The sequence below is a fragment of the Bacillus rossius genome, chromosome 6 (assembly GCF_032445375.1).
Source record: "Bacillus rossius redtenbacheri isolate Brsri chromosome 6, Brsri_v3, whole genome shotgun sequence".
NCBI classification, from domain to species: Eukaryota; Metazoa; Arthropoda; class Insecta; order Phasmatodea; family Bacillidae; genus Bacillus; species Bacillus rossius.
In genome coordinates, this window is record NC_086334.1 from 75,310,980 (window position 1) to 75,880,492 (window position 569,513).

Consider the following 569,513-nt stretch of genomic DNA (forward strand, 5'->3'; position numbering starts at 1 on the left):
TACTTATAGACTAATCCTCAATACTGGAATACAGATTCTACACAACAAATAAAGCTCGAACAATATGGTTAGCTTGAATCTGTGATGGTATATGGAAAATTATAATTAAGGATGTAAAATTAAGAACAAATAAATCATTTGTGTCAGCTCAAATGTTTGTTAAATGACTGGAAGTTAGGTTGGGCACATCATTTAAAAAAAAAACAAAAGTTATTGTCAATATTAAAATTGGGTTCCAACATTAATGCACACCACGATATAGTTTATATAATAATGTTTTAATAATAAATCCCGGCCAACTGTTGTCAATGGTAGAGAACGAAATTCATACCTTTGGACTTTTGAAATTCCGACGAGTACTCAGTATTAGTCGACAGACTCGATTGTATTTAGTTAATTTCTTCACTCATAAAATATAATCTTATACGATTATCATTTCAAAAGGGAAAACACGGCCTTCGTTTTTCTTTTTAATTATTTCCTTTTCGAGGATATCAAATCTTTCATTCATTTTTTAAAACTCCTTCCTAAGCATAGAGTAATGTACATACCATATCACAATTCCAATACCATAGCACATACTTCAATATATCAAACAAACATGGCACTGAAAACTAAATATATATCGATTCACAAAACCAATGCAAAAAGTTCATCTGTAACAATGTTTCGTTACAATGCCAACGGCTTGAAAAGTCTGAAATGAGGCTTAAGGGGATTGATACGCCAGCATCATTGTCAAAAAATATAATGTAACAGAAGATTTTAAGCGTTCTCGTGTATAGTATATATATATATATATATATATATATATATATATATATATATATATATATATTGACGTCACTCCCACTGCCTGATTAAGTTTTGTGTGAATTTTAAGTTGAAAATGATCTCAGGGGGCAAAAACGGGGATTCGACCTCGTGGCTGCAGGCAGGAGTGCGTCGCGATTTTAAACTATCTGCGCTGTTCAGGCCACCTAGGACGCCTTGAAAATAAAAGTAAAACCGACTGAAAAGATACTGCACTTTATTATGACTGATACACTTGCTTGTCCAATGCCTGGTCGAGTCTGTTGTCAGACCGTCGCTTCACGATTGGTTCAATACATTGACGTGCGCGAACAGGATAGATTGCGAACTTGTGTATAATGATTTATCCTGTGAACGTGGCTAACTTTAAGGCTGCGGCAAACTATCGCGGAGCTGATATACTGCAACTGTTTATATGGTGAATGAAGTTTACATATAACAGCAATCTAACCCACTACAAATGCGAATGCTTCGAATTATGCATAAGCCCAGCTAGATGAAAACCAGTGGCGTGTGGTGGAGTTATTGTGTGAGTAAGCTGTCTCACTCATCCCCGACCTTAAGGCGGTGGGTCCGGGGGCCGTCCCCCGGAAAAATTTGGATTTCTAGGTGCACAATGGGGCTATTTTTGCAGTTTTCCTGGTAGAAATATAAAATGCACTTGGCTAGCAAAAAAGTTTTCCAAGTAATGGGCAGCTTGTTAACCACTCATTTTTCGAATATAAATTACAATTAAAATGTCTAACAAAAGATTTTCCTGTTGTTTTTATGTCTAAATCAGGAGTCGGTCTCCCCACTGCCAAACACTTTTTTTTATCTTCAAAAGAAAAAGAATTAAAATCAGTACTCAAAAAATTGCAAACAACGCAGTGGCTGTGTTCTCGGCTGGGCCGGGTTGAGAGTCCTGCTCTATCCCGGACAGCATACGCTGCGGAACTCACAGCTTACCTTGTTGGCACATGGACGGCAGTCGCAGATGAAGTTTACATTCTCACTGGCTAGCACTTACTACGAAAACAGTTAACACCAAAACAGAATAAAATGTTCTTAAAATGGACACTGTTGCGCAATGAAAACTTGCCTTCGGATCGCATTGGCACACGAGATGAAATTACCAGATAGCAAAAACTATTACATTATGCCAAGCAACATAACAACAGGGTAAGCACTGCTTACCTAGCGTCTATTGAATACACGCCACTCATGAAAACATACGTGAGTCACAGTCACTTCTTACAGGTTAACAAAGTTATTACTTGGTTAGATTGCAAATACGTATATGGCACTGTTAAAATCAGCTAAATTGAAGACACGTACATTAAAGAGTTAGTACATGACACTCGAGGCTTGCTAGAAGCCCTTAACAAATAACGATTCACTGGCTTCGAAGCCTGGAAACTGCGTATGACTCAAGTCCGCTGTCCGAATGCTTAGGACGTGAAAAATTACTTAGAATGTTGAAATATCCATGTTGGGATTAAAATGAATTATGCGAAGAGCCGCATGTAAGGACGTATGGCTGAGTGGAGTCTACACCAGGGGCGTTGGGAAGGGGGGGGGGGATCATAGGGATCCATCCCCCCCTCGAAATGTGTGGAAGGTTTTTTTTTTTTACCTGAGTTGAGTTTGTAATTTTTTTGAATCTTAAAAGAAAGATTGTAATAATTCAATTGCCACACAAATTGTTACTGAGCGATTGTAAACATAAAAAGTATTCAAGTAGTTTCATCTTTCTCCGATAGATGGCAAACAATGCCAAACGATACAGAACAGTGTAGGGAATTAAAATCCGCGTGAAAGTATTCAAGCATTAACAATGGCATGTTTACGAACTGATGTTTGCCACACTGTTTGTTGTTGTTGATGATGATACTGTACTTTGTTGACACTGGCGTTTTATTTATATTTTATTAAAGCTTAGTGTGTCGGTGATATTATTTTGTGATGAAAAAATGAGTAATCTAAAAAGAAAACATTCACAAGCATTTGAAGCTACTCATAATACAAAGAAAACTATCAGTGATTATTTTAAAAGTGAACAACATGTGGATCGGATGATTCTCAAAGCACCTCTTCGCCTGCTTCATCATTGGACTCTCAGTTACATCATCATAGTTTACCAGCACAAGGCCAGCCACAAGTACTGAGAAGTTAGCTTCGAAGCCCAGCTTCCAGGGGCGTAGGAACCGGTGGGGGGGGGGGGACAGGGGGGACGTGTCCCCCTGAACTTTTTGGGTGGAGGGGACTGTCCCCCCCAACTTTCTAGAACGTGATATTTTTATTTTATAATATTATTCTGCCCAACTTTATTTGTAATTTCTTCACTCATAAAATTTTATCTTAAGGAAACATTTTAACATCGATGTATCCAATGGTTAGATACAAAAACTGCTTAAAAAGCGCTATTTTGCACTTTTAAAATCAAAATTTTCCGATGGAGGACCCCCGGACCTCCCGTCTTAGTAAGAGGGGAATGGGTTTACATGACATCAAAATCATTATTTGTCCCCCCCAACTTTATGAACACAGCTACGCAAATGCCAGCTTTGAATCGAAAAACGTACCGTAATTATCGTACATGGCGGAAATAATCTGTAGGAAGTAAATGCAAGAAGGGTCTAAGTCCAAAATGTTATTTATCTGAAAGTTAAAAGTGCTAAAAAAAATTTGAAAAAACCTACATACGTAATAAAGGACTAGTGCTATTTAAAGAACACACTGCTGCGAGTAGGGTAAAGTGGGTGAATGGGACCCACCTAAGATAAAATGCTCTTAAATTTAAAAATTACAGATCTTTCTTCTATTGTTTTTTCATGTGAGTAATAAGTCATATGTCAACTGTGCAGAAGACATATAAAATATTCATGTTAAGTATTCCAGTTTGTCAAACTAATGTAAAATGCAGCATACTGCACTGAGCCCCATTATCCAACCATGAGGGGCAATGGGGCTCACAGTATGAACAAATGTAGAGTGAAACATGCATTACATTTAAGTTTTAAAAAATAACCGGTTGCATAAAATAATTGACTATTTTTGTTTACATACTTTATTTTCTTCCTTTTTTAGATTTTTCATGAGAATTGAAACACTGCACACCAAATCCAAGGTTGCGAATCATTTCTTGCAAAAATCACACATGTAATTTGCTGGAGAGTCAAAACCACTGCATTCAGAGTGTGCCCAAGCACCACACATCGTACACCTATACTACAGTTCTTGGTTCTATCCAAACTCACCACAAACAGCACAGGTATTATCGTCGTTGCTCACATTCAGTGTTCCTTCGTCTTCATCATCACAAAGTTCTTCTTCATTGTAGTCTTCCTCTTCTGTTGATGACTCTTCAAATATCAGACTTTTTTACACACACCCTTCTTTCTATTTTTATTTTTTTATTAGCTTTGCAGCAGGGTGTTTAGCATTAGGCATATTTTGTCTTTTCTTCTGTTCTTTTTCTTCATAGGCATACTTTTAACGGTGTTACCGTAAGCACTTCGGAATTTTGTTTCTTTATAGCAATTTTGGATTTCTTTTTTGAAGGGCCAGGAATTGGAGAAATCTCTTCAATTGGAACTACGATTGTCATCTGAGAGGAAGTATTTTCATTTTCTACTTTCTCTTTTTCTCTGTTACCATCAGGCTGGGTATTTTCGTCTTCATTAGGCCTAGATGTTCCGTGTGTTGATTCAAAGTCTTGATTTTTATGACAGGCTGCAGAAAAATCCTCATCTGAGAAAACATTAGGGTTAAATGGGAAGATGCCAGTTACCTCAAAACCCTAAGTTGCTTTCTCAATCGTAGCAACACGACTATGGGCCTTATTAAACAACATAGCCAATTCATATGGTGTTATCTTCTCACAAATATGTGACTTCATGTAAAGACCACATTCTCGATGGAATGCTGTTCTCAAAGGTCCATAAAACGCTACATCTAACGGTTGGATTTTGTGAGAGGTATGTAGAGGTATAGAGACCATATGTATGCCATTGCTTCTGCAGAACTGGTAAGCAGCCAGTGATATGTGGCTACAGTGATTATCGATTACCAGTACCACGGGATTTTCTACACTACAACTTGTGAATTTTTTGAAATGTTCTAACCATATTACGAACACCTCTTCAGTCATCCAGCCTGATTTTGAACAATCATAAATAGCACCTAGAGGGCCATCTTTTTGGAGAAGGGGAGTCATTCTCTATCTAGGAAAAATGAATATTGGTGGAATATATATTCCTGATGCACTGAAACAACACCCAACTGTGACATTCTTGCCCCTTTCCCAGCTTGTGGCTGCGCCAACCTGTTTTTGGCCTCTTTCTGCAAACACGTTACTTGGATGGTGCACGGTGGAGATACCAGTTTCATTGAAATTAAATATCATGAATTTAGTGACAATATTTTCCAGATTTTCATAAAAGCGACCAACCTCCTCCTTGTTGAAGGCAGTAATTCTATTTATACTGGTTGCTTCTGGTTTTCGAAGACTGAGTCTGCGGTTTCTTTTCAAAAAATTATACAACCAGTCCTTACCTGTCAAACGACTGTTTACATTAAAATTATGTGCAACTTCATTCTTTTCAGCAAATTCAAATGCTATGTGGCGTACCTTTAAAGGCGTTAGCCCGTAAAAGACCTTTGATAAAAGCAAATTGTGGTCTGCAATTTTCTTCTCTTGTTCTTCCGAAAATACTGCTTTCCGCCCTAGAGAAGCTTCTGTGTTGTTACCTGATTTTATGCGTTTTCTCGGAGTAGTGTAGGGAATCCCATAAGCTCTGTTGATTACTCTTCAAATATCAGACTTTTTTCCACACAACCTTCTTTCTATTTTTATTTTTTATTACCTTCCCATACAGCACAAAATGTTACAGATATGTTTCAGAAATATAACTTTTGAAACATTGTAACATGTTTGAAACATTTCGCAACCTACCTGAAACATCTCGGATATATTTCAGAAACGTCAAAATGTCCGCCCTGTGAAATATTTCAATGAAACCTCCCTGCAACATCAAATGGTAATGTTTCTGAAATGTTTCCACTAATGTCCCATCAATATTTCTGAAACATTTAACCGAAATATTTCCATAAATGTTCTGAAATACGTAAAAAATGTATCATGTGACCTAAAATACCTCTGGAAATTAGGATGACTGAGGGTATATTTATAATTTAAAATAGTATTGCACTTTAATAGATACCATAATGTTACAGCTGCATTGGTCAGCTAGTTGCAGTGAAGTGCAGCGACTGTGTTCCAATTCATCACAGCATGCCCTCGTACACTTCCTCTTGATCACTTTGTGCATAATGCCCCTTGACCACTCCCTTAGAAAGTGTTAATCGGTGGATTGATATAATCTTGTTCGTATCTTCTTGTTTTCGTCAAGTTTTGCTTGTCCTTAGTAATGTGTCATTTTTTGATTATATAAAAAAATAGATATTGTAATATTATTTTGTTTGAAATTATTTTAAAGATGTGCTCTGGTATGGCATAGAATGTAAATTTTTGTCGTTTTTAATGTAATGATAATTGATTATATTACTTAATAATTTGTCTTGTACAATTGCTGAAAAACCAATTAAAAATCTACTTATAAAATCTAATGTAAGATTAAAAAGGCCTGCCGACAAAATCCAACAATTCATGTAAATTAATGAAACCATATTCTCCACCCTACTGAGCTAAATTTATATATATGAACCAAGTTAAAGAAATAATTTAATTAATCTAATTAGACATCAGATGTGTTCCCAGGTCAGCGTACCAGACTTGCCTAACATTAATTTTACAAACTATTTTATTATTCTAAAAACAAATTATGGTCATGAAAGTAAAATTTAAATAAGTCTTCAGTATGCTTGCAAAGTGAATGAAACTTACATGAATGTCATAGGAAGCCCAGCACTGGTGTCCATGGTTCCTGTCCATTGCATTTTATTTTAATGGGGAATTTGAATGTGATATAGTGGCAGGCAGGCATGCATCTACATCACTAATATACCTATATACAATACACTAACATATTATAATAGAAAATTCCTACTTGTATGTTGCACAGGAAACCGGTATTAACATAATGAACAGCCATGAGACTTGACCTGTGCTCGTATTGTGATGTACTTTTCTACTTATTTAATGCTATAGTAAGTATATATGGCTGGTGCTTGTGATTTGGACATTTGCAAGAAAAAAATGTGTGCTTGAAAACCCTCAAAATACATGTAACAATTTTATGTTATAATTAATGTCTTTTTCTTCTTAAACACACATATACTAATTTACAGAGGGTCTAAATATAAAACAATGCAGTCTTAATACAAATTCATCATATAGCTTTATAATCGACATATTGTTTTCCATTTCACACAAGCTCAACATAAATGAGACTGGACTGGAATCGGCTGTCCTCACTAAACGAAAAACTTGTCTGACCAGCCTAAATGAAGTGAGATGGTGGTGTAGTAGTGGAATATAAATGGGAATGAAACAAATGTGCAATGAGAAATACTCTTTAACATTGCAATGTCACTTTCCCTAATTGAAAGACTTATTGTATCAGACAAGAAATCAAATTGATCCAGCTTCCCTAACATTGAGTGGCCAGTGACTTGCTGAAGATACAATAGTGGCAGTCCATAAAAAATCTGGTTTCCTTAATTTTTTCTATAGAAAGCATGTTAATCTACCTAAAGTTCGTGGATTAAGCTAGGTTTTATATTTGTATTTTAATACTACAAAATTGACTAAATAGCCTAAGGATAAAACAACAAATACAATATGGCAATAGTATATAGGGTCTCTAAAATCCAAATTTTCAAAGTAAATACACAAAATAATATTAACACAACAGTACTTCCACACAAACTATATTCAAATGAGATCACAAATTTATTGTAAACAAATAATATAAATAATTTTGTAATATGCAGTACAAAATTTTAAAATAATATGCATGGCGAGTTATGCTTTGTACAAATTAGAAGGTAGCTAGTTTGGCCCAACTCGTCAACAATGAAGTCATTAGAGATAGAGAAACTTATTCAAACAGACAATAGGGTTTTGGATTGTAACTTATATGATCTATGTTATGAAACCAGCCAAGAATGCACCTGAAGTAAGTTAAGAACCATATATAACCATAATCAGAAAGCCACACCAGGTCAAACCAGGTTCTTTCCATTTGAATACTTAACAATAGAGGCAAAGATGAAAAGGGGTATTTTCAATAACAAATAACAACGTAGTCTGAGAAGTAGACTTTAATAAAAAAAACTATATATATATTATATATACAATACATGAAATTTTTAACTGACTCTCTATGCAGATGTTCTTGGAGATTTTTGCTGAAAAAAAGAGAAGAAGAAAAAACAATTATTTTTAACTTGTTTCAGGTCAATTATGACATGTATGTGAGATTTTTAAACATGTAGACACTAAGTTGTTACATTATTTATTTTTAAATTACCATGCAAACAGAAAAAAAAAGTTTCTGATGCCAATGATAAATTTCAAAACTGAAAGCATCTTAAAAGGGACAAATTGGTATTGCAACCTATGCATTTTTTTTCAAACTTATTAAGCAGGAATACTTCTTCACTGGGAATTTCTTAACATGCTATTTACATTCCTAATAATCAATTTAATGGTGTATGGTTAATGCAAAGATGCCCATGACATTGTATAATATCACATTTTAAGCAAAGTTTTAAAAGAAAACTTAAATTTAAATCCTAATGATTTCCTAATAAGTGTCTGTGTGAACAGTGCCCATATTTTTGTGCAATAATACTCTAAAATTTCTAGTAATTTTTTGAGCAGATTCTCAATATTATCCTTTGTAGTGCACATTTAATGTTTATTTTCATTATTTAAATTGCTACCACTACATAACTATACACATGTAATCTAATAAATCATCATTAAATGTGTTTCCTTTATTGTCATATAATGGATGGAATTAGGTTTTGTCAAACTTTCCAAATCAAACATACTTGGTTACTACCATAATTTAGCATAAGAAAAACTAATTTAAATAGAAATACCAATGATGCTTATGCTTAGTACAACACAACTCGAAGACTTGTACCTTCTCTGCGGTAAAGGACAAAATTTATTTAAATTATTTTGCACTGCAATTCCAGCCCACCAATAAAATGAAGGCCAGATTGCAGAAATAACTTTGTTAAGCGAAATAGCAATTAATGAAACCGCTGTCTAATTATCACAGGCCTGCGATGAAAAAATTGTTTGGAATTTAAAGGGTGATTCTTAAGTATTTTAGTGTGCTCAATTCAGGAAAAATATTTTAAAAAGTCCATCACGTACAGTTTTTTTACAAAATATACTTACCGTACAATTGTTATATTACAATTTTCCCCTCAGGAGTAAATGCATACACTAATGTTTTCTGATTTTGTATATTTATAATTATAATTGCGGGGTCTAATTAGTTTTAATTGTTTTAAAGATTTCTGGTATAAAAGCATTAAAGTTCAAGAGCAGGTGATAAAGATGACTTTCGGTAGAGGAATGAGAGCAGCCAGGGTGAAGAGGTTCTTGGCCGCCAGACAGCCAAGAACATGTTCAATCAGGTTCTAACAGGATTTTTCATGTTCTGTCCTTCTCGTTCATAGCACTTCTTACTTTCCTTCTATCATTCTTCCCTTGGTGTGCCGACCTCCGTAGCGTAGTCGGATGCACACCGGCTTACGGTGCGAGGGGTTCTGGGTTCGAGTCCCGGGTAAGGCATGGGTGTTATTTACAAGCTACAAATTGATTGATTAGGGCATGATAATGATTCGAATATGGACGAATTGTACAGAGATTTTATTGATAAGATATGATAAAAGAAAAAAAAGCTTCGTATAAGGACAGGCTCATTTCTGGCTGAACGGGTACCCCCCAAGGCCATAACTATCAAGGTAGAAGAAGAAGGTTCCCTTGGTGTTGACACAGTTAACGTGGTCTTACAGTCGTATAAAATCTAATTTGCTCTTGGTTTTGTTTGTGTGTGTTTTTTGTTTTTTTGACCACTGACTTATTTATTTATTTATAAAATGACCTCCAGAGGATGTCGTGTTTCTCCTGATAAGTTTTGTTATATTTGTGGAAGTTTTATTGTGAAAAAACAACAGAGAAATATTACTGATTTTGTGAAAACAGCGTATTTTGCCTATTTTGGTATGAAGCTAGGGGACCAAGACAAATCGTGGGCACCACATAAAGTGTGTTCTATTTGTGTAGAAGAACTTCGTCAGTGGACCCAAGGTAAGAAAAAATCTTTTCGATTTGGAATCCCCATGATCTGGAGAGAGCCTCGTAATCATTCAGATGATTGCTATTTTTGTTCTTGCGATATTCAAGGTTACAATTTGATTAATAAGAAACAGATTTTTTATCCAAATATTCAGAGTGCTATGCGTCCTGTTCCCCATGGTCCAGATATTCCAGTACCCGTTGCTCCAAAGTCATTAGATGATATATCACTACCAGAAACATCTGAAGAAGAAATCACTGTTTCAGGTGATGAAGAATTCTATATACCTCAAAGTGAACCTCAACTGTTTTCCCAATGTGAATTGAACGATTTGATCAGGGATTTAAGTTTATCTAAAGAATCTGCTGAGTTGCTATCTTCTCGACTGAAAGAAAAAAATTTATTAGCTCCAGATACTTCTTTCTACTGGTACAGAAACCGTGAAAAACATTTCACTCCATTCTTCACTCAGCACGAGGAACTGGTTTACTGCCATAATATAACAGCGTTAATGGGTATGTTTAATATTGAGTATAATAGCAATGAATGGCGTCTTTTCCTTGACTCGTCAAAGAGAAGTTTTAAAGGCGTACTTCTGCACAATGGTAATAAGTATGCATCAGTACCAGTAGCCCACTCTGTTTACTTGAAAGAGCGTTATGAAAATTTAGAAATGATATTGTCAAAGATTAATTATAATGAACATATGTGGACGATTTGTGGAGATTTAAAAGTGATCTCGATGTTACTGGGACAGCAGGGAGGGTACACAAAATTCCCATGCTTTATATGTGAATGGGACAGTAGAGACAAAAGTTCACATTGGATTAGAAAGGAGTGGCCAAGAAGAGAAGCATTAGTACCAGGAGTTAAAAACGTGTTAAGAGAAAATCTTGTCGAACCAGAGAAAGTTCTTCTGCCCCCACTCCACATTAAATTGGGTATTATGAAGCAATTCGTCAAAGCATTGCCAAAAGATGGCCCGTGTTTCAAATACTTGGGAGAAAAGTTTCCAGGATTGTCTGAGGCGAAATTGAAAGAGGGCATTTTTGTCGGCCCTGATATTCGTAAGTTGATGAAAGATGATGTGTTTGAGACGAAAATGAATATAACAGAAAAAGAGGCTTGGCTTTCTTTGAAAGAGGTAATAACCAAGTTTCTAGGAAATTATAAGGACCCTAACTACATGTTCATTGTAGAGAATATGCTGACTAAACTGAAAAATCTGGGTTGTTCGATGAGTTTAAAACTTCACTTCCTGAATTCCCATCTTGACTACTTCCCACAAAACCTAGGAGCTGTGAGTGAGGAACAGGGTGAAAGATTTCACCAAGACGTGAAAGAAATGGAAAGGAGGTATCAAGGTCGATGGAACATTACTATGATTGCTGACTACTGTTGGATGCTGAAGAGGGACTTACCGGACAAAGTCTACAAACGAGAAAGCCATAAAAGGAGCTTCAAAAAGAAGAGAATGAGGCATAATGAAGACGAATAAACATACAAATTGGTCATATCATACAGTAAATGGTGTTAAAAGCGCTCTAAGTGATTTATGAACAATAAATTTTATGATAAATAAAAATAAAGTGAAGTTTCTTGATCATTTATAAAATTGTATTATTTCTCCTAATTTTTATTTGCATTTTGTAGGAAAACCTTACGTGATGGAAAAAAACCATGGTCATATTTGGATTCAGCACACTTAAAAATATAAAGTTCAGCCACCAAATGTGAGACAATTTTCAAAAATTCGAAAAATGCAGGCCTGTGTTATATGTGTAGGCCTAGTGCATTCACTTACAATAAATTACATTTATGACAAGCCAGATATAATAGCAGGCTTTATTAAATTTCCGTTAATAGTAATACGTAGGCCTACAACATACTGACGTCGTCTGGCCGACGACCACCCCAGAGCCCGACCTGCACCCGCCAGTATACGCTCCCGCTAACGGAACACACCCCTGGCCATGGCCCACCCGAGTCAGGCGAGCCGAACAGCAATTAAAGGCTAAACCGTGGAAACCTGAGTAGACAAGAGAAGAACCGTACCCATTCCTCCTGAAACATTAAATTAGGATTTTAGCGACAATAAAATCTCTTCCAGACACACCCGTTTGGAGTCTAGCGTAATGAGGTCACGCCTGGCGCGAGAGAGGCCGAGCCTCCCTCGGACGCCATGCCAGTTCGGCAGTTCAGCGCAGCTCATGGACCGGGGCGGACCTACGTCCCACGGAGAGGCAACATCCTTTGTCTACATTGAAAGTAACGTCCGGTAAATATAGTCACTAATTAACCAAACCCCTTTTATTACTTAACCTCTCCGTGAGTACCCGGTCCCTTTTTTCGGTCCAGGACCTAATCCGGCCGCATCAACTTAAGGACACCCCGCACCACACTTGGTCAGCGGGGCTGCTCTTCAGCTTACGGCACGGGCCGTCTCCCGCAACGTACAGAACTTTATTTAAGGTCACGCGCACGGCGCTGACCACAAACCCGCAAGGGAACTTGGACAAACTTAATTGTGGTGCGTGTTTCACCACAGTGGGCACAACACCCGCGCCGAGACATTTGCATACGGGATTGGCCGTCTCCAATCGCCCGCCCCCTTAATTCAGTGTATTTTTGTATCCCATATTTTGTACTGCCAACTTACGTTACCCGAGTAACGAGTGCCACGTAACTTGTGCGCGCCCCCTTAATCCAGTGTATTTTTGTATCCCGTGTTTTGTATTGCTAACTTACGTTACCCGAGTAACGAGTGCCACGTAACTTGTGCGCACCCCCTTAATTCAGTGTATTTTTGTATCCCGTATTTTGTATTGCTAACTTACGTTACCCGAGTAACGAGTGCCACGTAACCTGTACGCGCCCCCTTAATTCAGTGTATTTTGTGTCCCGCCTTTGTGTTACGAAATTACGTTACCTGCGTACCCAGTGAGACGTCTGAGACATAACAGCATCCGAGGCCACGTAACGCGGAACACAAACAATACGGCGCCACGGAATAACAAGTAAAAACCCCCCGGGGACCTCTGTAGAGTGTTGTATTGTGTACGACTCGCTCCTCTGAATAAAAGGTACGACACCACCACCTCAACTCCACGTCTCTTATTTAAAATCATCTCACGCAACACCGCCGCCGGCCCTAGTGGGCCACGCAGGGGCACATACATCCACGACCCCAAATTCACGACTAGAAACGAGCTAGTCTGGCGCCCACCCGGACAACACAGATCAAGAACCGCCTTTTCCCACTAGGAGCCACACCGGGACTCGAGCCCGAGACCCCGGACGACGGCATTTGGCGCCCGCTGCGTGGGGCAGAAAATAACGTGAAAATTTTTTTTTCCCCCCTTCTGGACATTTTCGAAATAAATTCACCAACAGGCGACAGCGGAGACACGAAACGGCCATTTTGGACACAGGAAGGGTCGAAGGCCAGACAGACCGGCGCGACGAGGCGAGCGGACAAAGGACACTCCAACCACCCCCACCCCCGCACGTCATCATGGCGAGGCGAGCAACGGAGCGACGTCACCACCCCCACTCCGCGCGGACCATTTTCGCCTCCTCTTTGTGCGGCTGTCTGGGCACCTACCCCCACCTCGTCACCCCGCTTCACGCTCTCCGCTTCGGGCAACCATCCTGATACCCCCACTCTGCGCGGACCGTTTTCGCCTCCTCTTTGTGCGGCTGTCCGGGCACCTGCCCGCCGCCGATCTCAAACCCGCGCGCTATAACACGTGCCCAGACTACAAACAGCCCGTCACAGACGGCGAACTTGAACGTACAACATACAGCTTAACATGCAGGCACCACCTACAGACCTCGTGTGCACGCGTTGCCTATTACCAAGGGAAATAGACCTATTGACGGGATCACTGCCATGGTACAGGACATGCCAATGCGCGAACACCCGGGACAACGTCACCGAGCAGACCTGGGGCAAGCCCTGGAGCGAGACGTTACTCGGCGAGCCGCACACCCAATTACCGTGGTCATGGGCACCGCTCAAGACGGAGGCACAAGCTAACGTCACACTGGGAGGCATACTACTGACTATGGGCCTCACGAGTACCCGGACCAATCTGGCACCCAAATACATCCCATCACCAAGCGCAATCACCGGACCAAACACGGGGATGCATACACGCAACCCGTGCTACACAGGGAAGTTAGCACTACCCGAGTTCAGCGGAATAGGGCACGAAGTACCCAGAGACTTCCTAACACACTGCGAGGTCAGACTGGCACGGTCCGGAATACCGACCGATGAATGGTCGGGGCAAGCGAGCGAACAGCTGAAGGGGACCGCCCGCCAATGGTGGAACATCTGGGGATGCTTCGGCATGCCCTGGGAGGAGTTTGCTACGTCATTCAACCGCCGATTTGACACGGAACACGCACTGGTCCAATGCACGACACAGTTCTATGGCGAACAACAACGCGACGGCGAACCCGTCGAGCAGTTTCTGGCCAAGAAAATACAGCTGTTCAATCGAGTAGCACCCGGCGCCGCGCCAGCCACCGCGCTCGCAACCATTACCACCCTCCTACACAATGAACTGCAACCGTTCATGCGGTGTTACCGCGCAGAGGAAGTCGAGGACTACGTCCGACAAGCCATAGACACGGAACGGAACATCCGAGGACTGCGACACTACGACCCCCCGAACACCGACCGGGACCTGGCCAGACGCCCAATGGGTCAGAGAATAGCCAGCGTCCAGAACCGGGAAGCAGGGGGCTACACACCCGACCGCCCGCGACGAGCCATCGAGGACGCACCACCACCTGGTAGGCCCGATGGGACATCGACGCAACAGGAACCCCCACTACCGCGATGCCAGTTGGGCTGCCCCGCAGGTACCCGCCACTGGCATGTCGACTGCCCACGCCGGCAAACACCACCCGTCACCAACACGTCGGGAAACGCCCACCCGGGGGCACGGCGGTAAAACCCGCGCCTCCGAGCAAACCGAGCCAACCCACACCCGCCGCGGAAACAGCCACACCGCAGCTAAACCAGCTAATCCGTCCCCGCGACGGCCTACTCCGCATCCCCGTGGAAGTCAACGGGCGACCCACGGCGGCCCTGGTAGACACGGGCGCGAGCCACGTGTTCGTGGCCCCCCACCTGGTACCCCCCGGCGCGCTGCAGCCCCACCAGGCCGAGTTACGGTTAGCAACCAGCACGCAACCGGGAAGGACAGTGGGGCAAGCCGAACTCGAGGTACGCATTCGGGACGACGTCACCACGGTAACCGCCCTAGTGGTAGAGGACTTACAAGAAGGGATAGTACTAGGCCAACCATGGTTAGCGAGACAAGATGCGGTGATCGAAATGAAACCCAGACGAGTTTACATTGGCACCCGCGAGCGGCTCACGGTGTACGTCATAGGCACTACCCCCACGAGTACCGAGCAGCAGTGGAACGCGTGTTGGCAGAAAGGCAGGACGTCTTCGCGGTAGCCGACCCACTGAAGCGCACCACCATCACCGAACACCACATCCCGACCACCCACGACAACCCAGTACACGAGGCCCCGAGAGGCTATTGGTTCCGGGAGCAGAGGGCCATCCGGGAGCAAGTGGCGGACATGCTTCGCGATGGGGTAGTCGAACCGTCCAACAGTCATTACAATGCTTGCGTCGTATTAGCCCCAAAGAAAGACGGTTCGCTACGCTTCTGCGTCGATTTTCGGCCGCTAAACGCGATCACGATTAGCTCACCCCCACCTCAAATCAGCGTCGACGCCGCCGTAGCCGGACTCGGCCGCGCGAAAGTCTTCAGTACGCTCGACCTGAAGGCTGGGTATTGGCAAGTGCCCATACGGGCGGAAGACAGGGGGAAAACCGCGTTCACGATACCAGACGGGCGGAAGTTTCAATTTCGCGCCATGCCTTTTGGGCTAAAGTGCGCACCGGCCACGTTCCAGGGAATGATGACCCGAGTGTTGGAGGGGTATCTGGGCCGGTTTGCGATCGCGTACCTCGACGACGTGATCGTCTTCTCCGAGACGTGGGAGGACCACGCCAGACACCTGGCGCTGGTCCTAGAATGCTTGGCCACACACCATCTCACGGCCGCACACCACAAGTGTCATATCGGGACCCAGGAGGTCGAATTCCTGGGCCACCTAGTAAGCGCGGCTGGCAACCGACCCCAACCCGTTCACTTGCGCAAGATCGCTGAAGCGGCACCACCGCGGACGAGGAAGCAACTCCAACAGTTTATCGGCCTGGTGAACTGGCTCAGGGGGTACATCCCCGACTTCTCCCGTACCATCGCACCACTGACCGACCTCCTGTCACCACGGGCACGGTACCATTGGGGTGAACCTGCGCAACGCGCCTTCGAAGAAATAAAAGCCGCCTTCACTCGCTGTCACACCCTCACACGAGTAGACCCCGGACGCCGCCTCTACCTTCAGACCGACGCCAGCGCACTCGGTGTGGGCGCGGTGCTTTTCCACACGGACCCGAACGGGGTCCGCGAGGTCATCGACTACGCTAGCGCGAAGCTCGGACCGGCCGAACGCCGGTATCACAGCAACGAGCAAGAGTGCCTAGCCGTAGTCTGGGCCATGAAAAAGTACCGGCCCCACCTGGAGGGGAAGTGCTTCACACTGAGGACGGACAACAGCTGCCTCACCTGGCTGCGTACGATGCAGGGGCGGAAAGGCAAACTCATACGATGGGCGCTATTTCTCCAGTCGTTCGACTTCGACGTCGAGCACGTTCCCGGCACGGAGAACCAGCTCCCCGACTTACTGTCGCGGGAACCCGACGACCGAACAGAGCTGACGGACGAGGACGACTGGGAGGAGATTCTACCCCCGGACACACCACACGGACACGCATCGCACGACTCGGCATGCGCGCGCATCACGGCCGACGCAGACGGGGACGAAGACCCACCCAACACCGTGGCCGACGTCCAGGACCGGGTACGTCGAGCACAGGAAATGTCAATAGACGCGGCAAGACGCCGCCAGCAAGCGACCGCCGGACACGAGGCGTGGCGCGTGCAAGACGGCCTGATTCAGACTCACACACCCGGACACCAGGAAGACTTGAGGACCTACGTCCCGACGGAAGCCCGAGAAGCGGTCCTTCGGTTCTTCCACGACCACGACCTCGCTGGACACCCGGGGACCGATCAGACACGACGAGAAGTCACCCGGCACTACCACTGGCCCCGCGTCACGTACGATGTACGTACGTACGTGCGCGAATGCGAGGTCTGTCAGGCGAGGAAAGCGAGGCGGCGTGACGGCGAGGAGCAACAACGACCCAGGGAACCCACCACCGCCTTCCAAACGATAGACTTAGACGTAATGGGCCCCTACCCCCGCACGCCGCGCGGCAAACGCTTCCTCCTCATCGTGACGGACCTCTTCACGCGGTGGACGGAGGCGTATCCATGCGGAAACGTGCGCACACCTACCATCATCAGCCTGCTGACCAGGGAGTTCCTGTCACGTTGGGGATACCCCCAGTCGGTGTTAACGGACAACGCCAGTCAGTTCCTGGAGCGACATTGGAAGGGCTGGTGCGACGAACACCAGATCGAGCACCACACGACGCCCGCCTACCACCCGAGAGCGAACCCGACAGAGCGCCGGAACCAGGAACTGAAGGCACAGCTCCGGATCCGGCTGGGGGCGGACCACACGCAGTGGGACCTGCACGTGGCTGACGCCCTCTTCTGTGTACGACGCCGCACCAACGCCGCAACCGGCCGCACACCGGCCGAAATGATACAGGGCCACAACCTGCCCTTACCGGGAGAATGGGCCACACACGGCACTCCACACCCCGACGAGACAACGGAGGAACGTGACCAACGACGGGTGACTCTGCACGACGAGGCAAGACGTAGGCAGGAGAGGTACGCCAACCGGATCACCCCAACCACAGATCATCCTCCACCCGCCGTGCATGTCGGCGATCAGGTGTTCGCGCGACTACACCCACTTTCAGCCGCACCCCGCAACTATTGCGCGGGACTGGCCCCGCGCTGGGGCGGGCCATACACGGTACGGCGACGACTAGGCAGGACGACATACTTAGTCCGCACGGAGGGACGGCGCCTGAAGAAGGTGCACAGGGACGACATCCGGCTCACCGCCCTACCTGGGGAGAGGAACCCAGACGGAGACGCAGGACCCCCCACCCCGGACGAAAACGGACACCGTACGCCGGAGAGCGACGCCGTCCAGGAAGAGGACGACTCGCCAGAAGCGACCCCCGCTAGGAGCCGACCCGAACCGCGCCCATACCGCACCCTGGTGTTCACGAACACCACGTCCAACAGGCCCCGCGACGAACCCGCGGACACGCCCGTGACATCACCCGCAGCGGCCGCGTCAGACGACGAGGCGAGGCCACAACCACGGCGGTGGCGGCGCCCGCCCACGTACCTCGACGATTATGCACTTAGCACGGTCACGGGGGACACCGGGGGCGACCCCGCCCACGACGTGCCAGACGAGCCGGAAGAGGTCTACAAGGACGCACCGGAGACGGCAGTGGTACCCTGGGAGGGGAGCGGGGTGTACGAGAGCCCCCCACCGCAATACTACCCACGGGGCGATGACGAAGAGGCCGTGGAGATCGCCGAGCTGTCGCACAGCATAGGTCAATCCGATGCGTGCAACGACGACGGGCCAACGCCGATCGTCACACAACCCGGAGAGACCGACCCGGAGATCGCCGCCTCAGCATCAGCCGCCATACCCGAACGGGAACGGACTCCGTACCAGTCCACGAACTGTCAACCGCCGCCGAAGGAGGACCTCTGCGGACCGGGACATCGACTGGGGACAAGCGAACCCGCCAACGAGCCCGCGGAACGACCCCGACGGGCCCACAGACCTCCAGTTCGCCTGGCCGACTACGACCTGGGAACAGGACGCAGAGCCTGTCAGCCGCAAGGCCACCTCGACGAGTCGACCCCCGGATGTTCGGCGTGGGACGACTCGGGGCAGGTGCTCGGGCCCTACCAACTGCGGCCACCGCGAGCGCCACCCGATGGAGCTGTTGCCGGAGCTAGGAGGCGCCACGACGCCGCCCCCGGCACGCCTGCCACGACGGCAACCGGGGCGGCGCGCACGTGGGCCCAGTTGGCCACGTTCACCAGGTCCAGTGCGCTGACCCTATCAGCCGCTGACCCCACACCGGCGCCACGATGCCGCCCCCGGCACGCCTGCCACGACGGCATCCGGGGCGGCGCGCACGTTGGCCCAGTCGGCCACGTTCACCAGGTCCAGTGCGCTGACCCTATCAGCCGCTGACCCCACACCGGCGCCACGACGCCGCCCCCGGCACGCCTGCCACGACGGCAACCGGGGCGGCGCGCACGCTGGCCCAGTCGGCCACGATCACCAGGTCCAGTGCGCTGACCCTATCAGCCGCTGACCCCGCCCAGGCGCCACGACGCCGCCCCCGGCACGCCTGCCACGACAGCAACCTGGGCAGCGCGCACATTGGCCCAGTCGGCCACGTTCACCAGGTCCAGTGCGCTGACCCTATCAGCCGCTGACCCCGCACAGGCGCCGCGACGCCGCCCCCGGCACGCCTGCCACGACGGCAACCGGGGCGGCGCGCACGCTAGCCCAGTTGGCCACAATCACCAGGTCCAGTGCGCTGACCCTATCAGCCGCTGACCCCACCCAGGCGCCACGACGCCGTCCCCGGCACGCCTGCCACGACGGCAACCGGGGCGGCGCGCACGTTGGCCCAGTCGGCCACGATCACCAGGTCCAGTGCGCTGACCCTATCAGCCGCTGACCCCGCACAGGCGCCGCGACGCCGCCCCCGGCACGCCTGCCACTACGGCAACCGGGGCGGCGCGCACGCTAGCCCAGTCGGCCACGATCACCAGGTCCAGTGCGCTGACCCTATCAGCCGCTGACCCCGCCCAGGCGCCACGCCGCCGCCCCCGGCACGCCTGCCACGACGGCAACCGGGGCGGCGCGCATGTTGGCCCAGTCGGCCACGATCACCAGGTCCAGTGCGCTGACTCTATCAGCCGCTGACCCCGCCCAGGCGCCACGACGCCGCCCCCGGCACGCCTGCCACGATGGCAACCGGGGCGGCGCGCACGTTGGCCCAGTCGGCCACGTTCACCAGGTCCAGTACGCGGAGCCAACCAGCTGCTGAGCCGCGAACCACGCCGGGATGGAGCGGCCGGAGCTAGGGGTGGCCCCATGTTAGCGGGACCATAAGCGGCGCAAGGTCGGGCTTTACAGGGGGGGGGGGGCGTTTGACGTCGACTGGCCGACGACCACCCCAGAGCCCAACCTGCACCCGCCAGTATACGCTCCCGCTAACGGAACACACCCCTGGCCATGGCCCACCCGAGTCAGGCGAGCCGAACAGCAATTAAAGGCAAAACCGTGGAAACCTGAGTAGACAAGAGAAGAACCGTACCCATTCCTCCTGAAACATTAAATTAGGATTTTAGCGACAATAAAATCTCTTCCAGACACACCCGTTTGGAGTCTAGCGTAATGAGGTCACGCCTGGCGCGAGAGAGGCCGAGCCTCCCTCGGACGCCATGCCAGTTCGGCAGTTCAGCGCAGCTCATGGACCGGGGCGGACCTACGTCCCACGGAGAGGCAACATCCTTTGTCTACATTGAAAGTAACGTCCGGTAAATATAGTCACTAATTAACCAAACCCCTTTTATTACTTAACCTCTCCGTGAGTACCCGGTCCCTTTTTTCGGTCCAGGACCTAATCCGGCCGCATCAACTTAAGGACACCCCGCACCACACTTGGTCAGCGGGGCTGCTCTTCAGCTTACGGCACGGGCCGTCTCCCGCAACGTACAGAACTTTATTTAAGGTCACGCGCACGGCGCTGACCACAAACCCGCAAGGGAACTTGGACAAACTTAATTGTGGTGCGTGTTTCACCACAGTGGGCACAACACCCGCGCCGAGACATTTGCATACGGGATTGGCCGTCTCCAATCGCCCGCCCCCTTAATTCAGTGTATTTTTGTATCCCGTATTTTGTACTGCCAACTTACGTTACCCGAGTAACGAGTGCCACGTAACTTGTGCGCGCCCCCTTAATCCAGTGTATTTTTGTATCCCGTGTTTTGTATTGCTAACTTACGTTACCCGAGTAACGAGTGCCACGTAACTTGTGCGCACCCCCTTAATTCAGTGTATTTTTGTATCCCGTATTTTGTATTGCTAACTTACGTTACCCGAGTAACGAGTGCCACGTAACCTGTACACGCCCCCTTAATTCAGTGTATTTTGTGTCCCGCCTTTGTGTTACGAAATTACGTTACCTGCGTACCCAGTGAGACGTCTGAGACATAACAGCATCCGAGGCCACGTAACGCGGAACACAAACAATACGGCGCCACGGAATAACAAGTAAAAAACCCCCGGGGACCTCTGTAGAGTGTTGTATTGTGTACGACTCGCTCCTCTGAATAAAAGGTACGACACCACCACCTCAACTCCACGTCTCTTATTTAAAATCATCTCACGCAACACCGCCGCCGGCCCTAGTGGGCCACGCAGGGGCACATACATCCACGACCCCAAATTCACGACTAGAAACGAGCTAGTCTGGCGCCCACCCGGACAACACAGATCAAGAACCGCCTTTTCCCACTAGGAGCCACACCGGGACTCGAGCCCGAGACCCCGGACGACGGCAATACGATGTAAGTACTACAGAGTGCGGAACATAATAAAAATAATTACTTAACCAGTAGAATTGTAAAATATTTCAAATTAAACACTTCAATATTTATATTAAAATAAACACAACATAATTAATTTATGTGTTGTGCACAGTAAATAAACATAAATTACCCTTAACTACATATTATAGGTTATGAAATATATTTACTTAAGTATATTATAAAAGACCGTGCCGAAGTGTGCTCTCGGTCGGCATTTGGCGGCTTGTTGCGTGACGCAGAGGCGTCCATAACCACGGCAGGACGGCGCTTGCCGTCGTAAAGGAGAACTAACAACAGTCGTAACCGACTGAAGTACGACCAAATATTTATTTGTAAAGGCTGTGTCGTGAGTCGAGGTGCAGCCGAGACCGTGCTGCGTGGTCACTCTTACCACACTGACCGAAGGTGATAACTGAATAAAATAAATTGGTTTAATCAAATGCTATTAAAACCAAAATATTTAGGAACCTATAAGCCTATATTTGTGATTTTTAACTAAAGATAACATTAAAGGGACTAACCCATACATTAGCATTCGTGTTCTACAGTCAACGACCATATAGCGGCATAGCTACAGTAAGTAGAAAACTTGTTAGATGCTTTAGCAATTTTATTAAATCGCGAATATCCTGTTAATGCATCACATAAATTAAAAATCAGACTGAAAACAGCGCACATATAAATATGGCACGGGAATGTTTGAGCATAATAAGCATACCGACATTCCTTAACCTACAGCTTTACACATTTAGAAGACGCATAAAAGATTGTTTCTATACCGGTACTTGCTTAAGTGCGAAAGTAAAAACAAAAAATAGTAAACTAACATGAAATAAATAATGTTCAAACTTACAATTTATTCACCACATATAAAAATCCAAGTACCAAAATACTGCCGCAAAACAAAAAATAATACACAAAGACAAAGATTTCTAAACTTCAGTGCCAACCAGCATGATGGGAAGTTTCAATATAATGTATCAGATACAGTTCAGAATCAACCACAATGTAATATTGCCAAAGGAATCTTGCTGAAATGTATCTGAAACTTCATTTATAGACATGAGTACTATGTGTCCAATGAAATGTTTATGAAATATTCCAGAAACATGACAGATGAAATGTAATCTATTCGAAACATAGTAATGTTACTGCAATATCACAGACATGTTACTGAAACATTGTGTGCTGTATGGGTTTGCAGCAGGATGTTTAACAATACCCTTCTCCCTCCAGCAACTGCAGTCATGGCAGCCTGTAGTGTTTCTGCGGACCAGGCAGCTTTTATTTGTTTGCCTTTTAAAAAAAATGGCATCTGAAATAAAAGATTCCCTTGTATTGTTTGTAAAATTTTGTAGACAAAGGAATAAACGTAGGCATTTAGGCATTTTAGATAGACACACAGAAGCTATCAGTACCAGCAGCGAAAACTTAATATTTTATGCAAATAAAATAAACCAAATAAGCTTATTAATCTGAAGTCTACTTCACGAAAAATGTAAATTTGCTATTTTGAGTGTTTTCACAAAAGACACTTCTTAACATTTTTTATAACAGTAAACATCTACAAGTTGAACTTTGTTAGTAAATAATTAGGTATTTTTCCACAAACAACATCTGTAAGCAGTTTTATCTCATTTATTAATTATGTACTTATGAAATGTGAATTATATGTATTTAAATATTTGTAAAACTTAGCATAAAATAATTTTCTTATAATTAAATAAGTTGAAAAGGTTTCGTATTTAATTTAATGTGGGGAAATGGGGCTCACTTGAGGGGTAATGAGAACCACAACTGAGCCCCATAACCCCTCGACGCCATGTCATGTTTAACCTAACAACAATAGTTACCTGCTAACAAAGACGGTTTTTTTTTCACATGTGCCTGTTCTTAAAAGAAAATAGATAGTAACCAAATAACAACTGAAACATTTCGCTCAGTAAAATGAGACTTACCTTCAAAGAGAAGAAGGACTTCAACTAGAAGAAATATGCGCGATTTACAAAATTCATCACAGACAGGCGCGTACGTACAGCTTGACAGCCAAATTTCCACTATAGAATAAACACTACAGTCGCTTTGTGGCAGCACTAAATGGAGCGGAAAATTGTCAGTAGTTTCTCTTACAAAGACGTGGGCCTAATTACCCACTGGGCCTCATTCCCCCACTCTCCCCTAATGCAAAGTATTAACTTTGAGGCAACATCATCTGGTTTCCATTTTATAGAGTTTCTAACTTGACTATTCATAACCTCATTTATCTCAAAGTCAGGGGCGAATATTCTACGTAAGCATTGTAAGCAGTGCTTACAGTTTGAAAATGTCCTACATATGTGGTAATGCATTCTGAAGTGGCATCTATCAATGATAAACGCTTGAATAGCTAACACACAGTCTGTTATCATACCGCCTCATTGAAGCATCGCTGTTTGTAATTGTTAGACAGTGGATACCCCTCCCTAACAGCACGGAATCACTACAGGTTGGCTGAAGCTGTCCGAGCTGCCTACTCGCCCTCTCCCCTCTGCGGCAGTGCGACACCCCTCTGTAAGCACTTCTCCTCTTGAATACAGGCAGCTGTGAGCTCTTATTGGCCAGACCGTCACCCCCTCCCACGAATGTGCGTGCCAGAGGGAGGGCGGAGGTCCGCTCAGCTGGGCATCCCGTTACCATCCGCCTGTAAGTTGACAACCCAGCCGTGCACGCTTTAAGCAGATAGCTTCCTGCTTGCAGCCACTATCAGCCGACTGGAAATTCAGACACCACTTATCGAAGCGGGGAAAGGGGAAACTCTCCTCTACAGGCGGGTACAGACTAGAACATTTTAGCGAACAGAACAGCGAACAGTGTTCGACACATTTTACGAACAGTGTTCAGATTTCGAAAGAACATTGTTTGCGAACATTGTTCGAGGTGTGTTCCCTGTGACCCATTCCGTACTTAGCAGTGGCACGATGAGTACACAGGCGCAAGTAGCAGCAGCTGTATATATTTACATTCACTATGCGGTTAAAAAGCGAAGGAAATCTCGCCGTTGGTGGATTACAAAACTGTATGAAAGTAGGACAACATATAGTGGCTCGAACTTGTTGGCAGACTTAAGTTTTCAGTCAGTCAGTGGTCTTTACAAGAACTTTACAAGAATGCACCCATCAGATTTTGAGTGGTTGATCAATTTGATAGGAGCGAAAATTGGTAAGAGAGATACGTCGTTCAGAAAAGCAATTCCAATTACAGAAAGACTGGCATTGACATTACGTTTTTTAGCAACTGGTGATTCGTATACCAGCCTTCAGTATGTATTTAAAATTTCAAAACAGACTATCAGCACAGTTATTCCTGAAGTGTGTTCTGCTCTCATCGAAGGACTTGAGGATTACATTAAGGTAAGTATTGACTTATTCTGCGGTACTGTGTAATTGAAAGATTTATTAACGTAATTTTCTACATTTATTTATAAGAAATGACAAAGTTGTTTACACTGTGTTACAAATCATTAGGAGCACTGTAATTAAAACAAAAATATTTTATAAGAGATCGTGAATAATGAAATCATCATCATCAGACGTCAAGGTAGGTGATCCTGCTGAAGGACACGGTGTTGTAGGGTTGGACAATACAGTGTTTGACTGCATGACAGAGTTGTCCGATGGAAAATGACATGGATAGTGTGGTTGTATAAAATTCTGAGTGTTATTGTAGAAACCCCTGTTAGCGCGAAGGAAAATACCCATAATGTCATTTTCAATTGTACATCTAGTATCAACGTTGTACTGTCTCAACTTAGATGCGACCAAATTTCCAAAATGTTGGCACTCATCGTTAAGCTGACTCGCGGTGGACGACAATATATGAAAGGCTTTGTCCAGACGTGCATCTTCGACTCGCTGCTTCTTCTTTTTCGGTACAGTTTCCTGTGCTGATTCTCCAACTGCACCACATTCTACGTCTCTCTCTTCGCTTTCTACTCGCATCTGAAAAATGTCATAATAAGTAATTATAAATAAATTATCGTTTGAGCCAAATAATGTTTCACTGGTTTTATAGCTACATCGTTTAAATTGTTATTACACCACACAACAGTAATTCTTGCATTTTGCAAAATTTCAAGTCAAATACGTGTGTATAATAATGTTTCTGCGTCCCCTTCATTGGACTAGTTGCCACTGAGTTAGGCAGAAACATAAACATGTAAATGAAATAAATGGGATAAATGTCAAAGGAGAATTATAACAACCGGTCGTTACATGTGGTTCTGAATATATCTGTTACAGATTCCTACTACTGAAGAAGAATGGGCGGCAGTAGCAAGAGAATTTGAAAGCAAGTGGCATTTCCCACATTGTGTAGGCGCGCTCGACGGTAAACACGTTGTATTACAGTCACCTATGAATAGTGGAAGCGAGTACATAAACTACAAAGGATTTTTCAGTATAGTACTTTTTGCTTTGGTAGATGCCAATTACAATTTCTTATTTGTAGATGTGGGATGCCAAGGCCGAATATCGGATGGTGGCGTATTTGCAAATTCTGAGCTGGGCAAAAGGATTGCATCGAACTCATTGCATCTTCCTCCCGCCGCCCCATTGAGGAACAGAAACACAGATATCCCATATTTTTTTATTGGGGATGAAGCATTTCCTTTGTCGGGCAACCTTATGAAGGTATATGCTGGTTATCATCGTAAAGGGACAAAGGAACGGATTTTTAACTACAGGTTGTGCAGTACTCGCAGGGTTGTGGAAAACGTGTTCGGCATTGCATCTTCAGTTTTTCGCGTGCTGAGGAAACCTCTTCTCTTAGAACCACAAAATGCTGAGCGAGTTGTAATGACTGTTGCCTTGCTTCACAATTTCTTGAGAAAAAGACCAGAATCTGCTACAGTTTACACACCCCCGGGAACATTTGATAATGAAGAAGCGGGAGACGTAATACACGGGCGTTGGAGGGATGATGGTACAGATATGGGTTCGTTGTTGCCAGTTACAAGGGTTCCCCGCAGATCAAAGAATGCGGTACTTGACGTAAGGGAAGAGTTGGCGGAGTATTTTACACGAGAAGGGAAAGTAACGTGGCAAGATGAATATGCTTAGTATGAACGTTTGGTACCAAGCAACTTGTACTTACCGTCGAAATTGTCTTTCTTGGTTTATTTTTGTCCAGCAAGAAACGTAGACTTTCGAAAGCGAACCAGGAACTTCTGTACATTTCGTCAGTTCCTGTAACAAATTACTGTTTGTAGAACAATTTGTGCGACTTAAAATTTTGTTTACGTAATCAAAATGTACTAATGTTTTAAAAGAATCCACTTTACAAAATAAAACTGAAATGAACCCACCTTTTCCAGTTCCAGCAGTGTCTTTCATTTTCTTCCTCTCCCTTCTTAATGCTGATAGCAAACTCTCCATTTTCTTCTTACATTCGTCCACATCTCTGTCCATTTCGGCTCCGATTTCTTCCCACGCGTCTTGTTTTCTAATTTTGTTGAAATGATTAACATTGTTTGGGTCCCATATCACTGTTTGTTGTTTATACAAATCTATCAGTTTTATTTGATCTTCCTTGGACCACTCCATTCTCATATAACAAAAGAGTCACGCACCGCTACTAACTCCGTGAAGACAACACCGCTCCACGTCGACAACTGAATGTTCGCAAGAAGTGTTCGCAGCGACGTCCAGACTGTTATCCGAGCCACGGCGAACATCCTTTGATGTGACGGGCAAAAACCGACAAATATCGGATCGCAACCGAACAAACAACCGAACATTTTTTGTTACGGGGAAATGTTCGTTTTCCCGTCCACATTGGTTGCAAACATGTTCGCGAACAATGTTCTGTCCGTTGAAATGTTCTAGTCTGTACCCGCCCTACGACGATCTTAGCGCCATGATTGGCCTGTCAACAGCTTTCTTGTTTTAATCATGTAACGTACAGCGATTATCAATAATTTAAACGTGGTTAAAGTGCGAGATATTATAAACGCATCATGAACAAGGTTTAGAATTTTTTTTATTTTATGTGGTGTTAAAAACACATTGAAAGGGTAGAACAATTTCAGCAATATCTTGAGAAACTACGTGATAGTTTCGATGATTTCTGGTGCAAAATTGAGGATAATTTGGTACTAGCTTGACAGAATATAGTCAGCCCAAAAAAAGAATAGATAGATAACATTTCGGATGACAAGAATACTTGTTGCAGACGATTATATTTTGAAATCATAGACACAATCAGGCCCGTCGAGAGGGGGGGGGGGGGGGGGAAGCAGGGGTAAAATCCCCGGGGCCCGAGCATAGTATGTCAACATTTGCGTTCTGAAAAGGCGATGCTAGATTTAAATGACTATTAATAGTATGTATACTTTGCACTGCAATCATTTTTATTGTCTGAGACCTTTATAAAATATGTTATTGGATATTATTCCCGTAGTGATGGTTTTAAAAAGCGCTTACTTGCCATAAAAAAAACCGGGTAAATTATGTACTGTCTAGCAAGCAGCGAGCCAGCGAGACTTGACTGACTGGACTGCTAGTACCAGGTGCTGATAAAATAAAGTTACATTTACATGTAGGCATGAAGCATGGGTCGCTGTGTGAGTGTGTTAGTGCTATAAAAAATGTAGTATATTATAACTCATGCAACGTGACTTTTACGATTGTGCGAACAATTCCAAGAATTCAATAGTTGGCCTTGGTAAGTCAAGTGCATCTAGTTATCTGCTCTGCAGTTTAAGCACATGTAATGTTGTTCATAAATCATAACGTCTGTGTATGTGCCTGTTTCCATGTTAAAATCAGTCTCTGCAGTTTACACAATATCATGTCTACAGTCTACAATCAATCAATTATATATTAAATTAATTTAGGGTTGTGCGAATGTTTGGTAAGTTACTTCGAAATCAAAATTTCGCCACTTTAATTTCAATTAGAATTTCAGTTATCTAAATTCGTAAATAAGCGAAATATTTCAATCTAAACAAATGTTTCATAGTTTAACAAAGTTCGTTTCTTTTTAATTGATTCAGAAAAAAAAATTCAATATATTTTAACCACATTCACATATGCAAGTAATGCAAACAATATACCTACTATCTATTTGAAAAGATTTATATTAAGATTTATTTAAGTGCTATTTAAATAGTGTGCGTGTTTATTTTTGCTCTTCAGTGAAATCGCAATAAAGAGTAAACAAACATGGACAACAATGTGAATAGCCAGGTACTATTCAGTCAGACGCTGACAAAAATAGTATTGCACTCACGTTGTGGCATCGTAACAAAATCATGTAACATTTGAAAAAAAAAATACCTGATTCATTTGTGCTATCAAACAGCAGAGTAGGTACATATTTACTTCTGAATGTACAATTTTGAAATGTACAGAGTGGTCAACTTTATTCATATTTTACGCACTTTTTCTCTGCGTATTAAAATGTTTATAATATAGGTAGTGTCAATAAATAAAAGCTGGATTCATCTAACAAGAACTTTCGTTTTCGTTTCACTTTCGCGAAACTTCATAAATTTTCTTTTTTCGTTTCGTGGGGGAAAGGTTACAATTGCACAATCCTATAAATATAAAAGTTTTAAATAGATGCAAAAAAAATTAATCCTTTACTATAACCAACCTAGTAAAATCTGTTAAAACTGATAATTGTGTTAGCATTAAGTTAACTGGTATTTTTTTTTAGGTATGGTAATTTTTGAAGTGGTAACTATCATGGAATACCATCATAAATCTGGGGCACAGAAAAGAAAAGAAAAGGCTGCTCGGGACAAGATTTTTAGTCGTGGCCAGAGATATATTACAGGCTTTGTAGTTACAGCTAAATCGGAGGACAACAGATCAGACTTGGAAAATGTTAATGATAGAAGCAATCAAACTGATGATATTACTCATGGGTTAGATGACAATGTCATGACATGCAGCGTTATCTCCACTGTACACTCTGATAAAACTGAAAATGCTCTTAGCAGTTTCACAGAGAGTTCACGTGACGACCTTGTAACAAGTGCTAACACAAATGGTGGTAACTTGGAGAAAGAAGTACCCTGCAGTTCTCATGATTTGATGCATAGAGCATCACCGCAGGAGGATTTTGCAGATGGCCACATCTTGATATAGATTCAATTGGTAACTCATCTTCAAATCAAACAAACAAAGAAGACCCAATCCAAGGGGGAAAACTGCTGGATTTTGATATTGGTCTGCTTAAGACAAACCCCTCTTCAAATGATGTTGAAGATGCTGTTCGGCGAGGGCCGAAAGCAAACCCTAAGACACTGCCTACTGACGCAGGAGACCATGCATTCCCTGTCAATATTCTGTACTGCAAATTGAAAAATGGAGAAGTTTTGCCACATGACGGGCTTGTATGAAGTGATGCAAAACAAGCTTTATTATGTTTTCCTTGCAGTTTGTTTAGTAAGTTGCCACCATCAAGTCGTTCTGTTCTGTCGACTTCCATTGGTTGGGAATCCTGCAAAAACTGGAAAAGGCTTTATGGCAAACTTCCAGAGCATGAAAGCAGCATCAATCACAAAAGCTGCTATGTAGAATGGCGCAGTTCGGAAATTAAGCTGGGTAAAGAAGTTACTGTTAACAAATTACTACTGCGCAATATTCAGTCTCAAGTTGAAGTTTGGAAACAATTACTCTGTAGGTTTCTCGATGTTATCATATTCCTTGGAGAACGTGGCTTGGCTTTTCGTGGGGAAAGTAATTTGATTGGCGATCCCAGAAATGGAAACTTTTTTGGAATATTAGAGTTGATAAGCCACTATGATCCATTACTTTTAGAACACTTAAAAAATGTAAAGGAATCTCAAATGGAACATAGACGACTTCAGGTGCATTATTTGTCAGTAGAAATTCAAAATGAATTCGTTGAGTGCTACGCTAACCATGTTATAGGCTGTATTTTAAAACAGAGAGAAGCTGCGAAGTACTATTCTATCATAGTCGATGCAACACCTGATTCAGCTCATATAGAACAAACATTCTTCATAATACGTTATGTCTACTTGTGTGATGAGAGTAACAAGTATGTCATCGAGAGATTTTAAGCTTTCGTCAATTGCAACCAAAAGACTGGTGCCTCCATTGCGGATCTAATAATTCAGACATTAGCTCATCATCGTATACCCATTGGTGATTATCATGGTCAAGAATACGATAATGGCAGCAACATGAGTGGCATGTACAAGGGTGCTCAAGCTCACATTAAAAAGGAAAATCCACTTGCCATCTTCTCACCTTGTGCATGCCATAGCTTGAATTTGTGTGGAGTTCATGCAGCCGAGAGTTGTGTTGAAGTTATAAAATTTTTCGGGATGTTACAGAAGTTGTTCACTGTTTTTTCTGCAAGCCCTCAGAGATGGCAAATACTGGAGGAAAATAATGGCTGATCTCTGCATAGCATGTCTACTACTCGCTGGTATGCAAGAGTTGAATGTGTTAAGCCTTTTGCAACACACTTACTAGGAATCAAGAAGGCAATTGATCAGGCTCTTGACTTGAACCTTACTGTGGAAGTTCGTGCTGATTTAAATGGTATCCAGAGCTACCTGGAAAATTTTGAGTGCATTTTAATGGGTTCAATTTGGTTTAAAGTCCTGACTTCTATAAATGACACCAGTTTGGTTTTGCAAGCAAGAGATGTATAACGAACGCTGGGCTGCAGGTAAACACTCAAAAGTGAATAATTAAATTAAGGCCTTGGAAGCATCAGCCCAGAAAACAAAACAATAACAACAATAATCACAGAGGTGCCCAGACTTCGTATAAAAGAATTTTATTTATAACCTCCTAGCAACTCTAGTAGGCTATGTGGATCGGGGATGAATACTAATGAAATAACAAGACTGGTGCTTTGATTTATATAAGTGCCCTTTTTACTAAAATAATTTACTTTTTTTATCTTTTAAGTACACTGGTATTAAAACATATTGATTACAAAATGGAGGGAGCCCCGGGGCAACAAAATACATATAAAAGTAACACAATAATACATCTTGAACTTAATACTGGTTTTAAGTTAGCTCGCAGGCTCAAAAGAAATAAACAATTACATTGAAATTTAATTATATCCTGTGTCCTGGCACCGAAGGTTTCGGCAGATTAAAGTCCAGAAGAAATCATTTTGAGTAGAAACTTGGAGATAAACTCGGAGTTAAACTTGGAGTGGAGCTTGCAGCTAATTTTGGAGCTTGCAGCTAATTTTGGAGATAATCTTCGAAGCTAATTTTGGAGCTAATTTTGGACCTCAACTTGGGCCTCAACTGGGAGCTAAACCTCGAGGCTGATTTTGGAGGCTGATTTTGGAGGCTGATTTTGGAGCTGACTGCAACCAAAGTCCCAAATTACTTAGACTGGTTAACAGGCGGCTAAGCCTGGGCAAGACTATGCCCAGTGAAAGGCAAAAAAAGGGGGGGGGGGAGTAGGGATGACGACTACTTACCCAAAACAGCGGGGTGAAGTTCATGTAGACTGCCTCCAGGAGCAGGGAATGCAGTTCGCGGCACGGAAGTTCTCGGTAATCATGATCAGAGAAAATGAAATAATTTAGATTAACAAAAATAAACTATTGCGGGCAGCAAAATTTAAAAATTAGAAAATTGAGGCCTCTATGCCTTGACGTTGGCGACTACATGACGTAGTGTCGAGTCTGAGACGAACAACGGAGATTAACTCTCGCGGATCGCGATGCGTGGTCCGCACAGACCAGATGCTGCCCGCCGAATCTTTAAAAAATGGCGTCGGGGTGCCTAATTAAAGGAAATAACTGCCCCCAGCCAAAGAAGGGGGGGGGAGGTGTGGATTGCCCGAAGGTGTCCGGAGATGCCCGAAGGGGCGAAGCAGACTACAACATGTTCGCCGCGCTCTCACGCGAGTCGTAGGCGAACTAAAATCGCAATCGCACTACGACTGCTGCCAAGGTTGATTGTGACAAGCTGTCTCTTATGGGAGGGATGAGTATTGCACTCTGGCGGGCAAGACGAGAACCTCCCTGGAGGGTCACAGAAACCTCCGCTAGAGTGCAGTGGGCGCGCTCGCGACCAGCGCTCAGAGCAAGGTTAGGGATTTTTCCCGCCGCTAGACTTCGCTGAGGGCTCTGTTTGACAAGTGGGAATGTCCTTGGGGAGACAATGTCTCCGCCCGGGGTTCACTGGGGGTCGTTGCTCCGGGTTTGAGTTCTCGTGAAGCCTCCAGTGGTTGATGAGGGGAGGGGGGTTTAAATTTGCTGTCGCCTGGGAAAGACGTCATGTGGACCGTCCCGAGGCTTCGCCGCTGGCTGTAACTTGGTCCAATACGTGACGGCAAAACCCTTACGTATGCTTGCCTCCGAGAAATGAAAGTTGCTAGCAGTGGGGTTAGGGTAGCGTTCGCTAACACGAAAGTCATTATGTTACATGGAGAAAACGTGACGCGAACCGCGGCCGAGATGCTGCGATCACAAATCGTCAGCAAACAGTATCTAATTGAAGCCTGCGAACAAGCACAGGTGTACAGGGTTGCACAAGCTTACGTCGGAGTGTACAGTAATGGAAACAAAATTAAATAAATTAAAAAAATACAAATTTATTATTTGGTTTCCTTCTTTAAAAATTAAAAATTAAATTTAAATTCGTACATTTGTGCCTGAAAGTGGCACTGAGGCGGCACAGATGTTACACTGGATGTAGAAGTAGAAAATATACAGCATTTGATTGAAAACATTGCAGCCATAAGAAATAGCTGGGATTCGATTTGGACTGAATGTAAATGTGTTGCAGAATGTCTAAATATACTACCAGAGTTATCAAAGGAGCAATCAAAAAGAAAACGGTGCAGGAAACAGTTTGCATATGAGAGTCTTTCTGCAGATGCTTTCGAACAAGAAAACCCAGAATGACATTTTCACTGGCAAGTATTTAATGTACTGTTGGATGCTGTTATTGGAAATTTGACGAACTGTTTTGAAGCAGCTAAATACTTGTGTAACATTTTCAGCATCTTGTGGAAATATCCTGAGATAGAACAGGATCAAGTTCGTGAATGTGGAAGGCAAATTTATGATAAATATAGTGTGGACATAAGTGAGGAAATATGTGAGGAACTGTTAAATCTCAAAGCAATTCATCTTACCAATCTAGGACAGAAAATTCTTCCACCTATTGATTTGCTGAATGAACTGCATGAAATGAAACTGGTCAGTTTATTTCCTAACATTATTGTTGCTCTGCGATTATTTTGCACATTTCCAGTGACTGTAGCACAAGGTGAACCATCTTTCAGTACTCTGTCTAGAATCAAGAATGTACTGCGATCTACAATGTGCCAGGACCGTCTGACCAACCTAGGAACATTAGCAGTGGAAGGCAGACTTGCGAAAAAATTAGACTTTAATCAGGTCATTGAGATATTTGCTAATCGCAAAGCTCGCAAAGCCCCATTAAAATAATTTTGAATTTGGAACTTTGTGTTCAGGCTGTGATAAGAGTGTTGTTACTTGTACTGTGTACTTTTATGTAGGTAGGTCCTATGTAAATTTTTAATGTTAAATTTTCAACATCTGTTATCTGTGGCCCAGTATAATTTTTACCTCATATTTTTTAAGTAATTTATTTGCATTATGTGGAATTTGGAATACATGTGATCAGACTGTGGCAGACTACAGGCTTTCATTTAAATGCTTGTTAAATTTGTAACATCTCTTATCTTACTGTGGCCTAGTTTTCGAGTATAATTTACTGTACTCCAAGTTTTATGTAATTTAATTATGTGGAATTCGTGGTGTTTTTGATGCTTATCTCATTGTGTTCGACTTTAATTTGTATGCCATTTCTCATGTAAATTATTTATGTAGAATTAGTGACTTCCTTGATCAGACTTTGACAGAGTTTATTTTGTACCCCATGTTTTTATTAAAATTATTAATGTTAGTATAAATAATTTTCTGACTTTTAATAACATAAGTACATGCCAGTAGGGGGTATAGGCTGTTACTGGCTCAATGTAAACATTGAAATGTAAACACAGCGCCAGTACCAGCCTGGGCGCCGCCATCTTGTCACGTGGGGGCCGCCATTGTTGTTGACATTGGTTACCAGGGCGCGCCGCCATCTTGTCACGTGGGCGCCGCCATTGTTGTTGACATTGGCTACCAGGGCGCGCCACCGTCGCCGCCACTGGGCGCCGCCATTGTTGTTGACATTGGTTACCAGGGCGCGCCGGTAGGCCGCCATCTTAGTTCAGCCTTTAGTTACCGGAGCGCGCCACCGTCGCTCCGAAGGCGGGAATTGTATACAAAAAAACCTGGGCACTGGGTGGATTCGATCCCGGGGACGCACCAACGTCGTGGTTACGAGGCGTGCGCCTTGACCACTAGACCACGGGACCTGATGAAGTATGGGGAATAAAATAACGAACATATGCTTTAAAGAAGCTATGCCTAAAAGAAGCTATGTCTTTAAAACCCCCACCCCACAACCGCCATTATGCTTAACCGCCATGTCTTTAAAAAAGTATGCCTATAGACCCCACCACTCCACAATCGCCGCCATGTTTAAATTTCGAAAAAGAAATAATAGCTATGCGTAAAATTAGAAAATAAATAAAATAATAGCTATGCCTATAGACCCCCACCACTCCACAACCGCCATATTGTTTAAAAAAATATGCCTAAAAGAAGCTATGTCTTTAAAACCCCCACCCCACAACCGCCATTATGCTTAACCGCCATGTCTTTAAAAAAGTATGCCTATAGACCCCACCACTCCACAATCGCCGCCATGTTTAAATTTCGAAAAAGAAATAATAGCTATGCGTAAAATTAGAAAATAAATAAAATAATAGCTATGCCTATAGACCCCCACCACTCCACAACCGCCATATTGTTTAAAAAAATATGCTTAAAAGAAGCTATGCTTAAATTTCGAAAATAAATAAAATAACGCTATGCTTAAATAATACAGTCATTCTAGCTATGCCTAAAAGCCCCACCCGCCATATTAGCTATGACTAAAGAAACATAACCTCAAAATCCCGCGCAGAGAGAGCGCGATGTTGCCTGCTGGAGCGTCACTCGTAAACTGCGCAATTATAATCCCCACATCATATTATAAGCATAATAATGTCTTTAAAAAAATGCGTTAAGTAATAAGCATAGAAATGTGTTAAGCAAAGTTAAAAATCATAATATTATAATAATAATATTAAGCATATTTAAAATTCAAAATATTGTGTAATCATATTTAAAATTAATAAAATTAAGAATATTTAAAAACACTTTGTAGTAACTGGCTCTCGGCCAATGTGTTCAAACGCCGTGCTGGAAGCCCCGCTCATGCGACCAGGAATGTAGTAAGGGACCCCTGCAGTTAACACGAAGCGTTAAGTAATTAGCTGCGGCACGAATGCCAGAAATAAACTATATAGGCATAGTTAAAAAAAGTACGCAAAGTTAAAATAAATAAACAGTTCTATCCCTCCAAATAAGCATACATAAAATAAAAACTCACCGGAAAGCACCCCCCACCCACCCCGGCGACATGTAACGAAATAAATGTCGTTTAGGGAAGCATGTTCTCACACCGGGGGCCGCGATGCGTCTGCCGGAACCTGTTGACAAGAAAGTGTTTACCGATGAGACGCGTGCCCGGAGGGGGAAGGTGACTGCAGATGACTTGTTGACCGATGCGGCGCGTGGCCGGAGGGGAAAGTGAAAGCGCCACTCCCAGACCGCGAACGCTCCAGGCGGTAAGGTGTTATGCCGGACACCGACGGCGAGGCCGAAAACAAAGCCGGAGAGGAAACCTACCGGATAACATCACGGTAATTAACCCAAGTCTTTACGGAAACGGGAAAACCTTTCCACGACACTAGGAAACGTTCGCCACACTTTCTATGAATTTTATTCACTAAATAAGTATCGGGGTACGCAGTTACTTGAATCTCAGGACCATAAAATCCGCCTTTAATTTCATTACCGTCCAAATCACTCAAATGAAACACACGTGGAAAATAATTCATAACTCTGACCACTCTGAAAACTTCGTGAGACCACCTCGGTTTGAATCCCTTCTCAAACACTGTCTTGTGTTTCGATATACGTACGTACGAACCCACGCGAGCCTTTAACCGTCTAGAATCTATTTTCTTAACATACCTGTAAACTGTTTGTAGCAAAGAGTTATCCCTCACAGCATTCGGAGCCATGCCTATAGTGCGGTGGAACCTATTATTGTAGACAGAAAGTAATTTCGGTAAAAGTGTAAGCCACTTATAATTTCCTTGTGCCGAGAACTCACGGTAAAGCATATCCTTTAAAGTCCTATTAAAACGTTCTACAACAGACGCCTTGACTTCGCTATAACTAGAGTAGTGATTAATTGCATACTTTTGCATTAAGGCTTGAAAATGTTTATTGTAAAATTCCGCTCCAGCGTCGCTTTGAATATTCTTAAAACTTCCCGCCTCATTTAAAATACTCTTCATGGCCGCGGTGACTAATATTCCCGTCTTTCGTTTAACTGGAACCGCATATGCACGTTTGCTATAGACATCTATAGCAGTAAGGATGTACTTGAAACCGCTATTTATCCTGCTGTATGGAATCATCTCCACCAAATCAATCTGTAATAAATCGCGAAGCCCATATGTCAACACACGTCTACGAGGAAAAATTCTGCGAACTCCGCGATGCAGTTCATTAGAAATCCCACGTTGTGCGACACTCATTTTATGATATATCCAGCTTCCTTCAACTCTTCAAGAATAGATATCACCTCGTTGCTATGTCCGGTATGGCCAGCAGCTTGCGAGGCCATTAGTAATCTGAGGCGAGCAATAAGTTGGTTCGGGTTGTCCCAATAGATAAATTGCTTTGTGCGTTGCAAATCCAATGTTTTTTGTAACAAGCCACTTCCTCGCTGAGATGAGTCAATATTCGGAAACAATCCTTTAATGATATCAAACTTTGTATGCGTTTCGCTTTTATATCGTTTTGTCGTAGGATCATTTTTTTTATAATAAGCATTTGTAATATCTAGTAAATGTCCGTATTGTTTTAAGGCAGAATCGGAGTAGGTGTGCGGCACTCGGCGGAACAATAATTCGAATAAGCCGGGAGCAGGCTGTATCAATTCTTCGTTGACGCGAAGTAAATTATTATCGTGAAAAAATACTTCCGTATCCCCTAAGAACCAATGGTTGTTGCGTTTATAGAGACCGTAGGTCCCATCACCCGAGCGAAGGTTGTAGCTCCGTAAGTAAGACTGTAATTCACCCAATGAATCATTCATAACATTGCGACGTATACTAGTGTCAGAATCATAACCATCACTCATTACCGGTTCCGGCTTCACCTCTGAAGACTCTTGTTTCGGAACAATATCACGTTGCGGGATCACAAACGACTGTCCAAGACTATCCAAACGCGAATTAACAGACTTGAACATTTCCTGATTAATCGCATCCCTCTCCATTCGCGCTCGCTTAGCCAAAATATATTTGGCACGTATGTTCCGTATGACATGATCTCAAGCGTTTGCCTCGGCAGACATGACTGAAGATAACCATACGGCATAAAGCCTTTTTATATACAAAATGTCTAAGTTTTAGGAGGCGGTCTCTGAGGTGTGGGCCGCTTAGCAACAGTCCTCGCAGTCGATGCAGAAACCAATCCATCAACACCATTCTTAACAACACCAATAGTACGAGCCAATTGAGAAACACGTTGCGAAATGTCAGCGCCACTAGCGGTAAGTTTCAATATCAGTTCCGCCAAGATACCGTTTACCTTTTCTATAATCGCATTCTCAAATAGATCGAGTTTATTCTCCAACAAAGTAACATACATATCACCCAACTTTGTTGGCAGTACCGACAGACGAGAATTGATTTGGTCCACAGACCGCTGCTCCTTCACCTCCATATTACGTAAAAACTCGATAATACCAACCTGCACATCCCGTACATTGACTAACGACAAATTGAGCTCCGTAAACCGCCGCAACAGCTCCTCCATCACCGTGCGAGTGATTACATTTGCGACCGAGTCGATATAATGTTTACTCGCGCCATCCCCAGCATCCTTTGGCATACCCACACGCTTTAAACGTTTTCCGCTCAAATCGCAATTCCCATCAAGATCGCGAGATATACACGAGTCAAGCTGACGTTTCAGAGGACCACCTCCAAACTTTGATACGCTGTAGGACATCCTTCAATGACTCGCAACAATAAAATGATCAAAACCACAACGATACCTGCCATTAAGTAAAGGATAATCCTTTACGATAACAAGAACACCATGTTCATTTTTCCAACACAAGAAGCACATATCCTTAAACGCGCGAAACTCCATATCACTGTTTACATGATCATCGTAGGCATGTCGCAAATTAAGCATATCCATGCGGAAAAGCACGATAACATTCGCATTATCACGAAGCAAATGTTTAGGTATTCTGCCATAAGTTTGACCTAGGTAAAAACAATCAACATGTGCGTGTCGACCCATAGAAAAATACTGTTGTATGATTCCTTGTTTCTCACACATTATATCGTCAAACACAAACACTGAATTGGCCCTGGCCTCGCTAGGAGGTACCACATCAGCATTTTCCGTATACGGGAAAAATCCCAAACCTTCCACCGCTCTAAGAACCGTAGCCAGCCGTTTATACTTTGGTTGGTGCAGCGATTTTGAATATAGATACACATTCTCGAACCGAAGACCGTTCGGTTCCTCGAGTAAACTAAGTAGGACACACGTTTTTCCGCATTCGGACGGACCGACAATTAAACATCTTATTGTCGAAGGTAATAAAGAACCATGCCGCGACTCGCGAGCACTGGCTTCATCAGCCTGTGTAATCCGCACAGGCAGCGACTCGCGCTGTGGCACTACTTCCATTACGCAACTAAACAGAAAACTATAAAAACAGCGTACTTATACCAACTCGAATCAGTATAGTGTTATGCGTTGTACACGAAAGAAGGTAAAAAGAGGTGGAGGAATAATAAACTCTGTTATTAACAAGCTGCCAGTAGAAGTACATCTGCCAGGATATAATTACTGCGGTCCGGGAACGAAACTCGCCAAGAGGCTAGCACGCGGAGATACAGGAGTCAACTCCCTTGACGAGGCGTGTCGTCTCCACGATATTAGCTATTCTAAAAGTAATAACCTAAGTGACAGACATATAGCCGACGGTATATTAGCGAACAAAGCCGCACAAATAGCAAAGAACCCCGCAACGAAATTCGGTGAAAAGATCGCAGCGTGGGGAGTCAATAAGATAATGAGAGTAAAACGTAAGATTGGCGGCGGTGTTTCAACAAAGAAAAACCGCGCGAAAAAAGGCGGGCTACTACCTTTCATTTTCCCAGCGCTGGCAGCGTTAGGCAGTCTGATTGGCGGAGCGGCGGGTATAGCCAAGACCGTGAACAACGCACAGCACAATAGTAAAATGCGGGCGCTTGCAAAAAACGGTTCGGGCCTATACCTGCGTCCCTACCCAAAGTCAGGGGGAGGGGTCAAGCGGAGAAGAAGGAAGAGGGGCGGGAAAAGGAAATGAGGATACTGAGTAACCTGCCAAAGCGAGCCCTTACCACCGCAGACATAAAGACAGCAATTAGGAAATTAAAAATTCCACATTTTAGAAACGTGTTTATGAAGGATAAATTACCCACAAAACCATATCACAATGAGAGCGGTATTATTAATTTAGATACGAGTAAGGGGCCCGGAACGCATTGGGTAGCGTATGCCAAGGCCGGTCGTACGGCTCGGTATTACGATAGTTTTGGAGACCTTCCGCCCCCTTTAGAAATGCAGCGATACCTGAGAGGCTGCAAAATAACATATAATTACGATAGACAGCAAAAGTTAAACTCATTCAACTGCGGACACTTGTGCATAAAGTTTCTCATCTCGGTATATAAGAGAACCGGCTTCGAAAGAACATGTCCATCACGCTAATACTAAGTGGAAACACATCGGAACTGTGTTCAACACACTTCCCACCGATCGACGTAAGTGATGGGTTATGGCAGCTCGCTCTCGTGGATTTTACCGTATACAATTCCATCCCGAACGTGGACGAAAACAACCGGATGTTTAGGTACAAGCTGAAGAACGAAGAGATGACGCGAGAAATTAAATTACCAATAGGTTCCTACGAAGTCTTAGACATTGAAACGTATATTAAACAACACCTACCCACAGACGTAATGTTTTCGTTGAAAGGTAATCCAAACACTCTACAATGCGTATTGCACAGCAATGCACAAATCGACTGCACCGGTGACTGTTCCCTAGCCCCGATGCTTGGATTCGAACCGGAAGTCTACGAGGCGAATAAAATTCACGAGTCGACCCAGCCCGTAAACGTGATGCCGGTAAACGTGATTAGAATCACGGCGAATATTATTGGCCACAGCTTCCTTAATGGAAAACCAAACAGTACGATACACGAATTTTCCCCGAACGTTCCTCCAGGATATAAGCTCAGTGATACGCCTCAAACACTCATTTACAGTCCGGTTACCGTGCAACAAATACGAGAGTTGGTTATTAGAGTGGTAGACCAGAACGGTAAATTAATCAACTTTAGAAACGAGGTGATTACACTACGCTTACATTTGAAAAAAGTATGGGCGTAAGATACTTTGGTTTGCATAAAGGGGCGGGGGTGAGCAAGCATAGAGCCAGTACGAAAGCAAACATCAAGCGGTTAACACCTGCCAACGTGAGGTTCCTAGAAAAATTAGGTTTCAAAGTATTTCCAAATGGAATATAGTATACTCGATGTGCAACAATCACCGCAGTTTGACGATGCAGTCTCAAAATGTGAAATGCACACGTACAAACCATACATTGCGGGACCGTACGAGCCAAGCTCCGAGATAGTTATAGCAATACAAAACTCTGACGTGTATACGCACATTGCTAAATCGTTTCTACGAATTCGCGGTGCATTCACGAAACCAAACGGGCAGAAACCAGACAATGCAAAAATCGTAAACAATGGTATACTGCATATGATAAATCGAATATCATTCGAACTTAACGGCGTGACAATCGACGAGGTACGTGAAGTTGGAATTGTGACAACTGTGAAAAACTATTTATCGCGCACGCGTGATGAAAAATCCGTAAATAAGATGGCGGGATGGTGTCCGGACGGCGACTACAGTTTACCTCTTACAGCGCAAGGCGAGTTTGAAATATGCGTTCCGTTGAACCAGTTGCTAGGCTTTGCAGAAGACTATAAACAAATATTAATAAATTGTAAACAAACGCTCGTTATAATCACCGCAAACAGTTATATTAACGCTATAATGGACACAAGCGATCAGCCACAGCAAGTGACATTAAGTTTGCAATCTATCGACTGGCTTGTTCCGCATGTAACGGTAAGCCCCGCCCAGCGCACACGGCTGTTGAAAATGATTGAAAAAGGCCGCGACATAGATATGGCTTTCAGATCATGGGGAGTAGAAGTTTACCCGAGTTTACCACCATCACAGAACGTCAGTTGGGCTGTAAAATCTAGTTTCTCCAGCGAACGCCCTCGTTATATAATAGTGGCATTTCAAACCGGTAGGCATAATGTTCTAGCCGCAAACAAATCTAAATTCGACCATTGTAATTTACAAAATATCAAGGTCTATCTTAATTCCGAGGCGTATCCATATTCGGACCTAGCAATAAACTTTACGAATGGATACTACCTACTTGCATATAATATGTACTCGGACTTTCAAGCGAGCTACTACGGTAGACTAAATACGCCTCTACTTGACCCGGAGGGATTTAAAGATAAGGCCCCTCTCTTTGTATTCGACGTGTCACGTCAAAACGAAAAACTGACCTCAACCGTCATAGATTGTAAAATAGACATTACCGCAGCAAACAATATACCGCCGCTAACACAGGCATACGCAATTATTCTACACGATAGATTAGTATCGTACAACCCGAGGGATCAAAGTATTAAAATAATGAGCTAAACGCGATGTATGTTCAGTCGTGTCTCAGCCGCCATGGCGAAGTGTGTTAACCTCCAAGGCTTCTTCTCACAGCACGGGTTTATCGTTAAGGAAGTTAGCATCGCAGACGCGGAAGGGAACGTGATTACGTGCTCGTTTCAACCACCATTTGCGTGGGAACATTTAATTAGAAAACATCAACAAACAAACACGTGGCTCACCAACACCTTCCACAATCTGAAATGGGAAGACGGAATATTTCCCTACACAAGCCTGCCAAACATATTGACGGCACACCTGAGTGGAACTATAATGGTCGCCGGAGCCGAACAGAAACGTTGGCTAGCTAAACATTGTCGCAAACATGTGCGCATAGTGGATGTTCAAAGTGCATATGGCTGCCCATCATTAAAGATATTAGATAAAACGTACAGCAACAACCGCAGAGGCACAAGACCGGTATCGTCGCGCCACAACGCAGCGCTGCTCAGAGCATGGATGGTTGAAAACATTGCCGAGAGCAATGTTTTCAACCATCCATGCTCTGAGCAGCGCTGCGTTGTGGCGCGACGATACCGGTCTTGTGCCTCTGCGGTTGTTGCTGTACGTTTTATCTAATATCTTTAATGATGGGCAGCCATATGCACTTTGAACATCCACTATGCGCACATGTTTGCGACAATGTTTAGCTAGCCAACGTTTCTGTTCGGCTCCGGCGACCATTATAGTTCCACTCAGGTGTGCCGTCAATATGTTTGGCAGGCTTGTGTAGGGAAATATTCCGTCTTCCCATTTCAGATTGTGGAAGGTTTTGGTGAGCCACGTGTTTGTTTGTTGATGTTTTCTAATTAAATGTTCCCATGCAAATGGTGGTTGAAACGAGCGCGTAATCACGTTCCCTTCCGCGTCTGCGATGCTAACTTCCTTAACGATAAACCCGTGCTGTGAGAAGAAGCCTTGGATGTTAACACACTTCGCCATGGCGGCTGAGACACGACTGAACATACATCGCGTTTAGCTCATTATTTTAATACTTTGATCCCTCGGGTTGTACGATACTAATCTATCGTGTAGAATAATTGCGTATGCCTGTGTTAGCGGCGGTATATTGTTTGCTGCGGTAATGTCTATTTTACAATCTATGACGGTTGAGGTCAGTTTTTCGTTTTGACGTGACACGTCGAATACAAAGAGAGGGGCCTTATCTTTAAATCTCTCCGGGTCAAGTAGAGGCGTATTTAGTCTACCGTAGTAGCTCGCTTGAAAGTCCGAGTACATATTATATGCAAGTAGGTAGTATCCATTCGTAAAGTTTATTGCTAGGTCCGAATATGGATATGCCTCGGAATTAAGATAGACCTTGATATTTTGTAAATTACAATGGTCGAATTTAGATTTGTTTGCGGCTAGAACATTATGCCTACCGGTTTGAAATGCCACTATTATATAACGAGGGCGTTCGCTGGAGAAACTAGATTTTACAGCCCAACTGACGTTCTGTGATGGTGGTAAACTCGGGTAAACTTCTACTCCCCATGATCTGAAAGCCATATCTATGTCGCGGCCTTTTTCAATCATTTTCAACAGCCGTGTGCGCTGGGCGGGGCTTACCGTTACATGCGGAACAAGCCAGTCGATAGATTGCAAACTTAATGTCACTTGCTGTGGCTGATCGCTTGTGTCCATTATAGCGTTAATATAACTGTTTGCGGTGATTATAACGAGCGTTTGTTTACAATTTATTAATATTTGTTTATAGTCTTCTGCAAAGCCTAGCAACTGGTTCAACGGAACGCATATTTCAAACTCGCCTTGCGCTGTAAGAGGTAAACTGTAGTCGCCGTCCGGACACCATCCCGCCATCTTATTTACGGATTTTTCATCACGCGTGCGCGATAAATAGTTTTTCACAGTTGTCACAATTCCAACTTCACGTACCTCGTCGATTGTCACGCCGTTAAGTTCGAATGATATTCGATTTATCATATGCAGTATACCATTGTTTACGATTTTTGCATTGTCTGGTTTCTGCCCGTTTGGTTTCGTGAATGCACCGCGAATTCGTAGAAACGATTTAGCAATGTGCGTATACACGTCAGAGTTTTGTATTGCTATAACTATCTCGGAGCTTGGCTCGTACGGTCCCGCAATGTATGGTTTGTACGTGTGCATTTCACATTTTGAGACTGCATCGTCAAACTGCGGTGATTGTTGCACATCGAGTATACTATATTCCATTTGGAAATACTTTGAAACCTAATTTTTCTAGGAACCTCACGTTGGCAGGTGTTAACCGCTTGATGTTTGCTTTCGTACTGGCTCTATGCTTGCTCACCTCCGCCCCTTTATGCAAACCAAAGTATCTTACGCCCATACTTTTTTCAAATGTAAGCGTAGTGTAATCACCTCGTTTCTAAAGTTGATTAATTTACCGTTCTGGTCTACCACTCTAATAACCAACTCTCGTATTTGTTGCACGGTAACCGGACTGTAAATGAGTGTTTGAGGCGTATCACTGAGCTTATATCCTGGAGGAACGTTCGGGGAAAATTCGTGTATCGTACTGTTTGGTTTTCCATTAAGGAAGCTGTGGCCAATAATATTCGCCGTGATTCTAATCACGTTTACCGGCATCACGTTTACGGGCTGGGTCGACTCGTGAATTTTATTCGCCTCGTAGACTTCCGGTTCGAATCCAAGCATCGGGGCTAGGGAACAGTCACCGGTGCAGTCGATTTGTGCATTGCTGTGCAATACGCATTGTAGAGTGTTTGGATTACCTTTCAACGAAAACATTACGTCTGTGGGTAGGTGTTGTTTAATATACGTTTCAATGTCTAAGACTTCGTAGGAACCTATTGGTAATTTAATTTCTCGCGTCATCTCTTCGTTCTTCAGCTTGTACCTAAACATCCGGTTGTTTTCGTCCACGTTCGGGATGGAATTGTATACGGTAAAATCCACGAGAGCGAGCTGCCATAACCCATCACTTACGTCGATCGGTGGGAAGTGTGTTGAACACAGTTCCGATGTGTTTCCACTTAGTATTAGCGTGATGGACATGTTCTTTCGAAGCCGGTTCTCTTATATACCGAGATGAGAAACTTTATGCACAAGTGTCCGCAGTTGAATGAGTTTAACTTTTGCTGTCTATCGTAATTATATGTTATTTTGCAGCCTCTCAGGTATCGCTGCATTTCTAAAGGGGGCGGAAGGTCTCCAAAACTATCGTAATACCGAGCCGTACGACCGGCCTTGGCATACGCTACCCAATGCGTTCCGGGCCCCTTACTCGTATCTAAATTAATAATACCGCTCTCATTGTGATATGGTTTTGTGGGTAATTTATCCTTCATAAACACGTTTCTAAAATGTGGAATTTTTAATTTCCTAATTGCTGTCTTTATGTCTGCGGTGGTAAGGGCTCGCTTTGGCAGGTTACTCAGTATCCTCATTTCCTTTTCCCGCCCCTCTTCCTTCTTCTCCGCTTGACCCCTCCCCCTGACTTTGGGTAGGGACGCAGGTATAGGCCCGAACCGTTTTTTGCAAGCGCCCGCATTTTACTATTGTGCTGTGCGTTGTTCACGGTCTTGGCTATACCCGCCGCTCCGCCAATCAGACTGCCTAACGCTGCCAGCGCTGGGAAAATGAAAGGTAGTAGCCCGCCTTTTTTCGCGCGGTTTTTCTTTGTTGAAACACCGCCGCCAATCTTACGTTTTACTCTCATTATCTTATTGACTCCCCACGCTGCGATCTTTTCACCGAATTTCGTTGCGGGGTTCTTTGCTATTTGTGCGGCTTTGTTCGCTAATATACCGTCGGCTATATGTCTGTCACTTAGGTTATTACTTTTAGAATAGCTAATATCGTGGAGACGACACGCCTCGTCAAGGGAGTTGACTCCTGTATCTCCGCGTGCTAGCCTCTTGGCGAGTTTCGTTCCCGGACCGCAGTAATTATATCCTGGCAGATGTACTTCTACTGGCAGCTTGTTAATAACAGAGTTTATTATTCCTCCACCTCTTTTTACCTTCTTTCGTGTACAACGCATAACACTATACTGATTCGAGTTGGTATAAGTACGCTGTTTTTATAGTTTTCTGTTTAGTTGCGTAATGGAAGTAGTGCCACAGCGCGAGTCGCTGCCTGTGCGGATTACACAGGCTGATGAAGCCAGTGCTCGCGAGTCGCGGCATGGTTCTTTATTACCTTCGACAATAAGATGTTTAATTGTCGGTCCGTCCGAATGCGGAAAAACGTGTGTCCTACTTAGTTTACTCGAGGAACCGAACGGTCTTCGGTTCGAGAATGTGTATCTATATTCAAAATCGCTGCACCAACCAAAGTATAAACGGCTGGCTACGGTTCTTAGAGCGGTGGAAGGTTTGGGATTTTTCCCGTATACGGAAAATGCTGATGTGGTACCTCCTAGCGAGGCCAGGGCCAATTCAGTGTTTGTGTTTGACGATATAATGTGTGAGAAACAAGGAATCATACAACAGTATTTTTCTATGGGTCGACACGCACATGTTGATTGTTTTTACCTAGGTCAAACTTATGGCAGAATACCTAAACATTTGCTTCGTGATAATGCGAATGTTATCGTGCTTTTCCGCATGGATATGCTTAATTTGCGACATGCCTACGATGATCATGTAAACAGTGATATGGAGTTTCGCGCGTTTAAGGATATGTGCTTCTTGTGTTGGAAAAATGAACATGGTGTTCTTGTTATCGTAAAGGATTATCCTTTACTTAATGGCAGGTATCGTTGTGGTTTTGATCATTTTATTGTTGCGAGTCATTGAAGGATGTCCTACAGCGTATCAAAGTTTGGAGGTGGTCCTCTGAAACGTCAGCTTGACTCGTGTATATCTCGCGATCTTGATGGGAATTGCGATTTGAGCGGAAAACGTTTAAAGCGTGTGGGTATGCCAAAGGATGCTGGGGATGGCGCGAGTAAACATTATATCGACTCGGTCGCAAATGTAATCACTCGCACGGTGATGGAGGAGCTGTTGCGGCGGTTTACGGAGCTCAATTTGTCGTTAGTCAATGTACGGGATGTGCAGGTTGGTATTATCGAGTTTTTACGTAATATGGAGATGAAGGAGCAGCGGTCTGTGGACCAAATCAATTCTCGTCTGTCGGTACTGCCAACAAAGTTGGGTGATATGTATGTTACTTTGTTGGAGAATAAACTCGATCTATTTGAGAATGCGATTATAGAAAAGGTAAACGGTATCTTGGCGGAACTGATATTGAAACTTACCGCTAGTGGCGCTGACATTTCGCAACGTGTTTCTCAATTGGCTCGTACTATTGGTGTTGTTAAGAATGGTGTTGATGGATTGGTTTCTGCATCGACTGCGAGGACTGTTGCTAAGCGGCCCACACCTCAGAGACCGCCTCCTAAAACTTAGACATTTTGTATATAAAAAGGCTTTATGCCGTATGGTTATCTTCAGTCATGTCTGCCGAGGCAAACGCTTGAGATCATGTCATACGGAACATACGTGCCAAATATATTTTGGCTAAGCGAGCGCGAATGGAGAGGGATGCGATTAATCAGGAAATGTTCAAGTCTGTTAATTCGCGTTTGGATAGTCTTGGACAGTCGTTTGTGATCCCGCAACGTGATATTGTTCCGAAACAAGAGTCTTCAGAGGTGAAGCCGGAACCGGTAATGAGTGATGGTTATGATTCTGACACTAGTATACGTCGCAATGTTATGAATGATTCATTGGGTGAATTACAGTCTTACTTACGGAGCTACAACCTTCGCTCGGGTGATGGGACCTACGGTCTCTATAAACGCAACAACCATTGGTTCTTAGGGGATACGGAAGTATTTTTTCACGATAATAATTTACTTCGCGTCAACGAAGAATTGATACAGCCTGCTCCCGGCTTATTCGAATTATTGTTCCGCCGAGTGCCGCACACCTACTCCGATTCTGCCTTAAAACAATACGGACATTTACTAGATATTACAAATGCTTATTATAAAAAAAATGATCCTACGACAAAACGATATAAAAGCGAAACGCATACAAAGTTTGATATCATTAAAGGATTGTTTCCGAATATTGACTCATCTCAGCGAGGAAGTGGCTTGTTACAAAAAACATTGGATTTGCAACGCACAAAGCAATTTATCTATTGGGACAACCCGAACCAACTTATTGCTCGCCTCAGATTACTAATGGCCTCGCAAGCTGCTGGCCATACCGGACATAGCAACGAGGTGATATCTATTCTTGAAGAGTTGAAGGAAGCTGGATATATCATAAAATGAGTGTCGCACAACGTGGGATTTCTAATGAACTGCATCGCGGAGTTCGCAGAATTTTTCCTCGTAGACGTGTGTTGACATATGGGCTTCGCGATTTATTACAGATTGATTTGGTGGAGATGATTCCATACAGCAGGATAAATAGCGGTTTCAAGTACATCCTTACTGCTATAGATGTCTATAGCAAACGTGCATATGCGGTTCCAGTTAAACGAAAGACGGGAATATTAGTCACCGCGGCCATGAAGAGTATTTTAAATGAGGCGGGAAGTTTTAAGAATATTCAAAGCGACGCTGGAGCGGAATTTTACAATAAACATTTTCAAGCCTTAATGCAAAAGTATGCAATTAATCACTACTCTAGTTATAGCGAAGTCAAGGCGTCTGTTGTAGAACGTTTTAATAGGACTTTAAAGGATATGCTTTACCGTGAGTTCTCGGCACAAGGAAATTATAAGTGGCTTACACTTTTACCGAAATTACTTTCTGTCTACAATAATAGGTTCCACCGCACTATAGGCATGGCTCCGAATGCTGTGAGGGATAACTCTTTGCTACAAACAGTTTACAGGTATGTTAAGAAAATAGATTCTAGACGGTTAAAGGCTCGCGTGGGTTCGTACGTACGTATATCGAAACACAAGACAGTGTTTGAGAAGGGATTCAAACCGAGGTGGTCTCACGAAGTTTTCAGAGTGGTCAGAGTTATGAATTATTTTCCACGTGTGTTTCATTTGAGTGATTTGGACGGTAATGAAATTAAAGGCGGATTTTATGGTCCTGAGATTCAAGTAACTGCGTACCCCGATACTTATTTAGTGAATAAAATTCATAGAAAGTGTGGCGAACGTTTCCTAGTGTCGTGGAAAGGTTTTCCCGTTTCCGTAAAGACTTGGGTTAATTACCGTGATGTTATCCGGTAGGTTTCCTCTCCGGCTTTGTTTTCGGCCTCGCCGTCGGTGTCCGGCATAACACCTTACCGCCTGGAGCGTTCGCGGTCTGGGAGTGGCGCTTTCACTTTCCCCTCCGGCCACGCGCCGCATCGGTCAACAAGTCATCTGCAGTCACCTTCCCCCTCCGGGCACGCGTCTCATCGGTAAACACTTTCTTGTCAACAGGTTCCGGCAGACGCATCGCGGCCCCCGGTGTGAGAACATGCTTCCCTAAACGACATTTATTTCGTTACATGTCGCCGGGGTGGGTGGGGGGTGCTTTCTGGTGAGTTTTTATTTTATGTATGCTTATTTGGAGGGATAGAACTGTTTATTTATTTTAACTTTGCGTACTTTTTTTAACTATGCCTATATAGTTTATTTCTGGCATTCGTGCCGCAGCTAATTACTTAACGCTTCGTGTTAACTGCAGGGGTCCCTTACTACATTCCTGGTCGCATGAGCGGGGCTTCCAGCACGGCGTTTGAACACATTGGCCGAGAGCCAGTTACTACAAAGTGTTTTTAAATATTCTTAATTTTATTAATTTTAAATATGATTACACAATATTTTGAATTTTAAATATGCTTAATATTATTATTATAATATTATGATTTTTAACTTTGCTTAACACATTTCTATGCTTATTACTTAACGCATTTTTTTAAAGACATTATTATGCTTATAATATGATGTGGGGATTATAATTGCGCAGTTTACGAGTGACGCTCCAGCAGGCAACATCGCGCTCTCTCTGCGCGGGATTTTGAGGTTATGTTTCTTTAGTCATAGCTAATATGGCGGGTGGGGCTTTTAGGCATAGCTAGAATGACTGTATTATTTAAGCATAGCGTTATTTTATTTATTTTCGAAATTTAAGCATAGCTTCTTTTAAGCATATTTTTTTAAACAATATGGCGGTTGTGGAGTGGTGGGGGTCTATAGGCATAGCTATTATTTTATTTATTTTCTAATTTTACGCATAGCTATTATTTCTTTTTCGAAATTTAAACATGGCGGCGATTGTGGAGTGGTGGGGTCTATAGGCATACTTTTTTAAAGACATGGCGGTTAAGCATAATGGCGGTTGTGGGGTGGGGGTTTTAAAGACATAGCTTCTTTTAGGCATATTTTTTTAAACAATATGGCGGTTGTGGAGTGGTGGGGGTCTATAGGCATAGCTATTATTTTATTTATTTTCTAATTTTACGCATAGCTATTATTTCTTTTTCGAAATTTAAACATGGCGGCGATTGTGGAGTGGTGGGGTCTATAGGCATACTTTTTTAAAGACATGGCGGTTAAGCATAATGGCGGTTGTGGGGTGGGGGTTTTAAAGACATAGCTTCTTTTAGGCATAGCTTCTTTAAAGCATATGTTCGTTATTTTATTCCCCATACTTCATCAGGTCCCGTGGTCTAGTGGTCAAGGCGCACGCCTCGTAACCACGACGTTGGTGCGTCCCCGGGATCGAATCCACCCAGTGCCCAGGTTTTTTTGTATACAATTCCCGCCTTCGGAGCGACGGTGGCGCGCTCCGGTAACTAAAGGCTGAACTAAGATGGCGGCCTACCGGCGCGCCCTGGTAACCAATGTCAACAACAATGGCGGCGCCCAGTGGCGGCGACGGTGGCGCGCCCTGGTAGCCAATGTCAACAACAATGGCGGCGCCCACGTGACAAGATGGCGGCGCGCCCTGGTAACCAATGTCAACAACAATGGCGGCCCCCACGTGACAAGATGGCGGCGCCCAGGCTGGTACTGGCGCTGTGTTTACATTTCAATGTTTACATTGAGCCAGTAACAGCCTATACCCCCTACTCATGCCATTTCTTATTTTAAATGTTGTATTTTAATAAGAGAATAAAACTTTTCCTTTCACTGTTGATAACATTAGGTATTTTTAACAGTGATGGGAGGGGGCCCCACTGTTAGTATCCCCTGGGCCCCGGCCTGCTCTCGACGGCCCTGGACACAATTAAAGAAAAAATAAGTCAAAGATTTGGTGATATTGGCAGTCTCTTCTTCATTGGTTTGCTCAATTTCATTGAGTTTTCTGTTTATTCACGATAATTTCCCGAAAAACTATTCCAGTCCTTAAAATTTTCTTATGGACAATTCTTCGATTTTGCCAGACTGAGAAGCGAACTTTCCGTGGTTCATTCTTCAAAAGAATTTCACAAGAACAGCGTGGCCGAGTTACATAAATATTTGTACTTGAATGATTTGCACGAAACTCTTCCCGAAGCATAGAAACTTATTTGTTTGGTGTTGACGATTCCGACAACTATAGTTCATCTGCAGAAATATCCTTCTGTCCTGAAGATAATAAAATATACAGGTATTTCAGTAACTCTCAAGGGCAATCGCGGGTCTCAGCATTGTCTTTGTTAACAATTGAAAAAAAAGGTATTGCAAGACCTAACAAAAAATAATACGTTTTACGACGATGTGATCAACATGTTTGCGAAGCAGGGCCGTCGAAATCAGATTATGTATAAGTAGTGACTGAACACTTGGGATACGTTTGGTATTTTTAGAACTAAAAACATTAGTGCATAGCTTTCCTTTCATGACACAGAGAATTAAGTTCATGAGCGTCGTCCATCTGGGCGGAGCGAGTCACCACCAGTACCAGGCTCATCAAATCTGAGGGTGAGTTTACATCTAATACGGCAGGGATTTACATCCACTCGTGATAAATTAGTAAATAATCATTATAAACATTTTACTAAAACAAAATTCTCTATTCCTTAGGCATGTAAGTTTTCTGAACTGTCTCCTAGTAATAAGTTCGTAATGATTTAGTAATTTAAGTTAAAATGGTTTATTGCATTGCTTACACATGCAATCAACCCACGCCTCGCCACTGCTCAAAGTTCAAGGTGCTATAAAAAATTTTAAAAAATACGTACGTTATATAGGACTAGTGCTCCTTAAAGAACATTTTCATGCGAGTAATGCAAAGTATCAGCTTCGTGGCAACATCATCTGGTTTCCATTTTAAGGTGTTTCGAACTTGACCATTATTAACCATACACATCTCAGAGTACAAAGTGCTAAAAAAATTTAAAAAACACTACGTACGTTATACAGGACTAGTGCTCCTTAAAGAACACACTTCTGCGAGTAATGCAAAGTATCAGCTTCGTGGCAACATCTACTGGTTACCATTTTTTAGTATTTCGAACATGAACATTTATACCTACCTCCTAGGCACACACGTCGCCATGATTGAGATGCAATAAAAATTTAACTCTCCTACTTAGGTAATGCAGTACTTATGCTCTTTATAGAACCCGATCCTGTGAATAAGGTGATACATCAGTTTCGTGGCAAAGTCTTATGTGTTCAATTTTGAAGTGTCTCGAACTTTGTTAATTATACATACAACGCACACACATCGCCAAGATTGACTTGCAATAAAAATTTAACTTTCCTACGTACCCTATACAGAGCTAGTGCTCCATAAAGAACCCGATCCTGTGAGTGAGGTGAGGCATCAGCTTCGTGGAAATGTATTATGGGTTTCACGTCAAAGTGTCTCGAACTTTGTCATTTATACCTCCTACGCACACTCATCGCCAAGTTGGAGATGCAATAAAAAAATTAACTTTCCTGCTTACCCTATACAAAGCTAGTGCTCCTTAAAAAACCCGATCCTGTCAGTAAAGTGATGCATCAGCTTCGTGGCAATGAATTGTGGGTTTAATTTTAAAGTGTCTCGAACTTTTTCAAATATACATCCTACGCACACACATCACCCAGTTTAGGATGCAATAAAAATTTAACTTTCGGACGTACCCTACAGAGAGCTAGTGATCATTAAAGAACCCGATACTTGTGAGTGAAGTGATGCATCAGCTTCGTTGCAATGTATTATGCGTGTAATTTTAAAGTGTCTCGAACTTTGTCATGTATACCTGCTAGGAAATAAGACGCCAAGTTTGAGATGCAAAAAAAAATAACTTTCCTATGTACCCTATACAGGGCAAGTACTCCTTAAGGTGGGACATCCGGGCACACGTTAGCAAGCTGTCACAGTGTCTGAGGACCCTGGTGCGAGGGGAAGTGGAAAACCCGAACTTTTAGCTGCCCCCACTACTAGCCGCCGGGGGTGGTGGACGGAGTCGCTGTTTGCCACCCCAAACCGGTTATTCTGTAGGAGTTCGCACGGGGGGAAGGGGGGTTGCGAAGGAGGTCGTGTGGTATTTGGCGTGGACTCGCTCTTCCTCTGTCCCCTGAACAGGCGGAGACGCGGAGTCATCCCTTGTTCATAGGCCAGTGACCTTGAAAGCGCTGCGTCAATAATATGACCGTGGAGCGTTTACTTGCAAACTACTGGTAAACTGTCAGTGAGCATTTATCGTACACAAAATGTGTACCAGTTTTGAAATAAATTTTTAATTAATATCGATAAAAATTGTTATTTATTTAATTATCTTGAAAACATGCTTTGCAGCTCATATTCGTGCGGACAAAAGTTATTTGTTTAGGGTGATAAGTAAAGAGTATGATTTTCAATGCAACGCGAAAAAAATTAGGTAAGTTAATAACCGAATCTCTGCCTTCATCGACTGTCGAGACCTCACTATTGACGAGTCGTAAAACTCTCTCATCCTAACCAACTATTTAGTTGCTCCGATATCATCGCTAGGTATTTAATATATATAAAATGAAATTGATAAAATGAAAGTGTAAACTGAAGGTAATGTTTAACTTGTAGGAAATAATCGTGTGGATACCTGGCATTATTGTACCGTATCGTAAGAGTACTTGTCGGCCGCGTCTGTTGTACTATAGCGGTAGGTTTGAAGGCAGGCTTTGATCTGTACTCGCCCTGAAACTGAATACCGATTTAAAGACGTGATTAACCATTAGATCCAATTAAATGTTATTAACCAAACTACCTATTTTCATATTTATTTTCCCAATAAACTCACACAGATATCCTATCAATTTGGTTGGAAATGTGTAGGCTATTGTGTGTACCTTGACATGAATCTACTTCTCAAAAGTTAGTTAAGTTCTGGTGCGGTAAGAATAGTTTGGTGTTCGTCATTGTATTTCATGACAAAAAAGATCAAATAAGTCGTTTCAGTAGGTAGCAAAACATTTGACGTGAACACTGTAATAAACTCAATACAAATACATTCAAGGCGAAGATATTACATGTAAACTTTAAACTTTAAAACGCAAACAGTAGCCTATATTGTAAATTTCATTTTACTGTGTTCTTTAAAATCAGATTTTCCCTAGTAGCAAATTTTTAAATGTCTATAACTGTAACTATGTATGTCAATGTAGGGTTAGGCCTAAATTATATAGGCTAATTTGTAAATTGACAAATTTTGAATTCGGCATACATTTTTCATTCAATAATCAGTTAAAATCACGGTTTAATCTCATGAAAGAATAGGACAATTTAGTAAAACTAATTGGAAACAACATGACCAACAATAAATTTTCAATACCGTCTGCTATGAAATACCCCCCAAAAATGTGATATTTGAAGATTATTGCCTTAAAAAAATATTGCAACTGGTAGTTACAAAATTCTGTTATATTAAATAATTAATGATTTTTCGTTTATACTATTATTTTTTCTAAATATTACACGTCCTTTCCGAAACATTACAAAAATAATCTACATAAACCATAATTTGTTGGATCATAAATTCAATTTGTATATTTAGTCATCGTTACAATACATATTTACAGCAAATAATACATACACTGGCAAACACTGAAGTACTGTATAAAGTAATTCAGTTTGCACATTGCATTCATTTGAACACACATTTATAACATATAATTCAATTATCACAAACATGATTTAAGTATAATGCACTTCATCGTGTGCATTCGATTTAATAATGTTCCACAAATATTAAGAACCATATAAATATAATGCGAGTAAGCACTAGAGAAAGTTTATAAAGGGTTTTCATTCGTAAATTTAATTTAATGATTATGAAAAAAGTAACAAAGTAGTTGATTGGTAAGTATGTGTACCTATATAAACATATAACAGTAATAAAGTATGCACACCTAAAAATAAAACTTTTAAATTATTACCTTTATTTATGAAAACCTGTCACTATGAAATAAATAAATATCTCACCATAATCACAAATATAGTTTTTTGTTTTGTTTTGTTTTGTTTTGTTTTACTGAACTCACTGCTGATCCTGAAATCCTGCTGAAATTGCTGGGCACCGCTTCCCAGCATTCAGTATGTAATCAGGATTTCTTATTGGTATAGAACGTGTGTATCTAGGGTCAATTATCTCTGGTAATAGACAATCCATGTAAAACTTAACAAGTTTTTCCTTCATTTCTTTCTGCCAGTAATTGTCGTCCCTTTTTATCCATTGATAATACATACCCTTCCTAGTCCAGACAATGTATATGCAATAATTTCTTTTTGTAATGTGTATCTGTCCCTGCACTTGAAAGAAATGATGATGGTTTTTGTTGAGTACAATTTTTCCATCTTGGCCCTTAAATGCATCTTCTGGATGTAAGTCTACTGAATAAAATGGGCATTAACTTCCACTATACCATCATCATCTATGATACCGTCTGGAGTGGCTCCCAAAAATTCCAGTTGCTCGTCCACAAGCAGACCACATCAACGAATAGATATTCCTAAAGAATTCTGCAAATCTTCTAGTGCTACTTTCTCGTTTTCTCGACCATGCATGATTGCTTCATTCCGTAGAGATGTTCCGTACAGAATACTTTTCACAAGCGAGTCACATTTCGTTGTTTTGCGGCGTTTACAAACTGACCCAAAATGTGAAGCAGTGAGTAGTTTTCTTCGTTCTTGCAACCACACTCCACTCCCACTTTGAAGTACTGTAATTTTTTCTAAGTTTTTTTCTTTCTTCATCACTTCTTCTCAGTGAATCAAGAAATAAAGAGAATTCTTTCTCAAACTCTTGATCATCCATGTATGGTCGTTGTGCATTTGGTCCATAAAAACTATTTTTGTCACAAAAACTTCTTTGAGAATTTCTTGGACTGCTTTGGATATTTCTTCTGCACGTTTCTTGAATGTCTCTTCAAATCTGTCCTTCGTTTCCTTTTAAGTTGAACGTTTTTACAGAAAAATCCAGGACTTCTGCCATACATTTGCTTGCGTTTCGTGTTGTGAGCTGTTCCTGTGTTATGCTGTACTACTGCTCCAGCACATCTTGTTTGGTAACTATTTCCTCTACAAAAGTTGATTCTTTTCCCTCCAGTGTATTTGGAAATGGAAGAATTGTATTGTTCAGCAGCATTGTTGGCCATACAGTATAGAAAACTACGAGTATTCCTGGCAAGGTGTTTTGCTGCCAACATAACTTTTTCAAACAGTCCAGTGCTTATCAAATCATTGATAATGGAGCTTTCTTCTGTTTTTGCAGCATCACAGAAATACCCCCGTTCTGCACAGTTACTATGGCTCCCAAATACATGATTTGGCCCATTCAAAATATCCTTTCTTAGCTCGGAAATGCTTAGCTCAATATAATCTGTCGTCTTATTCCTGTATTCTGCAGCCTTCTTCACTGCCATTCCAATTCGCAAAATAGAATTACAATTTTCTTCCCAAGACAAAAAGGATAACGGCCTCCATCACTTGTTGCTGCAATGACTCTCAATTTATTACATAAATTCTTTAAAAGGTGGTTCGAGCACTCAATTTTTTCTACAGTCAATGATTTGTAAGGTCTTGCGTCTAGAATATTTTTATATACACTGCTGTCTCCACCTACAAAAATTTTAGCGTATCTCACCGAATACATTTCCTCACTTGCAAGAAAACCTTCAAGAATGATAGCTGATTCCATGTTTATTGATGTTTGGTGAACACCCCAGTTCTTACTACAAGCATGATCGGCAGCAGTTGCACCTTTATTCTCTGCGCGATCGTAAATCGTGCAGTACTTGTTTTTCATCCCAATGAAGAGCACCTTCTTCGTGTAGTATCCAACAATAGCAGCCTACAAAATAAAGTTATAGTTGTCGATAAATATAACAAGAACAAACGACAAAAAAAAATATAAAGAAAAAGTTGTACATTGTAAATTAACATTTCAATAATATTTGTACAGAAAACAGTTAAATAAAAAATAAAATAATGGCACGTTGTAAACTTTCAGTTCCTAATTTGAACAATTTGTATACAGTCAGCGATAAAATATTGCAATGCTAATGTCATGTAAATCAACAAGAGGTGCACAGGAAGTAATGAAATAGCTGTTGTGTAGTAAGATGTTAACTGCACCAAGAGACACGTATAAGGTCGGATGTAAAGTATTCTGTACGGAACATCTCTACGGAATGAAGCAATCATGCATGGTCGAGAAAACTAGAAGATTTGCAGAATTCTTTAGGAATATCTATTCGTCGATGTGGTCTGTTTGTGGACGAGCAACTGGTATTTTTGGGAGCCACTCCAGACAGCTGTAAATTTCGGTCTGCCATGAGCTGTGTTTGTTTCTTCTGACAACCTGAAAAATTGGGATAGCCCAGGTCCGTAACTAGGAGGGGGGGGGGGACAAGCGTGGAATACGCCCCGGGCGCAAAGCTGTGGGGGCGCCGAAATGGCCGGCTTGCATTGTAATTCCTGCTACAACTGGTAGTGGGTACATGCATGGAAGTTACAATAGCACAGAAACTGTTACATGTAGGTATGTAAAATGCTTAAATAGCACAATTTTTCCGTGGGAGGGCCCTCGGACCCCCCGCTTTTTGGTGTGGTATGTGCAAAAAAAGAGGGGGGGGGGGGGGGGGGGGGCGCACGAATCCATTCATGTCCCGGGTGTCAGAGATTCCAGTTGCGGCCCTGGGATAGCCGTTACATTTTTGCCGCTTATAAAACTTGATAGCTTGCACGTTTATTTTACGTAACCGTATTATAGCTTACCTTCGTCTCTTGCAAGAATCCAGTAAATTCTTATTTTGCCTACGTTTTTTCCGTTTTGTCGAAGTTTCAATTGCCGTGTACCTTCAGTCGACCAACGACTATAAACTGTGGTCTTCCGTTTTAGAGATTCAGACATTTAGTTTTTCGTCTATTCTCATTACCCGCACACTCAGTAGTGAAAAAACAAAGCACAGAATAGGATAGCCGACGAAAATTCTGTATGATCAAAATGAAACGGTCGCTTTGTGAATCACGAATCTAGGTAAAGGTGTGACAAGGTGAAGGTATAGTTTCCCTTCGAGCGGTTCCAGGAACGGAAAGAACGCGAAATTAACATACCGGCCAATTTATTACCCCCACAGAGCGCAGGAGGAGAATGAGCTCGCCGGTGGTGGGGGAAGCACATTTAGAATGCGCTCTCTTCCGATAAAACCTGGAACTAAAAGTTAAATTTTACGTGCCTGTTTGTATCAAAACGGTTACTTAAACACATGCAATCACGTATATATTTTAAAACGTTATTTGAATTCCAATGAAGCTATGGTATCGAAAATCGAATTTTCGCTACTTGAAAATTTAACAAGTTTGATATATTTTTATTAATTCTCTAATTGTGTAACATTAAAAATTCGACAATAGCTTTATTTTCCCCATCGTTGTCTTTGATAGGAAAAAATTCCGTTTTAATAGGATGATCCAGCTTTGAGCTATAAGTCACGAAAGTCGTAAGATTTCTCCATATAAAATCCGTACGGATGTCCCACTTTAAAGAACCCGATCCTGTGAGTAAAGTGATGCATCAGCTTCGCGGCAAAGTATTATGGGATTCACGTTAAAGTGTCTCGAACTTTGTCATTTAGGTATACCTCCTACGCACACACATCGCCAAGTTTGAGATGCAATAAAAATTTAACTTTCCTACCTACCCTATAAGTAGATGGAAAAGACCGATTCAAGGACAGGCGGAGGATCGAGGATTGGACGGCCATCTTGGATGATGTCATCTATCCATGCTAATCCATGCCAATATATGCCAATCTATGCTAATCCTTATGCTAATCCGTATGCCAATCTATGCTAATCCGTATGTCAATCTATGCTAATCCATATGTCAATCTATGCTAATCCATATGCTAATCCATCTGCCATTGTGTTTTCTAGAAATTTCCACCAACAACGAATCGTGACTTCACCGTTGAACTTTTTCGTCACGGCCGCCATCTTGGATTCCATTTTTTTTTCGAACTTTAACTTTTCGAAATTTTATGTAAACATCAGCGTCCATATAGTTTCGTCTTCTGGTGGCCGCTATCTTGTTTTCGTCTAATGGAGGCTGCCATCTTGTTTCCGTCTGCTGGAAGCCGCCATCTTGTGATGTCATATAGTTCTTTTGGTAGCAACCAGGTAGCAGCAGGGATTATGTTTTTTCTTTAACTAAAATATTCTCATAGATGTGGCTGGTATTCGATCCGTGGGACGTGAAAATGTCGAGGACATCGAGGTTATAAAGCAGGCACCTTACCAACCAGACCACGAGACCAGTCGGGATATAGGGGAATTAATAATCTATATATGCTACGTACTGATGGCAAGTTTATGATAAAAGGGGGGGAGGGGGGTTTTGCCTTCCTTAATGCATACCTAAGGTGCCATCTTTAATTTCAGTACAGACTACCAGATGGCACCAAATTCAAATATTAGTTAGGGAGTCAGCAGACAGGTGTCCCACGCCGCCATCTTGGTTCTCAAGTTGGCTGGTATATGTCGCTAGTATCGCGCGCAAAATTCAAAAAAATTAGTTTTCAGAGGCGCCGCCATCTTGGTTCTCAAGTTGGCTGGTAGATGTCGCTAGTATCGAGTGCCAAATTCAAAAAAATTAGTTTTCAGAGGCGCCGCCATCTTGGTTCTCAAGTTGGCTGATAGATGTCGCTAGTATCGCGCGTAAAATTCAAAAATTAGTTGTCAGAGACTCCGCCATCTTTAGTTCCTAGTGTTGCTACCAGATGGTGCCACTGTCGGCCATCTTTAATTCAATGCATTCTCGCCGGAGGGTACCAAGTTTGAATTTAAAAACCTACAAGTGTTATTCAATGTGTAACCAGTCGAGGGAAGTCGAGATAAGTTTGGAACCTGTAGCCATTTTCTAAACTATGTTTATTTTTTATTTATGTATGCCTTTATATGTTTAGGTTTGTTGATAGAGTATTTATAAAATATTGCTGTTTTGAATAGTGTTGTGTTTAGCAGTGGAGCAATTGGAGCAATTGGAGGCAGTTGGAGCCAGTTTTGAACCGCTATACTACATCTCGACACTACTTAGAAATAATGCCTCCACCATTTTACCCGGACTTGGCACCGGGCAAGCATGGTACCAGAAGAGTAATGCAAGGGAATGGCTTTTCATTTATATTTGCGACAAACAAACCATCCATCCGATTACGCAATCTCAAATCATCATCATCATCATCATCATCATCAACATCATCACTACCACTGCTGAGTAGGAGAATGGCAGTTCGAGCTGCATCATTTTCAGCCTCTGTCCAGGTAAGTAATTAGACTAGGTCCTGAAGAAGGAAGTGTCCTTCGATGTAGAGGGCTGCGGGATCGCTCCCTACTATCGTCAATTTCGCTGTCGCTGGATGAAGTCATGGTGACAGGACTGCGGGTAAAGACTAGTCGAACTAAACCATAATTCTGTGAAATACAGGCTGTCAGTCGCAACCCTGTAGCTGGTGCGGTGTTCATGGAAATAAATCCTAGGAACATCCCAAACAACGTTCCTTTAGCCCAGGAATGTCACAAACAACATTTACAAATACCCTGAGTGGCTTGGTGAGACGTGACCCCCTCCCCCTCAACGGCGATTACTCCTGCCCTAACACACACTGCTGTGAAAGCATAGAATATATTCTACAAAAAACATCGCTGTAAGAAAAAATATGAATTCATAAAGTACGATTCCTGCTTGAATAATATTAAATTCACTACATTAAACGCCTCGAAAAACAAGAACTAATGATAGCTAACAGTATTGGTGCAGTCAGGAGACAACTAATGTATCTGCTGTGTTAATATCAGACTCTAGCTCGCAAATGATACACAAGATTAAAGTATACACACTGGATGCATAAGGATAATTAAGTATACAAAATATAAATCTATATTCGCGGATAAATGTTGTCATGTATAGAAATAAATACTCTCATCCTATTAAATTTATTAATTGCATTTAATTTTAACTTTTTAACAGAAAAATATTTTTTTTGAACATAATTTTTACAGTAAAATAATAATATTTTGAAAATTAAATGTTGACAAATGAACAACATGTCCAGCGGCCATATTGAAATGTTGTACTGTGATATAAATTTGAGGACAATGGTCATGAAGAAGCTAGTTGAATCATAGATCTCACCCAGTACGCGGAAGTAACGCCCGGATTCCGCCGTGTGAACTACATCACCGAGGATGGATACTTCCAACTAGAGGTCTGCAACTTCGGTCATCACTGGGTCTCGAACTGTGACGAGGACAACCTAGATATACGCGAGCAAGCCTGTAGTAAGGTCAACTGTGTTATATATCATATACGACCTGACAGTAAATTTCCCACAAGCTTAGACATACGTACTTAAGGCTGAATCAGCGACTGAAACGTTACGTGTGCGTCCAGGACAAAAATGAATAACACCTACAGTATTCATCGATAAATATTGTTTAAATTTCCAACCTTCCTTTGTGGTTCTAATAGTTTTTATTTAATACAATGTTATTATTTCTATGAATTCAAGCCTTCTAGTCTACCGTACAAACTAGTGTCACGTATTTATGAGGCATAAAATATTTTTTTAAAATTAAAACATAAATGTTCTGAGACTATTGTTTTCAATGTATGCTGCATTGCCAGTAGGTAACACTCATGTTTTAAATTTAATTAACTTTTAAACTTTGTTGAATATTAACCGTACTTCCATGACCCACAGTCATGACGAGGTGTCTGAATATTCAGCACCGAAATACGTTTTTAGTTAACCGTACTTCCACGACCAACAGTCAGGAATAAATGTCAGAATATTCAGAGCCGAAACATTTTTAACTAGAATGTATTAACATCCGTGATTGCTACTGATGCTTAGGGTAGAGTGTTATGTCTATCGTTAGACTAGTGTAGCATCCTACTTTGTAAATCCATACGTTGCTGTTTACATAAACATATATTTAACATTTTACAAGAAGCAAAAGCATTAGTTAAAATTAATCTATATTGTTAACGTCTGTACTGTGACGTCAACAAGCATCTGGATTGTAAATTTAAATGAAAATTAAAAACATTTGAATGTCTAGCGATCATTACGATTAGTCAGATTATTCAGCACTAAAATCTGCGACCTTTCGATAACACTATATCTATAGGCATCGATCTGTATTCTATATTAGCTTATATATATCCAGGTGCACTCGGATATTTTAAAAATTGAAACATATTTCCTAAAATAATTCATCAGTGAGAGTTAATTTTACCTTTTTTGCAAAACCATGCATGTACTAGTTTGTTATGATATATACCAACACATGTCAAATCACGAGTGTCGGGCTAAAATTTAACATCTAAAAAACTTTACGGAGAATTACCGTCTCAAGAATAACTAGAAGCACACTGAGGAAATCCAACACAAATCTTGCACACCTATGCTTTACTCCTAGCACGTCTGTAGGCTAGTTGTAAACTGTTTACATTGATCCCTCTGCGACTCGCGGCTACAGTGTTGTGCAACAGCTGGTAGGCAGGACGCTCCATAGTCTGGAGTGCGTGGCTCGATACCCGACCCCTCCAGTTTTACAAAAAGTTGTTCATTATGTCTATATATTGAAATCTTTCATAGTTGCATTTACTGTATACGTTACGTCCAAGTGCAATTCCAGTATCGCATGCGTTACTGTCTGCGAACCATAATCTCGTAAGCAACCATGCTCAGTCCTCTTTCCCCTGACTGAACCAAATACCAGTCATGCTCGGGGAGCGATGGCTTTATTTATTCTGACAAGCTACAAATTAAGACGTATTTTTATTTTAAATTATTATTATTTCCAATGTAACACGTGCACTAGTAACCTAGGTTCATTTCTCGCCAGTACCTATACACACACACATTATTAGTTTTATAATTGTACATGTCCTTACATAGTTTTATTCTCTAGCATGAGTAATATGGATTTTCATACATTATTCTTTACTAGTGTATTTCACATAGAATAGTTATTTTTCGTATTTATTAAACACATTTTTGACTTTAGTACCAGCGATTAGGAGTTGGCGTCTACATAATGTACTGCAATATCCTAGCGGCTTACATATACCGCTGCGCTCAGGCATCGACCCTATGCTAGAGGGTACGGACAAGTCTTTGAACTCGTCTCAGCTGATATAACCTGTAATGCTATCACGACTCAACTGATACATACGTAGTCTGTGTTAACGTCCTACTGCAGGCACGATCGTTCAGTCCACCGCAGTCAGAAGCCTACACATACTTGTAAAAAGTATTACACTTGTGATTGTTATTTTATGTAGTGTCACATGCAGTTGTAGCCATGAAACCATTTACGATACCCTGGGAACAATGTAGGGACCACATTAGGAAGTAATATTTTCTTGTTGTACTTATGCTGAAATCATATATCCTAAAGTGTCTGGACACATACAGGAAAAGGAAGCACAGTTGGCAGCACACTATGCTATGAGCAGCGATACATTAATTTCTATATATTATGTTTTTTTTAAATATTAGTGTAAGTATGTCTAGTATTCCAGCGATATAACAGCAGAGCTACTTTCTTTCATTATACATAAATGGTCCCCTGACAGCATGGGGTGCTGAGACATGTCGGGACACGACTCAGACTGTCATGAAGCGCGCGCCGCCTGTCTGAAGAGAGTGGTGTAAGAGAGGTGGTGGTGGGGGGAGGGGGGGAGCTTCAACATACCTTCTGAAAGGTTTCCATTAGTGCTCTGACCCAGCGCAGAGCTACGTGAAATTATATATGCACTGCGAGTCCATTTCCTTACATCGCGCACGATATTACTGAGTCCCATACAACATTAAATCATACATATTATTTATATTTTTGTTAACTCGTTATTTACATTTGCTGCGTATTTCATTGCAAATAGATTCTTAATAAATAAAGTTTTCACGCAGACAGTAAAGACTTGGTAATTCTTTTAGAAGTTGTTTAGTTTTCACGTACATACGTAGCCTCCCACACAACACACACACATATATTTTACGTATAATAGATGTCACATGTAGACATTTATTACATATAATATACGTACATAAAGTGTCTACATTGAGTAGAAATAACGTTCAAATGTCCCAAGGATTCATGTACAAATAATGTATATTAGATGTTAGTGTATATGTTCTTTGTACATTTATTATACGGATAATGTATATGCCAGTTACGTATATTTAACTTATAATTGAGACTATTATTGCATATAAAGTACGTATAAATATGACCATATTGAGTATAAGTAAGGTTAAAAGCATCAAGGATTTATGTATACATAATGTATATTAGATGTTAGCATATATGTTTTTTATACATTTATTATATGGATAATGTATATGCACATTTAGTATAATTTACGTACATTAAACATATAACATGGACTACTACTATGTATAACATACATACATAATATGTTTGTATTGAGTAGAAGCAATGTTAAAATTTACCGTGGATTTATGTATACATAATGTTTATTAGATGTAATCATATACGTTGTTTGCATATACATTGTATGTATACTAGACATGCCAGTTACATACATATTAAGTACAATGAAAGTCTCTCAAGAGCGTTACTGTGTACATACAATACCGGGTGTATCTTAAATAGGGGGACAAACTCCGCATGCGTTTTCCTCGCGAAAAAATAAGACAAAAACATGTTTTCCACTTTTCGACTAAACCTAATACTAAGGGAGTAATGAGCTTTTGAAAATTGAATTTTAAAACTGTATTTTCCAGTATATGAGAAACTAATTGACATAAAAAAATTCCTATTTGCATAGAACTTTGTTACCATTGGGATGTTAGAACATTTGGAGATGATTTTGTTGAGAAATGTTACCTGAAATTACAAACATTACAAACATTACAATAAATGTTCAAAATTACCACCCCATTCAACTACACATGCACGAACACATTGCATCATGTATCTGTGCACAACATGTTTTTTTCTTATTTTTTCGCGAGGAACACGCATGCGGAGTTTGTCCCCCTATTTAAGAAACACACAGTATATGTACACAGTATGTCCAAATTGAGTAGAAAAAATGTTCATATGTGCCAAGGATTTATGAATAAATAACGTGTATTATATGTTAGCATAGACATTTATTGTACATCAATGTTTCAGTACATATACACACTGTTAACATTATTATGTTATGCATATTTATATATTCCATACAAAGTAGAGATGGGTAATGCTGTGAAATTTCTTGTGTAAGCACACTAACTTTGATGTGGTGAATCCACTGGGGAGGGGGCTTTTCTTTCCAACCCAACTTACACTAGATAAAATGGAAATTTCCTGGGAAAAACATTATGCTCATTTTATTTTTTTAAAAAAAGTGTGTGTTTTATACAAACACCTCAGTAGTTTCCAGAGTTTTGTAAGTGTCCTCATTTGCCAATGAAATGTTTATCTACTATATAGCAATTAGCTTAAAGAAAAAAGTTTGTTTAAGGCCAAGAAGAGAGCCCAATATTCTTGTACTGAACCCAGTAAAGAAAATTGCCCCATTATGCCATTTCATCACATATTTTCTGGATGGTAAGCTGGTGCAACATGCACAGTAAAGTGATTTGGTGCAAATGAATGGTATAGCGTGTGTTACCAATGTCGATCCTAAGCATAAATGTTTAAATTTATCAAGGCTGTATGTTTACGCAATGTAGATTGGATGTTGGCATATAAATATAATGGACATTAATTATACAGATAAGTGTAACAATTAATACGTATTTCTTTAAATTGTGTGATACACCTTTTTTCAAATAAAAAATACAAATATAGGTGCCATTCCAAAAATATTTGTACATTCATTATGTTTTAATATGAGAGTTAAATTTTTTTAATGTTACAGCAGTAATGCACATCTCTTCCAGCAATTTCCCAGTCAATTGTAAAAACTTTTAAGTGAGAATTCCAAGTGTGACCTTATCAATGTTAAATTGTCTGCTGGTTGCAGAACTAAGTATACTTTGATACTACTGTCTACCTATAAACTACAAAGATATTGATGCTATATGCATCTAAAACAAATAAATTCTGTGACTGAAAAACATTAAACTGTAGTAATTATAACTTTAGTCAACTATGAATAATAAAAAAGTGATATAACAAATAAATTTCACTTTATGAAAAGGTGTACTTCTTGTTTTAAAAAAGAACAGAAAATTTGCACTTAACGAAAGTGTTCAAACATGAACAATTTTAACTAACAATCAGGAATTACACTGTCTGGATTATTAAAAATAAAATTGTATTTTGTATTCCCTACTTTAAGGTAAGATTTGCTTATGAAATCACTCAACATGGAAATATTACCTCTCATTATGAAATTGACACTGCATTCACTTCACAAGCTACATACTGATATGTAGTTAACCGACCTGTACAAATTGCAATGGAAATTGACTGGGCACTATGTTCCATCATCCACTACCATCAAAATTTACAATCACTTTTAATTTCCACCAATGCCACAATTATGTGGTGGTAAAAGGTGTTTACATTACAGTAAAACTCCGATTTTGTAACAGCCAGAGTTACCGAGAATACTGTCGCAAAATCAAGAATGCTGAAAAAATCAAGTTTGTCGGAAAATCAAGACTCAAAAAATTGAGGTTTGCTGAAAAATTTAAATTGACCAACTTTAGGTTTGTTTTAACTCTGTCTACAGTAAAGTTTAAATGGCCTAACGGTGCATTAGAATAACGGTTTAAAATTGATGTCCACTAAAAAATAGTTCAAACAGATACTGACTGCCAAAAAAAAACCAAAATTGTATTAAAATGCCATTCTTTGCAATTGGTCAGCATTAATCATCAAAAAATACACACATTTTTAAAATTAAATATTATTTTAATTCAGTGTGAAGATGTCTCCCAAACAAGATCACACCCCAAAACAGTATGCCAACCACCCCTTACAAAAAAAAATTGTAAATATTGGACAGACCCCAAGAAACTTTAACTACTTCAGTAACTTTTTGAAGGAAAATCAGATTTTGTCTTCTTTAAATATTATTTTAACTAATATGAAGACATCTTCCAAAACAAGATTAAACCGCAAAACTTTAAACTATCAGCCATAGTCGCAAAAGTAAAATGTAAACACGGTCACTGCCAACTGTTGAAGCAATTAACAAAGGTGAAGTATGCTTTCAATAGTTTCTTAAAAGCAAAATCCAAAATATGTATTAGCTAAAACTTATTCTAATTAGACATCTTTCAAACAAAATTTCACCTTTAAAACGTTATCTGGACATGCATTATTGACTGCATGCACGGCCATATAGGGCTGTAACAATATTTTTCCGACAATATTTACAAAATTTATATACAATCGTTTTTAACAATAAATTTTTTTTCAGGTATCAGATATGAAAATTTTATTACTTTGCTTTTCAAGCAAATTAGTATGTATCTTTAATCAAGCTTCTCACTAAAACATCTGAATACATAATAAACTACCTGTCTACACACGTCATGTTGTAGTTGCTCTAATGTTTGAGTGATTTTTCAGCGGCGTTTCTTCTAGAAAATAAAGGCTGAAAACAATATTTACAAAGAAAAAAAAATATATACATATATATATATATATATATATATATATATATATTTTTCTTTGTCGGGTGTAGAACAGATACAGCACTCCCTTTGTTCCATGCTTGACCATGTGTACAGGAAATATGCGTGTAACATACTACATAGTTTACAATCGTTATGAACTCGCGAACATATTTTTAATTGGTTTTCAATGCTGTATTTTTTTTTTGTTGGGCATTTCCCCTTAATTTTTCATAATTTTTCATTTTTTGTTGAACATTTCTTGAAAAGCCCATTCATAATCGCAGCCACTTGAAACCCAATATATCTACCTGTTTGTTTTACGATACTCAAGAACATTGTTGCAAAATCTCTGTTATGAAATCAGGGTTTTTCTTAACATAAAGTAAAACTGGAGTTTCACATTCAATGCAAAAATATATATATATTATTTCAGGGCTCTTTCAATAGCATGAAAAATATTTTGTGGTTGCAAACATGCATCTCCCTGAAAATCAATCAGCCCATGCATGATGAGATGCATTAATATAGAAAGTAAAAGTTTTTACTACATTACATGTCTTATAATACCAGTAAACTGTACTTAATCAGAAGTACACATTCATAATTCATAGATAAAAATATACATGTAAAAGTTCTCAAGTTCACTAAATTCACCCATTGAAGCACACCTGGGCACATACAAAACAATTGACGGCATTCGCCGCCATTTTATTTGGGATGGAATGCATAAAGACATTGCTGAGAAGGTAAAATTATGTAAATTATGCGACCCGAGTAAACCAGCACAGAAAACACAATTTGGATTTTTAACATCAGATGTGGCTGAAAGGCCTATGCAAAAATTATTTATAGATTTTGTTGGCCCCTTCCCCCGTTCTAAAACTGGACACACCGTGCTTCTCGTAGCTATTGATGCATTTTCTAAATTTGTATGGCTCATTCCCCTCCGGCGAGCCACCGCAGAAACCACAATACAAGCATTGCAAAATAATATTTTTAAAATATCAGGCTTACCTTCAATAATTGTGTCAGATAACGCATCATTATTTACATTCAGACTTTTCAAGAATATGTGCTTTTCCCATGGCATTCAACACGTAACCACTTCTCCCTATTATCCACAGCCTTCACATGTGGAGCGTTTTAATAGGAACCTCCGATCCGCTTTAATAGCGTATCATGCGAACTCGCAGGATAAATGGGACACTAATTTGGTCTGGTTACAAATGGCTTTCAACTATGCTCGACATGAGGGACACAAAACCACACCATTTGAAATCATGTTCACGTATAAACCCAATAATCCACTTTCTAATCTCTGGTCACTACAAGAGCTTCTCCCAGATAATCCTCACAACATAAAAGAGGTCTGGAGAAGAGCTCAGTATAATCTGAACTTAGCCCATGCGGCAAGCAGGCAGAGATACAATAAGAAACGTTCGCCTAATCCATATAGAGTAGGTGATATGGTGTTGTGCAGATCACACCCACTAAGTAAGGCAATCGACAAGCGATCAGCCAAACTTGCTTATCGTTGGAATGGCCCGTGGCAAATCCAGCGCTTTTTAACCCCAGTAACGGTCGCCCTAGCCGACCCAAGTTCTGGTGCGTACATAACGCGCGCGCACATTTCGCATCTAAAGAAGGTGCACCCCAACTTAAATTAGGTGCAGCCCTCTACTCCTATTCGAGGAGTTCTTAAACAAAGCTTCGGCATGCCATCTGCAACACGCAGTGGTGACAGATATAAAAATCCTAGGTTCTATTTATAAGTAATAAAAATCCATGGTACTAGTTCGTAAGAGTATTTACATTTCAGATGTTTAGTATTAAGAATGTTTTAGGATAAGAAATTATTTTTTAAGTGGCGCCACTTAGCATGTAAGGTATACTTAGTCCTTAAGATCCACTTAGTCTGTAAAATACACTTAAACTATAAGAGAGATGTAAATTAATACATAAGATAATGATGATACCTAGTTCATAAAGTTATGTGTAAACAATGAATAATCATGTCACTTAGTTTTTAAAGTTGTTTTGTATGGCAATGTTACCTAGTAAGTTCATCAGGTATTGTAAGTAGTATAACTAAGTCGATTCTGGTACAGGGTAAGTATGACAGATTTAAATCATTTTATGTTCAGTGTTGGTTGCTTACCCTGGCTCCGCATTTCAGTGGGGGAGTATGTGCCGGAAATTTGGTATTTCAACACTTTTTTTTAAATTTTATTATAAATTTAAATTATTTTTGGAAATTTTATTTGCTCTGTAATTTGGTTACTAAAGGGAGATTTACACTTTGTTAGGCTGGTGTACTCCCCTAAGTTAAACTTTGTGCCAGTAGTCTGAAGCACCTTTCCCAGAGACCTATAGGATCTTTTGCAGATCTAATACTTTGTTGGCAGCTCGCTTAAAATTTCCCTCGCTTACAGGCACGTCCCAGGCCTGTAACGTTACTTCACTTCATGACTAAAACTGCATACAGCAGCTCTGGACGAGTTGTTACCGTTTCTCAGAGACGAGCTGACCATAGCCTTTACCGTCACGAATACGTATTAGGTTCACTACCCTGGAGTCACGTCATGGACGCTAGTTCCCAGCATCGTTGCGTTTTCTGCCCCCCCCCCCCCCTTAACCCACCCCCCTTCAGTTCTAAGAATTCGCCTAAGACCAATGACCGGTCATAAACCCCAGCAGACAGCGACCGTCTCCAAGGGCGATGGGCATAAAATATGTGTGTGCTAAGATGGACCACCCCACGACATCTAGCGGCAGAAACAGTAACTTATTATCTTGGCCGCCAGAGTGTAGCACCTGACTGCCCCTTTTTTTCCTTGTTAAAGCAGACGCCTTGGGCGAGTCGATTCTTTTTTATTTCAGACACCCCTGAACAGGTAGCGCTAAGGTCGGCCAGTACTACCAACTTCGAGACATCAGTCAGAGTTTTTTTATGATGCCCACTCGGGGAACTTCAGAACCTTTCGGTCCGGACTCCCAGTCCCCCCCCCCTCCACTTTTGATAGAACATTTAGTTTTAATTACGAGACGCGGTTCTTCGCGAGACACTTCGCGTCGCGACTGCAGACGGACCATTTTGCGATTATCGGCGAGTCGACGAGACACTACAAGACTTCCATCCGTCCGCAACCGATTATGTAGTCGCCTAAATAAGGGATGCTATCCCTATAATCTTTTTCAAGTAGTTTAGTCCGTATGCGTAGTACAAAGTGTAATAGTTATTTTTCTTTTAAATTATTTCTTTTGAAATGATGAAAACGACCGCACCAGCCACCGGATTTAGCAAGAAGAAGAATAAATCCCGCAAATTGGTTGTTTATCGATTATGTGAACTGGTATGAAGATCTTTCTAGAACATTTTAAAATTATCTGTATTAATCCCGAGATCGTGGGGTGATAGGGTGGTGGTTGGGGGGGGGGGGGGGTGAGAAATGGGTATATAAGCCCGGGATTTTGATCAAATAGGCATGGAGCAGCAGGACCATCACCAACATCATCATGAGGCATTAGAGAGAGAAAGAGATTGACAGAAGGCAAGGTGTTTTGGAGAGCTAAGTATGAGTGTTGTAATTATTTGTTATGAAATGGCCAGTAGAGTTTAAAGTTTTGGATAATGATGAAAATAACTTTGAGTAGGATCTGTTGGACTTGTGTTTTGTGCGAATATGATGCACCTGTTTAAACTTAGTGTTGCTTTAGGTGTTCATAATCAGTGGCGTAGCGTGGGTGGGGCGGAGGGGGCGGCCCGCCCCGGGCGGCAGCCCGCGGGGGCGGGTCACCGGTGAAGCGGGTTGAGATCTGATCTATGATTCATTCATTACATGTGTCAGACACACTATAATGTTCCATTTTTATCTAAAATTTTGCGCACCAACTATTTTTTAATATTTATTTAAAAGAAAAACTGCGAAATCACTAATTTTAATTAAGCACCTATAGAATGGGGGCGGCAAAATGGGTCTCCCGCCCCAGGCGCCGAGATGGCACGCTGCGCCACTGTTCATAATGTGTATTGGCACTTGGTAAAATTTGCTGCACCTCCTGTGCATTTTGCTTGTTGTTGGCGGCCATATTGCTTTCAATAATTAATTGATTTTAGCTCTCCAAAGACCTTTTTCTTGCGAGTTGATTAATAGTTTGTTTATTTTTGTTTTAAAGTCATTAAGCATTTAAATGTACCTTGTAATAAATGTTGGCTCTTCTAGCCTAGAGTTTTGAAACCAAAGAAAGTATTAAAGTCAGGAATATTGATTGTGTGTAAATTATAAAATATGTTATTTATGAGATGTCTCTAGTCAATTTTAAAATATTTGTGATATATTTATGAGATCTAACTATTTTGTACTATTTATGAGATATAAAGATTAACAATAAACTTGGAAAATATATTTTGTGTTCGGTCAATGTTTTTGCCACCTTACATTTTTCAGCTTAGGTTTTGATTTTGGTTTTGATTTTTAATTTAATATGCAGGTTAGGCCCCATCTGGGCAAGTGTTACCTTGTGGAAGGAAACAAGAGTATGTGCTTGCAGTGGGAGTTGGGACTCTGATGGGGCCCGGCCTCAAGTTCTAAGTTTCATGTAGCGTCGCCGGAGTTACGGGCCTATGCGTTCTTAGCCCAGTGTACTACGTAATTATAATTGTGAAGTGTAATTTTTGCTCAAGATTCTAGTGTTTTATTTTAGGGTTTGTTTGTGTAATCATCGCATCGTGTCCAAAGTGAATGACCTTACCGGGTAGTAAAATCGTGAGCCGCCTCTGAGTGAGTGGTCGCGCGTGTGACGATTCAATTCGGGACAACCGTTACGGCCAGAACGGGCAGCACTATGTATAGGGCTGTGCCGGAATAAATTAATAAGAAATCAGCTGGTATTTTCTTGTTCTTTTCAGGCGTCCCGAGTGGCCGAAACAGCTCGGGGGGCCCTACTGTGTCGAACCACTGCCTCTAGCCACAAGGCCGAACCTACCCTGAGATTCCGAACAATACTTTAGTCACGTAAATTCACATAGAGGTAGCGGGGTTCGCGTCAAACTCAACATTTGTAGTATAAAGTACACTACTCTTGTTTTATTTCGTGATTTCGATACAGAATTTATTTCTGTGGAACAATATTTTCAATTTTGGTCAATTAAACGCTCCCGAAGCTAAAAAGTTTTATCTGGAATTTGTATTGCCTGAAATAGCTGATCTTAGGCACAGCAGTGGTATAACGTGCAGAGATCCAGACTACAATAGAGAAGCACGAGAAAAAAGCAAATGGCCAAGGGAAAATTCCAAGGAAAAGTTCAGCATCAACTACAAGAGATTGCGATACCACGTTTGCTGCCTTAATACAATTCAACAGTGTAAGACAAATCCGTGTATACTATTATTGATTAATATGTTGTTACAGTAAATCTAGTGAAAGGCACATTCACACTCTTAAATGTTGGTTAAAATAACATTCAGTTTGTATCAAAACTGACGAAGTCTTATGACGTCAAAACCACGATGTTCTTGTCATTAAAGAAACTGAAATTATTTATTTCATCGATATTTTCATTCCGACGATGTTCTCAATTGTCTTTGATGGTATTTTTCTGCCATTATTTTTTATGCTTCAGTGGTTTTCCGACACTCGTGTTAGTCCCGAAAACGATTTTAATTGCCAATAATGAATACATATTTGGTAAAATTAAAGTAGCTAAATGATAACTGAAATATTTTATGTAACTATATAATAATATCGAATATATTTACACTGTAAAAAATCAGTTTAGGTCTAAAGCTGTTTCTTCTTTTTATAATTAAATATGAAAAAGGACTCACTTCTGAAAGACAGTTAATTTTTAAAGTTGTGTTTACACCAGTCAATCACGTCTGCTCGTCCGGGATTCCACAGACAATCAGATTGCCAGGAAAATTTTATTCGTCCGTCAAAAGCTTGCCAAGCTTATAAACTTTCCAGGGACGGAAAGTTTAAAACACAATCTTAAAAATATTTTCATTTTTTTAGAAGCTTATGTCTATTTTTGTGTGAAACTACAATTTTTTTTAAGTTTACTTCATTCGTAAAGCTGCTATAGATATATGTTTACTATTAATTTAACCATATTTATAACCTATAAGGTTACTGGATGTATTAAAAAACATTATGCAAATGTGTTAACACTATTATCCAAAAACAAGTACGATATACATAGCCTCACAGAGCGTGAAATTGGGCGGTACAGTGATAAAAATGCGAGAGTTCAAAGTAACTAGTGTACAGTGGCGGATCCAGGATTTTGGTTTGGGAGGGGCTTGATCCAGCTGAGGCTAGGCTTTATCAAGGCAAACACTAAAACAATAGTGGACCCAGATGCTTTTGGAGGGGGCTTGAGCCTCTTAGCCCCCCCTCTGGATCCGCTACCGCTAGTGTAGATAGTAATGTGCTCATCTATTGCTGCCACTATTGAACTCTGAACAGAAGGTGTTGGTAGGCACTGTTGCATATCGAATGTTATTGTTTTTTTAGTTTTATCGGATTGTGACAAAGTCTTATCTTTTTTCTTAGCATCGTAAGCAATTTCAGCCAATTTATGATGTTCATCTAGCTGTTTCTAGAAGTCCGTTGTATCATGTCCTGTCTTGATTTGAAGTGCTAACTTATCACACGTAGCACAAGTATCAAATTTAGGTTTCTTAATAGCAAGATTATTTTCATGAAAGAGAGTTTCGAAAAGTCGCCTGCTAACTGGAGTGCACACTGAAGAACACGTTTTTGTATACTCCTCATACAGTGCAGCCAGTGTCATGAATGAAGGTAGAAACTTCTTTTTGCAGTCCCTTCGGGAGCAGTGGTTCTCATAAGCAGGAAGAGAAGCCAGGAACTTTTTAACAATATTAATGTCTTCTTCAGATTTCTTATTTTTTGGCTCATGCGATCCCCTGGCATCTAGCTGCAGAATCCCAGATGTACTGAAGCGTTTCTTCTGAATCACTGTTTCAATAAAACGTCGACTCTCTCCAAATACATCCATGAAACATGTCTTGCAGAAGGATTTTCTATCTCCTCCTGCTTAAATGTTATAAATCACAGATATCTGGCGGAAGTGACAGTTTTCTTCATCTCTGCTTCTTTTCCGTGTTGTTTTCTTGTCCTTGATGTCAATCAAACTTGATATAAAAGACAGCCTTCTGTCAAAGTTGCCCATATCCCAATAGTCACTAAACACTTTTTCTTGGGTCTCAGTCGAAATTTTCCTTGCACACTTGTTCCTACACTGACCCAAAGGCTTCGTTTTCCGTGCTTCCACAATCCCACCTTTCAGAGTTTTATATCCCTTCCCTGAATTACGTGCAATTTTTCTTGCCTTTCTACCTTCTCTACTATCACCTTTCACACCACGAATTCTTGGCCACCCCCTCTTCGTGACTGCGATGTTGGTTCCTTCTTCAGAATCCTCAGATTCAACAATGAGATTGGATTTTCTATTAGTGGCTTGAAGCATGGTCTTTCTAATTTTTGGTGGTCTATCTTCTCTGTCACTATCACTTGATGATAATTATGAGCCATCAATATCATAATTCGGATCTCTATTAGAGTCATCGGAATTCAAAATGTGTTGCAGTTCTTCAGGAACGGATGGTCCACGACTCGAATCTAAAACATAATAATACACGACTGTTTTGTAAAAAATAACCTGTCATAACACTTATGAAATTATTTATTTATTAAGTTAAGAATGTTGAGGTCACAACATAATTTCGTGTTTGCAGAACTATTATCATAACAAAAGTTGCAACAATGGGAACATAGAATCTGTTACTGTACATCACGTAATATCCATAACTCATATGGTTTGCATGCAGTTGGTTCATTCTAGCATCATTGCAAATATCTACATTTCCTTGTCAAAAAAAGCTCACTTAAAGTAATAAATAAAATTTGTATTTCATTAAAGTTTATATAACCCTAAACACATCACAACCATCATATTATTATGTACCTATTGCGACCCAGAGTGAAAACTAAATACTAATACAAATTAAATGACATTAGAAATGTATGAAAACTTTTTCCTTACCTTCATTGTTAAAGTCATTCTGTTGATTAAGTTGTTGTAAAGCCATTTCAGCTATGCTCTTCCCTCTTGAAAAAATCGCTTAGGATGTAGTAGTACAAAAAAGTATCTCAATAGTAATGCTTCGCCAATATGCTAGGAGTAAGTTTTTTAAAACAAAACCCTCTTCTTATATCTATCAGTTTATAAAATCCATTTCCTAGGTCACACTTCCCTTTCACATTGTAAATTTCATGTTTAGTTCATGAAATAAAAGTGATAAAATGAACACATTGTCTAAACACTACCACTCTTTGTAAAGAATGCCACAAGTTACAGTCATAGAGTAATGATAGTATGACAGCAATGAAATTATGTTTCTAGTGTTTATATTTGCATACTGCCAACATAAATGAAAATGGGTCTAAAAATAATAAACACTGAAAAAATATGTTACAGTTTTTCCTAAATATCGGAAGACAGATTAAACATCTAACACACTTAAAAACATTATATTTTTTTATGCTATCCCTGTTAGTGCACAATGTGAAGTCACTGAAAATGTATATGTGTGAGAGTGCACAATGTGCTATGTCGCAGCCAACATACATAACATATTTTGCACTCCTACATTATTGATAATGTTAACTTAGCACATTTAACACTGCTGCTTGCATTTTATAGAAATGGACTGTTTACTTAACACACTATGCACACACGTTCCAATTTTTTTTATTCTGGCAATAGGTAGTGATAAGTCATTTCACGATGTTTGTTGACTTAACACACTTAACACACCCACCACAGAAATAACAATTTGTCTGAACCAATTTTCTATACGAACAACGATGGCGCTGCAAAAGGTGAAAAATAAAGGTTGAGGGACAAAAAAATTCTAATTATCTTAGTATGTATAGTGTCAAATCCATTGTAATAGTCAAGCTGTTTACAGTTGTTATTTTATTATCTTTATTATTGTTCTAAACTTATTGGTATCATTTGTGAACAATCATATTTAATGTACATGATTTGTTTTGTTAGGAGGACAACCATTTGATAGTCATATACTAACAAAACACTACCTCTTATAATACCTATTTAGTTTCATGATCTTCTGAATTATTATTCCTTGGAGTTTTAATCATTTTGCCATATCTTTGCTCACACACATTGATATTTTACTCGTTCCTCTTTTCACCTTTCAACTACTTCGCCATTGAGGAATGACTGAGAAAACCTTTCAGTTCCTTGGTTGCTATGAACAACCAAATTCAACAGCATTTTTTTTAGAAACAAGGCTTAGAGGGAAGCCTTGGTCATTGCTTGGGGAAGACGTTGCCCGGGCTGGGGCTTGCCAATTCCTCGGTTGCCCGCTCGAGCGGCCGAAGATTTATTTTGATACAGATCCATCTTCTGAAAGTCTTGACATGACATTGTACGTCAGAAATAGAGAATTACGACGTCTTTGCGAGACACTTCCGCGTCGGTCGCTTTCGTACATATAGTGCATCAAGACGAAGGTTGCGGTACTCTACAATGAATATTTCTGACGTTTGGTGAGATCCAATCTGACTATAAACCTTTCAGGACTAGAGGGATGCCGATCCTCGATCCAGTTTCCAGTGTAGCTGAGTACCACCTGGAGGTCCGACAGATACAATAAGTTTGTTCCCGACTCCACGCAGCTAGTTCCGGCATTTTATTGTGTGCCCTCTTGCATTATCAGATAAAGTAACAAAGGTGCAGGTTTCCATCAGGATGGTAATTGAAATCTCCTTTAACTAGGGTTGTCCTCTTATGTGAAGGCCTATTTTAAATACATACATGAAAATGGTCTTTGCACTAGCCACCTTAGAATCATATATTCATTGCTAATTATTGAATAAATTTAGTATCTTTTAATCATTTGTATTTTATTAAATGGAAATTGAACTCTATGGACCTGACCAATAACTTTATGCAGAGGTACATCACACACCTAATACATACAGTATTGGTTTCATAGCAACCAGCTCACACTCGCTCTCACACATTCAGTGGCGTGCCAGCTGGAATAACCAGCAGCATCTTGCCCTGACGCCAACGAGGGCAGAGAGAGATATCCACTGCACAACCCGAAACCAGATATTGATCTTCGAAAATTGCACCTGAGAAATATAATTGTAAATTGCATATGTCTTATTGCATCCATATTCTAAAAATTCAGGACACCATCCAAAGTTTTTTAAACATTCCAAATATTATCTATAAAATAGGGTCTGAACTAGTTACCTATTGATATGACAATACCTTACTTCTATGGGTGACAGTTGTGTATGTAGGTTACAAAATGGATAAAATATTGATATTTTTCTGGGTCAATTAAGCACCTCGTCTTTCTCATTCGGAAGGCTAGGTGATTAAAAATTTTGAAAAGCATGTCCAGGTAAAAATTGTGTTTTTTTTTTTTTTTTTTTTTTTTTTAGTTATGAATTGTGGAAATCTATGTAGCGCAATCAAAATACATAAATACATTTGGCATGAAAAATCACTTAATTCAATATTTTTTAAAAGGAACATTCTGCATGTATGGAATCATAAGATGTAAATTTGTGTTTGAAAGAAATATAATGCTAAGTAAGACATATGCTTTATGGGAAAAAAATTGGCATAGTGACTATTTGGTAATGACATTTACTTACATTATGCTCAAAACATGACCTGTCAAAGTAAACATGAAGGTTTGTATATTAAGGCAAAGTCTCTAAGTTGCAATAACTGACCGATTTGGGTTTTATTTTACAACGAAACTCATTAACACAATACTAATGCTTTACACTTTTTCATAATAGCTCTTGTATACGAGAGTGCGGGGGGGGGGGGGGGGGGAATATTGGAAGAGTGAAGAACAAGCTTGGTTCGAAAATAAGACTGCCTATCGCTATTTATTCAACGCCACAATAAATTTCGTTTGAATATCAACATTTCAGAATTTTACAATACCCACAATAGAGTTAACTAAGGCAAACATGTCTCGCACGTCTACTCAAGCTTGTATAATTCGCGTGGGAACTGTGTATAGGGCTCACTGGAAGGCGACGCGCGCATCGTGAGCAGGACACACGAAAGTCCGCGCGAGGAAGGGCCGCCGCCGAGAATGAAGGACAATGGAATTGTACAGGTTGACAGCTGGTGCGAAAGGGGGTGGGGGTGGAAAGGAGAAGAGCTCATGAGAGCTGTCTCGCCACTAACTTGCTAAACCTAACCCGCTAGCTTATATACGTGCTAGCTGATTTTACAGTGGTAACAAACAAGCATTTATGAGACACTTCAGCCAAATTCAAACAAATTCTGACGCAGGACAGATTTTTGCCCTGCACCAATCCCCTTAACAATCCATGTCTACAAACCTCCCTAAGCCCCGAGGTCAACACCCTGACAATTAGGATGCCATTACAGCCATACTGAATTATGATTTAACTTTTGCAATTGTCTTTACGACCACCATATTGAAAATCCGTAATTTTTATACAAGAAAATCGGTGAAATTTTAAAATTTTAATAAAAATTTCCGCCATATTGAATTACGGCATTACAATTGCACATATCCTTACGGTCACCATCTTGGATTCTAGAAACGGTGAACGATTCGTTACGCCCATCCATCTTGGATGTCTATGATGTCATTGTTGTACGTATAGTTACGGCCGCCATATTGGATTCTAGAACGTTGCAATTTTCGTTATGAATGCCGTAATGAAAATCCATATTTTTTTTCTGGAAAATCGGTAAAAAAATTTAAGTTTATAAAAAGGTGATAATAAAAGTTTAAATAAAAACACTCCACCATCTTGGATTATGACATACGGCACCCATATTGAAAATTTATATATTTTCATAAAATTTAGGTAAAAATTCAAACTTTATAAAAAAATCTATTAAACAAATTGTAATATACCACTCACATCATGGAGTCCTCTGTTAGAATCCGGTAAAGCCAAAATAAATAAATAATAGTTAAAAAATAAATAAAAAACACGCTTTATATAGAAAACCAAACTAAAAGATAGAAAATAAATTTTAATACATTTGAATTAAGAATAGTGTAAAAAATCTTATAAATAAATATAAATTAATAATATTGTATACAAGAAAAAAATGCATTATATTTAAAAAAAAGCGTGGGGTGCTTTTTAATATATTATCGAAATTATAATCCTTCTACTCATATATGTCAATGAAATATTTATAACTATTGACACCATGCAACCCACGCTTTTTTTTTTAATAAAATACATTTTTTCTTATATACACTATTATTAATTTATATTGATTAAAAAAATTTACACTATTCTTAATTCAAATTTATTAAAATTTTATTTTCTATTTTTTCGTTTGGTTTTCTATATATAAAGCGTGTTTTTTTAAGTTTTTTTAAACTTTTATTTATTTTATACTTTTTAGTTTGGTTTATTTATAATTTAAAGTGATACTTCTTTATCGACGTATGAAAGAAATATTATAACAATGTAAAAAAAAATTGATAGGTATTACATCAATTTACTATTAAAGTAGATTTTGAATAGATATTGGCTGCAGTTAAAATAAAATCGATAATATTGTTTTATCTCAGAAGTGTCTCTAGATGTGGCTCAATTTTTTATTTATTACATGTCTTTACTATTAAAGTGAATTTGAGTAGATATTGGCTGCTTCTAAAATATATATCCAATATAGTGTGTTGAAGAACTACAGTACTCAATAATTTCAATATCCTGCAATGAAAATCAATATATTCGGGAAGTCATTGATGTTTATTCTAAGTCAGCATATCTGATGGGTGACCATCCTTTGGTTGCAAATGTCTCACAAAAAATTTTCTACCATTTGTTCCAGTCCGATTCCACTGTAATGTTCATTTGAATGCAGTTGAACCAAACTACACTGGAGTATTCTAAGAAGTGTTTTAAAATTTCTATTTTCTTTTTGTCTTCTTTGATTAGGAAACGTTCACATTCTTTGTTGAAATCTTTAATCCACTGGTAAGCATTTGAGTTTCTGCCCATGAATTTCTCAATCATGAAATCTTTTGCAATTTTCCCTAAATTTTGAGTTTCAGATATAGTATTTTTTTCTTAAAGAAATTTTTCTAACAGTTTTTCCAATTTTTTATTTTATCCACTAGGTATAGATTCAGCACTTTTTTTTTTCCCTCAATTTCTTCCAGGTAAAAATCCTTAAACTGTAAGTTTTGCTCTCTATCCAAATATGTTTTTGATATATCATCTGTCATACTTATCCATATTTTCCGTGTTTTATTTCTTTTATTTAATGATTTACTGACCTTGGCATAGTTTACAGTATTTATAACTGCTTGGTGTAGATTTGCAGGTTGGTGTTCGAGTGGAATTTCAAAAACCTGCCCATCAGGTGTAGCTATTGAGGTTATGCATATGGTGTTTGATTGCCCATCTGCTGTTGGTTTCACAGCAAAATCAAACCTCAATTTTTCCATGTTTCGTGAAATATTTGCAGAAAATGTTGTTTTATAATAATGTTTCACTCTTGGTTAATTGGCAAAATGAAACAAATACGTAATTGTGTTTCTCTATTTAACGAAAGAAACAACTTTTAAAGCCCTTATTTCAGGTTTTTTTTTTCCATATTTTTACAAATATAGATAATATTTTCTTCAAGAAAGTATATTGTTCACAATAATCATAACCCACTCTCACTTTTCATTTAATTAAATGTCACAATATTTAGTAGGCTTTGTTTATATTGCGCCAATGACAATCTGAAAGAAAAGCGTTCGCACATGAACGAAATGGGTTTCTTTACAATGTGCGAACTCTTTTCTTTCAGTTTGTCTTTGGCGCGGTATAAACAAAGCCTACTAAATATTGTGAAATTATATAAATTGACAAAAATCTTATTTTTCAAAATGAATAATGGAATAATATTATCAAATTAGTGTATTGTCATCGGTCCTCGATAAATCTACAAAGTTTGAATGAAATCTGGCCGTTTAAAGTGGGTCAAAATCGCACCCAAAGGAGTCGGTTACAACATACAAACAAACAAACATACAGGTGAAGCTAATATAAAGCGTGTAAAAATAACATTTCCTTCCTCCATGGAAGCCACAGACCAACTGACCTCTCACCACCAATGCCAAGGTATATTTATTGTCAACTAGTATGTCGTCACATCCGCCATGTTGTTTTCGTCTGCTGGACGTAACCTTGTTTTCATCTGCTAGAGTGTGCTACCACCATGTTAGTTCAATTTTTACCTGCTAGAGTGTAGTAGCACCCACCATCTTGAAATTGGAATGCCATCTTGGAAATAAGTACATCTAATACTCTAGAAATTCTGGAAAAATTACAAACAAAAAGATTATTCAAAATCTGCAATTAATTAACTGATTGAGTTGATCGATTCCAGTCCTATTTTCGATACATGGTCGATGCAAAAAAATTAATTTTTAGTAAAAAAAAAAACAATAATTTAAATAAATATGTTGGAAAGCGATGAACAAAGCTTAAATTCCTCTATTACCAGCATAATAGTACGCCGATGATGACATATTGACCGCCATCTTGAAAATTCGTAATAATTAACCTAGAAATCTGCAGAAAATTTAAAAAAAATCAAAAAACATCACTCATTAATTAACCTATCGCATCGATGGTTTCCTGTGCTTGCAATGTAGATATCGGCATAGAAGGCACCGTGAACAGGCTTGTGGTCCAAATCTTCTAGATAGTAGCTCTTAGGCTCTGATTCGCGAATCAGTGTCATACAGAAAAGTTCGGGATTCCAATTGGCAGTCCAACCTTTTTCGAAGACACCTTTCTGCTAGGAGATCTGCACAGTGACCCAGATGTTAGCTTAACACTTTCATGGATCTTTCTTTGTGTTTGGAAACACAGTTCGACGCAGGTGATCATCCTTTACATCTTTGGGATTCAATTTTGTGGAACTACTTACAGTGAAAATGCATTCGCTTATTAGTTTCGGCAAGATATCAAGCCAATTTTAATTTCCATTTGCCATGAAATGATGGCACATCTTTATACGCAAAGTTCTGTTAAATGTTTCGACCATGGAGGCGTTGGCATTACTAAATGTTTGATGCCATACTTCTACAATGCCTTGAAGTCGCATTGTAGAATTCTTTGCTGAGATTAGTTTGCAGGTGCGATGGTACACGTCCAATGTGCAAAATGTCTGCCATAGGATTTATAACATCGGTCGAATTATTCTATTTCACAGGTCTTGTCCAAGCGAACTTGCTACAAAGATGTACTTAAAGCACTTATTCATTAAGGAATATGGTCTCATATCAACAAGCTCCACCTGCAATAAATCATCAAGTCCACGCACAACGACTTTACAATGAAGATATTTCTATCTTGGAGGAGTATGAAGTTCGCGAGCGATTCCTTTTCGACTAATTGAATGTAGCCAGCTTCCCCCACTTTGAGTATGGAGACTATTTTGTTGATGTACGAATAGTTTTATAAAGTCAACGTTTGTACTTTATAGAAATATTTATATTGATCAATTTTGGTGGTTGCAGAAGTCGAAACAAAAAATTGTTTGATTTATGATATGCAAATCTTTACAAATTTTAAATAAGCTAAAACGTTATTTTGTCTCTGGAAGTATGCTTATCTTTGTTTTTTTTTAAAAAAAAAGTAATAAATTTGTTGTTTATTACTATATTTGTAAAGAATAGGAGATTCATTTTGATTATATTTTGCTTGCGTTAAAGCATTGATTTTTTTTTTGTTTAAAGAAAAAATTGTAGAATCGCGTGTTACAAACAAGGACAAGTAAAAAAATATTCTTTTAGAATATTCGGTTTGTTCCATTTTTCGGTCATTGATAATATGCGTCCGTAATTTTAGCAGCAAACTGGAAACTTCGTATGATTTGAATTAATACTTAAAAGAGATATCGAAGAGCTGTTTTAGTAACGGTAAGATTTATTTTCCGATATATACCAAGAATTAAGTAAATTTATTGAAAATATTGTGTTTTGATAAGAATTGTTAATTATCGTCGAAGATTTCAACACTAAAATTCACGGAAGAACATGCAACGAAACTTTTATACTAGAACGAAGATCTGCCTAATTATGTTACCTTAATCGACGCAAAGAAGAACGGTTAAAATATCTTGAGGATTTGAGAGAGAGACAATTCAATTATTCAATCGACGACGACTGAACCACGTTAAAATAGGAAAGGCGCTGCAGTTTTGACGACACGAGCTAATAAGAAGACGTCTCGGGAGCCTAGTAGGAGGACAACCCAGCAGCCCGGTCCGCGAGAAGGACCGACTCGACGGCGCAAACTAAGAAGGAGACGGCTCACGAGCCGAGCAGTAGAACAGCCCAGCAGTCCGGTACGAGAGGAGGACTGAGTCAACGACCTACCAGCTATCCAGAGCAGGAGAGCCAGCTACACGCGGATCGTCGCAGAGTCCTGGTCATCGAGGAAGTCAATACGTCTGTAGCGGCTATAACTGTCACTGAGGTCGGTTTTTTTCCAGTCCCGTCCAGTCGTCGATTTGGAACGTTACCCGTTTGTTGAATTTCACGAACATTATTTTTTTTTATAAAAACATTGATTTCCGCCTGAAAGACTTACCAGCGTCATAATTTAAATCCAAATCTGAATCTCTTGTTCTATAATTATTAGAATAACTAAACTAATTAATTTAAATTAACTCTCGGGATCCCAAGACTATTGAATAGTAAATATCTGTTTGGAATTCTTTCAGGGCATTAAATTTGATATAAACGTTAGTCTCTGATGTAGTAATGTTTCACCAACACTCAGTGGTCCACGCTCACCGAGTGCTTTCAATCCTGGCTTAATACATAATTTTTACTTAATTTGAACTTATCACAACTTAATTTTAAACAGAAACATATAGAATTATTGAATCGTTTTCATGATATAAAACAAATTGTTGATATATTTACACTACACTAACTTTGAATGAGGTTTTTTTTTGGGTTTGTTTTGAACTGGATAAACTTGTTACATACATACACAAAGAATTCCAAGCATTCTAGAATAAGTTAATAGTCTAGTAGGATAAAAATGTGATCAATGTATGTATAATAATAATTGTACCCTGCAACGGCTCTGCCGCACTCACATTAGGTCTAAAATACACCTACTTTAGTTACAGACGCAATTTACTTTTATTTACGACACATAAACTAGTTACATTGATTTACCTTGATAATTTTAGCTGTTTGAACCAAGAACATCTAATTCATTTTTTTTTAAACTGACGGAACTCGACGGTTGTGAAAATTTGTTAAAGAAACATAATCAATTTTTTTTAGCTTCACACACCCGTTGGTACGTCAGTTCTGGCGCCCAACGTTTAGGCCCGCATTTAGGTGAAACACACTGACTACTACACTGAGACGTGGAGAATACGAACGTTAGGACACATTCAGTCTGGAAATCGAAAAATATGCCATTTGGAGAAAATAGAGAACCATACTTCCTCAGAGGAAATGCGCTAGAAGAGAACAGTAGCACACATTCAGAAACGAATGCTGAAGAAAGGCTAGAAACGGGAGAAATAGGAGCAGAGACGATGTCGGAACTCCATGACAATACGAACGTCCCGAATAACCAACAGTTACAACGAGGTGAGGAAACGACTCGAACAGAAAATGAACACCAAACCGTGACACTGGAACAAATGTTTCGAGTGCTACAAGAGGAAAAACAGGAACGTGAACGCGAAAGACAGGAACGGGAACGCGAAAAACAGGAGAATGCCAATAGACTAGACAATATTGTACGAATCTTGAATACGACGTTAAATAATTTGACTGCAGAAACGGAACAAATTAGGACGGAGGTTACACAAACACAACGGACCATGGAACAAAACTTTTTTGTTGTACACGAGCGGATTGAAACCCTAGAGAATACGGTACCGCTGTTAAAAGAAAATGTCAGTCAAGTACAGAAGGATTTAGAAAGTAAAGTAAACCGAGTAGAAATACGAGTAGAAGAAATCGAGAGGAAATTTACACAAAACACTGCGTTGAATATTACTAAATCAACTGTCCCCAATGAAAATAATAACAACAGAAGCGAAAACATTAGTGTAGCTAGTTCAACTGGGATAAGTGTAGAACCAGTCACTATAGTTAGAAATAATGTTCCGTTAGTTACTGATTCCATGTTGACCCTGCATCAACCTGCTCGAAAATGGCTAGATAACGTACCTAGTTTTGCCGGGAAAAGCACAGAAAATCCCAGAAAATTTATTAACCAGTTCGAAGAGTATTGTAATACGTTTAACCTATCCGAGACAGACAAGATGAAAAGCATTGGCCATTGTCTAAAAGACACCGCATTCTATTGGTGGGAATTACTGAAAGATTCTATCACTGAATATAGTACATTCCGTAAGGCATTTATACAACAATTCTGGAGCACCAGAATACAAAGCAATTTACGTATTCAGTTGCATTCTGATAAGTTTGACCCTAAAAGAAACCAGAATCTAGAAGCACACATCAACAACATGTATGAGAGAACTCGCTATTTGGACTGCAACATGGAAGACGAGGGATTTATAGCGATGATACTATCACAGCTACCCGTTAGATATCAGTTACAGTTAAGCGGACGAAATTACAACGGAATAGTAGATTTTAAGGAACAGTTACTGAACTACGACAGGCTAGAAAAACTAGACCGAACTAGCGTGAATAAGGAGACGTTCGAGCGGAAGAACAATAATCCACCCGCACCATTGTACCAAAATTGGCGAAATAAACCTACAGCCACGAATAACGAACAGAGATCACCTCGCATAAACGCTTTTAACGTAGAACAACCTAGACAGCAATGGTATCATAAAGGATACAGGGGACGATACAGAAACTTTAATTATTGGAATCAACCGAACCATACTAATGGGAACCTAAGACAACAGGGTAATTACAACCTGGAACAATACCCTATCCAACGACGGGAAGGGGCCGTTTGGAGTTCAGGTCCAAAAACTAATACGCATCCGATAGAAGAAGGATTCGCATGTGACCGGAATGCATCACACGGACAATATCGAGTAGAAGCACAGATTTTTCAGCCGACAGAGAAAGCAATAACGACTGCAAACCACACCGAGCAAGGAACATCGCGAGTTGAAAATAATCGACAATTTATTTCTCCAAGTAACTGTGATAATGACACGAAATGGCAGTGTAACCGAAATAATGATGGTGTTAATTTTAGTCAAAGAGTGGACTCAAATCATACTACTTCAGAGAGGTCTGGTCGAATTACACCAACATGGCAACCTGACCAGATACATGGACTTGTTAACCGCAGGGAAAACTAAGCAGGGAGGGCGTATCACAGCTCCTATCACCACTCCCTAATACGAATTTGGAAGGGGCTAAACATCACCGTGAACCTTGTCTAGAAAACCAATCGAACACAGTCATCACGAAAAGAATAAATACCGTAATATTCAGAGAAAACGAACGCGACTTTCTGTTAAGCGAACCGTGCATCGAAGCCGGGAATGCAAAAGAAGCCTTGTGTCCTGAAATAACACTTAGCATAAATGGGGTCAAATCACCGGTTCTACTAGACAGCGGAGCAGAAGTTTCATGTATTAGCGAAGATTGTATAGAAATGATAGAAAGTACAGGAATCAAATTACCACGTATGCCTGTCCCGACCATTAAAATTTTAGGAGTAACGTCAAGGGCTAGTCCCATTATTAATAAACAGACTTTGCTAGAAATTGAAGGATTAGGTAGCATAAAGCGCGTACCTGTTTTGATAGTGAAAGGTTTGGCAAAACCAATTATACTTGGAATCGATTTTTTGACCACATACAAAATTATCATGGATTTCGGAGGATGGATGATTACGGCTATGGATAGCTTAGAGAACCCTACCACCACGGAAAAATGGGAAGTGACGGACAACTGCGTATCACTCCTTCGTGATGTAAATTCGTATGCTATGATATGCTCTACCATGGCAAGTAATTTAAATGCGACCGATGACGATTTGCGTAATGCCATGAGTGAAATCACTCTGATTAGCGACAAGGAGAAAACGGAACTATTTCAAGTTTTAAAGCATTTCCAAGACGTATTTTCCGACAAACCTGGACTAAACAAATTATACCAAGCTAGCATAGAGGTGAAACCAGGCGAGCCATTTCATAGAAAATCCTACCCGATTCCAGCCAAATTTTTGAGTGAAGCTGAAGAATACTTACAATTGATGTTAGACTGGAAGGTAGTTGAACGAGCTCCTAGCCCATACACCAATGCTATCCTGTGCGTCAGAAAGAAGGACGGTTCCGTACGCCTATGTCTGGATGCGCGGGAAATTAACAAGATTACCATACGAGACCGAGAAAGCCCACGGCCGACAAATGACATTCTACGCTTATATCAAGGAGTAAAATTTCTAACAACTTTAGATTTGTCAGCCGGGTATTGGCAAATTCCATTGAAGAAGGAATCACGGAAATACACGTCCTTTTTATATAAAAATTTCCAGTACATATTTCGAGTCATGCCTTTTGGGTTATGCAATGCCGTGGCTGAATTCACGAGATGTCTAGACCAAACATTAGGACCGGAATGCAAAAACTTCGCTCGTGCTTATGTCGATGACATACTTATAACCTCGACATCCCTGGAAGAACACTTTATCCATATCGGCATTGTTTTGACCAAGCTACGTGACGCTGGCATGACGGCAAAATTGAAGAAATCTGTGTTTTGTCGCCAAGAATTACCTTTCTTAGGCCATATTTTGACACCAACCGGCATTAAAACATCACCCGAAAAATTACAAAGTATTACTAATTTTCCAACACCAAAGAACGTCAAACAATTGAGAACTTTTCTTGGCGTGATCGGATTTTATCGTAATTATAGTGATAAGATAGCTAAAATAGCTGTACCACTTTTCGGTTTATTAAAGAAGGGACAAACATGGAAGTGGTGCGATGAAGAAAAGAAAGCATTCGAGGACTTGAAGAAAATTTTCATTGAAGAACAAGTATTGCATCACCCTATTCTAGGTAGAGTTTTTTTGTTGTATACAGATGCTTCCGCTTATGCGCTAGGTGCAAAATTAGCGCAAATCGATGACGAAGATATAGAAAGAACAGTCGCAATGGCAAGCCGAACACTAAATAGTGCCGAAAAAAATTATACAGTCACAGAACGAGAAACTTTAGCAATTGTATGGGCCTTACAAAAATTTAGGGACTTATTGTTGGGTGAACATGTAAAACTGCTTACTGATCATCAATCATTATTATTTCTTAAAACTGGCAAAATTTTCGGTAGTAGGCTAACTCGATGGTGTCTACTTATACAAGAATATGACATTGAGATTTGCCATATTAAAGGCAAAGAAAATGTGGCAGCGGATTACCTTAGCCGGGTACCGGATGTCGTGGAAAACGAAAAACCGAATCATCGTAACCCGAAAGAATTCTTAGTTGCTCATCTAGTGGCGGAACAAATGGCCAACAACGATGTTATCAGGAATGCTTTCCTAAATTTAGCTCAACTTCAAAATGGGGATGAATTTTGCCAAAATATTAAGGGAAAACTTCAAAACATAGTACCAGAACATAAACTCAATACTAAATATTGCATTTCTAACGAAGGTATTTTATTTTACCAAAAGAAACTATGTTCCCGATTCGAGGATTTATGGAAACCGGTCGTACCTAAAGAATTAGTAAAGAATATTGCATGGGAAATACATCATAACTGTGCCCACATTGGTTCCAAGAAATTGACCGCTACCTTAAGTAGAAAATTATACTGTCCGAACTTACCCAAAATTGTAGTGAAAATTACGAGATCGTGCGACCTATGCCAAAAAGCAAAACATTCACAACGCAACTTAGTTGGAGAAACACAACCGATAATTCCTAGAGGACCTTTGCAATTGTTGTCGGTAGATTTACTGGGACCATTCATTACCTCGCTCAACTGCAGGAGTAAAATATGTATTTGTAGTCTTAGATGTTTTCTCTAAGTACGCCAAGCTCTACCCAATAGTACATGCTTCCGGCAAGGTCGTCCTTCAGAAAATGAAGAGATTCGAGGTTGAAGTGGGTCACCCCGAAGCGGTTATTTCAGATCACGGTACACAATTTACCAGTTCGATATGGCAAGAAGGATTAAAGGAGATGCATATTACACCCACCATGTCTTCGGTTAGACATCCCCAAAGTAACCCGGTAGAACGACTAATGCGCACGCTAGGCAACATGCTACGCACGTTTTGTTATGATGCACAACAAAGTTGGATGACTAAATTACCATTTATTGAATGTGTTATTAATCATACCATCCATAGTTCTACCAACACCACGCCATATGAAGTGCTTACCGGGAAACCGTCCAATATCACTCCAGAAACAATGGTACCAAAATTACAACATGATGTCGCTGAGGAAGAGCAAGACGAACTGAACGAAATACGACGGGAAACCGAGGAGTTAGTTAGGGCGAAACTAACCTCCGCTGCTGACATGAGAAAGAAGCATCAGAAATTATCCGGAAAAACTACTTTCGATTGCGGAGACCTGGTACTAAAAAGAACCAATCCAACCAGCCAGTTCTGGCAATACGTTACCCGAAAGTTATTTCTACTATTCGACGGACCATACCTCATAACTAAAGTCATTCGGAATAATTGTTATGAACTCTCAGACCTTAACACCAGGCAGATTATAGGACATTACAACATTACCCAACTGAAAGAATATCACAAACCTGTTGTGACCGAAAATATTGAATGATTTATACATATGTTTAAAATATCCTTACGTTGACCTAGCATTCTTTGTATGTTTTTTTTTATTTATTGCAACATGTATGTAATATATTCTTGTTAGGATATTATGAGTTTAGTCATTAGTCTTAGTAAATGTAGGAATATGACAACCTCGTTTGGTGGACGATAAATAATAACGAAGTTGTAGATTCTGTTATCTATGTGTATTAGAAATGTCATTCTGTTTGTTCTATGTATGTTTAAACTGCACATAATAGACATTTCTAAGAAGGGGCAATCTATAAAGTCAACGTTTGTACTTTATAGAAATATTTATATTGATCAATTTTGGTGGTTGCAGAAGTCGAAACAAAAAATTGTTTGATTTATGATATGCAAATCTTTACAAATTTTAAATAAGCTAAAACGTTATTTTGTCTCTGGAAGTATGCTTATTTTGGTTTTTTTTAAAAAAAAGTAATAAATTTGTTGTTTATTACTATATTTGTAAAGAATAGGAGATTCATTTTGATTATATTTTGCTTGCGTTAAAGCATTGATTTTTTTTTGTTTAAAGAAAAAATTGTAGAATCGCGTGTTACAAACAAGGACAAGTAAAAAAATATTCTTTTAGAATATTCGGTTTGTTCCATTTTTCGGTCATTGATAATATGTGTCCGTAATTTTAGCAGCAAACTGGAAACTTCGTATGATTTGAATTAATACTTAAAAGAGATATCGAAGAGCTGTTTTAGTAACGGTAAGATTTATTTATCGATATATACCAAGAATTAAGTAAATTTATTGAAAATATTGTGTTTTGATAAGAATTGTTAATTATCGTCGAAGATTTCAACACTAAAATTCACGGAAGAACATGCAACGAAACTTTTATACTAGAACGAAGATCTGCCTAATTATGTTACCTTAATCGACGCAAAGAAGAACGGTTAAAATATCTTGAGGATTTGAGAGAGAGACAATTCAATTATTCAATCGACGACGACTGAACCACGTTAAAATAGGAAAGGCGCTGCAGTTTTGACGACACGAGCTAATAAGAAGACGTCTCGGGAGCCTAGCAGGAGGACAACCCAGCAGCCCGGTCCGCGAGAAGGACCGACTCGACGGCGCAAACTAAGAAGGAGACGGCTCACGAGCCGAGCAGTAGAACAGCCCAGCAGTCCGGTACGAGAGGAGGACTGAGTCAACGACCTACCAGCTATCCAGAGCAGGAGAGCCAGCTACACGCGGATCGTCGCAGAGTCCTGGTCATCGAGGAAGTCAATACGTCTGTAGCGGCTATAACTGTCACTGAGGTCGGTTTTTTTCCAGTCCCGTCCAGTCGTCGATTTGGAACGTTTCCCGTTTGTTGAATTTCACGAACATTATTTTTTTTTATAAAAACATTGATTTCCGCCTGAAAGACTTACCAGCGTCATAATTTAAATCCAAATCTGAATCTCTTGTTCTATAATTATTAGAATAACTAAACTAATTAATTTAAATTAACTCTCGGGATCCCAAGACTATTGAATAGTAAATATCTGTTTGGAATTCTTTCAGGGCATTAAATTTGATATAAACGTTAGTCTCTGATGTAGTAATGTTTCACCAACACTAAGTGGTCCACGCTCACCGAGTGCTTTCAATCCTGGCTTAATACATAATTTTTACTTAATTTGAACTTACCACAACTTAATTTTAAACAGAAACATATAGAATTATTGAATCGTTTACATGATATAAAACAAATTGTTGATATATTTACACTACACTAACTTTGAATGAGGTTTTTTTTTGGTTTTGTTTTGAACTAGATAAACTTGTTACATACATACACAAAGAATTCCAAGCATTCTAGAATAAGTTAATAGTCTAGTAGGATAAAAATGTGATCAATGTATGTATAATAATAATTGTACCCTGCAACGGCTCTGCCGCACTCACATTAGGTCTAAAATACACCTACTTTAGTTACAGACGCAATTTACTTTTATTTACGACACATAAACTAGTTACATTGATTTACCTTGATAATTTTAGCTGTTTGAACCAAGAACATCTAATTCTTTTTTTTTAAACTGACGGAACTCGACGGTTGTGAAAATTTGTTAAAGAAACATAATCAATTTTTTTTAGCTTCACACACCCGTTGGTACGTCAGTTTCCTGCACTAAACAAACAATTAAGAAGTCTTTACCTGTCAACCAATTCGTTTGGGTCGTCCCAATACACTTAGTCAAAGTTCCAATTACCCTTTCTAGCTTTTTTAAACCTTCACCATATACTGCTAGTTCACTGAAGAGATAAGCGAGAATGTAGATTTTTTTCATGATTTTCGTCTTTATATATGTCACTTTTAGGAAGGCTATCGCGAAAATGCGCATAAATTAGTTCTAAAAGATTTTTGTACTCTTGTAAATCTTCGTGGAAATAGCCTTTAGGTTCCCTGCGAAACAGCAATTCGTGCGACCTGGAGTCCAGTGTGTTTTGTATTCTTCAACACATATGATAGTTCCTGCGGTAAAAAGTATATTTTTTTAGCATAGATGAACCACCTATTATGTATCCTATACACTCCGTACGTCGTGTCATTATTCTGACTCGTGAAAGATCTCATGTATGGCTGGACCATTGCATTTATTTGGTGTCCACGTTGCCTTATTTTTTTATTGTGCATAAACTCTGTACTCATTAAGACCTTTTCTTATTCAGCTGGTTCACATTTCCTATTTGCAGTTGGCACCTCGTCATCAACACCTGTCTTCATCATGATGGATGTTTCCTCCTTATTTTAAGTTTGTCAAGTTGTTAGTTATTGGTTTAAATATTTCATTTTTCCATTTTATTTGAAAGTCTGGCTGTTCTAGTAAGTAGACATTTTGCACACGCAGACTGTGTAGCACGGTAAATGTCATTTACCAAGTCTGACTTTGTACAGGCTAAAAATAAGTCGAATGACTTCCTTTCATACTTTTTATTCGTCCTCAAAAACTTTATCGTTTTCTTCCATACACAAATCAGTCACATTATTCCTGTGTTATCAAGATCTGTTTTCGTTGCAAATTGAATCACTATTCATTCAGACTTTTGAAAAGTCCTAAAAATGTCATTTATTTTAAATATTTTTGTGCATTCGATACTTCAATCATGTCACGAATTCTAGAATCTGAAGCCTCCACATTCTGATCGATGTAAACCAGGTAGGTACTCTAGTAGTTAGTTTTTCTGCACTTCTATTTTTTGACCAAGTAGCAAAATGTATATCCAGCCATCCTTGTCGTGAGACTTGAGAACAATATGCGGTTGGTTTTTAGTAGCATGACTGCTACCATCGAATTTCGAAATGTTATACTCATGTTTGACGATAAACTGATCAAAGCCTTGTCTGTGCCTGCCCTTAAACAGAGGTGAGTCCTTGTTTCTTAACTAGAAATCCATGCTCGTTTTTTTCAGCACAAGGAATCCATGCCTTTGAATTATCATGTAAGTGTTTATGTGGTCGTCGTAATAGTGACAAATTAAGGTTGCCCATGTGAAAAAAGATGACATTAGCATTGTCACGCAGCAAATATTTAGGTCTACCTTTGCTTGTCTAGTCATGGAAACGTACTCATATATTATGCCTTGCTCCACGCACATGACGTAATCGAAAACAAACACGGAATGCGCTCTGGCTTCGCTAGGAGGTACAACTTTTGCATTATCGGTAAATGGAAAGTATTCCAGACCTTCTACCCATCGTAGAATCGTAGCCAGGCGCTGGTACCTCGGCTGTTGCCTGGACTTGCAAAACAGGTACACATTATAAAACCGAAAACTCTTTGTTTCTTCCAACAAACTCATTAGAACACTCGTTTTTCTACAGGTGGACGAGCCTGCCACTGTGCATCCTACAGGTGGACGAGCCTGCCACTGTGCATCCTACAGGTGGACTAGCCCGCCACTGTGCATCCTACAGGTGGACGAGCCTGCCACTGTGCATCCTACAGGTGGACGAGCCTGCCACTGTGCATCCTACAGGTGGACGAGCCTGCCACTGTGCATCCTACAGGTGGACGAGCCTGCCACTGTGCATCCTACAGGTGGACGAGCCTGCCACTGTGCATCCTACAGGTGGACGAGCCTGCCACTGTGCATCCTACAGGTGGACTAGCACGCCACTGTGCATCCTACAGGTGGACGAGCCTGCCACTGTGCATCCTACAGGTGGACGAGCCTGCCACTGTGCATCCTACAGGTGGACGAGCCTGCCACTGTGCATCCTACAGGTGGACGAGCCTGCCACTGTGCATCCTACAGGTGGACTATCCCGTCACTGTGCATCCTACAGGTGGACGAGCCTGCCACTGTGCATCCTACAGGTGGACTAGCCCGCCACTGTGCATCCTACAGGTGGACGAGCCTGCCACTGTGCATCCTACAGGTGGACGAGCCTGCCACTGTGCATCCTACAGGTGGACGAGCCTGCCACTGTGCATCCTACAGGTGGACTAGCCCGCCACTGTGCATCCTACAGGTGGACGAGCCTGCCACTGTGCATCCTACAGGTGGACGAGCCTGCCACTGTGCATCCTACAGGTGGACTAGCCCGCCACTGTGCATCCTACAGGTGGACGAGCCTGCCACTGTGCATCCTACAGGTGGACGAGCCTGCCACTGTGCATCCTACAGGTGGACGAGCCTGCCACTGTGCATCCTACAGGTGGACGAGCCTGCAACTGTGCATCCTACAGGTGGACTAGTCTGCCACTGTGCATCCTACAGGTGGACGAGCCTGCCACTGTGCATCCTACAGGTGGACGAGCCTGCCACTGTGCATCCTACAGGTGGACTAGCCCGCCACTGTGCATCCTACAGGTGGACGAGCCCGCCACTGTGCATCCTATGGTAGAAAGCAACAACGAGCCGCGCCGCTATTCGCGCACGCAGGCGTTGTTGTCCTGCGTAACAGGCACGGAAAACTCTTCCTGCTTGAGTCACATGGTACTGGCAACATTTTATTAAATTAAAAAAATTATAGTTTTTAGCTAAGTTGTGCATAATGTCTCGAAGAGGTAAGAACAAAAAAACACATCGGTGCAACCCGCATTACAAATAAAAATAAAATTTTTTTTAACCCAACATGTGCATCCTTAATGATGAATTTTTGAGTAATAGAAAATACTTAATGATGAATTTTTGAATAATAAAAAGTTCCTATTGCTGTTGGATTACAAATATTATTTAAGTAATTGTTTTAATTTAAAAAACTCAGCATGCATCTGATTTTAGTCTTAGAAACTAATATGGAACCATGGATTGTTGCCTGCAAGGGTATCAAAAGGTCACCTGCTTATATATTGAGATAAGGAGATCACCTTAAGAAAAAATATGAAAAGCCATACGATAAATTATTTATTTGCAGTCAATGTTAAAAATTCTTTGGTCGATATATCTTGAAAAAACATCGCAAGATCTGTATATCCAAGCTTACTAATGATAAGAGGATACATCTACGACACCAAGGAAGTGAAATTAAGGCAAAATATTAGACGACTAAAAACGATCACGAAGACTGTGAAAACGCTGTTTTTAGCAACAGATCTCGCTAATGTTTTGGAATTTAAAGTTAACGAAGAAAGCAGCATCTTCATGGAAAATGAAATAACAATCGCACCAAATTCTAGTCGCCTTTGAGACCAAAACAATGGAAACGACATTCTAAAATATAATTCTGATTCGAATAACACAAACATTTTACAATTTCAATTCTATGTTGTAAAAAGTTAACATTCGAAAAAAAGATGGAGTCAAATCCTAATGTATGCTACCAGTTGTATACCACTGTATCCTGTTCTCATATAATACTGATCCTATCCTACTGTTCGTATCGGAGACGCCTGTCATTGGCCATGCATGACTTGGTTGAATCGACGAAGGCCTCATGGTTTGGTGACTCTTGGCCTATGCTTTTATTTGACAGTCTAGTAGTCATAATGTGCCCCAAATACAGCCTACATGGTAGGCGTAATGATACTAACACATTTATTTAATCGAACAGGTACCGTGTATAGTCTCCTTGTTTGCAGTGACGATTAATTTTAATTATGATTTTAAAACTTTAATTACCTTTTCTCAAGGCCAGGTATCGAACTAGGGACGAAAATTGATCGAATTAATCAAAATTTAATAGGTCAATTTTTAAAATAATTTTTAATTTTTTTCTCTGTATTTGTAGGAATAACTACAGATTTTCAATACGGTTGTCAATACATCAGTGGCCCTACTGATAGCTTGTGAATGGGAAATTTAAGCCTCTTAGCACTTTTACCGTATTTAATCCAACACGCGCTTTTAGTCTCAAATTACATATTTCGAATCAATCAAGGATTTAACCAATGGCAAGAATAAATCGAGTCAGTTTAATAACAGGTAAAAATTTGAAAAATGGGTTAATATTTTTTTCCAGTTTTCTGGGTTAATAATAGAGACATGCATATTTTCAGAATTGTAGAATGTAAGGAGTTAGTAATATTTTGATTTTTTTGTACAATGAAATAAAATTCTTTTCTGAATGACTTTGACAGGCCTGGTGTGGAAACCAATATTTGGTAATGTGTAAAGTTTTAAATTATGTATATTACTGAGATAAATCTATACACAAGAAAACCTATGATATGTATTGATAGATGCTGTTTATCAGCGAAGCTGGATATTTTACATGTCCATGTTCAACATGTAGTGAGTCTGTCTATGCACTGCAGACCCTGAAGAAGAGGACAATTGCTGATCCAACCACTAGTTAAGTTGTATAAATGTGTTTTGTTTTGAAGAATATTAATGGACGAAGGATACCAATTGGTTTCTCCGTTGATATAAACAATTATGATTGAAATTACCCACAGACTATAAAACAATTAAGTGTCATTAACCTGTATCAATAGTCTTGACTAAGAACTCTATATTTACGACTGAGCTCAATTATTATAATACATTACATTAGTGAAAACATAATCAAGGTTTTTCTATAAAAACTGATACTATTGACATTATTGAACTATTTTAATATGTGCAAGCCATCTCCAAGAGCAAAATATTTATAATATGAATTCGGTAATGATCAAGTAATTAAAGTACCTAAGACAACATATGATTATGCATAGTCGTTTTCTGAAGGTTGAAGTATGTGTGACTATACATAGCTACAATTAATATACAATTAATATCTAGAAGAATATTATATACCACATAAACAGGGGCGCAACAACAGGGGGGCAAGGGAATTTGGCCCCCTCTCTGAAACCTTGAAGTGGGGGCAAACGGAGGCAAAGAAAGTGCTGTGTAATCAATTTTTAGATAATAAAACTGCTTAAATAGCACCATTTTCCACCTTGAAAACAAATTTTTCTGGGGGAGGACACCCGGACCGCCCGCTTCAATAGGGTGGGGGGGGGGGATCGATAATTCTTTATTAAAAGGTAAATTGCCCCCCCCCCCCTTTTGGAAATTTAGTTGTTGCACCCCTGCACATAAAGGTATAAAATATTATATATAAATCCAATATGTTTAATCGTACATCTTATTTTAAGCACATTAAATATAGTTTATATAGTAACTTTATGTAGAAAGTATATTTCTATTAAGATAGGAGATTTGTATACTTAAACCATAGTGTACAACATAAGCTATGTTAATATGCATACCTACTGTATAAATATATTTTTATATATAACTATTCAGTGTTTAGATTACATTTGATTTATCCAACATGACGTGAATTTAAGTTCTGTGGAATAAAATAATAATAATAATAATTACTGTTTTGTAACACTCCACAGGTAAATTGTATATTCTTTAAAAATATAGGCACTTTGAGGTATTTTACTTTAAAAGTAACCTCAAATCAAATGCATGACTGATAAAATGAACTTATATAAGAAAATATGTGGCCAATATACCAAAAGCTGATAGAAAAGCTCGTGTTTACTCTCGCCCTATTAGTCGGACTTTTGTTTGTATCTATGCTAAGTTTTCTATTTCCTCGACATCGCAGAACTGGAAGTGGCCGAAGCATAGACAGTTTTGTGATTGGTAGGTGATTGCTGTGATTGGCAGGCGAGTGTCAGCAGTGGGACAACCGCGGAGGGGAAGTGGGCATTGTCCGCGCCGTGGCTATGTGTCTCAGTCTCTATGTGATTGGCAGGCGAGTGTCAGCAGTGGGACAGCCGCGGAGGGGAAGTGGGCATTGCCCGCGCCGTGGCTGTGTGCCACAGTCTCCGTGTGATTGGCAGGCGAGTGTCAGCAGTGGGACAGCCGCGGAGGGGAAGTGGTCATTGCCCGCGCCGTGGCTATGTGCCTCAGTCTCCGTGTGAATGGCAGGCGAATTTCAGTAGTGGGACATCCGCGGAGGGGAAGTGGGCATTGCCCGCGCCGTGGCTATGTGCCTCAGTCTCCGTGTGATTGGCAGGCGAGTGTCAGCAGTGGGACAGCCGCGGAGGGGAAGTGGGCATTTCCCGCGCCGTGGCTATGTGCCTCAGTCTCCGTGTGATTGGCAGGCGAGTGTCAGCAGTGGGACAGCCGCGGAGGGGAAGTGGGCATTGCCCGCGCCGTGGCTATGTGCCTCAGTCTCCGTGTGATTGGCAGGCGAGTTCCAGTAGTGGGACATCCGCGGAGGGGAAGTGGGCATTGCCCGCGCCGTGGCTATGTGCCACAGTCTCCATGTGATTGGCAGGCGAGTTCCAGCAGTGGGACAGCCGCGGAGGGGAAGTGGGCATTTCCCGCGCCGTGGCTATGTGCCTCAGTCTCCGTGTGATTGGCAGGCGAGTGTCAGCAGTGGGACAGCCGCGGAGGGGAAGTAGGCATTGCCCGCGCCGTGGCTATGTGCCTCATCTCCGTGTGATTGGCAGGCGAGTGTCAGCAGTGGGACAGCCACGGAGGGGAAGTGGGCATTGCCCGCGCCGTGGCTGTGTGCCACAGTGTCCGTGTGATTGGCAGGCGAGTGTCAGCAGTGGGACAGCCGTGGAGGGGAAGTGGGCATTGCCCGCGCCGTGGCTATGTGCCTCAGTCTCCATGTGATTGGCAGGCGAGTGTCAGCAGTGGGACAGCCGCGGAGGGGAAGTAAGCATTGCCCGCGCCGTGGCTATGTGCCTCAGTCTCCGTGTGATTGGCAGGCGAGTGTCAGCAGGGAGACAGCCGCGGAGGGGAAGTGGGCATTGCCCGCGCCGTGGCTATGTGCCTCAGTCTCCGTGTGATTGGCAGGCGAGTGTCAGCAGTGAGACATCCGCGGAGGGGAAATGGCCATTGCCCGCGCCGTGGCTATGTGCCTCAGTCTCCGGTGATTGGCAGGCGAGTGTCAGCAGTGGGACAGCCACAGAGGGGAAGTGGGCATTGCCCGCGCCGTGGCTATGTGCCTCAGTCTCTATGTGATTGGCAGGCGAGTGTCAGCAGTGGGACAGCCGCGGAGGGGAAGTGGGCATTGCCCGCGCCGTGGCTGTGTGCCACAGTCTCCGTGTGATTGGCAGGCGAGTGTCAGCAGTGGGACAGCCGTGGAGGGGAAGTGGGCATTGCCCGCGCCGTGGCTATGTGCCTCAGTCTCCGTGTGATTGGCAGGCGAGTGTCAGCAGGGAGACAGCCGCGGAGGGGAAGTGGGCATTGCCCGCGCCGTGGCTATGTGCCTCAGTCTCCGTGTGATTGGCAGGCGAGTGTCAGCAGTGGGACAGCCACAGAGGGGAAGTGGGCATTGCCCGCGCCGTGGCTATGTGCCTCAGTCTCCGTGTGATTGGCAGGCGAGTGTCAGCAGTGGGACAGCCGCGGAGGGGAAGTGGGCATTGCCCGCGCCGTGGCTATGTGCCTCAGTCTCCGTGTGATTGGCAGGCGAGTGTCAGCAGTGGGACAGCCGCGGAGTGGAAGTGGGCATTGCCCGCGCCGTGGCTATGTGCCTCAGTCTCCGTGTGATTGGCAGGCGAGTGTCAGCAGTGGGACCGCCGCAAGGAGAAGTGGGCATTGCCCGCGCCGTGGCTATGTGCCTCAGTCTCCGTGTGATTGGCAGGCGAGTGCCAGCAGTGGGACAGCCGCGGAGGACAAGTTGGCATTGCCTGAGCCGTGGCTATGTGCCTCAGTCTCCGTGTGATGGCAGGCGAGTGTCAGCAGTGGGACAGCCGCGGAGGGGAAGTGGGCATTGCCCGCGCCGTGGCTATGTGCCTCAGTCTCCGTGTGATTGGCAGGCGAGTGTCAGCAGTGGGACAGCCGCGGGGGTGAAGTGGGCATTGTCCGCGCCGTGGCTATGAGCCTCAGTCTCCGTGTGATTGGCAGGCTAGTGTCAGCAGTGGGACAAACGCGGGGGGGAAGTGGACAATGCCCGCGCCGTGGCTATGTGCCTCATTCTCCGTGTGATTGGCAGGCGAGTGTCAGCAGTGGGACAGCCGCGGGGGGGAAGTGGGCATTGCCCGCGCCGTGGCTATGTGCCTCAGTCTCCGTGTGATTGGCAGGCGAGTGTCAGCAGTGGGACAGCCGCGGGGGGGAAGTGGGCATTGCCCGCGCCGTGGCTATGTGCCTCAGTCTCCGTGTGATTGGCAGGCCAGTGTCAGCAGTGGGACAGCCGCGGAGGGGAAGTGGGCATTGTCCGCGCCGTGGCTATGTGCCTCAGTATCCGTGTGATTGGCAGGCGAGTGTCAGCAGTGGGACAGCCGCGGAGGGGAAGTGGGCATTGCCTGCGCCGTGGCTATGTGCCTCAGTCTCCGTGTAATTGGCAGGCGAGTGCCAGCAGTGGGACAGCCGCGGAGGGGAAGTGGGCATTGCCCGCGCCGTGGCTATGTGCCTCAGTCTCCGTGTGATTGGCAGGCGAGTGTCAGCAGTGGGACATCCGCGGAGGGGAAGTGGGCATTGCCCGCGCTGTGGCTATGTGCCTCAGTCTCCGTGTGATTGGCAGGCGTGTGTCAGCAGTGGGACAGCCGCGGGGGGGAAGTGGGCATTGCCCGCGCCGTGGCTATGTGCCTCAGTCTCCGTATGATTGGCAGGCGAGTGTCAGCAGTGGGACAGCCGCGGGGGGGAAGTGGGCATTGCCCACGCCGTGGCTATGTGCCTCAGTCTCCATGTGATTGGCAGGCGAGTGTCAGCAGTGGGACAGCCGCGGAGTGGAAGTGGGCATTGCCCGCGCCGTGGCTATGTGCCTCAGTATCCGTGTGATTGGCAGGCGAGGTTCAGCAGTGGGACAAACGCGGGGGGGAAGTGGACAATGCCCGCGCCGTGGCTAAGTGCCTCATTCTCCGTGTGATTGGCAGGCGAGTGTCAGCAGTGGGACAGCCGCGGGGGTGAAGTGGGCATTGTCCGCGCCGTGGCTATGAGCCTCAGTCTCCGTGTGATTGGCAGGCTAGTGTCAGCAGTGGGACAGCCGCGGAGGGGAAGTGGGCATTGCCCGCGCCGTGGCTATGTGCCTCAGTATCCGTGTGATTGGCAGGCGAGTTTCAGCAGTGGGACAAACGCGGGGGGGAAGTGGACAATGCCCGCGCCGTGGCTAAGTGCCTCATTCTCCGTGTGATTGGCAGGCGAGTGTCAGCAGTGGGACAGCCGCGGGGGTGAAGTGGGCATTGTCCGCGCCGTGGCTATGAGCCTCAGTCTCCGTGTGATTGGCAGGCTAGTGTCAGCAGTGGGACAGCCGCGGAGGGGAAGTGGGCATTGCCCGCGCCGTGGCTATGTGCCTCAGTCTCCGTGTGATTGGCAGGCGAGTGTCAGCAGTGGGACAGCCGCGGAGGGGAAGTGGGCATTGCCCGCGCCGTGGCTATGTGCCTCAGTCTCCGTGTGATTGGCAGGCGAGTGTCAGCAGTGGGACAGCCGCGGGGGTGAAGTGGGCATTGTCCGCGCCGTGGCTATGAGCCTCAGTCTCCGTGTGATTGGCAGGCTAGTGTCAGCAGTGGGACAAACGCGGGGGGGAAGTGGACAATGCCCGCGCCGTGGCTATGTGCCTCATTCTCCGTGTGATTGGCAGGCGAGTGTCAGCAGTGGGACAGCCGCGGGGGGGAAGTGGGCATTGCCCGCGCCGTGGCTATGTGCCTCAGTCTCCGTGTGATTGGCAGGCGAGTGTCAGCAGTGGGACAGCCGCGGGGGGGAAGTGGGCATTGCCCGCGCCGTGGCTATGTGCCTCAGTCTCCGTGTGATTGGCAGGCGAGTGTCAGCAGTGGGACAGCCGCGGAGGGGAAGTGGGCATTGTCCGCGCCGTGGCTATGTGCCTCAGTATCCGTGTGATTGGCAGGCGAGTGTCAGCAGTGGGACAGCCGCGGAGGGGAAATGGGCATTGCCTGCGCCGTGGCTATGTGCCTCAGTCTCCGTGTAATTGGCAGGCGAGTGCCAGCAGTGGGACAGCCGCGGAGGGGAAGTGGGCATTGCCCGCGCCGTGGCTATGTGCCTCAGTCTCCGTGTGATTGGCAGGCGAGTGTCAGCAGTGGGATATCCGCGGAGGGGAAGTGGGCATTGCCCGCGCTGTGGCTATGTGCCTCAGTCTCCGTGTGATTGGCAGGCGTGTGTCAGCAGTGGGACAGCCGCGGGGGGGAAGTGGGCATTGCCCGCGCCGTGGCTATGTGCCTCAGTCTCCGTATGATTGGCAGGCGAGTGTCAGCAGTGGGACAGCCGCGGGGGGGAAGTGGGCATTGCCCACGCCGTGGCTATGTGCCTCAGTCTCCATGTGATTGGCAGGCGAGTGTCAGCAGTGGGACAGCCGCGGAGTGGAAGTGGGCATTGCCCGCGCCGTGGCTATGTGCCTCAGTATCCGTGTGATTGGCAGGCGAGGTTAGCAGTGGGACAAACGCGGGGGGGAAGTGGACAATGCCCGCGCCGTGGCTAAGTGCCTCATTCTCCGTGTGATTGGCAGGCGAGTGTCAGCAGTGGGACAGCCGCGGGGGTGAAGTGGGCATTGTCCGCGCCGTGGCTATGAGCCTCAGTCTCCGTGTGATTGGCAGGCTAGTGTCAGCAGTGGGACAGCCGCGGAGGGGAAGTGGGCATTGCCCGCGCCGTGGCTATGTGCCTCAGTATCCGTGTGATTGGCAGGCGAGGTTCAGCAGTGGGACAAACGCGGGGGGGAAGTGGACAATGCCCGCGCCGTGGCTAAGTGCCTCATTCTCCGTGTGATTGGCAGGCGAGTGTCAACAGTGGGACAGCCGCGGGGGTGAAGTGGGCATTGTCCGCGCCGTGGCTATGAGCCTCAGTCTCCGTGTGATTGGCAGGCTAGTGTCAGCAGTGGGACAGCCGCGGAGGGGAAGTGGGCATTGCCCGCGCCGTGGCTATGTGCCTCAGTCTCCGTGTGATTGGCAGGCGAGTGTCAGCAGTGGGACAGCCGCGGGGGTGAAGTGTGCATTGTCCGCGCCGTGGCTATGAGCCTCAGTCTCCGTGTGATTGGCAGGCTAGTGTCAGCAGTGGGACAGCCACGGAGGGGAAGTGGGCATTGCCCGCGCCGTGGCTATGTGTCTCAGTCTCCGTGTGATTGGCAGTTGAGTGTCAGCAGTGGGACAGCCGCGGAGGGGAAGTGGGCATTGCCGACGCCGTGGCTATGTGCCTCAGTCTCCATGTGATTGGCTGGCGAGTGTCAGTAGTGTGACAGCTATGGGGGGGGGGGAAGTGGGCATTGCTCGCGCCGTGGCTATGTGTCTCAGTCTCCGTGTGATTGGCAGTTGAGTGTCAGCAGTGGGACAGCCGCGGAGGGGAAGTGGGCATTGCCGACGCCGTGGCTATGTGCCTCAGTCTCCATGTGATTGGCTGGCGAGTGTCAGTAGTGAGACAGCTATGGGGGGGGGGGGGGGGAAGTGGGCATTGCTCGCGCCGTGGCTATGTGTCTCAGTCTCCGTGTGATTGGCAGTTGAGTGTCAGCAGTGGGACAGCCGCGGAGGGGAAGTGGGCATTGCCGACGCCGTGGCTATGTGCCTCAGTCTCCATGTGATTGGCTGGCGAGTGTCAGTAGTGTGACAGCTATGGGGGGGGGGGGGGAAGTGGGCATTGCTCGCGCCGTGGCTATGTGCCTCAGTCTCCGGACCAGAGTGAGCAGAAGACCCACTTAATTCTGAGTTAGGGTGAGACATGGTGTGCTTCTGGATCTCAGTTGCAGTTAGTGTGTTACTAGTGAATAATAAAAGGATTTAGTTAAGATAGTACGAAAACTACTACGAATATAAACAATATAATCCTAAACTAAGGGAATAAAATATAGGTAATACAAAAATGTATATGTAATAATAATTAAAATTTCCACATACATTGTTGGAATAGATATCTACTTAAACGACAATGCAATGAAAACATTAGTAATTAATTATTAGTGTTAATATATTTTGAGGTAGGGAAGACATATAATAAACTTAACATTACTATGTACATTTTCCGTCTAACTTATAAAAATTACACTATTGGTAGGAGTGATGTTTACAAATTCTGTACAGCTATCTGTACATGGAGACGTTAATTATTGTGGAGCTGTAGACGAAGACAGGCCCTCTTCTGGTCTTCAGCTTCGGAGACGGCAGCAAACAACTTACGCTTGACATCCCTGAAGGTTTGCTGCGTGTGTTTTTGTTGCCTCCTACATAGAGTCGAAAAACCGTGTGAGACCATCAGGTGCTTACATTAATTCACGTCGCTGTGACTTTTATTTTAGCACTTGTCTTTCTAATTCTTTCTTGTTCACGAATAAAATCAAGAGTCGATACGGAAACCTTAGCTTTTCTTACTTTTTGTTCATTCTGTAAATCATTGACTGCATATGTTTCTAACTTAATTTGATATTTCCTCTGTATTATCTCCCTCAAGTAGCGGCATGTATCTTCGTTTGTGTATCTAAGTCTGACTTTAATGTATGTCTGTAGAGATGCCATTTGTTATGAATATTTCCACTGCTTGAAACAAGCAGCTTAGTTTCAACTTATAAAATTAACTTTAAAATGCTTTACACTGCTTCGGTATGGATCCCGCAACTTTATCCATATTATTATTTTGGCCACATCACCTGAAATAAAAAGGTATTACATAACTTTAAATACATGTGGGTATTATTATATGCCTGGATGTTTTTCGGATTCGTTGAGTGCCAGGCTTAACATTAAAGTTGTTTGTAGACTCGAGACACTCTGTAATGTTTATTGGTGGTTTTTTTATTGTACAGGTAAGTCTAAGGTTACACATTATTCTAACACTCTTTTGAAAACTATTTAGTACTACTGTCTCACAGTCATACAGGACGTAACAAATAATTTTTGATCCAATAGTGAAAGTATTACCTTTACTTATCATAAAGTAATTTCTAGTTTGACATTAAATAAATATGCGATGTATGAATATCGCTAAGAACAAAAAAAAATTCAACCTAAACTAGTAGTAATAAAAACATTACCACCTTTCTGATTCCGTAATTAACAGCTTTTTTCGCCCATATTTTGAATTTTAGTATTGTCACAAAATTGTTTATCATCCGTATCATACAGCACTTGATTAATACGCACAGCTTCAAAAAAAGTTCTTCCAATGATGTACCTTTCATCTTGCCGCACACTAGAAAATGCGCAGAGTGAATGGAGTGGGGCGGACCTGAGTCCGATTTGTTTCCCCCCGAGACCGGAGCAGACCTAAGTCCTGTCGCTCCCTTCCTGTCGTGTCAGTCCTGTCGTGTCCAGTCCTGTCGTGTCGAGTCCTGTCTGGTCGCAGCGACACCGCGCCCATCAAAAACAAGCAAATGTAATTTCTTACCGGACTCAAGTCAACTACAGTCCATTCTCTATGGCGCATTAGCTCAATACGTCGGCCGTGCTGATTGAAAGGGGAGACCTAAGATGCACATAAAGTTCTGCCATTCCCGATTACACCAGAACCATTCACCTTCTGCCAACTTCGGGATTTGTTTTATTTTTGCGCAGAAAAAATGAATTCAAATATTAAAAGTGGTCGGTTAGGTTAGCTACATTAAAACACTTTAAAACACTATGGACGGTTAGTTAGGTTAGTATAGTTACATTAAAATAAACAGAGAAATATAACATATATATAAATAACTAGCGGCAATACCCGGCGTTGCCCGGGCTGAACACAGGGTGAAGGGGACTATTTTCGAAATCAGATGTAGTTAGTAATTGTCTTCTTAATTTTAATGTCAAGTGTGAAAATTAATTTATATCACTTTCAGATCCCGAAAGACGTTGCTCTGCCAGTTTATAGTTATTTACCTGGTCTGTATGTAATTTAGACTTTATAAAGCAATATAGAAAAAAGCTGAAAAATAAGAGATTACTAATATTGAAAAGATTCCATTATCTAGCTAATGCTCGGCCTTCATTGCAATGCCTCATTCAGTTTTGTTTTGTAATATGTTTTAAGTAGTTCCACATATACAAATCATCTATCCATCACTCTATATATATTTATCTCTATCTACATCTATATACATCTATGTATCTCTCTATCTCTATTTATCTCTTTATATCTACATATATACTTCCCACTATCTCTATATCTTCTACTAGTTGCCCGACCCGGCTTCGCACGGCTATACTAATGGAAAAAAATTAAGCCACATCTCCCATTTACAGTAATGGTAAATAAAAAAAAATTCAGTGAAAATTTATTACAATGCTGTATAGGGTAAAGTAAGGTAATTTCGTGACATTTTTTATGACGATTGTAATGAAAATACCAGCGGTTTTTTGGAACTGCATTTTGGTCTGGTAGTTTCAGCGTTCTCTGCTAGATAGTGTGGTATGTATCGTTCGTGTCTTGGAATGCGTCAACATCACAAAACAAAACTTTTCGTAAAAGTGAGCAAAGTGTAGTTAAATTTGAGTAGGTACTCTTTTGCAGGTTTAACTTCGAATATTCATAAATGGATCCATGTACATAGTATGTTAGCATTTAATACACAGTTTTGTAGAGAATCTAAACCTCTTACAGTGTGAATAATTTTATGATTTTGCACGTCTGCATACAGTTGTTATTGCTTATGTTGTTCATGGCGTTTCTTAGCATTTTTGTCCTTGCTAAAGATAAATTTTCAAAGCCTTTAATATGAATTGATCTTGTAAGTTTGCTAAGCTTGTTAGAACAAAATTATTATGAGAGTTTGTGTTGTAAATTAAGTCTACAATAACTTAGTTTCACTTAGAAAGCTAATTATAGTGTGTCACGAAATTACCTATATCACGAAATTACCTTGTAGCAAGGTTCAAACCATGCTAACTGCTATTATTTTTGTAGCAGCAAACCAAGGTCTGATTACCATCTTTGCCTTGCTAGGTGGATCTTTAGGTTTCACCAGTTTATTAGAAATGAACAAAAACAAGGTGTGATTCCGTCTGAAATATAATTACTCCATACTGAGGAAACTTATAACAGATACAAGAAAATATTAACGTACAATATTAATTACATTCTTAAACAGCTCTCAGGTATATTCAAAAAATAATAATTGGCCGGCTGTACATGGAATTATCAAAAGTTTCATTTACTAAAAATACATAAACCAATAAAAAAAAATACAAATATGTTTATACAATCCCAGTATATATACTTAAAGTCCAGAAATTATATTTATCTAATTAACTGCATCTGACGACGTAATTTAAAGAAAGTTCAGAAAAGGGTCAAAAGATACAGAAGCACCGGAGGTCGGGCTTCGTTTCCCGGAGATCACGCTGGTACATGATGCCAGGGCGCCTGTGTGTTGTTGAGGAAGGGAGATGAAAATGCCAATTCGGCGTCCGGCTCTCGGACCCTGGCTGGAACAGTCCGAATCAAAACTGATCAGAACTTGAACACAGACAGTATACGGGGCAGAAAATGCCCGGAAAAGTTAAGGGGAGGTTGGGGAAAGTCGCGGATCGTCACTCACCAGACAGGGGAGTTGGCTTCTGTTTACAGATGTGTCGCCAGCCAGGAACGGGATCCCGCGAATACGCGGCTGGGCGCGGTCGTTTTTATCATTTCAAAAAAAATTTAAAAGAAAAAACTATTACGATTTGTACTACGCAGACGGACTAAACTACTTGAAAAAGATTATATGGATAGCATCCCTTATTTAGGCGACTACATAGTCGGTTCCGGCCGGATGGAAGTCTTGCAGTGTCTCGTCGACTCGCCGATAATCAAACGGACCGTCTGCAGTCGCGACTCGAAGTGTCTCGCGGAGAACCGCGTCTCGTAATTAAAAGTAAATCTTGAATCAAAAGTGGAGGGGAGGGGGCTGGGAGTCCGGACCGAAAGGTCCCGAAGTTCCCCGAGAGGGCGTCATAAAAAAACTCTGACTGATGTCTCGAAGTTGGTAGCACTGGCCGACTTTAGCGCTACATGTTGAGGGCTGTCTGAAATAAAAAAGAATCGACTCGCCCAAGGCGTCTGCTTAAATAAAGGGTTAAAGGGACAGTCAGGTGCTACACTCTGGCGGCCTACTGGATAAGTTGGCTGGGAGGTTCGCGAATTTACCGCTAGGTGTCGTGGGGTGGTCCATCTTGGCACACATATTTTTTATCCAAGGCGTCCTTGGAGACGGTCGCTGTCTGCTGGGGTGTATGACCGGTCATTGGTCTTAGGCGAATTCTTAGAACTCAAGAGGGGGGGAAAACGCAACGACGCTGGGAACAAGCGTCCATGACGTGCTTCCAGGGGAGTGAACCTAATACGTATTCGTGACAGTAAAGGCTATGGTCAGCTTGCCTCTGAGAAATGGTAACAGCTCGTCCAGAGCTGCTGTAGGCGGTTTTAGTCATGAAGTGAAGTAACGTTACAGGACTGGGTCGTGCCTGTAAGCGAGGGAAATTTTAAGCTGGCTGCCAGCAAAGTATTAGATCTGCAAAATATCAGATACGTCTCTGGGAAAGGTGCTTCAGACTACTGGCACAAAGTTTAACTTAGGGGAGTACACCAGACTAACAAAGTGTAAATCATCCTTTAGAAACCAAATTATAAAGAAAAATAAAATTTCCAAAAATAATTTAAATTATATAAAATTAGAGAGAAAAAAAACATGTCGAAATTCCTAATTTCCGGCACAACCTATAGGCTATCACAAAAATACATTGGCTCTTTTTTTTATTTTTCAGTTGAATGATGAATAAAGCAAGAAGTAAATACAGAAAATATGACTCCAGACAGTTAATTGCAGCTGCTGAATTAGTTAAACAACAAAATTGTTAACTTTATAAAGCCTCCAAGGAAATGGGTATGCCATGGAGTACACTAAGAGACTATCTAAAAAATAGACCCTGTGAAAACATAAATGAACCTCTGCCAAAACTAGGAAGACCATTCGCTCTCACTTCTAACCTAGAAATTAGTCTGTATAATTACATCATAGAGATGCAAGAGTTAGGATTTGGTTTAACTGTTTCTACAGTAAGGAAAGTAGCACATGAATTCGCAAAAAGTGCCGGCCGTGAAAATGTATTAAATTCCGACAGTGAAACTGCTAGCAAATGGTGGTGGACAAATTTCAAGAGTAGGTACAACCTCTCATTAAGAGCTCCAGAAAAGCTTGCAGCATACAGGGCTTCTATGGCAAATGAAGAAATCATTGGGGATTTTTATATTAAATTAGAGTAATTACTGGACATATTGGATATCAAAGAAGCACCTGATAGGCTATGGAACTGTGACGAAACAGGTCTTTCGTATGTCGTGAAAGCAAACAAAGTTGTAACAGCAGTGGAAAAGCCATATGTTTATAAGAGAGTTTATGCAGACAGGGGAGAATCACATACACTTTTGGGATGTGTGTGCGCAAATGGAACATGGATTCCGCCTATGATTATTTTCAAAGGTGTCAGGTGGAACGATAACCTAAAGAGAGATTGTTTGCCTAATGCAATAGTGAAGTTGTCTCCAAAAGGGTGGATTAACAGTGATCTGTTCTTTGAATGGTTCCAGTTCTTTGTAGCCTCCATTCCTCCTGCTCGACCAGTCATCCTCTTCATGGATTCACACGCATCGCATATTAACCCTGAAGTTATTTCGTTTGCGAAAGAAAATTAGATTTTCTTATTTACTTTCCCAGCCCATACAACTCATTTGTTGCAACCATTAGATGTAGGAGTTTACAAATCCCTAAAATCACATTGGGGTCAACGTCTTAACTCCTACATGAAGTAAAATCCAACGGAAAAACCAAATAGAACAAATTTTCATACGATTATTAATACTTCTTTATTGAGAGTTTCTGCACTAAGAACATTACAAATTCTTTCAAGAAAACGGGAATTTATCCATTCAACAAGTGTGCTATTCCTAAGGAAGCTTTTGAACCCTCCAAACTAACAAACAAGCCTCTACCTCAAGAACAGCCGGAAAAGTATCAGATATTGGTAGCTGACAAGATATTGGTCCTGCCATCAATGTCAAGAGACACCCTCATTAACAAAGGAAAGAGAAATCGAGACTCAAGTGCAAGATGCCTTACTCCAGTAGGAGAAATTACCACCTTGGGGTCAATAAAATACGCATCATTGAGACCTGCCTCTTCAACTTTAGATGCTGCCCTACCAACATCGAATCCTGTAATGTCATCATCGAAGGATATCTTATCAACCACAAAGGCTACCCCATCAACATCCAAGGCTGTCCCATCAACTACTAAGGCTACCCCATCAACTTACAAGGCTGTCCCATCAACTTCCAAGGCTGTCCCATCAACTACTAAGGCTACCCCATCAACATCCAAGGCTGTCCCATCAACTACTAAGGCTACCCCATCAACATCCAAGGCTGTCCCATCAACTACTAAGGCTACCAGACCCGATCCAGATACTGACGTTGCTGCAGTTGCGACATCTCCAGGCATACTCTTATGAACATCGGTGCATCGCTGTTGCACCGAAACCTTTACTTTCTGCCGAACAGCAGGACCTTTGCATGTCTTCATGTACGTTTTCATATTATCTTTTCTGGCAAACTGCTTATGACATTTCTCACAAACAATCATTTTACGATATAGGTTCTTGGCACATTCTCTCTTCTCATGCCGTCGAGCATTGCTGCTGTTTGAGAAAATCTTGTCACAGTAACAGCACCTATGTTCGTTAGTTGTTGTCGATTCGGCATCCATTGAAGTCTCCATTGAGGCTGAAACGAAGTTCATCGAGTTTTCCTGCACAGCCAACACTACCGGCATTAAAGTCTCTTCTGCTGGTGGTATCGAGCCTGATGAAGTCTCCTCCAGTGTTGTCGCAGTGGTTGTCAACGGAATCTGCTCCTTCTCCATCGTAGCTGTCGTCAAGGTTCCCGTAGACGATGGTACAACCTCCATCGAGTTCGTCGTTAAAGTCGGTAAAGATGCCATCGAGTTCGCAAGAACAGGTAATTACGTGATGAATGCACCAGAAGAAACAAACTAGGTGATCCTTACACCGATAACGTCAGTAACAAACTGAGCGACCTGCTGTATAGGACTCGCTTATATACATGCACTGTATGGAATAATACGCTAGTCAAATCAAGAACCAATTACTATAATACTCGAGTCAAAACTACATTAAAAATAGAAGCCCACTCAACGAAAAAGGCAGCACATTTGGAAGCAAATTCGACATATGAAATGGACACACTTGCAGATTTCATCACAAAGTTAACATTTAAATTTCATTCAAGCGAAGTAGCAAGCCAATGTCACATCATCATATTAACATCCTATTGGTCATACTATCCTCAAAATTTCACAGTATTATAAATCACACCAGTTATAGACGGACTTATGGTTTCTAACACACAACATTTCAGTCATTTTTCTTTAATAAATTCATATTTTAAAATGCAAAATATACATGGTAAATGAAGAACCAGGTACGTAAATATTTTATATACTTTATGTACACTGTAGACGTCAAGAGCTTGAAAGTACATATGTAAGAAAGATATTTAATAAAACTCATATTAAATTGTATATTTATTCCCATTAATACACATCAGATCAAAAAAAGTAGGTTTTATTATATAAACCTCGAATTTCTTAGTTCATGTTTCTTTGAGGACGTATAAATTTTCAGCATTTCGCGAACCAAGTAGAAGTTTTAGTCTATTCTTCAATCATTTGGATTGTCTCTCGATGAACAATTGGTCTCATGTGCTACGGCTTCCATCTTCTTTACATATTTGTTATTATTAGTCTTAAAATCCACGCATCCGTGTCACTATCACAGACGCAAAGTTATCATCATCATCATCGTAGCTGTCATCAATATTATCATGAGCTGCATCAATATCACTCATTTTATGATATTGTTTCCGCATTTCAGTTGTCAGAGATTTACCACAATCTATGATCTTGTGAGCTTCACATTATTCTCTATTGTTTTGTAGACATAGTTAGTTCCATTCTCGTTTTATTTAAAAGCCTGTGTGTCCAGTTTTATTATTTAATCCTTCAACCCATCATCCCAAATACAATTAAATCATTGTAGTATACAGAAAAAAAATCAACAAAGTTCCTTTCATTTAATCTTAGGAACCGCATCATCCTTTCCACCTATAGTATAGTTTCTTGAGCCCAAGAGTCTTTTATTATATACCATGCAGTGTTCTTCAAGAGATGTGGTATACTTCTAGTTCTACATACAAATCCATCCTATCATTGATTTGTTGACACATTAGAAAAAAAACCTTAAAGTTAATTTTTACGTGTTTTATTAAATTATCACTTCGGCTAAAAATAATTACCACACATAGTGTGTTATTACATTTCCTTCTTCATCTGCAATGCTAAGTTCCTTGATAATAAATCCATACTGACTAGAGAAGCCTTGGAGGTTTACACATTTCGTCATGGTGGTCGAGACGAGACTAAGCCGGTAATGTACTGTCAGGTCTTAGATAATAGACGACACAATCTACCTTGTTGCAGGATGTCTCGATGATGTCCGGAGCCTCCTCGTCACAATCACTGGTGCAGTGATGACCGAAGTTGCAGACCTCTAGTTGGAAGTAACCATCCTCGGTGACGTAGTGCACACGGCGGAATCCGGGCGTTACTTCCGCGTACTTTGCAGTTGGAACGAACAGCATTTGCTTGAATTTGTAGCAGCAGCTCTATACCCACACGACTATGTGTTGACTGCTGTGTCTAGGGTGTTGACCTCAATTTATTCCGCTAGGACCACCCTCCAGTCCAGTCACATGTACCGTTGCTTCCGTTGTTGTCCCCCGCCTTGCTGGCGACCTCCAACATTCCAACACGGTGATCAACCATCCAAGCCCTAAGCATGCTAGCATTGTGTCTTGAGATCGGACCTGGACATCCAAGTTACATAGAGTATAATATACTCTGAAATACATAATAAAGAGAAAATTGATATAAATAACATTGTACTTTGCTTAATAGTTCCAGAAGTAATGAACACACTGCTTGACCAGTGACAGGTGTAACTAAATATTAAATATATTTTATATTTTATTTTCCATTACCTTTTGTGGTATTTATTAATCATTCACTCTACGAAAAACAACTCAAGACAATAAACCTGACCAACGAATTAAATACAGTACCACTATGCCTTACATGAAAGTATAATTTTTCGATAATCTGAATAACCTACCTGACGATAAATATACTATGAACAAAGTGGTGGGAGTCAGTCTGCCAGCAGCCACCAAGAGGGAAGGATCGGACGCCATTTTTATTTTTGCACTCGTCGGGTTCAAACCGAGGACTCATATTTTTATTAAAATTTTATTAATTGAGTGGCTAGCTCTAAGGTTTATTAAGCCGCTTTTAGGATTTTGGGTTTTTTCTAAGGCAAAACGACTTTTGAGGTTTTTCGAAATCCTAATTTTCCCTCGAAACGGGAATTTTTCCCTCGAAAACGGGAAATTTTTCCTCAAAACGGGAATTTTTGAGTCATTTTGAGTCATTTTTAAGGAATTTTAGGGAATTTTTGAGTCCAAAATGGCCGCCGATGACGTCATCCAAGATGGCCGCCGGATCCTGGATCCTGCGCTTGTCCCAGAATCGGCTATATCCATCTACTCCCATCAACTTACAAGGCTGTCTATCAACTTACAAGGCTGTCCCATCAACTTCTAAGGCTACCCCATCAACTTCCAAGGCTGTCCCATCAACTACTAAGGCTACCCCATCAACTTCCAAGGCTGTCCCATCAACTACTAAGGCTACCCCATCAACGTCCAAGGCTGTCCCATCAACTACTAAGGCTACCCCATCAACTTCCAAGGCTGTCCCATCAACTTCCAAGATTGTCACATCAACTTCCAAGGCTGTTTCATCAACTTCCAAGGCTGTTCCATCAACTTCCAAGATTGTCCCATCAACTTCAAAAGCTTCGACACCAACATTATAACCGTCCATATCTGGTCCAGAACTTCGCGAATGCAAGACAAAATCAAAGGAAGTCCAAATTCTTGATGAAGATTGGATCTGTGGTGTGTGCGGGAATAGTTATTTCAGATACGTTCAAATAAGAAATGGCGCTAAATGGGTACAGTGCTGTTATTGATTGATGCCTTATCACGAAGAGTGCCAACCTGCTTATTCTGGGGGAACTAGTTTTCATGTGTGATAATTGTGCTAATGCTGAAAGTGAGTTGAGCGAGGTAGGCATCTAAAAAAAAAAAAACTAGACTAAACCTAATTTTTTGAAGGTTATTTGAACATTTTTTATGATGAAATGAAGAAAACAGCAATTAGAATGCATGTTACAAGTTAGAATTATATTATTTGTTATTATAGTTGGTATTTGTTTGAAAATATTTGTATTGTTATTGTATCACGAAATTGCCTAACCCCATCACGAAATTAGATACCCATATTACGAAATTACCTGTCAAACCATTTAAAATTTGAAATTAAATTTTGTGTTGAAAAGATGTATATAATGGTAAGTATATTACTTATAATGTTAGTATTACACAAATGTTAAACAATTTTGGCCAAATACGACAGCAATTGTTGAATAAAACAATATTCATTAGAGAAAAATTAATTTTATCACGAAATTACCTTACTTTACCCTAATGTACCGGAGAGAAAATGAATAGCACCGATGGTTTCCCGACTCGTGCACGCAACGTACAACTGATGTACCCGTACTTCGCTACGGCAGTCTACAAGCAGATCACTCTTGCGCCGCTCATTATACATGCCCCTCCTTGTGGGTACGCCACTGCCGCGCGATGCCCGTTGCCATGTAGACGAAGAAGGCATGAACAATGCAAAATCCTGTTCTCATGCAGACAAAGTACCCACTGTTGCCTGGTTTTAACCACCCATGGGATCTAATTTTCGGAAAATGTCATCCTGCTAACATAAGGAACATTACTGTGAAGTTTCAAGTCTGTAAAATATATATACTTGAAAAAAAGGGCAATAAAAACAAATTAAACACAGCGAGAGGAAAAAAAAACAATAGTTTAGGTTTGCGATTTAAAGTGATAAAAAGTATTTAAATACTAATTGAACTCTTATGAGGGTACTGATTGCTTCGTTGTTATTATCACACGGGTGTTTTTTACTTGTATGGGAAAATTAAGAATGATAAGGCATCTAGTGCGTGGCAACAATGTTAATAGGCAATAGGAAATAAACTTCTAGCATCTGCGGCATTGTCAACACACACTTCGTACGAGTACTGCATGTTGTATCTAACCCCCTCCAACACATTTGATTCTAAATTGGACTTTTAGTAAGGATCCCTAATGCCTAATGTTATTGATAATATAATATAGCCTATAGCCTTCCTCGATAAATGTACTATCCAACACTGAAAGAATTTTTCAAATCGGACCAGTGGTTCCTGAGATTAGCGCGTTCAAACAAACAAACTCTTCAGCTTTATAATATTAGTATAGATATATAAGTCTCTATAATTGTGTCATGTGTGCGCACTTATACAACAAAAACAGACGAAGTACCGCTATATAAAATGAAATAAACACATTTTTTGACACGATTCGTGCTCCAACTATTGAAAAATAGTTATACCGTTGTAACACGTGTACCTGCGTACACATGCAAGAGAGTTACCCCTGACTTTTCACTGAATACCACCCGCGCAACAGTGAGCTGGGCTGGCTTCCCCCGAATAGACGAGACTGTTCTTCTTCCAGCTCGTCAGGGAAGCCTGCGAGTATAAAAGGCCATGCGCCAAGTCAATCGAAGAGCAGAACAACTGGGACATCCAGCCAGCAGGCTGCTACGCTGCTCCGACACCGCTCGCTGGCCTACACCGTCAATCGCCGCGGAGTTGCTGCCGCCCGAGGACCGAGAAGACTTCGACTGGGTGAGACCTCTCCGAGTTGTAACCCAGGATATGGACAGTTCATGTGGAAGCGTCGCTGTATTAGGCATAAAATCTTACCGAACTGACATTAACTAAAAACGAAGGTCCAGCCACAAGGGCAAGAGGGCGTGCGTTAGCAACTTCCGTGAGGGCCGAGCGAGCGGGTGTCTTGGCACAATCCCGACACTATCACGACACAATCACCACCTGATTACAACACAGTACGGACTTTAACTCTACCGCCGGTAACGAAGAATTGTAGACACCAGAAACAGCGAGCGGGATAAGAACTTGTGCGTTACTGCGGCGATGTGTAACGAGCTTCACTTGGTAGCGGCGGAAGAGTAACAGAAAAACAAACCGCATAGAGACTATGTTAAACGAATGGTTGTGTGTAAATAATTGTAACCACTTGTATTAATGATCTGATTTATGTTCCGAGTTGAGTAATATTCAGATTTTGAATGTTCAGTGTGACTTTGTATGTTTTTTAGTGTTAGTAGTTTAGCTTGACGGCGTATCGGTCGTGGGCGGTGACGAGCTCACGGCTCCCCAGAATTAAGGGTATTGTTTTTTTTAATTGTTCTGCAATCCATCACAGAAAGTAATTCATATGTCTTGTGTTATAGAGGGAACTTGCATCAGGAGTTCGACTCCACAAGAACCCGACCTATTTACTTTTTATGTCAGTTTGAGAATCAATGAAGTACTTGTTTGTGTTATTGAGTTTGTCAAGAAATTGTTATTGGAATGAACTTAACTTGGCAACTAATTTCAGAACCACCCGCAAACGTTCTTTTTCCTTCCTTGTTAGGGTTTTCCTATGTCCTTAGTAAAACCTGTGACACCGTCTCAGTAACCTTCATGGGCATGCGCATAAAAAATCATCAAAATTTCATCGCAATCGGATGAATGGTATAGGAACACATATGGCACAAACAAACGAAAATTAAATACATGACAAACGCATCAAACGATCGTGCGTTTAAAATTCAAGGCAACTCTATCTATTGACGAAGTTAAGAACAAAACTGTTATTAGCGCCTTTATTTTGCTAGCCGCTGCTAGCTCCACTAAGCGGACTGGTCTCACCAAGGAGAAAAATATTAATTTGCCAGACCTTACTATGTGTATGATCGTGTGTCAGACATAGAGAAATGACACTCACTCACTATTTGTATGTCTATGACCTATGATTTTTTCTGTTTTAAAATGAAATTATCACTTTTTCACTCCCTTAGGGATGGAATTTCATATTAATATGGGGTCTATGAGTTAATCCAGGTTATAAGCTAGCTGTAGGCCAAATTTCATTCAAATCCATTCAGTAGTTTTTACATGAAAGAGTAAACAAACATCCATCCATCCATCCATCCATCCATCCATACTTACAAACTTTCGCGTTTATAATATTAGTAGGATTGGCCGAAGGTGAATATTCGGGCGTGTTCGGGCAGGGACAGAACTTGATGGACATCTTAGGCTTCCCGTTTGAATGACGTCATACACGGTGTTTGAGAAGACTTTAACTGATTTCCGAAAACGAAGACGCACAGATCTCTTTAACAACGCACTGTGAGTTATTATAACTCCATTTTTTATTTTTGTGTTTTCTAAAGGTGAAATGCAAGACTACTTTACAAATACGAAAATCAAGTCATAGGTTTAAAACGTTACATCACCACGAGACTGGTAGAGGGAGCGCAGGAGTTCTGCAGCACACAAATGATATTCACATTAGGGTAATAAATAACTGTCATCCCCCTCCCCCTCCAACATCTCCGATCGGTCTTCAGTCATTTTTTATATTATTTTCTACCACTCTTCCTCCTGAGAGCACGGCCCCTTTGAAATTGACCTATGCCTGTAGGATATAACAAAAACCATTTTAATTTGATTTTGCAGTTTTGTAATTTTTATTTGATTTTTATAGGGTTCCTTCTTTATTAACAATGATTAACAAGCCCCCTGAGCTGTCCCCTGGCCGGGATGCATGTCTCTCGGCCGGGATCCGGTGGCATGTTCTTGCCTTGGCAGAGCAGAGTCAGACAATGAGTTGTTGCAGACGGTACAGAAGAACATGTGGGCTACTCGAGCCTCTACATGTTGATGGGGAAACTTGAATATTTTTTTATTATTGGTGGATTTTAATTTGGTGTTCGGGAGACTGTCGTGAAACATTCATCACTCTCAAAATCATGAGGCACTGACCTCATCCCTAAGGCCAGGCCATAACGTGTGCACGACTTCTCCCGACCTGTGGCTGGCTAGACAGATACGCAGGTGGACTGTGCTGTTGTAAGTGGAAAACTTTAATTTTTATGTTACAAGATAGAAAAAATTTTATTTTTATTTTTTTAAGTGAGTACTAAGTTTTATTTAATGTGTGCCTGGCCAGTTGGGAAAGCTGCCACAAGGTGGGAGAAGGAGGGTGAAGCTACTATGTATTTTATTTGCTGTTGTGTGGTAGGTGTTGTGACTGACTCCTAGACCATGGACCACAATTCTGAGAGCGTGGCCAGACCTCGGTCCATGACTGGCTCGTGTACCTATGCAGGCGGGGCAGTGCTGCAGCTGGCATTACTTGATGTGTGGTGCAGCCAACTGCTTCTCGTCTGCTCTTGTGGGTGCGAGACCTCTGCGGTCGTGTGGACTGCCTGGACGTCCAACCAGCCTCCAGGAGCAGAGTGGCCTCTTCCCGGGTCTTGCAAGCCACTCGCTAGAGGCTGGTCGGGCATCCTGTTGCCCGGCCGGGAAGCAGCCACTGCCGCTTCTCCAGCCAGCTGGTTCTTCGAGGCCTGTGCAGGAGTGGTCTGGGTGGCTGCGCAGGCCTTCCAGTGCCCCTGACGCTGTTTCCCGCAGGCGGCTATGTCTCACTGCGGCAGTCGCTGTCAGCCAGACCGAGGCTTCTGTTGTGGCATCTTGGTAGCGGCAGTTGAGGACTGCCTTGCAGACCTGTGGGTGCGACAGTATGGCCATCTGTGGAGCACACCAGCTTCCTGCTCCAGCTCTGCAGCATGCTGGCATCCTGCATGATAGTTTTAAAGTGGGTCTAGTGTTAATTATGCGATATTTTGCTATGTACAATAGTACAAATTATTCAAAACTAGACACATTATATTTTGTATTATCTCTACAGATGAATGAATTTTAAAATTTGTTTTAGAATAATTTTATGCTATAAATATTTATACATTGATTAAAAATTTCATCATTTAGCCCTTAATTTTAATCGGTTAAATATAGTTTAAAATCCTACTTCTGTGTTAAAAGTTTGTGTGCTAAATGTTAGTCCTATCTGATGTAGAATTTGCATAACAAACTGTTATGTTAAAAACCCATTTTGGTGCTAAAAATATTTTGCGATATAGTGCAGAGTGCATCATTTAAGGCTTGGATTAAGTACTAGTATTTGCAAACCTATTTTCACCAAATATACAATCCTAGAAAATTATTACTTATTAACTTTTATCTAAATTCCATTACTAATAAATTTTAAACAATTAAATTTTTATGATAAAGGAACAAGCTGAGAAACATAAATATATGTAATTTCATTAGAATTTAAGTACTTAAATTACCGTTGTTTATTTGTGCTTGGCAACATGATTAAAATATTCTATAGTAATAAATTCAAATTCTGGTATTCAACATAATTTTGAAAATTGCTCACATGAAAACGTTTTGTCTACAAGGCATAGTATAAAGTTATTACACATTTTGTCATTTAATGCATAAGTAACAACAAACACAAAATGCTGAATGATTTTTAAATGTAACATTTCATCAGAAAGGGAACAAGAAAAAAAAAAAAGTAGATGAGGAACCACACATACATGCATACATGTATTTAAATACACAGTGCTAAAAATAATTTTCAAATATGAGTTCAATATCATGTAAAACAAAACTTGAGTTGTTTCCAGGAATATACAAGAAGAAGTAAGCTAAAAATTATATTTAATTGTGCTTCAAAAAATAAGTGTCTAGGTATACCTTTACGGACATTAGATCTGACTCAAACCAAAAACTATTTTTGCTCAGTCGTACCGACAATATAGTACCGACGCAAGCGCTGCCAAAACAGAATGTGACCACGGAATGTGAGAATAATACTGTAGATTGCAGAGCACAAAGTTCTCACGTTGACTTGACAAAGTTTCAGATTGTTGTCAAGATACCACAAGGAATCATGCATGGTGGTCATCTTTGCTGTGGACACATGTTGACTTGCCACAGCTTCAGAATGTTGTCAAGTACCTCGAGGAATAAATCACGGTGGTCATCTTCGCTGAGGTCACATGTTGACTTGCCACAGCTTCAGAATGTTGTCAAGTACCTCGAGGAATAAATCACGGTGGTCATCTTCGCTGAGGTCACATGTTGACCTGACACAGCTTCAGAATGTTGTCAAGTACCTCGAGGAATAAAGCACGGTGGTCATCTTCGCTGAGGTCACATGTTGACCTGACAGCTTCAGAATGTTGTCAAGTACCTCGAGGAATAAAGCACGGTGGTCACATGTTGACCTGCCACAACTTCAGAATGTTGTCAAGTACCTCGAGGAATAAAGCACGGTGGTCATCTTCGCTGAGGTCACATGTTGACCTGACAGCTTCAGAATGTTGTCAAGTACCTCGAGGAATAAAGCACGGTGGTCACATGTTGACCTGCCACAACTTCAGAATGTTGTCAAGTACCTCGAGGAATAAAGCACGGTGGTCATCTTCGCTGAGGTCACATGTTGACCTGACAGCTTCAGAATGTTGTCAAGTACCTCGAGGAATAAAGCACGGTGGTCACATGTTGACCTGCCACAACTTCAGAATGTTGTCAAGTACCTCGAGGAATAAAGCACGGTGGTCATCTTCGCTGAGGTCACATGTTGACCTGACAGCTTCAGAATGTTGTCAAGTACCTCGAGGAATAAAGCACGGTGGTCACATGTTGACCTGCCACAACTTCAGAATGTTGTCAAGTACCTCGAGGAATAAAGCACGGTGGTCATCTTCGCTGAGGTCACATGTTGACCTGACAGCTTCAGAATGTTGTCAAGTACCTCGAGGAATAAAGCACGGTGGTCACATGTTGACCTGCCACAACTTCAGAATGTTGTCAAGTACCTCGAGGAATAAAGCACGGTGGTCATCTTCGCTGAGGTCACATGTTGACCTGACAGCTTCAGAATGTTGTCAAGTACCTCGAGGAATAAAGCATGGTGGTCACATGTTGACCTGCCACAACTTCAGAATGTTGTCAAGTACCTCGAGGAATAAAGCACGGTGGTCATCTTCGCTGAGGTCACATGTTGACCTGACAGCTTCAGAATGTTGTCAAGTACCTCGAGGAATAAAGCACGGTGGTCACATGTTGACCTGCCACAGCTTCAGGTGGTTGTCAAGCACCTCAAGGAACCAGGTGCGGCGGTCAGGGTCGCCGAATGCCACAGCCATAGTCCTCAGGTCGAGCTGCAGCAAGGCTTCGTTCAGCAGCAAGGAGTCCAGCTCTTTGAGCAGCGAGCTGTTGCCGTGCAGTTTAAGCAGACTGCTGTACGTGAAGAAGTAGAAGTGCACGGCTAGTCTGCTCGACGCCCACACGTCCAGCGAGGAGTTGCCGCTCGCTGATTGGATGGTCCCGATGTGCTCTGCATACCACGGAGAGAAGAAGTTACTGAGCTCGCCGCTGGACAAGTCTGCCAAACCCTGACTGCGCAGGCGCGCTTTGATCTTGGAGTAGATTTGCGGCGTGTACACGAACACCTGCGACAGTCACAGCACCGTTAGCTTCCAGAACTGACTCTTTCCTTCTACTATAACAGTAAACATAGTTATCTTTAAATGTCATATATTTGAGAAAGGGTGTGTTGTAAATTTTAGTTTATCAGAGAATATCTCACAAATCTCTTAACAAAACTGAGGAATGATAAGTTGAGCACAGGAAACAAGACGACTGTAGACATGCTGTGGGGAAGAAATATATCAAATAAATAAATAAATATTTCAATGTTTAAAAGCCTCAGTTTTTAAAACCACAGCACTCAAACAACTTTCTAACATACAAATATTCTGAACTGAATAACAATGGTAATCGAGGGCTATTTTATATTACATCTAGAATAAAAACACAGTGTATGTTATTTTGTGCGAGCAAACGCACAGAGCAAACATTACATAATGAATTATAGCAAAAGTATTAGCAAACATTAATTAATATATGTTAAGAAACTGAGAGATATTTTAATTTTTTGTCAGCTGTCATTGTACTAACAAATAATTAAATTTAATATGATGTTTGATATGACAGAAATTTCAACAGAAAGTTATCAATAAAAAAGTATGTGTTTTATAATAATATTTATAATTATTTCTAGGATACATATTATCAAAAAATATAAATGGAAAGCCAGCATAATTTAGAATTTTAGCCAATATTATTGCATCAAAAACCACCACTGTTAAATCATAGCTGAAGCAACATATAACATGTAGCATACAGAGATACCACAACACACACCAACACCAACATACAACAAGTTGTTATACTAAATCACAAACTAACATTTTTAAAACACGATCATATATTATAAAAGCAGCAAATGAATTTAAAAAATTCAAGTATTGTAGTAAGTGTTTGTAACTTAAGAAAAATAATAACATATGAACATTAAATAAATGTACACTACTACAGTATATCCAATATGGGCTACGTATTTACGAAAACACAATTTAAATATCTTACCACTTATAACAGATTGTTATCATCTACACTACATATACAGTTTGTTATCGTATACACTATACAGATGGGTCAGAATTCATCTGAACATCTTCCCCTGCAGGTTTATCACGTAAAAATAAGTTCGAAACATTAATACCAATTATTGTCAAAGTGCTTTCCGAGACTGGTATACGTATTTGAAGTTGCAGCTGAGAATAATTAAAAAAACTTGTCGCTGAAGTTAAACTATTTAATTGAAATAATTTAAGTTAACACTAGTTTCTTGTAAATTTTTGTAATGCGGAGAAATAACCTGGTTTTTAAAAGGCTCATTATTTATATACATGTCAGAATCTATCATGCCATTTTCGAAGAAAAAAATGTATGAAATTGAGAACGAAAAACTTCGATGCATTGCCGGTGCAGTCAGTTTAAAACAGCTGCCTAAAATCAGGCACACTGATTGTAAAGTGAAATAAACGACAATGAAGGTATTTCGAAGAAAATATTCATTTACTAACTAAACTAAAAGTGCAGACATAACTTAAAGCAGATAAACGTTAATTCTCAAAAAAACCATACATGTCATCAAATATCGCAAGATAAAAATGTGGTCACACCTTTATTTGTGAGGACATTTCTCGTAAAACATTACTTGATAATTGAAGGACGTTTTGATTTAAGTTCATGTAGCACATATAAATCTAAATATATATTTTCTTTAAATTTGGAAGTCAGGGAGTATGTTTCACAACTGCTGGCACCACATTAACATAAACACAACTACCAAGTGCTCGTATGTGCTGATACATTGACGTGTTCTGGCAGCTGTGTCTTGTGGCATAGTGTTGTGCCGCCAATAGTGATTTTCACAACAATTTTAAAATTACAATTTTAAATTAACTTCTTAACAGTAATTTTTTAGATGGAATTTAAACTTGTAGAGGCTCACTGTAACCACACACTTAATTTTTGTTCGGCTAGTTCCTCGAGTCGTTCCCAGCACAGTATCTAAGACTTTGTTAATCCTTTGCGAGACTAGCATCCTGCCTCATCTTCTCCCAGCCTCAGTGCACGATCGGCGATTGAAATTCACCCCTCCTGCCGTGCCATGACTGCTTGTGCCTGCTGCTTCTCAGGGCAGCCCATTTCTCAGAGCTCGCCTGAGGTGAGCACTTACAGTCATGCCCCATTCTCATGTTCCAGGGCTGTCGAGCATATATAGGTACCCCACGAGCCAGCACCCCACCCCTCCCCACTATTCCACAAATCACCGCCCAGAGCATTGACCGGTGCTCAACCCCGGCTAGCGACGGCCTGTCTCAAGGACTGGCCACTAGTGTTCGAATGACCTCTAGTGGTGGAGTTGTCTACTACTTCCCTGGGTGTTCAATATTTCCCTCCCGTCGTTCTCTTCCGAACCACCAGAGCGCTCCACCAGTCTCCTGCTTAAGCCCCATGCCTTCGAAGTAGTCTCGTTCGAGATGTGAGAGTCGACTTCGTCTCTGTTTCGGCCACTCCCCAGTAGACAGCGCTGCGATCAGGCGCCATCAAGAGCGACGAGTTCTCGAAGCCTGTATTTCTCGACCCCTCCCTCGGATGTCTTCAGAACCTTTCGGCCCTGAAGCCGAAGTATCCCCTCTTTCTGTCAAGGCGAAGCGCCAAATTTAATTAAGCGACACAGGTGCCATACCATAGACTTCTTTACTCGACTTCCGACTGATTGCATCGTTCTCGGCCAGTCCTCAGCTAGATGCGACTTCACTACTCCAACTAATATGTAGTCGCCTCGTTTTTAGTTACCTTTTTATAGTCATTCTATGTTATATTTAATAATTATTAATTTTTTAAATTATAAGTGCTTCTACATCCACCGCGCTAATTTCGTATTAAGTTTCGTGGGCACCTTGGCGAGACATCTCCTGATTCCAGGATCAACACACTATTTGGTGAGTTGTCGATACCAATTCCCTTCCCCGATAATTCCCGTTTCTGCGGGCATTTGTGCCTATTTACGACTGTCTGCAGACAGGGTCCAAGAACCGAGCCGAGATTTCAGCCAAGTGGTCTTCCTGGCATCATAAGAAATAACCACTCCAAATCCACCGGCTACGGACTTTCAACTTTCAAATTCTCCACATTTCAGGATCCTTTTTGTTCCATAACACCAACAGCGGGCCATTTCCGCAAGAATTAGGATGTCAGCAAGTGAAGAGAAGATGCCATATTTAAATACCACCACATTTTTATAATTTCTTATCTAAGAAACAAGAGAGCCAGTGTGCAAATTCTGTATGTTAACATATTGTATTACATTCCATTTGTAATTATGTCTTAAATACATTTGTGTAATCATTTTCGGGCCAGCCCTAATATAAATTTAATTTTGTCATTACCCTTAACTCATATTTATTTACTTTTGTAACAGTTAGACATATGAAGTAAAATAAATAAGAGCATGCCTATAGACAAAACTGAATTTTATTTATGAATATAATGTTGCCGATCCACAGACTCCACAGCATTTACAGGGAGACATTATCTTTTTCTTTGTTTGGGCTTAAGTGTCGCCTCTGAGGTATTAAGTTTTGTTTGCCTGTTCCCCTTTTTTAATCCTAGCCACTTCCAAGGTAATGTATTATCTTATTATATTTCATTATTATATTACACTAAATATTTTATAGAAACAAAGGCCATAACAAATGGCAGCAGAGAATATTTCAAATTCATTTAGCATGGTTTTAAAGTCATTTAGTATGGTTTTATCTTTAAGCACACCTAGTACTATAAAATATATATTAAATAATTTTTTTGCCAACTTTGTCCATCCTTTTGGAGGATTATTCTCTATCCAGTAGGCATTATAAAAGTTTAACTAAACAACTCCCGACCCATGAGAGTATATATTCTAAATTCATAAGACGAAAATCAGTTTAGTCTCTCGCAAGGCATCGCTCAGCCTCAGCGGCCATTACCAGCTGCCCCACGCCACACGTGCCTTATCTCACGTAGGTGTCCCCCCATCCCCCTTCCTCACCGCCGGCAGACGACCTTACTTGCGGCCTGACAACACGTGGCTACAGCAGACCACTCCACCTTGTCCTGCCCATCACCCCAGCGGCCATTACCAGCTGCCCCACGCCACACATGCCTTATCTCACGTGCGTGTCCCCCCATCCCCCATCCTCACCGCTGGCAGACGACCTTACTTGCGGCCTGAAAACACGTGGCTACAATAGACTACTCTACTTTCTCCTGCCCATCACCCCAGCGGTCATTACCAGCTACCCCACGCCACACGTGCCTTATCTCACGTGCGTGTCCCCCCATCCCCCTTCCTCACCGCCGGCAGACGACCTTACTTGAGGCCTGACAACACGTGGCTACAACAGACTACTCTACTTTCTCCTGCCCATCACCCCAGCGGTCATTACCAGCTGCCCCACGCCACACATGCCTTATCTCACGTGCGTGTCCCCCCATCCCCCATCCTCACCGCGGGCAGACGACCTTACTTGCGGCCTGACAACACGTGGCTACAGCAGACCACTCCACCTTCTCCTGCCCATCACCCCAGCGGTCATTACCAGCTGCCCCACGTCACACGTGCCTTATCTCACGTGCGTGTTCCCCCATCCCCCTTCCTCACCGACGTTAGACAACCTTACTTGCGGCCTGACAACACGTGGCTACAGCAGACCACTCCACCTTCTCCTTCCCATCACCCCAGCGGCCATTACCAGCTGCCCCACGCCACACATGCCTTATCTCACGTGCGTGTCCCATCCCCCTTCCTCACCGCCGGCAGACGACCTTACTTGCGGCCTGACAACACGTGGCTACAACAGACTACTCTAATTTCACCTGCCCATCACCCCAGCGGTCATTACCAGCTGCCCCACGCCACACGTGCCTTATCTCACGTGAGTGTCCCCCCATCCCCCTTCCTCACCACCGGCAGACGACTTTACTTGCGGCCTGACAACACGTGGCTACAGCAGACCACTCCACCTTCTCCTGCTCATCACCCCAGCGGCCATTACCAGCTGCCCCACGCCACACGTGCCTTATCTCACGTGCGTGTCCCCCCATCCCCCTTCCTGACCGCCGGCAGACGACCTTACTTGCGGCCTGACAACACGTGGCTACAACAGACTACTCTACTTTCTCCTGCCCATCACCCCAGCGGTCATTACCAGCTGCCCCACGCCACATGTGCCTTATCTCACTTGTGTGTCCCACCATCCCCCTTCCTCAACGCCGGCAGACGACCTTACTTGCGGCCTGACAACACGTGGCTACAATAGACTACTCTACTTTCTCCTGCCCATCACCCCAGCGGTCATTACCAGCTGCCCCACGCCACACGTGCCTTATCTCACGTGCGAGTCCCCCCATCCCCCTTCCTCACCGCTGGCAGACGACCTTACTTGCGGCCTGACAACACGTGGCTACAACAGACTACTCTACTTTCTCCTGCCCATCACACCAGCGGTCATTACCAGCTGCCCCACGCCACACGTGCCTTATCTCACGTGAGTGTCCCCCCATCCCCCTTCCTCACCACCGGCAGACGACTTTACTTGCGGCCTGACAACACGTGGCTACAGCAGACCAATCCACCTTCTCCTGCCCATCACCCCAGCGGCCATTACCAGCTGCCCCACGCCACTCATGCCTTATCTCACGTGCGTGTCCCCCCAACCCCCTTCCTCACCGCCGGCAGACGACCTTACTTGCGACCTGACAACACGTGGCTACAGCAGACCACTCCACCTTCTCCTGTCCATCACCCCAGCAGCCATTACCAGCTGCCCCACGCCACACGTGCCATATCTCACGTGCGTGTCCCCCCATCCCCCTTCCTCACCGCCGGCAGACGACCTTACTTGCGGCCTGACAACACGTGGCTAGCACAGACCACTCCACCTTCTACTGCCCATCACCTCAGGCCATTACCAGCTGCCCCACTCCACACGTGCCTTATCTCACGTGCGTGACCCCCCATCCCCCTTCCTCACCGCCAGAAGACGACCTTACTTGCGGCCTGACAACACGTGGCTACAACAGACCACTCCATCTTCTCCTGCCCATCACCCCAGCGGTCATTACCAGCTGCCCCATGCCACACGTGCCTTATCTCACGTGCGAGTCCCCCCATCCCTCTTCCTCACCGCCGGCAGACGACCTTACTTGAGGCCTGACAACACGTGGCTACAACAGTCCACTCCACCTTCTCCTGCCCATCACCCCAATGGCCATTACCAGCTGCACCACCCCACACGTGCCTTATCTCACGTGCGAGTCCCCTCATCCCTCTTCCTCACCACCGGCAGACGACTTTAATTGCGGCCTGACAACACCTGGCTACAGCAGACCACTCCACCTTCTCCTGCCCATCACCCCAGCGGTCATTACCAGCTGCCCCACGCCACACGTGCCTTATCTCAAGTGCGTGTCCCCCCATCCCCCTTCCTCACCGCCGGCAGACGACCTTACTTGCGGCCTGACAACACATGGCTACAATAGACTACTCTACTTTCTCCTGCCCATCACCCCAGCTGCCATTACCAGCTGCCGCACGCCACACATGCCTTATCTCACGTGCATGTCACCCGATCCCCCTTCCTCACCGCCGGCAGACGACCTTACTTGAGGCCTGAAAACACGTGGCTACGGCAGACCACTCCACCTTCTCCTGCCCATCACCCCAGCGGTCATTACCAGCTGCCCCACGCCACACACGCCTTATCTCACGTGCATGTCCCCTCATCCCCCTTCCTCACCGCCGGCAGACGACCATACTTGCGGCCTGAAACATTTGGCTACAGTAGACCACTCCACTGACCACTCCACTTTCTCCTGCCCATCACCCAGCGTCCATTACCAGCTGCCCCAATCAACACGTGCTTTATCTCACGTGCGAGTTCCCCCATCCCCCTTCCTCACCGCCGGCAGACGACCTTACTCTCGGATTGACAACACGTGGCTACAGCAGACCACTCCACCTTCTCCTGCCCATCACCCCAGTGGCCATTACCAGCTGCCCCACGCCACACGTGCCTTATTTCAAGTGCGTGTCCCCCCATCCCCCTTCCTCACCACCGGCAGACGACCTTACTTGCGGCCTGACAACACGTGGCTACAACAGACTACTCTACTTTCTCCTGCCCATCACCCCAGCGGTCATTACCAGCTGCCCCACGCCACACGTGCCTTATCTCACGTGCGTGTCCCCTTATCCCCCTTCCTCACCGCCGGCAATAGACCTTACTTGCGGCCTGACAACACGTGGCTACAACAGACTACTCTATTTTCTCCTGCCCATCACCCCAGCGGTCATTACCAGCTGCCCCACGCCACACGTGCCTTATCTCACGTGCGTTTCCCCCCATCCCCCTTCTTCGTCACCGGCAGACGACTTAACTTGCGGCCTGACAACACGTGGCTACAGCAGACCACTCCACCTTCTCCTGCCCATCACCCCAGCGGCCATTACCAGCTGCCCCAAGCCACACATGCCTTATCTCACGTGCGTGTCCCCCCCATCCCCCTTCCTCACCACCGGCAGACGACCTTGGTTCCGGCCTGACAACACGTGGCTACAGCAGACCACTCCACCTTCTCCTGCCCATCACCCCAGCGGCCATTACCAGCTGCCCCAAGCCACACATGCCTTATCTCACGTGCGTGTCCCCCCATCCCCCTTCCTCACCGCCGGCAGACGACCTTACTTGCGGCCTGACAACACGTGGCTACAACAGACTACTCTACTTTCTCCTGCCCATCACCCCAGCGGTCATTACCAGCTGCCCCACGCCACATGTGCCTTATCTCACTTGTGTGTCCCCCCATCCCCCTTCCTCACCGCCGGCAGACGACCTTACTTGCGGCCTGACAACACGTGGCTACAATAGACTACTCTACTTTCTCCTGTCCATCACCCCAGCGGTAATTACCAGCTGCCCCACGCCACACGTGCCTTATCTCACGTGCGAGTCCCCCCATCCCCCTTCCTCACCGCTGGCAGACGACCTTACTTGCGGCCTGTCAACACGTGGCTACAGCAGACCACTCCACCTTCTCCTGCCCATCACCCCAGCGGTCATTACCAGCTGCCCCATGCCACACGTGCCTTATCTCACGTGCGTGTCCCCCCATCCCCCTTCCTCACCACCGGCAGACGACTTTACTTGCGGCCTGACAATACGTGGCTACAGCAGACCACTCCACCTTCTCCTGCCCATCACCCCAGCAGCCATTACCAGCTGCCCCACGCCACTCATGCCTTATCTCACGTGCGTGTCCCCCCATCCCCCTTCCTCACCGACGTTAGACGACCTTACTTGCGGCCTGACAACACGTGGCTACAGCAGACCACTCCACCTTCTCCTGCCCATCACCCCAGCGGCCATTACCAGCTGCCCCACGCCACACGTGCCTTATCTCACGTGCGTGTCCCCTCATCCCCCTTCCTCACCGCCGGCAGACGACCTTACTTGCGGCCTGACAACACGTGGCTACAACAGATTACTCTACTTTCTCCTGCCCATCACCCCAGCGGTCATTACCAGCTGCCCCACGCCACACGTGCCTTATCTCACGTGCGTGTCCCCCCATCCCCCTTCCTCACCACCGGCAGACGACTTTACTTGCGGCCTGACAACACGTGGCTACAGCAGACCACTCCACCTTCTCCTGCCCATCACCCCAGCGGCCATTACCAGCTGCCCCACGCCACACGTGCCTTATCTCACGTGCGTGTCCCCCCATCCCCCTTCCACACCGCCGGCAGACGACCTTACTTGCGGCCTGACAACACGTGGCTACAACAGACTACTCTACTTTCTCCTGCCCATCACCCCAGCGGTCATTACCAGCTGCCCCACGCCACACGTGCCTTATCTCACGTGCGTGTCCCCCCATCCCCCTTCCTCACCACCGGCAGACGACTTACTTGCGGCCTGACAACACGTGGCTACAGCAGACCACTCCACCTTCTCCTGCCCATCACCCCAGCGGTCATTACCAGCTGCCCCACGTCACACGTGCCTTATCTCACGTGCGTGTTCCCCCATCCCCCTTCCTCACCGCCGGCAGACGACCTTACTTGCGGCCTGACAACACGTGGCTACAACAGACTACTCTACTTTCTCCTGCCCATCACCCCAGCGGTCATTACCAGCTGCCCCACGCCACACGTGCCTTATCTCACGTGCGTGTCCCCTTATCCCCCTTCCTCACCGCCGGCAATAGACCTTACTTGCGGCCTGACAACACGTGGCTACAACAGACTACTCTATTTTCTCCTGCCCATCACCCCAGCGGTCATTACCAGCTGCCCCACGCCACACGTGCCTTATCTCACGTGCGTTTCCCCCCATCCCCCTTCTTCGTCACCGGCAGACGACTTAACTTGCGGCCTGACAACACGTGGCTACAGCAGACCACTCCACCTTCTCCTGCCCATCACCCCAGCGGCCATTACCAGCTGCCCCAAGCCACACATGCCTTATCTCACGTGCGTGTCCCCCCCATCCCCCTTCCTCACCACCGGCAGACGACCTTGGTTCCGGCCTGACAACACGTGGCTACAGCAGACCACTCCACCTTCTCCTGCCCATCACCCCAGCGGCCATTACCACCTGCCCCAAGCCACACATGCCTTATCTCACGTGCGTGTCCCCCCATCCCCCTTCCTCACCGCCGGCAGACGACCTTACTTGCGGCCTGACAACACGTGGCTACAACAGACTACTCTACTTTCTCCTGCCCATCACCCCAGCGGTCATTACCAGCTGCCCCACGCCACATGTGCCTTATCTCACTTGTGTGTCCCCCCATCCCCCTTCCTCACCGCCGGCAGACGACCTTACTTGCGGCCTGACAACACGTGGCTACAATAGACTACTCTACTTTCTCCTGTCCATCACCCCAGCGGTAATTACCAGCTGCCCCACGTCACACGTGCCTTATCTCACGTGCGTGTCCCCTCATCCCCCTTCCTCACCGCCGGCAGACGACCTTACTTGCGGCCTGACAACACGTGGCTACAACAGATTACTCTACTTTCTCCTGCCCATCACCCCAGCGGTCATTACCAGCTGCCCCACGCCACACGTGCCTTATCTCACGTGCGTGTCCCCCCATCCCCCTTCCTCACCACCGGCAGACGACTTTACTTGCGGCCTGACAACACGTGGCTACAGCAGACCACTCCACCTTCTCCTGCCCATCACCCCAGCGGCCATTACCAGCTGCCCCACGCCACACGTGCCTTATCTCACGTGCGTGTCCCCCCATCCCCCTTCCTCACCGCCGGCAGACGACCTTACTTGCGGCCTGACAACACGTGGCTACAACAGACTACTCTACTTTCTCCTGCCCATCACCCCAGCGGTCATTACCAGCTGCCCCACGCCACACGTGCCTTATCTCACGTGCGTGTCCCCCCATCCCCCTTCCTCACCACCGGCAGACGACTTACTTGCGGCCTGACAACACGTGGCTACAGCAGACCACTCCACCTTCTCCTGCCCATCACCCCAGCGGTCATTACCAGCTGCCCCACGTCACACGTGCCTTATCTCACGTGCGTGTTCCCCCATCCCCCTTCCTCACCGCCGGCAGACGACTTACTTGCGGCCTGACAACACGTGGCTACAGCAGACCACTCCACCTTCTCCTGCCCATCACCCCAGCGGTCATTACCAGCTGCCCCACGCCACACGTGCCTTATCTCACGTGCGTGTCCCCCCATCCCCCTTCCTCACCGCCGGCAGACGACTTACTTGCGGCCTGACAACACGTGGCTACAGCAGACCACTCCACCTTCTCCTGCCCATCACCCCAGCGGTCATTACCAGCTGCCCCACGCCACACGTGCCTTATCTCACGTGCGTGTCCCCCCATCCCCCTTCCTCACCACCGGCAGACGACTTACTTGCGGCCTGACAACACGTGGCTACAGCAGACCACTCCACCTTCTCCTGCCCATCACCCCAGTGGCCATTACCAGCTGCCCCACGCCACACGTGCCTTATCTCACGTGCGTGTCCCCCCATCCCCCTTCCTCACCACCGTCAGACGACTTACTTGCGGCCTGACAACACGTGGCTACAGCAGACCACTCCACCTTCTCCTGCCCATCACCCCAGCGGTCATTACCAGCTGCCCCACGCCACACGTGCCTTATCTCACGTGCGTGTCCCCCCATCCCCCTTCCTCACCGCCGGCAGACGACTTACTTGCGGCCTGACAACACGTGGCTACAGCAGACCACTCCACCTTCTCCTGCCCATCACCCCAATGGCCATTACCAGCTGCCCCACGCCACACGTGCCTTATCTCACGTGCGTGTCCCCCCATCCCCCTTCCTCACCACCGGCAGACGACTTACTTGCGGCCTGACAACACGTGGCTACAGCAGACCACTCCACCTTCTCCTGCCCATCACCCCAGCGGTCATTACCAGCTGCCCCACGCCACACGTGCCTTATCTCACGTGCGTGTCCCCCCATCCCCCTTCCTCACCGCCGGCAGACGACTTACTTGCGGCCTGACAACACGTGGCTACAGCAGACCACTCCACCTTCTCCTGCCCATCACCCCAGCGGTTATTACCAGCTGCCCCACGCCACACGTGCCTTATCTCACGTGCGTGTCCCCCCATCCCCCTTCCTCACCACCGGCAGACGACTTACTTGCGGCCTGACAACACGTGGCTACAGCAGACCACTCCACCTTCTCCTGCCCATCACCCCAGCGGTCATTACCAGCTGCCCCACGCCACACGTGCCTTATCTCACGTGCGTGTCCCCCCATCCCCCTTCCTCACCGCCGGCAGACGACTTACTTGCGGCCTGACAACACGTGGCTACAGCAGACCACTCCACCTTCTCCTGCCCATCACCCCAGCGGTCATTACCAGCTGCCCCACGCCACACGTGCCTTATCTCACGTGCGTGTCCCCCCATCCCCCTTCCTCACCGCCGGCAGACGACTTACTTGCGGCCTGACAACACGTGGCTACAGCAGACCACTCCACCTTCTCCTGCCCATCACCCCAGCGGTCATTACCAGCTGCCCCACGCCACACGTGCCTTATCTCACGTGCGTGTCCCCCCATCCCCCTTCCTCACCACCGGCAGACGACTTACTTGCGGCCTGACAACACGTGGCTACAGCAGACCACTCCACCTTCTCCTGCCCATCACCCCAGTGGCCATTACCAGCTGCCCCACGCCACACGTGCCTTATCTCACGTGCGTGTCCCCCCATCCCCCTTCCTCACCGCCGGCAGACGACCTTACTTGCGGCCTGACAACACGTGGCTACAACAGACTACTCTACTTTCTCCTGCCCATCACCCATGCGGCCATTACCAGCTGCCCCACGTCACACGTGCCTTATCTCACGTGCGTGTCCCTCCATCCCCCTTCCTCACCGCCGGCAGACGACCTTACTTGCGGCCTGACAACACGTGGCTACAACAGACTACTCTACTTTCTCCTGCCCATCACCCCAGCGGTCATTACCAGCTGCCCCACGCCACACGTGCCTTTTCTCACGTGCGTGTCCCCCCATCCCCCTTCCTCACCGCCGGCAGACGACCTTACTTGCGGCCTGACAACACGTGGCTACAACAGACTACTCTACTTTCTCCTGCCCATCACCCCAGCGGTCATTACCAGCTGCCCCACGCCACACGTGCCTTATCTCACATGCGTGTCCCCCCATACCCCTTCCTCACCACCGGCAGACGACTTACTTGCGGCCTGACAACACGTGGCTACAACAGACTACTCTACTTTCTCCTGCCCATCACCCATGCGGCCATTACCAGCTGCCCCACGTCACACGTGCCTTATCTCACGTGCGTGTCCCTCCATCCCCCTTCCTCACCGCCGGCAGACGACCTTACTTGCGGCCTGACAACACGTGGCTACAACAGACTACTCTACTTTCTCCTGCCCATCACCCCAGCGGTCATTACCAGCTGCCCCACGCCACACGTGCCTTATCTCACGTGCGTGTCCCCCCATCCCCCTTCCTCACCGCCGGCAGACGACCTTACTTGCGGCCTGACAACACGTGTCTACAGCAGACCACTCCACCTTCTCCTGCCCATCACCCCAGCGGCCATTACCCCTTCACACTCTGCCGGCGTGAAAAGAATTATAAGTACGCAACCCACTGATTGCAGCGAGTCAGGGTGCGACCAACTACTTAGTATAATTTATGTTAAAGTTAAGAGTGTTCTACGTGTTGAAACCTGCCTTCCGGTCAAATTGGAAGGGAGGTCCCGTCCCCGACTCACCCTGGGTAACTATCAATACAAAAAAAAGGAAAACCAAAAAAAGGTAATTCGCTCCAAAAAGTCGCACCCGGGCGGTCGAGCTATGAAAGGCATAAATACTACGAACGTATACAGCAAGAGTTTGTATCATTTCAACAATCAAAAAGATTAAGGCTACTCAAAATTTTATTATTAATACCATCTTCAAAAGATCCAAAATACCTATATAATCAGAAAATACAAATACTATAAAAATACTATATAATAAAAACAATTAATAATAAAAGTCCAAAAAGAGTCCTAGTGGGAGCCGGATTTATTTACGTGCACGATCATAAATATTTGCAGGTCTTGCTTCCAAGAATCAAACAGCTGATAACCGTGACCTTCAGAAAATACATAGATATAGTTCAGTCAAATGCGCCAGGCAAAATATCACTCAATCGCAATGAGGCGGCTGCACTAAAAATGTTTCTAGTTCTGGGGGAAAATCTCGCAGGTAAACTTAATTTAAAGAATAAATCTCTTCAGGTCATAGCAGCAATTTCTACACTCCACCTTCATCATAGTCCAGCCAAGGAGCATTGATCCATTTTATAGAACGGGAAGGTCTAATCCATAAGCTTGCACCGTTATACGCAGTTCATATAAAAGTTCGCCTCACAAAACTATGCTTCTTTTTAATAATAAATCTTGATCCACAACCCGCTACTGCCAAAGCTATGTGTCGCCTCTTTACCTTAGCGTAGCTTGCGAATATCTTGCCGCTGAAGACGCCTCTGGGTAAGGCAAGGCACCCTCTCAGCAGGCCCCGGTGAGGACTGGCCGGTGCAGAGTCGAAAAGCCGTGTTCCCTGCCTCGCGACACACGTCCGGTCGCGGCGACTCCCAAAACCAACAGACCGCGGCGCACAGTTCAGTCCGCACCCGCCGGCACTCGACCGCTCATGACGTCATCGGTGCATCAAACCCGCGCTCCCAGTAGCCGGCCATGAAAACACAATCGATATATATATATATAGAATAACAATAAAACTAGAATGACACCAAATCAGAATAAAACTATAAAAGGAATAATCACAATAATTAAATAATTAACCAAAATAACATTAAATAAGATTTAACAAAAAAAATCATTTAAAATGGAAATAATTCGTAAAATCAATAATAAGTAAAATAAATAAATAACATAAATGTGGCTTGGGGGCCACAACCACCCCTCACAAAAAAAACTTGGCTAAAACAACTATTTGCTAAAGATCATCACAATAATCACAGGTGACATAAAAAAAATTACGTTAAAAGAAATTTAGCAACTAAAATTATCTTTGGCTTAGCTCACAAGAGACCTAGAAAAAGGTAATACAAATAGAAAAAGGTTAAGATTAAGAAAGATAAAAGCGTTGAAAATCCTAAAATCACAAAAGACAAAGAAGTTATGACTAGATAGCACTACAAAAAAACTACTTTACAGCAGGTAAATCTTAAAAGCTAAGACAAAAAAAAAAACAAATTTTAGTATTTCAAACCAAAAACAATATGTTCAAAAAGGTTCTAGTCCAAACAGTTCCGGATAGATAAAAATACTTAGACACTTTGATCCATTCAAAAACTCCAAACTTGCCTGTAACCACATTGTTGGAAAACGTCGAAAAACTTGCCCATTTAGGCTACTTATAGAATAAATCCAAACGTCTGACAATAATCTTTAGCTATTAAAACTAACACAGCCAAGTGAAGAAAAAAAATTTAAAATAAAAAAAATTAACACATTCTCATTAACCACCTTTCTTTTTAAAACAAGAGGCCTCTAAGTGCCCTTTCTTCCCACAAAAATTACAGTTAAAAACAGCGCTCTTCCCGCTGCTACAATTCCTAGCCAAATGTCCTTCTCTTCCACATTTAAAACAATTAATATCAACTTTTCTATCCGTACTGTTTTTATACAAATCAGGATTGCAACGTACAACACCCTTAATTTTCTCATATTCTTGTTTAACATAAACAATGTTATCTACCTTAATAGCCCATTGGTTCAAATCGTCCAAATTATTTGGCCTGCCTACAAAAGCGCATTCATGTCTTACCGCGGGCGTAATATTCTCCAAAATTAATGAAAGAAAATTATCATCATCTAACTTGACATCAAAAACTCTAACGTGACTCACTATATCCTGCACAAACTCCACAGTGCTTTCATTCTCATGTCAGCCTCAGATGTGTCACCACAATCTTCAATCATGTCAGCTTCAGATGTTTCATCACAGTCTTCGGTCATGTCAGCTTCAGGCGGTTCTCCATTTTTCACATTTTCATGGAGACGACTAGATATTGGTGGAAATATATTTTCATTTCTAATGAGGTTGCTACTTTCTTTGTTTGTTTTAAATTTTAAATTATTGTCTTGATCTATATCAGTATTTTTAGTATTAGCTTTTTTACATTCTTCGTAAGCATTATTGTAGTCTAATATTCCGCCTTCGTTCCTCTTCCGTGATGTTGGAGCACAGTCTTCGTTATCTTAATTCATCTTAATTGTACAGTTTTTGCAATGTCTATCCAAGTAATATCTTCTACCAAAGAATTTCTGAATCTGACTACAATTAAATGTTTTTGATAGGGACCCAATTTACACTCGTTTCTCTCATGTAGTTTATCATTCTTTCTCAAGGTAAACACCTTGCTGCAGTATCTACAGTGCTGTCGTTTTGATACAGCTACATACATACATGTTAGCTTTGCGACTAATGGCACTTGCGAAACTAAGAGTTTTAAATTTAAATCGATTTCTTAAATAGAATTATTTAAATATTTCGTCAGCGAGAGTTAAGTTATCTCATGCAAAGGTACTTGTTGCAAGTAGTTCTGCTTTTCAACAACAGATGACGCCACGTGTTGCTTGCGGGTAAATAATATTTATTTCTTTTATGCAGGATGCTCACTAACGATCGCAAAAGAAGGATGGCTTCGCTAGACTCCAAGGAGAAGGAAGTTCGTCTTGCATGTTAGTGCTTCACAGATGTCTCATGGTATATTATTTGACTGAGTAATGGTTGTTTTTTTTTTGCATCCCACCTGGTAAAAAAAAGATCGCAAGTGCTGATTTAGTAGCAGTAATTCACGAGTTAAATATAAATCCAAATAAAATGTCATGTCTCATTAGGTAAAAAAAAAAATCTTTCATGCAGAGAGCGGTTTCTCAGAATAGACAGAAGCACTTGAAGAAACCACAAGAATAATCGGGAGCACACGGAGAAAACCATCACACTTTTCTTTGATATCATAAAATTACAAACAAAAATTTTAAAAAATTAAAATGAAAAAAATTACAAAAAATACATAAAATTCTGGCTTGTACTAGAACTCTATCTTGGCTCATCAATGAGAAGTTCACAAGCTGTATCAAAACGACATCACTGTAGATACTGCAGCAAGGTGTTTACCTTGAGAAAGAATGATAAACGACATGAGAGAAGCGAGTGTAAATTGGGTCCTTGTCAAAAAACATTTATTTGTAGTCAGATTCAGAAATCTTTGGTAGAAGATATTACTTGGATAGACATTGCAAAAACTGTACAATTAAGATGAATTAAGATAACGAAGACTGTGCTCCAACATCACGGAAGAGGAACGAAGGCGGAATATTAGACTACAATAATGCTTACGAAGAATGTAAAAAAGCTAATACTAAAAATACTGATATAGATCAAGACAATAATTTAAAATTTAAAACAAACAAAGAAAGTAGCAACCTCATTAGAAATGAAAATATATTTCCACCAATATCTAGTCGTCTCCATGAAAATGTGAAAAATGGAGAACCGCCTGAAGCTGACATGACCGAAGAATGTGATGAAACATCTGAAGCTGACATGATTGAAGATTGTGGTGACACATCTGAGGCTGACATGATCGATGACTGTGATGGCGGTATGAGACCAAAATGGTGGAAACGTCGTAATAAAATAAATTATCCTGATCAAGCTTGTGATGCTGACATGATTGAGTACTGTGCTGAAGCACCTAAATCATGCAAGAGCGAAGACTGTGATGGTGGCTTGAGATCAAAACGATGGAAACGATGTAATAAAATAAATTATCCTGATCAAGCTTGTGATAATCACTGGCTCGATTACGAAAGTGATCTTGTGGTTGGTGTTGAAACGGAAGACACCAGGGATAATATTTATTATAAACATACAAGGAAGATGAACGTAGCAGAAGAGATTGATTATACCTCATGGGAAGATCCTAACATATTGGTTGACAGGCTAAGACTTCTACATGGTTCGCTTTGTGCAGGAAATTATTCGAGCATCAAATAAATATCCTTCATACTCAAAGAACTGATGGAAGCTGGCTACATACAATAATGGCTTCGATTAAATGCATAGGTATGTATAAACTTGAAGAAAAATTAATATTTTTTTTCGAAATGGATTTTATCATTTCTCGAAATCTCATTTCTAAATAAAACTTTTAACTTAAAGGTGTAAAAAAGTCACCACTGACAGCCAAAATGTATGCTGATAAAGTCATGCAAGTAATCATGTCAAGCTCGATAAAAAAAAGTAACTAAACTCAGTTGGAGGATTTGGAGCTTTTGGAGCTGATGGGAGCATTTGGAGCTGTTGGAGCATTGAAGTTTTTGGATCATTTGGAGCTGTTGGAGCTGTTGGAGCATTTGGAGCCTTAGGAGCATTGAAGCTTTTGTAGCATTTGGAGCTTTTGGAGCTGTTGGAGTATTTGGAGCCTTTGGAGCATTTGGAGCTGTTGGAGCTGTTGGAGCTGTTGGAGCTGTTGGAGCTGTTGGAGCTGTTGGAGAATTTGGAGCCTTTGGAGCATTTGGAGCTGTTGGAGCTAAGAAGTAGTCGTTGCACGTCTATGCAGGGATAAATGTTTATATGATTGCTGGCTTTCGCAAGTGATCCTGTGGTAGAATATGAAATTATGTAATAAATATTATGTTTGTAAAATAACTTGCGGTGTTTTATTCCTTGAACCTGACACTTTTCTGGCATTTAAATTTATTTTTAGCTTCGTCCATAGATCGAACCAAGTATCGATTCAATATGTACATTAATGTTTTGTTTTGATAAATTTTGGAATTTTTCCCTTATTTCTAGCTAAATAGTTATAAAATACCAAGATGAGACCTAAATGATAATATGGCGGGTGTCAGAGTAATAATAAATGATTACTGTACTCTAGCGGGTAAAAATTACACTAACATGGCGTGAGGGTACTCTAGGAGCCGAAAACCAGATGGCGGTCTCCAGCAGACGAAGACAAGATGGCGGACATGGCGTCATACCAGCTGACGATATATACCTTCTTACAGGTGGTGTGAGGTCAGTGTAGGTAGCTTCCACGGAGGAAGGTTTTATAAAAAAAAATGATTTTTTGCTCTTAACGGTTTCGTACCAAGGACGGGAATCGATATAATCAATCAGTATTCTAATAAGTAAATTTTTGATGAATTTTGGCAATTTTACCGAATTTCTATTATTGAAATTACAGATTTTCAAGATGGTGGTCGTAACGAAAAGCGCAACAGTGGTTTTAAAGATTTTTATTATTTAATTTGATTGAATAATTTTTTAAATTATTTTTAAAAATTTTCCCGATTTTCTAACATAAACTTTTACGGATTTTCAATATGTCGGACATGATGTTATACTACCTGATGATATATATGCTATGAAAAAAGTGGTAGGGGTCAGTCTGCTTGCAGCCACTGTGAGGGAAGGGTCGGTCGCCATTTTTATATATTTTTTTGTTCTCATCGGGTTCGAACCGAAGACTCCGAGCTCCGGGTCGTAAACGTATGTTTTTTATTAATTTTTTAATTAAAATTTTATTAATTTATTTTTTTTACAAAATTTATAATTTTTCCATTAAAATCGGATAGTAAATAAAGATTTTCAATATGGTGGACGTAACACAAATTGCAACAGTGACATAATGATTCAAAATGAAGGTCATGGTATCCTTATTCCAAAAAAAATGGCTTATCGGAGGCTGTAGACATGGATGCTTAAGCCATTTTTAGGATTTTGAGTTCTTTCTAAGGCGATAAGTATTTTGAGGATTTTCGAAATCCTAATTTTTGAATTATCAAATGTTTTGAGAATTTTTGGCGAATTTCGAGGAATTTTGGTTAAATTTGGGAAAATTTTGACAAGTTTTGAGGGTCAAATTCAAGGTCACGGTCACGATCATCCAAGATGGTCGCCGTGACTTCACATTCCAAGATGGCGGTCAGCTCCTCTGGCTCCTCCTGCGAGCGCCTGTCCCCGGATCGGCTATTACATACTACTTACATGAATAAAACTCTACATGAGTACTTGGTTACGTAGCTACAAGTCTACGAGGCTACTTGGTTCCGTAGCTACAAGTCTACGAGGCTCCAAGGCATCATGACTACACGACTACGAACCATGAGGAGGCGAGACTACGTGACTACGAGTCTACAAGATTACGAGACTGCGAGGCTACAGAGCTACGAAGCTTCCAGGACACGAGGCGGAGTGGCTACGAGACTACTTGGCTCTAACTGACTACAATAGCACCATGCAGTGGTGAGAGTTATTTTATCTCTTGCAAAATAACCCCTTTAAAGTAGTGTCGATTCTTGGCAACAGATGACTGCACATGCTGCTTACAGGTAAATATTATTTAGTTCTTTTTTGTGGGATGCAGGATGCTCACTAACGATCGCAAAAGAAGGATGGCTTCGCTAAGCACCAAGGAGAAGGAAGTTCGTCTTGCATGTTAGTGCTTCACTGATGTCTCAGAGCTTATTATTATATATAACTGAGTAATGGTATTTTTGTTTGAATTCCACCTGATGAAAATATACAAGTGATGTTTTAGTAGCAGAAATTCAATTAATTAAATTTAACTCAGAATAAAATGACATGACTCATTAAGTAAAAAATCCTTCATGCTTAGATTGGTTTCTCAGAAGCAACCAGGACCACACGGACACAATCAAAATATTGGCAAGAATAATCGGGAGCACACGGAGAAAACCGACAAACACATTTATTTGATATCAAGAAATCACAGAAAAAATTTCAAAATAATAACAAAAAAATAATAAGAATAATAAGAAATAAAAAATATATAAATAGTTACAAAAAATTCTGGCTTGTGCTAGAAATCTATCCTTGTTCAACAAATGAGAAGTTCACAAGCTGTCAGAAGCTGTTTTTGTCATTCCATGCCTATGCAGGCCTAAATGATTACAAAATTGATAACTATCGCAAATGTTCCTGTAGTAGAATAGAAATTATGTAATAAATATTACGTTCGTAAAGAACTTGCCGTGTTTGATTCCTCGAACCAGACACTTTTCTGGTATTTTAATTAAATTTATTTTTATCTTCGTTCAGTGATCTAACCGGAAATGGATATTGATCGAATCAATCAGTTCATAAATGTGTGATTTTTTTGATGAATTTTGGAATTTTTCCCGAATTTCTAACTAAATAATTACACAATTCTAAGATGGCATCCAAATTTCAAGATTATGGGTGCCACGGTAATAATAAATGATTACTGCACTCTAGCGGGTAAAAATTACACTAACATGGTGTCAGCGCACTTTAGGAGCCGAAAACAAGATGGTAGCTTCCAGCAGACAAAGACAAGATAGCGGACATGGTATATACCAGCTGATGATATATACATATATATATGTGTGTATATATATATATCTATATATATATATACATACTAGCTGCAGTACCCGGCGTTGCGAAGGCTGAACACAGGGTGAAAGGGACCTTTTTCGAAATCAGATGTAGTTAGTAATTGTCTTCTTAATTTGAATGTCAAGTGTGCAAAATAATTTATATCACTTTCAGATCCCGACGGACGTTCTGCCAGAGTATAATTATTTACCTGTATGTATTTATATATATATATATATATATATATATTTGGTGGTCTGTCTGTAATCGAAACTCTATAAAGCACTATAGAAAAAAGCTGAAAAATAAGAGCTTACTAATACTGAAAAGATTCCATTATCTAGCTAATGCTGGGCATGCATTGCAATGCCTCAATCAGTTTTGTTTTGTAATATGTTTGAAGTAGTTACATATATACAAATCATCTATCCATCCCTCTAAACATATATTTATCTCTATCTACATCTTTATGTATCTATGTATATCTATATCGCTATTTATCTCTTTATATCTCACACTATCTCTATCTCCTCTATATATAAATCTCTATATAGCTCTATACATCTATATATCGCTTTATCCAACCCATTTCATTCTCTATACTTCGCTCTATCTCAACTTATCTCTGTCTCTCTCTATCTCACTATATATATATTATATTTAAATAAATTGTGTCATGCGTGCGCACTTATACAACAAAAACAGACGAAGTGTTCAACAGGAATTAGCCCTATATGAAGTGGTGATTAAAAAATTATAAAAAATTCAAAATATTTTCACGGAAAAATATACGAAATCGCACACAACCACTGCGAAGGGAGCCGACCGACCTCGCGAGTGAGCTGCGCGGCACTTGACTCCCCTCCCGCCCCGCAGTGACTGCTGCCCAGCTGCCGAGCGGGGTGTGGGCGGGGCGCGGGAGCAGAGGCAGGCGGTGGTGGGAACGCGAGCGTCAAGAGAGACACCACGACGACGGACAGTTGCTAGTTACTGAATTACAAACATAGAAAAATTAAATATGTTGCTTAACTAATGTGGTTAATAAATAACGCGGTAAAAAGTAGCCTATGTTCATCAGGGATAATGTCGCTTCTAATGGAAAAATAATTTTTCAAATCGGTCCAGTAGTTTCGGAGGCTATTCAATACAAACAAACAAATCGTTCCTATTTATAATATTAGTATATATATAAATATATATATACACACCTTGGTACTGGTGGGTCAGTCGGCAGGTGGCTTTCATGAAAGAAGGATCTATCGACAATTTTTTTATTTTTGCTCTTACTGGGTTCGAACCGACGACATCAAGGCGTGTGTTTTGAAATAGCATTTTATTAAAATGTGATTAGTAAAATTTTATTATAATTTTAGAAATTTTTTCCAAATTTATACCATAAAAATTACAGATTTCCAAAATGGCGGCCGTAACGAAAAGTGCAACAGTGTTTTTAAAGATTTTTATTAAAACTTAATTTAGCTCAAATATTATAATTTTTACAATTTTTCCTGATTTTCTAGCTTTAAAATTACAGATTTTCAAGATGGCGGACATGACGTAATACTAACTGATGATATATGCTATGAAAAAAGTGGTCTGGGTCAGTCTGCCAGCAGCCACCATGAGGGAAGGATCAGCCGCCATATTTATAATTTTTTTTGCCCTCACTGGGTTCGAACCGAGGACTCCAAGTTCCATGTTGTAAATGTATGTTTTTTAAAAATATTTTTATTAACATTTTATTAATTGAATTTTTTTATGAATTTTAAATTTTTAAATTAAAATTGGAAAATAAATGATGATTTTCAAGATGGGGCCGTAACAGAAATTGAAACGGTGATGTCATACTCCTATATGACGTCTGCGGCTTAGAGTGGCTAGCTCTTAGGGCTTTTAAGTCGCTTTTAGGAATTTGTATTCTTTCTAAGGCAAAAGTATTTTCAGGTTTTTCGAAATCCTAATTTTTGAATTTTTGAGGAAGAAAACGAGAATTTTCCCCTCAAAATGGGATATTTTCAGTCATTTTGAGTCATTTTTGAGGAATTGTTGATTCTAAGATGGCCGCCGTGACGTCAGAGCAATCGGCCGGCTCCACGGCTCCAGCTCCACCGCCTGGCGCCTGCACTCGGAGGAACCAAAACATACTACTTTAGCTAACTATTTCTGATTTAACAATATCTGATATCGTTGACTGTTCACTGGTGGTGACTGGAAGCGAGGAGAGTTGGTGGTTCCAAGGTTTGCCAGCTGGAGATACGCATGGAATTCATATCCATTCAAGAAGGAAGTATGTAAATTTAGCTGAATTAAGCGATGGTCTTGAGCTGGAGAAAAACCCGAACTCTTGGACCATCTCTTGAACCCCACTGGAACCAAATGAAAAAGGTCTAGTGATCAAGAATAGAAATAAAGGAGACAAGAGGGTACAATGATGAAAATCACTCCCTCTGGGGAAGCACTAGCACTCTCGGGAGCTATGCGTAAGTCATTCCACAAGATTACCTAGTAATTGGAACTACGTGAATATCAATCTAGAAATAAATAAAATATCTATCACTTCCAGAATCTCTGGAATCACATCCCTTAAGCTAGTCGCTGCGAGAATGCTTACACTAAAGGGGTCGCGGGTGAGAAGCACCGGAAAGAAACGACACTGTGACGACAGAAGGACGATTCAAATGTACATTTCGGCTGAATGTATGTAAAACTCGCGCTAGGGGCCTGGAGGTCTAGGAAGTGGAGAAACTGGACTCTGATTGGCTGGAGGTAGTGGTAGAGGGCTCGCTCCACCGACCAAAAGAAAAAAAAGGAAAATCTGGCTGGTAGCCTAACTTAAGGGGCATAGGAGGTCACTTGCGCTCCGAAAGCAGCGTGCTCCGTCGGGGCACAGGCGAAAAAGACTCGAGGTTAGTTCACAAAAGTCCCGCAAGACGGACTAGCTTACATACAGGCTTATGCCTAAACCTTATGGGAAGCACTAATTTGCGCTCTGTCAGGCTAAAAGAAAAATAGAGAGAGGTTCGGTGGCGGCCTCTGTACTAAAGTAAAGAAGTTGGCATCTTCGCCACGAGATGGCGAAGGCAGACCTTTCACCGACGAGCAAAATGTCCTTGATTTCGGCTCGCCGACAGCCGAGGTTGAAGCCCGGTCAGTGCTCTCAGTGAAGTTACTGGTAAAGATGAAGGGGGTATCTTCTAGCGCGCGAGAAATGTGTTAGGGCGGGCACCTTACGTGCCCGACAGCCCTGGAACATTAGAATAGGGCATGTCTGGAGCTGCTAACCTAAGCTGAGCTCTGGGAAGAAGGCTACTGTGGGAGGACGCTGAGAAACACATTCTCGGTCACGAAGCCGGACACTGTTACTTGTCGCATTAATGGTCTGAGGCGGGAAGAACAATGATGTCTTATACTTGGCTGGCGAAATCACAAAAGGCTTCGGTCGCGGAGCTGGGAAAGTAGCGGGACTTTAGTAGGAAAGATTTGATCAGAATGATCAATGGGCTAACAATTTTTCTATTAATGGTTTTAGGTGAAAAATAAATTTTGCCAATTATTTCAATTTTGCAGCACACTCCTTGTTACAATCTGAGACCTCGACCATGACAGACACAGCTGTGACATTTATCTGGTTCATGTGTAAGCATAGAATAAGAGGCGCCCTACCCATTCTTTTGGGAAGGAGATTGGGGTAGTCATGCATCCTGAACATCTCCCTACCCAATGGTCTGGCACTGGTTCATGGATACTCTTGAGACCACGAACAGGCACCTACATTATCTGCCACCAGGCATTTTAACGATACTCATGGAGGACTGAGGAGATGCTGCAAGCATGCGCAGCAGGCAGTGGACTCCGAACTTGTATTATGGCCGCATGCACATCAGAACGACCTGACGTCTCGGTAAGGAACAAGGAACTGCGAACCTGAGCCACAATAAGATATCAATGCTCTCCTGACCCCTGTCTGTATCACCCAGGACATTACCTTGCTCTGCAATCTAAGCATCATAAACGGTCTATTGTAACGAGGCTTGAGCAGCAAGAGAGAAAAAATTAAGGGTAAATGGTTTCCTTCCTTAAAATATTTTACTACTTCAGTTATCTACTTTGTTCGAGGAATTGAATGCAAATCCCAACCTGATTTTCCAGTTCACACTCATAAAAATTTTCAAGCTCCAAGCTGGAAATTTTAGGTCTAAAATAATGCTTGGGGTCATTATGATTTTCTCTGCCTTTTCGGCAAAGATTACATCTGCTATGGGCCTGTCAAATAATGATAGATACTATGTTTTATTCTCTACAGGATTCATCAAAAGAAATAATTACAGTAGAACCTCATATATCCGACCATGACGGGACCGGGCCATGGTCGGAATGGCCAAAAGGTCGGATATCCGTAGGAGCAAAAAAAACGCGTTTCCCAGCTATACAGTTTGTACAGTAATACAACTTTATTTGTAAAAATGTTGCTGTATACATTTCGAACATTTACTGTTGTTAAATTATAGATGATAAGATGAATACAATGTAAGCAAACCTTATTTAAAGAATTCAGTAATGTATTTTTGTTTCAGTTTTGCCAAACTTGATTTTGCGGAAGTGTCCCTCCACTTTTTTTGCCCATAATACGTTACGTTACATTAAAAAACATAGAACAGTACAAGATTATAGTACGAGCACATTCTACACCAACAATGTCTGACCTTACAGTTTGCGTCACTTTTTCAAGTCTAAACAGGCTCGCCAACCACGGAGACTAGGTCGGATATCCGGAGGAGTCGGTTGTGGGAAGGTCGGATATGAGGGGTTCTACTGTATTCTGTTTCCTCTTGCTAGACACGTTGCCAGCTATGTCCTGGCCCCACGAAAATAATAACATGAATGGTCCGATTCTTCGGGAAGCTTGTTTATAATGTTCTCTGCTTTTTACCCTTTTTTAAGCACAATACATAAAATCACCTTTACTTACAATAACAGCACATCTTACTTATTAGTATGCTTGTTTTATATTTTCCTGGATGCCTTATTTCCATATTCGAACACCTTGACATAATACAATTGGAGAATATTAAATTGCTTGAACAGGCCTAGTATAAATGTTTGACTTAACATTCTGCAACAATTTCGTATAATAGGGCAATGTGGGTTGGGGAAGAGGTATTTTGATTAATTACTTGTTTCAAAAACATAATCAAACCCATAAACAATGGTTCTGGCATGTTTATTTCAAGCCATGCCATTATATAAATAGGTTTATACTCACTGTTGTCAATTAAATATCAGCTATGGCTACCTATTTATAGTAAAAGATTGCTTTATATGAATTATGCTATGACTGAATATTATCATTCCATAGTCAAACACTCAAAAAGAAAGTCTCAAATTCGTCTCTTATCCTGCACCTTGGTCCCAACACACTGCTTCGCACCAGTCACTGTCTGATGCCCCATCTTCACACATGATGCTCGTCCTGCTAGTACTCGCCAAGGATGGCCATTTACCCTCTCCACTTCCTCTTTCTCTCGAGTCTGGGTGTTCACTCTATAGGAAGGACTCGTAGCCCTCAGAAGTCCCGCGTCATCAAAACCTCCGACTAATCACTCGCAGCTGCGAGAACAATGCTGCCATTTAAGCTACATCACACAATGGTTCTCTCAGAACCCACAGAATGTTCCAGAGAGTAAAGCGCCCCAGACTCCAAGGGATGGGCGTGGTTGCTAATGGAAGGTCCATGCAGTAGTACGGTAAGGGGGGAGGTACATGTGTCCAGGAGGTGATCCCTTGAATCCCTCAGGCTGGCACTCCAGGCTGGCTAGCCAAACTCGTCTCTAGCAGCCTCGCAATACAGTCCTCTTCTTAAACCCTTTCGTCCCGAACATCTCCTCCAACATATTCTTTCGATCTATCAAAATGAACCACCTTTACTATTTAATAGTATTCTCTTCCTCTTTTATATTTTCTGTTCATTTGGTCTCGGCAGTTCATAAGTGCCTTCCCATGACACTCGAAGTTTTGGGCCATCAGCCTGTCTTCAACCGCAGCTTGCAGCTGTCGCCTCTCATCACCTGGCGACCACATCACGTTGTCCGAGCTGGGCCAGCTGACGCTCCTGTTGGGCCCAGCACTGCACCTTACCGTCCAACTTTTAGCTGGCGTCTTCCCTTTCATTTTCTTATCTGTTTCATTATGCACCGTCACTAGTTCACTCTGTATTTCCTTCTGACCCTTTTCTTGGATCTTCATTTCATCTTGGATCTTGTAGCCGGCAAACCCTCAACTGAAAAGGAGAAAACAGGGAGGGGTTTTTTACTATAAAACCCACAGCAGTGGGGAACTGGTGCTGTAACAAATGATATAAATCCTTACAAAAAAAATATTATTTATTATAGTAAATGCCTATAGAGCGAAAACATATTAACAAGGTTATGTAAATTATTTAAAATAATCATGCGCTTCTCGTGCATTCCCGCGGGATGCAATATAATAAATACAATCATTCATACAATTTAAAACAATTTAAAACAATGTGAAAATAAAGCGGCGTGGTGGCGAAGCATAGGAAGTAGCACACAAGTAATATGGGTCGCTAGGATGAAAGCGAAATCAAGAAAAGAATTATAAAGCGGCTTGACAAGAAGTGTCGAATGCCATCGTGGCATGCCCATATACAACCGCAGAAATATTACGCAAGCTACAGGTAGTACTTGGCGTGAGCAAAAGAAACTAAATTCAAACAATGACCTGAAGGGTCCAACATAGATAGCAATTACGAAGATTACATATCATGGCAAAATACAAAGGTGAAGGCATGGCCACAATGCGCAGGCCAGAATACTAGATCATACTAAATACAGAAGCTAAGTTTCACAGCCGAGTACATACCAGAACGCGATGCCACGCCCACAGTGACAGCCTTCGAGTCAGATGACAGAGAGACTGCGACATATAAGCTAGGAGCCGAGTATATATAGGCCCGGTACAACACTCGTCAAAGCGCGCTGGTGAGGCGGGGGGAAGGGAGGAAGTGGGGGGTAGGAAGGGGAGGTTGGAGAGGAAGGGGAAATGAGGAGTGGGGAGGGGAAGGAATGCTATGCAGTGCCCACACTGCTTCAACCCCCCTCCCTAAAGTGTCCCTGCCCGGAGAGCCAGAAGATCCACACAATGAAGAAAGTTCATGACGTTGAAATCGGAGACTGGTGGCAGCATCAAAATGCAAGCTTCAGGATCGCCGCGGCGATCAACGAGATGGCTTCGAACATAGTCACACGCTACGCAGGTCGAAGGATGCTGAAGAACAGGTCTTCAGAACAGCGGTAGACGACAGCCAGCGGCTGATACGGAGTAAGAAGTCCAGAGATGAAGTCGGTGTTCAGCCCAGAACAAGGGCTCGGAACAGGGCGGCCCCGCGTGTCGCAACCACCCAGGCATGGGAGGGGACTCCAGCAGGGAGCACAAAGTCGCAGTGCCTTAGCAGGCTGAAGAAGGGGTCAGCTTCGATGTCCAAGACCCACCAGGCAAGGGCTAGGGGCAGCCACGGACTCACGGCGGTGCGAGAAGCACTCAGCCGGAATCAACACAGCCGCTCTCCAAGACCCAGAAGCGGCGAAGCAGCATCAAGCCTCCACGCAAGCAGGAAGCCGCCAGGCAAGCTCATGGTAGCACGATGAACGGTAGCACAATGGGCTCTCATAGGCAGGTATCACCAGTAGGGAGGAGGCGATGGACAGAAGGCGCCACGGAGACGTCTCTCGGCGAGGTGAAGCTGAAGATCGCTGACTGATGTCGGGCACAGCAAGCAAGGGTAACAGGGAAAAAAGGATAGTGCACCAAACTAAAAAAAGGAAAAGGAGCCGCAACACCATGCACAAATCCAACAAAATACAAGCTGCAAACACAAGCTTCAAACACATGTTCCTAGGAACACAAACACTTAACAAAAGGCCAATAGGCTAATCTCATATGAAAGGTACAATAACAAAGATATAATACTGCAAAAAAAGCTTACAACAAACCCATAAAAAATATATTTAACGAAAGGTTTCACCTGGGTTACATGAGCCTTTCGAAATTTTAAACTTGCGCCTACAGCACCTTAACAAAAGGGTATTGAAACCCAAAAACTTGTCGAAACAATAGGGTCCCTCATAAGGAGGAAGTAATTTCACATTTAATTGATCAGCCATCTTAGGCAATTTAAACACTCTGCAAAGGACTAAATCCCCAATCTTAAAACCATGAGGAGCTCTAGCCTTATTATAATTGTCAGAAACAGCCTTACGGGCCTTATGAATATTACAGGAAACCGTGTCGAGTACACGTTCCAATGCCTGGGCGTCCAGGCTGGTGTCGAGAGACGGCAAGCCCCACTGGTTCAGTAAAGGAACAGTAAGCTCACGGCCCAGGAACGGGATCGAGGGTGGAAAACCAGTAGCTGAATGAAGAGCAGAATTAAGTCCGACGTTGATATACTCAATGTCTGAATCCCACAGAGTCTGATCAGACCAGTAGAAGGAAATCAGGATGCTTTTGAGAACCTTATTTTGCCGCTCTACCATGTTGCCCTGCGGAAAATAAGCAGAACTATAAATAGGTTTAACGGCCCATTCAAAAAGAAAATCTTATAGATAGTAGACTGAAAATACTGGGCATTGTCAAAAAAATCATACATGAAGGACCGAACAACTTAAAAACCTGCTCCTTAAGCGCCTTAACGATAGTAGCAGCATTCATGTTTCTAAGAGGTCTAAGGGCCTAATCTGGCCTTCCTCAAGGTGTCCTAGGACGGCTCCAAGCACATTGTGCGAGGCATCAACCTGAATGGCAAACCGTTTACTAAAATCGGGTAGAATAAGCACTGGGGGTGAAGACTTCAGCACCTGACAAAATTTCTCTTGTTCGGGGCCCCACTCAAAAACTGAATCCTTCTTACATAAGACAATTAAGGGCGCAGATAAAGAGGCAAAATTATTAATGAACCTGGAGAAATAGCCTAACATACCCAAGAAGCGCTGGACTCCCTTTAAGTTTATGGGCCTGGGAAACTGGATGATAGGGGTAATCTTGTCAGGATCCATAAGGAGGGTACCTTGTGAAATAACATAACCAAAGGATTTAACAGACTTTTCCCTAGTGTAATCTTCTTGGGGTTAACAGTGAGAATGGCCCCTTGTAAATGAGAAAGAACTTCAGTCAAGTGAGTAATGATATCCTCAAAAGGTGTTACTAAAAACAATGTCGTCATCGACATAATTAAACACATAATCATACTTGAGATCAGATAAGACATGATCGAGGATCCGGCTCATAGCCTTACTGCCAAAACTAACACCCATAGGTACACAATTAAATTCAAAATGGCCAAAAGGAGTTGAAAATGTGGTATACTTGCGGCAACTAGGATCTAAGAGGCACTGGTGAAAACTTTGATTCAAGTCAATAACCGAAAAATATCTGGCCTCACCTAGATTTTGAAGAGCAGACTCAACAGTGGGGTGCGAATAAACATCGTTTTTAGCAATTTTATAGTTCAGAGGAATGTAGTTATGTACCATACGCCAGCTCGCACCATCTTTTTTACACACTAAAAAAGTGGGTGTGCAAAAATCAGATGTAGGAGAAATGACACCAGCGGCTAAGAGCTTATCCACGATGTCACGCATGGCCTGCAGTTTAGGGGGAGAAACCTTGAGATATTTAGCGCGGACGGGAACTTTATCCTTTAAGTAGAACTTATAGGGCAAAATGTCACAGCGTCCTAATTTAGAGGTGATAACATCGGAAAAGGCGTGAACTAGGTCGGCAATAGCCTGTCCCTGAGAAATGCTATCAGCATCGCGACACTCAAAAATAACGGAATTACTAGGCTGCGATCGTAAGGGAACTTTCACAGAAGGGGCAAAGTCAAACCGGAGCTTACGCTGGCCCACATGCAGGACACAGCGAGTCTTGCTCAAAAAAACTAAACCCAAAATAAAATTAGGTGAAAGACCAGGAACAACAATAAACTTCCAATTCCAGGAAAAATGCTTAATCTTAAAGTGAATAACCACGAACTTGTTTGCGCGAAGGCACTCGCCATTCGCCACACAAATATTAATCTGACTCTCAGAAAATACACGAAAAGAAAACTTAGGAAATGTTTCAATTAAAGTCTGGAGAAATGTCTCACTGATAGCCGAGCACGTAGCACTGGTATCAACCAGGGCCGAAAAAGAATGATCGTGAATACACACGGGCAAAAAATTCAGAAAAACAGAGTTAGAGGCTTTCCTATAGAAACGACAGAAACGACCACTTTTCCGTCCTGTCAATGGCCGTTTCCCGGACAATTACTCCGGTAATGACCCAATGCCTTACAAGAAAAAACATCTACGAGCGTTAACATCAACGCGTGCCTGACCACAGTCCTCAGTCACATGTCCAAACACGCAACAGTTTGCGCAATGAGCGCGAGTGTATGTTGGAACACCCTGTAATTGCTGCGCAGAAGTGGCAACAGCGCCGTCAGTCAAACGCCGACGCGGCTGTGTAGTCTCAAAAGGCGGGGCAGATTGACGGCCACCGGGTGACATTACACTAGCCGCGTCGCCAGCGGGGAAGCGCGAACGCGAGCCGCTGTTAAACCTATGTGGTGGCGAACGCCGCACACGTGAGTTGTCATGAAAGTGAGGCGAAAAAGAAGAATGCTGATGACTATTATCTTCATGCGTGCATAAAACACCAGAGTCAGCATCGTGTGCGTCTCTGCCACGAAAATCTGAGGAAACCTGTAAGCTGTGAAAACCCCTGTCACGAACACGTGACGCGGACGTAGACCTGGGGGGAGGCAAGAACTCAGCCTCATATTTAGACACCGCTAATAACCGCACCTCTACCTCACTACCCCAAGCACGCAAAGCATCAAAGGTAGTAGGTGGAGCTAACATATCACAGTGGGTGAGCACATGAGGTGCAAAGTTGCCTAAAATAAGCTGTACTAACTCAGGCTCAGCCATGTCAATTTCCAAAACATCGGCATAGGAAACAACCTCATCAATGTAATGAGTGACTGATTCATTAAGACGCTAAAACCTTAAAATCAAATCGTGCTTACACGCGTCCATGACACGCGGCGGACACACAGCACGAAGTACCAACATCTTAAATGTATGGAAATCTACCTTCTGTACAATAGCCTCTGTCAACCTAGACACATACACGCCAGTACACTTACTAAGCAGAGCTTTCATAAAGGCGCCAGCTGACACCAAATTCAATTTAGCAAAGCACTCAGCCTGTAAAAAAAAAAAATCTAGAATAGGCCTGGGCTCACTATCACTCAACACAGGAAGGGATTTGAGAACAGAGAAAAAAAAAAATTTTTGGGAAAAGGAATTATCGGGAGCCAGACTTACTTCCAGTGTGGCCTGCGCCGACGGAACACCAGACGAGACGTCACTGACCTCGCGTAAGAATTGAACGATCCGGGCGCGCATATCAGCCACGGTGTCGCTCGCTGAGGCAGGCAGCTGGTTCTCCTCGAGATACCGTATCAGCTCGTCGCGGTGAAGCCGGTAGATCCAACTGACTCCCGAGCCGCTCATGGTCATGAAAAAAAAATACAAGAAAAACACACAGCAAAACCACTGCCGAAGCAGAGTTGCGCAGAAGTTGTAGCCGGCAAACCCACAACTGAAAAGGAGAAAACAGGGAGGGGTTTTTTTACTATAAAACCCACAGCAGTGGGGAACTGGTGTTGTAACAAATGATATAAATCCTTACAAAAAATATATTTATTTATTCATAGAAAAATGCCTATAGAGCGAAAACATATTAACAGTGTTATGTAAATTATTTATAATAATCATGCTCTGCTCGTGCGTTCCCGCGGGATGCAATACAATAAATAAAATCATTCATACAATTTAAAACAATTTAAAACAATGTGAAGATAAAGTGGGCGTGGTGGCGAAGCGTAGGAAGTAGCACACAAGTAATATAGGCCGCTAGGCTGAAAGTGAAATCAAGAAAAGAATTATAAAGCGGCTTGACAAGAAGTGTCGAATGCCATCGTGGCATGCCCATATACAACCGCAGAAATATTACGCAAGCTACAGGTAGTACTCGGCGTGAGCAAAATAAACTAAATTCAAACAATGACCTGAAGGGTCCAACATAGATAGCAATTACGAAGATTACATATCATGGCAAAATACAAAGATGAAGGCATGGCCACAATGCGCAGGCAAGAATACTAGATCATAATAAATACAGAAGCTAAGTTTCACAGCCGAGTACATATTAGAACGCGACGCCACGCCCACAGTGACAGCCTTCGAGTCAGACGACCGAGAGACTGCGACGAATAAGCTAGGTGCCGGGTATATATAGGCCCGGTACAACACTCGTCAAAGCGCGCTGGTGAGGCGGGGGGAAGGGAGGAAGAGGGTGGTAGGAAGGGGAGGTTGGTAAGGAAGGGGAAAGGAGGGGAAGGAATGCTATGCAGTGCCCACACTGCTTCAATCTTCTGCATCTCTTCTGAGCTGTTGTCAATCACTTCTTGGCCTATTTTCATCTCTACTTAGTCGATATTCACCTCTACTTGGCATTTTTTCATGTCTTCTTGTTCCATCTTCATAAATTATTTTTGACCTTTTTTAGATTCGTATGGGGGTACATATTTTGATGACATAAGTATGCTTCCATTAAACAATTTTGAATAATTTTTAAATTTAACATTTGTTATTTTTATATTTTTTTGATTGTTTTGAAATGGAAAACGGCAGGATTTTAAGATGGCGTCTTAAAGAGTTTTCTCGAGTTCAAAATGGTGACAATTTCTTAAATCCTTCATGGCAGACATTGTTAGAACCAAGATGACCGTCAATATTGTAGCCAGGGTCAAATATCAAGGTTATCAGGCGTTTAATTGAAAGGTCAAAGTCATCCCATATGACGTCATACAATATGGCAGAGCCTCGACTCCTGCGTCAAAGGGTGGGGTTTCTTGCCTGCATTCTTGGGTAACAGATGCGGAAATCGAGAAGCGTTGACGGACACTAATTATATGTTTTCTTAATTATTCGCAATAGAGTAGACTTGAAGAGCCCTTATATACTACTCTCATCTTAATTTTTTATTATATCTGTACCTTCAAATCATTCATTTGCGAACTTACTTTATAATTTTACGAGTTCAATAAAATTCACCGCATAGCCGTAATCAGAACTGATGAATGATCGATAAAATATGAAGACGCTCGTAACTATCGACCAGGGTAAAAGATACTACAATTCTCATTTACCCTTAGCTATTAGTTCCATTATTGTTAAATGATTTAAGAAATTTAATTGTAGCATAAATTATTTTCCTCCCATTAAAAATAATAAGTTGAAAATAAAGATAAGATAATCTTATTTAGAATTTAAATCAACTTCACAATCAGTGCGGAATGCGGCAAAGAGAGATTCGCCTAATAACGAAAATTCCATTATAAAATAATCCAACCCTAATTGAAAAATTTAATTTTCTAACATTTTCGACAGATTTTTCTTTGTTGTAGGTCGTGTTTACAAGATTATTTCAGTTAGCATTAATCTTAAAAACTGTTTCTATGAATAAAGTCATTGTTATTAAAAAATTATATCAATATTTAATATTCACACAAAATATAGGTAATTATATTTATGTCAAGATGCCATAAGTTTGAGTAAGACTGAATGTACAGATTTGCTATGTTGGAAAAAAGTATAAGTACCCGTGACGGAATCTAATTATAGTTCCACATTTACGCAAGTCAGAGCTGACAGAAAATAAAATCATGCATATAGTTAATGGGCAAGTATCTTATAAAAGTGCAAATTTCTCAAGTGGATCCACTATTTATCATGAACTAACTGCAGTACCCGGCGTTGCCCGGGCTGAAAACAAGGTGAAGGGGACCTGTTTCGAAATCAGATGTAGTTATTAATTGTATTCTTAATTTGAATGTCAAGTGTGCAAAATAATTTATAACACTTTCAGATCCCGACAGACATTGTTCTGCCAGTGTATGGTTATTTACCTGTATATATAGAAAAATTGGTGGTCTGTATGTAATCTAGACTTTATAAAGCACTATAGAAAAAAACTGAAAAATAAGAGATTAATAATATTGAAATGATTTCATTATCTAGATAATGCTCAGCATGCATTGCAATGCCTCATTCAGTTTTGTTTTGTAATATGTTTAAAGTAGTTACACATATAGTACAAATCATCCATCCATATCTCTAAATATAGATTTATCTCTATTTACATCTATATATCGCTATACATCTATATATCTCTTTATCTAACCCATTTCATTCTCTATACCTCGCTCTATCTCAACTTATCTCTCTGTCTCTCTCAATCTCACTCTGTATATATATATATATGTATCACTATCTGTCTCTCTTTTATATTTAAATTAATTGTCTCATGCGTGTGCACTTAGACAACAAAAACAGACGAAGTACCGCTATATAATATGAAATAAACACATTTTTTTTTAAATGATTCGTGCTCCAACTATTGCAAATTGTTATACCGTCTCAGAAACATTCACGGGCATCCGCATATCAACTCACCAAAATTTAATCGCAATCGGATAAATGGTATAGGAACGCATACGGCACAAACAAACGAAAATTGAAGACATGACATACGCATCGAACGAAGGTGCGTTTAAAATTCAAGGCAACTCTATCTATTGACAAAGTTAAGAACCAAACTGTTATTAGCGCCTTTATTTTGCTAGCCGCTGCGAGCTCCACTAAGCGGGCTGGCCTCACCAAGGAGAAAAATGTGAATTTGCAAGACCTTACTATGTGTATGATCGTGTGGCAGACATAGAGAAATGACACTCACTCACTCACTATGACCTATGATTTTTTCTGTTATAAAATGAAATTTTCACTTTTTCACTCTTTAAGGATGGAATTTCGTATTAATATGTAGCCTATGTGTTATTCTGATCTCTGATGTATAAGCTATATTATTGTAAAGTTTCAATAAAATCCATTCAGTATTTTTTACGTGAAAGAGTAACAAACATCCATACTTACAAACTTTCGTGTTTATAATATTAGTAGGATGTACCCAAGCTTGGTATTAGAAGGATTTTTGAATTATACACAGTATGTTAAAAAATTATATGGATTTGCGCAATAATACTTAAAACGACCGGACTTCTAATAAATTTTGTAAATAACTATCAGTTTAAAATAATTTACGGTTTATAAAATAATTTTTAATTAACATATTTCAAAGAGACCACTCCGTTGTCTTTTATGATCGATTTATTCAGTGCATTGTTAAAAAAAAATTACATGCAATGCCAGCAAGAAAATATCAAAATCTTATAGCCGTACTTATGATTAATCGGTCAGTTGTATCAAATAAAACAGGGTAAATGGTGTGATATATTGTTGCGGGTCCGCCACATTGAATTGAGACATTACGTCAGCCATTTTGGTAATTCTAACCTTCAAAATTGACTCGTGATTTACACAATTGACTAAAATTTCACCAATACTGACTCAAAGTTCACCCAAAATGACTCAAGTTTTCTCAAACCTGAATGTAGCTTGAACGATTCTAAAAGAGGCATTCACGACTCTTACCCCGGCTGTCATCTTATAATTCTAGAACACTTATACACCACGTATGTCATCACGAATTTAGGATTGACCGCCATCTTGAAAAACCGTAAGCTAGACCAAAAAAAAATTCTAAAAAGGTGAACAAAATTATTAAAAATATAATTAAATTTTTATACAAATCCACTTACCTCATAATCAGGAGTCCTCTGTTCAAACCCGGCGATTGCAAATCTGAATAATCCTTCCCGCATGATGTCCACTCGCAGACTAAGCTACCAGGGCATATGTTACTGCAACCAGTGTGATACAGCCACATTGAATGCTGCCATGTTGAATGCCACCATATTGGTTTTTGTTATCCGCTAGATTGTCAGCTATCATAGCATCCGCCATAGTGTTGCTATCTTGGCCACCATCTTGAATATCTGTAAATATCAACCAAACATTTCAGAAAAAATTCTAAAATGTATTAAAAGAAATTTACCGATTGATACATGGATCAGATAAATAACCGTCCTTTGTTCGATCCTTGATAAAACAAAAATTATTTTACCTTACAAATACTTATAAAAATGTATTTAAATAAAAAAAAAACACTCAATGAAAAATATTATTATTACATATTTACCGTAGCAAGTCGAAGGCCTGTACAATACTAACTGAGATAAGAAAAAAAATTAAACTATTTAGAACATAAATTCTACTCTACTACAAGAACTCATACAAAGACAAGTGATCCAACATGCGTTTCATTCTGTAGTGACTTGACTAATTCTCAGGTCCTGTTTGTTCACTGAAGACAGCATCCAGCCATATTGTTATACCAAGTACTCTTCTTCTTCAAGGAAATGTTTCTCAATACATTATTTATCATACTGCTTCACTCAGTTGGAACTATAAATGGCAGTATTCATCGCCTGGAAAACACGGTTCTTGAACTGCTCTGGTTTACTTTGTACGCAGTTCAGCCATAAGTTATATTATAAAGATCGATACTTTACTGCGTCGTTCGTTAGCTGATCTATAATATCAAAGCCTTTTATGTTTAAAAAATTGTGTTTAATTAATTCAAGTTATATAGATACTTAATGAATTTTTAATAGGTATTTAAGTTTAAATAATTTTTGCCTCGACCAAGGATTGAATAAACGCCGGCTATTGATCTAACCAATAAATATATAATTAGGTATTTTTTAAATACATTAAAAATATTTTCAAAAATATCTTATTTATATTTACAGATTTTTAAGTTGCTGGTCAAGTTGGAAAAGAAAGCGGACACTATGATTAATTACGATTCGTTGATCTATGTTAAGTGTGCTCTAGCGGATAACAAATTAACCAATATGGCAGCATCCAATATGGCTGCCAAGATGTCACCCTGGTTCTTTGATCTGCTTGTGGACGTCAAGGGGGAAGGATTATTTAAGGTGTTTATAATTTTGACAATTTTCAACGATTTTTTGGTTGATAATCGTGCATTTTCAATATGGCGGCTAAGACAGCAGTCATGATGTCATATAAGTTGACGGAATGTTCTAGAATCCAAGATGGAGGATAAATGAGAATTTAAAATGGCGGAATTTAAGACGTTGGAATATTCTGGAATACACAATGGTGTATTTAAGTAAAAAAAGGAGGATTTTCTAGAATCCTCGATGTCATCCATGGTCAAATTCACCCTAGATGGAGGCCGAGGTTGAAAATGACCTCAAAAGGGTCGAATTAAATTTTCTAATGTTATTTAAACCTCTTTTAACATTTTTCAAGCCAAATGCATTTTTTTAATTCAGTAATTTTGGGGAGTTAATCAATTTAGACGGTGGAGCTCACCGTGCCGTGACAAGTGCGATAGTGTATGAGTAGACTGGCCTGGTAGAGCGAGTTGCCCGACACGAAGGCCGCCACGTAGTGCGAGCCGAACTTCTTGACGAAGCGAGCGACGCTGAGCGGGTCTCCGGGCAGCACGGAGTCCGCCGCAGCCGTCACGTCCGGCTCGACGGCGGCGCCCGGGGCTGGCGGGGCGAGGCGTCCCGAGTCCCTGTAGCGCGCCACGCGCAGCATCACGTAGCTGAACTGGCCCGCCGCGTAGGACACGTTGATGCCCAGGTGGCGCGCCAGCGTCTGCCGGCCCCAGCTGGCGGTGAAGGCTCGCCACGGCTGCTCCAGCAGCTCCATGTGGAAGTCCCTGAAGTACGCCTGCAAGAGCCAGAGTCCCTGTAGCGCGCCACGTGCAGCATCACGTAGCTGAAATGGCCCGCCGCGTAGGACACGTTGATGCCCAGGTGGCGCGCCAGCGTCTGCCGGCCCCAGCTGGCTGTGAAGGCTCGCCACGGCTGCTCCAGCAGCTCCATGTGGAAGTCCCTGAAGTACGCCTGCAAGAGCCAGAGTCCCTGTAGCGCGCCACGCGCAGCATCACGTAGCTGAAATGGCCCGCCGCGTAGGACACGTTGATGCCCAGGTGGCGCGCCAGCGTCTGCCGGCCCCAGCTGGCTGTGAAGGCTCGCCACGGCTGCTCCAGCAGCTCCATGTGGAAGTCCCTGAAGTACGCCTGCAAGAGCCAGAGTCCCTGTAGCGCGCCACGCGCAGCATCACGTAGCTGAACTGGCCCGCCGCGTAGGACACGTTGATGCCCAGGTGGCGCGCCAGCGTCTGCCGGCCCCAGCTGGCTGTGAAGGCTCGCCACGGCTGCTCCAGCAGCTCCATGTGGAAGTCCCTGAAGTACGCCTGCAAGAGCCAGAGTCCCTGTAGCGCGCCACGCGCAGCATCACGTAGCTGAACTGGCCCACCGCGTAGGACACGTTGATGCCCAGGTGGCGCGCCAGCGTCTGCCGGCCCCAGCTGGCTGTGAAGGCTCGCCACGGCTGCTCCAGCAGCTCCATGTGGAAGTCCCTGAAGTACGCCTGCAAGAGCCAGAGTCCCTGTAGCGCGCCACGCGCAGCATCACGTAGCTGAAATGGCCCGCCGCGTAGGACACGTTGATGCCCAGGTGGCGCGCCAGCGTCTGCCGGCCCCAGCTGGCTGTGAAGGCTCGCCACGGCTGCTCCAGCAGCTCCATGTGGAAGTCCCTGAAGTACGCCTGCAAGAGCCAGAGTCCCTGTAGCGCGCCACGCGCAGCATCACGTAGCTGAACTGGCCCGCCGCGTAGGACACGTTGATGCCCAGGTGGCGCACCAGCGTCTGCTGGCCCCAGCTGGCTGTGAAGGCTCGCCACGGCTGCTCCAGCAGCTCCATGTGGAAGTCCCTGAAGTACGCTTGCAAGAGCCAGAGTCCCTGTAGCGCGCCACGCGCAGCATCACGTAGCTGAACTGGCCCGCCGCGTAGGACACGTTGATGCCCAGGTGGCGCGCCAGCGTCTGCCGGCCCCAGCTGGCGGTGAAGGCTCGCCACGGCTGCTCCAGCAGCTCCATGTGGAAGTCCCTGAAGTACGCCTGCAAGAGCCACTCGTCACCAGTACCTTCAACTTGATCTCAAGAAAACTTATTATATATTTCCCAACTACCAGCCGCCAATAAGCCGCTGATATATTTGCAGCCATCTTTAAACTTTAACTATAAACCTGAAATACTAAAAATAATTCAAACAATTAACACATATATACATATCGATTCGATCGATTTCCGCCCTTGGTTCAATCTTTGTTAGTGCTTAAAAGTAATTAAAGCTTGTAATAATAGCAGTATACAATAGTTCCTCCGGGGACAGGTTTCAGGCTGTGGTGAGTGGTGCCGGGTCAATGACTGATTGTCATGACATCACGGAGGCCATCTTGGACCCAAAAATTCCTCCAAAATGACTCAAAATGACTCAAAATTCTCATTATGAGGAAAAATTTCTCGTTTGCTTCCTCAAAAATTCAAAAATTAGGAATTCGAAAAACCTCAAAAAGTCTTTTTGCCATAGAAAGAACACATAATCCTAAAAGTGGCTTAATAGTGTTAAGAGGTAGCCGCTTTAAGCCGCCGAGGTCATGACCTTGAAAATTAGGATTCCATTGCAGCCATTTTGAATCATGACGTCACCGTTGCAAATTTCCGTTACGGCCACCATCTTGAAAATCCGTAATTTTTATGTTAGAAAATAAGGAAAAATTTTAAAATTTATAAAATAATAATCAATCCAAAGGAAAAATAAAAATTTAATAAAAAAATTATTTAAAAAACATAATAATAAAAAAATGTACACTTACGTCATGCAGCTCGGAGTCCTCGGTTCGAACCGGGCGAGGTCAAAAATAAAAATGGCGATCGATCCTTCTCTCATGGTGGCTGCAGGCAGACTGACCCCCACAAACTTATTTCAAAAGTATATATTTTGTCACCTAGTATGACATCATGTTCGCCATCTTGAAAATCTGTAATTTTTATGTTAGAAAATCGGGAAAAATTTTAAAATTTATAATAAAATAATAATCAATCGAATTGAATAATAAAAATTTAATAAAATATTACTTAAAAACTACTGTTGCACTACTCATTACAGTAACCATCTTGGATTATATAAATGTTGCAAGTTTCGTTATGCCAGCCATATTGGTTGAGTACGATGTCACCGTTACACTTTACGTTACGACCGCCATATTGGATCCTATTAGTGTTGCATGTTTCTTATGGCAGCCATCTTGTAAATCCGTAATTTTAATGCTAGAAATTCCGAAAAAATTCCAACAAAATATATTAAAAAAGCCTACTTCAAATGTAAAGTTGTTTAAACGATTTCAGTCCTCCGTTCGATTTCCAGCTAGAGTAAACCAGTAATTTTTTTATGTATTAAAAAAATTCTCAATAAAAAGTAATAAAAATGTCTTAAACCACACCCAACATTTTGAATTATGTCACCACTGTATCAATTATCATTACGGACGCCATCTTGAAAATCTTTATTTATTATCCGATTTTAATGAAAAAAAGTTCAAAATTCATCAAAAAATTAACTTATTAGTATTCCGATTTATTACATCGAATCCCCTCCTTGGTTCGAAACCAGTAAGAGCAAAAAATAAAAATATATATCCTTCCTCCATGGAAGCTACCTAGACTGACCTCACACCAACAATACCAAGGTATGTATCGTCAGCTGGTATGACGTCATGTCCGCCACCTTGTCTTCGTCTGATGGAGGCCACCATCTTGTTTTTGTCTGCTAGTGTGTGCTAGCACCATGTTAGTATAATTTTCTGTTCACCATACCTTTGACCTCGACTGTTAGCATTGAACTTTGACCTTGACCTTGAAATTTTTCTTTCACCTTGAACTTTGTCCTTGATTTTGAAATTTGACGACTGTAACGACCATCATGGATCCGATATTTTGTGTTTAGTACTCGCTACCAGGAACGATAGTTAACATATATTACCTGCTAGAGGATATTACCACCACCTTGTTTTCGTCTGCTGGAGGACTCCATCTTGTGTGTGTACTTGTCTGATAGAGTAGATTACCATCATGCTTGTTTAAGTTTAACCCGCTAGAGTGCATTTATCATTTATTATTACTGTGACACCCGCCATCTTATCATTTGGGTGCCATCATGGTAATTTGTAATTATTTAGCTAGAAATTCAGGAAACAATACAAAATTCAATTAATAAATGTTTAATCAATATACTGATTGATTCGATCGATTCCAGTCCTTAATTCGATCCCTGGTCGATGCAAAACATTTAATTTTATATCAAAAATAATAACTTCAATAAATCATGTTCAAAATCCTAAAAGAGGCTTAAAATCAACTACTACCATCATTCTATAAGCCATTGTATGGACTTCGTCTTTACGAGTTCATATTTTGCCGCGGAGTGGGTGTCACCCCTCCCTCCCACTTCCCCCTCCGTTCCCCTTAGAGACGTCATATTCCTTCTCTCTTTACATTTTGCTGGTCCTTACCCTCCCTTAAGCTTTGTGCGCATGCGCATTCCCTCCTGGGGCGCTGCATAAAAGACCTTGCAGAGCGTTTCTCTTTCTTCTTAGTAATTGAAATGTAAATAAGGTCACTTCATCAGAGCAGCTATGGGTTATTAGCTAAATAAATGTAATTTCTTATGTAAACTTTGGAGTTAGGTAGCGACGTGGATGTCCGACCAGCATGGTATGTTTTTTTTTCTTTTGAGGTTTGTCGAGATCAGTAGCAGTTTGTGGCACTGTTAAGGAATGTAAAGTAACGATTATGTAAAATAGTTGTTTTTTTTAATTGTATTTCGGCTGCCACTTCTAAATTCCCTTTGGCTCTGAGTTTTTTCATTGTTCGTATTTTTTGATGATTATTACCATGTTGAATCGTGTCGTGTCGCGTGCGTGTTTTGGGACCTCATGTTTTGTATAGGCCTATTGCCTTATAATTTAAATTCATGTTGAGGGCTTCAGCTTAATAGTTTTTCTTTTGTATCATGTCTTGTTAGCTGGTTTTTGTCGTTGACTACGATTGCATTAGACTGTCTCGCCTCGAGAACGCGCGTGTTCATTATGAGGTCTGTGTCGCCTAAGGCGGGTTCACTTCTTTAATGGTTGTTAACATTTGCGTATAATTATAATCTGCGTGAAAAGTACTCACATCTAAACCAGAGATAATAATGTTATGCTGTAGGTCTCTCTTTGTTTTTAAGGAATTATAATATGATAATTATAAATGTTGTGCAATATATATTTACTTGATAAACTTTTCATTGAAACGTAAAACAAATAAGGAAATAATAAATGAAACAGTGTGATATTATCTGGCTTTATCAATCTTGATTTAACACACCTAAAGTCCACTCTCTGTTTTAGCACAGGGCCCTTTGTAAGTGTCTTCTGAGCGCCGTTTGGAGGTTGGTTTTGGAGGACTGACTCCAAGCCCCCCCCCCCCCCCCTTCACAATTACGACTGCCATCTTGGATATTTGTATTTATTGACTTATAAATTCGGAAAAATTCCAAAATTCACCGAAAAAATAACTCATTAATTATTTACATATTGAATCGATGGATTCATGTCGACGGTTTGCTTCTTGAACAGTGACAAGTGTATCTAAATATTAAATAAATGTTATATTTTGGTTTCCATTACCTTTCATGGAGTTTATCAATCATTCACTCTACGAAAAACAACTCAAGACAATATACGACAATGTTCGACGAATTAAATACGTTGGTGATAAGCCTAACATGAAAGTATAGTTTTTCGATACTTAGAATAACCTCTAAACCGTTCATGTACAAAGCCATACATACATATACACCAAACGTCTTCGGACCGCGAGAATGGGTCATAAACAATGTCAGACGTAGAGACCAGTCATTTCCGAACCTCACGACTTTCTTCATCGAAAGCTAATTATAATTAATTAAACCAACGTTACATGTTTTTATGCTTACAAGAGGACCAAGAATCCCATCAAAAAGGCAGCACATTTTGGAAGCACCATCAACAAAAAGGAAGCACCATCAACCAAAAGATAGCACATTTGGAAGTACAATAAAAAAGGCAGCATATTTGGAAGCACAATCCAAAAGGAAACACATTTTGGAAGCACAATCAAAAAGGCAGCACATTTTGGAAGCATAATCAAAAATGCAGCACATTTTGGACGCACTGTGAATCAAAAGGAAGCACAATCTACAAAACGCAAGCTTATTTAACGAAAAGGAGGTACATTCTCAAGTACATTCAACTCGGTAGGATGCAATCGTCATTGTTACGTCAGGATATAATGTCTCCATCAGTCTATGAATCCATCAGTTTTTTGTTCCATAAGACATTGGCTTTACTAGTCATTGGCTCCAGTAGTATAGGATAGGGGCTCCGGAAACACGGGTTCTGGGTGTGGAGCCGGAGCCGGTGTCCGCCATCTTGGATTGTGACGTCACGGCGGCCATCTTGGATGAGCGTAACGGGACACAGCGTAACGGGACACAGCGTAACGGGACAAGTTTGACCTTGACCTTTGACCCTCAAAATTCGCCAAAATTTGGCAAAAATTGCCCAAAATTCGTCAAAATTTACATTTCTGTGGAAAAAAATTCCGCCAAAAATTCTCAAAAAATTCCACAAATTAAAAATTTCTCTTTTCGAGGGAAAAATTCCCATTTCGAGGGAAAATTTCCCGTTTTTAGTCCTTAAAATCCCAGCGGCTAGAAATGTCCATATAGAGGCTTAAGCATCCATGTCTACAGCCTCTGATAAGCCTCTGACGTCATCATGGAATATGTCATTTTGAATTATGACGTCACCGTTACAATTTTCGTTATGGCCGCCATCTTTAACTTTTTTATTTATTATCCGATTTTAATGAAATTTGTTTTAAAAATTATAAAAAAAATTAAATAATAAAATTTTAATACATTATTTATAAAAATTGTACTTTTACGACACGGAGTTCGGAGTCCTCGGTTCGAACCCGACGAGTGCAAAAAAAAATTAAAAATGGCGACCGATCCTTCCCCCTAGGTGACTGCAGGCAGACTGACTCCCACCACTTTTTTTCAAAGCATATATAACATCATCTAGTATGACGTCATGACCGCCATCTTGTCTGCGATGCTGGAAGCCATCATCATTGTATCGTCGGCTAGAGTGCACCGACGCCATGTTAGTTTAATTCTTACCTGCTAGAGTGCAGTAATCATTTATTACTAAGGTGTCCGCCATCTTGTCATTTGACCGCCATCTTGAAAATCCTCAATTATTTAGCTATAAATTCGGGAAAAGTTCCAAAATTCATTAAATAAATTTGTAATCTATATACTGATTGATTGGATCGACTAAGGTCCTTGGTTCGATCCCTTGTCGATACAAAACAACTTTAATATATTAAAAAATACCACTAAAGTGTAAGGTTTGAGTAAATAAAAACACCGCAAGTTCTTTTAAAAAATACTTTTATTACATACATACTACACTACTAAAAGTACAAAAAACATACACAGACAAATTACTAAAGTTTTGTGGATTTCTCGATTTCCGCATCAGCCACCCACGAATTAAAGCGAGGTGGAAAGCCCCACGACTTGACATAGGACCATCCATTTCTTCGTTTTATAATCTTCTCCACCAAGTACGTATCGGGATACAACGTAGGCTGAATCTCTTCGGCATAGAAGCCTCCACGGATAGGTTTGTGGTCCAAATCTTCGAGGTAGTAGGTCCTAGGCTCTGATTCACGAACATGTGTCACACGGAAAAGTTCGGGACTCCAGTTTGCAGTGAAACCTTTCTCAAAGATACCTTTCTGCTTGGAGATTCGCACAATGTCACCGACGTTAGCTTTACGCTTTCGTGGATCTTTCTTCTTCATGTTGGAAAACACTGTTTGAAGCAAGCGATTGTCCGTTACGTCCTTTGGCTTCATTTTCGTGGTAGAATGCACCGTGGAATTATACTCGCTTATTAGTTTCGGCAAGATGTCAAGCCACTTGTAATTTCCGTTAGCCGTGAACTGCCGCCACATCTTGGAACGCAAAGTTCTGTTAAACCTTTCGACAACGGAGGCTTTGACGTTACTAAATGTAGAGTAGTGTTTGATACCATACTTCTTCATCAAAGCCTTGAAGGTTGCATTGTAGAATATTTTCCCGAGGTCCGTTTGCAGGTGCGACGGTACACGTCCATCACGCAAAATATTGTTCATGGCCTTGGCTACGTCAGCTGCAGTCTTTGATTTGACAGGTCTAGCCCAAGCGAACTTGCTATAAACATCGATGACTGTCAACATGTACTTGAAACCTTTATTCAATCGGGAATACGGTATCATCTCAACAAGGTCCGCCTGGAATAAATCGTCAATTCCACGAACTATGACTTTGCGACGAAGGTATTTCCGTCTAGCAGGAGCATGAAGTTCGCGAGCGATTCCGGTTCGACTCATTGTATGTATCCGGCTTCCTTCAGTTCTTCAAGTATGGAGACTATTTCGTTGATGTGCGAATAGTTTCCTACACTAAGCGATGCATGTAGAATTCTAAGGCGATCAATTAATTCATTAGGGTCGTCCCAATATACATAGTCAAATGTCTGACCACTTTCTAGCTTTTTTAGACCTTCGCCATGTATTGTTAGTTCACTGAAGAGATTAGCGAGAATGTCGATTTTTTCATGATCTACGTCTTTATATACACCACTATCTGGATCGTTATCGCGAAAATGTGCATTGGTTAGCTCTAGCAGTTTTTTGTACTCTTGTAAGTCGTTGTGAGAATATCCTTTAGGCTCCCTGCGAAACAGCAATTCGTACAGACCCGGAGTCCCGCGCGTTTTGAACTCTGCTACGCGCACGATATTTCCTGGTAGAAAGTCTATTTCTTTAGCACCGAGGAACCATTTATTATGTTTTCTGTACACTCCGTAGGTCGTTTCATTATTCCGGCTCGTAAACGATATCAGGTATGGTCGAACCATTGCATTAACTTGATGTCCCTTTTTCGGTATTTTTTTCTTGTGCATGGACTCTGTACTTGTTAAGTCCTCTTCTTCTCGATCTGGTTCATACCTTCTCTTCTTTACAGTCGGCATTTCATCTTCAACTTCTGTCTTCACAATGATGGCTGGTTCTTCCTTGTTTTTAAGTTCATCGAGGCGACTAGTGATTGGTTTAAATATCTCCTCATTTTCCATCTAACGTGCAAGTCTGGTTCGTCTAGCAAGTAAATATTTTTCGCGAACAGACTGTATAGCTCGATGAAGGTCACTGGCCAGGTCCGACATTGTACTGGCTGAAAACTTATTGCAAGACCTCCTCTTATACTTTTTTTATTCGTTCGCAGAAACTTTTTTCTTGTGCTTGGCCAAATCTGAATTTGTTGACAAGTGAGATAGTGATGCTTTCAGACTACTTTGAAAAGTCCTTAGATCGTCCCGTCTTTGTGCATTCGATACTTCGATCATGTCGCGAATGCGAGAATCCGAAGCTTCCACACGCTGGTCGATGGCAACGAGATACTCTAGTAATTCCTTTTTCACCCCGTCTATTTTTTGAGCCAGTAGCGAAATGTATTTGCGGATAACGTCGTCATGAGACTTGAGAGCAGTACGTAAGTCTCGACTGCTACGTCCGAGCTACACATTCCCGGCTACAGATTTTGCGGCCCCGGCACTAAACTAGCGAAAAGGTTAGCTCGCGGTGACGTGGGCATTAATTCTCTGGACGAAAAGTGCAAGCAGCACGATATCGCATATTCATTAAGCAAGGATCTGGAATCTAGGCACCGGGCCGACGAGATATTGGCACAGGAAGCCGAAGATATAAGCAAATCGTCGAACGCGGGACTAGGAGAGAAAATCGCAGCGTGGGGCGTATCTAAGATCATGAAGGCAAAGACGAAATTAGGACTGGGTGCTCGTCGAACCAGCTCCATCAAGTCAAAGACTAACTCACGCAAGACCAAGAAGCGCAAGACTGGCGCAGGCGTGCAGAAAGCCAAGCAAAAATTACAGACTCTCGACAAGAAGATTATAGGAGGATTTCTTCCTTTGCTTTTGCCTGCATTGGGTGCTCTCGGCGGCCTCATCGGTGCAACGAGCGGTATAGTGCGGGCAGTCAACACTTCGAATAATGAGCGCAAGCAGTTAAAAGAAGCACAGCGACACAATGCCAACATGGAAGCCATCGCCATCGGTAAAAAAAACGGCGCAGGACTCTACTTGCAAACTCACAAGACAGGACGAGGCATGAGGAAGAAACGAATGAAAAAATCCTAAGTTATTTGCCGAAACGTCCGCTCACCAACGTAGATTTAATAAAGTACGCACGCAAACTGAAAATACCAAATTTCCGCGGCGTGTTTATGCGAGACACTTTGCCCAGTAAGCCAAAGACACGTGAGTGCGCCATAATTAATTTAGACACGTCAGCGGGTCGAGGCACGCACTGGGTGGCCTATGTAAAGACTGGAAACATGGTCGAGTACTACGACAGTTTCGGTAATTTGAGGCCTCCGCCAGAACTGCGACAGTACCTGGGCCGGTCCACTACATTGTTTTACAATTACGAAACGGAACAGAAGCCTAATCAAACAAACTGCGGACACTTATGTCTTCGCTTTTTAACAAACAAAAATTAGCTGACAAATAAAAAAAATTGCTACTTAAAGGTTGTGCAGTGATGATAATTTATTAGTCATGTCGATAACACTTACCCTGACAGGTCACGCATCTGAGCTGCGGGCGGTTCATTTCCCGCCTCTAGATTTAGACGGAGAATGGTGTATCGGACTCGTAGATTTTCAAACGTATAATGCCATACCGAACATTGACGAGGAAAACTGCAAGATCTGCTTCCTGAAAAGCGATGGGACCGCTCATGAAATACAGTTACCTGTTGGCTCTTACGAAATTGACGACATTGCAAATTACATCAGGGATATGTTACCACAGGATGTAGACTTTCAACTGCGTGGAAATCCAAACACTCAAAAAAGTATTCTAACATGCAGTGAAAATGTCGACTTTACGAAACCTGGCACCATAGGTACCATGCTCGGATTCGAATCAAAGGTGTATGATACAGGAAGAACGTACGAATCTACGCGCGCAGTAAACATTTTGCCTGTGAATGTCATAAGAATAAACTGTAATTTGGCAAGTGGAACGTATCTCAACGGAAGACTAAGCAACATGCTGCACGAGTTTTCGCCGACGGTCCCGCCAGGATATAAACTGGTCTAAGTACCGCAAAGTATCATTTACGTTCCAGTCGTCGTGAAGTGCGCACACGAAGTCGTCGTCAGAATCGTTGACCAGCGAGGACGATTGGTGAATTTTCAAGACGAAGAAATTACATTACGGCTGCACTTGAAGCGATGGGCATAAAGTTCGTAACACCGAACAGTTATAAAAGAAGTCGTATTGCCTTGAATAAGAACAGTTCTCTACCAGACATTGGTGCATTAACACCTGACAACATAAAGTATCTTCTCAGTATTGGACAAGTGCCGAATAAATATGGAAGACGAAATCCTCAACGTGGAAGATCCGGTCATTTTTGATGACAGCATTACGAAAATGGAATTGCACGAGTACCAGCCTTTCCTGCTCGGGCCGTACGCACTACCATCGGAAGTACGCATTGCAGTACAGCACTAAGATATTTGTACTTTACCTTCGCAGTCATTTCTACGTATAAGAGGCACGCTTACAAAAGCGGATGGTACACATCCGACAACGACATCAATATCATGCAATGGTATTCTTCACCTAATCGAGCGCATTACATATGTACTCAATGGCGTCGAGGTAGACCAGACGAGAGATGTAGGCATAACATCTGCTATGAAAAATTACCTTTCGCTCACTCCAAATGAACTGTCTGCTGCAAAGATGGCCGGTTGGGCTCTCGAGGATGAATATAAGCTTCCGGTTTATGCCGAAGGGAAGTTCGAAGTTTGTGTTCCTCTGTCCATGCTTCTTGGATTCGCTGAGGACTACAAGCATATAATCATTAATTCGAAACAAGAGCTCGTACTGCTTCTAGCCAACACGCACATTAATGCAATTGTCACCGCTGCAGAAAACCCTCAAGATGTCTCGCTAACACTACAGTCTATCGAGTGGATGCTGCCCCACATCCAAGTGAGCACCGTTGAACGAGTCAAGATGTTGAAGAACATAGAAAATGGCAAGAACTTCGATGTGCCATTCCGATCCTGGAGCCTGGAAACTTATCCCGGCTTGCCTCATAGTCAGCGTATCAATTGGATAGTAAAGTCCAGCTTCGCTACGGAAAAACCAAGATACATCATCGTCGGGCTTCAGACCGGAAGGCAGCTCAATGCAGGAGTAAGTCGCTCCGTATTCGCTAACTGTCAAATACGCAATGTAAAAATATTTTTAAACAGCGAAAGTTATCGGTACGTTGACATGAACATGGATTTTGAAAGTGGAAGATTTCTTCTAGCATATCAAATGTACGCCAAGTTTCAGCAAGCTTACTATGGGCAGAGACAGTCACCGATACTGAGTCCTGACAGTTTCAAGAACAAGGCTCCGTTAATGGTGTTTGACGTTTCCAAACAGGATGATCGAATAAATTCAAACATCATCGACTGTAGGATCGAGATAACGACTAGCGGAAATATTCCCCCAAACACCTACGCTTTTTGTCTGATACTTCACGATCGGCTTGCTTCGTACAATTGTCGAGACAAACTTGTGAAAATTCTGACATAAATACTGTTTCGTTTTCGATAATAATTTAGTTACGACCGAGCATTGCTAGCGACAACATGTACTGCAACCTGCAAGGTTTCCAGAGTCAAAATGGATTCGTGCTCAAGGAAATTAGCGTCACCTCCGGAGACAAGACTCGAACACGCACTTTCCGACCTCCGTATCCGTGGAAACTACTAGACGAAAAAAGTAAACGTTCGAACGAATGGCTATGTAAATATTATCACGGACTAGAGTGGGACGAAGGAAAAATTCCGTACCACCAAGTGAAAAACACTATTGAAGATTTACTACTGCAAAACGAAATAATCTACGTTGCTGGACCTGAACAGAAGAAATGGCTGAGCAAGTTGTGTGACGACGGAGCAGCTCAAATCGTAGATATACAGACCGACTACGGTTGTCCTTCCCTGCGGAAACTCTGTTCAATGTACGAAGTTAAGCATCCAAACGACGAGTTTGAACGTGTCTGTGCCTGTACAAACTCACAGCTAATGCAGAAATGGCACACACAATGTTAGTAGGAGCCTGCATATATAAATGTCGTACCTACGTACGTGCCTTCAGTTGACGTTCGACCTGCAAGAAGATGTTTACGTTTCATCCTGCTAACGTGTACGTGAGCGCAAGACCTAGTTTCAGCAGTGTCGAGTACAGCTACTGGGATTCCGGGTATCTACGTACATATACAGAAACCTGTGATGGAGGTGCTCAGCATTGGCGGTTTGCGCACTTTCCTGTGTCCTACGAACCGACCCAGCAGCTGGTAGATTGTTGCGAACCTGGAAACTGTGTCGTCTATCACATGAGACCACACACAATCCTTCCTGCTAGCATCGCTGAGGTAGTCGCCTCGTCTTCACGTGCAACACCAAACATGGACGTGTTGCAACCTGTTGCGACCTGTGATGCTTCTACGCAGACGTCCAAACGGTGTGTGTCTCGTCGTCGCAGTTCAGGCAGTGAATCTGTCCCAATTAGCACTGAGCCAAAGCCCAGGCGTAGACGTGGTCACAGACGTCACCGATCATGTCTTGTCGGAGTTGTCGACGTTGCAGAAGATGACCAGCTGGAAACCTGTGTTCCTGATACCATGACCGGCGAACCAGTTGGAACCGGAGTCAACGAACCAGTTGGAACCGGAGTCGACGAGTCAGTTCGTGCGGCATTAAAAACTTTGCTTGTGAAAATGCTTGATTCCTTAACCTAATATGTATTTGTGTACTTTTTATAAATAAATGTGTAAAACTTGAACGCGTGTGTTTTTTATTTCTACAATTTTTAGGTACCTAATAAAAAATTTTTAATACAGACAATATTTTGACTCATGTAGTATACCAGTAGACCACAGGTATATAAGCGTGGTTCAGACGACTGGACCCGCAGTTCACCTCTGGCCGCGGTGCAGTACGGACCTGCTCTCTCCATTAATTGTCGTGAGATTTAGTTATGTCGACCGGAATAGAATGTTTACCGACAGCAGCGGGGACCTCGATGGTAGCAACGATGATGGAGACGGAGATCCCGATACCATTTGCAGAGGAGACCACGGCAGCGGAGAGCTCAATGGCTGAGGTGTCGACAGCTGTGGAGATCCCGATACCTGCTGCAGAGGAGACGATACGTGCTGTTCCACCATCAGCTGACGTTTCATCATCTGCATTCCAGACATCAATTAATGAACAGCGTACATCGCATCAATGCAAATATTGTGGTGCATCAATAACCTGCAGTAGGTCTCTGACAATCTCTCGAGAGACATATAAGTGCGACAAATGCGATAAGGTTTTTTCGCATTGTAACAGTCTGGACAGTCACAAAATTATGTGTATAGGAAACGAATCAAGTGATAGTATGCTTCCATACCATCAGACATCATCATTTATTGCCTTACCTGAGGCGATAGTCAACAAAAGAGCAGTAGTCAATTGCCAAAACTTGAAGGATCAGTTTTGTTTTAAATGGAGTATTTTGGCAAGATTTGTCGAGGGAAGTCATCAAAACCGTGTTGATAAGAGGTATTATGCTTTGGAGAATAAGTACAACTTCGATGGACTGTGCTATCCGCCACCATTACATCAGATAAAAGTTTTTGAGAAAAATAACCCTGAAGTCTCAGTTAATGTGTATGCGCTAAATGAGGATAATAAGGTGTGTCCGATTCGGGTAACCAAACAAGAAAGAAAAAATCATTTCGATTTGTTGCTTGTGACAAATGAAAGCGGTTCTGCACACTACTGCTACATCAAAAACTTCTCCCGACTTGTGAGACCCCAGGTTACAAAACATCAACAGAAGATTTATATGTGTAAGATGTGCTTTAAGTATTTCGCTAATCGACCTCGAAAATCAGGACTCACAGCTATACAGTGTCTTGAACAGCACAGGATTAAATGCGGAAATAAATCTTAACCAAAACTTTAGTAATTTGTCTGTGTATTTTTTTTGTACTTGTAGTAGTGTAGTATGTATGTAATAAAAGTATTTTTTAAAAGAACTTGCGGTGTTTTTATTTACTCAAACCTTACACTTTAGTGGTATTTTTTAATATATTAAAGTTGTTTTGTATCGACAAGGGATCGAACCAAGGACCTTAGTCGATCCAATCAATCAGTATATAGATTACAAATTTATTTAATGAATTTTGGAACTTTTCCCGAATTTCTAGCTAAATAATTGAGGATTTTCAAGATGGCGGTCAAATGACAAGATGGCGGACACCTTAGTAATAAATGATTACTGCACTCTAGCGGGTAAGAATTAAACTAACATGGCGTCGGTGCACTCTAGCCGACGATACAATGATGATGGCTTCCAGCATCGCAGACAAGATGGCGGTCATGACGTCATACTAGATGATGTTATATATGCTTTGAAAAAAAGTGGTGGGAGTCAGTCTGCCTGCAGTCACCTAAGGGGAAGGATCGGTCGCCATTTTTAATTTTTTTTTGCACTCGTCGGGTTCGAACTGAGGACTCCGAATTCCGTGTCGTAAAAGTACAATTTTTATAAATAATGTATTAAAATTTTATTATTTAATTTTTTTTATAATTTTTAAAACAAATTTCATTAAAATCGGATAATAAATAAAAAAGTTAAAGATGGCGGCCGTAACGAAAATTGTAACGGTTACGTCATAATTCAAAATGACATATTCCATGATGACGTCAGAGGCTTATCAGAGGCTGTAGACATGGATGCTTAAGCCTCTATATGGACATTTCTAGCCGCTGGGATTTTTAAGGACTAAAAACGGGAAATTTTCCCTCGAAATGGGAATTTTTCCCTCGAAAAGAGAAATTTTTAATTTGTGGAATTTTTTGAGAATTTTTGGCGGAATTGTTTTCCACAGAAATGTAAATTTTGACGAATTTTGGGCAATTTTTGCCAAATTTTGGCGAATTTTGAGGGTCAAAGGTCAAGGTCAAACTTGTCCCGTTACGCTCAGCCAAGATGGCCGCCGTGACGTCACAATCCAAGATGGCGGACACCGGCTCCACACCCAGAACCCGTGTTTCCGGAGCCCCTATCCTATACTACTGGCTCCATCAGTCATTGACTCCAACAGTCTTTTGGCTCCAACTGCCTTTTGCTTCAACAGCTCCAATTATATTTGGCTAGAATGCTACGCATCTAAGATACTATGAGGCTACAAGGCTACGAGTGTACAAGGATCTAGCTGGTTACGAGTTATACATGCTGCGTGACTGCATGGCTAAAAGGCTGCGTGGCTACGAAAATACATGTCTATGAAGCTACAATGATACAAGTCTACTCGGCTCCAAAGGACTGCGAGACTACATGGCTACAAGACCACTTGGCTAGAAAGCTTAAATTCTATGAGTCTACAAGATTCCTCCAACTACCTACGAGTCTACAAAGCTCCAACTGCTCCAGCAGCATTATGTTATAAGGTTACAATACTACTTGTTTACGTAGCTACAAGTCTACGAGGCAACTTGACTACGTAGCTACAAGTCTACGAGGCTCAAAGACATCATGACTACGCGACTACGATCCATGAGATTACAAGACTACGTGACTACGAGTCTTCAAGTTTACGAGACTGCATGGCTACAGAGCTACGAAGCTTCTAGAACACAAGTTTACGAGACTGCGAGGATACAGGACTACTTCTGGCTTGTACTAGAACTCTATCTTGGCTCATTAATGAGAAGTTCACAAGCTATCAGAATCTGTTTATGTATTTTTTGTAATTTTTTTCATTTAAATTTTTTTTATTATTTATTTTTATTTATTAAATATTTTTTCTGTTAATTTATGATATCAAAGAAAAGTGTGATGGTTTTCTCCGTGTGCTCCCGATTATTCTTGCAAATACATTTGCTCCTGATTATTCCTGTCAATATGATGATGGTTTCCTCCGTGTGCTCCTGATTATTCTTGTGGTTTCTTCAAGTGCTTCTGTCTATTCTGAGCAACCGCTCTCTACATGAAGGATTTTTAACCTAATAAGTCATGACATTTTATTTGGAGTCACATTTAATTCGTGATTTCTGCTACTAAATCAGCACTTGCATATTTTTTACCAGGTGGGATGCAAAAAATCAACAACCATTACTCAGTCAAATAATATACCATGAGACATCCGTGAAGCACTAACATGCAAGACGATCTTCCTTCTCCTTGGTGTCTAGCGAAGCCATCCTTCATTTGCGATCGTTAGTGAGCATCCTGCATCCCACATAAAATAACTTAATAATATTTACCTGTAAGCAACAAGTGGTGTCAAATGTTGACAATAATCGTCACTACTTTAAACAGTTTATTTTTCATGAGATAAATTAATTCTCACCACTGAATGGATCTATTGTAGTCAGTTAGTCATGTAGTCTCGTAGCCACGTAGTCTCGTGGAAGCTTCGTAGTCCTGTAGCCTCGCAGTCCTGTAGCCTCGCAGTCACGTAACCTTGTGTGTTCTGGAATATTTGGAGCTGTTGGAGCATTTGGAGCATTCGGAGCATTTGGAGCAGTTTGGAGCATTTGGAGCTGTTGGAGCATTTGGAGCTGTTGGAGCTGTTGGAGCATTTGGAGCTGTTGGAATATTTGGAGCTGTTGGAGCTGTTGGAGCTGTTGGAGCTGTTGGAGCCCTTTGGAGCATTTGGTGCATATGGAGCGGTTGGAGCATTTGGAGCATTTGGTGCATTTGGAGCGGTTGGAGCATTTGGAGCTGTTGGAGCATTTTGAGCCATTTGAAGCTGTTGGAGCATTTGGAGCTGTTGGCAGTTGGAGCTGTTTGAGTCAATGACTGATGGAGCCTATGACTATTGGAGCCAATGAGTTATGGAACTAAAAACTGATGGATTCATAGACTGATGGAGACATTATATCCTAACTTATCATTGACGATCGCATCCTACCGAGTTGAATGTACGTGAGAATGTACCTCCTAGTCGTTAAATGAGCTTTCGTTTTGTAGAATGTGCTTCCTTTTTGTTGATGGTGCTTCCAAAATGTGCTGTCTTTTTCGCTGAATTGCCTTCTAATTTTAATGTTGATTTGACTCTAATATTATAGTAAATTTTTCATGATTTGACTAGCGTATTATTCCATCCGGTGCATGTATATAAGCGAGTCCTAGACAGCAGGTCGTTCAGTATGTTACTGTTGTCTACTGTGTAACGATCACCTAGTTTGTTTCTTCTGGTGCATAAGTCGCGTAATTACCTGTTCTTGTGAACTTGATGGCATCTTTACCATTTTAACGATGAACTCGATGGATGTTGAACCATCGACTATGGGAACCCTGAAGTCAGCGGTGATGGTTACGGAGTAGATCCTGTTGGCAACGTCAACATTGGAGGAGACTTCAACAACATGTTACCGCCAGCAGAAAAGACTTTCCACCATCGATGGAGACTTCAATTGGTGATGATTAGTCAACAAACAACGAACAGCGGTGCTGTTACTGCGACAATATTTTCTCAAACAACAGCAATGATCGACGACACGAGAAGAGAGAATGTGCCAAGAACCTTTATTGCAAATTGATTGGCTGTGAGAAATGTCACAAGCAATTTGCAAGACAAGATAATATGAAAACGCACATGAAGATATGCAAAGGTCCTGCTGTTCGGCAGAAAGTAAAGGTTTCTATACAACTACGATGCATTGATGTTCATAAGAGTATGCCTGGAGATGGTGCAACTGCGACAACGTCAGTATCTGGATCGGGTCTGTAAGGCTCGTCTTCATTACCCTGGTATGCTTGCAGCTACTGTGATATGACGTTCGGATTTGCTCATGATGTACGGAGACATGAGAGGAGTAAATGTACGAAGAATACATCTCGCATGAAGTTTCGCTGTGATGAGTGTCATAAATGGTTTACTAGAATTGATAATTTGCGACGACATGCGAAAAACTGTAAAGGTGAAGTCCGTGCGCCTACTGCTGAACTACCTGCAGAAATTTCGACTCCTCGCTTTAGAATGGAGGCACGAAAGTGTACAAGCAAAAAAACAGATGCGCAGCAACCGATTGCTATGGTATCTGGACATGGAACTAAATCTAAGACTGTGGTCGGTGTTCTACAGGTGAATGATAATGGCTTCTACTTGGCGTAGTCTGCATTTCGTGGAACATTGAAAGACTACTATTATCTAAATACTATTAGTGAGTCAAAAAACATTTGTAATATTCTTGACGATATTAGACAGAACATAATCAAACAGCTTAGTGATGACGTAGCAACAAACGGACCTTTGAAATATAACTTGTGTTTGGACTGTATATATGGAAAGCCAAATCCGTTCGATGACAAATGAAGAAATGTGCATTCAAGACATCAGCTGCAGTAATTTACAGTTCTGATTGTGTGAAGCAAACTGTTAAACATGGTATCCAGAAACTCTGTCAAGAAGAGGACTATGTCAGTAAAGATTCTGGTTGGTCTCTGTCTAGTATAAACCGATTGGAGCCAAGAATTAGACATTTCACGCCTATGCAGGGCTACATGTTTATAAGATTGATAACTTACGCAAGTGATCCTGTAGTAGAATATAAATTATGAAATAAATATTACATTTGTAAAAGTACTTGCGGTGTTTAGTTACTCGAACCTGACACTTTTCTGGTTTTTTAATTAAATTTATTTATAGCTTCGTTCAGAGATCGAACCAAGTATCGATTCAATATGTAAAGTATTGTGTGATTTTTTCGGTGAATTTTGGAATATTTCCTGAATTTCTAGGTCAATAAATAAATATTTCAAATATGGTGGACATAACGGCTTACTGGAGGCTGGTAGTAGATGATTTTAAGTCTCTTTTAGGACTATGGTCATGATTTATTGAATTTATTATTTTTTACATAAAATTAAATTTTTTTCATCGATGAGGGATCGAACCAAGAAAAGGAATCGATCGAATTAAACTGTATTCTTATAAGTAAATTTTTTGATGAATTTTGAAATTTTTCCCGAATTTCTAGCATAGAAATTACCTATAGATTTTCAAGATGGTGGCCGTAACGAAAAGTGCAATGGTGTTTTTAAAGATTTTTAGTATTTAATTCGATTAATTAATTTTTTTACGATTTTTAAAAAATTTCCCGAATTTATAACATAAAAATTATGGATATTCAAGATGGCGGACATGACATCATACTACCTGATAAAATATATGCTATGAAACAAGTGGTGGGGGTCAGTCTGCCAGAAGCCACTGTGAGGGAAGGATCGGTCGCCATTTTAATTTTTTTGCCCTCACCGGGTTCGAACCGAGGACTCCGAGCTCCATGACGTAAATGTATGTTTTTTACATTTTTTAAATTTAATTTTTATTAATTTTTTTTATAAATTTATTTTTTTTAAATTAAAATTGGATAGTAAATAAAGATTTTCAAGATGGCGGCCGTAACGGAAATTGCAACGATGACGTCATAATCCTAGATGACGTCAGAGGCTTATCGGAGGCTGTAGACATGGATGCTTATGCCTCTTTTAGGATTTTGAGTTCTTTCTAAGGCAAAATGACTTTTGAGGTTTTTCGAAATCTTCATTTCAGAATTATCAAATTTTTTTGAGATATTTTGATGGAATGTTTTTCCAAAAAAATGGAAATTTTGGCGAATTTTGGGTAAATTTTGGAAAATTTTGGCCAATTTTTATAAGTTTTGAGGGTCAAATTCAAGGTCAAGATCAAAGGTCAAGGTCACCCAAAATGTCTGCCGTTACATCACAATCCAAGATGGCGGTCAGCTCCTCTGGCTCCTGCGAGCACCTGTCCCCAGACCAGGTATTACATACTACTAATTTAATTTAATTTAATTTTAAGCTTTAGTTACTCTTATCACTGGCCGAGAATCAAACCAAGGAGTCTATCTATGGAGTCAATCTTACATTAATAAACATTTTTTTTAAAAGAATTTTAGAATTTTTTCCCGAATTTCTAGATTAATTATTACGAATTTCTAAGATGTCAGCCAATGTGTCTTGATCGGCTTATTGAAGGCTGGTAAACTAGAATCCTAAACTGCTTTGAGAATTTTTCGTCTTATTTCATTGAATAACTATTTTTTAAATATTTTTTTGTATCGTCCAGGGATTCAACAAATGACACGAACCGATCGAATCATTCAATAAATTAATTGCTGAATTTTTTGAAGATTTTTCGAATTTTTCCTGAATATTTACCTAAATAAATACACAATTTCAGATGGTGGTCAAGATAGCCGACAAGATGGGAGATACCGTTTCAGTTGACTGACTGTTAATAAATAAAACTGCACTCTAGCGGTTAAAAATAAAACTAATATGTCGGCAACAAACTCTAGCAGATCAGATGGCATGTCTACTATGTGACACTAATGTTCATGGAATTGATTACTAAAAACAAGATGGCGGCTGCACTCTTTAGCAGGTGATGTGTGTTAATAGTGCTCCTGGTAGCAAGTATTGAAAATAAAATTGCCATCAACTGTCTTTAGCAGGTGATGCTATTATTCCTTTGAATATAAAAAAAATCAAGTTCAAATGTGTGTTCTTTTTTTATATATCTTAATTATTCTCAGTCTGGTGAATGTCTTGTCTTGTGTGGTCAAAGGCGTATGTTTTCCAATCTAGAGGTCCGAGAAGTCATGGTTCGAATCACAGCTCTTCCAATTTATTCTGTAAAAAAAGATTAATTTAATGTGTTGATGAGAACTACAACAACTTATCAGGTAATGGAACACCGACCTTATGTGTATGAGACAGAGCGATGCTACCGCTTTCTATGAACAAACTCCAAAAACAAAGATGATGGAATCCAAGATGTCGTCCTCCAGCAGAACATAAAAAAAACATAAATGGTGCCTCCAGCAGACAACAAAATGGCGGACATGATTTCATAATATTAAAAAGTAGTTTAAATCAGATCCAAGATGGCGACCGTAACGAAAATTGCAACATTCGGGCATTGGGGCACTTGACAATATGGCGGAATCCCAGATGGCAACTGAGGTCGAGAGTGAATGTCAAAGGTCAAGTTCAATGACAAATTTCAAGACCAAGGTCAACTAAGATGGCCACCATGAGGTTGCAATCCAAGATGGCGACCATAACAAATGTTCAATGGTGACATCATAATCAAAGATGGCCAACATGATGTAATTTGAGATGTAGGTTCCAAGGCAGCAGAATCCGCCACCACCACCATGCACTGGCACCAGTCCCAGTACCGGCTATTATATACTATAGCCCGTCCCACTCTTAGATTGCAGTACACGGCTTATGGCGCGCGCTGTTGCAAATCTCTAACACATTACGAATTTCAGGAGATGTGTGTCTTTGTAATTCGGATCGAACAAGAAGCATTTTAAGAAATCATATCGTAATTTATAATATTTTATACTATTACACATATAAATTTGTAATAATGCCACATTTATGTAAATTTCAAATAAAAACTACCTATTGTACACGAAAATATCTTATAGTTTTCTTTTATGTTCTGAAAATCCCATATATATATATATATATATATATATATATATATATATAAAATCACATTTTCATGGGCCCGATAAATGCCGTATTTTTGGACAAGCCATGTCCAAAATGATAAATAAGATACGGTAATGGAAATTCTCGGTCGAGTAGTTATGGGAAAAATCCGAACAATTGGGTCGAAATGGGGAAGATTTTTTGAAAAACAGAAAAACCGCAACAACTCTCATAATATAAATAATATCGCATCCGTTTTAACGTATGCTAACTCGGAGTACCTAATGCCAATAAATGTTTTCGAAATAAATTTTTCTTACGACCAGCCATAACTGCATGGGTTCGAAAAATATTTTCACCGGACAAAAAAAAAAGGCACTGCCTTAGTAGACACCTTATCAAATCTGTTTAAATTGTTTGTAAATATCATAATTATTTTCCAAAACTATGTCAAAAACAAAGTTTGATAAGATGCTTTGTGTTGAGAAGGATAGAAAAATAATTCAAAATTTTGTACCATCATAGCTATTAAATTCCTTCGTATTTATTTGCTACATTTTACATATTATGTCCAAGATTCGATTAAAATATATTTTGTAACAACCATTACTGCAAGGGGAAGAAAAAAATATTGGTTTAAGGATATAAAAATCCCTTTTTGATCCAATGTAATGAAATATAATCATCAAAATCTTCCTGCGCCTTTAGGCTGTGCCGTAAAGGAATTTTTTTTAAATTTAACTTTCAACAAGGATCTGTTCACACACAATTCATTCATAGGAAGTTATACGATAAATGTAACATTAACTTGATTAAGAAATTAATAACATCACATACCTTTTAATCACTATCGCTACCGCTGACCAATGTTGATACCCCTTCCATAAGAGTATCACAAAGCTGACCATAAGAATGGTAAGCTTCCTTAATTTCATAGCACACACTCATATTTTTAGAAAAATACTCAAATACATTCAACACAATCTTGCGCTCCCTCCCGCGTAGCCTACCGATATAATTAATTTTCGGTGTTCTAACTTCCATATTTTAAATGTACGTAATAAAAATAAATGTAGAAAATAAAATCAAGAATGTTAATATACAATTTGTTTGTCAAAATTATAACTGTAACGAGTCACCGGACACAACGCGTTGCTTCGTCGCGAGACGCGATACGAACTGGCAGGCTGGTTTTCAGAAATGCGTGTCTAAGGAAATACATGGTTCACTAAGGAAGCCATGTATTTGAAATTGCTTGCAGGACAGAACCCCACTTATCTAAACACACGACCCTGTTTCCTCTTACGACGGCAGCTTGTGAGAGAAACCTCTATTGCAGCGCGCTCCTGTACTGATAAGTCACATCTTTAACAGCTGTTTCCACGGAAACTGTAGAAGCAATTGAGATGGAGCTGCTTTTAAAAACTAATTCAATTCATTGTGAACATTTTTCACGCTTTCGTCCCCCATCTATATTTAATAGAAAAAAGTTTTCCGCTGGTCAACTTTTTGGTGTGTAAGTTTGTGAGAAAATGCATTTCAATATATTAAAAAAATTATTCAAGTGAAACCTGTATAGTTTTTGTCTTAACATTTGTTCTGTGGCGTCCTAAGGCATTAATTTATTAATAAAAAAAATCTGAATGAAATACACATGTAGGTTATTTTTTTATGATGTGAAACATCTCGGAATACTTCAAAACAGTTCGAAGTGAATAAGTTATGTTTCTTAATTTTTTCGGACACTTAAAATATTGTTAAGTATTCAAAATAAGCATTGGCTGATGCGTATTTCGATGCTATACAATATGAAAAAAAGCTTGGTCCAAAAATTAAAATTTTAATTTCGTTTGATATTTGGCAACAACGCACGAAGAAACAAGGACAGCGCTAACGGCAATCGGTGTGTGTTAGAGAGAGAGAGAATGCGCCCATTTACTTCCACACTGCAATCTAAGAATGGGATGCTCTATAGTCATAAGTACTTTTTTTAAGTATTTTAAAATCTTTTCTGATTCTGTAATACATTTTTTGGATATTTTAAATTGTTCTTGTCGGGATCGAAGCAAAGGACTCTGGAAATCATGGTGTATAAGCTTCTTTTACTAAATGTTTATCAAGATATTATTAAATTTTATATGTTATTAATTTAATGATTTTTCTGATAAAATTACGGATTTTCGAAATGCGGAAATCAAAAACTGCGGACGTGACGTCATCCAAGATGGTCGAGGAACTCCCGATCACAGACATGAGAGGCGAACACGCTCAAACATGGCTGATTACTTTTGACTGACAAGTCACCACCAGAAACCGTAGTCTCACTATTAATACATTAGGCTCATACTACTTCGTACATCACGGACTTTACATTCCCTGATAAGACCATGTTGCATTTGCTTATCGTCTGCTGGAGTGTGTACTACCATACTGGTTTATTTTTTACGTGCTAGAGTGCGGTAGTGTCTATCAAACACCATATCATCCACTATCGGGGCGTCCACCATATTGTCGGCCATTTTTGCCACCATATGGAAAATATGTATTTAAAAAATCGAAAAAATCTAAAACTTAAAATAAATTACTTGTTCTTTGTTTCAACGAATTTCTTCCGGAGGACCATAAATATAATAAGAGTCTGATTTAGTGAATACAACTATGACAACGAAACGATAGCCATGTACAAATCAAACGAACAGTATGCACGCGGCCCACCATCTTTCCGAACTGTTTATATGACACACAAAAGGGGCACAAGTAACACTTCACACAACAAGGACATAAATCACAAAGTCCGAACATTCCGCCCCTGTTGTTAGCGCCAGGTAACAAACACAAAGGTATATACAGAAAGGAAAAGAAAGCAATTTTTTACAGATTACATGATCTTGTTGAATTCTGAAAGGGCACAGCTTAATCAGCGGACGTTGCAAGACACTTGTAGCAGTCCGGATAGTAGCCACCCGGGGAATTCGGTCTGGTCCTGGGTGAAGAGCTTCAATTCGAGCGAGACCCCATTTGAGTGGAGGGGTGTGCTCATCTTTGATCACGACCAAATCTCCAATCTTGGGCTGACCACTTGGCTGTGTCCACTTGCTTCTCTGCTGGAGTGAGTACAAATATTCCTTTCTCCAGCATTTCTTTCCAGAAATCTTGAATTATACGTTGGACCAGCTGCCAGCGATTTAATCGGTTAATGTTAAGGTGGGTGATGTTAGGTTCGGGTAATGATGTTATGGGCTGTAGAATAAAAAAAGTGAGCAAGTGTTAGGACATCAAGTTCTGACGGGTCTGAGCTGATCTCACAAAGAGGATGAGAGTTTAAGACCCCTTCGATGCGAATCAAGATGGTCGAGAGCTCTTCATAAGAAAGGATCTGTAAGCCAATGACTTTAGTTAAGTGGCTTTTAACAGACTTCATGCCAGCCTCCCATAACCAGCCAAAGTGCGGTGCTGCTGGGGGGTTGAAATGCCATGCAATTCCTTCCTGACTCAGCTTATTGCTCACTTCAGTGTTATGGGATGTCTGTCTTACAAAATGGTAGAGTTCTTTGAGTTCTCGATGAGCTCCAACAAAATTAGTTCCACAATCACTGTAAACATGGGTTGGCCTTCCCCTACGAGAGATGAAGTGAGAAAATGCTGCCAAGAACAAACTGGTTGAGAGATCAGAAACCAATTCCAAATGTAGGGCTTTTGTGGCAAGACAAACAAGCATAAGTATGCCTTTGTGGACTTGCAACCACGAGTGCGAGTAGTGGTAACCTGAAAGGGCCCACCATAGTCCACACCAGTATGGTGAAAAGCAGTCACTTGTTGGACTCTAGGAGATGGAAGTTCTCCCATGGTTGGAATGAACGGAGAGGGTTTAGTGCGGAAACACTTAATACACCCATGTAAAACCCTTTTGATGACAGATTGCGCACAAATAATCCAATATCGTTGGCTCAGGATGGCTTGCAAAGTTCGAGGACCAGGGTGCAAATGTAAACAATGAAAATGATTGATTACCATTAACGTGAATGGGTGATCTTTGGGCAACAATATAGGGTGTTGAACAGAATAGGGAAGGGATGCCTGACTTAACCTCCCTCATATTCGGATGATACCCACATTATCCACGAAGGGGCACAAGCGCCGAAATTGATGAGAACTGCATTGCCCCTTGTCCAAGTTAACCTTATCCGCTGAAAAGCATTGTTAGGCATGTCTGATGCAAACATCCAAGCCCTTTTGCAGTTCCGTAGTTGTCAACGGACCCAGAGAGCACCTTTCCTTAGGTTGACGACAGTTGTCTCCAAACCGAAGGCATTAAGCAAAAACATGCTGCAGCTTGCTGAAGGAAGAGAATCTGGCAACAAATTCTAGGGATACCTCTGTCACACAACTTATTGCTTTAATTTTCTCTTCACATGCAATGGCATCATCGATTACCACACTACCCAGGGTATCGTATGGCCACTGGCTGTGAGGCTGTCTAAGCCATGGAGCTCCAGACCACCACAGAGGATGATCAGTAAGTTGTGAGGGCAACAAGCCACGGGATTCACAATCTGCTGGGTTGTTTTCAGTGCGAACATGTCTCCAGAATTCCTTTTAAGTTAAGTTCTGTATGATGCTGACACGATTTGCCACAAATGTTTTCCATCGGTGGGGTGATGATGCAATCCAGTGAAGAAAAACTGTTGAGTCTGACCACGCATATACTTGCATGATGTCCAGCACCCCCTTGTATACATTGGTCACGAAAATGATTAGCTTGGCTAACATCACAGCTGCACACAACTCAAGGCGAGGCAAAGAGATCCTTTTCATCGGTGCTACAATTGATTTTGCCATCAATAGTGAGACCTTGATTCTGCCATCTGAAAACATTGATCTGAGATAGATGACACATGCATAGCCAACCTCTGAACTGTCGCAAAACCCGTGCAGTTCATGAACAGCTTTTACTGAGCCTGATACACACCGAGGCAGTCGAAGTTGTGACAACAAGGACAGTTCAGACTTAAAATCACACCACCTGTATAAGACCTCTGGAGGAAGCTGTTCATCCCATCCTGCTCCAGTGAGCCACAATAGCTATACAAGAGACTTGGCATACAAGAGGATGGGCGTAAGCCATCCAAGGGGATCAAAGATCCTGGCGATATTTGAAAGAATTGCCCTCTTGGTGCTTGAGCTGTTTAATGGAGTCATCTGATAAGAAAAACAGTCTGAACTAGGGTTCCACTGTACACCAAGCACTTTCACCACAGCAGGCTGTTCTTTGTCAAAAGACATAGATGCTGGGGACTGTAGCTGGTCTGGGGAAAGCCATTCAAGGTTCACTATGAGTGCTGGCAAACTTCCTGAGATGGAAGCCACCAGCTGCCAACAAAGCAATTAGTTACTTTTGGAGAGCAATGGCTTCTTTAATACTATTGGCCCCTGTGACAACATCATCCACATATAAATCAGACTTCAAAACATGAGCTGCTCGAGGGAAGTTACATTGCTCATCTTGGGCCAGCTGATGCAAGGTGCGAATTGCTAGATAAGGGGCAGATGAAACTCCGTAAGTAACAGACTGCAAACGATAGTCCACTATAGGATCGGTTGGAGAACAACGCCACACAATTCGCTGGTAGTCTTGATGCTCCTTGTCCACCATTATTTGCCGATACATTTGTTTGATGACTGCAGTGAATACAACTTTGTGTAAATAAACCCAAAGCAGAATTTCTCGAACATCTGTCTGTAATTTGGGCCCGGTCATTAGCATGTCATTTAGAATCACGTCTCGCTGGGTCCTAGCGGAAGCATTGAAGACAATGCGCAGCTTGGTGGTTATGCTTTCTGCCTTGATAACTCCATGATGATGAAGATAATAGACTGATTCAACATCATGCAATGGGTTGGTAATTACCTCCATATGACTACTCTGCAAGTAGTCCTCCATGAAGGCCTGATACTCTGTACGCAGTCCAGGTTGCTTGACCAGACGGTGCTCCAAGGCCTCTAGACAGCGAACAGCGTGTGCTCTCCAAGTATTGGTTTAGGTGAATGGAATGGCAGGGAAACCATGTAACATCCAGAAGTTTCTCGATGGTGAGTGGTTTTAAAGAAAGCCTCGCAGGCTTCATCTTTTGGCGATAGATGTTCACAGATGGGGAAGTCCTCTATTTCCCAAAACCTTTCAACTACAGTTTCCAGAGATGGCGGAGGGCACAGCCGATACGAAGAGAGTGACTCCATGGTTGGTTGGTACAATGGGACTGGGCACTTTACCCATAAGAATCCAACCAAAAACTGTATCCAGTGCGACCGGTGAATCCACATTTTTTACGAACTTGTGCCCCGTGAGTATATATGGAAACAAATCTGCTCCAATCAAAATATCAATAGAACTTGGAGTAGCAAATGTCGGGTCAGCCAAATTCAAATGAAGTACATGATCCCACATGTCAGAATGTACAGGAAATCTGGGCAAATCTGCAGTTATTTGCGGTACAACATATGCAGCAAGTGGCAGTTGTGGGTTTGTTTTGCCAACTGGTTTAATGCAGCATTTAACTAATCCCTTTGCTGTGTGTAAGGGAGCTTGTGATAGTCCATAAATTGGTACGAACGCCTTCTGACGAGTCAACCCCAAAATCCGGGCACAATGTTCAGTTATGAAGCTCGACTGACTGGCTGAGTCTAAGACTGCTCGAAAGTTCTGGTAACCACCGACACTGTCTTGTACATCCACCAAGGCAGTGGATAATAACACGTTTCTGGGTTCTGATTGACCAGGTCTCTGAGCTGTAGCCAATGCAACAGCTGGTGTAGGTTTTGTTGCTGCAGATTCAGGTGGGGAATGCTGAAATGAAGTTGCTTCCTCTTTCAAAAGTGTATGCGTGTTGGCTTCAGTGAAGTGCAAAAGCGAGTGGTGTCTACTCTTGCATGAGAGACAGCTGGTTTTTTACCAACACTGTTTCATTTGATGAGATGTTCTTAGGCAGTTTAAACAAAGGTTAAGTCTCTTGACAATCTGGTAGCGGTCTTCTGGCTTGCATTGTACAAACTGTGGACATTTGTAAAGTGGGTGGTCACTGTCACATACACTGCACTTTACAGCAGAATATAACGTGTTTCCAACAAACAGTGAAGTATGTTGAGAGCGAGACTGAGATACAGTGCTATAGTGTGCCTGCCTTACTCGAGACCCTGACTTACTGGAGGTTCCAGACATTGCCTCAGAAGCCTGGCGATGACTTTCAAGAAAAGCTAAAAACTGAGCAAATGTAGGCATTTCTGCGTCACTCCCAGAAATATGTAGTTCCCATTTTTAATGTAACTGGTTCTATAGCTTCCTTTCCAAAAAATGATTGGGTCCCAAGAATCTACTGCTAGTTTCATAGTACGCAATGCAGCCATATGTTCATTTAACACTGACACCAAGACACTTACTGAAGCAGGATGAGCAAGAGACACTGTAGATGCTTGCATAATTGCATCAATGTGGTGTGACACAATAAGCCTGAGATTGTTGTATCTCTGTTCAATCAAATTCCAAGCTACTTTGAAGTTCTGATTGATCAATGGCAGGGATTGGATCAGAGAGAGTGGTTCTGGTGACAGTGATGTTTTAAGGTATGATAAACTTTCAATATCGTTCAAGTGAGCATTGTTTACCACCAATGTGGTAAAGAGGTTAGTAAAATTAAGCCACTCTGTTGGATTTCCTGAGAAATGTGGTAGTTTTATAGTTGGAAGAGTTACTTGAGATGGGTTGTGCGAAGTTGGTGCTTTCGTGCCGTGGCATGTTGCACATGGCAATGTATATTGCCTGAACACGTGTCGTCGAAATCATTTAAGAGATCACTGTGCTGTTTTTTTGTTGAAATCCGGGTCATCTTTGAGCATTCCAAAGTCAAGTGATCGTCTTTAAAACAAGTACGCAATTGTGACAGATCACGACACGTTGCGATAAACAACTCACATTGCGCATCGTCACTCTTCACTTTGTCGGCATGTGCATCGGCACGACATAACCTGTTTTCCCCACGCTCGAGACGTATCTTTAACACTTATGTCTTGTCATTCATTTTGCCGTTTAATGCACAAAACAGAAATAAAGTGAATGAAACTCCAAAACTGCAACAACATGAGATCAAAAAACGCTATCACAATAGATGAGCATCACGAGACAAGACACAAATACACGCACGATTACTGGTAAATATCCGGCCCGTGTGGACCAAATGTTCTTTGTTTCAACGAATTTCTTCAGGAGGACCATAAATATAATAAGAGTCTGATTTAGTGAATACAACTATGACAACGAAACGATAGCCATGTACAAATCAAACGAACAGTATGCACGCGGCCCACCATCTTTACGAACTGTTTATATGACACGCAAAAGGGGCACAAGTAACACTTCACACAACAAGGATATGTCACAAAGTCCGAACATTACTTATTAACATACTGATACACCGATTCCCAGTTTGTTTCAATCACTGGTCGATGTATAAAATAAGTAATAAATCTGGACTCCTGAATCCCAGTTCTATGTGAGAGTAGAAAAATAAAACATTAATTTTTTTGTTTTATTATATGATTTATATTCTTTTACAAAACTACTTGCAAAACTAAGCGATCATTACATGCAACTAGTATAGCCTATAATAGCCGGTCATGGGGCTGGATACCGAGTGCAAAACCCTGAGCCGGAGTCCGTTATCTTGGATGAATCTGACCTTGACCTGACCGCCATATTAGATGACCTTGACCATCGCTACCATCTTAGATTACGCCATCTTGGATTCCGTCATCTTGGATACAGCCAACTTGGATTCCATATTCCATATAGCCACCATACAGTCTTCGTCTGCTGGAGGTTGCCATCTTGGATAATGTAATGTTCACCATCGTTGTTTCTGCTGCTTGTTTCTAGCGTGCACCAGCATCGCCCTGTCATAGGCAAATAAGTTCGATATTCCATTACTTACCAATGATGTTATGCAAGGTGATTCGAACCACACAGACCGGACCTCCGCCATGAACACTTGGCCAATGAGACATATACGAGACTAACAATTATATATATATATAACATACATTCGGATGTGTACAATTTTTAATATGAGGGTATAACAACAGCACCTGTGGGAGGCTGTTACCAATACTTGCTACTAGAAGCACTAGAGTCGCATATTGTACACATGATTTGCTAGAGTGCACTGTAAACATCTGTGTTTACAATGCTTGCTACTAGAGTGTAAGTGCTGCATTTTGGACGCACCATCTGCCACAATGCATTGGCGCCCTCTTGGTTTAGACTGTACCAGTTTACTACAGTGCTGTCATACAATCCGCCATTTGTTCGCCCAGCTTAGCTGCCATGATGGATAACTATCTTATGTAATCATTAACCTTAAATTTCAGAAAAAATTCTAACAATCATTAATACATTTCCTCATTAAAACATATACTCGTTCAATAGATTCCTGACGTCGCACAGTGTGCAATATGAGCATTCTGGAGGGACAAAATTCGAAACTCAAGCCAATGATGTTTCCTTTTGCTTTTATTTGCTGTTTTAATGATTATTTAGTTAACTAAATGATTTCTGACAATTTTGGCAGCAAAATTTATAATATTTATAAAAGACCATACAGGGTTACATTACTGAAATTCATTTACTTTGCAAAACAACGTAATAAATATAGTTTAAAAAACTAAAGAAACATGCTTTTAAAGATTATCAAACTAAAAAGTAAAAAATAATTTTAAAATTTAATTTATGACAATAGTATATAAGCAATACTAGTATAAATGAGAAAAACGCTTGAGGCGCTTTGTGCCATATTTTTGTATATTAAGCGCCCCATGCTTTTTTCTCATTTCTCCGGCGTGGCCGGGAGTAGAACCCACGATCGCTGAATCCGAAAGCTGACGTCACAGAAGTCGCGCGCCTTAGACCGCTCGGCTAACGAATGTAATGAAATTGGTGGGACATTTTACAGTGATGAGCCACTCACTCTTAGTCGAAAGAGTTACAGACGGACAGACAAACAAACATACAGGTGAAGCTACTATAAAGCATGTAATTTTTTTTTTCGAACCAGACTTTACCTGTAAGTGAAAATTCTTTAGTTAATGTTTTTATATAAGTAGAAAGTTTTTAAGTTTTTATAAAATTAAATTTATTACTATAGAAGCGTTTTTCTGCCATCCTTTGAAGTTAACAAGGTTTTTACATAAAATATTTAAGTATGCAAATATCACCAAACAACAGTTATAGGTTTTAAGTGACACTGATCTTAATTATAGAGCAGGTGTATTTTTTTCATGCAGTTTGAAGATTAATATGTAAATAATTCAAGAAATGTTTCTCATCATCCACTGATGAATACAACACAACGCAACAAATTTTAAAGCATGCTTAACTTGAAATAGTATTCGAATAAAGCTATTAAGTGTCATCAATATGACTACACACAATTTTAAGTACTTAACTAAAAATGTAAAATCAAATTAACACAATCATTTCTTACAGATGCTAGAGGAAATATTTTAGTAACAGTGAAGCGAATTGGAGCAAAGGCAGGGCGTAAAACATCACATGTGTAAACACTTATTACATAAAAAGTTTAAATTAAATTATACAGATGTTTTACACACAATTAATGTCATATCCTTGTAAATTGTAGGCTACCCAAAAATATTTTTTTTGATTTAAGTAAGGTATCAAATAACTGCTAGTTTCAACACACTATTCAGATGTCCTCTTCAATATCATCTGTATCACTTGCACTTCGCGATCTTGCACTAACTGTGGTGATGTGCGGAAGTGGATTTGCCAACAAGAGCAATACTTTAGAAGATAATCTTCCTGTTCTCCTTGGTGGACGTTTTCTCAGAGCAGAGATAACTAGATCTGAAGAAATCAGCAGGCGATTAAAAAGATCCTCGTTTGTTGCTGATCTCGATGTTTTTCTTGTATACCCTACCCTGAATCGCCTGCAGTCTTTATTCCGCGATTCTTGGGCTTCTTCAGACAGCTGTCCAATGGGCGATAAACGTGATTCGATGATGGCAGGTACATGTACCAAGAGTTTGTGAACCGTGACTGGCATATAGAACCACGAATACAAATCCAACTAAATTTTTCGGGTCTGTTCAGTATATTATTCAAACGCCTCAACATTAATACTGTAACCACTTGATATGGATTCCAGGATAACACGGGAGTGATTAATAAGGGTTTCATTAATTCCAGTTATATATGCGACTTCACGTGCATTTTTGAAGAATCTCCTGGCAGTATTTCCATCATTTGTGTTTCCACTACCGGGTATTGACGTGTCAACCACTAGACCCAACTCATCTCTAATTTTTTTTATTTCTTTTTTTCTCGCTTATACTTTGATCCATCACTTGATCCTCGGACCTGCCACTTTTTTATATCCAACCTGTATGATATATGCAGCAAGCATTCGAAGCGACGAATCCACGCATGGAGTGTAGACAGACCAAATGCATATGTTGATGGATCTACATTTGTTTTAAGTGATATTTCGTTTTTGTTCATTTGTTTAGGAGATGCTCCACATATATAACACTTTTGTGATGACCGATTATTGGACAAAGCGTTGCAAATTTTTCCATCAAGCATAGTCATCAACATTGTTTGTCGAACATCTCTTTATTGCCACAAATAGTCACTCTGGTTGGTGACAGTTCATTTATTTGTTTCTTAATGATCTTACTTTCATCTTGGATTAATGCTTCTGCTTACTTTTTAAAGAGCAATTTTATTGGTCGACAATATCTAGTAGAGGAAGGTCTTGGATTCTGCCAAATAATTCGTTTATGATCTTCATTTGTGTGGAGCTGCAGAGGAACAAATGATATAACGAAAAGATATTCGTCATAGGGAACCTAGCCGGTTTTTTTCTCAAACCTCTGTTGAAATATACTGTGGCCTGAACTTGCATCACAACCCCACTTGCATATTAACATGTCATTGATATCAGATTCAGACAGCATCTGGTTTGCTACTTCATTTTGCACTAGTAAAATGCTTTCAATGGTGTGGTTAAGAAGGGCTTATAGATTTACTTCTGCGCTCAGTTCAGTGGTCAAATAGCTTCTTTAAGTGGGTAACACATTTGTTTGGCTTCCTGTAACATGTAATATGGTGGATATATACTACAGTTTCTTTCTTTGGCTTGAGACTGCAGAAGCTTGTATTGGTAGGTTGTTAGTTGTGCGTCAAGAAATAAAGCCAATGCCTCTTCATTTGTGTACAGTCTAGGTTCTTTATCGGACATTCTTAGTTTCTTTATTTTTGTCGCTCTTTGTGGCGATGCTGTAGACAATTCTTTAACAATATCTGCTGCATCTCTTTTCCCAGCAGCTCGTAAACTTAGTTCAGTGGCAAACGAAATCTCTTCAGGAGTCTGGGACTGCAGCAAATGTTGAACTTTCCTCCTTTTACCCTTTCTGCTACAATCTTTGAAACACTTCTTAGGGCGTCCAGCATCAGTTGCAGGTGATGTGCTTGGCCCAGGTGTATTACAGGGTTGTGTAGCAGCAGACGAAAACATTGCCAACAGTTCATTTCCTAGTTTAAATTCCCCCCGAAGCCACTGTGTGTTTCTCTGTACAAATCTATCATAATGCCTTCCGCTTTGTGCCCAAAGTTTATTCAGTTGGATTAAAAACAACCTTACTCTATTTTTTAAGATAGTTTGAATGTTTTCTGGCACTTCTTCCAAGAAAAAGAAACTCACTACGTATTTACATACTTCTTCGTGCCTTTTTGTTTCCTCACTACGCAACCAAATGTTAAAGAGATCGCCACGTGACATGCGCAGTACCTCTGAAAAAAAATTAAAAACCACCAATCGCGCAAATATGCGCAGAATATTAAAGCGAAAACATTTAATATAAATATTGAGCTTTGCACTGCAGAAGTTTCGTGAGGGTATATTGCGGACATTTTTTTATAACTCTAATTGAAATTTATGAAGTTTACATTTTATTGTTATTTTTCGTCAGTTAATAAATTATAAATGTATGGATAAATATTCACAATTAAGTATACTTTACTCATACAAATTAAAGAACATACATTTACGAACGTCTTCCATGATCATAAAACAAGAAAACACCACTCGCACTAACTGTACCAGCTCTTGAAAGAGCGCACTCCGCACCAATTCTGCCCCGGCCGGGGGCGCTCCTCCGATACAGCTCTCCAGAAGTAACGCAAAATTTTTAAAATGGTCAACCAAGCACATTACAGAATGGTCTGAAGTCTCTACGATAACATTTCAATAACCTCAACCCATAATTAAAAAGTCCAAAAAAATAATTTTGTCCCTCTAGATTGGTCATATTTCACACTGTGCGTCGCGTCGGTTCGGTTCTTGGTTGATGTGAAAAAGGTAATTTTAACCATAAAATAATAAACTCGACGAAATGGTAATGGGAAAAGTTAATTTAAATAATTATTTTTAATTTAAACTATTCTACGCGATTAAAAAAAGAAATTCATCGATGTACCGTAATACATGAAATTTATCCATAGAATAATAAGTAATTTTTTTATGAATTTGATATTTTTTCCCTACTGAGGATGTTATATGGGGAATTTGTGCTGCTTTGAGGTCAGTTTGCCATATTTAAGCACACATGTACTGTAGGAGCACATCCTGAGGGGAGAGGAGCTATTGTCCAGCCGCGCATGACTACAAGAGCTGCGGAGTGTCGAGGTGCGCCAGACGAGAAGGCCGTTGACGCGGGTGGAGCTGAGGGGCTGGTAGCGACACAGCTGAGGGGCTGGTAGCGACACAGCTGAGGGGCTGGTAGCGACACAGCTGAGGGGCTGGTAGCGACACAGCTGAGGGGCTGGTAGCGACCCAGCTGAGGGGCTGGTAGCGACACAGCTGAGGGGCTGGTAGCGACACAGCTGAGGGGCTGGTAGCGACACAGCTGAGGGGCTGGTAGCGACACAGCTGAGGGGCTGGTAGCGACACAGCTGAGGGGCTGGTAGCGACACAGCTGAGGGGCTGGTAGCGACCCAGCTGAGGGGCTGGTAGCGACACAGCTGAGGGGCTGGTAGCGACACAGCTGAGGGGCTGGTAGCGACACAGCTGAGGGGCTGGTAGCGACCCAGCTGAGGGGCTGGTAGCGACACAGCTGAGGGGCTGGTAGCGACACAGCTGAGGGGCTGGTAGCGACACAGCTGAGGGGCTGGTAGCGAAACAGCTGAGGGGCTGGTAGAGACACAGCTGAGGGGCTGGTAGCGACACAGCTTAGGGGCTGGTAGCGACCCAGCTGAGGGGCTGGTAGCGACACAGCTGAGGGGCTGGTAGCGACACAGCTGAGGGGCTGGTAGCGACCCAGCTGAGGGGCTGGTAGCGACACAGCTGAGGGGCTGGTAGCGACACAGCTTAGGGGCTGGTAGCGACACAGCTGAGGGGCTGGTAGCGACACAGCTGAGGGGCTGGTAGCGACACAGCTGAGGGGCTGGTAGCGACCCAGCTGAGGGGCTGGTAGCGACACAGCTGAGGGGCTGGTAGCGACCCAGCTGAGGGGCTGGTAGCGACACAGCTGAGGGGCTGGTAGCGACACAGCTGAGGGGCTGGTAGCGACCCAACTGAGGGGCTGGTAGCGACACAGCTGAGGGGCTGGTAGCGACACAGCTGAGGGGCTGGTAGCGACACAGCTGAGGGGCTGGTAGAGACACAGATGAGGGGCTGGTAGCGACACAGCTGAGAGGCTGGTAGCGACCCAGCTGAGGGGCTGGTAGCGACACAGCTGAGGGGCTGGTAGCGACACAGCTGAGGGGCTGGTAGCGACACAGCTGAGGGGCTGGTAGAGACACAGCTGAGGGGCTGGTAGCGACACAGCTGAGGGGCTGGTAGCGACACAGCTGAGGGGCTGGTAGCGACACAGCTGAGGGGCTGGTAACGACCCAGCTGAGGGGCTGGTAGAGACACAGCTGAGGGGCTGGTAGCGACACAGCTGAGGGGCTGGTAGCGACCCAGATGAGGGGCTGGTAGAGACACAGCTGAGGGGCTGGTAGCGAAACAGCTGAGGGGCTGGTAGCGAAACAGCTGAGGGGCTGGTAGAGACACAGCTGAGGGGCTGGTAGCGACACAGCTGAGGGGCTGGTAGCGACCCAGCTGAGGGGCTGGTAGAGACACAGCTGAGGGGCTGGTAGCGACACAGCTGAGGGGCTGGTAGCGACACAGCTGAGGGGCTGGTAGCGACACAGCTGAGGGGCTGGTAGCGACCCAGCTGAGGGGCTGGTAGAGACACAGCTGAGGGGCTGGTAGCGACACAGCTGAGGGGCTGGTAGCGACACAGCTGAGGGGCTGGTAGCGACACAGCTGAGGGGCTGGTAGCGAAACAGCTGAGGGGCTGGTAGAGACACAGCTGAGGGGCTGGTAGAGACACAGCTGAGGGGCTGGTAGCGACACAGCTGAGGGGCTGGTAGCGACACAGCTGAGGGGCTGGTAGCGACACAGCTGAGGGGCTGGTAGCGACACAGCTGAGGGGCTGGTAGCGACACAGCTGAGGGGCTGGTAGCGACCCAACTGAGGGGCTGGTAGAGACACAGATGAGGGGCTGGTAGCGACACAGCTGATAGGCTGGTAGCGACCCAGCTGAGGGGCTGGTAGCGACACAGCTGAGGGGCTGGTAGCGACACAGCTGAGGGGCTGGTAGCGACACAGCTGAGGGGCTGGTAGAGACACAGCTGAGGGGCTGGTAGCGACACAGCTGAGGGGCTGGTAGCGACACAGCTGAGGGGCTGGTAGCGACCCAGCTGAGGGGCTGGTAGCGACACAGCTGAGGGGCTGGTAGCGACACAGCTGAGGGGCTGGTAGAGACACAGCTGAGGGGCTGGTAGCGACACAGCTGAGGGGCTGGTAGCGACACAGCTGAGGGGCTGGTAGCGACACAGCTGAGGGGCTGGTAGCGACCCAGCTGAGGGGCTGGTAGCGACACAGCTGAGGGGCTGGTAGCGACCCAGCTGAGGGGCTGGTAGCGACCCAGCTGAGGGGCTGGTAGCGAAACAGCTGAGGGGCTGGTAGCGACACAGCTGAGGGGCTGGTAGCGACACAGCTGAGGGGCTGGTAGCGAAACAGCTGAGGGGCTGGTAGCGACACAGCTGAGGGGCTGGTAGCGACACAGCTGAGGGGCTGGTAGCGATGGTAGCGACACAGCCCCTGCATAGAACTATAGTGGAAAACTCCATACATAATATCGATTCACAAAAAAAAAATTATTTTTTTTTTAAAAAAGTAAAATCCGATATTTAAAATTTTCTAAATCGTTAAATTAAAAATATATATATATTCTCAAAAATTAACTAATTAGCGGCACCGTCCTGACTTGACCGCAGGCCATACCTAGTATTTAGAAGGTAGGTTTCATTGTACAGAGACGCTGAACTCATATATGGTTAACATAGTCGCAACTTGGGACGAAATACGTACTTGTATGACCACTGAAGACTACATAATTTGGAGTCTGTAACCCTACATGCTTGTATTGGGATTGTTAGGTAACTTCGCATAGTACGTCTCGTGAATCGGAAACACGTTATCTCTTATATGCTTTTAATTTACGTAGGGCAAGTGTACCGAATATGAGACCCCTTTTAAAAATATTTATATTTTGTTATTAAAACCACTATTGGTAGATTTATTTATCTTAGATGATATATTATGTAATGCAATTTTACTTCAAAACAGGATTGATAACTTGTATTAAAACAGAAAGTAATTAAACTAAGAAATTAAAAAAATGCGAAATTTTATGAAAACAAAAATGTGTTCCTAATATGAGACATCCCCTCCATTATGTTCCAAATGCCATATTTGATATAATTTAGTCACTTTTTGCACTTTTGTTTGTTACACATAGGACACACAAAACATGGATCAGCTCCGCAATCTTCATGATCCCACCCATAGCACTTGAGGCACTGCCGCCATTTCTCGCCATGTTTGTCCTCTGAGAAAAGGCAGCAGCATAACAAACACTATGCATCATCATCACTTTCAGATCCATATTTTTCATTTGAACTGTCATGCAGCGAAATATTTTCGTCACTGGAGTCCTCAGAATCTACAGCGATGAATGATTTGGTAGCTATCCGTAATTTGTCCGTGTTGCGAGATCTGGTTTGTGTAGGTCTAGCATCGTTTCCTTTCTGTTTCCCAAAAACCAATTTCTTACGATCTTCAGCCTTTTTCTTTCTTGCGACATTTTCATCCAAGCTTGTTTTGTATGGCTATGATGTGATAACATTAGCACTGCCACATCTACTGGATGTTTTTTTTGAAGGAAAATTTGGTAGTGCTGAAATATTCACAGGTCTGATAAAGGGCCTCTAACTGCACTGCTGCAACATGGCTGATCTGTCTGCATCGAAGTTTCTCTTGGGTGGCTCTGGTCTTCTCTACAAATGGCTGTATCTGAATTCTCTTGAGCTCCATTTTCTTCTTTAGTTTCTTGGCCACTTAATGATCCATAGAAAGCACAAAATTCATAAATACGAAACATGTTTTGGTTAAATGGAAACAGGCCTGTTTTATTAAAAGAATTAACAGATATTTCCATTGTTGCTGCTCTTTGGTATGCAGCACTGAAAAGTTTAGCCACTGTAAAGTTTGTAACAATATGATTTGGGTTTTGGCGCAGCCAGTCTTCTACTTCTTAAGCATAATATGTCTTGAGAGGGAACATAAAACCTACGTCCAACGGCTGCATCTTATGAGATGAGTGTGGAGGTAAGCAGATGATCGAAACGTGGCTTTCCCTGGCCTTCTCAGCAGGGCCTACATATCTAACTATGTTCTATTACAAAATTTTGAGATATTTTATATAAAATTAAACTTATTAGTTACTGTTCTTACAGCGACAGTATTATTTTAAATCTAAATCACCTAATATGAGACCCTTACTCTTAATATGAGACCCTATCTCAAATTAGGACATGTAAGTGGTCTCATATTAGGCACCTTATAATGGCCGCTACAAAACACAACAACAAGGCTGAAATTTTAAACTGCCATAGTTCCTTATTTATACACATGGAAGCTTACTTCACTGCTCATAAGAGAGTATGAATGGATAATTAATATAAACGTACCTCTATGTTGATAATAAAGCTGCAAGATGCCACTCACGAAAACTCAAAATGAAGAATATCGTATAAACTGTTATTCTGGATCTCGCGCTCGTCAGATAAAAGTCTCACTCTATCCGTGGTCGGGAAATGGAGGTTGCTGGTAGTTCCAAGAGCGGCTGATAGGTAGTAGCTCTTACTTGTCAAGATAACCAAGGGTCTCATATTAAGGTCGGGTCTCATATTTGGGTCACCTACCCTACTGCTTGTTAACATCGTAATTATGTATGCTAATAACTGTAGTATTTTTGTAACATCGTAATTATATATGCTTATATATTGGTATGCTTGTAACAACGTAATTTTCATATTAAAAATTGTAACGTTTGCATTTTATTCCTATTTTATTATTCGAAAAATATGTCAAGAATTGCATCGCAAGGCTAATGAGTGATACAATTAATTGTTTATCCTACTATAGTCTCTTAAAGCATTCTAATCATTCTTCTTAAGAAAGTTGATTAGAATTGGTTGCCTTTACTTATTAGTGATCTCGTCCAGACTCAAAGACATGATTTTTAGTATATATATTTTTTTTCGGCTCCTATTTTAAATATTTTATTTTAGTAGTAACCTATATGAATATATTTACTGGATTTGGTGCCGGTGATAGGATTAGGATGGGTTCAATGACCGACTACCATGACTCACGACGGCCATCTAGGTTGACCTTGAACTTTGACCTTTCATCTGTCACCATCTTGAATTCCGCCAATTTGACATCGAGCGCCTCGCTACAAAAACGTTGCAATTCTCGTTACGGTCACCATCTTGAATTCTAATTATATGTCCAACATCTTGAATTCTAATTATATGTCCACCATATTGGATCTAATTTCACAGCCATTTTTCTAGATGTTGTCGACACAGCCGCCATCTTATTGTCGTCTGCTGGAGGCCGTCATCTTGGGTGGCACGACCGCCATCTTGGGTACCGACATTTTTGTTTCTGCTATTTGAACCTAGAGAGCACCACCAAAGCTCTTTCTTATGCACATAAGGTTGTGGTCCTTAACGACACACTATAATTTAATTTTTTGTACAAAATACAATGGAACTGAGGGGATTTTCCAGACCAAGAAATTAATAATGTAGATAAAAAATAAGACACATCCGAACATGTAATTTTTTATTATTATAAGAAATAATAGCATCACCTGCAAGAGGGCTCCACCCCAGCTACAAGGAGCGCTAGTGTCACATACTACACACGCCATCTGCTACGGTGCGCTGCCACCATGCTAGTGTGCAGTAGTATTTATTACCATGACATTAGCCATCTTTTCGTCGTCTTGGCCACCATATTGAAGTTCTGTATTTATTAAGCTAGAAATTCAGGAGGATAAAAATCACCAAAAAATTCAGCAATTAATTGACTGAATGATTCGATCTATATCCGTCCTCGCTTCGATCCTTAATCAAAACGAAAAAAAGGTAATTAATTAAAAATAACCAGAAGAGCTACAGGTTTGAGAAATAAAACACAAAATTACAAATAAAATTTTATTACATAATTTCTACAGCAAGATAACAAACAAATCACTATCATTTCTCGATTTATATAGTCTTCTTAGAGTACGAAGCCAGTTATCTGCATACTTTAAATTGTAATTTCGGGGTATCTCCACATGACAGTTGATTACCACATACAGAGTTTTCAGTTTCAGTCTGCGGACAGTGATATATTAAATGATGCCTCGCACTTAAGGTGTGCATAAACGTCTTGCCACAGAAGATACATTTTGGTCCCGATTAATTCACAACCAGTCCATCACAATTCGTAATGAGTCTTTAATCTTCCATAGCGTATTAACTGACTACAACACCTGTTGCACTGATATTTATTGTGTTTAAAGTTATTAATACAATTTTGTATTATGTACTCACGAATTTTCAAGTTTTTGATTCTGTCACAATATGTACATTTGGGTGATGAAACACCGTAAGTTGTTGCACCCTTAATTGATGTCACTGGCACTTCTGACAACCACTGTCCAACTGCTGAAGACACTGCAGTAATTAAAATCTCCTGCTCCGTTGGAACAGTTAGGACAACTATTAGTAGTATAGGAATGTAGTCCTAAACCTGACATCTGGCTGAGGAGCCAAAAAGTCAACCACCATCTTGGATTATATTGTCACGACAACCATATTAGATGATATTGACCTTTGACCCCGACCTTAATTTCGGCGGCCATCTTGAATCCGCAATTTGTTTCTAGAACTTTCCGCCATTTTGAATTATGACGTCGCTGTTGCAATTTTCAATACGGCCGTCAACTTGAAAAAACGTAATTATTATCAGAAAAAATCCGCTACATTTTTTATTTAAAAAAAAAAACAAATTAAATATTACTTACAAAACGCACTAATGTTATGGTTCCAACAGATGAGGGCAAAATAAAAATGGCGATCAAACCTTCCCCCATGGTGGCTGCTGGCAGACTGACACCCAAAACTAATACTCTGCACATATAACTACCCCCTCAACCTCCTGCCTCACCCACCTACTCCCTGCCCCTCACAGTTTCCCAAAAATATTTTTTCCTTGGAATTTTCCCTCAAACCCCTACACCCTTCCCCTTCCCTAAAAAAAGTTATTTCTCGCAATAAACTTCCACCACATCCCCCTATCATTTCCGAAATTCCCACCTAATTTTCTGACTCCCTACCCTCCTCAACATCATCTAAGAATATAAATACCGACCTGATGTCCCGGGAGCCCTAAGTTACCTGCGTTAACCACACCAAGCGAGATCCTTAACTATAACTGCATCAGCTCAGTAGGTGCATATAGTAGGACTTTGACTTTGTACGCACAATCGGGATCCGCTCAATTCCCATAACAAACAACCGGACTTAGTTCGATTCCCACAACCTGGCAACCGAAATTAGCATGATCCTCACAACCAACAGTTTTTGACTTCCTGCATTCAGTCAGAACAGTTCGATATTTCAACTGGTTAAGATACCGACAAAATCTTGGCCACAAGGCAGCTTTTAAGGCTCATAATATTAGCCTGAACGGCGGCCGGCCTAGTTCAGCATCCACGCCGGCCTCCGACCAGGCTAGTCCACCGCACACGTCAGGGTCCAGAGTCGAGCCCCGTGCACCACCAGCAGCAGCAGCAGCAGCAGCAGCAGCAGCAGCGCCACGTATCAACAGACGAGCTACGACAGCCTCTTACCGCTCCACCTCCATCGACGTGTCGTTTCCGTGGTGGATCAGTTCCGACAGTGGCTTGGAAAGTGACGATGACACCATCGCTGGTGAGGAAAACCTAGGCATCTTTCAAACCGAGGACATTAGAATTTACAGCGAATTGTTAGTCATAGACGAATAGCATACCTAAATGCAAATGGTGTTAAACAAACTCAGTTTTTTAATGGAAAGGTTCACCCGATAATATCCACTGATCCCTTTTATAAGTGTGACTGTGCGCGATAGACCTTGTAAGTCAGAAGACTGCTATGTATACCACCTTCGACCAAATACTGTACTCTCATGTATCCTCGAGTACCTGTCCACTCAAAGCCGAGTAGAATAATTGGAGGAAATGCGAAGGTGCAACACGTTTTATTACGAACTGCGTCGCCCGGATTCGAACAGAGTGCTCTGCTGGTCGGAGCGATGTAGTGGTTCAAGTCACCGGTACATACGCGGAAGTCAGGTGCAAATCACAAAGTGCATGATGTCCCCGTGTACGCTCTTTGAAGAGTCTAGGCCTACACCAATTACGTACACCACAATGGACAAGCAAAACTGACTGCGGTCCACAACGTAAGCCCATCGCAAGTTTTCCAATGTACCATTCCCATGCTACATGCAGGGACGTACATTTACGAGCAACCAGGCGTTAAGAGGCCGTGAATCATGTCGAGAGGTGTACTAACAACATACATTTCCATATACAAAATATCGTATTTCACGAAGGAGCTTAACCTACAGTCAAATATTGTATAAGCAGCGCTTGCGAAGTCAATATGTGCCGACCAGGAATGAAGTTTTCGTGTTCGTTGGATGAAATGAAAAACATAACTTCACACCAGCGCCTCATAACAAAATTCAAAAGTGATACTCTCGCTTTAGAACATGAACATATTAGTCCACAAGATTCGACGCTATGTCTAGAATATTGTGAACGAGCCACACACATGTTAGAAATCAAACTATTCAATGAGGAATGGGCACATATGAAATCATGATGTGTACCCGCGTCTTTTGTAACGTGTACCGCAGTATAAGACTGTCAGAGTGTGCCGCCAATTATCATTTTTCGGTACAATTGTAAATTAAAATTTTTAAATTATTATTTTGCAGTAATTTTGTAGCTAAAACTTAAATTTTTTTCACTCATTGCACACTCCCTCTTAATCTTTGTTAGGCTAGTTCCCCAAATCGTTCCCAGTGCCGTAGCTGATTTTTGCCAACCATCTCACGAGTCAGCATTCAGGCTTATCTTATCCTTGATTCGGCGCACGTCTCGTCACTGAAACACAGCCTGTTGCCATGATCAGGACTGCTTGTGACTGCATCTTCGCAGGGACCCGAGTTTTTCAGAGCTCTCCCGAGGTGAGCACTCAGAGGCATGCACACGAGTCGTTTTACCAAACCCACAGTCACGTCTCCTGGCTCAGTAGAGCTTCGTTCCCACTGCCCCTGCAAATTTCCACCCCCTTCCCTCTTTTCCTCGAATCACCAGTCAGAGCATTGACCGGTTATTAACCCCGGCCAGCGACGGCCTATCTCAAGGTCGAGACACGACTGTTCAAATGTACTGCCCCTGACCTCTAGTGGTGAAATCAGCAACTACTCCGAGTGGTTGTCAAGTTCAGACTGCCACCTGGCGACTCATGCAAATATCATCTGCCTGTTGTTCTTTCCCGAATTAGTAGAGCGCTCCACCAGTCTCCTTCATAAGCCCCACACTTTTGAAGTAGTGTTACGCTCCTCCCTCGTGTCTTGTAAAAAGTTATTTAAGTTCCTTATCAACATTAGAAAACACTCTGAAATGGAAATCAGAATTACAAGAAATTGCTGGAAACGAACTGGTCAACAGAGGTGCACGAGAGAGAGAGAGAGTGTACAATAAATTTCATGCAGCCCCTGAATGGCTTACAAGGAGCTCGGGGATCATCTGGTTATGAGCTTAAATAAAAAGTCAAGATTAGGGTTGCTAGGATTCTTTTTGATTTATTAAATTAAATCATTCAAATTCTTTTCTTTTCTTTTAAACAACAACTAAGTTAAGTTGGCCCGGGCCCTACACAGAATTATACCAGTTATTAATTAAGGTTAAATTCTTCACAATATAAAAAATACATTTATAAAGACAAAAACAAACTAAATTTAAATTGTCTCCCAGCTGGCACTTGTTGAATTTATTCGGGGCATATTGCCAGTGGAAGGTGGGAAAGTCTCTGCCCAGTTTCCCGGGACGAAGTTAAGACCAGAATGGTGGTATCCCTCTTGAACCCGCCTACAGACCAAACCAATCAAAGAAATTAGGCCAGATCTGTAGGCGATTAAGGGAGGGGCGGAATTCGCCCTCGAGAAGGGGTGGAATCAAAAAGGGGCAGTGGTGAACACTTACCGAAGCGGGGAGAACTCAGCGGTCTCGGTACCGGGTTGGTGCCCGTGGCGCGAAGACGCTGTCGTTCATGGAAGCCATGTTCTTGAAGATTAATAAGATACGAAGAATTTACAAATTTTTCTAACTGCTCTGGGCAGACTACCGAAGAATAAAAGTGAGATTAAAGTAATAAGGCCAGAATGCCTTTAATGTAGGTACCTAGATTCCGCAGGTGGATGACGGAATTCGGCGAAATGCGTGTGAGGTGCGGTTCAGCGAAGAAACCCGCCCGTCTGCTCTGTTGGAAAGCTGCCCAGAGAATACTCCTCGATCAAGAGGACTTCCTAATTAAAAGCGAGGGCTCTGTCCTTTGGGTCCAGGTGGAGGGGGACCCTTCGATCTCTCGAACCCTCAAGCGCATGATCGACTCCTGCGAGTTGCCTCGCAAAAAGGGAGGGGGGGGGGAGGACCGTACTGCACTCTGGCGGTGGTCCGGGGGAAGGACACATGGTTAGTTGGTGTAGCTCTCGGTAGATGGGGCGAGCTGTCACTTCTGGCATGCCCAGAAGTTTTTTTGAAAGGCCTCCCTAAGATTGCGGCACTGTTGGGGGGGGGGGGGGGGGGGGATCCTTGAGCGGGAACAGTGACCGAAAGGGATCTATGACCGCCCGGGGTCACCTCAGGCAGGGTTCTAGGCGCGGGGAGAGGGGAAATTTCCGCTTGGGCGATGGAAATTCGCGGCGAACGAACGCCGCTACGTGTCTGCTCCGGCTTGAAGACTGCTGATGGCCATACTTCCACCAAGTCCGTTGGGAGCGACGCCGGTGCTTGCCACAGCTTTTCTAGTCACGGAATCGTGTAGGGTTTTGAGACGCCGGGCCTGACTGGAGCCGGGAGTTATAGGAGATGGGATGGCTCAGCTTCGGCGAGCTTGAGAGCTGATGGTTTAAGGGGGGGGGGGGGGGCGGAGAGGAAAGAACACGCATCAAAAAGAATTGACCAGGCCGTACACTTGGCTGAAAAAGGCGGTAGGCCAATAAATTTAAGCTTAATTTTAAAAATTAAAAAAACTCAAATATTATAAAATTAAAAAAGGTGCCTGCAATGCACATGATTGGCACAGTAGTCTCGTGCGACATGTACGAGTCGACCCAAGGTCATTAGATACCAGGTCATCTCATCCCTCTATTTTACTGTTATTGGTCAATCGCGTCTGACGTACATGCTAGACCATATTGCCGCGGGAATTCAAATTAATCACGTGTCTAAATGGCACTTTCTTAAATTTTCCGATTCACATAGACTGATGTAATTTATGTACAGGTTAAATGTATTACGTGTTTCCGCTAGTAATATATTTAATCTTTGTTATGTTGTCAGTTATTTAATCGTAAATTAGGCTCAAATGTGTATTTTAAAATCTAAACTGGTGTTGTTGGTAAACATTGTGATGCGTGCTGTTCTTGCAATATTCACAACATTGTGTTATTTAATGCTAGTTTGTTTATGATTGTTACCATTGATAAGTAATTATATTCAATATTACATTTAGCTTCCTTGCTAGATGTTTAAGTGTCAACATGTTATGTTCATTTGCAGTAGGTAGTAAACAAACTTTGTAAGTGTATTAAGAATATCATACAATATAACAAGTTTTATGGTAATGACTATCCTCCAAAACTTATTCTAAGAATATTTAATGGCCCTTTAACTACCAAATTTCATATTTGTGTGCAGTAATATGATTTTGTCTAATCCATTGCATTCTAACCTGTGGATCTTCCACATGTGATCCCTCTGCCCTTTACCTATCTCTGAGCTTTCCAAAATCCCCTCCCTTTAATTACCTTAACCTATTTCACCATTCTTTCTTTCTCCTCCTTTACAGTGTGTCCCACACAAGCTCCATCATCATCACTGATGGTCTATGCATCTTCCTTCTTCCGTCATCGTTTCTCCTCCGATATTTGTCACTTATCTCACTACATTGCATTGTACCTTTATAACTCTTAAATGTCCATCGCTAGGTACGAGTCCCAAATTCCTGTGGCGTATTCCATATCTGGTTATCACCAGCATGGAAGATGCCTTTTCATTGACTTTTATTTCTCTCCTTTAGTGTCATAGCAGTTAACCCCAGACCCCTACTCCCTTCTTCACCGTCCGCTATTTTTTTTTTTTTTTTTAATCTACTCATCATGCTTTCCTAGACATATTTCATTATGAACAGCAAGGGCCCCATGGCACTCCCCTGTGGTACATACTCCATGTCACCACTCCCTGTTCCTACCATTAATTTCATATTACTTAAGTGAGCTAGTAATTTTGCATAGAAAATTTTCTTACAGACCTGTCATTTATAATTATTAATTTAAGTAAAAATTTTAAACTGCACTCTAAAGCTGTCTGGCCTACCATTAACCATGTCCCTTTCCATCAGCTGTAATTCTTAAGAATGGTAACACCTGAGTAACATGGTAAATGATCACTATGTGAAAGGTTTGCTAGGTTAACTAGGATCTGTAATTCTGAAAAATGGTAGCTCTAAGTGAAAGATTTATTAGTGTAAAATAAAATAATAACACAATTATTTTTTTTAAAGTAATTAATTCTTTAAAAGAGATGTATTTCTCTGCTTAAAATCTTTCATTTTAATCCTTACTCAACTTATTTACCAAAAACTAATAGTCTCCAAAATTACCACATATACTATTATATTTTGATAAAAAATCTCAAATTAAAATTGCAAAACAAACTCCCAGATCATTTACCATTATAAAAATATTTTGGTATTTTGGCATTCTTGGCAGGTACATGTTTCCAAGCTGGTATTCCTAAATATGCTCCTTTCCCACTACGGCCACTACTTACGCACCATAGTGCAGGCAGTAAGGCATACTCAGTTTCTGATTTACCTGAACACTTCTGGAAGAAAACATGCCTAAAACACTGAAACACTTTATTCCTACCTTGTGATACTTTCCAACAAGTGGTCCGCAAATATGTGGCTTAAAACACAAATATCACAGACCATTGTTCAAAGTCTTTATTACATGATACATCACTGGGTAATTTTATTTCATCTCTTAACATTGGAACGTAAAATTGTACTAAGCCGGTAAAGAGAAACAGTATCACATAAACATCATTTGCAGTTTAGACAAACATAATTTTTTTTTGAACAAGAGTAACTAGAATAAAAAAATATACTATTTCCTTTAATTTGTCAGAAAATTAAACTACTGGTAGAAGATGGAGCATGAGAATAGTTTTTTTTATTTTGTAATCAGATGTTCACAGTAGTAATCATATTTTGAACTGTTAGTTACAAAAAATTTCACCACAAAATGCCAAACTTCAGCTGTAAGAGGTAGAAAAAGAGGCAGGTTTTTTAAATGTGTAGACAGTGACATTCCTCTAGTTTCAAAGGTTAAATGTGCAAAACTTTATTTGTGTAGAATAAAATTGTAGATTTGTATAAAAAAAAAACAGCATGCAAACAAACATATACACTTACGGGTAATTTGTATCAATATAAATGTTTATTTACATGTTCGTTATTAATCTCCTTGATTGTGTTTGTAAGATCAATTTATTGTTACAAGTAAAAAATATATAAATGTTGTAAGACCACCTAGTGAAAAATGACCAAGCTATAATAGTAATTACAACAATTAGGTGAACAAATAACCATCAATAATATAATCATCTATAACTCTAGTGTGTTAAAATGTAGTAAAAATGTATGTACCTACTTAAAATAATTCTTAAGTGACAGGATTTAAAGCTGGAAACTTGTAATCCATAACTACGTACAAACCACTGAGCCAAATAAACATAATAATTTACTGTGAAAAATATTTCATTGTAGGTAAGTGTTTATATCCTAGGAGTGTAACATCTTTTAAAACTTGCAATATTTATTTTTGTGACTATTAAATTTATTACTAAATGTACTCGTGATTATATTGATGATTTGCATTTCGAAGTCACCATTAATTTATCAGATTTTCATTATTTTTCATGCACATACATTTCTCCATATCTTAAATTGTTTTCATTTTATTAGATGCAGTCTGTATACTCTCATCATAATTCTTTACAGCTAGAAACAGTAACAAGGTAATTTTTCTCAAATAATTCATCAGAAATATTTCAACACTCCAAATCTGATCCCAGAACATAATTCATTACATCAAAATTCAGTATTTAACAAAATATATAGGTAATCCATAATAATCTACATTTACTTATGCCTATTATAAATTGTGGTGAGTAAGAAGCTATAAAAGAAATACAATTAGTCACTATGTTCTGTCATACAAACTACATCAATTGACATGATTTTTTTCTCTAAATATTTCATCAACATAAATAGGCACTTCAAGTATGTTTTATAATGAACACATATTTGAAAGATAAATAAAGAGTTGACAAAAAAATACACAACACTTTATTTTTTACTACAGGCATTATCTCATTACTATTTTGCTTTAATTGCTTTTTTCAATGCAAATGTGTAGGAATTGTTTTCCCAACTTGTAGCTGATCATTTATTACATTAATTTACATAAAAAGTAATTTAATATTTTTTCTGTAATTTTACATATTTGCGAAGTTTCAAATGGTTTAGCGTTAAGTCTCCTTAATGAAATATGTACATAAATAAATTTTGTTACCAAGATATTTATGTAAATGATATAACATTATTTACATTTTGGTTAATACCACCTCTATTAAATGTTAAATTTATTTATTATACTGTTGTCATTAGTTTTTTTTATAAAAGTCATTTCACACAAAATCCTGGATAAAAAGAATTAGTGTGGCAGCTAGCCATGAAAATTAATACCATATGTTCTTTATCTCTGAAATTTATATGGCATATGTATGTATGTGTGTGTGTATATATATACATACACACACACACATACATAACTATATATTTGTACGAATAAAATATAAACTGCAAGGCTTTCAATATTATTACACTTGAATGTGATTGTTAAATGGACAAAGTCATAAGACCCACTTGGCTGACCCAGCCACAGGCTGGAAACAGTGGATGATGATGCTTAATATAAATTTTGGTGTGTGGTAGACAAATACATGTTATAAATTGAGGTAAAACTAAGCATGACTCCCTAAATACTTCATTTGGAGCTAACAAGACATATTTTACATCACTAGATTATTACTTGTTACCATGGGCACCCATACCTGGGGCAAAGCAACCCCCCCCCCCCCCCCCCACCCTTGACAGAGAAAGACAAAAATGTAGTTACGTAAAAGTCGTCCAACACTGAAATATTTTCACGTAGAAGAATTTAAATATATGTGCCTACTTACAAATCACCATTTGTCTTCCAAAATATTTAAAACACCATATACCTCCAGATCTCACTTCCCCCTCCCCCCCCCCCCCCCCCTTCAAAATATCACATGGGTGCACTTGCTTGTTACATAAGTATACAAACACATTTGTAACTTTTCCATGCATCTGAATTACTTAGTTTGATATGCTACATATTTTCTATTCATGTTGAAAACAACTGAGGTTAGGTTCAGGTTTTTTTTTTTTTTTGTTAAACTGTATTAAATCACTGTGGCCCAGTTATGACAACAAAACATATTTAAAATTATAAAATGCACAAATATGTAAATATAATAAGAACATAGACAATTACTTGTGAATGTAACAAGGGACAACTCTTTGCAATATGTCCAGAGTTATTTATTTAGTTTCAATTTAGTGAAAAACCAGAGAAAGAAAACAATACAATGAAAGAATGAGTGATCTGACAAGCTATGGAATGTTTGCTATTTAAAGATAAACAAAGCAATGACAAATTCATTAAACCAGAAAATGAAGTTCATTAGGTGTGGTTCACATCAAACATGCTTTTATTCAATGAACGACGAGCAATATCAGGAGCCTTATTGTTTTCCTACAAACATAATACATCCAATAACATTTAGTCCTGTCAAACAGTTTTAGAAGTTCTATCTTGCGAAGTCATAAGTTTTTGTTAAACACTTCTGTAGCAAACACACATTCTGAAATTATCCATCACTGCAATTTACATGTAAATTATTTCATATGAAATACAAAATATTACTATCACTCCAAACACACCCCACAATTTTTTTTGCTAAATCTAAATTAAATGACACTTCCTTCAAAAAATCTATAAGCCTACTATTTATGTTACAATTTTTTTCATTTTCTTGCACACTTTGTTGCTGCTTCTTCCAACACGTTTTTTATTTAGCTGTCGATTGAAATGATTCAATCTTAAAAAAGTCCTTATTCTTACAAATGAAGCAACCAATTTCTTCTCAACAGTAGGCATTTTTACATTACTAAACCACAGCACGAAGACAAAATCAAAACAAGCACGCAATTTCACAGTTTTGTTTACTTTGAAGGTCTAGCGGATACGTCATATCACGGAAACACCCGAACGACCAAACTCGTTTTTCTTCTGTTGAGACGACCTGGTATCTAATGACCTTGGAGTCGACCCCTTCTCGGGTTCGGCCACTCGCCAGTAGATCGCGCTGCGATCGGGCACTAACACCAACATCGAGATATCGAAGTCGGTATTTCTCAATACCTCACTCTGAATTCTTCGGAACCTTTCGGAACTGAAGTAGGAGTATCCCCCCTTCCTTCCTAAATCAAGCGCCTGATTCAATTAAGCATCACACCGACCCCCTAAGGGACTTCTTGGCACGACGTCGGACTACGTTTTCTCGGCCAGACCTCAGCAAGATTCAACGACATGCCCACTAGGATGTAGTCGTCTCGTCAAGGGATGTTTTCCCTAAGTTTTTAAATAGTAATTAATCAGTCTGTGTTTCAATGTAGAACATTTTATATTTTGCTAAATTTTATTAAATCTAAATTATGAGTGCTTCCGCATCCACTGCGCTTGTTTCGACCAGGATCTCGCCCGCATCCCAGCGGGACCCCTCCTGAGTGCAAGGACAACACCCTGTTTTGGTGAGTTTTCAACACCCTCTTTCTCTTCCCCGACCATTTCCCTTTTTGTGGGAATATATGCCTATTTAATGACTGGCTGTGTAGCAGGTCTAATCTTTTGGATTTGGTGTGTTCACAGACAGGGTTTAAGAATCAGTAACCCAGAACCAGTATTCAAGAATTGGTATCCCAGAGCCGGCGCAAAAATTGCGGCCAAATGCTCTTCCTCGTCTTCGCTAACTGGAAACTACTGAGGCGCCAGCTGGCAGTCCGGATACAGTAGAATGCATCACTCCCGACCAGCATGTTGCAACTATATGACCCCCGAATTCCCCGTGACTTCTACAGCGTGCAGAACTACGCAATTTCTAAGTGCCAGCTAATTGTACTATATATGTGATAACTCAAGTGGGAAGTGCAGGAATTTAATTATGCTATGTGCTAATAATTATTACTCTGGGATTGTTTGTTTTCATTTTTAACTATGGTGTAAGGCACTTCTTGATAATTTGGCATGGGCTGGCCCTATTATAAAATTTTAACTTATAAAGGTATTAACCTATATTATAAATTGTAACTTTTTATTAGGATTATCAAGATGATGTTTTGTCTACTATTGTTCAATTAACTACAATAAAAAATAAATAGCGCCACAGTTATAGACGAACCTGCAATTGTTCTTATTTATTCTTTAGAAACTAAAGATCCACAGTCTCCCAAAATGTTTCCATGGATACATTTATGTTACACCAATGTAAAGAGCAGAGTGTAACAAGAGTGGGACTTTTCATTACTACAGCACCTCAATACTCAAACCGGTTTTAGAAATAATTAAAAAAAATAGACTCCTAATGTTGAATTTGATTTTTTTATACTCTGATGTAATTTTTTTTACTGTAGGTATACGTGACGAACTCGCTTAGTTTAGTAAACACAGGTAATTTTTGTAGGGTTAATGTAATGCACAAGTTTTGTGGGGGGGAAATTATCGTAAAATGACTCTGAAAAAATTTGTAAGATCACTCTGTGAAAATACAAAAAACAACAAAAAAAGTTGTATTTAATACCCAGATATATAAATTTATTTCACTGTGTGTGTTATTATTTTAAACAAAACTCAACGGAGATTTATTCTTAAGCATTGAAAAATAACTTTCAAAGTTGTCTAAAAAAATTCAAAAATATTAATACATAAAGTAAAATTAGTTGTGTAAAAATAAACTTGAATGTTGAACATGAAATAATTATTTAGGAGAGTAATAATCAGTTTACAAAAAAATGTTTAAATGTAGTGTATAGTACTCTTTTAAGTTAATATATGTATTCTTATATTTATAAAAAAAGGGGGTTGTCTGTAAAGTCAGTTTACGGACGATAATTTTACGTGATAACGTCATAAGAAAACATTGATGAAAAATGGCATACTTTTTAATTTTCTAATATTATTTAAAGTTTTTGCAAATTTAATTTAAATAATTTGTTTAAATATAATATAATCACGAACAATTAGTTATAGAAATAAACAGAAATCAAATCAATGTCAATAAATTGTTAATTTGAAATGACGAAATTGGAAAAATAAATCAAATTTTTTAAATTGCTTCTTTTAAAAAGCCCGCCTTAACATGCTTGATATTATAGAAGATTTTCTCGCACGGTGGTTGGCCGGTTCTTGCACGCTCGTCTCAGGCGGAACGTGACAATGAGTCATGCTTTTTCATGCCTGCAGCCGGCGTTCATAAATTTATAAGACGTTATCACGTGGAAAAAATCTTCCGAATCTGGCAGGACACCTGCACGTGGTGATGTGAGAGCGGTCAGTTGGCTCTGAGGTCTGGCCCGCACGGGGTGTGCGGGTGCGCGGGCGCCTGGTGGGGGAACTGCAGACACTCGGCCGCTGGCCGTACACGGGACACCGCTCCGGGCATGCGCACATTTAACCCAAATATGGCATTTATTTACATAATAATACACATTCATTTATTTACGTATTATTGCACATTATTTTTATTTACACATAAATTTATTTCAATAGAATTACACAAAAAGTTAAACTTTCAAATAATAATTTTCATCAATACACAAATCAAACTCAGGCCCATGGAAGAACCAGTGAATTAAGGCCTTTCCCTTTTTACATTTGAACACTTTTTCGACGAAAAAAGTGTCTGAAAACCTTTTTTTTTTTTTTTTTTTTTTGTATTTCTTCTTGGTAAAACACGCCTGAAAGTTTCTTGCAGTTAAAGTCTTCCAGAAAATACTTTCAAGGGAACGTATTGTTTATTCTATAAAGACGAAATAATTCACCAGTCCAGTTTCCATTATAACACCAATGAAATATTCCTAGATTTTTTTGATACGCGCACAACGTCGTTGACATTGGCCTTCTTTCTAGGATCCACTCTCTTTACATCAGAGTACACGGTTCGAATCAGACGATTGTCTGTTACATAATTTGGCTTCATTTTTGTGGTAGAATGTACTGTAGAATTTTACTCGCTTATTACTTTCAGCAAGATATTCAACCACTTGTAATTTCCGTTTCCTATAAAATGTCTATACAGTTTATTCTTGATCGTACGAATGGCTTGTTCGGCTATCGATGCCTTAATGTCGCTAAATGTAAAGTGTGATTGATGTTCTACTTCAACATCAATGCCTTGAATGATTTATTAAAATATTATTTCCCGTAATCCATCTGCAAAAATGTCGGTCTATGTTTTTGGTTCAAAATATTATCCATTGCATTCGTAACATCAGCTGCAGTCATTCGTTTCAAAGACCTTGTCCAAATGTATTTGCAATAAGTGTCATTAACAAGAAGAATATACCTGCAGCCCATGTTCACACGCGAATATTCTATTATCTCACTCAAATCAGACAGTCAATTGTCATCCTGATCTTTGATTACAATTTTTCGATGTGAATAATTACATATTGCTGTTTTATGCAACTCGTCCGCTATGACAAACTTTGTCATGATCACTATTCAATGTATCCCGCTCCCAGTAATTCTTCTATAATGGACACAATTTTATTTGTGTGAGAATAGTTTCCCACACTTTGTGAGGCCATCAAAAGTCTAAGTCTCGAATTAATTCATTGGGCTCGTCCCAAATAACAGTCAATTTTTTCCCAGTATCAAGTCTATAGTCCAGCCTCCACTATTTCTGAAAAAAAAAAAAAAAAAAAAAAAAAGCTGGTTATAATTGGATATGTTCATAGTCTTTAAATATTTCGCAAGTACTTCTCCGAATACCGTCATGGCTTTATGCGAAACAACAATTGACTCAGACCACGAGTAAGTTTGATAATGCCTCTACCACACTGTATGTTATCGGTAGGCAAGAAATGCACTTCATTCGAACCAAGGAGCCTCCTGAGAATATTATGCCATGTTCTATTTCGTCTCTGCTATAATCCATGCTGATGTTAACTGTATGTTCGAGACTTCACTGTCACTTCGCTGTGGGCTTAGGTTGCGCCTCTTCCGTGATTTCGATTCTAACAGGTTTTTCATGCTTTTCTTTGTCCTTCTGGATATCAGATTATCCAAAGGTGTACTCAGGGGCTACCCTACGAGCCTCGTTGCGTGATCTATGCTGCTTTGCGAGCAATGACCTCGATCACCCCGTGCAGTTGTTGAGCTAAATCGTTTTTTTTTTCATCCATGCTTACGGGAAGCTCTTATTTTCACAAGACGCGAATTAAGTTTCTAAAAGAGCGACTTTAGGTCGTCAAATCTTTGTGCATTCGATACTTAGATCATGTCACGAATTCGAGAATCCGAGGCTTCCACGCGCTGATCGATGGCTAGCAGGTATTCTAGTAATTCCTTTTTCACACATTCTATGTTTTGAGCCAGTAGTAAAATGTATTTCCAGATATCGACCTCGTGAGAATTGAGAACAGCACCCAAGTCTCGAGTGCTACGACCTAATTTCCAAAATGTTATGACTCATGTTTGACGATAAACCTCGTCTCTACCTGCCCTTATATAGAGGCCAGTCCTTGACTATAACTAGCGCAGGTAGTGTACAGTAGGGCCCCGAGCCGAGGCCACAGGCTGTGGAGCCGGTGGAGTGGGGCAGTGACCGTAATGCTGGCCATATTGGATCTGCATTTTATTTTATAGGACCAAATATTGTAGAAGAACAATATAGGAAACTCGCCAAAAAAACGGGCGACACGATGTGCAGCGTATTCTATTGGCATGTCCTGCTCCTACAGCGTAAGCGCATTTGGGACAATGTTATTTTAGCGATTTTTAAAAGTTTTCTTCAGTAGTTGTAATTTATTATGGCTGGAAAAATATGTTCAATGTTTGGTTGCAACAATTACGATGTTGCTAACTGTTCGAAGTCGTTTTTTAGATTTCCGAAGGACGAAACACTGTAAGTAACCCACTCCACTACTTCATAACCATGATAATCTTTGTATGGTTTAAAAATTATCACTTATCAATAGGTATACCAAATATTGTTATACTGTATAATTAGTTACTGAATAATCTTCTTAATGTTTCTCAAGGTGCAAACAGTGAGTGTTGAAATGCAAGCAAAGTGACTTGGATGTTGTTCTCAGAAAGAATGGACCTGGTCATTTTAAATCCAGACGCATTTGCTCTGACCATTTCAAGAAAGAGGATTTGCGTAACCCTAACCTGCCATCACAAGGGTAAGAACAAATATATGTTAATTTTTAAATCTTTGAACATTTGGTTAGGTTTGCAACATTAACAGTATATACTGTAGTTTATCTGAATGGTTGGTCAGGTTAGGCTGGGTACAACACAAATCCTGTAAATTGGGTAACTTTCGGACAGGGAGACTCCTGACCAAATAAAAAAAGGAAAGGAAACTACGTTCCTTGCATTCTAGACACGTCCCTGAGTTTACCCTTAAAAGTGCGTTTTTAAATTTCTAATAGTTTGGGATGAATCACACTTCATATCTTCCAGTTTAAAATACCTGTGCTTTCATGCAGCAGCTACCATTGTTACAGCTATTACAGATGCTGCATCAACAAGCATAGGCGGATTTAGGGAGGGGTGTTACGTGACTCCCCCTCCCCCCCCAGAACCTTAAAAATTTGCAAGGAGTTTAATACAGTCCCGCTAAAATTACGTTCATTTCGACCCTTTTGACCCCCCCTCCCCTCCAGAAACATTATTGTGCCCCCCTCCACCCCTCCCAGAAAAATATCCTGGATCTGCCACTTTCAACAAGGCTCATTAAGTCTTAAAAGGTTTAATGAAAGATATTATGATTACATATCTACAACATTTTGCTCTTACAATTATTTTTGTTGCAATGTAAACCAATTTTAAAAGCATTTTTAAAGATATTTTATGTTTTTTAAGTAGATGCTTGTTTGAAAAAATTTCAAAAAAATATGCAAAATTGTATTTTTTAGTTCCTCTCATTCTATTTAATGACTTAAATGTGCATAACTGCTATATTTCAAGAGTTCATCAGTATTTACTTATTTCAACAGTTGTGAAAATTTTGTTTGCTACATTAAAAAAACTAAAATAGTTGGTTAGGTTAGCTACATTTATTATACTGTAAATTTTTTTTTTAACAGTTTCTTACATTGTGTTAGCTACATTTAAGTTACTTTAATTTTCGTAAATGGTTAGGTAAAACTAGTGATATTGAGAATTCTTATTTTTGTTTTTGGAACAAGTTTCTCTTAATTTTTTTGTAAACATTTAATTTTTTTTCCAGATGAACTCTTCCTTAGGAAATTACCTGTTTTTAATTTTTTCGCGGAATATTTACGAAGTAAACGATATAGTGTATAATTAATTGTTAAATGCTGTCTCATCTGTGTCCTTTAGTTTGTCTGTTATGTTTGAAATGACATCATTTTTCAGATCTTATAGTCAATAAATCTTTGTAGATTGTAAAGAACGTGTTCTGGTTATGAAACACTGTTTTAATACAAATACAAGGATGGTAAATTCATTTCACGATGACAACAAGTTTTCAAAAGACGAGAGAAAAATGTGCCGAAATCGCCCATTTAAATACACGCAAATTTGAATTTCACGGGCGTTCTGCAGGACAAGCCACTAGGATCGCTGCAGTCATGTGTCGCTAGCGCTCGCCATGTTAAATGGCCTGAGTTTCATATATTGTTCTTCTACAATATTTGATAGAACTTTCCATCATTTAGTTTTCTAATACTTCCACCAATTAGGAATAAAATTCCCCACTCCCTAATGTTGCAATTGTAGTTACGTCCGCCATCTTGAAAATCCATAATTTATATGCTAGAAATTCAGGAAACTTTTTAAAATTTTTATAAAAATCAATAAATTAATTAAATTTTGATAAAATATTATTCAAATACAGTTACAATTTTCATTATGGCCGCCATTTTGAAAATCCGTAATTTAAATGCTATAAATTCAGGAAAAATTAAATAATTTAAAAAAATTAATTAAATTTTAATAATATATTATTTAAGAACAAAGTTGCAATTTCCGTTATGTACGCCATCTTGAAAAACCATAATTTAAATGCAAAAAATTCAGGGGAAAAAATTTAATTTATAAAAAATTAATTAGTAGTATTTTAATAAAGTATTATTTAAAAACACTGTTGCATTTTTCGTTATGGCAGCCATATTGACTATCAGTATTTTTATGCTAGAAAAACGAGAAAAAATTAAAAATTTATAAAAAAATACAAAAATGTAAATCAAAACACTCCTCCATTTTGAATTATGATATCACGGTCGCTGTCTTGAAAATACATTTTTACTAGATTTTACTGGGAATTTTTTTTTAATTTTATAAAAAAATTAAATTAATCAATATATAAAAAATATTTTTTTAAAACAAGCTCTTGCGTCCTTATTTCAAACCCAGTGAAGGCAAAAATAAAAAAAAAACATACTTCCTACACAGTATCCGCTGGCAGACTGACCTTCCACCACTAATGCCAAGATATATATCGACAGCTAGTATGACATCATGTCCACAATCTTGATTTCGTCAGCTGGAGGCCAACAAGTGGTTTTCGTCTGTTAAGAGTGCGCTACCACCGTAAACCTTGACCTTTGACTTTGACCTTGACCTTTGACCTTGACCCCAGTGACCATCTTGTATCCATCACATTGTTTTCAGTATTCACTACCAGGAGCGCTAGTTAACACTCATCGCCTGCTAGAGAACATGGCAGCCATCTTGTTTTAATACTTGTAACTAGGAGAGCTAGTGTCACGTAGTACACCATGTCCTCTGCTAGTGTGTGTTGCCGTCATATTAGTTTCATTCTTAGGCCCTAGAATGCAGTATTATTTATTAACAAACAGTCATCTCTCATGGTATCCCACATCTTGAATTTTGGACAATGTATTTAATTCGTCGGATAGGTATCTTGTCTAGAGTTGTTTTTTTTCTTCTTAAAGTGAATTGTTTATAAACTACACAAGAAATAGAATAATTTTTTTTTTAGCTTTAGTTACCCTTATCACTGTCCAAAAATCAAACAAAAGACGGAAATCTATTGCGTCTATCATTTTTTTAATAAGTGTTTTTTTCCATGAATTTTTAATTTTTTCTTGAGTTTATAGCTAAATAAATACAGTTTTCGAAGATGACATCCAAAATTCAAGATGTAGGATACGGTGAGAGATGACTATCTGTTAATAAATAATACTGCATTCTATGGGCTAATAATTAAACTAATATGATGGCAACACACTCTAGCCGATGAAATATGTACTACATAACACTATCGCTCCTAAAACAAGTATTGAAAACAAGATGGCGGCGAAGTTCTCTAGCAGGCGATGTTTTTTTAACTAGCGCTCCTGGTAGCGAGTACTGAAAACAATGTGGTGGATACCAGATGACCACCAGAGACAAGGTCAACAGTGAAGGTTAAAGGTCAAGGTCAAATGACAAGGTTAAAGGTCAAGTGCAAATGTGAGTGTCAAGGTAAAAGTCCAAGATCAAGGGTGAAGGTCAAAGTCAAGGTAAATTCTAATGTCAAGGTAAAAAATCAAGGTCAAAGGTCTAGTGGATACAAATTTAACTAACATTGTGGTAGCGCACTCTAGCAGAAAAAAACAATATGGTGGCCTCCAGAAGACGAAAACCAGATTGTGGACGTAATGTCATACTAGCTGTCGATATATACCCTGGCATTAGTGGTGGGAGATCAGTTTGCCGGCGGCTTCCGTTGAGGATCTGTCGTTATTTAAATTTTTGCCCTCACCGGGTTTGTATTTAGGATGTAAGTGCTTGTATAATATAGTATTTTATTAATTTTGATTAATTTTTTTATAAATTAAAAAATTTATCTCATTCATATTTGATAATAGTTATGGATTTTCAAGATGGCTACCGCGCAATCATAATCCAAAATGGAGGAGTGTTTTAATTTAGATTTGTATTATCTTTTTATCAATTATAAAAAAAATCTTAATTTCTAACATTAAAATAAGGATTTTTAAGATGGCTTCCGTAGTAAATTTGTAATAGTGTTTTTAAATAATATTTTTTATAATTTAATTAGTTAGCTTTTTTAATTTAAATGTTTTCCCAAATTTCTAGCATTGAAATACAGACTTGATGTAAGTTTTTGGACATACGCCATTGCTAAGAACTTTTTCTGTTGAAGAAAAACTAATAAATAAAATAAATAAAAATACACAAGAAAGACAAAAAACACACAAAATTAAGCAAACAATTGCTGTTCTTGTTGTCAACAAGAACAGCAATTGTTTGCTTAATTTTGTGTGTTTTTTGTCTTTCTTGTGTATTTTTATTTATTTTATTTATTAGTTTTTCTTCAACAGAAAAAGTTCTTAGCAATGGCGTATGTCCAAAAACTTACATCAAGTCATGCACTCCCATTGCACAAATCTTTTAAAGATAACATTGAAATACAGATTTTCAAGATGGTGGCTGTAACATAAATTGTAACATTATGGAGTGGGGCATTCGATTCCTAGATGGTTGAAAGTTCTAGAAAACAAAATGCCAGAAAGTTCTAGAAAATAAAAAGGCGGAGTCAAGATGGCCGCCATGACGTCAGAGCAATCGGTCATTGACTCGCTCCACCGGCTTGACAGATGGACCGCTGGCACCGGTACCACAGCCTGCAGCCTGGGTTCAGAGCCCTTATTACATGCTACTAGCACATGTCTTTACATTCCTGTAAAGTCATGTCGGTGTTTACATGATCGTCATAGGCGTGACGTAAATTAAGTTCGTCCATGCGAAAAAGTACAATGATCGCGTTGTCTCGTAGAAGATGTTTTGGAATACGACTGTACGTCTGACACAAGTAAATGAAGTCTATTTTGTGTGTCTGCTCATGGAAAAGTACTCTTGTATTATGCCTTGCTTCTCGCACATTACAACGTCAAAAACAAACACAGAATTGGCTCTCGCTTCGCTAGGAGGCACCATATCTGCATTATCATTTAATAGAAAATACTCCAAGCCATCGACTGATTGTAGAACCGTAGCTATACGCCAGTATTTTGGCTGATGCAACGATTTTAAATATAGGTACACATTTTCTAACCTAAGACCGTTTGGTTCTTGCAGCAAACTCAGTATAACACATTTTGCCACATTTGGACGGGCCTGCCATTATGAATCGAATGGTAGAAGGCAACAGTAAGCCATGATGCGTTTCGCGCACACTATATCTACGTCATTTTGCGTAATGCGTACGGGCAAAAACACTTCTTGCTTGACGACTTGCATTGTACTGAAAAAAAATTGCATAAAAGAAGTATATTAATTTTTAACTCAGTATGCTGTGAAGAGTTTAGCGAGCAATTTAGGAGGACTCGTAAATTCGCTGATAAACAATCTGCCTTTTGAGCTACACATTCCCGGCTACAGGTTATGCGGCCCTGGTACCAGCCAAACAACTATCTCGAGGCAACAAGGTCATTAATTCTCTCGACGAAAAGTGCAAGCAGCACGATATTGACTATTCACTCAGCAAGAACCTGGAATCCAGGCACCGAGCCGACGAGATATTGGCACAGGAAGCAGAAGATATAAGTAAATTGTCGAACGCGGGACTAGGAGAGAAAATCGTGGCCTGGGAAGTTTCCAAAATCATGAAGGCCAATACACAGTTTAGGAATGAGTGCTCGTTGTCGGAACAGACCACGCAAGCGGAAGTCTATTCTTCGAAAGAACAAGAAGAAGGGCGGTTCTCTACCTCTGCTGCTACCCGCCCTCGGAACACTGCTGCTGCGAACATTGCCAGGGCTACCAACACTAGCAAGAACCAACAAAAACAATTAAAGGAAACACAACGATACAATTACAACATGGAAGCCATTGCCATTGGTAAAAAAAAAAAATGGTTAAAAACTTTACCTTAGGATTCGCAAAGCAGGTCAAGGAATGAGAAAAAAAAAACGAGTGAAATAATCCTAAGTTATTTGCCGAAACGTCCTCTCACCAATATTGATTTAATCAAGTATGCTCGAAAACTGAAAATACCAAATTTCCGAGGCGTGTTTATGCGAGACACTTTACCTAGCAAGCCAAAGAGTCTGAGCGCTCCATTATTCATGTAGACGTGTCTACAGGTATTGACACGCACTGGGGGGCATACATAAAGTCTGGAAAAATGGCCGAGCACTACGACAGTTTTGTAAATCTAAGACTTCCGCCAGAACATAGACGGTACATTAACCGGACCACTACATTGTTATACAATTACGAAACCGAACAGTCGCCTAACCGATTAAACTACGGACACTTGTGGCTTCGCTTTTTGACTAAAAATAATTTGTAGCTAACATTTTTTTGTGCTTATAAAATAACTGCACAGTTATGAACACAAATCAGTCCTGGCAATAACGCTTATCGTGTCGGGTCGCAGTTCAGAGCTGCGTGCGGTCCATTTCCCGCCCCTGGAGTTGGAAGGGGATTGGTGTATCGGACTCGTAGATTTTCAAAACTATAATGCCATACCGAATATCGACAAAGAAAACTGCAAGATCTGCTTAATGAAAAGTGATGGGACCGCTCATGAAATACAGTCACCTGTTGGCGCGTATGAGCTGAGCGATATTGCAGGTTACATTAAGCAAGACCTGTCTCCAAACACCATGTTTAAATTACGAAATTATTATAATACGTTACAGTACGAAATTTTGTGTAGCGAACAAATTGACGTTATGAAATCTGGGCCCATAGGTACGATGTTCGAATTCGAACCGAAAATATATTATGCCAACAATGTGCACGTCTCCACACGACCTGTAAATATTATGTCGACAAATGTCATCAGAATAAACTGTAATTTGGCAGACGGTGTTTACATAAACGGTGAAAAAGTTTGTTGCATCTACGTGTTTTCCACCACCGAACCGCCGGGATATAAGCTCATGCAAGTAACACAAAGTATCATTAAATGCCCGGTAATCGCCAAGACATTACACGAAGTAGTCGTCTCCATAGTCGATCAGAGTGATAAACTTGTAAATTACCGCGAAGAACAAATAACATTGCGTCTACACTTAAAGCAAAGGGCCTTATTTTCGAGACTTAACCATCAAAGAAACAACACGAACCCAGGACCAGTCTGTTGCATGGCCGCGGTGTGTTAACACCTCTTAGTGTGAAATATCTCCGCAGTTTAGGCTACATATACATACGTATGGCGGACATTCTCAGCATAGATGATAAAGCTGGGTTTAGCGACTCGATCAATAAGGTCGAGTATTACTGCTACGCACCGTATCACCAAGGACCATATTCGCTCGGAAGAGAAATAAGAATTCCTCTAATGACAGAAGATGTCTACACACTACCGTCGCAGTCGTTTATACGTATTAGAGGCACGTTGACAAAGCCAGACGGTACGCATCAGACCACGGCTTATTTCGGCCGAAATGGAATATTGCATTTATTCGAACGAGTCTCGTTCGAGCTTAACGGCATTTATATCAATGAAACGAGAGACCCTGGTGTTACAGAAACTATAAAGAATTATGTTTCCCTAACACCGAATAACCTGAGCGCGGCAAATATCGCGGGTTTTGGTATGGAAAACAATTTCAAGGTCCCTATTTACGAAGATGGAAAATTCGAAGTTACCGTGCCACTTTCCATTCTTCTAGGATTCGCAGAAGATTATAAAAAAATATTAATTCAAGCCCGCCAAGAACTCGTGCTCATTCTCGCGACTTCGCACCTTGATGCCATCATTGGAGCACCGGGAAATGACCCTCAACCCGTGGTAGGCACCGTTACGAGCATAGAATGGTTCGTACCGCACATAACCGTCAGTACGAAGGAAAGAGTATGACTGCTGAATTTTGTTAAGAAGGACAAACTGATAGAAATAGCGTTGCGCACTTGGAATCTCGTGACGTGCCCTGTACTAGCTGATTGTTCTGTAAATACGTCCTCCAGTATGGAAAAACTGAGATACATAATGTTTCGTTACAAACAGACCGGCAATTGAACCCCAAGACAGTTAGATCGGTTTTAGACCACTGTTTCCTAGAAAACGTAAGAGTGTTTTTGAACAGCGTAAGTAATCCGTACGTCGAGATGAGCATGGATTTTGAAAATGTTGGCATTTCCCTATCTTTTCACATGTACTCGCAGTTTCAATCTTCGTACTATGATATTCAGCCTTACCTGGTGTTGAGTCCAGAAATGTATAAATCAATAGCTCGTTGCTTGTGTTTGACTTCAGCAAACCGGATGTATCTGTACGTATATTCATGATTGACTGTAGGTTGAAAATTGAAACAAAAGTTCATGTGCCGCCGCCTGATACTCCTCGATATAGTCATAAGTTACGACTAGTTTGCAGGTCAGGTGAAAATTCTGTCATAAATACTGTTTAGTTTGGATATTAATTTAGTTACGACCGAGCATTGCTAGCGACAAGATGTATTGCAACCTACAACGTTTTCAGAGCCAACACGGATTTGTGCTCAAGGAAATTGCCATCACCCCCGGAGACAAGACTCGAACCCGCAACTTCCGGCCTCCGTATTCCTGGAAATTATTGAATGAAAAAAGTAAATACTCGAATGGCTATGCAAATATTTCCATGTCCTGGATTGGAATGAAGGTAAAATTTCGTACCACCAAGTGAAAAACACTATTGAAGATTTATTATTTCAAAACAGAATAATTTTTGTCGCCGGACCTGAGCAGAAGAAATGGCTGCGCGAGTTGTGTGGAGCACAATTACAAATTGTAGACCTGCAGACCGACTACGGCTGTCCTTCCCTGCGCAAGCTTAGTGCAGTGTATGACGAGTGTGCCTGTAACAACTCCCAGCTAATGCCGGAATGGCACCTGCAGCACGAATAATATATTATTTTTTAATATTGCTACACCTACACTCAAATGGATATACGTGTCGTTGTTGTATGACCTCCGATTATAAAGATTGCATTATGTATAGTAGTATGTTTTGGTTCCTCCGGGGACAGGCTTCAGGCTGTGGTGCCTGTGGTGCCGACCACCATCTTGGATTGTGACAACACGGCGGCCATCTTAGATGTGTGTGACCTTGACCTTTGACCTTTACCTTGTCCCCGGCGGCCATTTTGGATCCGCCATCTTGGATCCGCCATTTCGGCTGATGTCATTTTGTTTTCTCGAACATACCGGCATTTTGTTATCCGGCATTTTGAATTATGACATCATAGTTGCAATTATCGTTATGGCCGCCATCTTTAAAAACTTTATTTATCATCCAATTTTAATAAAAAAAAATTAAAATATATTTAAAAAACATACATTTACTGCATTAAGCTCGGAGTCCTCGGTTCGAACCCGGCGAGTGCAAAAAATAAATAAAAATGGCGACCGATCCTTCCCCCAAGGTGGCTGCTGGCAGACTGAACCCCACCACTTTGTTCATAGCATATATATCACCAGTTAGCATGACGTCGTGTCAGCCATCTTGTCCTCGTCTGCAGGAAGCCATCATCATTGTATCGTCGGCTAGAGTGCGCTGATGCCATGCTAGTTTAATTCTTATCCACTAGAGTACAGTAATCATTTATTATTATTGCTGCGACACCCACCATTTTGTCATTTGGCCACCATCTTGAAAATCCGTAATATTAATGTAGAAATGAGAGGAAAATTTCAAAATTCGTTAAATAAATTGGCAATAAATATACTGATCGATTTGATCGAATCCCGTCGTTGGTTCGATCCCTGGCCCATACAAAAGAACTTTAATTTTAAAAAAGTACCACTAAAGTGGCAGGTTTGAGAAAATAAAAACACAGCAAGTTCTTTTAAAAAAACTTTTATTACACAAATACTACACTACTACAAGTACAAAAAATACACAGACAAATTACTAAAGTTTTGTGGATTCCTCGATGTCTGCATCTGCCACCCACGAATTAAAGCGAGGTGGAAAGCCCCACCACTTGACGTAGGACAGTCCATTTCTTCGTTTTATAATCTTCTCCACCAAGTACGTATCGGGATACATGGTAGGCTGAATCTCTTCGGCATAGAAGCCGCAATGGATAGGTTTGTGGTCCAAATCTGCGAGGTAGTAGGTCCTAGGCTCTGATTCACGAACATGTGTGACAAGGAAAAGTTCGGAACTCCAGTTCGCAGTGAAACCTTTCTCGAAAATACCTTTCTGCTTGGAGATTCGCACAATGTCACCGAAGTTAGCTTTACGCTTTTGTTGTTCTTTCTTATTCATGTTGGAAAACACTGTTTGAAGCAGGCGAATGTCCATTACATCCTTTGGCTTCTTTTTCGTGGTAGAATGCACCGTGGGATTATACTCGCTTATTATTTTCGGCAATATGTCAAGCCACTTGTAATTTCCGTTAGCCGTGAACTGCCGCCACATCTTGGAACGCAAAGTTCTGTTAAACCTATCGACAACGGAGGCTTTGACGTTACTAAATGTAGAGTAGTGTTTGATGCCATACTTCTTCATCAAATCCTTGAAGGTTGCATTGTAGAATTCTTTCCCGAGGTCCGTTTGCAGGTGTGACGGTACACGTCCATCATGCAAAATATTGTTCATGGCCTTGGCTACTTCAGTGCAGTCTTTGATTTGACAGGTCTAGCCCAAACGAACTTGCTATAAACATCGATGACTGTAACATGTACTTGAAACCTTTATTCAATCGGGAATACAGTGACATCTCAACAAGGTCCGCCTGGAATAAATCATCAATTCTAGGAACTATGACTTTGCGATGAAGGTATTTTCGTCTAGCAAGAGCATGCAGTTCGCGAGCAATTACGGTTCGACTCATTGTATGTAGCCGGCTTCCCTCAGTTCTTCAAGTATGGAGACTATTTCGTTGATGTGCGAATAGTTTCCTACACTAAGCGAAGCATGTAGAATTCTAAGCAATCAACTAATTCATTGGGGTCGTCCCAATATACATAGTTAAATATCTGACCACTTACTAGATTTTTTAAACCTTCGCCATGTAATGTTAGTTCACTGAAGAGATTAGCGAGAATGTCGATTTTTTCATGATCTTCGTCTTTATATACACCACTATCTGGATCGTTATCGCGAAAATGTGCATTGGTTAGCTCTAGCAGTTTTTTGTACTCTTGTAAGTCTTTGTGAGAATATCCTTTAGGCTCCCTGCGAAACAGCAATTCGTACAGACCCGGAGTCCCACGCATTTTTAACGCTTATACGCGCACGATAATTCCTGGTAGAAAGTCTATTTATTTAGCACCGAGGAACAACTTGCTATGTTTTCTGTACACTCCGTAGGTCGTTTCATTATTCCGGCTCGTAAACGATATCAGGTATGGTCGGACCATTGCATTCACTTGATGTCCCTTTTTCGGTATTTTCTTCTTGTGCATGGACTCTGTACTTGTTAAGTCCTCTTCTTCTCGATCTTGTCCATACGTTCTCTTCTTTACAGTTGGCATTTCATCTTCAACTTCTGTCTTCACAATGATGGCTGGTTCTTCCTTGTTTTTAAGTTCATCGAGGCGACTTGTGATTGGCTTAAATATCTCCTCATTTTCTATCTCACATGCAAGTCTGGTTCGTCTAGCAAGTAAATATTTTTCACGTACAGACTGTATAGCTCGATGAAGGTCACTGGCCAGGTCCGACATTGTACTGGCTGGAAACATATAGCAAGACCTCCTTTTATACTTTTTTATTCGTTTACAGAAACTTCTTTCTTGAGTTTAGCTAAATCTGAATTTCTTGACAAGTGAGATAGTGATGCTTTCAGACTACTTTGAAAAGTTCTCAAATCGTCGCGTCTTTGTGCATTCGATACTTCGATCATGTCGCGAATGCGAGAATCCGAGGCTTCCCCACGCTGGTCGATGGCAACGAGATAATCTAGTAATTCGTTTTTCATACTTTCTACGTTTTGAACCAGTATCGAAATGTATTTGCGGATAACGTCGTCATGAAACTTGAGAGCAGTAGGTAAGTCTCGACTGCTGCGTCCAAATTTGGAAATGCTATGACTCATGTTTGATGATAAACTGATCGAAACCTCGTCTGTACCTGCCCTTATATAGCGACCAGTCCTTTACGATGACTAGAAATCCATGCTCGTGTTTCCAGCACAAGGAGCACATGTCTTTGAATTCCTGGAATGACACGTCGGTGTTTACGTGATCATCATAAGCGTGACGTAAATTAAGTTCGTCCATGCGAAAAAATTACTATGACATTTGTGTTGTCTCGTAGGAGATGTTTTGGAATACGATTGTACGTCTGACACAGGTAAACGCAGTCTACCTTGAAGTGTCTGCCCATGGAAAAGTACTCTTGTATTATGCCTTGTTTCTCGCACATTACATCGTCGAAAACAAACACGGAATTGGCTTTTGTTTCGCTTGGAGGTACCAAATCCGCATTAACATTAAATGGAAAATACTCCAGACCATCCACCGAGCGTAGAACAGTAGCTAGGCGCTGGTACTTTGGCTGCTGCAACGACTTAGAATACAAGTAAACGTTTTCGAACGGAAGACCGTTTGGTTCCTCCAGTAAACTCAGCAGAACACACATTTTGCCGCAGTTGGACGGACCCGCCATTATGCAACGTACCGCAGAAGGCAACAGTAAGCCATGTCGTTGCAACAGCCAAAGTACCAGCGCCTAGCTACTGTTCTACGCTCGGTGGATGGTCTGGAGTATTTTCCATTTAATGATAATGCGGATGTGGTACCTCCAAGCGAAACAAAAGCCCATTCCGTGTTTGTTTTCGACGATGTAATGTGCGAGAAACAAGGCATAATACAAGAGTACTTTTCCATGGGCAGACACTTCAAGGTAGACTGCGTTTACCTGTGTTAGACGTACAGTCGTATTCCAAAACATCTCCTACGAGACAACGCAAATGTCATAGTACTTTTTCGCATGGACGAACTTAATTTACGTCACGCTTATGATGATCACGTAAACACCGACGTGTCATTCCAGGAATTCAAAGACATGTGCTCCTTGTGCTGGAAACACGAGCATGGATTTCTAGTCATCGTAAAGGACTGGTCGTTATATAAGGGCAGGTACACACGAGGTTTCGATCAGTTTATCGTCAAACATGAGTCATAGCATTTCCAAATTTGGACGCAGCAGTCGAGACTTACCTACTGCTCTCAAGTCTCATGACGACGTTATCCGCAAATACATTTCGATACTGGTTCAAAAAGTAGAAGGTGTGAAAAACGAATTACTAGATTATCTCGTTGCCATCGACCAGCGTGGGAAAGCCTCGGATTCTCGCATTCGCGACATGATCGAAGTATCAAATGCACAAAGACGCGATGATTTGAGAACTTTTCAAAGTAGTCTGAAAGCATCACTATCTCACTTGTCAACAAATTCAGATTTAGCCAAACACAAGAAAGAAGTTTCTATGAACGAATAAAAAAAGTATAAAAGGAGGTCATGCAATATGTTTCCAGCCAGTACAATGTCGCAGCTGGCCAGTGACCTTCATCGAGCTATACAGTCTGTTCGTGAAAAATATTTACTTGCTAGACGAACCAGACTTGCATGTGAGATGTAAAATAAGGAGATATTTAAGCCAATCACTATTCGCCTCGATGAACTTAAAAACAAGGAAGAACCAGCCATCATTGTGAAAACAGAAGTTGAAGATGAAATGCCAACTGTAAAGAAGAGAACGTATGGACAAGATCGAGAAGAAGAGGACTTAACAAGTACAGAGTCCATGCAAAAAAAGAAAATACCGAAAAATGGGACATCAAGTGAATGCAATGGTCCGACCATACCTGATATCGTTTACGAGCCGGAATAATGACACGATCTACGGAGTGTACAGAAAACATAACAAGTTGTTCCTCGGTGCTAAAGAAATAGACTTTCTACCAGGAAATATCGTGCGCGTATAAGCGTTAAAAACGCGCGGGACTCCGGGTCTGTACGAATTGCTGTGATATTCTCAAAAATACTTACAAGAGTACAAAAAAACTACTAGAGCTAACCAATGCACATTTTCGCGATAACGATCTAGATAGTGGTGTATATAAAGACGAAGATCATGAAAAAATCGACATTCTTGCTAATATCTTCAGTGAACTAACAATACATAGCGAAGGTTTAAAAAAAGCTAGAAAGTGGTCAGATATTTGACTATGTATATTGGGATGACCCCAATTAATTAGTTGATTGCTTAGAATTCTACATGCTTCGCTTAGTGTAGGAAACTATTCGCACATCAACGAAATAGTCTCCATACTTGAAGAACTGAGGGAAGCCGGCTACATACAATGAGTCGAACCGGAATTGCTCGCGAACTTCATGCTCTTGCTAGACGAAAATACCTTCATCGCAAAGTCATAGTTCCTAGAATTGATGATTTATTCCAGGCGGACCTAGTTGAGATGATACCATATTCCCGATTGAATAAAGGTTTCAAGTACATGTTGACAGTCATCGATGTTTATAGCAAGTTCGCTTGGGCTAGACCTGTCAAATCAAAGACTGCAACTGAAGTAGCCAAGGCCATGAACAATATTTTGCGTGATGGACGTGTACCGTCGCACCTGCAAACGGACCTCGGGAAAGAATTCTTCAATACAACCTTCAAGGCTTTGATGAAGAAGTATGGCATCAAACACTACTCTACATTTAGTAACGTCAAAGCCTCCGTTGTCGAAAGGTTTAACAGAACTTTGCGTTCCAAGATGTGGCGGCAGTTCACGGCTAACGGAAATTACAAGTGGCTTGACATATTTCCGAAACTAATAAGCTAATATAATTCCACGGTGCATTCTACCACGAAAATGAAGCCAAAGGACGTAACGGACAATCGCCTGCTTCAAACAGTGTTTTCCAACACGAAGAAGAAAGATCCACGAAAGCGTAAAGCTAACTTCGGTGACATTGTGCGAATCTCCAAGCAGAAAGGTATTTTCGAGAAAGGTTTCACTGCGAACTGGAGTCCCGAACTTTTCCGTGTCACACATGTTCGTGAATCTGAGCCTAGGACCTACTACCTCGCAGATTTGGACCACAAACTTATCCATGGCGGCTTCTATGCCGAAGAGATTCAGCCTACGTTGTATCCCGATACGTACTTGGTGGAGAAGATTATAAAACGAAGTAATGGACTCTCCTATGTCAAGTGGTGGGGCTTTCCACCTCGCTTTAATTCGTGGGTGGCAGATGCAGACATCGAGGAATCCAGAAAACTTTAGTTAAATGTCTGTGTATTTTTTGTACTTGTTGTAGTGTTGTATTTGTGTAATGAAAGTCTTTTTTAAAAAACTTGTGGTGTTTTTATTTTCTCAAACCTGCCACTTTAGTGGTACTTTTTTAAAATTAAAGTTGTTTTGTATCGGCCAGGGATCGAACCAACGACGGGATTCGATCGAATCAATCAGTATATTTATTCCCAATTTATTTAATGAATTTTGAAATTTTTCCCGCATTTCTAGCATTAAAATTACGGATTTTCAAGATGGTGGCGAAATGACAAAATGGCGGGTGTCGCAGCAATAATAATAAATGATTACTGCACTCTAGCGGATAAGAATTAAACTAGCATGGCATCAGCGCACTCTAGCCGACGATACAATGATGATGGCTTCCAGCAGACGAGGACAAGATGGCTGACATGACGTCATGATAACTGGCGATATATATGCCATGAACAAAGTGGTGGGGGTCAGTCTGCCAGCAGCCACCTTGGGGGAAGGATCGGTCGTCATTTTTATTTATTTTTTGCACTCGCCGGGTTTGAACAGAGGACTCCGAGCTCCATGTCGTAAATGTATGGTTTTTAAATAGTTTTATTAAAAATTTATTAGTTAATTTTTTTTGCAAATTTTAAATTTTTTTTTCATTAAAATCGGATGATAATTAATGATTTTTAAAGATGGCGGCCATAACGATAATTGCAACTATGACGTCATAATTCAAAATGGCGGATAACACAATGCCGGAATGTTTAAGAAAACAAAATGACATCATCCAAAATGGCGGATCCAATATGGCGGATCTAAAATGGCTGCCGGGGACACGGTCAAGGTCAAAGGTCAAGGTCGCACACATCCAATATGGCCGCCGTGACGTCACAATCCAAGATGGTGGTCGGCACCACAGGCACCACATCCTGAAGCCTGTCCCCGGAGGAACCTAAACATACTACTACTACACACACACACACACACACACACACATATATATATATATAAAATTGGTCAGATTTTCTATAGTTAAGTGTTTCAACCCAGGGCAGAAAGCTCGCACTGGATATCTGTGTTAAGCCTGTTTGTCTTTATGTTTGTACTGGTGCTGTGTGTGGTGTGTTTTGCCACTCGTCTCGAGTTAGTGGGGCAAGGCCGCTGACCCTCCTCGTGTTGTTACTGAAGGCCGCAGCAACCGACACGTGCTTCATGCTATCACTGCTTACAGGCGAGTTGTGCCTGTAGATTGGGTCCGGTAAATATGCTAAAAAAACACATTCATGGGCTGATTTGTTCTCTCAATTACGTCAGTTGCTCTTGAGAATTTTGGCAATATGAGTGTAGTAACAAAATAATGAAAAAAAAAAAAAAAAACTGAGTCTGGTAGGTATATAAGATATGGATATAAAACAGTTTTTAGGACATATATACGAAAATTAAGAAAAAACTTATATAATTTAAAAATCAAACAGTACAATTAAGTTTTTAAAATCTAAAAAAATATACATATCTTAATTAATTTTATGAAACTATTATCATTAGTATAAATTGCAAAAATTACTTACAGCAGCTAAAACCTGTATCCTCCAAAAAAACTGACAATGTTACTATATCTGATGTATTATGGAGACTGAATTTAAAAATAAATATATTTTTTTAATTTATTGCAGTCTACTGACATAAAGGATGTGTAGTGATATGTGACCTTTTATATAAATTATTCTAAACAGCTAATCATTCTATATTCAATAGATTTTTGCAAATTAGGATAAGATATCGGAATGAGTAATATTGGTAGAGAAAAAATTAACTGATGAGAACTTATACGGAAATATTTTTGTTTAACCTAATATTCACTAACATGTATCGTCGTAAACTACGTTCATATGGATAAATAAATAAATATTTAAAAAACCTAATGAAAGAATTAGTGTTGTAGTCCAATTGTATTAGACAGAGCCAAAATAAGCTATAACTATTCCTACTACATTATTGATTATGATAGTTCTTATCACCACTATTATTAAGTAATCAGAACATGGTAAAGTTGGGTACAAGAGGAAGATGCACACATACCAAATCAAAGTCCGTGGTAGAAACTGATAAATAGAAAAATTAATTTTCTTTTGAAAGAAGCATTATAACAGGCAAAACATATTGTGTTTAACTTAAAAAATTAGTATTATATAAAATTAAGTTTTTTTTTGTAAACTGGAACATTACTATGCTAAGTAATTATTACATGTTCAACATTAAAGTTTATTTTTACAGAAATAATTTTTTCTTTATGTATTAATATTTTTTTCAAAACTTTTTTATTCAATTTGGGAATTCTTTTTCAATATTTAAGAATAAATAACCATTGATTTTTTTAAAATGATCAACACATACAGTAAAATACAATTTAAATTTTCCAGTTTGTTCAATTGAAATTTTTTTTGTACATATACATTTTACATATCTGGGTATTAAATACATTTTTTTATATTTCTTTCACAAAGTGATTTTTCAATATTTTTTTTTACACAAACCTTTTCCAATAATATATTTTTTTCACAGAGTGATTTTACAAACAATATATTTTTTTACACAAAACTTACACATTACATTTACTATGCAAAAATTACCTGCGTTTACTATACTAAGCGAGATCGTCACATATACCTACAGTAAAAAATAATTACACCAGAGTATAAAAAAATCAAATTCAACATTAGGAGTATATATATATATATATATATATATATATATATATATATAAATTTATTTCTAAAACCGGCTTGAATATTGAGGTGCTGTAGTAATGAAAAGGCACACTCTGACAGTCTTTATTGCGGTACACGTTACAAAGGACTCGGACACACATACATGATTTGATATGTGCCCATTCCTCGTTGAATAGTTTGATTTCTAACACGTGTGTGGCTCGATCACAATATTCTAGACATCGCGTCGAATCTTGTGGACTAATAATTTCATGTTCTAAAGCGAGAAAGCGAGAGTATCACTTTTGAATTTTGTTATGATGCGCTGGTGTGAAGTAACGAACAAGTAAACTTCATTCCTGGTCGGCACATATTGACTTCGCAAGCGCTGCTTATACAATATTTGACTGTAGGTTAAGCTCCTTCGTGAAATACGATATTTTGTATATGGAAATGTATGTTGTTAGTACACCTCTCGACATGATTCACGGCCTTTTAACGCCTGGTTGCTCGTAAATGTACGTCCCTGCATGTAGCATGGGAATGGTACATTGGAAAACTTGCGATGGGCTTACGTTGTGGACCGCAGTCAGTTTTGCTTGTCCATTGTGGTGTACGTAATTGGTGTAGGCCTAGACTCTTCAAAGAGCGTACACGGGGACATCATGCACTTTGTGATTTGCACCTGACTTCCGCGTATGCACGTCCGGTGACTTGAACCACTACATCGCTCCGACCAGCAGAGCACTCTGTTCGAATCCGGGCGACGCAGTTCGTAATAAAACGTGTTGCACCTTCGCATTTCCTCCAATTATTCTACTCGGCTTTGAGTGGACAGGTCCTCGAGGATACATGAGAGTACAGTATTTGGTCGAAGGTGGTATACATAGCAGTCTTCTGACTTACAAGGTCTATCGCGCACAGTCACACTTATAAAAGGGATCAGTGAATATTATCGGGTGAACCTTTCCATTAAAAAACTGAGTTTGTTTAACACCATTTGCATTTAGGTATGCTATTCGTCTATGACTAACAATTCGCTGTAAATTCTAATGTCCTCGGTTTGAAAGATGCCTAGGTTTTCCTCACCAGCGATGGTGTCATCGTCACTTTCCAAGCCACTGTCGGAACTGATCCACCACGGAAACGACACGTCGATGGAGGTGGAGCGGTAAGAGGCTGTCGTAGCTCGTCTGTTGATACGTGGCGCTGCTGCTGCTGCTGCTGCTGCTGCTGCTGCTGCTGCTGCTGCTGCTGCTGGTGGTGCACGGGGCTCGACTCTGGACCCTGACGTGTGCGGTGGACTAGCCTGGTCGGAGGCCGGCGTGGATGCTGAACTAGGCCGGCCGCCGTTCAGGCTAATATTATGAGCCGTAATAAGCGAGTAAAATTCTATACAGTGCATTCTACCACGAAAATGAAGCCAAAGGACGTAACGGACAATCGTCTGATTCGAACCGTGTACCCTGATGCAAAGAGACTGGATCCTCGAATGAAGAAGGCCAATGTCGGCGGTGCTGTGCGCATATCAAGAAATCGAGAAATATTTCAAACGACCTGTAAGGGAAACTAGACTGGTACATTATTTCATGTTTATAGAATAAGGAATACGTACCCTCGAATGTATTTGCTGGAGGACTTGAAAGGCAAGAACACTTCAGGCGCGTTTCACCCTAGGTTCGCGGGCACCTTGAGCCTGAGCTTGCAGCGGCGACCCCCACCACTCGGCCCCGGAAGAGGCGGGGCTAGCCGCTGGCGTCCACCTGCGCTTGCAGCGGCGACCCCCACCACCCGGCCCCGGAAGAGGCGGGGCTAGCCGCTGGCGTCCACTGCGCTTGCAGTGTCTCCCCCTCCTCCCCGGGCGCACATGCTCTCTCGGCGGTTCACGTGCAGGTACACTGCCAAACTGTGTGTACCGTGTGTTGTTTCGTCGAATATGTAGTATCTCTGGTTCAAAACCTCTTTGTCTTAATAAAACCATTTTCTCGGGATTCTTGATCCTTTAGTAAGCTTAAAACATGTTATGTTGGTCTAAGTGTTGTAACTGATTTCTTCAATACTTTTGGTCGACAGTTCGAAGACTTTGTCTTGACTGCTTGAAATACGTTATATTAGCTATCGACCAAGAAGGTTTTGTGGGCCGAGACGTCTGGTCTATAGTCTGACATTGTACATGACCTGTTTGGAATGTATTTCATGCATCGAAAAAAAAAATAGACTTCCATGTTAGGCAGCGCGGCAACCAATTTATTTCGACGGGCAGGTATATTGTCTAGTGGTGTTTTTCCTTAGAGTGAATGATAAATAAACTCCACAGGAAATACAATTAGAAAACAATACTTTAAGCTTTAGTAATCCTTATCACTGATTTAGTATCAAACCAAAGACGGAAATCTATCGCGCAATCATTATTTTAATAAGTTAATTTTTTGATTAATTTTGTAATTTTTTCCGAAATTATAGCTAAAATAAATACAAATTTCCAAGATGGTGGTCATATTGGCTTTGTAGAGGTTGGTAGTGGAGGATTTTAAACCTAATTTAGGATTTTGAACAATATTTATAAATATGAGTATTTTTTTACATAAAATTATTATTTTTTCATTGATCAGGTATCGAGCCGAAGACAGGAATCCATCGATTCAATCATTAAATTAATGATGATTTTTTTAATGAATTTAGGATTTTTTCTCGAAATTCTAGCTAAATATTTATGAATTTCTACTATGGTACAAATGACAACATGGCGGATGCTACAGAAATAATAATTACTGCACTCCAGCAGGTAAAAATTGAACTAACATGTCGGCAGTGCACTCTAGTAGACTAAAACTATATGGTGGCCTCCAGAAGATGTAAACAAGACGGCGACTGTGATGACAGAAAACCAAGATGGTGACCTCCATTGCCTCCTCGGTAGACGACTGGCGCGGGCGAGGAACTGCAGGTATTTATAACCCAAACGGTGTGTGAGGGGAGTAGGGAGTCAGAATATCGGGTTTGAATGTAGGAAAGAAGAGCCAAGAGGGGTAGAGGAGGAGGAGGAGGTGACGATTTCTTGGCAAGAATAAAAAAGGGAGTGGGGTTTATTGAGAGAAAATAAAATTATTTTAGAAAAGGGTGGGAGGGGGTAGGTGGTTGTGGGGAGATAGTCTATATATGCAATGGTAGTAGTGGTGGGGGTCAGTCTGCCAACAGCCACCAACGGAGAAGGATCGGTTGCTATTTTTGTTTGTCCACAATGGTTTCGAACCGAGGACTCCACATCATTTTGCGTTTTTTAAATATTATTTTATTAAAATGTGATTTATTATTTTTTTATAAATTTTAAAATTCAGAATTTCTAGCATAATAAATACGAATTTTCAAGATGGCGGCCATAACAAAAATTGCAATGGTGACATCATAATTTAAAATGGTGGAAAGTTATAGAAAACAATTGCGTGATTCATTTGGCAGAAAGTTCGAGAAAACAAAATGGCAGAATTTAAAATGTTGGGAAGTTCGAAAAACAAAATAGCAGAATTAAAAATGGCGGATCCAAGATGGCTACCAGGGTCACAATTTCAAAGGCCAATTACATCCAAGGTGGCCACTGTGACAGAGTAATCGCTAATTGACTCCATCCTCAATTCTCAGTATGTAGCCTGGGCTCGGAGTGGCTATCCTACACTACTTATATATCAAATATAGCTTACTTCTAATTTTTAGTTACTTAAACGATTTTGGTCCTCGGTTCGATTCCCGGCGACAGTAAACATGTAATTTATTATTAAAACAATTCTTAAATCTTAATTACAATTCAATTAAAATTATAAAAATCCTTGCTTACAAAACACCCGTCAATTTTAATTGTTACATAACCGTTGCAATCTTCGTTACGACCAACATCTTGAAAATCCGTAAATATTAAGCTAGATTCTGGAAAAGTTTTAAAATTATATTAAAATTAATCAATATAACATTTAATAAAACACATTCCACCACCTTGAATAATGAAGTCGAGACAGTCATTTTGGAAATCAGTAGTTATTATCCAAATATTTCGGAAAAAAAATTGTAATTTGTAAAAAACATTTATTAATATAATTAAAATAAAACTTTAATTTAAAAACGCACTTTCGTCATGCTGTTTTGAGTTTGAACCTGACTAAGACACAAACAAATGACGAAAGATCCTTCCTCCACAGAAGCCACCGACAGATGACTTCCCACCACTAATGCCAAGGTATATAAGTATATCACAGGCTAGTATAGAGTCATGTCCGCCATCTTGTTTTAGTCTGATGGAGGCCACCATATTGTTTTCTTCTCCTGGAGGCCATCATCTTGTGACATCATATAGTTCTGTTGGTCGCCACCAGGTAGCAGCAGGGATTATTTTTTTTTTTAACTAAAATAATCTCATAGATGTGGCTGGTATTCGATCCATGGGACGTGAAAACATAAACAACGTCGAGGTCAGAAAGCAGGCACCTTACCAACCAGACCACGAGACCAGTTGGGATATAGGGGAATAAATAATCTATTATGCTACGTACTGATGGATAGTTTATGAGAAAAGGGGGGAGGGTTTATTTATCTTGGTTCTCAAGTTGGCTGGTAGATGGTGCCACCATCGCCATCTTTTAGTTCAAATTATCGATACCAGATGATGCCACCATCGCCATCTTTAGTTCCTAGTGTTGCTACCAGAGCGCACCACCGTCGCCATCTTTAATTCTTAATGTTACCGCCGGAGCGCGCCAAATTCAAATTCAAAAACCTAGTCGGTAGATAGCGTCACTAGCAACCATATTGGCCGGAGAGGTGTGGCATGATGTGTCAAAGTATACGTACCCTTATGCGCATCAGACTCACACACGAGAATTTTCATTGTCAAAGTCCCTGAATGTATGCTTATAGGAGGATTACTCGTTTAACTGTATATACCTATTAAGTAAATAACCTATAAGTGTTATGTAGTCAGTCGGGACAAGTCGGGAACGAGACGAGACAAGTCTAGACGGAGTAAGTCTAGACAGTCGAGACAAGTCGGGGGGACAAGACGAGACAAGTCGGTAGCCTGTATTCACCAAGTTCTCCGTTGCCGTCACTGCCACCCGGGTATCTGACGAGTCCTAATTAATATGTTCGTACACATCCTACCTCTATGACTTCTACCAACAGACTGACCGTACCTACTACAAAAGGACATTTGTAAATTACACCCACATGAAAACATTTGATAACCATCAAAAATGCCAACATACAAAAATAAATTAACCATCGCTGAAACAAATTTCCCAACATTAATTACAATAAAAAATGGTGTTTTGAATAGTGTTGTGTGGAGTCTCTCTCTTCTTCTCGTAGTGGCGGAAGACATCTCGAAGGTAGTGTTAGAATTTATGTATTAAAGCAATCACTCTAGCTGACGAGGATAATAGCTATAGTTACAATTTTTTTTAAGATACTCTGAATTTAAAACAATTTTTAATAAGAGGGACCATTAAATGTTTTTTTGAAAATAAAGCAAACGACGTAAATGCTAAACACATATTTATTTAAATCTTATTACAAACAGCAAGGGATAAGAAAAATCACTGATTTAAAATAAGTAAATAATGAGTAATAAAATTACATAATATTCACACACTACACATCATAGTGAAAAAGTCAACATAACCTATTTACATAAACTTGAGACCCAATACCTAAATATTAAGCATAACTACAAGTTACATAGAGTATAATATACTATGAAATACATAATAAAGAGAAAATTGATATAAATAACATTATACTTTGCTTAATAGTTCCAGAAGTAATGAACGTACAGCTACACGAACAATCTCAACAGTTCTTTCATCACTAGTGGTTTCTGTGGAACATACTTGAGTGGTGTCTTCACTGATCGGACCTAGATGACTGAGATCTCGGGTTCGACTCTTGCGAGATGTATGAAGGCGAAGCTGACGCCGGCATTTAGGCTGGACTGCTACTGATGTGGTAGGTGCTGGCGATGTGGGACTCATCTGGGTACAGGCAGTCGATGTCTGTACTGACGAAGTCTGACCACATGCAGATGCTGGCGGTGACTGAATAGCTGGTAGGTTGAATGCATGTGCGAAAACCTCTTCAGGCATTGCAGGGAGAACTGTATCGTCTCTCATCATATTCACACTACAATGTCCATAGCCCAGACAGTTGATAACTTCTAGAGGTATATCTTAAGGTCCTGGGTTTAAAACCTGTTTCACGTGAAACACAGTGTCACAACGCTCCGAAAAATGTTTTAAAACACCATCGATCCACTCACTATAATCAACAGTGCCTAGCCCAGGCGTTACACTGGAGTATATCTTGTACGGTTGAAAGTTAGACATCTTGGTTAACTACTTCTGCTGTATGTCCTTACACCGCCACAGTTTCAGCTCGACTGCCATCGCACGAGTCGAGGGTCGTATTTAAAAATATATGTATCACTTGGATAAATATGTCTGTTATGAAATTCCATAGAGCATTTATAAGAACAGTCCATTGTTAAAATTATTTTCAGTTGAATGTTAGACTCTATGAGATGTTAATTGCCAATTCACTCTCGTTCATACAGTTAGACGTTAGATTCGCTCCTAGCATGAGATGCGATGTCTGTGCTGGTCTCCCCACAATTGATGGAGGTGATGGTCTCTCTGTAATTGATGTTGGAGGTGATTGACGAGATGCAATTGGCAGTAGTTCGACAGCATCATTACTAACGATGGTTGGTGGTAACATTGGTTAACAAGCAGGATGATTTGAGGTTACGTCTCCAAAACTTGATGTAATGACTCAATTGGTGAACGATCATGTTCAGGAGATCGTCCCCACGGCTCTTCACGTGACCACCATCGCCCACGTCTGCAGTACTCGATTTCAAACCAATTGTGTAGAAATGTTTTTTCATCCTCTGCTTCACTTGGTATGTCCTCTAAGGGTATGGTCCTAATACAGTCACACGTATTCCAACACAAGCTGTTGAAATCAATGGCATGGCGTGAAGACATAATAACAAACACACGAATCCCTCAAATTGCTTCTTAGCTTACAAATTTAACTGTAGGGAGTGAAGCGGTAGAGCCTACACAGTAGAAAGCTGCAGGATGTGTACCAATGATGGTTAACGTAGGTGGTGTTGTGAATAAGCCCGTCACACTGTTCCTTCCAACTAATAACTGCCTCCGGATCGGTGTTGCACCGCAACTCGCACCTTACTGAGGAATAGTCTGGTTCCGAGCTTATAGTTTCAGTCGCTGATGTAGCCTTAAGCGCTTCTAATGTTGTAGGGAATGTACTGTCGGGTTTTAGGTAATGGACGAAACAATCTACCTTGTTGCAGGATGTCTCGATGATGTCCGGAGCCTCCTCGTCACAATCACTGGTCCAGTGATGACCGAAGTTGGAGACCTCTAGTTGGAAGTAGCAATCCTCGGTGACGTAGTGCACACTGCGGTTTACCGGCGTTACGTCTGCGTACTTTGCAGTTGGATCTAATGGCATTTGCTTGAATTTGTAGTAGCAGCTCTATACCCACACGACTATGTGTTGACTGCTGTGTCTAGGGTGTTGACCTCAATTTATACCGCTAGGACCCCCCCTCCAGTCCAGTCACGTTTACCGTTGCTTCCGTTGTTGTCCCCACCGCCTTGCTGGCGACTTCCAACATTCCAACGCGGTGATCAACCATCCAAGCCCTAAGCATGCTCGCATTGTGTCTTGAGATCGGACCTGGACATATATTATTATTATTGCACGCGTACAATTTATTTAATTCTTCCAATGATGGACAGTCATATTCTGCTTGTACATCTAATATTAGCACATGTTGCTTACAACAGTTAGGTAGCCACCGTTTCTGCTCTATTCCTACAACCAATACAGGTCCGGTCAGATGACTTGCCAATATGTCGGGTATTGAAGCATAAGGAAAGAGTCCGTGTTCCCACTGTAAACCATGAAAATTTCGAGTGAGCCAGGCATTTGTTTTTTGATGCTTCCTGGTGAGATATCGCCATTCAAATGGAGGTTGAAAGTTACATGTTATTACATTTCCTTCTTCATCTGCAATGCTAAGTTCCTTGATAATAAATCCATACTGACTAGAGAAGCCTTAGAGGTTTACACATTTCGTCATGGTGGTCGAGACGAGACTAAGTCAATATCCTTTCTAGGACAGTATTTTAACAGTTTGTCTCTTGGGTTATACGATACAAGTCTATCATTAAGTATAATCGCAAATGCTTGAGTTAAAGCAGGGATGTTTCTTGAAGTTGTAACTTCAATTTTGCAATCTATTACATTTGATGCAATCCTAACGAGATACATCAAACATGAACAGAGTTGCTCTGTCTTTGAAACTTTCAGGAGTCAACAGCGGTGCACACTGCCGTCCATAGAAACTCGACTGGAAGTTTGCATACATGTTATATGCAAGTAAGTAATATCCATCAGTGAAATTGTTTTCTAAATCAATGTAGGGGTAGCTTTCTGAGTTGAGGTATACTTTGATATTCTTTACATCGCAGTGGTGAAATCTCGATTTATCTGCATAAATGGTGTTATGTCTAGCGGTTTGAAATGCTACGATTATATACCGTGGCTTCTCTGTGGAAAAACTCGATTTCACATTCCAAGAAATTGTTTGAGCATGTGGTAAACTAGGATATGATTCTATGCTCCACAATCGAAAAGCTAGGTCGATATTTTTTTCCCTTCTCCACCAGTCGAAGAAGCCGTGTTCTTTGATATGGTGAAACAGTGATCTGTGGAACAAGCCATTCAAAGCTATTTAGAGTTAGTGACACTTGTTGTGGTTGGAAACTTACATCTACAATGGCATTAGTAAATGTATTTGCCAATACTATCACTAGCTCTTGCTTTGCATTTATGATAATATGCTAATAGTCTTCTGCGAATCCGAGCAGATGGTTTAGTGGCACACAAATCTCAAACTGTCCAGCTGCAGTAACAGGAAGGCTGTAGTTGTCTTCGAGACTCCACCCTGACATTTTATTAAGTCCATTTTCATCACATGTGTCTGACAAGTAGTTTTTCACGGTAGATACAGTCCCCACATCTCGACACTCATCAATCTGAACACCATTCAGCTCATATGCTATCCGACTCATCATGTGCATTATTCCATTGTTTATAATTTTTGCATTATCCGGTGCTGTACCATCTGCCTTGGTGAAAGTGCCACGTATGTGTAGAATGCTCTTGGAGATTAGAGTGTAGATATCAGCATTTTGTATTGAATTCTTTTCTCAGAGCTTGCTTCATAGGGACCATGTAGGAATGGCCTATAAGAATGGTATTCACTTTTGGTAATGTCATCATCGTATTGTATCGGCTGTTCAATTTCTAAAATACTATCGGCCAATTTGATTCTAACCGCGCTCATATCATCATGGCTTCCACCAGTGTTTGCGCGGAGGGTGTTTGTGATTGTAATTTAAACAGTGTTACGATGGACGATGTTCAGGAATTTGTAATGGAGGTAGTACGTCGCTACATAGGTATGGACTTTGATGATATACATTACCACCTTACATCCTCCGCCCTCAACATTCTCGCTGAGTTCCCTGAGAAAGAGGAATTGATTACTTATTTATATCAGGCGGTTATGACCTGCATCGAGGCCGCAAAGGAAGCGCAAGAGGCGAACGAAGATGTGAATGAAGTAACGGACAGTGGCTTGGGGGATAGTGATGAAGACGAATAATAAATTTGTGTGTACTGCGACACCAAGGGTTGTTACAACCTGTCTGACATTCAGCATCGTAGAGACAACATCAGCACTACAGCCTTGCAGTCATACCTGTAGAGCTAGCATCAGCCTTGCAGAGTTAGCACTCGGCAGCTCTCAATATCAACTACGCGCAGCTTCACACATCAGTTATCGTGGTTACTGGCAAAAATGTCATTATTTCTCTGCAACATTCAGTGCGTCAAATCACAAAAGGGGTATGTGGTTAAGCAACTTGCAGCAATGTTCATCAAGGACGATAATGTATTGAGGACATACGAAAACATATTCAAACCGCCATGTGACTGGTCCGAACTAGACAGACAGTCGCAAAGCGAGAATCGTAAACTGACTTATGAAGTGCATGGACTCTCGTGGAACGAAGGTGAAGTGAGCTATGACCAAATCTCATCAGTGTTATGTGACATCGTCAACCCTGAAGAAGGAGATGTAGTGTACGTCCTAGGAGACAAACAAAAACTTATATTGAGTGAACTGTGCAGTGCCAACATTGTTGATTTACATAATGAAAGAAACTGTCCTAGCTTCAACAACCTTTTAAAGACTTATGGAAACCGACTGGATAAATGTATAAAAATGTATGGAAAATTTCATTGCGCCCATTGTAATGTTCAGCTACTTAAATTCTGGCTATTCGACCATCCATACTACTATGTATAATTGAGTCTCTGGTTTATGTAAATAAGTTATGTTGACTTTTTTCTATGATGTGTAGAGTGTGAACATTATTTAATTTTTATTACTCATTATTTACTTCTTTTAAATCAGTGATTTTTCTTATCCCTTGCTGTTTGTAATAAGATTTAAATAAATATGTGTTTAACATTTACGTTGTTTGCTTTAATTTCAAAAAAACATTTAATGGTCATTCTTATTACAAATTGTTTTAAATTCAGAGTATTTTTAAAAAATTGTAACTATAAGTTATTAACCTCCTCAGCTAGAGTGATTGCTTTAATACATAAATTCTAACACTACCGTCGAGATGTCTTCCGCCACTACGAGAGAAAAAAGAGAGAGAGAGAGACTCCACACTACACTATTCAAAACACCAATATTTTATAAATACTCTATCATCATTTATTAAATTATATACAAAATACAGTATCTTACCGGACTTTTTTTATTGTAATTAATGTTGGGAAATTTGTTTCAGCAATGGTTAATTTATTTTTGTATGTTGGCATTCTTGATGGTTATCAAATGTTCTCATGTGGGTGTAATATATATATATATATGTCCTTTCAGAGTAGGTACGGTCAGAATGTTTGTAGAAGTCATAGAGGTAGGATGTGTACGAGTATATTAATTAGCACTCGTCAGATACCCGGGTGGCTGTGACGGCAACAGAGAACTTGGTGAGTACAGGCTATCGACATGTCTCGTCTTGTCCCCCCGACTTGTCTCGACTCTCTAGACTTACTACGTCTAGACTTGTCTCGACTCGTTCCCGACTCTTCTCGACTGACTACATAACACTTATAGGTTATTTACTTAATAGGTATATACAGTTAAATGAGTAATCCTCCTATAAGCATACATTCAGGGACTTTGACAATGAAAATTCTCGTGTGTGAGTCTGATACGCATAAGGGTACGTATACTTTGACGCATCATGCCACACTTCTCCGGCCAATATGGTTGCAAGTGGTGCTATCAATCGACTAGGTTTTTGAATTTGAATTTGGCGTACTCCGGCGGTAACATTAAGAATTAAAGATGGCGACGGTGGCGCGCTCTGGTAGCAACACTAGGAACTAAAGATGGCGACGGTGGCACCATATACCAGCCATATTGAGAACCAAGATGGCGGCAGCCCTGACAACTAATTTTTGAATTTGGCGCGCGATACTAGCGACATCTACCAGCCAACTTGAGAACCAAGATGGCGGCACCTCTGACAACTAATATTTGAATTTGGCGCGCGATACTAGCGACATCTACCAGCCAACTTGAGAACCAAGATGGCGGCGTGCGACACCTGTTTGCCGACTCCCTAACTAATATTTGAATTTGTCGCCATCTGGTGGTAATGTCTGGTAGTCTGTGCTGAAATTAAAGATGGCGGCGGTATAATAATTTGAATAACAAATGTGGCTCGCTTAGGTATGCATTAAGGAAGGCAAAAAACAACCTTCCCCCTTTTCTCATAAACTATCCATCATTACATGGCATATATAGATTATTTATTCCCCTATATCCCGACTGGACTCGTGGTCCTGTGGATAGAGTGTCTGCTTTCTAATCTCGACGTACTCTATGTTTTCACGTCCCATGGATCGAATCCCAGCCCCGGCACTGAGAATATTTTAGTTAAAGAAAAAAAATAAACCCTACTGCTACCAAAAGAACTATATGACATCACAAGATGGTGGCTTCCAGCAGACGAAAACAAGATGGCGGCCACCAGCAGACGAAACAAGATGGCGGCTGATGTTTACATCGAATTTCGAAAAGTTGAAGTTCGAAAAAAAAATTCGAATCCAAGATGGCGGCAGTGACGAAAAGTGCAATGGTGACATCACGATTCGAAGTTGGTGGATATTTCTAGCAAACAAAATTTCTGATGGATTAGTATGGATTAGCATATGGATTTGCATATATTGGCATATGGATTCGCATAGCTTGGCATACGGATTAGCATAGATTGGCATACGGATTAGCATAGATTGACATAGTTTGGCATACGGATTAGCATGGATTAGCATACGGATTATCATGGATTAGATGACGTCATCCAAGATGGCCGCCGATGACGTCATCTAAGATGGCGGTCGGCTCCTCGCTCCTCCGCCTGTCCTTGAATCGGCCTTTTCCATCTAATGACATTGACTCCGAAAGTCATTGCCTCCAACAGTGTTTGGATCCAAGTACTCCAAAGCTCACACGACTCCAACAGTTCCGAATGCTTCTCCAATGCTCCAGTTGCTCCAATTGGCCAACATCTCCAAGTGCTCCAAAGCTCAAATTGTTCCAATAGCTCCAATAGCTCCAATGCTCTATTTGCTCAAATTCCCAACAGCTCCAATCGCTCCAAATGCTCCATCTACATTTAGCTCCAACTGATTTCAATTGGATTTTATGACTGAACTTGGCCCGATAGCTAGTATGACTTTATTAATTAGTATTGTATCATTTATTTTTCAAATTTGTTGAGATTTTTTGGCGAAATTGTTTTAAAAAATTGATAATTTGGCGGATTTTGGTGAACTTTCAGTCATTTTTGGTCGATTTTGAAGGTCAAGGTCAAATGTCAATGTCAAGGTCATCCAAGATGGCGGACACAATCTTCAATCCACAGCCAGAAGCCAGAGCTCGGAGGAAATATCATATACTACTATGCGCGTTTACAATAGTTGAAACCTGTGCATGTGGAGAATGTCATTTAATCAATACAACAACTTTGTTATATGTTTCAAGTTTGTGTAAATATTTCGTTAAAATTAATGTTTAATTTTTTTTTCAAACATTTAAATCCAAACTATTTTATATCTGCCGACAACTTCATGGTAAATATAGTGTGGACATCGGTTATTATCATAACGATATAAATAAGTATATAGCTGAATACATCAAAATACTTTGCAAAGAAATGGTAAACGTTCACGTCAACTAAAGGTTCCCACATACCACAACAAGTTTTACCATTATTAACTTTATTGATAAGTATTTTATCAGCGTTGATGCAACTGTAAACTGTTTACAGATTTTACAGTATACAGATAAGATATAAAATGAAAAAAAAAAAAAAATTGGGTTCCATTTTCAATTCCTTACTTTAAACTCGAAAATCGTAGTAGACAAAAAGATGTTCACATTGTTCCAAAGTAAAACTTAACTATAAAATAATATTCGCTGAATGTTGAACCTCTAGGGGGGCGACGCGACCCGTGAAAGGATGCACGCACCTGTTTGAGCTGGCGCAAGTTGTCGCAGAACTCCATGTGGAAATCTCCGTGGAAGACGGGTGCAGCGCCTGGGCGCGGGCCAGAAGGCGCGGAAGACGCGGAAGGCGCGGGCTGGCGCAGGGAACTGGAGTTTCGGAACACGTCGACTGTGGGCTCACGCACGATCCAGGGAGGACCAGAGTCGTTGCGAGGCACCACACGCATGCTGATGCTCAGGTAGCCGTAGCGACTGAACAGGTTGAGCGCGCCCCCCAGCGGCACTTCTGGCGAGCTGTGCGTGGACTCCACCAGCAGCAGCAACACCACTGCACACTGGGCGCCCGCGCCCATGCCGCGCCCTGGAACACAACACACCAGCCACATGTCACAGTGCCCACCGCCATCTTGGATCACCTTCACCTTCAACATTTGCCCAAAATTCGCTAAAAATTACTAGTTTTATTGGAAAAAAAATTCCGCCAAAAAATCTAAAGACAATTGAAAAATTTTCAATTTCTCTTTTTGAGGGAAAAAACCAGTTTAGAGGGAACGTTTCCAATTTATTGTCCTTAAAAAAACCAGCGGGTAGAAATGACCATATTGAGGCTTAAGCATCCATGTCTACAGCCTCCGATAAGCCTCTGACATCTACTGGTAAAAAGTGCTTATTTTTCACTGACTGGCCTACTCCCTAGTCAGATGGTAGACAGCAGTAGAAGCACACCCTGCTAGCACAAGATGAAGGGGGGAGGACAGGCAGGTGCAAGCCGCTCTGGCACAGAGGTGGAGTCACGCAACACGGGACCCTGGAGGGGGTGCGTGCGGCCAGGCGGGACACACATGACCCGCTGCTGACAGCACGTCCGGCCTCTCAGAGCAGTAGAACCGCCCCAGGAAGGAGGAGGGGACTGGTGTGGTGCTGGCCTCTATGGCTCGGAGGAGGAGTCACGCAACACGGGACCCTTAAGGCGGTGCGTGCAGCCAGGCGGGACACACGTGACCCGCTGCTGACAGCACGTCCGGCCTCTCAGAGCAGTAGAACTACCCCTGGAAGGAGGGGCGGACTGGTGTGGTGCTGGCCTCTATGGCTCGTAGGAGGAGTCACGCAACACAGGACCCTGAAGGCGGTGCATGCGGCCAGGTGGGACACACGTGACCCGCTGCTGACAGCACGTCCGGCCTCTCAGAGCAGTAGAACTGCCCCAGGAAGGAGGGGGGGACTGGCGTGGTGCTGGCAGCTATGGCACGGAGGATGAGTCACGCAACACGGGACCCTGAAGGTGGTGCGTGCGGTCAGGCGCGACACACGTGACCCGCTGCTGACAGCACGTCCGGCGTCTCAGGGCAGTAGAACTGCCCCACGAAGGAGGAGAGGACTAACGTGGTGCTGGCAGCTATGGCACGGACGAGTCACGCAACACAGGACCCTGGAGGCGGTGCGTGCGGCCAGGCGGGACACACATGACTCGCTGCTCAAAGCATGTGCGGCCTATAGAGCAGTAGAACTGCCCCAGGAAGGAGGGGGGGACTGGCGTGGTGCTGGCCGCTATGGCACGGAGGAGGAGTCACGCAACACAGGACCCTGGAGGCGGTGCGTGCGGCCAGGTGGGACACACTTAACCCGCTGCTGACAGCACGTCCGGCCTCTCAAAGCAGTAGAACTGCCCCAGGAAGGAGCAGGGGGACTGGCGTGGTGATGGCAGTTATGGCACTGAGGAGGAGTCACGCAACACGGGACCCTGGAGGAGGTGCGTGCGGCCAGGTGGGACACACATGACTCGCTGCTCAAAGCATGTGCAGCCTCTCAGAGCAGTAGAACTGCTCCAGGAAGGAGGGGGGACTGGCGTGGTGCTGGCCGCTATGGCACGTAAGAGGAGTAGTAACACAACACGGGACCCTGGAGGCGGTATGTGCGGCCAGGTGGGACACACGTGACCCGCTGCTAACAGCACGTCCGGCCTCTCAGAGCAGTAGAACTGCCTCAAGAAGTAAGGTGGGACTGGTGTGGTGCTGGGCTCTATGGCTCGGAGGAGGAGTCACGCAACACGGGACCCTGGAGGCGGTGCGTGCGGCCAGGCGGGACACACGTGACCCGCTGCTGACAGCACGTCCGGTCACTCAGAGCAGTAGAATTGCCCCAGGTAGAAAAGGGGGACTGGCGTGGTGCTGGCAGCTATGGCACGGAGGAGGAGTCACGCAACACGGGACCCTAGAGGCGGTGCGTGCGGCCAGGCGGGACACACGTGACCCGCTGCTGACAGCACGTCCGGCCTCTCAGAGCAGTAGAACTGCCCCAGGTAGAAAAGGGGAACTGGCGTGGTGCTGGCAGCTATGGCACGGAGGAGTCATGCAACACGGGACCCTGGAGGCGGTGCGTGCGGCAAGGTGGGACACACGAGACCCGCTGCTGACAGCACGTCCGGCCTCTCAAAGCAGTAGAACTGCCTCAAGAAGTAAGGTGGGACTGGTGTGGTGCTGGCCTCTATGGCTCGGAGGAGGATTCACGCAACACGGGACCCTGGAGGCGGTGCGTGCGGCCAGGCGGGACACACGAGACCCGCTGCTGACAGCACGTTCGGCCTCTCAAAGCAGTAGAACTGCCACAGGTAGAAAAGGGGGACTGGCGTGGTGCTGGCAGCTATGGCACGGACGAGTCACGCAACACAGGACCCTGGAGGCGGTGCGTGCGGCCAGGCGGGACACACATAACTCGCTGCTCAAAGCATGTGCGGCCTATAGAGCAGTAGAACTGCCCCAGGAAGGAGGGGGGGACTGGCGTGGTGCTGGCCGCTATGGCACGGAGGAGAAGTCACGCAACACGGGACCCTGAAGGCGGTGCGTGCGGCCCGGGACACACATGACCCGCTGCTGACAGCACGTCCGGCCTCTCAGACCCGTAGAACTGCCCCAGGAAGAAGGGGAAGACTGGCATGGTGCTGGCCGCTATGGCACGGAGGAGGTGTCACGCAACACAGGACCCTGAAGGCGGTGCGTGCGACCAGTTGGGACACACGTGACCCGCTGCTGCCAGCACGTCCGGCCTCTCAGAGCAGTAGAACTGCCACAGGGAGGAGGGGGGGACTAGTGTGGTGCTGGCCTCTATGGCACGGAGCAAGAGTCACGCAACACAGGACCCTGGAGGCGGTTCGTGCGGCCAGGCGGGACACACATGACCCGCTGCTGACAGCACGTCCGGCCTCTCAGAGCAGTAGAACTGCCCCAGGCAGGAGGGGGGGACTGGCGTGGTGCTGGCAGCTATGGCACGGAGGAGGAGTCACGCAACACAGGACCCTGGAGGCGGTGCGTCGGGCCGGCGGGAGACACGTGACCCGCTGCTGACAGCACGTCCGGCCTTTCAGAGCAGTAGAACTGCCCCATGAAGGAGTGGGGGACTGGCATGGTGCTGGCAGCTATGGCACGGAGGAGGAATCATGCAACACAGGACCCTGCAGGCGGTGCGTGCGGCCAGGCGGGACACACTTAACCCGCTACTGACAGCACGTCCGGCCTCTCAGAGCAGTAGAACTGCCCCAGAAAGGAGGAGGGGACTGGCGTGGTGCTGGCAGCTATGGCACGGAGGAGGAGTCACGCAACAAAGGACCCTGGAGGCGGTGCGTGCGGCCAGGCGGTACACACATGACTCGCTGCTCAAAGCATGTGCGGCCTATCAGAGCAGTAGAACTGCCCCAGGAAGGAGGGGGGGTCTGGTGTGGTGATGGCCGCTATAACACGGAGGAGGAGTCACGCAACACAGGACCCTGGAGGCGGTGCGTGCGGCCAGGTGGGACACACTTAACCCGCTGCTGACAGCAAGTCCGGCCTCTCAGAGCAGTAGAACTGCCCCAGGCTGGAGGGGGGGACGGGCTAGGTGTGGCAGTTATGGCACGGAGGAGGAGTCACGCAACACAAGACCCTGGAGGCAGTGCGTGCGGCCAGGTGAGACACACATGACTCGCTGGTCAAATCATGTGCCCTCTTAGAGCAGTTGAACTGCCCCAGGAAGGAGGGGGGGACTGGCAAGTTGCTGGCAGCTATGGCACGGAGGAGTCACGAAACACGGGACCCTGGAGGCGGTGCGTGCGGCCAGGTGGGACACACGTGACCCGCTGCTGACAGCACGTCCGGCCTCTCAGAGCAGTAGAACTGCCCCAAGAAGTAAGGTGGGACTGGTGTGGTGCTGGCCTCTATGGCTCGGAGGAGGAGTCACGTAACATGGGACCCTGGAGGCGATGCGTGCGGCCAGATGGGACACACGTTACCAGCTGCTCACAGCACGTCCGGCATCTCAGAGCAGTAGAACTTGCCCCAGGAAGAAGGGGGGGGACTGGCGTGGTGCTGGCCGCTATGGCACGGAGGAGGAGTCAAGAAACACGGGACCCTGGAGGCGGTGCGTGCGGCCAGGTGGGACACACTTAACCCGCTGCTGACAGCACGTCCGGTCTCTCAGAGCAGTAGAACTGCCCCAAGAAGTAAGGTGTGACTGGCGTGGTGCTGGACGCTATGGCTCGGAGGATGAATCACGCAACACGGGACTCTAGAGGCGGTGCGTGCGGCCAGGTGGGACACACATGACTCGCTGCTCAAAGCATGTGCGGCCTCTCAGAGAAGTAGAACTGCCCCAGAAAGGAGGGGGGGACTGGCAATGTGCTGGCCGCTATGGCTCGGAGGAGGAGTCACGTAACACAGGACCCTGGTGGCGGTGCGTGCGGCCAGGTGGGACACACGTGACCCGCTGCTCACAGCACGTCCGGCCTCTCAGAGCAGTAGAACTGCCCCAGGAAGGAGGGGGAGACTGGTGTGGTGCTGGCCTCTATGGCTCGTAGGAGGAGTCACGCAACATGGGACCCTGAAGGCGGTGCGTGCGGCCAGGTGGGACACACATGACTCGCTGCTGACAGCACGTCCGGCCTCTCAAAGCAGTAGAACTGCCCCAGGAAGGAGGGGGAGACTGGTGTGGTGCTGGCCTCTATGGCTCGTAGGAGGAGTCACGCAACATGGGACCCTGAAGGCGGTGCGTGCGGCCAGGCGGGACACACGTGACCCGCTGCTCACTGCACGTCCGGCCTCTCAGAGCAGAACAACTGCCCCAAGAAGTAAGGTGGGACTTGTGTGGTCCTGGCCTCTATGGCTCGGAGGAGGAGTCACACAACATGAGATCCTGGAGGCGGTTTTTGCGCCCAGGTGGGACACACATGACTCGCTGCTCAAAGCATGTGCGGCCACTCAGAGCAGTAGAACTGCCCCAGGAAGGAGGGGGGGACTGGCATGGTGCTGGCCGCTATGGCACGGAGGAGTCATGCAACACAGGACCCTGGAGGCGGTGCGTGCGGCCAGGTGGGATACACGTGACCCGCTGCTGACAGCATGTCCGGCCTCTCAGAGCAGTAGAACTGCCCCAAGAAGTAAGGTGTGACTGGCGTTGTGCTGGCCGCTATGGCACGGAGGATGAATCACACAACACAGGACCCTGGAGGCGGTGCGTGCGGCCAGGTGGGACACACTTAACCCGCTGTTACAGCACGTCCGGTCTTTCAGAGCAGTAGAACTGCCCCAAGAAGGAAGGTGTGACTGGCGTGGTGCTGGCCGCTATGGCTCGGAGAAGGAATCACGCAACACAGGACCCTGGAGGAGGTGCGTGCGGCCAGGTGGGACACACATGACTCGCTGCTCAAAGCATGTGCGGCCTCTCAGAGCCATAGAACTGCCCCAGGAAGGAGGGGGGGACTGGCGTGGTGCTGGAGGCTATGGCACGGAGGAGGAGTCACGCAACACAGGACTCTGAAGGCGGTGCGTGTCGCCAGTTGGGACACACGTGACCCGCTGCTGCCAGCACGTCCGGCCTCTCAGAGCAGTAAAACTGCCCCAGGGAGGAGGGGGGGACTGGTGTGGTGCTGGCCTCTATGGCACGGAGCAAGAGTCACGCAACACAGGACCCTGGAGGCGGTGCGTGCGGCCAGGCGGGACACACATGACCCGCTGCTGACAGCACGTTCGGCCTCTCAAAGCAGTAGAACTGCCACAGGTAGAAAAGGGGGACTGGCGTGGTGCTGGCAGCTATGGCACGGACGAGTCACGCAACACAGGACCCTGGAGGCGGTGCGTGCGGCCAGGCGGGACACACATAACTCGCTGCTCAAAGCATGTGCGGCCTATAGAGCAGTAGAACTGCCCCAGGAAGGAGGGGGGGACTGGCGTGGTGCTGGCCGCTATGGCACGGAGGAGAAGTCACGCAACACGGGACCCTGAAGGCGGTGCGTGCGGCCCGGGACACACATGACCCGCTGCTGACAGCACGTCCGGCCTCTCAGACCCGTAGAACTGCCCCAGGAAGAAGGGGAAGACTGGCATGGTGCTGGCCGCTATGGCACGGAGGAGGTGTCACGCAACACAGGACCCTGAAGGCGGTGCGTGCGGCCAGTTGGGACACACGTGACCCGCTGCTGCCAGCACGTCCGGCCTCTCAGAGCAGTAGAACTGCCACAGGGAGGAGGGGGGGGACTAGTGTGGTGCTGGCCTCTATGGCACGGAGCAAGAGTCACGCAACACAGGACCCTGGAGGCGGTTCGTGCGGCCAGGCGGGACACACATGACCCGCTGCTGACAGCACGTCCGGCCTCTCAGAGCAGTAGAACTGCCCCAGGAAGGAGGGGGGGACTGGCGTGGTGCTGGCAGCTATGGCACGGAGGAGGAGTCACGCAACACAGGACCCTGGAGGCGGTGCGTCGGGCCGGCGGGAGACACGTGACCCGCTGCTGACAGCACGTCTGGCCTCTCAGAGCAGTAGAACTGTCCCAGGAAGGAGGGGGGGACTGGCGTGTTGCTGCCCGCTATGGCACGGCGGAGGAGTCACGCAACATGGGACCTTGGGAGGCGGTGCGTGCGGCCAGGCGGGACACAAGTGACCCGCTGCTGACAGCACGTCCGGCCTTTCAGAGCAGTAGAACTGCCCCATGAAGGAGTGGGGGACTGGCATGGTGCTGGCAGCTATGGCACGGAGGAGGAATCATGCAACACAGGACCCTGCAGGCGGTGCGTGCGGCCAGGCGGGACACACTTAACCCGCTACTGACAGCACGTCCGGCCTCTCAGAGCAGTAGAACTGCCCCAGAAAGGAGGAGGGGACTGGCGTGGTGCTGGCAGCTATGGCACGGAGGAGGAGTCACGCAACAAAGGACCCTGGAGGCGGTGCGTGCGGCCAGGCGGTACACACATGACTCGCTGCTCAAAGCATGTGCGGCCTATCAGAGCAGTAGAACTGCCCCAGGAAGGAGGGGGGGTCTGGTGTGGTGATGGCCGCTATAACACGGAGGAGGAGTCACGCAACACAGGACCCTGGAGGCGGTGCGTGCGGCCAGGTGGGACACACTTAACCCGCTGCTGACAGCACGTCCGGCCTCTCAGAGCAGTAGAACTGCCCCAGGCTGGAGGGGGGGACGGGCTAGGTGTGGCAGTTATGGCACGGAGGAGGAGTCACGCAACACAAGACCCTGGAGGCAGTGCGTGCGGCCAGGTGAGACACACATGACTCGCTGGTCAAATCATGTGCCCTCTTAGAGCAGTAGAACTGCCCCAGGAAGGAGGGGGGGACTGGCAGGGTGCTGGCAGCTATGGCACGGAGGAGTCACGAAACACGGGACCCTGGAGGCGGTGCGTGCGGCCAGGTGGGACACACGTGACCCGCTGCTGACAGCACGTCCGGCCTCTCAGAGCAGTAGAACTGCCCAAAGAAGTAAGGTGGGACTGGTGTGGTGCTGGCCTCTATGGCTCGGAGGAGGAGTCACGTAACATGGGACCCTGGAGGCGATGCGTGCGGCCAGATGGGACACACGTTACCAGCTGCTCACAGCACGTCCGGCATCTCAGAGCAGTAGAACTTGCCCCAGGAAGAAGGGGGGGGACTGGCGTGGTGCTGGCCGCTATGGCACGGAGGAGGAGTCAAGAAACACGGGACCCTGGAGGCGGTGCGTGCGGCCAGGTGGGACACACTTAACCCGCTGCTGACAGCACGTCCGGTCTCTCAGAGCAGTAGAACTGCCCCAAGAAGTAAGGTGTGACTGGCGTGGTGCTGGCCGCTATGGCACGGAGGATGAATCACGCAACACGGGACTCTAGAGGCGGTGCGTGCGGCCAGGTGGGACACACATGACTCGCTGCTCAAAGCATGTGCGGCCTCTCAGAGAAGTAGAACTGCCCCAGGAAGGAGGGGGGGACTGGCAATGTGCTGGCCGCTATGGCTCGGAGGAGGAGTCACGTAACACAGGACCCTGGTGGCGGTGCGTGCGGCCAGGTGGGACACACGTGACCCGCTGCTCACAGCACGTCCGGCCTCTCAGAGCAGTAGAACTGCCCCAGGAAGGAGGGGGAGACTGGTGTGGTGCTGGCCTCTATGGCTCGTAGGAAAAGTCACGCAACATGGGACCCTGAAGGCGGTGCGTGCGGCCAGGTGGGACACACATGACTCGCTGCTGACAGCACGTCCGGCCTCTCAAAGCAGTAGAACTGCCCCAGGAAGGAGGGGGAGACTGGTGTGGTGCTGGCCTCTATGGCTCGTAGGAGGAGTCACGCAACATGGGACCCTGAAGGCGGTGCGTGCGGCCAGGCGGGACACACGTGACCCGCTGCTGACAGCACGTCCGGCCTCACAGAGCAGTAGAACTGCCCCAGGAAGGAGGGGGGTACTGGCGTGGTGCTGGCAGCTATGGCACGGAGGAGTCACGCAACACAGGACCCTGGAGGCGGTGCGTCGGGCCGGCGGGAGACACGTGACCCGCTGCTGACAGCACGTTTTGCCTTTTAGAGCAGTAGAACTGTCCCAGGAAGGAGGGGGGGACTGGCATGGTGCTGCCCGCTATGGCTCGGAGGAGGAGTCACGAAACACGGGACCCTGGAGGCGGTGCGTGCGGCCAGGTGGGACACACGTGACCCGCTGCTCACTGCACGTCCGGCCTCTCAGAGCAGAACAACTGCCCCAAGAAGTAAGGTGGGACTTGTGTGGTCCTGGCCTCTATGGCTCGGAGGAGGAGTCACACAACATGAGACCCTGGAGGCGGTTTTTGCGCCCAGGTGGGACACACATGACTCGCTGCTCAAAGCATGTGCGGCCACTCAGAGCAGTAGAACTGCCCCAGGAAGGAGGGGGGGACTGGCATGGTGCTGGCCGCTATGGCACGGAGGAGTCATGCAACACAGGACCCTGGAGGCGGTGCGTGCGGCCAGGTGGGATACACGTGACCCGCTGCTGACAGCATGTCCGGCCTCTCAGAGCAGTAGAACTGCCCCAAGAAGTAAGGTGTGACTGGCGTTGTGCTGGCCGCTATGGCACGGAGGATGAATCACACAACACAGGACCCTGGAGGCGGTGCGTGCGGCCAGGTGGGACACACTTAACCCGCTGTTACAGCACGTCCGGTCTTTCAGAGCAGTAGAACTGCCCCAAGAAGGAAGGTGTGACTGGCGTGGTGCTGGCCGCTATGGCTCGGAGAAGGAATCACGCAACACAGGACCCTGGAGGAGGTGCGTGCGGCCAGGTGGGACACACATGACTCGCTGCTCAAAGCATGTGCGGCCTCTCAGAGCCATAGAACTGCCCCAGGAAGGAGGGGGGGACTGGCGTGGTGCTGGAGGCTATGGCACGGAGGAGGAGTCACGCAACACAGGACTCTGAAGGTGGTGCGTGTCGCCAGTTGGGACACACGTGACCCGCTGCTGCCAGCACGTCTGGCCTCTCAGAGCAGTAAAACTGCCCCAGGGAGGAGGGGGGGACTGGTGTGGTGCTGGCCTCTATGGCACGGAGCAAGAGTCACGCAACACAGGACCCTGGAGGCGGTGCGTGCGGCCAGGCGGGACACACATGACCCGCTGCTGCCAGCACGTCCGGCCTCTCAGAGCAGTAAAACTGCCCCAGGAAGGAGGGAGGGACTGGTTTGGTGATGGCCTCTATGGCTCGGAGGAGGAATCACGTTACACAGGACCCTGGAGGCCGTGCTTGCGGCCAGGTGGGACACACGTGACCCGCTGCTTACAGCACGTCCGGCCTCTCAGAGCAGTAGAACTACCCCTAGCAGGAGGGGGGGGACTGGCGTAGTGCTGGCCTCTATGGCTCGGAGGAGGAGTCACGCAACACAGGACCCTGAAGGCGGTGCGTGCGGCCAGGTGGGACACACATGACTCGCTGCTGACAGCACATCCGGCCTCTCAAAGCAGTAGAACTGCCCCAGGAAGGAGGGGGGGACTGGTGTGGTGCTGGCCTCTATGGCTCGGAGGAGGAGTCACGTAAAATGGGACCCTGAAGGCGTTGCATACGGCCAGGCGGGACACACGTGACCCGCTGCTGACAGCACGTCCGGCCTCTCAGAGCAGTAGAACTGTCCCAGGAAGGAGGGGGGGACTGGCGTGGTGCTGGCAGCTATGGCACAGGGGAGGAGTCACGCAACATGGGACCTTGGAGGCGGTGCGTGCGGCCAGGCGGGACACACGTGACCCGCTGCTGACAGCACGTCCGGCCTTTCAGAGCAGTAGAACTGCCCCAGGAAGGAGGGGGGGACTGGCGTGGTGCTGCCCGCTATGGCACAGGGGAGGAGTCACGCAACATGGGACCTTGGAGGCGGTGCGTGCGGCCAGGCGGGACACACGTGACCCGCTGCTGACAGCACGTCCGGCCTTTCAGAGCAGTAGAACTGCCCCAGGAAGGAGGGGGGGACTGGCGTGGTGCTGCCCGCTATGGCACAGGGGAGGAGTCACGCAACATGGTACCTTGGAGGCGGTGCGTGCGGCCAGGCGGGACACACGTGACCCGCTGCTGACAGCACGTCCGGCCTTTCAGAGCAGTAGAACTGCCCCAGGAAGGAGGGGGGGACTGGCGTGGTGCTGGCAGCTATGGCACGGAGGAGGAGTCACGCAACACGGGACCCTGGAGGCCGTGCATGCGGCCAGGTCAGACACACGTGACCCGCTGCTTACAGCACGTCCGGCCTCTCAGAGCAGTAGAACTACCCCTGTAAGGAGGGGGGGACTGGCGTAGTGCTGGCCTCTATGGCTCGGAGGAGGAGTCACGCAACACAGGACCCTGAAGGCGGTGCGTGCGGCCAGGTGGGACACACATGACTCGCTGCTGACAGCACGTCCGGCCTCTCAAAGCAGTAGAACTGCCCCAGGAAGGAGGGGGGGACTGGTGTGGTGCTGGCCTCTATGGCTCGGAGGAGGAGTCACGCAACATGGGACCCTGAAGGCGGTGCATACGGCCAGGCGGGACACACGTGACCCGCTGCTGACAGCACGTCCGGCCTCTCAGAGCAGTAGAACTGCCCCAGGAAGGAGGGGGGGACTGGCGTGGTGCTGGCAGCTATGGCACGGAGGAGGAGTCACGCAACACAGGACCCTGAAGGCGGTGCGTGCGGCCAGGTGGGACACACATGACTCGCTGCTCAAAGCATGTCCGGCCTCTCAGAGCAGTAGAACTGCCCCAGGAAGGAGGGGGGGACTGGCGTGGTGCTGGCAGCTATGGCACGGAGGAGGAGTCACGCAACACAGGACCCTGAAGGCGGTGCGTGCGGCCAGGTGGGACACACGTGACCCGCTGCTGACAGCACGTCCGGCCTCTCAGAGCAGTAGCAAGGGTAGAAATATAAAAAAACTCAATTCCCATACCATGTACAATATTAAATACGTTCTTATTTATGGTAAAACCCTTAAAAATGAATTATATAACAATTAATGTTAAATGTATATTTTTATTTTTATCTAAAACTTTGGTCCAAAACAATTTTTGATTAGACCGCAAGACGTTGAAAAAAACTCATGTGGAGATAAAAAGAATTATAAAAATTTCCGTACCATGTACCTACACTATCAAAGTCATTCATATTTTTATTTAACTTTTTATACATTGTCAAGAACGTTTATATGAAGTAAATTATTATGTAACCAGCCATTACTGCAAGCCGTGGGAATAAAAATGGTTCAAAGACAAAAAAAAATCATAACTTTTTAGTTGATATACTATCAAAAATGAAATAATTTATTGCAAAATTCCTAAACATTATCCAAAACCTTTGGCTGAAACAATTGTCGAAACGACGAACTATTTACAGTTATAATAGAGGTTGAATAAAGTTTTATAGTTCCTATCAAATATGTTGAATTTTATTTTTAACTATCTTCATATTATCATAAACAATGATCCAGAGCAAATATTTTTTGTGACCACTTATTAGTGCAAGGTATGAAAAGTAGTGTTAGAAGGTAATAAATGCGTAGGCTTAATATGAAATACGTTCTATGTTATTCAGTCCTGGATGAATTGAACTAAATCTTTTAGAATAGTTTTGGGCCATGGAATACGGCAGTGTTCATTCGATCAATTTTGAATATTGTAGAATGTACAGGATGCTTAAAAAGTTTCAGAAGTTTATAGAAGTTTTTTGAACATTTCATGAAGCGATAGGTACTTCGAAATCTACCTAAACCTGTAGTCTGTGCCGAGAGGGATGGATTTCGTTTACTCAATTTGTCATACTGGAAAAACTGTGTAGTGCAGTGCTTATGAAGAAATTTTAATGACAAAAAATTATTTTGCAGCTGCCTTGAAGAAAATGTTTTTTGCTCTAAGGTATATTTTTATTTTGTTACTTAAAAATTTAATATTATTGAATAAATATTTTTCTTTGATGATTTAGATTAGTTTCATTTGTTATCAAACTTTTTAAAAACTTATCTACTTTTTATTTCATACCAAACATTATTAAACTTAAAAAAAAAAAATTCCATTATCAAAACTCAAAATGTAACAGTAGTTAGTAAAAATGTGTGCCTTTTAAATTATTTGTATTAAAAATATCCCTACTACTGATTTTAGTCTGGAAATTTGCCTGTTTGCCTACGTATTTTTGACACCCTTCTGACTGAATAAAACTGCCCGCGCCCTTGGTGCAGAAATGCTGTTAATTTAGTAACCGATCAAAATTTAAAAAATATATAGATAAATATTAAGAAAAAGTTCAAAAGTTAAACATTGTTGGTATTATATATGTGTAAATTAAAATGCTCATTCATAGCGTGACTATACTGGTGGCACCATAGAGACTTTCAAGTAGTTTTGCGAATAACCGGGAAAACATCACATTGTAATCAACCATTAATGTAAAGTAGTGTCCAGAAATGTATTTCTAAGTCAGTAATTCATACAGAATTATTTTTTACGTATGCAGTCACATTTGTCTCTGTGACATATACACAATAACTTAGTGTAAACACGTTACTATCAACCACTAAAATAAGTATTTTTCTATATTTCTACACTACACATATATGCAATTGGCACGCCGGCTACGGTAAACTAAAGGACGCAGAGTGATTCAGACACATGGCGAGGCGGCAGGGCGGCTCTTATCTGGCCAGCAGTGTCGGCGTGTGGAGGAGGGTGGGTACTAGTGGGGTGGGGCAGTGAGGAGGAGATAAGAGTAGTTCCATTGAATATATATAATGTATAGAAGTCGCGAGCCCAGGTTAAATTTTCTGTCCGGTTTCTCAGAAGAATTGTTGTAGTTCCAAGCTCCGCCGCTGCGATCGCTTTCATCGCTGTGTATCGGCCGTATACGCCCCTGGCGGTATTTGGCAGAACTAGGTTAACCAGCCCAGTCGTGACATCATCCTTCACCCCCCCCCCCCCCCTGCGAAAATCCCAGACCCACGATTCAAATTACCCGGCAGGTCTTATCAGCATCGTTAGGCGACCTTGAAGAGGAGCTTCCCTTACCGTCGTTTGAGAATGATGAAATCCCAAAAGAAGCTAGCCACGGAAATCACTGAATGATGGGATTCTGTACCCAATGAAGTGAAAATTAGCTATTAAAACTTTGTATTGGGCCAATAGTCAGTGTTCCGTTCAAAATATGGTTTTATTTTAAAAGTAAAATACTTATTTAAACTATATTTCGCGTTTGTACAACTTTACTTTTAGATATTGGCAAGGAAAATCAACATACCTTAAACAACCTTCTCTTATTCAATGTTATCTATTAAGTAGTAAAAGGGGTAGATATTATTTTTTTAAATAAAAAAATATGGAACCCACTAAATCAGTATTGGCAAGATATATATATATATATATATATATATATATATATATATAATATTAAAATACGCATATTAACATTTTTTGTATTTAACTTTTTCGGTAATAAAAATTCAGGATGATTTTGGTTTAATTGGTTTACGTATATTGCTATATTTTCTAAATCACATAGAAAGGGGAAAAGAGTACATCAGTGAAAATTCAAAAATTTAGTTAAGTAATACTAGCCATACCAAAAAAATCAATATGCGAGATAAGAAATTTGGTAACTGCTCTACATTTCAAAAAAAATGCATTGGTTTCATGAATACTGAAATGTATGCGTAATAAGACATATTATGTTTATTATCCTAAGCATGACTATAACTAAAAAAATTACAGTAATTTAAAACGATGGCAGTCTTAACATACAATAAGTGCGCGAGTCTTAGTTTATTTTTTAATTGGCTTCTTCGTCAGATGGAAAAGAGTTGAGATTTCTCAAGGAAAAATATATTCTCAAAGTCACTAAACCGGGAGATAGAAAATAAGTAGGTTCTTAATTTTAAATAAAAGTTAAAATAGGCTTACGCTAAACTAATTAAAAATAAGTCGTAAAAATATTTTTATTTATTAAATATGTTCTTTACTTGACAGTTCTTTGTGTATAATTCTTCAATAATCTTTGGAATTTAATACATACTTTACTTAAAATGGTAGAATATCAGCAATACCCGGAAATTACGTGAGCAAAGCCACGGGTTATTAGATACACTTTTACTATAAAATAAAAACAACTATACTTTTGTAGTTCACGAATGTGATATTTTGTTTATTGCTTCACAACATTCATTTGTCAATCTCAAATTTCATCGTACCACTTGTCAGAAATGTCACCAAAAATGAGAGATAGATTTTTTTTGACGAATTTCAATTACGAGGAAACCTTTCGCAAGACTTTTTTCTTCGCAGTAGTCACTGGGACACCATTAATTTAAATCCACTAAGATAATAAAATTGTATGTATAATGATTTGTTTTTGTATATTTATATAACTTCCCAACCAATTTTTAATGATTTTCATGTGAATAAAAACTTGTAAAGCAATTTAATTAACTGTGTCATAATACTTCGGATTAGATGGAAATACAAATTTTTCATCCGTAATATACGATGATAAAATATATTTATTATTGCAAAATAATATTCACTGTTCAAATGCAAATTTAAATAGATTATTCATACATGTTTCCTTTTAATTAATGGTTTAACATAATAATTTTTAGTATAAAATCCTTTTTATCTTGTGTTAAAATGGGTTGCTAAAATTAGGAATTATAAATATATCACTTACTAAGTCCGTGCACAGATTTACACAAAACAGCAACGTAAATAATCTTTTTTTGGTAGTTTCTAATTTTCTGCCCTGAATAACATGAATTTGGTTGAATTCATACTAAAGTGAATTTTTTGAACAACTTAAATTGATGTCATAAATAAATATTGATTTTATATTAAAAATCCACAAACTGTTTTTAAAATATAATATTTATCACGCCAGATGAAATAATAAACAAAAAATAGCTCTTATATGTTGTCTGTGTTTAAAGAATTGTATTATATTTCATGGAAATAATATTTACCTTTCGGTTATTAAAATAAAATATATTTGTATTCAAAATACTTGCGCATCGTTTTTACGGGCATAACTTGTGTATCTAACCTCAAAGCAAGGAATATAAAGAGTGGCAACTCAATGCTATAACACAAACTCTTATTTTCTTTGGAGATCCGGGAAATGTGCGTTATTTATAAGCAACTTAACATAGTAAATCGTTAACTTTTCAGATCTATGTTGGCAAAATGGATTTTTTTTGTGGTCATTCGTTACTGGGAATATTCACCATATAACGTTTAAGATTATTTATTTTGAATTACGAAACAACCAAAACATTATGTAAAAATGCTTCATCTTATGTTAAAAAATTTATAAACTGCATAGCCACAAAGTATGACATCATACCATTAGTTTCAGTTACCAATAACAACACGTGCACGCGTTTGAACAGTCATCGCAGCCATAGTTGTTTCATAGCTACCAAAATCATTCAACGTTGTCAAGAATTATTCCAAATTATGTTTTGCCATTTTACTCAATGCGCCACTCCGTTAACACAACATTTTATAAATTCTGAACTACGAATGTCAGTATTTTTTTTTACGTTATTACGTTTAAGAAATTTCTGTAGTTTTCTTATAATTAAAACTTAATTTTTGATGTTGGCATCTTTTAACCGCACTTTTTTTTTTTTTCGGTGGCCGTACTCCTCCAATTCAGTTGCGCCCGCCCGTATCTAAGCGCTCGGATTTCCTCAAAAGGCACCGCCTCTCGATAGAGTGAGACAGAGAATTACGCGCACGACCTTGAAAAAAGCGACGCTACAGCGCCCTGTCGTGGAAGCTGGTAACTACGAGTACCCTCTTGTAGAGTAACCTATATAGAATGAGTACTCTCACCACTCCATTTTGTAGGTATGACGTCACAGGATTGTGTACATTTTAATGGAATATAGCCAAACTTTAGATTCAAATAATTATAGTTGAAAAGCCTTAAATGATAAACATCTTTGTTCAGGCGTCTTCAAAGGTATCTTTAGTTTGACGTGCATATGGAATTAGTTTAATATAAATGTACGATTTTGTATAATAAGATAATACAAGTTTTAGGTTAGTGGCGCGATATTTGAATTTCCTGTATTCGTGGCGTCATTGCTACACTTAAATAAATCAACATAAATGCACTTTTGTGCCTCCATTATCTATACTTTGGTATTATTGCGGCTGTAATGATTGGCAATTACAAATTATTCAGTTAAAGTCCTTGTCGATTACATTTTTTTTCTCATAACCTACAATATTATCAACAACCAACTAGCATTGTCACTGAAGTGAAACTATTGTAGAACGCACTATGAGCTAGCAAAAAAAGTGTGTTCTTTTTAAAAGGGTGAAGGTTTTGTAATGACTTTTAAAAGTGGTAAGACAAATACCGGTGCTACTGGTAACATAACCTCAACCTCTGGCAATGAATATGACTACTTTAACACATCCTGACAGTATGCTACCTTCGATGGCTTGTTGAAATCATTGATACACTTATACAAATATGTAAATTACTTATAAAGGCCCTGATGTAGTGATATAGTAATAAACCAAATTATTAGTTCTTGCTTGTAAATGCATAGGCTGTTTTGATATTGCATTAAACAAGCCAAATTAAATACAGATTATGTTAATTTTTCATACAGGAGCATAGGTATTCACTGCTCACACATTAATACTTTGATACAGATAAGTTGCAATTTTCTTGAAAGCATGTACACTATTTTGTAGTGCGGTTACCATTCTGTGTCCCCATGGAGGCTGTTCTAACATACATTTTGATGTAAGCATGAGCATTATTTGGCCAGTTTACTTCCATGTAAATTAACTCATGTCATTACTGATAGTTAATATATTACAAAATTTCCTCCTCGCTGTAAACAAAGCGAACCTAAAATGAACCCATTCTAGTACACAAAAGCTTAGGCCTATGACTGAGATTGCATTCAATTCAAAACATGATATTCGTGTAGAAATAACATTAAATAAAACCAAGCTGGTCTGGACAACTTATGAAAACTTTTGTTGGCTATACACTGTAGATGCTAAATTTTAAGGGCCTACTTATTAATACTTACCTTGCATATATCTTATCAGTAACTTTGACAGCTCTTGCAGCATATAAGAAGGTAGGCTAGGTTAGCAGCAGAATTGTAAGAAATAATTTCACAATTTCATATTTAGAGCCTTTGAACATCTTGGTTTAAATGAATTGCTAATTGAATATAAATGTACTACTTGTGTAACTTTAATAATAAAAGTGATGCAAATTCTTATCTAGTATCACAGTCTGGCTGTTTTAGTTTATGATGCAAAGTTTACATGTGATGGAAGAACACAAGAGTTCTAATTATATATTCTCTCAGCAACAATTACTACAAAAAGTTAAACTTGGGGTATTGGCTTATTTGGATGGTTTAAGTACTCTCTCCCTCAGCCAATCAACCCTCAATCAGTTGTGGCCTTGAACCTTTAAACAGAACAAATTTGCTTACCTGTTTCATGTAATGTGTAGTTTCCAAATAGCTGTTCAATTGGGCTGACAAAATGTAGACTAATTTTTATATTCTGTAGGTTTTAGTGCCAGCTTTTCTTCGTCCAAAATTATATTTGTTAGGTAAAGTAATGAATGGCTTTAAAAAATTATTGAAGTGATTTCAAATGTGCTTAAATTTTTCAGTAATTTTACGAATAAGTTAATGGCTGCATGTTATCTGCAGGCCAAAACTTTTAGTACCCTTTAGCGCTCAAATATGCAATGTACCCACAAACGACAAGCAAAATCTTTAAGAATGACTTCAAGTGTCAGACCAAGCAATTTACAGCTAGCATCCTCCGCTCAACATTGATTACGAATACCAACCTTTTTGCAGTTATATTAAAAAACTTGCTTGGATTTCAATAGAATTCTTTTTTGTCCAGGATTTGAAAAGTATATTCCGAAAATACTTGTCATAGCAAATACTACTAGTCATCTATATATAGAGACAGGATTCATTGTGCATTGGTGTAACACATAAATAAAATATAACCAACAGAAAAATAAAAATAACATAACAATTTTTATATAGCAAAAAGCACCAAAATGCAAATTGATAATGCTGAAATTGATGTCAAATCATGAAATTAATTAAGTTCAAACATAATATTTTTTAAGTACTAGTTTAGGTAAATATTTAAAGAATGTTCTCCTTACATCAACATGAATCTTGATAAAGAAAAATGTGTGGGTAAAATAAAATGTATTAAAAAAATTTAAAACTGTACCATTTCTGACCAAAAAAAATTAGGCTATCTAATGTAATCAACATAAAATAATTAAATCTTGTCCTTACTTTCAAACTTCCTCTGAAATATTAACAGCCGAAGAAAATGCCACTTACAGTTAATAACAGTGAGAAAAGTTCAGTTGGCTATTTTTTGTTATTGTCATGAGAAATTGTAAATTGAAACAATTATTTCTTTTAGAAATGCAAAACAGCAGAAATGACTTGTTATTTGAAACAAAATTGGCATAACAATAAATAGACAATTTCTTATCCCTATAATGGTCACTGAATGAAGTTGCAGAAATGTAGTCTACGTATAAAAATGACTTCTAGCATTTTAATTAATCTATATTATTTTCATCATAGAGGTAACCATTAATGATTATTTTATATAACATAACATACGAGACAGACGGTTACAAGTATTCGCAGATTAGCTCTTGCGAATAGCAACACAAAGGGACGACACATTTTCACGCGGATGCACAACACACATTTTGGTAAGTTTAACCCATCTTTTTAGCAATTAGTAGCCCAGCAGCCTTTGAATGTTTATTTTATGTGTGTCATTATTTAAAAAATGAGTCATGTGATGTTTTATGGAATGTAGAGCCAAAAATGTTCATAACACTTCTCTACAACTATCCATGCTGAAATGTTGGTAAATTCACAACTTCAGTGCTCCATCTGTTAAACAAAGACATAATTTGCTAGGAAAATATGTATGGTTAAGTTAGCCCTTTAAAGTTAATAATAATTTTGGCAGGAAAACATTTCAACACTTTTATTTTATGTAAAGTTCAAATTTGTTTACATTTTGATTGAGATTGTTTAGAATCCAAGTTTGCGTAAACCCATGGCCATTAGTCAATTTTGGAATATTTTTGAAACATCATGAGCACATATGTACTTACTTTATAACAAAGACTAATGCAAAACTACCAGTATATAACTGAACCTAAAAATATTAATAATAACTTTAAGTTTAATCTAAATGAATTTAACAATAACAAAGCTATAGTTAATTTGAACATTATGACAACATTGACAGCGTATAAGCAAACACATTAATTAATACAGTTCATCATCACCATCATCATGTCATCAAACTATTGGTTGGTTGGTAGCAGGTCTCCATATATCATTAATATTTACTTCAGTTCTGTATATGTACTTTTGAAAACATTTCATTACTTGTGACATATATATTCTAATCTTCCTTCAGTACTTTCTTCAATACTTTAATAATTTTTACAAGGCTGTCATGTCTGAGAATATGTCTTTTCATTTTAATTATTCACTGAAGTTGCTGCTATAATTTCCTTTTTATTTTTCCTTCGATAGAGTTAACGTTTCTTAAATAAACAAATTACTCTTTCTTCAGATACACAAAATACTATCCAATAAAATAAATAGCTAAGTAATATATGAAAACTACGACTAAAATTAAACAAAGCATTGTTATATGCATAGTGACATTTGCTGGACAATACCACACTAACAAGCATCGGGAAACAGTAACATTGTACACAATAGCTCACATCACTGAATACAGTAAACTGGAATAATATAAATTCTTAATTACTGAAAATAGTCTGCATACAACTCTATCCTCTAAAACAGATCATGTACATATTTAAAAATTAACAATTACATGACACCAAGGTCTGTTATTGATTATTAGCATCAGGTTTGTACACATATGTTTGATAACTTTACTGTAAAATGTATTGTCATTAAATGTTTCAATGTTACTTCAGAAAATACAAATATAATTAATTTTATAAAATTCACTGGCTAAACATACTGTATTAACTGAAAAGTATTATTTCTTACGTGCAGTGAAATAAGTAGGTGTCCACAATTTAGAATTGTCAAAAATTATATCAAAATTTTCATAAAAATTTAAAATTAATACATTGCCAAGCGACTCACATTTTTGGGCTTTAAATTTACATTTCAGAAAAAAGTTACCAGTAACAAAGACAAAACACTGTTATTATACACTTTATGAGTTCATCACTGAAAATTGTTGTTTCACAATACAGCAACTGAAGAATGATAATTGTCAGAAAATAACTTGTGAAATTAATTACAGGCTTTTCAAAATTGCATTACACACATACACAATATTGTATATAAGTAGTTGGAAATAGGGGGTTCAAGCACAGGCGGAGGAGCCAGGAGCCGGCCGCCATCTTGGATGACGTCATCGGCGGCCATCTTGGATGACGTCATCATGACCTTTGACCTTGACCTTTGACCTTGACCTTTGACCTTGCTAATCCATGCTAATCTATGCTAATCCATGCCAATCCATGCTAATCCATGTCAATCCATGCCAATCCGTATGCCAATCTATGCCAATTCGTATGCCAATCTATGCCAATACGTATGCCAATCTATGCCAATCCATATGTTAATCCATGCTAATCCATATGTTAATCCATGCTAATCCATGCTAATCCATCCGCCATTTTTGTATTTCTAGAAATTTCCACCAACTTCGAATCGTGACGTCACCGTTGCACTTTTCGTCACGGCCGCCATCTTGGATTCGATTTTTTTTTTTTCGAACTTCAACTTTTCGAAATTCGATGTAATCATCAGCCGCCATCTTGTTTCGTCTGCTGGTGGCCGCCATCTTGTTTTCGTCTGCTGGAGGCAGCAATCTTGTGACGTCATATAGTTTTGTTGGTCGCCACCAGATAGCACCAGGGATTATTTTATTTTTTTCTTTAACTAAAATATTTTCAGTGCCGAGGCTGGGATTCGATCCATGGGACGTGAAAACGTCCAGGATGTCGTGGTTACGAGGCGGACACCTTGACCACTAGACCACGAGACCAATTGGGATATGGTGGAATAAATAATCTATATATGCTACGTACTGACGGCAAGTTTATGATAAATGGGGGGGGAGGGTGTTTTTGCCTTCCTTAATGCATACCTAAAGCATCACATTTGAAATAAAAATTATTATACAGCCGCCATCTTTAATTCCAGCACAGACTACCAGATGGCGCTAAATTCAAAAAATTAGTTGCCAGAGGTGCCACCATCTTGGTTCTCAAGTTGGCTGGTAGATGTCGCTAGTATCGCGCGCCAAATTCAAAAATTAGTTGTCAGAGGCGCCGCCATCTTGGTTCTCAAGTTGGCTGGTAGATGGCGCCACCGTCGCCATATTTTAGTTCATACAATCGATACCAGATGACGCCACCATCGCCATCTTTAGTTCCTAGTGTTGCTACCAGAGTGTGCCACCGTCGCCATCTTTAATTCTTAAAGTTACCGCCGGAGCGCGCCACCGTCGCCATCTTTAATTCTTAAAGTTACTGCCGGATGGCGCCAAGTGTTATGTAGTCAGTCGAGACAGGCCGGGAACGAGTCGAGACAAGTCTAGACAGTCGAGACAAGTCGGAGGACAAGACGAGACAAGTCGGTAGCCTGTATTCACCAAGTTCTCCGTTGCCGTCACAGCCACCCGGGTATCTGACGAGTCCTAATTAATATACTCGTACACATCCTACCTCTATGACTTCTACAAACAGACTGACCATACCTACTCCAAAAGGACATGTATATATATACGACACCCATATACAAAAATAAATTAACCATCGCTGAAACAAATTTCCCAACATTAATTACAATAAAAAAAGTCCGGTAAGATACTGTATTTTGTCTATAATTTAATAAATGATGATAGAGTATTAATAAAATATTGGTGTTGTGTAGAGTCTCTCTCTTCTTCTCGTAGTGGCGGAAGACATCTCGAAGGTAGTGTTAGAATTTATGTATTAAAAGCAATCACTCTAGCTGAGGAGGTTAATAACTTATAGTTACAACTTTTTAAAAATACTCTGAATTTAAAACAATTTTTATTAAGAGGGACCATTAAATGGTTTTTTGAAATTAAAGCAAACAACGTAAATGTTAAACACATATTTATTTAAATCTTATTACAAACAACAAGGGATAAGAAAAATCACTGATTTAAAAGAATTAAATAATGAGTAATAAAAGTACATAATATTCACACACTGCACATCATAGTGACAAAGTCAACATAACCTATTTACATAAACCAGAAATACAATACCTAAATATTAAGAATAACTACAAGTTACATAGGATATAATATACTCTGAAATACATATTAAAGAGAAAATTCATATAAATAATATTATACTTTGCTCAATAGTTCCAGAAGTAATGAACGTACAGCTACACGAGCAATCTCAACAGTTCTTTCATCACTAGTGTTTTCTGTGGAACATACTTGAGTGGTGTCTTCACTGATCGGACCTAGATGACTGAGATCTCGGGTTCGACTCTTGCGAGATGTAGGAAGGCGAAGCTGACGCCTGCGTTTATGTTGGACTGCTACTGATGTAGTAGGTGCTGGCGATGTGGGACTCATCTGGGTACAGCTAGATGATGTCTGGACTGACGAAGTCTGACCACATGCAGATGCTGGCGGTGACTGAATAGTTGAGGCACTGAATGTTGCAGAGAAATAATGTCATTTTTGCCAGAACTCACGATAACTGATGTGTGAAGCTGTGCTAGCTCTGCAAGGCTGATGCTAGTTCTACAGGTATGACTGCAAGGCTGCAGTGCTGATGTTGTCTCTAGGATGCTGAATGTCAGACTGGTTGTAACAACCTTTGGTGTCGTAGTACACACAAATTTATAATTCGTCTTCATCACTATCCCCCAAGCCACTATCCGTTCCTTCATCCACATCTTCGTTCGCCTCTTGCGCTTCCTTTGCGGCCTCGATGCAGGTCATAACAGCCTGATATAAATAGGTAATAAATTCCTCTTCCTCAGGGAACTCAGCGAGAATGTTGAGGGTGGAGGATGTAAGGTGGTAATGTATATCATTAAAGTCCATACCTATGTAGCGACGTACTACCTCCATTACAAATTCCCGAACATCGTCCATCGTAACACTGTTTAAATTACAATCGCAAACACTCTCCGCGTAAACACTGGTGGAAGCCATGATGATAGGAGCGTGGTTAGAAGCAGACTACCACGTTAGCATGGAGATGTCGTCAGAGCCCCCCACACCACTGGGTGACAGTTACGGTGACTCCAGAACTCGCTCGAAATATCCTGCACAACACATTCCAAAAACATGATGTAGCCTATGGTTGACGGCACAAACACCCTGAGTGGCTCTGTGTGTTTCCTCCTGCCCGAACACGCGCTGCTGTGAAAGCCTCTTCCCAAGCACAGACGTCACTCCCGCAGCAGACAAAACAGGCGTATGCTACAGGAGCTAGAACAATTGAATAACCAAATATATTTAGACTACCCAACTACATAAATGACATGAGATAATTCCTGTGCGATAATCGTACTTTAAATGTTGTAATGTATGTATAAACATTAATCATTCCGAAGTACTTGAAAAAAAAAAATGTGAGTGAGGTGTTATTCACCTTAAGCGCTTCTCGATTTCTGTATCTGCTACCCACGAATTAAATTGAGACGGGAAACCCCACCATTTCACAAAAGACCGGCCATTTCTTCGTTTGAGAACTTTCTCCACCAAATATGTGTCCGGATACATCGTAGGCTGGATCTCTTCAGCATAGAAGCCACCACGAATAGGCCTTGTGGTCCAAGTCTTCGAGGTAGTAGGTCCTGGGTTCCGATTCACGAACGTGTGTCACACGGAAAAGTTCAGAACTCCAATTCGCCGTGAAACCTTTCTCAAAGACACCTTTCTGCTTGGAGATTCTCACAATGTCACCAACATTAGCTTTATGCTTGCGTGTATCTTTCTTCTTCGTGTTGGTGAATACAGTCCCAAGTAGACGATCATCCTTTACATCTTTAGGCTTCATTTTCGTGGTAGAATGCACTGTGAAATTATATTCACTTATAAGTTTCGACAAAAGATCCAACCAAAAACACCTCAAAGTCTTTTACAAACATAATATTTATTACTCAATTTCTATCCTACTACAGAATCACTTACGAAAGCCAGCAATCTTATAAACATTTAGCCCTGCATAGACGTGCAACGACTACTTCTTAGCTCCAAATGGCTCCAAATGCTCCAAACAGCCTTCAAATGCTCCAACAGCTCCAAAAAAAGGCTCCAAATGCTTGACAGCTCCAAATGGCTCCAAATGCTCCAAACGGCTCCAAATGCTCCAAATGCCTCCAAATGGCTCCAAATGCTCCAAATGGCTCCAATTGTTCCAAGAGCTCCATCTTCAATTGGTTCCAACTGATTCCAATTACTTTTCTTATCGAACTTGGCATGATTACTAACATGTCTTTATTAGTATACATTTTGACTGGCAGTGGTAACGTATTTTGCACCTTTAAGTTATAAGTTTTATTTAGAAATCAGATTTCGATAAATGGTAGATACCATTTGGAAAGAAAATATATTAATTTATCTTCAAGTTTATACACATACATTTAATTTAAGCCATTATTGTATGTAGCCAGCTTCCCTCAGTTCTTTGAGTATGAAGGATATTTCTTTAATGTTCGAATAGTTTCCTGCACAAAGCGATCCATGTAGTAGTCGTAGCCTGTCAACCAATATGTTAGGATCTTCCCATGAGGTATAATCAAACTCTTCTGCTGCGTTCATCATCCTTGCATGTTTATAATAAATATTATCTCTGGTGTCTATCGTTTTAACACCAACCTCAAGGTCACTTTCGTCATCGTGCCAGTGATTATCACAAGCTTGATCAGGATAATTTATTTTATTACGACGTTTCCATCGTTTTGGTCTCAAACCACCATCACAGTCTTCACTCTTGCATGCTTTTGGTGCTTCAGCACAATACTCAATCATGTCAGCCTTAGATGTGTCAGCACAGTCTTCGTTCACGCCAGCTTCTGATGTGTCACCACAGTCTTCAATCATGTCAGCACCACAAACTTGATCAGGATAATTTATTTTATTACGTCGTTTCCATCGTTTTGGTCTCAGACTGCCATCACAGTCTTCGATCTTACCTGCTTTAGGTGCTTCAGTACAGTACTCAATCATGTCAGCCTCAGATGTGTCACCACATTCTTCAATCATGCACGCTTCAGATGATTCATCAAAGTCTTCGACCTTGTAAGCTTCAGATGGTTCTCCATCTTTCTCATTTTCATGGAGACGACTAGATATTGGAGTAAATATATTTTCATTTCTAATGTGGTTACAACTACCTTCGTTTGTTTTAAATTTTAAATTATTATCTTGATCTAGATCAGTAATTTTAGCATTAGCTTTTTCGCCTTCGTTCCTCTTCCGCGATGTTGTAGCCCAGTCTTCGTTATCTTTATTCATCTTAATTGTACAGGTCTTGTAATGTCTATCCAAGTAATATCTTCTACCAAAGGATTTCTGACACTGACTGCAATGAAACGGTTTTTGACAAGGACCCAAATTACACTCGCTTCTCTCATGTCGTTTAGCATTCTTTCTCAAGGTAAACACCTTGCTACAGTATCTACAGTGATGACGTTTCGATACAGCGTCAGATCCTAAATCGGAATTCATATTAGTTACCGAGACTAATGCCAGATGCAAACTAAGAGTTTTAAATTAGATATATTACTTAAATAGAATTTTTTTAATTATTTCATCAGCGAGAATTAATTTATCTCATTCAAAGGTACTTGTTGCAAGTAGTTCTGCTTTTCAACAACAGATGTCGACACGTATTGCTTGCAGGTAAATATTATTTCTTTCTTTCATGCGGGATGCAGGATTCTCACTAACGATCGCAATAGAGGGATGGCATCGCTATACTCCAAGGAGAAGGTAGTTTGTTCTTCCAGTTAGTGTTTCTCAGGCTATATATTATTATTTGACTGAATAATGATTTTTTTTAAATTCCACCTAATAAAAATAAAATAAAAGCACTCAGAGAAAACCATCAGGGATGATGTCGTTTATTAACATCATAAATTACCATTTTTTTTTAAAAGTCCAAATTTAATCCTACTTAAGCAAAGAGTTCACAAGCCCGCTTGTGAACTCTTTGCTTAAGCAACATGAGAGTTCTAGCACAAGCCCGCTTGTGAACTCTTTGCTTAAGCAACATGAGAGTTCTAGCACAAGCGGGCTTGTGAACTCTTTGCTTAAGCAACATGAGAGTTCTAGCACAAGCGGGCTTGTGAACTCTTTGCTTAAGCAACACGAGAGTTCTAGCACAAGCGGGCTTGAGAACTCTTTGCTTAAGCAACATGAGAATTCTAGCACAAGCGGGCTTGTGAACTCTTTGCTTAAGTAGGATTAAATTTGGACTTTTTAAAAAAAAAATTGGTAATTTATGATGTTAATAAACGACATCATCCCTGATGGTTTTCTCTGAGTGCTTCTATTTTATTTTTATTAGGTGGGATTTAAAAAAAATCATTATTCAGTCAAATAATAATATATAGCCTGAGAAACACTAACTGGAAGAACAAACTACCTTCTCCTTGGAGTATAGCGATGCCATCCCTCTATTGCGATCGTTAGTGAGAATCCTGCATCCCGCATGAAAGAAAGAAATAATATTTACCTGCAAGCAATACGTGTCGACATCTGTTGTTGAAAAGCAGAACTACTTGCAACAAGTACCTTTGAATGAGATAAATTAATTCTCGCTGATGAAATAATTAAAAAAATTCTATTTAAGTAATATATCTAATTTAAAACTCTTAGTTTGCATCTGGCATTAGTCTCGGTAACTAATATGAATTCCGATTTAGGATCTGACGCTGTATCGAAACGTCATCACTGTAGATACTGTAGCAAGGTGTTTACCTTGAGAAAGAATGCTAAACGACATGAGAGAAGCGAGTGTAATTTGGGTCCTTGTCAAAAACCGTTTCATTGCAGTCAGTGTCAGAAATCCTTTGGTAGAAGATATTACTTGGATAGACATTACAAGACCTGTACAATTAAGATGAATAAAGATAACGAAGACTGGGCTACAACATCGCGGAAGAGGAACGAAGGCGAAAAAGCTAATGCTAAAATTACTGATCTAGATCAAGATAATAATTTAAAATTTAAAACAAACGAAGGTAGTTGTAACCACATTAGAAATGAAAATATATTTACTCCAATATCTAGTCGTCTCCATGAAAATGAGAAAGATGGAGAACCATCTGAAGCTTACAAGGTCGAAGACTTTGATGAATCATCTGAAGCGTGCATGATTGAAGAATGTGGTGACACATCTGAGGCTGACATGATTGAGTACTGTACTGAAGCACCTAAAGCAGGTAAGATCGAAGACTGTGATGGCAGTCTGAGACCAAAACGATGGAAACGACGTAATAAAATAAATTATCCTGATCAAGTTTGTGGTGCTGACATGATTGAAGACTGTGGTGACACATCAGAAGCTGGCGTGAACGAAGACTGTGCTGACACATCTAAGGCTGACATGATTGAGTATTGTGCTGAAGCACCAAAAGCATGCAAGAGTGAAGACTGTGATGGTGGTTTGAGACCAAAACGATGGAAACGTCGTAATAAAATAAATTATCCTGATCAAGCTTGTGATAATCACTGGCACGATGACGAAAGTGACCTTGAGGTTGGTGTTAAAACGATAGACACCAGAGATAATATTTATTATAAACATGCAAGGATGATGAACGCAGCAGAAGAGTTTGATTATACCTCATGGGAAGATCCTAACATATTGGTTGACAGGCTACGACTACTACATGGATCGCTTTGTGCAGGAAACTATTCGAACATTAAAGAAATATCCTTCATACTCAAAGAACTGAGGGAAGCTGGCTACATACAATAATGGCTTAAATTAAATGTATGTGTATAAACTTGAAGATAAATTAATATATTTTCTTTCCAAATGGTATCTACCATTTATCGAAATCTGATTTCTAAATAAAACTTATAACTTAAAGGTGCAAAATACGTTACCACTGCCAGTCAAAATGTATACTAATAAAGACATGTTAGTAATCATGCCAAGTTCGATAAGAAAAGTAATTGGAATCAGTTGGAACCAATTGAAGATGGAGCTCTTGGAACAATTGGAGCCATTTGGAGCATTTGGAGCCATTTGGAGGCATTTGGAGCATTTGGAGCCGTTTGGAGCATTTGGAGCCATTTGGAGCTGTCAAGCATTTGGAGCCTTTTTTTGGAGCTGTTGGAGCATTTGAAGGCTGTTTGGAGCATTTGGAGCCATTTGGAGCTAAGAAGTAGTCGTTGCACGTCTATGCAGGGCTAAATGTTTATAAGATTGCTGGCTTTCGTAAGTGATTCTGTAGTAGGATAGAAATTGAGTAATAAATATTATGTTTGTAAAAGACTTTGAGGTGTTTTTGGTTGGATCTTTTGTCGAAACTTATAAGTGAATATAATTTCACAGTGCATTCTACCACGAAAATGAAGCCTAAAGATGTAAAGGATGATCGTCTACTTGGGACTGTATTCACCAACACGAAGAAGAAAGATACACGCAAGCATAAAGCTAATGTTGGTGACATTGTGAGAATCTCCAAGCAGAAAGGTGTCTTTGAGAAAGGTTTCACGGCGAATTGGAGTTCTGAACTTTTCCGTGTGACACACGTTCGTGAATCGGAACCCAGGACCTACTACCTCGAAGACTTGGACCACAAGGCCTATTCGTGGTGGCTTCTATGCTGAAGAGATCCAGCCTACGATGTATCCGGACACATATTTGGTGGAGAAAGTTCTCAAACGAAGAAATGGCCGGTCTTTTGTGAAATGGTGGGGTTTCCCGTCTCAATTTAATTCGTGGGTAGCAGATACAGAAATCGAGAAGCGCTTAAGGTGAATAACACCTCACTCACATTTTTTTTTTTTCAAGTACTTCGGAATGATTAATGTTTATACATACATTACAACATTTAAAGTACGATTATCGCACAGGAATTATCTCATGTCATTTATGTAGTTGGGTAGTCTAAATATATTTGGTTATTCAATTGTTCTAGCTCCTGTAGCATACGCCTGTTTTGTCTGCTGCGGGAGTGACGTCTGTGCTTGGGAAGAGGCTTTCACAGCAGCGCGTGTTCGGGCAGGAGGAAACACACAGAGCCACTCAGGGTGTTTGTGCCGTCAACCATAGGCTACATCATGTTTTTGGAATGTGTTGTGCAGGATATTTCGAGCGAGTTCTGGAGTCACCGTAACTGTCACCCAGTGGTGTGGGGGGCTCTGACGACATCTCCATGCTAACGTGGTAGTCTGCTTCTAACCACGCTCCTATCATCATGGCTTCCACCAGTGTTTACGCGGAGAGTGTTTGCGATTGTAATTTAAACAGTGTTACGATGGACGATGTTCGGGAATTTGTAATGGAGGTAGTACGTCGCTACATAGGTATGGACTTTAATGATATACATTACCACCTTACATCCTCCACCCTCAACATTCTCGCTGAGTTCCCTGAGGAAGAGGAATTTATTACCTATTTATATCAGGCTGTTATGACCTGCATCGAGGCCGCAAAGGAAGCGCAAGAGGCGAACGAAGATGTGGATGAAGGAACGGATAGTGGCTTGGGGGATAGTGATGAAGACGAATTATAAATTTGTGTGTACTACGACACCAAAGGTTGTTACAACCAGTCTGACATTCAGCATCCTAGAGACAACATCAGCACTGCAGCCTTGCAGTCATACCTGTAGAACTAGCATCAGCCTTGCAGAGCTAGCACAGCTTCACACATCAGTTATCGTGAGTTCTGGCAAAAATGACATTATTTCTCTGCAACATTCAGTGCCTCAACTATTCAGTCACCGCCAGCATCTGCATGTGGTCAGACTTCGTCAGTCCAGACATCATCTAGCTGTACCCAGATGAGTCCCACATCGCCAGCACCTACTACATCAGTAGCAGTCCAGCATAAACGCAGGCGTCAGCTTCGCCTTCCTACATCTCGCAAGAGTCGAACCCGAGATCTCAGTCATCTAGGTCCGATCAGTGAAGACACCACTCAAGTATGTTCCACAGAAAACACTAGTGATGAAAGAACTGTTGAGATTGCTCGTGTAGCTGTACGTTCATTACTTCTGGAACTATTGAGCAAAGTATAATATTATTTATATGAATTTTCTCTTTAATATGTATTTCAGAGTATATTATATCCTATGTAACTTGTAGTTATTCTTAATATTTAGGTATTGTATTTCTGGTTTATGTAAATAGGTTATGTTGACTTTGTCACTATGATGTGCAGTGTGTGAATATTATGTACTTTTATTACTCATTATTTAATTCTTTTAAATCAGTGATTTTTCTTATCCCTTGTTGTTTGTAATAAGATTTAAATAAATATGTGTTTAACATTTACGTTGTTTGCTTTAATTTCAAAAAACCATTTAATGGTCCCTCTTAATAAAAATTGTTTTAAATTCAGAGTATTTTTAAAAAGTTGTAACTATAAGTTATTAACCTCCTCAGCTAGAGTGATTGCTTTTAATACATAAATTCTAACACTACCTTCGAGATGTCTTCCGCCACTACGAGAAGAAGAGAGAGACTCTACACAACACCAATATTTTATTAATACTCTATCATCATTTATTAAATTATAGACAAAATACAGTATCTTACCGGACTTTTTTTATTGTAATTAATGTTGGGAAATTTGTTTCAGCGATGGTTAATTTATTTTTGTATATGGGTGTCGTATATATATACATGTCCTTTTGGAGTAGGTATGGTCAGTCTGTTTGTAGAAGTCATAGAGGTAGGATGTGTACGAGTATATTAATTAGGACTCGTCAGATACCCGGGTGGCTGTGACGGCAACGGAGAACTTGGTGAATACAGGCTACCGACTTGTCTCGTCTTGTCCTCCGACTTGTCTCGACTGTCTAGACTTGTCTCGACTCGTTCCCGGCCTGTCTCGACTGACTACATAACACTTGGCGCCATCCGGCAGTAACTTTAAGAATTAAAGATGGCGACGGTGGCGCGCTCCGGCGGTAACTTTAAGAATTAAATATGGCGACGGTGGCACACTCTGGTAGCAACACTAGGAACTAAAGATGGCGATGGTGGCGTCATCTGGTATCGATTGTATGAACTAAAATATGGCGACGGTGGCGCCATCTACCAGCCAACTTGAGAACCAAGATGGCGGCGCCTCTGACAACTAATTTTTGAATTTGGCGCGCGATACTAGCGACATCTACCAGCCAACTTGAGAACCAAGATGGTGGCACCTCTGGCAACTAATTTTTTGAATTTAGCGCCATCTGGTAGTCTGTGCTGGAATTAAAGATGGCGGCTGTATAATAATTTTTATTTCAAATGTGATGCTTTAGGTATGCATTAAGGAAGGCAAAAACACCCTCCCCCCCCATTTATCATAAACTTGCCGTCAGTACGTAGCATATATAGATTATTTATTCCACCATATCCCAATTGGTCTCGTGGTCTAGTGGTCAAGGTGTCCGCCTCGTAACCACGACATCCTGGACGTTTTCACGTCCCATGGATCGAATCCCAGCCTCGGCACTGAAAATATTTTAGTTAAAGAAAAAAATAAAATAATCCCTGGTGCTATCTGGTGGCGACCAACAAAACTATATGACGTCACAAGATTGCTGCCTCCAGCAGACGAAAACAAGATGGCGGCCACCAGCAGACGAAACAAGATGGCGGCTGATGATTACATCGAATTTCGAAAAGTTGAAGTTCGAAAAAAAAAAAAATCGAATCCAAGATGGCGGCCGTGACGAAAAGTGCAACGGTGACATCACGATTCGAAGTTGGTGGAAATTTCTAGAAATACAAAAATGGCGGATGGATTAGCATGGATTAGCATGGATTAACATATGGATTAGCATGGATTAACATATGGATTGGCATAGATTGGCATACGTATTGGCATAGATTGGCATACGAATTGGCATAGATTGGCATACGGATTGGCATGGATTGACATGGATTAGCATGGATTGGCATGGATTAGCATAGATTAGCATGGATTAGCAAGGTCAAAGGTCAAGGTCAAAGGTCATTATGACGTCATCCAAGATGGCCGCCGATGACGTCATCCAAGATGGCGGCCGGCTCCTGGCTCCTCCGCCTGTGCTTGAACCCCCTATTTCCAACTACTTATATACACAAAATACAAGCTTCTCAAAAAGGGCATGAGACACATACTCAATATAAACACACATATAACATAAGTATATATACAAAAACACAATTTCTTCCATCAAAATCAGAACTGTTATAACTTGTTCATAATATGTAAATGTTTATATAATAGTTTTTGTTATAGAAAAATAACCTAAGACAACCCCTAAAAAATGTATGTGGTATGGATTACTGTTTATCCATTATTAGCATTTTTGGCATTCATACTCTTCCTGTTAAAATGTAGATCAATGTTTCAACAGGAAAGTGCACATAGAAAACTTAAAAATTGCAAATTCTGTAACAAATTACTTAAATTTCTTCACCGCAACATCGTTTCCAGATTTGGTGCTATAGAGTTTGCGTTTCCTCATTTGACTTCTGTATGCAGCATTTAAATCTGACAGCCGAAACTGCAATCTAGAATTGATGAAAGCTTTCGAAAATTTTGGAACCAAGTTACATGCACACTTGGGAAGGATACATTCAACAGAAGAAATTACTTTTGAACAGAGCCTTTCAACAATGTAATCATTATTCTGGAACATAGTATCCATATTTGTACAACAGAAACGTTCAAGAAGTCTTGCAGCAGTTAAGGCAATTTCCGATGCATGTTTCAATCCACCAAAATCTTTCAATTTCGTGCAGACTACATCAATTGTTAAGATGTCATTGGGTGAACTGTGGCAAATATTTCTGCAAGAAATGCAGATGTTGTTCCATATTTTTGCAACAACTCTACCAGTATAGTGGTGCAAAGCATCTTCTTCCAAAGGATGTAGTCTGGAACAAGCTGAAGTAAGTTTAAGTGGCTCTTCTTGAACTGTTTTTTCTTTCTTCTTTACTGGTGATGCCAAAAAATCTATGTATGAAGAATCTTCAGCAACTTCGTAGTTAACGTTCTTCAATTCACACGTAAAAAGTGCAACAGAAAGTAAACGCACAGCTCTAAGAGCTTGAAGAGGTGAAGGCAATACAGTTCCTCTGTAACGTATTGATGAGAAAATGTTTTCCAATGCATCTTGAGTAAATCTAGAAGTCAAGACATAACTAACACTGCCAGAATTGAGAAGGTTAGAAACTAGAGATACTAAATTATAAGTACTCAAAATTGCACCTTTCTGGAAAGGTTTCCATCTACCATCACTTGTTTTTATCTCTCTCATTAGTTCAGCAAATTCAGTCAACTCTTCACATTTTACCTGTATATTTTTCATTGTAATCGATGAACGCAGATGTCGCCCTGTTGCAGTACCAAACCACTTTGCTACACTGTCAATAAACCATGCTGTTGTCAAAGCATCTTTTGCTAAAACATTATGATGCACTGCTGTTCTCAGAGCATTTGCAGTATTGTGCGACATGAGTTTCGCTGCATAAGAAACTTTCATTTTTTCAAAACTAGTGGGAGCAGTGACAGAACTATTTATTAAATGAGGAGCCAATTTTATAGTTGTATCTTTAGTAGATTCATCATCGAGATACTTTAAAATCCACGAATAAGAAACAGTACTGGTAGGTAAATTGTATTTTTTGACAGTGTGATCTGGTAAGTGTATATCGTGAGTCAAAAATCCACTTCGTATATTTTTTAAAACATGACACACATCTGCAAAAATGTAAAAATCTTCATCTGGCCTGCATGGATGCGAAATTGACATTTTGTCCAAGGACCAGCGGCCTACTGTGATGCCCATGAATTTCCACATGGACATATTTTCAGAACCCATATCTGAAACACAGCCTATAACATGGTAGTCTGCCTCTTCCATCTGTTGGACACCTTCAAGGATAAACGCCTGCAACTCAGGACCAGTCACTGTACTTCCATCAGTAAGATGCCACCCAATTGGCTGCTTCCACTTCGTTGTCAGTCCTCTTGCCACCAGCAACAAAAGTTTTGATGCTCTATTTCCTTCATGTCCTAGAGTCGTATAACCCACCACCCTCTTCCTTCCAATGTCAAATTCCAATTTACTTCTTATCTCCATCTCATCAACAGACAACACCACAAATTTTTCTTTCCTGTTCATTGTTCTCCCTTTGGCTGCCATTAGTTGTACTGTCATTTCAGATACACCAGGATCGAGAGAAATTTTTTGAACTCTCCTACAGAGTGACTGGTATGATGGTAAAGGAAACCCTTGCTTTATTAAATGTTTGTAGCCTTTCACACCACAAGCATATCTGATTTGAAGTCCTTTTCTTACACTTTCTTTTGACCACTTGCCAATTTTCTTTTGAGACAAGTGCTGAATCTGGTCTGCTGTGAAAAGATCATTCAAACTTGCCACAAGGTTATGATATCTTGTCTCTTCCCTGAGTCTAGCTTTTTGGAGGCAGTATATCTTTCTCTGAAGTTTTGTTTTCATATCAGCCATTATTTTTTCATGTTCTTCCAAAGAAATAAATCCTTTTGGAGATACATCCTGCAACCAATAAAATTACATAATAGCAGTTACATTGGAGCTCACTATAACCTATAAAAATGAACTTTGTAGATTTTTGTACACAATATTGACAGTACACAAAAATTTTTAATTTCTCATATTACAAAAAAAAAAATATGATTTCATTTAAGCTGTTAGTTTTTAGATGTTTACGTTCGGATTACAAGGACTACGGGTTTTCCCCTTAATAACCTAGGAAAGAATTAGGGCACTGCAATGGAGCTATGACTTTTCTCTGACGAAGAACATCATAAAACAAAAAACTGAAATGGACTGAACAACTGAAATACTGACCAATTGCCTGACATTTGCTTGGAAATATTATTCCCCCATGTTGTAGGTAAAACAAGTAATTTATACAATTATATTACCTTTATACAGTGAAAGTTACTTCAAATAAAAATATGAATATGAAATGTCAATTGTGTAAAAGAGGTTCCACTACATATAATTTTACGATACATTCCACCAACTTTTATGAGTTGCTATATGACAGAATAAAAAAAAAATTAATGCAATATAGTTAACAGAAAACTGTAGCAGTTAAATACTATACCTATATAAATAAGTAAACATAGTTCAGAACCTGTAGCTTATCACCAGATGACCTATATAATTTATAAAAAATATCTTTTACATGACCTGATACCTACAATTTAAATATACATGTAATATCTTAACTATCAAAAATTGCTTCAGTATTATCTTTTTTCCCCTTCATTTTTTTTTTTTAACTTCCATTTTATTCTCAATACTTGTAAAAATGTAATGGAATGAAATAAACATACCATAGGTGGTAATATACTTACATGGGACTCGGTAGAGGCTTGGTTTCCATTTGAAGCACCACTGCACGAGGGTTTACAACTGGCTGCAAGGCTAGCAGAAGATGCCCCAACTGGTTCCTGTAAAACATAGATTTGCTATTACAACTGAATGTAAAGAAATGTGCAGAAACAATTAACCTTCCAAAAATTAGGTAACTGTGAAATCCCTGCTTATAATCTATTGTCATCTTTTTGTATATTTCTACTTCTTAACATTTACATACTTCGATGTGTCAAATATCCTTATTTGTGTGCCAATCAAGGTAAATCATATGACATTTATAGGAAAATCTCTTTTTACAAACCAACCTTAGCGGACATGACTTTAAACACTATCAGAACTTTTGTAACACAGAAATTCTATTCATCCAGACAAATGAGTGACATGTCATTAAATCTGCACTTTCACGTAATTCAGTTGTTGGTATGACTTGCAGGCAAGATGCCATATTTTCTGACCTCTCATTATAAAAGAAATGGAAAAATGGCAGCGAATTATATTTATGATACTGTCTCTAATATTAAGTTTTTAGAGAAATGAAAATTTATTTTTAATAATGCAGACCAAAATAGTCACTAACTTAATGTTTTCAAGTTTTCTATGTAAACTAAGTGTCCCCATACCAATTTAATACAACTATTATAGTGCTTTTTGGTGTTGAGTCAAATACTGGTACACTGTTGTCGAACTACGTTCAATCAATGTGATTAGGTATTTTGGAATAGAGAGAAAGGTTTATTTAATGCCGCACCCATAATATTGCACAAAAATTGGGTCAGGAACATCACAAACCCACATTGGTACAAAAAACATTGTCTATTAAAATAATTACTAAAAATAAAAAGAATACATAATGCTATATCATTGGTGCGCTGTTTAAAAGAAACACAAAAGTTGGATGTTTTTATCTTATATACATACATACAAACACTATTTGGTCCATTTGTTAGTTTTCTAAAATAATATGTGCACAAATACTTTTAATATGTATATGGAATGACAGTACGCTCACATTACTTGTTTGCATAACAGGGTAAGTACCTACCTACCAAATAAGTACCAAAAAAAGGGAAAAACTTAACTACTGTACAAGAGATGAACATTTTTAGACACTGCAGTAATAAATTTGGTTATGCAAAATAGTAAAGTTTACTTGACCTTGAAGAGTGTTGCCACAACTATAATTACAAATAAACCATACTGGTTAGAACCTAATATAAATAAATGAACATTTTCGAAAACACACAATGCACTGTAAAATTATATGTTTTACAGATGGGCAACATAACACCATACAAATACATTAAGAATTCTATAAAATAAGTGTAGGTTAAAATGATTTTATTAATTATTTGATTTAATCTGAAAATTATTATTTAAAATGGGCTACTTACATGGGATGCAATAGATGCTTGGTTTACAGTTTTTGCTGTAACATCATCGTTGTGTACTTCAACCTTCTCAGAAGAGGCACCAATGCACGAAGGTTCAGTACTAACCGCAAGGCTAGCTGAATCTGCCCCAACTGGTTTCTGTAAATAAATTAATAAATAAAAAACAGATTCGCTGTTACATCTCATAAATACTCTAGTTAAGAATCTCTATCTGATAAGAAGTGTTGTATTTTGTATTGTATTTTTAATTAAAAATAAATAAATAAGAAAAGGAATGTTAGCTGTAACCTACAAACATTAATGTCATGCTTACAAGTACGAACAACTGAAAATGGACTTGTCAGAACACAACACCCCTTTTCACCCCCAAAAAATATATGTAAATAGTACAACCATACAGTATATAATTACAAAATAATTTACTTATTTTTCAAACAAAGAATTATCCATACCATTGATAGCCATGTAAAATAAACAGTAATAATTATCAATGGCAAGGGTGTGTCCTGTTTAAAACATTTATTCTACAATGTTGCTGATTGCTCAGTTACTTTAAGACCTCTGAATAAGTACTTTACATCTTTATTCCTCCTTACAAATGCAGACAATTCACCATGGCATTTCCTAGTATTGTTCATGTATTCTGAATTATGTGAAACTATTTTGAAGTTTTTATACTAGTTTGATAATGCCAACAAAAAACAGTTTTATTTCTTTGTATGCTGAGCCAACATGCAAGAAGAAAACCATGTTTGGTAAAGTCCTTTTTCTGGAAAATTTCATAATGTGAACAATTTGAGTCTTGCAGTTTTTAATCACATTAGTAATTTACTGTTCTAGATATATTTCAATAAAAATTGAATGTACTTCATGAACATAACATGCTTAATAGCAGATTTAATCCGAGCCTACAGCACTGCAGAATATTATCTCTCACTAGTTTTATTAATCATACTCACTGACAATTCCTCATCATAAAAATATTCTTATAAGTGATTACCTTACAAAATGCTGACAAGTTTATTCCAAAATTAGAAAATTTCATAATTACCTGGACAAAAAAAGCATTCTGTCCACAGATCCTGTGAGTAGGGAAAATTAATGGCACAGCATCTCGACACAGTTTACGGTTTCCATCAGAACGATTTAATTCAAACTGATGACTGTCGAAGTGGCACTGGAAAACAAAATATAAATATTAACATCATTTACAAGTGGATTTATTTAAATAATTTTCTTCGCAAACTAAATTTCTAAATATTAATGATTGCATTAATCAGGGAATAATTAATTGAATATATGCAAGAAATGTGTACTTTCTGTGACACCAAGGTCAAAAAATAATAAGTACTTGTGGCAGCTGAAGACTTATAACTATCAATTGCTACTGTGAAATTAGCCTGTTATTTTCTTCCAGAAAGTTAACTTATTTGATGTTCTTGAAAGCATTCTTCAAAATAATCCCATTAAGTTCTCATTTGTGTGGCTATGCCAGTGTTTCAACTCATTTTGTAACATTTTGTCGCATTGAAGAACACTTCCATGCGCAACTGTTCTCAACCTAACATAAATTATAGTATTTTTTATTATTCTGGGAGCAACACACGTACAACCAATTATATATCATTTTAAACATTTTGTTAATTAACGAAAATAATAATAAGGCAGCAAAATATATTTTTTTTTTTTTTGGTATTTTGTATGCATACACAAGTTAGCAAAATGTAAAAATGGCATAATTTTATAGACAAACTGAGCTATGTGACCATTTTGTGAACATAACATGCCAATTTGCCAATTGGAACACTTGCTTGAAGGTTTTTTTTTCTCACAGGAAATTGACATTCCCTAACCCTGCTATTTTCCTGGTCTTTGTGAAACATCACCAGAGACGTATTATTACAAATAGGCTATAATAAGTTAAGCAAAATAATTAATACAAAGCATTGTAGCAATCAATATTTGCCATTGCAGAAGCCTGAAATATTAATACAGCACTATAATTTTTTTTATAATATAGGTCTATTTACAGCTCACATTACAGATTATTGGCATCAGTCACACACTGCACACGTAGCCTACAAAATAAATGTGATTAAATAACAACATAAAAGTGTACTTAAATTACGTCGTAAGAATAACATTAAAGGTATGTCTATATAGATGTATAAATTGGTACGAAAGTTAACAATTGTAGCTTGTGTATCTACATACGTTTACAGTTTCATTAACGAACATAACATAAGGCCCATAAAGGCCTATTGCCATGCACATTGAGACACGGCGATCAGTGTATGTAAAATAAAATTAATATTGATCTTACCTCACAAATTCTGTGGTGTTCTTTTCTCTTCCAGTCTTTACGTCGTATATAAGCTTCCCAAGTAGAACTTCTTTTTTTGTCTGACGGAAAACGTTTTAGACGGCAATTATAAGATGTGTGGCTGCATTGCACCACACAGCATATTTGAGGCATTGCTAAAACTTACTGGGAAAACGCTCAAAACAGCGAACATCGTCCACAAAAGCGAACCGCCATGTTAGATTGACGTCATACCTCCAAACAACGCAAAGCAACTTTCTGATTGGCTGTTCCGCATCCATAAGCGAAGAACGGGGTGAGAATACTCATTCTATATAGGTTACTCTACCCTCTTGTGGAAAGAAGAGCTGTCTAGCGGCGGAGCTAACAACTACCACAGTTTTGGATCCGAAAATTGGAATAATAAATCCTATCCCCTCGCGACTTCTATAAGTTATATATATTCAATGGTAGTTCCGAATGTCGCCACACAGCTCCGAGCAAGAACATGCTATGTACGCGGTCACGCGTTTACTCTCTAGCCAGACGGCGCCCTAAAGACTTCTACATAGTTCGCTATGTGCAGGAAATTATTCGCACATCAAAGAAATATACTTCATACTCAAAGAGCTGAAGGAGGCTGGCTACATACAATAATGAATTGTTTAACTTGACGTGTATAAAATGATGAGAAACAAAAAAAAATTCAATTAAAAAATAATAATTTTTAATTTCTTGTATCCTGATTTCTAACTAAGACTTAGTTCTCGTAAAACAATTTTTTATCATAGTGCTTCCAAATGTACTTTTTTTCGATGACTGTGCTTCAAAATGTGCTTAATTTTCAATGATTGTACATCCAAATGTGCTTCATTTCGTTGATTGTGCTTCCTTTCCGATGATTGTGCTTTCGTTTGTGCCTGGTTTCTAACTAAGACTTAGCTCTCGTAACACAATTACTTTTTTTTCCATTGTGCTTCCAACTGTGCTTCCTTTTCGAAGACTGTGCTTCCTTTCGTTGATTGTGCTTCCAATTGTACTTCCTTTTCGATGATTATGCTTCCAACTGTGCTTCCTTTTCGAAGACTGTGCTTACTTTCGTTGATTGTGCTTCCAATTGTACTTCCTTTTCGATGATTATGCTTCCAAATGTGCTTCCTTTTCGATGGTTATGCTTCCAAATGTGCTCCTTTTTCGTTGATTGTGCTTCTGATTGTGCTTCCTTTCGTTGATTGTGCCTCCAAATGTGCTTCATTTTAGATTATTGTGCTTCCAAATGTGCTTCAATTCGTTGAAAGTGCTTCCTTTTCGATGATTATGCTTGTGTTTGTGCTTCCTTTTCGATGATTGTGGTTCCAACTGTGATTCCTTTTCGATGATTGTGCTTCAAAATGTGTTTTTTTCGTTGATTGTGCTTTCGATTGTGCTTCATTTTCGATGATTGTGCTTCCAAATGTGCTTCCTTTCGTTGACTGCTCTTCCTTTTCTATTATCGTGGTTTCGTTTGTGCTTCGAAATGTGCTTCCTTTTCTATAAAAAAAATTTAATTCTTCTATTCATGTAGTATACCCGTAGGCCTCGCGTATATAAGTGAGGTTCAGACGACTGGACCCTCAGTCCACCTCTGGCCGAGGTGCCGCGCGGATCGGATAGATAGACTTGCAAAACATAATAGGCCCGTATCTAGCTATTCTTGAGAAATCGATGGCATCATTACCACTATTAACGCCGACCTAAATATATCACTGTCCTTTTAATGAAATCGATCATTCTTCTCTGTGTGAAAAAAGTGGTGTACCAATGAGTCGGCCTGACGAACTGAAAAACATTTAAAGTCATGTAAAGGATTTACTTCGTACTCTAAGAAGACTATTTAAATCGAGAAATGCTCAAGACCTTAGTAGTTTGCCTGTGTTTTTTTGTACTTGTAGTAGTGTAGAATTTATGAAATAAGTTTTATTTTTGTAAAAGAACTTGCAGTGTTTCATTCCTCGAACCTGTCACTTTTGTGGTATTTTTTATTAAAGTTAATTTTGTAACACCCAGGGATCGAACCAAGGACAGTAACCGGTCGACTCAATCAGTATATTGATTGCAAATTTATTTTATGAATTTTGGAGTTTTTCCCGAATTTCTAGCTACATAATTACACAGTTCCAAGATAGCACCCAAATGTCAAGATGGCGGGTGCCACATTAATAAGTGCAACGATATAGAATCCAATATGGCGGACATAACATAAAATGAAGGTAATGATGATATCATAGTCTTCCAAGATGGCGAGCATAACCAAACATGCAACATTTATAGAATCCAAGATGGCGGCCATAACTATATCTGCAGCGGTGTTTTTAAACTTTTATTCAAAATTAATTAGTTTATTTCTTTATAAATGTTAAAAATTTTCCCGAATTTCTACCCTAAATTTTAGGGATTTTCAAGATGGCGGACGTGACATCTATCAGCTGACGATATATATATATATATATATATATATATATATATATATATACTAGATAATGCCCGGCATGCATTGCAATGCCTCAATCAATTTTTTTTGTAATTTTTTAAACGTATACTAAGCATCTCTCTTTATCTCTCTAATTCTCTATCTCTCTATGTATATCTCTATAACTCTCTCTCTATCTTTCTATTTATATCTCTATCTCTCTATATATCTTTCTAGCGGACCCGACAGACATTGTCCTGCCCAAATGTACTTTTTGTGAGATATGGATATGGCGGTAAGTATTTCTACGCTGGACATTTTGTATCTTCTCATTATACATACCCCTCCTCTTGGGCACGCCACTGCCGTTACCAAAAACCTTTCCCATGGTTACGCAGAAGGCAACAACAATGCAAAAGCCCGTTGCCATGGAGGCTAATTATCAACAATGCTTAGTTTTTTTTAGTTTTTCTTAACTCAGAATCGAGATAAAATATCCAATTGTGAATCTAAACCATCCTCGAATCCCCGTGAACGCACACACAAAATTTCATCAAAATCGCGTACAAACAGACAGAAAAGTACTGTTTTATTATAGTAAGAAAGATAGATAATTCTTACATGTTCGCATCCATACAGTATATGAAAAATCAGCATGCATAGCCCCACACCTATAACTATACGTATCTGCTGCCCACGACTTTTTCCGCATGGAATTTTATGAGAGCATATTTTCATTAAATAAATCATGAAATCATTCAACGATAAAAGCTGTTTATTTAATTAAGCGAACGGGTTCGCTCCAAGGAGAAAATTGACGCGGCGAGACCTCGTGGACATAGAGAAAAGACACACACTCACTATTTGTGTGGCTATGAAACATGATTAAAAAGGGTATTGAAAATTGAAACAAATATGGCGACACTATAAACTGTCAGGATCTTTATTTTTTTCTTACTCTCTACTTAGTTCCTTACAATAGCAAAACTTAATGGCTTCTAATAATGCGTTGCAATTTTTGCTTTTAAAGCATGTTTTTTTTAGTTTTTCTTTACTCAGAATCGAGATAAAATATCCAATTGTGAATCTAAACCATCCTCGAATCCCCGTGAACTCACACACAAAATTTCATCATAATCGGTCCAGCCGTCTAGGAGGAGTTCAGTGACATACACACGCACACAAGAAATATATATATAAAGATTACACACAGTCTGCCAGCGGCTTCCGTGGAGGAAGGATCGATCGATATTTTTTTTGTCCTCATCAGGTTCGAACTGAGGATCAAAGCTCCATGTCGTAGGTGTATGTTTTTTTTTAAATATGTTTTATTAAAATTTTATTAAATAATTTGTTTATATATTTTATTTTTTCAATTAAAATCGGATAATAAAGATTTTATAGATGGCGGCCGTAACGGAGATTGCAACGGTGATGTCATATTCCATGATGACATATTCCATGATAACGTCGAAGCGTATCGCAGGCTGTAGACATGAATGCTTAGCCTCAATATGGACATTTATAGCCGCTGGTATTTTTAAGGACTAAAAACGGTAAATTTTCTCACGAAACGAATTTCTTTTCCTTGAAAATATATATTTTTTTATTTTTCAAAATTTTTTAAGATTTTTTGGCGGAATGTTTTTTTTCTTTCGAAAAACTGGAAATTTTGGGCAAATTTGCCGAATTTTGGACTAATTTAGGGAAATTCTGAAGGTCAAGGTCACGGTCGAAGGTCAAGGTCATCCAAGATGGCCGCCGTGACGTCAGAGAGGTCGGTCATTGACCCCGCTCCAATTCTACACGCCTGACGCCTGGCGCAGGAGCCCTTTTTACATAGGGTACTACTGTTTTGAAATTATATTATGTATCTAAATACGATGCGACACCTATGATACAAAGTTGACAGTGTGTCGTAGCTGCGAACATATTTTCATCTAGCCATTATTTTGTTCTTTACAGAACTGGAAAGTGAGTTGGGTTCACACTTTTTCTTCAGGATGTTGGTCAAACATTTGTTTGTAGATTATTTACTGAAATTTTAAAAGTGGATGAATTTATATCTATAAGTAAAAATACTTAATTTCGTCATAATTTTATTCTCTTTTAGAAAACAATCTGTTAGTAAAACGTGATTTTACGTCGCATTTTGGAAGATTTTTAGAAATTTAAGCTGGACTGTATGTCAAAAACCATTTTATAACTAAATTCTATATCGAAAGTAATAATGTAAGAGTAACATTTGTGATTAAATAAATTTTATTACGTAAACTTCGACGTTTTGAATACACGAGCTACTGTGTCGATTTCGATGACATTTTTTGTAATGGACGTAAATCTCTTAATGTAGTAACTTTTGTGAATTAAAAAACTTGTAAAAAGGAAATGTTGGCAATGGTGGAATGTAATTCACGAATATAGTCTGGAGAGTAAAACTAATTTCATTTTCCAGTTAATAATCCTCTCGAGGCGCCAGCAAGGCGGTATCTTGCGTGTATGTTTAGCGATAGACAGGGTCATCCGCCTTGCCATGACCTCGTTCGCAGATATCACATAAACTGTCTCCAGCGATTAACAATGACTCAGAGCCGTCCCCTCTGTTCCCCAGCACACCAGTCGCTGCACCACGTGGTGTGTGTGTGTGTGTGTGATAGCGAGGCGGGATGATAACCAGTGACGCTCGCTGGTGCTTCTAGCGCGGTGTTTCCTCTGAGCTGGCGCGCAGTCTTCGCCCAGTGCACTGAGCGGTGACAAGTACCTTCGGTGCTTTCAAGAATCTGTACCGGTGGTTTTATGTCTAAAAATTACTCTGAAAAAACGCCTTTTAGCAATTTTAACTCTTCTAAAAATAGAGTTTAAATCTTAATCCGGTATCAAAAGTACTTTTCGGCCTTCAGCAAATATTTAATATATTTTTTTTTTTGTAAACCGACCCCACTCGGACATCTTGAGTAGTTTTAAAATCACAATGATTATCCTGAAGCTCTGCACCCCGTACATGTGCCTGGGCATACGGCGCCCTTAAGAGTGCGAAGGAGATAATATTTTCTCGCGCGCGGTCAGTTGTAGTGGTTTATTTTTTCGTCGTAGGATAGCGGTTCATTCGGCCACGAGCGTATGGAGCATGATCATGTGGAGATCCCGCGAACTAGTAGGAAAACGAAATGCAACCGTCAAGGGGGGGGGGGGGGGGGGGTTGAGTGAGATAGAAAGACGAAGGAAGGACGGCTGATAGGGGTGGGATGAGTCAGCTGTAGCAGCCAAGGCCACGGCTTTGTGATGAGCTGAAGCAAGAGAAGACACGATACTGGGCTATCACGCCCGTTTCACACACAACCAGACAGAGCGGATAGACCATATATATTATATATTTTTTTTTCGTTTAAAGGAACGCCGATTTTATACTTAACTGTTTCGGCATCCATTTTATAACCTTTACGCTTCGTGGACGTTACTGTGTGATACAACACCACTTCGTTTGAATAAAAATCGTACAACAGTTCTGGTACATAAAATATTACAAGTAAATTTATCACTCATGTTTATTTTACATTTTAAGGCAAGCGAAACAAAAAAAAATTGGTTGTCTGTAAAGTCGGTTTACGGACAATAGTTTAACGTGACATCATAACAAAACATTGATGAAATGATTGCATACTTTTATGAATAAAATTTAATCATTTTTATTGAAATATCACTATTTTGTATGGATACAAAGAAGGAGTGAAATGAAATCTACAATTTTTTGATAAATTTACTTTTATTTGCACTCATTAATTCAAATATGTTAATTACTTTAACGAAGAGAATATTTTAACTATAACTTTAATACATGTTTGCTATTTAACTTCTTCCAATCTGTGTTATTCTGTTAAGGATAGGACGATGATAGGAAAAGTAGGAAACGAATGGGAGTGTTTCAAGATTAATGTGCCTCGATGATTGTTCCAATTGAGTGGAAGAGAGATAGATGCGGCGCAAGCGTACAATGAGCGTAACGGGACACAGCGTAACGGGATAATGTGCGTAACGGGACACTTTTTCGTGCGTGCAGCCGGCGTTCATCGATTTATTAGACGTCACGTCCATAGAACTTTAGCTACAAGTCTACACTACATACCAAATTGTTTAGTATTGCCATCTGCCTGACAACTGCAGAACGAAACTTCTTATTTATACCTTTTTTTAATACACTTGACGTTTCTGACTCGTGTTTTGTAACAAATATACCGTTGATTTGTAGAGAATAAAACACAACATCATTTGTTAATAGTTTGAGAAGATAACAGCATATTAAACTCTGAAAAATCGGCGAGCTCGGCACTTTCCGCATTACAAAATATCGGCTTGACCTCAACTTTTTCTGCTCTTATCGCGCGAGGTGTCATTAATACCAATGGCGCGTCCTGATAGGCTGGAACAGTTTTCCGCTCTGTCTGGCCGGCGTCCCGGCACCCGAATTACTAGGGACTGGCTCAGGCAACTCAAGCTGAACTACTCCAGGAAATATTATCCTAATCAGTTTGCTAGTGTACTATTTTCTAAATGAAAATTTGCTAATTGTTTCTCCAAATTTCGTTTCGAAATTTTAAAAAAAACATGAAGTCCGTGTAGTCTACATTTTTGAATTTAAGAAAAGTCAAACAAGAATTTGTCTTTTTTTTTCCCCACAATGGACCTAGATAATAGTTTCTATATTTTCTGTAAATCCAAATATCTATACTTTAATTTTAACTTTAATTTAACTTTTATAAATGTATGTTGTGTATAATTAAGTATACACCTTTTTTATCGATCAACATATTTGCTCCGTAACCAATTAAGTGAACTTAAAAGTCAATGTTACTGGCATTACAGTATATTACATATAAATTATTATTGAAATCACAACTGGTAATCATAATTTACACAGAACTACTATAATCTATTCATTGTCCGAATTTTGACGTTTAGCTTGCGAGAAAGGTCTATGTGAACAGGATTGCAAAGATATTATTTTACCAGAAAACTATTGGACTGCCAGAAACTTTTTAATAAGTGAACATCAAAATTCGGACAACATGGACTTTATCTCAATGGAAGTTATTTCTGAATACAAAATATTACCATATCGGTTTTTCGAAATTGAATGACAGTTCACTATATTATCATTGTGTTATGTTGAAATTGAGCCAACTTCTCGCTACAGAAAGGAAACGTATGTCTCTTCTCATATAAGGTAGAACATGGTCGTGGTAAATACCCACCATAATATGGTGCGCGATACATGTGGTTCCGAGCAGCAAAATCGACGTTTGTGGCGGAGCAGATTCTGTAAATACCATGACATAAATTGGATTTTGGCAAAATATTATTTCAAGAGAAAGGATGGATCTTAAAAATGTTATTACTCGAAATTTCGGTATACGTCTTATTTTATTAACTAACTGTTCATAAAAACGGCGAAGTTTAGTAGGCGAATGCTAGTATAATTTGATTGGAAATGGGAAACAAAATAATAACATTTTACAACACATGCATTTAGAAGCAATACCAGCTGCAAAATCTTTTCCGCCGTAACCTTTGTAATCGGTAGATGAAGAACGATTTTTACATATCGTAGTTCATGCGTCCACACACAGATGTCGGGCACTCCACATGCAGAGGTTCATTGCAGAACAAATCACAGATATCGCACATGTCGGAGGTCGTCACTACTTGTTTTGTTGTATCGCGCTACCACGAAGCCACGTTTTAAAATTGAAATAGCCGTATACCGGTAGCTGTTTACACATTTAAAAAAAAACTCCAATCGGACAGTGTAACATTTGTTGAATCTAAATTTAATTTAAAAAGAAAAAATAATTTTGCTAAGTTGTTTTCTCAACACTAAAATGTTGTACGAGTCAAAATAATAATATTAAGAACTATAACTCTATCTTTGCTCATCAATGAGAAGTTCACAAGCCAGAATTTTATGTATTTTTTGTATTTTTTTCATTTTAAATTTTAAATTTTTTTTAAATTTTATGTTATCAAAAAACATGAGTGGCGGTTTTCTCCGTGTGCTCCCGATTATCCATGTCAATATTATGATGGTTTTCTCCGTGTGCGCCTGATTATTCTTGCCAATATTATGATGGTTTTCTCCGTGTGCTCCTGATTATTTTTATCAATATTTTAATGTTTTTTTCCGTGTGCTTGCGATCATTCCTGTGGTTACGGTCAAAGGTCAAGGTCACACCCATCTAAGATTGTCCCCGTGACGTCACAATCCAAGATGGCGGACCGTGAGAAATCTGAGAAGCACTAACAGGAAGGACGAACTTCCTTGTCCTTGGAGTCTAGCGAAGCCATCCTTCTTTTGCGATCGATAGTGAGCATCCCGCATCCCGCATAAAAGAAATAAAAACTATTTACCTGCAAGTAACACGTAGCGTCATCTGTTGTTGAAAAGCTGAACTACTTGCAACAAGTCCCTTTGCATGAGATAAATTAACTCTCACCACTGAATGGTGCTATTGTAGTCAGTTAGAGTAATGAAGTTTCGTAGCCACGCGGCCAATTAGCCATGCAGTCTCGTAACCATGCGTTCTGGAAGCTTCGTAGTCCTATAGCCTCGCGATCACGTAACCTTGAAGTCTCGCAATCGCATTGTCTCGTAACCTCATGGCTCGTAGTCTCGTAGTCATGATGCATTGGAGCCTCGTAGACTTGAAGCTACGTAAGCAAGTAGCCTTGTAATCTTATAACATAATGCTGATGGTGCAGTTGGAGCAAAAAAGAAAATTCCGTCGAAGACAGATGCGGCAATTGGAGCCTTGTAGACGAGTAGCTTCGTAGTCAAGTACTCATGCAGACTTGTAGTCCTGTATCCTCGCAGTCACGTTAACTTGTGTTCTAGAAGCTTCGTAGCTCTGTAGCCTCGCAGTCTCGTAAACTTGAAGATTTGTAGTCACGTAGTCTCGTAACCTCATGGTTCGTAGTCGCGTAGTCATGATGTCTTGGGACCTCGTAGAATTGTAGCTACGTAGTCAAGTTGCCTCGTAGACTTGTAGCTACGTAAACAAGTAGTCATGTAATCTTATAACATAATGCTGCTGGAGTAGTTGGAGTTTTATACACTCGAAGGTAGTTGGTGGAGTATTGTAGACACGTAGAATTGAAGCTTTGTATCCAAGTGGTCTTGTAGCCATGTCGCCTTGCAGACATTTGGAGCCGAGTAGACTTGTATCCTTGTAGCTTCAAAGACATGTAGTTTCGTAGCCACGCGGTCTTTTAGCCATGCAGTCTCGCAGCCATGTATAACTCGTAACCAGCTAGATCCTTTTAGACTCGTAGCCTTGTGGCCTCATAGTCTCTTAGACTCGTAGAATTCTAGCCAAATATATTTGGAGCTGACGAGACAAAATGCAGTTGGAGCCAATGACTGATGGAGTCACTACACTACACTGTTGGAATCAATAGACTGATGGAGCCAATGAATATTGGAGCCAATGAATATTGGAGCCAATGAATATTGCAGCCAATGAATATTGGAGCCAATGAATATTGGAGCCAATGAATATTGGAGAGTAGTTGGAAATAGGGGGTTCAAGCACAGGCGGAGGAGCCAGGAGCCCGCCATCTTGGATGACGTCATCGGCGGCCATCTTGGATGACGTCATCATGACCTTTGACCTTGACCTTTGACCTTGCTAATCTATGCCAATCTATGCCAATCTATGCCAATCTATGCCAATCCATATGCTAATCTATGCTAATCCGTATGCTAATCTATGCCAATCCGTATGCTAATCTATGCTAATCTATGCTAATCTGTATGCTAATCTGTATGCTAATCCATGCCAATCCATGCTAATCCATCCGCCATTTTGTATTTCTAGAAATTTCCACCAACTTCGAATCGTGATGTCACCGTTGCACTTTGTGTCACGGACGCCATCTTGGATTTGAATTTTTTTTTCGAACTTTGAAATTCGATGTAAACATCAACCGCCATCTTGTTTTCGTCTGCTGGTGGCCGCCATCTTGTTTTCGTCTGCTGGTGGCCGCCATCTTGTTTCGTCTGCTGGAGGCAGCCATCTTGCGACGTCATATAGTTCTGTTGGTCGCCACCAGATAGCAGCAGGGATTATTTTTTTTTTTTCTTTAACTAAAATAATTTCAGTGCCGAGGCTGGGATTCGATCCATGGGACGTGAAAACGTCCAGGATGTCGTGGTTACGAGGCGGACACCTTGACCACTAGACCACGAGACCAATTGGGATATGGTGGAATAAATAATCTATATATGCCACGTACTGACGTCAAGTTTTATGATAAAAGGGGGGAGGGTGTCTTTGCCTTCCCAAATGCATGAAATTCAAATTATTATTATACCATCGCCATCTTTAATTCCAGCACAGACTACCAGATGGCGCCAAATTCAAAAATTAGTTGCCAGAGGCGCCGCCATCTTGGTTCTCAAGTTGGCTGGCAGGTGTCGCATGCCGCCATCTTGGTTCTCAAGTTGGCTGGTAGATGTCGCTAGTATCGCGCGCCAAATTCAAAAATTAGTTGCCAGAGGCGCCGCCATCTTGGTTCTCAAGTTGGCTGGTAGATGTCGCTAGTATCGCGCGCCAAATTCAAAAATTAGTTGCCAGAAGCGCCGCCATCTTGGTTCTCAAGTTGGCTGGTAGATGGCGCCACCGTCACCATATTTTAGTTCATACAATCGATACCAGATGACGCCACCATCGCCATCTTTAGTTCCTAGTGTTGCTACCAGAGTGTGCCACCGTCGCCATCTTTAATTCTTAAAGTTACTGCCGGAGTGCGCCACCGTCGCCATCTTTAATTCTTAAAGTTACTGCCGGATGGCGCCAAGTGTTATGCAATGTGTAACCAGTCGAGATAAGTTTGGAACCTGTAGCCATATTATTATTAATTAATAATGTATGTTTATTAAATATGATAGAGTATTTATAAAATATTGGTGTTGTGTAGAGACTCTCTCTTCTTCTCGTAGTGGCGGAAGACATCTCGAAGGTAGTGTTAGAATTTATGTATTAAAGCAATCACTCTAGCTGAGGAGACTAATAACTTATAGTTACAATTCAATAATATCGGCAATTAAATGTTTTGATATTAAAGCAAACAACGTAAATGTTAAACACATATTTATTTAAATCTTATTACAAACAGCAAGGGGTAAGAACAATCGATGATTTAAAAGAAGTAAATAACGAGTAATAAAATCACTTAATATTCACACACTACACATCATAGTGACAAAGGCAACATTAACTCGAGACCCAATTATACATAGTAGTATGGGTGGTCGAATAGCCAGAATTTAAGTAGCTGAACATTACAATGGGCGCAATGGAATTTGCCATACAGTTTTATACATTTATCCAGGCGGTTTCCATAAGTCTTTAAAAGTTTGTTCAAGCTAGGACAGTTTCTTTCATTATGTAAATCAACAATGTTGGCACTGCACAGTTCACTAAAGATACTTTTCTGTTTGTCTCCTAGGACGTATACTACATCTCCTTCTTCAGGGTTGACGATGTCACATAACACTGATGAGATTTGGTCAAAGCTCACTTCACCTTCGTTCCACGAGAGTCCATGCACTTCATAAGTCAGTTTACGATTCTCGCTTTGCGACAGCCTGTCTAGTTCGGACCAGTCACATGGTGGTTTGAATATGTATTCATAGGTCCTCAATACATCACCGTCCTCGATGAACATTGCTGCAAGTTGCTTAACCACATACCCCTTTTGTGATGTGAGGCACTGAATGTTGCAGAGAAATAATGACATTTTTTTTGCCAGTACTCACGATAACTGATGTGTGAAGCTGTGCTAGCTCTGCAAGGCTGATGCTAGTTCTACAGGTATGACTGCAAGGCTGCAGTGCTGATGTTGTCTCTAGGATGCTGAATGTCAGACTGGTTGTAACAACCTTTGGTGTCGTAGTACACACAAATTTACAATTCGTCTTCATCACTATCCCCCAAGCCACTATCCGTTCCTTCATCCACATCTTCGTTCACCTCTTGCGCTTCCTTTGCGGCCTCGATGCAGGTCATAACAGCATGATATAAATAGGTAATAAATATCTCTTCCTCAGGGAACTCAGTGAGAATGTTGAGGGTGGAGGATGTAAGGTGGTAATGTATATCATTAAAGTCCATACCTATGTAGCGACGTACTACATCCATTACAAATTCCCGAACATCGTCCATCGTAACACTGTTTAAATTACAATCGCAAACACTCTCCGCGTAAACACTGGTGGAAGCCATGATGATGAGAGCGTGGTTAGAAGCAGACTACCACGTTAGCGGAGCGATGCTGTGAGGCCCCAGAACTCGCTCGAAATAACCTGCACAACACATTCCAAAAACATGACGTAGCCTATGGTTGACGGCACAAACACCCTGAGTGGCTCTGCGTGTTTCCTCCTGCCCGAACACGCGCTGCTGTGAAAGCCTCTTCCCGAGCACAGACGTCACTCCCGCAGCAGACAAAACAGGCGTATGCTACAGGAGCTAGAACAATTGAATAGCCAAATATATATTTAGACTACCCAACTTCATAAATGACATGAGATAATTCCTGTGCGATAATCATACTTTAAATGTTGTAATGTATGTATAAACAATAATCATGACTAAGTACTTGAAAAAAAATGTAAGTGAGGTGTTATTCACCTTTAGCGCTTCTCGATTTCTGTATCTGCTACCCACGAATTAAATTGAGACGGGAAACCCCACCATTTCACAAAAGACCGACCATTTCTTCGTTTGAGAACTTTCTCCACCAAATATGTGTCCGGATACATCGTAGACTGGATCTCTTCAGCATAGAAGCCACCACGAATAGGCTTGTGGTCCAAGTCTTCGAGGTAGTAGGTCCTGGGTTCCGATTCACGAACGTGTGTCACACGGAAAAGTTCAGAACTCCAATTCGCCGTGAAACCTTTCTCAAAGACACCTTTCTGCTTGGAGATTCTCACAATGTCACCAACATTAGCTTTATGCTTGCGTGTATCTTTCTTCTTCGTGTTGGTGAATACAGCCCCAAGTAGACGATCATCCTTTACATCTTTAGGCTTCATTTTCGTGGTAGAATGCACTGTGGAATTATATTCACTTATAAGTTTCGACAAAAGATCCAACCAAAAACAACTCAAAGTCTTTTACAAACATAATATTTATTACTCAATTTCTATCCTACTACAGAATCACTTGCGAAAGCCAGCAATCTTATAAACATTTAGCCCTGCATAGACGTGCAACAACTACTTCTTAGCTCCAAATGGCTCCAAATGCTCCAAACGGCCTTCAAATGCTCCAACAGCTCCAAAAAAAGGCTCCAAATGCTTGACAGCTCCAAATGGCTCCAAATGCTCCAAACGGCTCCAAATGCTCCAAATGCTCCAAACGGCTCCAAATGCTCCAAATGGCTCCAAATGCTCCAAACGCTCCAAATGTCTCCAAAAGGCTCCAAATGCTTCAAAAGACTCCAAATGCTCCAACAGCTCCAAAAAAAGGCTCCAAATGCTTAACACAGCTCCAAATGGCTCCAAATGCTCCAAATGGCTCCAAATGCTCCAAATGGCTCCAACAGCTCCAAAAGGCTCCAAATGCTTCAAAAGGCTCCATCTTCAATTGGTTCCAACTGATTCCAATTACTTTTCTTATCGAACTTGGCATGATTACTAACATGTCTTTATTAGTATACATTTTGACTGGCAGTGGTAACGTATTTTGCACCTTTAAGTTATAAGTTTTATTTAGAAATCATATTTCGATAAATGGTAGATACCATTTGGAAAGAAAATATATTAATTTATCTTTAAGTTTATACACATACATTTAATTTAAGCCATTATTGTATGTAGCCAGCTTCCCTCAGTTCTTTGAGTATGAAGGATATTTCTTTAATGTTCGAATAGTTTCCTGCACAAAGCGATCCATGTAGTAGTCGTAGCCTGTCAACCAATATGTTAGGATCTCCCCATGAGGTATAATCAAACTCTTCTGCTGCATTCATCATCCTTGCATGTTTATAATAAATATTATCTCTGGTGTCTATCGTTTTAACACCAACCTCAAGGTCACATTCGTCATCGTGCCAGAAATTATCACAAGCTTGATCAGGATAATTTATTTTATTACGACGTTTCCATCGTTTTGGTCTCAAACCACCATCACAGTCTTCACTCTTGCATGCTTTTGGTGCTTCAGCACAATACTCAATCATGTCAGCCTTAGATGTGTCAGCACAGTCTTCGTTCACGCCAGCTGCTGATGTGTCACCACAGTCTTCAATCATGTCAGCACCACAAACTTGATCAGGATAATTTATTTTATTACGTCGTTTCCATCGTTTTGGTCTCAGACCGCCATCACAGTCTTCGATCTTACCTGCTTTAGGTGCTTCAGTACAGTACTCAATCATGTCAGCCTCAGATGTGTCACCACATTCTTCAATCATGCACGCTTCAGATGATTCATCAAAGTCTTCGACCTTGTAAGCTTCAGATGGTTCTCCATCTTTCTCATTTTCATGGAGACGACTAGATATTGGAGTAAATATATTTTCATTTCTAATGTGGTTACAACTACCATCGTTTGTTTTAAATTTTAAATTATTATCTTCATCTAGATCAGTAATTTTAGCATTAGCTTTTTCGCCTTCGTTCCTCTTCCGCGATGTTGTAGCCCAGTCTTCGTTATCTTTATTCATCTTAATTGTACAGGTCTTGTAATGTCTATCCAAGTAATATCTTCTACCAAAGGATTTCTGACACTGACTGCAATGAAACGGTTTTTGACAAGGACCCAAATTACACTCGCTTCTCTCATGTCGTTTAGCATTCTTTCTCAAGGTAAACACCTTGCTACAGTATCTACAGTGATGACGTTTCGTTACAGCGTCAGATCCTAAATCGGAATTCATATTAGTTACCGAGACTAATGCCAGATGCAAACTAAGAGTTTTAAATTAGATATATTACTTAAATAGAATTTTTTTAATTATTTCATCAGCGAGAATTAATTTATCTCATTCAAAGGTACTTGTTGCAAGTAGTTCTGCTTTTCAACAACAGATGTCGACACGTATTGCTTGCAGGTAAATATTATTTCTTTCTTTCATGCAGGATGCAGGATTCTCACTAACGATCGCAATAGAGGGATGGCATCGCTATACTCCAAGGAGAAGGTAGTTTGTTCTTCCAGTTAGTGTTTCTCAGGGTATATATTATTATTTGACTGAATAATGATTTTTTTTTAAATTCCACCTAATAAAAATAAAATAGAAGCACTCAGAGTAAACCATCAGGGATGATGTCGTTTATAAACATCATAAATTACCAATTTTTTTTAAAAAAAGTCCAAATTTAATCCTACTTAAGCAAAGAGTTCACAAGCCCGCTTGTGCTAGAACTCTCGTGTTGCTTAAGCAAAGAGTTCACAAGCCCGCATGTGCTAGAACTCTCGTGTTGCTTAAGCAAAGAGTTCACAAGCCCGCTTGTGCTAGAACTCTCCTGTTGCTTAAGCAAAGAGTTCGCAAGCCCGCTTGTGCTAGAACTCTCGTGTTGCTTAAGCAAAGAGTTCACAAGCCCGCTTGTGCTAGAACTCTCATGGTTCTAGCACAAGCGGGCTTGTGAACTCTTTGCTTAAGTAGGATTAAATTTGGACTTTTTTTAAAAAAAATTGGTAATTTATGATGTTTATAACCGACATCATCCCTGATGGTTTACTCTGAGTGCTTCTATTTTATTTTTATTAGGTGGAATTTAAAAAAAATCATTATTCAGTCAAATAATAATATATACCCTGAGAAACACTAACTGGAAGAACAAACTACCTTCTCCTTGGAGTATAGCGATGCCATCCCTCTATTGCGATCGTTAGTGAGAATCCTGCATCCCGCATGAAAGAAAGAAATAATATTTACCTGCAAGCAATACGTGTCGACATTTGTTGTTGAAAAGCAGAACTACTTGCAACAAGTACCTTTGAATGAGATAAATTAATTCTCGCTGATGAAATAATTAAAAAAATTCTATTTAAGTAATATATCTAATTTAAAACTCTTAGTTTGCATCTGGCATTAGTCTCGGTAACTAATATGAATTCCGATTTAGGATCTGACGCTGTATCGAAACGTCATCACTGTAGATACTGTAGCAAGGTGTTTACCTTGAGAAAGAATGCTAAACGACATGAGAGAAGCGAGTGTAATTTGGGTCCTTGTCAAAAACCGTTTCATTGCAGTCAGTGTCAGAAATCCTTTGGTAGAAGATATTACTTGGATAGACATTACAAGACCTGTACAATTAAGATGAATAAAGATAACGAAGACTGGGCTACAACATCGCGGAAGAGGAACGAAGGCGAAAAAGCTAATGCTAAAATTACTGATCTAGATGAAGATAATAATTTAAAATTTAAAACAAACGAAGGTAGTTGTAACCACATTAGAAATGAAAATATATTTACTCCAATATCTAGTCGTCTCCATGAAAATGAGAAAGATGGAGAACCATCTGAAGCTTACAAGGTCGAAGACTTTGATGAATCATCTGAAGCGTGCATGATTGAAGAACGTGGTGACACATCTGAGGCTGACATGATTGAGTACTGTACTGAAGCACCTAAAGCAGGTAAGATCGAAGACTGTGATGGCGGTCTGAGACCAAAACGATGGAAACGACGTAATAAAATAAATTATCCTGATCAAGTTTGTGGTGCTGACATGATTGAAGACTGTGGTGATACATCAGAAGCTGGCGTGAACGAAGACTGTGCTGACACATCTAAGGCTGACATGATTGAGTATTGTGCTGAAGCACCAAAAGCATGCAAGAGTGAAGACTGTGATGGTGGTTTGAGACCAAAACGATGGAAATGTCGTAATAAAATAAATTATCCTGATCAAGCTTGTGATAATTTCTGGCACGATGACGAAAGTGACCTTGAGGTTGGTGTTAAAACGATAGACACCAGAGATAATATTTATTATAAACATGCAAGGATGATGAACGCAGCAGAAGAGTTTGATTATACCTCATGGGGAGATCCTAACATATTGGTTGACAGGCTACGACTACTACATGGATCGCTTTGTGCAGGAAACTATTCGAACATTAAAGAAATATCCTTCATACTCAAAGAACTGAGGGAAGCTGGCTACATACAATAATGGTTTAAATTAAATGTATGTGTATAAACTTAAAGATAAATTAATATATTTTCTTTCCAAATGGTATCTACCATTTATCGAAATATGATTTCTAAATAAAACTTATAACTTAAAGGTGCAAAATACGTTACCACTGCCAGTCAAAATGTATACTAATAAAGACATGTTAGTAATCATGCCAAGTTCGATAAGAAAAGTAATTGGAATCAGTTGGAACCAATTGAAGATGGAGCTCTTGGAACAATTGGAGCCTTTTGAAGCATTTGGAGCCTTTTGGAGCTGTTGGAGCCATTTGGAGCATTTGGAGCCATTTGGAGCATTTGGAGCTGTCAAGCATTTGGAGCCTTTTGGAGCTGTTGGAGCCATTTGGAGCATTTGGAGCCATTTGGAGCTGTGTTAAGCATTTGGAGCCTTTTTTTGGAGCTGTTGGAGCATTTGGAGCCATTTGGAGCTGTGTTAAGCATTTGGAGCCTTTTTTTGGAGCTGTTGGAGCATTTGGAGTCTTTTGAAGCATTTGGAGCCTTTTGGAGACATTTGGAGCGTTTGGAGCATTTGGAGCCATTTGGAGGCATTTGGAGCATTTGGAGCCGTTTGGAGCATTTGGAGCCATTTGGAGCTGTCAAGCATTTGGAGCCTTTTTTTGGAGCTGTTGGAGCATTTGAAGGCCGTTTGGAGCATTTGGAGCCATTTGGAGCTAAGAAGTAGTTGTTGCACGTCTATGCAGGGCTAAATGTTTATAAGATTGCTGGCTTTCGCAAGTGATTCTGTAGTAGGATAGAAATTGAGTAATAAATATTATGTTTGTAAAAGACTTTGAGTTGTTTTTGGTTGGATCTTTTGTCGAAACTTATAAGTGAATATAATTCCACAGTGCATTCTACCACGAAAATGAAGCCTAAAGATGTAAAGGATGATCGTCTACTTGGGGCTGTATTCACCAACACGAAGAAGAAAGATACACGCAAGCATAAAGCTAATGTTGGTGACATTGTGAGAATCTCCAAGCAGAAAGGTGTCTTTGAGAAAGGTTTCACGGCGAATTGGAGTTCTGAACTTTTCCGTGTGACACACGTTCGTGAATCGGAACCCAGGACCTACTACCTCGAAGACTTGGACCACAAGCCTATTCGTGGTGGCTTCTATGCTGAAGAGATCCAGTCTACGATGTATCCGGACACATATTTGGTGGAGAAAGTTCTCAAACGAAGAAATGGTCGGTCTTTTGTGAAATGGTGGGGTTTCCCGTCTCAATTTAATTCGTGGGTAGCAGATACAGAATTCGAGAAGCGCTAAAGGTGAATAACACCTCACTTACATTTTTTTTCAAGTACTTAGTCATGATTATTGTTTATACATACATTACAACATTTAAAGTATGATTATCGCACAGGAATTATCTCATGTCATTTATGAAGTTGGGTAGTCTAAATATATATTTGGCTATTCAATTGTTCTAGCTCCTGTAGCATACGCCTGTTTTGTCTGCTGCGGGAGTGACGTCTGTGCTCGGGAAGAGGCTTTCACAGCAGCGCGTGTTCGGGCAGGAGGAAACACGCAGAGCCACTCAGGGTGTTTGTGCCGTCAACCATAGGCTACGTCATGTTTTTGGAATGTGTTGTGCAGGTTATTTCGAGCGAGTTCTGGAGCCTCACAGCATCGCTCCGCTAACGTGGTAGTCTGCTTCTAACCACGCTCTCATCATCATGGCTTCCACCAGTGTTTACGCGGAGAGTGTTTGCGATTGTAATTTAAACAGTGTTACGATGGACGATGTTCGGGAATTTGTAATGGATGTAGTACGTCGCTACATAGGTATGGACTTTAATGATATACATTACCACCTTACATCCTCCACCCTCAACATTCTCACTGAGTTCCCTGAGGAAGAGATATTTATTACCTATTTATATCATGCTGTTATGACCTGCATCGAGGCCGCAAAGGAAGCGCAAGAGGTGAACGAAGATGTGGATGAAGGAACGGATAGTGGCTTGGGGGATAGTGATGAAGACGAATTGTAAATTTGTGTGTACTACGACACCAAAGGTTGTTACAACCAGTCTGACATTCAGCATCCTAGAGACAACATCAGCACTGCAGCCTTGCAGTCATACCTGTAGAACTAGCATCAGCCTTGCAGAGCTAGCACAGCTTCACACATCAGTTATCGTGAGTACTGGCAAAAAAAATGTCATTATTTCTCTGCAACATTCAGTGCCTCACATCACAAAAGGGGTATGTGGTTAAGCAACTTGCAGCAATGTTCATCGAGGACGGTGATGTATTGAGGACCTATGAATACATATTCAAACCACCATGTGACTGGTCCGAACTAGACAGGCTGTCGCAAAGCGAGAATCGTAAACTGACTTATGAAGTGCATGGACTCTCGTGGAACGAAGGTGAAGTGAGCTTTGACCAAATCTCATCAGTGTTATGTGACATCGTCAACCCTGAAGAAGGAGATGTAGTATACGTCCTAGGAGACAAACAGAAAAGTATCTTTAGTGAACTGTGCAGTGCCAACATTGTTGATTTACATAATGAAAGAAACTGTCCTAGCTTCAACAAACTTTTAAAGACTTATGGAAACTGCCTGGATAAATGTATAAAACTGTATGGCAAATTCCATTGCGCCCATTGTAATGTTCAGCTACTTAAATTCTGGCTATTCGACCACCCATACTACTATGTATAATTGGGTCTCGAGTTAATGTTGCCTTTGTCACTATGATGTGTAGTGTGTGAATATTAAGTGATTTTATTACTCGTTATTTACTTCTTTTAAATCATCGATTGTTCTTACCCCTTGCTGTTTGTAATAAGATTTAAATAAATATGTGTTTAACATTTACGTTGTTTGCTTTAATATCAAAACATTTAATTGCCGATATTATTGAATTGTAACTATAAGTTATTAGTCTCCTCAGCTAGAGTGATTGCTTTAATACATAAATTCTAACACTACCTTCGAGATGTCTTCCGCCACTACGAGAAGAAGAGAGAGTCTCTACACAACACCAATATTTTATAAATACGCTATCATATTTAATAAACATACATTATTAATTAATAATAATATGGCTACAGGTTCCAAACTTATCTCGACTGGTTACACATTGCATAACACTTGGCGCCATCCGGCAGTAACTTTAAGAATTAAAGATGGCGACGGTGGCGCACTCCGGCAGTAACTTTAAGAATTAAAGATGGCGACGGTGGCACACTCTGGTAGCAACACTAGGAACTAAAGATGGCGATGGTGGCGTCATCTGGTATCGATTGTATGAACTAAAATATGGTGACGGTGGCGCCATCTACCAGCCAACTTGAGAACCAAGATGGCGGCGCTTCTGGCAACTAATTTTTGAATTTGGCGCGCGATACTAGCGACATCTACCAGCCAACTTGAGAACCAAGATGGCGGCGCCTCTGGCAACTAATTTTTGAATTTGGCGCGCGATACTAGCGACATCTACCAGCCAACTTGAGAACCAAGATGGCGGCATGCGACACCTGCCAGCCAACTTGAGAACCAAGATGGCGGCGCCTCTGGCAACTAATTTTTGAATTTGGCGCCATCTGGTAGTCTGTGCTGGAATTAAAGATGGCGATGGTATAATAATAATTTGAATTTCATGCATTTGGGAAGGCAAAGACACCCTCCCCCCTTTTATCATAAAACTTGACGTCAGTACGTGGCATATATAGATTATTTATTCCACCATATCCCAATTGGTCTCGTGGTCTAGTGGTCAAGGTGTCCGCCTCGTAACCACGACATCCTGGACGTTTTCACGTCCCATGGATCGAATCCCAGCCTCGGCACTGAAATTATTTTAGTTAAAGAAAAAAAATAAAATAATCCCTGCTGCTATCTGGTGGCGACCAACAGAACTATATGACGTCGCAAGATGGCTGCCTCCAGCAGACGAAACAAGATGGCGGCCACCAGCAGACGAAAACAAGATGGCGGCCACCAGCAGACGAAAACAAGATGGCGGTTGATGTTTACATCGAATTTCAAAGTTCGAAAAAAAAATTCAAATCCAAGATGGCGTCCGTGACACAAAGTGCAATGGTGACGTCACGATTCGAAGTTGGTGGAAATTTCTAGAAATACAAAATGGCGGATGGATTAGCATGGATTGGCATACAGATTAGCATGGATTAGCATACAGATTAGCATAGATTAGCATACGGATTAGCATAGATTGGCATAGATTAGCATAGATTGGCATAGATTGGCATAGATTAGCGTAGATTGGCATAGATTGGCATAGATTAGCATAGATTAGCAAGGTCAAAGGTCAAGGTCAAAGGTCATGATGACGTCATCCAAGATGGCCGCCGATGACGTCATCCAAGATGGCCGCCGATGACGTCATCCAAGATGGCGGGCTCCTGGCTCCTCCGCCTGTGCTTGAACCCCCTATTTCCAACTACTTTGGAGCAAATGAATATTGGAGCCAATGCCTATTGAGCCAATGAATATTGGAGCCAAAAGACTGTTGGAGCCTTTTGGAGCATTTGGAGCCTTTTGGAGCATTTTGGAGCGGTTGGAGCATTTGGAGCTGTTGGAGCATTTGGAGCATTTGGAGCCTTTTGGAGCATTTGGAGCAATTGGAGCCAATGAATATTGGAGCCAATTAATATTGGAGCCAATTAATATTGGAGCCAATGACAAATGTGCTGCCTTTTCGTTGATGGTGCTGCCTTTTCGTTGATGGTGCTGCCTTTTCGTTGATGGTGCTGCCTTTTCGTTGATGGTGCTGCCTTTTCGTTGATGGTGCTGCCTTTTCGTTGACAGTGCTGCCTTTTCGTTGACAGTGCTTCCAAATGTGTTGCCTTATCGTTGGCGGTGCTTCTAAATGTGCTGCCTTTTCGTTGATAGTGCTTCCAAAATGTGCTTCCTTTTTGTTGACGGTGCTTCCAAATGTGCTGCCTTTTCGTTGACGGTGCTTCTTTTTTGTTGATTGCGTGTAGTACAAAATGTAGTGACTGAATATTTACTAGTTCAAAACTTCTTGGTGTTACTAAAATATTTTTTAAGGTCACTTGGTTCTTTAGTATGTATAAAAATGTCACGATGGTCTAATTGAATATAATTAGCAAACGGCGAAGAAGGTCATGCCGTCCTGAAATGACTAGCATATACATCTGATATTGTCATGACTCGGTCTCATGGTCCGAAGAAAATTGGCCTGTATGTGTGGCTTTGTACATCAACGATTTGTAGTTTAGGCCTATTCAGATTATCGAAAAATTAGACTTTCATGTTAGGCTAATCGGCACTGTATTTAATTCGATGGTCAGGTATATTTTCTTCAGTTGTTTTTCGTAGAGTTTGATTAATAAATTCCACGAAAGGTAATGGAAAACAGAATCTAAAATTTATTTAATATTTAGTTACACCTGTCACTGGTCAAGAATCGAACCAAGGACAGGAATTGATCAAATCAATTGGTATGTTAATTGATTTTTTCGGTGAATTTTTTCCCGCATTTCTAGCTAAATAACATGATTTCGAGATGGTGCCCAAATTTCAAGATGTCGGGCAACTCAGTAACAATAAATGATTACTGCACTGTAGCGGATTATAATAAAACTAGCATGATGGTAAGACAAGTACACACACAAGATGGAGTCCTCCAGCAGACGAAAACAAGATGGTGACAATGACCACTAGCAGGCGGTAGCTCCTGGTAGCATGTACTGAACATAAAATGTCGGATCCATGATGGTCGTCAAGGTCAAAGTCAAAGATCAAGGTCAAAGTTAAATTTCAGGGTCAAGATCAAATTTCAAGGCCAATGTCAAATTTCAAGGCCAAGGTCAAATTTCAAGGTCAAGGTCAAAGTTCTAGGTCATGGTCAAAGTTCAAGGTCAATGTCAAAGTTCAAGGTCAAGGTCAATGTTCAATGCCAACAGTCGAGGTTAAAGGTATGGTGAACAGAAAATTATACTAACATGATGCCAGCACACTCTAGCAGACGAAAACAAGATGACGGTCTCCAGCTGACGAAGAAAAGATGGCTGACATGACGTCATACCAGCTGACGATATATACTTTGGTATTGGTGGTCGGTTAGTCTGTAGGTGGCTTCTGTGGAGGAAGGATCTGATTTTTTTTGCTCTTAGCGGTTACGGACGAAGGACAGGAATCGATCTAATCAATAAGTATTCTAATAAGTAATTTTTTTGATGAATATTGAACTTTTTTTTATTAAAATCGGATAATAAGTAAAGATTTTCAAGATGACGTCCAAATTTCAAGATGGCGGACATGACGTCATACTACGTGATGATATATATGCATGGTAAAAAGTGGTGGGGGTCAGTCTGCTAGCAGCCACAGTGAGGGTAGATCGGTCGCCATTTTTTTTTTGCCCTCACCGGGTTCGAACCGAGGACTCCGGGCTCCGTACCGTAAATGTATTTTTTTAAATATTTTTTATTAAAATTTCATTAATTGAATTTTTTATAAATTTTAAATTTTTTTTTCATTAAAATCGGATTATAAATAAAAAAGTTAAACATGGCGGGCGTAACGGAAATTGAAACGATGACGTCATAATTCAAAATGGCGGTCATGGTATCCTTATTCCTAAAAAAAATCGGAGGCTGTAGACATGGATTCTTAAGCCGTTTTTAGGAATTTTCATGGTTTCTAAGGCAAAACGACATTTGAGGTTTTTCGAAATCCTTTTTTAATTGTGTAATTTTTTGAGATTTTTTGATGGAATTATTTTCCAAAAAAATTGAAATTTTGGTGAAATTTGAGGAATATTGGGCAAATTTTGGCTAAATTTTGGCTAAATTTTGGCTAATTTTGGATAATTTGAAGGTCAAAGGTCAAGGTCACGGCCATCCAAGATGGCTGCCGTGACGTCACAATCAGAGATGTGGCTCAGCTCCCGGCTCCACATCCTGCATCCTGGCGCATACTAATGTAGTATGTCTAGTTCCAGGTGCTGACCGACAGCGGAGTGCAGCCGCTTGCATTCCCGGTCACTAAATACAGCCCTGGATACACGAGTCCAAGCGCTCAACCATGCATGGCAGACTCTTCTATACTCGGTCCATACCATCCTCTGTATCCTGTATACTCCTGCGCTATCAGTGCATCTCGTATGTCTGTGCCCAGGGTTATCTGAGTCCATGCAGGGTTTCCCTGGGTCCAACTTAGCATAGTTTTAAGATAGGGAGATATTGTCATGGCTGGACGATGCCCGCATGGCTGCCCCAGCACGACTAGGCATACATGCGCCGGACCCGTCCCCTCCTCCCCTCCTCCCCGCGACAGTCCCTCCCTTCTCTCTACACGGAGGCGTACTCCGCCGAGCTTATACGAGGTCACGTCAGCACCTCCAGATCTGGGACGAGCAACTTGTCAGGGGTCGATCATGGTGATTTGTTTCGAGTTCGCGACTTGATTGCATTAGTGGCATTCTAGAACATGTTAGCCATTTTGCATGTCTGTTAAATTCTATTTCGCTGCCACGTTCCAAATCATTTATTTATATTCACTTGTACACACCATGTCAGTATTACATAGCCCTTGCTCCTTATTCAAGCTCAAACATCGCGTACACTCTTATAATCACATTTATTCGTTGCTTGTATACTGTTTTGTAATTAACTGCCTTATGTATTTTTTTTAGTTCAATAATTTCTGCGTTCAATACGGCATGAATTGCGAAGCTAATTTTTTTTTAATCCCGCATCCACGTGTAAAAACATGTTAAACATAATGTTATTGCAAGATGCACTACACAATTTAAACGTATCTACGCAAACACATATCTCTTGAATTTGAATGTATGCTATTTGGAGTAAATCTCCCATGTTATGTTTTTCATTTTTATAGCGTGCCCAGGACAATCCAGTTTTTGATAAGCCACTCCTTGACACTCCAATTCCTGCAAATAATCTGTTAATAAACATTTTTCTTTTTTTTTTTCTCTGAAACAGTAAATTTAATAGGGTACTAGTGACACTTTACATTTTGTCTCCTACCTCAAGGGGATTCTCTGGTATTATACATCTGCGTCGTAGGCTTGCTTCCTTTGGCGGGGATACGTCCATCGCATACTTCACTAGAATGGCATTAGGCTTCATCTGGCTACAAGGCTACAAGGCTACAAGACTACCAGGCTTCAAGGCTACAAAGTTACGAGGTTACGAAGTAACTCGTGTTTCCCCGTGTCTCGGGGAGACTTGGCAAACATCACCCAGCCAGGAGTTCCAACTCACCGTCTCACCTATTCATCTATCCCTAGCTGTGCGTACTGAGTTCACGGTTTGCGTCCAAATATAATAGCAGACAAAATACTAAACTGTGGCGAAGTGTGAATGAAAAGGTTTACTAAGATACTGCAAAAAATACTTTCAAAAAAACTAACTGTAGTTTATTTATACAAATATATTCTGACATGCTCTGTTTACAGATAAAACTAAATATATGAAAACTTGTCGAAAATAACTCCATTCTCAAACTAAACATCATGGTCTGCTTACTTTTAAATTAAAATAGAAAAATCCTGAGACAATCAGTTACCACTACTTCTATACGACTGAAGCCGACTACATGGACAGCAAGTCAAAATTATGTATTCCTTAAATACCTAAATTACCATAAACTCGTGTCTATACGAAAGATTTACCATTTATTTATAAATAGAATATGTGTGTGTTGGTTTGTTTCTGTATGTGTTGGTTGGTTTGGTGTTTGTTGGTTTGTTTGTGTGTATGTATTTGTCAGTTTCTGTATGTGTTGGTTAGTGTGTGCGTGTGTGTGTTTGTGTGTGTATGTTTCCTTCATTTCTACTGCAGTTGGCCACCAAAGAAACTAATCCCTGCGACCACCGCCACGCGCAACCACAGAGCCCGCTCTGGCGGACCACATGAAGCACCACAGAGACACGTGACGTGCAAGCGCGGCTCAGTTGTTTATCCTCTGCTCAGAACTTTACTGGAGTCCTTCACCTCAGCTGCAGCGAGAGTACACTCAGCATTGGACAACCTTTTAACACGTTTGTGCCAGTTTCCTGGACTATATCTGCGCCACTAACTCCAGGTCTGTTTCCGAGTACAGCTCGTTGCAATTTCTCATTTCTAAACTATATGATTAAAACGTTCATTATTAATTTTATAAAGAATTGGGTATGAAGATTCATAAACATTTTTTTTGGGTTACCCTAGAAATTACATCTGGCTCTAAATTATTGGTATCGTCATATTTTTTAGACCAAGGACAAGCTAAATTGCAGTGAATATTAATCGTTTAGAATGTATGAAATTAGTAAATTTAGTACTAAAAACAATGTTATGTTTTTCAATTCAAGATAACACAAATACTGGTTAGGTTAGGCTAATTTATTTCCTACCATTTTTCTCAATGTCTGTGCATTTAATGCGCTTCGGGTAGTTTCGGAACAGTTATGATGCAGTTCGTGCGCTAGTGCAGGCAAGGTGGCTTAAACAAACACAAAGTAAAGTTAAAGGACTCGTAAAATTTTTTTTACCTGAGATAATATTTTTTTATGAATACGTTTAAGACTATTGTATTTCATGATATCATGGTGGCCGAATGGGTAAAGATGTAAGTGTTAGTTTGGACTATTATCAAAGTTTAGCACCATCCAGCGTGGTAGGTGACCACGATTTTTATAAAAACTATAACAATATATGCATCCGAATTAATCACGTGGGTCCGCCAGCATTTCGAGGTTCCTGGGACTTCCACGGAGACGCAGAACCGTGATTACGCATTTCTGTTTCAGAGAGATAAGATGTTTACACAAAAAAAACACGCAATTGCTAATAATGGCTCCGTGCTTTCAACCTGATATCAACGAGTTGCACTTATATTCGTTACACTAGTGAACAATGCAGCGAATCATACGACTGTTGTCCCCATATAACACCATCTGTAGGCTCTCCGGCCCTGCGAGGGGGGAGACCCCGGATATGCTTGGCCAATGAAGATCTCCGCCATGAGGGAGCAGCAGTGATGTGACTGGCTAGAGGGAGGGCATCAAGATCAGGACTGCAGACACTCCCAGTCACACAAAATGTGAAAATAGAGGCATGGGTGTGGAAGTGGTGTTTAGTGCAAACCATGTCATGTTATGTTAGATCAGAAGATAAACAGTGCTGTGGTTGGCTGGAATGGTATGACCATGAAGGGCAGGATTGCCATAACCCCCAAGTCACATAAATAGAGAAAAAAGAATTGTAAATTGTATCATGTTTGTGTTCTGTTGTTGCTCTGGTGGTCTCCATGTACAGTAGTTCAAAAATAAATAAGTTTATCATTGGAAATAAATGAATCAAAACGAACCAATCCTTACTTAATGTCAAAAGACATAGAAAAATACATAAATATTTTTAAGAGCATTTCGTAGTAAATAAAACGAATGTTCTTTTGTACACCCCCATTTTGTGTCTAAACCTAAATGCAATTTAATATTTAAACACTATGAAGCTGTAAAAGAATCATTTGCAGTTAAGGAAAGCGAGCACTTGGGAAACAGCACATTGTGATTGTAATGGGAGCCGCACTGCAGGATGCAGGATGCTGACTGGTGCGTGTCGCCATCTGGCTGTGCGTGTTCCCTTTTCTTCCTCTACTTAATAGTTTGAAAAACAAATAGTTTGTGCTATAAATACATTTTTTAGACACATAATACTACGAATAGCCTACTAATGCGAATATTTAGCCCTGCTATTTTGCATTGTGACCTTGCTTGCCAAGTATAGGCCTACTTACAAACATGTTTTAACCAATACATCTTTCTAAATTCTACACGAAAAAAGTCTCAGGAAATTCGTTTTAATATATTAATATCACTAATAATTATATAATATTACTAGCTAATGTCCGGCATGCGTTTCAAAACTTTTTCTTTTATTTGTTTGAAGTAGGTACACATATACAAAGCATCTCTCCATATCTAATTCTCTCTCTCTCTGTATATATATATATAATATATATATATATATATTCTCTATATAACTATATATATCTACTCTTCATCTATTTCATACTATCTCCTCTATATATATCTATGTTTCTCTCTCTGTATATATATATATATATATATATATATATATATCATTCTCAATGATCTCTCGCTATCTATCTCTCTATCTAATTATCTATGCCTCTCTATTTATGTCGCTATCTGTCTATCTTTATACCTGTCCTGTATTTCTATCTTTATATCTCTCTACTTATATTTATCTCTATCTCTAACACTATTTCTTTTATATTTAATTCAACTCAATGTTGTCATGCACACGCACTCGTACAACAAAAACACACGAACTGCCGCTAAACTATATTAAATACACACATTTGTTAAAACGATTCGTGCGCCACCTAGTGTAAAATGGTTGTACTAATTCAGACATCTTCGCGGTCATGCGCATAACAGCTCACCGAAGTTTCATCGCAATCGGATGAATGATATAGAAACGCATAAGGGACAAACAAACATTCATAAGATTAGCCTTCATACGGCTACGACTTGTTTTGTTATCCACTTGCTAACTTCAGAACAGACACCCACTCAGACTAACACCTCCATGGGTACGACTCGCGCACCACTTATTAGTAACCTTCCTCGTGGTTCAAAGGTCAAGTGTGCAACATTCCATAAAGATCAGATGAACGATGCCTTAACAATGAAATGGTGAAATATAATCAAGAAAAATTAAATTCTGTTTTAAGGATTGGCTTTACCGAAATCTCATCTAGACAAGTGGTCTTCCTCTTGTTTCAAAGGTTAAATGTGCAATGTTAAAATCGCAAACGGACAACTGGTTTATATATATATATTATTTAATATATGCAATTATATTAAATACATCATTATTTATTATATAAGGTTTTTAATATAATATAATAAATACTTATTAGTACAAAGAGGATAAACCAATTTTATGTGTTTATTATCTAATATAATAAGATATTATTATAATATAAATATTTATAAAATATTATGATATTATTAAATATGTTGTTATAATTAATTATATATTAATATAATATAAATATTTAAATAATCTATAATGATATATAAATAATTATCTATATTATAATAAGATCTTGTTAATATATAAATAATGTTCTTTTTTTAATGGAAGTATTTAATGTAATATACACATATATGTATCAATAGTACTATTATAAACTCAAATTAAAAAAACAATTATATATATTAATTGAAGCAATACAAAATGTTGTATTTTATAACAACAAAAAATTAGTATAAATCAAAATAATATTTAAAACTGGAATATATTTTTAACTGTTATAATAATTACTGTAATATATAGGTTGTATGATGGATGGCGTAAACATGAGGCTAATGAGATACACGAGCGGGAAACACTGGCCGGCGTCAGCCAGCCACAGACGAGGCAGTGATTCGCAGCGCGACTCCCACTTTCTCTTTCTGCAGCCTGCCCAGTGATGCCAACTGCAACACCCCAGTCGCTGCAGGGCCAGTGTTCCTGTTAGTAGCCATTGCAACAACCACGTCAATTGTGGTTACTACAATACAATACTATAACTATACCATTGCATTTGTAACAAAATATAACAAGATTATATATCAGATTTTAAAATATATAAAAGTTATTCACTGTCGTCACTTAATAAATCAAATAATTATTCTCTGTTTAGTACTCATCTGACACAGCCACAGTTGAACGTCGCTCGATAGCTGATGTTTGCAGTTGAACGGTTTTTGTTACAAAAGAATAACTTTTGTTCGTTCCAACGAGTTGCAGCACTTCCGATGGTATTTCCAAAATTGCACAATCTCTTTTCTTTTTTTCTCAACTGATCTCTCAAGAGGATCTATTGCGTTGTTTTGTTTTTATAATGTTTATACGACTGAATACACTTTCAAATTTCGAGTTTAATATTTTTTTGTCAAGTTGACAAAAACATATCCATTGTCTAAAATTGTTTTAAGTTGTATTCCAAAAGTCGTCAGATAAGTCCTGTTGTTTTGTGGCTGATGTCGCTACATTGGCAACGCCGCGGAGGGCAGAGGGAGGGGTGAGGAGGGTTGAGAAGGGGTAGGAGGTCGGGCGGGGGAGGCAACACCGCTCTTAGCAGATGAGGCAGTCGTCCTTGACTGGCGCCGCTCTTACACAAGCTCGCTCTCACTTCGCTCGCCAGCGCTGATAACAAGCCGTACACCTCGTGCGTCACACCGAAAACATGACAGCATCATACACACATCCTTTAACAATTTTCTAATCAACGCATTTTTTTTTACCGTACAATGAAGGTTAAACTGCAAAAGAAAATCAAACCTTACTATACACATTCACGTTAAAAATATTTCTACGTTTATTACTAAAAAATGATATATTAATTGGTAAAGTTAATATGTTGTTTTATTTGATCAGTCACGGAAATATAATTGTACTTACATATATTATGAAGGGCCAAAGTGAAAATACATTTAATAATAATGTTGTTATACATGAAGCTTCAAACCAGCGCCAACAGTCTGGCGCCGGGCAGACTGGTGGCCTACTGCGTTTACTTGGTTTAGGGAATGTATTTGGTATATCACACGTAAGGTAGTATTTTGATCACTTTTATCTCGTGAAGTATTTTTGATAGGGCTCATAAATTGCCTGGATTTATTTTCTTAGAACTTGAAAACAGGAACACCCTAAAATCCTAGTTGTGTCATACAACATTTTTCAAAGTACCTATCTAAAATTAAAATAAAAACATTATTTGATTATATTGCCTCATTAGTAAACAAATCTTAAAACCTTTAGTAAAATTGTCCGCTAAAATGGAAATCTGCCTCTGCATATGGGGTCCTATTCTTCCGAAAGTAAACTAATGCTATTATAGAGCATCCCACTCTTAGATTGCAGTGTGGAAGTAAATGGGCGCATTCTCTCTCTCTCTCTCTAACACACGCCGATTGCCGTTAGCAGTGTCCTTGTTTCTTCGTGCGTTGTTGCCAAATATCAAACGAAATTAAAATTTTAATATTGTATAGCATAGAAATACGCATCAGGCAATGCTTATTTTGAATACTTAACAATATTTTAAGTGTCCGAAAAAATTAAAAAACATAACTTATTCACTACGAACTGTTTTGAAATATTCCGAGATGTTTCACATAAAAAAAAATTACCTACATGTGTATTTCATTAAGATTTTTTTTATTAATAAATTAATGCCTTAGGACGCCACAGAACAAATGTTAAGACAAAAACTGTACAGGTTTCACTTAAATAATTTTTTTAATATATTGAAATGCATTTTCTCACAAACTTACACATCAAAAAGTTGACCAGCGGAAAACGTTTTTTCTATTAAAGATAGATGGGGGACGAAAGCGTGAAAAATGTTCACAATGAATTGAATTAGTTTTTAAAAGCAGCTCCATCTCAATTGCTTCTACAGTTTCCGTGGGAAAAGCTGTTAAAGATGTGTCTTATCAGTACAAGAGCGCGCTGCAATAGAGGTTTCTCTCACAAGCTGCCGTCGTAAGAGGAAACAGGGTCGTGTGTTTAGATAAGTGGGGTTCTGTCCTGCAAGCAATTTCAAATACATGGCTTCCTTAGTGAACCATGTATTTCCTTAGACACGCATTTCTGAAAACCAGCCTGCCAGTTCGTATCGCGTCTCGCGACGAAGCAACGCGTTGTGTCCGGTGACTCGTTACAGTTATAATTTTGACAAATTATATATTAACACACGTGATATTTTCTACATTTATTTTTATTACGTACATATAAAATATGGAAGATAGAACACCCAAAATAAATTATATCGGTAGGCTACGCGGGAGGGAGCGCAAGATTGTATTGAATGTATTTGAGTATTTTTCAAAAAATATGAGTGTGTGCAATGCAATTAAGGAAGCTTACCATTCTTCTGGTCAGCTCTGTGCTACTCTTATGGAAGTGGTATCAACATTGGTCAGCGGTAGCGATAGTGATTAAAAGGTATGTGATGTAATTAATTTCTTAATCAAGTTAACGTTACTTTTATCGTATAAATTCATATGAATGAAATGTGTGTAAACAGATTCTTGTTGTAAGTTAAAGTTAAAAAAAATTCCTTATCGGCACAGCCTAAAGGCGGAGGAAGATTTTGATGATTATATTTCTTTACATTAGAACCTTAAACCCATAATTTTTTCTTCCCCTTGCAGTAATGGTTGTTACAAAAATATTTTAATAGAATCTTGAACATAATATGTAAAATGTATGAAAAAATACGAAGGAATTTAATAGCGATAATGGTACAAAATTTAATTTATTTTTCTATCCTCCTCAACACCAAGAATCTTATCAAACATTGTTTAGACAAAGTTTTGGAAAATAATTATGATATTTACAAACAATTTAAACAGATTTTATAATGTGTCTACTAAGGCAGTTACGTTTTTTTTGTACGTTGAAAAATTTTTTCGAACCCATGTAGTTATGGCTGGTCGTATCAAAAATTTATTTAGAAAACTTTTTTTGGCATTAGGTACTCCGAATTATCATACGCTAAAACGGATGCGATATTATTCATATTATGGGAGTTGTTGCGATTTTTATGTTTTTCAAAAAAATTTCCCCATTTCGACCCAACTGTTTGGATTTTCCCATAACTTAATCGACCGAGAATTTCCATCACCGTATTTTATTTATCATTTTGGACATGACTTGTCCAAAAATACGGCACTTATCGGGCCCATGAAAATGTGATATATATATATATATATATATATATATATATGGGATTTTTAGAACATAAAAGAAAACTATAATAAATTTTCGTCTACAATAGGTAGTTTTTATTTGAAATTTACATAAAAGTGGCATTATTACAAATTTATATGTGTAATAGTATAAAATATTATAAATTACGATATGATTTCTTAAAATGCTTCTTGTTCGATCCCAATTACAAAGACACACATCTCCTGAAATTCGTAATGTGTTAGAGATTTGGCAACAGCGCGCGCCATAAGCCGTGTACTGCAATCTAAGAGTGGGACGGGCTATAGTATTAATAGTGTATACAGTTTATATTTTTCACAGTGCTATAAGATAAAATATGAATTGTTAAAACACCACGAATATGAGGTGAAATTCTGATGAGTATTCTATTGTTGAAATAGAAAATAAAATCAAAAACTTAACAGTGTTTGATCAAAAACTTTAATATTTGTTTAGTTAAATTAGAAAAAGAAAAATCAAAAAATTATACGAATTAATCAAGTTGATTAATATAATTACTAACCAGAATAATAGAATTAATTTTTAAATAACACGAATAAAATCTATATGTCCGAATCCATGAGAATAACATGAAAAATAATTTAATTGGACAATGAATTCACATACACTGTAATTAAACAAAATAACATAAAAATGAACACATTTATCTTAATATATATAAATCTCGTGTCACAATGTTTGTCCTCAATGGACTCCTAAACCACTTAACCGATTTCGATGAAAATTGGCATTTAGGTGTAATATTTTCCAACTTGACAGATAGGATAGTTTTTATTTCGATTAATGGTCTTAATCTTATAATTTTAGAGTTTTCTAATGTGATGTATGTATGAGTTGGCAAAAAATCACCACGGCAACGGCTGTAGCATTGTTGATGCTTCATTCGTCTCCATGGCAACGACTATTTCATTGTTAGTGTAGTCCTCATCACTCATTAAATACAGATCACCAATTTTTAGATATATACAGGTAAATAACTATACACTGGTAGAACAAAGTCGGTCGGGATTTGAAAGTGATATAAATTATTCAAGTCTAAAAAGGTCCCCTTCACCAAGTCAACTGATTTCGATGAAAATGGGCATTTATGTGTAATTTTTTCCAACTTGAGAGATAGGGTAGTTTTTATTTCGATCAATGGTCTTAAAAATTTATTATTAATAATAAACTGATCATCAATGTTGATTGGTGTTTAAGCCCGGGAAACAGTGGGCACTTCGTCTCCATGACAACGTTGCGTGCTCGAGAGTCGGGAAACCATCGGTGCTTTTCGTTTTTTCTTCGGTACATTACAAAGCATTGTATTAAATTTTTGTCAAAATTAATTAATTTTCATTTTATTTCATTTATTATAACTGTAAATAAGAGATTTGGTCTCATTTCCCCCTCCCCCCCCCCCCCCCCCCAATTAATACAACCGTGCGAAGCCGGATCGGGCAGCTAGTTGTTCAATAAAAATGTTATAACATTAATTTTCATTTGCCCTTTTAAAGTGATCACTATCAAATCATTCCAAATTATTTGAACAATATAACATTGCCCAACTAATATGATTCAAATTTGGAATTTGTTCATGAATTCCGCAACAGTACTTGTAAGAAGATATAATTGAAAATAGTCGTGTAATTGATTAATACACTAAATTTTCAAATGTTTAAGGTGGAAATATGAACGTAGATATAGTTACGAAGGCGAGAGACCAGGCTCGGAGCTGGCTGGCGGTCCGCACGGCCGCTGACGTCACGTGTCTGCCCGGATTACAAGGGTCACCCCTCCACTAACCGCGCATCGTCCTGCCTCGGCGCTGTTATCTATCGCTGAGCGGCCTTGGAGCGCGGAGTAGCGTGAATGGACGCCACCCTTCTGGGCTGTTCGGATGTCGGGTCGGGCCTGATGACGCGACTCTTCACCGCTGCTCTCGTCGGTTCGAGAAGGGTGCCCAGAGGTACTTACGCCGTGACGCCGGCCTCCGCTGCAGTTCTTGGGGCGGCGAGAGTACCGCGCGAGTTCCGCGGGGAGTGCGGACTGTGTGACCTGACACTGAGTGACTCTATGATAGCTCTAGGGTAGCGGCCAGGCACACGTGGCATGCCTCACGCCAGTGGCCGTGCGGGGCCGCCAGCAGCTCCGAACCTGGCATCGCGGTCTGGGCTCTCGCGTTACTAACAATATTAACTTCCTTGCGTAGGACATTGGTACTGACTAATCCTTATTAAGACTATAACATTTACACCAGCATCCTTGTGTAGGCCTATAGCTTTAATAGTATCATTGCGTTAAGTAGTTCTTTATCTAAATTTAAGTTAAACTGAAAATCTTATATACAGTACGATCATCAATGACTAACTCTGTAACACCAAAGAGATATGTATACCTTGTAGACAAGTGGATAATGAAGCACAAATATTAGCATGTCATAGAGATGTGTATAAAATAGTAATAATAGAGTAACATTTGAAATACAGCTACGTAAGTGGAACACACCTTGATTATTAAATTAAAGTATTTCTTATATTCATCATTTTTCAACAGAGCGCCTTAGGTACCTTACAATCTCCTAGTATTGAATATTGTCTATTGCATACGATCTCAATAGCTACTAAGTTCATTCACAGAGCATTTGTTTGCAAGACCTATATTGGGGATTTTCAGTATACTTTTAATTATCCCTGTGTTTTTAATCCTCCATGGGGTTTCTTCACGTCAGGCTTGAGATATTTTGAGAGATAAATTATTGGTTTGTGAATTCCTGATACCAAATCAAAGCTTGTAATAATTTAATAGGGAGGGATTGAAACAAAAAATTCATTGCTCACTCGATTACTATGTCTTAGAGGGCTGGGACTCACTATCATGTAAGAATATTTTCCTTCCCCTTGATGTTTAGTGAAACCCTCCTTTTGCAAACTGTTGCATTACTAGTTTATATTGAGATGTATTAGGTTTGATTTTCCTTTATTATTAAAGTAAGTGATTTACATATATGTATCCCCTTTAAATAAAATATGTTTACACCAATTAAACTTTTTGAAAGAAACAGTTGTTGCAAACACAGCAGAGCTTCTAGAAGTGGTCATCCACGGGAGCAGGTCGCACGCGGTCGCTGCCCGTGCGAGACCTGCACGAGGCGGAACTAGGTGGCGCCATTTGCGCGTGATACTGGCTGTGCCCCACATGGGGCGGGTAGGGTCTCGTGTCTCCAAGTCCCGGCACTTCTTGTGAATTTAGTTGTCTTGGGTTCCGAGACTGACTCGAGACACGGTTGTTCATATTGTACTGTAATAGTTTTATTTTTAAAACTTTATTAGCTTCCCTCACTCTGCCATTGAAAGCAACATATATTAGCTTAACAAATAATTACATGATACCTACAAGAAACACAATACTCGTAAATACGTTCGCCGCCATATTGTTGTTTTGTAAGATTTATTTATGAGATCGTGGTTCGTGATATTTGTGACCAGCTCAGTCAGTCTGGCGTCAGTTTCACTTGCGGAGAAGTTCTGAGCGCGCCTGTGGAGCGACTGCGACGCTCTTGTGGAAGCGACGGCAACCATCTCATGCGAGTTTAAACCAACACTAGATTGTGTTTACTTCAGGTACTTAGGTTAGACGTTTACATTGGATTAGATTTATTTTATAAAAAAAAATTATACGATACTGATACTCGATACTCATTGAACAAATATATAAAATATTTTGGAATATTATTATTGTTAGATTGTTATTGTTACAGATAGTCAACAAATATAAATAATTTACGATGGAATGTACACTAAAAGTGTGGAGACATAAAAAATTAACAAATCAACCGCACAGTGCTGTTATGTCCAAAACTAATTTCATGCAAAGGGTCGAATACTACAAGCCTTGACAGGCACCTCCAAAGAGTCCCCAAAATTTTTGTAAATTAGTCTGAAGAATCAAAATCGGTTATATAGCCTGGGCCATCCTGCGACCAGGAATCAAAAAAAAATATTAAAACTGAAAAGCAATCTGAAATAACAGAATATGTTGCAAGAAAGTCTTTGTCTGAAATAATTTTCCGCTTGGCGACAGATGGACTTATAAGGGCAATCACAAGGAGTAAATTCATTCGTGAGAGCATTACCCAGCAAGGTTATAAAATGCATAAGAACGAAAATGATATCATGAAAATTATATTGAATTATTATGAAGAGAAAAAATAAGAAATTGTTCAGACTTTTAAAGATTTTGTCGCTTCTGCTACACGTTTCAGCCTTCAGTTGACGAACGGGCCAGCGTCCGAAACCGGAGGTACATCAATCTGTGTCTTCGTGCTGTGAGCGGAGAAGTTTTCAATTTGGGATTAGTTCATACACGTGGTAAATGCGGTACCGACGAGACAAGACAAATAGTCGAAGATACTTTGAAAAGATTTCAATTGGATTTTGAAAAAAACATATTATGGCCATCACCAGCGATGGTCCTAACGTAATGACGAAGTTTGGTAGGGAAAGCCCAAGCGAGATGATCCTATGCTTGAACCACGAGGAGTTTCAGACACATCTTATAATAAAAAAACAGGCAACTGCTGCTTCCGCAGCTTCTACCTCCGAAGATACTGAAACTGATGATAGTGACGATAAAATCATGTGTGATGAAGAAATGGGCTGCAATGCCAGCTACGAAACCAACTGCCCGTTACAAGTACAACAAATTAATTAAATTAAAAGAGTGCTCGATGAAACTCGATTACTAGTGAAATTTTTCAGAAAAAGTCCACTGAAAAATAGCCAATTACAGAAATATGTAAAATCTGAATTTGGGAAAGAGCTCAGTTTATTACTTGATGTCAAGACGAGGTATTGTAATGGCAAAACTGTTTCTGAAGCTCAAAAATTGCATAAAGAAATCGTTGATTGATTTTAACATGTTAGACAAATGCAATGAAGACAATTTTCTTCTTTTGCCGTTAATAGTTTATATATTGCAGCCAGTCAAGATAGCTGTAGAAACCTTAGACAGACAAAACTCACAGCCAAAGCAATAATTGATGTGTCGCTGAAAAAAATTCAGTTGACAAATGATAATCAGGCGAAACGGTTCTTTAAAATTTTGAAAGCTCGCCTAGAAGAAAAAAGACCACAGAGGGGTACATGGTTGTTTAAATATCTGCACACTGACCACCACAGCTCACAATCCCAAATACGGATTTTTTACTTCGAATTTGAGTAAAACTGCAATTAATGCTTTTGCGGAAGAACTGTATTCCGGCCTTTTTGAAAATATCCATCGTATCCACACGCCAGAATTTTAAATAATGGACGCCGAACCTATAACCAGTGGCTATGCAGTACACAACGAACCCGAAGAGTTGTTTCAAATTCAAATGGAACAGGCAATCAAAAAATTCAAAGAAAATTTACCCGAAATTCTTGCAAAATATACCAGAGCAAAATTTAAAAAAAAAAAAAAAAACAGAGTTCCAATTGAATGAAGCCACCGGAAAACGTACTGAATGTTTGGAACTACTACACAAACCTTTAAACACAATAAAACCGACATCTGTCCAAACGAGAGTGTGTTCTCGTTGTCCGGTGGCATTATTACAACAATTAGAAACAAGTTGTCGGACAAACCTGTTAACGCTCTGATTTTTTAAAAGCCTATTTTATTAAATCAGCAAATAAGTCTAATTGCTAGTTCATTATGTTATATGACTGCTTAATAGAGACTAGGTGATGATCCTTAACGATTAGTATGAGTATGATTCCTAATTGTAAGTCTGTTTCATATTTAGAAGATGTTATTGCCTAAAAACTGAATCTGTGATTATAAGACTTAAACAATTTTTTTTATACTATAATAAACCCTATAAATGTTAAAATTCTATTTTATGATCAATAAATGTTGATTTTTACAAAAAAAAAAGTTTTTTTATTTATATATCTCGCCAAAAATGAACTCGATTCTAATTTTATTCCGAGAAGTCTCGAAGTCCAGTGACGTCCCGGGGCTTTGATCGTGGGTTGTCTCATGTACCGGGACTTTGGTCGAGGGTTGTCTCATGTCCCGGGACTTTGATCGACGGTTGTCTCATGTCCCGGGACTTTGATCGTGGGTTTTCTCATGTCCCGGGACTTTGAACGTGGGTTGTCTCATGTCCCGGGACTTTGGTCGAGAGTTGTCTCATTTCCCGGGACTTTGATCGACGGTTGTCTCATGTCCCGGGACTTTGATCGACGGTTGTCTCATGTCCCGGGACTTTGATCGTGGGTTTTCTCATGTCCCGGGACTTTGATCGAGGGTTGTCCCATGTCCCGGGACTTTGGTCGAGGGTTGTCTCATGTCCCGGGACTTTGATCGACGGTTGTCTCTTGTCCCGGGACTTTGATCGTGGGTTTTCTCATGTCCCGGGACTTTGATCGACGGTTGTCTCATGTCCCGGGACTTTGATCGACGTTTGTCTCATGTCCCGGGACTTTGATCGACGGTTGTCTCATGTCCCGGGACTTTGATCGAGGGTTGTCTCATGTCCCGTGACTTTGATCGACGGTTGTCTCATGTCCCGTGACTTTGATCGACGGTTGTCTCATGTCCCGGGACTTTGATCGTGGGTTTTTTCATGTCCCGGGACTTTGGTCGAGGGTTGTCTCATGTCCCGGGACTTTGATCGACGGTTGTCTCATGTCCCGGGACTTTGATCGTCGGTTGTCTAATGTCCCGGGACTTTGATCGACAATTGTCTCATGTCCCGGGACTTTGATCGTAGGTTTTCTCATGTCCCGGGACTTTGATCGAGGGTTGTCTCATGTCCCAAAACTTTAGTCGAGGGTTGTCTCATGTCCCGGGACTTTGATCGACGGTTGTCTCATGTCCCGGGACTTTGATCGACGGTTGTCTCATGTCCCGGGACTTTGATCGTGGGTTTTCTCATGTCCCGGGACTTTAATCGAGGTTGTCTCATGTCCCGGGACTTTGGTCGAGGGTTGTCTCATGTCCCGGGACTTTGATCGACGGTTGTCTCATGTCCCGGGACTTTGATCGACTGTTGTCTCATGTCCCGGGACTTTGATCGTGGGTTTTCTCATGTCCCGGGACTTTGATCGAGGGTTGTCTCATGTCCCGGGACTTTGATCGACGGTTGTCTCATGTCCCGGGACTTTGATCGACAATTGTCTCATGTCCCGGGACTTTGATCGAGGGGGGTCTCATGTACCGGGACTTTGATCGTGGGTTGTCTCATGTACCGGTACTTTGACCGTGGGTTGTCTCATGTCCCGGGACTTTGATCGAGGGTTGTCTCATGTCCCGGGACTTTGATCGTGGGTTGTCTCATGTCCCGGGACTTTGATCGTGGGTTGTCTCATGTCCCGGGACTTTGATCGTGGGTTGTCTCATGTCCCGGGACTTTGATCGTGGGTTGTCTCATGTCCCGGTACTTTGATCGTGGGTTTTCTCATGTCCCGGGACTTTGATCGAGGGTTGTCTCATGTCCCCTGACTTTGATCGAGGGTTGTCTCATGTCCCGGGACTTTGATCGAGGGTTGTCTCATGTATGGGGAGTTTGATCGAGGGTTGTCTCATGTCCCGGGACTTTGATCGTAGGTTGTCTCATGTCCTGGGACTTTGATCGAGGGTTGTCTCATGTATGGGGAGTTTGATCGAGGGTTGTCTCATGTCCCGGGACTTTGATCGTAGGTTGTCTCATGTACCGGGACTTTGATCGTAGGTTGTCTCATGTCCCGGGACTTTGCTCGTGGGTTGTCTCATGTCCCGGGACTTTTTCGAGGGTTGTCTCATGTATGGGGAGTTTGATCGAGGGTTGTCTCATGTCCCGGGACTTTGATCGTAGGTTGTCTCATGTAACGGGACTTTGATCGTAGGTTGTCTCATGTCCCGGGACTTTGATCGTGGGTTGTCTCATGTCCCGGGACTTTGAGACTGTCGAGACTTCCCAAACACTAGTGGTGGGGGAAGTAACTAGCCAATCGGATTCATTCGGCTTCTGACGGCTGAAAGATGCCTTTGCTCCAACCAAAATTAATTATATTTTCAAAAATTACAATTCCTAACACTGTCATAATTTAATGATCAAATATTATTAGCTGACTTGAAAATAATATATATATATATATATATATATATATATATATACCACTTTCAAATTTTATTTTAATAAGTAACATTTACTATGTTAATAAATCACACTGAAATTATTTTCAAATTTATAATTATTTTTTCACTTTGAAATTAGTTTTAACTGTATTTTTATAAAATAGAGGTTAAATAAATACAAATCACCCAAAACAAAGTTTTACATATAATTTGTTTTTTATCTAAAAGTAATACATACTGAAAAATCTGCCACGTATATTTATTTATAAAAATCTAATACAGATAATTGGAAAAATCATTTATAATTTCAGAGGATTTTCAAACACACTTCTAGTAAGGAGCGCACTGCGGTACGAATAACAGTATCTGAATGTGTTGCATTATCACTGTAGAACTGGGCTGATCACTGCTGCGACGTCTCGGGCGTCGGCACTGAGTTGCTGGCTTGGGGCGAGACCGGCGGCGAGGGCAGGTGGTTCGAGGCTTGACCTGGTCCAGCGATGTCCTGGTTCAGACTCGTCCGGTGCACCACGTCCAGAGTCTTCCTCGGTCTGCGTCGCACATGCTTGTAGAGGTGTACCTGGTACATGGCAGTGCAGTCTGCGGTTTGAGGTTAAACACGACGCACGTATCCGGACCGGTACAGTTTATTTGTAGTTGTGATGGCTCATAACTGCGTGGCGAATGAGCCATTAGGAAATGCAGGACTCCTCCATAACAGATTTCCATATACTTGCCTAAATTTAATTCTTCGTCGTGTAATTAGTACTCGACACACCCAAAGTCTGGCTTGGCGTCCAGGTACTTGATTTCCGGGTTGAACAGTATCATCATCAGGACGTAAACTAATTTTTCTAAACATTTTCCTCGCTATTTATTCTAAAAAAAAATTAATATTCAGGTGTGCCAACATTTAAAAAATTATATTCGGATGTGCCAATATTTAAAAAAAAAATTATTCGTGCTGCAGGTGCCATTCCGGCATTAGCTGGGAGTTGTTACAGGCACACTCGTCATACACTGCACTAAGCTTGCGCAGGGAAGGACAGCCGTAGTCGGTCTGCAGGTCTACAATTTGTAATTGTGCTCCACACAACTCGCGCAGCCATTTCTTCTGCTCAGGTCCGGCGACAAAAATTATTCTGTTTTGAAATAATAAATCTTCAATAGTGTTTTTCACTTGGTGGTACGGAATTTTACCTTCATTCCAATCCAGGACATGGAAATATTTGCATAGCCATTCGAGCATTTACTTTTTTCATTCAATAATTTCCAGGAATACGGAGGCCGGAAGGTGCGGGTTCGAGTCCTGCCGTCGGATGTGACTGTAATTTCCTGAAGCATGAAACCGTTTTGGCCGCGGAAACCTTGCAGGGTTTCAGTACATCTTTATGCTAGCAATGCTCAGCCGTAACTAAATTAATATCGCAAACACAACAGTATTTAACAGAGAATTTTCACGTGATCTGAAAACGAGTCTTATTGTGAAGTATCAAGCAGTATGCCGCCGTGTTTGGTGGAACATTAACTTTTGAAGAAATTTTCAACCCACAATCTGCACAAACTGCGTATAGATTCGTCTGTTTTCTCAAGTCAAAAACATGCAAAGGAGCTATTGACGTATTTCTGGACTTAGGATTGGGTACGGTTCAAGGCCACAGTACGAAGATTGAAACTGCGAATACAAGTGAAAAGGTAGGGAAATACCACCATTTTAAAAATCAATGTTCATGTCGACAAACACATTGCTTTCACTGTTCAAAAACACTTTAACGTTTTTCAGAAAACAGTGGTCGAAAACCGATCTGTCAGCCTCGGGCTTTGTTTGCCTGTCAGTGGGTAGTGTTAAATTTATACATCATGGCTTTCCAAAGCTCGAAGACGTTTTTACAACCCAGTGGTTCCGTCGATTTTGGGCTAATACAGCACACCGCACCAAATTACAACTAGGAAACGCAATTTCTACCGGTTTTTCCTTCTTAATAAAATCCAACAGTCTCACTCTCTTTTGTACTGACAATTGTGTGCGGTACAAACCACTACGAGCTCGTGAATGTGGGTGCGACGGTTTGACTGCATTTAGGTGAGAGACAGCGAGAATGAGTACCAGTTCTTGGCGGGCTTGAATTAGTGTTTTTTATCATCTTTAACGATTCCAAGAAGCATGGAAATTGGTAAGCTGGCTTTGAATTTTCCATCTTCGTTAATAGGAACCTTTAAATCATTTTCCATTACAAAACAAGCGATTTTGGCCTAATTCAGGTTATTTTGTGTTAGAGACACGAACCAGGTAATTTTTTATAGTTGTGGTAACACTAGGGTCTCTTGTCTCATAAATATAAATATATACATAAATATATATAATTTAGTTTAAACGTAACTCGTTCGAATGTCTGCAATAATACATTTTGCCCGAAATAAGCCATGGCTGGATTCATGAAATCTGCCTTTGTCAGCATTCCTCTATAAATAGAAACAACTACGAAGATAGCGTGAAGACATCTTCTCACATTAAGGCTTATTAGGCCCTCGGCTACGTGAATAAATTTGTGATGCTAACACATCTGTTGGTCGTTTTCAGAAACATAGGGCAAGAATGAGAAAAAAGTTCAACTGTTGTCCGTAGGACAGCGCTTCAGTCGAACGTTTCCTCCTCCCCACCTCCCATCACTCCCGGGTCTTTTCTTTATCTTTGACACCAAACACTCGTGTTGATACCCGATTCTCAGAAATGCTGAGCTCGTCCCATCCCTGGTTGTCTGGCGCCCTCTTCGTTGTTGCCAGATTGCAGACGGAGCGATAGAGTTGGAGTGCAGTCTACGGCAATTTCGGTTCTGTCAAAATGCCAGTGGCGCAAATTTATTTATTTATTTATTTATTTATCGTCTTTATTGGTGACGAAGTTTTCTGCAATTACATCAAATAGTGGAATATTAAAAATTAAGCATTATATAAGCAGATGTTGACTAAATATTAAGAAAACAAATTAAAATATTTACTTAATGTTCAAATATTAGCTATTACAAAAGATTCAACCATAACTAATTTAAAATAATTAAAAATTAAGCATAGACATACATAAAAAGGAAAGTGATTAAACATACAGCAAATAGTATTAAAAAAAAAATAGGCGCTACTACATTAAAACCAGTCACTCGCACATTCACACACACATTCAAGCAATAGGGTAGCGGCGAAGTGGTCATGGTAAGCAGTAGCGGATCCAGAGGGGGGGCTAAGGGGCTCAAGCCCCCCCCCCCCCCCAAAAGCATCTGGGTCCACTATTGTTTTAGTGTTTTCCATTATAAAGCCTAGCCTCAGCTGGGTCAAGCCCCTCCCAAACCAAAATCCTGGATCCCCCACTGATGGTAAGCAGTTGTTACAAAGATGTTTTTTCAGCCTGTACTTAAAGGAAGCTAGATTTTTTGTTTGCCTTGTTGCTTGGTCTAGACAACCAACTTCTTTTTATCAAGAAATTGAATAACGGTGTTAAAAGTAAGAAATCGTTGGCAAATTTGGTACAGACATTAAGAGTGGAGAAACACGGGTGAGTTAAAGCAACACCTATTATTAAAAACAGTTAGACAAATGGGTAAAGGTCTCAAGAACATTGTATTTAAATGTTTCTTAATGCGTACCTAACGAAAAAGACACATTTCCGTAGAACAATCGCATATCCAAAAAAAAATTGGTTGTCTGTAAAGTCGGTTTACGGACGATAGTTTAACGTGACGTCATAACAAAATATTGATGAAATGATTGCATACTTTTATGAATAAAATTGAATAATTTTTATTGAATTATCACTATTTTGTATGGATACAAAGAAGGAGTGAAATGAAATATAAAATTTAATTGATTAATTTACTTTTATTTGCACTCATTAATTCAAATGTTTATTACTTTAACGAAGAGATTATTTTAACTATGTTTGCTATTAACTTCTTCCAATCTGTGTTATTCTGTTAAGGATAGGACGATGATAGGAAAAGTAAAAGTAGGAAACGAATGGGAGTGTTTCAAGTTTAATGTGCCTCGAAAAAGTTAAATCGATGATTGTTCCGATCGAGTGGAAGAGAGATAGATGCGGCGCAAGCGTACAATGAGCGTAACGGGACACAGCGAAACGGAACAATGTGGGTTACGGGCCTTTTTTTCGTGCGTGCAGCCGGCTTTCATCGATTTATTAGACGTTGTCACGTCAAAATAATTTATTCACGACTAATAAGTAGGGCCATGAAGTTCGCGAAAAAATTCTAATGCCCATTAGAACGCAAGAAGGTATGCCCACGCCAAAGGTTTCCTCCTTGTGACTGGTGGCCGCCTGCAAGAGAAGACAGCCCTATTTCACCGTGCAGATCAGAACGCGTTTTCTCCCGCACTGGATGGCTGTGATTCATGTACTAATAGTAAGAATGTGCTTAAACGAAACTGAACCAGTCACGAAACATAGACAATACTAGTGTTTTAACTCTCAGGTAGTCTCGAAACCTTTTCGCAGAAAATGCATGCTCTTATTAATAAGGATGTGATGATAAACTTAGTATTTCTGCACTATTAAAATATAATTTATGATTGATATTTTTAGATTAAATAAAAGATACCTGATTTCATCATAAGGCTGATGATATAAAGTTGCGAACCAGCATTCGAAATTTTACGTTATTAACGTAAGAATAAATCGTTCGTCCAGGTATGGCCATTTTGTTAATGCTTTGTCACTAACGCTAGCCTATACCGACGCCACGTAACATATTAACATTTGCGAGCGATATTTTGAATGCATTGACATTACGTTAATAAATCTTAACCCACTGCTCTTAAATATTATATTTTGAAGGTTAAATGGCACAATCATACGAACATTCAAATACACAACTGACTTACAGGTATTAAGACTATATAGATTTCAAGTTCTACCGGACAATTGATTTAATTTATGAGCTAGCAAACATTCGAAACGTAAATTTATTTGTACATTTGTAACGGTGTGCTCATCGTATCTCGCCAAGATGGATAGGAAAAACCTGAATGTTATTTCGGTTAAACGTAAATACTGAATTTAGGAATACATGGTATTTATTTATTTGTGTTTAATTAATATATTAGTTTTAAAATTATTTTATTATTTTGTATTCCTATTTATGATTCTACCAAAAGTAAATGTCAGCTATTCATGGGTTGTGTATATTATTACAAATATTAATTTTTTTCACTAATTGATATTTTATCTTTTTGCAACTAATGTGCATAGTGCAGTGCACTAGACACCACAACCAGTGAGTGGTATTGTGTTATAGTGTAACAAAATAAGTAATAAGATAATAAAACATTTGTAAAGTGTGTGTGGATGTATTATAATATCAAGATAAATGTAGGGCTAATGAATTTTGTGTTTAATGTTCTACAAGTTATGTTTGTATAATGTAGTTTTGGTTACGGTATTAAGAAATTATAAAAAAAGTGTCGTTCTACGAGTTTAGTGTTTTGAAATTTCGTTTGTGCCACTTCAATACATCTACTATTTCTGGTAGTATAGTAATTATGATGAATCGTTTATATGCATTGAAGTGTTAAAATTACAATCATGCTGCTAAATTATTAATGTTTTATCCAAACTTGGGTGTACTAATTTCAAATTAAATGTTGTGAAATTCCCTTGTAATAATTAGACTGTGTGTTGCTTGGGTCATTCCTCCAATAAATAACTTTTCCGTGGAGAATACGAAATTTTATGCTAGGTTATTTCATTGTTTCGCTATTGCTTTGCTGGATCATTTCTAACCAACGTTCAAAACTTGTTTTCATGGCAATACAAATGTGAAAACATACAGTATTTCTCATGCTATTCGTTTATTGCTATGATGGTTTATGTCAACAACTTTGCGTGAAATTGCAAATATTTTCTTTCATTCCTAAATGTTAATATCCGATTTCTGCTTTCCTGACAATAGGTAAGGAAGTAATTTCTATATAGTGTAGCTGTGTACCCACATGAGGGCTGTTTAATATAATTATGTTAATATAAAATATGTAAATATATGTAACTATAAAGAATATTAGTTCAGTCATAACCTGTTATTTTTGTGATAATTCCTTTCGTTGTGGTACTTTCAAATGGTTTCAACCAAAAGTTTGCAGTAAATGTTATTGAGTACAATTTAAAACATGTTTTCAATTTAATGACAGGCCGATTCAGGTATTTATTTATATATATATATATATATATATATATATATATATATTAATTTCTGTTTAATATTTTTTTTAACAAAGGCATTTTTTAAATTTTACATTAATGTTACCTAAGCTGAACTCGTTAACGGAAACAATTTTTGACTTGTTTTCATTATTGTCATTAGTATATTACTACATACAACTTGTCAAACGTTTTAACACATCTTGCACCAAACCCTATGCCTAAGCGTTTTTGAGTTATATTTTTTTCCGCTCACCCAGTTGGTAATATTCCTCAAAAAATTAGCGACGATGTTTCGGTCGCGTGTGACGTAATACGTTAATGGCATAAGCCACGAACTTCCTTAATCTTTGTCCTATTAATTTAGTAGTACATATTTTAATATTCGTTCGAATGAAAGTCATTATTAATTTTCTTTTTACACAAATACGTTACATTGACTTCCTTTATGTCCCCAATTCCCCCCTCTCCCATCGCCGTGTTAAACTTTTTCATAAACAAACCTTAAACGCAATGTATTCAATAAAGAACAAAATTATTTCATGCATTGCCAAAGATAAAATTTACTGCAAATATTTTTTGAATTGAGATATTTAAGATTGTATCTCACTTTGAAAGCTGGTGCATAGAATGACTCGAGTCAGTTGAAAATCTACAAAAGAAAAGGTCCTTTCACAGTGCGTCACTATAATTAAACTGCTTAGTACACCTTGTATTGAATGCCTTACACTTGTATAACTAATTCATGTCATTTTGGATGTTATTATATCACCGAAGTAACTAATAAATCCATTTATTTATCTCCATATATTGCCTGGACCGCTCATATAACTGGACGCCTGGGCGTTTGCCCCTTTAGTTCCTCCCCTCCAGACGGCCCCTTACAAACAGGTGTCATTAAAATCCGAATGGCAAAAACTACTACATATCGCAATATGTTTAAATGAACATAGGCCCCTGTATGTGAATTTTTAGAAAATCTTACAATAATAAATCTTAAAAAGGCTGTAAGCAAGTAAAAGCGTCCATAAAATTGTTTCTGCAAAATAAAATGATTTTTTTTTATATTTTTTTTGTTGAGAAACATAAATCGATAACGAATGTAATAACTGATACAAAAAATTTGCTTGATGTTCATTTATTTAATTTGTTGGTGTAATGTGTAAGTTTTCAGGATACCATACATCGTTGACTTCTTAATTAGTGTATTGCGGCCTCTTCACGTCACTCATTACGACCTCCCTCAAGATTTATAAAAATTATTTTAGCCACGCAACACTCTGTGCCCAATATCGCTCGGAACTGCCACTCGCTTGAGCAGTCTAGCCTTCCACTGAGCGTGGGTGACTGGGGCGAATATTCCATGGAACCAAGGGAACCATTGGTTCCCTACTGCTGACAAATAAATAAAATAAATATATTACTACTTGTCTACTGTCGTAAATAATTCAACTCGTATTTTTTGAACAGCTCGCCCTCACACTTTGTGTAGGCGCGTTCGCGCGTTGAACCTCTTAAGATATCGCTTCATCTCTCTCACGCCTCTCTTTCTCTCTCTGCCTTCCCCGCTTCCACATCCCCCCCCCCTCGCCGGGGTTAACATTGCTTTCTGCGCCTTCATTGGTGGCCGACTCCTCTCCGCCTTCGCCTTCGGGTATTTCCGTGAGCACTCGGCTTCGGCTTCCGACCTGGGGAACCAAGCCAGAGGGCTGGTTCCATCGCGTGACGCATGGCGTAATCTCTAGAGAAATTGTGTGCTTCACGTTGCGTAAAATAACTCTCCTGACAGCCTGAAAGCAGATTTCCTACATTAAGAATACGTACTTTATAATACTTCATTACGTCCCAAGTTTTTGGTGAAGAGTTTCGTCAAATTCAAAAGTGGCCACATAGCTACAGCATTGCGGTAGGCTTGGCCAAGGGAACCAACAGTCTATTCTGCGGGCCCTGGCCATGGAGGGGATTTTAAGGGGAGTGCGGAGGGACGAGGCTGTCGCAGTAGGGGAGGGAGCGGCAGGAAACAGACGCGCTTGTGACTGCGTGGTAGAAAATTTTAGAGGTGTAAAAGTAACGAAAAAAGCGTATCCGTATGTATTCGTTACTATAGCAATTAGTACTCGTTACTATCGTATCGTTACGTTACTCGTTACTTCTGATACCGCATAACATGCTATGTTATGTTGCAGCAACGAATCGAGTCGTATTGCGTACGCGTACAGTATGACGTCGCGTAAATAATAATAAATAGATTATATACAATTAACAATATTTGATAATTAACAGTTTTTGTTAGCCAAGAAACAATTAAATCTCATTAGAGCGGCTTTATTATATTATCTCTTTTAAGATAAGAACAAAAAAAACGTGAAAATACGCGATACTAAAAAACAAAAACATACATATTTCTCATTTGTAAAAAATACTTTCTTACGTTGTTTTTGTTCCAATCTCAAACTTTGTCTACACACACAATACCTTTAATAAACAGTAAAAAAACTTGAACGACGAATTTCCAAATTATACTTTACTTAATAAACAAACATCGTTCTTTGTAACGTAAATTCATCGAATATGCGCGCGCATGCCTAAAACATACGAAAAATGCGAGTAACGAGATGCAGTCGTGTGTAATGTTTCGTTACTCGGTACTAGATGGCGCACCCGTTACTCAGTACCGAGTACATACGGTTTGCTACAGCTCTAGAAAATTTACTTGTTTCATCTTTTGGTGCTAAAAGTTTCGAACAAAAACGAGTTTTAATTTTGCAAGGTAGACCCACGCCAGACATATCGTGTACGGTAACAAATTCTAAATCAAGCGGTGTGCAGTGCAAAAGACACTTCAAATCTAATAAGCGAAATAGCCTAACAAAATCACCATACAAGCTCATGCTTGAAAGTGAGAGTTAAGATTATTAAATTCTGTGTGAATTTAACATGTATTGCATTGACTACCAAAATCATAATTTCGTGAATTTTGATATAGGTATGCTGGTGATGTGTTTCCAAGCGTATCTTTCACTGTTTCACTGATTAAAATATCTTGCTTCGTGTAACCTTTGAATATATTGCTCAAGTTTTAGTCATACCAGCTTTTTAATTTTATTATATTATATGAAATGTTGACTTAACATTTTGAAGAGAAACTCTTAGGCCTAGCTTTCATCGACACTTAAAATTGTTTTGCTGCGGAAGCCGCCTTATTAGTCGAGGCAACAAAAGAAAAATAGATGAAAAACATACTAATAGACCCATTGGTTGGTGGTGAACGGGAGGTGGGAGGGCTGTTTAAAGGTACAATTCATAGCTTTTGCTTAAGTATTTTCCAAACTATGGGTTTTAACAAAAAAAAACCATTTTGATACAAAATTAAAGAGCATAAAATTTCCATCAAAAGATATACGTTAAACCGCTTAAATAGCACCAATTTGCACCTTAAAATCAAATTTTTTCGGGGGAGGACACCCGGACCCCCCCCCCCCCCCCCACCTTGATAGGGGGTGACAGTGAACATACTTGGTTCCCCCACTTTGATATTCACCCTTCGCCACTGGTGGGTGAGCATTCCTGCCACAAGGACATCGGGCAACTCGAGGTTGTCCGCGCCCTTTCCTCAGATCATTTCCCTGTTCACCTAATTTTCGATGACGCGAACACAGACTCAAACCCGCCACGGAAGTATAGAGATTATAAAAACGCGGATTGGCGCGGGTTTAAAAATTACTTGACCACAAACCTTCAGGATGTGGCCGAACTCACTATAGAAAATAGCATTAATCTTGAAACTGCGATAACTGAGTTCACAGTGAAAATCCAGGCCGGTATAGACGCGTGCATCCCAGAAAAGGAAGTTAAGTTAGCACATGACGAGCTGCCAGCTTACATCAGCGATCTTATATCGCAAAAAAACAGATTACGCCGTGAATACACTCGGCGGCGCACACAAGCCACAAAACGCCGGATAAATGAAATCCAAACAGTCATTTCCGACGAAATTTCCCTCTGGCGCAGCAGCCAATGGGAAACAAAGATCTCGCAACTCAAGATCCAGGACGGGAGTGCCTGGGACATGACGAAGCGACTCTTAAATAAAACGGATAAAATCCCTCCCCTTCAAACAAACAACGGCATAGTTTTTCAGCCCCAAGACAAGGCACAAGCTTTCGCTAATGTCTTAGAAAACACCTTCCAGCCCAACATGGAGCCCTGCGATAGGCCGTTCACAGCGCAGATTTACCGCGAACTACGCGCTAAACTGCACCAGCCCACAGTCTCCGAGCCCCTATTAACACAGGCCCAGGAAATTAAGCGAGCTATCAAGCAAATGAAGCCGCGTAAAGCACCAGGCAACGACCGCATCCAGGCAGTTGTCCTAAAACAGCTCCCCGACGAAGCACTAGAATATTTAGCTGAATGCATAAACGCAATGCTCAGACTACATATTTTCCCTACCCAGTGGAAACAAGCACAAGTAATTGTTTTCCACAAGCCAGGGAAAGACAAAACCCTGCCTCAGAATTACAGGCCAATAAGCCTACTAAGCACTGTGTCGAAAGTCGCGGAAAAAATCCTACTATCCAGGCTTAACAAACACATACACGATCACAACTTACTGCCGGACGAGCAATTCGGTTTCCGAAGTACCCATTCGACAGTACATCAATTAGTTCGTCTCACAGAAGAGATCACTAGCGCATTTAACGCTCAAAACTATGTAGTTGCGACGTTTTTAGACGTAGAAAAAGCCTTCGACAGGGTATTTCATGCGGGGCTGATCTACAAATTATTTCAAACTAATTTCCCCGACTGCTATATTAAGCTAGTCGCGTCCTACCTCGCAGACAGAACCTTCAGAGTGTCAACTGAAGGAGCTCTGTCTGATATTAAACAAATAAGAGCTGGCGTACCACAAGGCAGTATTCTTGGCCCTGTCCTATTCAACATATATACATATGACTTACCACGCCCTGAACACCGCCTAGTAAAGATAGGTTGCTATGCAGATGATACTATACTTTACAGTAGATCATATAACCTCCAGCTGGCCACGGCCAGACTCCAGGATGCATTAGCTGTGTACCAGCAATGGTGCACATCCTGGCGAATAAAAGTAAACACAGCTAAGTCAGAGGCTATTGTGTTTACCCGCAAAAACCTTCCGCCTGTAGAACACAGGCCACCCATACATTTGTTCAACAAACAAATCCCTCACAAGGACGTAGTAAAATACCTAGGCGTACACATGGACAGGAAACTGCTCTGGCGCCATCATATTGACGCCAAGCGGGCTCAAGCCCATGCTAGAATGAGCTCACTATATCCAGTCATGAGTAGGCGATGTGGAGGCACAGTAAAAAATGGTCTGCTGCTCTACAAAGCACTCATTCGCCCCATAATTACGTACGCAGCCCCAGTATGGGCAACTGCTGCGAAATCGCACTTAATAAAGCTACAACGAGTACAAAACAAATGTATTCGGGCAGTTACAGACGCCCCAGTGTATTGTGCTGTAGCAGCCTTGCATCGTGAAACGAAGTCGGAAACCTTACAAGACTTCTACATCAGAACTACACAAACTTTTTACGATAAATGCGCAAATAGTTTAAACCCACATATTTCTACATTAGGAAATTATGATCCAGACATTAATGAGAAATATAAACGCCCAAAATCTATCCTGTCACACCGCCCGCCGTAGACGCGGACGCGGCGGGACTGCTCTCTGATTGGCCGGCAGCCCGCGGACCAATCAGCGCGCCCCCTCCCCCTGCTCCGAGCGCGAGAACACGCGCGCGGAGCGTACGCACACAAGCTGGCAGCTCACGTACATTAAGTTAATATTAAGTTAAGTTAATATTAGGCCCCAATTATATATAAGCACACATCATCCCACTACACACTGCACAACACAAACTATCAGGCGAATCAAATAGTCGTGCTTTGGCCCAGCGGGGCCCTAATGGAATAAGTAAATTATCCTTCGAAGATTAATAGCGTAGATGCTAGGCTAGAGTCTTTCAATGACAGAAGGTGGCAATTTCTCTAACTGACCGACTGCCTTTTGCTGGCAACAGGTCGACCTGAAGCTATGTCACCATTCTGGAGTCTGGCTCGATGCCCTGCTCGCGACCGCAGCTCACACAGCGTAGTACTGCAGCTAGGACTTTTCAATGACAGATGGTGGCAATTTCTCTAACTGACCGACAGCCTTTTACTGGCGAAAGGTCGACCTGAAGCTATGTCACCACTCTGGAGTCTAGTCCGACGCCACAGTTCGCGACCGCCCCACTTACACGATCATATTACACAGCCACAATGAGTGCTAACTGGCAGCACGACGGGAAACGGCATAAGCCGCCCCCAAAAAGACCAGACCTGACCAAACCAATGCGGACTAAAAGTCCAAGTGCCCCACCCCTTGCATAGTAGAACTTCTACCACGCCCCACTCTTCTTCCAGGACCATCCTTCTATTCCTGTAATCCACCTGCTTGTAATAATGCATGACCTTTGCATCCCGCATGTATGTGCCCAGGGTTTTCCCTCTGTCTATGGAGGTTTTACCTGGGCCCAACTTATCTAGTTTTAGTCTAGAATTAAGAGTGAGGGGAGTTAGTCATGGCGAAAACGTCTGCCATGGCTGGCCAATCCCCTCCTAGCACATGATGCACGTGACCTTTTCTGCATGGTTAAAAACCCGCATGTTTAGAGCGTATAGGGCTTGCCCTGAGACGCACTTAGAGTCTTCCCTACCTAGACCCCTCCCTTACACACTTAGTTTTAACTTAGGTTAGGAAAAAAACAAACGACATCGGGCAACGCTGTCTTGGGCCCGTCCTACCCTCCCCCCCTCTCCGTGCGGAAAGAAGACCACATGATCCACCGACGATAGCATGTGAAACCACACCTCGACTCTATTCATACAACCTTTGGGAGAGAGGGGTAGGGGGAAAATACGTGGCGAGTCTAAGCAGTTTGCCTCTTTGCCGCGAGAGCGCTGCACTGTACGGCCTTTGAATATTACATCTGTCTGAAAAATGCAAGCCTTTGTCTTAGCTGCTCCAGCAAGAAAGCTACGCAATTAAACTTCAACAATGTTGAAGATATACATCATTTAAATGTTTAACAATGCACGTGTGGTAAAATGTTTCTACCTTTTTGATACAAACTCATTTAATTTAGTGTTGAAAGTTGTTAGAGCGCCACTTGAAAAAAATGTATTTTCATCTGAATTTAAAACTAAATATTTTAAACTTTTGAAGCACAGTTTTAAGAATCTTTTTGCATCAGCGTATTCTTTATACTTAATTGTTTTGTAAAAACAAGTTACTTGAAAAAAATGTTGCACTTGCTTCATGCTGGGGGATCTGCAAAACATGATAAAATTTTAATTAAATTGTTCAATAATTCATTAATATATATTTTTTATTTTTTTTACACGAACTCATATTTGTAATGTAATGAACAATTTCACGAAAGGAAATCTTTATCTGAGCAATTTTAATTTTGGGATCAGTACCCGTTAATGGAATACGAACTTCTCTTCCGAACGAATATGATCCTTGGAGATACGGAGTTTAGCAGTGGTATTCGATCTTATTGATTGAGTCGCTAAATTCGTCTTTTGCTTAGAATGTCGTCCGCCATGCATGTGCATTTTGTAACTTATACCACGAAGATATTTCATGCTAAGAAATGTTTACGTGCCGCGGTCTCGCAACAGACTGGCCTGGTTCGTGTCACTTCTTTGCTTTTTAAGTTTTGAAAATCAGGCCCATCGCTTCAAGTGCAGACGTAATGTTAATTCTCTGCGAAATTTTACAAGTTTATCGCTCTGATCGACAACTTCTCGAACTGGTTTGGCAATTACCGGGAAGTAAATAATGCTTTGCGGCACTTGCATGATCTTACATCCCGGTGGTTTGGTGGTTTAAAACTTGTAAATGCAACTGCTTGTTTTAACGTTTACATAAACACATCTGCCAAATTCTTTACATTTATCATTTCCTCTTCAACTTCTGTCTTCACATTGATGGCTGGTTCTTCCTTATTTTTAAGTTCGTCGAGGCGACTAGTGATTGGTTTAAATATATCTTCATTTTTCATCTCACGAGCAAGTCTGGTTCGTCTAGCAAGTAGATATTTTTCACGAACAGATTGTATAGCTCTATGTAGGTCACTGGCCAGGTCCGACATTGTACTGGCTGAAAACATATTGCAAGACCTCCTTTTATACTTTTTTATTCGTTCGCAGAAACTTCTTTCTTGTGTTTGGCAAAATCTGAATTTGTTGACAAGTGAGATAGTGATGCTTTCAGACTACTTTGAAAAGTCCTAAAATCGTCATGTCTTTGTGCATTCGATACTCTAGTAATTCGTTTTTCACACTGTCTACTGTTTGAGCCAGTAGCGAAATGTATTTGCGGATAACGTCGTCATGAGACTTGAGAACAGTACGTAAGTCTCGACTGCTACGACCGAATTTCGAAATGCTAAGACTCATGTTTGACGATAAACTGATCGAAACCTCGTCTGTACCTGCCCTTATATAGAGGCCAGTCTTTGACTATAACTAGTAATCCGTGTTCGTCTTTCCAACACAAGGAGCACATGTCTTTAAATTCCTGGAATGTCATGTCGGTGTTTACGTGATCGTCACAAGCGTGATGTAAATTAAGTTCGTCCATGCGAAAAAGCACTATGACATTCGCGTTGTCTCGTAGGAGATGTTTTGGAATACGACTGTACGTCTGACACAGGTAAACGCAGTCTACCTTGGCGTGTCTGCCCATGGAAAAGTACTCCTGTATTATGCCTTGCTTCTCGCACATTACATCGTCGAAAACAAACACGGAATTGGCTTTTGTTTCGCTTGGAGGTACCACATCCGCATTATCATTAAACGGGAAATACTCCAGACCATCCACCGATTGTAGAACCGTAGCTAGGCGATGGTATTTTGACTGTTGCAACGATTTTGAATAGAGGTACACTTTTTCAAACCTAAGACCGTTTGGTTCCTCTAATAAACATAGTAGAACGCACGTTTTGCTGCAGTTGGACGGACCCGCCATTATGCTTCGTACGGCAGAAGGCAACAGTAAGCCATGTCATGATTCATGTGCACTAAATACATCGTCTTGCGTAATGCGCACGGGCAAACACACTTATTGCTTGACGACTTGCATTGTACTGAAGAATTTGTATAAAATCAAACACATTTATACTTTCTGGTCAGTTGTGCGCAATGACTCGAAGAGGTAAGAACAAAAAAACACATCGGTGCAGGACTCGTGAACTCGCTGATAAACAATCTGCCATTCGAGCTACACATTCCCCGGTACAGATTCTGCGGCCCATAAACTAAACTAGCGAAAATGTTAGCTCGCGGTGACGTGGGCATTAATTCTCTCGACGAAAAGAGCAAGCAGCACGATATCGCATATTCATGAAGCAAGGATCTGGAATCCAGACACCGTGCCGACGAGATATTGGCACAGGAAGCCAGATATAAGTAAATCGTCGAACGCGGGACTAGGAGAGAAAATCGCGGCATGGGGCGTTTCCAAAATCATGAAGGCAAAGACCAAATTAGGACTGGGTGTTCGTTGAGCCAGCTCCATCAAGTCAAAGACTAACTCACGCAAGACCAAACACAAGACTGGTGCAGGCGTGCAAAAAGCCAAGCAAAAATTACAGACACGACAAGAAGATTATAGGAGGATTTCTTCCTTTGCTTTTGCCTGCATTGGGTGCTCTCGGTGGCCTCATTGGTGCAACGAGCGGTATAGTGCGGGCAGTCAACACTTCGAAGAATGAGCGCAAGCAGTTAAAAGCACAGCGACACAATGACAGCATGGAAGCCATTGCCATGGGTAAAAAAATGGTGCAGGACACTACTTGCAACCTCACAAAACAGGTCAAGGCATGAGAAAGAAACAAATAAAAAAATCTTAAGTTCTTTGCCGAAATGTCCGCTCACCAATATAGATTTGATCAGGTACGCTCGAAAACTCAAAATACCAAATTTCCGCGGCATGTTTATGCGAGACACTTTACCCAGCAAGCCAAAGACACGTGAGTGCACCATAATTAATTTAGATATATCGTCGGGTCATGGCACGCACTGGGTGGTGTACATAAAGACTGGAAAAATGTCCGAGTACTACGATAGTTTTGGAAATTTACGGCCTCCGCCAGAACTTAGGCGGTACCTGGGCCGAACCACTACGTTGTTCTACAATTACGAAACGGAACAGAAGCCTAATCAAACAAACTGCGGACACTTGTGTCTTCGCTTTTAACAAACAAAGATTAGCTGACAAAAAAAATTGCTACTTAAAGGTTGTGCAGTGATGATAATTTATTAGTCATGTCGATAACACTTACCTTGACTTGACAGGTCACGCATCTGAGCTGCGGGCGGTTCATTTACCGCCTCTGGATTTAGACTGAGAATGGTGTATCGGACTCGTAGATTTTCAAACGTATAATGCCATACCGAATAAAGACGAAGAAAATTGCAAGATCTGTTTCCTGAAAAGCGATGGGACCGCTCATGAAATACAGTTACCTATTGGCTCTTAATAACTTGACGACATTGCAAATTACATCAGGGATATGTTACCACAAGATGTAGACTTTCAACTGCGTGGAAATCCAAACACTCAAAAAAGCATTCTAACATGCAGTGAAAATGTCGACTTTACGAAACCTGGGACCATAGGTACGATGCTCGGCTTCGCATCTAAGGTGCATGATACAGGAAGAACGTACGAATCTACGCGCGCAATAAACATTTTGCCTGTGAATGTCATAAGAATAAACTGTAATTTGGCAAGTGGAACGTATCTCAACAGAAGACTAAGCAACATGCTGCACGAGTTTTCGCCGACGGTCCCACTAGGATATAAACTGGTTGAAGTACCGCAAATTATAATTTACGTTCCAGTCGTCGTGAAGTGCGCACACGAAGTCGTCGTCAGAATCGTTGACCAGCGAGGACGTTTGGTGAATTTTCAAGACGAAGAAATTACATTACGTCTGCACTTGAAGCGATGGGTATAAAGTTCGTAACACCGATAAGTTATAAAAGAAATCGTATTGGTGTGAATAAGAACAGTTCTCTACCAGACATCGGTGCATTAACAACTGACAGCATAAAGTATCTTCTTAGTATTGGACGAGTGCCGAATAAATATAGAAGACGAAATCCTCAACGTGGAAGATCCGGTCATTTTTGATGACAGCTTTACGAAAATGGAATTGCATGAGTACCAGCCTTTCCTGCTCGGACCGTACGCATTACCATTAGAAGTACGCTTTGCTGTACAGCACCAAGATATTTGTACTTTACCTTCGCAGTCATTTCTGCGTATAAGAGGCATGCTGACAAAAGCGGATGGTACACTCCCGACAACAACGTTCTTATCCTGCAATGGTATTATTCACCTAATCGAGCGCATTACATATGTACTCAATGATGTCGAGGTAGACCAGACGAGAGATGTAGGCATAACATCTGCTATGAAAAATTACCTTTCGCTCACGCCAAATGAACTGTCTGCTGCAAAGATGGCCGGTTGGGCTCTCGAGGATAAATATAAGCTTCTGGTTTATGCCAAAGGGAAGTTCGAAGTTTGTGTTCCTCTGTCCATGCTTCTTGGATTCGCTGAGGACTACAAGCATATAATCATTAATTCTAAACAAGAGCTCGTACTGCTTCTAGCCAACACGCACATTAATGCAATTGTCGCCGCTGCAGAAAACCCTCAAGATGTCTCGCTAACACTACAGTCTATCGAGTGGATGCTGCCTCACATCCAAGCTAGCACTGTTGAACGAGTCAAGATGTTGAAGAACATAGAAAATGGCAAGAACTTCGATGTGCCATTCCGATCCTGCAGCCTGGAAACTTATTCTGGCTTGCCTCATAGTCAGCGTATCAATTGGATAGTAAAGTCCAGCTTCGCTACGGAAAAACCAAGACACATCATCGTCGGGCTTCAGACCGGAAGACAGCTCAATGCAGGAGTGAGTCGCTCCGTATTAGATAACTGTCAAATACATAATGTAAAAATATTTTTAAACAGCGAAAGCTATTCGTATTTTAACATGAACATGGACTTTGAAAGTGGAAGATTTATTCTCGCATATCAAATGTACGCCAAGTTTCAGCAAGCTTACTATGGGCGGAGGCAGTCACCGATACTGAGACCCGACAGTTTCAAGAACAAGGCTCCGTTAATGGTGTTTGATGTTTCCAAACAAGATGATTGAATAAATTCAAACATCATCGACTGTAGGATCGAGATAACGACTAGCGGAAATATTCCACCAAACACCTATGCTTTTTGTCTGATACTAAACGATCGGCTTGCATCGTACAATTGTCGAGACAAACTTGTGAAAATTCTGACATTAATACTGTTTCGTTTTCGATGATATTTTTGTTTCGATCGAGCATTGCTAGCGACAAGATGTACTGCGACCTGCAAGGTTTCCAGAGTCAAAATGGATTCGTGCTCAAGGAATTTAGCGTCACCTCCGGAGACAAGACTCGAACTCGCACGTTCCAACCTCCGTATCCTTGGAAACTACTAGACGAAAAAAGTAAACGGTCGAATGAATGGCTATGTAAATATTATCACGGACTAGAGTGGGACGAAGGAAAAATTCCGTACCACCAAGTGAAAAACACTATTAAAGATTTATTATTTCTAAACGAAATAATTTACATTGCCGGACCTGAACAGAAGAAATGGCTGAGTAAGTTGTGTGATGCGTCAGTTGAAATTGTAGACCTACACACCGACTGCGGCTGTCCTTCACTGCGCAAGCTTAGTACAATATACGACGTGCAGCCACGTGACAAGTTTGAACATGTCTGTGCCTGTACAAACTCGCAGTTAATGCAGAAATGGCACACACAGTGTTAGTAGGAGCCTGCATATATAAATGGTGTACATCCGTATGTGCCTTCAGTTGACCTGCAAGAAGATGTTAACGTTTCATCCTGCTAACATGTACGTGAGCGTACGACCTAGCTTCAGCAGTGTCGAGTATAGCTACTGGGATTCAAAGTATCTACGTACATATACAGAAACCTGTGATGGAGGCGCTCAGCATTGGCGGTTTGCGCACTTTCCTGTGACCTACGAACCGACTCAGCAGCTATTAAATTGTTGCGAACCTGGAAACTGTGCCATCTATCACATGAGACCACACACAATCCTTCCTTCTAGCATCGCTGAGGTAGTCTGCATGTGCAAGACCAAACATGAACATGTTGCAACCTGTTGCAACCTGTGATGCTTCTACGCAGACGTCCAAACGACGCGCGTCTCGTCGTCGAAGTTCAGGCAGTGAATCTGTCCCAACTAGCACTAAGACAAAGCCAAGGCACAGACGTGGTCACAAACGTCATCGACCATGTCTTGCCGGAGTTGTCGACGTCGCAGAAAATGACCAGCTGGAAACCTGTGTTCCTGATCCCGTGACCTGCGAACCAGTTGGAACCAGAGTCGACGAGGCAGTTCGTGCGTCATTAAAGACTTTGCTTGCGGAAATGCTTGTTTCCTTAACCTAATATGTATTTGTGTAATTTTTATAAATAAATGTGTAAAACTTGAACTTGTGTGTTTTTATTTCTATAATTTTTAGGTACCTAATAAAAAAAATTAAATACAGACAATTTTTTGACTCATGTTGTATTCCAGTAGACCGCGGGTATATAATCGAGGTTCAGACGACTGGACCCTCAGTTCACCTCTGGCCGCGGTGCAGTACGGACTGGCTCTCTTCAGTAAGTTTTGTGAGATTTAGTTACTGCTCCAATGTCGACCGGGATAGACTGTTTACCGTTAGCAGCAGGGATCTCGATGGTAGCAACGATGATGATGGCGATCTCGATACCGGATGCAGAGGAGACCACGACAGCGGAGAGCTCAATGGCTGCGGTGTCGACAGCTGTGGAGATCCCGATACCGACTGCAGAGGAGACAACGATACATGCTGTTCCATCATCAGCTGAAGTTTCGCCAGCAACATTGAATACTTCAATTAATGAAGAGCGATCATCGCGGCAGTGCAAATACTGTGGTGCATCAATAACCTGCAGTAGGTCTCTGACAATCTCTCGAGAGACATATAAGTGCGACAAATGCGATAAGGTTTTTTCGTGTTGTAACAGTCTGGATAGTCACAAGATGATGTACATAGGAAAAGAATCAAGTGCTAGTATGCTTCCTTACAATCAGACATCCTCATGTATTGCTTTACCTGAGACAATAGTCAACAACAGAGCAGTAGTCAATTGCCAAAACTTGAAGGATCAGTTTTGTTTTAAATAGAGTATTTTGGCAAGATTTGTCGAGGGAAGTCATCAAAACCGTGTTGATAAGAGGTATTATGCTTTGGAGAATAAGTACAACTTTGATGGTCTGTACTATCCGCCACCATTAAATCAGATAAAAATTTTTAAGAAAAATAACCCTGATGTTTCAGTTAATGTGTATGCGCTAATTGCGGATAATAAAGTGTGTCCGATTCGGGTAACCAAACAAGAAAGAAAAAATCATTTCGATTTGTTGCTTGTGACAAATGAAAGCGGTGCTGCACACTACTGCTACATCAAAAACTTCTCCCGACTTGTGAGACCACAGGTTACAAAACATCAACATAGGATTTATGTGTGTAAGATGTGCTTTAAGTATTTCGCTAATCGACCGCGGAAAACAGGACTCACAGCTATACAGTGTCTTGAACAGCACAAGATTAAATGCGGAAATAAATCTTGTGCAGAGTCTGTTTAGGTTGAGCAAGACTTTAGTAATTTGTCTGTTTTTTTTTTTTGTACTTGTAGAGGAAGGGAGCCAAATATGGAATACGTTCCTAATATGGAATACTTACATTTCCAGGAAATGCAACGTGGCAGAAATGTACCATATAGCCAAGTGGGAGCTCATTCATGGCCATATCTTTTGTATGTGCCAGCAGTTCAGTATAGATGCGTTGTTTGCCTGAGGTGGTCGACTTTTCGATTTTTATCCTCTAAAATGTTGTGCAAGGTAAGCGCTGTATACAGATTAAAAATATCTAATCCCTTTTACGCTTAGTATTTAATTACTAGTTGGGTAGTGGAAGGTTTAAACTTTGATAGTTTGTTATAGTTCAAGCTATTCATTTATGTAGTGTTGGAAATTTGAGACACTTCGGGTGTCTCATGTGATTATGTTTAGTGTTTATTATGTTTAGTTATAATTTTAACGTAATTTTTTGAAGTAATGTTTTAATATTTATTTTTATATACGTCTTTACTAGTTTTAGTTAATATTTAATCAAGTACTGTGGTTTACCGTGCGGCCATTGACCCCCTGCTGAATGGACTTGTCCACCCATGAGAGAGGGGGAAATTAGCGGAGGGAGTTGGCTGACGTCACGGCAGTGTGACGTATGCGGCGAGCGAACTTTTTTGGACACTTGGCAGTCGAAGTTGAGAGAAGCTTGCGGGCGGGTCAGTTGTGAATATGAGATCCCAGGGTAACCCCGTGCTCGGGGGTTGGGACGCGACCCACACTTCGGTATGAACGGTTAACTATGGATACTGCTTCGCGGATTTATCGTTGCCGCGGCCCGCATCAGCTGCATTATATTTTGGATAACCTGTAATTTACGGCAACGTAGTTCGCATCAACGATTTTAAACTTTTTCGCAAGTCGCGAGTGTAATTCCACCACGCCCCGAAGTGCGTCGACCGGCGCCATTTGACTGTGCAACATGGTCGTCTACGCCCAGTCTACAGCCCGGGTACCCGAGGCGCTACAGTTTGGTAAATTTCTACGGCACGGCGAGCACCAATGTAAGTAAAACTTTAATTTTATTAATGGTGAAAGAAGAGGTTGTTTTTCGGACGGTAGCCAAGATTTCGTGTGGACTCTCCCTCCCCTCCCTCGCGCGGCGATGGACAGACTTAGACTCATGCGATGGCAAGGTTGTTTGTGCCGCAGCTAACGTGATCGCTACGGCCGGGCGTCACGTATAGCATTTGTAAATTTTATGTCGTTTTTCACATATTTTTTTTTTTTTACTTGTCTGTATTCTAATTTAGCGGGAATAAATTTAAATGTTTGCATATAATGTAATTGTTTTGGACGCTGCAATAACCTACTGCACACCCAATCAAACTTGTAATTTAGTTTTGCGTCTCTACTGCGTTTACGCAAGTGACCTTGGTAAAGTCAAGGTTAGCGGGGTTAAAAATAATGCTTGTAACTCGCGGTGCAGGTAGAGATGGACGTGGGATGTTTGCCCCCGCACGGGGTAATTTCTTACACCCCACAAGTGCGCCACTCTGCTTTTAGAGTTGCAGTGGTTATTGCAGTTGCAGTAGTTTTACATTTGTCATTGATTCGGTCCACCCTAGACATGGCGAACAGCTGGGTATTCAACTTAGAAAGGGAGCAGTTAATTGCCAATTTGCATGCCGCAGGGCAAATGGTAGAGAATGATGATGACGTGCACTTACTACGTCTTAAGTTAGTCGAATATCTTAATGGGAGTGACGAATGGTCATTTGTGGAAAGCCCTGAGAATGCTCGTGAACGGGATTTGGCAGCCGATGTATTGGCAACTATTGGTGTCAACATGTTGAAAAATTTTCCGCGATTAGAGGCAAATAATGGTGATGAGTTGAGGAAAATATTGCTTGAAGTCGAAATGTTGAATGATACAAAAAATTTTTGTGATGATTGTAGTATGTTGAGGTGTCTTTTGGGGAAAAGTACCGGCATAATGAGGGAAATTATTGCGCGCGGATTGGTAGAAAAGCGTAGTTGGCCGCAAGTTCGTGACATGTTGTGGGAGAATTTGTGCCCGAGGAGGGTTAAATTTGGTTTGATACACGAGTATGTGAGTCGTTTTCAGAAGCGTGGAGAAAGTACTGCGGAATTCGTGGTCGATGTCGTTAGGCACATAAAAATATTTGGAGTGAGATTTTTGGATCATGAAGTTATTTCTATGATTATTGAAAATATGGTCCCTGAAATACGAGTGGAATGTTCGTTTGTTAAGAGGCCGGCAAGTATTTCGGGATTAATGGACTGGGCGGTGGAAGTGGATAATGTAAATTATGCTAGCAGGAGGTCCGGCGAAGGGCAAGTTAGTGCGGCTGCTCAGGAAATAGAAACCGGGAATGCCTTAATGGAGGTGGGAGGCAAAAATAGTGGTGTAGAATTTTCTAGTGAAAGGTCCATTGAGGAAAATTCCCAGCATAGGGCGAGGCCCTTAATATGCGATTTTTGTAAGAAAAAAGGTCATATAAGAGATACATGTTTTCGTAGGAATGGTTATGTGGGTACTTCTAATAAAATTTGTTTTTGTTGTGGTAACATGGGGCATGTACAAAAATGGTGTAAGCAATGGAGGAGTGGTAAGAACCGTTGCGGGTTCTGTGGTAAAAGTGGTCATGTAACGAGTAGATGTTGGCAGAAGATGAAACTTAATCATTTTCGATTTAAAGATAAGCACCATCTGTTAGTGATGCGAAGTGCAAATAATTTATGTGTGGAGGTAGAAGTGGGTAAGAATACCGTCAAAGCCCTTGTAGATACCGGGGCGAGTAAGAGTTTCGTGAGCGAAGAATTTTTTGAGCAATGTCTAAAACAAGGGAAACGAGTTGGGCATATTGTAGAGAGAGGGGAAGGTATACAGGTGCAAACAGCTGACGGGAAAATTCATAAGTGTGTTGTGAAAGTAATCATGCATATAAAAGTGGATAAATTCTTGTGGGATCGGGAATTTTATGTGATTTCTAATTTGGTGTATAAAATGATATTGGGAATTGATTTTTTGAGTGATACTCGGGCGTTTATTGATTGCCGGACTCGTAGGTTAAGTTTCGGTTTTGCACCAAAGTATCGTATTGGATTGGAAAAACCCCAGGGTAGCGAACAGGTAATTTGTGGAGGGATAGAGGGGTGCCGAGAAAGGTTGAGTATTAGCGAAGTTGAGAAAATTCAGGGAGTGATTGATGAATTTCAGGATGTCATTACCAAAAGAGTAGGTAAATGTGTTTTGGACCCCTATAAAATTCAGTTAACGGACGATATCCCCATTAAATGCGTACCATACCAGTGTTCGCCCCCAAAAATGAAAGCCTTTAGGGAAATTATTCAGGATTTGCAAAAAGAAGGTATAATAACTGCCTCAAAGTCGAATTATGCATCACCCGCATTTTTAGTAAAGAAGAAGAAAGCTGGCGAATTTCGTATTGTTTTGGACTACCGTCTTTTGAATCAGAAGATTAGGCTTGATCAGTTCCCATTACCAAAAATAGATACTATTTTTCAATACCTAGGAAAGGCGAAGTTTTTTACCATCTTGGATCTAAATGCTGCATTCCATCAATGTATTTTAGATGAATCGAGCCGAAAATATACTGGTTTTGTCACCCATTGGGGACATTATGAGTGGACCCGCGTGCCGTTTGGGGTGAATTTTGGAGCTCAATGTCTGTCAAGAATCTTAGGAAAAATTTTGCAGGACGTGCAATACAAGTTTGCTCTGAATTTTTTGGATGATATTTGCGTGTATTCAAATAGTTTGGAGGAGCACATTGAGCATTTACGCATAGTGTTAGGTAAATTGAGAGAAGCTGGGTTTACCCTAAATCCTGAAAAAATTTGTTGGGCAAAGCAGCAAATACATTTTTTAGGTTTCATTATAGGTGAGGGTAAATTAGTGATGGATCCTTTGAAAATCTCACCTATTGTCAGTTATCCTCCTCCAAAAAATGTTAAAGGGGTTATGAGATTTTTGGGGATGATTGGATTTTTTAGCCAGTTCATCCCGAATTATTCGGAACTTTGTGCCCCCTTAAATAACTTAAAAAAAGAAAGGGATACCCTTTGAGTGGGGGGAGGAACAAGAAAAGGCGTTTAAAGCACTCAAAATAGCAATTTCAAGCCCGCCTGTTTTATCCTTGCCCGATTTTGAAAAGAGGTTTGTGGTGCAAGTTGATGCCTCGAGTTTGGCTTTGGGAGGAGTATTATTGCAGGAAGGCCCCCTGGGAATGCAACCTATAATGTACATCAGTCGTACCCTAAACCAACATGAACAGAAGTACAGCGTATATGAAAAGGAGGCGCTGGCCTGTATTTATGCCTTGGAGAGATTAGAGACGTTTTTAGAGCACGCAGAGTTTGATTTGTGCACTGACAATCAGGCATTGACGTGGCTGTTTACCCACCCCCGTCAGTTGGGTAATATTGGGAGGTGGGTAATGCGCTTAAGTAGATTTAATTTTAAAATTAAGCATGTCAAAGGATCGGAGAATGTGGTAGCGGATGCGCTATCGCGTATGTATAATGCCGAGGAGATTGAAGAAGTAGGTGAAAGGCCAGACGAAGAGAGTGAGGGGAATTTTGATGTTTGTAATGTATTAGGAAATTTCCCAGAGGGTTTTGTTGATTTAAAGGAATGGCAAGATAAAGATGAGGAGGTAAGAAAAATCCGGGAAAATATTCAACTCCCCCAATACAAAAATTTTGAGATTCACAAGGAAAAACTGCACTACAGTAAAGGGGGAAAAAGGAGGTTGTATGTGCCACGTGCGTTGGTCAATATGTTGATGCGGTATTTTCATGACTCGCAAGTTGGAGCTCACAACGGCGTCGAAAAAACCTTAGACAAAATTTCTGATAATTTTTATTGGCCTACCATTAAAGAGGACGTAAGAAAATATGTTAAAGGATGTGTCTCTTGCCAGTTGGCGAAACAACCTCAAAATAGTAAAGTTGGGTACCATAGTGTGGAAAGTATTACGCGCCCCTGGCAGAGGGTATTTTTAGATGTTTTCGGTCCTTTACCCAGGTCGACGAAAGGGAATAGTTGTTTGTTAATTTTGGTTGATGGTTTTAGTAAATATTGCGTATTTTTGCCGTTGAGGGATATGAAAAGTAGCCAGATTATAAAAGCCCTTGTGGAGAAGGTGTGGAGTTTGTTTGGTGGGCCCGAACAGGTGGTAACGGATAACGCCAGTTATTTTTGTAGTCAGCTGTTTCAAAGCATGTGTCTTAATTGGGGTATTAAACACATTAAAACGAGTCCTTATTATCCGAACCCAAATCTTGTTGAAAGGGTAAATAAAAATGTGAAAATAGCGATGACCATCTTTAGTGAGAAAGACCATCAAAAATGGGATGAGCCTTTAATTTTTTTAAATATGGCTTTTAATATGACCAAGCATAGGGCTACTGGATTTACGCCAGCGTTAATATTCTTGGGGCGAGACATCTGCCATCCCCTATTAAATGTGTGGGGCATTTCGCCAGAGAATTTGTTAATTCATAGCCCGCGTAAGTTGGAAGAAGTGTGGGTAGATGTCGCCATGAATTTGGAAAAGAGTAAGGAAGTAGTTAGGGGTCAGTATAATAAAGGGCGGTTGCCGAACCCGTTTACTGTAAACCAGGAAGTTTTGTGTAGGGAGCACCATCTCAGCGATAAAGGCAAACGTAAGACGGCGAAATTGATGTATGCCTTTGGGGGTCCTTATGTAATTAAGAAATTTTTGGGGCCCGTTACCGTTTTGTTAGAAGAATGCGGGAATCATTTTCGCGTGAAAAAAGCTCACCTTTCGCAGTTGAAGCCCTATTGTCGGGGGTAGTCCGAATGTAATTTGGTTTCCAATTGATATAAAAGAATTGTGATGTAAATAAGTGAGAAAATTTATATACTTTCATATCTATATTTATATTTAATTTATGATGGTAAGAATATATTTCGTGATTTTTGAAAGTGTTTTAGCGAGTCTTTTATATTTACATATTGTAATGTTTGCCGTGATTTTGGCAGGTAGCCGGATTTTTGGACTCTAATAAATTTAGTATGTATTAGACGTTTATGTAAGTTACCTATAGCCATTTGTGGAAATTTGTTTTGGATAGAAAGTTTAATGGACGTTGTTTTTTTAAATGGTTAAATTTACATCCAGGATTAAATTATTTTAGTTCAGTTTAATTTTTTTTTTGTAAAACCTTTGGAGAGTTTAGCTATGGGTCGCGCTTTACAGTTAATGTTTGGTGCTATTTCGAGTTTGCTATTTGTGTCTTAGTTTTGTGTTTTTCTCTTTCGCGGCTCTTTTGAGTCTTTCTTACTTCGTCCTCTACGTGTTGCTTTTAGTGTTACTTACTTTACGCGGACCTAATAGTTAGATAACTCAAAGGGGTATTATATTTTTTTTTATTTTTTTTTGTCGGGGAGGTTGAGACACTTCGGGTGTCTCATGTGATTATGTTTAGTGTTTATTATGTTTAATTATAATTTTAACGTAATTTTTTGAAGTAATGTTTTAATATTTATTTTTATATACGTCTTTACTAGTTTTAGTTAATATTTAATCAAGTACTGTGGTTTACCGTGCGGCCATTGACCCCCTGCTGAATGGACTTGTCCACCCATGAGAGAGGGGGAAATTAGCGGAGGGAGTTGGCTGACGTCACGGCAGTGTGACGTATGCGGCGAGCGAACTTTTTTGGACACTTGGCAGTCGAAGTTGAGAGAAGCTTGCGGGCGGGTCAGTTGTGAATATGAGATCCCAGGGTAACCCTGTGCTCGGGGGTTGGGACGCGACCCACACTTCGGTATGAACGGTTAACTATGGATACTGCTTCGCGGATTTATCGTTGCCGCGGCCCGCATCAGCTGCATTATATTTTGGATAACCTGTAATTTACGGCAACGTAGTTCGCATCAACGATTTTAAACTTTTTCGCAAGTCGCGAGTGTAATTCCACCACGCCCCGAAGTGCGTCGACCGGCGCCATTTGACTGTGCAACATGGTCGTCTACGCCCAGTCTACAGCCCGGGTACCCGAGGCGCTACAGTTTGGTAAATTTCTACGGCACGGCGAGCACCAATGTAAGTAAAACTTTAATTTTATTAATGGTGAAAGAAGAGGTTGTTTTTCGGACGGTAGCCAAGATTTCGTGTGGACTCTCCCTCCCCTCCCTCGCGCGGCGATGGACAGACTTAGACTCATGCGATGGCAAGGTTGTTTGTGCCGCAGCTAACGTGATCGCTACGGCCGGGCATCACGTATAGCATTTGTAAATTTTATGTCGTTTTTCACATATTTTTTTTTTTTTTACTTGTCTGTATTCTAATTTAGCGGGAATAAATTTAAATGTTTGCATATAATGTAATTGTTTTGGACGCTGCAATAACCTACTGCACACCCAATCAAACTTGTAATTTAGTTTTGCGTCTCTACTGCGTTTACGCAAGTGACCTTGGTAAAGTCAAGGTTAGCGGGGTTAAAAATAATGCTTGTAACTCGCGGTGCAGGTAGAGATGGACGTGGGATGTTTGCCCCCGCACGGGGTAATTTCTTACATCCCACAAATTTCACAACTTATATAAAAATCTGGTAATGTACCTATTATGGAATACTTTTGTGTTCCTAATATGGAATAGTATTGATACAGTATATTTAAGTGTTCTGACAATTACTAATTTTATTTACAGAATTATGTCTGGACGGAAAAAGAAGCACAGTACTCCACAACGAAATAAGTAGAATGCAGATGACATGGAGAAAGCAATAACATAAGTGAGAAGTGGTTCAATGGGTTATAAAAAGGCAGCAACTGCATTTAATGTTGCACGAACTACTTTGTTTCGTCTGGCATCGAAAAATGACGAAACACCAGCGCAAGCAAGTAAATCGAACCTAGGCAGACGTCCAGTGTTTCCGCCAGAGCTGGAAAAAAGGTTAATAGATTATATATTAATAATGGAAAAAAATTCTATGGTCTAACAAGGCGTGATATCAAAAGGCTAGCGTACCAGTTGGCAGTTGTTAACGACATACAAAATCCATTTTCCAAACAACATGAGACTGCTGGTCGCAAATGGCTTGACTTATTTATTAAGCGTCACAAAGATGTCATCACAATCAGAAAGCCCACAGGAACATCCTTTAACAGAGCTAAGGGATTTAATAAAGCAAATGTGGCAGCATTTTGCGATTTACTTGAAGGTGAATTTGAAACGTACAACTATCCTCCAGATAGAATGTTTAATGTCGACTAACCTGGCCTCTCTGTTGTTCAATCACAAATACAGTCTGTTCTTGCTTTGAAGGGCAGCAAGCAAGTCGGGTCACTCACATCAGCAGAAAGAGGTTCACTTATCACGGCAGTCATATGCATGAGTGCAGGAGGAACATTTGTTACCCCCTTACTTATATTTCCAAGGAAAAATATGAGTGCTCTTCTAGAGAAAGGTGCCTCGCCTGGTAGCATTGTCACATGTCATACTTGTGGCTGGATACAGTCTAATATTTTCACAAAGTGGTTTTGTCATTTCATTTCAAAAGTAAAACCGTCCAAAGAGGATCCTGTATTATTGATACTAGATGGCCACTACACACATGCCCGAAATATCGAGGTTATTGACATCGCACGTGAGAATGTTGTAAGCATTTTGTGTTTACCACCGCATTCAACACATCGCATGCAGCCACTTGATAAAACTTTCATGGGTCCTTTAAAAGCCTATTACAGTGAGGAATTGCGCCTGCATATGAGGTCAACTGGAAGACCAGTGACACATTATGATATAGCAGAATTGTTTGGCAAAGCTTATTTAAAAGTCCAGACTGGTTGTATTGCTGTTGATGGATTTAAAACAACAGGACTCTATCCGGTGAATCGTGGTGTATTTGAAGACAAGGATTTCCTTGCTGCTGAGTAAGAAAATATTGAAAATCCCACTGCAGTTACTGGACCTGCACTAACAATACACAACGATGGATCACAAACCAACGTCGTTGGGCCAGAGAAAATTGTTCCTATCCCTCAAATGGCTAGAAGGAAAGGCCCACAAAAAGGACGAGCACCAGGGAAAGCGGCACTTTTGACATCGTCGCCATATAAAGCCAATTTGGAGGAATCACTGAAACAAGTTCGTCAGAAAACTGTAGCTACCAATCACCAAAAGGGCACTAAATGTTCTTCCAAAAAAATTAGGAAGGCTTCTACACCAGAAGCTAACCTTCAAATACAAAATACACAGCCTTCATGCAGCGGATTGGTTTCACGTAAGAAGCAAAAACGGAAGAAAACGAGACATGACAGTGTTTCGGATAAAGACACAATCAGCATAAGTGACGCTTCAGACCCTGATTTGCAAGAGGTTGGAGTAATGAGACCTAATGACGAAGATGCTACGTGCTTTTATTGTGATAGCAAGTTTTCACAGGATCGAAAAGGTGAAATGTGGATTCCGTGTTTGGAGTGTCAACAGTGGTGCCAGTGTGACTGTTCTGGTGCAGAAAACGACATGTTTGTGTGTGAATATAGCAAATACTTATTTGCATTTACATATATGTACCTATTACCTGAAAGTTTATTAAATTCAAAATACATGTAATTAAAGTCATTTGTGGCACAAAATGACAGTTTGTAAACTAAATAACCACTATTCCATATTAAGTACCACTTTTTCCAATGGCCTAACAGTATATCTATAAATAAAAAAATTCACCATTTTAAATGTGATAAGACTTTTGGGTTCTAAATATTATTGTGTTATAAAAAAATGTGTGTCCAACAAATAACCATTACCTTGTAAGAAATATATATAAACTGACATTATTATAAATCAAAATCATAAAGGTATTCCATATTTGGCTCTCTTCCTCTAGTAGTGTAGAATTTATGTAATAATTTTTTTTGTTTTTTAAAAGAGCATGCTGTGTTATTATTTTCTAAAACCAGTCACTTTTTTGGTAACTTTTTAAAAATAAAGTTGTTTTGTATCACCCAGGGATCGAACCAAGTATCGATTCTATAGGTAGATTAATGATTGATTTTTTTATAAATTTAAGGGTCAATAAATACAAATATCCAAGATGGTGGTCGTAATGGCTTATAGGATGATGGTAGTAGAGGATTTTAAGCCTCTTTAAGAATTTTGAACATGGTTTATTGAAATTATTATTTTTTTGCATAAAATTAAACATTATTGCATCGATCGGGTATGGAACCAAGGACAGGAATCGATCAAATCAATATGTAAATTAATGAGTGATTGATTTCATGAATTTTGGAATTCCAAGATGGCGTCCAAATGACAATATGGTGGGTGTCACAGTAATAATAAATGATTACTGCACTCTAGCGGGTAAGAATTAAACTAACATAGCATCAGCGCACTCTAGCCGACGATACAATGATGATGGCTCCCAGCAAACAAAGACAAGAAGGCAGACATGACATCATGTTACCTGACGATATATATACTTTGACATAAGTGGTGGGGGGGGGGGGGGGGGGGTCAGTCTGCCAGCAGCCACAGTGAGGGAGAACCTGTCGCCATTATTTTTTTTTCTGCCCTCACCAGGTTCGAACTGAGGACTCCGAGCTCCATGTCGTAAATTTATGTTTTTTTAAATATTTTTTATTAAAATTTTATTAATTTAATTTTTTATAAATTTTAAATTTTTATCATTAAAACGGTTAATAAATAAATATTTTAATGATGGTGGTCGTAACGATAATTGCAATGGTGACGTCATAAATCAAAATGGTGGAATGTTCCAGAATACAAAATGGCTGTGATCGTGAAACAACATGGCGGCGATGACATCATAAAACAAAATGGTGCCCAAATCCAAAATGGCCGCCGGGGTCAAGGTCAAGGCCAAAGGTCAAGGTCACACTCATCCAAGATGGCCACCGTGACATCACAATCCAATATGGCGGTCGGCATCTCGGCACCTTACCCTGGAGCCTGCGCCCGGAGCCCCTTTCCTATACTACTATTTATCACGATTCCCCAACCAATATCTCGATGCATACAGAGGAGACATTTACATTAAAATTATTAAAAGTTTTAAATGCTGTAGTGCAGTTAATTACACGTGGTTCTTCTTGTTGTATATATTTTTATAAACATAATAGATTTTTTACGAGTAATAAATAGTAATTATAATTTCATTGAGCACATGCCTGTACACAGATACTTCTATGTTTCTAATCGCTGTTAGTTATGTTTTAGTTAGTCCACACTGCTTTTTTATATGATTCGTAGCGGAAAACTCGGCATCATGCAATATCTGTGTCCCAGCCACATGGCACAAATGTTTACAACAGGATGTTTCAAAACTATGCCTCTGCGGTGAATCGCTGAAAATATTACGATTATGTATTGTTCCATTACACTGTTCGTTGTATCGTCGATTGTGATCGGCATTTCGAGAGTTTATGAGTTCCTGAAGCGTACGAGGAAAACTTGCTTTTGGGTGACATAACTTTACAACACAGTTGGGATCCTCGCAGTCTAGGAACGACACTGGTTTCACTGTCCTGTAGGGAACTTTCGGGTTTCACCAGAATAGCAGTATTTCTTTATGATAAACTAGAAATGCCTTCATTGCCTCTATGGCATACATTAGTGTTTTGTTTTCTGATTGACCATACAGCCTGTATTAAACACTTATAGATATCATAGGGGCAATGAAGGTATGTCTAGCTTATAAATAAAGTAATTGGTTCAATGTGGTGATAAGCAAACCCCCTCTTGCATTTACTTAAAATACTTGATTGAAGCAATTTAGTATCGATTTTCGACCTAATTTGATAGAATTTTGTTTCCTGGGATTAAAACACCCAAACCCAAACAGCTGCAGCATGGTTCCCAGTATAGTACACACTGCGACGCACCGACTGCAACTGTGCTTCAATCGATTGTTCGCTTTGTTTCGTGGGACGAAAGTCGCATAGCACGAGTAGGGAGAGTGCGTAGATATAAACTAGTTTCTATGGTACGAGATAATTATGGTTAAAAATTGTATGTCGACTGTAAGTGAGAAATATGGCATAAATTATGGCACTACTTGCTGCTACGGCACACCATACCATTATTATTTTTAATTGACTGCAGCTGCCATGTTGGTTCCAAAGCTTGAAGGCAGGTGGCGCCAGTGGTATTTGCTTGTACAGAAAACAAGATGTGTCAGGATCGGCCTGAGGGGCATCAGCATGCTGAGGTTGACAGACATTAGCATTGGGCTGACAGGTCATCTGTAGCTACAAAGCATGTCTGAGTGCCGTATGGTAGGGGGTGTTACATGTAATCACCCCATCTCTAGCACAGGCTTCCCTGAGATGCCACCGTCGGCCACCTTGAATGGTTGTGTCGATTTCTAAGGAGCTCCACATTACAATTTCGAAAACCAGTTGACAGAGAGCACCACTGGGATATTATTTACAATCATTCGACCACCATCTTTAATGCAAAAGTCGTCTGCTAGGGAGTAGTCATTAAAAATGTAGCATCACAGTTAATATTGAGTAAAGTATGCAGGAAATTATTGTAAGGCTAAGATCGAACTACATATTTTTTAACGAGCAGGATAATATGTAACAAAGTTTCAATCAGATGGTGTGACATTATTTTGTTTGGCTCTAAATTTGTTATTTGGAAACTATTTTCGTTTGGTCTATTAGGTATTGTTTTTTTTTTATATATATATTATGCATGTAGAAAGTGGATTTATTTTCATAATACTACTTAAGGCCGGTTTACACGCTACGTCTTAACGGACGTTTAGTCGATCATGCAAAACGGAAGACAAAACGTATGTTTTGTCCACTGTTTACAGAGTAACGTTTTCCCTTCCGTCTTATCCCTCAGTTCCAATCCAGAGTTCTACCTAGTGAGTTCTCAGTGAGTGTTTATCTCAGTGATTGAGAAATATTGTTATATTATTTTGAACATGGAGGAAGCACAGTTGCTTTCTGTAATTTTTTCCCTCATAAGGGTTCAACAACTGAGAGGAAAGGTAACAAAGAGGAAAAAGACAATATGGTCAAGGGAGTGGCTTATGAAAAGAAATCAATATTCCCACGTTATGTTACTGAAAGAATTGAGAGGTGAACCTGATGACTGGCGCAATTATTTGCGAATGGACACCTCATCCTACTGTCAATTGCTGGAGTTGATAATGCCGTACATTAAGAAAGAAGACACTTGTACGAGAAAAGCCATTTCACCCCATGATAAACTCACAGCAACTCTCAGATATCTGGCAACAGGACGCAGCTTAAAGGATTTGGAGTTCACAACTATTATATCAAAATCAACGTTGAGCAAAATAATTCCTGAAACCTGCAATGTAATCTACTTGGTTTTGAAGAAGAAGTACTTAAATGTAAGTGCACACTTATTGTTAAATTGGGAAAGGCTGTAGGTTTATAGTAAAATGGACTTTAAAGATTTATTTACTTTTATTCATGGAGTCACTAAACTGTTTTAAACAAAACTATGAAATAAATTTAAAGACTTAAACATTATAAATTTACTAATTATTTTTTTTAAATAATACAAGCTTCTTCGAAATACTATTAGCAATATTTAGTGACAAATAAATACAATTGAAATGAAAACATATTGTTTACTTTACATTTATTTCAATATTTTCGCATCTACTTCAAAAAATTACTTAGGCGTATAGAAAAATGAATATCAGGGATTGGAATCAGAAAATGTTTGAACGTAATCGGCCAAGGAAGACCTGGCAGCTGATTGTCCTATTTCAGAAAGTACTGATTCGGGCTGTGTTATACTATGGATGCCAGTTTTTTGCGCAAGCTGAGATTGTGGTTGTAATTCCCGAGGTTATTCCCGAGGTGCTACGTAATTTAAATTGCTTTGTCCATAATCAGGTGGGTAGTCTTCCCGCAAAGATGCCCATGGTTGTGCTCTTCTCTGGTCTGTAACTGTTAGCTTCCAGTTTTCATTAAGAGATTCCATTTCTCCTTCAAATAAAACGTCACTAATAAGTTTTTGGACGAATTTGATTTGACCCGGTTGGATTTGCCGTAGACGATCTGCAATGTGTTTTCCGTATCTGTCAAATTAATCACAGGTGGTGAGGGATTCCAATATTTTTTCAGCCTTTGACAAAATTTCTAGAACGCCATCATCCGTTGAACGTGACTGTTTCTTCCCAGATGCGACTCTTCTACGTTTCCCTGAGGCTGATGAAGTCAGGCTACTTGAGTTATCTTCTGAAGTGGATGCGATATTACCAAGCTCTTCGTCACATACGTGTTCATGGTGCTCACTCTGGAACAGAAATCAAACAAGGGAAAATAAAAAAAAAATTATATTCAGTATTGGTTACAGAACAAGGAAAACTAACAATTAAAACCATTAATGTTAATGTTAATTTGTGATCGTTGTTTATAGCATGTTACGATTATCTATTCATTAGCTTATTTTATTTATTTATTTTTTTAAGTTTCCCGAAAACTCAACGGCCTGGGTGGACATCGCATATGGCTTTGAAAAGAAATGGCAGTTCCCCCATTGATTAGGCGCAATTGATGGAAAACATATTCAGATTGTGCCTCCAAAGGAAAGTGGATCTTACTATTTTAATTACAAAAAAAAACCATAGTAATGTTCTGATGGCCATTGCTAATGCAAACTGTGAATTTATTTACTGCAGTGTAGGTACAAATGGCCGTGTCTCTGATGGTGGCGTCATTAAGCACACCAAATTTTACGAGAAGATGATCTGCAATGAACTAAAAATACCTGAACCAGCTAAACTTTCGAATTCTGATCGGGTTCTTGAGTATGTGTTTGTGGGTGACGAGGCTTTTGCAATGCGTCCCGATCTCATCAAGCCGTACAACCGAGAGTCTTTAAATAGTAACAGGAGGATTTTCAACTACCGCTTATCAAGGGCACGACGTGTAGTTGAAAACGCATTTGGAATTTTAGCTTCCAGATTTCGCATCTTTCGCACACCCATAAACTTAAAGGTAGAACATATTGAGACAGTGGTATTGGATTCTTGTGTACTGCATAACTTTTTACGTAGGAATGCCCCAGATTACTACACCCCTCCAGGAACCCTTGACAGTGAGGACATTGTCAACAATGAAGTACACTTAGGTGAAAGATGTGATCCTGAAATGGTTCACAACCTACAGCGCGGGAGAAGGGGACAAGTATTAGCCAGCGCCAAGACAGTAAGAGACAAGTTCAATGAGTATTTTAATCAAGAAGGTGTTGTACCGTGGCAGAATATGATTTCTTTACCACTACCTACGTAATGAATAGGTGGATGCTGTTCAATAAGGTTACATAACCTGTTTGCATAACAATTTTTATGACAAAAGTATTAAAAACTATATAATATACATAATGTTGTGTATTTAATATAAGAATAAGATAGTGTTATGCTGCATAAATGTATTGTATTGAAAGAAATGTTTTTTCACTTACCTCTTGTTCCAATACATCAAAACCAGACTCCTCACCATTGTGTATAGTTTCTCGTGGCGTCCTTGGTACTTCTTGATCAAATAACTCGAAGTACCACAAAGATGGTTTGTAAACATCCTCTTCTCCAGTTCCTGAGGTTTCTGATTGTTTTGTAATTGTCTCTTTATTGGCCATTGCGTCCACTTCTTTGTATTTATTTACAAGCTCTTCGTACGCGACGATTTTTTTATTCGATCACTATAGTCTTTATTTTTTACCTGCCACAAACACGGAAAACTTTTGTATAGTTCAATAAATTCCGCGAGAAAATCGTGGGTACACTGCCGCAGGTCCGAAATAATGACAACGGGGGAAAAAGACGCGAGCTGAAGCACAGCTAGTAGTGAACTGAGCCAATACGAACGTCTTATCCGAGACCTGCGTCTACACGTTCCCTTTTATCCTATCAGTTCTCGGAAAATGATGCTTTTCCCTTCAGTTCTACGATCTGACCTTGGATTTCATTTCGATTCGACAAGACGTCCTTTTTGCTGTCTACACGCCACGTTTTATATGATAGGATTTGTCTAGTCAGACAAAACGTCCGCTAAGACGTAGCGCGTAAACCCGCCTTTACAAACATATCCAACTAAAAAGATGACATATTTAAATTACTTTCAGTAAAGCATAAAAAACGAACACTGTAATTTTTTGCAATTTGGAAACATGGCGAACGCTGCAGTGAAGGTGGGTTTTCTCAAAAAACAAAACATTCCGTCATTGCTTCACTCAAATCACCTTACCCCAACATCGCATCGTACACATCACCTCGCTCCGTCACCGCTTTGTACACATCACCTCGCTCCGTCACCGCTTTGTACACATCACCTCGCTCCGTCACCGCTTTGTACACATCACCTCGCTCCGTCACCGCTTTGTACACATCACCTCGCTCCGTCACCACTTTGTACACATCACCTCGCTCCGTCACCGCTTTGTACACATCACCTTGATGTCTGCGAGACGTTACGCCTCAAGTAATTCATTTACATATGTACCTGCAAGTATCCGCGCTATAGACTTGTTTTTCTCCAATCTGAAAACGAAACTGAACGAAAATATAAACTTCACATTTGTATGTCAATAGTCACATGAACTGGTAGGTTACATCACTACTGTCAACTGAACCTTTCTCAAAAATAAACTATAACGTTTTAGGATTTCAATTAAACCCTTGGTCGACAAAAAATCATTTGAGTCAGTTTTTTTTTTTTTTTAGTTGAGATCTTTAAATTAATTGTAGAATTTGTTTATTTTAACAGTGAATATGAGTGGGAAATGCTGAGAAAGAAAACTTTTTGGTATTACCATTGAATATATATAACGTGTGTGTGTGTGTGTGTATATATATATATATATATATATATATATATATCCAAAATACGTTATATTTGTGTAACACAAATAACTTTTCAATCACTGTTGTGTTTAAATTCTGTTTAAATTCTGTAAGTATTTTAGATTAGAAAAATAATTGGTAAATTCATAACGCAATTTTTTTTTTAATTTTATATGAACATGTAATTTCTGCTAATCCAGCTACCCAAATAAAAGGCATAATATCCTTTTTGAATATTTTTGTTTTTTATTACTGCGAAGCTACTTTTTCGTCCTGAACTTCGCCAGTCCTTAAATAGCTATTTTTCAGTTACCTTTAATTATCTATGAAAAGTTGCTAAAGCTTAGCTGAAAAAAATAATACCTTACTTCAAAACTCGCACAAGGCAACAATGAGATTTGAGCGATGACCACACTTTATACGACGGAGATAATGAAAATGAACTTGTACCTAATTCAAATTCCTTGAGTAATTACAAGAATCTGTACCGGATATCTCATGCCCAAAAATTACAATGAAAACACGTGTTTTGCTCTCCTAACCTACGGTTAAAAAATGAACACGGAAACAGAACCACTCATCCGATTATTCTTAAAGACTTTTCATAAGAACACCCCAATCTTGATCAGTTTTCAAACGCATGGCTTGTTCTAAGCTCTGCACACCGCACGTAGACAGAATCTATGCCACGGTCGTTTGGCGGCTTTATACGAAAACATTTGACGATTTGTTAGTAAGTATAAAAGTACTAGATTTAAAAAGTTGACATCCTCAAAACAATTTGATCCTACAGAAGGACAATTCGAAATATTGTTGCCACAAATACATAAATCACTGAATGATGTGTATAGTAAATCCTTACATAATCGTTAATAAACATTATATTGAGGTATAAATGTATTTAAGTAAGTAGACATTCACTGAATAAAATATTGACATATAATTGCGAAAATTGTTTGCTTGGCACAAAAATGACCTAACTTTAGCAATTTTTTAGCGTGCGATCTATTTCAATAATTATTTTGGTGGCTTGTTGCGAGAAAATATAAGTTTTTGTCAAAATATAAAAAGTTTTCACTAAGAATATGTTTTCTGAACAAAATTTCACCACAGACAGCAATTTTTTAAGCGTCCCATTTTCCGCTGAACGAAATCAAATGCACAAAGTGTCACATAATATTTAACTAAATGTGTGTTTGAAATTATTTATATTCGAAGGTTTCTTATGAGAAAGTTAAAACTATTCTCCGTAAAATGTACGTTCTTTTTTATAGATATAGACGTCTCAGGAACAATATGAAATCATCAAAGAGGAAATACGACCATTTTAAATGCAATACAAAAGCGTAAAACATACTTCACTGAAGTTGGCTTTATTTCAGACTTATTTTCTTCCCATTATTTCCCCCACCTTGCTTTGTGGGCGGAGACAAGGCATAGAGTAGTATCCATAAAAAATGGTAAGAGGCTAAAAGGTACAGCACATACAATAAAAAGGCACAAGCCATAAAGTACAGTACTGGCCATAACTAATACAACACGCCAAACGGTATAGTGTAGATCACAAAAGGGTACAGCATTGCCCATGAAAATGTCACAATCAAAATGTTACAGCACTGATCATGAAGAATGTCACAATCCAAATGTTACAGCACTGACCATGAATGATGTCACAATCCAAATGTTACAGCACTGGCCATGAAGAATTTCACAATCCCAATGATACGCCACTGGCCATAAAAATTGGCAAAAGTATAAATGTAATAAAAAATAACAAATGGTAGGTAACAAGGGTAGAGCACTTACCATAAAAATTGTGGTAAAAAGTGTACAGAAATGGCCATACATGTGCATGGTAGGAAGAGTACTATAGTGGCTATTTTTTTTTTGGTAAAACGTATACAGCACTGGACATAAAAATCCTGGCAGGGAGGCACGATGGCCCTGACCGAAAGTAAACACAAGATAGTGGAATTGTGAATTTAAAAAAAAAATGTTTTAAGGTATAAAGATGCTGTGTACTTATAAAGCTGATAAGCCCCTCTCTTGTGTGAAGTGTCTTCTAACACTGAAATTTAAATATCCGTTCGAAGGTTATCGGTTTTGTAAAAATTGTAATGTTTTCATCGCATCGTTTCTTTTGTTATTACTTTTGATAAGCCAGTTTGCTATGAGATTGTTGTGACAATGTGAGGTCAGGATGGGGGAACGGGCTGCCCACAGCCTAGTGACAGCCTAGTGACAGCCTCGTGACAGCCTCGTGACAGCCGGGGACAGGAGATGACACCAATGCTGCCCCGTTCCTATCTCGCCAGAGCCGGAGCTTATCATGTTACCAGATTGCGGTGCCGCCTTTACGTCATAGGCGCTAACAAAATATACATTTAAAAAAAATTATTTTTTGCTTCTATAATTAAAAAGATACAATGCCGTCACCACTGACTTTTCTTAAGATTAATATTTGACCAAGGTCGCTATAATGTATTGGTGGTAGAACATACTGCCCGAAAACTGTCATGTAACATAAATCTCATTATCAATCATAAATAATAAAAAAAATTTGTTCCAGAATATACCTGTATGCTTACAATAAGTATAATTTGACGTTTATTAGAAAGTTATATAATTAAAACTGACTTTAGACTTCAGCCAGTGCTGTATGCCACGTGCCAAGAATATTTAAATTTCAGTGTGTAGCAGACACTTTGCTCAACAGAGGGGCATATCATCTTTATCAGTACACAGCATATTTATACCTTAAAACATTTTTTTTTTAAATTCACAAGTGCGCAAACTTGTGTTTACTTATAGCCAGGGCCATTGTGCTGTATGCTTTCTACCATTTTTATGTCCAGTACTGTATACTTTTTACCTCAAAAATTTTAATAGCTAGTGCTGTACTCTTCCTACCATGAACATGTATGTCGATTACTGTACAATTTTTACCAAAATTTTTATGGTAAGTGCTGTACCCTTTATACCATATTAAATTTTTACCACACTTATTTGCTTGTGCCAATTTTTATGGCCTGTACTATACCATTTGGATCGTGATATTTTCCATGGACAATGCTGTACCATTGGGATAGTGTCATTTTTCATGGCTAGTGCTGTACCAATTTTGACCTTAGTTATATATTTTGGCTTGTTCTTTTTTATGGTTAGTACTGTACATTTGTTGAGGCCAGTAACGTACCTTCTGTCCTGTACCTTTATTTATGGCCAATGCCTTACATTTTGGCATTGTGCCTTTATTTATGGCCAGTGCTATTTCTTTTGGCTTGTGCACTTTTTTATGGATACTCTCGTACGCTTGAAAAAATAAGTTTGAAATAAAGCCAACTTCAGCCAAGTGTAAACATTGTTGAGCGCGACCTGCAGACTCAGGTGAAGTTAGATTCGAATCTCAGATTCGTTTTCCAGCGCGTACCATAATTATAGTACAGCACGATAAAACCGAACGAAAATGATCCACTCCTTCAGTGCAAGAAGGACATAAAGAAATGATATGGTAAAAGTGCATTTAACAAGAAAAATTATTTATAAACATCTGTTTCTGCCTCTTTTACAGCCCCCCGAACTTGGCACTTTTAAACACCCATAGGTAAAAATCGCCAGGTTTAAGGTGATTTAAAATGAAAAACGAATTTTCTACCCTATCACGAATAACACCACCTTAAACTACGCTACTCTGGGTACAACTAAGTATACCAGATTCAGATTCATATCTGTTTCTGCCTCTTTTACAGCCCCCCGAACTTGGCACTTTTAAACACCTATAGGTAAAATCGCCAGGTTTAAGGTGATTTAAAATGAAAACCGAATTTTCTACCTATATACCAATAACACCACCTTAAACTACGCTACTCTGGGTACAACACAGTATACCATATTCAGATTCATATCTGTTTCTGCCTCTTTTACAGCCCCCCGAACTTGGCACTTTTAAACACCCATAGGTAAAAATCGCCAGGTTTAAGGTGATTTAAAATGAAAACCGAATTTTCTACCTTATCACGAATAACACCACCTTAAACTACGCTACTCTGGGTACAACTGAGTATACCAGATTCAGATTCATATCTGTTTCTGCCTCTTTTACAGCCCTCCGAACTTGGCACATTTAAACACCAATTGTTCAAAATCGCCATGTTCAAGGTGATTTAAAATGAAAACCGAATTTTCTACCTATATACCAATAACACCACCTTAAACTACGCTACTCTGGGTACAACTAAGTATACCAGATTCAGATTCATATCTGTTTCTGCCTCTTTTACAGCCCCCCGAACTTGGCACATTTAAACACCAATTGGTCAAAATCGCCATGTTTAAGGTGATTTAAAATGAAAACTGAATTTTCTACCTATATACCAATAACACCACCTTAAACTACGCTCCTCTGGGTATAACACAGTATACCAGATTCAGATTCATATCTGTTTCTGTCTCTTTTACAGCCCTCCGAACTTGGCACATTTAAACACCAATTGGTCAAAATCGCGATGTTTAAGGTGATTTAAAATGAAAACCGAATTTTCTACCTATATACCAATAACACCACCTTAAACTACGCTACTCTGGGTACAACACAGTATACCAGATTCAGATTCATATCTGTTTCTGCCTCTTTTACAGCCCCCCGAACTTGACACATTTAAACACCAATTGGTCAAAATCGCCATGTTTAGGTGATTTAAAATGAAAACTGAATTTTCTACCTATATACCAATAACACCACCTTAAACTACGCTACTCTGGGTACAACACAGTATACCAGATTCAGATTCATATCTGTTTCTGCCTCTTTTACAGCCCTCCGAACTTGGCACATTTAAACACCAATTGGTCAAAATCGCCAAGTTTAAGGTGATTTAAAATGAAAACCGAATTTTCTACCTTATCACGAATAACACCACCTTAAACTACGCTTTTATGGGTACAACACAGTATACCAGATTCAGATTCATATCTGTTTCTGCCTCTTTTACAGCCCTCCGAACTTGGCACATTTAAACACCAATTGGTCAAAATCGCCCAGTTTAAGGTGATTTAAAATGAAAACCGAATTTTCTACCTTATCACGAATAACACGACCTTAAACTATGCTACTCTGGGTACATCACAGTATACCAGATTCAGATTCATATCTGTTTCTGCCTCTTTAACAGCCCTCCGAACTTGGCACATTTAAACACCAATTGGTCAAAATCGCCAAGTTTAAGGTGATTTAAAATGATAACCGAATTTTCTACCTTATCACGAATAACACCACCTTAAACTACGCTACTCTGGGTACAACTAAGTATACCAGATTCAGATTCATATCTGTTTCTGCCTCTTTTACAGCCCCCCGAACTTGGCACATTTAAACACCAATTGGTCAAAATCGCCAAGTTTAAGGTGATTTAAAATGAAAACCGAATTTTCTACCTTATCACGAATAACACCACCTTAAACTACGCTTTTCTGTGTACAACACAGTATACCAGATTCAGATTCATATCTGTTTCTGGCTCTTTTACAGCCCCCCGAACTTGGCACTTTTAAACACCCATAGGTAAAAATCGCCAGGTTTAAGGTGATTTAAAATGAAAACCGAATTTTCTACCTATATACCAATAACACCACCTTAAACTACGCTACTCTGGGTACAACACAGTATACCATATTCAGATTCATATCTGTTTCTGGCTCTTTTACAGCCCCCCGTACTTGGCACTTTTAAACACCCATAGGTAAAAATCGCCAGGTTTAAGGTGATTTAAAATGAAAACCGAATTTTCTACCTATATACCAATAACACCACCTTAAACTACGCTACTCTGGGTACAACACAGTATACCATATTCAGATTCATATCTGTTTCTGGCTCTTTTACAGCCCCCCGAACTTGGCACATTTAAACACCAATAGGTCAAAATCGCCATGTTTAGGTGATTTAAAATGAAAACTGAATTTTCTACCTTATCACGAATAACACCACCTTAAACTACGCTTTTCTGTGTACAACACAGTATACCAGATTCAGATTCATATCTGTTTCTGGCTCTTTTACAGCCCCCCGAACTTGGCACTTTTAAACACCCATAGGTAAAAATCGCCAGGTTTAAGGTGATTTAAAATGAAAACCGAATTTTCTACCTATATACCAATAACACCACCTTAAACTACGCTACTCTGGGTACAACACAGTATACCATATTCAGATTCATATCTGTTTCTGGCTCTTTTACAGCCCCCCGAACTTGGCACATTTAAACACCAATTGGTCAAAATCGCCAAGTTTAAGGTGATTTAAAATGAAAACCGAATTTTCTACCTTATCACGAATAACACCACCTTAAACTACGCTTTTCTGTGTACAACACAGTATACCAGATTCAGATTCATATCTGTTTCTGGCTCTTTTACAGCCCCCCGTACTTGGCACTTTTAAACACCCATAGGTAAAAATCGCCAGGTTTAAGGTGATTTAAAATGAAAACCGAATTTTCTACCTATATACAAATAACACCACCTTAAACTACGCTACTCTGGGTACAACACAGTATACCATATTCAGATTCATATCTGTTTCTGGCTCTTTTACAGCCCCCCGAACTTGGCACATTTAAACACCAATTGGTCAAAATCGCCATGTTTAGGTGATTTAAAATGAAAACTGAATTTTCTACCTATATACCAATAACACCACCTTAAACTACGCTACTCTGGGTACAACACAGTATACCAGATTCAGATTCATATCTGTTTCTGCCTCTTTTACAGCCCTCCGAACTTGGCACATTTAAACACCAATTGGTCAAAATCGCCATGTTTAAGGTGATTTAAAATGAAAACTGAATTTTCTACCTTATCACGAATAACACCACCTTAAACTACGCTTTTCTGTGTACAACACAGTATACCAGATTCAGATTCATATCTGTTTCTGGCTCTTTTACAGCCCCCCGAACTTGGCACTTTTAAACACCCATAGGTAAAAATCGCCAGGTTTAAGGTGATTTAAAATGAAAACCGAATTTTCTACCTATATACCAATAACACCACCTTAAACTACGCTACTCTGGGTACAACACAGTATACCATATTCAGATTCATTTCTGTTTCTGGCTCTTTTACAGCCCCCCGAACTTGGCACATTTAAACACCAATTGGTCAAAATCGCCATGTTTAGGTGATTTAAAATGAAAACTGAATTTTCTACCTTATCACGAATAACACCACCTTAAACTACGCTTTTCTGTGTACAACACAGTATACCAGATTCAGATTCATATCTGTTTCTGGCTCTTTTACAGCCCCCCGAACTTGGCACATTTAAACACCAATAGGTCAAAATCGCCATGTTTAGGTGATTTAAAATGAAAACTGAATTTTCTACCTATATACCAATAACACCACCTTAAACTACGCTACTCTGGGTACAACACAGTATACCAGATTCAGATTCATATCTGTTTCTGCCTCTTTTACAGCCCTCCGAACTTGGCACATTTAAACACCAATTGGTCAAAATCGCCAAGTTTAAGGTGATTTAAAATGAAAACCGAATTTTCTACCTTATCACGAATAACACCACCTTAAACTACGCTTTTATGGGTACAACACAGTATACCAGATTCAGATTCATATCTGTTTCTGCCTCTTTTACAGCCCTCCGAACTTGGCACATTTAAACACCAATTGGTCAAAATCGCCAAGTTTAAGGTGATTTAAAATGAAAACCGAATTTTCTACCTTATCACGAATAACACCACCTTAAACTACGCTTTTATGGGTACAACACAGTATACCAGATTCAGATTCATATCTGTTTCTGCCTCTTTTACAGCCCTCCGAACTTGGCACATTTAAACACCAATTGGTCAAAATCGCCCAGTTAAGGTGATTTAAAATGAAAACCGAATTTTCTACCTTATCACGAATAACACCACCTTAAACTACGCTTTTATGGGTACAACACAGTATACCAGATTCAGATTCATATCTGTTTCTGCCTCTTTTACAGCCCTCCGAACTTGGCACATTTAAACACCAATTGGTCAAAATCGCCAAGTTTAAGGTGATTTAAAATGAAAACCGAATTTTCTACCTTATCACGAATAACACCACCTTAAACTACGCTTTTATGGGTACAACACAGTATACCAGATTCAGATTCATATCTGTTTCTGCCTCTTTTACAGCCCTCCGAACTTGGCACATTTAAACACCAATTGGTCAAAATCGCCAAGTTTAAGGTGATTTAAAATGAAAACCGAATTTTCTACCTTATCACGAATAACACCACCTTAAACTACGCTTTTCTGTGTACAACACAGTATACCAGATTCAGATTCATATCTGTTTCTGGCTCTTTTACAGCCCCCCGTACTTGGCACTTTTAAACACCCATAGGTAAAAATCGCCAGGTTTAAGGTGATTTAAAATGAAAACCGAATTTTCTACCTATATACCAATAACACCACCTTAAACTACGCTACTCTGGGTACAACACAGTATACCATATTCAGATTCATATCTGTTTCTGGCTCTTTTACAGCCCCCCGAACTTGGCACATTTAAACACCAATAGGTCAAAATCGCCATGTTTAGGTGATTTAAAATGAAAACTGAATTTTCTACCTATATACCAATAACACCACCTTAAACTACGCTACTCTGGGTACAACACAGTATACCATATTCAGATTCATATCTGTTTCTGGCTCTTTTACAGCCCCCCGAACTTGGCACATTTAAACACCAATAGGTCAAAATCGCCATGTTTAGGTGATTTAAAATGAAAACTGAATTTTCTACCTATATACCAATAACACCACCTTAAACTACGCTACTCTGGGTACAACACAGTATACCAGATTCAGATTCATATCTGTTTCTGCCTCTTTTACAGCCCTCCGAACTTGGCACATTTAAACACCAATTGGTCAAAATCGCCAAGTTTAAGGTGATTTAAAATGAAAACCGAATTTTCTACCTTATCACGAATAACACCACCTTAAACTACGCTTTTATGGGTACAACACAGTATACCAGATTCAGATTCATATCTGTTTCTGCCTCTTTTACAGCCCCCCGAACTTGGCACATTTAAACACCAATTGGTCAAAATCGCCAAGTTTAAGGTGATTTAAAATGAAAACCGAATTTTCTACCTTATCACGAATAACACCACCTTAAACTACGCTTTTATGGGTACAACACAGTATACCAGATTCAGATTCATATCTGTTTCTGGCTCTTTTACAGCCCCCCGTACTTGGCACATTTAAACACCCATAGGTAAAAATCGCCAGGTTTAAGGTGATTTAAAATGAAAACCGAATTTTCTACCTATATACCAATAACACCACCTTAAACTACGCTACTCTGGGTACAACACAGTATACCATATTCAGATTCATATCTGTTTCTGGCTCTTTTACAGCCCCCCGAACTTGGCACATTTAAACACCAATAGGTCAAAATCGCCATGTTTAGGTGATTTAAAATGAAAACTGAATTTTCTACCTATATACCAATAACACCACCTTAAACTACGCTACTCTGGGTACAACACAGTATACCAGATTCAGATTCATATCTGTTTCTGCCTCTTTTACAGCCCTCCGAACTTGGCACATTTAAACACCAATTGGTCAAAATCGCCAAGTTTAAGGTGATTTAAAATGAAAACCGAATTTTCTACCTTATCACGAATAACACCACCTTAAACTACGCTTTTATGGGTACAACACAGTATACCAGATTCAGATTCATATCTGTTTCTGCCTCTTTTACAGCCCTCCGAACTTGGCACATTTAAACACCAATTGGTCAAAATCGCCCAGTTTAAGGTGATTTAAAATGAAAACCGAATTTTCTACTTTATCACGAATAACACGACCTTAAACTATGCTACTCTGGGTACATCACAGTATACCAGATTCAGATTCATATCTGTTTCTGCCTCTTTAACAGCCCTCCGAACTTGGCACATTTAAACACCAATTGGTCAAAATCGCCAAGTTTAAGGTGATTTAAAATGATAACCGAATTTTCTACCTTATCACGAATAACACCACCTTAAACTACGCTACTCTGGGTACAACTAAGTATACCAGATTCAGATTCATATCTGTTTCTGCCTCTTTTACAGCCCCCCGAACTTGGCACATTTAAACACCAATTGGTCAAAATCGCCAAGTTTAAGGTGATTTAAAATGAAAACCGAATTTTCTACCTTATCACGAATAACACCACCTTAAACTACGCTTTTCTGTGTACAACACAGTATACCAGATTCAGATTCATATCTGTTTCTGGCTCTTTTACAGCCCCCCGTACTTGGCACTTTTAAACACCCATAGGTAAAAATCGCCAGGTTTAAGGTGATTTAAAATGAAAACCGAATTTTCTACCTATATACCAATAACACCACCTTAAACTACGCTACTCTGGGTACAACACAGTATACCATATTCAGATTCATATCTGTTTCTGCCTCTTTTACAGCCCCCCGAACTTGGCAAATTTCAACACCAATTGGTCAAAAGCGCCCAGTTTAAGGTGAATTAAAATGAAAACCGAATTTTCTACCTATATACCAATAACACCACCTTAAACTACGCTACTCTGGGTACAACACAGTATACCAGATTCAGATTCATATCTGTTTCTGCCTCTTTTACAGCCCCCCGAACTTGGCACATTTAAACACCAATTGGTCAAAATCGCCAAGTTTAAGGTGATTTAAAATGAAAACCGAATTTTCTACCTATATACCAATAACACCATCTTAAACTACGCTACTCTGGGTACAACACAGTATACCAGATTCAGATTCATATCTGTTTCTGGCTCTTTTACAGCCCTCCGAACTTGGCACATTTAAACACCAATTGTTCAAAATCGCCATGTTTAAGGTGATTTAAAATGAAAACCGAATTTTCTCCCTATATACCAATAACACCACCTTAAACTACGCTACTCTGGGTACAACACAGTATACCAGATTCAGATTCATATCTGTTTCTGCCTCTTTTACAGCCCCCCGAACTTGGCACATTTAAACACCAATTGGTCAAAATCGCCAAGTTTAAGGTGATTTAAAATGAAAACCGAATTTTCTACCTATATACCAATAACACCACCTTAAACTACGCTACTCTGGGTACAACACAGTATACCAGATTCAGATTCATATCTGTTTCTGCCTCTTTTACAGCCCCCCGAACTTGGCACATTTAAACACCAATTGGTCAAAATCGCCAAGTTTAAGGTGATTTAAAATGAAAACCGAATTTTCTACCTATATACCAATAACACCACCTTAAACTACGCTACTCTGGGTACAACACAGTATACCAGATTCAGATTCATATCTGTTTCTGCCTCTTTTACAGCCCTCCGAACTTGGCACATTTAAACACCAATTGGTCAAAATCGCCAAGTTTAAGGTGATTTAAAATGAAAACCGAATTTTCTACCTATATACCAATAACACCACCTTAAACTACGCTACTCTGGGTACAACACAGTATACCAGATTCAGATTCATATCTGTTTCTGGCTCTTTTACAGCCCTCCGAACTTGGCACATTTAAACACCAATTGGTCAAAATCGCCATGTTTAAGGTGATTTAAAATGAAAACAGAATTTTCTACCTATATACCAATAACACCACCTTAAACTACGCTACTCTGGGTACAACACAGTATACCATATTCAGATTCATATCTGTTTCTGGCTCTTTTACAGCCCCCCGAACTTGGCACATTTAAACACCAATTGGTCAAAATCGCCATGTTTAGGTGATTTAAAATGAAAACTGAATTTTCTACCTATATACCAATAACACCACCTTAAACTACGCTACTCTGGGTACAACACAGTATACCAGATTCAGATTCATATCTGTTTCTGCCTCTTTTACAGCCCTCCGAACTTGGCACATTTAAACACCAATTGGTCAAAATCGCCATGTTTAAGGTGATTTAAAATGAACACCGAATTTTCTACCTATATACCAATAACACCACCTTAAACTACGCTACTCTGGGTACAACACAGTATACCATATTCAGATTCATATCTGTTTCTGCCTCTTTTACAGCCCCCCGAACTTGGCAAATTTCAACACCAATTGGTCAAAAGCGCCCAGTTTAAGGTGAATTAAAATGAAAACCGAATTTTCTACCTATATACCAATAACACCACCTTAAACTACGCTACTCTGGGTACAACACAGTATACCAGATTCAGATTCATATCTGTTTCTGCCTCTTTTACAGCCCCCCGAACTTGGCACATTTAAACACCAATTGGTCAAAATCGCCAAGTTTAAGGTGATTTAAAATGAAAACCGAATTTTCTACCTATATACCAATAACACCACCTTAAACTACGCTACTCTGGGTACAACACAGTATACCAGATTCAGATTCATATCTGTTTCTGCCTCTTTAACAGCCCTCCGAACTTGGCACATTTAAACACCAATTGGTCAAAATCGCCAAGTTTTAGGTGATTTAAAATGAAAACCGAATTTTCTACCTTATCACGAATAACACCACCTTTAACTACGCTACTCTGGGTACAACTAAGTATACCAGATTCAGATTCATATCTGTTTCTGCCACTTTTACAGTCCTCCGAACTTGGCACATTTAAACATCCATAGGTCAAAATCGCCAAGTTTAAGGTGATTTAAAATGAAAACCGAATTTTCTACCTTATCACGAATAACACCACCTTAAACCACGCTACTCTGGGTACAACGCAGTATATCAGATTCAGATTCATATCTGTTTCTGCCACTTTTACAGCCCTCCGAACTTGGCTTATTTAATCAATCATAGGTCAAAATCGCCAAGTTTAAGGTGATTTAAAATGAAAATCGAATTTTCTACCTTATCACGAATAACACCACCTTAAACTACGCTACTCTGGGTACAACTAAATACAAGATTCAGATTCATATCCGTTTCCGCCTCTTTTACAGCCCTCCGAATCTTTGATTAATTTCTTATTCATCACTTAAACAAATTTCATTTTAAAATTAATAAAATTTTTACCATTACAATATTTAAATTTAAGTACCGAAAACTGCTAAAATAGCACTATTTTACACCTTAAAATCCAAATTTTCCCGGGGGTGGACCCCCGGACCTCCCGCTTTACTACAGGGGGGTTGGGGGGCGGCATGCTTCTTAACCCCCCCACCCCCCATCCATAAATCCTGGCTACGCCACTGGTGCCATGGGGCCCTTGCTGTTTATAATGAAAGATGTCTGGGAAAGCATGATGAGTAGATTAAGATTGTTCGTAGGTGACTGTGATATACAACACCTTGGGAGGAGTGGTACATCTATAAGATGAAATTAGAGTGTTGGTCAAGGAATAATGAAATGGGGATAAATGTAAACAAAAATAGTTGGTTAGATTCACAAGAAATAGAAACATAGACAAGCAAGTATATTACTGGAATATTTTGCAGGAGATTCTGTAAGCAAAAGATGTGTTCAAGTATCTGGGATTAACACTACAGAGATACCTAGACTGGAAAAAAAAAAGCGGACGGTGAAGAAGGGAGTAGGGGTCTGGGGTTAACTGCTATGACACTAAAGGAGAGAAATAAAAGTCAATGAAAAGGCATCTTCCATGCTGGTGATAACCAGATATGGAATATGCTACAGGAATTTGGGACCCGTACCTAGCGATGGACATTTAAGAGTTATAAAGGTACAATGCAATGTAGTGAGATAAGTGACAAATATCGGAGGAGAAACAATGACGGAAGAAGGAAGATGCATAGACCATCAGTGATGATGATGGAGCTTGTGTGGGAAACACTATTAAGGGAGGAGAAAGAAAGAATGGTGAAATAAGGTAATTAAAGGGAGGGGGATTTTGGAAAGCTGAGTGATAGGTAAAGGGCAGAGGGATCACATGTGGAAGATCCACATGTTAGAATGCAATGGATTAGACAAAATCATATTACTGCATACAAATATGAAATTTGGTAGTTAAAGGGCCATTAAATATTCTTAGAATATTTTTTGGAGGATAGTCATTACTTGTTATATTGTATGATATTCTTAATACACGTACAAAGTTTGTTTACTACTGCAAATGAACATAACATGTTGACACTTAAACATCTAGCAAGGAAGCTAAATGTAATATTGAATATAATTACTTATCACTGGTAACAAGCATAAACAAATTAGCATTAAATAACACAATATGTGAATATTGCAAGAACAGCACGCATCACAATGTTTACCAACACCATTTTAGATTTTAAAATACACATTTCAGCTAATTTACGATTAAATAACTCACAACATAACAAAGATTAAATATATTACTAGCGGAAACACGTGATACATTTAACCTGTACATAAATTACATCAGTCTATGTGAATAGGAAAATTTAAGAAAGTGCCATTTAGACACGTGAATAATTTGAACTCCCGCGGAAATATGGTCTAGCATGTACATCAGACACGATTGACCAATAACAGTAAAATAGCGGGATGAGATGACACCTTGGTCAAGTTCCATATGTATATGACCAACACCAACAAAATACATACTGTAGGATTCCATGATGGTTTTACACTAAAAACCTCTAATTAAAAACATAAACCCAAGATAATAGACACACTTTTTTTAATTAAAAAAATCAGAAATGAATAAAAATAACTTAAATATGTAAAAAAAAACGTTCAAAAAATTGTTTATACGGAAAATAATTTTGTTTTAAATAAACGTACTTTAAATATACTAAATATTAACCTCACAAAAACAATAAGTATTTATTAATTCATAGGGATAAAAAAGAGGATTTTCCGAAATTAAAAATAATTCGAGCGTTAACTAATTGTTTTATTTACAATAGGTAAAAATCCATAATTTTTAGCTAGGCCGTAAGATCTTATGTATATACTTTTACCAACAAAAAAGTGCGCCGAATGACTGAAGTAGCTGACGCAAAATGTGCTTGATATGAATAATTTTTTCTTCATTCTCAATCAAAAAAAAATGTTTTACAATAAGCATACAAAAGTGAAGTTCTACTCAGCAATAAACAAGAAAAATTTAAGTTTAAAAAAAGTACCTACTTAAAACAAAAATACTAACTAAACATGGACAACTGCAGCACGATTTTTATTATAAATTTTAATTCATAGGGATCAAACTAAGGATTGTCCACACATAACTTATTGTTCCAGGGTTAGCCCAAGGCTTTCTTTACAATTTTTACCATCCACAATTTTAAGCTGGGCCGTGAGATCTTCTCTATATACTTTTACCAACAAAAAAGTGCACCGAATGACTGAAGTAGCCTGCGCAAAATATGCATGAATTTAATAATTTTTTTCCTTCATTGTCAGTCAAGAATTTTTTTTTTTTACGATAAGCATACAAATGTGAATGTTCTACTCAGCAATAAACCAGAAAATATATAAGTTTGAAAAATAAGTACTTAAAAAAAACACTACCTAAACATTAACACTGCAGCCAGATTTTTATTATAAATTTTAATTCTTGGGATCAAACTAAGGATTGTCCACACATTACTTATTATTCCAGCGTTAGCCCAAGGCTTTCTTTACAATATGTACCATACACAATTTTAAGCTGGGCCGTGAGATAATCTGTATATACTTTTACCAACAAAAAAGGGCGCCGAATGACTAAAATAGCCTGCGCGAAATGTGCTTGAATATTATAATTTTTTCCGTCATGCTCAAGAGAAAAAAAAAATTATTTACATTAAGGATACAAAAATTAATGTTCTACTCAGCAATAAACCAGAAAATATTTAAGTTTGAAAAATAAGTACTTAAAAAAACACTAACTAAACATTAACCACTAAAGCTAGATTTTTATTATAAATTTTAATTCATAGGGATCAAACTAAGGATTTTCCGAACATAACACATGATTCCAATGTTAGCTAAAGGTATCATTTACAATTTTTACCATCCACAATTTTAAGCTGGGCCGTGAGATCTTCTGTATATAATTTTACCAACAAAAAAGTGTGCCGAATGACTGTAGTAGCCTGCGCGAAATGGGCTTGAATAAAATAATTTTTTTCTTCATTCTCAATCGAGAAAGAAATGGTTTACAATAAGTATACAAAATTGAAAGTTCTACTCGGCAATTAACCAGAAAATATTTAAGTTTGTAAAATAATTTCTTCAAAAAACACTAGCTAAACATGGACCACTGCAGTCAGATTTTTATTATAAATTTTAATTCATAGGGATCAAACTAAGGATTGTCCGAACATAACATATGATTCCAATGTTATCCCAAGGCTTTCTTCACAATTTGTACCATCCATAATTTTAAGCTGGGCCGTGATATCTTCTGTATATACTTTTACCAACCAAAAAGTGTGTCGAATGACTGAAGTTGCCTGCGCAAAATATGCTTGAATTTGATAATATTTTTTCTTCATCGTCAGTCAAGAAAAAAATTTGTTTACATTAAAAATACAAAAGTGAATGTTCTACTCAGCATTAAACCAGAAAATATTTAAGTTTGAAAAATAAGTACTTAAAAAAATACTAACTAATCATGGCCCATTGCAGCCAGATTTTTATTATAAATTTTAATTCATAGGGATAAAACTAAGGATAGTCCACAATAACTTATTATTACAGCGTTAACCCAAGATTTTTTTTACAATATGTACCATCTACAATTTTAAGTTTGGCCGTGAGATCTTCTGTATATTCTTTTACCAACAATAATGTGCGCCGAATGACTGTAGTAGCCTGCGCAAAATATGCTTGAATTTAGAAATTTTTTTTCTTCATTGTCAGTCAAGAAAAAATTTATTTACATTAAGCATACAAAAGTGAAGGTTCTACTCAGCAATAAACAAGAAAATATTTAAGTTTGAAAAATAAGTACTTAAAAAAATACTAACTAAACATTAACCACTGCAGTCAGATTTGTATTATAAATTTTATTTTATAGGGATCAAACTAAGGATTGTCCACACATTATTTATTATTCCAGCATTAGAGCAAGGCTTTCTTTACCATATGTACCATTCACAATTTTAAGCTGGGCCGTGAGATCTTCTGTATATACTTTTACCAACAAAAATGTGCGCCGAATGACTGAAGTAGCCTGCGCAAAATATGCTGGAATTTAGAAATTTTTTTTCTTCATTGTCAGTCAAGAAAAAAATTTATTTACATAAAGCATACAAAAGTGAATGTTCTACTCAGCAATAAACCAGAGAATATTTAAGTTTTAAAAATAATTACTTAAAAAAAAACTAAGTAAACATAATCACAGCAGTCCGATTTTTATTATATATTTTATTTCATAGGGATCAAACTAAGGATTGTCCACACATTACTTATTATTCCAGCATTAGCGCATGGCTTTCTTTACCATATGTACCATCTACAATTTTAAGCTGGACCGTGAGATCTTCTGTATATAATTTTACCAACAAAAATGTGCGCCGAATGACTGAAGTAGCCTGCGCAAAATATTGTCACGTCTCACTTTCAGAGGGGGGGTTCAATTCTTCAAAAATGTAGCTCTGAACATAAGAAACTCAAAACATTAACTAGCCATAGAGCATCTCACTGAGGATTGAATCTTAGTAGGTGTATTCTTATACAAGAATAGAAAATCAGGATACTGAGAAAAAAATAAGAGTAACCTAAAAACAATAGAACAATCACATTTATTTATAACAATTAAATAAAGCTGACAAATAATGAGGCACCTTCCATGTCCGCTACCAGCCTTATAGATATTCCGACAGAAAAACAATAAACCATATATAAGATTTTCTTAGTAGTACTAACACATTAACATAATCGTAATAATTTCCTCCAGGCCACCCAGTGATACCAAGCTTCATTAGCTCTTCCACAACTTCATTTTTAAAATTTATTAAGAACATCCACTACCTTGAAACGGATTTTAGAAATTATTTAGTTTAAGTTTATAACGTCATCATTTACATGAAAAGACAAGGATCGTGATGCAAACAAATTACCGAGTTATACTTGAAAATAAAAAGGGAACGGTAGTGCTCAACGTATTACACGTTAAAACCACTAAGTTTCTAAGAACAAATTATTTATAAGAGCAAATAATACACCAAACGAGAATTTTTAAAGTTAACTACGAAGAAACACTGAAGGCTAAGAGTCCGGCATCACTCAGGCGCCATTTCCGATAGCACTCACCTAACCATTACCAAGTCGCCGCGCGGCCGGGCAGCATGACAGCCTTCCACAGGATTACCGCCCCGCGAAAACATTTTACATCTCTTTTAAGCTATTTTCTTGGCCGCAAAACCCCTACGGGGAAAACATCCTGACGGGAAGTTTTCCTGTGTTTTACAAACACGTAAAGTTATTACAACAAGCCGGCCGCGCGGTCGGCCGCGCCAGGTTGCCCACGTAGTCAGAAAACCGGCCGCTAGATTGCGACACTCGCCTGCGCACGGCGACTGCGCACAATCTGCGCTCTCAGCTGGCCTCAAAAAAAAACGACAAACAAGTCTGCGCCGCGTTTCTCTGGAACTGCAGCAAACAACGTGTCAGCTGGCCTGGCTGAAACGCGGTCACGCCTGCGTTCCCAGACAAAGACGTGCAAGACTCGCACTCTTCCAGCCCCCCCGCAAACCCAAATCCAACAAAGGTGTTACCCCATCTTAGCGTGAGGGAAACCAAGTCCCGAACTAGCGAAAAGAATTTAAAAATTGTATTTTCAACAAATAAACTAATTAAATAAATTAATGATAATTTTGAGCTACGCGACATCACCCCGGGCGGCAGGAGCTTGTGCCCCACAAGCTTACAACAATGCTTGGGGAATATTTAAGTTTGCTTCAAAAAAAAAAAACCAATTGTCCCTATCATTTCTATGTGATCCAGTTACAAATTTAAATTAGTGATTACAGTGGTTGTTGTTTAGGTATAAATACCAACTCTAAGTTCTACTAGCACTTATTGACAATTTCCTCTCGGAGGACAAATGTGTTTTACAAAATTTCACATGTTAGCACTGCTTGGGACAGCAAGCAGCCAGGAGGGATACGGCGAAGAGATGCACCAACTCAGGGCAGAGACAGGAACAGCCAGCGGAACTGTGAGCTGCAGAATCACACCCCACTCCAACTTCTGCCTCTCCCAGCCGGTTCATCCCGACGTCGTTCATCCCAACTGCTCGTCATCCACGGTACACGACACCATTCCTGAGGTATCGGCTCGAAATGCGCTCCCGCAACCACCCCCACTGCTCCTTCAGGTAGCGGTCGATGTTGTCTGCTGCTTCCCAGCTGCAGGAGCACCAGGACGATGTGTAGCATCCTCATCGTCAGTACGGAAGATGATCACGCCTTAAGACTCTGTAAAAATTCTATACAAAACTAAATATTAGACAGGCTCGATTTTTGTTTACAAGTGTTACAAAACTTTCGAATTATTTTTTTTTTCTCTCTCTCTTTGTTTTATTTAGTTATCCACAACCACAATAAAAAAATCTCTATTACATAACTTATCATAACTTATACACTGTAAAAATTTTTCATTCTCTCTACGTTTGTAACTTCGTAAACATCTCTGCCTCGACTCGTCTTCTTTAACCTGTACAGGTTATTAGACAATTTGTCCACCACAACATAAGGACCGAACCATTTATGCAATAGTTTCTCTGACAAACCCTTTTTTCGAACAGGTGTGTACACCATAACCTCCTGTCCTATCTTATAGGTCACCGCTCGTCGTCTGCGGTCATACCTTTTTTTATCGATACCCTGTTGTCTCTTTAAATTCTCTCTGGACTGTCGCAGGATCTCCTTCCAACGAGTACGCAGTCGAAGGCTGTCCTCATCTTCTACAGGCTGACTTAATTGAACATCTGAGGGTAATACAGGTTCTCTACCATACATGAGCACAAATGGGCTAAATTTTAATGTTTCCTGCCTCGCCGTGTTGTATGCCAAAGTGACCAAGGGTACATATTCATCCCAATTACGTTGTGAGGATGCCACATACTGAGATAGCATCATTGCTATTGTTCCATTTAATCTTTCACATAATCCATTTGTGTTTGGCCTGTATCCTGAGGTTTTCAAACTTTGTACATCCATTAACCTAAGTAATTCATTAACGACTTTGGAAGTAAAAACTTTTCCTCTATCTGTCAATATGGAACATGGTACAGAATGGCGACAAATTATGTTTTCTAGTAAAAACTTAGCTACGTCATTGGCGTTACTAGTGGGGGTGGCTTTAGTCTCCGCCCATCGAGTACCGTAATCAATAGCAACAAGAATGTATTTGTTTCCTGACACGGTTTTTGGAAAAGGGCCTAAAATATCGACACCAATACGTTCGAAAGGTTCACAGATAGGTAATGGTTCTAATAACCCTGCTTTCTTTTGAGGAACTCCCTTTTTCCCCTGACATCCCCTACAACTCCTTACATAGGCCTGAATCTCTTTTAGCATATTGGTCCAATAATAACGACGTATAATTTTGTCTGCGGTGCGAACTACTCCTAAGTGACCGCCAAAAGTGGGATTGTCGTGACTTTCCCTCAGAATTTCAGCCTTTAAGCTTTCTGGGACTACTAATAGCTTGTCTCTACCACTTGGGTTAGAGTTATTTTTGTACAAAACACCATTCAGCAAAGAAAAATTTTTCGCTTGTCGGCTTAACTTATTATCGATTCCTGACGGTTGAGTCAACTCAGAAATTAAAGGTCTTAGACTCACATCAGAATATTGCAGCTTAGCTAAATCCACATCATGCATCACAAAAACAGGTAACTCAAGGGATTTTTCTTCGTCAAGGGCTGTCCCTGTGTTGACAGCATTTCTACTCAAACTGTCTACATGTACATGAGTTTTTCCACTACTATAACATACAGTGTACTCATACTCCATCAATTTCAATGCCCACCTGGTTAACCTTCCTGCGCTATGAGCATTAAATTTCAAACGATTCAAATAACATAGGCTATGATGATCGGTTACAATTTTGAATGGCTTCAGGTAAATGTAAGGCCGAAACTGGTCTAAAGCATAAATCAAGGCTAAACATTCAAGGTGAGTTATAGGATATCTAGTCTCAGCTGACGTGAGAGTTCGACTGGCATAGGCAATAGGTTGTAATTTTCCATCAATTCTTTGTAACAATGTGGCTCCTATCCCTAAGGTACTAGCATCTGTATGTATTTCAATGGGCTGGTTTTCCTGGAAGTGAGCTAACACGGGGGAAGAAATCAGCTTTTCTTTCAAAATTTGGAATGCTTGTTCTTGCTTGTCGGTCCAGATAAACTTTTCATTTTTCTTTAGCAATGTCGACAAGGGTTTCGCAATCTGAGAGAAATTTGCTATAAACTTACGATAGAAAGAAGCTAGGCCTAAAAAGCTTCTCACCCCTCGTTGGTCCTTAGGTGTAGGAAATTGTTTCACTGCTACTACTTTATCGGGGTGGGGTCTAATCCCTTCATGGTTAACCAAATGTCCCAACACATCGGTTTCAAAATAACCGAAGGTACATTTTGACGGTTTCAAGGTTAAATTAGCATTTTGCATCCTTTTAAAAACTTGTTCTAATCGGTCAAGATGTTGATTAAACGTACTGCCCACTACTAGAATGTCATCCAAATAGACTAAGCATGAACCCCACTTTAACCCTGCCAAAGTCTTATCCATGTATCTCTGAAAAATTGACGGAGCGGTTTTCAAACCAAAAGGAAGGGTTTCAAAACAAAAAGTACCATCGGTGGTAACAAATGCAGTTTTTTCCTGATCCTGTTCAGCTACTCTCAATTGGTGGTATCCTGAATTCATATCCAAGTGAGTAAAATACTTAGCACCAGTCAAGTGACTTAAGAAATCATCTATTCGAGGAAGGGGGTATTTATTATCCTTAAGAATAGTGTTAAAACGACGGTAGTCCACACACATCCTATAATCGTTGTCTTTTTTTCTAACAAGAACAACTGGTGAACACCAACTCGTGTCACAGGGTCTCACAATCCCATTTTTAATGTGTTCTTGTACTATGTTATGAATAATTTCCCGTTCCCCAGGAGAAACTCGATAAGGTACAGATGATATGGGTGTGCTGTCCCCTGTATCCAGAAAAACTACTTCCTCTTTTGTTCTCCCTATCTGGCTGGGGTCCCAACTGAAAACATTTTGATATTTATACAACAACTCTACCAGTCTGTTTTTTTGTTCCTCTGGTAACTCTGGATTAATGTTTAATTTAGACACATCAAAATCGACATTATTTTTATCTCTAGCTTGTAATACCTTAGTTACTTCTTTGTTCTCGATACTGGGTGTTTCCTCAAACTCATTTAAATATCCTAATTTCATTCCCTTATGAAGAGTAACTGACTGGTTAGTAGTATTAGTAACCCAAATGTGAGTATGCTGTTTTCTGTTTACAATACTCCTAGGTACAAGTACAGAATATCTGTTGTAAATATCCTCCTTAGGCTCTATCAGCACCTCATCAGGTAAATTATTTCCTTCAAAATTAATTTCGATAAGATGATGCATCCTTGGCTCTACTCTAACATGATTGTGAACTGTCACACAACCTAACCTGAAAATATTTTCTGGCTCGATTTGGCTTAACTCCTGTGTTCCATCCTGACCTACATTATGATTAACCCGATTTTGGTTTTGATCTACTTGAATTTTGTCTCTTTTTACTTTGGTTTGGCTTTTAACCTCCCTTATTTCGGTATTTGTGGTATTTACGAAGCAATCAGGACGTGTTATGGTCAAGGACATTTTCTGGCCTCCCTTACAAGAAATTTCTGCTCCATATTTGGTTAAAAAATCACATCCTAAAATGATCCCTTTTATTGGGGCTTCCACCAGACCTACCGCATGTGAATAAACATACTGTCCTAATTTAAATCTTAATTTGGCCATCTTATTAAGTTTCTGAACTCTTCCTGAGACTCCTGTAAAACCTCTTGGTTCTGCGGATTTCCAACAACTTTTCGGTACTAATCTATCCTCAATTAGTGATACCGCAGCTCCTGTATCGATAAAAACGGGGATTTCTTTTCCGAACATTTTTGTCTTCTGACTTAAAATACCGTCATTTTGTAAAAGAGACATTTGGTTAACAAGGGACGAGTTGTCACCCCGACCGACTCTCGCCCTATTTAGTTTCCCTGTTGTGACGTTTTGCAATCTCGTATCAAGTGACCTGGTCGTTTGCATTTTAAACAAATCGGCCTACCATCTGAGGTCCACTGTGGTCTGTCAGTTATTTTTGGAAATGAATTACTTGGGGTCTGCCTGAAAAAATTGTTGTTCTGATTTCGATGGTATTGTGTTAGTGTACTGTTATTTTTGTAATTTCCTCCCTGAGTTCTAAACTGTGACTTTGGTTGTGCCTGTAATCTCATGGTATCTAGTTCCCCGCGTAATTGTTTTAATTGTTTATTAAACTCTATCAAACTGTCCTCAATTCTCGTGTTGATAGATGACAATTCTCTTTCTGGTGTTTGAATTTCTTTAAGATTTCTGATAGGTACTTGTTCCTGTTTCGAATTTACCCACTGTGTCCTCTCATGATTTTTAGCATAATACAGACCTGCCTCAATATTCCTCAAATTACCTAGTAACTGTTCCACAGTATTGTTTGGGAAAAGCATAACTTTCTCTACAATGTCTGGCCTTAACCCACGCAATACATATCTAACCTTACTAGCTTCATTCATCTTAGCATCAAGTCGGTTACAAAGATTCAATATGTCGTACACAAATGACTCGAAAGGTTCATCTACTGCTTGTACTCGCGCCTGCAATCTTAACTCTAAGTCCTCTATGTGACCCACTCTCACAAACGCATCCCTTAATTTATTTGCTAATTCCTCAAATGTAGTTAAATTCTCCAATGTGCTCTCACAGCTGTCATACCATTTTAAAGCAGGCCCTCTCAAAAATGTAGGCAAGTATGACAAACATTTTTGCTCATTCCACCCATTTACCTTGGCTGCTCTGCGAAACTGTTTTAAAAATTCCTCAACCTCCTCACATCTCTTTCCAAAAAAATATCCCGGGTCCACAAAACACCTGCCTGTCTCCATGTTTAAATTCTGATCTTTCAATTCTGGTTTTATGTCGCTTAATTTATCTTTTAACACTTTCAATGATTCATCATCTGACGAAGAACTACTATCACTGTTCTCAGGGTTTTTTACTTTGTCATCCAATATTTCAATTGTGTATTTACTAGCCATCCCTAATAGACTCCACCTTAAATTATTTTCATTAGTCCTTAACTTAAGCATACATTTCACATTTCACCTTAAATTAATTATTGTTAGACAAATACAGCCATCCCTGGTCTCCCACTGGTTTCCTGAAATAACCTAAAATAAATTTTATTATCATTACACAATTAATCCTATAAACACATCAATCTTAATACACCAGCTGCACTGCATGCTCTTCTTCTTCACTAAAATAAATCAAAATGTTAGACCACACCTAACACTCTTATCTTAATTTATTTTTCAGTATCCCAACATTCTTTATACCTACTAACCGGCGATCTCCACCATTTGTCACGTCTCACTTTCAGAGGGGGGGTTCAATTCTTCAAAAATGTAGCTCTGAACATAAGAAACTCAAAACATTAACTAGCCATAGAGCATCTCACTGAGGATTGAATCTTAGTAGGTGTATTCTTATACAAGAATAGAAAATCAGGATACTGAGAAAAAAATAAGAGTAACCTAAAAACAATAGAACAATCACATTTATTTATAACAATTAAATAAAGCTGACAAATAATGAGGCACCTTCCATGTCCGCTACCAGCCTTATAGATATTCCGACAGAAAAACAATAAACCATATATAAGATTTTCTTAGTAGTACTAACACATTAACATAATCGTAATAATTTCCTCCAGGCCACCCAGTGATACCAAGCTTCATTAGCTCTTCCACAACTTCATTTTTAAAATTTATTAAGAACATCCACTACCTTGAAACGGATTTTAGAAATTATTTAGTTTAAGTTTATAACGTCATCATTTACATGAAAAGACAAGGATCGTGATGCAAACAAATTACCGAGTTATACTTGAAAATAAAAAGGGAACGGTAGTGCTCAACGTATTACACGTTAAAACCACTAAGTTTCTAAGAACAAATTATTTATAAGAGCAAATAATACACCAAACGAGAATTTTTAAAGTTAACTACGAAGAAACACTGAAGGCTAAGAGTCCGGCATCACTCAGGCGCCATTTCCGATAGCACTCACCTAACCATTACCAAGTCGCCGCGCGGCCGGGCAGCATGACAGCCTTCCACAGGATTACCGCCCCGCGAAAACATTTTACATCTCTTTTAAGCTATTTTCTTGGCCGCAAAACCCCTACGGGGAAAACATCCTGACGGGAAGTTTTCCTGTGTTTTACAAACACGTAAAGTTATTACAACAAGCCGGCCGCGCGGTCGGCCGCGCCAGGTTGCCCACGTAGTCAGAAAACCGGCCGCTAGATTGCGACACTCGCCTGCGCACGGCGACTGCGCACAATCTGCGCTCTCAGCTGGCCTCAAAAAAAAACGACAAACAAGTCTGCGCCGCGTTTCTCTGGAACTGCAGCAAACAACGTGTCAGCTGGCCTGGCTGAAACGCGGTCACGCCTGCGTTCCCAGACAAAGACGTGCAAGACTCGCACTCTTCCAGCCCCCCCGCAAACCCAAATCCAACAAAGGTGTTACCCCATCTTAGCGTGAGGGAAACCAAGTCCCGAACTAGCGAAAAGAATTTAAAAATTGTATTTTCAACAAATAAACTAATTAAATAAATTAATGATAATTTTGAGCTACGCGACAATATGCTTGAATTTAATAATTTTTTTTCTTCATTGTCAGTCAAGAATAAAATTTATTTACATTAAGCATACAAAAGTGAATGTACTACTCAGCAATAAACCAGAGAATATTTAAGTTTGAAAAATAATTACTTAAAAAAAAACTAAGTAAACATAACCACAGCAGTCAGATTTTTATTATATATTTTATTTCATAGGGATCAAACTAAGGATTGTCCACACATTACTTATTATTACAGCGTTAGCGCAAGGCTTTCTTTCCAATTTTTACCATCCACAATTTTAAGCTGGGCCGTGAGATCTTCTGTATATACTTTTACCAACTAAAAGGTGCGCCGAATGAATGAAGTTGCCTGCGCATAAATGCTTGAATTGAATAATTGTTTTTCTTCATTGCCAGCAAAGAAAAAAAATATTTACATTAAGCATACAAAAGTGAATGTTCTTCTCAGCAATAAACCAGAAAATATTTAAGTTTGAAAAATAATTCATTTGAATAAAACTAACAAAAACATTAACCACTGCAGTCAGATTTTTATTATAAATTTTATTTTATAGGGATCAAACTAAGGATTGTCCACACATTACTTATTATTCCAGCGTTAACGCAAGGATTTCTTTCCAATTTGTACCATCCTCAATTTTAAGCTGGGCCGTGAGATCTTCTGTATATAATTTTACCAACAAAAAAGTGAGCCGAATGAATGAAGTTGCCTGCGCATTAATGCTTGAATTGAATAATTGTTTTTCTTCATTGTCAGTAAAGAAAAAATTTATTTTACAATAAGCATACAAATTAAAGGTTTACTCAGCAATAAACAAGAAAATATTTAAGTTTGAAAAATAAGTACTTAAAAAACCACTAACTATACATAGCCCACTGCAGCCAGATTTTTATTATAAATTTTAATTCATAGGGATCAAACTTAGGATTGTCCACACATTACTTATTATTCCAACGTTAGTGCAAGGCTTTCTTTACCATATGTACCATCCACAATTTTAAGCTGGGCCGTGAGATCTTCTGTATATACTTTTACCAACAAAAATGTGCGCCGAATGACTGAAGTAGCCTGCGCAAAATATGCTTGAATTTAATATTTTTTTTCTTCATTGTCAGTAAAGAAAAAAATTTATTTACATTAAGCATACAAAAGTGAAGGTTCTACTCAGCAATAAACAAAAAATATTTAAGTTTGAAAAATAAGTACTTAAAAAGAAAACTAACTAAACATTAACTACTGTAGTCAGATTTTTATTATAAATTTTATTTCATAGGAATCAAACTAAGGATTGTCCACACATTACTTATTATTCCAGCGTTTGCGCAAGGCTTTCATTACCATATGTACCATCCACAATTTTGAGCTGAGCCGTGAGATCTTCTGTATATACTTTAACCAACAAAAATGTGCGCCGAATGACTGAAGTAGCCTGCGCAAAATATGCTTGAATTTAATATTTTTTTTTCTTCATTGTCAGTAAAGAAAAAAATTTATTTACATTAAGCATACAAAAGTGAAGGTTCTACTCAGCAATAAACAAAAAATATTTAAGTTTGAAAAATAAGTACTTAAAAAGATAACTAACTAAACATTAACTACTGTAGTCATATTTTTATTATAAATTTTATTTCATAGGAATCAAACTAAGGATTGTCCACACATTACTTATTATTCCAGCGTTAGCGCAAGGCTTTCATTACCATATGTACCATCCACAATTTTGAGTTGGGCCGTGAGATCTTCTGTATATACTTTTACCAACAAAAAAGTGTGCCGAATGACTGCATTAGCTGACGCGAAAAGTGCTTCAATTGAATAATTTTTTCTTCATTCTCAATCGAGAAAAAAAAATTGTTTTTCAATAAGCATACAAATGTGAAGGTTCTACTCAGTATTAAACCAGAAAATATTTGGATTCAAATATAATTACAAAAAATAAACACTATCTTAACATGGACCACTGCAGCGAAATTTTTATTTTAAATTTTAATTTATATGGAACAAACTAAGTATTTTCCACACATACCTCTTTATTCTATCGCTAGCCCAAGGCTATCTTTACAATTTGTACCATCCTTAATTTTAAGCTAGGCCGTGAGATCTCCTGTATATACTTTTACCAACAATAATGTACGCCGAATGACTGACACGGTCTCAATTTATATTGATATTCCATGTGTCGAAGTGATACGCTCCCAGACGACGATATCTGACTGTAGATTTAAGGCAATATAATATACGTTTAATCACTAGCATCTTTCTTTTCAACAAGCATAAAGTTCTTAATGATTAATTTATCATATATATTATTGAGTGAAAACTATTTTATGCATGGCCTAAAATGTAATTTATGAAATGATTGTAGAAACTTAGCAGTTTCTTATACATTCATGTGTTTGCAATTGAGTGTACAATTTTACTATCTTCACACATATGTGTGCTGACATAAAAAATTAAGTTTTGAAAATATAGAAATTTATTTCTTTTGTAGCTGGCTAGTAGTGTAGAGGCTTAAAATTAATCCCTTCCGTATTATTCAAGTACTCCATATGGGCAAATTTTGTACGCGAGGAAACAATTACACTACTGCCCACTTGAATTTGGATACGGTCTTAAATGGAATGGATGACAATGAATCTACAAATCTAACTAAAGAAGCAAATTTACATGTATCAAAAAAATAAATCATAGTTGTGCATACACCTACTGAAATGTAACAAAGGGTATGAAATCACTCGTTGCCTAAATAAGCTAATAAGAGTTAGTTATCACACGCACATTCATACACAGATTCACGTTGTAAGCAGCCCACAAAATAATAATACATTTTTTGCATATTTCATTTCATGTTAGGACGGCACTTGTGATATTTTTTCCGGGGACAAATACATACAATATATATTTAAGGCGAATAGCTAAGTTTTCCGAATGCATTGAAGTCTGGTCCAGAGCCTGATTCTCGTCGCTGCAATATGTTGATAAACATTTGGAAGAATGCACGGGGATTGCTAGCATAGAGTTACTCGTGGCTCGTGTGAAATTACTATGATAACTGTGTAGGTAATTTATATTGTCGACACACAATAAGGTGATCCGGGCTGCATTTCCATAAAGGGAGAACTGTAATTATGCTAATTTGCAATATCTGCTCCTTCCAGGTGAGGACTGTTTTTATCAGAACTTAATGTTTTTCTCAACGCTGTAGAGAAATTAATTTTAACTCATTCAAGCGATAGCCTTTGTTTATCATATAAGCGGAACCAATTCATATAGCCTGGGGTTTCTCTGTTTACAGCATAAGTTTTTTTTTTCATGTGTTCGTTTAGAAATGGAAGCAAGACTTTAACATTACTAATTGAGTAATCAATATGAATTGATTAAGTATTAAAATATGCATGTACATCAGCTTTATTGTAGTATTGGAATTAATATAAATCATTAATTAATAAAGAAAATAACAGTTTGACAAGATTCGAACCCTAATGGATACGAGCTATTATTGGTAGCCATCTATGTGGTTAAGTGTTGTTTAATGTGTAAGAAAAGACGCATCGCCGAAAATTCGCCACCAACAAAGTCGACAAACAAAATAAAATACATCGCCATCAAAGACTTTACTTTGGTAAGGACCTCTCTGATAGAATTTCCATCAAATACTAACTAATGATGGCCCGTTATCGGTTATCGTAATCATCGGCAATTTTTCAGATATGGCCTATTGGTAAAATAAACCTTATCGTTTAAACATTTCTTTACAAACTGGCCTGCTTTTGACATGGCGTCACGTCAGGCTGCTACCAGGACAAAAGCAGCAGAAAAACTGTTCTTTCGTAAATGGGAGAAAGATTTGGGAAGTAAGTTTATGGTGCTCAATATTTTTAACTGGCCGTTCTTAATTTACAGTGATTTTACGGCAAGAGCCTCTTTGCTCCTAGAGCAATAAATCTAACCCGCCCGTCGCTGCCAGGAAGTAGCGGGTTTGCTTGTCCCTTCCCCGCCCCCTGCTGACAAACCTTCCATCAACACTGCTGCGACCTTCCCCGCATGTTTTATTACCCGAATGGTAGAGTGACAAAAACACAAGCGACCGAAATCGTTCCTTGTACACCGGCCGCCTAGTCGCGCGCGTGCACGCGGAGTGCAAAAACACAGTCCTTGCAGTTCATACTATTAAGTTTAAGTATAATCGTAGTTTAAAGTGACTCATACAATGCCCAACACCGACGCAGCCATCTAAAAATACTGTCGTGCTTTGGCCCAGCGGGGCTCTAATTATGGTCTGATTTTTTTCCCTTTTTGGGGTCCCGAGACCCTAATTGGCGAAGCGCCCAAGAATAATCTCCTACACATTTACAATTCTTACTGATATTTCTAGTTTAAGTATGTGTGCTGGCTGGCAGCATGGCGGGAAACGGCGCAAACCGCCCCCTAAAAATCAGTGCCATCCAAAATAAATGCGGACCGAAGAGTCCAAGCTCCTCACCTTTGCTTAGTAGAGCTTTTCTACTCTGTCCAACTCTTCTTCCAGAACCATCCTTCTGTTCCCGTAACCAACCTGCGCCTCAAAGCAATAGTACTGTGTGTATGTATGTATGTATGTATGTATGTATGTATGTATGTATGTATGTATGTATGTATGTATGTATGTATGTATGTATGTATGTATGTATGTATATATATACACACGCGCGCACACACACACACACACACACACACAAACAAATCGTTTTGTAGTATTTTAGTGGGAAAAAAATGTAAACACAAATGTAATACCTGACACCACCACGCGTACAGATATCGCAACTTGACCTATCAATTATGTGTATACTATAAACATAAATGTGTTGAGTACAGTGGCGTAGCCAGGATTTGTGTTTGGGGGGGGGGGGTTGAGAAACATGGTCCCCCCCCCCCCCCCCTATTAAAACGAGGGAGTCCGGGGGTCCACCCACCCCCGGAAAAAAATTTGGATTTTAAGGTGTAAAATAGTGCTATTTTAGCAGTTTTCGGTACTTAACTTAAAATATTGAAATGGTAAAAATATTATTAATTTTTTAATAAAAAAAATTTTTAGTGATGAAGTAAGAAATTAATTAAAGATATTTTTTATCAATTTAAGTGTCTTGTTTACGTCTACTCAAAATCATAAATCATGCTCGAAGCTCCACAATACAAAAAAAAGTGAATAAAAAAATTGGTTGTCTGTAATGTCGGTTTACGGACGATAAATTAACGTGACAACGTCATAACAAAAAAAAGATGAAATGATTGCATACTTTTATGAATAAAATTGAATCATTTTTATTGAATTATCACTATTTTGTATGGATACAAAGAAGGAGTGAAATGAAATCTACAATTTAATTGATAAATTTACTTTTATTTGCACTCATTAATTCAAATATGTTTATTACTTTAACGAAGAGATTATTTTAACTATTTTTATACATATTTGCTATTTAACTTCTTCCAATCTGTGTTATTCTGTTAATGATAGGACGATGATAGGAAAAGTAGGAAACGAATGAGTGTGTTTCAAGTTAAATGTGCCTCGAAAAAGTCAAATCGATGGTTGTTCCAATCGAGTGGAAGAGAAATAGATGCGGCGCAAGCGTACAATGAGCGTAACGGTACACAGTGTAACGGGACACTTTCGTGCGTGCAGCCGGCGTTCATCGATTTATTAGACGTTGTCACGTCAAAAGGATTGGGTTTCGGCAGAACTGATCTATTCCTGGAAACAATTAGCTTTAGCTTGAAGAGTTACATGACACCATGTCGTTGTCTCAATTCTATACACACACAGCGATCCTTACACTTTTGGAAGCCCAGTCAACACCTGCTTATAATTACCGCGCTGGTTAAATACAGTAGGTGTAAGATATTTGAAAGCTTGGGACCCGTCACGGCGTCACAACCTTATAGCTTCTCCTCTAGACAGGGGCAGGGGAAGGGAAGGAGAATCGGTAGGGCTCGCTTACTCTTCCCCTCCAGTGCAGTAGCCGGTGATAGCAGTAAGACACCCAGGCTTTTAGCTAACCTGCTTTCAGTTAAGAAAAAAATATTTGGGGCTAAGGGGGGGGGGGGGTTAGAACCCCTTAACCCCCCCCCCCCCTGGCTACGCCCCTAGTTGAATACAAACTTAAATCTGTCTTAAATAATAGCAAGATAGAAAAACTCAAATAATTTTTATGGCATTTATTTTTTTTTGTTAATGACCAAAAAAATTTAAATTTGTGTTTAGTCATAATATTAACAGGAATAAGGTTTTTTTGTATCTTAATGCGATTTGATGAACAATATTTTTAGTATATCTCTGAGGAACGAACAAACCTGATGGTTGCCAACCCTTGAACACGCAACATTTCCAAATTCGCCACTATTTCTCGCTCGTCCATCTGCTCGATGTGGTTGTATTGGCAGCGTGTGTTTATTTGTTCCTCCTCATCGCCCTGAAGTAGATTTGCGAAACCTTTGGATGGCCATCAGGCATTGAGAACAAATAACCAATTTTTTGATACACTTAGTCCTTAATATTAAATGTCGATTCAAAATTACGACCATCCTCATTCTGAACGATTTATGTTGCTCTAAATGATGTCATATGGAAGCAAGAATTGAATTAACAAATTTTACGCGAAAACAATTTTCATTGAGATGTGGCTCCAGCCAATAAAGTTATCGATGGTTCTGGTGATGAATGGTGGTGCGCAGCAACGACTGGCCGATTCACCTTTGTATTTAAATGCATTACAGTGTTGGCATTATTTTTCTATATTGTCGATGACAATTAGGGCATGTGACGAATAGCCTATTTCCGGCACATATTCGAACGCAAGGCGGTGAAGTGGCTCAGATCAGTTGCTTAATAAACACACAACATATAAATATAAGGTTCTTATATTTGAATTTTTTGGATGTTATAATTTGTTGAGCTAACTCAAATGTTTATTTTCGATGCGCTGTTTAACACTCCGTAAATTTTATAGAATCATCGACACAAATAAGCACTGAAAATAAAAGGTTGCATGTTTGATTGATTGTCATTAAATGCACAATTGTATAAAATTTAAATTCTTGGAATATCATGTAAGATATTCTCTTAAAAACATACATTGTGCAAATGTGTAAGGTTCCGCTTTAAAGTACACTTCATGTATGATTTAAAATGTAATTTTAATGTGTTTCGTCCATGAATAATACACTCAATATGCACGCAATTGTGATACATGGAACATGGAAACAAAGAGAACAGAAATTGAAATGTCTAAACAACGCCAAGCTACGACGCAAGTGACAGAAAGAAAACTATGTATAATACTTTACAGAAGTTTTTACGATCAATTATTCTTTATATTATCATATTTTGTAGTTAAGAAATATTGGGTGGTGGTGGAGATGTGAAATTTTGGTTCTCATATGCAAAAAATAAAGAAGTAAGTATAAAAATTCCGAAAATAAAGAGTTTTCTTTCTGGAACTCGATCACAGCGTTACCTACCGGGTCCAATCGTGAATCCAAACCATCCAGAGACCCACTTAAACACACGCAAAAAATTTCATCGAAATCTGTCCAGCCATTTAGGAGGAGTTTATTCACATACACACAGCCGGAAATATATAAATGTATATATAAAAAGAATAGTAAACTAATCTATGTAAACTGAATTTAATTAAATAAGCGCAATAATAAAAAAACACTATACAAAAAAAAGTAACGTTTACTTTTTTTGAAAAATACTGGGTCAGAGTTGTTTGTTTCAACACATTTTCTGACTGATGCATCATGCAAATTGTCCAGTTCACATAAGCTTTCTCTCACACTATCTGGAACACAAATACAAGCAGATTATTGGTAAAAAAATACACTTGTAACAGCGTGTGGCGTGCGGCAAAGGTTTCGCAGGTTTGCGCAGTTCTAATTGCACTAGAACTCCGATTAGCGAACCCCGCATTTTACGTAACATCGATTTTACGGATTTAATCTCAGGAACAGTCGAAAAATTGGAAATTTTCACACCAAAATATAAGTAATTAGAAACAATTTGAAGAAAAAAAAATCACAAAGAAGGGCTTATTCAACGCACAGCAAATATGTTCTGTGGGCTTTAATACTCGTAATTATATTCCTATAAGAAGACAAAAATAATCGGACATTCCATTTCCGCAGTTCATATGGATGTATTAATATCATGGTAACACATTAAACAAACAAGTCCTCGCTTACAGTTAAAAAATTCAAGGTCGTAGGTTTGCAGGATTAATACTAAAGTGTTTTAGAAGCTGAAGGTATGCAGAAATATTTACGTCCTCGGTTACAGCGGCTGTAGGCAAACTGTGTGTTCAGAGAAGTGTGTAACCAGGTCCTCGAATTGTGTCTACTAGCGTATAAACGGACACTCGGTGTATTAATAATTTCGACTACAGTACTTCCTACCGGTAAAACGCTGAACTATGAATTTGTCGCTCTACGGTGTAACCGAGGACTCGGCCAGATTTCGTTGAAAATTTGCAAGAAGGCATTAAAGGACAGGATATACGAGAAAATAAGGTTTTTTCAATCCGAGGACCTGGGTCAGGTCTGGTCCTCGGAAGCCCGGTGAGAAATCACGCGCAAGTCCTCACATCATGCCTTATGCCAACTCAGACATGCTTCAAACTTCTAACACTCCTATATTTGTGTCGGAGGTTAAAATATTATTTACAAACCTTTTAAAAAATCTATTTATTCTCTGCGCATTTAAGAATGATTTTACTAATTTTCTTCTAACCTAATATGTAATTAACTCGTATGTAGCTTGGTGTTACTCACAAAAATTGGAATAACAAATGCATTGATTTTTTATGCATTTAAACACGCGGAATGCCAAATATTAATATCATGTTCCAAGAAATAAAAAAAAAGTTGAAGAGTTACACTATCCACCTACCGGCTACATTATCAGACCTTCGTCTCCAATTTTTATGGGCATTTTTGAATAATAATAATGTGTGTAATACCGTTTCTAGATTACTGCGATGTATTTATGGAGAATCTACGTACGTTAAAAAAATGCATTTATGGAAAGCATTTTGATGGACTGCTGTAAGTCGCTGTCATGTAGGACCTAACTGCATATTTTCGGTGATACGTACAAGATCTGCAGAAGTAAATTGGTTATTTAGCACAGTTGACTCTATAACTGTGCAAAAATTCAGCATTGACAAATTTTCCACAAGTTGAAACCTTTGTTTCCCGTGCAGGTGTTGGCTCTCTATCTCTCTTGAAGGGCAGTCTGAGGATGGGGAAAAAAAAAAAAACCTACCCAGAAAGGACTGTTGTGGTACTATAGGGGACAGCTTACCCGGCGCGCAGGGTGGAAGACTTGTTTTTGAATGGCCTTTCCACTTGGACACAGCGGTAGTCTTTTAGACTGTCTATTTATGTTCGTTCCTTCCATGAGGTGTGCCACGCGCAAATAACGGTACAGTAGTGACGTCAGACGAGCTCGGCAACACCCGGTGAGCTAGTAGTCCAGGAAACGAAGACCAGACGAGACACGGACCTGTCGAAAATTTTTCCAAAGCTGAATTTTCGCAGAGTGGTAGAGTCAACTATCCTTACTAATAATATAAATGCAAAAGTAACTCTGCCTGTTTGTTTTTTTGTTACCTTTTCCAGGCTAAACGGCTTAACGAATCGTAATGAAATTTGGCAAGGAGATAGATTATATCCTGAGAAGGACACAGGCTATCTTTTGTCTCAAAAAATAATTTTGAAGTGGGTGAAAAAAATATATCTTAATTTTATGTCATGTGTGTCATAGATATACAAACTGTTAGTGTCATTCCTCTATGTCCGCCGAGCAATAGCCGTGAAGCCATTACGTTTTGCTATTGCAAGGAACTGAGTAGAGAGTAAGAAAAATTAAAGCTCTGCATCGTAGTACACCAATACACCAGTAGATGACTCTGTTTTGAATTATCGCTTTATAAGGAACTAGGTAGAGAGTAAGAATACTTAAAGCTATTTATTGACCGTTTGTCGTCGACAGGTGTGGTTCAATTGTAACTACCCATTTTGTACTTTACAATTGTCATTACCCATTTTGTATTTTATCATCAATGTGGTTTTCAAAGTTAACTTGAGGGTAATCTTGGGCATCACATAAACTTCATTACATCAAAATCGGTTCTCTTAATTTTTTTAAAATATAAGTTGATTTTTAATAACGCTCAGAGACGTTTTCGATTGTTTACATTCAGTTGCAAGACCATCACATCTTAGTACACCAACACAACAGTATATGGCCCTGTTATTTTTTTTATTTACCGTTTTATAATTTGCTCTAACTAATAGTATAAATGCGTATATAAAATATATATAAACACTATAACAGAAAACAAAACTAGCCGTCTGGTTGATTTATCGGTGGGTTTGTGTCATTTCTCTATGGCCCCCATAGATCTGGCAACTTCCTATAGGCTACTTCTTGACGAGACTCGTCCGCTTAGCGATATAAATTGTGCTTGATATCAATTGTTGTGCATATTTCATTGGTAACTACTTGTAAAAATAGAGTTAGTGTAAATTAAAGTAAAAAGTACCTCACACTTATTTACAATATCAGTTACGAGTTTTCAGTTTGGTTTGCTGTTAAAGCGTGTTTCAGTTATTTAAAATATAATTTATGTTCAAATTTTTTAGTATAACTAAAAATTAGAAGCGTTAGATTGTAATATTTTAATTAGATAAAAAAAATTGAAAAAATACTCTAAAAAACAGCATCCTATCAACATCTATAATTTTTTTTTTCATATCGATAAAGGACAATATATAGGTACCTTATTCTACGGATAGTGTATGTTTAACCGGTAAAATTAGTTTTTTTTTGTTTTATCCTGATGATAAGCGATAGTTTGTCTTTTATTATTTTTAAGATTAGTTATTTTACTTCTTATTCTACTTTTTCACTTTTCATATTTCTTCATAATTCTTTTCATTCTTTTTTTAACCTTTAAGGAAAAGTTTGTTTTGTTTAAATATTTTTGTTAGGTATCCTTTCCAGTTTTTTATTTTATATATTTAGTTACAGAACTAAATTATAATTTCAAAAACTAAAAAAAAACACGCTTTAACAACAAAACAAACTAAAAAATAATAATTTTAAAATTATTAAGATACCAGCTTCTGTCCGCGACTTCGTCTGTGTGGACTTCATAATTGGGTCCAGAGAGAAATAAAAAATGTTTGAGCTATAAAAAGGTTCGTGGGATAAAAAAATTTACTCCTAGGTATTTGGTAGCATCGCAGTGTGTCGCTCTGGGGGCAAGGTAGCCATTCCCACGTTGAAAGAGCCTGTGGATTCCTTAAAATAACTATTATCTGACGAAACCGTTGAATCACGCCTACCACGAGAAAAGTGTGAGTGTTGAAAGTTTCACAAATTTCTATAACATATTACGGTGGTGTTAATAGATTTAAATTTTATGTTTATCAAGTATATATCCCACAGACTTGAAACTCGGAAATGATGATCCTTATATTACACAATCATGTGAGAATGAAGTTTTCATAAATTCAACTCCCAAGGGTGCTTTAGCCCGGGTAACGCCGGGTACTTCAGCTTGTGCTTAATAACATAAGTACCGAAAGTTGACCGCTGTATACCTAGTGTGTATCACCAAAAACGTGCAGTTAATTCCTAGATGACAGCGACTTACAGCAGTCCGTCAACATGCTTTCCATTTACACAGTTTTTAACGTACTCTCCATATAGGCATCACAATAATCTAGAAACGCTATTCGAAACACCCACGTGAACAAATACTTCTATGTTGAATACTAAAGATAAAACAAAATAGCGAACGTTAATGATTGTTTAAACCAGTCATTTAAATAAAATTATGATTTACATACAGAACAAGGGAACAACGTCAAAATCATCTGTATAAAAGTTCTTGCTTATTCATTAAGCTTTAAGGCAATTTAACTATAAAGAGTCTAGCACAATTATTTGAATAGCTAGAATAGCCTAAGTGTCGGCGTGTGTGCCGTCCTGCGGCGGTGCTCCGGTCGCAGCAAGCCGGCGCGACGTGCGTTGCACGCGACCTTGATGGCCAAGTTTCAAAGTTCCGAAGATTTTGTTTAGGGATTGCTGCAGATATGTTACGTTTATTTGATTTAACACATTTGAGTTAAATGAACGCAAATAAGAAAATAATTTTATTGCTTTTCCCCTGTGAAATGGCTCCATAAAACTGCAATAAAATTATTTTTTGGAACTTGTCAACAGGAAAACCCAAAAATACCAACTATAAAAATTATGTTTATAACTACCTAAAACAAATTGGGTAGGCTTTCCTTCTCATCAATAACGATTTGAGAATTTACTTGTAATTTGGAATGGGAAAGTGGAATTACTAATGAGCTTTAAAGTCATAACTCTAGGGACCGGACATATGACGTCACAGTGCAGATGAGGCAGGATATCATATGAGATCATGTTTTTAGCATGTAAATTTTTAAGAAAAAAATAACCACTGTGAAGACAAAAAAAACTGATTTAGAAAAAATAGCTACCTAAATTATTATTAATACCAATACTAATCAACAAATAAGTATATTATATTTCTTGACTTATTCTATCACTTTAAAAAGTATTCTATTTATATTTTATCCAGGCTACTTGTTCTATTAGAAACAAACACTGATAGTTTTCAGAGCGCCAATTAAGGTTTGAATTTCTTATAAGTAAATATTTTTATCATGAGGTAATATTATAAAATAAAATAAACTTTTGCATATGTCCTTACATTAGTTAATTAAAGCTTTTTACTAGCGAATTTGACCTGATTATTTATATCTTTGTTACCTGTGATTAAAATGCTCCTACCCAAACGACTTGCCATGGATCCCAGAGCAGTACACATTGCGACACTCCGAATGCTCTAGCTATCAAATCGATTACTGTAGACTCCAAAAAATATACATTTAAAAAGATTAATCAATATGCAGAAACTAAATTTAAAAGACTTTTACGTATGGTCTTTTAAGTTTCTGTAGTTTATATAATTTTTATTTTATTCCAGAAATTCGGTAAAAACATTATTTCTAAATTTGTGTTGTTTCATCTTGCTTATTTTGCATAGTATATATATATTTTTTTACTTCTATACTACCACATATATAATAGGTGTTGTGAAATTTTTTTATTTGTTACCTTAAATGATACAACAAAAACAAGTTTGTAGGATTCATGTTTGTGGAGCACTGCAAGGAGCTGCTATTTATTTATTTTATTTATCGACTTTGTTGGTGGCAAAGTTAAGGGCATACGCCTTTTCTTACACTTAACCACATTAAACATTTACATTTCTCTACATCATCATTACATATCTACACTAATATTATAAACAGGAAAGATTTGTATTTTTTTGTGTGTGTAGGTTTGTAATGAATAAACTCAAAAACTACTGTGCCGATTTCTAAAAATTTTTCACTATTAGAAAGCTACATTCACCCTGAGTAACATAGGCTATATTTATTGCTAGAAAAGATAAGGAAGGAATCTTTACTAAAACTTTAGTAACGTAATCCAATGTGTAAAAAAATGCCATAAAACATCTTATGTCGCATGCGCTGCGGAAACTATTGATGATAGAACAAAAGTATGTCCTATACAATATTAAAGAACATATCAATAACTACAAAAAACTTTGCGATACTATATGTCCAACTATTATAGTTATGTCACAATAACCACTTTTTACATTTTAAAAGTTGATAGAAATACCTACCAAAATTAGACCATGTTATTCATACTTCTGTTAAATTCCTTATCCAAATAAATCATATTGTTTTCAAGACTGTTTCAATTCCTGTAAATTACTTTTTGAATTGTTCAAATCGGCTATTCCAATCAATAGATATTGCTAAATTAATAAATCATAATTCCAACTATACGAACGACAATCGAGTGCCGAACGCTCGCAGCGACTTATTGCACAGTGAGAAAGACAACAATCGTTAACAACTAGAATGCGTAATATAATTTTAGCTCATACTAATATATCAGCATTCAGTTACGATCCACATATTGATTATGCTCTCAGAACAGCATCCAAATCGGAGCAATGAATAAGGTTTGTCCTAAATGTTTTGCTAAAAAATGGAATGATGAAGCGAGCGGTATGTGCTGCGCGTCTGGGAAAGTTATTCTTTCTAATATTAAAGAGCCACCAGAACCAATAAAAAGCTTTTGACTAATAATCACACATATTCCGCGCATTTTTTAAATAATGCACGTAGATACAATAGCCTATTTCAGATGACTTCGTTTGGGGCGAAAGAAATTAGAGAGGGAAATTTTATGCCCACCTTTAAGGTAGAAGGGCAAGTCTATCATCTTATAGGTAGCCTCTTACCACCAGCAGGACAAAGCCCTCAATTTCTGCAAATATATTTTATTTCAGAAGCTGACCAACTATCATTGCGATAAAACATGGCCCCTATGCTAAAAATAGATTTGATTAACGAATTGCAGACCGTATTAAATAGCCACAACATGTACATACGAAGTTATAAACATGGTATCGAATTTAACAACCCTGAAAGTTTAAAATTAATCATTCACTCTGATCGCACACCTCTGGCAGAATACCAGGGCAGATATAACGCTCCTTCCATAAATGATGTGGCCATTCTATTGGTCGACGAAGACAAAGGACCCAGGGATATTGTACTGCATGGTAGAGACGGACAAATAAAACGAGTGTTGGAATTGCACCGCACCTACGATCCGTTACAATATCCACTAATATTTGAATCAGGAGACGACATATATTATGTGACTATTCCTCAGCAGAATGCCTTACGAAATAAGACGGTGTCATGTATTCAATATTATGCCTATCGTTTAATGATTAGGACCAACTGTTTTAGCACACTGCATTATTACAAAGATTTGTTTAATCAGTATTGTGTGGATATGATGGCGAAGATGATTTCAGAAAGGTTAAATTTTATTTGCCGAAACCACCAAAAGCTTAGAGCAGATGACTATATTCATTTGAGGGATGCTTTGAACCAAGACGCAAGCGTAAATGCTGCCAATATAGGTCAGCATGTCATCTTACCGTCATCATTTACTGGGTCTCCGAGGTATCTCCACGAAAAGACGCAAGATGCTATGAACTTTTTCCCGGTCAGCGATCTTTCGAACGGTATGACATCATCGCTCGAGTGTTTCACTTAAAAAAAAATTAAAAAAAAAAAAAAAAAAAAAAAAAAAAAAAAAAAAAAAAACCTCATAAAAATTATCACAAAAGACGCGATTTTTGGGCCGGTCAAATGTTATATGCTTACTGTAGAGTGGCAAAAAAGAGGACTGCCGCATTGAAAACATGCAAAATATAGTGTAAAATACACCAAAAACGACACTCACTGCGTTTTTTGACCTGTGCAGTAGTGACGGATTTGCTAAAACACTACTCTATCATGAAGTCCCTCATTACTATACATGGGATAACAATAAATTTTCTAGAAGGAAACGTGGCCAAGACGTAGTTGGACAACCCGGCATAAAAAAAGATGCGGCATTGGGAAGAGTGTACAGCATTCATCCTTCCCAGTCAGAATGTTTTTATCTCAGGATACTACTTCATCATGTACGTGGCCCAACATCGTTTCAGGACTTAAAAACAGTTGATGGAATTGTTAAAGAAACTTACAAAGCCGCTTGCCAAGATTGATGTTTGCTGGAAAATGATAACCAATGGGAAATAACTTTGAGAGAAGCTTCGATTTCTCAATGTCCGTTAAAGCTGAGAGAATTGTTTGTGGTGATATTATTATTTTGTTTCCCCCCCCCGAACCTCTCAACTTATGGGACACTTTTAAAGACGATTTGTGTCAAGATATCAGACACATAGCCCAACAACAAGGTCAAGATTTTGATGTTTATAATGAAAACAAACTTTAGAGAATTGAACGACAAAAATTTAAGATCCTGATAAACATTTGGTTGAATGTACGGGATCGTGTCTCACGGTTATGGTAGCTGTGGAGATAATTTAAATTGGCCGACAGATATTGAGGGTATCCCAGCCGCAGTGTATTCTAAGCAAGAATCAGCATGTGCATATCACGCCCCTGTGTGAGTCTAAACTATTTCAACTGCTTATAGTACTGAGTTATATGGTCTCGTGATTTTAGGTTAAAAAAATTGGTTGTTAGTAAAGTCGGTTTACGGACGATAGTTTAACGTGACATCGTCATAACAAAACATTGATGAAATGATTGCATACTTTTATGAATAAAATTGAATCATTTTTATTGAATTATCACTATTTGGTATGGACACAAAGAAGGATTGAAATGAAATCTACAATTTAATTGATAAATTTACTTTTATTTGCACTCATTAATTCAAATATGTTTATTACTTTACCGAAGAGATTATTTGAACTATAACTTTTATACATGTTTGCTATTTAACTTCAAGATCGTCTAGAATGTTTTACGCTTTTTCGCAATTACACATTTAACGACGAAGTTTGTTCGTCGTGAAATTAAACGTAGAATTTAATAAAAATGCCCTAGCAGTTAATAAAATAAGTATTAGTAAGTTTAAGAAAGAATTTCGGCTTTAATCTCCAACCCAGACGCTCGTGGAGCGCTGGGGCCGAGATTAAAATTCGTCGAGAATATTTTACGTTTTTATGTCTTCCAGTGCTCAAAATGATATGCAATTGTGGCCCCGGGCACGAAATGTTATTTATAATTCATTAATAATAACGCTTCTCGCGATAAACAAAGGAAAATATGTATTAACGAGTGCCTGGTTACCACGGAAGCGGGTAGATAGCACGATTAGTTCGGTTCGCGTCCGTCACCGTAGATGACAGCACCGTAGGGGAATAATATTATTTCGTTTTTATAATACGAGTTTATAACAAATACGCATCCCAAATACACCAAACGTATTTATGATGTATCACAATATTTTTTTAAATCATTGTGCAAAATATCCCGGGTTTAGTTTGAATTATTATGTGTAACTGTAAAACACCATTGTTCTTACAAAAGAGGATAGATAGCGCGATTCGTTCGGTTCGCGTCCGTCACCGTAGATGACAGCACCGTAGGGGAATAATTTAATTTCTTTTTTATAATACGATTTTATAAAAAAATACGCATCCCAAATACACCAAACTTATTTATAATGTGTTACAATATTTTTTAAACCTTGTGCAAAAGATCCCGGGAGTAATTTGAATTATTATGTGTAACTGTAAAACACCATTATTCGTACAAAAACGTATTTGAAAATTCAATATTACTTTTAAATAACCGTACCGATTGTGCTGAAAATCGGTGGACGATCGTTAAATTACATAATATTAATAATTCAAACGACGAAAACGTGATTGAAAAGTCAAATCGATGGTTGTTCCAATCGAGTGGAAGAGAGATGCGGCACAAGCGTACAATGAGCGTAACGGGACACATCGTAGTGGGACAATGTGCGTTACGGGACACTTTTTCGTGCGTGCAATCGGCGTTCATCGATTTATTAGACGTTTTCACGTCAAAAATTAATCTTACACAGGAGTTCTGGAGATTCTGAAGTCGTTTTGCTAATTTATCAGTCAAATCAGGAAACAAAACATCGCAGTAATCAAAGTGCGGCATAATTAAGAATTGAATAAGGATGGTTTTAATGCTGGGAGGGGTGGAAGGGGGAGGGGAGAAAAATGTATAAGCATCATAAGCAATGCACGAAGATCTCTATTTTCTTGCTAATTTGCATTACCTGATCCTTCCAGGTTAAAGTTGAATTTATCATAACTCCCAGGTTTCTCACAACCTAAGAGAACTGAATATGTATTCCTCCAAGCGTCAAGTTATTACGTTTAAAAGAAGTTACTTTGGATATCATGAGAGCAGAGTCGATTATTATGGCCTGTGTTTTGTCAATATTCAACATGAGTTTATTGGCACTTACCCATCTCAAAATAGAAGCAATATCATAATATACAAAACTAATCGACTGATTAATATCAGTTGCTTTGGTATGAAGATAAATCTGAACATCTAAACATCATCTGTGTGCATGTGATATTGGCAAGTAATGAGGCATTTAGGTAAGTCATTAATAAAAATTGCAAATAAAAGTGGACCAAGAATCGAACCCTGAGGAACTCCCGCTTTTACAAGGAGCCAGCAGGACAATTCACTATCAAGGACGACACATCGGCAAAGAACGTTAAGATGGGATTCGAACCAAGCCAAACTCTATGAGAGAAGTTGTAGAGAACTGAAATTTTACTTAGTAATAGGGCATGGTCTGCCGAATCAAAAGCTTTACTGAGGTCAAGCAGCGTTAAAATCGTTAGTACCCGCTTATCAATAACACGACGTATATTATCCATAGCATTAATTAAAACAGTAGTGGTACTGTGACCAGGTCTGAAACCTGACTGGAAAGTATCTAAAAGATTTCCTTTTCATAGGTATGTACATGTTTACTGATGCACCAGGTGTTCAAGAGCTTTGGAAACAGCAGGTAGGATGCTTATAGGGTGGAAGTCTTTGGATTATTCTGGAGATTTAATTTTTAGAATTGGTTTAATAAACGAGTACTTCCATATAGTCGGATATTGACCTGTAGTAAGTGTTGCATTAAAAATGTGCTCCGTAACAGATACAACAAATGGTGACATTATATCCAGCATTTTATTTTTTTTTTTTTTTTTGTCATTACAGACCGCATCACTTTTAATGCGACGCAGGGCCTTCGCAACATCTAAGCACGACATAACCGCACGTTTTCTGTGTGATGCACAAGGTTTGCAGCAGAAAACTTTTGATATGTTACTAAAAAATGTTGATTCTACCACTGTTGAAAAAGGCAGCGTTTATATATTTTTTCTTACATTAAAAACCTTAGTTTCCTAAGACCGAAATTTGCCCCAACCCGAGCAACTTTAGGTTCCCGCAGTACAATACACACTACGTCGCTCGGAACCTTTCACTGGTCAGATCAATTGAGTCAGAGCAATATACCATTTTAATGCTTAAGAATCATGCAACAATCTTTTCTAACGTCTTTTAAGTCGGTCCATTCAGGTTTATGTTATCTGTATTTTCATTCATTTGATAATTATATTTCATAATATGAAACATTTTTCAATTATATCACGTTTAATAATATATTTAGATAAATTTTGTTTGGTTCACTACAGTAATAATGTTTACGGAATGCAATATTGTGGAGCACTCAAGAAGCTATTATTCAAAGTTTTACTTTACGTTTTTGGTGTAAAGCACAAGGTTTGCGGAGGTTAATTTAACATGTAACTAGAAAAAGATGATATTACAACTGTACCAAATCTCAGTTTGGGGTGAATATTTCATAGGTTACAAAACCTCGATTTCATGGGAGCGAAAGTCACCCCAGCCTTTGCAGCTGTAGCACTGTCGCAATACGTACACAACAATGCTACACTCGGATCGCTCTAGCGATTTAATCAATTACTCAAGCCTCTTCAAATATATATCACATTTTAGCTTACGAAATATGCACAAATTTTTTTTTTAACGTAATTATTACATCGGATCCTTTATTTTAATGTGATTCATATTTTTATGTCATTGACTGAGATAAAGAAAAAAACACTTTTTTTTATTACTTCATCGATTTCTATCAAACCTTTTATACTAATATTTGGCACATGTTTTAACATAAATGTGTGAAATAGTGTTTCTAGATTATTTTGATGCATTTATGGAGAGGCTATGTTAAAAACTGCGTAAATAAGAAACATTTTAATGGACTGTTGTGAGTCGCTGTCATCTAGGACGTAACTGCACGTTTTCGGTGATACGCTAAATGACTACAGCGGTAAACATTCGGTATATATTTAGCATAGTTGACTCTACCACTGTGCAAAAATTCATCTTTGGGCAAAGTTTTCACAAACTTTTGTTTCCTGGGATATAGATTTCCTGTAGCCTTGTCTGAACCCAGTTAACTAGCCCCGGGGGGAAGGTCAGTGGGTGGCCCTGAGTGAATAGGCGACCGTCGCACGAACAATGAGTGACGCGACTACAATGACGGACTGCGAGGCCCCTTCAGGGCTGAGCACGAGCGAACAGCCGGTTACCACGGTCGGGAGATCTCTACGACCGACAGCCCCCCTCCCTCCCTAGTGACGAGGGGCACCAGTACCCGCGGGTATTTCATGCGCTCAAAGGAGCACACGTGCCAAAACCGCGGCCGTCACGGCTCCATCGCCGAGTGTCACCGCGCGGTCAAGGCGCCCAACACTCGGGCCCCCTGTAGTCCAGGAAACCAAGACTTAAAAAGGCACAAACCTGTGAAAAATTTGTCCAAAGCTGAATTTTTGCACAGTTGTAGATTTGACTATGCTTAATAACATACCGAAAGTTTACCGCTGTAGACCTTGTGCGTATCACCGAAAATTTGCATTTAAGTCCTAGATGACAGCGACTTACATCAGTCCATTAAAATGCTACCTATTTGTACAGTTTTTAATTTAGACTGTCCATAAAATTACCAAAATAATCTTGAGACTCTAATACAGCCATTAATGTTCTAAAAGCATAAATTGTTAATATTAAAGATATGATATTAAGCGATTAATTCATGACATATTTTTTTTATCTTTGCCACCCAGATAAAAATACTATTTATACCAATTTGAAGAGTCCATTGCGAAAAATGCCCAAATAAATGTTTTTGGTTATACCTTTAGCTTTAAGACAGTATATTTATAAAGAGTCTAACGTAATTAGTTGGCTCATTAAAGCGGCCCGAGCGTTGCAGTGTACTGCGGCCGTACTGATCTCTCACGGCCACCGCCGTTCCGGCGCGGCATTGCGACACACTGCGTAATGCGACACTCATTCAACTGGGTCTTATTTAGGGATTACTTGAAATATAGCTAAGTCATATGAGAAAGTGTATTTGTGTTACATGTAATGAGATATGCATTTTTTTCTTATATGAATGTTTTTTGATACAATAAAATTAACAATAAACGATTTCTGCTTGGAACTTGTAAATGAAAAACTCTAGAGGACCTCTGGTTTTATATCTGCATGGATTTATTGTTTCAAAAATTTTATTATAAAAAATTATTTTTTTAGCAACAATTTTTTTTTATTTCTGATGCATCGTTTTATTTTAGATCAGAACAATGCAAAATTTTTAATGTAGCCTGTATTCGACAAAATGAAAAATTATATATTTACTTCTTTAAAATCAGTTTACTACATAAAAATGGAATAAAACGATACATCGTAAATGTACTCTGAGTTTTTTTTCACTTTTACAACATAATTCCTATAATAATAGGGTTTTTTTCCAGAAAATAGATAAAACACGAGTTGTGTTGTAAAATGTATAGGTAGCATTACATATTAATTTTTTTTAATAAGTTAATGTATTTGAGTGCTGCGCCTAGCTGACGTCGTTGGATTGCTAGTGGCAAAGAGCAGTGGTGGATGTTTTTGTAAGATTTTGACCGTATTTTATGACCCTACCTGTGAGAGGGTGTTCGTACTAGAAATCCTAACGGTTAGGGAAACTATCCATTCTCTGTAGTCACGTACGGGTGTGCTACTCGCGCAATATCGTCAAATATCACAACTTTCCGGGACGTTCGGTCATTTCTCGGTTAGCTCTGGTTTCACCATAGTAAACGGAACAAAATCTTGTCTGTAGTGATTTCATATTCCTATTACCGTAGCAGTATGGCGTTTGAGGGCAAACCAAGTTTGCTGTATACTGAGAGCCTACTTAAAAAAAGTATTTATGGAGTTATTAAATTATTTACTAAACACAATTTTGTGGATCGTTTGGGAAATTATCATTTAGGACTTAACTGCTCGTTATTGGTGTGATCACAAGGGTTACATCGGTAAACTTTTGACATGTTACTAAAGTAGTTGGAAATAGGGGGTTCAAGCACAGGCGGAGGAGCCAGGAGCCCGCCATCTTGGATGACGTCATCGGCGGCCATCTTGGATGACGTCATCATGACCAATGACCCTGACCTTTGACCTTGCCAATCTATGCTAATCCGTATGCTAATCTATGCTAATCTATGCCAATCTATGCTAATCCGTATGCTAATCTATGCTAATCTGTATGCTAATCCATGCTAATCTGTATGCCAATACATCCGCCATTTTGTATTTCTAGAAATTTCCACCAACTTCGAATCGTGACGTCACCGTTGCACTTTGTGTCACGGACGCCATCTTGGATTTGAATTTTTTTTTCGAACTTTGAAATTCGATATAAACATCAACCGCCATCTTGTTTTCGTCTGCTGGTGGCCGCCATCTTGTTTTCGTCTGCTGGTGGCCGCCATCTTGTTTCGTCTGCTGCAGGCCGCCATCTTGTTTCCGTCTGCTGGAGGCAGCCATCTTGCGACGTCATATAGTTCTGTTGGTCGCCACCAGATAGCAGCAGGGATTATTTTATTTTTTTCTTTAACTAAAATAATTTCAGTGCCGAGGCTGGGATTCGATCCATGGGACGTGAAAACGTCCTGGATGTCGTGGTTACGAGGCGGACACCTTGACCACTAGACCACGAGACCAATTGGGATATGGTGGAATAAATAATCTATATATGCCACGTACTGACGTCAAGTTTTATGATAAAAGGGGGGAGGGTGTCTTTGCCTTCCCAAATGCATGAAATTCAAATTATTATTATACCATCGCCATCTTTAATTCCAGCACAGACTACCAGATGGCGCCAAATTCAAAAATTAGTTGCCAGAGGCGCCGCCATCTTGGTTCTCAAGTTGGCTGGTAGATGTCGCTAGTATCGCGCGCCAAATTCAAAAATTAGTTGCCAGAGGCGCCGCCATCTTGGTTCTCAAGTTGGCTGGTAGATGTCGCTAGTATCGCGCGCCAAATTCAAAAATTAGTTGCCAGAGGCGCCGCCATCTTGGTTCTCAAGTTGGCTGGTAGATGTCGCTAGTATCGCGCGCCAAATTCAAAAATTAGTTGCCAGAGGCGCCGCCATCTTGGTTCTCAAGTTGGCTGGTAGATGGCGCCACCGTCGCCATATTTTAGTTCATACAATCGATACCAGATGACGCCACCATCGCCATCTTTAGTTCCTAGTGTTGCTACCAGAGTGTGCCACCATCGCCATCTTTAATTCTTAAAGTTACCGCCGGAGCGCGCCACCATCGCCATCTTTAATTCATAAAGTCGCTACCGGATGGCACCACTGTCGGCCATCTTTAATTCAAGGTATTGTCGCCGGATGGTGCCAAGTTTGAATTTAAAAACCTACAAGTGTTATGCAATGTGTAACCATTCGAGATAAGTTTGGAACCTGTAGCCATATTATTATTATTATTTATTAATGTATGTTTATTAAATATGATAGAGTATTTATAAAATATTGGTGTTGTGTAGAGTCTCTCTCTCTTCTCGTAGTGGCGGAAGACATCTCGAAGGTAGTGTTAGAATTTATGTATTAAAGCAATCACTCTAGCTGAGGAGACTAATAACTTATAGTTACAATTCAATAATAGCGGCAATTAAATGTTTTGAAATTAAAGCAAACAACGTAAATGTTAAACACATATTTATTTAAATCTTATTACAAACAGCAAGGGGTAAGAACAATCGATGATTTAAAAGAAGTAAATAACAAGTAATAAAAGTACATAATATTCACACACTGCACATCATAGTGACAAAGTCAACATTAACTCGAGGCCCAATTATACATAGTAGTATGGGTGGTCGAATAGCCAGAATTTAAGTAGCTGAACATTACAATGGACGCAATGGAAGTTTCCAGGATGCTGAATGTCAGACTGGTTGTAACAACCTTTGGTGTCGTAGTACACACAAATTTATAATTCGTCTTCATCACTATCCCCCAAGCCACTATCCGTTCCTTCATCCACATCTTCGTTCGCCTCTTGCGCTTCCTTTGCGGCCTCGATGCAGGTCATAACAGCCTGATATAAATAGGTAATAAATTCCTCTTCCTCAGGGAACTCAGCGAGAATGTTGAGGGTGGAGGATGTAAGGTGGTAATGTATATCATTAAAGTCCATACCTATGTAGCGACGTACTACCTCCATTACAAATTCCCGAACATCGTCCATCGTAACACTGTTTAAATTACAATCGCAAACACTCTCCGCGTAAACACTGGTGGAAGCCATGTTGACTGGAGCTTGGTCAAAGCAGAATGAATTCTATACCTACCACGTTAGCATGGAGATGTCGTCAGAGCCCCCCACACCACTGGGCGGTAGTTACGGTGACTCCAGAACTCGCTCGAAATATCCTGCACAACACATTCCAAAAACATGACGTAGCCTATGGTTGACGGCACAAACACCCTGAGTGGCTCTGTGTGTTTCCTCCTGCCCGAACACGCGCTGCTGTGAAAGCCTCTTCCCAAGCACAGACGTCACTCCCGCAGCAGACAAAACAGGCGTATGCTACAGGAGCTAGAACAATTGAATAACCAAATATATTTAGACTACCCAACTACATAAATGACATGAGATAATTCCTGTGCGATAATCGTACTTTAAATGTTGTAATGCATGTATAAACATTAATCATTCCGAAGTACTTGAAAATAAAAAAATGTAAGTGAGGTGTTATTCACCTTTAGCGCTTCTCGATTTCTGTATCTGCTACCCACGAATTAAATTGAGACGGGAAACCCCACCATTTCACAAAAGACCGGCCATTTCTTCGTTTGAGAACTTTCTCCACCAAATATGTGTCCGGATACATCGTAGGCTGGATCTCTTCAGCATAGAAGCCACCACGAATAGGCTTGTGGTCCAAGTCTTCGAGGTAGTAGGTCCTGGGTTCCGATTCACGAACGTGTGTCACACGGAAAAGTTCAGAACTCCAATTCGCCGTGAAACCTTTCTCAAAGACACCTTTCTGCTTGGAAATTCTCACAATGTCACCAACATTAGCTTCATGCTTGCGTGTATCTTTCTTCTTCGTGTTGGTGAATACAGTCCCAAGTAGACGATCATCCTTTACATCTTTAGGCTTCATTTTCGTGGTAGAATGCACTGTGGAATTATATTCACAAATGCCACCTGCTTATTGGCTACTGACTCGTGATACCTGTCAACTGGGGCGCTTGCGATTCGATGCTTTTTTGGTTGAAGGTTTTTCATTGGCTCAAAGTCCTTCAGATAAACTGTGAACCAATCAGTCCAGTCACGTGTACCGTTGTTGTCCCCCCGCCTAGCTGGCGGCCTCCAACATTCGAACGAGGTGATCAACCACTAAATAGTTCCAGAAGTAATGAACGCACTGCTTGACCAGTGACAGGTGTAACTAAATATTAAATATATTTTATATTTTATTTTCCATTACCTTTCGTGGAATTTATTAATCATTCACTCTACGAAAAACAACTCAAGACAATATACCCGACCATCGAATTAAATACAGTACCGCTATGCCTTACATGAAAGTCTAATTATTCGATAATCTGAATAACCTATAAATCATTCATGTACAAAGCCACACATACAGGCCAATTGTCTATGGACCATGAGACCGAGTCATGACAATATCAGACGTATAGGTTAGAATTTTCAGAACCGCAGGACCTTCTTCGTCTTTAGATAATTACAGTCATTTAGACCATCATGAAATCTTAATACATACTAAAGGACCAAGCAAGTTTGAAAAATATTTTAGTAACACCAAGAGGTTTTGAACTAGTAAATATTCAGTCACTACATATTTTACTATGCGCAATCAACAAAAAGGAAGCACCATCAACGAAAAGGCAGCACATTTGTAAACACCATCAACAAAAAGGAAGAACAGTCGGAAGCACATTCATAGAAAAGGAAGCACAATCGGAAGCACAATCACAAAAAGGAAGCACATTTGGAAGCACAATCACAAAAAGGAAGCACATTTGGAAGCACAATCCACAAAAAGGAAGCACATTTGGAAGCACATTCAACGAAAAAGGAAGCACAATCATAGAAACAACGCACAATCGGAAGCACAATCAACAAAAAGGAAGCACAATCGGAAGCACATTCATAGAAAAGGAAGCACAATCGGAAGCACAATCACAAAAAGGAAGCACATTTGGAAGCACAATCACAAAAAGGAAGCACATTTGGAAGCACAATCCACAAAAAGGAAGCACATTTGGAAGCACATTCAACGAAAAAGGAAGCACAATCATAGAAACAACGCACAATCGGAAGCACAATCAACAAAAAGGAAGCACCATCAACGAAAAGGAAGCACATTTTGGAAGCACCATCAACAAAAAGGAAGCACATTTTGGAAGCACCATCAAAAAGGCAGCACATTTTGGAAGCACAATCAAAAAAGGCAGCACATTTTGGAAGCACCATCAACAAAAGAAGGAAGCACATTTGGAAGCACCATCAACAAAAAGAAGGAAGCACATTTTGGAAGCACCATCAAAAGGCAGCACATTTGGTAACACAAGTTACGAGAACTAAGTCTTAGTTAGAAATCAGAATGCAAGAAATAAAAACATTAAATTTTTACTTTTAATATTTTATTTATTTCTTAAGATTATACAAATAGAAGTAAAATAAGCCATTATTGTATGTAGCCAGCTTTCCTCAGTTCTTCGAGTATGAAGGATATTTCTTTTATGCACGAATAGTTTCCTGCACAAAGCGAGCCATGTAGAAGTCTTAGCCGGTCAACCAATAAGTTTGGATCTTTCCACGATGTGTAATCAATCTCTTCTACCACCATCTCACTTGCTTGTTTATTATAAATACTTTTAATATCACAATCGTCCCAGTGATCATAATAAGCGTTATCAGATTTATTTATTATAACACGTCGATTCCATCGTTTCGGTCTCAGGACACCGTTACATTCTTCGATCTTGTCAACTTTAGGTGCTTCATCACAGTCTATGCTTTTGTCAACAGCCTCAGAGTCACTGTTACAATCACTGTAGAAGACATCCTCTTCACCCAGATTACCATATGAATTCGATATCGATGATGTCGAAGTGCCATTATCGTCTTCATGCTTCCTTTTTAGGAGTCCATCATTTTTACAAAGTAAGAAAGATCTACTTGAATTCGGCTGGAATGTATTCTCACTTTTCACGTTAAGGATTCTTCCATTGTCTTCATTCTTCCATAAATCATCATCGTCCTTCAATTTAAGTTCTTCGTCGAGATCGGAAGAGCCACGAACATAATCTCTCTCAAGACAAGGAAAATTATTGTCGTAATGCAGATCACTATTCCTTAGTCCAGTAGATCCATCGTTGTACTCTGGCTTGTACGCAGGCTTAACGTTACAAGTTCTGTCATGTCTTTTTAAGCTCTCTCCCCGCGTAAACGACTTGTTACATCGAACGCAACTTATCATTTTGCGTAGTGGATTTTTAACACAGTCATTCTTCTGGTGTTGTCTTACATTCTTTCTCAAGATAAATTCTTTGCTGCAAAATTTACACCTGTGTCCTTTCGATACAGCGACAGACACCGAATCAGGATTCATATTAGTTACTGTGACTAATGTTAGATACAAACAGACAGTTTTCCAATTGGAACCATTACTTAAATATAATTTTTTAAATATTTCTTAAGCGAGAGTTATCTCATGCAAAGGTACTTGTTGTAAGTAGTTCTGCTTTTCAACAACAGATGACACCACGTATTGCTTGCAGGTAAATATTATTTCTTTCTTTCATGCGGGATGCAGGATTCTCACTAACGATCGCAATACAGGGATGGCATCGCTAGACTCCAAGGAGAAGGTAGTTTGTTCATCCAGTTAGTGTTTCTCAGATTTCTCAGGGTATATATTATTATTATTTGACTGAATAATGATTTTTTTTAAAATTCCACCTAATAAAAATAAAATAGAAGCACTCAGAGAAAACCATCAGGGATGATGTCGTTTATAAACATCATAAATTACCAATTTTTTTTAAAAAATTCCAAATTTAATCCTGATTAAGCAAAGAGTTCACAAGCCAGCTTGTGCTAGAACTCTCATGTTGCTTAAGCAAAGAGTTCACAAGCGGGCTTGTGCTAGAACTCTCATGTTGCTTAAGCAAAGAGTTCACAAGCGGGCTTGTGCTAGAACTCTCATGTTGCTTAAACAAAGAGTTCACAAGCCCGCTTGTGCTAGAACTCTCATGTTGCTTAAGCAAAGAGTTCACAAGCGGGCTTGTGCTAGAACTCTCATGTTGCTTAAGCAAAGAGTTCACAAGCGGGCTTGTGCTAGAACTCTCATGTTGCTTAAGCAAAGAGTTCACAAGCCCGCTTGTGCTAGAACTCTCATGTTGCTTAAGCAAAGAGTTCACAAGCGGGCTTGTGCTAGAACTCTCATGTTGCTTAAGCAAAGAGTTCACAAGCCCGCTTGTGCTAGAACTCTCATGTTGCTTAAGCAAAGAGTTCACAAGCGGGCTTGTGAACTCTTTGCTTAATCAGGATTAAATTTGGAATTTTTAAAAAAAAATTGGTAATTTATGATGTTTATAAACGACATCATCCCTGATGGTTTTCTCTGAGTGCTTCTATTTTATTTTTATTAGGTGGAATTTTAAAAAAAATCATTATTCAGTCAAATAATAATAATATATACCCTGAGAAATCTGAGAAACACTAACTGGATGAACAAACTACCTTCTCCTTGGAGTCTAGCGATGCCATCCCTGTATTGCGATCGTTAGTGAGAATCCTGCATCCCGCATGAAAGAAAGAAATAATATTTACCTGCAAGCAATACGTGGTGTCATCTGTTGTTGAAAAGCAGAACTACTTACAACAAGTACCTTTGCATGAGATAACTCTCGCTTAAGAAATATTTAAAAAATTATATTTAAGTAATGGTTCCAATTGGAAAACTGTCTGTTTGTATCTAACATTAGTCACAGTAACTAATATGAATCCTGATTCGGTGTCTGTCGCTGTATCGAAAGGACACAGGTGTAAATTTTGCAGCAAAGAATTTATCTTGAGAAAGAATGTAAGACAACACCAGAAGAATGACTGTGTTAAAAATCCACTACGCAAAATGATAAGTTGCGTTCGATGTAACAAGTCGTTTACGCGGGGAGAGAGCTTAAAAAGACATGACAGAACTTGTAACGTTAAGCCTGCGTACAAGCCAGAGTACAACGATGGATCTACTGGACTAAGGAATAGTGATCTGCATTACGACAATAATTTTCCTTGTCTTGAGAGAGATTATGTTCGTGGCTCTTCCGATCTCGACGAAGAACTTAAATTGAAGGACGATGATGATTTATGGAAGAATGAAGACAATGGAAGAATCCTTAACGTGAAAAGTGAGAATACATTCCAGCCGAATTCAAGTAGATCTTTCTTACTTTGTAAAAATGATGGACTCCTAAAAAGGAAGCATGAAGACGATAATGGCACTTCGACATCATCGATATCGAATTCATATGGTAATCTGGGTGAAGAGGATGTCTTCTACAGTGATTGTAACAGTGACTCTGAGGCTGTTGACAAAAGCATAGACTGTGATGAAGCACCTAAAGTTGACAAGATCGAAGAATGTAACGGTGTCCTGAGACCGAAACGATGGAATCGACGTGTTATAATAAATAAATCTGATAACGCTTATTATGATCACTGGGACGATTGTGATATTAAAAGTATTTATAATAAACAAGCAAGTGAGATGGTGGTAGAAGAGATTGATTACACATCGTGGAAAGATCCAAACTTATTGGTTGACCGGCTAAGACTTCTACATGGCTCGCTTTGTGCAGGAAACTATTCGTGCATAAAAGAAATATCCTTCATACTCGAAGAACTGAGGAAAGCTGGCTACATACAATAATGGCTTATTTTACTTCTATTTGTATAATCTTAAGAAATAAATAAAATATTAAAAGTAAAAATTTAATGTTTTTATTTCTTGCATTCTGATTTCTAACTAAGACTTAGTTCTCGTAACTTGTGTTACCAAATGTGCTGCCTTTTGATGGTGCTTCCAAAATGTGCTTCCTTCTTTTTGTTGATGGTGCTTCCAAATGTGCTTCCTTCTTTTGTTGATGGTGCTTCCAAAATGTGCTGCCTTTTTTGATTGTGCTTCCAAAATGTGCTGCCTTTTTGATGGTGCTTCCAAAATGTGCTTCCTTTTTGTTGATGGTGCTTCCAAAATGTGCTTCCTTTTCGTTGATGGTGCTTCCTTTTTGTTGATTGTGCTTCCGATTGTGCGTTGTTTCTATGATTGTGCTTCCTTTTTCGTTGAATGTGCTTCCAAATGTGCTTCCTTTTTGTGGATTGTGCTTCCAAATGTGCTTCCTTTTTGTGATTGTGCTTCCGATTGTGCTTCCTTTTCTATGAATGTGCTTCCGATTGTGCTTCCTTTTTGTTGATTGTGCTTCCGATTGTGCGTTGTTTCTATGATTGTGCTTCCTTTTTCGTTGAATGTGCTTCCAAATGTGCTTCCTTTTTGTGGATTGTGCTTCCAAATGTGCTTCCTTTTTGTGATTGTGCTTCCAAATGTGCTTCCTTTTTGTGATTGTGCTTCCGATTGTGCTTCCTTTTCTATGAATGTGCTTCCGACTGTTCTTCCTTTTTGTTGATGGTGTTTACAAATGTGCTGCCTTTTCGTTGATGGTGCTTCCTTTTTGTTGATTGCGCATAGTAAAATATGTAGTGACTGAATATTTACTAGTTCAAAACCTCTTGGTGTTACTAAAATATTTTTCAAACTTGCTTGGTCCTTTAGTATGTATTAAGATTTCATGATGGTCTAAATGACTGTAATTATCTAAAGACGAAGAAGGTCCTGCGGTTCTGAAAATTCTAACCTATACGTCTGATATTGTCATGACTCGGTCTCATGGTCCATAGACAATTGGCCTGTATGTGTGGCTTTGTACATGAATGATTTATAGGTTATTCAGATTATCGAATAATTAGACTTTCATGTAAGGCATAGCGGTACTGTATTTAATTCGATGGTCGGGTATATTGTCTTGAGTTGTTTTTCGTAGAGTGAATGATTAATAAATTCCACGAAAGGTAATGGAAAATAAAATATAAAATATATTTAATATTTAGTTACACCTGTCACTGGTCAAGCAGTGCGTTCATTACTTCTGGAACTATTAAGTGGTTGATCACCTCGTTCGAATGTTGGAGGCCGCCAGCTAGGCGGGGGGACAACAACGGTACACGTGACTGGACTGATTGGTTCACAGTTTATCTGAAGGACTTTGAGCCAATGAAAAACCTTCAACCAAAAAAGCATCGAATCGCAAGCGCCCCAGTTGACAGGTATCACGTGTCAGTAGCCAATAAGCAGGTGGCATTTGTGAATATAATTCCACAGTGCATTCTACCACGAAAATGAAGCCTAAAGATGTAAAGGATGATCGTCTACTTGGGACTGTATTCACCAACACGAAGAAGAAAGATACACGCAAGCATGAAGCTAATGTTGGTGACATTGTGAGAATTTCCAAGCAGAAAGGTGTCTTTGAGAAAGGTTTCACGGCGAATTGGAGTTCTGAACTTTTCCGTGTGACACACGTTCGTGAATCGGAACCCAGGACCTACTACCTCGAAGACTTGGACCACAAGCCTATTCGTGGTGGCTTCTATGCTGAAGAGATCCAGCCTACGATGTATCCGGACACATATTTGGTGGAGAAAGTTCTCAAACGAAGAAATGGCCGGTCTTTTGTGAAATGGTGGGGTTTCCCGTCTCAATTTAATTCGTGGGTAGCAGATACAGAAATCGAGAAGCGCTAAAGGTGAATAACACCTCACTTACATTTTTTTATTTTCAAGTACTTCGGAATGATTAATGTTTATACATGCATTACAACATTTAAAGTACGATTATCGCACAGGAATTATCTCATGTCATTTATGTAGTTGGGTAGTCTAAATATATTTGGTTATTCAATTGTTCTAGCTCCTGTAGCATACGCCTGTTTTGTCTGCTGCGGGAGTGACGTTTGTGCTTGGGAAGAGGCTTTCACAGCAGCGCGTGTTCGGGCAGGAGGAAACACACAGAGCCACTCAGGGTGTTTGTGCCGTCAACCATAGGCTACGTCATGTTTTTGGAATGTGTTGTGCAGGATATTTCGAGCGAGTTCTGGAGTCACCGTAACTACCGCCCAGTGGTGTGGGGGGCTCTGACGACATCTCCATGCTAACGTGGTAGGTATAGAATTCATTCTGCTTTGACCAAGCTCCAGTCAACATGGCTTCCACCAGTGTTTACGCGGAGAGTGTTTGCGATTGTAATTTAAACAGTGTTACGATGGACGATGTTCGGGAATTTGTAATGGAGGTAGTACGTCGCTACATAGGTATGGACTTTAATGATATACATTACCACCTTACATCCTCCACCCTCAACATTCTCGCTGAGTTCCCTGAGGAAGAGGAATTTATTACCTATTTATATCAGGCTGTTATGACCTGCATCGAGGCCGCAAAGGAAGCGCAAGAGGCGAACGAAGATGTGGATGAAGGAACGGATAGTGGCTTGGGGGATAGTGATGAAGACGAATTATAAATTTGTGTGTACTACGACACCAAAGTTTGTTACAACCAGTCTGACATTCAGCATCCTGGAAACTTCCATTGCGTCCATTGTAATGTTCAGCTACTTAAATTCTGGCTATTCGACCACCCATACTACTATGTATAATTGGGCCTCGAGTTAATGTTCACTTTGTCACTATGATGTGCAGTGTGTGAATATTATGTACTTTTATTACTTGTTATTTACTTCTTTTAAATCATCGATTGTTCTTACCCCTTGCTGTTTGTAATAAGATTTAAATAAATATGTGTTTAACATTTACGTTGTTTGCTTTAATTTCAAAACATTTAATTGCCGCTATTATTGAATTGTAACTATAAGTTATTAGTCTCCTCAGCTAGAGTGATTGCTTTAATACATAAATTCTAACACTACCTTCGAGATGTCTTCCGCCACTACGAGAAGAGAGAGAGACTCTACACAACACCAATATTTTATAAATACTCTATCATATTTAATAAACATACATTAATAAATAATAATAATAATATGGCTACAGGTTCCAAACTTATCTCGAATGGTTACACATTGCATAACACTTGTAGGTTTTTAAATTCAAACTTGGCACCATCCGGCGACAATACCTTGAATTAAAGATGGCCGACAGTGGTGCCATCCGGTAGCGACTTTATGAATTAAAGATGGCGATGGTGGCGCGCTCCGGCGGTAACTTTAAGAATTAAAGATGGCGATGGTGGCACACTCTGGTAGCAACACTAGGAACTAAAGATGGCGATGGTGGCGTCATCTGGTATCGATTGTATGAACTAAAATATGGCGACGGTGGCGCCATCTACCAGCCAACTTGAGAACCAAGATGGCGGCGCCTCTGGCAACTAATTTTTGAATTTGGCGCGCGATACTAGCGACATCTACCAGCCAACTTGAGAACCAAGATGGCGGCGCCTCTGGCAACTAATTTTTGAATTTGGCGCGCGATACTAGCGACATCTACCAGCCAACTTGAGAACCAAGATGGCGGCGCCTCTGGCAACTAATTTTTGAATTTGGCGCCATCTGGTAGTCTGTGCTGGAATTAAAGATGGCGATGGTATAATAATAATTTGAATTTCATGCATTTGGGAAGGCAAAGACACCCTCCCCCCTTTTATCATAAAACTTGACGTCAGTACGTGGCATATATAGATTATTTATTCCACCATATCCCAATTGGTCTCGTGGTCTAGTGGTCAAGGTGTCCGCCTCGTAACCACGACATCCAGGACGTTTTCACGTCCCATGGATCGAATCCCAGCCTCGGCACTGAAATTATTTTAGTTAAAGAAAAAAATAAAATAATCCCTGCTGCTATCTGGTGGCGACCAACAGAACTATATGACGTCGCAAGATGGCTGCCTCCAGCAGACGGAAACAAGATGGCGGCCTGCAGCAGACGAAACAAGATGGCGGCCACCAGCAGACGAAAACAAGATGGCGGCCACCAGCAGACGAAAACAAGATGGCGGTTGATGTTTATATCGAATTTCAAAGTTCGAAAAAAAAATTCAAATCCAAGATGGCGTCCGTGACACAAAGTGCAACGGTGACGATAATAATAATAATATGGCTACAGGTTCCAAACTTATCTCGAATGGTTACACATTGCATAACACTTGTAGGTTTTTAAATTCAAACTTGGCACCATCCGGCGACAATACCTTGAATTAAAGATGGCCGACAGTGGTGCCATCCGGTAGCGACTTTATGAATTAAAGATGGCGATGGTGGCGCGCTCCGGCGGTAACTTTAAGAATTAAAGATGGCGATGGTGGCACACTCTGGTAGCAACACTAGGAACTAAAGATGGCGATGGTGGCGTCATCTGGTATCGATTGTATGAACTAAAATATGGCGACGGTGGCGCCATCTACCAGCCAACTTGAGAACCAAGATGGCGGCGCCTCTGGCAACTAATTTTTGAATTTGGCGCGCGATACTAGCGACATCTACCAGCCAACTTGAGAACCAAGATGGCGGCGCCTCTGGCAACTAATTTTTGAATTTGGCGCGCGATACTAGCGACATCTACCAGCCAACTTGAGAACCAAGATGGCGGCGCCTCTGGCAACTAATTTTTGAATTTGGCGCGCGATACTAGCGACATCTACCAGCCAACTTGAGAACCAAGATGGCGGCGCCTCTGGCAACTAATTTTTGAATTTGGCGCCATCTGGTAGTCTGTGCTGGAATTAAAGATGGCGATGGTATAATAATAATTTGAATTTCATGCATTTGGGAAGGCAAAGACACCCTCCCCCCTTTTATCATAAAACTTGACGTCAGTACGTGGCATATATAGATTATTTATTCCACCATATCCCAATTGGTCTCGTGGTCTAGTGGTCAAGGTGTCCGCCTCGTAACCACGACATCCAGGACGTTTTCACGTCCCATGGATCGAATCCCAGCCTCGGCACTGAAATTATATTAGTTAAAGAAAAAAATAAAATAATCCCTGCTGCTATCTGGTGGCGACCAACAGAACTATATGACGTCGCAAGATGGCTGCCTCCAGCAGACGGAAACAAGATGGCGGCCTGCAGCAGACGAAACAAGATGGCGGCCACCAGCAGACGAAAACAAGATGGCGGCCACCAGCAGACGAAAACAAGATGGCGGTTGATGTTTATATCGAATTTCAAAGTTCGAAAAAAAAATTCAAATCCAAGATGGCGTCCGTGACACAAAGTGCAACGGTGACGTCACGATTCGAAGTTGGTGGAAATTTCTAGAAATACAAAATGGCGGATGTATTGGCATACAGATTAGCATGGATTAGCATACAGATTAGCATAGATTAGCATACGGATTAGCATAGATTGGCATAGATTAGCATAGATTAGCATACGGATTAGCATAGATTGGCAAGGTCAAAGGTCAGGGTCATTGGTCATGATGACGTCATCCAAGATGGCCGCCGATGACGTCATCCAAGATGGCGGGCTCCTGGCTCCTCCGCCTGTGCTTGAACCCCCTATTTCCAACTACTTACTAAGAAACGTTTATTCTACAACAGTACAAAGTTTCTGCTTTGGGATAATTTTCCATGTTTCTTAACAGCGAAATTCGTCCCGACCCCAAGCCGACTTTGGCAACCTCACAGTAGTACACACTACACGGCTCGGATCGCTTCAGCGGTTAGACGAATTGTATGAGACACTTAAAAAATATACCAATTTAAAGATGAATAAATATGCAACAACTTTTACTTTAAGCGATTTCCATGTTGGGCTCTTTAAGTTTATGTAAAATGTATTTATATTTCCTTAAAATTTAATGAAAGTGAATTCGTTAACTTTTTTGATTTAAATTGTCTATTTTATAGAAAGATTGTTTAAACTTTGTACTTTTTATCACTATCCTCAGATAGGGCAATGTTTCTAGATTATTTTGGGTTCCATACTGTCAGTCTACTCCATAAACTGCATTTGCAATATCCATTATTGTGGATCGTTGCAAAAAATTGTCATTTTGGGCTTAACTGCTTTTTTTGGCGTGACGCACAAGGTTTGCATCGGTAAACTTTTGACATGTTACTAAGAAACGTTCATTCTACAACTGTACAAAATTTCTTCTTTGGGATAATTTTCCATGTATTAAAAACCTTTGTTTCTTTACAGCGAAATTCGTCCCGACCCGAGCCTACTTCGACAACCTCGCAGTAGTATACACTACGCGGCTCGGATCGCTTTAGCGGTCATACACATTGTACCAGACTCTCAACAAATAAACTAATTTAAATTTTAAGAACTTTGCAACTACTTTTATTTAATGTTTTCACATCGTGCTCTTCGTGTTTTTGTAATACGTATTTCCATTTATTCATTTTTTTTATATATATAACACCTCTCCTCTAATATTATTGAATAAATAGCATATTTAGTCAAACGTAGTGAAAGATTTTTCAATTTAATCATTGAGAATAATGTTTTGAGTAAGTTTTGGTTACGTTATAGTACCATATTGTTGAGTGGTTAATAAAGTATTATTTAGGACTTAACTTCTCGTTTTTCGGTGTTCCGCGCAAGGTTTGCGGAGGTAAACATTTCAAATGTTACTAGAAAACTTTAATGTTACCACTGTTTTAAATTTAAGTTAGGAGCAAATTTTACAAAAATTAAAAATCTTCGATTTCGTGGGAGTGAGAGTGGCCACAGCGCTTGCGGCTGTGGCTCTGTCGCAGTGCGTAGACGACAGTGATGAGCTCAGGAGTCTCTAGTGATCCTATAAATTAAGCTAGACTTTTGAGAGATATGTCCCTGTAAATCTTAAGAACTATACAATAACTTTTTTTCAAGAAATATTTGCGTAAGACCCTTTATTTTTAAGTGAATTGTCTTTTTATTGCCTTGACTGATGTAAAAAAACATATTTCATTAATTAAACATTTTTTTCTTACCTTTAATATTAACACTTAGAACTTTATTCATTATAAATGTGAGAATTAGTGCTTTAAGATTATTTTCATATAGCTATCGAGAGTCTACGGTAAAAAGTGCGTAAATGGGAAGCATTTTAATGAACTGCTGCAAGTCGCTGTCATCTAGGACTTAAATGGTAATTTTCAGTGATACGCACAAGGTCTACAGCGGTAAACTTTCGGTATGTTATTAAGCATAGTCGACTCTACCACTGTGCAAAAATTCAGCTTTGGACAAATTTTTCACAGGTTGAAACCTTTGTTTCCTAAAACCCCGACCGACTTTCTCCAGGAGGGATTCACAGCCCTACGACTATCTGTCCATAACTTGCGGTTTCTGGAAAACCGCGGGACCAGGCAGAAGAGCGAGGGCGCCTCAGGCCTGCGATCCTGAGCGCATCCGCGCCCTACGCGAGCTCGCAGGCGGCTCATAAGAGTAGACGACTACAGGCGTCCGGCGCCACACGCAGTGCAGCAGGTGCCAGCGCTTCGGCCACTCACAATAGAATGGACTCGAGCTAGTTATTATTTCAACCATAACAATACAAACAATTTAAACATAATTTCCAACATGGCCTGCATTCCCTTTCTCTCATGTTTACTGGCGACTCGTTGGCCACTACTCTGGTAACAAAATAAACTCAGTTCAGGCACGAGTAGGAAAAAACCATACACTGCTCCCAGTCCACGACAAATCTCTCTCATACCTTGGTCATAAGATAAACACAACAGGTCTTAAAGAACAATCATCCTCGGTGAGCTATTTATTAAACCTAATGTGTAGCTAGTATTAAAATACATAAACCACATGAAAATTACATTTATAACTAATATATTATTACGACAGGCTGCCCTCTGAACACTAACAGTCCTAATAATACAGGCAGCCTCAGACCTTTTTAAGTTCGCTAGTTCACGAAGAGACCAGTCAGTCGACGCCAATATAGGTACTCGGGAGGGCAATGGGTACTACTGCCTCTCGGTCCGCGGCTCAGCGATATGGCCGCATCTCCAGGCGATGGTTCATCTCGTCCAGGAATGCCTGAGCTTGTGCCTGGTCCTCTCTCCTCATCTGGGTCCTGGGCGCAACCCCAGAATCAGCCACGACCAGCGGCCTGGACTGCGACTCGCTCGCGGCTCTGCTACTCGCTGGTGACCCGGTACCAATCCCAAACTTCTCCCTGGACTCCGGGTGTAGGGTATCCACTTCTGATCAGCAAACGACGCTTTAAGTTGTGGTACTCGCCTTGGTCCTCAGGCGAGTAGGAACTCACTAGGCAGGTGGATAGTTGGCAGACCTGGTTCCAATCTCCAACACTCGCTCAGTCTTCTTGGTCGCTTTATCACGGCCGTTAGGTGTCACATGAAACCAAGCCTCACGTAGCCAGACCCACCGACGCTCGTGCAATGTAACTTAGCCTCACACTAGAAACTGAGTGAATCACTCCGACGGCAAGTAACTGTCCAGGATAATGATGTGACCGTAGTTCACATCTTACAAGTCTGAAAGAAGACGTAAGTTATAAAAAAAATATTTAATAGCAAAATAATTGGTTAAATTCACTGTTTATTTTACAGTTTATTTTCAGTGGTTGTGCACAATAGTTTTCTCTCAAAACCGTTCGCTTGAAAAGAGACTTATTATGAAAGCAATTATTTATTTAGAATCGTTAACTTGCATTAATGACTTCGGTTGTTTCCTAAAAATAGTTACATATAAGTCCAACACTATAATGATTTTCAATATTACACTTTGTGTCTTACAACTGTCGTTGCTTATAATGTGACGAAAAATACTAAAGAACAGCTGTCGGTATTTATTCAGAAGATCTCACGGCCCAGCTTAAAAATGTGGATGGTACAAATTGTAAAGGATACCTTTAGCTTACATTGGAATAATGTGTTATGTTCGGACAATCCTTAGTTTGACCCCTATGAATTAAAATTTATCATACAAATTTGGAATGCAATGGTCCATGTTTAGCTAGAGATTTTTTAAGTACTTATTTTTCAAACTTAAATATTTTCTAGTTTATTGCAGAGCAGAACTTTCAAATTTGTATACGTATTGTAAAACATTTCTTTCTCGGTTGAGAATGAAGAAAAAAATTATTTTATTTAAACACATTTCGCGCAGGCTACTTCAGTCATTCGGCGCACTTTTTTGTTGGTAAAAGTATATACAGAAGATCTCACGGCCCAGCTTAAAATTGTGAATGGTACATATGGTAAAGGATACCTTTAGCTAACATTGGAATCATGTGTTATGTTCGGACAATCCTTAGTTTGATCCCTATGAATTAAAATTAATCATAAATATTTGGCTGTCGTGGTCCATGTTTAACTAGTGTTTTTTTAAGAACTTATTTTTCAAACATAAATATTTTCTGGTTTATTTCTGAGTAGAACTTTCAATTTTGTATACTTATTGTAAAACATTTCTTTCTCGATTGAGAATGAAGAAAAAAATTATTTTATTCAAGCCCATTTCGCGCAGGCTACTTCAGTCATTCGGCGCACTTTTTTGTTGGTAAAAGTATATACAGAAGATCTCACGGCCCAGCTTAAAATTGTGGATGGTACAAATTGTAAAGGATACCTTTAACTTACATTGGAATCATGTGTTATGTTCGGACAATCCTTAGTTTGATCCCTATGAATTAAAATTTATCATAAATATTTGGCTGTCGTGGTCCATGTTTAGCTAGTGTTTTTTTAAGAACTTATTTTTCAAACATAAATATTTTCTGGTTTATTGCTGAGTAGAACTTTCAATTTTGTATACTTATTGTAAAACATTTCTTTCTCGATTGAGAATGAAGAAAAAAATTATTTTATTCAAGCCCATTTCGCGCAGGCTACTTCAGTCATTCGGCACACTTTTTTTTTGGTAAAAGTATATACAGAAGATCTCACGGCCTAGCTACAAATTGTGGCTGGTACAAATTGTAAAGAAAGCCTTTGGCTAACATTGTAATCATGTGTTATGTTCGGACAATCCTTAGTTTGATCCCTATGAATTAAAATGTATAATAAAAATCTCGCTGCAGTGGTCCATGTTCAATAAGTGTTTTTTTTAAGTACTTATTTTTAAAACTAAAATATTATCTTGTTTATTGTTGAGCAGAACTTTCAAATTTGTATACGTATTGTAAAACATTTCTTTCTCGGGTGAGAATGAAGAAAAAAATTATTTTATTCAAACACATTTCGCGCAGGCTACTTCAGTCATTCGGCGCACTTTTTTGTTGGTAAAAGTATATACAGAAGATCTCACGGCCCAGCTTAAAATTGTGGATGGTACAAATTGTAAAGGATACCTTTAGCTAACATTGGAATCATGTGTTATGTTCGGACAATCCTTAGTTTGATCCCTATGAATTAAAATTTATCATAAATATTTGGCTGTCGTGGTCCATGTTTAGCTAGTGTTTTTTTAAGAACTTATTTTTCAAACATAAATATTTTCTGGTTTATTGCTGAGTAGAACTTTCAATTTTGTATACTTATTGTAAAACATTTCTTTCTCGATTGAGAATGAAGAAAAAAATTATTTTATTCAAGCCCATTTCGCGCAGGCTACTTCAGTCATTCGGCACACTTTTTTTTTGGTAAAAGTATATACAGAAGATCTCACGGCCTAGCTACAAATTGTGGCTGGTACAAATTGTAAAGAAAGCCTTTGGCTAACATTGGAATCATGTGTTATGTTCGGACAATCTTTAGTTTGATCCCTATGAATTAAAATGTATAATAAAAATCTCGCTGCAGTGGTCCATGTTCAATAAGTGTTTTTTTTAAGTACTTATATTTAAAACTAAAATATTATCTTGTTTATTGTTGAGCAGAACTTTCAAATTTGTATACGTATTGTAAAACATTTCTTTCTCGGTTAAGAATGAAGAAAAAAATTATTTTATTCAAACACATTTCGCGCAGGCTACTTCAGTCATTCGGCACACTTTTTTGTTGGTAAAAGTATATACAGAAGATCTCACGGCCCAGCTTAAAATTGTGGATGGTACAAATTGTAAAGGATACCTTTAGCTTACATTGGAATAATGTGTCATGTTCGGACAATCCTTAGTTTGATCCCTATGAATTAAAATGTATCATACAAATTTGGAAGGGAATGGTCGATGTTTAGCTAGAGTTTTTTTTAAGTACTTATTTTTCAAACTTAAATATTTTCTTGTTTATTGCTGAGTAGAACCTTCACTTTCGTAAGCTTATTTGAAATATTTTTTTTTTTTAGATTGAGAATGAAGGAAAAAAGTATTTAATTCGAGCACATTTCGCGCAGGCTACTTCAGTCATTCGGCGCACTTTTTTGTTGGTAAAAGTATATACAGAAGATCTCACGGCCCAGCTTAAAATTGTGGATGGTACATATTGTAAAGGATACCTTTAGCTAACATTGGAATCATGTGTTATGTTCGGACAATCCTTAGTTTGATCCCTATGAATTAAAATTAATCATAAATATTTGGCTGTCGTGGTCCATGTTTAACTAGTGTTTTTTTAAGAACTTATTTTTCAAACATAAATATTTTCTGGTTTATTGCTGAGTAGAACTTTCAATTTTGTATACTTATTGTAAAACATTTCTTTCTCGATTGAGAATGAAGAAAAAAATTATTTTATTCAAGCCCATTTCGCGCAGGCTACTTCAGTCATTCGGCGCACTTTTTTGTTGGTAAAAGTATATACAGAAGATCTCACGGCCCAGCTTAAAATTGTGGATGGTACAAATTGTAAAGGATACCTTTAGCTAACATTGGAATCATGTGTTATGTTCGGACAATCCTTAGTTTGATCCCTATGAATTAAAATTTATCATAAATATTTGGCTGTCGTGGTCCATGTTTAGCTAGTGTTTTTTTAAGAACTTATTTTTCAAACATAAATATTTTCTGGTTTATTGCTGAGTAGAACTTTCAATTTTGTATACTTATTGTAAAACATTTCTTTCTCGATTGAGAATGAAGAAAAAAATTATTTTATTCAAGCCCATTTCGCGCAGGCTACTTCAGTCATTCGGCACACTTTTTTTTTTGGTAAAAGTATATACAGAAGATCTCACGGCCTAGCTACAAATTGTGGCTGGTACAAATTGTAAAGAAAGCCTTTGGCTAACATTGGAATCATGTGTTATGTTCGGACAATCCTTAGTTTGATCCCTATGAATTAAAATTAATCATAAATATTTGGCTGTCGTGGTCCATGTTTAACTAGTGTTTTTTTAAGAACTTATTTTTCAAACATAAATATTTTCTGGTTTATTGCTGAGTAGAACTTTCAATTTTGTATACTTATTGTAAAACATTTCTTTCTCGATTGAGAATGAAGAAAAAAATTATTTTATTCAAGCCCATTTCGCGCAGGCTACTTCAGTCATTCGGCGCACTTTTTTGTTGGTAAAAGTATATACAGAAGATCTCACGGCCCAGCTTAAAATTGTGGATGGTACAAATTGTAAAGGATACCTTTAGCTAACATTGGAATCATGTGTTATGTTCGGACAATCCTTAGTTTGATCCCTATGAATTAAAATTTATCATAAATATTTGGCTGTCGTGGTCCATGTTTAGCTAGTGTTTTTTTAAGAACTTATTTTTCAAACATAAATATTTTCTGGTTTATTGCTGAGTAGAACTTTCAATTTTGTATACTTATTGTAAAACATTTCTTTCTCGATTGAGAATGAAGAAAAAAATTTTTTTATTCAAGCCCATTTCGCGCAGGCTACTTCAGTCATTCGGCACACTTTTTTTTTGGTAAAAGTATATACAGAAGATCTCACGGCCTAGCTACAAATTGTGGCTGGTACAAATTGTAAAGAAAGCCTTTGGCTAACATTGTAATCATGTGTTATGTTCGGACAATCCTTAGTTTGATCCCTATGAATTAAAATGTATAATAAAAATCTCGCTGCAGTGGTCCATGTTCAATAAGTGTTTTTTTTAAGTACTTATTTTTAAAACTAAAATATTATCTTGTTTATTGTTGAGCAGAACTTTCAAATTTGTATACGTATTGTAAAACATTTCTTTCTCGGGTGAGAATGAAGAAAAAAATTATTTTATTCAAACACATTTCGCGCAGGCTACTTCAGTCATTCGGCGCACTTTTTTGTTGGTAAAAGTATATACAGAAGATCTCACGGCCCAGCTTAAAATTGTGGATGGTACAAATTGTAAAGGATACCTTTAGCTAACATTGGAATCATGTGTTATGTTCGGACAATCCTTAGTTTGATCCCTATGAATTAAAATTTATCATAAATATTTGGCTGTCGTGGTCCATGTTTAGCTAGTGTTTTTTTAAGAACTTATTTTTCAAACATAAATATTTTCTGGTTTATTGCTGAGTAGAACTTTCAATTTTGTATACTTATTGTAAAACATTTCTTTCTCGATTGAGAATGAAGAAAAAAATTATTTTATTCAAGCCCATTTCGCGCAGGCTACTTCAGTCATTCGGCACACTTTTTTTTTGGTAAAAGTATATACAGAAGATCTCACGGCCTAGCTACAAATTGTGGCTGGTACAAATTGTAAAGAAAGCCTTTGGCTAACATTGGAATCATGTGTTATGTTCGGACAATCTTTAGTTTGATCCCTATGAATTAAAATGTATAATAAAAATCTCGCTGCAGTGGTCCATGTTCAATAAGTGTTTTTTTTAAGTACTTATATTTAAAACTAAAATATTATCTTGTTTATTGTTGAGCAGAACTTTCAAATTTGTATACGTATTGTAAAACATTTCTTTCTCGGTTAAGAATGAAGAAAAAAATTATTTTATTCAAACACATTTCGCGCAGGCTACTTCAGTCATTCGGCACACTTTTTTGTTGGTAAAAGTATATACAGAAGATCTCACGGCCCAGCTTAAAATTGTGGATGGTACAAATTGTAAAGGATACCTTTAGCTTACATTGGAATAATGTGTCATGTTCGGACAATCCTTAGTTTGATCCCTATGAATTAAAATGTATCATACAAATTTGGAAGGGAATGGTCGATGTTTAGCTAGAGTTTTTTTTAAGTACTTATTTTTCAAACTTAAATATTTTCTTGTTTATTGCTGAGTAGAACCTTCACTTTCGTAAGCTTATTTGAAATATTTTTTTTTTTTAGATTGAGAATGAAGGAAAAAAGTATTTAATTCGAGCACATTTCGCGCAGGCTACTTCAGTCATTCGGCGCACTTTTTTGTTGGTAAAAGTATATACAGAAGATCTCACGGCCCAGCTTAAAATTGTGGATGGTACATATTGTAAAGGATACCTTTAGCTAACATTGGAATCATGTGTTATGTTCGGACAATCCTTAGTTTGATCCCTATGAATTAAAATTAATCATAAATATTTGGCTGTCGTGGTCCATGTTTAACTAGTGTTTTTTTAAGAACTTATTTTTCAAACATAAATATTTTCTGGTTTATTGCTGAGTAGAACTTTCAATTTTGTATACTTATTGTAAAACATTTCTTTCTCGATTGAGAATGAAGAAAAAAATTATTTTATTCAAGCCCATTTCGCGCAGGCTACTTCAGTCATTCGGCGCACTTTTTTGTTGGTAAAAGTATATACAGAAGATCTCACGGCCCAGCTTAAAATTGTGGATGGTACAAATTGTAAAGGATACCTTTAGCTAACATTGGAATCATGTGTTATGTTCGGACAATCCTTAGTTTGATCCCTATGAATTAAAATTTATCATAAATATTTGGCTGTCGTGGTCCATGTTTAGCTAGTGTTTTTTTAAGAACTTATTTTTCAAACATAAATATTTTCTGGTTTATTGCTGAGTAGAACTTTCAATTTTGTATACTTATTGTAAAACATTTCTTTCTCGATTGAGAATGAAGAAAAAAATTATTTTATTCAAGCCCATTTCGCGCAGGCTACTTCAGTCATTCGGCACACTTTTTTTTTTGGTAAAAGTATATACAGAAGATCTCACGGCCTAGCTACAAATTGTGGCTGGTACAAATTGTAAAGAAAGCCTTTGGCTAACATTGGAATCATGTGTTATGTTCGGACAATCCTTAGTTTGATCCCTATGAATTAAAATTAATCATAAATATTTGGCTGTCGTGGTCCATGTTTAACTAGTGTTTTTTTAAGAACTTATTTTTCAAACATAAATATTTTCTGGTTTATTGCTGAGTAGAACTTTCAATTTTGTATACTTATTGTAAAACATTTCTTTCTAGATTGAGAATGAAGAAAAAAATTATTTTATTCAAGCCCATTTCGCGCAGGCTACTTCAGTCATTCGGCGCACTTTTTTGTTGGTAAAAGTATATACAGAAGATCTCACGGCCCAGCTTAAAATTGTGGATGGTACAAATTGTAAAGGATACCTTTAGCTAACATTTGAATCATGTGTTATGTTCGGACAATCCTTAGTTTGATCCCTATGAATTAAAATTTATCATAAATATTTGGCTGTCGTGGTCCATGTTTAGCTAGTGTTTTTTTAAGAACTTATTTTTCAAACATAAATATTTTCTGGTTTATTGCTGAGTAGAACTTTCAATTTTGTATACTTATTGTAAAACATTTCTTTCTCGATTGAGAATGAAGAAAAAAATTATTTTATTCAAGCCCATTTCGCGCAGGCTACTTCAGTCATTCGGCACACTTTTTTTTTGGTAAAAGTATATACAGAAGATCTCACGGCCTAGCTACAAATTGTGGCTGGTACAAATTGTAAAGAAAGCCTTTGGCTAACCTTGGAATCATGTGTTATGTTCGGACAATCCTTAGTTTGATCCCTATGAATTAAAATGTATAATAAAAATCTCGCTGCAGTGGTCCATGTTCAATAAATGTTTTTTTTAAGTACTTATTTTTAAAACTAAAATATTATCTTGTTTATTGTTGAGCAGAACTTTCAAATTTGTATACGTATTGTAAAACATTTCTTTCTCGGGTGAGAATGAAGAAAAAAATTATTTTATTGAAACACATTTCGCGCAGGCTACTTCAGTCATTCGGCACACTTTTTTGTTGGTAAAAGTATATACAGAAGATCTCACGGCCCAGCTTAAAATTGTGGATGGTACAAATTGTAAAGGATACCTTTAGCTTACATTGGAATAATGTGTCATGTTCGGACAATCCTTAGTTTGATCCCTATGAATTAAAATTTATCATAAAAATTTGGAAGAGAATGGTCGATGTTTAGCTAAAGTTTTTTTTAAGTACTTATTTTTCAAGCTTAAATATTTTCTGGTTTATTGCTGAGTAGAACCTTTACTTTCGTATGCTTATTTGAAACATTTTTTTTTTTAGATAGAGAATGAAGGAAAAAAATATTTAATTCGAGCACATTTCGCGCAGGCTACTTCAGTCATTCGGCGCAATTTTTTGTTGGTAAAAGTATATACAGAAGATCTCACGGCCCAGCTTAAAATTGTGGATGGTACAAATTGTAAAGGATACCTTTAGCTAACATTGGAATCATGTGTTATGTTCGGACAATCCTTAGGTAATTTTATTCCCATGAATTAATATATTTATATGATTTCATTTTCAAGATTTTTTATTTAGTTTGACCATTATCTCTTAATTATTTTAATAAAAAAATGGTTGCGGGTTTTAGTAATTATACTACGTGCTTATTAAATGATTTGCCATTGTTTTTTTTATTTTTTTTATCATTTTGCTATGATGTTTTTGGTTGCGGTAGTATTTTTCTCTGCCCATCACCCTGCGCCATCTTGTTTCCGGTGTTGGTGTTGGTATATACAATATAGAACTTTACCGAGCTTGAGATGACCTGGTATCTAATGACCTTGGTTGTGATCCATTCACTGATCATGGCCTCCTCAAAACATCTGGTGGCCATAAAACATAAAAGTCAAGTCGAAACGTATCGATTCGTTGCGTACGGGACAAATTGTATAATGAAAGCAACAATCGATTTTACAGAATTCTCTGGCCATACCACCAACAGAGGCTCGTGTTTATTACTTGCAAAGGTAAACAGTAATTCACCGTCGTGCTATTGAGGTTACTATGAATTGTTTCACTTATTTATTTTATTTATTTGGCACAAATATTGTTTTGCTTTGCTAGTTTGTTAGTAAAACGAATGTTCGCCGACTGTCGTTTCAAATTACGTGGCGAATGGTCAGATATAGTATCAACATGTCTAAGTTTGGGAACATTTTCGCATCAATAGTGAAAACATCAAATATGCAATTTGTAATATTTGTAGTGTACAAATTTTAGGGGGCGGTACTTCTAAATCTACAACTAATTTAATGAAGCATTTGAAATCCCGGCACACATTACTAACAATAAAACACTGCACTGTCACCAACCAAGTCAAAAGGTACCATAAAAATAAGTAGTGCTACCTTTGAACCCATTTTGTACAAAAATGTTGAGTTATCTGCATTATGGCCTGTCAAAGAACCCTGTCTAAATATTGTACCTTTTTCTGCACAGCCCAGTACTAGTAGACAAAAACATGTGACCTGCCAACCAACAATGGCACGTTTCTTGTCATTTCTTTTTTTTTTTTCAACTTTTGATTATTCCTCTGGTGCATGTTATACAACATGAGTTACAAAAACCTGCACCACAAGGATCTGGTCTACAAGGCCTAAAAAATGATCTTCTGGCTTCACTGGCGTTTCATAACCACAACTGTATAATAAACTTCTTCGTAGTGTAGCATACAGGTTTAGTTTCTCTGTTTAGACTTGCAGTGAAGTATTAACGTCAGCCGGGGCTTCGCCTCACGAGCCTGATCATCCTCCGTTCCCTTTCCCACCACCTTTCCTACCCGGCATTTGTGTTAACGTCGTCCGACCGAAGGCCACCCTAAAACCCGACCTGCAACCGCCAGTATTCAACCCCGCTAACGGAACGCGCCCCTAGCCATGGCCCACCCGAGTCAGGCGAGCCACCAGCAACCAAGGTAGAACACGGCCCACCCCCCCCCCCCCCCCCCAAATAAACAGACTGTCGTTACAACCAACCATGTTATAAAAACAAACACAGATTATTAAGCAGTATTACGTATTAAATTAAAGTTGGTTAACGAAAGTGCGATGTAGGAGTGCCCGGGCACTCACGTGTGTAGTACGTCGATACGTGTGTGAGTGTTCCCCTGGCGGCCTTCTGCATGAATTAATCAATGAAACCTTATGACATAATTATTCACCCACGTGTTACGTTATTACCCCCACCAGAACAATCCGACAAGATACGAACAGTCCCTGGTGTGACGTAAAATTTAAATGAAATAATTCCTAAACATAATAACTTCAATTTGTAGAAGGTTCGAATGATCTTGATTCAACTTTAATAATTAATGTAAGAATTTAACGTCCTTAAATTCTCTTAGTTAACATGCCACAGTGGAAACTAACGTAATGAGGTCAACCCTGGCGCGAAGGCCACCGAGACTCGGCCGGGCGCCATGACATGACGCCAGTACAGCGCGACTCGTGGACCGGGGCGGACGCACGTCCCACGGAGAGACATCATTCTTTGTCCACACCGAGTTCACTTCTGGTAAATATAGTCACTTCTTAAAATCTCTTCTACTAACCTCTCCGTGCGTACCCGGTCCAATTTTCGGTCCAGGACCTAATCCGGCCGCATAAATTTAAAAAACCCCTTGTACCACACTTGGTCCGCGGGGCAGGTTCAGTATCCGGCACTGGCCGTCTCCCGAGGAACAGAACTTTAGTTAAAATCAGTCGCTCCGGCACTGACACCACCTGCAAGGGAACTTTGAACGAATTTAGCTGCGGTCCGCGCTCCACTAACGTGGACACGAGCACCGCCTTGATACGTAGACTTACGGGATTGGCCGCCTCCAATTACCCTCACCCCTCGTATAAGTATCCAGGCTCAGAAACGCCTAGTGCCACGCTAATACGTAACATTCGTAAACTTGTGCAACGCATCTCCACGTAACATTCATAAACTTGTGCAACGCACCTCCACGTAACATTCATAAACCTGTGTAACGCACCCTCGTGTAACATTCCTTTTGTAAACTTGTGCCACGTTTTATTAAGTAACTTTCAGACTCATTTTTGTGTAATTGTGTAGTTTTGTATCTTGTGACGTCACCTGTTGTACGACGTGGCGTGTAACCAACGGCGTTACACCCGAACCACAGTCGCCTGAATAAATGACGCACGTCATTTATTGCCTCATTTCAGCGTATGATTACTTAACCCTACGATTCCCAACCACCGCCGAGTAGGGAATTCCTTAAACCCACGCAACATCGCCGACGGTCCTAGTGGGCCACGCAGGGCAATCGACCCCACGACCCACCTACCGGTTAGACACCGAGCTAGCCTGGCACCCATCCGGACATATTACATTCACAGCAGCCACTCCCGCTAGGAACCGCACCGGGACTCGAGCCCGAGACCCTGGACGACGGCATTTGGCGCCCGCTGCATAGGGCGAAGATAAAAAAATCAAGATTTTCTCCACACAAAATTACAAGAACTCTCACGTAAACATGAAAAATTTGAGCCATTATTAAGTCATAATTTTTTTTTCCGGCCATGCCAAGCACAGCACGGACACAGTCGGCCATTTTGCACAGGCAATAGTAATTAGGGTCAGACAGGCTGGCGCGATGAAGCAAGCGGACAAAGGGGCTTAAACCCTTCCCCCCCCCCCCGGCTCATCACTCCAGCACCAGCCGCGACGCAGAAGCCTACGTCACAGCCCGAAACCCCCTCCACAGCGGCCATCATCGGCCTCCGCTTTGTGCGAGTGTCCGGGCGCCCTCGCCCGTTGCCTCGCACGCTCATCCGTACCCCCTCCCCAACGCGGACAGTTTTCGACCTCCGCTATGTGCGGCTGTCCGGCCGCTCTCGGCCGTCGCTGCGCACAACGATCTGCGCATCATCTCCGCCGCGACCATTCTCGGCCTCCGTTTTGTGCGGCTGTCCGGACACCTGCCCAGCAGGTGAGCGCGGCCTCGCGCGCAGACCTGCCCCGCGCACACACAGCCACGAGCGAGAAGCACAGACCAACACCGCTAAACACGCACCATAACTGGAGCAACATGCAAACCCGGAACTCCAACGTTGTGTGCGCCCAGTGCTTATTGCCTAGGGGAACGGATCTACTGACGGGGTCGAGAACATGGTACATGACCTGTCAATGCACCCCCCACAGTAACGACCCACACGACCACTCATGGGTACAGCCGTGGGACGGACAGTTCCCGCCGAAGAACCACGCACAACCCGTAAAGACGGAAACAGAAACTAACACCACCGTGGTGAGCACTCGCCCGACCACCTGCGCGACGTGCACACACGCCACACAGGGGGAACGCCATGCGCAACAGCCAACACCACTCGCCGACCCAAACCTCGTTACGTACAACCGCCCCTAGGTTACCAGGGCAAGTTCACACTACCCGAATTCGGTGGCCTCACACATGAGGACCTACGAAGTTACGTAGAAAACTGTGAAGTGTGATTGACCCGGGCATGTATACCTGTAGACGAGTGGTCGGGACAGGCCAGCGGACAGCTGCGAGGCACAGCACACGAATGGTGGGACATATGGGGACGGTTCGGCATGCCATGGACAGAGTTCGCCGGTGCACTAACCCGCTGCTTCGACACTGAACAGGCATTGGTCGACTGCACCTCACAGTTCTATGGCGAGCGACAGAAAGACTGCGAAATGGCCGAACAATTCGTAGCACGAAAACTATGTCTTCGCGCGCGTCAACCCGCACGCTCGACCCACGACAGCGCTACCCACCGTTACGGCGTTACTCCACACCAGCCTCCAGCCATTCATGCGTTGTTGTCGCCAAGAGTCAGTAGAGGAATACGTGCAACAGGCAGCGGCCATCGAGCAGAACCTGCACGACCTCTGGCAACGGGGCACACCGGGCACGAGTCGGGGACACCTTAGTCAGACATCACAACAGGGGGGAGCTGACACCCAGCCATCGACCCGACGACGAGCTATCGAGAACGCACCTCAAACCAACACCACACCCACCAGGTCGGCATCACAGGACGTCCCGGGGCTACCGCTGTGCCAGCGAGGTTGCCCAGATGGTACACGCTACTGGCACAAGGACTGCCCATTACCACCTCCTCGCGCGAGTTAACCGCCGGGAATTGCCAGCCCAGGGGCGGAACATTAGAACCACCGCCCCCGGTTACCACGGGAGGGGAAAGACCCCCCCAACTGTACCAGCTGACCCGCCCGCGGGACAGCCTTCTGCGCATCCCCGTGGAGGTCGACGGGCGAGCCGCGGTTGCTCTAGTCGAATAAGTCTGTCACGACAAGCAGGAAGCGTTTCCCGCGGGGCGTGCGGGGATAGGGGCCCATCACGTTCAGCGCAATGGTCTGGAAGGCGGTGGTGGGCTCCCTAGGCCGTTGTTGCTCCTCCCCGTCCCGTCGACGTGCCTTCCGTCTCTGACAGACCTCACACTCGCGTACGTATTCACGGACGTCGTGGGTCAGGCCTGGCCAGTGGTAGTGTCGGCCCACTTCACGGCGGGTCTGGTCCGTCCCGGGGTGCCCGGCGAGGTCGTGGTCGTGATAGAATCGTAACGTGGCCTCTCGGGCCTCTGTGGGGACGTATGTCCACCAGTCGATGTGGTTGCCGGGGGTCCGTGTCATTACTACGCCGTCCTGTACGCGCCAGGTACCGTGTTCGGCCGCGGGGATCTGTCGATGCCGGCGGTCGGCGTCGGGTGACGTCTCTTGGGCCTGGCATACACGTCGATACAAGTCGGCAGCGGTGTTGGGCGGTCCCTCCTCGTCATTGGCTTCGGCCGTGAGGCGACTACACGTCGTGTCGCCGTGTTCGAGTGGATTCGGCGTGACTGGTGGTAACATGGCGTCCCAGTCGTCGTCGTCCCGCAGTTCGGTGTTCTGGTCGGGTTCTCGTGATAACAGGTCGGGCAGCTGATTTTCGGTGCCGGGGACATGCTCTACCTCAAAATCAAATTATTGGAGAAACAAGGCCCACCGAATCAGCTTGCCGTTCCTGCCCTGCATCGTGTGCAGCCACGTCAGGCATCGGTTATCTGTCCTAAGTGTGAAATTCTTTCCCTCGAGGTGTGGCCGGTACTTTTTCATTGCCCAGATTACGGCTAGGCACTCCTGCTCGTTACTGTGATATCGGCGCTCCGCCGAGCCGAGCTTTGCGCTAGTGTAGTCTGTGACCTCACGCTCGCCGTCTGGGCCTACGTGGTATAGTACCGCGCCCACTCCGAGGGTACTTGCGTCCGTCTGTGGGTAGAGGCGACGTTCTGGGTTTACCCGCGTGAGCATGTGACACTGTGTGAAGGCGAGTTTAACCTCTTCGAATGCGTGCTGGGAGAGGTCGTTCCATCTGTATCGTGACTGGGGTGACAGGAGGTCCGTCAGGGGGGCTATTGTCCTCGAGAAGTTAGGGACGTAGCACCGGAGCCAGTTGATCAGGCCGATGAAGCGTTGTAGCTGTTTCCGCGTTCGTGGTACCTCGGCTTCGGCGATCTTCGTGAGGTGGCCCGCTTGCGGCCGGTTACCGGCGGCGCTCACGACATGCCCCAGGAACTCGACCTCCTGTGTCCCGATGTGGCACTTGTGGTGCGCGACGGTCAAGTGGTGGGTAGCGAGGCGTTCTAGGACTAATGTAAGGTGCCTGATGTGTTCCTCCCAGGTCTCCGAGAATACGATTATGTCATCGAGGTAAGCCAGTGCGAAGCGATCGACATAGCCCTCTAGTACGCGCGTCATCCCCTGGAACGTCGCCGGGGCGCACTTCAGTCCGAATGGCATCGCTCGAAATTGGAATTTGCGGCCGTCGGGGATTGTGAACGTGGTCTTCTCGCGGTCCTCGGTCCGTATGGGTACCTGCCAGTACCCTGATTTAAGATCGAGGGTACTGAACACCGTGGCTCGTCCTAGGATTGCTACCGCGTTCTCTACGCTGATCTGGGGTGGCGTGGCGCTAACCGTGATTGTGTTCAGTGGTCGGAAACCCACGCAGAACCGCAGTAACCCGTCCTTCTACGGCGCGAGTACAATGCAGGCGTTGTAGCGGCTATTCGACGGTTCAATAACACCATCCCGGAGCATCTCCGCGACCTGTTCCCTGATGGCGCGTTGCTCCCGGAAACTGTATCCTCTAGGGGGCTCGTACACCGGTTTGTTGTGGTGGTCGGTATGTGGTACTCGGTGACAGTAGTTTGTCTGAGTGGGTCAGACACCGTGTATATTTCCTGTCGCTCTGCTAGTTCCCGGTCTACGGCGGCACGTTACTCGGGTGGGATGTCGTGACGTATCTGGTGGAGTGTTATGACTTCATTAGCCCTTGAGGGTAGTGACCCAACGGCATAGACTACCAGCCTCTCTTGTGTGCCGATGTGTACCCGAGTGGCCTTGGTCTCGATTATGGCATCCTGCTCCGCTAGCCAGGGCTGCCCCAGGACTATCTCCTCGCGGAGGTTCTTGACTACGAGGGCGGTCACGGTGGTGATATAGCCCCTTATGCTAACCTGTAGTGTTGCTCACCCTACGGTTAGGCCTCGCCGGGTGTTTGTGGCTAGTTGTAATTCCGTCTGTTGCAGTTGAAGTTTCCCGGGCGGTACCAGGTGGGGGGCTACGAATACGTGACTCGCCCCCGTGTCGACTAGAGCAGCCGAGGCTCGCCTGTCGACCTCCACGGGGATGTGCAGAAGGCTGTCCCGCGGGCAGGTCAGCTGGTACAGTTGGGGGGGTCTTTCCCCTCCCGTGGTAACCGGGGGCGGTGGTTCTAATGTTCCGCCCCTGGGCTGGCAATTCCCGGCGGTTTACTCGCGTGAGGAGGTGGTAATGCGCAGTCCTTGTGCCAGTAGCGTGTACCATCTGGGCAACCTCGCTGGCACAGCGGTAGCCCCGGGACGTCCTGTGATGCCGACCTGGTGGGTGCGGTGTTGGTTTGGGGTGCGTTCTCGATAGCTCGTCGTCGGGTCGGTGGCTGGGTGTCAGCTCCTCCCTGTTGTAATGTCTGACTGAGGTGTCCCCGACTCGTGCCCGGTGTGCCCCATTGCCAGAGGTCGTGCAGGTTCTGCTCGATGGCCGCTGCCTGTTGCACGTATTCCTCTACCGACTCTGGGCGACAACAACGCATGAATGACTGGAGGCCGGTGTGGAGTAACGCCGTAACGGTGGGTAGCGCTGTCGTGGGTCGAGCGTGCGGGTTGACGCGCGCGAAGACATAGTTTTCGTGCTACGAATTGTTCGGCCATTTCGCAGTCTTTCTGTCGCTCGCCATAGAACTGTGAGGTGCAGTCGACCAATGCCTGTTCAGTGTCGAAGCGGCAGGTTAGTGCACCGGCGAACTCTGTCCACGGCATGCCGAACCGTCCCCATATGTCCCACCATTCGTGTTCGTGTGCTGTGCCTCGCAGCTGTCCGCTGGCCTGTCCCGACCACTCGTCTACGGGTATACATGCCCGGGTCAATCACACTTCACAGTTTTCTACGAAACTTCGTGGGTCCTCATGTGTGAGGCCACCGAATTCGGGTAGTGTGAACTTGCCCTGGTAACCTAGGGGCGGTTGTATGTAACGAGTTTTGGGTCGGCGAGTGGTGTTGGCTGTTGCGCATGGCGTTCCCCCTGTGTGGCGTGTGTGCACGTCGCGCAGGTGGTCGGGCGAGTGCTCACCAAGGTGGTGTTAGTTTCTGTTTCCGTCTTTACGGGTTGTGCGTGGTTCTTCGGCGGGAACTGTCCGTCCCACGGCTGTACCCATGAGTGGTCGTGTGGGTCGTTACTGTGGGGGGTGCATTGACAGGTCATGTACCATGTTCTCGACCCCGTCAGTAGATCCGTTCCCCTAGGCAATAAGCACTGGGCGCACACAACGTTGGAGTTCCGGGTTTGCATGTTGCTCCAGTTATGGTGCGTGTTTAGCGGTGTTGGTCTGTGCTTCTCGCTCGTGGCTGTGTGTGCGCGGGGCAGGTCTGCGCGCGAGGCCACGCTCGCCGGCTGGGCAGGTGCCCGGACAGCCGCACAAAACGGAGGCCGAGAATGGCCGCGGCGGAGATGATGCGCAGATCGTTGTGCGCAGCGACGGCCGAGAGCGGCCGGATAGCCGCACAAAGCGGAGGTCGAAAACTGTCCGCATTGGGGAGGGGGTACCGATGAGCGTGCGAGGCAACGGGCGAGGGCACCCGGACACTCGCACAAAGCAGAGGCCGATGATGGCTGCTGTGGAGGGGGTTTCGGGCTGTGACGTAGGCTTCTGCGTCGCGGCTGGTGCTGGAGTGTTGAGCCGGGGGGGGGGGGTTAAGCCCCTTTGTCCGCTTGCTTCATCGCGCCAGCCTGTCTGACCCTAATTACTATTGCCTGTGCAAAATGGCCGTCCCGTGTCCGTGCTGTGCTTGGCATGGCCGGGAAAAAAAAATTATGACTTAATAATGGCTCAAATTTTTCATGTTTTCGTGAGAGTTCTTGTAATTTTGTGTGGAGAAAATCTTGATTTTTTTATCTTCGCCCTATGCAGCGGGCGCCAAATGCCGTCGTCCGGGGTCTCGGGCTCGAGTCCCGGTGCGGTTCCTAGCGGGAGTGGCTGCTGTGAATGTAATATGTCCGGATGGGTGCCAGGCTAGCTCGGTGTCTAACCGGTAGGTGGGTCGTGGGGTCGATTGCCCTGCGTGGCCCACTAGGACCGTCGGCGATGTTGCGTGGGTTTAAGGAATTCCCTACTCGGCGGTGGTTGGGAATCGTAGGGTTAAGTAATCATACGCTGAAATGAGGCAATAAATTACATGCGTCATTTATTCAGGCGACTGTGGTTCGGGTGTAACGCCGTTGGTTACACGCCACGTCGTACAACAGGTGACGTCACAAGATACCAAACTACACAATTACACAAAAATGAGTCTGAAAGTTACTTAATAAAACGTGGCACAAGTTTACAAAAGGAATGTTACACGAGGGTGCGTTACACAGGTTTATGAATGTTATGTGGAGGTGCGTTGCACAAGTTTATGAATGTTACGTGGAGATGCGTTGCACAAGTTTACGAATGTTACGTATTAGCGTGGCACTAGGCGTTTCTGAGCCTGGATACTTATACGAGGGGTGAGGGTGATTGGAGGCGGCCAATCCCGTAAGTCTACGTATCAAGGCGGTGCTCGTGTCCACGTTAGTGGAGCGCGGACCGCAGCTAAATTCGTTCAAAGTTCCCTTGCAGGTGGTGTCAGTGCCGGAGCGACTGATTTTAACTAAAGTTTTGTTCCTCGGGAGACGGCCAGTGTCGGATACTGAACCTGCCCCGCGGACCAAGTGTGGTACAAGGGGGTTTTTAAATTTATGCGGCCGGATTAGGTCCTGGACCGAAAATTGGACCGGGTACGCACGGAGAGGTTAGTAGAAGAGATTTTAAGAAGTGACTATATTTACCAGAAGTGAACTCGGTGTGGACAAAGAATGATGTCTCTCCGTGGGACGTGCGTCCGCCCCGGTCCACGAGTCGCGCTGTACTGGCGTCATGTCATGGCGCCCGGCCGAGTCTCGGTGGCCCTCGCGCCAGGGTTGACCTCATTACGTTAGTTTCCACTGTGGCATGTTAACTAAGAGAATTTAAGGACGTTAAATTCTTACATTAATTATTAAAGCTGAATCAAGATCATTCGACCGTTCTGACGTTAATACTTCACTGCAAGTCTAAACAGAGTAACTAAACCTGTATGCTACACTACGAAGAAGTTTATTATACAGTTGTGGTTATGAAACGCCAGTGAAGCCAGAAGATCATTTTTTAGGCCTTGTAGACCAGATCCTTGTGGTGCAGGTTTTTGTAACTCATGTTGTATAACATGCACCAGAGGAATAATCAAAAGTGAAAAAAAAAAGAAATGACAAGAAATGTGCCATTGTTGGTTGGCAGGTCACATGTTTTTGTCTACTAGTACTGGGCTGTGCAGAAAAAGGTACAATATTTAGACAGGGTTCTTTGACAGGCCATAATGCAGATAACTCAACATTTTTGTACAAAATGGGTTCAAAGGTAGCACTACTTATTTTTATGGTACCTTTTGACTTGGTTGGTGACAGTGCAGTGTTTTATTGTTAGTAATGTGTGCCGGGATTTCAAATGCTTCATTAAATTAGTTGTAGATTTAGAAGTACCGCCCCCTAAAATTTGTACACTACAAATATTACAAATTGCATATTTGATGTTTTCACTATTGATGCGAAAATGTTCCCAAACTTTAGACATGTTGATACAATATCTGACCATTCGCCACGTAATTTGAAACGACAGTCGGCGAACATTCGTTTTACTAACAAACTAGCAAAGCAAAACAATATTTGTGCCAAATAAATAAAATAAATAAGTGAAACAATTCATAGTAACCTCAATAGCACGACGGTGATTTACTGTTTACCTTTGCAAGTAATAAACACGAGCCTCTGTTGGTGGTATGGCCAGAGAATTCTGTAAAATCGATTGTTGCTTTCATTATACAATTTGTCCCGTACGCAACGAATCGATACGTTTCGACTTGACTTTTATGTTTTATGGCCACCAGATGTTTTGAGGAGGCCATGATCAGTGAATGGATCACAACCAAGGTCATTAGATACCAGGTCATCTCATCCCGCTATTTTACTGTTATTGGTCAATCGCGTCTGATGTACATGCTAGACCATATTTCCGCGGGAATTCAAATTATTCACGTGTCTAAATGGCACTTTCTTAAATTTTCCTATTCACATAGACTGATGTAATTTATGTACAGGTTAAATGTATCACGTGTTTCCGCTAGTAATATATTTAATCTTTGTTATGTTGTGAGTTATTTAATCGTAAATTAGCTGAAATGTGTATTTTAAAATCTAAAATGGTGTTGGTAAACATTGTGATGCGTGCTGTTCTTGCAATATTCACATATTGTGTTATTTAATGCTAATTTGTTTATGCTTGTTACCAGTGATAAGTAATTATATTCAATATTACATTTAGCTTCCTTGCTAGATGTTTAAGTGTCAACATGTTATGTTCATTTGCAGTAGTAAACAAACTTTGTACGTGTATTAAGAATATCATACAATATAACAAGTAATGACTATCCTCCAAAAAATATTCTAAGAATATTTAATGGCCCTTTAACTACCAAATTTCATATTTGTATGCAGTAATATGATTTTGTCTAATCCATTGCATTCTAACATGTGGATCTTCCACATGTGATCCCTCTGCCCTTTACCTATCTCTCAGCTTTCCAAAATCCCCTCCCTTTAATTACCTTATTTCACCATTCTTTCTTTCTCCTCCCTTAATAGTGTTTCCCACACAAGCTCCATCATCATCACTGATGGTCTATGCATCTTCCTTCTTCCGTCATTGTTTCTCCTCCGATATTTGTCACTTATCTCACTACATTGCATTGTACCTTTATAACTCTTAAATGTCCATCGCTAGGTACGGGTCCCAAATTCCTGTGGCATATTCCATATCTGGTTATCACCAGCATGGAAGATGCCTTTTCATTGACTTTTATTTCTCTCCTTTAGTGTCATAGCAGTTAACCCCAGACCCCTACTCCCTTCTTCACCGTCCGCTTTTTTTTTTCCAGTCTAGGTATCTCTGTAGTGTTAATCCCAGATACTTGAACACATCTTTTGCTTACAGAATCTCCTGCAAAATATTCCAGTAATATACTTGCTTGTCTATGTTTCTATTTCTTGTGAATCTAACCAACTATTTTTGTTTACATTTATCCCCATTTCATTATTCCTTGACCAACACTCTAATTTCATCTTATAGATGTACCACTCCTCCCAAGGTGTTGTATATCACAGTCACCTACGAACAATCTTAATCTACTCATCATGCTTTCCCAGACATCTTTCATTATAAACAGCAAGGGCCCCATGGCACCAGTGGCGTAGCCAGGATTTATGGATGGGGGGTGGGGGGGTTAAGAAGCATGCCGCCCCCCAACCCCCCTGTAGTAAAGCGGGAGGTCCGGGGGTCCACCCCCGGGAAAATTTGGATTTTAAGGTGTAAAATAGTGCTATTTTAGCAGTTTTCGGTACTTAAATTTAAATATTGTAATGGTAAAAATTTTATTAATTTTAAAATGAAATTTGTTTAAGTGATGAATAAGAAATTAATTAAAGATTCGGAGGGCTGTAAAAAAAGCGGAAACAGATATGAATCTGAATCTTGTATTTAGTTGTACCCAGAGTAGCGTAGTTTAAGGTGGTGTTATTCGTGATAAGGTAGAAAATTCGATTTTCATTTTAAATCACCTTAAACTTGGCGATTTTGACCTATGATTGATTAAATAAGCCAAGTTCGGAGGGCTGTAAAAGTGGCAGAAACAGATATGAATCTGAAACTGGTATACTGCGTTGTACCCAGAGTAGCGTAGTTTAAGGTGGTGTTATTGGTATATAGGTAGAAAATTCGGTTTTGATTTTAAATCACCTTAAACATGGCGATTTTGACCAATTGGTGTTTAAATGTGCCAAGTTCGGGGGGCTGTAAAAGAGGCAGAAACAGATATGAATCTGAATCTGGTATACTTGGATGTACACAGAGTAGCATAGTTTAATGTAGTGTTATTCGTGATAAGGTAGAAAATTCGGTTTTCATTTTAAATCACCTTAAACTTGGCGATTTTGACCAATTGGTGTTTAAATGTGCCAAGTTCGGAGGGCTGTAAAAGAGGCAGAAACAGATATGAATCTGAATCTGGTATACTTAGTTGTACCCAGAGTAGCGTAGTTTAAGGTGGTGTTATTGGTATATAGGTAGAAAATTCGGTTTTCATTTTAAATCACCTTAAACATGGCGATTTTGACCAATTGGTGTTTAAATGTGCCAAGTTCGGAGGGCTGTAAAAGAGGCAGAAACAGATATGAATCTGAATCTGGTATACTCAGTTGTACCCAGAGTAGCGTAGTTTAAGGTGGTGTTATTCGTGATAAGGTAGAAAATTCGGTTTTCATTTTAAATCACCTTAAACCTGGCGATTTTTACCTATGGGTGTTTAAAAGTGCCAAGTTCGGGGGGCTGTAAAAGAGGCAGAAACAGATATGAATCTGAATCTGGTATACTTAGTTGTACCCAGAGTAGCGTAGTTTAAGGTGGTGTTATTCGTGATAAGGTAGAAAATTCGGTTTTCATTTTAATTCACCTTAAACTTGGCGATTTTGACTTATGGGTGTTTAAATGTGCCAAGTTCGGGGGGCTGTAAAAGAGGCAGAAACAGATATGAATCTGAATCTGGTATACTTAGTTGTACCCAGAGTAGCGTAGTTTAAGGTGGTGTTATTCGTGATAAGGTAGAAAATTCGTTTTTCATTTTAAATCACCTTAAACATGGCGATTTTGAACAATTGGTGTTTAAAAGTGCCAAGTTCGGGGGGCTGTAAAAGAGGCAGAAACAGATATGAATCTGAATCTGGTATACTTAGTTGTACCCAGAGTAGCGTAGTTTAAGGTGGTGTTATTCGTGATAGGGTAGAAAATTCGTTTTTCATTTTAAATCACCTTAAACCTGGCGATTTTTACCTATGGGTGTTTAAAAGTGCCAAGTTCGGGGGGCTGTAAAAGAGGCAGAAACAGATGTTTATAAATATTTTTTCTTGTTAAATGCACATTTACCATATCATTTCTTTATGTCCTTCTTGCACTGAAGCCGTGGATCATTTTCGTTCGGTTTTATCGTGCTGTACTATAATTATGGTACGCGCTGGAAAACGAATCTGAGATTCGAATCTAACTTCACCTGAGTGACCTGCAGTTACGAATAAAACGAGTGTGAAATAAGCGGATGTGCTTCTTTACGTTGCTAAATCTGGGAAAATATATGTATGTACTTTTGTATATTGTTGGTGAATCTTACTATGACTGAAGAAAAGTCTTTTTATATGTTTTTAAATTGTATGTTAGAGCACTTTTGAAATTATTGATATACTTAAATGATATTACCCGTTACATGCTAATATGTTTTTTTATTTATAGTAAATTATAGGTCATATTGATTTTAACATAGCACAGAATAAGAATGGCTAAATTAAGAGTAACTCTTCACGAATATGTCATGCTTTTAAAAAATGCCTAAGAATAGTTGTAACTTAAAAACTTGAAGGAAAAAATAATGTCTTGCCCCCCACCCCCCTTTTCCATAAACCCCCATAAAAAAACCTAGTGTTTGCAGCAGCCACACGTGGCTGATTGAGGTTGTTGGACGCTGATGGGTGGCGGCAGCTAGCATGCTGGACTGAGTATCGCGACTCAGCTGCTGCCTTAGCGGTTGTGTGTCTGCGTCACGCGCGCACGAACCACTGCAAACCCGCGCCCGTGTGTTTAGACAACAACCTGCAACGTGCCGCCTCGTAATAACATGGTTCTCGCACGTCTTTGTTGGTGTGCATTTTCAGACTACCAGACTTTTGGTTTCATTTGGCTCAATGCCTATTTCGTATTAGAAATATGTCTACGAAAGCAAGAAAAAAAAAAAGTAGGACTGCGTATAATTTTTGCTAAAAAAAAAAAATAGTTTTTTTTTAAACTGTACAGTAGGTTCCTGCTAATAAAAAAAAAAACCAAACAAACAAATAAGCATGAGTTAGGAGAGAAGCATGGTGGCTCACCGTGCGCGGTATCCGTGAGGCGCATTCAGTGGTCGCTAGGAGCACAGCTGGGGTCGCGCAGTCTGGATCACGTGACGCGCCGCCATGCTGCAGTCTCACGGTCACTCACTCACTGCCGCTCCGCTCGCTGCTGGCGCGCAACTGTCCGCCGCCGCCAGGGGCGCTGCCGTCTCTCCCCCACCACTCTCCCGCTTGCCGAGCAGATTACAACATTCACTTTCTAGCGTCGTTGCGCTCACGTAACCCGTCTAGCGTACCTTTCTACTCAGTTGGCAAAGAACGAACGTAAACCCGTTTGCTTTTTAGGTAAAGGGTTTGAATTTTCAATGATGTTTTTGGGGCAGAAATAAGTTTACGTTAGTAAAAACGTACCTATTTCCAAGGTTTACAATCTCTTCTCAAATGAGGTAGGTACTACAATATTATTTCTTCTATTATAGCCATTATCCGTAAAGGCCAGACCACACGCATCGTTTAGAGCGAGTTTCCTGCGCAGTTCAAGTTCCAACTCGAAGACGAACCTCAGATAACTGCGCAGGCAAGTCGATACGTGGCGCAGATAAGTTGGCGTGTGTTTCCGTTCGAGGCTGGCCCAGATAAACATAATACTTATTGTATTGTTTTTAAATGTAGTGCTTCTTTGGTGCTGTAAAGTGTTTTAATAGAGTTTATTAAACTATATAAAAGTTACCCTTATTTTCGGCAAGTTAATAGTAAAGAGTTTATTGAAAGGGTATGCGTATACGAAATTTGTAGAGAAATGCAAGGACATACATCTTGCGGCAAACGCCATAAAGTAATCCTTGCGCAGAACTTTGTGGTAGCCTGGGTGGGGGGAGATGATCCATGGAGTGGGCAGAGCAACATAAGGGTACCGAGGAAGGATTTTTGTAATCCTTCCTGGGCTACAATCAGGGCCAGCGCGTCCATATAGGCGAACTAGGCAACCGCCTTGGGCGCCAAGTAGCTGGGGGCGGCGCAGCACGACACATAACAGCTGATATAATATGTTTTAACGATTATTGAAACTAGATGAAAATTGATTTTTGTAACAGTTTGGAATGTTTATATTGATATAAGTAATTATTTAAAGTCCACGGTGACCTGTTTATGATTTCTAATAAGTAAAAAAGTAAAAAAAAAAACACAAGCTTGCTTACATTTGATTGTTGACAAAATCTTAGGCTTACGTGATGTATTTTGAGGCAAGGAATTTTTTTTTGGTGGTGTCCGGCGGGAAGGGGGGGGGGATTAAGGTTTGTTGCCTAGGGCGCCAATTTACCTTGCACCGGCCCTGGCTACAATAATGTATTTTCCTCCCCATTATAGCCCGACTCGCTTCATACACAAAATCAGACGGAATTGTGTTTCCATTAGTCTATATTTAATGTCGGTCTGCACACGTGTTACTGTAAGTATGTCTTTCATACAGACATAACATGTGTGTTTCACGTATTTAATAACATTAATATACGCATATTTGTATTTATGACTTATTTTAACGAAATAATAAAATATTTTATATGATAACAAGATGTGTCTAAAACAGTTAAATAAAAGCCAAAAAAATAAAAATTCTCAGTTTTCTTCTCGCTACCAAAATCTTTTCTTAAAATTCTAAGGGTAAATGTTGGAGTTATAAAAGTCAACTATTTCTTGAGATTTAAGTATGACAGTCAATTTTCTTTTAAAATTCTGTTATAAAATAACTTATTCATTAAAAATGATGTAATGTGTAGTCCTCCACAAGATCCTGGCTACGTCCTAGGGCAACCCTGCAGATAGCTGCATATGCTTCAGGAATTAATGTTCTCAAAGTTTGTTTAGACAGAATCGCAGTGCTCCCAAGTCCTTGTATCTCTGCCAATTGCAGTCAGCCTCTCATGAGCATAAATGGACATTATCAAGCTCGTAACTTTGCAGTTCGATGTGCGAGTCACTAATTGTAGTCTGTTCCGACGTCCATACACCAACGTAAGTCATTGCACCAATCTTCAGACTCGGCTTGCAATTCATGGAAAACTTGGTTTCTCTTCAGCACCTTGAACATTGTTGCCTGGCATGATTCACCGCTGGGTTTCAATAAAACAGACTGTAAAAACTGACCAAAGCAATCATCTCTCCATGACTGTATCGTACTAATTTCTGAGTGGTTTCCCTAGACAGTTTTAACTGCGAGTTTAATATTTGCTCAAAACGTTGTGTGTGGACTGGCCTTAAATAAGCTTTCCACAGCTGGGATAACATGCAAAAGGAACCGTTTAGCGTATTTCACTCTTATATTGACGTGTGTTATGTTGGTGACCACACGTTGGAATTTAGAGTTCATAATTTGTCAAAATATGTGTTCAATTTAAGCTAATTATTAGCGTAGAAAACAGAATCTGTGCTATATTATATAGAGAGTTATGGCATATAGTTAGTGGTGTTGATATTGGCGTCAAGTTGGCTACCACCCATTAAAAATGTTGAGTTTTGGGAATCGTTTCTACGTCACAAATTAGTGCTCAATTTGTGTTATAAAAAAGATATATTTTATATGTTTGTAACTAGCTTTAGGTCAAGTTAGTGACAATACATTGTAGTTTCGCAATCTAAAGTTGATAGCAATAGTGTTATATACGGCTTATTTGTTCCGTAGAAACAATTTGTTTTATGCAAATAAAAAAATTATGGATCGTTCTATGTTGCAAAATTTATTACCAAGTTGGTGCCCTCCCATAGTAGACAGCCCATTAATTTTTGGAAATCGTTTCTACGTCACGAACTAGTGCATTTTTTTTTAATGCTCACAGCTAAAATTTCAAAATTTGTGCTATGTTAACAAAAATGTTTTAGCAAAGTATATGTTTGTAACTGGCTTGACATCAAGTTAACGACCACACATGGGTTTCTGTAGGAAAGTTGTAAGTAAACAACCAAGGACTGGGCAGAAACGTGCGATGGAGGCGCTCAGCACTTTCCTGTGTCCCACTGACCGCCTCAGCAGCGACTAGATCGCGGCGCTACTGGAGACTGTGGCGTGTATCACACGCTTCCTGCCAGCATGTGCAGGACAAGGCTTGTCCAGACCTGTTGGGACCTGTGATTGATCCACGTGGTCACCAAGTTCATCAGTTCACATATGTATTTATATCTCTAAATCTATCATGCATACTTCTTTTTTTAACTTTCATTAATTACTTTAAACTACTTTTACTATAGTTTATTTACATATTTTTTTATATTTATGTGTCTATAAAGAAGGATATAATAAGCGAATTTTTTAAGTATTATTTTTCGGTGTGACGTCACGACCTAGTCCCTGGTCGCGTCGCCGCAAAGTGGAACGGCTTCGATGCGCGAAGGGGGGGGGGGGGGGGGGAAACTGCCCACTTAGAGACCGTCTGCTTCGTCAGTACAAAAAGTGTTCGCCCCTCGGAGAAGCCTTCATTTGCAACGTCTTTATGGCAACTGTGCACTCGAAACACTGATTTAAGCTTTATTTGGAACAGCTCATGTATCATATTTCCGTATGTCACTAGTTAAAAAAAGGTTCCGTTAATCAAATGCACCGCCATGAACAAGTCCGCATGGAGCTGGCAACGAAACTAGTAGCTTCTAATAGGTTTATTTAAATATTTACATTGGAGAAACTTGTTCCTTAGGAATTAGCATTGTCCCCGAAAACATCACTGCGGATATACTGTTTTGCATAATGTGTTACAGCATCCCAGAAAATAGCGATTTTAATTGTTTAAAAAACAGAAAGCTTCGAAGCATAAAATGTTATTTTTTTAGTCAGAGTTATATTCTAAACACTGTGTAAGATTTATAGTTATTTTTATATACTATAAATGTATTTAATGTGTTTGTGGACGACAGATTTTATGCGTTACTTTCAAGATTTTAATCTTAATCCTTGGACCATATTTCACTGGGTATATAGCCAGTCCTTATTTTTCCTTTGTAATTTTTAGTTGTTTATCAAATTATGTTGGTGATGTTTTAATTAATCTCTTGATACAATTTGTTTGATTTAAGTAAACACCTATAGTTCATGGGCATTTCGATGGTGTGAACTGATGATAGCAACTGCATGTAATATTTAAGTAAAATGGTTTGGTATTCACTGGATTTGAAACACGTGGCTACTCCCAGTTGCGGGACTGCGTCGGACTGCATGACTCGTGAGGCGAGATGAGACCACAATGTAGACATGCAGTCGGAGGACACGTACGTCTGGCTGATGTTATCAGTGATCCTGACCCAGCACAGAGTCGGAGCCCAGCTGCAGCAGTCGCCCATGTCTCACCGAGAATACTTTCGAGGATAACCAGTGGAATAGCTGAAGAAGGCAGTAGCTAGAGTCGACCAGGCAGTAGCTAGAGACTACTAGCAAGTAGCTAGAGTTGACTAGGCAGTAGCTAGAGTCGACCAGGCAGCAGCTAGAGTTGACTAGGCAGTAGCTACAGTCGACCAGGCAGCAGCTAGAGTCAACCAGGCAGTAGCTACAGTCGACCAGGCAGTAGATAGAGTCGATTAGGCAGTAGGTAGAGTCGACCAGTCAGCTGCTAGAGTCACGAGGCACAGCTAGAGTTGACCAGGCAGTAGCTAGAGACTACTAGCAAGTAGCTAGAGTTGACCAGGCAGTAGCTAGAGTCAACCAGGCAGTAGCTACAGTCGACCAGGCAGTAGCTAGAGACTACTAGCAAGTAGCTAGAGTTGACCAGGCAGTAGCTAGAGTCAACCAGGCAGTAGCTACAGTCGACCAGGCAGTAGATAGAGTCGATTAGGCAGTAGGTTGAGTCGACCAGTCAGCTGCTAGAGTCACGAGGCACAGCTAGAGTTGACCAGGCAGTAGCTAGAGACTACTAGCAAGTAGCTAGAGTTGACTAGGCAGTAGCTAGAGTCAACCAGGCAGTAACTAGAGACGACCAGGCAGCAGCTAGAGTCGAACAGGCAGCAGCTTTAGTCGACCAGGCAGTAGATAAAGTCGATTAGGCAGTAGGTAGAGTCGATCAGTCAGCTGCTAGAGTCACGAGGCACAGCTAGAGTTGACCAGGCAGTAGCTAGAGACTACTAGCAAGTAGCTAGAGTTGACTAGGCAGTAGCTAGAGTCAAACAGGCAGCAGCTAGAGTTGACTAGGCAGTAGCTACAGTCGACCAGGCAGCAGCTAGAGTCAACCAGGCAGTAGCTACAGTCGACCAGGCAGTAGATAGAGTCGATTAGGCAGTAGGTAGAGTCGACCAGTCAGCTGCTAGAGTCACGAGGCACAGCTAGAGTTGACCAGGCAGTAGCTAGAGACTACTAGCAAGTAGCTAGAGTTGACCAGGCAGTAGCTAGAGACTACTAGCAAGTAGCTAGAGTTGACTAGGCAGTAGCTAGAGTCAACCAGGCAGCAGCTAGAGTTGACTAGGCAGTAGCTACAGTCGACCAGGCAGCAGCTAGAGTCAACCAGGCAGTAGCTACAGTCGACCAGGCAGTAGATAGAGTCGATTAGGCAGTAGGTAGAGTCGACCAGTCAGCTGCTAGAGTCACGAGGCACAGCTAGAGTTGACCAGGCAGTAGCTAGAGACTACTAGCAAGTAGCTAGAGTTGACCAGGCAGTAGCTAGAGTCAACCAGGCAGTAGCTACAGTCGACCAGGCAGTAGCTAGAGACTACTAGCAAGTAGCTAGAGTTGACCAGGCAGTAGCTAGAGTCAACCAGGCAGTAGCTACAGTCGACCAGGCAGTAGATAGAGTCGATTAGGCAGTAGGTTGAGTCGACCAGTCAGCTGCTAGAGTCACGAGGCACAGCTAGAGTTGACCAGGCAGTAGCTAGAGACTACTAGCAAGTAGCTAGAGTTGACTAGGCAGTAGCTAGAGTCAACCAGGCAGTAACTAGAGACGACCAGGCAGCAGCTAGAGTCGAACAGGCAGCAGCTTTAGTCGACCAGGCAGTAGATAGAGTCGATTAGGCAGTAGGTAGAGTCGATCAGTCAGCTGCTAGAGTCACGAGGCACAGCTAGAGTTGACCAGGCAGTAGCTAGAGACTACTAGCAAGTAGCTAGAGTTGACTAGGCAGTAGCTAGAGTCAACCAGGCAGTAACTAGAGACGACCAGGCAGCAGCTAGAGTCGAACAGGCAGCAGCTTTAGTCGACCAGGCAGTAGATAGAGTCGATTAGGCAGTAGGTAGAGTCGATCAGTCAGCTGCTAGAGTCACGAGGCACAGCTAGAGTTGACCAGGCAGTAGCTAGAGTTTTAACCTGGTTGTAGCTACCGTTGACCAGGGAGTAGCTAGATTTTACTAGGCAGTAGCTATAGTCGACGATGCAGTCTGTGCCGTGTTGAAGACTTCTTACGAAAATGGTTATTGCCTTAATTTAAAATTTGTGTGACGCGTGTATTTTTATTAAAAAATAAATAAATTTTAATTTTAATGTGTTATAACCTGTGCCCAACATATCTAGTTTCAGTCTAGATTTAAGAAGTGACGGGAGTTAGTCATGGCTGCACGCGATGCATGCTACCTCTCCTGCTTGGCTTAAACCCAGAATGAGAAGAGCGCATAAGCTTCGGCCTGAGACGCACCTAACCCAGACTCCTCCCAAACACACTTTTCGGTAATTTTTAAATAAAGTTTTCATTTGTCTCTAATTGAGTTATCACTTTCGCTTACAGCGTTTTAAACCAATCTTATGCGAAATAATTTAACTGATATACAAACAAAATAAAACACAATTCCGAATTAGGGCTGGTCCATTCATTTCATGTTATAATTTTAATATATTTGTTAACCCATACATTAAATGTTATAATTGTAATAAATTTGTCAACTCATACATTAAATGTTATAATCTTAATATATTTGGCAATACATGTATGTAAATTAAGTTACTTTTTAACCTGTTTGTTGAATTCATGTTTTATTGGTTTATATTAAATTAATTAAAAGTAAAATAAATATAGAGGAACTTATATCTAGAAGAAATCACATTTTTTATTCTTTTGCATTTGAAACTAAAAGATTCACCAGTCTTCCAAAGTTTTTTTAAGGGGACATTTACGTTACACCAGTGAAGAAGGAACATGCGTAAATTTACCCACACAAATTTCAATTTACTTAAATGTGCAGTAATCTCAAACATGGTTAATCTGAACTTGTCAAGGCCATTTTTCCCCCTACGATTAGATAAAAATTTCGTTGTGAAAATTACTTTTAGGACCTGTTCATTGTAATGTAAGGCTCGCACCCCCCCCCACACTCACTGCAACAGAATACAAGCAGTCGTCAACAATACTTCCTATTCTTATCAAAACACATTTCTGAACAGAAATAAAATATTTTAAAAACAATTTCATTAAATATTGCCTTTAAATATCGTGAACATTAATATAAATGGAAAATCAAAGCAAGTAATATTTAAATGCTTGAAATACTGAAAATACAAATATTAGCAAAAATGGAGGTAACGTATTAAAATTGGAGGTAAATGAAACAATCAACATAAAAAAAATTGGTTGTCTGTAAAGTCGGTTTACGGACGATAGTTTAACGTGACGACATAACAAAAACTGATGAAATGATTGCATACTTTTATGAATAAAATTGAATCATTTTTATTGAATTATCACTATTTTGTATGGATACAAAGAAGGAGTGAAATGAAATCTACAATTTAATTGATAAATTTACTTTTGTTTGCACTCGTTAATTCAAATACGTTTATTACTTTAACGAAGAGATTATTTTAACTATCACTTTTATACATGTTTGCTATTTAACTTCTTCCATTCTGTGTTATTCTGTTAAGGATAGGACGATGATAGGAAAAGTAGGAAACGCATGGGAGTGTTTCAAGTTTAATGTGCCTCGAAAAAGTCAAATCGATGGTTGTTCCAATCGAGTGGAAGAGAGATAGATGCGGCGCAAGCGTACAATGAGCGTAACGGGACAATTTTTCGTGTTTGCAGCCGGCGTTCATCGATTTATTAGACGTTGTCACATCAAAAATCAAACACGATATTAAACTACAATATGGAATTTTTAAATTAACACGGCAAATAGAAAAGAAACCCAAGTACAAAAATCTCAACTGTGTTGACAAGCTGTTCCTATATATACTTTAACTGACTGTACCGTGGGATATGGTATAATTTATGTTACAAAAGTTTCCGCTCAGGAAGTTTGGTGCTTTAAAGATAATAAAACAGTTGCCTTGCGAGTCCTCGGCGACAATATGGCGGCGCATCAGCTGAACACCGTGGCTGGCGAGGGGCTGTCTCTTGAAGCTGACGGTAGCCGCTCGTAAACACCTTAGAAACACCTCTGAGGAGGATTCTTAACCTCAAGCACCTGGGCAACACTTGTACTGTCCACACCAGTCCCTCTTGCAGTCCTCAAACTACTTCAAGTCCGATACGGAGATTATGTGATGTATTGTGAACGCAAAAGTAGAACCTCATCAATGGCGCTGAAACTTATGAATGTTATATAGCATACTCCGCAAATCCCATTGCCTAATAGCACTTATCCTTACGTTTACGTAACGCAAACACATATGTTTTTTATGTAAATATCTGTTCGTGCGTATTATGTTGAAAAGCCATCCGAGCACTATGTTGCTCTGCACGAGATGGCCTGGCCAGCCAGCCGAACAGTGTCTTGGAAACAATATGTCCTTGGGTAATCTCTTCAAAAACTAAGTCCAAAGTAATGGCGAAAATTACTAAGTCCTGTGGCCGTACTAACATAATAAAAGTACCACAGAACAGAAAATATTCTATCACCAAAGTGGATTCTCTCATGAATTATTCCAATTCCAGCTTGTGCAGGAAATATTCCATCACCAAATTAACTTTCCTCAGAAAAATGCCTAATTGCCACTAGTTTGAGTGAACTTCTATGAGGCAAGTAAGAACAGTTGAAGGTCTCACAGGGAGACCTGAATGGCGGCATGACTGCAAGCGACGACTTGCAGCGAGGCAGAGGCAAATCCTCCACCCGCAGGACTGCTTGGCCACTCCACCACCCGGACTGCCTGGGCAACTGGGCGCTCGTCTTATCTGCGCCTTGGTGCACATCCATACTTGCAATTCTCCTCCGAGCCGTGGCAACAAGTGCCATGTCCTGCAAGATTATCGTTTTTAGTGGGCATTTTCTGCCTATTTTGCTAACTGTCTGTGAACCAGTTCTGAACATGTTTGTTTCGGACCTGTTAGCAGACAGGGTTCAAGGTCCTGATGCGGACCTAACAACACCTCCCTCGAGTCCTTCCTCCAGCAAGCAGGACGACTAGGGCGCCCTGACGCCTCGTTAGCAGCTCAACTTCGGCCAAGGAACTTCAAATCTCTGGTCCATCAGCTTAAATTATATATTCACAATAACAGTTAGTTCACGACGTTGAAAAGATCGGAACACCAGAAATTTATCTTTCGGGACTTTAATCGCTCTAAGTGCTAATGCTGGGATTGTAAAACTTAACCTGTTTATTGTTTCAAATTCTGTTTTAATTATGTCCAATGAAATTTAATGGTATTTTTCTTTTTAGGGTCGGCCCATACGTTAAATATTTTTCTTAATATAATTGAAGAAGTTTAATATATTTGTCAATCAATTTATCATATGTTATAATTATAATGTGAAAGTAATTAAGAATTAAATAAACTGACGTCTAACCCACTGCCTCGCGGATCGGTATTGGATGATTGCGGACGTGCCCGGCGCCAATCAGTGATGCACGAGACCATCTCAGGGGGAAGGGGGATGTTGGCCACGTGGCTGGAGGCAGCGGTACGTCGGCAGAGTCGACTTGTTGTGCCCTTACTGGCCGTCTCAGGCGTCACACACAGTAATTAGTCACTACAGGAATGTTGAGAGAGTACGGGCTACACTCGCGGGGTTTACTCTCGTGCATGGTGCTGAAGCTCGTCTGGCGCGCGCTCCACGTGTCCCGGCATGTGCGTCCCTACCGGCACCTTCCCGCGCAACTAGTCTGGCGTCATTTTCAGCAGGCAAAACAAGCATTCCATGCTTTTTAAAAGTATTACTGTACATTGTTACCGAATTTATATCCATAAATCGGCGAAGCTTTCCCTCGTCCTGCATCGATAGCACCATCTCGCGTCTATCGATGTATCGTTGCGGCGTGGGTCGGTCGGCGCACTGCACTGCACACGTCGATACCACGGCAACGGGCAGTAATGTGACGGGAGGGAGCATTAACATTTGTCATCAAAACATAGAGGTACTTATTTCTAGACGAAATCACTTGAGACATTATTTTGCCTTTTGAAACTAAAACATCCACCAGTCTCCCAAAGTCATTTTAAGCGGACATTTAAGTTGCACAAGTCATCAAGAGAGAGTTGAGTGTAACATCGTCAGAATAAACACTTTAAAAATACGAAAAGACAAAAATAGGGAAAGAAGAGAATGTTGCGCTTGATGGCACAATGTCTTATTACCTAAAATTATTCTGTATATGTCAGCAGTTCCGTGCTTTCTTAAAGCCAACAGCAAGACGGTGTGTGAAGTAACTCATTTGCTGTGGAAAGACCAAAATTAACCAAGTGGATGCATAAGCGCTATTTGGTTGTTGATTCCAAATAATAAATTAGGGAAACTAAATTATTGAAATATCCTCGCAGTTCCAAAGGGCCTGAGCGCTGTGTCAGCACTTGGGTCGCTACGTCCTTCGTCTGTTGAGTTCTTAACCGAAGGATAACTCTGTGAAGGTATTATATGTGATGAAATGCTGATGCCACTTTAAATTAGGTAGCACAATATTTTTATGTTGGTTTTCAAGGGCGAGTGTTTAAATGTGTCGTATACATAGGGAAACCGAAATTTCGTGAACCTTGAAATTTGCGAAAAACCACAACATTCACCCGTTTTTAAAAGTTTCTCGCGAAATTTAAACACAACACAAAGGTTGGCGCGAAATACAGCTGTTTTTACGAGTTGATCGACGCCATTTCTGAAAACGTCACGCCGTTGGTCATAGATTTATAACACAGGTAACAAATTTCAATAACAGAGTATTTCTATATCTCTAACGTAGCAATTTTTATGCCAAAGCGCAAATAGATATTATTTATGAACGGCTCAAACGCGATACTTTGGCCTTTATCCATGCTTTTTGTGCTGTGCCTCCAAAACAGATTTGTACGTCTTGTTTATTATATCTTTGGTTATTTCGTGTAAAATTGGAAGCAATGGTTTTGTTTACAAGAAAAACTATTAGTCTTTTTTATATTATACCAGGTTTTATGTTACTATTCTTGAATTACTTGATGCAACAAAAAAACTTCGAAAAAAAAACCTTCGTTTACAGGAAAACATCCGAATAAATGTGAAAAATAATACGGAAATAACATATTCTCTCGTTTGTTTACATTCTTGTAATTTTATAGTTTAGGCCAATAAATAATTGTTAAAATTATAATAAAACATGTTTACTATGTGTTAGGTACGTTTGAACCAATTCCTTCGTTTACTTAATTGGTTAATACATCTAGAAATGTAGACATTGAGACATTGTGTAGATTAGGCCAAACGTTGAGAGTTGTGTATTGCTTTTTTTAAAACTTATTTTTATGTACCTACCATGTAACAAAGATTTAAATGTAAGATATTTTTGTATTTTTGTAGTTTTTATGAAAGTTATAGAGATAATCAGGTGTATAATCAATCTGTTACTCTGAAGTGGAGCCTTTTTTTCTGAACGAAAAAATTAAACTGCTTTTTATTTATTTAATGACCCATTTTTCAAACACTCTCTAAAAAGGTGATGTGATACTTCAAAAAGTTTACTATTTTAATGAGTAATAAAATTTGGTAAGCTAAATTCAGAATACTTAAAAATAGTGTAGATAGTAGGTATGGTTAGCAACATAAAAACATTAAGTAGTGTGGCTGGTTGATTAGGTTTGGTTAGTCACATTAAAAATACTTAAGATATTATGAACTACCAATTTAAAATATAACTACGTAACATATCCACCCATCCTTTCTGCTTTGCAGTATTTTTAATGTAGTTAAGCTAACCATTTGTTTATACTATTTTACTTTATTTTTATGTAGCAACATAAACATCTATTCACACAATATCATGGTACTATTAATGTAACTATCCCAACAACTTGTTAAACTCGTTTAACTATTTTAAGTATCAAAACACCCTTTTAGATAGAGAATTATCGAAATTAAAGGAAGTAAATAAAGCATTTAAGATTCGTTTTTGGAAATATTTTTTTTCTTAAGAATCACCTAAGATTATTGAGTTTCAGTTCATAGTGTATATAAAACCATTTCCAAGAGAATAAAAGGCAAAAATGGAATATTTGATACTGAATTTTAGAAGTAAAGTTAAATTTTTACACCAATTTTTTGCACCGTATTTATGTTTTAGCACCGACCATTCAACCGCTTTTGCCTTATTTTAACACCGCTGTGAATTAGTTTTGTTTGCCGTTTTCCAGGGCCCCTTCTTATACATCATCAGTAGGGACCGGAAAAATTCGCGGGTTCAATGACCTGTAGGATGAACTCCATAGTTCTACGTACACTCGGTCAAATGCCACCCTCTCATTGGCTGCTGTCTGGTGAGACGTTCCAGCGTAGCAGCCTGTGATTCCATAAAGCTTTGGTTGGGTGTTTCTCATTGGCCCAGAGTCATCCAGGTGAGTTGTCAACCAATAGCAGAGGCAGCACTGAGGTATAACGATTATATTTTAGCCTATCGCGAAATGAATTCGCGAATTTTTCCGGTCTCTAATCATAAGTCAGTAACTGCAAAGGTGCGCTGATAGCTCTGGCTATGGGATAGCAGAGTGCATGTGAGCGCTACTCGATATTCCATCGACTAAACACGTGAGCGCTATTCGATATTCGATCGACTGGGAAAATGGACTAATAAATAAGGGTTTAACGCTTCGTTGCCTACGAGATCTTCGAGATGGGTTAGGGAAGAAACGATTAAATTAAGTGCCAGAGTGCATGGGTAGGGAGGGACATGATAACACCCTTAGACAAAATCAAACATTTTTCGTATTTACAGAAATGAGAGTTTGTTACCACCGAAACATATCCAAGATCACCTTGGAGGGAACCGAGTATTACTGCGGCTCACTCAACTGTGGCTCCCATTTTCTAAAATATCTGAATTTATATATTTTTAAATTTATATAAATTGGGCGTAGTTATGAACAATAACAATTACAGATTACCTATTTGAATAACTTCCACGATTCATTAATCAGGATTTAAAACCGTTTAAGTAGGTAAATTTGACTGCCAAAAAAGAAAACATCGAAAGTACAAAATGTTATGCATATACATGGACAGTTGAAGATTCAAGGACAAGAATCAAACGAAATAGTTTATGGTTCTATTGACACATATCCAATGGGATAATTTACTTCACAGTGAACTCTTTTTCATTGAAGCCGACAACAAAGTTTCAATAGTGTTACGAACACGGGCAGGACCGCGACACACGCCAGGTTCGGAGCTGGCTGGCGGCCCTGCGCGGCCTCTGACGTCACGCATCCACGCATGCCTGGGTCGTCCCCCTTCAACCCCCACGCATCGTCCTGCCTCGGCGCTGTTGTCTGTCGCTGAGCGCCCTTGGGAATCCCGCGGGCCGCCGCGCGGAGTGGCGAGAATAGACGCCGCCCTTCTGGATTGTTCGGGCGTCGGGTTGGCCCGAAATGACGCAACTCGTCACAGCCGCTCTCATCGGTTCTGGAAAGACGACCCACGAATACTTAATTAAGCAACGACACCGGAGTTGCGAGCGAAGGGAAGTGCGACATGGGCGAAGGGAAGTGCGACATGGGCGAAGGGAAGTGCGACATGGGCGAAGGGAAGTGCGACATGGGCGAAGGGAAGTGCGACATGGGCGAAGGGAAGTGCGACATGGGCGAAGGGAAGTGCGACATGGGCGAAGGGAAGTGCGACATGGGCGAAGGGAAGTGCGACATGGGCGAAGGGAAGTGCGACATGGGCGAAGGGAAGTGCGACATGGGCGAAGGGAAGTGCGACATGGGCGAAGGGAAGTGCGACATGGGCGAAGGGAAGTGCAACATGGGCGAAGAGCGTGAGAGTGGCACGACGTGGATGACGAGAGTACAGCAACTGAGTGGTGCGAGACTGTGTGTGTGGACAGGCGCGAGGTAAGGGTGAACCACTGTCGAGCCCAGCTCCAGTGAGGAGTGCGAACTGCCAAACTTGACAGACATTGAGTGACTTGCGAATAAACATTTCTAAGTGCGAATGATTTGTGATCAGACATTTTAAAGTACAATTATTTATTATTAATGTAAATATTAGTAATCAATACAACTGCAATAGAACATTATTGGACTATCCCTTACGAACCCAGTTCTGCCCACAGTATATATCGTAACAATAGTATCCATCCCAGGGGTAATTTATTTATCTCATTTCCAACCATTAGAAGCAGAATATTTACTCAATTATTTTTACCAATAAGATATTTTCAAATATTTTAAGAATTGTTTTTCTGGTTAAAATTTATATAATATATACATTCATTTAATTTATGAAATTTTTATATTTTTCTAAATTAATATATTTATTAAATTAAATTTTCAAAATTTCTACATTTAAGCCTAAAATTTTATTACAACAGATTATTTCTGGAGGCAGTTCAAGTTTTGCCAACATGATATAAGTCCCTTGAAACTGTTTCCAAGAAAATTGTAACTCACAATGTGACTTCTGTAGCCATATCCAGATGCTATAAATCACAGAGCAAAACTTAAATTATGTGTATACTTATGTGCGCATGTTTGAAGTTTTTGATTAAATGTAGTAAACCGTTACGAAAATTAAAGTACCAAAATTTTACTTAAGTTTATAAAAGGGAGATGGAGGTGATTTGCATGTATACAGTGACCTTGAGTTGAATGTCAAGTGTACAACATTACTTTCAGCTCGAATGAAACTGTATATTTTTATAAAAAAAAACAGAAAGAATTCTGTAGGCCTATATGTATGCATCACATCAATTGTAAATAAGTGCTTACCTGGTGTACGCGGGAGGAGGGGGATCCCGCACAGGGGTGACCACCGGCGAACATGGCGCGAGCAGTATCCCAGTATCCCAGTCGGCAGCAGCTGCCACCAAGTGGTTAGTCCGCTGAGAGGCTCATGAACACGTCCAGTGTGCTTCGGCTCCAAGGAGAAATGTGTTGGTAGCAGCAGGCCCCACAGGTCACTTCTAGAAAGAAAGGATCGAGAGGGTAGTGAGAGGGTAGAAACAAACTCCACAAGTCGCTTCGGGAGAGGAAGGATTGCGATTGTAGGAGCGACCCTCGAAGGTCTCTTCCGGGGAGATAGTTTTACTAGCAATGATTTTGTGCATCAAGTTATGCCCAAATAGTAAGTCTGTTGATTCGGAGACTTTCGTTGTATATGCTTCTTATTTGTGTCACTACTTAGGCTGTATGAATACCAAGTATACGTACTCAAGACCTAGTATTTCGCAGATGCCTAGTCCATATATTTGTAGTTGCTTTTTTTGTGGTCATATTGCACACAACGAATGAGCATTTAGGAATCTTAGTTATAATATCAAAAATTAGTTGGCTAGTTGTCTTGTGTAGTGAGCAGTACTTACAGTATGTATATCTTAGTTATAATATCAAAAATTAGTTGGCTAGTTGTCTTGTGTAGTGAGCAGTACTTACAGTATGTATATCTTAGTTATAATATCAAAAATTAGTTGGCTAGTTGTCTTGTGTAGTGAGCAGTACTTACAGTATGTATATCGATAAGGTAATCAAAAATATTTAATATTTTTTTAAAACTAAATTACCTTTCTTCCCTGATTGAAGATTTAAAGTAAGATCATATTTGATGAAATTACTAAGAATTTTAATTTAATATTATTTTTATAATATTTTAATTTTTAATGTTTTTATTTATTTTTAAGGACTTTTAATATGTTAGCCAAGATGGCTGACTTTCTGGTGATTGACACAAGTACATTCGAGCATATAACCTTTGAATATATATACTGTATAGAAGTCGCCAGCCCAGGTTAAAATTTCTAATACGGTTTTGAGGTAGTTGGTGGGCAGTCCCCTCCTCCTTCTATGTATATATATATATTTTTTCTGAGCTCGGAACTTAACCTTATACTTCAGCTTACAGAATTAATACTTGAGTATGGTGGGAGATACCACAGAGGTGAAGAAAATGTTTAATCTGTGGTGTTGATGACTCGTTGACATATTTAAAACTAATTTGTACTAAAACCCTTGAACATTAAATACATTAAAATAAATGAGCCAACAACAAATGACTCCTGTTGCTGATAAACTGTAAATGATATGGTCAGTATGCTATGGAACCCTAGACTATAGTATACTGGTAGGAATGCAGTTAGAAAAAGAAATAACAAGAGAATTATGATGAAAAAAAAAATTTAATGGTGGAAGATTTATTATTTAAAATTAAGAGCAGTCTGGATGAAAATATAGTTTTGAAGGTGGAAATGGTAGATATATAAAATGACTGTAAACAGGAGGCAAAACACAGCAAACACTTTCACTAACAACAAAACACTGACACACAGAAACAAACAATGACTACTGAAAACCTTGAAAATCTTATTTAAACAGTATTAAGATTAATAAACATGAAAATCTTACATTAAGTTTACAATTCTCTTTGGTGTATGACGTAGTTGAGGATTAGTTGAAAATTTATTATATTTTACAGGCTTTATTTCTGAGCAAAAAAAAAATATTATAATTATTTTGAATATTTAAAATTTACATGTGATCAATCCCTTCTGGAGTCTAATTGTAGCTAAACTCATTGGGAGATACGGAGGCACAGATAAATTACAGATGTTTGTTGATACTTTAATACAGTTTAAATTCAAAGAGATAGTTATAACGAAAACAGAAAATAATAGTTACTAAAGGCACACGGCATTACTCAGTAGAAGCAATTTTTAATCGATCTGAAGGACCACTGAGTGTTCGGAAAACGTACTTCTCTTTAAAAACAGCCAAAAATATTTGATCTTCGTTCCAAATAATGTTTAAGGTTACAAAGTTTACATGACGGTACAGTTCAACAACTAACGCGGGCGTAAAATCACTTTTGCTATAAGCCCCTTGCTTAGTACAATGGCGAAGCTATCTGCTTATGGCGTACCTTTACTAGTGAAAATCAAGTAAATTTGAATCTAAAATGTTTTTCTTAGTACCAGAACAACTTTACTCACTGTCGATGTCTAGGTCGAGATGCACAATTTTACATTACACCATATAAGCAACAATACACGATAACCATATTTTATAGATTTTAAAACACCAAGGCGTTAGGCCTCAGCCTATACGTGGTAACGCCAAAAAAAAAACTTCAAAATTAATTTCTAATCTACTTCCTGTTCCGGTGCTGCCGAATCCCGTGAAGACCCTGTCTGGGAGATCCAGAGCAGCATCTCATGGCCTTCGGTCACAACAATAGTGTTAAATCACAGGTAAGTAATATCTCGATAAACAATAAAATTTCCAAATAAAAAAATGTGAACAGGATGAAACATACATGAAAAATCAGTAGGACTTCCAACAATGCATAGGAAAAATAAGTTCATAATAATAAGGTTCAAAATACTTATTATAAGTTCTTGTTTTCAGGTTAGACCTATAGTGTTTTTCAAGTTAAGGCAATACAACAATAGCGTGCTCGTAAAAATGCATTGACACGAGAGAAGGTTAATTCAAACAATAGGAAAGTATATAAATGACACTGTAAATACATTTAAATAAGAATTAAATGTCTGTACGGACACTTTGTGGTAGTACATTGGTTAATTCACCGCCGCAATCGCCACCATCGCTAGGGCATCGACTTGTGGTGGTCCCTCGCGGACAAGTGTAGAACTCTTCAAACACCCCTTCCCCCTCCTCTTTGAACGACCATGAGCTGCAGTGAATGATAGATGGGGGGTGCGGGGAATGACAGCGGGCGACAGTGCTGCGCTCTAACGTGAAAATAACAACTAAGACGATACAGGGCGTTACGGCAGCGCACTGCAGCGGTGAAGTTCCCAAGCTGCTCATCATACGCTTCTGAAAAACGTAGAGTAAATCCTATCCACTCGCGACTTCTATACAGTATATATATTCAAAGATATAACTGTCTATTCAAGGTGTTCTTTTCATTTTTGAATATGTCTCGTTTCGTTAAATGCGCGTAGTGAAATCTGTAGTAGCTCTGTAGTAATTCCGAATATTTTATATTCCAAAACCTCTTGGGCTTGATAAAACATTTTTCAAGTAATCTTGGTCCACTTATAAGCGAAAAAACATGTTCCATTGTTCTAATTGCTTGTAATTGATTTTATTGATACTTTAGGTTTGACAGTTCGAAGTTTTTGTCTTTACTGGCTGAAATATTATAGGTATATCAGCTATCGACGAAGATGGTCTTGAAGTTTGGAAATGTCTTGTCTATACGACTGACATTGTTCATGACCTGGTCTCGTGGTTTGTAGACACTTGTCCTATACATATAGCATTTTACATGAACATGACGGAATGTATTCTAAGTAACGAAAAATTAGACTTCCATGTTAGGCATAGAGGCAACGTATTTAATTTGTTCGACAGGTATTTTGTCTAGTGATGATTTTAGTAGAGTGAATGATTAATAAACTCCACGAAAGTTAATGGGAAACAGAATATAAAATTTATTTAAGCTTTAGTTTTCCTTATCACTGGACGAGAATCAAACCAAGGACAAAATTATATCGGGCCAATAATATTTTTTCAGTAAATTAATTTTGTGATAAAATTTGGAATTTTTCCGAATTTCTAGGTTAATAAATACAAACTTCCACGATGGCGGACATAAAGGCTTACTTAAGGCTGTTAGACTGTGCTGCTTCTAGGATTTTGAACATGATTTATTTTATAAGTTTTTTCTACATAAAATTAAAATATTTTTATCAGCCAAGGATCAAAGCTAAGTCAGGAATCTATTAATTCAATAAATAAATTTTGATGATTTTTTTTTGTTTAATTTTGAACATTTTCTCGAATTTCTAGATTATTTTTTACGAATTTTCAAGATGGCGGTTATAACACTTACTAAAGGCAGATAGACTAGGAGCATAGCTGATTTTAGGTCTTTCCACCAAATTTAATTGAAGTTATTAATTTTTTTTACATAAAATCAAATTATTTTGCATCGCCCAGGAATCTAACCAAGGACAGGAACTGATCTAATCAATCAGTAAATTAATTAGTGATTTTTTCGATGAATTTTAGGATTTTTCCCGAATATATAGGTCAATAAATACAGATTTCCAAAATGTCACCCAAATGTTAAGATGGTGAATACCACAATAAAAATTAATGATTACTGCACTTTAGCAGGTAAAATTTAAACTAACATAATGGTAGTGCATTCTATCATACGAAAACAAGATGGTGGACTCCAGCAGACAAAAACAAGATGGTGGATTATACAAGCTGGCGATGTATATGTACCCTGTAATTATATATGGGTTTTCAGTCTGCCTGTGGCTTCTGTAGAAGAAGGATATAGCGTGTTTTTTTTTTTAATTTTTGACTTCAACAGGTTATAAATAAGGTCGTAAGTGCGTGTTTTAAATATTATTTTATCTTAATTTGAGAAATTAAACTTTTAATGAATTTTGAATTTTTTTCCAAATGTCTATTATAAAAATTACGGATTTTCAAGATGGCGGGCGTAATGAAAATTGCAACATTCTAAAACCTAAATGGTGGGCGTAATAAGAAGTGCAACGATGACGTCATATACATCCGTATATGGCCGTAACGAAATTTACAACATTTCTAGAATCCAAAATTGCAACCAATACGAAAAATGCAAAGGTGTTTTAAAAAAATATATTTGATATAATTTTGATTATTAATTTTTTTTTAATTTTTTTTTAAAATCTGATGATAATTACACATTTTCAAGATGTCGCCCATAACGGAAATTGCAACGGTGACATCATAATCCAAGATGGTGGTCATGGCATCCTAATAGAGAAGGTGTGGCTTAGAGCGGCTAGTTTTTAAGGAATTTAAGCCGTTTTTAAGAATTACGAAGCCGATAGCATTTTTAGGGACAAAACGGGAATTTTTTCCGCGTAAATGGGTAATTTTTTTGGAATTTTGAGTCATTTCGAGTCATTTTGAGTCCATAATGGCCGCCGTGAAGTCAGATGACGGTTAGCACCAAGCTGCACTTTGGCGCAGGACATACATTTCTACACTACTGCTTATGTGCATAATATATTAAGAAAAAATAAATATGGGACCACACCGAAGTATGTATTCTTTCATATAAACTTAAAATCAGTTGCTTTCATTTTTTAATTGATCTTCTTTTTTGTTTGTTCATCGGTTGTAAGAGCCAAGTGATGAGCCAGTCGGCGCATGTTTGCTACACTGATTCTCTCTCTACACGTGCAGAACACTGTGTATCTGCTGTATCCTTGACGATGCCAGCCCAGCCAGGTGAGGGAGATATGGCAGAACATCATACTCCATGTTGGGACTTAGCCTCGGTAACTCTGCCCACGTAGATGGCGCAGCACACACGGCTCTCCTAATAGTCTGGTCGCCAACCTATTATACATGGACATGGAGGACAAAGATGTTTTGGCTGATTCTTATTCAGTTTTTTCCGCTGATTACGAATCTGCCGGGTGCCACTTTGTCACCCTTGGGCAAACGCTGCCATTTTGAAAAAATGGCGCCCGAAAACACTTTTATGATCATATTTAATTAACCGTTGGTCTTACATAAATTTCTGTAGTTAGATGAAATGAAGATCGTAAAATTCTTCACAAAAATGATGTCTTCAATATTTTTGATAAACTTTACGGTTTTATCGCAATGAGAGAAATTAATGTTGCAATTTAAACATTTTTTCTTTTATTCGACCTGAAATACTAAAATAATGTCCTAAGCTGTTAAGTCTTCTCGTTTTATTCTTATATATTATGTTGTAAATGATATCTAGAAAAATGTTTTAGCAAATTACAATTTGAACATGGTTTTTATGCTTATTATGAACACACTACCACATTCGACTATATTTAATTAAATGTCATCGAAACTATTTTTAAATAGGCTAACCAAAATTTCCCTCAAAAATTAATTGTCATAATATAAATTGTTGTTATAATAGGTTAGTTTGTAATTTACACACGTATCATATGAACAAATGCTTATATTTTAAAGTGTGCAACAAACAATAACACATGGTTATTTTTATAAAAATGATATACCGTTCCTCGGAGCAATTAGATGTCACAGTATTTTAATGTTATATCTTCCTCTTGATTGTGTTCATTTAAATTTCTTGTATGGAGGTTGAAACACTCTTTGCCATAGCACAAAATAAAGTACATGGCAATTTTCCGGCACAAGTACATCTGATGGAAGAGCAAGGTTTCTCTGAACTACAATTGCATTTGATAACATTCGGATATCTGCTGGAGCAACTACAACTTCTTCAGGCAATACAACAGGCTTCAGGCTCTTCATTGTGTCATCTCTTGCCCAACCATAGTTTGTGGGGTTGATGTCGGGAGGATCTGGATCTTCAGCTGAATACCAGTGCATGACTTGCAGATGAGACCGTTTTACATTCTCCGTTGTAGGAGGTAGTGATCTTAGAGGTGGAGCAACGTTCCTAGCACTCCCAGTTCTTTTTGACCACACCACAACGCGAGCTTCGGACATTGTCGTCACATTTCTGGCTCCGTAGCATACAGCTATTAGTTTGGTTGCCTCTTTTACAATGTCCTTCATTTTAGATTCTACTTTGCCCAAGTTCTCTAAACTCGTCTGACTTCACTTGTCTGAGAATGGTGGCCTTACCCAAGCCATACAGATAAGCAACACTATCGCATTCTGATATCGCATGAGCGCATATTTTAGAAACTATTGGTAAATGGTTTCCAACTGTATCTCCTATGTCAATTGTTTTTCTCTCATGGCTTGTTGATGTCTGGTAGACTTCGCATGTCATATTCAATTTTTGCTAGTAGTAACAGAGGAGCAAGAACACATCTGTATCATCAGAAACTACGATTCTTCTCTTCACATTGGTCGACTTTACAACGTTGATTAATTGATGCACCATTATTACGTCAGCTTCTTCATGAGTTGATTTTAAATAGACCTCTGGCGTGATAAGGCCTTTCATTATTTTGGCTGGTGCTGGATCTCCACTCGTTACAACCAATTATGGCTTGGTTTTGAATCTTTACAATTTGCCACTAGTACCTGGAAAACTAGGCCAATCACTTGGACTTTATTTTTGGCATTGTTTCGAATAACGTTCTTTGGAGGAAGGCTCATAGTCAAGTGAAGCTGGACATTTCTACAGACTCCTTTCTTTCTTGTTTGTCTGGTTGCAGACTTTATGCTGTAATCAAAATACCTATCAAATACAATATACACATCACTTTGTACAATGAACTGGATCACATACTTATAAACATTATTAGCTAGATCAAATACAGTGCCTGAAGATGGCCAGTGGACGACCCAAAGTATAGCACACCCATTGATGACTGTTACATCGGGAGAAGGTATCAATCTTGAAAGAGCCATGGAAGCCAGTTTTTCTTTTAACACACTTTTTACTGCTTGGAACTGGCGCGAGCTCGTAATACAAAACTTTGTCAATCGATAGATGACGTAATAAGACCAATGCACTGACTCGGCTGAATATCAGAGCAGTATCAAATACAAATGCATCACCAACTTTTACACTGCTTTTCATGGTTTGCATCGTAGCCGCTGTTTGTTTCAAAGGTGCATGAAATCCGCCTGGTAATGATTTTTTGAAATCTGTTAATCCAAGACTACCTAATTCGATAGCTTTCTCCACATTCACCTTTTCCGTTGCAATTTAACCAGTTACAATGTTAACTAGTCCATTTGGATGTTCATTTGGATTCAGAGGATTAATGCATGTTTGTAGTTTATCATGTATTTTCTGTCGATCTTCCATATCCGACTTTATTCTAGATTTACTTTCTTCCTTGTGATGATTCGCGTTAAGTGTTACACTTTTGTCATTTAAATCACAAAGATCTTTCACCAATTTGCTACTTGTATGGAGGCTGAGAGCCCAAGTATTGATTGTTTTAGGCTGCGCTGTTATCCCTATTAGTCCTCCTGGTCCTTTTCCATACTGCATGAAGGTTGTTTCTATAAACATGTCCGACCACATTCCATTCCAAAGCCCTTTTTGATGTCGCATGACAAAATTGCAATTTTCCATAATCTTTTTTAAGATGGCTGTTGATAAATTTGATAATTGGATAATGTACACAAGACCATAACGCAAGTAATTGGAAATGGTCTTTGTTAAGGAATCCATCCCAGCATTCGCCTGGAGTGATTTTGGGAAAAAATAAAAAACTGAAATCAGGATGACTAAACCCGGGTAACAAACCTGGGTCCTCCCTAATGCGAGTCCAACGAGCTAATCCTTGCACCAGCTCGCTGGTTTTCATTTAGGGAAATTTTGGTTATTTAAATGTAGTTTCGATGACATTTAATTAAATATAGGCGAATGTGGTAGTGTGTTCATAATAAGCATAATAAACAATGTTCAAATTGTAATTTGCTAAAAAAATTTTCTAAATATCATTTACAACATAATATATAAGAATAAAACGAGAAGACTTAACAGTTTGGGACATTATTTTAGTATTTCAGGTCGAATAAAAGAAGAAATGTTTAAATTGCAACATTAATTTCTCTCATTGCGATAAAACCGTAAAGTTTATCAAAAATGTTGAATTCATCATTTTGGTGAAGAATTTTACGATCTTCATTTCATCGAACTACAGAAATTTACGTAAGACCAACGGTTAATTAAATATGATCAAAAAAGTGTTTTCGGGCGCCATTTTTTTAAAATGGCAGCGATTGCCTAAGGGTGACAAAGTGGCACCCGGCAGATTCATAATCAGCGGGAAAAACCGAATAAGAATCAGCCAAAACATCTTTGTCCTCCAACATTTTCAGGTGATGCTAAATTTGGTGGTTTGGCGACCAGACTTTAACGATGAAGAGCGATGTCTTTATCCCGCAGTAAATGGTGGTAGGTCTGGGCGCAAAGTACTATTTCATTTGCGGCATATATCATCAATCGACGCACTACTACTTCATAAACTTAGTATATTCTGTAAAGTGAAATACAGGTTTATATTACAATCTTAAATAACAGTAGAATATACACCTTTTCTGTAGCACGAAGAATCGCCGCAGAAATATTTTTAGATAAAATTGGGTTGAGTGCCTTTATTTCGATCAAAGTTCCACGTCGATAAAACAATTATTTAGGCACGAAGATGAATATTGCCACGAAGGTTTTTTTTAAACCTAGAATAATTTATTTAAAATTTAAATAATTTTCCTGTCTTGAGTATTTTTCAATATGGACATGGTTTTTTCTTAAGACATTTCAGGTGGGCTGGGAGAGACTGTAGAAGTGGCGTTGGGCGCGAGACAAGCCAGCAGTTCGTCTGGTATTTCCTGTCTCCGTCAGCACGAGATTCCCGGCGCGGCGGGCAGGAGGCGTGTGTAGTGAGTGTGGTGTGGTGTGGTGTGGTGTGGTGTGGTGTGGTGCTGCTGTGTGTGTGGTTGTGGCCTTGGGCGCGGCGACGTGTCCCTGGCACGGTCATGCAGTCAGGTCAGGCAACTTTCATTCCACGTCCGCTTGCTGAAGCTCGCAGCGGCCTGCGAACTGGCGGTGCTAGAAGTCAAACACATTATTAACATTGCCTTAATGGCAGTCTCGTATAAATGTGGGGATATTTTTTAAAAATCTTTTTAGTTTTAAACTTCGGTTACAGTTTAGAATTTATAATTTATTTGGGAGCTTTGTAAGAGGCTAAATGTATAGTAATAGACTGTAACTTTGTCGCCAATGTTAGTTAATAGTTGGAGTGTTGAGAATGCGGAACACAAAAAAACTGGGATCTCCCAAAAGCAAGCATGTTTGAAATGTTAGTTGTGTATTTATATCAAAAATATTTTTTGCTGTGTACATTTTAATCTTCAAGAAATTGTCTTTCTTTCGAATGTGATATTTTTATCCGGTAATTCTTTTTAGTCTATGTAAATTTTCAACTCTTAATTATCTTTGTAGAGCAGATGGCCATATTTTTCATTTAACCGGATCGTTAGGGAGGTATAAAAACAAAAATAAACAACTTGGTGGTTTGAACCTGTAACCCTCATTGCAACCAGAAGCGATACAAGAGCGAGGCATTCTCTCTCACCACGTCAACTTAACTGACAAATTCAAAATATTTTAAGGCATTAGTCTTACAGATTAGGCATTTACCAAGCACCACGACGAATGAAAAACTAGTTATCTGAGAAACAATTTCAATAATTGAGACGTAGCTAATTAGGAATAATATCATATTATAAAAGAACTTCCATTTAACACGATGTTAATAAGGGTTACATTATTTCTAGCGCCGCTATTTCATAGGCGGCCGCGCGCTTCGCTAAGCTGACGAGACACGACAAGGCAGACATATTAAACCTATATGATCGTGTACTCCAGAGGCGTAATTCGGGGTTGCAATTTGTGGCAGTTGCCACCACAGAAATGTTTAACCCAGTATTTAGTCAAATAATTTTTATGTAAAAATATAAATAATTTACAAACATTTGCAAAATAAAAATTTTACATGCACGGCACTTGCATGATTCATAATTAATCAAGCATTATTAAGCGCAGAAAAAAAATATTTATTGGAACGTGTACCTGTACTTAAAGTTAGATATAAATAGTGGAGTAGTAAGCGTGACATAATAAAATAGAAGCATCATGAACAATAATGATCGACTTCGCGTCCACCCCGCCCCCCCCCCCTCCCCCCTTTACACGTGGTAACAAGCGAACCCCCCCCCCCCCCTTCTCCCCAAACAAAGCCAAACAGAGGCGTGGAAGGGGGTCAAGATCCCCGGGGCCATGATGCAAGGAAGGGGAGGTGAAGCCGTGCGCAGGTTTTCCCCCTCCACGCGCTCCCTCGCTACGTCACCTTGGTTGTAGCCAGCGCTCTTCTTCCAGGCACTTCCCATCCATTTCATCTGCGTCTCGTGCGAACCTTTGTTATTGTTAGTGCTTACATAATCCTGAGTGCTTTTATGTAGCTGTGCAGTGTTCGGATTTCACAATCATTTCAAAAAGACTCGAGATTCTGGCATAAAATATTTTTCTTTTCCAAAAAAAAATGTACATCATTGCAATAAGTGGGTGAACGTATGCAAAAGGAAGGACAATTTCTGTGTTAGCAGATTTAAGTTTAAACAAACGTGATTTTAAGTAGAATTCACTTGTTTTATATTACGAGTATTTGTTTTCAATTTTTTTTGTATGATTAACTGTAGGTTAATATTAGGTCAAGAAATATATTTCGTGCCAAATACTGAGTTATTATCTATAATAATAAAGTATTTCACGGTAAAAAGGTTATTTATTGAATGATATATTTAAACATATATGTATATATGTATATATATATGTATATATATATATATATATATATATATACACTAGCTGCAGTACCCAGCGTTGCCCGGGCTGAACACAAGGTGAAGGGGAACTGTTTAGAGATCAGATGTAGTTAGTAATAAATTGTCTTCTTAATTTGAATGTCAAGTGTGCAAAATAATTTATATCACTTTCAGATCCCGACAGACGTTGTTCTGCCAGTTTATAGTTATTTACCTGGTCTGTATGTAATCTATACTCTATAAAGCAATATAGAAAAAAAACTGAAAAATAAGGGATTACTAATATTGAAAAGATTCCATTATCTAGCTAATGCTCGGCATGCACTGCAATGCCTCATTCAGTTTTGTTTTGTAATATGTTTGAAGTAGTTACACATTTACAAAAATTCTATCCATGTCTCTAAATATATATTTATCTCTATCTACATCCATAGTCCTATATATCTATGTATCTCTCTATCTGTATTTATCTCTTTATATCTACATATATACCTCACACTATCTATATGTATTCTATATGAGGGTACTGATTGCTTCGTTGTTAATATCACACGGGTGTTTTTTTACTTGTATGGGAAAAAAAGAATGATAAGGCATCTAGTGCGTGGCAACAATGTTAATAGGCAATAGGAAATAAACTTCTAGTGCCTGCGGCATTGGCAACACACACTTCGTACGTGTGCTGCATGTTGTAACTAACCCCCTCCAACGCATTTGATTCTAAATTGGACTTTTAGTAAGGATTCTAATGTTATTGATAATATAATATAGCCTATAGCCTTCCTCGATAAATGTACTATCCAACACTGAAAGAATTTTTCAAATCGGACCAGTGGTTCCTGAGATTAGCGCGTTCAAACAAACAAACAAACAAACTCTTCAGCTTTATAATATTAGTATAGATTAATAAAACTCAAATCAATAGTTTTTAAAATGTTTTTGTGTTCGGGCAACAGCGAGAACTGCAGAATTTATTTCAATTTAACTTTTTTTCTTGTTTGTTATAGAAATAACCTAAACACTAGGTTGTGTACCATTAGTAAAGGGGGAAAAACATTTCATCAATGCATGTAAACAAATCGAATTAAAGTAGTAATGTGAACCCCCTATCCACTAAAAGAAACATGCGCATTTTTTCTATTGTTCAAAATGTTCTCTTTAAGGGGCCTCCCTAGTAAAAATGTTTAGCGCGGTGGGCCACTGGCCACGTGCTACTGCCAGTGGTTGGGCGGGGCGATATACCTGAGACTGTCGCCTGCGCCGTGGTGGACGGGGGAGAGGGCGTTTCAGCGAGGGGGGCGGAATAATGGGAGGGTTGTCATTGTGTGGAGTCCATTTGCTACTTATACCTGCGTTATCTGCGAACAAGATCGTGGCAAGAAAGGTGACTGTTTTTCCCTTTCGCTACATTCAACCAAAAGATAATGTTCTCATATTGCCTTGCTTGCTTCCTGACAGTGTTTATTAACTTGAAACATTAAATTAGTGTTGCGATCCAGTCCATATCCATGAAATGCAAACAATCGTCAATTCTGTTTAAAACATGTATTTTTATTTTAATTAACGTTCTACATAATTAAGAGATTTACATACATTACAAAAAATGCTGTCACCAACTATCGATGTGTTAGCTTGTGTTTTCAGGGGGGGGGGAAAAATGCAAAAATTATATCATTAAAAAAATTTCCAACATTATACTTTCGAACTGACATTTGTGTGATGAATGGTTTTGCACGAACAGTTATGCTTTCATTCATAAAAGTATTCCGCACCGCGACGAGAAATCACGTCCTACTAATAATTGAGTAATAAAACTGGGAATAAAATGATGAAAATAATATTAATTATTTTTAATCTTAGACACAAATCAACTTTTTAAATCGCAATAACGACAAATAAATTTTTAACTTACTTCCTGAATAAAAAGTGCATGTCAAACTTACTTTTAAATTCTGTAAAGAAAAAAAATGTCAGGAACAAACAAGTGTTCCCACCAACGACACATCGTCAACTTTGTATTCTAGGGTTCACGTCGTATTTAGTTACACTAAATATTACTGCATATTATTATTTTCTGGCTCTTATTACACGTTTAGCATTTTATTTTATTTTTGCATATTTTTTTAATGACTTTAACGTTGCATAATATGATGAATAAGTATACACGAATGAACTGGAATCACGTTTCGAGTTACATACAGACTGTTCACTACGAGCAGTGTAAATTTCTTAGCTGTTGCAACAGCGGCCTACAGGTGGATTCAGACTGCAGGCTTAGTCAGTCACGCTGAATCCACCTGAGTTCAGATTTTATCGAAGACAAGTGCTGGTGGTATGGAAGAACTCAGTGTGCACTGACTGTTGTGCTCAAGGTGTCAGTGAAATGTATAGCTGGAATCACGGGCGAAAATTTGTAGGATTCCCATGAGGCCCACGGGATAACGTGAAGATTTTGCAAATGCAAGCGGGGCCCCCTCTTCAGGGAGGTTCGGGCCACCCTGAGATTCTCCCCTCCTCCCGGAATCTACGCATGCAGCTGGAATTAATTTTTAGCCAAGTACGTCATTTGGTGCTGTATTTAGGCTGTCAAAGAAGATACGAAATATGGCTGCTTTGATAATTGACGATAACTCCTTTTTATTGTGGAATAGTACTTACCCATCTACAAATAAATCCCTAAATATACCACCACTACTGTTGGAGATTTTCTATACAAACTATCAAAATAATTTTGGTTTCGTCACTGTCACTAGCTATTATTGTATCATACGAAAACATGTATGTTTTGTGTATTAATTTACGGTATTAATCTCTGTCAAAAAAATATATTTTTCGATAATAGAGTATAAGCAAGGTAGAATACAATGGCTAATTTTAAAATAAAAATGGAATAAAGTATTTTTTCCTTGCAGTAGTTCAAATTTTTGAATTAATTTAGTTGTTTGTTTAAAAAACCCTTCTAAAATCAAAGAAACTACCTACTTCCTTAATAGATAAATAGTGCTTTAAGATCACACGCTTTCATAAATATTTAAACGCCAACATTTAAAATGTAGATTTCACATAATGATAAAATCTTATCTATTTTCATGGTCACGCCTAATGGAAATAATACACAACAATTCGTCATATATGTTTTTTATGCTTTTAATAACTACTCTACACATGAGCAAATTTCAATATACATAAAACGTAGGAACTCTGCATTACATTTTTAATCTGTGTACGACACTAACAGAAATTGAAGCATAAAACAACATTTTAATTTTTTAATTAATAAGTATTTCATCAACGTGAGCTTTGCTTTCATCTCAATGAAGCCACTCTACATAGAGGAAGTGCACATGTATTCAGTCTTAACATTAGACCCTCCGGATCACAGAGTAAACGAATGAATGGAATTCATAACATTACGCAGGGTTTTATGACATATTTTCCCTTCTACTCAATCGCAACATCTCACTTAGCGCGTAAAATGGTTTCAGTAAACATAACATAAAAAATATTCCCCCCATGTACAGTAGAGGAAACTAAAATGTTTGGAACACTGTAAACTAATTGTATTGTCATTTCTGTAGTCGCTCGAAGTGGCAAACTATGTATCTTTGTTCAATAAAACGAAATATTAAAACAAACAAACAATAACATTACGTTCAGACAATTCGTTACGTGAAGTGAATGTAATAAAATACACAAGACAGTTACACACACCATTACCAAAACACAATCCCATAAAAATCAAAATATTACATGTCGACTTAAAATTATTATTATTCACCATGATAATTTCTTGCGGGTAGCCAGTAACAAAGGGACACAATTTTTATTCATTTAATTAACTTTGACAAAACTTGTAAAACCTGGCATGAGCAAAGTAAGCTGATTCACAATTTTATTTTGCGTCAAAATATTAAACATCAACTAGTAATGAATTAAGAGTATGCTTCGCTTGGTAGAACACCGAATATAGTCATCTCCAGGTATTAAACTGAATTTTGAAAGAGGGACTCAAGTTTCTGAAGAAGTTGTTAACTTTCCTGATGATCCATCGACAGTTCGTAAACGGTCTCATCGTCGGGATGTCGAGCTTGGGACCTTTTTCCTCACCATAGTCCCGTGATCTGTTCTACCATTCGCACAGCTATCCCAACCTATACAAATAGCCGAGTGATACTACTCCCGTTGCTTCTATCATGGAGCTCGCCCGCAGTCGTACTTCCCTATCCAGCCTGCGTAATACACGCGTCCTATCTGCTAGCCGCCAAGAACGCGTCCATTTGTGAAAAAGCCTCACCCGCCAACAATACTAACTCATTAATTATAATATGCAAAACAAAAAAACATTACATATGCGATAAAACAAAATTTGCTGCTGTCATAAGCCGAAGAAAAAGAATCAATTTGAAATATAGCATAGACAGATAAATCTAAAATGGAGTTATCGATAGTAATGTTTTAATAAACAGAATAATATATGTCGTATTACACTAAATACGTGTTCTTACTGACAACCGAATTTAAAAATAAATTAAATTACTTTTTTTTTCTTTTTAAACCATTACCGCATAGAAGAAACAATACTTTTGATACAATTTTTTGCATAACTATACGACAGGACTAAAAGTACATTGTACGTAATAAGTATTTGCTTATAGGAATTAATGCTGCAGAATATACGAATAGATTCAAATGCATAGAATTTAATATATTGTCAAATTTATTTGGAAATATGCATGTAACAAAAGATTGAATTTGAAATGAATTATCTGTTTTTAACTACAAATATAATTTTATCATATCTCACTTTCATTCAAACTTAAGAGTGTCATTTTCAACAACAAAATAGCCACAACTACACTTAAAAATATTTTAACTTGATACATATATTGTATAACTTTTGATGAAATTAAATGTTAAGGGGTTCATTTAAGTTTGTAAGGAAACATAAATACAACGTTCAAAATAAATAACAAAAATTTTGTGTAGTTAGGAGCTCCGCGTCATGCAAATAAAGGAAAGTTAAACTTTTCAGTATACGGCTGCAATAATTATAGAGGAAAATGTTATTTATTCTTTACTTTTAATTCCCGTTTGGAGAAAATAAATCGAAAAGTACTATACCGAAAGTATAAAGTTGAAGTTCAATATCGCTTGTCAAGTAAGTTCAAGAACAAAATTAAAAAAAAGAAAATTTGTTTTCTTGAATCTACTTTTTTCAGAAAAGTATACATACATACAATATTATTATATTATAAAAATAAAATTTTTTAGTCCTTAAGTATAAATTACTGAAATATTTTTTAGTTAATTAATTTTTTCATGCGAAGAAATATTTAATTGTTAAAATCACGAGAACATAATTTATTATATTTATGTATTCCAAAAGCTTATGTTAAAGATCGACTATATGCTATTCAATTTGCCCAAAAATTTTACTGAAATAGGAGAGCATTACAAAAACACAATTTAACTAATGTAGGTATTATAACAATAAGTTATGTTCATAAACTATATTAATGGGAAACAAATATTTATCATTTAATTATATGCAACTATTTTCCTTTGAGGTAAAAATTGAGGTATATTTAATGTAATAAGTAAATCCTCTCATAAAATTTACTGAAACTAATATTCTTCATTGTCCGTCATATTATGATTCCAAACAGTTTAAATCAACTGAAACATGAAATAAAATAGTATGGTTAACCATGAGGTGTGGAAGAAATTAGAGATTACTTTGTAAAATGTTTTAAAAATTTCTCATGAAATATTGTGATTATTATGTTCGTACATAATGTAAAAAAAAATTCAGTACATGAAATTCAACACATACTTTGTATTGCAAGTTATTAAACATATATTTTAAAAACACATGTGCGTATCTAAGTCGAATTGTTATGTAATACATGATGAACATTACCGATACAACTTCCCTTACAAATAACTTTCACCCAAAGATAAGGCCGCGGACAAATTAGGTATACACACTGGTCGCACGAGGAGCTGAAATAAGTAATATAAGAAAGCCGGCCGGTGTAATTCTTTTCAAGCCAAAGCTAAAAGTAATGGATGTTGTTTGTCTAAAGCAGGCAGTGAAATGACATACAAGTTTACAGAATAGCCATATAAGATCTTTGACGCTTCTTATCCCGTCAGTGGACTGTACGCGAAGAACCAACTGCATCATGGCCCGCCGCCAGTTTTATACTTACGTATGAATACACTTGTAAACGTTGGTTTGTATACTTATGTATGTTGCCGACATCGATAGGTATTCTTTGGCAGCTCGATGTGGATTCATTCGAACACGTTTGCGCTAAACACGACATATTTTTACATGAGAGTGACATCGCGCACTGAAAAAAGTTGCAGGTCTGTAACGCAACAGTGATACAAATATTACATAGTTCGAACATTTTCTGGAGCACGACATTCACTTTGGGTAATGCTAAGCTACTTGATAGGTACCCTTTACCCGCTTTAAAAGTGATAACTTAAAAAAAAAGTGTACATAAAAGCAGACTGAGCCATATGTTTATTGCTGTTGTATTTGTCATAAACCTACTCTACGTTCAATACGGCCTGTAAGTAGAACCATGTTTTTTTTTACTTGTGTACAAGCTGTGGTTGTAAAGCGAATTTATATTCTTAGTTAACTAACGTCTATCATAACATATTTGGAATAAGGCTACCTTAATTTTTTTTCTAGATTGCTATATTGTTATATATGTAAGTATAACTTAAACGGAAATATCTGGTAATAAAAATAAATGAAAAAAAGCATGAAAGGTTAAGGATTATTTTTTTTCAACAACAAATAATTTATGGTTTAACTGCTTTGTGTACTATATAAAAACAGAACAAGCTTTCAAAATTTCAAAATTTCTTTGATTATCCGTTATAGTTATGTTTGGTTTTAACTCATAAATATTTAAGTTGATTGCCAACGTCACGAATGTACAATAATTTATTTCACACCGCTCCGGGTTGCAGGTAAAGTAACAGGCGTGCAATTTGATCAGAAACGCGTTCTACTTATTCAGGCCCTTTAATTGGGCGTGACGGACCATGTGCCAAATATGTAACAATTATAAGTAGGTGAAGTATAAAAAAATAAAGAACTTGAATGCAAAATAATGCATATAACAAAAATAATTTGCAAGGTTCTTTCGTGGATGTTGTAATGTGTGGGCAATATTTACTTAATTTTGGTTTTTGGATAAATTAATTGTGGTTTAAATTTTTTTAATAATTTTGTATAATTGCTATAAAAAATTTATTTCCTGCCCTTATTAATTAATTCAGCTGTAGAAATAAGTTTATCTAAAAATTTACGTCATCTTTATTAAACATTGCCACTAATTATACTTTTTAACTTCAAAATGGTTTTTGAATTTTGTAATTAATAACGTACCATCCATAACTACATATGTGAGCGATCGGTCACTGACCTCATCTTCAATCCTCCTCGTGATTCCTGCGCCAGGAGGAACATTTACATAATTCTGACTAGCTTATTTAATATAGAACTTCCCTAGTTTTTATTTTTTTATATATCATCCCATGAACATTTTTAAAACAGTGCAGGCAATCAGATATCTATCTAACCATAAAGCATAGCAAAATGACATTTAGTTTTCAAAATACGATTTTTCTTTTAATATAAAATACATTTTATATAAAACCTACATTTTTAAGTATCAAAACTTTTGTAAATAGTTAACCATTTGGTTAATACCAGTATAAAATTTTTCCCCGGCATTGTAAGATGTGTAAAATTATTTTGGAAAACTAAAATAATTTTAAAAAATATTGGGTGGTATAATAATTGTTTCTTGAATTTTTATTAAAAATAAAAGGAAAAACAATGAAGTGTATTTTCATGTTAAAAATTAAATATAAATTTTGTCGAATTAGCTAGCGAGACTGTAAAGCCACCAATAAATAGTTTGTAGGACAACTTTCAATGTGTTGATTGATTAGTTTCAATACTTTATTTCGTAATACATGATCTAGTATGGTAAGCTTTAGGATATTTGTAGTTTAAACAAAAGCAATGTTTTAGAGAAACACGAATATAGTCACAGAGTAAGTCGAGCACATGGTACTGTGGCGAGGCACACTAAAAGCAATTCTGAGAATTTATCTTTTACCGGTGCCGGTTGTGGGTTGTCTCCCTCTCACGCACGCACGCACACACAGGTAGCCTGCCTCCCCTCCGGCCTCGTGTTCCTCCACCCGGCTACCTGAGCTGTGTGGCCTGCGAGCTGGCTTCGCCGAGCGGCAGCACGAGACGGTGGAAAACTTTCAGGATTTGCGGAAATTGTGGAAAAGATATCTCGGAATTCAAAGCGATGACTATATGTTTTAAATACATGAATTTCTTCAAAAAAAAATTATATTTTTTTCTAGACTTGTACTTTTTTTCTGTCATTCTCCTAAGCAGTATAAAATGGCCCCAAAGTTGGACAAGTTGGTGATTTTTTATTTCATATTTTGATAGAAAAAAACAAAAATGTAAAAGTATACAGACAATTCGTGTATTATCTTCTCGTGGGTGAAAAATTTTCAGATTCGTAGTGTCGATTAATAAAGTCCCATCATTATTTTAAAAACATAGTGTTCCGCTAACTTCTGATGCTACTAGGGAGGCCCCTTAATGGAGTGGGGAGGACGTATTAAGTATATCATTACGTTTAAATATATTTAAATATACACGCAAAACTGTTAGATATGAATTATAAAATATACAAAAACGAAACAGGCTTACATACAACCACTTTTGAAATTCGAGGTCTAATATGTTTGTTTTAAGTGAATTCGTATAGGCTTTGAAAGAAGTAAAGTTTTATTTCAATACTAATTCATTAGGTACTATTCATATGTATTTAACATAATAATGTTAATGCAAAATACCGCTCAAAATGCGGTGCGTGAAAGTAATTACTTCTCTAGTGACATGTGATCATACTGATTTTAATAATATGTTAGTTACCTAAAGGTATTTAAATATTTCGGCATTACAATCTGCTTTTGTTGAGTTATTTTGTTAGTTTACACACAATAATGAAAATTAACGTAAATTAATTCATTGTTATCAACTTTTGAGTTTCCAATTTTTTCCAATCAAGCGTTTAGATAATGGTACAATTTTGTTTAAGAGTTTGTGTTTTTATGCCTTAAATACCATTTAACGCGTTAAAAAAACTGCCGTTTTAAATACTTAAAAAAAATTTGCAGGGACCATCGTTCAGTACATTCTCAATGTAATGCCTGCAAGCTGTTTTTTGTTTGCTGAATATTGTAGAGCTTTTTGGTTTAATAATATGTTTTAAATATATTTTTGGTCATTATTTATCCTTTTGTTTGTTGTTTGTAACTAAATAACAATAAAATTAGTAAATAAATCAAAAGCGCTTATGGCTATGTAAATTACAAATAAGTATTTTAAAAACTTTATTTTGTGTCATATTTTTTTATAATGTGTTTTTATTCTTTGTCGCCGGCATCCTGAATGTTTATTATCTCTATTTTATTAATATTCATAATAAATATTTTCGAAGTGTATTCATTCGAATTCCCATTACAATTCTGTGTCGTTTTATGTAAAATTAATTTTTTTCGACAGTGCTGACATTTATGGCCATTGCGGTATCTAGATAAATCCAAGACCCAGTCAACATTTTGAAGTGATGAAACAGCGGAAAAAATATTGTTTCGTTAATTTTATTATTACCTAATATAAACCCCGTGTTTGGATGCTAATACATTTATTTAAACTGTATGTTCTAAATGAATGCTATACAATGCACATAGCTAAGTATTTCTACGCTTCGTGGTAACTCTTACTATTCAAACGATTGTAAATGAACTGTCTGTGCGTGGTATTCCCGTGTAGACCGGGCGGTGCGACCAAGGTGACGTAGTGCGCAGTGGAGGACGAGTTTGGGCGGCCGGACGGTTTCACCTCCCCTACCTTACACCATGGGCGGGGCCCAGACACCAGGGGGCCCTTACACCGGGGGGGGGGGGGGGGCTGACACCTGTGCGGCTGGTCACCAGGGGGCGGACACAAGGGGGCTTGGTGATCAGGGGGCCTTGTCACCAGGGGGGCCTGACACCAGGGGGGCCCTGACACCGTGGGGGGGGGGCTGACACCTGTGCGGCTGGTCACCAGGGGGCGGACACAAGGGGGCTTGGGGATCAGGGGGCCTTGTCACCAGGGGGGCCTGACACCAGGGGGGCCCTGACACCGTGGGGGGGGGGCTGACACCTGTGCGGCTGGTCACCAGGGGGCGGACACAAGGGGGCTTGGGGATCAGGGGGCCTTGTCACCAGGGGGGCCTGACACCAGGGGGGCCCTGACACCGTGGGGGGGGGCTGACACCTGTGCGGCTGGTCACCAGGGGGCGGACACAAGGGGGCTTGGGGATCAGGGGGCCTTGTCACCAGGGGGGCCTGACACCAGGGGGGCCCTGACACCGTGGGGGGGGGCTGACACCTGTGCGGCTGGTCACCAGGGGGCGGACACAAGGGGGCTTGGGGATCAGGGGGCCTTGTCACCAGGGGGGCCTGACACCAGGGGGGCCCTGACACCGTGGGGGGGGGCTGACACCTGTGCGGCTGGTCACCAGGGGGCGGACACAAGGGGGCTTGGGGATCAGGGGGCCTTGTCACCAGGGGGGCCTGACACCAGGGGGGCCCTGACACCGTGGGGGGGGGCTGACACCTGTGCGGCTGGTCACCAGGGGGCGGACACAAGGGGGCTTGGGGATCAGGGGGCCTTGTCACCAGGGGGGCCTGACACCAGGGGGGCCCTGACACCGTGGGGGGGGGCTGACACCTGTGCGGCTGGTCACCAGGGGGCGGACACAAGGGGGCTTGGTGATCAGGGGGCCTTGTCACCAGGGGGGCCTGACACCAGGGGGGCCCTGAGACCAGTGGGACGCAAACGGTGGTGCCCGGTTAAATTTCAAGACATTTGTATGGTTGGACCTACCCTGGTAGCAGAATGAAAATTACAAGTTGGAAACTTGATGATATGTTTATAATATTGGCTGCGATAACTTTGTACAAGCATATCTGCTTGGAAGAAATTTTTGATATCAGACTACATTGAGAGACTATATAAGATATTTTGTTTTATTTTAGTAGAGGAGGAAGCCTGGTTATCGCTTGGTGGCGGAATGATATAAATCTGATAAGGCAATAGAAATTCTGCTAGCCAGGGCAGCTGGATGATATTTGAGGAAGATGTTATTTCAAGATAATAAGCGGGACAGCTTTTGTTGCAGCCAGTAACTGAGTTTTATTGACGCTCCTTGATTTTCCACCCTTTTGATTTAAAAATGCTGTCTTGTTCTGGATAGAGCTCTGTCCTTGCTCAACTAGGGATAAGATCACTAGCTGGCAGAAGCTGTTTTTGTAATTTTTTTATTAAATTTTCTTTTAAATTTTATTACTTGAAATATTTTATTATTTTTATATGTAATTTTCTCATATTAAGGAAAACTGCTTTAGTTTTCTCCTTGTGCTCCTGGTTATTTCTGACAATATTTTATGGTTTTCTACACGTGCTTCTGGTTATTTATGAGGAATCGATATCTGCTAGAAAATATTTTTACTTAATGAGTCACGGAATTTTATTTTGAGTTACATTTAAATTATGAATTTCTGCTACCAAATTATCACTAAAAATATTTTTATCGGGTGGAATTCAAACAAAAAGCATCCATTTCTCAGTCTAATAATATGCCTTGAGACAGCTGAGCAGCTCTAACATGCAAGACGAACTGCCTTCTCATTGGTGTCTAGCGAAGCCTTCCTTCTTGTGCGGCCGCTGGTGAGATTCCGCATCCCACATAAAATAAATAATATTTACCTGCATGCAACATGTGACGACATCTGTTGGCAAGAATCGGGAATACTTACAAAAATTTCCTTTTGCATGAGATAAATTAACTCTCACAGCTGGAGTCCAAGACAGTTAGAGCCAAGTATTCTCGTAGCCATGTAGACGTGTAGCCTCGTAGATTTGTAGCCAAATAGCAGCTTGGCCTAAGACTTTTTGGAGCCAATAACTGTTGGAGCCAAAATACTGATGGAGCCAAAGACTGTTGGAGCCTAAATACTGATGGAGCTAAAGGTCTGTTGGAGTCAATGACTGATGGAGCCAATAACTCTTGGAGACAATGACTGATGGAGCCAATAACTCTTGGAGACAATGTCTGATGGAGACAATGACTAATGGAGCCAATGACTGTTGGAGGCATTATATCCTATCGTAAATTGACGATCGCATCCTACTGATTTGAATGTATGCACATGTATCCTACGTCCTTTTCTTTAAATTTACAACTTTTAATCGAATTTACGTTCAAAGATGCGTCCTTTTCGTTAAATGTGCTTCCTTTTAGTAGAATTTTCGTCCAAATGTGCGTCCTTTTCGTTAAATGCGTGTCCTGGGTATACATTGCGAGTTTGGTGTGTGCATTGCCTGTTTGGGGTGTCCATTGTGTGGTCATTACGTGAACATTGCGTATCCAGTGCATATATTACGTGTTTGGTGTGTAAACCAGCGGTCAATGCGTGGTCATTGCGTGTACATTGTGTGTCCAGTGCGTACATTGCGTGGTAATTTAGTGTACATTGCGTGGTCATTCCATGTAAATTGTATGTCCAGTGCATACATTGCGTGTTTGGTGTGTAAATTGCGTCCAGTGTGTGTACTGTGTGTTCAGTGTGTGACTGTGTGTCCAGTGTGTGTACTGTGTGTCCAGTGCTTACATTGTGTGGTCATAGCATGGTCTTTTCTTGTCCAGTGCGTATATTTCGTTGTCATTGTGTTTACTGTGTGTACTACTGAGTGTACTGTGTGTATTATGTGTACTATATGTGTACTTTGTGTCCAGTGCGTACATTGCGTGGTCATTGCGTCCAGTGTGTGTGCTGTGTGTTCAGTGTGTGTACTGTGTGTACTACTGTCTGTCCAGTGTGTGTGTGTGTACTGTGTGTGTATTGCATGTTCGTTGATTGTGCTTCCTCTTTGTCGAATGTGCTTCCGATTGTGCTTCCTTTTCGTTGATTGTGCTTCCGATTGTGCTTCCTATTGTGCTTTCTTTTCTATGAATGTGCTTCCAATTGAGCTTCCTTTTAATTTATTTTGCTTCCGATTTTGCTTCCTTTTCGTTGAATGTGCTTCCGATTGTGCTTCCAGTTTTGCTTCCTTTTCTTTGAATGTGGTTGGTTCCTCTTTGACGAATGTTCTTCCGATTTTGCTTCCTTTTCGTTTATTGTGATTCCGATTGTGCTTCCTTTTTCTTGTGCTTCCGATTGTGCTTCCTATTCGATAATTGTGCTTCCAATTTTGCTTCCTTTTCGTTGAATGTGCTTCCTCTTTGACGAATGTACTTCCGATTTTGCTTCCTTTTCGTTGATTGTGATTCCGATTTTACTTATTTTTCGTTTATTGTGATTACGATTTTGCTTCCTTTTCGTTTATTGTGCTTCCGATTGTGCTTCCAAATTTGCTTCCTTTCGTTAAATGTGCTTCCTCTTTGACGAATGTACTTCAGATTTTGCTTCCTTTTCGTTGATTGTGATTTCGATTGTGCATAGTTTTTTATTGTGCTTCCGATTGTGCTTCCTTTTCGATAATAGTGCTTCCGATTGTGCTTCCTTTTCGTTGATTGTGCTTCCGATTGTGCTTCCAATCGGGCTTTCTTTTCAATGATTGTGCTTCCAATTGAGCTTCCTTTTAGCTGATTTTGATTCCGATTTTGCTTCCTTTTCGTTGATTGTGCTTCCGATTGTGCTTCCAACTGTGCTTTCTTTTCAATGATTGTGCTTCCAATTTTACTTCCTTTTCGTTGATTGAGCTTCCAAATGTGTGTTCATTGTGTGTCTTGTGTGTACTGTGTGTCCAATGTATGTTCGGTGTGTGTACTGGGGGTTCATTGTATGTGTTTACAATGTTTCATTGCTAGAGACCGGAAAAATTCGCGAATTCATTTCGCGATAGGCTAAAATATAATCGTTATACCTCAGTGCTGCCTCTGCTATTGGTTGACAACTCACCTGGATGACTCTGGGCCAATGAGAAACACCCAACCAAAGCTTTATGGAATCACAGGCTGCTACGCTGGAACGTCTCACCAGACAGCAGCCAATGAGAGGGTGGCATTTGACCGAGTGTACGTAGAACTATGGAGTTCATCCTACAGGTCATTGAACCCGCGAATTTTTCCGGTCCCTATTCATTGCGTGTTCTGTGTGTGTGTTTCGGTTCGTTAAATGAAGGTATTAAAATCTTTAGTGACTCTGAATATTTACTGATTTAAAACCTCTTTGTCTTGATAAAAAATTTTAAGGGATTCTTGGTCCTTTAGTAAGCGTAAAACATGGTATGTTGGTATAATTTATTATAATTGATTTTATCGATATTTAGGTCTGACAGTACGAAGACTTTGTATTGTCTGGTTAAAATATTTTTAATTTGCTATCGACGAAAATGGTCATTAGGTTCGGAAATTTTTTTTTCTATACGACTGACACTGTTCATGTCCTGGTTTCGTGGTACGAAGACACTTGGCCTATACGTATTGCATTTTACATGTATCTAAGTATCAAAAATTAGACTTCCATGTTAAGCACAGTGATAATGTATTTAATTCGTTGGACAGGTATTTTGTCTAGAGTTGTTTTTTTTTAGAGTGAATGATTAATAAACTCCACGAAAAGTAACAGGAAACAGAATTAAAAGATTTAATTTAAGCTTTAGTTATCATTATCACTGGCCGAGAATTAAACATATGACGGAAATCCATCGTGCCAATCATTATGTTAATAAGTGAATTTTTTGATGAATTGTGGAATTTTCCCGAATTTTTTGGTCAATATATACAAACATCCAAGGTGTCGATCATATCGGCTTACTAGATGCTAGTATATGAGGAACTTAAAGCCTCTTTTAGGATTTTAAAAATGATTTATTAGATAATTTTTTTACATAAAATTTAAATATTTGCATTCATCAAGGATCGAACCAAGGACAGGAGTAGATCCAACCAATCATTAAGTTAATAAGTGATATTTGATAATTTTTGGAATTTTCCCCGAATTTATAGCTAAATAATTACGCATTTCCAAGATGGCGTCCGAATTTCAAAATTGCGAGTGCCATAGTAATAATAAATTAATACAGCACTCTAGTGGGTAAACATTAAACTAACATGATGGTAGTGAACTCTAACAGACTAAAACAAGATGGTGGCCTCCAGCAGGCTAAAACAAGATGGCGGATGTGGCATCATACTAGCTGTCGACATATACCTTGGCATTAGTGGTGGGAGGTCAGTCTGCTGGTGAGTTCCGTGGAGGAAGGATATGTCGTCGATTTTTTTGCCACTGCCGAGTTCTAACCAAGAACGTAAGTCGGTGTTTTGAAAAATATTTTATTAATTTCTTTTAATTAATTTTTTTATAGATTTAAATTTTTTTATATTAAAATCGGATAATAAATACCGATTTTCAAGATTGCACACTCAGTCGATAGGTCGCCGGAGCCCTTTTTTTTTTTCTTTCGGAGCCCTTCGGAGCACTTCGGGTTTCCCGATCCCCTCCTCCAGAGGAACAGACGACCGGACTAAAGTTTAAGTTAGCGTCCCGGCGCCATTTCAGGGATTTTGAGGGCAGCTCTCGTCAAGCGCGCATCTTCGCAACAGGTCGCAGTAACGACCAGCAGCTATCGTGATCCGCTTTCGGCAATAATGTAGTTGCTTTCTGAGCCAGGCCATGTCGCCTAGATTTTTTTAGTTTTTCTTCGTAGCTGCCCAAATAGTTAAGTTTAACTTTAGTTTATTTTGGTTTTCGGTATAATTATTTCTTCTATGGCTACCGCGAGCTCCCGCGCCGCGCGTCCCCGGATCACCCCCAAGGACAGCCACTATCTACTTCACCCTGCCAGCTAAGGTAAGCTGCACTTCGTCCCACACAAACCTGTTAGGTTGCCTTTTTTGGGGCTTAACTTCGCCCGGCATAAACTGCCTGCTAACCAAGCTAATCCAGGTGGTGTGCCCAAAATAATGAAAAATATATTAGTTTAGTCAACATTAATTTGGTACTTCTGCTGCTCGAGAAAAGAAAAGAACAAGGCCACGGCGGGCGGACAGTGGTCTGCGAAGGTCGTGCAGGACGCACAGGGCGGTGAACTGAAGACGAAACCACGAACGTGCGCCGTGAGAGATAAGCGGTGCACAGGGACGGGGGAGGGGTGGCTGGGACACGCCCTCAAGATAAGCTCACAGCTGGGGGTCCGACACTCGCGGGCGACCTCGGGCCGCGTAAGAAAAACGTCGCTGGAAGTTAACTGAAATTTTAACTTCCAAACTTACTAGTAAAAGGTTAAGCCAGTTTTAGGACTTACAATAATACTATATAACGAAAATCTTAGTGACAAACAAAAAAAATATTTATACCAAATAAATTTAAAGCATTCTCATAAATCAAACCACAATACAGTTAACAATTTAAGAGTAACCATAACCACACAAACTGCTACCACATTGTAACCGTAACCATGCTCTGCTACCAATTTGTAATCGTGGTGCTGTGCTCAGGATAAAACCATAATTATTAATAATAAATGTCCGGTGGAAGCATCAGGCTAATTATCTAAAAGGACTTGCCAGAGGGGCACAGCCCACTTACAAACACAAATTTAAAATTAACCTCCCTGACAGAAGGAAAGGTTACGTGGATTGTGGTTTCAAGTAGCAGCAAATGAAAACAATCGTATGGTTTGGTATCATTAGAGGCTTTTACTGTTGATTAGTAGTTTAGTATCTTTTCATTGCCGGTTTCTTACATTTGAAAATAGCTTACGCCATTACAGCCATTACAAACAAAACTGGTAACAATGTCAGATTCTTATTTTTGATACATTACATTGAGTACACTAACGAATAAAATATAAAAAAAGGAGGGGGGCTGGGGGGGGGGGGAGGAACACAATTTCATGCTATACTAAGTTCAACTGTTTAGGAACATTGAACTCGCAGGCTCATAAAACAAATATATGTGTTTAAAATACAATATTTTATAATAATAAGGAAAACGTCCTAAAACTGGCGGAGTTATAAAGCTGTTCTTCACTTCTTTTTGAGGGGTGCCGAAAGATGGAGGGAGACTCCGTTATAGAGGCTCACGAGTTACATTTTGAGATGCAAAATGTGGCGCCGGAACTGGGCCGCCATCTTGAACTGGTCTGGGGTCCTTGAAGCACTCTGGAATTCTTGAGTACTCTGGGATTCTGGAACCCTGCCTATAACCAATAATCTGGTAATGGCGCCATTTCAGGGATTTTGAGGGCAGCTCTCGTCCAGCGCGCATCTTCGCAACAGGTCGCAGTAACGACCAGCAGCTATCGTGATCCGCTTTCGGCAATAATGTAGTTGCTTTCTGAGCCAGGCCATGTCGCCTAGATTTTTTTAGTTTTTCTTCGTAGCTGCCCAAATAGTTAAGTTTAACCTTTGAATATATATACTGTATAGAAGTCGCCAGCCCAGGTTAACATTTCTAATACGGTTTTGAGGTAGTTGGTTAATTCACCGCCGCAATCGCCACCATCTCTAGGGCATCGACTTGTGGTGGTCCCTGGCGGACAAGTGTCGAACTCTTCAAACACCCCTTCCCCCTCCGCTTGAACGACGTTGAGCTGCAGTGAATGATGGATGAGGGGTGCGGGGAATGACAGCGGGCGACAGCGCTGCGCTCTAACGTGTAAATAACAACTAAGACGATACAGGGCGTTACGGCAGCGCACTGCAGCGGTGAAGTTCCCAAGCTGCTCATCATACGTTTCTGAAAAACGTAGAGTAAATCCTATCCACTCGCGACTTCTATACAGTATATATATTCAAAAGTTTAACTTTAGTTTATTTTGGTTTTGGGCATAATTATTTCTTCTATGGCTACCGCGAGCTCCCGCGCCGCGCGTCCCCGGATCACCCCCAGGGACAGCCACTATCTACTTCACCCTGCCAGCTAAGGTAAGCTGCACTTCGTCCCACACAAACCTGTTAGGTTGCCTTTTTTTGGGCTTAACTTCGCCCGGCATAAACTGCCTGCTAACCAAGCTAATCCAGGTGGATTATTGGTTATAGGCAGGGTTCCAGAATCCCAGAGTACTCAAGAATTCCAGAGTGCTTCAAGGACCCCAGACCAGTTCAAGATGGCGGCCCAGTTCCGGCGCCACATTTTGCATCTCAAAATGTAACTCGTGAGCCTCTATAACGGAGTCTCCCTCCATCTTTCGGAACCATTTAAAAAGAAGTGAAGAACAGCTTTATAACTCCGCCAGTTTTAGGACGTTTTCCTTATTATTATAAAATATTGTATTTTAAACACATATATTTGTTTTATGAGCCTGCGAGCTCAATGTTCCTAAACAGTTGAACTTAGTATAGCATGAAATTGTGTTCCTCCCCCCCCCCCAGCCCCCCTCCTTTTTTATATATTTTATTCGTTAGTGTACTCAATGTAATGTATCAAAAATAAGAATCTGACATTGTTACCAGTTTTGTTTGTAATGGCTGTAATGGCGTAAGATATTTTCAAATGTAAGAAACCGGCAATGAAAAGATACTAAACTACTAATCAACAGTAAAAGCCTCTAATGAAACCAAACCATACGATTGTTTTCATTTGCTGCTACTTGAAACCACAATCCACGTAACCTTCCCTACTGTCAGGGAGGTTAATTTTAAATTGTGTTTGTAAGTGGACTGTGCCCCTCTGGCAAGTCCTTTTAGATAATTAGCCTGACGCTTCCACCGGACATTTATTATTAATAATTATGGTTTTATCCTGAGCACAGCACCACGATTACATTTTTTACACTTTGTTACATTAATAAACATACATACATATATGTTTTGTTAAAAAAATGATTTCATGTAATGATTAAATTTATTATCTTTAATTAAATGAATAATATTTGAGTACAAACTTGCTTGAATAACATCAAAAGACTTCATACAAGTAGCTACCTATAATGAAAGTAACACTCTTTAAATTTTGGAATTGACCTTACGAAACAATTGTATTTTAAAGTTCTCATCAGATAGTTCACTCTCTTGATGGCAAAAACATCTTTACCAACACTAAAAAGACGCTCAACGGGAGCACTTGACGGTAGCGATGTGTTAAATTTTAAAAATGCAGATTTTAGGATAGGGTAATGTTGGAGACACTGCAAGTCACTTTGGATCTTCATTTTTGATCATAGATGTTGTGCATACGATCGTAGCACTACAAGCGTAAAATTATAAACTTTACTAACACAAAAGTGTATGATCTTCTTGTTCTTAATTGTATTCATTATACGTTCCGAGAATAAAAGTAACGGCAAGTAAATATAAAGTATCGATTACCTTAATGTATCGATTACAATTAATGTTATGTATTCCGATTACAAGTACGAATTACATTTTTAAAATGTAATTCGTTACAAGTATAAATTACTTGAAAAGTAATCGTTACAAGTAATCCGATTACTTGTAATTCGTTACTTAACAACACTGAAGACAATAGCATTCAAATGAAACTGACACTGACTGTACCTAATCAAACTCTTCACTTTAAATACATTAATAAACATTCCACTTAGCAATCAACATCACTTTTACATAAAAAAAAGTTATTTAATTAATGAAGTACTCTAAATATTGCAATGTCCATTCCACCAGCACATTAAACATTTCTGAGAATTTTTTAAAACTTTTATGCTGAAAGTTTTACTCATAAAATTTTACTCCTGTAAATTATGTTTTATGACAAAATTGTAATCATTTAACAATGTATAAATATATATTTTTAGGTACCAGAAACGGGCTGGCGTTGCAAAGAATCCTAAACTTGATGTACAAAGTATGACATCTTTGTACCTTTGTGGGAACCACTTTGCAAGAAATCAGTTTCGAGACGAGAACCAGACAACTCTGATTTTTGGAGCAGTACCTGTAGCAAAGGACAATTCTGGCTACTTGGATGATGATTTTCTCCCTGCAAATAGTGTCGTCTCGGACTCGTGGACACATTCAACGCCAAGAAACAAGCAAAGTTGTGCTACAAAATTGAAGTGACAGGTTGGTTAGGTTAGGTCAGCTACATTTTAAATTCTTTGGCATTGTGATAGGAAAACAATATTGGCCAAAAATGGCATTCTTGTTTGGGTTACAGTCTTAATTTCAAAATGCCATTTTAAAATTTTATTTATTTTTAGAAAAACCACATTTGTAATGTTTTAGCAATTCCAAACATATATTATGTGTTGACCAAAGATTAGTGTTGTCTAAAACAAGTACTAAATCCTTACAATCATTTCTGATGCCACCAGCTGATTTAAAGACATGGTTTACGTTAATGATATTATTAGTTACGGTTCTCACAAAGTAATTTAGAGTTGATGGAGGTTTTGCATTTGAAGTCTTATCTTATTTTACTTTATTATTATTTAATATTTTTCACATTATAGTACTATCCCATAAACTTAAGCACTGTTCACAAGGATTGATATTTAATTTTTGTGTCTCTTATGTCATTATTTAAAGATGCTGAACAGCAATGATAGGTATTGTAAATTATAATTAAAATATTACAGCAGTGCATATGTACGTGATAACTCAGAAGTCATAATCACAATGTGGTGTTAGTTTAATTTTACTCGGCGTATGAAAACTTAATACTTTGAAAAAATTTACAGTAGATGTGAATTGTACAAATTGAATATCTATGTAACATCCCACAATATTAGAGTGAAACACTTATTAATCCTATGTTGCAAGCAACTCTCAATTTTGTATCTGCTTTTTTAGTATTTTAGAACATGAGAATCATAATTCTGTTTTGTGTGTGAAATAGGTTAGGAAAGATTCACGTTTTAAATTGTTTGTAAATGTTTTAGCATTAAAAATCTATTTGTAAAGCAGGGGTTATATTAGTGATTAGAAGCCATCACACCATACATTTGTCATTGCTTCAAATGATATATGTGTGTGTGTGAGAAAAAACATGTTTTTTTTATAATAATTTAGTAATAACAGGTTGGTGGATACTTTAGACTTCAGAGCAATAAATGAAATAACCATATACTAGTGCTTTTGAAGCAGCTATTTTGATTTAGTACTTCTTCAAAATGTTATTTGAATGCAAAGAATTTGCATACCCTTGTATTTTGGCTGTTTTTGTTATGTTTATGCACATTGTATTTTTATTTTTTTAGAATAAGTATCTACATTTATATTTCTACTATATCATGTAAACCAGGATGAGTAACAAGGTATATTTCAGCACTGTCGCTGATGGGATTATTATATTATTAGCCGATGTCAGGGTCTGCACTAAATGATGCTTCCAAATGCAGCCAATAAGCACACATGATAAATAAACTTACAGTAGCCAATATAACCACAAACACAGATGGCCATAAAGTATCTAGTCATTATTTTTGAAAACATTATTGTGGTGGGACAGAACAAACAAATGCCTGTCTTTACAAGTTGTTCTTACTTTAGTTACCATCCTTGATACCACTATTTTAATTTGAATGAAAACAATGTTTGAATAAAACTATACATTTTTTTTTCTATTACCATCAGAATTCAGGATGCACCTGCAGGCACTCAGTTTTTGATTTTGGTTTTGTTTGAGGAATTAACTCAGAACCAATTTATATATATCTACATATATTTTTTAATGTATACTTGTAAGAACCATGTATTATATCACTTGCTATATATCAATATACCATTCTTGTTGAATAAGTCATGCCTAGGAAAACTAACTCTATATCTGTTAGAGAGTGTATAACATACCTGTTTAGGGAGTGTTTAGCAATAAACACTCAGCAATGCTACTTCCCTGTAAATTTAGTGGGTAATTTTCTAGAGTAGGTGCTCAACCAAGGAAAAATATTGAAAATTCTGAAAATGGTGTTTTTGTTAACAACTAATGTTCCTTAAGATATTCCGAATCAGGTGTTCTCAAATTTTAAATAGGATAGGGGAGGGTGGGGAACTGTGAACCATGGGGTAGTGTGAACCAATGAAAAAATATTTTTTGCTATTAAGGAAATTTTGACATTAATGCAAGAGAGCAGTTTGGCAGTAAAAGTTCCTTTATTTGTTTAAGAATGTGTGAAGCTCAATGCTGCATTTTGGTGTGTGGATATTTTTTTCATTTTGGAAGGTAAGAAACAAGATTTTGTCTTACTTAACTATATTCTTAATAACATTTATGTTTTTTAATTAATAAATTGGATGTAATACTCTTTTCAACTTAATTTTTAGGAAAGCTTTGCCTGTTACCATCTACAATATTGCAGAAGGCGTAAGCACTGCACATGAGAGAGCTCTCATCCCCTCAAACATAAAATCTGGCTTTAAGAAGACTGGCATTTTCCTTGTGGCCGTCATATATTCACAGAAGATCACTTTGCACCAAGTCAGGTTACTGACAGACCTCCACCTGAAGATTCTGATACTGGCATTAACCTAGATTTTTCATCAGGTGAGATCACATCCCAAGCACCTGCTTGTGATGTTGACAAAGTTACTTCCTTCACGTCTTCACCAGGTGACAGACCTATAGAAAGCAACACGAGTAAATTACGAAGAGATTTAAATATTCCTGTTTCAGCAAACCAATCAAGTTTAGTTCCAAAAATGGACACAGCGTCTTCAACTGTTAAATTTCTGCAGGAGACACCAAATATAGGATTAGAAAAATCTGTGTTTCCTAAGTGCTCCCCAGTTGATATAAGGCCATATCCTAATGCTGAAGAACAGAAAAAAAAGAGGGGAAGGAAACAAGGCAAGAATATTATAGCAACAGACACATCAGTGAAAAATTAAATCGAAAAAAGTAAAAAATTTAAACAGAAGGGGAAAAAAAACAAACAAAGACACAAGTAAAGCAAGAAAAAAAAGTGAAGTTTGATTCAGGCTCAGATGATGGAAAGCCATAAAATCTTTTGATGATGGAATGTCATCAACTAATGACATTAGCATTAGGTAATGGTAGCTGAAAGCTGAGAAACACCCGAAGAAAGAAGTTCTTTATGTGGCCCAAATAGTCAAAGACAAGGACGAAAATGGTGATTTCGAAGTTAAATATTTAAAGAAAAGCACAAATGTGGAAGGACATTTTTATTTGCCATCTACTGAAGACACCAAAATATATACACTACCTGATGATTGTATAAAGATGCTTCTATAAAACCCTAAACAATATGGCGTCACCAAAAGACAGAACTCATACATTAGTTTTGGTATTTATTTTAATAACTTGGATATTAGCTAAAACCTATTTTTTGTCGAAGGAAATTCAACATGACAGTTAGTTTTTGTGATGGTTTTGTTAAATACCTGGGGTAATGAATGTAAAACTGTTTTTTTCTGTATTTGTAGTGTTTGATAATGCATTTATGTAAATTAAAAATATGGTTCATAGTTCCCCAGTGTGTGGTTCATTCTACCCCATGACTGGGGCACAGTGAACCACAGTGCACTTTTTAAAAAAGTTGAAATTCAAGTAAAAGTAAAAATATATTTTAACCATATAACAAGTGCACGTAAAAGTTAAATATATGTCAAAACCAATTACAAAGTCAAAAATACAAATGTAACATAATTTTTTGCTGAATTGCCAAATTAAAAAAAAATGGTTCACTGTTCCCCACCCACCCCTACTCAAGAAAGTAATAGTGGAGACTGGAGAGAATTATGAAGTCCGAGTAAATTGTGGTGTTAAACATGCACTAATGTTTCTTTTGTATTTTCTTTCCTTTAGCAAATTATAAAGCTGTAAATAAATAAAGATTCAAAAAATGTGTTTTTTATTCAATTTTAAGTTGTAATAAAAATTGAACGCATTGTTCTTATATTTTTAATTTGTCCAATTTTGAAGATGCAATACATTGACAACATATTCCTGTGATTCATCTGTTTGCCTAGCATAGAAACAATGGACTTGATACTGGTATATTTTTATCAGTGCTTTCATTTTGTAAAATAGTTTTCCATTTGCCTTTACCTAGTTATAACCCAGTAATACAAGTTTGTTTTTCACAACAATTAATGTAAAGCTTTAATTCAAAATCTTAATTTTTTATATGAGGTAAGCTAATTGTAGGTGGCAATTTTTTTATTTGATAATTTTTTCATTTGGTTTATTTACTGTAATTAAAAAGAGTATATATTAGAAATTTAGAAATTTAATTAAATGTATGTGTGTATACGTATTTTTATATTCCACACAGACTATGTTACAAAGCAAAACTTTTAGAGGAAATAAAACTAACAATTTTACTTTTACGCTTGAATATTCATATAAATAACTATACAAATAGTTCTACTTGTAGAATTGCTTGTTTAGTTTCCTTTGTAAAAGATATTCATCTGTCAAAGTAAATATGTTAGTTGAAATATTTCCATAAAAAAATTATTTTAAATAGACCACACATGTCCACATTCAAATATCCCGCCGCCGGATTTTTTTTGTTAGTTCCGCGAGTGACAACTTGGAGCGCTAGGGTAGAACTAGTAGCATAATAAATAGCATTGAGTTTCCCATCTTTCCGTAGGTGGATAATCTTTGATATAGACCAAGCATCTTCTGACCGCGAGACCGGGTCATGAACAATGTCAGACATATAGACCAGTCTTTTCCGAACCGCATGACCTTCTTTGATGTTAGCTAATTATATTCAACTAAACCAACGGAACATGTTTTAAGCTTACAAGAAGACCAAGAATCCCTGAAAATTTGTTTTATCAAGACAGAGAGGTTTTGGACTTGTAAACATGCAGAGATACTACAGAGTTGAATACACGCATTGAACGAAATGCCACACATTCAACAAAAGAACACACTGAACATACAGTACACACAGGGCCGGATTTAGGGGAGGGCAACCGGGCAAAATCCCCGGGGCCTCCACAAACGGAGGGCCCCCACAATAGAGACTTCGGAAAAAAAATCTTTCAAATTCTGACAAGTAAACACTAGTAAACATATTTTCCTTTGATATTATTTTTTCGCTGTTTTACCTTTACCTACAGTACTTTGTACATACATGATTATATTATTGTTAAATATTAACAGAAATATTCATTAACACTAAAATTTAATTTCATATAATTCTTGTCTCCGATTATATTTATGTATGTTTTTTTCAATACTAAGAGAATCTACTTTATTTCACAAGAAATTATTTATTGGAAAACTCGACTGCAAAAAATTGTTCATTTTATTTGGAAAATAATTTGGGGCCAGGGGGCCTCCGCTCCTCTGTTGCCCCGAGGCCTCCAGACCTCTAAATCTGGCCCTGTGTACACACAGTAAACACAGGAAACGGAATGAACACACAGTACACACAGGGAACGGAATGAACATACAGTACACACAGGAAACACAGGAAACGGAATGAACACACAGTTCACACAGTAGACAAGGAATAAACACGCAAAGTAGCGAGAACACAGGCTTAGAAATCAGAATACAATAAATAAAACATTAACTTTTTGTAATTTAAATTATTTATTTTATTTCTCAACATTATACAAATGCAGGCAAACCAAGTCATTATTGTATGTAGCTAGTCTCCTTCAGTTCTTTGAGTATGAAGAATATTTCTTTGATGCACGAATATTTTCCTGAACAAAGCGAGGCATGTAGAAGTCTTAGCCGGTCAAGCAATTTGTTCGGATCTTCCCATGATGTTGAAATGAGTCTCTCTCATCTCCCACCGGAACAGTAAGGGGAAGAGAGAGAGTCTCGAAGAAATAAACACTAAGTTCAGGCGTTAGAACTTTTCCTTTTATTATTTAGGATTATTTTCAAAGTGCAAAAGGTAATCACAAGAACAATTTATATTAATAACTGCACGCCAAATTTGCCACTAAAACTAACAGTTTTGCAGATTACACCCATGCTGGTGGCTAATACATTTATATAAATCTCCTAAGATCACCTCATGCGACATTTGCCACTAAAAGTAACGGTTTTGCAGATTAAAAACATGCTGGTGGCTAATACATTCACATAAATGTCTAAATAATTCTATAAAATTGTATATTGTCATCAATCAAGTTCACATAAAACTTTATGACTTTACAAATATATAAATATATATATATATATCAAACGCGGACTATACAGCTTCACAATAGCCACAATAATTCCTCAAAAGTCATGCCGCATTTTAATTTTGATTGTGCAGTAATCAGGCCGTTATCCAACACAAACTAAAATCTATTCCAACCTGGGTCACCGATGATTTCTGCCCTTCCTCGAAAAACAGGCAAAATCCAGGAAAATGGCTGCTTGCGGCGCGGAGAAATGGTATAATCCCATCTCAGGAATTTCAGCTATCGGAGGAACGGGAAAATTCCACCACAGGAATTGGCTGCTACCGGAGAAACGGGACAATTCCACCTCAGGAATTTCTGCCATCGTAGACCAACACGACACAAAGCATGTTATAGCTCACTGCTGTACTATTCGCGCACCGCGAATCCACAACCTCTCATGTGAGTCGTACAACTCTCGTCAGTCCCCATTTCCCTTGTCAAGCCCAACACTCTTCCTAGACGCTACCCGTTATAGTCTCGTCTCCAACACTCCCCGAAAACAACTTCATCACAGCTCGCCTGTTTCTCTCCAGCTTGACCCACCTCGTCCCTCTCCACCTCTCCACCACACTTCCTATGTTTCAAGCAGCTCAAAACAACGACAACAAAAGAACAACGCAACCACCAACCTCACAAACCAAAATTTCCTGCGTCGCACTCACCGCAAATAAAAGGGGGCGCTGCCAGCACACAGCTAGCAATGACGCCTTACGGTTAAACGGGCACAACATCACCCGGACGAAGAATAGAAACAAACAGGTGACGGCCAAACTCGTCACAATGTGTAATCAATCTCTTCTGCTATCACCTTTCTTGTATGTTTACATAAATACTTTTAATATCACTATCGTCCCAGTAATCATAATAAGCTTAATCAGATTTAATTATTATAACACGACGTTTCAATCGTTTCGCCTCAGGGCTTCCTCACAGCTTTCGATTTGGCCAGCTTTAGGTACTTCCGCACAGTCTTCGATCACGTCACCAGCTTCAGAGTCACTCTCGTCATCACCACAGAAGTCAGCATCTTCACCCGAATTACTGCAAGAACTCGAAATCTTTGATGTTGGAGCTTCTTCATAGACTAAAATCTTCCTTTTTAAGTGTCCATCATTATTCCAAAGTATGGAGTATCTACTGAATATGGGCTTAAATGTATTCTCACTTTTCACGGTGTTGATACTTCCATTAGTTTCAGTTTTCCCGAAGCCATCAGCATCCTTAAATTTATGTTCTTCGTCACGATCGGGTGAGCTAATACCATCACGCTCAGGACAAGGAAAATTATTTACATCAACCAGCACACTCTTCCTTTGTGTAGTGTCTTTATCGATGTCCTCTATCCCGTCAGTGGGCTTGGCTTTACATGTTCTAACATGTCTTTTTAAGCTGTCAATTCGTGTTAACAACCTGCTACACCGATTACAGATAAACACAATCATTCTTCTCATGACGTCTTGCATTCCTTCTCATGACAAAATACTTGCAGTATCTACAGCGGCTTCCTTCCGATTCAGCTGCAGATAACAAACCATGATCCACGGTAGCTTTTGTGACTAATGTTAGATGCTGTCTGGTTTCCAAAGAGTGTTCAGCCATAGTTGATAGTGGGTTTTCATGTTTATAGTCACCGATATGTTCATTAACGATCTGCTATAGCAAAACACTCCTGGAAAACCATACACAGATTTGATTTCGACCAATACCTCACCATAGCCAACATCTGACAATACAAGAAAAGATACATTCGAGAATCAGTAGAAATATTAAAACACCCAGCAAACTTAAATAGAGACGATGGCTACAAACTAAGAAGAATATTGGATCTACTCTTCTGAAAACCTCCTAACCTAGCTCTGTATCTAACAAAAGACAGGTCGCCCCTGGTTGGCCAAACAGCCCAGCCAGTCAGAAGAGAAGAGGCCACCGATTTGCCAGCACCCCCAGCCAATCACAGAAGCCCAGCTCCGATTGGCCAAACATACATGTCAACTAGATGAAATGAAGGCTGTGATTGGCCCACAGCTGCAGCCAATCGGGAAATACTCCTCTCAGGCGAGAGTATTAAATGCAGAAGAACTTGTAACAACCTCAGAAGTTAACTCTACCCTGATGATGGTGACTGCAATGTCGACCGAAACGTCGGTGTTATATTTGCCTTGGATGCGGCTACAACACAGAAGCCAAGCTACTTCAAAATGAGATTGTGTTTAAAAAGATTTCTGAAAAGAATATTTCATCAAATATATATTTTAATCTTGTGTTTAATCTCGCTTTTAGTGGACACCATATTAGTGTTAAATAAATATAACGAAACAAAAATATTAACTTAAATTTAACATACAACAAAAACTGTGACCCAAGCGCGAGATGGAACTAACGTAGTGTACCGTAACTATCGTCGTCGAATACATGCTAACCACAAAAGAGTGCGGTTATCATTTGTAAGCTCCTTAGAATCGCGGTTCTAGGAAATTACATCGGCGCGCACACCAAACACACAAAAAAAGCAGCCTCGTGCTAGCACGAGGACGCAGAGGGTTTACGAGTTTGGTTTTGACCTTAGTATCAGTGTAGCAAAGTACAGAACATAGTGTGCAAGACAGCGTTCGTGTCGAGGAATTATAAACACATTTCCAACTACGGGTTTATTAAAAAAAATGGTAATCAGACCTAACAAGGCTCGCATTAAGAATCACAATTGTAGTAACACATTTACACAGCACGCTCATACAAATGATCAATGAAGCTATAAGATCGTACATAAATAGATTGAATATCAAAAAGGCAAAAAAAAAATAGCATCAATAGACATAAGTGTACAAAATAAATACGAAAAAAAATTCATTAGATTAATGAAGGTGCATTAACATTAATACATTTTGTAATGCCTACAGGCATAAGGACGGGGTGGAACGCCATAGCATGGCAAGGATTGCGAACGGGTATTTGTAACACTACAACAACATTAACAGTAAAAAGGTTTTAATAAAGCCAAACAAAAATAAATAACTAGGTGATCATTTACGTAACAAACAAACCAATATGGTTTTTTAAAGTGCTTATCACACACAGCAAAAGTGAACGAGCCATTATCAAGGCCACAAAAAAGGTGATAGTTTACGCCGGCGCAACGTGGTACAAAACATGCGCGGACCCATTAAGGGCCATAAAAAGGGGCGTCAAAAGGTAGACGCATTGAAACTGCTAAATTACAACATTGTCAATATAGAGGGAAAACCCACTACATTATGTGCATTACGTGCGTTACAAAAGCAAGTTACATTTTCTTAAAATGAATTATTTACGTTACGTTTTACGTACGTCGACGGCTCAGGGGAGAACAGTTACCAACAAAGTGAAGTGAAGTTAAATTAAATTAAGTTACATGAAAACCAAACGTAAATTTTTCAGGTGGCGATCGAAAGGGAATTTAGACAAAATACACAAATTTCAATAAACGTTTACATTATGGCAAGGGCCACCGCCTCACTCCAACTTACATTTTCTTTCCCCCGAGGTTGCGCACATCGTACAAAGTTAAAGTCTAACTGACTGACTACATGCTGGCTAACAACTACTCGAGCTCTCACAAGAGACTAAAATAGGACCGAATAAATTGAAAACGTCTGCTTTTATAACATATGAGCCGCGCAGCGCGCATGCGCCGAACGGAGGAGGAGAGGGGAGAAGCAAGCAGGCATACACTAGGAGGGGGAAGGAAGGAGGGGACGACGAGCCGCCGCCCGCGCAGACGCGCGGTGTTTGAACGAAGCGGCGATCCTAACGCTTCAACTCCCCTGCCCTGGAACCACCGTGCTCGCTGCCCTCGTGGGAAACAAAGTCAATGTCAATAGTTATAGGTTGACAAAAAAAAAAAAACTTGAATTATCCACGAAGAGGTCTGACTGCCAGTCCAAAAATAATTTCCAATAATTTCCAAACACGTACACATACAATCCAAAAGAATACACGTGATTAAATACGCCATTTACATAGGCCAAAGATTTTTGAATATATGTTTACAAAGTCCAAATACATTTGTATCTTCAACATTTCATTGGTCTCAACAGCGCTGAAGATTATTCTTGAATTTAGCGGGACGTCCCAGGAAAGTTCACGTTCAATTTCGATTCCAGCACCAGAGTTCGAGAGTCGACAGCCGATGAGCCTCCAGGCACCGCATGCGTCAGGCGTCCCTAACCCAGCGTGCAGACGGGCGCCTGGCTGACTCGGCTCTTCACCTCGCACCCCTGTCGAGCGTGTTGCATGCTTACAGGGGCGAGGACTTCCTTTGCGACTCGTTCACGGCCTCTGTCACGGCTCCAGACGAGCGGGATGAGGGTCGCCAGCAAGCACGCCAGCACGCCAGCACGCCAGCACGCCAGCCCGCCAGCACGCCAGCACGCCAGCACGCCAGCACGCCATCTCGCCAGCACGCCAGCACGCCAGCACGCCAGCACGCCAGCCAGCACGCCAGCACGCCAGCACGCCATCTCGCCAGCACGCCAGCACGCCAGCACGCCAGCACGCCATCTCGCCAGCACGCCAGCACGCCAGCACGCCAGCACGCCAGCCCGCCAGCACGCCAGCACGCCAGCACGCCATCTCGCCAGCACGCCAACACGCCAGCCAGCACGCCAGCACGCCAGCACGCCATCTCGCCAGCACGCCAGCACGCCAGACCGCCAGCACGCCATCTCGCCAGCACGCCAGCACGCCAGAACGCCAGCACGCCAGCACGCCAGCACGCCAGCACGCCAGCACGCCAGCACGCCAGCACGCCAGCACGCCAGCACGCCATCTCGCCAGCACGCCAGCACGCCATCTCGCCAGCACGCCAGCACGCCAGCACGCCAGCACGCCAGCTAGCACGCCAGCACGCCAGCACGCCATCTCGCCAGCACGCCAGCACGCCAGCACGCCAGCACGCCAGCACGCCATCTCGCCAGCACGCCAGCACGCCAGCCAGCATGCCAGCACGCCATCTCGCCAGCACGCCAGCACGCCAGCACGCCAGCACGCCAGCCAGCACGCCAGCACGCCAGCACGCCATCTCGCCAGCACGCCAGCACGCCAGCACGCCAGCACACCAGCACGCCAGCACGCCAGCACGCCATCTCGCCAGCACGCCAGCACGCCAGCACGCCAGCCCGCCAGCACGCCAGCACGCCAGCACGCCAGCACGCCAGCACGCCAGCATGCCAGCACGCCAGCACGCCAGCCCGCCAGCACGCCAGCACGCCAGCACGCCAGCACGCCAGCACGCCAGCACGCCAGCACGCCAGCCCGCCAGCACGCCAGCTCACCAGCACGCCAGCACGCCAGCACGCCAGCACGCCAGCACGCCAGCACGCCAGCACGCCAGCACGCCAGCAAGCCAGCACGCCATCTCGCCAGCACGCCAGCACGCCAGCACGCCAGCACGCCATCTCGCCAGCACGCCAGCACGCCAGAACGCTATCTCGCCAGCACGCCAGCACGCCAACACGCCATCTCGCCAGCACGCCAGCACGCCAGCACACCATCTCGCCAGCACGCCAGCACGCCAGCACGCCAGCACGCCAGCACGCAAGCACGCCAGCACGCCATCTCGCCAGCACGCCAGCACGCCAGCACGCCAGCACGCCATCTCGCCAGCACGCCAGCACGCCAGCACGCCAGCACGCCAGCACGCCAGCACGCCAGCACGCCAGCACGCCAGCACGCCAGCACGCCAGCACGCCAGCACGCCAGCACGCCATCTCGCCAGCACGCCAGCACGCCAGCACGCCAGCACGCCAGCACGCCATCTCACCAGCACGCCAGCACGCCAGCACGCCAGCACGCCAGAACGCCAGCACGCCATCTCGCCAGCACGCCAGCACGCCAGCACGCCAGCACGCCAGCACGCCAGCACGCCTGCACGCCAGCACGCCAGCACGCCATCTCGCCAGCACGCCAGCACGCCAGCACGCCAGCACTCCAGCACGCCAGCACGCCAGCACGCCATCTCGCCAGCACGCCAGCACGCCAGCACGCCAGCACGCCAGCACGCCATCTCGCCAGCACGCCAGCACGCCAGCACGCCAGCACGCCAGCACGCCAGCACGCCATCTCGCCAGCACGCCAGCACGCCATCTCGCCAGCACGCCAGCACGCCATCTCGCCAGCACGCCAGCACGCCAGCACGCCAGCACGCCATCTCGCCAGCACGCCAGCACGCCAGCACGCCAGCACGCCATCTCGCAAGCACGCCATCTCGCCAGCACGCCAGCACGCCATCTCGCCAGCACGCCAGCACGCCAGCACGCCAGCACGCCATCTCGGCAGCACGCCAGCACGCCAGCACGCCAGCACGCCATCTCGCCAGCACGCCAGCCCGCCAGCACGCCAGCACGCCAGCACGCCAGCATGCCAGCACGCCAGCACGCCAGCACGCCAGCACGCCAGCACGCACGCACGCCAGCACTCCATCTCGCCAGCACGCCAGCACGCCAGCACGCCATCTCGCCATAACGCCAGCACGCCAGCACGCCAGCACGCCAGCACGCCAGCACGCCAGCACGTCAGCAATCCATCTCGCCAGCACGCGAGCACGCCAGCACGCCATCTCGCCAGCACGCCAGCTAGCCAGCACGCCAGCACGCCATCTCGCCAGCACGCCAGCACGCCATCTCGCCAGCACGCCAGCACGCCAGCACGCCAGCACGCCAGCACGCCAGCACGCCAGCACGCCAGCACGCCAGCACGGCAGCACGCCAGCACGCCAGCACGCCAGCACGCTATATCGCCAGCACGCCAGCACGCCAGCACGCCATCTCGCCAGCACGCCAGCACGCCAGCACGCCAGCACGCCATCATGCCAGCACGCCAGCACGCCATCTCGCCAGCACGCCAGCACGCCAGCACGCCAGCACGCCAGCACGCCAGCACGCCAGCACGCCAGCACGCCAGCACGCCATCTCGCCAGCACGCCAGCACGCCAGCACGCCAGCACGCCATCTCGCCAGCACGCCAGCACGCCAGCACGCCAGCACGCCAGCACGCCATCTCGCCTGCACGCCAGCACGCCAGCACGCCAGCACGCCAGCACGCCAGCACGCCAGCACGCCAGCACGCCAACACGCCATCTCGCCAGCACGCCAGCACGCCAGCACGCCAGCACGCCATCTCGCCAGCACGCCAGCACGCCAGCACGCCATCTCGCCAGCACGCCAGCACGCCAGCACGCCAGCACGCCATCTCGCCAGCACGCCAGCACGCCAGCACGCCATCTCGCCAGCACGCCAGCACGCCAGCACGCCAGCACGCCATCTCGCCAGCACGCCAGCACGCCATCTCGCCAGCACGCCAGCACGCCAGCACGCCAGCACGCCAGCACGCCATCTCGCCAGCACGCCAGCACGCCAGCACGCCATCTCGCCAGCACGCCAGCACGCCAGCACGCCAGCACGCCAGCACGCCAGCACGCCATCTCGCCAGCACGCCAGCACGCCAGCACGCCAGCACGCCATCTCGCCTGCACGCCAGCACGCCAGCACGCCAGCACGCCAGCACGCCAGCTCGCCATCTCGCCAGCACGCCAGCACGCCAGCACGCCAGCACGCCATCTCGCCAGCACGCCAGCACGCCAGCACGCCAGCACGCCATCTCGCCAGCACGCCAGCACGCCAGCACGCCAGCACGCCATCTCGCCAGCACGCCAGCACGCCATCTCGCCAGCACGCCATTTCGCCAGCACGTCAGCACGCCAGCACGCCAGCACGCCAGCACGCCAGCACGCCATCTCGCCAGCACGCCAGCTAGCACGCCAGCACGCCAGCACGCCATCTCGCCAGCACGCCAGCACGCCAGCACGCCAGCACGCCAGCACGCCAGCACGCCATCTCGCCAGGGTCGCAGAGTAGACGGCCGCTCGCTCAGCCAGCACAGCATTGAGCGTACCGCGGTGACTCGAAGAAGGCTCCTCAGGGCGGGCCCCTGCCCTGAGAGGCAGCATATGGCCGCACAGTGACATGTGTACGCGGTGTTCCAGATGGCTCGCAATGATGCAGTCTCGGAATCAGGCGGCAGGAGAGGCGGGCGGCCTCGTAGACGCAGCGGCGAACGGGCGGGCATCAGCAACCACGGCGGTGCGGGCAGGCAGAGGAGCGTCAGGTCCACAGCGGCGCGGATCCTCTTGTGGGCGTGGCATTCTCGACTTTGAAAAGGTGGGGGGGGGGGGGGGGGGGAAACGATAACCAAACAAGCTGGAAACAAAAAAAAAACAAAGCCAGACGCCAGCGCCGAAACAACTACAGGCCATCAAGGCTACACATTGAATTTCTTTAATTGCCCAACATGGTCCTTTCTGAATTTCTTAGAGCCGGCAGCACTATGCAACAAAACAGTGTTGTCACCTAAGAATCTATTGATTACGTACGGACCCACGTATGGAGGAATTAATTTAGAATTTATGTTATCAGCCAACTTAGGCAGCAAAAAATTCTTAACCAACACTAGGTCTCCAAATACATAACCATGAGGCCTCCGGGAAGCGTTATACAAATTAGCCACAGCTTGACGCGCCTTCGTGAGGTTACACGCCACACTATCGAGCACGGCCTCCAGTGACTCGTCATCAGAGGTAGATTCCAGTGGCGGCAGTCCCCACAGGTTAAGGAGGGGGTGGGTCATTTCTCAACCTAGGAATGGGATCGAAGGCAGGAATTGAGTGGCGGAATGCACTGCAGAGTTAAGCCCCACATTAATAAAATCCAAATCGCTATCCCAGTAGTATGTAATAGGGGCTCCGGGCACAGGGTTCAGGGTGAGGTGTGAGGTGCCGTGCCACATCTCTGACGTCACGTCCATCTCTGACGTCACGACGGCCATCTTGGATGAGCGTAACGGGACACAGCGTAACGGGACAAGTTGTACCGTGACCTTGACCTTGACCCCGGTGGCCATCTTGGATCCGTCATCTTGAAATCGAAAGCCCCACTCATTATGATGAAATTTTCGTCTCTGACACCATATAGAATTTTTTTCTGTTCCACTGGAGGCCGCCATCTTGGATACCATCGACTTTGTATCTGTTGTTTGTTCCTTGAGAGCGCCAGCATCGCTCTGTCACACCACATAAGGTCGATGTTACATTACCTATCATAGCTATTATGATCCTTATCGACATATTAAATTTTTTTTAATGCAAAATACATTGGAAGCGCTGTGATTCGAACCAGTGCAGCTCTGATCACTAAGTTGGAAAACATACGCCTTTAACCGCTCGGCTATCGAGACATTTACCAGACTGAGAATTAAATAAGGTATATACAAAAATAACATGCATATTCGGACTTGAATTTTTTTTAAATTTTAAGTAAAAATAGCACTACCTGTTCGAGACAGAACCGCCATCTTGTATTAAGACGTAACTGTTGCAATTTCCTTTATGGTTGCCATCTTGAAATTTAGTCGCCATCTTGAAATTTAGTCGCCATCTTGGAAATCCGTAATTTTTATGTTAGAAAATCGGGAAAAATTCCAAAATTCATCAGAAAATTAACTTAATAGAATTCGGATTGATTATATCGATTCCCGTCCTTGGTTCGAAACCGGTGAGGGCAAAAAATATAAAAAACATCAGATCCTTCCTCCACAGAAGCCACCTACAGACTAACTTACCACCAATATCAAGGTATATATCGTCAGCTGGTATGACGTCATGTCCGCCATCTTGTCTTCGTCCGCTGGAGACCGTTATCTTGTTTTCGTCTGCTAGAGTGTGCTGGCGACATGTTAATATAATTTTCTGTTCACCATACCTTTAACCTGGTCTGTTAGCATTGAACTTTGTCATTGACCTTGAACTTTGACCTTGACCTTGAACTTTAACCTTGACCTTGAACTTTGACCTTGAAATTTGACTTTGACCTTGAAATTTGACTTTGACCTTGAAATTTGACCTTGACCTTGAAATTTTACCTTGACCTTGGAATTTGATTTTGAACTTGACGTCCATCATGGATCTGTCATTTTATGATCAGTACATGCTATCAGGAGCTACCGCCTGCTAGTGAACATTACCACCATCATGTTTTCGTCTGCTGAAGGACACCATCTTGTATGTGTACTCATCTTACCATCACGCTAGTTTTATTCTAACCTGCTACAGTGCAGTAATCATTTATTACTACTGAGGTACCTGCCATCTTGAAATTTGGCCGCCATCTTGAAATCATGTAATAATGTAGCTAGAAATGCGGGAAATATTCCAAAAGTCTCCGAAATAATTAATTATTAGTTTACAAATTGAATCCATGGAGTCCTGTCCACGGTTAGATTCTTGATCAGTGACAGTTGTAACTAATTATTAAATTTATGATTCTGTTTTCCATTACCTTTCGAGGAGTTTATTAATCATTCACTCTACGAAAATCAACTCAAGACAATATACCTAACCAACGAAATAAATACAGTGCTGATTAGCCTAACATGAAAGTCTCATTTTTCAATAATCTGAATAACCTATAAGTCGTTCATGTACAAAGCCACACATACAGGTCAATTGTCTTCAGACTACAAGACCGGGTCATGTCAATATCAGACATATAGACCATGAACTCAGTACACACAGGAAAACGGATGGTACACACAGTACACACAGGAAACGGAACGTACACACAGTACACACAGGAAACGGAATGTACACACAGTAAACACAGGAAACGGAACGTACACACAGAAAACGGAACGTACACACAGTACACACAGGAAACGCAATGTACACACAGTACACACAGAAAACGGAACGTACACACAGTGCACACAGGAAACGGAACGTACACACAGTACACACAGGAAACGGAGCGAACACACAGGAAACGGAATTATCACACATACAGTAGCGGAAACACAGGCTTAGTTGGAAATCAGAATACAAGAAATAAAAACATTAAATTTTTACTTTCAATATTTAATTTATTTCTCAACATTACACAAATACAAGTAAAAGAAGCCATTATTGTATGTAACCAGCCTTCCTCAGTTCTTTCAGTATTAAGGATATTTCTTTGATGCACGAATAGTTTCCTGCACAAAGCGAGCCATGTAGAAGTCTTAGCCGGTCAACCAATATGTTTGGATCTTTCCATGATGTGTAATCAATCTCTTCTACCACCATCTTACTTGCTTGTTTATTATACATACTTTTAATATCACAGTCGTCCCAGTGATCATAATAAGAATTATCACATTTATTTATTATAACACGTCGTTTCCATCGTTTCGGTCTCAGGACATCGCCACATTCTTCGATCTTGTCAGCTTTAGGTGCTTCATCACAGTCTATGCCTTTGTCCACAGCCTCAGAGTCGCTGTAGCAATCACTGTAGAAGACATCCTCTTCACCCAGATTACCGTATGAATTCGATATCGATGATGTCGAAGTGTCTTCATCGTCTTCTTGCTTCCTTTTTAGGAGTCCATCATTTTTACAAAGAATGGAGGATCTACTGAATATAGGCTTGAATGTATTCTCACTTTTCACGGTGTTGATACTTCCATTAGTTTCAGTCTTCCCGAAGCCATCAGCATCCTTCAATTTATGTTCTTCGTCACGATCGGGTGAGCTAATACCATCACGCTCAGGACAAGGAAAATTATTGTCGTAATGCAGATAACTCTTCTTTAGTCTAGTGGATCCATTGATGTCCTCTATGCCGTAAGCAGGCTTGGCTTTACATGTTCTATCATGTCTGTTTAAGCTGTCAATTCGTGTTAACAACCTGCTACTCCGATTACAGCTTAACATTTGTGTTGTGGGTTTTTAGCACAATCATTCCTCTCATGACGTTGTCCCGTTGTAATGTTGGTGGCACTTGCTCAACTTATTTATTTATAATTTTTTTTTTGGGCTAACTGGTTTCCACACGTTTTCAGTGTTTTATATTGGTATTTGTTAATGGTAATATGTTATTTAAATATTTCAAAGTTAATTCTAAACGAAGTTGTAATAATTTTAATTATGTGTAATTTAAATGTTTGAACATCAAGTTTTTTTATTGTGTCAATGTAATTTTTTTGAATCTATTATGAATAATGTGTTTACAATTTAATTATTATGGTAAATATGTGAAGGTATGTTTAAGACATTATAAGTCAATCTTTTGTAATAGAATTAATGTATTATCGATCTTTTGATTTTCTAAAAAGTACTCTCTACGAGTGCCATGTTCAATGTCCTTCTTCGTCTTGCACTTACTGACCACAAACGGTCTTTTCCAGCACTTTGACGCCATGATGTAGTAACTCAAAAATTCGTTCTTGTGTGATTTAAAGTTTTCAAGATGCATTAAGCATCTACAACCGCACTAAGTGGTAAGTTTTGTTGTTTTATGTCTCAATAACGTAGGGTAATATTTGTAACACCGGGCGTGTTAATATTCTTTGTTATTTTATGTTAATTAGCGGTTCCACGATACCGGCCACGCGGTAATCCACGATACCGGTAATGCGGTACACTTGAACCAACTTGTGCTGTGGTGTTGGGGGCCTGTCCCCGGCAGCCCGGAAGCAAAATGATGTGACCGCACCTAATTCAGGAAAGCCGACGACTATTTCATTATTTTTGGCATGAACTACTAACATTTTTTTTAATCTACTCTACATAATGTGAAAATTTCGTGAACTTAACCTCATCGGACTTCTCGTCAAACTTTGTCTTCTCTTCTATCTTAAAGAATTTTTTTTTTGAACCAATGTAAAGTCTTATTTAAAATATGTAATTTACAAGCAACGAAACAATGTAACATGGACTAAAGATATTTTGATAAACAAACAAAAAATTTTTGTTTTGTAAGGAATTCATCATGTAATTATTAATTTGTTTTAATAGTAAACAAAAAAATTTATTCGTTTTTGTAAGGGGCCCCAGATAAGATAAAACTTAAACATAGTAAAATCAGTATCATGTAAGAAATAATTTAAAATACTAGTGATAATATAATATGGTCAGAGTGTTGAGATTTAAAAAATAATTTACATAAAAAATAAATTATTTATCTGAAATTGTCCTTTTTATTTAATCATTGAATAATACTCTTATAGTTTATTGTGAGTGTGCATGACCAGTCAGCCCTGTTGATACTCTAACTAACCCCTCTGCACATCGAAACACTTCATGAACTTTGGTCCACGAGCTTTCAGCATCCGCCTGCCTTTGTTCATAACTTCAAAAATTTATGAATAGAGGTAAGGTGTGGTGCAGTAATGGTAGCAGAGCCTGTGGTTCTGAAGCTTGTTTTGATGTTGTTTTAATTTATGTTTAAATAATAATTTTTGTTATGGGTTAAATATATATATATATTTTTTGAGTAAACACTTTTTTTAAGACAAGTTTTATACGTTTTTAACCTTTAAATAATTTCATATGATTTCTCTATTTACTGTTGGTTTAACCTAAAAATATTTTCTTATATGATCTTCAAGTATTATTATAACTATCTAATTTAATGGTGAACATAGTGGTGATAATCTTTTTTTATGGCAATCTATTTTTATCTGAAGTGTTTTCTTTATATGGTATTTAATGAAGTTTAATGAGATTTCTTGATTTCATATGTTGCTCTCATCACATTTTCAATCGTGAAGTGGTATTTTCAGTTTCAAAGTTTTTTTTCTTCAGTAACATTTAATTGGTAGGAGAATTAAAGTTTTGCTCGTTAAAGTATGTGTCTTTCATAATTTAAACAAATTTGGTATTCTCAGTTTCTGGCTATATTTGTATCAGTGAGGTTGGTAGTCCGGTTGTTTACACCAGTTGTGTTGTTTTTATCCAGGTTCGTTGCATGTTAGCTTCGTTAGGTTATTTAGGGCGCGGTTACACGGGAGTCTGAACTACTTCAGGTGAACATGTTCAGCTGTTGAGTGCGGTTACACACAGTCTGAACATGTTTCGTTCGAGGCCATTTCCCATTTAACTTAAACAGGTTGGCAAAGTAGTTCAGATCGACATATCTTCTACATTAGCCTCTGATTGGCTGTTTAGAATATAAACAGTCTTTTGCAGAAATTCAAGATGGAAAAAGTGTTTCTGGCACAAGTTCGAGTAATATTTTACCGAATGCAACAAAAAAAAAATCAACAGATCATTATATATATATATATATATATATATATATATATATATATATATATTAATTGATCCTGACCTTAATTTTCTTAAAACTGAGATAGGTACTCTCGCTCAAAAATAATAATAAATAAGTTTAAAAATTTTACTGTGCATATTGTTTGAATTCCCGATTTGTAAAAAAAAATATTGAGCAATATGAAAACACATTCCATTTCTGCTGATAATGCTGTATAAACAAGTGAGAAAATCCCGAGTTTTCTGGATACAATTACAAAATAGAGATCAACAACACATTCATTCGTTGACAGTAGACAATCGGTTTTAGAGCTAAACACACTTTTCAGCAACTACCGTGTAACCGTACACTTTCGCGTTTGTAAACGTGTTTACTTAAACATGTTCACCTGAAGTAGTTCAGGGTCCCGTGTAACCGCGCCCTTAGTTTATTCCTTCAAGTGTTTTAGTTTCATTTGGGCCTTTGGCTCAGTCGATCGTGGCCTGATCACCCACTGATCCTAGTCTTTGAGTCCCAAGAAACTTGCTAAATAAATTAAGGTGTGCCTAAAGTAAAGGTAATGTAATAACAGGTTTGTGCACATAAAAAATAAAAATATAAAAAACCATGGTACCTAGTTTTAAGTTGTCGCGCGACATGTCTTAATTGTTTGTATGTTAGTTTTGGGAAGTAAGTTTGGTTGTAGGGTTTTCTTAGTTTGAATTTTTATGTTCAAGTAATCATGTGGTTATTAGTTGGTATTTGGGGTATGTATTTTGGTATATTTTTTTTGGAGTCATTTGTTATCTTCATGTTTTATTTTCATCAGTTTTTTATGTCCATTTCACGTAATTTAGGGTTTGGTGTAACAACTAGATTAATTTCAACACTGATATATTTTGTTTTAGTTAACCATGTAAGATTGAGGTTATGTTTGGTAATTGTTGTTTAATTTGTCGCAAGTTATTTTAGAGTTTTAAAATTTATATTCCTTTTAACCTATAAATTTATTATAATTTCATAATTTGCATATTCTTTATTAATATAATTCTAAATGATATTTCAATTTTATAAGATTGCAGGTTTTGTTCGTGAGAGAATTGTTCGCATATTATTTCTCGTTTTCATAATATTTCCATGTTTCTGATTTTTTTTGCAGATTGCCATATGTTGAAAAGTCTGTGGTTTCTTCAGTAATATTTAATTGATGTGATGTTTGTTTACTTTTCGTGTATCACCATTTGGGGCACGTTTTTCATAATCTAACCATGATAGGTATATTTTCTTGTTTGTTGCCATCGTTTAATAAGTTCTTTTTTTAGCAAGTGGTTTTAATAATTTTAATGTTGTTTCCTTGCCCATGTTTTGTTGTAGGTCATCTTGGGTATGTATTTTATCTAATTTCTTACAAGAGACATTTTGCCGTTTTCACTAATATGTTCATTTAAGGTGTGTTCTAGTGCTTTTCATTGCACAAGTTAATAATTGAGGTAATGAAGTTGTCTTATAAGTATTTAATTTCCAGTAAACTTATCTTTGAATCAAGTATTTGAGTAATTTTTTTTTTTAGGTTGTGTTTGATCTTCATTTGAATTTTTTTTCTTGAGCCTATTAATTTTTTATTTTAATTTCACTATTTTGCTTTGTTTTGTTTTAATTATTTTGTTTCAGTGAGATGCAGTAAAAGGTCAGTGGTTGTCTTGTTAGAATTTTGTCTTTTCTCTTTTGAATCTTTTCTTTAAGCACTATTAAAGGGTTTTATAGTTTTAATGTATACAATTTTGTACTGTGGGAGTAAGTGACTTCCAGACGATATTTGGGTTGTGTTTTAATTGTGTTGTCGACTTTGGTCAACTTTTTATTTTAGGCAGGTCCTCTGAGCCAGAGCCAGAGAGCCAGTGCCAAGTCCTGTTGAGAAGTGTTTAGGCTTCACCAGCACTTTTCATTTTTTGCAGGCCTCAGTCATTTTTTTTTATCAAACCATATATCTGCCATGGAAGATCCAATCACTCATTTTTAATAATAATTTAAATTTAGATTAATATATTTTGTGAGTTTATTTGTTTTTAAATAATAATTAATATTTTTTTTGGGTGCTAACTTTGATTCAGTGCTTTTCTATTTTGTTTGTCTTGCTAGTGTCATCTTTTAAAATAACATTTTAATATATCCGTTTTGTTTTTTGTCTTGTCATCCAAAACATATACTTTTAAAAATTTCTGTTTTGTAGGTTATGTGTGTGTTAGTTCATGTGGGGATGTGGTGTGTTGTGTGTCTTGTACATCTCTCCACACGATACAGCTGTTTCACATGTGTTCCACACATTACACCGTGTAGTGTCATCAACTTAATCATTTTTTTAATTTTTTTGTTTTGCAAGTTTTTTTTGGTTTTGAATTTAGATGTTCCTTCTTGTTTTGATTTGTGGACTAGGGTTGTTGCTGTATGACATCTCTCCGGTGGGGTGTCTGCTGCATGGAGTTTGCTAGGGTGGTTGCAGCTTCGGCTCGGTGTTGCTGCGACTCACCGTTACAGCCATCTCTGGTGAATTTCGTGTAGTGGAGTTCTGCTTGGTGGGATTGTCTTATAGTGACACATTATTCATTGTAAGGTATGGTTTCAACTGATTTCTTCTCAAAAATTTTTCCTTTTATTATATTGCAGGCAGTTCTTTTTTTTTCACTTCACCTTTGCTGAATCGTAATTTTATTCATGTTATATTTTGTGTTAGTGGTCAAGCTTGCTTTTGCAGGTGCTAAATTATCTCTTGAGTGTCTAAGGTATGGGACTTAGTCATTCACCTTTGGACGACCGTTTTCTCTTTTTTTATTTTCAATTTTGTGTTGTCGCTGAATAAGCATTTTAAAGATTTTTGTTTCCTTTTGTTTTGGCTCATGTTTATCTTCATGTGTTGTTTGAGCTGCAGTCTTCAGAGCGGTATCATAAGATCAGGATTTTGTGACCAGGATTTAAGAAGGGGTAAAGAATCCCCAAGTTTTTTTTTTATAATAAGAAGGGGTAGAGAATCCCCAATTATGTTAATATGGAGGAGGTAGGAGAACCCCCCATTAAGCTGAATAAGTAGGAGGTAAAGAGTCCCCACTATTCTGAATAAGCCGACGGGCATTTTTTTTTATATGAGGTATGGTCCTCTTTTATATATTATATATGTAACTGGTTGTCCTGGGTATTTGTACCACCATTCTGTCCTGTTTGTTCTACAATCACACATAAAAAGTTTCGGTATTTTGGTAGTCTGATCTTCGATTAATTTACACTTTAGCTTTGAGATTTTTCTCTCGCAGGTATGTGAGCATCCTACGTTCAGCTAATTGATGTTGATGTCGAGACCAAGTTTTCTATGGTATTTTTTTTTGAGCGAGCATTTAAATAATTTTTTTAATAAGAAGGGATGAGTGGTCCCCAGTTTATATAATAATTGTATGAAGAGGTGTATATTCCTCATTGAGTATTGAGTTTGTAAGGATAATATTTTGTTGTTCTCAGTATATATATATATATAGGTTTTGTGCTCGTGTCTGTGGTGTTTGTTTCTTCAGCAGTATAATGATTTAATTTCTTGATTTCTATATCTAATACAGTCTTCGTAGTTTTGACATCATTATTTACTATGTCTCTTTTGTTTTAATGGCAACTTTTTAAATAAAAAAAAAATATATATATATTTAAATTTTTAAATACATAAATATAATAAATAAAAATAAATAAATAAAATAAATAATATAATAATAATTATAATACTTAATACCTTAAGAAAGTAGCGTCTGCTTTGAGGGGGGGAGTATGTGCCGTTGTAATGTTGGTGGCACTTGCTCAACTTATTTATTTATAATTTTTTTTTTGGGCTAACTGGTTTCCACACGTTTTCAGTGTTTTATATTGGTATTTGTTAATGGTAATATGTTATTTAAATATTTCAAAGTTAATTCTAAACGAAGTTGTAATAATTTTAATTATGTGTAATTTAAATGTTTGAACATCAAGTTTTTTTATTGTGTCAATGTAATTTTTTTGAATCTATTATGAATAATGTGTTTACAATTTAATTATTATGGTAAATATGTGAAGGTATGTTTAAGACATTATAAGTCAATCTTTTGTAATAGAATTAATGTATTATCGATCTTTTGATTTTCTAAAAAGTACTCTCTACGAGTGCCATGTTCAATGTCCTTCTTCGTCTTGCACTTACTGACCACAAACGGTCTTTTCCAGCACTTTGACGCCATGATGTAGTAACTCAAAAATTCGTTCTTGTGTGATTTAAAGTTTTCAAGATGCATTAAGCATCTACAACCGCACTAAGTGGTAAGTTTTGTTGTTTTATGTCTCAATAACGTAGGGTAATATTTGTAACACCGGGCGTGTTAATATTCTTTGTTATTTTATGTTAATTAGCGGTTCCACGATACCGGCCACGCGGTAATCCACGATACCGGTAATGCGGTACACTTGAACCAACTTGTGCTGTGGTGTTGGGGGCCTGTCCCCGGCAGCCCGGAAGCAAAATGATGTGACCGCACCTAATTCAGGAAAGCCGACGACTATTTCATTATTTTTGGCATGAACTACTAACATTTTTTTTAATCTACTCTACATAATGTGAAAATTTCGTGAACTTAACCTCATCGGACTTCTCGTCAAACTTTGTCTTCTCTTCTATCTTAAAGAATTTTTTTTTTGAACCAATGTAAAGTCTTATTTAAAATATGTAATTTACAAGCAACGAAACAATGTAACATGGACTAAAGATATTTTGATAAACAAACAAAAAATTTTTGTTTTGTAAGGAATTCATCATGTAATTATTAATTTGTTTTAATAGTAAACAAAAAAATTTATTCGTTTTTGTAAGGGGCCCCAGATAAGATAAAACTTAAACATAGTAAAATCAGTATCATGTAAGAAATAATTTAAAATACTAGTGATAATATAATATGGTCAGAGTGTTGAGATTTAAAAAATAATTTACATAAAAAATAAATTATTTATCTGAAATTGTCCTTTTTATTTAATCATTGAATAATACTCTTATAGTTTATTGTGAGTGTGCATGACCAGTCAGCCCTGTTGATACTCTAACTAACCCCTCTGCACATCGAAACACTTCATGAGCCTTGGTCCACGAGCTTTCAGCATCCGCCTGCCTTTGTTCATAACTTCAAAAATTTATGAATAGAGGTAAGGTGTGGTGCAACGTCTAGCATTCCTTCTCATGACAAATCCTTGCCACAGTATCTACAGTGGATTCCTTCCGATTCAGCTGCAGATAACAAACCATGATCCATGGTAGCTTCTGTGACTAATGTTAGATACAAACTGACAGTTTTCCAATTGGAACCATTTTTTAAATAGAATTTTTTAAATATTTCATCAGCGAGAGTTAAGTTATCTAATGCAAAGCAAATTGATGCAAGTAGTTCTGCTTGTCAACAACAGATGTCAACACATTTTTTCTTGCAGGTAAATATCATTTATTTTATGTGGTATGCGGGATGGTCACTAATGATTGCAAAAGAAGGATAGCCTTCGCTAGACATCAAGGAGAAGGAAGTTCGTCCTTCGTGATAGTGTTTCTCTTCCGTCTTATCAGATATTTTTGGACTGAGTAATGTTTTTTTTAATCCACCTTATAAAAAAATGTTGTAAGTTCTGATTTAGTAACAGATATTAACAACTTATTTGCATCACAGGTAAAAATGACATTGGCTCCAATATCCATTGGCTCCAATATGCATTGGCTCCAATATTCATGGGCTCCAATATTCATGGGCTCCAATATTCATGGGCTCCAATATTCATTTGCTCCAATATTCATTGGCTCCAATATTCATTGGCTCCATCAGTCATTGACACCATCAGTCTTTTGGTTCCAAAAGTCTTTTGGCTCCAAATATATTTGTCTAGAATTCTTCGAGTCTAAGAGACTATGAGACCACATGGCTACGAGTCTAAAATGATCTAGCTGGTTACGAGTAATACATGGCTTGCGAGGCTACAGAGCTACGAAGCTTCTAGTGCACAAGTTTACATGACTGCGAAGATACAGAACTACAAGTCTGCACGAGTACTTGACTACGAAGCTACTCGTCTACACGGCTTTAGTTGCCGCATCTGTCTTCGACGGAATTTTCTCTTTTGCTCCAACTGCTCCATCGGCATTATGTTATAAGATTACAAGGCTGCTTGCTTACGTAGCTTAAAGTCTACGAGGCTCCAATGTATCATGACTACGAGACTACGAGCCATGAGGAACAAATAACAGATACAAAGTCGATGGTATCCAAGATGGCGGCCTCCAGTGGAACAGAAAAAAATCAAGAGCGACGCTGTCGCTATCTAGGAACAAACAACAGAAATAAAGTCGACGGTATCCAAGATGGCGGCCTCCAGTGGAACAGAAAAAAATTCAATATGGCGTCAGAGACGAAAATTTCATCATAATGAGTGGGGCGTTCGATTTCAAGATGACGGATCCCAGATGGCCGCCGGGGTCAAGGTAAAGGTCACGGTACAACTTGTCCCGTTACGCTGTGTCCCGTTACGCTCATCCAAGATGGCCGTCGTGACGTCAGAGATGTGGCACGGCAGCTCACACCTCACCCTGAACCCTGTGCCCGGAGCCCCTATTAGATACTACTTATCCCATAGCGACTAATCATCCCTGTAGAAAGCTGTGAGAATACCCTTAAGCACTTTGTTTACGCGCTCAGATTGATTGCCCTGGGAACAGTAAAGACTGCTTTAAATGGGCTTAATGGCCCATTGAAAACACATGTCTTTAAACTGAACTGAACGGAAATAGCGTGCATTATCACACGTAATCAAGGCAGGCGCACCAAAAAATTTTCACACCTGGTCTCGTAAGGCTCTGACAATACTAACGGCTTTTATGTTCTTTAAGGGAATGAGTAACACAAATTTTGAAAAAATGTCCAAAATGACCAAAATACAATTGTTACCTTTTTTGAACGTGTTAGGGGACCAAAAATGTCAATGTGAAGCACATGCCCGGGGGCAACAGGAGCATCAGCGCAATACAAGCCGACTTTGGCACACTGCGGGGGCTTCGAGACTTGACAGTCTCGACATGATCGCACGTGATTTTTAACATCAGCTCGCAATTCAGGCCATGCTAAATGCGCGCTAATGCGACGAAAAGTCTTGTCGATGCCCAAGTGCGCACCCAATAAGGAGTCATGAAAGTATTTCAAAACCAAAGGGCGAAGAGAGGCGGGAACAACAGCCTTCTTTTGCCTACCGGATGTCCCGGTATAATACACTACACCCTGTTCCTCAATGTAAGGCACGGCTTTACCGGCACTCAAATCCTTACGGATTTGAATACACAACGGATCCACCTGCTGACATTGCTAGTAGTATATAAATGACGGACCTGCGCCAGGATTCAGGTTGTGAAGCCTGCGGAGCCGACCGCCATCTTGGATTGTGACGTCACGGCGGCCATCTTGGACTCAAAAATTCCTCAAAATTGACTCAAAATGACTCAAAATTTCCCGTTTTAAGAAAAAATTTCCCGTTTTCGAGGGAAAAATTACCGATCCGAGGGAAGATTTCCCGTTTTATTCCGTAAAAATCCCAGCAGCTAGAAATGTCCATATGTAGGCTTAAGCATCCATGTATACAGCCTCAGATAAGCCTCATCATGGATGACGTCACCGTTGCAATTTCCGTTACGGTCGCCATCTTGAAAATCCGCAATTTTTATGTTATAAAATCGAGAAAATTTTTAAAAATCATTAAAAAGTTTAAATAATCGAATTAAATAAAAATCTTAAAATCCACTGTTGCAGTTATCGTTACGGTCGCCATCTTGGATTATATAAATGTTGCATATTTCGTTACACCCACCATCTTGGTTGAGTACCATGTCATTCTTACACTTTACGTTACGACCACCATATTGGATCCTATTAATGTTGCAATTATCGTTATGGTCGCCATCTTTAAATTTAGACGCCATCTTGAAATTTAGACGCCATATTGAAAATCCGTAAAATTTGATGTTAGAAAATCGGGAAAAATTTCAAAATTAATAAAAAAAAATTAACTTAATAGAATTCTGATTGATTATATCGATTCCCGTCCTTGGTTCGAAACCGATGAGGGCAAAAAAAATCACATCAGATCCTTCCTCCACAGAAGCCACCTACAGACTGACCTACCACCACCAATAACAAGGTATTTACCATCAGCTGGTATGATTTCATGTCCGCCATCTTGTCTTTGTCCGCTGGAGGCCGCCATCTTGTTTTCGTCTGCTAGAGTGTGCTGACGACATGTTAGTATAATGTTCTGTTCACCATAACTTTGATCTCTTATATTGACATTGAACTTTGTCATTGACCTTGAACTTTGACCTTGTCCTTGAACTTTGACCTTGAACTTATACCTTGACCTTGAAATTTGACCTTGATCTTTGACCTTGACCTTGATCTTTGACTTTGACCTTGACGTCCATCATGGATTCGTCATTGTATGTTCAGTACATGCTACCAGGAGCTACCACATGCTAGTGGTCATTGCCAACATCATGTTTTCGTCTGCTGGAGGTCACCATATTGTGTGTACTCGTCTTACCATCATGATAGTTTTATTCTAACCTGTTACAGTGCAGTAATCATTTATTATTACCGAGGTGCCCGCCATCTTGAAATCATGTAATTATTTAGCTAGAAATGCGGGAAAAATTCCAAAATTCATCAAAAAAATCACTCATTAATTTACATATTGAATCGATGGATCCCTGTCCATGGTTCTATTCTTGACCAGTGACAGTTGTAACTAATTATGAAATAAATTTTAGATTCTGTTTTCCATTACCTTTCGCGGAGTTTATGAATCATTCACTCTATGAAAAACAACTCAAGTCAATATACCTGACCAACGAATTAATACAGTGCCGATTAGCCTATTATGAAAGTCTATTTATTCAATAATCTGAATAACATATAAACCGTTCATGTACAAAGCCATACATATAGATCAATTGTCTTCAGTCCATGAGACCGAGTCACGTCATTATCAGACGTATAGGCTAGTCATTTCAGGTCCGCATGACCTTCGTCTCTGAGGCTGTTGACAAAGGCATAGACTGTGATGAAGCAGCTAAAGCAGACAAGATCGAAGACTGTGTCGGTGTCCTGAGACCGAAACGATGGAAACGACGTGATATATTAAATAAATCTGATCAAGCTTGTGATGATCACTATCTCGTTAATGAAAGTTACCCTGAGGTTGGTGTTAAAACGGAATACACCAGAGATCATAATATTTTAATAAACAAGCAAGTAAAATGGTGGTAGAAGAGATTGATTGCACATCATGGTAAGATACAAACATATTGGTTGACCGGCTAAGACTTCTATACGGCTCGCTTTGTGCAGGAAACTATTCGTGCATCAAAGAAATATCCTTCATACTCAAAGAACTGAGGAAAGCTGGCTACATACAATAATGGCTTGTTTTACTTGCATTTGTATAATGTAAAGAAATAAAATAAATAATTTGAATTATAAAAATTTATTGTTTTTATTTCTTGTATTCTGATTTCTAACTAAGACTTAGTTCTCGTAACTTGTGCTTCCAAATGTTCTTCCTTTTCGTCGATGGTGCTGCCTTTTCGTTGGCGGTGCTTCCAAATGTGCTTCCTTTTCGTCGATTGTGCTGCCTTTTCGTTGTCGGTGCTGCCTTTTTGCTGACGGTGCTTCCAAATGTGCTTCCTTTTCGTCGATGGTGCTGCCTTTTCGTTGGCGGTGCTTCCAAATGTGCTGCCTTTTCGTTGGCGGTGCTGCCTTTACGATGTCGGTGCTTCCAAATGTGCTGCCTTTTCGCTGTCGGTGCTGCCTTTTTGCTGACGGTGCTTCCAAATGTGCTTCCTTTTCGTCGATGGTGCTGCCTTTTCGTTGTCGGTGCTTCCAAATGAGCTGCCTTTTTGTGGACGGTGCTTTCAAATGTGCTGCCTTTTTGCTGACGGTGCTGCCTTTTCGTTGTCGATGTTTCCAAATGTGCTGTCTTTTCGATGGCGGTGCTGCCTTTTCGTTGTCGGTGCTTCCAAATGAGCTGCCTTTTTGCTGACGGTGCTGCCTTTTCTTTGTCGGTGCTTCCAAATGTGCTGCCTTTTCGATGGCGGTGCTGCCTTTTCGTTGTCGGTGCTTCCAAATGTGCTGGCTTTTCGTTGGCGGTGCTGCCTTTTCGTTGTCGGTGCTTCCAAATGAGCTGCCTTTTCGATGGCGGTGCTGCCTTTTCGATGTCGGTGCTACCTTTTCGATGGTGGTGCTGCCTTTTCGATGTCGGTGCTACCTTTTCGATGGTGGTGCTGCCTTTTCGTTGTCGGAGCTTCCAAATGTGCTGCCTTTTCGTTGGCGGTGCTTCCAAAAGTGCTGCCTTTTCGTTGTCGGTGATGTCTTTTCGTTGTTGGTGCTTCCTTTTTGTTGATTGCGCTAGTACAAAATGTGGTGATTGAATATTTACTAATTAAAACCTCTTGGTGTTACTAAAATATTTTTCAAGGTTACTTGGTCCTTTAGATTGCATAAAAATGTCACGATGGATTAATTGAACATAATTAGCTAACGACGAAGGTCATGCGGACCTGAAATTACTAGCCTATACGTCTGATAATTATGTGACTCGGTCTCATGGACTGAAGACAATTGATCTATATGTATGGCTTTGAACATGAACGGTTTATATGTTATTCAGATTATTGAAAAATTAGACTTTCATAATAGGCTAATCCGCACTGTATTAATTCGTTGGTCAGGTATATTGACTTGAGTTGTTTTTCATAGAGTGAATGATTCATAAACTCCGCGAAAGGTAATGGAAAACAGAATCTAAAATTTATTTCATAATTAGTTACAACTGTAACTGGTCAAGAATAGAACCGTGGACAGGGATCCATCGATTCAATATGTAAATTAATGAGTGATTTTTTTGATGAATTTTGGAATTTTTCCCGCATTTCTAGCTAAATAATTACATGATTTCAAGATGGCGGGCACCTCGGTAATAATAAATGATTACTGCACTGTAACAGGTTAAAATAAAACTATCATGATGGTAAGACGAGTACACACAATATGGTGACCTCCAGCAGACGAAAACATGATGTTGACAATGACCACTAGCATGTGGTAGCTCCTGGTAGCATGTACTGAACATACAATGACGAATCCATGATGGGCGTCAAGGTCAAAGTCAAAGATCAAGGTCAAGGTTAAATTTCAAGGTCAAGGTATAAGTTCAAGGTCAAAGTTCAAGGACAAGGTCAAAGTTCAAGGTCAATGACAAAGTTCAATGTCAATATAAGAGATCAAAGTTATGGTGAACAGAACATTATACTAACATGTCGTCAGCACACTCTAGCAGACGAAAACAAGATGGCGGCCTCCAGCGGACAAAGACAAGATGGCGGACATGAAATCATACCAGCTGATGGTAAATACCTTGTTATTGGTGGTGGTAGGTCAGTCTGTAGGTGGCTTCTGTGGAGGAAGGATCTGATGTGATTTTTTTTGCCCTCATCGGTTTCGAACCAAGGACGGTAATCGATATAATCAATCAGAATTCTATTAAGTTAATTTTTTTTTATTAATTTTGAAATTTTTCCCGATTTTCTAACATCAAATTTTACGGATTTTCAATATGGCGTCTAAATTTCAAGATGGCGTCTAAATTTAAAGATGGCGACCATAACGATAATTGCAACATTAATAGGATCCAATATGGTGGTCGTAACGTAAAGTGTAAGAATGACATGGTACTCAACCAAGATGGTGGGTGTAACGAAATATGCAACATTTATATAATCCAAGATGGCGACCGTAACGATAACTGCAACAGTGGATTTTAAGATTTTTATTTAATTCGATTATTTAAACTTTTTAATGATTTTTAAAAATTTTCTCGATTTTATAACATAAAAATTGCGGATTTTCAAGATGGCGACCGTAACGGATTGCAACGGTGACGTCATCCATGATGAGGCTTATCTGAGGCTGTATACATGGATGCTTAAGCCTACATATGGACATTTCTAGCTGCTGGGATTTTTACGGAATAAAACGGGAAATTTTCCCTCGGATCGGGAATTTTTCCCTCGAAAACGGGAAATTTTTTCTTAAAACGGGAAATTTTGAGTCAATTTTGAGGAATTTTGAGGAATTTTTGAGTCCAAGATGGCCGCCGTGACGTCACAATCCAAGATGGCGGTCGGCTCCGCAGGCTTTACAACCTGAATCCTGGTGCAGGTCCGTCATTTATATACTTCTATTGCTGAATGCTAAGAAATGACTCGGGAAAAACTTTACAAACGGCGGCACAAATAAGCTTTGTTTCAGCCGCAGACGAAACACGTGTGTCAAACTCATTCGGGGAAAACATTCGCGAAAGCGCATCAGCCACTACATTGTCACTACCCTTAATGTGATGTAATTTAAATTTAAAGCGAGACAACCGCAACACCCAGCGCCCGAGCTTACCGAGCTGGTTCGGATGGATAAAGAGCCAGCTGAGCACCTGATTGTCCGTGAATATATCAAATTCGTGACAATCAAGATAAGACGCGAACTTCTCGACGCCAAACAAACACGCTAAGGCTTCCTTCTCGTATGTACCCAGACATCGTTCCCCGTCAGTGAGTGTTCTACTGGCATAGGCGTTAGGGCGTAACCTATCGTTTTCAATATGCCCAAGGACGGCACCTAACGCGATGCTTGACGCATCTACCTGGAGTGCGAACCTGCGTTGAAAATCAGGCAGAACCAAGACAGGGGGAGAAGACACCAAAGCCTTAAGGCTGTCAAAGGCTTTCCATTGAGCGTCGCCCCACTCGAAAACAACATTCTTTTTATGCAGCTTATTAAGCGGACTACACACCGCAGCGTAATCGGGAATGAAGCGAGCGTAATATCCCGTCATGCCAAGAAATCTTTGAACTCCTCGTACGTTCTTAGGAGGAGGGAAATTTACAATGGGGGAAACTTTATCGGGATCCATGATCAATTTACCTTTAGAAATAATGTAACCTAAAAATTTCACGTAATCTTTTCCCAAGTGAATCTTATCGGGATTTACCGTTAAATTAGCGGCTCTGAGGCGGTCAAACACCTGACACAAATGTTGTTTGTGCTGCTCCAGATTAGCACTGTAGACGATAATATCGTCAATGTAATTAAATACTGATTTATATTTCAAGTCACCTAGAATGTGATCTAGCACTCGGCTCATCGCCTGGCTACCAAAAGACACACCCATAGGCACTCGATTGAATTGAAATTGCCCCCAAGGGGTAGAAAATGCAGTATATTTGCGACAGTCCGGATGCAAGAGACACTGGTGAAAACTAGCATTTAAATCAATGACTGAAAATATGGCGGCATTTCCTAGATGTAGGAGGGCACTCTCTACGGTTGGCAACTCGTAGCTGTCCTCTTTAATCTTATCATTGAGTTCTTTATAGTTCTGAACCAGCCTAAATTCACCAGCCTCCTTCTTAGGGACTAAAAAGTACGGTGAACTAAAATCGGAAATGGAGGGAGCAATAACTCCTACACACCTCGGCATAGGCCGCAACGGAATTAATGAACTGTAATAAGGGCTCATCAGGCTTCTGAAACCTGAATACTAGCTCACGTTTACATGTTTCCAAAACACGTGGCGGACAGGCGAACTGTAACTCAGACGTCTTGAACTGCGCGAAAGTTAAATTCCGGCTTATGGCGTCAGTGAGCAGTGGCAAAAACGCCGTGCCACAGAGGCTTAAGAGAGTTTTCAAAAGCTCCGCCTCACAGACTAGTTTCAACCCAGCTAAGCGAGCAGCCGCAATCAAAAAATCTAGAACCGCACGCTGTTCACAACAGTCAAGACGAGGGAGAAGTTTTAAATTAGCAAAGAAAACCTTTTCATTAAATCTATAATTAGACACAGCAGGATTAGCGGGGGTGGGGACTTGCCGAGACGGTACCTCTTCTGACGATTCCCAGGCGTGTCGCACGTGCTGAACAAGCAACCCACGAAGGGCAGCCACAGTTGCGTCCTCCTCGAACGGAACAGCTTCCTCGGTTAGGACCTGGATTAGGCCGTCTCTGCGCAAACGGTATATCCACCCGGTTGTCGGAGTCCCCATGGTGCATGCAAAAAAAGAACAAATACACGTTAAACACAATCCTCAGCAGAGTTGCGCAGTTGTAATGCCTTCAGGCATAAGGACGGGGTGGAACGCCATAGCATGGCAAGGATTGCGAACGGGTATTTGTAACACTACAACAACATTAACAGTAATAAGATTTTAATAAAGCCAAACAAAAATAAATAACAAGGTGATCATTTACGTAACAAACAAACCAATATGGTTTTTTAAAGTGCTTATCACACACAGCAAAAGTGAACGAGCCATTATCAAGGCCACAGAAAAGGTGATAGTTTACGCCGGCGCAACGTGGTACAAAACATGCGCGGACCCATTAAGGGCCATAAAAAGGGGCTTCAAAAGGTAGACGCATTGAAACTGCTAAATTACAACATTGTCAATATAGAGGGAAAACCCACTACATTATGCGCATTACGTGTGTTACAAAAGCAAGTTACATTTTCTTAAAATGAATTATTTACGTTACGTTTTACGTACGTCGACGGCTCAGGGGAGAACAGTTACCAACAAAGTGAAGTGAAGTTAAATTAAATTAAGTTACATGAAAACCAAACGTAAAATTTTCAGGTGGCGATCGAAAGGGAATTTAGACAAAATACACAAATTTCAATAAACGTTTACATTATGGCAAGGGCCACCGCCTCACTCCAACTTACATTTTCTTTCCCCCGAGGTTGCGCACATCGTACAAAGTTAAAGTCTAACTGACTGACTACATGCTGGCTAACAACTACTCGAGCTCTCGAAAGAAACTAAAACGAGATCAGACGAGCTAGTAGATGCAAGACGAACAAGACCGAATAATTCGAAATCTCCAGGTTTTATAACATATGCGCCGAACAGAGGAGGAGAGGGAAGGCGAGGAGCAAACAGGCACACACTAGGAGGGGGAAGGATACGTGCCGCCACCCGCGCAGACGCGTGGATTTTGAACGAAGCGGCGATCCTGACGCTTCAATGCCACTGGGCAAAACTAGACACCACACTGAGAGAACACTAACCAGTCACATGATTACACAATCCGATCAGCCTCGATTACAAAGAATGCCCGGCGGTGCACCATCGAACTTTAAGACACACGTGTCCATTAAATAACGCAACCACGGGCAATGTATGAAACAAACATACAAAGCTTAAACGAATGCACACAATAAACTATACTCGAGTCCTTGAACAAGAACACCATGAGGTGAACACATGGCAATACAAAATACCAAACTATCCAGGTTACGTGCGCAATGCAAATGTCACATCCCTGGGGAAAAAACAAGTTAAAGGAATCACGGCCACAATCAAACCTGCGCTGAAGGCCCACACAAGCAGTGCGAAAAACCGGGCCAAGCAAGAAAGAAATGTGCATTACGTGGAAAGTGTCCCAAGTGCCACAAAGAATAACTGCGAATAACAAGCATTGAGCATCCTAGTTAAAACATCGGCGCACAGCCACCCAGTGTGACCACGCCTCACTGTACTCACGCAGTTAAACCTGCACGTGTCCACCTATACAGTGAAAGACCACAATACATAAGAAGCGAAATCGTGAAAAGGTGAATTTAAACTGACTAAAAAAGCAACTCCAGGAAGGCTGTAAAAGTTAAGGCGCTCAACACTGAGCGAAAAGCAAGAATACATGGAAGAAGTTCACAAGTTTACAAGACCGGGGACACGTGAAGCTAGACGACGAACTGTCTGAGCAACTAAACATGACGGCAGAGAGAAGCAAAGTGAAGTTAATAACCCGAATATAACTAAACGATAGAGGCTCCAAAATGGCAACACGGCCTTAAATAATCACAAAAACTGATTCTGCTAGCTTGTGAACTTCTCATTGTTGAGCAAAGATAGAGTTCTAGTCCAAGCCAGAACAGTTTTTGTATGTTTTGTAATTTTTGTTTAATGTTTTTAATTTTTTTTGTAATTTATCAAAGAAAATGTTTGGTGTTTTTCTTCCTGTGATCCCGATAATCCATGTCAATATTATGATGATTTGTTTCCGTGTGATCCTGATTATAGTTGTCAACATTTTGATGGTTTTTTCCGTGTGATTGCGATCATTGCTGTGGTTTCTCCAAGTGCTTCTGGTTATTTCTGAGAAACCGATCTCTCCATGAAGGAGTTTTACTCTTAATGAGACATGTCATTTTATTCAAGGTTACATTTAATTAGTGAATTTCTGCTACTAAATCAACACTTGCAATATTTTTATCAGGTGAAATTCAAAAAAATCATTATTCTGTCAAATAATAATACTGTATTCCCTGAGAAATCTGAGAAACACTAACTGGAAGAACAAACTTCCTTCTCCTTGGAGTCTAGCAAAGCCATCCCTCTATTGCGATCGTTAGTGAGCATCCTGCATCCCGCATGAAATAAATAAATAATATTTACCTGCAAGCAACACGTGGTGTCATCTGTTGTTGAAAAGCAGAGCTACTTGTAACAAGTTCTTTTGTATGAGGTAACTTAATTCTCACTGATGAAATATGAAAAACATTATATTTAAGTAATGGATCTAATTGGAAAAATGTCAGTTTGTATCTAACATTAGTCACAGTAACTAATATGAATCCTGAGTCGGTGTCTGTAGCTGTATCTAACCGACATCACTGTAGATACTGCAGCAAGGTGTTTACCTTGAGAAAGAATGCTAAACGACATGAGAGAAGCAGTGTAGTTCAAAAACCATTTAATTGCAGTCAGTGTCATAAATCCATTGGTAGAAGATATTACTTGGATAGACATTGCAAGAACTGTACATCTAAGATGAACAAAGATAACGAATACTGTGCTCCAACATCGTGGAAGAGGAACGAAGGCAGAATATTAGACGACAATAATGATTATGAAAAATGTAAAAAAATCATATGCTTAAAATACTGATATAGATCAAGACAATAATTTAAAATTAAAAACAAACGAAGAAAGTAGCAAACCTCATAAATGAAAATATTTTTACACCAATATCTAGTCGTCTCCATGAAAATGTGAAAGATGGAGAACCACCTGAAGCTGACAAGACCGAAGACTGTTATGAAACATCTGAAGCTGACATGATTGGAGATTTTGGTGACACATCTGAGGCTGACATGATCGATGAATGTGCTGACACATCTAAGACTGACATGGTTGAGTACTGCGCAGAAGCACCTAAAGCGGTCAAGATCGAAGACTGTGATGGCGGCCTGAGACCAAAACGATGGAAACGTCGTAATAAAATAAATAATCCTGATCAAGCTTGTGATGCTGACATGAATGAGTACTGTGCTGAAGCACTTAAATCATGCAAGAGCGAAGACTGCGATGGTGGCTTGAGACCAAAACTATGGAAACATCGTAATAAAATAAATAATCCTGATCAAGCTTGTGATGCTGACATGAATGATTACTGTGCTGAAGCACTTAAATCATGCAAGAACGAAGACTGTGATGGTGGCTTGAGATCAAAACTATGGAAACGACGTAATAAAATAAATTATCCTGATCAAGCTTGTGATAATCACTGGCTCGATGACGAAAGTGACCTTGTAGTTGGTGTTGAAACAGAAGACACCAGGGATAATAATATTTATTATAAACATACAAGGAAGATGAACGTAGCAGAAGAGATTGATTGTACCTCATGGGAAGATCCTAACATATTGGTTGACAGGCTAAGACTTCTACATGGTTCGCTTTTTGCAGGAAACTGTTCGAACATCAAAGAAATATCCTTCATACTTAAAAAAACTGAAGGAAGCTGGCTACATAAAATATTGTTTTCAATATAAATGCATATGTTTAAACTTGAAGAAAAATCAATATTTTTTTTCAAAATGGATTTTATCATTTCTCGAAAGCTCATTTCTAAATAAAACTTATCACTTAAAGGTGTAAAAAAGGCACCACTGACATCCAAAATGTATACTAATAAAGTCATGCATGTAAACATGTCAAGATCGATAAAAAAAAGTAATTGAAATCAGTTGGAGCATTTGGAGAATTTGGAGCTGTTGGAGAATTTCTAGCATTTGGAGCTGTTGGAGAATTTCTAGCATTTGGAGCTGTTGGAGAATTTGGAGCATTTGGAGCTGTTTGAGCATTTGGAGCTGTTAGAGCCTTTGGAGCATTTGCAACATTTGGAGCTGTTGGAGCATTTGGAGCATTTGGAGCTGTTGGAGCTAAGAATTAGACGTTTCACGTCTATGCAGGGCAAAATTTTATAAGATTGCTGGCTTTCGCAAGTGATCCTGTAGTAGGATAGAAATTATGTAATAAATATAATGTTTGTAAAATAACTTGTGGTGTTTTATTTCTCGAACCTGACACTTTTCTGGTATTTAAATTAAATTTATTTTTAGCTTCGTCCATAGATCGAAGCAAGTTTTGATTTAATATGTAAAATAATGTGTGATTTTCGATGAATTTTGGAATTTTTCTCGAACTAATAAGTCAATAATTACAAATATCTAAGATGGCGGTCGTAATGGTTTAAAGGATGATGGTAGTAGATGATTTTAAGTCTCTTTTAGGACTTTGACCATAATTTATTATAATTATTATTGTTTACATAAAATTAAATTTTTTGCATCATCCAAGGTTCGAACCAAGAACAGGAATTGATATTATCAATCATTACTTTAATGAGTGATTTATTTAATGAATTTTGATTTTTGCAAAATTTCTAGCTAAATAATTACACGAATCCAAGATGGTGACCAAATTTCAAGATATTGGCCCCTCAGTGGTAATAAATTATTACTGCACTCTAGCTGGTAAATCTTAGACAAGTATGAAGGTAATGTACTCTATAAGATGAGTACATGCACAAGATGGTGTCCTCCAGCAGACCAAAACAAGATGGTGGCAATGCCCTCTAGCAGGTGGTAGCTCTTGGTAGCATTTACTGAACGCAAAATGCCGGATCCACGATGGTCGTCAAGGTAAAAGTCAAATTTTAAGGTCAAGGTCAAATGTCAAGGTCAAATTTCAAGGTCAAGGTCATATTTCAGGGTCAAGGATTAAATTTCAAGGTCAAGGTCAAAGTTTAATGCCAACAGATGAGGACAAAGGTATGGTGACCAGAAAATTATACTAACATGGTATCAGCACACTCTAGCAGATGATAACAAGATGGTGGCTTCCAGCAAACGAATACAAGATGGCGGACATGTCATACTACCTGATGATATATATATTAAAAAAAGTGGTGGGAGGTCAGTCTGCCGGTGGCTTCCTTGGATGAAGGTACGGTCGCCATTTTTATTTTTTTCGTCCTCACCGGTTTCGAACCGAGGACTCCTAGCTCCATGTCGTAAAATGTGTTTTTTAATTTTTTTCCATTAAAATCGTATAATAAATAAAGATTTTAATGATGGCGGCCGTAACGGAAATTGCAACAGTGACGTCATAATTAAAAATGGCGGAAAACACAATGCAGGAATGTTCGAGAAAAGAAAATGACGTCATTCAAAATGGTGGAACCAATATGGCCGCCAGGGTCAAGGTCAAAGTCACCATCATCCAAGATGGTCAGTGTTTCATTACAATCCAAGATGGCCGCCATGACGTCACAATTTAAACAATCTTCAATCCACCCCCTGGACCCTGTGCCCGGAGCCCCAATCCTATACTACTTTTGAAAAAATTAAAAAACGAAGAGGTTTGCTTAAATCTTACCTTTTTTATTGTTATAGTTATTATTTTTGTTCGATAATTTCAAGAATTACAAAATTACACAGAGCAAAGTTACTGGGCCCCGGCCTTCCAAACTCATCGATTACAAATAGATTATTAATTTTACCTGAAATACAAATTTAACATTTTCCTTTGACCAAACAAGAAATGTCATAATCAAGCTTTCAGAGAAAAAAAAAAACTAACATAAATAATTTAACTAGGAAATTTTATTGTTTAAATAATTTTAGCCCAACCAGTGCAAAAGTATGTATAATTTAGGTAACTATTTCTGATTTAACAATATCTGATATCGTTGGTTGTTCACTGGCAGTGACTAGAAGCGAGGAGTAGAGGTGGTGGTTTTAAGATTGGCCTGCTGAGAGACTAGTGGAATTAATTTCCATTCAAGAAGGAAGCTTGTACATTTAGATGAATCTGGCGATGGACTTGAGCCGGAGAAAACCCGAACTCTTGGACCATCTCTTGTACCCCACTGGAACCAAAGAAAAAGGAGGTCCAGTGGTCAAGAATAGAAATTTAGGTGACAAGCAACAGGAATTGAGAAGTGAGGGCAAAAGTTAAGTAGAGAGCCAACTATCGGCAAAAAGGAGTAGAGAGGCAACTATTGGCAAAAAGGCGTAGAATTTCCCACTTGCCATTCTGGGGGTGGAATGATGACAATCACGCTCTCTGGAGATGCACTAGCGCTCGCGGGAGCTACGTGCAAGTCATGCTACAAGATTACTTAGTAATCAGAACTGCATGAATATCAATCCAGAAATAAATACTAAATCACTACCGGACTCCCTGGGATCACATCCCTTAAGCTAGTCGCTACAAGACTGCTTCGTGATAAAGGGTCGCGGGTGAGAAGCACCGGGAAGAAACGACCATGTTGACGACAGAAGGACGAATCAATTATTGGGCTGCACGCAGGTAAAACTCGCGATATGGGCCCGGAGTCTTGGAAGTGGGGGAAGTGGCCTCTAATTGGCTGGAGGTAGCGATAGAGGGCTCGCTCCACCGACCAAAAAAAAAAAAAAAAAAAAAAGGTGGTTGGGAGCCTAACTTAAGGGGCTTCGAACGTAACTTGTCCGAAAGCAGCATTCTCCGTCAGGGCACAGGTGAAACAGACTCAGGGTTAGTTCACAAAAGTTCTGCAAGAGGGACTAGCGTAAGCCTGGCCCTTATGGACCCAGCTGGTTCACGCTCTGTTGGGCTAAAAGGGAAATAGAGGTGTGATGGTAGCCGCTAGAGGCCTCGCTACTCGTCGAACTAAAGTAAAGAAGTTGGCATCTTCACCACGAGATGGCGAAGGCATACCTTTCGCCGTCCAGCGAGATGACCTTGATTCCGGCTCGCCAAGAGCTTAGGTTAAAGCCCGGTCAGAGCTCTCGGTGAAGTTCCTGGGGATCTGCTACCTCGTAAGAAATGTGTTAGGGCGGGCGCTGATACGTGCCGGACAGCCCTGGAACATTAGCAAGGAGCATGACTGGAGCTGCTAACCTAAGCTGAGCTCTGGGAAGAAGGCTACCCTGGGAGGATGCTGAGAAAAGCACTCTCAGTCACTGTTACTTGTGTTGTTCGTGGCCCGAGGCAAGAAGATAAATGTAATCTTATACTTGGCTGGCGATATCACATCAGGCTCTCGGTTGCAGAGCTGGGAAACATAGCGGGACTCTAGTAGAAAAGATTTGATCAGGATGAACAATGGGCTAACAAAGTTTATATTATTGGTTTTTAAGTGAATAATGAATTTTTTCCAATTATTTCATATTATTCGGCACAACTTGCACGCATTCTATACAGGCATAACCCAACAAACATGATGCCAACTATCGCAAAAAACATTTTCACATGTGCTATAATGTGACGACGGAACAGATAGTTGAAAATGTGTCTGAAAGAGAATTGACAGATCTGACAACTTCGTTTTACTGTTAATTAAATAAAAAAAGCAAATAGTAAATTTCTAAATAATAATAAATTTGAATGTTAAGATATTTCTAACAGTTTTAACATTTATTGGATAACTTTGTACATGAAAATAATTATGTAAATTTGACATCTTGAAGGCTTCCATGAGCTTCATAGGAAAGTGTCAACAGGTGAAGAACTTTCACGTGAACCTTCAACTGCGTGTAACACAATCCTTAAAAATTAATAAAATAATTTGAGCTGAGTAAACAGTGTTCAAAAGGGTGTTCTAATTAATTACAGCCAAGGATAGATGCAAAGGTTCAATTAGCAAGTATTTCGTTTAGTCATGGGCAAAAGCCTCACGTAAATCCTCATACAAATACATCATGCGTTCACATATAAATTAATACTGATTAATTGATTAATACTGATAGCAAGAAAAGCACTAGTACAACTGCCACGGCAAAATACGTGAACGTAATTCTATATTTACTTTAGACAGATAGAATTGAATACTTGAAAACTTGATAGATACTTGATAAATACTTGATAGATAGAATACTTTATACTTATATTAAACGTTAACACACAGGGACCATGAAGGTCGTTAGCACAGACAAAAGCCTCATTAGACAATACATAAATGGACAAGCAGGCGACCGCGGCCTAACCTACACTAGGCAGTATGAAATTTACTTTAAAGCATGACATCAAAAGAAAACCCACAAATTAACACATTAAACACATTACATAAAAGCGAAAGACAAGTCCTAATGAAAAGTGAAGACATGACGGGAAGAAACGTCAAACAAACTACACGCAGCAAAGAGAGCAATTAATCCAAATAAGAAAAGGGTAAAATAAATGCCAAATAGAATTTAGAAGGTGACGGCCGAATAAACAATTTAGAGTTTAACTATTGCCAATTACCAATTACATGACTGTAAGGGTCACCACCTTACAAACACTTACGTGCATTCTCCCCGCTGTCACACTCTCTCTAAATCAACTATCTGACCTACATGCTCAATTCATTCAAGCGAAACCAGCACCGACTGGTTATCACGACCAATCTACCTGAGTGCTAACGAACAAGAAGAGCCTTCAAGGCAATACACGCAGTTTTAAGTAAGAAAGAGGGCGACACGCGCATGCGCGGACACCTCAAGAGGGGAAGTCAAGCACAGTACTAGACGCAGGGAGGGGGAAAACGAGGAAGGGAAGGAGCGACGAAGCCCGCCGCGCGGCGCGAAGTTCAAATGACGCGCACCGACCACTTCAACTCCCCCACTCTTGACGAGCGCAACCGCGAGCCTCGCCAACCAAGTCTCAAGGACACGAGCTGGCACTGCAGGTCCGGTCACAACACTCTTGAAGTAAAGAATCTCAAATGTCAAGTCACAATTCTATGTGTGTGCAATAACAAAAGTGTTTCTAAATGACGATTTCTTGAAGCAAGTCCAACACCTTTCCATGTGTATACAATAACAAACAGTATTTCTAAATGACGATTTCTTGAAGCGAGTCCAACACATTTCTATGTGTATACAATAACAAAAACGAATTCTTGAAACGAGTTCATGACTGGCATAATTTTCCATGTATGACACATAGTATGGATTCTCAGTGTATCCACTGAAATAAAAAGTCTTCAGCGCTGAAGAGAAAGTTTAAAGTACGGGACGTCCCTGATAAGTTCAATTTCGAGCGGCATCCCCTTCATCCCAGAGTAGCAGGAACAGCATGCCTTCAGCCAGCGCGACACCAGGGCGAGAACGGCGGGCGTCCCCACCGCCTGCCCATGCTCGGCGCCTGGCAGGCAGGGCCATCCGAAGCGGCCGCTGCAGAAGAGTCAGTCTCCGCACGCGTCACGGCCCCTCACGGGCAGGAGACGGCGGCGACTCCATGCCACCGCTCCTCATCGGTGACGTGACGGCGACCAACGTCCCAGCAAGCAAGTGACCTCGCAGACACGACGAACCCGGCGGGCGGCTGCGGTCACGCTATCTCGGGCAGGGCGAGGAGCGTCGGGTGCGCTGTGGCGCGAAGTCCTCTTCTGGGCGTGGCGGGAGCATCGGTGGGAGAAAAGGAAAAAAAAAAAAGGAAGAAAGAAACACAAACACCCAAACAACAACAAAAAACTATTGTCTAAGAGAGAGAAAAAAAATATTATTGGTGAAATTTCTTTAATTGACCCACATGGGCCTTTTTATATTTTCTAGTACCAGAAGGGTTACGCAATAGGACCGTGTTGTCTCCCAAAAATTTATCAATGACAAACGGCCCAACAAAAGCAGAAATTAATTTTGAATTAACATTGTCAGCCAGTTTTGGCAATTTAAAATTCTTTAAGAGAACCAAGTCATTAACAGCAAAACCATGTGGTCTCCGCGTAGCATTATAAGAGGCGGCTACAGCCTCGCGGGCCCTCTTAAGATTACAACTCACATCGTCAAGCATGGCCTCCAGGGAATCAATGTCAGAGGCGAGTTCCAGAGGCAGCAGTCCCCAGGAGTTAAGCAAAGAATGGGTCAACTCACGGCCCATGAAGGGGATGGAAGGGGGAAACCCTGTCGCCATATGGACAGCAGAATTAAACGCCACGTTGATGAATTCAAGGTCACTGTCCCACAATGACTGATCATCCCTGTAATAAGCAGTAAGAGTGGCTTTAAGCACCTTGTTAACACGTTCAGACTGATTGCCCTGGGGGCAATAGGGACTACTGTAAATGGGTTTAATAGCCCATTCAAAACACATATCCTTAAATAATACAGACGGAAGTAACGGGCATTATCACAGGTTATCATAGCAGGAGCACCAAAAAATTTCCACACTTGCTCTCTTAAGGCTTTAACAATACTAGTCGCCTTCATATTTTTTAAGGGGAGTAGCAACACAAATTTGGAAATGATGTCCAGAACAACTAGAATGCAAATATTTCCCTTTTTGGACCGTGTAAGGGGGCCAAAAATATCCATATGCAGAACGTGCCATGGAGCAACCGGGGGATCCGCACAATACAGGCCAACCTTGGCACATTGCGGGGGTTTAGAAACCTGACAGTCAACACACGACCTCACGTGGTGACGCACGTCTGCTCGTAGTTCGGGCCATGCCAGATGCGCGCTGATGCGGCGGAACGTTTTTTCTATACCCAAGTGAGCACCCAACAATGAGTCATGAAAGTACTTAAGAACCATCGGACGAAGGGAGGCAGGGACCACATCCTTCCTCTGCTTGCCAGACTTCCCTGTGTAATAAATTACACCTTGTTCCTCTACGTAGGGGGTGACAGTGCCATGATGCAAATCCCTGCGTATGTGAACGCACTGCGGGTCATCCTTCTGACAATCACGGATACTAAGGAAAGACTCTGGGAAAACCTTGCACACCGCGGCACTAATAGGCTCAGAACAGGATACTGGCAAAGCACTGGTGTCAAACTCCTCAGGGGTAAACATCCGTGACAACGTGTCCGCGACCACATTGTCACTACCCTTAAGATGGTGTAGCTTAAAGTTAAAACGGGACAGCCGTAACACCCAGCGCCCTAATTTTCCTAGCTGGTTAGGGTGGTTAAATAACCAGCTAAGCGCCTGATTGTCTGTGTACAGGTCAAATTCCTGACAGTCCAGGTACGAGGCGAACTTCTCAACGCCGAACAAGCATGCAAGCGCTTCCTTCTCATACACGCCGAGACGCCTTTCTCCGTCTGTCAACGATCGGCTAGCATAAGCTATGGGACGTAATCTTTCATTTTCGAGATGACCTAGGACGGCTCCTAGAGCAATGCTAGACGCATCGACCTGAAGTGCGAACCTACGCTGAAAATCCGGAAGGATCAAAACGGGAGGAGAAGAGACAAGGGCCTTAAGATTATCAAAGGCTTTCTGTTGTGCATCACCCCATTCAAAGGCTATGTTTTTCTTACGCAACTTATTCAACGGACCACAGACCGCAGCATAGTCCGGTATAAAGCGTGCATAGTAACCTGTCATGCCTAGGAATCTCTGAATTCCCTTGACGTTTTTAGGGGGCGGAAAATTAACTATGGGTAAAACCTTGTCAGGGTCCATAATTAGCTTTCCCTTAGAAATAATGTAACCAAGGAACTTAACTTGGTCCTGGGCCAAACGAAGTTTGTCAGGATTAACAGTTAACCTAGCCGCTCGAAGACATTCAAACACCTGGGTCAGATATTGTTTGTGCTCTTCTAAGCTAGCGCTATAAACAATAATATCATCAATATAGTTAAAGACAAATGTATACTTTAAATCAGAAAGAATATGGTCGAGCACGCGGCTCATGGCCTGACTACCAAATGAAACTCCCATAGGCACCCTATTGAACTGAAATTGTCCCCAAGGGGTAGAAAATGCGGTGTATTTACGGCAATCAGGATGCAATAGGATTTGATGGAAACTGGCGTTCAAATCGATGACGGAAAAAATAGCTGCCTCTCCTAGGTGTTGTAGAGCGCTCTCTACCGTCGGTAATTCATAAGAGTCCTGAATGACCTTATCATTTAAAGATTTGAAGTTGTGAACCAAGCGAAATTCTCCAGCCTCCTTTTTAGGAACTAGAAAGGTTGGCGAGCTAAAATCAGAAATAGAAGGGGCAATGACCCCAGCTTCCATGAGGCGATCAACAATAATCTTCATTTTTTGTAGTTTAGGGGGTGATACTCTGTGGCCTTTGGCCCTAACAGGCGTGCGATCCTTTAAATAAAACTTGTAGGGCAATACATCACACCTACCTATACGACTGTTTATTACGTCAGGATAACGACTGAAGACGTCCGAAATCAGAGAGTCTCTGAAGGTCACGTCACTCATGTCAGGACAAGACATGACTTCAGGGGCGGCATCCTGCGGGATTAATTTAATTTTTAATGAAGGACGAAAACCAAAAACAAGATGCTGATTAGCCACGTCAATCAAGCAACGAGTTTTCCCCAGAAAATCCAGACCAAGGATAAGTGGATGACACAAACCAGGAATAACGTAAAAATGCCAGTTCCAGGAAAATCCGGCAATTTTAATGTGAAGCTCAACTGTCATGTTAGCACGTACTACTTCTCCGTTAGCTACACAAATAATTACGTCAGGGCACGTAGTCACACGGCTCTGCAATGCAGGATGTTTATTACATAAGGAATCAAAAAAATCAGCACTCAACAAAGAACGAGTGGCTCCGGAATCCACTAAAGCCGGAACAATATCACTAAACAAATTAACATGAACAAAGTTGTAAAATTAATGAAAGGCGGCTTTTCTCTGACGACGATCGCGGCGACCGCTCATTCGCCCGATCGGGGCTCGTTTCCCGGACACTGATCCCTATAGTGCCCTGCCCGGTTGCACCTAAAGCATTTGCGTAAATCGCGGCTCACGGCGGGCTGCGTGCACTCAGACACCGCGTGACCGAACTTTCCGCAGTTGGCACACCTGGACCGGCTGGCCTTAAGGCCGGGCGCATTAGTGGGAGGGGGGCGCCTGTCGGTGGCGCGGCCGGCGCCGACAAGGGGCTCGGTTACACTGACCGCACAATCGACGAGCTGCGGCGCGCGAGTAGCACGAGCGGACTGAGAATAAACATTCACAGCAGGCTGAAATTCAAAGTTTTTGGGCTTATAAAACCGCGATGTAGATGAAATAGGGAATTCCTCCTTATATCTTCTAACTGCGAGCAAGCGATTCTCCACTTCAGAGCTCCACTTGCGTAAGGCATTCAAAGTCGTGGGAGGACTAAGCATGGCGCTATGTTGAAGCACAAGCGGAGAGACATTCCCTAATATAGTTTGTACTAACTCAGTTTCCGTGAGGTTTAAATTAAGAACGGCCGCATAATTGGCCACGGAATTAATGAACTGAAGAGTGGGCTCGTTAGGCAATTGAAACCTAAATACTAAGTCCCGTTTACAGCTCTCAAGCACACGTGGAGGACAGGCAAATTGCAAAACTGAGCTCTTGAACTGAGCAAAAGAAAGATTCTGAGTAATTGCGTCAGTAAGTAATTGCAAAAATGCGGCTCCACAGAGACTTAGTAGGGCCTTTAACAATTCTGCTTCACTGACTAATTTCAGCCCTTCAAGACGTGAAGCCGCACTTAAAAAATCCAAAACAGCTCGTGTCTCGCAGCTATCAAGCCGAGGAAGGAGCTTGAGGTTGGAAAAAAATATTTTTGAATTAAATTTGAGTTCAAGGCGGGGCCAGAAGGGGGTGGGAACTGCCGAGACGGTACCTCCTCCGCCGATTCCCAGGAGTTACGAACATGCTGGACGAGTAGGCTCCTCAGAACAGCAACGGTAGCGCCCTCTTCGAAGAGAACGCCCTCCTCGGAGAGGATTTGAACCAGCTCGTCACGGCGCAGACGATACACCCATCCCGTGACCGGTGACCCCATGGTGCATGCAAGACAAAAGAGAAAAACAAACACTTTAGTACTCAGCATAACAGCAGAGTTGCGCAGTTGAAGGCTTCCATGAGCTTCATAGGAAAGTGTCAACAGGTGAAGAACTTTCACGTGAACCTTCAACTGCGTGTAACACAATCCTTAAAAATTAATAAAATAATTTGAGCTGAGTAAACAGTGTTCAAAAGGGTGTTCTAATTAATTACAGCCAAGGATAGATGCAAAGGTTCAATTAGCAAGTATTTCGTTTAGTCATGGGCAAAAGCCTCACGTAAATCCTCATACAAATACATCATGCGTTCACATATAAATTAATACTGATTAATTGATTAATACTGATAGCAAGAAAAGCACTAGTACAACTGCCACGGCAAAATACGTGAACGTAATTCTATATTTACTTTAGACAGATAGAATTGAATACTTGAAAACTTGATAGATACTTGATAAATACTTGATAGATAGAATACTTTATACTTATATTAAACATTAACACACAGGGACCATGAAGGTCGTTAGCACAGACAAAAGCCTCATTAGACAATACATAAATGGACAAGCAGGCGACCGCGGCCTAACCTACACTAGGCAGTATGAAATTTACTTTAAAGCATGACATCAAAAGAAAACCCACAAATTAACACATTAAACACATTACATAAAAGCGAAAGACAAGTCCTAATGAAAAGTGAAGACATGACGGGGAGAAACGTCAAACAAACTACACGCAGCAAAGAGAGCAATTAATCCAAATAAGAAAAGGGTAAAATAAATGCCAAATAGAATTTAGAAGGTGACGGCCGAATAAACAATTTAGAGTTTAACTATTGCCAATTACCAATTACATGACTGTAAGGGTCACCACCTTACAAACACTTACGTGCATTCTCCCCGCTGTCACACTCTCTCTAAATCAACTATCTGACCTACATGCTCAATTCATTCAAGCGAAACCAGCACCGACTGGTTATCACGACCAATCTACCTGAGTGCTAACGAACAAGAAGAGCCTTCAAGGCAATACACGCAGTTTTAAGTAAGAAAGAGGGCGACACGCGCATGCGCGGACACCTCAAGAGGGGAAGTCAAGCACAGTACTAGACGCAGGGAGGGGGAAAACGAGGAAGGGAAGGAGCGCCGAAGCCCGCCGCGCGGCGCGAAGTTCAAATGACGCGCACCGACCACTTCAATCTTACGGAGAAAATGGCAGGGCTGAAACATTTCACCATATTTGATGCGAAATCGTATTGTGCGAGAACATATTAAAATGATTTTTCCGTAAATAAAAACCAGTTTTTACTTTGTATGAGTACGATACATGAATAGCAGAAAACACTAATTTCCACTATGTATTTTGAGGGAAGGTATTACAGTACATTTAATGACACATAAATGGAACCTAAAGAAAATTATTTTAATTGCTGGAATACGTAAATACCATAGCCCAATACAGGGTGTCAATGTAAGTCCTCCCCCCCCCCCCCCCTTTGCCGATCCACTTCAATAATCTCAATTAGTGTCACACGCTACACATCCCTCCCACTGCTTAAAGACATTTATTGCTTTTACCAACTGTCTGTAGAAGGTGGCATGTATCAACCACTACCATACCTAAGTTCAGAAGTTTGCTGATAGATGGTGCTAGTGTGTGTCATCGGCCATCTTGGATTATGTCACAGATGGTTGTAAAGTTCGCTGCTAGGCAGCACCACTGTCGCTGCACATTATTTAGTTAAGTTTTTATAAAACTGTGAGTGTGGTGTGTTGGTTTCGAACCATGATAGCAGCAGGCGATCTCGAGTTTAAAAAGGAAGCATGCTAACCACTACGCTGATCACACAGTTAACTATCGTAGGATTAAATAATGTATACAAAACAATCATGTTGAAGTGCAAAACACGTGAAGTGGTGTTAAAATGAATTAGGGGAGTGAGAGGAAGATGAATATTAAATCATTGAAGTTGTGTTCTTGGCGGACATCTGGGTGGCTAGCTCTTGCAGATGCTGCTTGCAGGAAGCTAAAAAGAGTGTAAGTAATATGTATGTGGAAACTGTGTGGGTCAAATGGTTCCAACGCAGCTAATAAAGTGTATGATGTAAATAAAGAATTGTAAAAAATAGCTATATTTACTGTATGTTCACATTACATGTAACCTCTACTCAAGTTTTCACACAGTGGGAGACAAATGCATCGTATAAATTTTATTTGAAAATGTTGTTTAAATATTATTATCAAAACATATGTAACATCCTCGTTTCAGAGGAAAATCTGATTTCAAATAGACTTCTGCTCCCGCATCTAGGCAACCTGCTGCACATTTCTGTACAGATATTGGTATTCTCTGTGCTTGCAGGCTATATGTTGTACAATAAATAACGTAAATCTCTGACCCAATTCCTCTGACCAAACACATGCAATAAAAGCATGCATAAGGGTCCCATGTACTATAACACTCGCCTCAGCCATCATCACGATTTGCACTTCACAATCACTTAAAATATCTCACAAAGATTTTTGTTCCCATCATGGTCTGAGCACAACTTTAATCATACAAAAGACCTAACCAAAGGAGATGAATCATAGTAAAATCAAGTGTCTTTCTGTGTTTTAAAATGTAAAAAAAAAAAAAAAACATCAAAGTTTACTGCAGACCTAGGCCAAAAATATCGCGTGACTAATACAAACAGCTGAACATTTATTTAATGCTAGTAGCATCATTCAGGTACCACCAATTCAAATCCCACGGTAAATACAGCCATGTAGCATTGGCAAGCAGCTTACATTCATTTATGGACAAGTAATCATGCATAATAAAGCTGTCATATTAGCAAAAATAAATCAAAATTATTATTATTAAATAAGATTACAAGAATGCTTTTAACTCTTAACAACATGCCTATCTCATAGCAAACTTTAATTGTATAATCAGTGTACTTACTTAACTATGTGTACAAACCAAAGTATGTCTCTTAACATTGAATATAGCATGCTGCAATTCTGACATGTACATTATCATAGCACTACCAAATGTTAACACTTAAAATTTGTCTCTTCAATTCCCTGTGAATACGCATATAAATGTCATCAAAGATATAGTTCACAGATTTAAACTATAAATACCTATAACATATACTTTACAAACTAAATGTTACTGTTTCACAGAATCTCACAAATAATTAAATATTCAAAAACCATCTATTTGAGGAAAATAGAACCTCAATCATAATTGTTTCATGAAATCGTGCAGTGTGGTGTCGCATGTGTACATTCGCACGGTTTTGCTACGTTCGGACTTCGAATAAAATATACCTCAAATAACATGGTTTTCCTTGCAAGGCCACAAATAATTTCCTTTACCATTAACAATACTGGAAAATGAAATACAATGTCATCGCAAACAAAATGTGTTTACATTTACAGCTCTCAGATTATTGCAAAAGGCAACAAAAAATTCTGAGTATACAAGCCTACCAACCCAGTACAAGTGAACACATTCGCACAACATAAAAATCAAATGCCAATAATAACCATGATACACTAAACAAATTTCAGTGAATACAATGTCGCCCTACCGGTCCCTGCTACGATTTTGCCGTCGCTGAGGGCGCCAACTAGCCTAAGTTTAGACCCTGTGGTCCAGTTCACAGGTAGAGCGGAGATCCTCGGGGTCGTGACGTCGCCACGTAGCTGGCAGGGAGCTGGATCGGTAGAGGTGGTGGCCCGGTGCGGGCGGAGCTGCTCAGTTCCCGGCGGAACTGTTCACTTGCGAGGCGCGATACACAACTTGCCTGGTCCAGGTCTGAAGCTCGACTGCCGCGTTCCGCATAGCTGCGCATCAGCCGGAGCCCGCTTCCCGCAAAAACGTCCCAAGCGCAGCAGGACTCCTCAAGCCGCGAACAAACCCCCCCCCCTGGTGAGTTGACGAGGGGACATAACGACCTGTGCGAGCGACGTCAAATGCCCCCCTTTCACTGAGGCCGTTATGCCCCTCGAAGCCCCATATCACACGCATTGCCTCGGAGCCTGTTCCCCACCAATGTTCGGAATGTATCTGGAGGGTTCTGTGCTCGGGGTTTGGCTGGCAATTATGGGGAGAATGGACCGAGCATCCAAAGGGAGGAGGGTCATTACATGAAGGCGGGGTGCATTGGGGTGTGGCGCTCGGTTGGTCTCCTCATGTGGGTGCTCCCACTCGTAGCCACCAAGTGTCGTGGGGCTACACGGGCTCGGGTAGAGAACCTCAGTCCCTCGTGTCGGGCTTCCCCAGGGATGCTGGACTCCCTTTGACTCTCCCATTGTGGTTCGACTTCATCCCTGTCTCCTGTTAGGCCACTGGGTGTAACTGCCGTTGCCCTGGGGCTGTTCTCGCAGCCCTGTTCCACCAAGACTTGCCGCGTGTTGCATTGACGCCCTTTCTGAGATGGTCTGGCTTCGGATTGCTCTGGCTCCTCCATGTTTATCGTGAAAATTGAACTGCCATGGCTCGCGTCCAATGGCCAGCGTGGTTGATCCCAGCCGGGAAATCCTGGCAAACTGGATCAGGAGTCGTCATCTATTCTATCAGGGAATGTGATCTGCGGATCCGACATGGGGTTGAGCAGGGTTGGGTCATCCCCAACATAAAGTTCTAGGGACAATCCCTCTGGGTCCAGCCAATCCATCAGGCTCTCGAGCTCGCGCAAAGTTGCACCGCTCGAACGGAACATGGGATGAGCGGTAGATGGGTGTGGTCTGATGGGGATGTGATACGAGTGGTGGTTAGGTGTTGAGCTAATGGGGACATGGGACACAGGGTGGTTAAGTGTTGATCTGATGGTGATGTGGGACGAATGGTTGTTGGGTGTTGGTCTGGTGGGGATGTGGGACATGAAGTGTTTGGGTGTTGAGCTGCTGGGGACGTGGGGTGAGCAGTGGATGTATGCTGGTCATTTCTACTGTCCCTGCCTCCCGCTGGGACAGTTGGGGCGCCTGTGGGTGGGACGAGACGCAAATCATCCTGGTGGAGCTTTGTCGACCTACCATTCGGGAGTCGGATCAAATAAGAAGTGGGCCTTAGATGTCGCAGTACCTCCCGGGGGCGGCCCATTTGGGGCTCAGACCTGTGCAGTAGCGCTTGCTGCTAGACGACAGATGGTGACACAGGGCATACACCATTTGCCCGGGCTCCAATGGTGTCGGTGGATTTGGTGATTGTGGAGTGTGCGTGGCTAGGAATCGAGCCTGGTGTTGCCATGCCTCTTCTCGGAAGTCAGTGACAGGGGGACGAGTGACAACTCCTGCTGCTTCTGCGACCTGGAGCTCCCCTGGTAGGGCGAGATTCTGCCCATGAAGCAGTTCAGCAGGGGTGTGGCCTGTGACCACATTGGTTCGCCGCCGCAAGCAATAGAGCAGCTTGGGCAGGTGGAGGTCCCATTTGGAATGGTCTTCCCCCAGACAGAGGCGCAAATGGATTTTTATGTCCTGGTTGCGATGCTCCATCGGGTTCGCCCTGGGATGGTAAATAGGGGTATTGTGGTGCTCTACATCCCACCTGCGGCAGTTTCACCACCGTCCTGCGAACTGTGTCCCATTGTCCGTTAGTAACACTCTCGGATACCCATAATGGGAGAAGACCTCATTGTCCAGTAGGGCTGCTACTGTCCCTGCTTGTATGTTGGATATGGCGAACGCCTCCGACCAACGTGTGAACACATCTGTGACCACGACGAGGAACCGCTTGCCCTGCGACGTACGAGGGTAGGGCCCCATGACGTCGAGGGCTACAGTGTGTAATGGTTCCTCCGGCCACCTGGGGTGCTGTTGCTCAATCCCATCGGTCCGGCGGGCCTTGCGCTGCTGGCAGAGCTGGCAGTTGCGCACGTATTCCCGGACATCCCATGCTATGCCCGGCCAATGAAACACCTTTTTGATCTTCCATTGGGTCTGATCTGTTCCCGGGTGGCCTGCTAGGTCATGGTTGTGGAAATACTGCAGCACCAGCTGTCATGCAGTGGGGGGTACATGGGTCTGCCAGGTGTCCATGTCACCCGACACCCTGCTCTTCAGGACCCGATCCAGGTTGTGCTTGTGTGGTAGGGTGCATTAATAGCATGCTGCCAGATTGCACTGCGTGTCTGGGTCATCCTGCTGAGCCAGTTTCACGTGATCTACCAAAGTGGCCAGGGTGGGTGATGCCTCAGCTTGGACCATGGGATCCGCTCGTCCGATGACGTAGAGTGCCGCTGGAGGTGATGCTGCTAGACTGGTAGCTGGCTGGTGGGACGGTGGCATCAGGTCATCCCACCCTTGAGTGTCTTGGAAGATGGTATCGGGGTCTGGGTGACACGACAGATCATCTGCCAGCTTGTTCTCTCGCCCAGGGACGTGTTCGACATGAAATGTGAAGCCCTGGATCATGAGTGCCCAGCGGGTGAACTTCGATTTTCTTCCCTGGGCGGAGTCCAGCCACCGCAGACACTGACTATCCGTGCGCAGGGTGAATGGTCTCCCCTCAAGATGGTTCGGGTAGTGTTTGAGGGCCCACACCATTGCGAGACACTCCTGCTCGTTCACGTGATAGCGTCGTTCTGCGGGGCCGAACTTGGCACTTGCATACTCTGCTACACGCCGCTACCCATCATCACCCACCTGGTAGAGAACCGCGCCCATACCATTCTGGCTGGCATCCGTCTGGACAAAGATGGGCTTGTCTGGGGCCAGGCGTGACAGATTGTGGCACTCGCGCAACTGTTGCTTCACTTGTATGAGTGATTGGTCTTCAGCTTCCGTCCACGGGAACTTTGTTTTCGGGGAGAGAAGGTCCTTCATGGGTGCGGCGATTGTGGCGAAATTGGGAATGAATAAACGTAACCAATTTAACAGCCCCATTAGCTTCTGGAGCTGCTTCCTGGTGCGAAGCGTCTGCTTCCTGTCAATGAGGCTTAGCTGTTCGGGGATGGGGTGGCAGCCACCGGCTTTGACGATGTGCCCCAAGAACTCTAGCTCACGGGCGCCGATGTAACACTTGTGTGGCGCGCATGTGAGTCCGTGTGTGGCGAGTCGTTCAAGGACCAGCAAGAGATGGTGGGCATGGATCTCCCACGTCCGAGACCAGATGATCACGTCATCCAGGTACACGTCTGCAAAATCGCCAACATACCCGTCCAGGACGCAGACCATGATGGTCTGGAATGTCGTGGGGGTGTCCTGCAGCCCGAATGGCATCACGCAGAACTGAAAGTGCCGCGTCGCCCATCGCGCGCCGTGAAAACGGTCTTGGGGCGATCCTTGGGGCTTACCAGGACTTGCCAGTACCCCGACTTCAGGTCGAGTCGAAAAGGTGCGGGCATCTCCTAACCCTGTGAGGCCCTCTGAGATGTTGATGAAGGGTGGCAGTGCGGGGATGGTGAGGTTATTAATTGGCTTGAAATTAACACAGAATCTAAGTGAGCCATTTTTTTTGTCTGCCATTACGATCCTACAGTTGTATGGGGACTCGCTAGGCTCTATGACACCATCGCACATCTCTGTGATTTGCTCCCTGATGGCAAGTAGTTCGCGGGGCCCAAAACCCGAATGGTTTCTCGTAAGGTGGGATGTGAGGGATGGTGGGTATGCAATGCTCTGTGACATTGGTGTGGCATAGTTGGTCTGCTGCAGAGAACACCTGGGGCTGCTGCTCCAGGACTGTCTCTAACAGTCTGTGGTACTCAGGGGGAACATTGTGGCGGAGATCAGCTAGGTGGGGGGTTCGGCCCAGGAAGGGGGTGGAGTGTGTCTCAGCCCATATACAGTTCGGCGGCCCCTGGTTCCCACATGGATCCTCCCTGCACAGACCTCAACAGTGGCATCCTTTTGCACCAGCCAGGGTAGCCCCAGGATGAGGTTATCGCGAAGGTCCCGCACAACCAGGGCACTGGTCCAGCTCACAATGACTCTAATGCCAATCCACCTGGTCACGCCCAGTCGTTAGCGTGCTAGTCCCAGCAGTGGCCAGCTGGATGGTGTCGACCTCCGGCACCAGGTCCCCCTCAGAAATAAGGTGGGCCACGACATAAGTGTTTGTGGCTATGGTGTCCACTAGCGCGGCTATGGACTGCCCATTCAGCTCCACTGGTATCCGGATCAGCTCCGCGGCTTCTGGCCCCATTCGGCCCAGGAGGGTTTTGGACCGACTCGGCCCTGCTGCTGCGGGCGGGTGCGGCGCCGATGCCTGGTGGATGGCGTCGCTCGCCGGCGACCTGGGGCGGGCCCCGAACGGATGAGGCGGGCCATCCCCACTAGTGCTAGGGGGATGAGACGGCGGCTGGACAACTGCTTCAGATGCAGGCGGGGTTGTTGCCGACGCCCGATGAGGTGCATCGCTTCTTAGAGGGAGGCGTTGCTTCCCGATGTCCTGGAATATGGTGCGCTCGGGTGGGGCACGTGTGTGCGGGGCTGGACGAAGGGTAGGGGGGTGGTGGCCAGCGATGTCACTGCTCCCTAGACGGAGTTTCCTGGAGCGAGGCAAACGACTGTCTTGGGCACCCTGTGGTCCGCCGCGGCGCGGCTGGGCGGGCTGGTTTGTGATGCTCCCCTTCTCCCCCGGGGCGGAGTGTAAGGCTGGTAGTTATCTCTCGGAGGCAGCTATTCTATGTACAGAACGACTGCTTGCGCGTCCTCTGGTTGCACCGCCTCCTGAGTTTGCGGGGTTGGTCGCGGCGTTACGATGCCTTTGGTACGTCGGTGCGCCCTCAGATCGTGTTCTACATCCCTGGCTCGAGTGAGGAAGTTTTCAAGTCCGTGCGCAACCACCCCGCACAATAATGGGCGTAGTTTGGAAGACACCAACTCTACGATGAAAGGGAGCACATCGTCGGCGCGGCCCCCGAGTGAAAGGCGGCGGTAAAGTCGGAGTTTGCCATAAACAAACGCCTCCATGCTCTTCCCACTCTCTTGCGCGTGGCTGAATAGTTCACTGCGGCATTTGTTCTGGGTGCGCGCGTCGTTGAACCGAGCCTCCAACTGGCGTGAGAAGTCTTCCCAGCCCACACCGTATCCTCCCGCCTGAGACGAACAAGCACGCGCTTCCCCTCGCAGCTGTCCACTAACCCGCTCCGTCCAGTCATCGGGTGCTGTGTTGTGCCGGGTTAGTTTCTCTTCACAGGCACTTAGGAATAAATGCGGGTCATCGTGGGCGTGGCCCGTGAACTCTGGGAGAGTGACAGGTCCGCTAGGGGGGCCGTGCACTAAGGCCAGGGAGCGACTGTCGCCTACGTGCGCGTCCTTCGCATTCCACCCATAAGTAAGTCCATCATGGAAGTTTACAAACTCGAGTGTGTCTGCGCATGCGTGGTGCCTCATAGTCCCACACTGTTGACAATGTGCTACTTCATCATGGCAGCCCGGATACCTGTTCGCGGCGCACAGAGGGCCTTATCGGGGCTCGGAGATTGCCCTCTGCCCTGAAGTGCGGAAACTGACATGTGCAGCACTTATGAGGGTACTCACCAGCGCAGCTGTTGTTGGTGTATGGTTTTCCGCAGCCGTCGCAGGGCTCCTCCATGGCGATGGTTTCGTCAGCTCCCGCGTACATGGCATGGTTCGCGGCTGTCAGACCCGGACGACATGTCGCGGCTTCGGTGGCGGGCACGGACAGATCCGGGAGGGCACTCCCATCGCTATCGTCCGAGTGGTCTTGTCCGCACGTCCTCGCCCTGCGGATGTCTGCGCGGTCGCGGTCGGTGGTGGAATGTGTTACCTCGGGCGTTTTCGCGCGGGCTCGGCGCGCGGGTGGAGGGGTGGTGTCCTGGTCCAGGTCTGAAGCTCGACTCCCGCGTTCCGCATTGTTGCGCGTCACCCGGAGCCGGCTTCCCACAAAAACGTCCCAAGCGCGGTAGGACTCCTCAAGCCGCGAACTACCCCCCCACCCTGGTGAGGCGACGAGGGGACATAACGACCTGTGCGAGCGAAGGGAGTAATTGGGATGTCATCAACAATCAACTACCATTAAACATTTTGCTCCCAGAGAGCACGAATGCCACACTGTAATAGTTCCAAAATTAACCTAAAACATTGTGTTCAGTACATAAAAATTAATCCCTTCAATTATGTGAACAGCCATGAGATTAATTAACTATGTTCACAAGTCCTGTACCGATGTGTTTTTTTGTTTATATATATATGTGTGTGTGTGTGTGTGTATATATATATATATATATATATATATATATATATATATATATATATATTAGGGTTGTGCGAGAATGAGATTTAGGCCTCGAGAAATTTTCGAGAAAGAAAATATTTTTTTTTCGTAAGAAACGAGATGAGAAATTTTTAAATAATCAAGATTTACTGTAGATATCACTTTCAAAATATATTGTTTTGTACATAAAACTGTTGTTTATCATATATAATGACGATTTAGTTGCCTGTGCACAACTGACATGCACCACACATTATGTAGGCCTACACTAAATTATAAATAAACATTCACTCACTTAGGTAAAAGTCTAGTAGCTAGCATTTAATTGTGATAAGCATCAACATGAAATAATCTAAGAAGAAATAAAAATAGCCTGTACTATTCTCCGTTCACTCTTACCTGAGTTTTGGAATAAACCAACGACCTAGAGATATATAGACTGCTTATCACCCTGCTTTCAGCGCCAATTGCTGCTGTCGACGGCATACTGGGGAACTACAATCCGAGCGAGAGAGACAGAGAGCTGTTTTGACAGAATGGTGGGCAAAACATTGCTGTAAAAGCATTGGTTCTTATGGGAGAAAGATGCAAGTTGCTAGTAAATTCCCTAAAAACGTAGGTTTTTCGCAATTTTACAGTTTTTGCGGGTAATATTTAAAGATGGAACGAGTGAAATATAATTTTAAATACAGTTATATTGTAGTGCGATGTGTAAATACGACATTAAATGCGCTAGAAAATAGCTAACCCTTCTTCGACCCAACGCTTGTGACCAATATGTAGATCAGTTATTGAACCTATTATATATGTATTTCGGGTAGGTAATTTGATACAGTACATGGAATTTATCTCGGTAAATCTGTATTGTACGGATTAGCGCCAAAAAAAATCGTAAAAATATGAAATAACTTTCATTATATGCTATCTTACGTCCTCTTTTCAGAACCGCCTGCGGAGATTAAAAATTCCAATTACTTTTGGAGATATCGAATTTTTTAATATTAATTTTTTGGCGATTTTTTTTAAAAAAATTTTTAAAAATCCGAAAATACCTTTATTCTGTGCTCTTTAACTTCCTCTTTTCATTAAACCCGGCGGAGATCAGAAATTCCAAATACTTTAGGAGATATGGAATTTTTTAATTTTCGTGATGTGCACTGATGCGGAGTTCAGCCGGAAGCCTACGATTCACACATCCTTATGGACATACCCGAATACTCACGTTGGCAAGCCTTCTTTTCTTAAAATTAGCAAGAAGTAATTAAAAATACTTTAAAACACTGTGGATGGTTAATTATATTAGGTAAGTATAGCTACATTAAAAAAACTGTAAAATCATTTTATGGTTGCTTAGCAAATAACTTTTTAATATGTAGCTATCCAGCGCTAGGTAACCCTTAACATGATTTCACAGTATTTTTAATGTAGCTATCCTAACCAAATCAACCATCCACAATGTTTTCAAGTATTTATAATGTAGCTAACATAACCTAATTGACCATTAGTTTTCATGAGTTGCATATTTATTTACAATAAACAAAAAAAACCGAAGATGCACGATCGGGCGTTTGCCTCTCGTCTGTTGAAAGAAGGCTTGCCAACGTGAGTATTCGGGTATGTCCAGAAGGATGAGTGAATCGTAGGCTTCCCGCGTTCCACCAGTGTTGCTTGTTTACGAGTATGATTTTTTTTTTTTTTTTTTTCGCGACGTAGTTGAACGACTACATCACGTAAAAAGAAAATTACGTGAGTTCCTACTGTTCATCCTTTTTCCCGGTTTGTTAGGTCAGGTCAGCTACATTATAAATACTTTAAATGTAAACAACCATTAAAATTAATTTTATTATTTTTAATGTCCGTTCAGTTTCAAAGTATTTATACTGTAGCTGACCTGACCTAATCTACCTTTGTCCCGTTTTGTTAGGTCAGGTCAGTTACATTATAAATACTTAAAACTATACAAGTAAAATTAATTAATATTATTTTTAATTTCCGTTTATTTTGATGTATTTATCATGTAACTAACCTTACCTAATGGAAAATTTCTGTTATTTAGGCATTCACGCACACACGGCAAAATATAAAATGGCGTCTGTTGAATGATTACATAGGGCTTGTATTGCAAAATAAGAACGGCGATATCTCCAAAAGTAATTGGAATTTTTAATCTCCGCAGGCGGTTTTGAAAAGAGGACGTAAAAGAGCATATAATGAAAGTTATTTCATATTTGTACTATTTTTGTTGGCGCTAATCCGTACAATACAGATTTACCTTTATCTCATCTCTAAGTACTATTAATTAAAAATAATCGACTGCAATTGAATAATGACCACTTTTAAATGATTTGTGTGGGTTTGTTATTGTAGTCGTATTCGTTCATTACGAGTTTTAGTTGTGTCTTTACTGTTATAATATTTCAGATTCAATGCAATTTTTTTAACAGGATAATCTAAATTACGTAGCAAGATAAAACAAACCTATTGCTAGGATAGATTTTAAGAGGAAATCATTGGACGAGTGCAAACCTAGACTGTGTGTTGATGTTTTAAATACAAATAAAATTGTCATCACAAACTGCTCTACCTCATGTTAATATTATGTACAATTATAACAGTGTGTCGTCCAATTTTTATTTTTTTTAATCTTGAAAGTAATGGCTCTAGAAAATAAAGTGCATACGTAATAGCTGAAGTAAAAACTTGTGAGTCAGCTACATTAATACGTATAATCTGGGTTACATTATTTTTTTTAAAAATGTAATTTATTTATCACTTTAAAACCTTTCAGTTTTGTTATTATTTACCATTTTCCCAGGAGCCTCTACTTTCTAAACTGTATTGTCTTCAGGTGCTCTCTCCCCAGACCCTTCTCTATATAGAAATTTAAGTAACATATTTATACTTACCCATTTTTCGAGAAAATTAGCATTTATAGCAGTAAAAAAAGAAACATTTTTGACTCTCCACCTTGAAAAGTCAACCCTAAAAATAAGGCTCTATGCACATAAATTGCTGAACTAGTAATACTGGAGATTAGCAGATTTTAGAAAATAATTGTTAAGTAAATGATTGGTTGGATCAGCTACCTTAATAATGCATAATATCTTGTTGAAATGGTAATTAAAGTATGATTAACTTTGCTTACCTAACCTCTCAATCTTTTCACTTAATATGGCTGACATAACCGAACCTACTATGCACACAATTTCAGAGTATTTTTAATGTACCTAACCTAACCACTTTTTGAAATGGTAAACTATTAAAGGTATCACAATTCCCTCCCAGAGAATGGGTAAAAAGATTAATACACAAATATATATATATATTTTATTCAGGACAAAAACAAATTGCTTTCCTTCAAACCTATCCTGCCTATATGTACAAAAATCCACCGGATATACTTAAATCAAAGACATTCAATTTACACGAGGAAAAAAATTACCGGTTCATACTATCTTAGCTGGTGACTTATCGAAACTCGTGTGTCTGGAGAAACTATGAACCTTGTCTCAAGCCTACAGTGCTCAATGTGTTTAGCTTACTCATTGTTTTACGTGGTGTTTCCCCCAATAGGCCTATTAAAACCTTTCACATTCATTATTTGCCTATTTTCCAGGAAAACCTACTTTGAAAAATAACTATTATCTTTAATTGGTTATTGCGTAAACTCTTGTAGAAATAGTAATTTACGTGTAATGTTGCTCACCTTACCTACACAACATTTTTTTAAAATTTTAATTATGTAATATACACATTTCTGTGAAGCTGCTCATTTCTGTAATTACTTTTAAAATTATTAGATGTGCAGTGTATACATAGGCTTGTTAAAATGGTGAACTATTTGAACACCACCCTTTTATAGTATGATTGGAAACAAGCGTGGCTCCAGAAGTGTGCTCGACCCCCAAAAAGTGCTGGAATGACAGCACCACTCAGTATTTGGTTTTATGTGACCATGGCGTTGCGTGTTTCTTTTGGCGCATTTGCAGTGGCCCACCATAAAGGAAGCCTTAACATCATGTTTCTTTGTATGATAGTCTCTCTCAAAGTGTCTTCCTGGAGCTTCTGCTGAATGGAAAACATGTTAGGATGCAGAAAATTTTTTTTTTTTTTTTTTTTTTTTAATTCAGAGGCTTTCCTGCAGACTTGATCTGCCCCACAGGAAAACTCCACTGGATGCAATTTAGTAAAGTCAATCAAAGATGTGCAATGTACCTACTACATGACGTAAGAAAAATCAATGGTACATACCATAATTGTTTGTCTATTGAAAATCATACTTCTGGAGAAATGTACTGAGTGGAAGCAGTGTAGTGCACAATACATTAACTCATTTTACACGGTGAGTTTCTCCAAGAGGCTTATTATACCATGCTATTTAATTTTCTAACTACTACTACTCCGTAGCCTGTGTAGTTTCTGGATGTCTGTAACTACATACTATGTCATGATTACAACCAACAAGTCCTTGTTAGAATCTTGAAGTATACTAAATTGTAAGCAAAGAAACTCAGTTCCAAATTTTGACTGTTAAGAGATATTGCCCAATGGGACTAAATTGGGCCAGGAAGATAAAGACTCAATTTGAAGTAATTGTAACAGAATTTATGCGTGGACTATTTTGATGTATACTTGTTGCCTTAAAATAAAATTCACATAAATAAACACTGTTGATATGATTCATAACACTGTCACCAAAGTTTGAAATTTTTATCTACTCTAGAATTACATTAATAAAACAAGAAATGTAATACAGGAAAAAGTAACAGTAGACTGACAACTTCAAAAAGAAAATTATTGCCTAGGTAGGTGTAAATGTTTAACAGTTATTGTCAAGCACAAATTTTAGTTATGTATAACAAAATTTACAGCACGTTTGCTGAACACTGGTGTGAGTACATAACCTTATGACTACCCAAAACTCGCACTTCTCATTATATTCGTAACACAAATCCTAAATTTTTAACATACACATCAATATTTAAATGAAGCTTATTTATGTATAAGAAGCTGAAATCAATCATTATTGTATTGATTACTTTTGACATCATTTATTTTATTATTTAAAAGCTGAGATTACATTCGTCGGATTTTTAAAGTAAACAAATATTTTAAATTAAGATAACTCCTAAAACAAAATACACTTCAAAAATTATATTTTGAAAGTAAATTCAATCAATTCAACACATCATCTGTTCATTCATCACGTAATTTTACAAATTCATCCCGTATTATTGCTGTCAACGTATGTCGTCTGCTAACAACGCACTGTTTGCCCACCATTCTGTCAAATTTGCAAACCGTATGTATTCGTTACTGAGTAACGGGTGCGGCATCTAGTAACGAGTAACGAAACGTTACACACGAATGCATTTCGTTACTCGCATCTTTCGTATGTTTCACGCATGCGCGCGCGTATTCGTTAAAAAGAACGATGTTTGTTTATTAATAAAAGTATGATTTGGAAATTCGTCGTCCAAGTTTTTTTACTGTTTATTAAAGGTATTGTGTGTGTAGACAAAGTTTTAGATTCGAACAGAAACAACATAAGAAAGTATTTTTTACAAATTATAAATATGTATGTTTTTGTTTTTTATAATCGCGTATTTTCACGTGTTATGTTCTTATCTTAAAAGATATATTATAATAAAGCCGCTCTAATGAGAGTTAATTGTTTCTTGGTTAACAAAAGCTGTTAATTATCAAATATTTTTAATTGTTTATATTCGATTTATTTTTATTTACGCGACGTCATACCGTACGCGTACGAAATACGACTCGATTCGATGCTGTTACATAACATAGCATGTGCCATGTCATGCGGTATCAGAAGTAACGAGTAACGATACGAAAGTAACGAGTACTAATTGTTATAGTAACGAATACATACGGGTACACATTTTTTCGTTACTTTTACACCTCTAGTCAAATTCAATTGGAATCAAAGATGGCCTCCCACTAGCAGTCTATATATCTCTAGGTCGTTGGAATAAACAAAGCCTCTTGTAAACAAACATTTTCATTGGCTGCCGGCCGCCGCGCACATTATTTGTGTGCAAGAAATAGTCCCTTGGTTACGTACCATTTGTAAGTATTTTTACACTGTCTTTTTATAACAATTGTTGATGTATAGCATTATAGCGATTCATTATTAATTTCCAATACAGTTTAATGTGTCAGCAAGTATGTACTTACAATTATGTTAGCAGACGCCGTGTGTACGGTGGCACAGACAAAAGGTACTGTACAGTGTACAGTTGATGCCCGGCG

General features: G+C 40.5%; 1 protein-coding gene and 3 long non-coding RNA genes across 5 annotated transcripts; 2 read left to right on the top strand and 2 right to left on the bottom strand.

The window, feature by feature from the left end:
- Positions 1 to 25,407: 25,407 nt before the first annotated feature.
- Positions 25,408 to 27,441, bottom strand: LOC134533309 (uncharacterized). Its single transcript, XR_010075303.1, has 3 exons — positions 27,144 to 27,441; positions 26,933 to 27,024; positions 25,408 to 25,779 (listed from the first exon to the last, which is right to left on the bottom strand). It is a non-coding gene; the product is annotated as an uncharacterized LOC134533309 (long non-coding RNA).
- A 94,383-nt stretch (positions 27,442 to 121,824) lies between these two features.
- Positions 121,825 to 458,211, bottom strand: LOC134533314 (torso-like protein). 2 transcript variants are annotated; one of them, XM_063370800.1, is made up of 4 exons: positions 458,057 to 458,211; positions 251,082 to 251,419; positions 162,028 to 162,393; positions 121,825 to 123,640 (listed from the first exon to the last, which is right to left on the bottom strand). In XM_063370800.1, the coding sequence occupies exons 1-4, from the start codon at positions 458,079 to 458,081 to the stop codon at positions 123,245 to 123,247; spliced, it is 1,125 nt and encodes a 374-aa protein (XP_063226870.1). In that variant the 5' UTR covers positions 458,082 to 458,211; the 3' UTR covers positions 121,825 to 123,244. The 2 variants fall into 2 exon arrangements, with proteins under 2 accessions (XP_063226870.1, XP_063226871.1); XM_063370801.1 differs by having other exon boundaries at positions 162,067 to 162,393; positions 458,057 to 458,208.
- Positions 458,212 to 522,619: 64,408 nt separating this feature from the next.
- On the top strand, positions 522,620 to 523,827 carry LOC134533310 (uncharacterized). The gene is made up of 2 exons (XR_010075304.1): positions 522,620 to 523,137; positions 523,228 to 523,827. It is a non-coding gene; the product is annotated as an uncharacterized LOC134533310 (long non-coding RNA).
- A 1,142-nt stretch (positions 523,828 to 524,969) lies between these two features.
- LOC134533311 (uncharacterized) lies at positions 524,970 to 529,907 on the top strand. The gene is made up of 2 exons (XR_010075305.1): positions 524,970 to 529,217; positions 529,308 to 529,907. It is a non-coding gene; the product is annotated as an uncharacterized LOC134533311 (long non-coding RNA).
- The last annotated feature ends 39,606 nt before the right edge of the window (positions 529,908 to 569,513 follow it).

What these genes read in the sequence shown, in the direction of transcription:
- LOC134533314 (XM_063370800.1), bottom strand. Translation starts at nt 458,081, where the DNA reads ATGCGCCTCACGGATACCGCGCACG. An exon ending in ACTTGCGCCAGCTCAAACAG is followed by an intron (nt 162,394 to 251,081) that starts GTGCGTGCATCC and finishes TGGCTCTTGCAG; the next exon opens with GCGTACTTCAGGGACTTCCA. An exon ending in ATCGCACTTGTCACGGCACG is followed by an intron (nt 123,641 to 162,027) that starts GTGAGCTCCACC and finishes TGACTGTCGCAG; the next exon opens with GTGTTCGTGTACACGCCGCA.